Below are 576716 nucleotides of genomic sequence, written 5' to 3' on the forward strand. Positions count from 1 at the left end.
CATTGCTGCAGGCAGCAACTGCTCATCCAAACGCTGGCAGTTCTAACCTTCTGGAGGTTTTCCTGCCATTCAGAGAGCTGTTTTTAAAACTTGAGGCAGTTGAAAAACTGAGGAAGCGATTACATTTGAGAGTACGGAAAGGGAAGGAAAGGGCATGTTCCCAATGTCCCTTTAACCGTCCTTTTGCAGTCTTTTAGTCAGTGAGATTTTGAAACTTCTTCTCACAGATCAGCTGTGGCCCGGATTTGAAAAGAGGCTACTTCAGAACACCCTGGAATTCACAGTTCACTAAGGGCAGTTGTAGGAGAAATTCCACCGGCTTCTGCGTTTGAGGGGCAAGGTTAGTTGTTCGTGGCGTGAGCACCTTCCCATTCGCAAAACCTGGTTATCCTTAAATACCCGTCTTAAGAGACAGCTCATGGGAAGGCGCTGGCTCTTAGGACAAAGTGAGACCACATCTACAGCATTTTTCTTAAACTTGGCAACACTGCACTTTAATAGGTTAGAATCTATCTGAATAAAAAGTAAAACAAAGGTAGGAAACAAACGGGCTTGCGCTGGCTATACTACGTTAGGGATGTCGACTACAGAAGCCCTCAGGAAGTGGTGCAGAAGAAATTCTCGAGGTGGGCCGTAGAAATGGTATAGCCTCTATTCCAACTTCATTGCTCCTTTTTTAAGATACACAGGCACGCGGGCCCGCCTCAGTCACTAGGGAACTCGGGGCGCTGGCCAGGGGTCGCCCTTGGTGCGCCTTCCTCTGCTCACCGGGAGAACCGCAAGCACCGCGGCCGCGGTTAACGGCCTCTCTACGGCTCACTCTGGGTGCGCGGAATCCTGGGACTTGTGGTCCGGCCCTGCGCGCTCCCTGCGCAGCCTGAGTAGAGAGGACTACCTTTCCCAGGATGCATCAGGGGAAGGAGCAACCTGGAGGGGGCGGCCCTAGCGCCCCGGGGCGTCGCTGTTTCCAAGCGCCGAGCTCTCGCCTAGTAACCCGCCGCCAAGGTTCCCGAAAGCCGCACTGTGGCCCCGCCCCCGGAGCCACGGCTGAAGGAAGAACCTGTCTCCCGCTGCGCCCCAGTGACGAAGCCCATCCTTGGGTGCGGGAGGCGGGGAGGGGAGGGCGAGCAGAGGATTTCGCTCGCTTGTGCGAGATCCGGGATGTGCTGGCGGCGCCAGCTCAGAGCAGAGGTTAGAGGCGGGAGAGCCGGGATGCTCCTCAGGCGATCTTGGATGGGGTGTGGGAGGAGCGCAGGACACCGCTACGGCGGCAGTGCGCTCGGGCCAGGGTGTCCCTGGGGGTCGTCATCCCTCGGGTCGGCTGCGACCGATGCCCAGGATATGTGTGTGCGGGGGCTCGCTGTCCCTTGTGGTTCCACGGGCGCCCCTGCCCCACGCCGGGCTAGAGAAATGACCCCTGAACTTGTGGGACCCCACAGCTAGCGCAGACATTCCTGGGGAGAGGTACACGATTTTGGCCACTTGTTAATTATTTAATTTCTTCTGGACCGAGAGCGTTTGTAGGTTGCGCTTTCCTGCCTCCAAGTGCACTAGGGTCTCATTTCCTCTGATTCAGAAAAACCTTTCATGACGCTTGCAATTAGAGTTGCTGATTAGTGACAGCTGCTAAGTTCTTTATGGTTTTCTCGGCCAAGAGAGAGTTCACGGAGGACATGAATTTTGAACACATACACAACTAATTGGAGCATCTGAAAAATGACCATTGCATATTCGCCCTGGCTTAATGGGGAAACAGCAAATGTTCTTTCAAATCATATCAACAGCCACCAGCCAGCAGCATTTAAGGCATATTTTGTATCATTAAAAGGAAAGATCTGGAGGGAGAAAGGGAATAGTTGACAATTAAAAAAAAAACAAACTTGGTTTAGTTTGGGGATCATTTTCTTGGACTGGGTGACATGCAAAATCTCTCTTTCTTTCTTCCTTGCTCTCGTATCCTCGATATAGATTGTCAGTTTCGGATCCAAGGATGGTGATGGCAAAGCTTACCCGAGTTCCTTGTCAAATTAAAACTGTCACAGAATAAATCCCGCTGCCTGCTGCGAAGCCCCGGCGCAGTGCAAACTTCAGTGAGCGAACTGGGTAATCAGTGTTTGGATATGCAGATCCCTGATTTAAAAGGCGGGGTGACCCCCCCAAGAACCTCTCCCGGGGACCGAAGCCCGCAGGTGCAGTAAGGCGTGCGCGCGCGGGTGCTGGCGCCCCCGAAGACGCCTCGCCGGGGGAGAGGGAGCCGGGGCGTCCGGCGGGGTCTGGCGGCCGCGCACGGGCGGCTTGTCTCCGGCGGCGGCGGCGGCGGCGGATGATGGTGGCGGCCGGCGCGCTGGTCTGTGTCTGTGCGTCGCCTCGGAAATCCGCGCCCAGCGCTGCACGCTGAGCCCCTGCAGGTCCTCCGCAGCCCGAGTCTTGGCGAGGACCGACCCGGCGCGCAGGGGCCGCGGACCCGCGCGCGGGGGGGCCGGGGGACGAGTGGGGTCGGCTTATCATGGCGGATCGGACAGCTCCCAGCTGCCAGCTCCGGCTGGAGTGGGTGTACGGGTACCGGGGTCACCAGTGCCGCAACAACCTGTACTACACCGCCGGCAAGGAGGTGGTCTACTTTGTGGCCGGGGTCGGGGTGGTTTACAACACCCGCGAGCACAGCCAAAAATTCTTCTTGGGACACAACGACGACATTATCAGGTAAGGAGGTGGTCTGGGGCGGTGGGGAAGGGTTAGTTGTGGAGGTTGGAAGGATGAGGAGAAGGATGACCAACCGGGCTTTCCTGGGGTCAGATCCGGGAGCTCCATGGAATAAAGGATTCTCTCTGGAACCGCATGGAATTACAGAAGGGCTGCTGATTCTCTAAGGCTAGGGCAGAAACAGGGTAGGGGGTGCAAGTGGGGAAGGGGAGGTCTATTTTCTCTTTATTAATCCGGAAGGCTTTTAAATCTCCAAGGAGTTGAGTCTCCTGATGCTTTTTGGTGTTCCTTCCTGCTACAAGTGGAAGGATCCTGGGTAACTATCAAAGACTTCTCCTTCCCTCCCTAACTAGGAAAATGTAGGACCAATAATCTGAACTATGGGTGTCATCTCTGGGGGGCTCCTCACAAGGTTCCTCAGCATGCACAAAGATTGAAAAAAAAATAAAACTAAAAGAAATTTTGCTGAAGGTAATTTGGGCTCTTCATCCTAGGTGCTTTGAAATGGGAAATTTCTGCAGTGGGTGGGGAGTTTGTTCTCTAATATTTCACTTCCTAGTGTCTTAATGCCAAAAAAGCATATTTATACACTAAATGGATGCTTCCACACCATCACTGAGGTTATAAAAGGCTGACAATTGCTGGACCACAAAATCTTACCAGCCAGTCCACAGAATGACCAACATCTTAGTAGTGGATGGCCGGGACTGATTAGAAGAACAAAACTGGATGAATAGCCATTTTAGGGGTCTTCCTTATTTTGATTTTTGGCCCTATCCTCTCATCTTTGGACCAGACACATTTTCCTCCAGCCCTTGTCAGCTTCTTGTGTGCCAAAACAAGGTGTGGTCCAGATGCTGTTCACAGGGAATCCTTTTTAGCCTTCAGCAGTTAGGGCAGATTTCCATGACATGGGAGCCTCAGCCCACAGGGAAAATGACTTGCTGAGGATGGACTACAACTGACAGAGAGAATATGTGTGCCTTCCAAACTTGTGTGTTCATTGACGTGGAACAACTTCCAGCACATTTCAGAATATTGCCACTTGTGCTCCGTTTCCTTTCATAATGAAATAAATGAGTAAGTGGTGTAATGTGAATGGTCTTAATTTCTCTATGGGAAGAATGATTTAGAAGACAAGCTTCCCCCCCACCCCTTGTGTTGGTGTGCTTATTCTGGAGCCTTTTTCTTTCTTTCTTTCTAGAGCCCTAAAGTTGAAAAATTGTTACAGAAAGTTAAAACTTAATATTTAAAAATACAGTAAGATATATATATTTTAAAAATCTTGACTTGTAGAAGATGAAGATTTTAAGTACTAGGAACTCCACTGTTCTCAAGATTTGGTGGGACTGACATGTAAAACTTTCTTCATGTCGCAGATGACAGAATAGCTTTCTTCTCTCCCTGATGTGGTAATGGTTGTGATTGGGGCATCCTTTCCAACTTCCGTCCTGGAGATGTTGCTTCTGTAATTGCCAGGCTGATTATTAAAGTCACAGGTGCAAATGATTAACAGTGACTCGTGGAAAGGTTAGGTGTTTAAAAATTAAAACTCATTATGTTTTTGCTCTTAATGCAGTGCTTTCCATTACACCATCAAAATAAGGTGTAGTCCTTTGGGGGAAGGGAGAGAGAGGCAATTAAACAGAAAATTCCCTGAGGTTAAATAATAATGTGACAATTCACTGAACTACCTTGACAATTTGAACTCCTAATCTTAATTTTTTTCTCTAAGAGGGAAAAAAAATTAAATGCACTGTTGAAACTGAGGTAGGAAAAGGGTGGGGTTGCAGTAAACCGCTGTCATGACAGGCATTTGGACCCGTGGGGCTGTGATGATATCTGGCTTCGCTGAAGAAGCACTCATTTGTAGAAAAGGTAAATGAAGTTATTTGTGTAACTGGGTTTGCAGGGAGCCTCAATTGTTGAAAAGAAAAAGAAAGATGATTTAGCTTCTGGTCTATTTACTAAGGTAGTTATATCTTTATGCTAAATAGTGACATTGTAGGAAGCCTGCCTGCAGAGAAAGGACTTTATTGCTAAATTTTCCATGATGTTTGGTTGGGTCTAAGTGTGTATAGGTGAGCAGAGTTCTTTAATGTCCATGTATGTCTTTGTGCACAGGAATAAACTTAAGTCCAACAGTTTAAAAACACAAACTACAGATCACTATACAATTGAGAGCTATAAAATTAGAGAAGATAGAATGTACATGCTGTTATTTTACTTTATCATATATATGTATATAGGTTTTTCCAGTGAAGGTAATCTTATCCTTAGTATATGGATACTAATTTCCTTCATAATTTTATTCCCAGAAACATATGAGATGTTTGAAATTAATATTGTAAAATATTTGGGAATATTTGTGTATTAACTGTATATATGGAGAGGAAGTTTGTACTCTTATCTTTATGAATTTCAGCTCATTTCTGTATATCCCAGTTATGCTACTGATTTTCTCTTTAAAATACTGAAGCTTGTCATAGGATGAGGAGGACGAAAGCTAAGGTTTTAGTGCAAAAGCGTTTTGGGTTTTTTAGAATCAGGACATGAATACTAAGACTTCTAACTCTTGATTCCATCAAATGAGATAATAGATGTAATCGTCCACTTAGCTTTTGCATTGGTTTGAAAGATATATTCATAATGCATACATTTCCTACTGCTTTATTTACTGTGCTACTTTCTCGAGAATATTAACTAGAAAGCAGCTCAACAAATATTGATAACACTCTCCATTTTAGAAAACTGTGTCATCTGTGAGAGCACGACAAACTTCAATAATAATCATGTAGGATTTGGCAGAGCTCATTAGAGCTCAGCATATGTGCCCCCCTGATTTGACAGACTATGTGTTTAAGTCAGATTTTGTAAAATGTTGATATGTGAAGCGTAATGTGATTTATTGGATGTGGAGGCTTAGTTTTAGTCTCTTGAATGATTGCCCTGCAATACAGAGAGCAGATTAGAGGGTGCTGCCATATTTGAGTACTGCTAACGTGATGGGGCCAGTAAATGCTTCAAGCAGTGTTTGCTATGGGAATAACACTAGGACTCAAATCGGGCTTGAAGGCCAGGACAGCAATCGAGGCAGAAAGAGTTACAATGTGGTTTCCACTGCAGGTAGCAGGCCACGACACAGAGTGGGAGCAGAGGAAAGAAAAGCTCGTGAACACATTTGCTCTCTGTCACCTTCCGTTCATTTTCACAATGACATGGTTGAGGTGTCTCTCTCTCTACCCTGGATCCCGACAGCCCTTCTGACTGGCTCCGTCTCCATTTTCGTTTCTCTTATTTGTCAGCTGTCTGTTGCAAGGGAGGTTTTTCTGCAGTGCCATTTTAGGGGAAAGGGTGCTGACTTTTGAACCCACAAGTGAGTGGCCTGACCTCTCAGGGCCTTGTTTTTTTTTTTTTTTTTTTGTGAAAGGGGGATAACCACACCTCAGCTGCAGAATTGGAACTATTAGAAATAATGTATGCAGATGGTTTAGCGTGGGGCCTGGTCCTTAGCTGGTGCTCAATAAATGCTCCTGATCGTGATAGTAGTTGTACAATATTTAATTAAAAACACACACATACACCAAAAACAAAACAGTGATTCCTCATGGCCCACAGGCTGAAGTCATGATTTATCCCCCACTTCCCTCTCCCCTCAAGGGCATAGTGGCAGGAACATGGTCCTGGGTCAGACAGACCTGATTTTGAACCTAGATTTGCCAACAGTTGGGTGACTTGGGGAAATGACTAAAGCTCTGTGAGTCTCAGCTCATCAGTAAAATAGCTTCTCATCCATACCATGGAGGTTTAACAGTATCTAACTTGCAGCTTGTGGAGATTACATACAAGGTGCCCCACAGTGTTTGGCAAATCGTAAGTGCTCCACGCAGGGAACCTGTTTGTATTCATGTCCTGCGTGGCCCCATCTGCTTCAATCTCACCTCTCCCAGGAGACCTTTTACCATCCTTAGATGAAGGGGTTCCTTGCGCTCTTCAGGTTTTGCATCTTTCCTGACCAGTGCTGCTCACTTAATATGTATCACTTATTGCCATTCTTTCAGTCTGAATATTTTCATTTGTAAATGAATGTAAGATCCTTGAGGTGGAGAATAAATTTAATAAGCAGAGCCAACACTCCCTGAGTGCAGACCCAGTGCTAAATGTGTGTACTGATCGATCTCTTCCACTCTCTTGACAACCTCATGATGTTGGTCTGTTTTAGACCCAGGTTACTGGTGAGGAAACTGTGGCACAGAGAGGTTAATGATTTTGATCACGGTCAGTATTTAGCAGACTGTAGAATGGGAATTGGAACCCAAGGCGATCTGATTCCAAAGCCCAGAGCTATCCCTTCACTGCTTTACAGACTTCAGTTTTTCCTAGTCATTGTGGTCCCTACCACTGTGCCTTGTTTATAACCAGAACTTGGTGAGCTTGTGGCTCCTTGTAACTCTGTTTATCAATGCCATGGTTTATTCAAGAGTATTTGAAGCAGGTCACTAGAACTCTGTCTAGAAATGGAACCATGTTCAAGTCCACTTTAGTAACAGCACCAGCTTTGAAGTACAATGACCTGAAACAATAAACTACTGGAGATAATTTAAAAAAAAATTTTAAAGTCTCAATTGTAACATGGCTAAAATATCTGGTGCTGCAAGTACAATCAAACTTGTTGAGTTTGAAGAGAGGGATGTAACGGTCATGATTGGGCCTGCGGTGTTGGGTGAACAGGTTCACATGAAGGGCTGGAGATGTGATTTCATATTCTTCAGTCCCTTGAACAGTTTGAATAAGGGAAATATGGGAGAAACTATGAAGAATCAAACTCGTATTGAGTGTCTGCTCCATACCAGACACTATACATATATATATATATGCGCCTGCACACACACACGCACATACTCATGGAAGTCCCCTTACTCACAACTCTGAGTGATAGTCTTCATTTTACAGACACAGCTCAGAGAAGCAAAGAGATTTACGCAAAGTCACTCAGTGGTACCATCCACTATTCACTGGATCTCACTTGCTCTGTTCATTGGCATAAACATGAGGTGAAAGGTTGTGATGGAAGCTTATGGTTTGTTCATAAATGATTTTACTATTGTTATTTTTGTTAATAAGCTATAGTCTGGTGATTTTTATTAAGATTTATTTATTCTTTAAACTGGGTATACTTTATTCTTTTTCATCAAAAACTCATCTCACATCTAGAATATACCAGGTGCAGGGTTGCAGCATTGAACATGACCAAGTCCTTGCCCCCATTCTGGTGCAGGAGACCAACAATGAATGGACAAGAAAGCATGAATATAGATTATGACAAGTCCTAAGGAGGGAATGACCACAGAGGGGAACTGGGTTGGGTGAGGGTGGGGAGCTACCTCAGATACTGTTTCCAGAGCAGCTCTGTAGGGAGACAGCATTTAAGCTGAGACCTGAAGGATGAGAAGGGACAGTAAGTGAAGATGAGATGGCAGAAGAGAGGTCGCATGCGGAGGCACCAGGGTGGGAAAGAACTTGGTGTGCCCGGGGTTCTGGTATGGATATCCAGAGAAAGACCAAGGTCAGAGAAATTCTCATCCAGGTCATTAATGCCTCTTGGGTTTTGGCACCATATGTCCTGTATTTCCCAGGACAGCCACAAATATTCCATTCAGTTATTGTTATGGGTATACTTGTTCTGGTCATATTATGAGTCTCTTTTTTTAATTCAAAGTATATGACTATGGTTTTATTTAAAAAATATAGTTACTGTATAATGGTCACTACTTGAAGAACATCATGCTGGTGTATGTCTCTTATAAAGAATGATATTGGCCCTACCACCAACAGTCAATCAGAATGTAGATTATACCGTGGTAAGTGAAAAATTGTTCCACGGCATCGTTTCTGTCCTAGGGCCTCTCCTAACCCCAAGGATTTGGATCTGAATACCTTACAACGTAGGTGATGTTTTTTCCGCCAAAAACGAAAAAGGAAGCTGCTTGGGAGGTTGACTTGCTGGCTCTGCTTCTGGAGTTCTTTCCCCAGGAGGCAGGAGCCACATGGAAGGCCATCCTTCAGCCAGCAGACGACACCTCTTCAGCCATCAGCCTCCTCTTGGAGGATTAACTTGGTTTGTCATATGTTGATTGGCCTTAAATGTAATTGAAGTGCTTGGTAGCAAACAGTTCTTCTCAAATATCATTGTGCATAGGAGTCACCTGAGCACTTGCTAGTAAAATCCAGATTCCGAGTCAGTCAGCCTGGTGTGAGCCTAACACTGCATCTCTAACCAGCTCCCAGTTGACCCCGATGTTGCTGGTCTCCTACGCAGCTAGATTTTGGGGACCTTGCTATGTTTCAGAGCTCAACAGACAGTGTTTTCTTCAACCCCAAAGATATGGCCAGCTTGTGAAATAGGCTTTTAATAATACGTGTATATATGATTCATATATTTATTAAAATCTTATATTAGCGGGATCAGTTTTTTCATTAGGTTGGCATCTAGCCCAGTGTTCTTTCTTTTCCAGAAAGAACCAAGCAGGAACTGGCTGGAACAAGTTAAGGAGATGGCTAGCATGTCCCTCTGGGCAGTGGAAGAGTGTGTAGACATATATGTTCTAGTGTAGACATATATGTTCTAGTCTCTTGAGTCTATACCTAGGAATAGAATTGCTGAATCTGATAGTGACTCTGTTTAACTTTTTGAAGTCTCTGCTTCTTTCTCGATAATGTATGCTTTGATTTTCTCTGACTGCAGACTGGCTTTTCAACTCAATGATCTATATTGCACCTAGCCACCAAAAAAAAAAAAAAAAAAGTCATCTCCACTCCCTGAGTGCACATGACTATCCAGCTTGGTCTTATAAAACCAACTGATCACGTCATGTGAGTCTTAATTCCAAATTTCCAGGAAAGAAAATCTGATTGGCCTAGTAGGGTCAGGATGACCACCAGTTCAATCAACTGTAGCCTGGAGGGTGAGACCAGGTTTCAAAGGGCTGCCCCTTTAAGGAAGATTATCTAATGAGGGAGATATGGACTCAGAAGGAATGAATGGCAACTCTACCATAGGAGGTGGATTAGAAAAGGAGGTGGTAACTGATGTTTTGATGGCTAGAACAGAGCAGGACAATGATGAGAAATACTGAGCTGAGGGCAAGAAAAGGTAAGGAAAAGGACACTAAGAGGGTTTAAAAACAAAATATTTGTGATATGATTCATCATGGAATTTTTAATTCTCATAAGAGGCCATGCCAGGGTGTCCCTTGGGAACACCCAGACTGGTGACCAAAGTCTTGGAGGGCTAGGTGGCCATCAGGTGTTTGCCTACTGGGGCACCAGTGCCTCTACTAAGGGTGTCCCCTCTCCTGCTGGGGTCTGGTGGTAGGAGCGGGGCACAGAGAGGAGCATATGGGAATAGGGGCTGATGCACCACCGGGGAGGTGGCCCGATGGCTCGCCCAGGAGGCTTCCTGAGGCTGGCGCAGGCTGCTCAGGTGAGGGAGGCGAGGCTTGGGCCAGCAGCTGGTGAAGAACTACCTCCATACTTTACTTGGCGCAGATGCTGGTGCAGACCTGCTGCCCCAGCCTTGGTGATGAGCAAAAAGTTTGCACAAGTGAACTCTGGATGATTTAGTGAGCTTGGCTATATGTTGAAAATGAATCTTCCTCAAGGCAGACTTAGAATCTGCCTAAAGCTCCCATGACCAGCAGGATGAGGTTCAAGCTCCTTCCGCGTGCTCTCCTAGGCCTGTTGTCATCTGGTCCCGGCTGCCCCTCCAGCTTAGTGTCCCTCACTGTCCTGACATCCTCCGGCCACATCCAACTCCTTGCAGTTCCCTGAACCCAGCCTCCTATTTTGTGTGATCTCATCCTTGCACAAGACATTTTGGCTGCCAAATGACCCCTCACTTGTCCACTTATAGAATCTTTCTCTTCCCTCAGTCTCAGTGCTGTGTCATCTGCCCCCAAAGCCTTACCTCAACGGCTCAAGACTGTTTAGGCCCTTTTCTGTGCGTCCTGGCTACCACGCAAGTAGCTCCCTGCTGGAGCCCCTGCATTCACTGTTTTATATTTGTTGACTTACCCATCTCTCCACCTGATCCCAGTTCTGTGGGGCCCTGCCTAGCACCTGTCGTGGACTTAGTAAGTGCTTGATGTGTTTTTATTTGTTGTTAGTTCCTCATTTCTCAAATTATTTGGAAGGAGCAAAATAGGAAATGGGGGTGAGATTTCTACGGACCTCATTTTGTATACACTTTGTGAGGAGAAAGTCCTGCAAATATATTCTCAGCTGGCACTTAGAGGCAGGATTCAGAATCTTCTTTTTAGAAAAATATTCGAATGGCAATAATGGCCAATTACCGCGTTGTTCTTAAGTCAGCTACCAAATTCTCTGTCACTTCCTCCTTCTCCTGCTCTCCTGGTCTAGATGGGAGAACAGCCATTGAAGACCTGTATCCATGGCTGCTGAAATGTATCCTCAGATCACACAGTAAATGAAACACTCCTTTTGAATGACTTAAGAGTTTTTGGCTGTGTTATAAGGAAAATCTGGGTTTGTATCCCTTTAGATTTAGGAAACATGGGGATCTTTGAAGCACCTTTTGACAACATGATGGACCGACTGGAGGAGGGATGTCTGTAGAGGTAACACCTGCCAAGGTGAAATAAATTTAAGTCTTTTCTGGCCCAGAAGAGTTTCACCCAAAGATAAGAAGTAGGTGTTCAAAGGCAGGCTGCCTGGAGAAATCAGCTTTTGGAGGATGGAGAGCAATTTGGCAGGTGGGTGGAGAGGGAATAGGGGAAGGGGGGATACTGGGGAGGGAACAGCTTGCGTGAAGGGTCTCCTGAAGGGAGAGGGAGCTGAAGCTGAGAAGTGGGCTGAAGCCCTGTCACTAAGGGATTTCCAGCTCATCCCACAACTTATGGGGACCAGCAAGGGGATTTAAACCGAGTGAGACAAGGCCAATTTACATTTTAGGAAGATCCCTAAAGGCAGAGGGTTTCTACTTTATATGAACCTTTTCTTTGAGATTCCTCCCCACACATTTTTCCTTCAATGCCAAACTTCCCAGAAGAGGGAGCATCACCTTGAACAAGGGGACTGGGTCCTGGGGGGTTTAACATGGCCCTGGTCCAGTCTCTAAGCAGACATGTGACTTTGGGCCTGGGGCTTCAACCTGGCTTCAGCTTCCTCCTCTAAAAATGAGCAGAATGACTAGCCACATGATATCTAAGGTCCTGCTGAAATCTTTTCTAAATCCAAGTGCTGAGATTCTGTGTTGTCGCCATTTACTACCTCATTTTTGAATCTTTTGTTCACTCCTCGGCATAGTGAACTGGTTTCTACTTCTACCAGCGACTGGAGTCCTTCTCTGGAGTGGCTCCAGTGTCAGTGGAGCATACCTTTTAACACAGGGGCTCCTCAACGTGACTTATCATATTAACTGCCCAAAATGCATGACCTGAAGCTAATCATGAGGAAACAGACCAATGCAAATGGAGGGACAGGCTACACCACAATTGGCCTGTACTTTGCATAAAAAAAAGTCATTCTCATAATAGACACAAGGAATTAAGAGACTGTTGCAGATTAAAGGAGACTAAAAAGATAGAAGTGAATGCAATATGTGATCCTGGATTGGGGTGGATAAGACAATTGGTGAGACTTGAATGTGGGACTTTATGTTAGGTAATAGCATTATGTCAGGATTAAAATTCTGAATTCGATTGTAGCAGTGCAGTTATGTGAGAGGAAGTACTTGTCTTAGGAGATACATGCTGGGGTATTCAGGCGTGAGGAGTCAGGAAGCTGCAGATGGTTCAGGAACAGCAGCAAAAGTAACAACAACAGGAAGAAGGTGTCTGTGTGTGTTTGTTTGTATGTCTCATGGCATGTGTTCTCGCCTCTTCTTTCTTCCTCTTTCCTCGAAACCTCTTACCCACTGCCTCCTCCCTGCTTCTGTCCTTGCCCTTCCCTTCTGTTCTCAACACAGCAGCCAGTTGGTCTGGCTGCCACATAAGTCAAGCCATATTATTTCCTGCTCAGAACCCTCAGAATAAAAACAAAATACCTTGTAATGGCCTCTAAGCCTCTATGGGGATTTGGCCTCCTGTTACCTCTGTGATCTAATCTACTTTCTCCCCATCTCTTGCTCCACTCCAACCACACTGTCCTCCTAGCTGCTTCTTGAACACTGAGGCATTCTTCTGCACCAGGGCCTTTGCACTCACTGTTCCCTCTGTCTGGCTTCTCCTTCTCCCAGACTTCACATGACTTTATGACTTTACTCTCCTCCCTTAGGTCCCTGCTCAGTGTCATCTTCTCAGTGAGGCCTTCCCTGACTACCCTATTTAAAGTTCAGACACTCCCCACCAAACACACTCCTTATTACCCATCCCTGTTTTATGTTTCTCTTTAGCTCTTATTTATTTTGACTCTTGTTGTCTCTCTTCATTAGAATATAAACTCTGTGTAGGCAGGGCTATTTGTTCACTGCCCTGCCTACAGTGCCCAGAATGATGCCTGGAGTGTAGAAGACACTTAATAAGCATTTATTGAATGAATGAATGAATGAATAAATGAATGACTTGTATATATTGGCTTTTGTTTCTTTTGCGATAATCTCCTTGGAATTTCTGCTTAGAATAGGATTTCTTTTTTGGACCTCCTGTGACAGACTGTGAAGCCTTGAGGTCCCATCTCAAAATAATAGGTTTGTTTGTCCCGGTTTACCCTTGTACCGAAATACAATCTAGATACAGAAAAGAGCACATGTCATGGTGTACAACTCACAACCCACATGCATGTGTAACCCTCACGCACATCAAGAAACAGAACATCACCAGCCTCACAGAGACCCCCACGTGCCCCCTTTCAGTCACAATCCCCACTGCAAAGATAACCTCTGTCCTAACTTTTAACAGTATCGATTAGTTTTGCCTAATGTTGTACTTTTAAAAGGAATGGTACAGGATGCATTTTCTGTGTGTCTGGCTCCTTTCAGTCAACATTATGTTTATGAGATTCATCTGTGTTTCTACATGTTTATTCTCAGTCCATGTTTTCCACTGTGTAGAAATATCATAATTTACTTATCCATTTTACTGTAGATGGGCTTCCATTTCTTTTGACTACTATCAACATTCTAGTACAAGTGAACGTATATATTCAATTCCACGTAACAGTGGTATTTCTGGGGCATGGGGTACACATATAATCAGTTTTTCCAGGCACTTCCAAACAGTTTTCCAAAGTGAATATATCAATTTATACTTTCATTATCACAGAATTAATGTTTCCTAATCCATAAAATAAAATACATGAATAGGATCACAGAGAACAGTGATTATTTTGAAATACAGTTATAAAATATTTTAATATATTGTGATGTATTTGATGTGCTTCTTTATTAATTCATACAGTTGAAAAGTCTAGCAGTTTTAATAATTATCATTTGAAAGTTTGGAAGTAGTGATGAGCATACATGATGTTTGAAAGATCTGTAACAACTTTGATTTGATAGGAAAATATCTGTGATTTTATTGCTCTGAAGGTCACAAGGTACTACTGTAGTTTGTTGCCCACATTCTGAATGATAGGAAATACTACAGTCTGTTACAAGTGAGTGAAAAATAAAGATTTTTAGTAATTTTAGCCCATCTAAATACATAAACCCTCCCTGAATTCTACTAAGGGGTACATGGATTCCAGGTTAAGTACATCTGGATTAGAGGAACAAAAATGACTTACCACAAGCATTTCTTAAGTGTCTACTATGTGTCATATACTGTGGTAGGTGCTGGGGACCCAACAGTGAATAATACGTGTCTCTTCTCAAAGAACTTATAATCATGAAGGTAATATTTACAAATGAGTGAGCAGCTGGATATGGTGTGTTCAGGTCTATGGTAGTTAGTTAGCCCAAGGTATATGAGAGCCTCAGGACATGCACCTAACCCGTGCATGGGAGGGGGTAGGGTCAGGGAAGGCTTCCCGGAGGAAAGAGCATCATTAGATTTAGGCTCTGAGCTGGTCTCTCTGGCTGCAGTGGGAATCATGAATTGTTGGGAAGAAAGTCTGGAGGCACTTGAGGTAATCCAGGTGTGAGATCATTATGGTAGTATGCAAGGAAAGCAACAAATATATTCTGGAGAGTCTAGATTCCTGGCTATTGATTGGATATAGGTGGTGGGGGAGAAGAAAGGTGATAGGTAATGGTTAAGTTTGTGGCATAATGACCTGGTTGGATGGTGGTGATCATTCACTGGAATAGAATGAAGAGCAAGTTCAGGGCTGGGGGTGATGAATTCAGCTTTGAACAGCTTTAGATTGATGTGTCAGTGGAACATCCACGAGGTGATTATATGTATAGGTGGGTCTCTTGCTCAGGAGAGAGCCTTGTGAGTTGCAGGGAGCATGTAGGAGTGGATGAGGTAACCCAGAGGGCATATGAAAGAGAAGAAGCCAGAGTTAGGATTTTGAGGAAGATCAACTTTTAGGAGATCGGCAAAGAAAGAGGTGCTTGTGAATGCCAAGAATAGTCACAGAGTAGGAGGAAAACCAGGGAAGTGGCGTGTCCTGGAGGCCCAGAGCAGAGAGGGTATCAAGTGACCCTCAACGGTACCACCCTCAACAGTCTGGAAAAGGGCCGTATGGATTTAGCAATGAGAAGATTATTGATGAATTGGTTTTGCTACAGAAACACTGGGAATGATTAGTTTTCTCTGGCTTATACTTTTATCTGGGGTTTAAACATTCCGTTAAGCAGTTAGAATGCCAAGGGCCATTTCCTTTTACCTTTACTTTTCTTCTTACATCTCCTTTATGTATTGTGCTCATGCCCAAGTGAGTTTTATGCTGCAGTCATCTCAGTTTAATGACTTTTATCTCTAACAAAGTCTAGCTTTTTTTTATTTTGTTTTTTGGACAATAAGAGAGATTGTTACAGACATTGCTTCTTGGTAAAAAGCCTTTCAGGTCTATTATTCTGCATAGTAGATGTGAACACAGTCACTTTGGCCAGGCCATGTCTGTCTATGTGAGAGCCTGGCCAGCTGACAGTGAACTCGTAAGTCATTCCCCTGCCCTGAGTAACACTCAGCTTTTAGTCCATATGATAAAATACAATGGAGGAGATGTAAATTCTGGAATGTTTCATAATTATTTTCTTCCCAGAATGTCACTTGGGTTTTTACATATAGGGGAAAAGTGGGGAGATATTCAATTAAATAAGCCTGTGTTCAGTGCTTACTGTGTAAATGACAGAGTGCTGGCCTCAGCGACAGCAGTTCTCTGAGCAGGGAGCCGTCAGTGCCCGTCTCTCCCTCCTCCTTCATCTCCATTATCTGCCAGCCCCAAGTTCAGTTCACCACATTCCCCCTTCTCTTGCCGCCTCCGCCCTAGTTCACACCCTGGTCCACCTATGTTGGGACAGTTGTAGCAGTTTCCTAACTGGTCTTCTTGCCTCTGCTATCACTCCCCTAGTCAATCCTCTGTTTGAAAACCTGGCTAAGCTAAAAAACAAAAACAAAAACAAAAAACAGATTTATGAGCCCACTCCTAAAGATTCTGATTCAGAAGGTCTGGCTTGGAGTTCCCCAGATGTATATTTTGAAGACATGTCCCATAGAAATTTAGATAAAGGTGTATATAACTATGCTCATGCATGCACGCACGTGTGCACACACACACACGTGCACCAGCTTTCTCTGCTCCTTTTGTTGAGAGAGCTGACAAGCAATGACACCTCAATAGCAGGAACACACCTAGCACCCAGGATGTGTTTCTAAATACCATTCTGAACAACAAAGCATCAGAACTCCTTATAAAAATGGCTGCTTCCAGGCCTGGGGGAAGGAAAACACAAGACAAGTCTGAAATAGCTTCTTGCACTAGAAAGTACAGCTGTACTCAAAGAATAAGGAGGGATATTGAAATGACCTAAAAGCCAGCTTTAAGGGACTTCCACTGGTCACATCTGGGATAATTTGAGCATGAATTATAATCCATGGAATAAAATAAAAATCCATATAGTTGCAGTGATAGGAATAACTAATGGGGAGAAGAGAAAGCTCTTCCTTGAGTAGGACATCAACTGTTAAATACAGACGGAATGATGGAGTTGGAATTGGAAAATCAATAGATGTTGTAACTAGCGGTGAAAGTTTGTTGAGGAACCTGATGTTTACATAGTACTTTGCCACAAGATACTTATTCATTACAAAGGACAGTGGACAAGACTGGCAGAAACCACCTTAACCCGATGATCAAACATTCACAGTAATGGGACAAACCAAATCAGTAAAAAAAAAAAAAAAAAAAAAACTTCCAAGTGGTTCTGGGTTCCAGAACCCTTGCACTATGCTAGCACTGGGGTAGCCTTCAAAGTACAGATCCCATCTATTCCTGCCCTGTTTCAAAACTCCTGCCAGCTATATTGCTTCTGGAGTGGGCTGCAGACACTCGGGTCTGGCCCCACCTTACCTTTTGGCCATCATCTCCTACGACAGCTCTGTTCCCCACCCTCCCTCACTTTTGCTCCCATCACACCATACTCCTGGCTGTGACTCAAATGGTTCCATCTCTCTGTTACTGCACACGACCCTACTGCTTAGGATGGCCTACCCGGGCTGTCTGTGGGGAAGAATCATGTCGTCCAAGAGGCAACTCCAACACACTGTCTCTGTGAAGCCCTCCCTGATTTCTTGAGGCAGAATCAGTGTCTCTTTCCTCAGGACCCCCATGACATTTTCTCCATACCGCTCTTAGAACAGCACTTCTCATGCTGTGCTACAGTTCTCCACTTGTGTGTCTCCTCACCCCACTCACCCAGCCTACTGGCCCCTCTGCATCCTGGAGGCACTTTACATGGTAAAAGAACTAGAACTTCAGAGCCCGCAGACCTAGGTTTGAATCTGATTCTACCACTTACTGGTTGTTACCCAGCTGGCCTCAGCTTCTTCCTCTAGATTTACTGATAGGTTATTAGGAGAATTCAATTAAATAAAGTGTATAAGGAGATTTGCAAAGTAAGTTAAAGAGAAAGAAAGGGAAAAAAACCCTCAGTAAGCCCTGAGTAAGTTTAAATATATATGTATATATACACCTACACACATACACATATATATACATATACATACAGATAAATAGTTTACATATATATATCTCTTCCCATTTAATCCTGCAGAAATTCAAAGGTATAGTTACATAGCTAGTAACTGACAGACTGACTCAGCTTTGAACCCATGCACCTTCTGTTCTGTGGAGGCTATGATCCAGAAGGGAGAGACACAGAGAGCCGCAATTACCTTAAATAATCACATGTGGAAAATGTTGAGCTAGAGTCAAAGCCTCCAACCCATTCATGGGAATTGTAGTCTTTAAGCCATTCATGGGAGGGACCTGGTGGTCAGAGGTCCAGATGAGACAGTCTCTTCTGTGGGTGGCCACCAGAGTGGATGAGGGTGCGAGCCTTCTCCCAGATGTCGGCTGAGTGCCCGCTAGGAGACCCTCCTGGTGATCGTCATATGTGTGAGATCAAAGGAGGGCATGAGAAGTGAAAAGGACGAGGGCTTAAGACAGCCCTGGGCTACACCTTTACCTTTAAGTTTTCAGGAAAGGAGAAGGAACACAAAAAGGCCTGAGAAGGGGTGGAGCAGAGTGACAGGAAGAACTGAGGGAATGCAGGGACTTGGAAGGCAAGGGGTGGAGGGGGCAAAGGCCTGTCTCTGTGTGTGTTTTGGTGGGGCTGGTGGTGAGGGGTGCTGGAGCCCAGCAAAGGGAGGGACCAGGACTGGGACTCAAAAGAGGTCAAGGGAAGAGCATTTTCATTGCCATCGTGTGGGGGCAGAACCCAGATTGCTGGAACAATGAGTAAGAATGAAAATGTGGAGACAACAGGAAAGTGTAGCCTAATTAGGGCTATATTCCCCCGTACTTGGGCAGAACGCTTCCTGAGATCTGGAAGATTTGAGAGTCATCTGGCTCACAGGCACCTATTCTGGGAAATTAAGCACCCCCCCCAGATGCCATCTGTTTCAGTAGCGAATACTGAACGAAGGTGCAAGTTGACCACCAACTGCGTCTCTTCCTCCCAAAACTATCTTTCACCAAGAGGCATATCTGCTTTAAGGGAGCCACAAATCAGAGGTTTAAAAATCTATTTACTGTTTTCCTAAGCCCAGGCTTGTGATTTCTTCTGGTTTCATAGTGATTTATTATTTCTTTTCGAGATTTACACAACATACTGTTTAAGTGCTTTGGCAAAACAAATAAAATAAATAAATAAACAAAATAAAGGAAAGGAAAACAGGTTTGTTTGGGGCTTTTTGTTGCTTTGGTTTGTTTATTAATCCTTATACTCTGTCACACTGCAAAGACTAAATTATAGGCTCAAATTTCATATAATTCAGCGCTTTGCCTTTTTTTTCCTGAGCTAGAGCAGATTTTCTCTTTAAGTGATAGTATTTTTGGTTATTTTATAGATGGAAAATGATTATCTGTTTATAGGTATATTTAATTCCATACGTGACCTAGTTTCACTTAAATCTCTTTCGAATCTCAGAAGCTAATTTAGCAGCTAGATTTTCCCTTCTGGGTGCCACAAAAGAGTGAAATCATATTTCCAGCAGTAAATTAGTGAAGGTATTGAGCAGCAGCTTGCCACGAGTGATCACGCAGAGGTGCCACATCAAGGAGGCAACCACTTAGAAAGCATCCCAGAAGTGGTTCCAGATTGTCAGTTATTGGATGTCTGAGTTACTTTTCTCCTGCCCTGCATGCACATCAAAGAGATCACAATATGAGTGCTGTGTATTTTCCACAGCCTATGCTCGTCTGAAGTGAACACACATCCTTGACCTTCTCCCTTAAGCATTCTTAGGAATTTTAACGGTAGGGTTTTAAAAAGTGATTTTTAAAAATATCAAGGAGATATGCAACATTTTGGTAAATATGTGTAAGGTATTAGTAATAATAATTCTAGAACTTCACCAAATGTCTCCACCATGTTGGTGGATAAAATGTTTTCATAATTACACCATCCTATACAGTGACTTGTGAGTCTAAGGTCCTCACATACTCAGAGCAGGCCACTTCACCTTTCTTAACCACAAAAGAAGCACATATAGCAAAAGGCATCCTTCTTTTTCATACCAAGTGTACTTTCTGGATAATAAGGTAAAAGGTCTGCTAGATGGATATTTTGGTGGTAGCAAATGAAAATAGGTAGCCAGAAAGCACATTACAACAAGACCAGCTCCCAGAAATTCAGAACAGTGGAAGTTAATAATGAGATGTTAAAACTCAGCTTAAAAAAAATTTAGACTAACCTTGTTTGGGGGTTCCCAAAACCCCAATATGGGAACTAAACAAATATTTGTGAAATGACAGAAAACTAAATTGTTAGCTTTCTGTAGGTTTCTGCTATAATCTTGCTTGTCACTACGTTATGGGGAAACTACATGTATGTCTGAAGCACACATAGTGAATGACCTTAATTCTCATTTAAGATGGAAATAGCAATAAAAAGTGGAAATGGTAAGGGAAACAAGAACTTAGTAAATTATTTCAGGCTCTTTGTTTTATTTTATTTGGGCCCTAAACAAAGTTATATTAATTGGTGTAGTTGATTTTATGGCTTGTTATTTATCCTTGAAATATGTGAAATTATGGGAAAAGAACCTTGAGGTATATGTGGAAGGATGTTAAAGAGTTCTTGTTTCTATTAGTATCTAGTTTTAATTTTGTTTATTCATAACTAAATTACAGAAACTTACCTAGGAGTACTACTTTATATTAGCACTTGGACTACAGAACTGAGCCATTATTTCTCACCCTAATTTTGTGCCTGGTTATATTTTTTATAACTTATAGGTTAAGAAAATTTCACTTTAATACGTGCAAGGTGTTTCAGTAATGTTAAAGGACACTGATTCCTTTTAGTGCGGTTTACTACAAACATTATAAAGGGTAAAATTGTTTATTGATTTTTGGCAAGCCACCAAAAAGAAATTACAGCTATTTGACAGTAAGTTCAGGAGAAGTAAACAGTAAGATGACATAAGAAATTATCAAAACTATGATTATATGATGCCAAAGAAAGACTCAATAAAGATCTATTTCGTTTTCATACAAAAGTGTGCTCTGGTGCTTTCAGTGGGCATAATTTTTAAATAAATGACCCTTAGTTGAAGTTACAAACTAAAAATCACGTGGGTGTTATTAAAAACAGTCATATAAGAACCTACTTGGGTGGGAGAATATGGAATCTGGTTTTGGGTTTTCCTCTTCTGGCTAAAGGGCCGGGGTCTGTCTTGGTCATTGTTGTCCTCATATGCCTAGCACGAGGCCTGGCATGGGGAAGACGCTCAATAAATTTCTGTTGAATGATTCAGAGGCCAGCGTTCACCTACATGTGGCTTCTGGAAGAACTTCTGGACTTCTAGTTTGTCAGCTCAGTCTCTGTTTTATGTCTCAGCATTCCTGCTGTTGGGCATTTTGCCCACTATACTATAATATATATACTATGATTATGCACACACACACACACATACATATATATACACACCTCGTGTCCAGTATCCTATAGTAAAAGCAATACTGTAGCAGATATCCTTATATATGCTTTGTAGAGCTTATGCATGGTTATTTCTGTAGCTGATATTTCTAGAAGTAGAATGGCCAGGACTGAAGAATATATACATGTTATATTGTGATAGATACTGACAAACTGCCTCCCCAGAAGAGATGTACCAATGTATGTGTAGGAGAGTGACATTCGTCTACAACTTCTGCTAATCTGGTATCAGATTAATTTTAACTCTCCAGAAGTCAGAAAGTGTAGAAATCTTATAATTTAAGAAACTCAGGTATTTCTGGACGACAGCAAACATGAAGTTTCTTCCTTTTTGTTTAGTCCTTTGAATGGTGATGCCTACATCTGTACATGTGAAGACACACAGAAATACAGTCAATTAAAATACTCAATAATAAATATTATATTCAAATATCTTTGGCTTAATGATTCCATATGTGATAGATTCATTGCTATCATAATATTATAAATAAGGATTTATTTTATGATACTGCCTATAGAAGAGTTCTACTCATAATATATATTGTTGATGCAGAGAGAAGATAAAAATCAACATTTTGTTTATATTTCATTGGTTAATAATGTATTATTCTGTGCTGGGCACTTTGCTGAGCATTTGGTGTACTTTATCTTATTTATCCCTCATTATAAATCCTTAAGGTTTTATAAATCCTATTATTCCTTTTTTCCTAAAGAAGAAACTGAGGCCTAGAGAATTTAAGTAATTTGCCCCAGGGCAAGAGCTCATAACTGTCAAGCTAGGGTTCAAACCCAGGCCTCTCTCACCCCAGGCCCCTGTTGCCCGATGTACCATTTGCCGAATTGCCTGGCCTGTTTTTGTCACTCAGTTATTGTCATCTGGTGGTGAGAGTCAGGGATATTTTCTAATAATAAGTCTAACGTGAATACCCATGAAGGTATATCTATTCGTGGCTCTCAGAGTGTCCCTGTTGAAAAATCTTGGCCTCTTCTCCTAAGAACTTCTGCTTGGTTCTAGGTCCAGATCAACTTTTTTTTCTTGATGGACCTGCTGAAAGCAGAGGTAACAATCCCCATCACTTGTTTCTGGAAGTTGGAAGGATCAGTTCCTTTACATGGAAAAGGCACTGATGGTGACAGAAACACACGCCTCAGCCCAGGGCCGGCCCTGTGACTGTCCACAGGTCATTGCAAACCGTCCCCTGAACCTTGCCGCCCAGAAACCTGGAGTCTGGCTTCTGGGTGTGGCCCAGAGAGCACCCAGGGGACATGCAGATTGGTAATCTTTGGCTCCTGGGACTGGATTCTCTTTTTAGACCTGGAAGTCTCCCATTCAGAATGAATCCATGGCCACTTGCTCCAGTCAGTCCACGCCCTGAGATAGTCATGTCTCTGGTTAGCTATAAGGAGTTGGTGAGAGCAGCTAGTGACTGGCATCCCCACCACTGCAGAGTTTTGGTGATTTAAGACTTTGGTTCAAGATAACAGAAGCCAATTTAAATTGGCTTGAGGAAACAAAGGAATTTAGTAGTTTATGTCAGTGGAAAATTCTAGATTGGTGTTGACATCGTCCTACACAGACTCAAATGACATTGTCAATATCTCTCTTAGATTTTCTCCATCTCTTGGTTGTGTTTCTCTCCGGTCATTGGCCTCATTCCCTCCTTTCACTGACATATTTCTTTCAAGCTATGGGAGTGGGCTGCCTAGTGATGCCACGGCCAAGGATGGATGCAGGCTTCCAGCCTCTCAGCTAGACACCTCAGAGGACAAAGGAGCTTTTCCAGCACCAGCCTATAAAATTACAGGGAAGCACACTCTGATTGGCCTTGTGTGGGTCATGTGCCCATCCTTTGAACCTATCACTGCAGCCAAGAATCAGGTATCCTGGTTGTCTCGCCAGTGTGAGGAACTGATTGGGAGTCCTCACAGAACCACATGGGATGGGGAAAGGTTAATTCCTACCAAAAGGGAGAAGTGTCATTATCAGAAGGAGACAGAAATGCAGGGTTTACCAAAACAGCAGATATTTCAAAGTGGTAGTTACAAGAAAGTCTGGAAAATGATAGAGGACTGAGCTTAAAGTATTCAGAATACTGAATCCAGGGAGCCCTGTTTGGAAAAGAGTGGTCACTTCCCTAATACCATTTTAGGTTGAGAATCAGGGTCATTTTTATGGTAACAAAGACAGTTTACTTAGGCAGAGAGCAGAATGATATGGGGCATATTAACTGGCAAATATGAAACCTACCTTTTGTGTGGAAGACGGGGATCACTTCCTTGGATTAATTCCTGAGGAACACACAAAGGTGTAAGGGAGTTTGAGCATGAGCTGCTTCTTATCTCGGAGGGCTCTAGCGGAGTATTGATAAAATGGAAGCATCTGAACAGAAGATTCCCTTTAGAAAGACAAATATCATATGATATCACTGGTATGTGGAATCTAAAAAAAATGATACAAATTCTATTTACAAACCAAAAACAGAATAACGGACATAGAAAACAAACTATGGTTACCAAAGGGGAAAGGGCAGGGGAAGGATAAATTAGGAGTATGGGATTAACAGATACACATTACTATATATAAAATAAATAAACAGCAAGTTCCTACTGTATAGCACAGGGACTATATACAATATCTTGTAATAACATATCATGGAAAAGAAAAATATATATGTATGGATATGTGTAACTAAATCACTTTGCTGTACATCTGAAACTAACACAGTAAATCAACTACACTTGAAAAATATTTAAAAAAGAGATTCCCTTTAGAATACTGAGTAGAAAGTTCACAAGGAACCTTAGTTATTTTATGCAAACACAAGGGAACAGAGAGGATTAAATTAGAGCTTCTACTTCTAGAAAAAGAGAAAACGTATGGTCATGTTTAAAGAAAGAGAAATTTCCAAGAGGAAGGACAAATGCCCTGCAGCACACAGGACACACATCCCTCCTCACAGCCCCATCCCCCATATCCTTATTAAGTGTTAGGTTCATTTTTTAAAAATCCCTGAAGTTATCTCACAGGGTTATATTTAAAATTTATTTTTCAGTTCAGACAGACTATGTTATTCCATGTTGGCATATGGTAGCCTAAAAGGTTTCTGATTCATCGTGCAGGGTTTGTTGTGCAGAAGGTATCAGGCTGTTTATTGTTATTTTTCAGGTAGTAAGTGCCTTCAGTTTGCTTTCAGAGAGCTAAAGCAGTCAGAGTATCAAAAATAGGATGTGAACTTTGTAATCAAATTTTAAGGAAAATGGGCAATTGAATTTTTGGTCTTGTAACGATACCCAAAATGCTTTAAAGGTTTGTCTATCACATGGTTAACTATTTTGAAAGTAAACTTTAACATCCTCTATTTGTAACTGAGGCTTCCAGACCTTTATTTGTTCTTCCCCACCTTAAGAATGAGTTCATTCTAGGTCATCACTTTCAGCTTGTCTAGCAACCCAATGTTTTTCACTTACACTGTGTTTAAATTACACACCATACTTAGATTTGGTGGGAACCTCACAGAATCTCGGTTCTGCTATTTTTTAAGAGTTGCTTTTTCCCCCTATTATATTCATATCTGCTCATGAAACAAAATTTTGGAAATAAGGCCAAAAGAAAAAATTGCCCATGATTGACACCAAGTCTCTGTTTACATTTTTTGTGAACTTTAAAATTCAAGTATACATATATAACAAAGCACACAAATTGTCAGTATTCAGCTTGATGAAATTTAGCAAAGTGAATACACCCATGTAACCACCACACAGATCAAGAAATTAAACATCCCTGCACTCCAGAACCTCTCACCTGCCACCTCCCAGTCATTCTCTGCTCTGGAAAATAACCACCATTCTGACCCCTCTCTTGTAGACAAGTTTTCCCTGTTGGTGAACTTTATGTAAAGTGAATCATATAGTATGTGCTGTTTTGTGGGGGGTTGGGTTGCTCAGGAGTCAGTGAGATTCATGTGTGTTGTTTCATGTAGTTCATTCCTTTTATTGTATCTGTATGGTATTCTGTTCTGTGAACATAGCCTTCTCTCTTCACTCCTGGACATTTGGGTTGTTTCTGGTTTGGGGCTACTAGAGGGAATGCCTCTTTGAACATTCTTAAACATTTCTCTCATTTCTCTGAGGATGACTATGTTGTTTGTTTTTAAATTTTTTCTGTCCCCTTCATTGTCTCTATTACCTCAGCATTCCTTTTTTCCTCCCTATGTATTCGCGTTGGTGTTTACTTTCAGGTTCAAGGCTTTCATCTCACGTTGGGCAGGCTTTAGCTCTCTTGTGTTTAAGAGCAAGACTCTGAAAAGCTGGTGGTGCGCTCAGTGTGGGGGTAGGGTTTGCTGAGTGGCTTCACCATAGGGTGCTAAGGTGGTGGGCCAGCCTTTTCCCTGAAGGATGAGCAAATGTCAGAACTGAGAGGTATTTTCTCTTCTGTTGGCCAGTCTCCCTGGAAAGAAATCCCTGAATCAGTCTCTTGCCTGCAGGTGGGATGGGTGGCTCTAAGCCTAAATGCCGGATGCAGGAGCCGATTGGGGAGGGCTCTGTGGTGAAGCAGACTCTTGCTTGACCCTCTGCACGGGCCTCAGTGCTCTCTTCAGCTGGGCAGCCTCCCTAGAAAGTAACTCTCCAGACGTCCGCTGGGGTGGGAGGAGGGCATCTGGGGGACTAACTAACTCTAAACAAACTCTCAGCTGGTCCTCTGCCGTCCCCCACCCTCCCTCCGCTCCCGCCTGCAGGGCTGCCTCACTCTCCAAGCCCCGAGCCTTTCCAGGTTCCTGGCTGTGAACGGGCTGCTTCTTTCCTCTTCCCCCTCCCTCCTCCCACTCCCACCCTGGCAGGCTCAGATTTCAGCTCTCCTAGGGCTCCGAAATCAGTCATCACTTAATCATTTGCTTTCTGGCTCCTTTTTTTTTTTTTTTTAAGTTTCTCTTGTGTATTTTCTCCTCTCCTATTCTCTTTGTGAGTTTATATCTTTTAAAAGAACTCCCTATCTTTTTAGTTTGGTTTTAGGAAGAAGCATAGATACATGTTTTATAACCAGAAGTCTTGCGTTGGTTTTGAATGTCAATGATGATATTTTTCACTTCTACAAATTCGGTCTGAGTTTTAGTTCTCTTCTGTTTTCTTCTGTATTCTTTTTGCCATGTGGTGTCTATACCTTTTATCTTTTTATTGACTTTAAATATATTTAGAATCTTTCAGATTGTTCTGTTATTTCCAAGTCTTTGGCTGTGTGTGTGTGTGTGTGTGTGTGTGTGTGTGTGTGTGTGCGTGTGTGTGCTCATTCTCTTGTTTGCTGTCTCCTGACTCTTCCTTATGGTGGTTTCTTTCCCTCTGCAGTAGGTAACATTGTGTTTGGCGGGAGTCCTGCTGGCCCAGAATGTGGAGACTTCCTACAGAGGAAGCTTAGCCTTTGCTTCTGCTTGGTCAGAAGGTACCCTCATAGTTTCTCTTATTTCTGGGCCTCTACACATGCAGTTTCTGGAATGTTCTGTTTTCTCATCTTTGCTTGGCCCTTACTCATCTTGCAGGTCTCAGTTTGGAAGCAATTTTCCTGAGACACTTTTCCTGATCTCCTATTCCCAATCTTCTCCTCCCGCAGCCTGTACCTCCCCCATCATTGTCCTTACTACTCAAGTGTTATGGTCGTGCATTTATTTCTCTCTCTCTTCCCTATGACTGGAGTAACTTCTGAGGGACCAGGATCATGTTAACTTATTCACCATTAAATACCCAGTTCCTATCAAAGTATCTGGCCAAAACCAGGCGTCAGTAAATATTTCTTAAATGAATACGGTGCTGTATCTTATTTTAAGAGGCTTGGCCGGGTTGGGTTACGGATTGGTCTGAAAGCATTGTTCTTTATTCTGGTTTTGCTGCCCTCCAGCTGAAGTGTAGGGGAAGGCTGTCTGGTGGGCTGACTACTCCTTACAGAACGTGTAGGCAGTGTGGGTGATGCAGGGATGCTGCTCTCCAAGCATAAAATGTGGATGGTTCATAAGTTGACTTTAAGAGCTATAGAGGCACCTCCTGTTATCATCACTTCCATGTATAATAAGTAATTGGATCACATGCTTGACAACAAAAAATTGTAATGGAATGCTTGGCATCAGCATATGGGACGGCTTCCTGTGAAGCTCGCTCTTACAGTGATCCCAGTTGGAAAGGCGAGAGATAACTGAAAGACTGGTGGTAAATATGTGCATAGATAAACACTGACTGTATGTTAAGTTTTTAAACTAAGTAGAAAGGGTCTAAATGGACTTAAAGTGTTCCAAGTTCTTTCAGGATTAACATTAAGTTTTTTGGGAGTCAAGGGTATATGTCATAATTTCTGGAGGTAACCACCAGAAGAATTTACAAACTATGAGAAATAAATGTAACAGTAAACTTCTTAGCTTTTACAGAGTATAGCAAACTTGCCAACACAGCCAGCCCTCTTGTCTCTCCCTAGTACTACTTTCTTTTCCATTCAAGGAAATAAATTGACATGTGAGAGAACAGTTCCTTAAGTTTTACTAATTAGGTTCAGAGCAGGATGTAAATTTAATATGTCCATCTTCTCTCAGTGGAAATTAAAAATAAACGGATTCCTAAAAAAAAATGAAAAGTGGATTCCATCGTCTTCCTAGTGGCTTACATGTCCTAAATGTATTTCCCTAGACTTTGGGAGTTATTTCCATATCCTTTATTGAAAATGAGTTGATATTTTCAGCTCTCTAGGGTCTGGCATCCTCAAGGTCTCTGTAGTAGAATGTGCCCCTCTCTACCTGGTTTTGTTCTATTTTAAATCAGAGATTTTTTTGAGGGAATTTTCTGCTGGTATTCCTCTCCCCACCACTCAGATGTTATATATGATTAAAGATTGAAGTTTGAAAATAGACAAAAAAATAAAATTAGACTTAATACTTGGGGAAGCTTCCCTCCCTCTTTCCCTTCCTCCCTTCCTTTCCTTCTTCTGTCATCTCTTAAGAATGGGTTTCTTAAAAATTTTAAGTATAGATGAGAAATAAGATAGTTTACTTTCTTTAGGAATTGGTAAGATTCATTATATGCAACAAGATTAAGATTCAGGCCGATTCTGGGCCATTGCTGTGATGTATTAAAAATGTTAGTAAGTCAAACTTATTCTAATTATCAGCGTTTCTCAGTTTCCATCACTTTCTAGTCAAATTGATTTCTGTCTTAGACTTACTTGGTGTTTAACTTGATTCATTTTTTTAATCTCTGAAAATTAATTTTTAATTACTTAAGTAATATATGAATACATTTTCCTTTAAACTTCAGAACATCTCACATAAAGCTTTAGTTTCCATTCCTGATCTCTCTCCACAATCCTTAGAGTTAACCACTGCTATGAGTTTGATGTATATCTTTTTAGATCTTTATATTCACGTATCTACCCCCAAATTTACATAGTATTCTTTGTGCATGTGTTTCTCCCCTTTCTAAATAAATTCTCCTGCTGAAAGACGTTTAGGTTCTTTTGCTTTTCAAATAGTGTTTTGGTAAATATTTGTATCGATGAGGAGTGTCCTTCTAGGGGAATATATAGAGTTGGTTTGGTTGGTCATAGCAATTCCCATTTTCAGTTTAATATATTCAGCAAAATTGCATTACCAAGAGGCAGCAGCAGCCTTGAAGAAGACCTGTTTCCCCATGACATTGCCAGGAAATGACTCTTATCAAATTTAATTCTATTTGCCAAATGTGAGTCTATCTGGGTTTCCTTTCTTATATGAAGAAGTAAGTTTGTGAATGCCCCATCTTTTCCTCTCATAAGCAAACCTTAACAGTCAGCTGCTACCTTGCCCTAGAATTTAAATTTCAAAGATGGTGGAGGTACACATGAGACTCATACCCCACCTCAACCCCCCCTCCCCTCCAGTCTATTCCTACTGCTTTGAATGAAGGGAATGTATTTACTAGAAAAATAATCTGGGACAGGTGGAAAGAATGGAAGTTACCCTCTGTGTCTGGGGGAGCCTGGAAATACAGACTTCCTGAATACAGAAGAGATGAGGCTTAGAATGATGAAGGGTGATCAATGATGCTTTTATTAATCTGGGAAATTCTGAGTTCAGTAATCAGTATTTTTGAGGTTTAATGCTAGTGAAATTAATCCCAAATTATTTTAAAAACTAGATTTTCAGCTTCTCAGCTTTATGATTTTAATTCCTTCTTTATTCTCATTAGTAGTGCAGCTGAATGACAATGAGTCTCATCACTTTTGAGAAATTGGGAAATTGTTTTTCATACAGAGAGTATGATTTTAAATGGATTACAAACGTCATTAATACTCCCAGTTTGTGGAGTGGTCTTGTTCAATGTTATAAACTTGAATTTGCATAATTTTATAAACTGTAGAATACTGTAGCATTCTACTGAGTAGAATAGTAAGCAATAAGTTTTGGTTTTTAATAAATGCTTAATTGAAAACAAAGCATGAATTGAAGTGCCTGTTTCTACTAATCTTGGGGAAAGTATCAGAAATTTAAAACATTTTGGTACTTCCATGTTTATGGTTACTAATAAGAAAGTCAAGTAAGACATTTTCCATTTTCAGAGCAGTTTACCAGTTTTATCTACAGTATGCTTTAATATATGACTGCAACAAATTAAAATATTAAGTATTTGGTTAATCATTTTGAAAAATTACGAAGGCATTAAAGTAGACATTTATGAATCACATGTAATTTGACTGAAGGTGCTTCTTTCGCTAACATAAATTATAAACTCTGGATATGGCTTGACTTTAATTTGTCTCAATTACAATATGGAAACATTTAAAGTGGTTTAGGGAAAGCTGGTTGTAGATACTTATACTTTAAATTCAAACTATAAACTCCTTTTTAACTTCTAATTTTGGAGTAATTTCAGACTTACAGAGAAATAGCAAGAATAGCTCACAGATTTCGTCCATCTTTAGTATTTTTGACACAGTTGTCATATGAGTCTTTCTCTCTCTCTCTCTCTATATATAAATATTACTTTTTTCTGGATCACTTGAAAGTAGCTTTCAAACATTATTGCCCCTTCCTCCTAATATTAAAACATGCAACTTTAAGAATAAAGACATTATCTCATGATTTCCTTTAGGGCATTTTTTTTTTGTCTGGTACAGGTCCCTGTTCAGATCATGTGGTGAACTTAGTTGTCATGTCTCTTTAGTTTCCTTTCGTCTGGAAAAGCATCTCAGCCTTTTCTTGTCTTTTAAGAAATTCATATTTTTGGAGAATCCAGGCAGTTATTTTACAGAATAAAATTCAAGTTGGGTTTATCTGATATTTCTGCATGATTAGATTCAGGGTGTGCATTCTTGCCCGGAGTACCTCAGGGGTGACGTGAGTCCTCTCAGGGCCTCAGATCCAGTTTCACAATGCCTCTTCGCCCATTGTTGGTGATGTTAAATTGTATCATTGAAGTGTTATTCATTTTCTCCAATCTATAGTTACTATTTTTTGTAATTAATAAGTAATTTGTGAGAAAACACTTTAAGACTATGAAAATATCTTATTCCTCATCAGGCTCCTCCTAACCCCCAGTTTAGTATCCATTGCTACTAATTTATGTCTGAATTTATGATTTTTTTTAAAACTTCATCATTACTAAACCTAAAAAATGGAGGGGAAGGTAAAGCTCAAGTGGTAGAGTGCATGCTTAGCATGCATGAGGTCCTGGGTTCAATACCTAGTACCCCCTCTAAAATAAATTAACAAATAAACCTAAAAAAAAAAATTCCTTTTGTATTTATTAATCAGCATTCTTCTATAAAGAAGCGCTTCCTGCTTTTAAATTATTTGGATGCTCGAATTATCCCCCAGGCCGGTAGGAAGCCCCTTTGTTATTCCCTGTGTCCTTTTAATATGCTCTTAATTTTTTAAAGTACTTTACTGCTTTTTGGCATAATTAGCTGTTCCAGGTCCATCTTGTACTCTCTCTGCCCCAGCACCGGAATCAGGTATTTCTCGAAGAAGCCCTGGTTCTTTTAGTGAGGGCTGCAATTATTGCTGTACTAGAATGAAATTGCTTCTTGACCTTTTCGGCAGACAGAACTTGGAAATACATACAGCTACACACTCTGGCAGATACTGCTAAAAAGATGGAGATGTGTTTTAAAATCCTGAGTCTATACTGATACTTCCAATTTCAACCTAGCGCCCCACCTCAAGGTCTTCCTTGCCTTCCCCTATTCGTATTTGCACCTCCGTTCTTCCACAGTGAGAAACCTGGCTTAATACATTTACTCATTTGACCAGGCCTGCAATACACATCACATAGTTCAGGACTGCTGTATCCAATGACTGTAAAAAACAAACCTACTAAGAAGAGTTTAAGATTCTTTGCAGTTTTTATTTTTCTTTACGTTGAGAGTAGCCAAAGTTCTGCGTTCAGAATTTACTTGGATTAGTTCTATTTTTCAAAAAAATTCAGCGTGGTAATGTTATTCATTTTAAATATAGTTAAGTTCATTTATTTTAGTTTGCATTCAGTTTTAGGATCCTCCCCTATCCTTGTTGATTTAATTTTATTTTTTGAATATGTGGAACATTAGCATGATTCTAAAATTCAAGACTGTATAAAATGAGGTATACTCAGAGGAGTATTACAAGTTTCTTTTCTTTCTTATTTTTAAGTTAGTAATGTGCTGTTAAGGAATATCGATAATTTGAGATCAGTGTATGGCTGGATGTGTCTGTGGTGTTTTTCCATGGGAATGTGGGCAGAGGATGTTGGTGTCTGTTCTCCAAGACATAGATAAAACGTAGAAGTGAAATACCAGGAGCCTAGGAATGTGAATGTAGTTCAAAATGGTTAAGGTACAGATTGGGCATAAAATTAATTTCATTGGAAAAAGCCTCAGCCGTCTCTGGGGAGGGGACTCCTAAAAGGCTTTCCCTGCAGGACTCTAGGGGGCACATTGGCTCAGATGCCCTTTCAGGCGTCCTCTGCCAGGGTGAGGCTGGGAAGTGAGGCTGAAGACCCCCCGCCCTGGAGGAGCCAAAGCACTGTTGGTGCTTCAGTGCTATCTCTTGAGGGTTTGACCCAGGAGAGGGGTGGAAGTTGAGAGACAGGATCATTCTCAGGCCTCCGGTCTTCTCCCTTTTGATTTTATCTTCTTGCCTTTTTAGTCACTGTTTTATTTTGGGGGGGGGGGTTGGCAAAAATGACTAAGAGTTAAGTAACCAGTCCAAGGTCATAATTCAAACCCCATGCTGTCTAGTTCTTTTCATACTGCCATTTGAGAAATGTTGTAAAGGGCAGCCATGTGCACCGTGTCTCTCTCTGCATGTAAAATAAGATCAAGTCCATATAATTCCCTAATACAGAACAAATTGACACCAAGGGGACATGGTGGAAATATTATTAGTCACATATTATGAAATCAGAAAATTCAAATGAGGATCCAATTAAAGTAAATATGGAACTAATGAGATTAGGCCAAGAGAAAAAAAAGTTGAACTGATAATTAACCTAACGTCTGATCCCCCGAAGTAACCATAAATAAATTCATCATCTCTATTGCTGGAGAAACCTTGGGGCACTCCACCCTGTGAGGAATCTGAAGTGCATTAACCTTAAGTTGCACTCGGTTGCACTCGTTTGCGTCTTGTTGCCTAGGCGGGCTTGTTCGCATTGCTTACGTTAAAGCTCAGTTACTTAATGGCTAAAGTGTCGTCCTCCAGATTTAACTTTGGGAGAGACAAAATTAAACTTCAGTAAATACAAGGATGGGCTGAAAGGTGAACTTGATTTCTAAGAACATCACCTATCTCATCAGTGCAGTGACTAGTTAAATAATACTCTGTCCAGGCGGAATCAAACCCACGTTGAGGAAGTGGGGAAGCAAAGGGCCAAGGTGGCTTTTTTAGCTTTACTTCTAGTTAGTGGGTGAGTGTAGGAGATGCCAGATTCTCCTATTTAACCTCTTCTGTTTACCAGATTGCTTATGCTAAAATTCATCCATGAGTGCTTCCGTTAAAGCTTTCAGTGGATCTTCTTCATCTGGGGTTGTTGACATTTGATTAGTGGGAAATGGTTAAGTTCCATTTGAATAGTTAGCTAATGTTTGTGTTGGCAGTTACTTCTATTTCTTAAAAAATTTTTTCTTTCTCTCTTTTGCCATCATTAGGATTTTTTTTTTCTATTTTCCATTTTAATATAATAACATTTTCTGGATATCTTACTTTGAGTGGAAAAAGTACCTGCATTTCAAATCCAAGTGATTGTAGAAGTTTTAGAAGCAGTAAACATTTTATTATCTACAGCCTCTAAATTCTTGTGTGTAATTAATTATATGCACACATAAGCATATCTTTAGAAGTTATTTACAAGTGTGTTTGGAAGAACAGAAATGCTGAGAGATCTTATATTTTCGGTATGATTTATCATTATTTTAAGTCTTAAACAGTGGCTCAGAATTGGTATGAATTAGTTATGCACATCTGTACTCTTTAGCATTTAATTATATATCTATCCTTTTGAATTGTTCTGATTATTTTATTATATCAATCCTCTTTCCTCTGTAAGTTTAAGGACAAAAACATTTCGTGCATCCTCCTTCGTCTAGTCCCTACAGCACCTAGCGCTGGCTCTATCACATTATAGGTACTTTCTAGTCAGTTATTATTTTTAATTCTTAGTAAAGACTTCAACCATTCTTTGTGTATATACATTCTACTTTCTTTTTTAGTTTACTTTTTATTTTGAAATAATTTCAGACTTAATGGGAAAGTTCCAAGACTAATACAAAGAATTCCCTTGTACCCTTCACCCGGATTCCCCAAATGTTAATATTTTGACATTTTTGCTTTAATATTCTCTCACTCTCTTCCTTTCACTTCCTCCTTTCACCCTTCCTTCCTCCCTCTCTCTTTCCTTTCTTTCCTTCATCTATCCATGTATCCGACTACCCTCAACGTATCCTTCCATTCATCTATCCATCCATAACATGTACGTTCACACATCCACACATATGTGCATATATGTATATATAAACATGTATATGTATATAGATAACATTTTTTTTTCTTGAACCATTTAGAGTAAGTTGCAGACCTGATTGATGGCTCTTTTCCCTTGAATGCTTCGATGTGTAGCTCCTAAAAGCAAGGACATTCTTTTGTATAACTACTGTACAATACTCAAAATCAGTGAATTAACATTTAAACAATAGTATTATCTGATCTACAAATCTGATTAATATTTTGGCAGTTATCCCAATAATGTCCTTGAGAGCAAAAGAAAATCCCAGATCACATGTTGTATTTATATATCAAGTTTCTTTAGTGTTCTTCAATCTACAACGTTTGCTCTGTCTTTCATGAGCTTGATATTTTTGAAGAGTACAGGCCAGTTATTTTGGAGAATGCCTTTCAGTTTGGGCTTGTCCAGTTTACTTCATGATTTGGGTTATACATATTTGGCAGAAATATCATAGAAGTGATGTTGTGTTCTTCTCTGTACCTATTATCAAGAGGCACATAGTGCTGATTTGTATTATTACAGGTGATGGTAGCTTTGGTCACTTGGTTTAGGTGGGGTCTGCCAGATTTCTCTACTGTAAAGTTACTATTTTTTCTTTTGTAATCAGTAAGTATCTTGTGGGAAGAGTCTTTGAGACTATGTAAATGTATGTTTCTCATCAAAATTTCACCCAAGAGTTTTAGCATCAGTTGATGATTTATGCTTTAGTCACCAAAGGGTGATTTTCTAATTAGATTCTGTTTTTTATTTTGAAAATATTCTTTGTTGCTTCAAAATTCTGTCATAGTTCTCTTAGCACTATGCCTTATTCTATTTGTGCAGTACCCCATTCCCTTTTATTTGAAATTACAGCTTAAAGTAGCATCTAATATATTAAATATTTTTAGCAAAGTAACCCGCATTTATGTCATTTTGTCAAAATTACTCTCTGTGAGGTAATCAAAGCAGGTTTTTTAGAGCATCTGTTTGTTGTCACTGTTTCTCTGAAGCACATTGAATCTTCTGACACTATTGTTGTGACAAAGTATTAACTATTGCAACATAAACACAATTTAACTCAGTATATCATGACAGTTTGACAATCCCTAATCTGTTCAGAATGTTTATCAATGAAGAGGAACCTGTAGCTAGAAAAGACCAAGATTCTCATGGATCAACATGGAGTTTTGTGGTGATATTAATGAAGATAATGTAGAATCTATGAGATAAAAATAAATAAGCATGTATGTATTTTACCAAGACTGGAAAGCATGTTTTATGTAAAAAAACCACCCAAGCTTATTATACTTTTAGTTTGAAGTCTAAAAAGCTATTTCACATGCAGATTATTTTATTTCTACTGTTCCTATTTCAAATCAGTTCTGTATAACCCATGTTTTGGGAGCCTGTGCAGTAATTAGATAATGTGAAATATATATGTATATGGCACACACACACAGTGGATGTGATAGCTTTAACATGCATAAAAATATTGGAAGAAATACTGTTGATTTAATTTGAAATTTACTTACAAACATCTGCATGAGATTGAATTCTGGATAAAGAGTCTTAGGCTTTGCAGAAATTGTAGGATTTTCTTCCAGGTAAATTTTTTACATTGGTTCAGTCGACCTCCTGAGAGGTCTTGTGGATGAGATCATATTCAAAGACCTCTTCTTGACTGGTGATGCCTTGGTTCAGTTCTCATCATAGGTCCCAAACAGATCAGAAAAACATTTTTTGATGATTCGTTGGTCTTTAAAAACAATGAAAACATTTGGTTTAGCTTTAGCTGATCTTGGAGAAGCCACTTATTTAGGTGCTTTTTATTTAATTAAAAAGATTCAGCACTTGTCAAAGAATCAAACTTGTTTAGCAATGTTTTGGCTTCTTATTGCTAGAACCTACTGAGAGATAAGCGCCTCAAGGAGTACAGATGAGGACTTCTCTCAGTTTGCCCTCACTGCTATTCTTCCTTTCATGAGTGGAGGCATTCTGAATGGACTCTTTTGAAGTTTTCAGGGTGGCAGGCAACACAACTATGAGGACACTTGTAAACAGTTTATTTACATTAAGTGGATTAGATTTTATCATTGTATAGTCAACTTGTGTAAATATCTCTTTATGGAGTGTCCATGAGAATTCACTTTGTTCATGCCAAGCAACATGGTGGAGATGCTAAGAGTCAGGAGACCCAGATTCTAATCCAAGATCTGCTGTTAATGTTGTGTGTGATCTTGGGCAAGCCATTACCTCCTCTGAATCTGTTTTTCCATCTATAAAACAAGATGGATTTGATTATCTCTAAGGATCCTTACATCTCTAAAACTTTTCTAGTTCAATATATATTTGATTCTACTCAAGATTATCTCTTTTTTTTTCAGAAATTAATGGCATTTTGGTTTCCATACAGATGAAAATCACACGCAGATTCTAATCTATTATTTATTTATTGGTTTTGATTGAGATACATCATGTTTATATCTACATAGTGCCAGCACATGTGGATAATGATGACTTAGACTTTTAGTGTGACTTGGGGAAATGTGGAATGGTTTCTATTGTAAATGGGGCTCACAGAGCTGTCCTGGAATTCCTTGCTTCTGCATCACAGAGCTGGAGTTGGGACAAGCTTAGGTGTCAGTAAGAGCTGCAGAGACTTTGCGTAAGATTTTGGCTGTATGGATCTTAGCCTACAGCTGAAAGCTGGGCAGCTAAGAACCACACTAGCCAAGAAGCCAATAAGTGACTTATTTTAATTAATCAAAATACGATGTACAGAATAAGCTGGTTGAGACACCAGAATCTGACAGGAGTTTGTAAATAAACTGGCAAAGATTTTTATGAGCTGGTCAGGCTGCAGTGTGTACCTGGTGGGTAGTCAGGAGGCTTTGATGTATTAGTAGTGATGTCAGGAGACTTCGCCATAGTTCGAGGCTTGAATATTGCCATAGAGGATGCTGCAGAGGACATCTGCCGTCACTGCAATTTATCTTTCAGAGCCAACAGCATCAGGTACTATGGGACCAGGCCTGGAATTACAGATGTTAAAACTGTGCATCTGATCTAACATGAATTCTTATTTTTGAGAAATGGTTAGGCTTAAATAAACTTAAGACATTTAAATTACAAAAGTAGTATATGTTCACTGTACAAGTAAAACACTGAAAGCTACTGAAGTAAAATGAAAAGCAAGAACTCTTGCCCCCACCCACCTCCTGTGGGCAACCACTTAAACGGTTTGATGTGGGTCCTTCTGGGTCTTTTTCTAAGAACACCATCATTTTTATGTACTATGATTTAATATTAACTGTTATGTTATGTTATTATAGTTTAGGATTCAGTACTTGACAATATAATTTTGAATTCTATGAAATGGTATAGTGAAACCTTTAACATTCCCCAAGTAAACTGAGATTCTACCAGTATACTCAGATATTTGCCCGAAGCACCTTGCCTGGGACCAATTTTGGACAGTTTTCTAATTTAAATAGTGATCTTGACTTCACCTAAGTGATAGGGCTTGTCCAGTGTTGGGTAAGGAGAAAGTGAACTACAAGCAGAGAAAATATGACAGTTACTATCCAAACCAGGACACTTGGAGAATCCTTAATAATTACACTGGGACAACGGATGTAAACTGGGACTGTCCAGACATGCAATCACTCTAAATGTTGCTATCGGTGCACTTGGGACCACTTGTTCCATGGTTCCTGGCTCCTGTTGAGTGACAGGACTGTGAACTCTAACGCATCTGGGCATTGACTAAATGAATTGATGACTGATTCCTTCCGTGCCCTTCGGTTTTTCTAATAGTGAATCTGCAGTAAATATTAGGGGAACATTAGCACTCAGACCTCAGATTGTTAAGTTTCTTAATTCTGAATGCAAAGATAGTCCAGCATCCCTCTTTTCCACATCTCACTTCCTGTTTGTCCTCTTCTCAGTCGGCTTCAGCTGGGCTTCTCCTCCACCACTCCACCAAACCTGCCCTCATTAGCACCATTAATGACCTCCATGTTCACAAAGCCAGGGCAGTCACATCTCTGTTCTTATTCAATACAGTTGGTCCTTCCTTCCTTCTTAGAACATATTCTTCCCCTTATTTATGTGACTCCTACACTTTTCTGGCCTCTCTCCCTTCTCCAGTGTTGCCTTCTTGGTATCTTTGGCTGGATGCTTCTCTGCTTCACCTCTCAGCTTTGAAATGCCCCTGGGTTCTCCCCTATCCAGTTCTCTGCCTGTAATTATCATCTTCATATTGACACCCTTGTTGTTATCTTCAGCCCTGATCCTTCTACTGAGCTCTAGACTCATGTATCTAAGTGCCCACTTGGCATCTTCATCTAGGGATAAAAACCTGACACGGTCAAAGCAGAACCTTTGATTTCCTCCCACCCTCTACCTGACCTTACACATAATCCTCATCCAGACTTTCCATCTGAGTGCATGGCACCACCATTCACCTGCTCACTCAGGCCCAAGACCCATGCATCATCTATGATTCCTTCTGTTCCCACCCTTCCCATCTTCCCTGCAAGTCCTATCAACTTCATCTCTAATATTCTGTTCACCTCGTTGCTACCCTTCTAGTGCAAGCCACCATCGTCAATGGCCTGGAGTTTTCCAATAACCTCCTGACATGTCTCCCTACATTCTCTTTTGCCTTCCTCCAGCCCATTTTCTACACTGTGGCCAGAGAATTTTTAAGTTGCTTTCCTGGTCAAAATCTGCTTCTGGTATCACATTGGAGATAGGAAAAAAAAAAAAATCCAAACTCCTCACATGACCTCTGGCTTTCTGTTTAGCCTCTTCTCTTGCTCACCTCTGATTGCTGGGGGCTGGCAACTCACTGGCTTGTTGGTCCTCAGAACCACCCAGCTCACCCTGGGTCGTGGCCTTGGCACCCGCTCTTCCTTCTACCCTGGTCTTTGCATGATTGATGCCTTCTCGTTCAGGATTCAGCCTACTTTCATCTCCTCAAAGAGGCCTTTCCTGACCTTAGATAGTGGTAGTCCCCCTCCAGATCACTGTGTATGCCATTCCTTTATGTACTTTCTTTACAGAATAGGTGTTTATTGTTGTCTCCCTCTTCCTTTGCCTACTAGGATGTACACTTCTTACCGGAAGGGATTGTGACTGTCTTGTTTACTTTCTTGTCTTGGCACGTAGAACAGTGCCTGGCACATGTTGGGCACTTGACTCTTGTTGAGTGAATAAACAATGGTCACTGTGAGCCAGGATGACTTGTGTCCCAGGGAGCTCTTCAACATCATCAGTGGCCCATTTTCATTTCAAAACCAACATAATTTATTGCTTTGTCTCTGTCTTCTCTATTTCCTTTTCCACCCACATGGTTTCCTGCCTCAGGCCTCCATAAGCTTTACTCGTGCTTTTTCTTGTTACCAAATCATCGCTTTCCCCATGATGTTTGTGTGGAGGGTAATCCACTGGTTAAGAGACCATTCTATGCTGTTTGCTGGATTAAACTAATCTAAGCACCCAAATAGTTCCTTTGAAAATTGGTTGCTTAATGCCCCTTACCTATTCCTAAAGAGATTCCATTAACTCAGTGCTCCGTGGGGATGACAAAGAATTAGTCAAGAAGAACTGAGCCCAGTCATCCAACATATGTAATTTACTGTGCAATTGATCTTGACGGTATGCTACAAACCTTTGCAGTTCTAATTACACTTTGGTTTCACCACCTTTTCACCGGATTATCCTTAAGACCCTCAACCTTGACTGGCTAGATGAAGTGTCCTTTGGTACTGTGGTTTCCAGTTCTTTCTTTTTCGTCATGCTCATTCTGTCATCCTCTGAGGCACCATGTCACCTGTAAATGCCCCAGGCCACCATTTCTTACTCATACCGGCGTAGATGCATTCATTAATTGTGGATGTCTCACACCCTGATTGCTGTTATTCAAAAGCCAGTCTTTATAAAACTTTTCTGCCTCAACTAATCTTCACCAGCTGTTTATCATAGCTGCATTTCTATTGCTAATTGCAAAAATAAATGCAAATGCAGGTAATTCTGGATGCAAGATGCCTTCTGTGAAAATGAATTCTGTTTATGCCATTTTCAGATGTCCTCCAAAATGCCTTCTATGTAATATCACCTATGTGTGTATGTATGCATATGTGTATCTATAGATAGATGTACATATATTTATGTGTGTGTATAAATATATTATATTTACACGTGTTATATATTACACAAATACATATATTAACACGTGTTATGTGGCACATGCGTATTTGGGGCTTGAGGCTGTTTTTCACAATTGGCCAATAATTTGTTGACTGATGTAGTATCCACACAGTTTCCTTGGTGAATAAAATAGCCGTACACTGAGCAGCAAAACTAAAGCCTGTTTTTCTACTCCGATAGTTTCATTTGTGTTACCTCTTCAACATGAGGATTAGAATTAAGTTGACTAGGCAAGCAAAGCTACAAATTGAATTAATTTCAGATTTGTAATGAAAAATGGGATCTCTCTTCCTCAGTGTTAACTAGGACCCTGTGGGCTGTGCAAACTAAATCGACAATCTCTCGTTCAAATGATACCTTCTCCAGTGAAATATACTGGCACTAAGTAGTCTCTGAAATGCTTTTTGCTCCAATATCCCAGCTGCAATCAGAATTATGGAACTGAGGGCAGTTTTTTTGAAACCCACAGAATCCACAGCATTTATTCCATTCAGTGCAACTTTGCCAAGTATTTGTGGAATTCCTACTCTGTGCTAGATGCCATGCCGGGCAATTAGGATTAAGGATGACTCACTCATGATTCTGGTCATCCAAGGACTTCCAATCTAATAGGAGAAACAGCTATACATAAAACCAAGTCTCAAGTGACTTGCTTAGGGATATGAGAGAAGTCCTGCAGAAATATGGATGGAGAGGGACTGATTCCATCTGGTTAGTTTGGACAAAAAGGAAATAGGGGATGATAGATTTGGACTTGGATGGGTTTCACCAGGCAGAGAATGGTCATCTAGGACTGTGGAACTTACAAACCATTTCATGTAAAGTAAAATACAATGGATACCAATTCAATTTTAGTTTTAATGATATTGTTTACCTTTAAGGATATTTGATAATTTCATGCCAAGATAAAATTTTTCCTAAACTGAGGCAACATTTTGGTTTATGAGAATGAAAATCATTTATCAGAGATTTCCAGTGTGGTGGATGTCTTATGCACATTCCCTGATACTACTCAGCAGCAGCTTTGCCGTGTAGGCAAGATCATCCACATAATTTAGGTGGGAGAGGTCAAGAGACCTGCGAGGGTTAGACTGATCCAGAAGGGCACACATGGACTCTGCCCACGTCATCACCTTCATCAGTCAGCAGTCACAGTTGTAACAGCTGTGTGTGAAAGAGAAAATATTCTGGGGGTGGGGGAGTGGTCTCCAAAGTAGAACAGACCTGGGTGTGAAGCCCAGCTCTGCCATTTACCAGCTGTGGCTCTTCCCTGAGATGCTGATGCTGCAGGCCCCTGGCTACCCTAAGAGAAATCTTTTCTCTCCAGTGACCTTAGGATCAGAAGGCTCCATTTAGCAAAGAGGCCCTGTACATAGCACAGAGCTGGGAGGACAGGATAGTTCAGACAAGCTTCAGAACTGCTTTCCCTTGTGCTCCTTGTGTGCCCCCCTGTCTCTGTCACTGTTCTCAACCAGGTTGTCACCTTGCTTATCCCAGATCCATAACTGAGCCTGGCCTTCCTCTCCTGAGCCAATAGCCTGGCGGGGATGGCTGGGAATGACCAATATTCCCTTCCTCTTCCATGCCAGCTGATCACTCCTAAAAGGCTGAGCTTTCTTCCATCCCTCATTACTCAAGACAGGAAAAGGCATTGCTAACATTTAGAAAGAAATTACAGGCCTAGAAGGAGATTTACGAGCTGCCATCTATATCTCTAGGCAAAGCGTCACTAGATAATCACTTCCCATTTACATTGTCTAATCTCTCAGATCTCCGTGGAAGGAGCCATCTCTCTCTCTGCCCTCTCTTCTCTAATCTACAATATTTACAACTGGGAACCTCCTTCTTACAGCTCACTTAAAATCTGCATACTTTATTTGAGCATCTGTATCTCTTAATTATGTGCTCAGAAGAAATGGATGATCATAATTTGCACTTCTCCTAGGCCAAATTATCACCAGATTTCCTCCCAGAGGCTCAGTGTGGTATAGGCTCAGTGTGGTATAAGTTTATAGGCTCATAAACTTTGTAGTCAGATCTGGATTCAAATCCAGTTTTGCTGCTTATTATCAGTTTGCCTTTGAGCCCAATATTTAACTCTTAGTCAGTTTTTTCATTTGTAAAGTGGGGCGATATTACCCACCTCCCAGGATTAAATATAAAAGGCTTCCAAGGAAGACTGGCACAGAGCCTCCTTTTTGTCTTGTTGCTTTGCTATCCCCAAGAAGATGGCTGCTCCTACCAAAACCCCTTGAGCCTGCATTCCAGCTAGCAGGAAGAAGAAAGAGAACACAGGGGTGGGCCTGTCTCCTCCCACCAAGGACCCTTCCTGGAAATTGCACACATGACTCCCATTTTCATCCCATTGGTCAGAGCGTGGTTGTGTTGTTCCCCGTGACTGATTCCAACGGAAGCTAGGAAAGGTAATCTTTATCCTTGGCATTTATTCACATGCCCAGCTGACATTTGGATGTTCTATTTCTGAGACAGAAGAGGAGTATCGGAGGTTGAGTTCCCCAGGAAGCAGACTCAGACAAAGTTTAGCTTGCACGATGTTTACTGAGGGGTCCTCTATGGATCAAAGGCAATGGATGAGAGGACTGAAAGAAAAGTGAAGCTACAATGCCAGCCCCACGACAGCCTTGGCAGGCCCCCCCGCAGGTTTCTCTGTAGCTGGGAGGGCCAGGCCTTTATACTCCTGTATTGATCAGTCGTTAGGTATGGGCTGGTCTGGGAACAGGTGTGACCTTGGGCAAGGGAACTCTTCACAGTTGAAGTGGTCCCTGAAGAGAGTGACACCTGAAGGCTGGGCCAGCTGGACCAAGGAGTCCTTCATGGAAGGGGATTCTGGGTGGCTTAGGATCCACGGCAGAAAGGAAGCACTGGCATATCTGCCACACCACGTCACAGAGTGGTTATGAGGATCCAGCCCCACAGGGCGTGGAGGCCTCTCACAGAGGACCTGACTTCGCGGTAAGCACCCAGTCAGTGTTAGCATTCCCCACAGTTGTTTAACAAGACTGTTTCTCCTAGAACACCCTGTGGGGGTAAAAGTGTTGGCCGTTTCTGGTCTAATGATCAAATTTAGAAATGTGTTGCAAAGTCTTTAATTTCTACTTCATGTCGGCCAATGTTCGGTCAAGGCCTCTTCTAATAAGTTGCCTTAGAAAAGGTAGTATTGACATTGCTTGTGCCTTTGGTTTTCCCCAGAGTGGAAATACAGGAAGTGCTCTCTATGCTCAAGACTCTGGGTTATTGATATGCAGTACTTCTGTTGACAAATCTGTTACATAGATATTTCCTGAAAATAAGATCAAGAAATGAAATAAATCATTCATTAAACAAATGGGGGCAGGTGCCTCCCACTCAATCCAAGTCAGCGTTTCTCGCCTGGGCCTCACTGGCAGTCCCCTAACTCCTAGTTTTCGTTTTTGGCCCCTTCTATGATCTGTTCATTAGAGCAGCCAGAGTGATCCTTTGAGAATTTTTCTTTCGTCTTGTCACTCCGTTTTCCCTCAACTGCCCGCTGTACTTGTAGTCTAAGTCCTGGCGGTCCCTGGCCAGGCCCTGCAGGCTCTGGCCTTTCGCCACCTCTCTGACGTCATTTCTGTCCCAGCCCTTTGGCTTCAGCCGCACTTCCGCTGTAGCTTCTCAGACATCCAGGCAAGTTCCTGACTCCAGACTCCTGCCCTTGTTCTTCCCTGTGCCTGACTGCTTTTCCCTGAGGGGTGTGCTTGGCCCCCTCCCTTCGTGCAGATCCCTGTGCCCTTGCCACCGCCTCAGAGAGCGCTGTCTGGCTCCTCTGTCTAATGCAACGACACTGTGTACTCTCTCTTTCTCTCTCACTCTACTTAATTTTTCTTCTTATTACTACCTGAAATTGTATTTTATCTGTTTATTGTTCGTGGTCTGTCTCCCTGACCAGACTGTAGGACCTGAGTGAGCAGGGCTTTGTTTTTGCTTACTGCTGTATCCCCAGGAGAGTGTCAATAGATCTTTGTGAGGGAAGGAGTGTGTTAGTTTCTGGGAACACAGTGATAAATAAGACAGTCATAGACCGTGCCCTCGTGGGACGTGTGGTCTACAACTAAGGTCCTTTCCAATAGAAGATGCAGTAAAAATGATAGAACTTTCTCTTTTAATACATTGTGTGGTAAATGATACCTCGGAGATACTGTGTGTTCAGTTCCACCCCACTGCAATCAAGGGAATATCACAATAAAGTGAGTCATGGGAATTTTTTTGTTTCCCAGTGCAGATAAAAGCTATGTTTACCCTACACTACAGTCTGTTAAGTGTACAATAGCATTATGTTTAAGAAAAAACCATGTACCTACCTTAATTTTAAAAATATTGCTGAAAAATGCTAACCATCATCTAAACCTTCAGCAGGATAGAATCTGGTGCAATAGTAATATCAAAAGTCACTGATCACAGATGACCATAACAAATATAATAATGGTGCAAATGCTAGAAATGCTGTGAGAGTTACCGAAATGTGACACAGAGACAAGAAGTGAGCAAATACTGTTGGGAAAATTGTGCCAATAGACACATGCAGGTTGCTACAAACATGTGCCTATATATAGTAGGCTCCTAAGATCTCCTTGTATCTATAATTGTGTCCCCTATATCATTCCTAATATTACTCATGTTTTCTTTCATTGGTCTTAAGTTTGGCAAAATTTAAAAAAAAATTTTTAAATCATTTTTTTTCTTTTAGTTTTATTGAAATGTAATTAACATACAACACTGTATACTTTTTTGTGGGGGGAAGGTAATTCAGTTTTATTTTTTTTAATGGAGGTATTGGGGATTGAACCCAGGACCTCATGCATGCTAGGCACATGCTTTACCACTGAGCTATACCCTCCTCTCAAGCTTGGCAAAATTTTATCTACTTTATTGTTATTTCAAAAAACCACCATTGATTTTTTAAAACAAGTCTACATTGTTGTTATTGTTGTTGTTGTTTTATTCTCTATTTTATTGTGGTCTTTGTTTATTCTACCACAGTTGTCAAAGTGAGGACAGCTGTACTCTGGGACATAGCTTTTCTGTCCACCTGCATCTCCACCCAGTGGAGGTCTGGAGTTGCCACACTATCCTGCTTCTCTTTGACCTCAACGCTTACTTAGAGAAGCCCTGAAGATCTTTCATTTGGTACAAATCTTAAGGTTTTAGCAAATGCCTTTTCACTGTCAGCTAATTATTTGGGGTGGGTGGGGGTGGGGCAGTTGTGATGGCGCAGTGATGGGGAGGAGCCTGTAATTGGTCCAGCTGTTCTGCAGAAGGTCATTTAATTGAGTATCCCAGTGACTTTAAGACTACTTCTGCTTGCTGTATTTGTTTGACTCCGAGCTTGGACTTCTATGCCCATTTTTAGGTTGCAGTGTTTTTGCCTTGGGTTCTATGTAAATTTGAGCCATTTACTTTCTGTATTCTGGATATACCTTGAAAGTTTTTATCTACTATTAGCAATCTTTCTCAGTATTTAATTTTTTTATCAAAACAATACTCTAGTGTGATCTTTGACAGTGCAGAAAAAGCTCATAATTATTATTTTGTTGTGTCCTCAAGAGGCCTCACTTAACTTCTATATGCTGTAATTGGCCACTTGGGAGATAGGGAATTGGATGAAGATGGTCAAAGGTACAAGCTTCTAGTTGTAAGATAAGGAAGTACTAGGGATGTAATGTACAACATGGTTAATATAATTAACACTGCTCTATGTTATGTATGAAAGTTGCTGAGAGTAAATTTCATCACAAGGAAAAATATTTCTTTCTTTTTCTTTTCTTTTATGTCTACATGAGATGATGGATGTTCACTAAACTTATTGTGATCATTTCATAACGTATGTAAGTCAAATCATTATGATGTATACCTTAAACTTATACAGTGCTGTGTACCAGTTATATCTCAATAAAACTAGAAGATAATGAAAAAGTGAATTTAAAATGTTTACTTGAAAGTACCAACATTTTCTTTGGTAAATAAACTATCTTAAAACTCCACAAATTACTTTATAATGTGATTTATTTGCAACATATTTCTACTGTTTCAAAATAGACTTTCTAAAATTACCTATAACATTATTGGGAAATATTTACCTGTGAACAAATACTAATGGTGCTGTTTTCCAATGTGAGCTTATACAGAGAAAGAAAAGATTAAAAAAAAAATGTTTAAATCAAAAGATAATCTAGATCTTTATCACCTAAATGTTCAAAGACTTGACTAGACTTGCTGCTTTCTCTCCAACTGTTTGAGGTCATTTAGACCTGTTGGGTAAGACTTCTATTTATATGTACCTGTGAATCTCTAAATGTTTGGTTTCTTTGGGATTATGTCACAGCATGCAAATCCAGAGTTAATTCTCAAAAGAAAATGAGATGAAGTCAGTTTAAGATGACAGGTGAAGGATTTGTATTAGATTCTGGTAAAGCTTATTAAGTGCTAAAATTTATTACTAAAGAAACCTCTGAAGTTTGTGCTAAATATATACAAAGAGGGAGAGACAGGAAGAGTAATGAGAGGAGACAGAGAAAAGAGTTTTCTGTCTGGGATGATGAGAAAATTCTATACCCCCTCTTAAATTGGGGCTGAACTGTAACTCTGACCCTTAGAGGTGCTACATTTCCAAATGGTGATTAGAATCACAGTCTGGTTTTTTTCAAAGTATATTTGACTTACTATATTATATTGGTTTCAGGTGGGAAAGATAGTGATTCAGTATTTTTATAAATTTTACTCCATTTAAAATTATTACAAAATAAGGGCTATAATTCCCTGTGCTGTATGATATATCCTTGTTGCTTATCTGTTTTGTACATAATGGTTCATTCCTCTTAATCCCATACTCCTCTCCTGCCCCTCCCTCTTCTCCCTCCCCACTGGTAACCACTAGTTTGTTTTCTGTATCTGTCAGTCTCTCTCTCTCTCTTTTTTTAGATTCCTCATATGAGTGATATCATAGGGTATTTTTCTTTCTCTTTCTGGCTTACTTCACTTAGACTAACAATCTTTAGGTCCATCCATGTTGCTGCAAATGTCATTACTTTTTATGGCTGAGTAGTATTTCATTGTATAAATATACCACAGCTTCTTTATCTGGTCATCTGTCAATGGACGTTTAAGTTGTTTCCATGTCTTGGCTATTGTATATAGTACTTCTGTGAACATTGGGGTGCCTGTATCTTTTTGCATTAGAGTTCCCTCTGGATATACGCCCAGAAGTAGGATTGCTGGATCATATGGTAAGTCTATTTTTAGTTTCTTGAGGAATCTCCATACTGTTTTCCATAATGGCTGCACCAAACTATATTCCCACCAGCAGTGTAGGAGGGTTCCTTTTTCTCCACACCCTCTCCAGCATTTATTGTTCATGGACTTTTGAATGATGGCCATGCTGACTGGTGTGAGGTGATATCTTATTGTAATTTGGTTTGCATTTCTCTGATAATTAGTGATACTGAGCAATTTTTCATGTGCCTATTGGCCATTTGTATGTCTTCATTGTAGAACTGCTTGTTTAGGTCCTCTGCCCACTTTTGGATTGTGTTGTTTGTTTTTTATTAAGTTGTATGAGCTATTTATATATTCTGGAAATTAAACCATTGTCAGCCACATCATCTGCAAATATTTTCTCCCATTCCATAGGCTGTCGTTTTGCTTTGCCTATGGTTTCCTTGACTGTGCAAAAGCTTATAAGTTTAATTAGGTCCCATTTGTTAATTTTTGCTTTTATTTCTGTTGCTTGGGTTTCAATGACTTTTTGATTTTGGTTTTGTTCTTATCCCATTGGATAAATGTTTAAATGTATTTGTTTTGAAACCATGACTTTTTTCTTGGTGTCTGTTGCTTCAAGGCTGAGAAATTATCATCCTGGTACGTATCTGATATGCTGCATTTTTGCCTGTCTGTCTTTTCAATTATTGTATTTATTTAAGCTTTTTAGATTCCTTTGCAGTTTATTTTAGTGCTTTTTAAGTCCCCCACCCAACATAATATTTTAAATAGTCCATCCTTATTCCTTGTCTTAGAAATAAAAATTTATCAACTGTTAGTTTATATGTGTATATCTCTGTCTCTGTCTCTGTGTTTTGGCTATTTCTTAACTCCCTGTTTTTCCCTTGGTCTGAATTTGTCACATCTTGTTCTGGTGATTGGTTGCGATTTGGACACATATAGACTACTGTGTCAGCTTACAACACAATTCATCACTGCTTTTGGAACTCTCTTGCTGGGTCGTGGTGAATAGAATCCTGGACCTTTTTTGTTATTTTAGCTCTACCATAGTATTTATTGAGTCAGAAGACAACAAGATGGTTTAGCATGTCATAGACAAAATTCTCCTACCTCCCTTACATCAAAGATGGCAGCTTTTCTAACAGGAATGAGGTATGAAACACAGGGCACCTGTGACCTGACTCCTTACCGCATTTTCCTTGCTTGTTTTAAATAAGAACCAGAGAAGATGACACTTAACATGGCGGGAGAGATGAGAACTGACCTTTGAGAGTGCTACCAGGGCTAACACATAGACCTTGGGCTGGGTAAGTTAGTTTTGTTTGTTTGCAAAGATAAGTTCAATTCTTAAGAGCCTCACCCTTCACAAAGTGCACATAAATGCCACATGATGTGTTATTTTAATTTTATTTTAAATAACTAAGATCATAAGGGATGAAGTATTGTAAGTTTTTTAGAGAATCTTCTATGATTTTATATGATTTAACCTCAATTTGTGTATTTTGCATCATCACAACTAAGATCATTAAGTTGTTGTGTGGGTTTATTGCATGACTGTGTCATTTGCAAAATTAAAATATTGGAAGTGAAAATGGAGAATAATTGTTAGACTTGAAACCTGCCTCTACTCCCTGGCCTGTCTAAACCTCCTCTCTGCCACCACCCTTCCAACCAAATCTGGAAACCTTACCAAATAATATAAATCCTGGTTATAGAATTCCATAAAGAGTTTGCACGGGGCTTTATACAGAATGTCATTGAGCTAAATATCCTAAAATTCTAGTTTATTAATCTGTCTTCCCAAAGCTCTACCCTGGTCTTGCCCCTCTTTGTTCACCACTCATGTTTATTCCTATCACGTCATCTCTGTCTCTCAGTCTCTCCCCATCTCTGTCTCACCTTTCTTCTCCTCCTTTAGTTTCACTTCTTCCCTGTAACTCTCTCCTGACTCATGACCCTCCCTGCTGGGTGCCGGCCCCTTGGGCGGTATAATCTGGTTTCCAGCTTTACCTGCTTTTCTCTCAGGAGCTGCAGAATAAAAATCCTAGTTAATAATATCCTCTGTCTTGTAGGAGGTCACAAAGAATGATAATGAATATTCAATGGGTCTTGGTCTTATAAGAAATTGGCCCACGTAAATCAGTTTCTTCCAGGAAGAGGCCAGGGTGGTTGTGACCAGGAGCATCGGTAAGAGAGACGAGCTGGCTGGGCCTGGGCAGCAGCACAGGGAGTGCTGGGTATGATGACCGTGACAGGGGGTGGAGTGGCTGTCCAGAGTGCTCCAGTAAAAGAGTTAACCGGGATCATCCGTTGTGGAGAACCTTCTGTTTTCCCCAGGCTGACAATGGAGCAGACGAGATGGCTGTACCTAGTGGCACCTCTGCTTTCCCTGGGCTTCTTTCCGCTCTGTCTTTAAGGAGGGCTTCTCCCTCCTTTAAGTCTTTGGTTCCAGCCCTCCTTAGCTGCTCTTGTCTTGGTCTCCGTAGGTCCAGCAGAGAATGCCCTCGGCTGAGGTCTGAGTTCTTGGCTGCAAACAGAATCCACTCTAGGTACTATAAACAGAGAAGTAAGGGTAAGGGGAGTGCACCGAATCTCTGGGAGAGCCAGAGACCACACAGCCCAGAACAGTGCCCAACCACAGGGGGCTCCCCAGTTCAGGTGCTGTGCTGTGCCCCTGTGCAGCCCTGCAGTGTGTCCTGGTGAACGAGGAGTCAGCAGTGCCCTCTCGGAGGGTGGGTGAACAGTTTGTGTGAGATAAAACCCACAACACACATCTCAAAGTCTTTGGATTCCTTCCTCTCCGTTATACTAAGGAGTTTCTGGCAAGTCGTGTGGTTCACCACTGAGTCCACATTTCAGTGAAGAAATGGAACAAACAATTAAAATGACTCCCAGTTACTTGAGCTTCCATACTGAATCCAGAAGCTCTGTTAAGACAGCTGACCTATAAAGCCCAAGTTGAAATCAGTCTTCCCTTTCCTCAGAATCCATTCCCACACAGATTCCCCAAGTTTACACTGGCCAAGTGAAACTTGATGAACTTATACAAGTTGATAAGTTTGCAAAATATTGCCATTCTTTTGGTATGTAAGCCTTTCCTCTCTGGTTTGACTTCTTCTTTGGCTTGCAGTGCAGCTGGTATCTGATTTTGATTATGGGTCTGGAAATAAGGAGGCAGAAGGAAGTGGGGCATGAGAAGACAGGTTCTCATTGTAAAGTAAGTGTCTCAAGCAAGGCCGGTAGGTAAGGAGGCTCAGCAGGGCTCCAGCGAGTCATGGATTGTGGATTGAGGGGAGAGTGCATTGGAGGGGACCATTCAGAGGCTGGTCATGCTCAAATTGATCAAATGCTCTCATTTTCTTGTCAATATCCTAACTTTCATATAAAAATGTGGCTCTCTGGGCCTTGTTAGTAAGAGAGGTGAAAGAAAGAAATAAAATTGTATTTATACCTAGATGTCCAGTTTTATGAGAATTTCAAGAATGTTTATATTTTAAAAAGGAACCAGAGGAAGACTGAATTATGAAAGGACTTTGAAGTTATACAGATCTGAATCTGAATCCTGGCCCTGCCACATACAGGCTGTGTGACCTTGGGCAAGTTCCTTAGCCTTACTGAGTCTCAGTATGCCTGTGTATAAGGAGGGATGACTATCCCTATCCCACTGGATTGTTATTGAGGATTAAATGAGGTCATGTGTAACGCAACACAGAGTAATTGATCCATAAATAGTATATAATAGTTATTCTGTGATTACTAAATTCTTACGGAGTTGCATGCAATCTTTAATAGTAGAATGGAGGAACTTGCTGTTGGGGAACCTAGAATCACGTGTATGGAGGTGTCTTTTGACCTGGAGGCTTTCTTGAGGTCTCTCAATTCAGATTTTATAGGAGAAAGTTTGCTTCACCTGTCTAAGGTAGCCTCTTTATTTAAATGGAATTTGTTTATATGTCTTTGAAGGTTAGTATAATGATCAAACAATATTTTTCACTAAAATAACTGGTTATTTGGCTGATTTTCCTAATTTATAGAGTCTAACAGACTGGTAGACCAGTCATGAAATTGGAAATTCCCAAAGGTGTTATTTCTGCACTTGTTTGATTGTAATGTGGTGATGAACATTAATTGACTTTTAAAAAAATACAGCCAAACTTTTCAAAACATCTATTTCAGAAGTTGAAAATTTGTTTCTCCTGAAGATTTAATGACCCTATACATATTAGTCAATAAATACAAAGAGAACTTTAGAATATAGGATACAAATACAAATACTGATTGGTTTCTCTGCTCTTGGTCACATAAGTTAGAGCAAGCTTCAGGGTGTGTGTGCATGCATGTGTGTGTGTGTGTCACTTCATTTTTGCAAAGCTATATACCCATTTGTGTTATATTTTTAAAAAATGATAAAAAGGGAAAAAATGATGAAAAAGGTAACCTGTATATTATATGTTTGAATAATGTTTTCCCAAAATATTGCATAGGCGATAAAAGTAATTTGTGTATCTTAAAACTCATTAATTACTAGTGGTCTTAAATAGTAAAGATTGAATAGTAGGCAGCTATTTCTAATGAGTCAGTTAAAAAACAAATTGAAACATGCTGTGTGTACAAGGCAGTTCACCCATTTTATAGTAATGTTTTATCTCTCACTTTTTCACACACACATATATATTGCTTTCATTGATTTATTGGTGAATTAATTAGGTTAAAATTTTTCTGTTATGCCCAAGAGAATGTTTGGATAATTAATTTCAGATTTACTGTTGAGGGCAAAAAGCATCTTCACTGTGAGTTGTACTCTGAATAATAGCATAAGTTTCGAATGAGTGGGAATTTTGACATTTACATGCTATCCACTCTTAACCTATGTGTGCTCTACCATTTATGTTCTTTATTTTCGACACCCGTTTCAAAGTTAGAGGGCCTACTTTTATCTTGTATCATGACATTTAGACATGAACATTTGGGAACCAAGGACGTAAATTCTAATAGACTTGGAAACAAAATCGAAGTTGGTTGTATTTAAAAAGTACTTAACACCAGGTTCCCACGGTTGAGCTGTCGTATCCATGTCAGTGTCAGGACTCCATATCATGGGATGGATGTTTGTAATTTACTTGTTAAACTTTAAAACATAAACATTAACCATAGGCCTAAGTTATTACATTGCCACCAGCATTTCTTTTGAATAAAGATTACAAGATAAAATAGGTGTAGACATAAATTTAGAGTGCGGCATAGAGGTTTCAACTTTATTTTCTGCTTCTCCTGAGTTGTGGATGAGAACGCAGATGATGTGATGAGCAAATGCCTGATCAGGAAGCGCTATAGACTGAATGTTCGTTTCTCCTGCAAATCCAAATGTTGAGACCTCCTCCCCGCTGGGTTGGTACTAGGAGATGGGACCTTTGGGAGGTGATTAGGTCGTGATGGTGGAGCGAGCCCTCATGAATCCTGAGTCATGGGTTTAGCGCTTTGATAGTCACAGCTGTAGTCTCACTGCATGCTCATTCAAGAGGGTCTTTTTCTCATTTCCTTTCAAGACAGTTTATCAGGGAGGTGCCCACATTCTGTCCAGTTAGGGATTTCATTGGTGGTTTGCCAAGATGAGAATGAGTCCTAGGTTTTGTTTTTTGTTTTTTGTTTTTTTACTGAAATCTATTCAACTTCAAAATTAAAAGAAATCCAGCAGTATTCCCCCATTTTGTACCTGTGATACAAGATTATTCATCACTGATTGAGTTCTATAACAATATAAATCCTGCAGCTGATTGATTTTTCCCCCACTTCTAGTTCCAGTCAGTGCAATTCTATAATTAGAAGGAAGAATTGCTGAGGTCCTGTGATAAAATATTTACCTTAAGCAAACAAAATGTCACATAGCTACTCCTTTTGTTCCTTTCTATTTATGTCCCTCAGTAAACATTATTATCTGTGATGCTGGTCTGTGTGCTAGAGCCACTGAAAATTGAATGTTTACATATGTAGGGAAGGAAAACTTCTCCCTTATTCTCTTCTAGGTTCTTTGGCTAGTCTAATGATTAAATTGATATAAAACAGATTAACAGGAGAAACATTTTAATTTGTACATATAAAAGCTTGTAGAAGTGTGAGACTCAAAGAATTGACCAAAGCAGGCAGTTTTATTCCTTTAGACAAATAAATAATAAATTTATAAAGAATTGACAAAAAAAAGGGGTTTGGGCTTGGGGTAGCTAATTAACGAAGAAGTAACACGGTTTGTTTATACAGCCTTTTCGACCCTGAATGCCCTATCCTTGGCTATAAGGATGCCTCCTTGACAGGTACAGGGAGGGTGCCCATCACATGGGAAATTTATTTCCTGCTTTCAGGAGGACAAAGGAGGGTCATAGTACTCTGGCTGTTTCTTAAGTAACTAATTTAAAATAATCCATATGCTATAATGGCATATTATGTGGTGGCATATTCTGCTTGCCCTCATATAACAGGATTATGTTGGAAGTTCCATACTGTCCTCTCCTCTATTTGCTTTCCCCTTGTGAAGCCCAGACCTGGACTCTACCAGGAAGTAGCTTTGCCCTTGGGCAAGTGATTTGTCCTGTCTGGTGTTGGTTTTCTTCTAATCTGTGAACTGGGAAAGTGGGATGAGATTATATTTGAGTTTCCTTTTTGTTCTGATGCTATGAAGGAGTGATGTGTCTTGATATTGTTTGACTCAGAAAATCCAACATTTCTTTGAGGTTTATTGAAGCATTTATTACAGCGAGCTCTTCTTTGGAAGCTTCCACATAAGCCAGCATCATCAGCATGCACCACGACCTCATCCCTGCTCTCTTCGAGAATCTTTTTTAAATTCAGAAATGTGATTTGTAGGAGGAGTAATAGAGAGAAGTATAAATTACAGCACCAGTGGGAATACATTAATCTTAAAACAACGTATTTCCTTATTGCTTTTCAGCATCTAATATTTCCTCTGATTTCTGTTGTGTTGGGCACAATGAGAAATGGATCTTGATACATTTCGTCCCTTTACTTCTAGCCTACTTTATTAATGTCCCTTGGGCTCGCTCTTAAAGTATTGGTGCCAGTTTCTCTTTTTAGTAGCTTATTATGCAGATCTTTGGGGATGACTGTCAAAATGCTTAATAAAAACTTGATATCTAAGCTAATTCTTGATTTGGGGCTTTGAATAAGTATCTGGTGACCCAGCAATACTACTTCTGGATATTTACTCAAGAGAGGTTACAACTTATGTTCACACAGGAACCTATACAGCAGTGTTTATAGCAGCTATGTTTGTAATTGCCAGATACAAGGGGAGGGTTGACTAAAAAGGGGCACAGACAGAACTGGGGGGAGGGTGATAGAGCTCTTAACGTATCTTGATTGCAGTGGTGGTGGTTACATGACCCCAGGTGTTTGTCAAAACTCATGGCACTGTTCACTACAAAGGGTGAATTTTCCTTTATATAAAGTATAGCTCAATTTTTTTAAAAATGAAAAAAATTCCTATTCAAAGAAGTATCTGGAAAGAAAAGAATATTTCAAATATTTATTGAAGTATTTTATATACCTAATACTCCACTGGGCACTTTGGGATAAAATAGAAATGTAGGTGTTACAGAAGTATAAGACATTATTCACAAGGAATTCTACTTTACTTAAGGAGATTGAAATTTAGGATTTTTAAAAGATGTTATTAGTACACAAAGATTATGGGAAACAGTCTTTTTTTTTTTTTTAAAGACAATTGAAAAAATATAGGAGTTGTAAACAGGAGAGAAAATCATTCAAGATACAAACAACTTTTAAAGTATATTGTCTGGGTTTTTTGATATGTTAGTTTAAAATTTTTTAATCTTTCAACACTGAGGGACAGGAAAGCGGAGGAGAATCAAATCATAAAATAAGTAACTTTGTTTTCCTGATAAGGTACAAGGTAAATATTTATGAATTGACTTTTGGTCCCAACATATAATAAAAACTACTTAAAATTTATTTATTTATTTAAATTAAAATATAATTGGTGTAAAATTTATTTATTTAAATTAAAATATAATTGGTGTAAAATGTATTAATTGGTAAAAAATGTATTAAAACTACTTAAAATTTATTTATTTATTTAAATTAAAATATAATTGGTGTAAAATGTATGTCACAGTGATTCAATATTTATATACGTTTCAAAATGGTCGTCAAGATAAATCTAATTACCATCTGTCACCATACAAAATTATTCTAATATTATTGTCTATATTCCCTATGTTGTACATTGTATAGCCATGACTTACTTATTTTATAACTGGTAGCTTGTACCTCTTAATCTCTTTCACCTATGCCTCACCCCGAACCATCTCTTCTCTAGCCACCATCAGTTTTTCCTCTGTATCTATGAGTCTGCTTGTTTTGTTTTGTTTGTTCATTTGTTTTGTCTTTTAGATTCCATGTATAAGTGAAATCATACTACCTTTGTCTTTCTCTGCCTGACTTATTTCACTTAGCACAGTGAAATAGATCTATCCATGTTGTTACAAATGGCAAGGTTTCACTTTTTATGGCTGAGTAATATTCCATTGTATATGTATATCACATCTTCATTTATCTACTGATAGGCATTTAGGTTGCTTCCATATCTTAGCTATTGTAAATAATGTTGCAGTGAACATAGGCCTGCATATATTTTTTTGAATTAGTGTTTTCATTTTCTTTGGATAATACTCAGAATTGGAATTGCTGGATTGTAGGATAGTTCTATTTTTAATTTTTTGAGGAACCTCCAAACTATTTTCTATAGTGGCTGCATCACAATTTATATTCCCAACAGTGCACAAGGGTTCCCTTTTCTCCACATCCTCACCAACTCTTGTTATTTAATAAAATCTACTTTTGATGCTCTTCATTTCAAGGAACATTTCCATTATAAAAGCAAATCTATGTATATTTCATTTTTCTGTATAATTCAAAGAATATATGATAACTGTGACAACTAAATCCTGTTGAACTTCCTCACACACACCCAACACAGGCAGCTATCATTTCAAGGACTGTGGAAAAGACTACTGGTTGTCTACAAATATCTATTCGCCCCTTCCTTAGCAATAGAACCTCAATTTTTTTAGAGAAGCAGTATTTCCCCCCAGCATGACATTTCCCAGCCTTCACTGGAGTCAGATGAGGCTAGGTGACTACATAAGGGTAGCATGGACTCCCAGGACGGCACTCATGGGGTGGAGGCTGGCTCTGTTATGCTGGTGGGACCAGTGGGACCTCTGTGTCTCCCCCGCTCCTGCTGCCTGGAATACAGGCGTGATGGCTGAAACACCAGCCTAGGTTGGTTCTCTTGCCTCCTCTGCCCCCTCAATAGAGACTTAGGACATAGTTCCCTCTCCACTGAGAAAAAGTCTTTACTTAACAGATGATGGAGCCATCCTTATCACTGGTTTCCCTCAAATGGCTCTTTGGTCGGCTCTCTTGACTTGCCAGGTCCAGTAAACGTGACAAAAGCTGACCCTGGCTGAGCGCTTCTCCCTTTCCCGGCAGTGCACTAAGCACATTCCATACACCATCTCATGCACAGCTCACATCCCTAGAAAGTAAGTCCTGTTGGTACACGCATTTCACAGAAAAAGAAACAGAATGGCTGGGATGGATTACCTAGCCGGTCCTGCAGCTTGCTCGCATGGTGGGGGAGCTGGGATTTCAGCCGAGGCCTCTCTGCTTCCAGACTGTGCCATTTTCATAACACGTCCTGCCCATTCATCTTCACTCAGACACTTGTCACAACGTCTAGATCTTTAAATACTTAAAGACGCCAGTGGAGCATCATGGAGTCCTATTCATCACCCCTTTCTCTGTCCCTGCGTATCCTTATCCTATATTATACTGATTTTTCATAGCAGAAGTCTTAATTTGACCACTTGCTGATCATGTGATTTCATTATTAAAACATCAGTCCTCAGCCTTCTTCTCTGGCAGAAACATCTATCTGGGAGAATGTGTTTGGGGTTGAGGGCGATGGTAGGTAGGGCAGAGTCTGCTTAGTTTGCCTTAATTCAGACCCCTCCCTCTACAAGCCCGCTGGGTTCCTTAAACTAACTGGTCCAAGGCCCCACAAAGGATCCTGTCTGCCTAACGTTTTCCCCATAAAAGCTTCTCAGTGGTCCAATAGCTTCTTTTTCCTTTACAAGGAGTAAAGTGTCGGTCATCTATAAATGTTTAACAAGCTCGGGGATTAACTTTAATAATAAGAAGGTCCTAAGCATTCTTACATGACAAATGTCATATTTATCATGTTAATAAAGGCCTGAAGGAGGGTCACTGGACATGAATTTGCAGAATCCATAGGTTCTGGTGCCAGGATAGGCCCCGACTTTATGACAACAACTAAACATTTCAGGATGCTGACTCACTTGTTAATTCTTCTTTGACCACAGCAGCTCCCACTGACCCACTCTTCTTTAAACTCCTTTCTCATTTATAGCCTTTACCCTAGGGTTTTACCATGCCATCCTACTGTTCGGCAACAATTTCTCTAGGTTAGTTTTCCTTCTTCAACTAGATTGTAGGCTCCTTGTGGGTATAAAATTAGTGTAGTGAGTGTGATCAAACACACATTACCCTCGTGTATCCTGGAGACAGAGAGGACGGGGGTGGGGAGAGGGAATGACTTAAACAGCATGGCTGGGCCTCTTGCCACCCTTTGCAAGGAGTTTGTGCCCTGCAGGACTGTCTAGTTTCCTCAGTGGGTCTCAATACTGTACAGAGTCATAGATGTAAAAACCACGTGCACTGCATTGTCCCTGGTGGTGGGAGGGACCACAACTATAAGCAAACTGTAGAATCCAACCCCTTGTAGAAGATGGGGCTCCCCCTTTTTCAGTGCTTGATGACTGATGAAGCCATCCCTGACCCCTGGAGAAAACAGCGATGACACGCAGAGGAGCAGGTTAGGGAGGTAGAGCTTCAGTGTTTAAGGCAGATAGTACTCATTTGGCTTCGGAAGAAGCTGCTTCTGTGGAATCTGCATAATTTCTATTTCATGGGTATGCTTATCAGCAGGTTACAAATATTAGCCCTAAAAAGCCAGCTCCAAAGTCTAGATGAGATGTTCTTCTTATCTAAATTTACTTGAAAACATTGGGTACTAGGTAAAATTATATAAATAAATGAAAATACAATCTTTCTGTGGGAGAAAGTTTAAGGAGATAAAGATTTCAGAAGATTCTAAAAAAAGAAAATGCAAGTATGATACAAAACTCATCCAGTGTGTAACTAAAACCTCTAGGGTATCACTCTATATATGGCATCTCTGTGTCTATATATCTGTATCTAATTTTAACCAGAAGAAATCCCTTTGAGAATCAGTCTGCTTAATGGATTCTAAAAATGACTGATGAGGGATAGAATATCTCCTGAATTTCCCTGTTCTCTTCAGTCTTTACTTATTGCACCCAGAATAACACAATAGGAGCACAAAGAGGCTAAATGACCTATTTCTTTAGAGAATCTATTTCTTAAAGGAGAACTGAAACATTCCCACTTAAGATGGAGTTCACATTGATGTAATTTGTGCCTTTTTGAAGAGCATTAAGTAAATTGAGGGTTTCGTTATGGTTTTGGTGGATTTTTAAAATTGAATCCTATTTTAAATATGCTTGGAGAGTCTGCTGTTTTAAAGGAAGCCTTAATCCTTTTATAAGGAAAATTGAATATATTAAGCATGCGCACACACACACACACACACACACACACACATTTAAGTGGCTATCACTGGCTCAACAACCAAAGGCCTGAGAGTAACAGGAATTCAAGCTTACTAGGCTACATATCAGTAAAGTTTTTTGGGATTAACACAGGTCTTACATAGAAGAAAATTTCAGTTCTGTTGTGGTGACATAAAGTGAATGTGTGTAATGAACCATTTTAGAGCATCGCTAGGCCATACAGGATTAAATGCAGGAGTAAGGGATTCAGACCAGTGCTCCTCTCTCTGAAATGCTTCTCCCCTTGAAGCTCAAGTCACTGGGAGATTCTTTTTACAAGATAAATTCTGATCTTGTAGGTCTGAGGTGGGGCCTGAGGCTCTGCATGTATGTGTAATAAGCCTCACCTGTTGTGAAAGGTGCTGGTCTGAGGACCACACTTAGAGTAGCAAGGGGCTGGTGTAGACCAGGAACAACCATAGGAGTTCAAAGAAGGGAGATTTAGTAAGCTGTGGTATGGAAACATCTCTCTAAGCCTCTTTACCTTTAGGAATATGAATTGTCATATCTTAATTTCTCTGCTTTGCATACACACCCACACACATTTAAGCAGACAAATTAAACCATCAGGACCATGTACATATATATAGTCTTGGTCTTTTCAGGCTGCTATACGAGAATACCATAGACAGAGTGGCTTGTAAACAACAGAAACTTATTTCTCACAGTTCTGCAGGCTGGGATATCCAAGATTAAGGTGCCAGCAGATTCAGTGTCTGGTAAGGGCTCACTTTGGACTTGTAGACTGCCGACTTCTCGCTGTGTCCTCACATGGCAGAAGGGACAAGGGAGCTCTCTTGGGTCCCTTTTCTAAGGGTGCTAATCCCGTTCATGAAGGTGCTGCCCTCATGCCCTCCAAGGACCCTGCCTCCTAATGCCATCACCACTGGGGGGGCACAGTCAGACCACAGCATCAATATATGTTAAGGAGGATCTAAATATATATATGTTCATGTACACACACACACACACACACTCCTACTTGATGATTCTTAGAAGTAACTCATTAAATGGCCATTTGGGGGGCAAATTTTGGAGGAAAATTTCTAGAAAATTTTTAGTAGAAAGTTAGTAACACCTATGTAGAATAAGGACCTCCTAGATTTGGGGCGGGTAGAAAGCAGCGAAATTTAGATTTTGAGTTAATAGCCTACATTTGTACTGCAGTTGACTTTCTGAAAAATAGTGGTATTTATCTGAGTTCCCCATTTTTGAAAACATCTTTTTCTGAGTCATTTAAAAATCTATATTTGTGTATCACATTACACAACTTGATAGTAGGTTTGGGTGCCTTCTTTATTTAATGAGAACATAATTGAGATTTTTAAGTTTGCAGGAAATCAGTTAGTGATTTAGAATTTTCTTGGGAGTTGTTTTACAACCTCATGGTCGATGTTCTGAAGTGTCTTAGTGACTGCCTCCAGGATTTTGGGTCATGTTCACATCTGATTATCTCATCAAACATGATGTCTTGGGCAGGGCATGGCATTTTAGGTGCAACCGTACAGTCAAGGGACAGTCACCACACAAGTCTACCCTTGCCTCTGACATCAACTGCAAGTTTGGGGGTTCCCAAAACCATGCTCAGTTTGGTGATTGGCTAGAAAGACTCACAGGACTCACTGAAAGCTGTTACACTCATAGTTACTGTTTATTAGAAGAAAAGGATACAGATTGGGATCAGCCGAAGGAAGAGACACAGAACAGAGTCCAGGAAAGTTCCAAATGCAGAGCTTTCATTGACCTCTTTGTGGAGTCAGGACATGTTAGTCTCCTGGTGTTGATGTGTGATGATACACGCAGAGTGTCGCCAGCCAGGGAGGATCACCGAGGCTTTAGTGTTTGTCTTTATTGGGGCCCCATGATTGACTGATTGCCCATGTGTTTGATCTTAGCCTCCAGATGGACTGATACTGTGTGACCTAAAGCCACACTGTTGGTCTCTCCAGCATGGCCAACCCCCACCTTAAGTCGTATTGTTAGACTCTCTGCATGATCCGAAGTCCCCAGGGAAACAAAGCCTTTTTACCACGCATGACACTCCAAGGGTCCAGAGATCACCCCCAGAAGCAGAGGGTAAAGACTTGACCTTCTCTTTGGACAGGATCAAATTCTTTTCAAGGGAGTGTTTTTCAAGCTGGTGGTTGAGACCCATTAGTGGCCAGTGAGATAAATTTAAATAGTCCCCATTGGCACTTCATTGAAGGTCTCATTTTGAAAGTTTGAGCAACACTGGCTTAGAGCAATTAATGCCAATGAAATTGACAGTGCTTTACTTAACTTGAGAGTAGTTCAGGTGAGATGCTGTTGACTCACTGAGAGTGACCAGGCCCTTGTAAAAGCGCCTTCGGGGTTTTAAAATCCTTGTTTTGATAAGTTGCTTATCCATACTTATTGGGGTTAATGCTTTAAGATCTTTCTGTCATTTTAAAACAAAACATACACTGATCTTTACAGTAATGCATCAAAGGTATTGAAAATAAGAATATAAAAAATAAAGGCAACTATAAACACATTCTCATCATGAATAATTTATTTGCATATGTATACGTGAAAAGAACTTGGAAAGTTGCAAATACTTTCCACATTTTTGTGATTATTTGGTTTCCTATGGCTTGGTTCATCTACCAAACAGCTTATTACAGTTGATTCTGGAATCAAGTAAGTGTGGTGGGTTCAAATCCCAACCCTGCAATTGATACATTGTGTGACTTGGACAGGTCACTTCTTATCTTCTTTCAGCCTCAGTTTTCTCATCTGTAAAATAAGGGTAACAGCTGTTCTATTTTGACCGTTGTGAGGGTTTAATATAAATAAATTGTTTAACACAATGCCTGGTATGTAGTAGGTCTCAACAAATGTTGGCTATTATTATTACTAACATCATAATTTTCTAGACTGTTGTTGACATGAAGGGATCTATGGGAAGCAATGGTGTTTAGTGAGACTGCGTGGTGGAGAAGCGGTCTGTATAGTGGTTATGAGCACAAGCTTTAGAACCTGACTGCTGGAGTACAAACCCCATCTCTGCTACACGCTCTGTGATCTTGGGCAGGTTACTCTGGAATTTTGTTTCATTGATACATTTTTCTATCCTTATGCCAATACCACATTTTCTTAGTTACTGTAGCTTTATAGTAAATCTTGAAGTCAACAATGTGAGTCCCCTAAATTTGTAGTTTTTCAAGATTGTTATGGCTGTTCTAGGATCTTTGCACTTTCAGCTAAAGGTTTGAATCAACTTGTCAATTTCTATCAAAAAGCCTGTTGGAATTTTGATTAGGATTGCAGTAAATTGATCAGTTCTGGGTGAGTTGTAATCTTAACAATACTGAATTTTCCTATCCATGAACATAATGTAGCTCTTCATTTATTTAAATCTTCTTTAGTTTTTCTCTGTAATATTTTGTAGTTTTTTAGTGTAAAGGAACTGCACATCTTTTGTTAAATTTATTCCCAAGTACTCTATATTTTTGATGCTATTATAAGTGGCATTTAAATTTTTCCCAGTTGTTTGCTACCAGCATATAAAAACTCAATTGATTTTTGTACATTATCTTCTATCTTGCAACCTTGCTATACTTGTTATTTCTCGAAGGTTTTTAAAATGGATTTCTTAGAATTTTCTACATAAATAAAAATATCTTATGTGAATGGAGACAGTTTTACTTCTTTTTCAATTTTTATGCTTTTTCTTTCTTTATTCTTGCATATTTCACTATTAGGACATCCAGTCTAATAATGAATAGAAGTGATGAAACTGGTGTCCTTACCCCTTGTTCTTTATCTTAAAGGAGTGCATTTGGTATTTTCAATGCTAAATATTTTAGCTACAGGTGTTTCATAGTTGCTCTTATCAAGTTGGGGATTTCCATTCTAGTCTTAACTTGCTGAGAGTTTTTATCATGAATGGGTGTTACATTTTGTTAAATCCTTTTTTTGCATCTCTTGGGATGATTGTATTTTTTTGTTTGTTTTTGCTTTATTGTGTTAACAAGGAGATTTACATTGATTTATAACTATTAAATCAATCTTGCATGTTTGAGACAAACTCTACTGGGTTGTACATTTCTGGAATCAATTTGCTAATTTTTGTTAGTGAATTTTTGCATCTATATTCATAAGGGATGATAGTTTATAATTTTATTTTCTTAGATTATGCTTATCAAGTTTTGGTGTCAGCTGTGCTGGCCTCATAAAACAGGTTGGGCAGCATCTCCTCCTCTATTTTCCACAAGAGTCTGTGTGAGACTGGCATTATCTAACGTTTATTTCAGCTATTCTAGGATCTTTACATTTCCATATGAAAGTTTGAATCAGCTTGTCACTTCTACAAAATAGCCTGTTGGAATTTTGACTGAGATTGCATTGAACTGGTTAATGCTGATTACAGTTTACCAACGAAACCATCTGGGCTTAGAGTTTTCTTTGTGGGGAAGTTTTTGATTATAAATTCGATTTAGCACATATAGGGCTATCCAGATTTCTCTCTCTCTTTCTGTTAAATCAGTATTTCTGGTGGTTTATCATTTTTAATAATCTTTTCAAAGAACCAAATTTGGCCCTGTTAATTTTCTGTATCGTTTTTCAATTTTCTATTTCATTGATTTCTGATCTTTGTTTCTGCCTTCCTATTTATTTTTGTTATAATTTGCAGAAGTCATTTTAAGGGTAATGTCTTCCAATGTTTTCAATTTTTTGTGCTTGCCATGACTTGACATTTTTGAGAGGTTTTGACTTCAGATAGGTTTGCCCATTCATGCTCTAAGGGATACTATCTACTCTCCGCCCCCCACTGCTTTGCTAAGAAAAAAGTAGGTTCCCCCCACTTAAATTAACAATTCAGATAAAACCCAAGTGAGTGAGAAAATTTGTTTGATAATTATGTGGGACTCCTACTTGTTTTCTTTTTCTGCAAATGGAATCATTAAAGAGAGTACAGTTTTTGGAGAAATGCAGTGAGTAAGAAACTTGGCCCAATATTAGACTTTGTATGTAATAAAAATTCTATGTGAATCAGTGTAATGATTCATCTTTGCTATTAACATTAATATTTAGATTTAAATTTAAAAGAATATCTTGCGTGCACTTCAAAATTGAGTTAACTTTAGCTTCAATCAATAATCTAGACACCGTCCTTCTGTGAGTTCCTGTCAGCCCTTCTTTTCCTGCCTCTGCAATACCCGTGTCATAGCCCAAGTCTAAGTCCATCGCACCCTCTCCCTGCAGACTGTTCTGGCTTAGCGCCTGAGACAGCTCTGATGGAGATGGTTCTAGCCCCTTCCCGGCCTCCTTGAACCCCCTGCCTTGTGCACTGTTCCCCACTACCATGCATGTGAATTGAGGTCGCTACTGTGCACAGCAATTTTAAATTCCCCTAAGGCTTCCCAGGGTCTCCGGAGAACTGAGGCTTTGTTATGGTGTTATTAGTTCCTTTCCTAGTACCAGGGCCTTGCCCCTGAGCCTCACCTGTGCCCAGGGCCTTGTGAGACATGGGTTATTCTTCCTCAGCCCTCCCTGCCTGCTTTGGGCTGCAGTATCACACCTGGCCGTTCTTCATCCATCTCCCCATCTGCCAGACCACAGCTCCTGTGGAAGCTGGGTTTCCTTTCAGATGTCTGCTTGTCTGTCTCTCACTGGGAACCCCTGCAGCCATGTCTGCACAGAGCCTGGTCTTAGTGGAGAGAGACCCCTAAATTAGGAAGCCCACCCAAGTGGGGAGTCCTTTGCCGCTGGCTGTGAAAGAGTTCATGCAGCAGAGGCAGGGGGATGAAGTGAACAGCCGCTTTATTGCTCCGAAGGGGAACTGGAAGGAAAGTGATGGGCAGAGAAAAGGAAAGAAAGGTGCCAGAGCAGGGAAATGAAGTGCTCGAGCTGGGAGCCGTCAGCCAGGACGGCCAGCAGGGACAGCCCCAGCGGCGGGACCAGGACGGGCCAGGGGCCTTTAGTTAGACGGCTCTGCCACTGTTCGCTTCATTCCGGTGGTGGTGGTAATGATTTTCTGCTACAGGCTCTTTCCTCCCTCAGAGCTCAGCCCTGAAACAAAAAGCAATTAGCAGAAACTTTCGAGGGAACAAAGGAAGAGATGCTGGGGTGTGTCCTTGGATTTTAAGGAGCCAGCTGTGGAATAAGAGAACCTTCCTGCCTTTTCATCAGCTGGGCACTTCCTTTCCCTTGTCCTTAATTAGCCAGGGTCAGCAAGCCTGCGCACCCACCTCTCTCACTGGCCCTCTCAGTAAAATCCCAGGCTGGTTCACATCTTTCTTGCCCAAAACCTTCTTCACTTTAAGTAAATGGCTTGGCTTTGCCACATCAGGAAATATAATTGTTCCAGCCTATTTGTACAACCTCAGAAATTTGAAATCTGATAGTATTCTTTTATGGTGAAATTTAAATAATATGTCAGGTATTTAAAATTACTTATACTAACTCTGTTTAATCTTCTCCTGCACATTAGAACTTAATCTTTGTGAATTTATTCAGTTGTATAAGTATCTGATGCCTGTAGCCTAAAGAGGCACTAAATAAATACTGTTTATTTTAGGTTTTTTTATTATATGAGGTAGAAATAGCTGTCAAGGACTTGTAATGGATGACAAACTCCTTTTCATAAAAATTTATTTTATATAGATTTTATTAACATAAAATAAAGTACTTTCTCCAAGCATTATTTATCACAACATACTAGTCTTATCAAATTCACTCTTTCAGTAAAGATAAGCTTGTAACATTTGAGGTAATAATAATAAACCTGAGTTAATTGATAAGAATTGATTAATCCACCTATGTTTGTTATTGGAGGAAAAAACATACCTTTGTCATTTCACACTGCATCATAATCATCCTGGCTTAATATGAAAGAAAATGCTTCAGAGCCGGAATGCCTTGGTGGCGATGTGGGGGTTGAAAAAACAGTGCCCTGGGATCTCCTCCAATCAGAAGGAGAGTCTTTGCTATAACTTAATAGGATATTTTACTGATGACCACTAAGGAGAGACACAAACTCAGGAACATTGGCTGAAACCACTGAGAAAGCTAAAACCAGGAAGGCCAGGCTCATGAGAATGAAGACGTGTCCTTTGCTGCTCACATGATCTTTGTTAGATAAGTTCCAATTCTGTGTCTTCAGCCTTCACCTCTCTCCAGAGCAACAGACCAAAATCTCCAGCCCCTTGCTTGACCTTCTGAAGCTGCCTAAAACTCACCGTAACAATAAGGAAGTATAGCCACTACTTGAGCAGTTAGCCATCAGGCCCCACTGCGTGTCAGGCACAGGAGTCAGGGTCTCTGCCTGCAGTTCGTCTTCTCTCCCCATCCACTTCCCCTCCTGGGTTCCTGCCCAGTCTCACCCTGGCAGCTATGCCCCTTCCCCCCACTCCTCCTGCTATCCTGTAGGTCGGCCTGTCCCATCTCCTTGGTTTCCTTCTCTACCCATCCTCTCTTTTGCACCCCTCTAACACTGCCTTGGTTCAGTGGCTTCCTAATAGCTTTCTTTCTTTTGACTTTTTTTTTTTTTAAATTGTGGTAAGAACACTTACCATGAGGTTTACTCTCTTAAATTTTAAGTGTACATTGCAGTATTGTTAACTATAGGCACAGTGTTACATAGCACAAGTCAAGAGCTTATTAATCTGATTGTGAATACATTCACATAGCCAAAACTTTGTACCTTTTGAATAGCAACTCCTCATTTCTCAGTAGATTTCAGCAAGGTCCCAGCATCCCCCCTCTCTCTCTTGCTTCTGCATTCTCCTGTGCTTACTCTCTGATACATAGATCCTCAAAGTCATTGTATTTGCTTGCTTGTCTGTCTCCTTAAGGACACTTTGAACCTTGTGGAATTTCAGACTGTCTTATTCATCAGTATTTCCCCAGCACCTACCACAGTGTCAGTCAGTATATATTTGTTGACTGGCTGACTGACTGAATAAATAAAAAACCAGTGTGAGTCATGTCTTAGTAATGTGATTAATATGATTTGGCATGAGATTTAAATTTAAACCCCCTTCCTCCCTGTGTTGTGACCTGGGCCTCAATTTCCTCATATTTATGGTGGCTATAGTGGTGACAACACCATCTTGTTAGGGTTGATGTGTGGGTTAAATGTAGAAAACATGACTCAAAAGATAACCAGGCTGCTTAAGTGTTGTTATCAATGCACAAAACATTTTCCAGTGGCCTCCTGCTTTCTAAATCTAAAATTGTTGTTATAGTAATTCTGCTCAGCCTAGTCTGACCATTCAGCTTCCTCTCTGTCTACACCTATCTGAACTTTCTATGTACTTCCTGGTTCTCATTTCCTGGACTCTCTGGACGCCCCCTGCACATCCATGTCCCAGCACCTTTGCTTACCTTGTCCCTCAGCTTAGGTTGTCTTCACCTACTACAAGCCTTTTAGGTCCAGCTCAAGTGCCGCTGGTCTTCTTGAAGATCCCTGTGTCCCAGTCAGATTTAATCATCTTTCTGTTGTCCAGCACCATTCAGCACTTTGATGACTTTTCCTCTTATTATATGGTAATTGGTCTGTGTGTTACCATTAATACTGTTCACAGATAACCCCGTACTCTCTCCGTCCTGGGATGGGGAGGACTGCACCTCCCTGCCCACTTTGAGTTAATGTGTGGCCATCTGACTTGCATTAGCCAATGAAATATGTGTAGAAGTAACATGCCTTGCTTGAGCTTTAAATGCCAGTGCATACTTTACCATGTATTTTTCCCTTTGGCGTGTTCAGGATAAAATGACTATTCTACTAGCCTGGGTCCCTGAGAGAGCCCCTCTGCTGACTCACGTGGCCACATAGCACGAGGAATGAGCAAGCTACTGAGACTACAACGTTCTTGGTTACTGCAGCATAACCTAACCTAGTTTACGCTTGTCCATCTGCATGTCTTCCTCGCTGGATTATAAAGGCCTTAAAGGCAGGCTTTACATATAACTCACTTTATAGCCACACTCACTTCTAGCTTCCCTGCACCCTCAAAATAATTTTGGGTTCTCAAAATAATTTTGCTTGAATCTTCCTGGAACACTAGAGAAGGATATTAATTTGAAAAGAGATGGGAGTGAATACTATTTTAGAAAGACTACATCATACATGTTGGAGTAATATCCTGTTTTAGACCCTTAGATTTTTATTAAAAATTCAAATTTATTAAATATTATTTAAATTTATTAAATATTTTAAAAGTGTTTACTATCTGACTCTTAGAAGGAAAGGAATTTGGGGAAGAGAGGAAGAGCTACAGGGTACAGCCATAGAGATGGATTAACTCTGCCACCTCACTGGCAGCGTCGCTAGGGAACGTTGACTTTGTGCTTTTTAACATTGGCAAACAGATTCTAGAAAGACATTTGAAATTTAGCTTTATCCCAACATATTTTTCATGAAGTTGTAAGGTATACAGACCATGTTTTCTTTTTCCTTTTTATTTCTAAATACATTTTTTTTTCATTTTTAAGTCAACCAGTGATTCGCAGTGAATTTTGAAGTCATTAGTGTGAATTAATGCCACACTGTTATCCTGATACTGTTTTCTAGATTTATTAGTGAGATGTCTGTTTTAACATTAAGTTCCAGAGGAAATTTTTTTTTATAAAGAAAGGCAAAAGACCTGAGTCATTCTAATTAGATAAATGTGCGATTTTAATAGCACTAATAGAACTATTCATTTTATTGGCTTGGAAAGAAGACTCATGGTTTGTATCACTTGATTTTCTCCATCAGTCATGTCTGTGATTCACTAACGTATCTTCCGAGCAGCTGAATTTGGGCCTCCGTGGCACAGCTCTGTGAGTCCTTTTTTCCAGAAGAGGAAGCACTTTCGGGGAATGAAAATCCTTGCTCCCCACCAACTCCTGCCCTCAGCATTACACTCTCCAAAGGAATCACCTGCAGCTCCTCTCTCTCTCTCTCTCCATCAGTGAACCCTGTGTATATAGATCATATTTGTGATTGTTGCCCCCCAGAAGATATGTTATTAAAAGGATTTTGGAGGCTCTTGGGGAGAGTCCATTCCCTTGCCTTTCAGAGTCCTCTGCCTGGTTTTTTTTTTTTAATTTATTTTTAATTTAATATTTTATTTTATTTTGGGGGGGAGTTAATTAGGTTTGTTTATCTATTTGTTTATTTATTTGAACAGAGGTACTGGGAATTGAACCCAGGACCTCACACATGCTAAGCATGCACTCTACCACTGAGCTATACTCTCCCCCAGACCTCTGCCTACTTTTTAATCAGGTTTTTTTTTTTTTTGTTATTGCTAAGTTGTAGGACTTCTTTATATATTCTGGATACTAACCCCTTATTGGTGGATAGCAAGCAGTCTTTTGGGAGCCCAGTGATCAGGGTGTGCTCCTCCTCCCTTCCCTCCTGGCACAGAAGCATTCCCACTGCAACTAGTCCTTACCCTGAGAGCCAGGAGGTTTGATAGTACCCTTCTGCAGCTTGCCTTCTAAGGGCAGAGGTGCTTGGCACTTGCTCAGCACTTTCTAATGGAAATCACCCCTTCTTCATCCTAATTCAGGCCCACATGAAAAAGCCAATATGCTCCTCATGGCCCCTTTGGCCTGGGCCTCTTGGTTCATAGACTCACTTTATCACAGGGCACAGGGGGTTCAAAGATGGATGATCCTAAATCCCATTTTGATCTTTCCAGCCTGTCACCCACATTTCACTGAAGGTGTCTGCAGTGAGGAGAGATAGTAGTGGGGGCCGGGGGCATCAGTCTGCAACCATCTCTGGACTCGGTGGAAACACAGATGCTCTTACTCATACGGAATCTTAAAAAGGTCTTAATGACTCATTTGTGCCTTGTTGACAGTGGTAGTTCCACAATGATAGAATTCAGCTGTTCAGAATTGAGGGTGGGGGTCAGAGTCAAGCATGGACTTCCAGTTCTGGCAACATGTGGTCCTGAGGTGACACAGACATTCACCTTTCCCACCCTTCCTACTCCTCTCCAAACACACAGAATTGCTGGATAAAATATAACATCCCAATGCAAAGAAAGACAGAGAAAAACTTGAAAGGAAGGAGAGAGGGGAAGGAGGAGGAATAAAATAAAAACAAAGAGAAGAAGAGGTACCAGTAACCAAGAGCAAAACAAAAACCAAAGCTCTCGATGCAAGAGTTACTACAGGGCCATGCCCCTTGTTCCCAGATGCTCACTGGGTGACTTGGAAGCAACAGTTCCATGAATATCAATTCCATCTGACCACAGTCAAGTCAATCAATTAGATATGCAAAATGGCCTTTATTAGGAAAGCCTGGGGCTTCACCTCAACCTAATGCTTAGCCTTAGAACATGTTTGAATGGTTGCAAGTTGATTGGCAATAAAATGTTGGGCTCTTTTTTTAGGCTTTATCAACCTTTATCAAGCCACCCCTAGACCCTCCTCCAGCAGCCCCAAGCCCCCAGTCATCACTTGGGTCTAAGCATTTACCTTAGACACCAACACTTAGAGTGAAGTGACTGGATTAAAGTTGCCATTGTCAATGCTTTGGAGAGTACCTTGCATTTTACCCAGCAGGTTAGGAAATTAGTGTCAAAGGTTACCTCTGCATGATCAAAGAACCAAAGCAACTTTAAGATTGTCACTTTAAGGTGCCCTTACAAAGCTGTACAACTCTGTAATTTTAAAGAATCAAAACTGATCTCTTTTCCATTTAGGTGACCATCCACACAGAGGAAGTACTTCCAGGGTTCTCCTCATCTTGGAGTATTGTAATCTTATGGGAGAGACACATAGCTGGTTACTTCTCCCTGGGGTTCTCTAGTCACAAATGAAGCACCATCTGAAATGTTTGACATAGAACATTCTATGGAGATGGAAATGATGAAATCACTTTGAATTCAGCAGTAGAACAACAGACAATTTAATATAGCCTTGAAATCTCGTGGCTCCGTTGGCATGGTGTAACACAGTTGTCAGGCTTGCTTTCTACCTTCCAGATTCTTTGATAATGTAAACTAGCAAATTAAGATTTACCCTGAAAATTAACTGCATGCTATTCTACAATAGAGGTAAAATATTCCAAGAACAGTACATACAGATAGAGGTAGTAACATTTTGCCATCTGGCAAAGCCACTAGACCAGATGGATTGACTAATGACTTCTCTAAAGTATTTAATCAGACCTTACTGAAACACGTGACTGGCATACTTAATTATCCTAAATTAACAGGACTTTTGCCAAATATAACCCTCAATGCTTGAGTCATGCTCCTTACTTGAAGAAGAAAAAAAGAGATGAATAGCTCCAGAAAACTGGGTTTCATGTAGACCCCTTTCATTAGTGAACCTTCTCATTACCACACTGTTGTGTTACACTCTTAAGGCAGTATTTCTTGTTTTTCAAAGAATGGATTGTAAGACTATCCATGCTGATCAAATTTATTTTATCAGTAACAATTATACTTGATGGGAACATCTGGGAGTTAATAAATCAGACATCCTTTCCTACTTGCTGCCTGTGAAAGACTTCTAAATCACCAGATATGTTTTTATTTTTTGCATAAGCTAATCAATTTTTATTTCCCTGTAACTATTTTTTTTTGTTTTTAATCTGTTTTAATTTTTATATTTGTATCAAAGCAATATTGACACACAGGTCAAAAATTACAGAAGTCCTTATAATGAAAACTGCCCCTGCCCCACTCTTTCCCATACCCAATCCACTTACCAAAGGAATGTTTTTAATTCTTATGAAAATATTATACACCGGTAAGTAGAGGGGATATGCTTAAGTGATGTACTGATAACTGTAACAACAAGCTCTTTCTGGTGGTTACCTACACATCTCAAAGCAATATAATTAATTGCTGTTTCTTGATTTATCTATTTTAAACATAACCAACTTCCTTTTAAGACACAAGAGGGTGTAGCTTACATATGCCGTTCTTACATCTCTTCTCTTCTACTTTTAATTCTCTTAAAATTTACCTTTTTAGCTTTTTTTTATATATACCTTTATTTTTGGTATCATCAACTATAGACAGCATCTCCTGGCTCCCAACTTTGTATGATGAAGATATTAGTGACCTGAGTGTTCTACTGAATGCTCCAGGATTCTTTCACTTGGTACATTGTTTCTGGGATTCATCCATTCTGTTGTGTGTATCAATACATAGTTCACTCCTTTTTATTGCTGAGAACAATTTCATCGTATAAATATACAATAATTTGTTTATCCATTCACCTGTTGATGAACATTTGAGTTACTACCAGTTTTTGGCTATTTTGAATAAAGCAGCTATGAACATTTGTGTATAAGTCCTTGTTTAGGGATATAATTTTATTTCTCTTGGGTAAATATCTAGGGGTCATTGCTAGGTCATACTGTATGCCTAACTTTATAAAAAAAAAAAACCTGCCAAACTACTTTCCAAAGTGGTTTATTGTTTTACATCTCCATCAGCCAATGTGTTGCTCTACATCCTTAGCAAGTCTTGGTATTGTCAGTCTTTTGCGTTTTAGTTGTCATTGACAGTGTTCAAGTTTTGGGCCATATTTTTAGTTAGCTTGTCTTCTTACTATTAAAGTGTAAGCATTCATTATATATTCGAGGTACAAGTCCTTTGAGCATTTTCTTTACCAGTCTATGACTTCCCTTTTCATTTTTCTAATGTTTTTCAAAGAGCAGAACTTATAATTTAGAAGTACAATTTAGTAATTGTTTTCTTTTCTGGCTAATGCTTTTTGTTTCTTTCGTAAAAAGTCATTGTTTCTCAAAGATCACAAAGGTTTTTTTGTGTTTTTGTATCAGTTGTGCAGTTTTAGTTCTTATATTTAGATCTCTGGTCATTTGAGATAATTTTTGTGAATGATTGAGAGATAAGTGTTGATGTTCATTTTTTCCATATGGATGTCCAGTTGTTTCAACACTATTTATTAAAAGAACTATTCTTCCCCCTTTGAGTTGCCTTAATACTTTTGTTTGGAAATGAGTTGACCATAAAAGTGTGGGTCTATTTATGGACGTAATTCTGCTCCATCTACCTATATATCTATCCTTATGCCAACAACCTACTGTCTTAACTCTGACTCCTTTTTATAAAGGCTTCAAACAGAACTTCCCCTTCTAATAACTTTTGCTCAGATTTATTGATTCCAGTAGTTGAATCCAGATTCTCTCACTGTCTATCATGACTAGATTTGATTTCCAAACCCTGTTCTTCTCTCCTACAATACTTTCCCCTTAGGATGACTTCTTTAAATGAATCTTATCCATTTCATGTGGTTTTTACCAGTTTAATTCTCAGAGGCTAATCTTATTTTTAAATTTTGGAGTTTAGTACACAATAGCTCCGTATGTACATGAGTTTCCCTGTCTTAGAATGTCAAGCCTCAGGGATGGGGGGAGGTTTTAGATTTGTTTGTTTGGGGCAGATTCTATCATATGGCAGTAAATGAATAATAATACCATCACCTGTATATATACTGCTCACTAGATTTCAAGCACTACTGTTTTAATCACTGCTTTAGGATTTATTAAATCCTCACAATAACACCCACCTTCTTTCAGGTGGGTACTGTTATTATTCCCATATTATGGATGAGAGTTAAGTAACTTGCTGAAGGTGATTTATGAGAAAGTATCATATGCCAGTAAGTAGAGGGGATATGCTTCAATAATGTACTGATAACTGTAACAACAAGCTCTTGAGAAAAATTGTATGCACATAATGCATAAGTTTGTTTTAAAACTTAGTGATATAAATAATGTGTTGCATGCAATTTATACATAACAATAAAATATATGACTATTATAAATTACACACAGCAAATCAGTTTTCATATAATGCTTTCATTATTTTTTACTGAACTCATGTATCTGTGGCCAATCTATAGTTGTAATTCAACCATGATTTGACAAAATCTGATGTGGAATAAATGTTTGATCACTGTCTGGTTCAGAAAAATAAGTTCCTCACATCATTGACAAATGAGTATAGTTCTAACATGAATGCTAGTTGATATTTTCTATATTAATAAGAGAAAAGTGAAACAAAGGCATGTATCAGAACTTAAATCGTTTGCCAATGATGTGACTGCTGAACTGCATAATATTTTTTGAATTTTGGGAGAATATATCCTCAATTTTTTTTGTGTGTTATTCACAATGTAACAGCTATAGACATGACACACTTTTATTTTGCATTATTAACATTTTATCCTTCTATGACTTAAGTCTAGATAATTGACAAAAACAACAGATCAAGCCCTGATTTGTAGTGTTTGTGGATTTCCATGTGAATACTCCTATCATGGCTGATTTCAAACCACTAACGTGACATCATTGGAAACAGAGTTGGAGGCACACATCCAGTAGCACATCATTCTACATAGTATTTCTACCACATTGGCAAAATATAGTAAAATAATTAGAAGTGATGAGTTTTAGTATGCATTATCTTTGTTTTTAATATAATTTATTTAGTTGCAATTTAATTTAATTTAAAAACAGTGGCTGTGTTTAACAACTGATTGGCAAAATTGCTGAAATTTAAAAGTCAGTTCTTGCTGGTCAGTCCCAGCTGGCCCCAGTGTATCGCTGCATGCTTTAGTCTCAGAGAGCCAGACCACTATGCCCGTAACCACTCTTTTATGTGGTGTTAAGGTATGGCTAGAATATAATTCCATACCAACTATGAGGTATGACAGCTCTCGACATGAAAGATATATTGTGTCTTTATTTTTCTAAATCACAGTAATCATTAGATGTACTACTCATCCAGGTTGTTGAGAAGTCCAGTTTGAGGGACCACTGCTCAACCACAGACTACCCAGTACCCTGGGGCTCACACAGTTCAGGAACGTGGCAGGGGACCCTGGTGGTCTGCTGACATTGCTGTCATGTCCATTAGTGCTACCCAGGCCCACCTGGAGGGCGGGGCCATCTCCGTGGTGTCAGATGAGATCACAGTCCCAGTGGTGGTACTCTGGTGCCAAGTGCAGCCCTGGGACAAGGACTGAAGCACAGCCATCCCCATTTGAGGCCCCACTACCTCCAGTCCACTATTTTCAAAAAAAGCCTTCCTTTTGCCTTTTTTTCTCAAGGTGAACATCCGCTGAGGTGGGCCACTCCCTCTTCAGCCCAGAAAGCAGCAACCTGCCCCCTGGGCCCTCAGACAGCCCAGCCTAATCACTCTGATGCCATTATGCCTCCAACAGTGGGAAATTCTCTCAGGGTTATTATCTGGGAAAGGACAGAGAAGGTGTTCATGCTTTCCTCATGAGACTATTAAAAGAAAAAAGCTACTAACACATAAAGTTCTTAGTGAGAGAATCCCTGGAGAAACCTGGGCAGAAATGAAATAAGGTTTTAAAAATTAAAGTCAGAATCATAAACATTTTTTAAATGATGCACTTGGAACAAATACTCAAATTTAATTTTTTCGCCTTCAGGAGTTGAGAATGATTAGTGTTGGTTAGAGTTCCTTTGTTTAACTTCATAAGGCTCCCTCCTTTCATGACCCTATTCATTCTCATCTTCTTCCTGCACAGCATACTGGGAAATCTTCCTGATCTTATCTGACAACAGAAAGACAGGCTTTCGCCCTCCCAGCCTGCTGGAGAAACAAATCAATTTCTTCTCCCAGATAGGGTGATAAAAGTCCTTCTCTGCAATGCTTTTTATTGCTATGGCAACAGAAGATGGGATTTCCCAATGGAACTAGATTTATATATACACAGAGAAAAGCAGTTCTTTAAAAGCTTGATCCCTTTTTTTTGTTGCCATGTGTACAGTACAATCAATGCAATAAACTGAGTGCCAAAGGAAAGGACGCCAAACCTTTTTATGTGGGTGTGGAATGAGACCTCTATTGTCTTGAGACCTTCACTGAAAGGGAGGCAATTTTGAAAGTTTTAATATTGTGACATTGCTGTTGTAGCCACAATAACTTGCAAGATTCGTGACATGCAAGTTTTCTTCAAAAAGGAGAAATTTGGATTTACGGACTCTCAAATGGAAGATAGAATTAAAATATTAGTGAGTGGTATCAATACTTCCAGTCACAGAAAGAATCACAACACTCTGATATGGTAAAGAAGATGATGGGAAGTCCAGAGTGGACCAGATACTTTAGGTAGTGGTGGTACTTTCCACGTCTGTAATTTCTCCATGGAAGAACACAACAGCCTTTTCTGATGAGATCTTATCCGAAGCAATTCAGGGGGCATGATAATTTCCTTCAGGTTACTTAATAGGATGAGGATACCTACTCTCCTTCAATCTGTTGGTTGATCTGAAGGTAAGGTAGTTTCTCAGGCAGAGAGAATCTCTATGGAAGGAGCAAAAAGCAGTTTTGAAGTATGCAGCAGGGCACCAATTTGGAATTTATTTCTATGTGAAATCTATATCTGTATCTATCTATCTATCTATCTATCTGTCATTTAAAGACTTCTGAACTAAAATTTCAAATATGCTTTGGGATTAGACAAAAGCAGATCCTACTCAAAATGACTTTATGTGAAATCCTTGAATTCCTAAATGCAGAGACATGAGAAGGGAATAGATACCTTGATGGAAACTTCAAACCTGCTTATCAAATAAATGCTTCTGTAACTGCACCATTACTGATACTGTATATGTCTTCTGCTCTTGCAAATCTGGTGATTAAGGTTTGCTGGGGTTTTCCCCTGCTCTAATATGAGGATAAAAAGTGCTGTTGAAATGACATGATAAATTTAAAACAAAAGTAAATGCCACTTAGCTGTGCTCTAGAAGATATACAGACGCTATCATTGTTTGTTACCCAGGTGAAAGGAGTGAAGTTTCCAGGAAGCTGATAGGAACAGGGCAAAGTGAATAGAGGTGGTTCTCTGTTCACCCTAATTCTTGCCATGGACATGGATAAATGGGAAAGTGAGTCATTCTAAGCAATCTTGTTGCATGCAAGCCAGAGAAGTGAAGTCAGAGACTCTTGGCTTGTAAAAGGAAAAACAGATAATTTTGTTAATGTATTCAATTGGTAAAGGGGGAACTTGGATAAATAAGATATCACAGGCTGGGAAGAGATGATTTAAAGGATAGTGTAAAGAAACTTCTGGCAAAAAAAAAAAGAAAATTTCCAATGTGGACAATTTTTTTCCTTTTTTTTCCCAATGTGGACTTTTAAGTAAATATGATAAGTTTATGGACTTTAATGAAAAGAACAATAGAAACTCGAGTAAAAATGCTTCAAATCCATAATGGAATGTTTTTGATTCACACTGCTAATTGAGTAACATAGCCTGATAAATTATTTTGAAGGCCTCTCTCAAGATTTGTTGAAAGCTGTTTATTTCATTTCCTCCCTCGCTCAAGGAACTGAGAAAAGTCAGGAATCATGAATGATAGTAAGAACGATTGCCTGGAATAACATTTTTTTTTTGTTTTAGTCTGAGTGCTTCAGAACCCCAGGATTCTACCAAGTATCTCAAGCATTTTTAGAGGCTGTAATCACAATACAAGAGTTTCATTTATGTCTCTAGAAAGTGTCTCTGACCATCAAGGGGAAACATGCTCCTTCCTCTTGATTTTCTGTCCCTGGTAGAAAGGGTTGCCTGTGGCAGGGGGAGGGATATAGGGCAGCCATGATTGCTGGCCTCCTTCACTCCCTCTTCAGCAAGCACCTGGGTAATACTCACTCTGCCATGATGTTCCAGGAACTCTGTAGAGTGATGGAAACAGCCCCTCCCCTTGTGGAACATCAAATCCTCCTCTTCATAGCCCTTGGGACTTCAGGTGTGGTGCTACCCTGAGGAGTTTTTTTGGTGGAGACAAAGGTGGAGTTAAGTCCATCTTTTCCCAGGACCAGGCTCACAAGCTTCAACTGTAATGCTGCCAAGCTCTGTGAGTTATAAACCCAGTCGCCTAAGCAGAAAACTGTCCGGTTTGACGTGCTTGAGCTTTTCCTTTGTCTCAAACATCCTAAACCTTTCTCTCTCTTGTTCCCGCTCCCTTACTCATCTGTGGACTCATCCCCTCCATCCCCTCCACCCCTGTCTTACCTCTTATCTCTCACCTGATCTCTAACTGGCCTCTCTGCCTCTGTCCTCACAGCCCTCAACCATCTGCTCTTCCTACTGTTCTCACTGCTACTAGGGTTACCTTCCTAAAATATGGAACTGTTTATGTTGTACCCTGCTAATAATCGTCAGCAGTGCCCTAACTTCCTAGCCTGCTTAAAATAAGGGCTTTCAAGGCTGCCCTGGCTTGCCTGTTATTTGTTTGTTTTCTGTCCTTTTAAGGTGAGCCTCTTGAGAGAGGGACAGTGGATTTTCTGTTTATGAATCTAGGACTATACCTGACATATCATAGATCCTTAAAAAAGTGTTTGTTGAATGAATGAATGGACCAAAATATACCTAGTTGTCACAGGGTTTTCATAGACTAGCACCATCCATTAGTTTAATGAAGCAAACATGGCACTTAATAACCTACTTGCAATTTTCTAGGACATCTAGATATCATCAAGTATCAGAGATATCCCAGCAAAATTGATATGAAGAGGATGCTTTTATACTTTATTTGTCGTCTCTCACCAACAAGTATTCAACCTTAAAATCTTTTACAACCTCTAGCATTCACCTATTGTGAAAAGCTACCCTTTTATGTATTATCTTTTTATATTACACATTATAAAGATCCCTGAGGTTATATGTTTCAGCAAGCACTTAGATGGCCAACTCAGAGTAGGGGCACCCAGGTGTTTCTCATCTCTGCCCACGCTCTCCCTGCCCCTCCATCAAGACCGGCATTCATTCCCACCACAGCTGAAGCCCCCAAGGCATCTGCACCTTGTTTGTCTTCCTGGGAAAGCCGGCACCTCCCTTTCCGGGCCAGGCCCCGCCCAGGCCAATGGGCTCCTGGGTAGAGTTCATAAGAGGAGACCATTTCCAGGTGGAGCGGCTTGGGTGAAGAGGCCCGCTTCCCCCCCGCAGGGTGCTGGCCGTTGGGCTGGGTCAGAAAGAGAGAAACATGCCCTGGAGGTTGTTCTTCAGGGAGAAGGGCTCAAGGAGCAGGCAGCAGAGATCTTCTGGGCTGAATTCTAGACACCTCGCTGCTGAAGGGAGGAACAACTGGCTCTGAGGACGTGCGGTGAAATGGTGCGTTTGGGTTGCCACAGCCTTGGACCTTGGCGTATGTTTGTTTGGGCTCCCAGGGCTGTTCAGAAGATGGTTGCTGCCAGGGTCCTTCCTCCTCTTGGAAGGACTTTCGTTCACTCTTTGTGCACTTCATTCCCAGGTTCTGGCCTCAGGCCGTCCTGCCCGCTAGTACACAGCCTCTGGGCCAGAGCCCTATCCCCAGTACCTGGCCAGGCCCTGGGGGAAATGCCCTGCAGTGTGATTCAGACTGGAGGCGGTGGGTGGGGGTGGGGGGGTGTGAAGAGCAGGTGAGGCGGATTGGTGTTTGCATGACACGCACTGTGAACCAGAGCCTTTTCAAACTGAAGAAGCCTCGCTGGCCGGTGGAGCACGCAGGTGTTTCTCATTCAGGACTCCTCCGCCGGCCGCAGTGAGCTCCCCACATCTCGCGAGACGGGGCTACTTCTGGGGGAAGAGTGGTGGGGACAGCTGCGCCTGGGGCCTGTTTGGTTGTTCTCTTGGCCGCTCCTGATGCTAAACGCTGCCAGCTCATCCTCTTCCTGCCCCTCCACGTGAACTGCACTCACTTCTCCACCCCCATCTCGCAGCCGAAGCCATGAAGCTCACACTGTGGGCCGCCCCAGCTGCACCCTCTTAGCTTAAAGACCAAAAAACAAGTCAAAACCCGTTGAGGCATCCAGCCTCGCCAGGAGAGTGCAAATGGAGCGGACTTCCAGCTTCGGAGGCAGTACGGGGACTGAAGACTTGTGGAGTGAGGGTGTTGGGAATTCTGGGAAGATGAGCTGCACCCTGGCTGCGCCAGGGTGCGACCAGGATACGAGAGCGCCAGGGAGTCAGGACTCTTGGTCTTACGCAGAACATGGTACCAGGTTTGGTGGGAGACCCAGGAAGTGAGCACAGTGGGATGGGATACCAGGACAGCCTATGGGGCTCCGTGGCTGTGGAATTGGGAGGATTACACATGGAGCCAAGGGAGAACCAGAACATCTTTTTTTTTTTTTTTTTTTTTTTTTTTAAGGAACAGGGTATCCATAGAGACGTGCACATGTTGGTTGAATTTATCTGAAGCTGGTTACACAAATAATGATGATAATGAAACTTGTGTTGATTGCTTACTCTGGGCCAGGTACTATGCTGAATGCTCTTACATTCATTACATCATCTATTTTCATTCATTTCCGTTTTATAGATGAGGAACCTTAGGCAAAAGAGGTAAAGTAAGATGTCCAAAGAACCAAAGATAGTGAGGGGCACCTAATGTGCCAATCCAGGTGTCTGATTCCAGACCATATATTCTTATCAAAATCAAGGTGAAAGTTGAGAAGGAAAAACATTCTTCTATTAACTGTGTCAACAGATGCTGAAATAGAAAAAGAAAGAACATTTTACTTTTGTTTATTGTGTAAACAAAGTTATCTGCTAGTTTTCTGTATAGGTTATGTGCTCTTGTTTTGTTTTTTTAAATTCCCAACACCTGTTTTTAGAAAGGCTTGAAATCTTTACATGAGTTTAAAACATTAGAGTGATTTCTCATCTAGGAGTAATAATGACTGCAGTTTACCCTCTAGACTGCTACAGAGTCATTCTAGTTGGTATTTGACAGTTTTATTTTGATTGGACTACAGGTGTAGGAAATATTCTATGCAAACCACAAGCATAGTAATTTGTGGTACTCTTGGTGTCATGGTGCCTTATGTAAAATAGAAATGCTCATTTCAAATACATAATCTATGGCAATAGATACAGAAACAGCACTTGACTCTGCGACCCCTCCATGCTTGGAAATCTTAATGAGGATGGTGTCCACAGCGTCTGCAAGCAGGGTTAATTAACTCTGAGAAGTTCACTTTCTCCTGGCAACAGGATTTTTTTTTCAAGTCAAAAGCTAACTTGCAACTGAGTAATATTTCCAAAACTAGTAAGTAAATATCATGATATAAGGCAATTATAGAATATAGATTTCTAATAAAATTATAATAGTGTTTGGTTTTCAAAGTTACTAAGTGGGTGAGATGGATGAAATGATTGTTAAACTGTGCTAAGGCTCTCTTTACAAAAAGCTGAACATTTCTATTAGACCAATCAGCTAATTAATTACTTTGGGAACAGTTTACTCTTTCCTCTTGAGATTATCTTATTAGATAATTAAAGTGAGAAATGTGGATAAAAGATGATCAATGTTTTTCTTAATTTTGTTCAGTTGAAGGATGTGAAAAGAGGCCTTTTTCTTTTTCAGCCTTGCCTTACACCCTGATAAAACTCTCGTTGCTACTGGCCAAGTTGGGAAGGAGCCATATATATGTATATGGGATTCCTATAATGTCCAAACTGTGTCTATTCTTAAAGATGTCCATACGCATGGAGTTGCCTGCCTGGCCTTCGACTCAGATGGACAGGTGTGTATCTTTTTCCATTTTTATTTTCTTTAAGGACTTCTCACAAGTCACCTAGAATTATAATGCACATAGTCTATAGGCCCAGGAAGTCTGTCAACCCTTGCTGTCTCCCCTTGTCAGCGTCCTGGAATCCTCACCTGTTTGTCCTTTTCCAAGCTCATGGCACTGACACCCAGCTTTGGCCTAGTTTTGGTTCCGCCAGTCTCACCATCTGTTTTAAAAGCCCCCAGAAAGGAAGTCTTGAACCCATGCTGATTGAGTCCATAGTGATTCAGTGAGTCTACCTTGTTTTCCATTGTTAGTTTTTCCATTTGGAATAAGGGTTGAACCAAAACTTTTTCAGAGACCTCAAGCCCTGAACATCTCCTCGGTTCCCCTTGCTTTCAGAACATAGCATCATCTCCTAATATTCCATTGGTAAGATTTTCTTTGACTCTTTAACCTCGAGGTGACTTCTAATCCTCCCTGCCCAGTCCCCACAGTTCAAGCAGTCACTGATTCACGTGTATCTATTCATTTCTTTACAATAACTCTGGACTTTAATATTTTCCTTCCCATTCTCTCTGCCATCATCCTTTAAGTTCCATATCTGTGTTATGCCTAACAGTTTAACCTCTTAACAGATCTCCTCACAGTCAATTTTTTTACTAGCACATTTCACCAACTGAAAGAAGTGTCAGCATTGTTTAAAACAAGAGAAGCTTGGGGTACCCACTGAATGGAGTACACACCGTGTGGCTCGGCATTCTAGGCCAACCAACTTTTCCAGCCTTATCATCACTATTCCCTTGCAGTGAAATTGGACAAGTCAGTGAGATTCCTCTACCAGACCTGGCACTTTGGCACCTCCAGACCCTTTCTCGTGCTGCCCTCTCTACCTCCAGTGCCATAGTCACCCTCGTTGCCCCTTAAAGTGATTCCTTCTTCCAAGACACTACAAGGGTCTTCATGAATTCTTCCCAGTGCCCCCCATCCAACAAAGGATCTCTTTCCTTGGACGTCCAGCAACACTTGATAGAAAAGAATTGTTAGTATGTTACAGATATCAATTATATCTCAATTAAAAAATGTTATAGAGAAGGGAGTGGAAACTTAGATGCAACATTCCTGGTTCCCCCTGAGTTCACCTCCTCACTAAGGCCATGCCATTTCTCCCTGGCCTTCTCCATGTGCCTAGGACACCCTTCCTCTGTCTCTTTCACCCTCCCTATTCCTGCCTAATAACTCCTTCAGTCTATTTTTTAAGTAAATTTCAGAGTTAATTCTGTAAATCCATGTTATGGAAAGACCTGTGAAATTATCCATAGAAGCTTGACGAGATGGGGAGTTTGCAGGAAGTTCAGCAGATTATAGACCTTGGCCTGGTTTGAATCACTTTTTAAACAATGAACATTTATTTGGTATTTTTTGCTGCTTTGAGAGAGTAGTGATCATTAGCTATTCATTTTTCTGTCTAGAACTTGAATACGTATGTAGATCCCTGGTATATACGTTTTTGATTTAACTACTCTGTAATCTCATCCAGTTTAGTCAAGGTAATCCGTAAGTTCCGTTGTATATCCAGGCCTAAAGAGAAATAGCTAGGTAGTGATACTTATTCAGATTTGCAGTTAGTGACTTCCTGACTAAATTGAATGACTGTCAGAACGGATATGCAAGGACAAGTGTAAATGTGTGCTTAGATGTGTACTAACGTGCACACTCTCAAATCTCAAATCTAGCAAACATCCCTTTATCAAAACTTGTTCTCTGAAGCATCACAAGAGAAATGTAATACTGGAGAGGGAAATCCAACTGTAACTTTTAGTTCTTTTGTCCATATTATTTTGTGTTAGAATTCTAGCAATTTTTTTAGGTTCCATTTTGAAGGTGGAGGTAGGGATGGACTGCATGGTACTTTCTCAGCTGTCAGTTGAGGAAAAATAACCTCCTGTTTGCTGTGATGGATTTCATGGCTTGTTGATGCCTGTTGCTTCAGATCTGCCTTTTTCCCTGGACAGAGTTCACTGGGATCCAGTGATATTTAGAAAATGACAAATGGCCCATCACCTCTCAAGCAACAAAAAGCAATAGAAATGCTTTTCAGGTAGCAATGGGGCCTGTCACTGCAAATGAACAAAATAGATTTGTTTTGGCTTTTTCTTCATCTTTTTAACATATCTCATGTGGTTTTAACTTGAGTGCCCATGTTTATGTTAACTGCTTTTTCTGTTTGAAAAAAAGAGAAAAGAAAAAATAAACTGAATAGAATTCAGAATTCACCCACTTCAAATTCCTGTATATGTATAAAAATACAGCCATGTCTTATAATCATGTCCATTGCTGGAACCCTCAATTAAAATTACAGCAAAGACGACCTTTCTTAAGGGCACATTTTAAAACGCCAGCTATGTATTTTTTACACTAAGTATTCCTAACAGAAGCCACCTTTAATGAAGAAAGCTGGATGATCCCTGCATAACAACACATGGACATTGAGCCATAGCTGCTGGCTGGCATTCGTGTATACACATACACACGGACATACTCAGTGAAATACGTAAGCTCACATACTTTTATACTTGGGTAGTAATATGTTTTTAAAACCCTTTGATTTACATTATTTCACTGATCCATACAACAGTGCTACTTTGTAGACAGGAAAAAATAATATACACTAATCTCAGATGAAAAAACAGATTTAAGGAGTTAATTTTCTATAGTCTTATGTCTGGCTACTCACAAAGTGAAAAGAGAAGCCAAATCTACTTACCCCCAGCTGACACCTCTGTCTGTTACATAGTGCTGTTTTCTTAGAGTAGCATGCTACTCGAACCTCTGATTTTATGCCCCAAATATGTGTTTTAACCCTTTTGAATTCTGTATTTAGTCAGGTGTTGAATTTTCTTCTCCCTTTGAGGACAAATTCTGATCTGAATCCAAAGAATTTAGACTGGGAGATGAAGTAGCAGATTACTTTTACTAAAATTAGGTATCTTATAGTCAGCTTCAAATGTTTGTAAAATTATGAAGATTAAGAAGAATGAAGTGTTCACTTACGGGATTTCTTCTCCATATGTTTGTCAAACCCTTTCATTTTAACAGTTTGGTGAGGCTTTTTAGACTATAGAATCCTCAGCTCTTAAAACCGCATTAAAATCTTAAAAAATTGAAACCCTACCTTCAAGTTCTGTTCCTGTGATTTCCACTGATTAATCAGTGACCTCATGAGATGTTGCACACAGGTTTCCTATGTTTAAGAAGGACACATTAGGTGTAGGTTTTAAGTTGTTGACATTTCAGTATATGCTAATGGAATAATGTCTACTGTGATATCTTTAGTTTTGGATTTAAGATGAATTTTGAGAAATCTTTTTTTATAAGAAATTCAATGCCTGGCCGATAGTGGGTAATAAGAACCATTTATTAAAAATGGCATGAATAATAGGAAATCTTCCCGTAATTTTCAGGTGTTAAATTACTGTTCTTCTTCTTAGCGTTTAGCCTCTGTGGGATTGGATGCCAAAAACACAGTCTGCATTTGGGACTGGAGGAAGGGAAAACTTCTGGCGTCAGCCACTGGCCACTCTGACCGGGTAAGAAGAACTTGTTGGATCAAGCCAAACAGGTTTCATAACTGAGAGAATTGTGACATAGCTTCTCAGAGCTGTAATATTTTTTAAAGTAAATTTGCCACGTGTAGATTTTTCCTCTACATTCAAATTAAAACCTTACTGTTAATAAAGATTAATTTACAATTAGTAGCTATGTTGGCGTGATCTCTTCCAGCGACAGATGCTTTACTTAAATTGTTACTGCTTTTCATAGGCAAAACAAATTTTTGATACTGGCCTTTGGCTTTATAAAATAAAAAAAAAGTGAATTTGAAGTTATATGTACAGTTTAGGTGTATTCATTTAGAAATGGAAGGAGTCAGAAAATAATATTCAAAGTATGTTTACAAGTGTATACATTTGAATTTCAAATGAATGTAATGACAACTGTGTGATTCTGTTATATCTGAGAACCTGGAATGTGAATTGTCGACTGCTTACCGTTCATATTGAAGTCAGTGGGATCAGAAATAAACACCTGTAGCCATAGCCGGCAAGATAGTGTAGGAAGCAGGCATGTGCATTAGCTGGTCAGAAATCTATTTCTCTGGTGTCTGGCATAATTAAAATAATCTGGCTACTTTACTGTCTTGATTTTCTAAATTAAAAAAAAAAAGGAATCTGTGTGACTATCTTATATTGATTCCTCATTGTTCTGTATTTATGCACAATGTAACTCCATGCAGAACAAGGCCCTAATTATTAAATTCTCAGCCTCTTGTTTGGTGTGAAATCTAAAAGATTTTTTTTTATATGAATGGTACATTCATCTAGGGAGAATCTTCATTTTAAGGGGACTGCATAGTGTTGCTCCACATTTGGGCCAATTGTATTCGGGGATTAAGTCTTCAGAAAGTCCAGGAGTGACCAGCAATGGAACTTTAGTGTTGAAAGAGGCCTGGCACCCCTCTGGCCCAATGCTTCCTATGTCTGGCTACACATAACAATCTCCTAGGCAGGTTTTACAGCATAGCAATGCTCAGGCTTTACTCCCAGGTATTGATATTAATTTATTGCTATTTAATTAGTATTAACTTAGTAGTTAATAAATAGGTTAAAAATATTTGTGATGTTTATAGTTTGGATATTACTGTTTCTGCTTATGCTATAATCCTGTTATGTTTATATAAAGTCAGTTGAATTGGGCTGGATCAATACGTGTATTTCCTATTGCTTTGTTAATGTACTGTATACTTTCCAGTTAGCTAAGAGTAGATTATAAAAAGTAGTGTTATCTAGTGAGAACGCTTTAATTTTAAGGGCCTAGAATGTTTTAATGAGATGCTGTTTTTAGAACACTGTTCTCCTAGACCACATAATTCGTATCACGCATAGGTTTGCTCTTTATTACAGATGCCAGTATAGATTATTATTGGCTGCTTACGGGCAAATACTTATTTTCAAGATTATTTTAGTGGCTGAAATACTTAATCCCTAGCACTAATTTGTAGGATGAGTGCTTTGTAGCCTGCAAAATGATCGTACATACGTTATCTTAGTTGACCTCACAACAGAACTGAGGTAGTGTCATTTATTCATTTTCTAGAAAATGAGGTTTAGAGATGCTAAGACTTGTCTGAGCTGGTACAGCTGAAATGGGTACTTGCACCATATTAGTACTTAGTCCTTAGACCAAGTATTCTTCAGTGCTCTTTCTGTGGTCCATAAGTATTCCTTTCTACCTAACCAGAGGTTATAGGACCTTTCTCTGATGTTTGGAGCAATAGCTCCTTCCTTATGTGATGAGAAGTTAGCAGCCTAAGCTCTTTCTTTGGTCTAGTTTCTGTCCCTGACAATTGATCCTTTCTATTAGAAGTTCAAAGAATATAGTCCATCAACCATCTGCATCAGAATCTCCTGGAGTGTGTTTTAAAATGCATGTGTCTAGACCCAATTTCAGATCCACTAAATCAAAATCTCCGACAACAGCCAGGGGAAATATGCACTTTAAACATTGTCATTCTTTTTATTTTCATCGTAAAACTCTCTCAAAATGTGTTATTAGCGTTGTGGAGAGCTACAGAAAATTTGATCAAAAGAATTATCCTAAATCATTACAATTTGTTTCTCCTGGATGGACAATGTTAAACAATTTGACACCAGTTCTCAGTGATTGTGCTTAATTATTACTTCTCTGTTCAGGCCTGAGGTAAGTAGACAGAAGGGGATAAAACATGTATTAGCAATTCTTGACTCATCTCCAGAACCAAATCTTCCATTTTTCATTCAGTGCAGGTAACATTGTGTTATGAGTATTAGGGTAGAGTCTTGGCAATGGGACAGTATCTGAAAGAAGGCAAAAACATGTAAATATGATCAACAGAACAACTTGTAATCTTTTTTAAACAGATTTTTGATATTTCCTGGGATCCATATCAGCCAAACAGAGTGGTTAGCTGTGGAGTAAAACATATAAAGGTAAAGTAGTTATTTCTTTAATATTTTTGACACCTTGTATGGAAATAATTTTGGATGTTTATATATATGTAATTTGGTGTTGAGAAACTCCTTGACTTTTCATTTTTTTTCCCCTTAAAGTTAGAGGCTTCTTACCTGTGTCTCTGCTCTTGAAGCAATCTTACATCAGCTGATGGGCCTCCTTCAGAAATGCAATGTAACAACAATCAAATCAAGTGTCCAGCAGGCAGTTGGAAAGGAAGCTTTATGCTAATTAAATGCTACATGGAAGACTCATAATACCTTTAGGATTGCATGCTTTGAAACAGTTCTGATTTTAATTTTGTGAATTAAGTTCTTATATTGTGATGAATATTTATACATTTGGCATGTCAAAACTTTTTGACATGTTGAAATATTCTCTTAGAAGAAAGGTGCCATGTTGTGTTGGACACAGAAGGAGAGGGGTGCATAGCACAAACCTACCTGAGCCATTTTTAAATGCCTCTCTTCCTCTAGACCACATAGCCTGGAATACTACCGGTGGCCCAGGACCTGCCTCTATTTGCTTCTTTCTGTTTTTTCACATGGGTGGCAGAATTGACACCATCGACATCCTTTGCTTTGACATAGCAAACATGTCTCCTGGTTTCTGGGTTATGGCCCAGGATCTTCTGTCTGTAGGTTTGTAGATCGTATGAGTTAAAGTCCATAAATAACAGAATGTAAGGCTTACTTGCTTGAATAGAGCATGCGTGGATCTCTGCTGCTACAAACATGATGTGATTCTGTATGAATAGCGTCGATATCTCTGTTACTCCTCCAACCAACTCCTCCTGTTTTCCAGTTCTTTTGACCTTTTAGTCTAGTTTTTCATGATTCGTCTCATATTCCCACTGAATGGTTAGGGGCAGATGATAAAATGCTATTTAATACAAGTTCAATTAAAATCTTCAGAAGTTTTGTTGTTATCTGACAACATTTCCATTTAAGTTACTCTCAGTTAATCTAGAAGGATAAACGTCAGAATAACTTAAAAACTTTGGGATAAAGGATAATGAAGAGGAACATGCACTGCTATTTACTAAAGCATATTACGAGGTTACAAAAGTTAGTGGTATAGGACTGGGGTAAGGATAAATAACAAAAAAAGAAACAAAGCTGAGGCCTGGGAGCCATCATCCAACCTGCATATTCCACAGTGAGGAAACCAAGACCTAGGAGGCTGTTTAGCTTTGAATCCTGGTTCTGTCTCCCTCTACTTGATTCTGGGAAAGCTATTTTATCTCCCTGAGACTGAATTTCTTTCTTAAAGGATGGTGATAGCTACCTCCTGAATTTATTAAGAGTTACATTAAACAGCATATGGAGCCAGTAAGGGCCCAATATTATTAATTTCTTTTCCCATTTGCTAGGACCACAAAAATTGTGGCTCAGGTAAGATTTAAACTTAGTCTCTGACTCCATTTGTCAAGCTCTCTTCTCTTAGAAATTATTTCTTTAATGATCTGTCTTGGCTTAATCCCCCCCTACACAAACCAGATTACTAAAAATAATAATTATCTACTTTAATAGATTTCTCCAGCTTCTTCCCTATTTCTTTCTATCCTTGGTTAACTCTGACTTTTAATCAGTTAATTCTAAAAGCGGAGACAGATAAAACCCTGGAACTTCATTTGAAAACACTAAGAGCCACTTGTCCTGTTAAATGTTAATTGTATTTTAGCAGACCTAGGCATTTTTTTCTAAGCAACAGCAAGCATTTTTGCCTCAAACAGAGGAATCTGAAAATGCCCATCCAGCCATTCTTTATTAGTTTTGGTTAGAAGGAAATCCACAACAAATTTCAGCAAGCTTTAACAAATTATTTTCACTATCTGTTTTTCTACATCCACTTCCAGGATCCCCAGCTTTTTTCCCCCCGAAGCTGCCTAACATCAAATGAATCAATTCCAGTCACAAGGTGAATGCAAAATCTTTGATGCACTCCAAGAAAATATTTCTATGTGCAATTTTTGTAGCTAGGGTAAAATCCTTTCTGGTTTTGCAAAATCCCCAGTGTTTGGCACACAGGCAAATTACAATGATCTGAAACGAATGCTTGAAAAACAGTAACAGTTGAGCTTCGTCTGTTCTGCTTGGCTGGATGTACAGTAACGAGCCTACCAGGTGGGTGTCCTACCAGGTGGGTGTGGTTGATCTTTTTCCAGTCTCTAGTTACCGACAGAAGGGACTTTGGGGATTATGTAGGGCCAGATGAGCTCCCAGGTACCTGCCAGTTCTAACAGAATTTGCATTACAATCTGTGAATGGAGATTGGAGAAGATGAACAATGCCTTTTCATTTGTGTGGATTTACTGGTTTGTTGCTACCCTAATGTTACTGTTTTCCAAACATGAAGGGCTTCTCAAGAAGAGATAGTATCTCAGAGATTAGCCATTTATTAGCCATTAGCAGAAAATCTCATACCTATACTGTCATTACAGTTATGTATGACTTTTTAGAGAATCATTTGATTATTTGGAATGTTTCATGTTGACATCGTATCATCTGACTGGGTGATTACAGAATGATCTTTGTGTCTGAGGATAGTGGTCTCTCTTGTAGTTGTGCATCTAGAAATATTTCAAGAACTCAGGCTGAAGTGTGCATCCCAAGTTAAAGGGATAATGATTACCAAATAGTTATTTTCCTTTTAATCTTCATCCATGGGGAGACATAGAAGGAAGTGTCTGCCTTAAGCATCACCATGGAACAGCAAGTTTTTTGGCTTGCATGTACACCTGTTTATGTCTAATGGTTTGTTCAGGTTCAGAGTTAATACTTTAATGTTTTCCTAAAACGTATATCTGACTGCCTTTTCCCTAGATCTTTTTATTCTTTTGATATATAGTTTAGCACCTTTTCATAAAAATAATACCCAAAGAAACAAATCACCAGAGCTGACACTTTCCTCCTTAGTGGGAGAAGAATCTTGTCTCAGATGATTGCACATCTGTCTCATCCTTCTTAAGGGCCACCGCCTCCACAGCTGCCTGAGCCCTGGCCCCCCGAATGGTGCAACCCACCAGAAAGGCTTCCTCAAGTACTCAGTTTGCTCCTCTGTGAGGACCACTAGTTTTCCTCTTCTGCAGGCACAGAATATTAGGGTTGTCACTGACTTTTCACACTTTTCCTGTCACCTGGGTTTACCTAACCCTGCTCTCCTAAACCATGATCCAGTTTTTTCCTCACTGCTGATCCAAATCCTGTTCTTGCTCATTCCAGTTAATTCTATGTGATTCTCTATCTTTGAATTCCCTTACCTCTTGTCTGTAGTGTGAAGATGCTGCCTTAAGATGATCTCTTTTGTTTTATATGTATCTTCTGTGTTGGATTTAAAAGATCAAGATTTCAGTATTTTTTCATGTGAAACCTCTATTGAACCCTTACCTTTGGCAAGTCACTTATGCCTTCTTTCCCTCAGTTCTAAATGGGGATAGTATTTACCTTAGCCTATTTTTAAGGGTATTATGAAGATCAAATAACCAAACATACGTAAAGAGTCTTTATAAATTGTGAGAGGCTACATTCATGGCATTTGAACTACATTCAAAGTTACACAAGTTCACACATTGAAAAAAACTATGTCAAAGTGAAATACTTAATTTCTACATAACCATGGGAGTCTCCCTACTACCTTATATAAAGTAGCTCAAGTTTTATGTTTATGATCTTCCATATGATAAATCATGCAACTAAAACTGAAAAGCCAGGTCAGTTATTTGGCTATATGTAAATATAATTTATATTTAGGAACATATTTCTCAGTAAGGATTCTACAGTGAAGATTTGTAACATTTTAGTTAGAAATTATATGTATAAATATATATACACACACACCAAAAAATACCTAGAAGATATATTAACATGTTAACAGGAGGTTGTGAATAATTTCAATTTGCCTCTTTTCACTTTTCTCTATTTCTAAACTTTTCTACAGTGAACCTGTACTAGTGCTATAATTTGACAAGAAATTAAACGAAAATTGATTCATCAATTTTATTCCAGCTCTGAGAACACTGACATTTTATATTAAAAGAACATTGAACATTTAACAAATTTTTGGAATTTTGGAACTTTGAAAGTTTAAAAAGTATTACAAGTTTTTTTTTTTAATACTGCTAATAGTTAAAATGCTTTGCAATTCTCTGCTGTCACAGCAAAACAAGTTAAATTATGTGTATTTAGTTTACCTATAGAAAATTATATAAAATATTGAAACATTAACAAATAAATAACAACAATGAGATGCATCAGAATACTCTATTTTTTGATTTATTTATTTAATCACTTATTTTCTAGTTTTGGACACTATGTGGAAATGCCCTAACTGCAAAAAGAGGGATATTTGGCAAAACAGGGGATCTTCAGACCATCCTATGCCTTGCATGTGCCAAAGAAGACATCACCTACTCTGGTGCTTTAAATGGCGACATCTACGTCTGGAAAGGGCTCAACTTAGTCCGCACTATTCAAGGAGCACATAGCGTAAGTATTTCTGCCAAGGAATTTGGGAATGACTTACTAAATAAGTTAAAGTCACAAATCTCTGTATTTTCTCCTGGTGCTTTAGGATCAGCCAGTTCTGCTGAACACTCACTAAACATTCATGGAAGATTTCCCAAATTAGTTTTGTTCACCCAGAAGAAATTAATATTTCAAAAGCATAATAACTTAATTAACCTTTGCATCAGTGATCGATTAGCTGATTAGTGTGTTGTGCATCAGCTGCAGCTTGACGAAAGACTAGAAGTATTTTGTTGTCAGTTTTGTCTTCTGGACCAGCACTTTTCAAACTTTAGTGTGCTTACGAGTCTCCTGGAGATGTTGTCAAAGTGCGGTTGGTCAGTGGGTCCGGGATGATGTCACTCCTGCTGGCCTGAGGCCCATATATTGAGTAGAGACAAGAGTGGAAACAACTGTTATTTATATAATTGTTAGTAAGGTAGACTTTGCTTGCCCTAAGGTCACCTCCATGTCCACATCACAGGCTCTAAAATGCAAACAGAAGCCATTGATAAACTCTTTTGAGGGTCTGCTCTGTAAGAACAAGGACAAACTTGACTCTGACCCTTTGCTCAGTTTTGACATCCATTAAAATGGTTATATTGCTGCATCTGTAGATGATAAATGGAAATTCCCAGAACAATGGGGAGATGATGTGAAAGGTAAAGCCTGTTGTAATAAGTGGAAATTTGGTAAAACGTTACCAGAAACTCAACAGACGTTTAGCTTCCTGCCTCCAGATCGATCCCCTATTGCTCTGAATATGAAAAAAGGCTTAAGCAACTCTCAGCAAAAGAGCTATGAAATTTTAGATCTTTCATTGTCTTGTACATTGAAGACCAATTTTCTTGGCTTCACTAATTATGAAACAGCTCTTGAAATAATTAAGAAGGTCAGTATTGGCCCTCATTCATAAAAGCAGCTGCGTTAGTAAGCTAATTTATCTTCACGCTGGATATTCTGTCAGCAGTGTGCTCTTGGAGCACGCTTTGTGGAAAAGTGTCTTTAAGTTAGGAAGCTATTTCAGATGTGCAGAAGCATCTTCAAATGATGCTTAACAAGCTGACACAAGTGTGACTTACACTGTCATTTAGGCTTCCTGAATTTTTCCCCCCACAACCTATTGTCAGTTTAAGGAGCTGTTGAACTAACTTGCTTTGGTGATTATTATAAATGTTTTAATCTAGCTAAAATGGATATGACAAATGGCTACTTGTTCTATTGCCAGCGTTTGAATAGAGAACAAGGAATTGTTTTTATTTTTGTTCTGTTTTTACTTTGTTTTGAATTTTAATTTTCAAATCCAGCTACAATGACTATTTAGAATGATTGCAGCGCTGAGTATTACCTGCCTTAATCTCAACAGGCTGGAATCTTCAGCATGTATGCTTGCGAAGAAGGCTTTGCCACTGGTGGACGAGATGGGTGTATACGATTATGGGATACTGACTTCAAACCAATAACTAAAATTGATCTCAGGGAGACAGAACAAGGATATAAAGGTAATACATGTATTATTTTATTATATATTTTTGTTGAAGCATAGTCATTGTATAATGTGTCAATGTCTGGTTTGCAGCTCAATAGCTCAGCCATATAGGAACATATATTCATTTTCATTCTCTTTCACCATAAGTTACTACAAGATATTGAATATAGTTCCCTGTACTATACAGTATGTATATCTATTTTTTATATATTAGTTAGTATCTGCAAATCTCACGTAATACGTACCCATAACTCTTAAAAGTGGTAAATACAGTGGGAAAGTCTGTATTTGTATGTTTCTCTTACCCCATCTTACTCCATAAGGGGTTTAAGGCAGTTTACATAAATAAAAGGAATACAAGGTGAAAAGTATGTTAAAAATAAATGGCTACCCCTTTTCCTAATTTTCAGAGGTATCTGTATGTACTAGCAGTGGTCCTGCTGCAAAGATACATGGGATTTGCGGAGAGGATTAAAAGTAATTAAAGGGTTTTCTGGTCCAGCTTCCCCTTCAACCAGCCAATACCATACCCTTAGTCCTCTGAGCATTTGCAGAGTGTGGGTTAAGGGAGAGTAAAAGAAAGAGTGGGAAAAGGATGAAACTGGAGGAAGAAGGCAGTGGGCAGACGTTTGGGTGTCCTTTGTCCCACTCCATCCTGCCTGACCCTGCCCTCACCCTGCAGAAGTCTTGACTTTTCCTCTGCTTTCAAGCTCTGCCCCCAAATAGAAACAAAGTGCATTTGAAAGGAGCAGATTCAAGCAGAACAGTGTTAGGACTGCTTTGCACTCAATTTGGACATGAAGCTACAATGTTGGATGGTTTTATTCTTGTAAGAACTTTTGATATGAATGAGCCGCCTTCTGTATTTTCACTGCCTGTATACCAGTGACTCTTGGATTCATTTCTGTGGAAATACAGTGATTTCTCCTTTTACTCAACCAGCTTTTAAAATAAATTTAGCAAGAGAATTAATCATGGCCATGTCCCAGATCCTGTGACATAGAACTGATATTCTGTTTTCCTTAAATTTATAACTTTATTAGTAAAAATTCAGAAACTGCGACTTACTAACTTGAGAATCTGGATCTGTTTGTAACAATCACACTTACTTAGTATGCTACCTGTAAAAACTTCTACTGCCCCTCCTGTAGACTTGCAAAAGATCTACAGAATGAATTTGGCAATTTCCAAGTTGTTTTATGTAAATATTCATAAGATTTACATCTATCTGCATCTTCTGATAAATATTAATTGCTGGATAGTTTTTAGATTAACTAAGATGAACACTAAGATCAGGGGAAAAACCCAGTATTTCAGATTTATTGTAGAGAGATGTTATTAATCAGTTTTCTTACATCTTTATAGTCAAACTCGAGCTAAGTAAGACATTTGACTTCCAGTGAAAACAGTTAACCCTACTTTAAGTTGAGGGTGAACCAGCTTGTAGACAGGTCATTCTCACATCAACAAGAATCTGTAGGGCCAGAGCTGATTCTCAGGGCTCCCTGGCCTCTCCCCAGGTCTTAGTCAAAGAAAATGGACTTAATGAGCCAGGAGGACCATTCCTCAATCAACAGAATAGTAGTGTTTTATTTACGCCAGTGACAAGCAACTTTTATGAGTGACTAGATGTTTGCTGACTAGTAAGTCTGCTAACCAGTTGTCGGTAACAATGTATGATATAAACCAACAGCCTAATTTGTCCAGGATCCCCTCTGCAGTTCTGAAGTCAAAACACTCAGAATGCGCGTGCGCACACACACACACACACACACATTTTTGAGAGCAACCAACTTTTTAAAAGTGTGGTAAAAAATACATAATAAAATTTGTCACCTTAACCATTTTTAAGTGAACATATCAGTGGCATTAAGTGCAGTCACATTGTTGTGCAGCCATCACAGCCTTCCATATACAGAACATTTTTTAATCTTGCCAAACTGAAGCATCATACCCATTAAACAATAACTTCCCCTTTCCTCCCAACCCCAGGCAGCCACCACTCTACTTTCTGTCTCTATAAATTTGCTTATTCCAGGTTCCTCATAGAAGTGGAATTATGTAGTATTTGCTCTTTTGTGACTGGCTTACTTCTCTCCCTATAAGTCATCAAGGTTCATGTTGGAGCATGTGTCAGAATTTCCTTTCTTTTTAGGGCTAAATAGTATTTCATTGTATACCTCATTTTGTTTATCCATTCATCTGTTGTTGGATACTTGGCTTGCTGTTGTGAATAGTGCTGCAGTGAACCTGGGTGTGCAACTATCTCTTTGAGACTCTGCTTTCAGTTCCTTGGAATATATATCTAGAAGTGGAATTATTGGATCATATGATTTTTCTATTTTTAATCTTTTTGAGGAACTGTCATACTGTTTTCCATACCAGCTGTGCCATTTTATATTCCTACTAGCGGAGCACAAGTGTTCCAATTTCTCCACATCCTCGCCAATACTTACTTTCTGCTTTTTTGATGATAGCCTTTCTGATAGGTGTGAAGTGGTATCTCATTGTGGTTTTGATTTGCATTTCCCTAATGATTATTGACTTTGAGCATCTTTCATAAGCTTGTTGGCCATTTGTGTATCATCTTTGGAAAAATTTCTGTTCAAGTCCTTTGCCCATGTTTAAATCAGATTTTTTGTTTTATTGCCAAGTTGTAAAAGTTTTTTATATATCTTGCATATTAACTTCTTATCACATGTATGATTTGTAAATATTTTCTCCCACTACATAGGTTGCCTTCTCACTCTGTTGATTACATCTGGTGATGTACAAAAGTTTTTAACTTTGATGTAATCCAATATATCTATTTTCCCTTTTGTTATCTGTGCTTTCGGTGTCATAACAAGAAAAGATTGCCAAATGCAATTCCATGAAGATTTCCCCTTATATTTTCTTATAAATATTTTATGGTTTTAGCTCATATGTTTAGGTCTTTGATCCATTTTTGAGGTAATTTTTACATATGTTGTAAGGTAAGGGTCCAACTTTTTTTTCCCAGAATACTTTTATAACTAATTTGGCAGCAAAACCTGACTTAAACTTATATGAGGCTGTTTATTGTCTTCATATGTGTGACTGTTCATATACTTCACTGCAGAAATATTTGATTTCACAATTCTGCCCCAGACTCCATTGGATCTATTACATGAATTCAAGATCCAAAATTTTCTGAATTCCAAAATGTACCTACCCCAGAGGATTTTAGATATGTGGGATGGTAGACATCCAATATGTTTTTCATTGAATATCAAATTCTGGAATTTTCTTTTCTTTTTTTTTAACTAACGTGTTGTCAGTTTATAATGTTGTCTTAATTTCTGGTATACAACATAGTGATTCAGTTATACATATATACGTATATATTACTTTTACTATTCTTTTTCATTATAGGCTATTACAAGGTATTGAATATAGTTCCCTGTGCTATACAATAGGACCTTGTTGTTTATCTGTTTTAACATAATAGTTAGTATCTGCAAATACCAAACTCTCAATTTATCCCTCCACCCTCCCCTTTCCCCCCTGGTAACCATAAATTTGCTTTCTATATCTGTGAGTCTGTTCTGTTTTGTAAATAAGTTCATTTGTGTCAGTTTTTGAGATTCCACATATAAGTGTTATTATATGGTATTTTTCTTTCTCTTTCTGGCTTACTTTGTATGACAGTCTCCAGGTCCATCCATGTTTCTGCAAATGGCATTATTTTATTCTTTTTTATGGCTGAGTAGTATTCCTGTGTGTGTGTGTGTGTGTGTGTGTGTGTGTGTGTGTGTGTGTGTGTGTATACACCCCCCACATCTTCCTTATCCAATCACCTGTTGATGGACATTTAGGTTGCTTCCATGTCTTGGCTGTTGTAAATAATGCTGCTATGAACATTGGGGTAGATTTATCTTGTCAAATTAGAGTTTCCTCTAGACATACGAATTTAAATTTTCAAGCTGGGAGAGACACTGGACATCAGTGTGTGGCATTCATAACCTTTTGGGTGAGTAGAATGAGGCTCAGGTCCATTGGTATCAAGCTAACTGTAGTATTAGGGCTCTAACTCCAGTCTCATACCAAACTTTACGAAAGTACATTTTGAGTCTGATCATTTTTAAAACAAATTTATGATTTAGGTAAAATAATGAAGCTTAAATGACTTACAGTGGTGGCAATAAAAGCCAAAAATAATTCTTAAAAGCAACGTAATCAGTGAGTTACATTTATGGTAATGAAATGCTCTAAGTTAATGGTTGTAAATGATTATGTCTAAAGGAGTACATTATTCACTCAGTATAAGATGCATTATTCATTTGTTTATCCATTCATTGAGCATTTATTAAGTATGTACTAAGTGTCAGATACATGCCAAGGAACTGGATAGGCTCATAAAAAACATGCTTCAGGAATTGTGTTGTAGATTTTTGTCTGTTTTAACTTCCACACATATTTGTTGAATTGTTGCTGTGTCTAATGAACTATAAGCTCCGAATCCAAAGATACCTTGCGTTAGGTCAAGCAGCATTCCCTCAGCGTTGAGCAAGAGTAGGAGGCTGAAGTCTCAAGGATGAGAGATGCCCCTTCTTAACCCGCTCACCATCTCTGCTGCACCCTTGCACATCACTGGTCGGAACCACCGTCTCGCACGCAGACGACTGCAGTAGCTTTGTAGCTTGTGTCCCTGCTGCAGTCATTCTCAGAATGGCATCAGGAGGGAGGTGTTCAGAATTTACCAGAGCCAGATCACACTTCCTCAGAACCCTGCCACCATTCCCATTTTCCTCAGAAGAGTCCCAGTCCTTAGGATGGCCCCCCAGCTCCTTCCCCCTCGAGCCTCCCTCCATCTACCCTGCCCTGGGCTCAGGCTGCCCATCTCACCTCTGACTCGGCTCCCAGGCTGACTGCTCTGTCAGCCGGCAGCACTCTCCCAGGAATCTGCATGACTAGCGCCCCCTCTCCTTAAAGCCTTTGCTTAAGTGGAGCTGCCCTGATGACTTATTTAAAATCTCAACCCGCTCTGCCTCCACTACCCAGGTGCTCCTGGATCCCCTCCTGTAGACCTTCTTTCCATCTTGTAACAAGCAGTGTAGTTTACCTGTTTGTTATGTTTATGGCTGTTCTGTTTCTACAGGCACAGGAGTCTCTTTGTTCACCGATGCCTCCCAAGCGCTTAGAACAGTGCCCTGCACATGCAGGAGCCCTGGAAACAGATGGCCGCATGGGTGAAGGGCGTATTGTGTGATGGGAGTGCAGAGTGACAGTGACAAGGCTGCAGCGGGAGGGACAGATAACTGCTGTATTCAGGTTTGGTCCCCACGGACCAGCAATAGGAGGTCAGAGAAAGACTTAGGCAGGGTGAGTGTCAAGGTCAGGGCTCCACCTGCTCTGGAGCAGAGAGCAGACTGGAGTGGGGCCAGATTAGAGGTGGGAGCCCAGGTGACCTTATCCACTACCCATTCTTCGTATTACCCTTTTTCTTCCTCAATGTACATTGATCATCGTTTGGTCCAGTGGTTCTCAATCAGGGGTGCTTTTACCCACCCTGGAAGACATTGCGCATTGTCTGGAGACATTTTTGATGGTCACCTGGGAGGGCATTCCCGAGTAGAGGCTGGGGACACTTCTGACCATCCTGCTATCTCACAATGAGAGACACGTCTATAAAGAATTATCTGCTCCTGAATGTAACAGTGCTGAGGCTGAGAAACCTTGGTAGAGAAAGGTCAATGGACCAGTTCTCAAATCTGAAAACAGGCTTGTTGACAGTAGAAACAAATCAAGCACCTTCTGTTGTTGTCCTGGTCCCTTGGGTGCTTGTTGCTCACCTCTGTTCCCATCGCCTCCATCACCTATCTCCCTGTCTGCTCACCTTTGTCCTTTGGGCCATGCCTCCTGCATCACTGTTGTTCTGAGGAAGTGGAGGCCCTGCAGAGGAACACGTGGAGCCGGCGAGGGTGAGGTTTGCTACGTTTGTTCAGACTGCGTGTAGAGGGTGACAAGCAGAGGCTGACTGTCAGTTGTTCTGGTAGTGGTTCCCCTGTTAACACTCGTATCAGGCTGGCCTCCTATAAAAACCAGCCTGGGCCTTCCTTCCCTGGGGTGGAGGCCATGGGCTTGGCAGTGTGTTTCTGTCTTTTGGAGCCCCATTAGTTAGGCTGTGTGGGTCCTTCTGATTTCCTGAGGCTAGGGGATTTGGGATCCTGTGGAGTGGATTCTGAAACAGCCAGGAATTTAGTAAAGAGTATCTGTGCATTCTGCTGGAAGTGCTCAGGCAGGGAGCCCTGGTAAACAGGAGCAGCAGGCGAGGGCACTTCATGCTGCAGACTGGTGTGGGAGCAGCCCCTGCCCGGCGTGTGCAGAGGCTGTGCGGCTCTCCTGGAGCAGCTCCCGGGGCTGGTGGCCAGCTCTGTGGCAGCGTCTGTGCTGAGCACTCTGTGTGCAGGAGCCCATTTCTCCTCCGACAGCCCTGGGAGTCCCCGGCAGGGCGGCTCCTCAGGGCATGAGATCTGTGTAGTTGCACAGGGCCCCCTGCTCCCAAGGTGCTCCACTTGGCTTAGTACTTGCTGGTGTCACCTTGAAATTCTTAATCATTTTTTAACAAGAGGGTCCCACATTTCCACTTTGTATTAGGCTCTGCAAATCATAAGGCCAATCCTCTCCTCCAGTCATCTGTGCACCCAAATCCCTGGCGAGATGAACATCTTCCTTCCCTCTTGTTTCCTTTACATTCCAAACTCTGCCTTCAGCATCACCCTTGGGCACCAGAGCCCCCGGCCCACCTCCAGGCTCCCTGGGCACCTCAAGCACCCCCTCCTGAGGGGAGGGAAAGTGGGGGGGGGGGTCCCTTGCTGTTTTCTGCACCCTTCGCCAGCACTCCCTCTTCATCTGAGTGAACTCTCTCCCTCTCGCCCTTTATCACCTTTCACCTGGGGTGCTCCTTAGTATTGCACCTTTAATAAGGTCAGGCTGTAGGAGGCCATCCCCTTGTCTGGTTTGATCTCTGGGATGATCTCACTGACGTCCTGATGCACAGAGAAGGGAAATACCTTTGTGGGGAAGACAGTTTGCGCCAGACTTGTACTGCCTGAATCCTCACTTTATCTCTGTCACCTGCTCACTCTGGGACTTGGGGCAAATAATGTCAACTGTCTATGCTGTAACTTCCTCATTATTCAGCAAACCTTTACTGTCCCCACCTAGGGCCTGGTGCTGTCTGCGGGCCCCCTCCTGAGTTGCTACGAGCCTTCCCGGGCACATGTGCACAGCTCTGGATGCAGAGCCGGGGAATGTCTGGGAGGACCATTCCTGCCCATTTACAGGACCTGCTTGTTTGACTCAGATTGATTTCTTGAAGTTGCACTTATTTTTGGCCATCTGCTTATCAGGAGTTGGGCTTTCTAATCCACTAGGGCAAACTTTTCCAACATATGGCTAAAGAACCACTGCGTTAGAATCACCTGGTGATGCAGCCTAGAAATCTGAATTTTCAGCAGTCTTGACTAAAGTCTGAGAACACACACTCGCTTGGAAACAGCTTGATAGTTGGTTCTCAACAAGTGGTTCTCAGCCCTAGGAGCTAAAAATATTCCTAGCCCCACTTCAGAACAATTAAGAGGAATTTCTAGGTAGGGTCCAGGCATCCATATTTTAAAAACACTTCCCATGTAGATTCTGATGGACAGTAAGGGTTGGAGCAACTGTTCTTGGCCCTTTACCATATATCAGACCTTGGTGCACCACATTGAAGAACACTAGTAAGTACCGACCCCTGCCCGCTACCAGTCTTCCCTTCTTGGGCCGAATAATGGGGGGAAAAAACCATTTTATTCCCAACATAGTTCTCTCTTTGTGTGTCAGACCATGGCCTTTTCTTTTGAGGGTCAGCATTGTTAGCGTATCAAAATGATGGCAAACACAACAAATAAGTTGTAACACCGAAAGTAACTAAGAGACTTAACACATGCAGCAACTTCACAGCTCCTGGTGCTGACCCTTCCCAGGTTTGGAATCTGACCACACACGCACAGCAAGTTGTTCTCCGTTGAGATCTGAACTTAATAGAAATCTGCTGGTTAAAATAATAACAACTTAGTTATTGATTAATATCCTAAGTGCCAGGCACTGGGTCAGTTGCATTGAGTCCTTGTAACAGTGCTGTGAAGTGTGCTGTCATTCTCTTCAGTTTACAGATGGGCAGCTGAAGATCTGAAAGGTTAAATACTTGCCGTGTCATGTAGCTGGGGTATAAATCCAGCTCGTATACTTCACCATAAACTAGTAGAGAATAAGCAATGTGCTTTAGGTCTGTGTTGATATTCGTGGTAGTCAGGAACTAGATCCCCCCACCCCATGCCCAGGTTTTAGGACTGTCGCAGAGAAGATTGAAAGGATTCTGTTTCCCACTCTCTGGTCTGAATGTAAAACCCCTGCAAAGGGCTGGCAAGAAATTGGTCTTGGCCTTAGAGGATTTTTATGTTGACGTGGGTGCTTGCTCTTTACTGCCATCTGCTGGCTCTCTGGACCAAGCACAAGCCAGAGCCCCATGTTTCTCAGCACAGTGGCATGAGAAGGCCACCGTCCCCAAAATGTGGACCTGTCACCAATTCAAAATTCAGCCTTCAGTTCATACTGTCAAAAGTCTCCAAAAGTCTTTTTCAGAAGAAAAGAGAATTTCTGCGGCTTAAAACAATTAGGATAGTTTTCCCTGGCTCTCTTTTCGCTCTTGGTGGACGTCTAACTGTATTCCAAGTAATACCTTATATTTTTCTGACTCCCAGAGCAGACAATAAAGAAGCCAAGACAGCTTAATTATTTCCAAGTGTAGTGGTCACCTTAGCAAGCCTGGCTGGGAAACCGTGATTACATTACTGTTCTCTGCATTTGTGCCAGAGAAGTTAAAACCAAGCCTGGAAAGGCAGGAGAACAGAAATACTGTCAGAACCTTTTCAGGGAGCTGCCACTCATCAGGGTGTCTCCAGAATGTGCCCACAAGAGCCGCGGCAGTGCTCTTTGGCAGTCTTGCATGCAGAACCGCAATTAGGTTTAGACATGATGAAAACAGGACAGTTTTTAGAAACTTGAATGCCCACTGAGATGTCCTCAGGAAGTCATCACTATTTTATTTCTTATTTTTTTCTCCCTATTTTAATTGGTTCTCTTGGAAGTGAGAGTGGCCTCGCATCCTGTGTATCTTCAATAGGTAGACCCCTGGGGTCGATTTGTCTGATGTGACAAAATCCAATTTATCTGTTTGAAGAACTGAGCATTTGTGGAAAGCCTGAGTTGGTCTCCAGAGAAAATGTTCAGGGCTCATTAGCTTTATGTTGTAAACAATGAAAATGTAACAGCTCCTCCCCTATTTCTCTCTCCTTCTCTCCCTGCCCATCCTTAGAAATAATCCTTATCAGTTTAACTTCATTGCCTTTGCCATGGGTAAAGCAGTGGTTGGTTAGTTAGTGAAATCTATAAAACGCAGGTGGTGAGCTGTTGAGGGAAAAGCCGGGGTGGGATCTCCAGACTCTGCCTTTTGCCTCTCATTTCCTCTCATTTCTCATTCTCATTTCTCCTTGCTGGGCCTCTGAGGTTCTTTTAGGAATCCAAGAACTCCCTGAATGCAGTCTGAGAACACAGCTCGTTGCTGTGTGGCTTGACTGCTTCATCAGCCTTGGCTGAGTTGGAAGGTTTTTCTTTGTTCTAAATGTCTTAAAGACAAAGCAGATATTTTAAAATTGTTAACATTTGTCAATTCCAGGTAATGGCTTGTTTGTTACAATATTCTTGACCTTTCTGAATTTGTTCCCCGAACAAGAAGTTAAAAAATAGTGGGGATGACGGGAAGAAAAAATGTTTGTCCACTGGACCAAATACAATGCTGGATCTTTGGGAGATATTTTCCATTTTCAAGCCATTTAAGGCCTATGGGTTGGGACACACTGTTAGAGGCTGTGGGGATAATTGGCACATTCATGCTTGTAGTGGAGATGTGGATGCCAGGCCTGCTTCGAAATGGTGAGTCTTTAGGACAGTCAATAAAATTATAAAGGGATTATGGTTTGAATATTTTGATAACAGTTAAAATATATGACACACTGCTGAAAATGTAATTATATATATAGCTGTATACATGTATGCATATATCATTTTTAATGAGATAATAATTGACATACAACATACTAGTTTCAGGTATACAACATAATGATTGTATATATATGTATAATATATTTATCTTGAAATGAGGACCACAATAAGTCTAATTAATAACCATCACCACATGTAGTTACAAATTTTTTTTCTTGTGGTGAAAACTTTTAAGATCTGCTCTTTTAGCAACTTTCAAATATACAGTACAATGTTACTAACTATAGTCATCATGTTGTATGTTACATCCCCAGGACTTATTTGCTATATAACTGGAAGTTTGTACTTTTGACTACCTTCACCCATTTCGCCTGCTGCCCATCCCCAGCCTCTGGCAATCACTAACCTGCTGTCTGTATCTGTGAGTGAGTGAGTTTGTTTGAGATTCAACATATAAGTGAGATCATACAGTAGTTTTTTTTTTTTCTGACTTCATTTAGCATAATGCCTTCGAGGATTACTCATGTTGTCCCAAGTGGCAAGATTTCTTTTTTGGCGGCTGAATAATACTCTATTGTATATATCACATTTTCTTTATCTACTCATCCATTAAAGGACACTTGGGTTGTTTCCATCTTGTAGCTATTGTGAGTAATGTTGCAGTGAATGTGGGGATGCAGATATCTTTTAGAGTTAGTGTTTTTGTTTCTTTCAAGTAAACATCCAGAAGTGGAATTTCTGGATCATATGGTAGTTCTCTTTCTAATTTTTGAGGAACCTCCATGCTGTTACCTGTAGTGGCTACACCAGTTTACAATCCCACAGTGTATAAGGGCTTCTTTTCTCCACGCTTTTGCCAGCACTTATTATTTCTTGTCTTTTTTAAGAAAAATAATAGCTATTGTAATAAGTAGAAGATAATATCTCACTGTGGTTTTGATTTGCATTTCTCTGATGCTTAGGGATGTTGAGCACCTTTTCATGTACCTGTTGGCAATCTGTATGTTTCTTTTGGAAAAATGTCTATTCAGATCATCTGCCCATCTTTTTTTCAAGGAGTTTTATGTCTTACGTTCAAGTCTTTAACTCATTTTGAGTTTATTTTTGTATGTTTCTTGTGCACGTGGCTGTCTAGTTTTCCCAACACCATTTGTAGAAGAGACAGTCCTTTCCCTATTGTATATTCTTGTATATATCATTTTAGTAGATTTTAGCATGTCTATGTCTGCTTACAAATGTCTGGCTCCTCCTTAGAATGTAAACTCCATAAAGGCACGAGCCTGGCTTGTTCACTGCTCAGGCTTCTATGTAGTAGGTGCTCAATAAAATTTTTTGTATAAATGAATGAATAGACCCTTCCTTCTGTGAATGTTCTTATTGAGGATGGGGATGTTGTCTTTTACTTCTTGGTGTCTCCAAAGACTCAAGAAATGTTTGTGATTTTAATGTTTTGTTTTATTCATTCAGCAGTTCTTATTGAGCATGTACTACCTGCCAGCCACTGTGGATCTAGCAGTGTATAAAACTGAGAAAACGCTTGTTTTCACAGATGTCAGTGAGAGGAAAAAAACTAAATATAATAAGCAAGTAAGTTATTTGAGGGTTTTTTTTTTTTTTGGCCAGTGTTGGAATATATTTAATATTCGTCTTTACTGTTTCTGAAGAACAAAGTGTTACACCTTTTCAATAGTAACATTATAGATGATACAAAGCCTGCTGGGGAGACAACAGTTCATCCCCCTCCTAGAGGAAACAGGAATATGTTAATTAGTGAATTAGTAACTAATTAACCGGAGAAGGCGGAGGAAAGAGATAAGAAGGAGACAATAGCAAAAGGATGGTTTCCTCCACAGCCGAGCTTCCTGCCCTGTCCACCTGCCGTCGTATCCTGACTGCCTTCCCCACAATCTGTCCTTTTCAACCTTGAAAGCCCGTCGTGATGTTTGCAGTGGAGGATTTTAAGTGATTGACCCTGAACCAGCCGTTGCCAAGGTATCCCTGCTTACTCCTCACAGCAGGAATAATAAATCTGCCTGTGTGCTGTCTCCTTCCATTTCAAGACAGAGAACAATGAATTCAGAGTGAGGAGTAAAGAGAGTTATCGCGTGTAGTAACAGCCCTGTGTCTTAAAAAAAAAAAAAGTACTTTTTTGTAACTAAATGCATTATCTCACTGGAGCTTTTTAAGACTAAGAAGTTGGTTAACATAAGAATTTCAGAATTTAAAGTTCACATACCCCCAGTTAACCCTTCTGTTATCTCAGCATCCCATCTAGCTTAACATTTGTCCTGGATTTTTTAAAATAGACTTTATTATTTTTTGAGCAGTTTTAGGTTCACAGTAAAACTTGAGTGGAAGGTACAGAGACTTATCAAATACCCCAGCCTCCAAACACACACAGCCTGCCTGACCATCAACATCCCCAACAGAATGATAAGTGGGTTACAACGGGTGGACCTACACAGACACATCATCACCCAACACCTACAGCTCACATTAGGGTTCACTCTTGGTCTTGTATATTCTGTGGGTTTTGACACATGGATAATAACATGTAACCACCATTACAGGTCCTGTGGAGTTTCATGGCCCTAAAAATCCTCTGTATGTATGCCTATTCATCCCTCTGTCCTCGACTTTTCGTTCTGTAGTAAAGTGTAATTAAGGGAAGGGTATAGCTCAGTGGTAGAGCACGTGCTTAGCATGCACGAGGTCCTGGGTTCAATCCCCAGTACAGCCACTAAATAAATAAATAACACCTAATTACCACCCCCCAAAAAAGAAGGCTCAGTAAAGTAATTATAATTTTAGATTTGAAAATATTTTTAATGGAATTATTTAATAGGTCTTTCAAAATAGTAAAGCTTCTTTCTTGGTTAATAAATATTTCCAAAAAATGTAAATTTAATTATTTTTAGTGCCTACTTTTACTTCCAAAGGGATCCCAATTTGGATGATAAATTACATGGGTTCTGTAATTGTGGTTTGCATTTATGGGGAGAAAAACTGGTCCCCAGAGAGACTAGGACTCTCCCTGATGTGTGGGGCCAGTGAGAATGTAGAGCAGGACTGAAGTCCAGGTGCTCTGACTTCTTGTACTTTCTACGCCAAAAACAAAGCTCGCTGGGGAGGCAGCTCAGATCTCAAAGCTTATCACATCCTTAAGTAGTTTAAAGTAGTTATGAAAGTGAGATTGCTTCTGTATTTCTAATTCAGACACGAGAAAATTTGCTACGTTAAGTAAATGAATAATGTACCCAGTGAGGAACAGAACAGATGGCAAGAAGCTCAAGAGATCAAAACCCAGGCAGGCAAGTGAGGCTCTGCTTAGAAAGGGTGAAATAATATGGAGGTGGAAGTTTGGATTTAAAAGGAGTACTGTGCTTTTAGAGAAGATTCCATAAATTGTTAAGTCACTGAAGAATAACATCTTCAAATGTTTGGTATTTTGAGACTGGAATTAGAGTTTCATTTGCATATTTCTGGGACATAGTGCGTCTGTTTATCCAGTGGAATGAGTCTAGGTTCAAATCAAATACATACTAAACTTGGCTAATATAATTAACTGTTCTGTAGTATCACCCATGTGTAATTTTATTAGTGTTAGCATCCTAAAGATTGAAGTGATTAACTTTTCCATAGCCAAATTAGAAGGAAATTATTTCAAAGAAGGTTAGGTTTTTGTAAAGACCAATCCCTCGTCTCATATTCACCTTTAGATGTAGTCTTTAAAATACACCCTGCTGTAAAAACAGTTACCCTAAGTCAGGCAGGAAAGAGCAGTCACTCTTTTACAGAACAGATCACAAGGGGTGGGGGCAGCAACCAACAGACTGAAGGCAACGGTCAGTAACACAGAATGATTTGTGGGATTGATCCTCCACCCCAGGCATTGTTCCGATGTGAGGCCTTAGATGCTCCCTGGTGGCAGAGTATTGACTTTAGGTGTTTTCTTCTATTTGTAGGTGGTGTAGAGATAACGCTTTCATTTTACTCATTTTCATTAGGCCTGTCTATCCGGAGTGTGTGCTGGAAAGCAGACCGACTTCTAGCAGGGACCCAGGACAGCGAGATCTTCGAAGTGATTGTACGGGAACGGGACAAGCCGATGCTGATTCTGCAGGGCCACTGTGAAGGGGAGCTCTGGGCTCTGGCCCTGCACCCCAAGAAGCCGCTGGCGGTGACAGGCAGCGACGACCGCTCAGTCAGGTGAGGGCCCGGCAGTGGCCACCGTTACTGCATTGACCTCCCTGGGATAACAGATTGATTTTGTCCCAATTTGCTTGTTCCTTTAAGAGAAGGCTAACCCGCAGTGCAGAACCGCAGTTTCCAGACAGAATGCTAAGACATTTCACTCAGCAAAGTTGACTTCTTGGCACTTTGTTGTTGCTTGCTTTCTTTGGCTCCATCTTAAGTCAAGAAATTGTTCTTAGAAGTGAAAATACACTACTGCTGGTTAGACTGGCCCCAGGTCTCTTCCTGTTGAAGGTGTGAGCTAAGTGTGGTCACCTGTGATACGGTCAATTTCCTTGTCGGGGGCTGCACAGCAATGTCCCAGCTGAGTCACTCAGCATCCTCAGTTTAGTCACAGACACTCATTCATCACCAACAGAACTGAGATTCTGATTTTTCAAAGTCGTCTTCAGCACATGTCATTAATTCTATGTAAATTCTTGCGTGGAATTTTGAGCAGTGCCCTCAAATCAAAGGAAGTGTGCTGGTTCCTAAGGAAAAATGGCAGTTTGTGAGGGCCTCAAGGGTTCTTGCTTATGGATCCTTTGTTATCTGAGGACACCACATGAGGAAGATGAGCCAAACGATTATGCTTCCAATATCGTTGTGACTGTTGAAGGACTGAACGTAGGACTTAAGTGTGAGATGAAGAGTATTGCCCTGATTCCATGGTTTTTGTGTTTATTACTGAGCTTTAAATGTGCTCGACAGCAGGCAGGCCAGAAGGAGTCCACGATGTGAGAGGAAGAGACTGATCAGTCGATTGACTGGTGACTGCTTCTGGGTTTGAAGAGCTACAGTAGAGCACTGTAAACCCGAGGAAGGGTTTCCGCACTTCCCCCGCCCTTGTATGTTTGTGAATCTAACCAAAATACAGTCAAGATACTCATTAGTAAAGCATAAATCCATTTTTGGGTTTTTCCTGAGCACTAAAGCCTCATCTGTCTGAAAATCCATGAAAACGGCTACAGTTGCCTCTTCGTGGGACATAAATGTTTATTTGGCTTCCACTTCTCTTTACTCACTTCCTCTTCTCTTCCTCTTCCGTCTGTTACTCTGAGTAAACTGATGCTGCCACGCTATTCAGACAGCCGAGAAACTGAATTCATACCCATCCACATAGAAAGGATTTCAAGAAAGTCTTTGGCTTTTGTATTTTAACAACTGTGTTGAGTCTCAGAATTGCAAACATCCCCAAAGAGTCCTTGCTGCCAGAATTTGTATTGCTCTCCTTAACCATTAATTTGGCTAACTCTTTAAATGGAATTTTACACTGAGGATTGAAATTTAGGAAGGATGTAAGTCATAATTTCTTATGAAAGATTAGTTCAGTGGCTTTATAAGGAGAGTGCAGTTTACTGAGGAGTGATGTTTTCTTCATGCTAGTAAAAGCAAAGCTCACATTGCTTAAAATAGTACAAGGCTGAAAACAGCATGAGATTATGAATAATGTACAAGGTGTTGAAAGAATACCTTAAGTTTTAGGCTGAGGAGTGCAGGCTGCCTAAGGGTCAGCAAACTTGGCTGTGCAGCCCTGCACTGTCAGGAGCATCCCTCCCTCTCGATGGCAGAATGCATTTAGAGAAACTGCACCACAGTTGACTGTCTTGCCTTTTTATCACAGAACTTAGATCCTTGGTCCCCCTTGCAGATATTGTGTTCGTGTTAAAAGAAGACTGTTGCAAAGTTCTAACAGAGAGGTCAGATACCACAACTGTAACTCACATGTAAACCCTTACTTGTATCTTCAAATATTTAGTTCGTGTTCTGTCAGTTTAAGGTGCCTGGATTAGGTGGTCCAGGAGCTGCTGAAAACTGTTATCTGTTCTTGTTCTTGACCTTCATTTCTCCAGCAGTAGCTGTGCTCATCAGCCAGGGACACTGAAGTATTCCCCAACCCTGCCCAGGAGGGGATCCATTGGCAGTGGGGCACCCAGGGAGCTTGTGAGGGGTGACAGCATGTGACTGTGTACAGCCAACTTTGGAACATCTTGTGCAGGGGTAGCATTCATTCTTCTCCATCTCAGATACTTTTTCTTGCTCAGGAGGCCAACAAGTGGAATGTGTATTTCAATCTCTTCGTGCTTACTTAACACAGTTACTAGAGGAGTACTTGTATTAAAAAAAAAAAAAAAAAAACTACCGATAACAGCACCTGGTACTACTTCTTATCCTATCGATGTTATTAACAACTGTTGGTATAAATAAAGAACGATGTTTAATTTCCAAAGGGAAAAGTACAGTTTTGTGTGAAGGAGTATTGAAAATTTCCTTATTTTATAAATCTCAGAACCTTTGGAAATGTTCTTCTCATTTTATATTTCTTGCTGGGTATTCTGAGTGGTGAAAATAACCCAAAGACAGACTAAACCCCTTCCCAGATTCCCAGACATGCTGGGAGCGGAAGGACGCTGGTGCGAGGTAACTGGGTTTTCTCTTGTTATTGTCGCAGTGAACTGGCCTCCAGCCTTGGGCTGGCTGATGACTGTGAGAAGTTGTTTTGTCTTGTCTTTTACTTGGAACTGTGCGTAGGCTGTGGAGCCTGGCGGACCACGCCTTGATCGCCCGCTGCAACATGGAGGAAGCGGTTCGCAGCGTCGCTTTCAGCCCCGACGGATCTCAGCTGGCCCTGGGCATGAAGGACGGCTCTTTCATTGTTCTCCGAGTCAGGCATGTACTGATGCTGAAGGTGGTACTAGAGATACTCTTGTTGAAATTAATTTTCCTGGTCATGATGTATGCCAGGACCTTCGGAAAAAGGCATTTACTCTCTCAAATAGGAATGCTGGAGATTGACAATCCCCTACATGTAATTCCAAAATCCAAATGCTCTGAAAATCACAAATTCTTTGTCACTTACTTGGCAGCACAGTCTGACCCAGTGAACTATTGTGAGCTTGTAAGTATATTAATTATTAGTAGGAATAATCATGTATCGTGTGATTTGCTGCAAAAATATTAATGTGTTCCAAAGAGGTGCTGCCCTAGCTCCTACTGGGGTTGTTATATATGTGAACCATTCTGAAACTCAGTAGATAATGAACTCTCAAGCTCATCTGGTCCCAGGGGTTTTAGATAAGTGATACGGTCTTGTAATAGGGAGAAAAGAGGGAGAAGGAAGGAAGCCAACCCCCTCCAACAGCACCAGATTTTTAGATGTGAGGTTGAGTAAAAGCTCTTCCACCTATAATCAGCAATAAAATGGAACACTTCATGTTTATTAACATCCTGTATTACTTCTACTGGACAAAAATTATGACCCACCCTTGTAATTCCTCTGAACACACACTGCTTGTTCTTTGGCTTACACATTTTGTGATTACAGAAAGGAAATGCAGCTGTAAATTAAATACTGCATCTCTCACACGTAGCAAATTCTATGTAGCTTTGGAAAATGCTCTTGGTGTGGTTTATTACATGAAATTCTCATTACCAGCCACACATAACTTATTACCAAATTGGTGGGCAACATTTTCTTTCTTTGCTTAGTGATGTGTGAAAAGATGGCTAATTACCAAATTTTCTTTTCTTTTTGATGGATTTCCCAAACCAAAAAAAGAAAAAATTCCTCCCACACCTATTTTATGACATTATGGCAAACTATAATGCTATTAATAAATTATAGTAGGTAGGAGGAATTATTATATGTAAGCAAGTATTTGGCATTATTTATGCATTCAGTTTATTTTTGGAGTTGATAAAGGCATTGTTACTAGCTGAGGGGACCTACTAGTCCTAATCTTGTCTCATAGTTGTAGGAAAAAACCTCAGTGAGCTTTCATGTAAGGGCAGAAATTCTTACCAGAAACTGATGAGAAAGAATACAGAATATTCCAGTGATTCAGTGTATGCATTATTGACTTTCAAAGTGAAACTTATAATTACATAAAAATTTAACATTAAAAAAGCAATTTTCCTCTTCTGCTTTTTGGACTTGCTCCTTTTACAATAAGCATCAAGCTTAACAGTCACTGGTTTTTTGTTCTTAAAGTATAAAAAAGGTGGTTTGTTTTTCTATTAACCTTGATATATTTTACCTTTCTCTGTGATATTTTAAAAACAATTTTCAAACACCATTTTTTTAAATAAAAAATTTTAGGGAAAAATAATGTATATAATGGAACATGAAAGCAAGATGCATTTCATTAAATTTTTTTTTGTTTTTATACTTTGGAAGCCCAAAATATTATTTAAAATGTTTAATTTTTTTCTACAATGGCCATGAACTAAATAATATTTTGTATCTTTCCATAGAAGTTAATTGTCTGCTTCCTGTAGGTTTTCTCTCCTTTTCTAAGTAATTTTTTTCTCTGGCACACAATCTGTAAAACATGACTTGGGGTTCCTATTTCTAGATTTGCTGCTTATCATTTTGCTTTCTTATTCTTACAGAGATATGACAGAAGTAGTCCATATCAAAGATCGAAAAGAAGTCATTCATGAAATGAAATTTTCTCCAGATGGTTCTTATCTGGCAGTGGGATCCAACGACGGCCCAGTAGATGTCTATGCCGTCACCCAGCGATATAAGAAAATTGGAGAATGCAACAAGTCGCTCAGTTTCATCACGCACATTGACTGGTCTTTGGATAGTAAATACTTGCAAACTAATGATGGCGCCGGAGAACGGCTATTCTACAGAATGCCATGTAAGTCACAAGGGCATTGGTTGTGTGTGCAAAGCACAACTTTCAATCTCAAGCAGAAAATATCTGAGAATGTCGTTAGGACCTCAGAAGAAGGAGTGTTTTCTGAAACTAGACACTGAAATCATAAACTCTCAAAGAAAAGATTCATAAATGGAACACATTAGAATAAAAAATGATTGCAGGACAAAAGAGACCATGAATTTAGTGAAAAGACAGTGCATAGACTAGGCATAAATACTTGCAGTTGTTATAACAAAGAATATGTGGTTGACCTTTGAACAATGCAGGTTTGAACTGTACCATCTACTTATATGTGGATTTTTTAAACAGTAAATACTACTATATCACACAGTAGGAGGTTGGTTGAATCCATGAATGTGGAACCATGGATACAGAGGGTCAACTCTAAGTTATACAAGGATTTTCAACTGCATAGGGAGTTGGTGACCCTAGCCCCTGAATTGTTCAAGGGTCAGCTGTAAACCTAGATATAAAAAATACCCAGAGATAAGTGAAAGGAAGAAATCAGGAAAATACTAAAGATTTGAGGATCAGAATCCTCAATGACTGCGATTGTTTTAGTCTGAAATCTGGGTCCTTCATAATTGGAAGCCCTTATTGTATGATTGTTTGGTGAAATGTGCTAATTGAAATTAAAATAACCACAAATTTTACTTGTAACTCCCACTAAAACTTCTATAAGAGATTCATCTTATTTATATAATACTCACTTAGTAACATTTAGTTTATAAAACTAAAGTGTCTGAAAGATAAATTTCTTTTATAATTAATGTTTTTAATAGGAAAAATTTAATGTTTAACATGAATCTTCACGTCAAATAATTTCATCTTAGTTTTATTGAAAAATCAGTCTTCACCATAAAATAAGATGTAACATATAAGACTTCAACATTTTTAAGACTCTCTGCCCTATCGAATTCATCAATAACATTGTTAAGAGATGTGTATTTCTTTGTGTCTGTTGCTTGACAGTATTTCATATATATTTTCCATATGTGAAAAAGAACACGTTTGTCATGTGCAGCAACAAAATCAGTGATATCATAATTTACTTCCTCATGTTGCTGTTATTGAGCACTTGGGCTTATTATGTAGTTTCCTTACTGGTCCAGCCAGTGTAGCTCCAGTTGTCTTTGTAGAGGTGGAATTTTCTCTTCCAAGTTACTTCCTTGGACTATATTCTTTAAAGAAGGAATACTGGATCCAAGGCTATGTTCCAACTGTAAACTCTGATTCTATAGTCTTTATAATGAATTTTTATGTAATGCTGTGTTTGAGTCCAGAATTTGGTGCCGGCTTGACAATGCACCAGTAATGTACAAGAGCATCTGTTCTCATAGATTCTTTATTTGAGAATACTTGTTTATTTTGAGGGGGAAAGTATGAGATAATACACTTAATTGTCTTGATTTTGAATTCTTAAATTGTGTATGGCTAAGCATTTTATCAAGTATTTCTTTGTCCATGTGCTTTCTCCTTTGCATGCTCCCTGGGGACACCCCTTACCAGCTGCTGAGGAGGCTGGGTGTTGTGCCCTACACATACCTAGCACAACTGTCAGGACTATTTTCCCCAACCAGTTACATTTATTTCATCAAAATTTGGTGGATTTTTATTGTCTAGCACTTCAAAATTTAAATAATAAAATCCATTATTTTTTTTCTCATTAATTGAGCTTGAATTTTAAAAAGTCCCTTCCATGGTTCCTTGAATTATGAAAGGTAGGAGTTTGGAATAAACTTTTCAAAAACCTGGCAAAATGTTGGTGACTAAATATATAATATAATTTTTATATAATTATATGTAAACATATAATTTAATAAGTCATTTCATCAACAGTACAAAGCATAAGATCATCAGTATCTACATAATTAAGATCAAGTAAATATTAGTAGCTTCAGACATTCTATTTAGTACAATAATCATTTTCTTTCTCTTAAATCAATTTTGAGCATGTACTTTCTTGGAAAAAAATCACCAATTAAAAAGACCAATTGGATAGAGAGATTAGAATTTATAGTTTCCTTGGTTTAGAGACATTTTAAAACAAAGACTTTAGACCTCTATGAGAAAAATGAATAGAGTAAGAATATGATTTTTATTTAAATTATGCAGCAATATATTAAAATTGATTTTTTCAGCTGGGAAGCCTTTAACAAGTAAAGAAGAAATCAAAGGGATTCCTTGGGCCTCCTGGACATGTGTGAAAGGCCCAGAAGTGAGTGGAGTTTGGCCAAAATACACTGACGTCACTGACATCAACTCAGTGGATGCAAATTACAACAGCTCGGTGCTGGTGTCTGGTGATGATTTTGGACTGGTTAAATTGTTCAGGTTTCCTTGTCTCAAGAAAGGTAAGACCAAAAGAGACATTTCATTAAATGAAGATTTAATCTAGAATATATATTTAGTGTAATTAAGGCTTATTTTCTTGGTGTCTATTACTGTAGACTGTTCATTTTATCTTTATATTCATATTTACTCTCAACACTTTGAAATAGGATGTTTGATGTCTTCTGCTTTTGACATTCTGCAATGTGTGGTCTTGCAAGTTTAAGTTGGCATTTTTAACAGATATTACTCAACATTTTGTGATTCATAGACCTCATCTTTCATGTTTTAAATAAGTTGTATCTTATTTTGTTTATATATCTATAAATATAATATAAATTACATATATTACGTTAAAATATCATAACTAAAATTCTTTTTTGCATTACAGATAGTTGTGCTTATACATAGGAAGCAAAGCAAATCCTTTTAGACATATTTTAAATAAAATCTGAAAATGATTGTTCTGGTGATGATACAGTTGGTGTACCCCTTGTCATAGCACTAATTTTGCGCACCAGACTTACATAACTGGTGAAATTTTTGAGAGAGAAGTTTTTATTCAAAACAATCCTTTCTGCCCTCCCATTTTGTTCATTTTTTGGTTAAAATGTCTTCACTTCAGTTTTTGTGGCATCTTCAGACTTTATAGAGTTTGATTGAATCAACCATATAATGACCGTGTCCTCTTGTTCTTTCAAAAATTTAGGCAGAGTCCATGCATGGGCTTTTCTGACTCCGTGCCTGCACCCTAAAAATCTCATCTCAGGAAAGTAATCAGTAGGGGTATGCTGTTGCATGAGAACTTTTTCACTTGAACGATTTTTAGATTAAGCAAGGAAAAAGATTGAAAATGTAATCAGAAAGTCATTTTCAGCTGACAGTTTCGAAGCAGTGACAATTATGGTACAAAATTATACATAAAATGCCTAGCAAAACCACAGTCACTTACACTTGGCAAAATGACCGCCAGTTTAAGATGCTCATGGCACAAAATTACCTCAATGTGCGTAATTCAGACTGTTCCCTCTCTCCCTAATGGGTCTTTTGAGTAATAGGGCATGTCTTGTTAGATTGAGTAATGTACTTGCAGAAGTTAAGATAGGCAACCAGAATATCTGGGAATTCAGGCTTCAGAATAAACATCATTAAGGTCAGAAGCAATACTACTGGTCTCAAGTGTCAGGACTTGGGAAGAGAGTTAATTCAGTGAGAGCTGGTATTTCCTGTCTATCGCCAAGCCTGGTAGGGTGGACTGTAGATCTTGGGTTTGCTTATTAGGATGAGGGTGAGGTAGGGAGGTACACTGAGTAGTGCTACTTGTCAAAATGAGACGTCCTGATGTGTGAAACAGCCCTGAGAATGATGGCATCCAGGAGACATCTGAGCGATCAAGGAGAGGTTGACAGCCAGAGTAACAGTCTGGGGAAGGCAATAAGACCCACCTCAGCAATCTGCAGATGTATCCATGTCCTCAGAGCAGACTGATTTGTTCTACTTTTCATGACACGTGGTTTATAAATCTTGAAATTTGCCTTGGAGACATTTAGGCTTTGATGGCCTGTTTGTGCTAAAGCTACTGTCAGAAGTTTATACAGGTGTTGCTGATGAGTATGGTCACAGTTGCTAGAACTTGTCTCCCTATAACCCAGGATACCAGTGACAAGTATCCCCCTCAACTTTTGGACCTGTCAGCAGCCAGCTATGACTGTGAGAGAGTGTGGAGACTGAGCAAACATCACGGTTTTCCATTGTGATTAAATAAAACACACAATCAACTTAATTGACACATTTATAATTATAAGTGTGTAGTATTCTGTTGCATAGTAATTAAACTCAAGTGTTCTTCATTTGATGAAAATGACTGCAATTGGTATTTATTTTCCATAGCCAAACCAATTTGTTTTTCTCATTTTGACAGTTTTCAAGTCTTAAAATAATTAGGATTGATATTGATAATTTTCCCTGGTGTCAATTAGACTACACCCTGTTTGACCATCACCCAGCCCCCAGACACTCACATGAGGTAAAATCCAGAGCCTTGACATTTGCCGTATCTTAAGACCCTTGGCACTCATCCCTACACCAAGGAAAGGCTCAAGGCTGAGGATCTCCATGTTTTACTTGTGTGCTGCCATTCCATTAATCACACTCACACACACGGCCCTTGAACAACTACCTCCCATGACAAGTGTCCAGGATACTGTAAGACTTGAGTTGCAGAGACCCTGGGGGACCTTGGAAGGGAAAGTGTTGGCCTTGGATTGGATGAGCTAGATGCACGAACAGAAAGATCAGTGTGGCTAGTTGTGATGAATGTGGGGAGAATTGTGTATGGAGAGGCTGGAGAGGCACTGCGGACCAGGCATGAAGGGCCTTGAAGCATCTGTTAGAAATTTGGGCCTCATTCTAAATGCATTCGAAAACTATCAAGTGTTTAAAGTATAGGAGTGACATGACCAATGTAAGTTTTTAAAATACCACTTTGATATTGTGTGGGGTAGAACAGGGAAGGGGAGGCTTCTAGAAGAGAGATTATTGCAAGAGCCCAGGTGAGAGATGATGTGACTTGGACAGAGGTGTCAGGAATAGATGTGAAGAGGTGGTGGAAATTAGGAAACAGTGCCAAGGTAGAGCTGAAGGTCTGGCTGATGGATTGGATGTGGGAATAGAGGGAAAGAGAGGAACTGAGGATGACTAAGTTTTAGGATTGAACAATGGGATGGATGGAAGCACCATTTATAGAGATGGGAAGATGAGAAAAGTTGTATTGTGTGTGTCCGTGTTTTATAGGGGTAGGAGGGGAAAGGGAACTCCTGGTTTGTCCATGGTAAGTTTGAGGCACCTATTAGGTATCCAAGTGGGCATAGCACACAGGCTGTCAACACTCCAGGTAGAGTTCAGGGCCGGATATGAATGTTTGGCAATCAAGGGCATATAAACAGTATTTAAAGCCAAGGAGAAAGGACCAATAGAGAGGAAATGAGGGCTGAGGCCTGAGCCTTCCTTATGGTCCAGAGAACAAACGGAGGCCTTGTTAAAGACACTTAGTCTCCTAAGGAAAATCTTGGAAGAAATGACGTGGCCTTCATTTATTCAATAAATGTTAAGTCCTGTTCTAGAGGCTTGGAGGTACGTGAATGAATAAAACAAGCACAAATCCCTGGAACTTCTGTTCTACTGAAGGGACATAGTCAATAAACAAGAAAATATAAACATATGTGATCGTGAGAAGGGCCATGATGAAAAATAAAGCAAACAGCAGGAATAGAGAATGCTCAGGTGGGCAGTGTAGTGTTGCTATTTTAACTCTAATATAGTTTTGTTTGACTAGAAACCTGAAGGAGGTGAGGGAACCAGCCATTCAGAGATTCAGGGAAAGAGCATTCCAGACAGAACTCAAGTGCAAGGGCCTAGAGCAGAAGAGGGCCTGGCATGCCTGAGGAGCAGCAAAGAGGCCATTGAACCTAGAGCAAGGGAAGGGGAGAGAGAGGCCAGGAAGGAAGATCACAGAGATAAGGCCTAAATGTGGATGACACTAATGCTTTTGCAGGTTCTAGTTTCAGCCTACCAAGGGTATACAGGGTAGCTATTGCTGTGTAACAAATTCCCCTCCCTCACAAATTTAGCAGTTTAAATCAATAATCATTCATTACCTCAGTTTCTGGGGGTCAGGGATTCAGGAGCAGCTTAGCCAGACGTTTCTCACTCCAGGTCTCATGAGGCTGCAGTCATCTAACTGTCAGACTAGGACTGGAAGACCCACTTCCAAGACGGCTCACTCTCATGGCTCTTGCTGTGTCTCAGTTCCTTGCTGTGTGAGCTCCTCCATAGGCTGCTTGAGTGTCCTTGCCACATGGTATCTAGAGATCCAAGAAAGAGGGCAAGAAGGCATCTGCAATGCCTTTTATAACTGCCACTTTTGACATATTCTATTTGTTTTGATTTGTATCAAATACTTTGTGGACTTGTTTCTTCTACTTTATTGAGATATAATTGACAAATCACATTGTGAAAGTTTAAAGTGTACAGCATGGTGATTTCATATACATATATATTGTGAAATGATTACTATTAAATTAGTTAATATATCCATCACCTCACTTACTTACTGTGTGTGTGTTGAGGACATTTATGAACTACTGTCTTGGCAACTTTGAAATATACTATACAGTATTATTAACCACAGTCACCACGTACATTAGATCCCCAGAACTTACTCATCTTATAACTGAAAGTGTATCATTGACCAACATCTTCCCATTTCTCCCACACCCAAGACCTTAATAACCACAAATCTACCATGTGTTTCTATGAGCTTGACTCTTTTAGAATTGTGGACAGTTTTTAAAGCACTACAAAGAGATGGGTTAAATAATCTCTGAGGAGGGTATAAAGGTCAGGGCAGCAAAGAATATGTCAGCAAGATATACAGAAATATGGGAAGGGTATATGTTTGCTTCCTAGTTATTGAATTATCAGCCAACATTTCCAACTAACTTTAGGTGGAATCTGTTTGACTTTATTAAATTACCAAAACTGACCTAGGAAACTCTGAAATAGGCAAGGTTGCTTTTGAGACCCAAGGCCTTCCTTTCCCCGCTGTGGTAGCATTCCTCTTATCTTTTCTGGAGGCCCTGATACAATAAAACCTCACCTGGTCAGAACATGCTCTCAGGAAAGGGACATATAGCAGTCATTTCCATCTTCGTATAAATTTAAGTCATTACCTCCCCAGGAGGTATTTAAATTTTAAACATGTGATAGTTGAACAGATGGGCTTTCTCCCATTAAAGAGATTTCATTTAGAGGGACTGTGATAAGTGGGAGTATTTCTGAAGGAGGGTTGGGTGCTTGTTGGCCCCCTGAAATCTCTAGTTTCTGGGGTCCTGGGACTCCCCGTGGTAAGATGGACCTTGCTTAGCTCCATGAGTGCCGTTATGCTGCTCTGTACTGGCCGTACACTGAGGACTTTGCTGCAGTAGTTCAACCACAAGTATCAGTTCACATAGCTTTACTGTGGCACTCACCACCTGGGGATGGTGTTCACTGATGAATGCAATCAATTTAAGAGAAAAAAAATTCATTCTCCCGATTCTGCATCTGCATGACCCCTAATAATAATTTGACTTCCCCCACCCCCAGAATTATTTTTTGTTTCCCAGTTGTAAAGGACTGCTTGTTGTATCTTGTATTTAAATAAAAAAGTGTAAGTTATTCATTCTTGAGCATTTATTTTCAGAGTCAGGGAAGCAGGTTTGAAACAGGTTCAGATTTGTCTTTAGACACAGGGCTTAAATTTTAAAACTCGCTTTTAGCTTAATCCATAGTGGGATAATTGAGGTATCTTTTGGAGTATTTGCTTATTTGTTATGATACTGTAAGACTGAAAATAATATTTTCTAGTATATTTGAAGATTTTACCTCTCAATGTGAATAAGAATGTAATTTTCTAATCAATAAATTCTATGTTTGCATAACTAATCTTCTCCTCAAAAATATTTTTTTAGGAGCCAAGTTTAGAAAGTACGTGGGTCATTCCGCACATGTCACAAACGTCCGCTGGTCTCATGACTTTCAGTGGGTATTAAGCACAGGAGGGGCTGACCACTCGGTTTTCCAGTGGAGATTTATTCCAGAAGGTGTCAGCAATGGCCTGCTAGAAACCACACGCCAGGGTAAAACCAGTAATAATTTTTCAACACCTGTTTATTTTTCAATAAAAATTTCAAAGAATGGTCTAACATCTCTTCTAAAGGTAAAGAGTGAAAGTCATTGTGAAAAGTTCATTCCTATAATAAATTTAAAATAAAAAAAGAGAAAAATCTTTTGCAGTACGGGCCAATTGAATATGGGTCAGTTGGATAATTTCCTTCAAAGAATTTTGCTTATACCAAATGCAAGTTGAAGGGCTAAGGTTTACATGGAGAATTAACCTTTGAAAATAACATGAACATATTTCAGCCTCCTTAGGACGATTGTAACAGATGGTGGGTCTGCTTGATCAGGTAACAAGGAAACCTTTGGAACAGAAGTTGCCTCCATAATGGGGTTCAAAGAATGGTCCACAATCTGGGCCACTGTGTTCCAGCTCAATGGATGTATAGTCCTTTAATTTATTGTGATGTCGGCAGGAATGATCGAGTAATATGTAAGAAATTGTTTTATTGGGAGGGGTTCTGCAGCAGTTTTGACCATGGTAATTACCATCACTCGGTGGGCATATTAACAGGTTAAAGAGATCTTTACTCAACTAAGTGGTTGGATTTCCTTTTGGCCCTGCCTTCTCATTGGTAAAACCTGTCCCCCTTTCTTCCCCCTTTCAAAGAAAGATTTGAAACCCAAAGATCTATTACCTAATGGAAGTGTGGACATGTTCGGGGGGAGTTATCCTAGTCTGTTAATACTCCTGAAAAAGAGGGTGAGAGGTGTGCTGTACTTAACCAAAAGATGAAAGGAAAAAAAAGATGTTTTAAGAATCAACAGCAAATGAAAATTATGGTATAGTTATTTTTATTGACTTCGATAGGATAGAAGAAAAATATTTTAGATAAAGTTTTTAGCTATTTAGAGTCTCAGAATTTCTGCTTGTTCCTTATGGGATACGTTTCCACAGAAGGTGGCACTGATTCCTACAGTGAAGAATCTGATTCGGACTTATCTGACGTGCCGGAGCTGGACTCTGATATTGAGCAGGAAACTCAAATCAATTATGATCGCCAGGTCAGTGAACAGGAGCCTTATAATAGGTACCTTGTAACCCAGAATTTCCATCTCATTAGATTTGGACATTTGTACTGAAAATAGTACTTAGGCAGAAAATAAAACAAGAATAAGAAAAATTGCCTGCTGATCTTTAAACACAGATTTAAAATAAGGCATTTATCAGATCATTTTATCACATTTTATCCACATTTTATCAGTAAATTTTTTTAAGTGGAAGGTAGTAGCAAAATTTCAAAACAGAACCCATGGCAGGGTTTTTTTTTGCCTCCCCAGCACCTAAAACTTTAAAATATTTTTTACAGGAAAATGTGCAAGTAAGCTATAGGATTTTTCATTTTGTAACAGATCATTAAAGCATGTGTTTTCTTTATAGAATAGGTAGCCATGAAGGCATGGTAGTTTGCAAATGAGCTGTTGTCCTGGTTTCTCTCTTAATTTATGGAGACTGTTATCGGTTTAATTAAAGTAAAAGCCCAAATACAGTGCACATTATCTCTCCAGTCAGAAATCATCCTTATTAGAAAAGTTAGACAATTGCAACCAAATTGGGTCCTGTTCTTTTTAAAATAGACATTTAATTTTAGCACTAAACGAAGTGTGTGTTAAACAGTGCAATCCTTCATTGGAATCTGGACACATATCTCCTTCTTACGGAGATAACCATAGGGGTTCTATTTTCTTCCTTGTCATTTAACAAAGGTATGTGAAGCAGATTCCACACATGAACGTGGAGTGAATAGGATTTCAGACACAGCAGCTGTCCGAGTTGCCCATGGAGACTTGCCATATAGGCCTATGGCAGCTGCCATGTATCGAGTGTCTATGAGGCCAGATCCTGTGCTTTACATACACCAAATCCAACCCCATGGTAACCCTGAGAGGTTAAGTAATTTGCCCACATCCACATTGCCTGTAGTATTAGGATGAGAAAGTGGATCTGGGCTTCTCCCCAAAGTGCATATTCTGTTTGCTACTTGGCTTTGCCTCTACATGAGCTCCGAATGTGTAACTTTTCAGATGATGACTTTTTTTTTTTTTTCCAGCTCACAATCATCAGTCATTGATTCAGTGTTTGAAAAATTAGATTAGTACAAAAGCATTCCAACTGATGGTTTGGGTCAAGTTCAAGACTAAATCAGTTTGTGTATTGATAACAATATATTATGCAATAAAACTACCAAAGACAAAGATTTGAAAGGAAATTAATGGGGAAATACCATGCAAACACTAAACAATATTATACCTGAATTATCAAGGGGAAATGGGATTTAAGCAAAATGAACATGCATTTTAGGGGAAAAAAGAAAAGCAATTTTTAAAACTGGGATGTTTTTATTTAATAAAATGATACTAGTAAAAGAATGAAGAGACATGACTCGGTTGAAATTCATGCCTAGGATTTATATGTTCTCCCTGACATCTTACTTTCTAAAGTTTCCACCTATATTATTGATTCGCATTGTCTGTGTTTGATTCCTGAGTTGCTCCTGAGCAGGGATTTTCATTCTGTTCTACAAATGAGAATTTGAGGCCCACAGAGGTTATGACATTTGTTCAAATACGCAGTAGAAATGTCAAGACTAAAATTCAGTACTTTAAAGTAGTTGATGAGCTGATGAAAGCATCGTGAATTCAAATGAATAATTATCGTTAGGTTTTAAAAGCTTAGTTCATTGCATCTGTATTAGACAAGGGAGTAGTGAGGTAGCTTCTGACTTTTTAAATGATTTTTGGTCAAATCCTAAGGACTTTATTATAATATTTCATGATTATTTTGTAATCTAGTTTGATCAAATGAAAACTTTCCTTTATGAAGATGAGAAATTCTCCATTATATTTCATTTAAATGTGTTAAATTGGTATCTTTTGAGAGTAGGATGTAAGTACCTGGTAGACAAGATTCACTTTATCTACATTTAAATTCTGGGGAATATTCTCTCAGTCAGTAGTAGCATTTTTCAGATCCTAGGTTATACCAAGAGCTTTGCTTTCTATCTCAGTCTGATCTGAAAAATCCATGAGGTCATGAAGGAAAGATCATTCCAACGAGTGATCCCCATAATTCACGAGGTCCACATTTTATCAATGTCAGAAACATTATGAGATTTCTGGCCTTAGATGAAATTGTAACAAAATATTTTACTTATATTTTATCTTTTAACATTTTTTATTGATATATAATCATTTTACAATATTGTGTCAAATTCCAATGTAGAGCACAATTTTTCAGTTATACATGAACATGTATATATTCATTGTCACATTTTTTTCTCTGTGAGCTACCATAAGATCTTGTGTATATTTCTCTGTGCTATACAGTATAATCTTGTTTATCTATTCTATAATTTTGAAATCCCGTCTATCCCTTCCCACCCTCTGCCCCCTTGGCAACCACAAGTTTGTATTCTATGTCTTTGAGTCTATTTCTGTTTTGTATTTATGCTTTGTTTTTTTTTTTTTGTTTTTTTTTTTTAAGATTCCACATATGAGCAATCTCATGTGGTATTTTTCTTTCTCTTTCTGGCTTACTTCACTTAGAATGACATTCTCCAGGATCATCCATGTTGCTGCAAATGGCGTTGTGTTGTCGGTTTTTATGGCTGAGTAGTATTCCAGTGTATAAATATACCACATCTTCTTTATCCAGTCATCTGTTGATGGACAGTTAGGCTGTTTCCATGTCTTGGCTATTGTAAATAGTGCTACTATGAACATTGGGGTGCAGGTGTCATTCTGAAGTAGGGTCCCTTCTGGATATATGCCCAGGAGCGGGATTCCTGGGTCATACGGTAAGTCTATTCCTAGTCTTTTGAGGAATCTCCATACTGTTTTCCACAGTGGCTGCACCAAACTGCATTCCCACCAGCAGTGTAGGAGGGTTCCCTTTTCTCCACAGCCTCTCCAGCATTTGTCATTTGTGGATTTTTGAATGATGGCCATTCTGACTGGTGTGAGGTGATACCTCATTGTAGTTTTGATTTACATTTCTCTGATAATTAGTGATATTGAGCATTTTTCATGTACCTATTGATCATTTGTATGTCTTCCTTGGAGAATTGCTTGTTTAGGTCTTTTGCCCATTTTTGGATTGGGTTGTTTGGTTGTTTCTTATTAAGTCATATGAGCTGCTTATATATTCTGGAGATCAAGCCTTTGTCGGTTTCATTTGCAAAAATTTTCTCCCATTCCGTAGGTTGTCTTTTTGTTTTACTTATGGTTTCCTTTGCTGTGCAGAAGCTTGTAAGTTTCATTGGGTCCCTTTTGTTTATTCTCGCTTTTATTTCTATTGCTTGAGTAGACTGTCCTTATTGATTTTCTGTCTGGATGATTAATCCATTGTTGAGAGTGTGTTGGATCAATCCCCAACTATTATTGTATTGATATTTATTTCTTCTTTTAGTTCTGTTAGTATGTGCTTTGTATTTTTAGGTGCTCTGATGTTGGGTACATAGATATTTACAATTGTTATATCTTGTTGAATTTACCCCTTTATCATTATGTAATGACCTTCTCCATCTCTTGTGACCATTTTTAGTTTCTTAGATTTTCGAAAACTTGATTTCCTGCCATTAAAGATTTCCTGAGAATGTTAAAATATTAATGTGTTTGAAGCCTAAAGGAAAGAGTTTCTGACTAAATGTTTCTGTTATGGTTGAAGGTTTACAAAGAAGATCTACCTCAGCTAAAGCAACAAAGTAAAGAGAAAAACCATGCAGTGCCCTTCCTCAAACGAGAAAAGGCTCCTGAGGACAGCTTGAAACTCCAGTTCATCCACGGGTAGGTGGTCTGTCACCAGCCTTAGCACCTTATCACCCTCCTTTGCAGTGCTGTCCCACTTCAGGCTGACTCTTCTCTCCAGTGTGCACCTACCTGTAGTTAACATTTTAAACACGATTTTCTGTCCAGTTTTCTCACTCGATATTCTGTGACCATCTCTGCATGTGCATCCTGATTTTTCATACTTTGTGTACTTCTGAGATGCATGTGTTATTGCTGCACATTAATCTTTCACTTCATTCTCTCCACCATCTCTGCTTCCTTGATGCCCATAACTCCTGCTCTGTTTACCTGGCTCCACTTAAGACAATGTTTCCTTCAGACATTTTTGTTCATGTACCCCCCAAATAATTTTGAATTTTGAAAATCATGCACAACCTTCCACATTTTAAGTTGACATCTAAGATTTTTCAACAGGTTTAAATGGTTATGAAGACTATGATACCTACTGTTTTATAAATATTCACATCATTTGTTAAGATGGCTCCAGTGGAACTTAAATGCCATAGATAGAGTCCTGTCATCATCAATTTAACAAATACATGAACTCATACTTCTGTTCCACTCCTCCCATAGAATTTTATCCTAATGCAATATTTTTGTGCTTGAAAGCCTTTAGTTCACCCTGTCATAACTTCAACAAGCAAGAAAATTTCTATAAATTCAATTCAAATTTAATTCCCTCGTGACCATTAGTCTCTAACTGTGCTGTCCAGTGTGGTATCTACTTGCAGCCAACGAGCACTTGAAATGTGGCTAGTCTGAGTTAAGATGTGCTGTATGTGGAAAATGTACACCAGATTTTGCAGACTTAACATGAAAAAAAGAATATACTTCATTAAAATGTTTTTATATTGATTACATGTGGACATGATAATATTTTGGACATATTGGGTTGAATGGTCTTAAAAAAAAAGATGAAATTATTTTAATGTGATGGAAAATTTTCAATTACCTATGTGCTCATAGTATTTCTGTTGGACAGTGCTGGTCTAAACATTAACAATTTTTTCCTGAATTTAATTGTTATAACTATTAATAATAAATAGCTGCCAATTCAATGTAAATGTAGTACAAATTGTGATAAACAGTTACTAAACAAAAAATCTTACTGGAAAAATTTTTTTCATAAGAGAATTTTTTCAATGAGTTCAGTTATATGTGCACATATATTTCTTATTGCTAGAATGTAACACAATTTAGCATTGAATCTATTTTGGCTTTTGAGTTTTCAATAAAAGTACTAAGAAAGCTTATTCACATCTACTTCCTTAAGTAGATGAGAACAGAAGCAGTTTTATCATAGCAATGTTAATTCTCTATATCCCTCTTGAGTCATAGGCCAAAAATATATATTGTGATTTTGATATATAAAAATGTAGTTTAGTGGTCTATCTGACAATTCAATTAAACCACTCTAAAATTTTGTTTAAAAGCAAAGAATTAGAAGTCACTTAATTTGCAAAAGTTTTTCTTACCCAGTTGCTAGAGCTGTTCACTTTCAACATACAATATTTGTATTTGTTTTGGCATCCCGGCAAAATTTGATATTCCGGGGTAATACAACATAGTAAGATTCCAAATGGATGGGAGTAATGACTTGCAAAACTGGGAAGAAGGCAATTATGAAAGGGGAGGTGGGAAAGGAAAACCTCCACCTCACCACAGATGTGTTCTCAGACTGGTCAGTTTTAAGAGAAAGCCCATACAGTAGCTGAGGAACTGGAAACAGATTCTGTTAAAATTATCAGTGTCCATTTGCCCCTTAGAAGGTCATCACGTGCCCCCGGAGGTCCTCATACTCCCATTGAAGACCACTGTCCTGGGCAACTGTGGAGACCCCTGGGGTTCTACTTGCGCATGTCTGTGTTAACATGTTAACTTTATCTCCTGACAATTTCTGATCTGTTCACTGCTTATTCAACTACTGCGCAATTCCTGGGCCTTTGCTTCAGTTACAGAGGCTACGACTGTAGAAACAATCTGTTCTACACACAAGCTGGAGAAGTGGTCTATCACATTGCCGCAGTTGCTGTCGTGTACAACAGGCAGCAGCACTCCCAGAGGCTGTACCTGGGACACGACGATGACATTCTCAGCCTGACCATCCATCCAGTGAAGGACTACGTGGCCACCGGGCAGGTACATATCTCTCCTGTAAGATGGGGGCCTAGCCAAAGAGAGACGATTTAATTTTGAATTCAGTTTGCACATGAGAAATTCAAGAAACACTTGGTAGAAATAAATGTGAGGCAGGAAGCTGAGGATGCAGTTAATTCTGAATCACTTGATGGTGGGAAAATCAGCCATTCTGCCACTTCTGGAAAGTCTGAGGAATTCTCATTCTAAGGTGATGAGATCTATGAACAGGATTAGGTAAAACTAAAGTTCCGTGAAGTCTTAATATGTTTTCCTCATTACTGTTTACCCAGAACTTACTGTATCCTAGGTATTCAATAAATGTTTATTAAATGAACCATCTTTTAATACTAGTGTAACATTTAGTGTATAGCTTCTTTTTGTAAAACTTAGTCATATGACCTTTGGCCGTGTAGGAGTTGGCTGGACTCTGCTCAGTTATGTGCGTGGCTTTATGTCCCATTTTCCCTTTTAGAGTCGTCATACCCAACAAGGTTTTCCCCCTGTGTATTATAAATGCCACTTTACTGTTAACAGTTTTCTCTGTTGTTGGGAGTTGGTGTGATAGAAGCTTGTGTCACCTGGAGGAGAAGCCACCTTACTGACAGAGTTAAGTCATGAAACTCATTTCCCAGGGGAAGAAGCAGGGCTGGGCCATGCCTTCTCGAGGTAGGTAGGTAATTGAGAGGTAAAAGCACTCTGAGGACAGTGCTGTAAAGACGGACAGCTGGCTTCCTTGACCGAGAAGGGGAATCGAGTGTGGAGTTGAGAAGGCAGGAACGGAAAGGCAGATCTAACAGAAGCAAAACACAGTGGACGTTTGAGCTGGAGTTTTAAAAGTCCCTTCACTGGGAGCTGTGCCCCAGGTTAGGCTCTGCTGGCACCTAAACTTGATGCCAGAGCAAGACCCTGAGACCCTTTATGCCTCGGTTTCCTCATCTGGAAAACAGTGGAGTTGGACCAGATGATTTCCCAGGGTCTTCCTACGCTCCACATGTGTGGGTTTTGATTTCTGAGTAGCACTTGACTCTAAGGAACAAAATCATTCCTATGATAATTTGTAAGTAGTTAATAACACTCTTCCTATTCTTTAAGGTTGGAAGAGATGCTGCTATTCACGTGTGGGACACACAGACTCTAAAATGTTTGTCACTGTTGAAAGGACAGCATCAGAGAGGAGTGTGTGCGCTCGATTTTTCAGGTGAGCACGTTTCCCACCGGTGTTGTAGGCAGATGGTTCCACACTTACTTTGTTTTTTTTTTTTTTTTTTAAAACATCCTTTAATTTTGTTTGCAAGGAGGTAAGCCCTTGGTGTGTCAGCTACCCAGTCTTAGATGGAAAATCAGATGAGTGCACATACCTAACAGAAATGTGGCCTTTAGATGCCACCTCCCATTCTGTCTCCCTTGTTTCCTCTCTCCGGAGTCATTCCCCAGAGCTCACACTGTGTTCTGCCTTTGCTGGAGCGATTTGAAATCCAGAGCAGCTGTTGCTGTTGACTTGGTTGCAAATGTCTGGCAGTGACTCAGAAGAACATCAGTTGCCTCTCTCCAAATAAGTGGGAACACAGCACCTGCGATTAAAACATAAAGAGCTAGAGGGAGGGCTGCACTTGCTCTGCAAAGGGCCACTTTACAAGGCTGGTGTTTCGGAAGTAAATCGCATCTTGAAAAAATAGAACTGAAGTTTCCATCTCCTCAATTTAAAATTTGAACACAGTGCTTTTATAATCCAACTGGTGAATATAATTTTCTTTAGAATAAGGCCATTTCCTTATGCTAGGATTGAAGAATGAGGACTTATCACAAAAGGATGTTTTCGCCTAGAAATGTTTAATAATCCCAAATGTAGATATTGGATGTGTAGGAAAAAATTCTAAACTTTCTGCAGAAAACTAATTCTGTAATTTCCTTTTTCTAAGCTTTATTCAAATGTTTAATATGTGCAGTATGTATAATATTGGTTGTTAAATTCCATGATTTCACAGCCCCAACCTCTGTCTTATGTGCCTCCCCTTCTACTCTCCTTGTTCAAGCCCGAAATTCTTCTCATCAGTGCCATCACAACTTGGTCTCTGCTTCCATCCCCACTTCCTCCAGTCTATCCTGCCCACTTTTTGAGTCTCCTGCAAGTGCAGTGACATTGCTCCCCCACGTGGACTCCCTTTGGTTGGCTGGCTCAGGGCTGAGCCCTTGGTTGGACATTCATAGTCTCTGTGATCTGGCCTCAGCCTTCCTTTGCAGTGTTTTCACCCACTAACCCATTTGTGTGCCTTTATATCCCCTAACCGTAGAACCCAAATGCACTCCTATCTGTGTTTTTTGCCTGTGTTCCTTTTCTCATGCTGTTCCCATGTGTCTGTTCAAGTCCTGCTATCCTCTAAGACCAAGCTGACAGTTTCCTTCTCCATCCTTCCAGAGAGAAATGACCTATTCCCTTTTCTGCATCCCTTAGCCCACTGTTGTCAGTGCTCTTGTGGTACTTGTTAGAGCCCACGTGGCACAGTAGTTACATGTGGTGACAGCTCCTCATACAGCGGAGCCCATCTCTCCGTTCCCCACTGCACACGTTGTAGCGCAGTGGACACAGAAGCTACTCCAAAAATGCGAGTGAATGAATACATGAATGAATGAGGTTTTGTTTAATGCATTTTGTCTTGCCTTTCACTACTGTTGCTAGAACTTGGCATTGTAAACCATCTTGGGACAAAAATTACCTTTATTCTCTAACCAATAACATGGTGCAAATTTCTGTGGGTGTGTCACATGTACATTCTCATATAGTATAAACTACTGTATAAATCTGAGTTGCTATGTCATTATTAGAAGTTAGTACTTTCTGTCATTATTGAATTAATAGAAATCAAGGCTAAACAGTTCATACTGCCCACTGATGGGCATGAGTGGTAGAGAAAGCATGAGTATCAAAGAGAGAGAACTACTTGGTTACCACCTGCCAGTTGAAAGCCTGGGTAACGCACCCAATAAAAAGTGAATACAAAGTCCTAAACTTCCAGAAATTTGATGGACGTACAATTTTTTATTTTTTAGGGGGGTTTGGGGGAAAGTAATTAGGTTTATTTGTTTTTTAGAAGAGGTAGTAGGGATTGAACCTAGGTCCTAATGCATGCTAAGCATGCACTCTACTACTTGAGCTATACCCTCCCCCAGACATACGATTTTAAAATAAGTGCACCATGTGTCCTTGATACAAACAGTAAAATCTAAAATGAACCTATAATTTGAGTTCAGATAAGGTTCTGTTTGAAAGATGTGAATGGATTTTTGCTTTTTAAAATAGTTGCACTCCTTAATGGCGCAACTATCTGTCCTTTTCCTAAAATTAACTTGCTAGCAGATACATATGCGTATACTTACCATAAAAATTATATTAAGAAGTATGCTTTAGAAGAATGCCAAGACACCCATTAAATAAAATAATAAAACCTAAATGTGTCCTAGAGTATAGAGACTCTAATATATTTTTGGCAACATTGAAAATTGACTCAGTATTTCTAGCAGACAATTTGGTGCTGTTTAATAAAAGCTATATAACTTAAATGACAAGTATGTGGACTGTGTATTTTATACACATTTCCACGTATCAAAGAAAAATTAGAACTCAAAATAGCATCTATTCACTGATTTCAACTGAAATGTGTATTAACATACAAACCAAGTGGCAGGAAATTTAGAATACTACAAGTAGAATTTAATAATTATTAGACTATTTTTCTATAGAATTGATTAATTTGGGGTTTTTTTAATTGAGAAAAATAAAAAAACCAACTCATGTTAATTAAATATTCTTAGAAAAGAGATGAAAGGAGTGTTGATCAAAGACACTGATTATGAGATGAGTTAATACCAGGAAGCTGATACCCAGTAACTTGGTCTCTGTGTTTCTGAGAGCTCATATCTCTTCTGGGCTTAGCAGTTTCATAAAAGAAAGATCAAGAGATTAACTGAACTTAGAAGTCTTTCCCTCGTCAGGCAGCCCCTCACACTGATGCCTGGTGGAGAAACCAGACATTGTAGGAAGAGGTTGAGAAGCCGATTTTGTCACTTCTTCTAATTCCCATTTTGGGTAAATAAAGAAATACCCACATATGAGGTATTTTCTACCTAAAAAGGGTATTTCAGTTTTAAGAATACATTCTTTATTCCCCAGGTAACATTCATTAAGGAAGAGCCAATTTATTCAGCAAATGTGTTATTTTTTATTGTGAAAAATTACATATTCATCTCAGAGTTTAAATACAATGTTAATTCGTAAATGGCAGAAAGAAAGCTAGGTGATAGTTTTAGAAAGCACTAACCTCAAGGTAGTGGGGAACTACCTGTCGTGTTTGATCTGTCACCGTGTGTGGTTACATGCAGAGCAACTGAGGTGGTTGGTTGATCTTTGTGGTCTCTATGGCACCTCCTGAAGGTGTGAGCTGAAGCCTCTTTGTTTCGTTTACACTGATAGTAGTACTCTGTGTTAGAATGGTATCACTTTAGTCTTAAGCAGACCCCTGCACCACTTTACAGACCAAGAATGTGGATCCAGAGAGTTTGTTGGTATGGCCAGGGCAAAAGTCAAACAGTAGCAGATCCAGAGCTAGGACCTAGGCTCTCAGTCCCCCGTGAGAAAGCCACCCAGCCTGGGGCTGTCAGCTGGTGGGAGCTGTCCCCCTCTGCCTCTTGCCTCTTCTGCCCCTGCCCTCCACCAGGACCTGTATGGACTTTCAACGGAGAGTCATACCTGGAGCATTGGGCGTGCTCCTTTACTTCCTCACTCCCTCTCCCCAACAGCAGGTGTTTCCAGCTGCCACCGCCCCTGTTCTCCAGCATCAGTGTGAAGTGGGCATGGGGATACATAGAGGCTGCCATGTGCAACAGCCACTCCCGTCCCGCCTTGAAAAGAGACCCCTGTCCTAGAACAGCCCTGAATTAAACATGGTGAATAGGAGCAGAAAAGTGAGTAGTTTAAGTCAAAATGCCGAGAGCAGATTATTTAGATTTCCGTGTTGAACCATGTAAACAAGGCAGGGACACTGGTTATTATCTAGCTAGTGGCCCCATCTGTGTGCCTCAGCACCCCCACGTCCACCTAGCTCTTGCAAGTCAGCTCATTTGGGGGGTATTGTGGAGACCTACTGAGAGTACTTTTGCCTCTTATTAGAGAAAGAAATTGTCGTGGAAATACAAAGCAGGCAGATGATGTGAAAACTAGACAACAAATAAACAGTTATACTTAGGGATTTAGATTAATCTATGTTTGCTACTTTTCCAAAGCAAACAAAAAGAATAAATTTTTAACCAAAAACATTTCTAACAGCATAATCCATACCTCTAAATTATGTCAACAAGAAAAATGCATTTATATTATGTCACTTAACTGAGCAACTCTTTGACTTTGTGAATTTATTATCACTGTCTGGGGAAGATGGAGCCATCTATGGGACTGCTTGCAGTCAGGAAAGTGCCTCCATGTGAATAGAAAACCAATTAAAAAGAGAAAGGTTCAGCCATGTAAACATTCTCTAGACTAAATATCATCCTCATATTTTAAAAACCTTCACTGAATATACTAATTTCCATAAGGGCACCTCTAAGACTAACTTGATTTCATTGTATTCAATTCTAAAAACCCATGCATTTTTTATGAGCCCTGAATACGGGATCAACTTGTAATTGTTTGAGTAAAATATTTCTTTTTCTAATTTGCCCTTTACTGTTGACATTAAGTGCCTTAGAATTATTTCTGGACTGTGTCACAAAATATCCATAATTAATACATACTGTGACTGGAAAGATTTGAAAGGACATTGGTTAAACTCTAAAAATATGGTTGGAAATCAAAAACTCCAACTAAATGGTCAAGGGACAATGGATTTTCAAAGCTAAGGTCAAGCCTCTGGGTAAGGGGGAGGAGAACTGGGGAGAAAAAAAATGGTAGCCAGTTATACTTCCAAACTGTGTGGTGTGTAGAAATAGCCCATACCTGCAGAGTTCAAGAAAAAAATTGCCATCCTAAAGAAGAGGTATGATTTTTGAGGTGCCTCTGGGTTTATACTGCTGCTTCATTGCTACTCATAGTCATGAAATGGGGTAGAAAGGTGGTATAACTGTGAAGACAAGCTGTTGGGGCCTTGCGGAAATTCTAATAAAAAGTAGCAAAAAAAAAAAAAAATCAATTTACCCTGAGATCTTCAAAAAATGTAAAATGTGGGGGGAAAAACCCTATCTTTCAATATATGTGGATGTTTGCATTCTAAGAAGGATACATTAATACAGCTACACAAAAGAAAACATAAAATTTTAAATTAACAAATGCAAAAAATAGACACTGAATATTTGTGCAGTGTTTTTGAAAGGAATGATAATTAAGACAATTAACATTGTATAGCTAAAGAACATGGAACTATCCATAGGCACATTCCACTCTTGTCTCCCTCGTCCTCCTGATGTCATCAGTTATCACCAGACTTCACTGAAAAAGAACTCAGTATGAGGATCTCATAAGAAATGTGATACAAGTCCCATAAGTTTTAAATAAGAGCTTGCAATATAAGAAGGGAAAGAGAAATGTCCAATACAAATGCAGAGACAGGCTAATGTAGCAACATAGCCAGGCCCCACAGGAAATACGGGAAAAGTAATGTCAGTGATGAATAGGAGGTTGTCACCAGTCCCTTCTCCCAAATGCATGAAGAGAGACCATGCACAATTTAAAGCCTAGTGACACTGATGCATAAGGGCATGTCATTCACTGTGATTCAGAAGACACATCTGTTTATAGTAATCACTTGGTGGCTTAGCCCTTTAGGAAAGTGTTAATGTCTTCACCTAATGCTACAGTCTAGGGCTTGAAAGGGTTAATGTAACCTTCAAATCCTTGCCTCAGTGGTAGTAGGTAGTAGCAGTAGCAGAAGAAGAAGATTGGGGAGGATTTGGTTTGTTAAGCCAGGCTCTTCCTTTCTTACTCTCCTTTTCCACCAGGAGGAAAAGGATCTGACTGCTGTTCCCAGTTGGCACAAGTAAGGGCACTCAAGGATTGGACGTTAGTTAACCAGCACTTGGGGAGGGTTGCCAGATACAGCAAATAAAAATACAGGAGGCCCAATTAAATTTGAATTTCAGATAAACTGGATAATTTCTTAGTACAAATATGTCCCATGCAGCGTAATATTGTACTAGAACTTACTTGTTGCTTATCTGAAATTCCAATTTGACTAGGCCCCTTTATTTTACCTGGCAACCCTAATTTGGCATCTACCCTAGGCCTGTCTTTGAAAATACCAGTCGAGACCCCGAGTGGGCTGGGGAGAAGTAGTTTATCACAAACTCATGTTTCTTTACCCGAATGTTGCTGGCCCTCTGTAGTCAGAGGAGACGCCCTGCTGAACTGAGGCTCAGTGAGTTTGGCCTCCCATCTCCCAGCCCACGGAGAGTTCGGGAGGAACTGCTGACCCGAGAAGCTTCTCTCTGAATCTGAATCATGAGGAGGCAGCAAAGGGAAGACTTATTGACCATACCTCTTCATCTGTCTTGAAGGGAAAAAGCAAATTAACTGTCTGTATTCAAATTCAATTATACATATTATATATTTTAATTTTGTAAAACAACCTGTCCAGATTATAGTAATCATTGGTAATATAAATAATTAATACTAAGGAAACATGCTCATCATATAACAAATGAAAAAAATTAATATGTTCATTACAATCCTGGTTTTGTTTTCTCAAAGCATATTTATATAGAGAAACTGACAGGACTTATATCAATAGGCCTAGAAGTTTGGATGATTTAAAAATTTCCTTTATCCATATTTTCTAAATGTCCTACAACAAACATACTTTATGTGAAATAGGGAAACTAAGAAATTAAGGGGTTTTTTTAAAATTATAACATCATCTTTTAAAATAATTTTTAAAGTTAAATTTAGTCTCTAATGCTCCTGGAGAGTTAAACAGAACCCAGTTTCTTACAGCTGAGAATAGACTAAGAGTGACATTAAATGGCTCTTCCATTAAATGCCATGATATTTGTCTGACACAAAATAGACAAGGTTTTGATGACTCAAGACACTCCCCCAACCCCATGTCTCAGATTGGAACACTGAGTGAGTGATTTAATTCAGCAACCGGTTATTGTGCATTCAGAAGCTCCATATTGCTAGTTATGCATTTTGTTCAGTGAGGTCCCTAATTTAGTGTGTGATTCTTCTAATGTATTTGAGCCTAAATAATATTCTTAAGGTTAATTTCTTGTTCGTCTTTATAGTATATAAAGTGTTTGGGTTTTTCCACTGAAGAAATGAGTCACTTGATATTTGTGTTGTTTTCATACAGCCGATGGAAAATGCCTGGTGTCCGTTGGTTTAGACGATTTTCACAGTATTGTATTTTGGGACTGGAAAAAGGGAGAAAAGATAGCCACCACCAGGTAAGAAGCCTCCAAGGTTGGACGACACCCTGCCGATGATTACGCTTCATTAAAGGTCAACAGTTTGCATTTTCTGGTCAGATTTCTTCTTCAAACTCAGGTGGAATTCATATAGAAAACTTAACCCCTAAGGGAGAGCATATTGCAATATTTCATGGTGACATCCTGACTTAGAGGAATTAATGTTTGTTTCAGGGAATTGAAAAATTCTGAAATCCTTTTCAGAGAGTTATTCATCACTTTGCTCTTAGTAATATATGCATTATCTGTATCGGAGCTTTTTGCCAGCAGTAGAAAAGCAGCTTTTCTTAGGCTGGTGCCTTGCCCCCTTGTTTTCCCACTGTCTGAGCATCTGGTGAAGGCTTGTCAATGTCACTGGAGTCAGAAGGACCATTTGTCATGAGGCAGTGGCGTGCGGGAAAGGAGGCCCCATCGTGTGCATCTGCCACTCGCTTTCAAGCAGGCAAATTGTTTCCCTAATCTCCCCGTCTTATAAATAGACTTTCCAAGACTGACTGCTGTTTATAGACCACCTGTCCTCCCTTACCCCAGCCTCCCTCCCTGCTGAATCAGCCCTAAGTCTGAACATTGCTTTCCACTCCTGCTTACGTTGGGCTTAGCTGTTTGCCCAGCCGTGGTCAGAGGTCAGAATAGTTGGCAGCCAAGGCCCAGCAATACAATTTGTTGCCCAAGGCAGGTTATCAGTTTACCTCTCTGCTGGTTCTTCCCTGCGTAAACTGACTCCCTTTCAATCTTGCCCCACAAAATCATGTTTAAGTTCATGGCTTTTGAATGCCAAGATTCACTTTTTAAATTGATGTTTCCCTCTGTGATATTAAATAGGAGAAAACTTTTTTGGCAATTTGATTTAATGAATGAAGATCCATAAATTTATAGAGACTTGGAGGAGGAGCAGATGGAGCCTTGAGGACTCCAGCTGACCATCTTAGGAGAAAAAGAGGAGCTTTTCTGATGACTGCTGTTGAGATGGAATTCTTGGCAGCAAATGGCAGCTCATAAATCTGCCTACCCAAGTGGTTTTTCCTTTGGTCTCTCTAGTATTCCTCACTGTTGTTTCAATCCCCACTAGTACTCAGATCCAGCTTTTCATCAGAACTCTGCTCTCCTCCTCAATTAATATACTGAATTTTACTTTAATAGTTCTGATAACATGCCACCTGTATTACAGATAATTTCAGGCAAAGCACATGTCTGCGTTTCAAAAGAAGTGCAGTTTTCCTGCTAGGAAACCCTCTGCAAATGTGGGTGGCTCACCTGTTGTATGCCAGCAGCATTAATAGAAATGGAAGAAATATTAATACTTAAAAGTATATATCTGATATGTTTAGTAGTGTTACTTCCATTTAATTAACACAAAGTGACTGAACACTATTACGTTAATGACACAGTTTATTTTTGGAATTGTTCCCAAGTTGTATGTCACATTCCCCAAACAGGACACCTGCAGAATTGCCCTCAGAGAGCATTTTTTCCAATGGTAACATTCACCACTGCTCTTTCCAAGAAGGAATGACAAGGATTGTTAAAGTCCTTTGGATGAATACTAGATTTTTAAATAATAAATAATATTTATAACTACCTATTTATATAATATTAACATCTACAAATACTTACATAAGTAAGTAACCAAAAATAAAATTCATTTTATGGCTTGAAGTTAGGGTGCTTAAGTAGTTAGAAACTTTAAAAACAGCAGCATGAAAGACGTGACAAAGAAAAAGGAGTTAATACTTTGCTGATGGGACCTTCCTGGCTTCCAGGAGTCATCATAGCTCCTCTGAGGGTCTGATTTACTCTTGGCGGTGGCTGACTCAGTGACGCCCCTCACTTTGCACTTCTGTGTTTCCATCATTGCCAGCATCACCACTAGCAACGCTTAACAGGAAACTGGCTTCCTGTGGGCTGCATCCTTCTGTCAGGTGATATTCTCCAAAGTGCCCATCACCCAGGGTGTGAGATTTCCCCATTAGGGGAGGGGCGTAGTCGGTGGCTGGGGTGGCATCACCAGCAATGCCTCTGCTGCCCAAGGCTGGCGTGTGCCCGCGGCACTCTCAGAAGCCACCCTTCAGTTGTGAATATGTTTAAGTGAACCTACTTTTTTATCAACTCAGAAATTAGCGAAGTTCAGAATTGGCCCATAGAGATGTTATTACAAGATCTCTCTCTATGAGATTTGATTCAATCTATTTGTGCAGTTGTTTTGGCTCTTTGCTAATTTTCCTGAATGATTTCAGTCACCTCCATTGCAGATGAATTTTTTAGTCTTTTTCTTCCTTTTAATATACAAGTAATATATTTTAGTTTAATATACAAGTAACCCATTTAATAACCAAGACCAATCTCTTATGGACAGTGGTGAAATGGCCTGATATTACTGTCAATCAGGGCAGAACAATAGGATAATTAATCAGGCACCTCTGTGTCCCTTTATTTGGATTTCCACCCTACTATGAACATGGCTCTGGGGGACAGTGACTGATAATTATTGACACACTTCATCTCAGAGGTTTGAACAGTAGGGATCGTAGGCAAAAGATACAGTATCAAGGTGCATAACAAGAACACTTCCAATGTTAATGTAAGGTAGTTGTGCTACTAGAAAGCTTAGGGACAAAGTATAGGCCCTCATAGAGCAGGTGCACAGACCCTCAGAGTATGCATTTCTGTTTTGGTTCTGCTGCTGTATCTATTTTAGGTCCTAACCTTACATACATTTAGTGAATAAGATCAAGTCTCCTGCATTCCAAATTGGCACTGTCTTTTCCCACTCTCCTTTTTAAATATGTGTATCTCTTTTTAAAAATAACATTTATTAATTTTTTTCTGTTTTTAAAATAATACATGATTATAAAAAAGTTAGAAAACACAGAAAAGCACCAAGAAGAAAAGGAAATGATTCATAATTCCACTCCCCAGACATAGCCATTAACATTTTAGCATATGTTCTTTAGTATATATTCAGCTAGTTTTTTAATCCATTTTTAGTCATATATGGGGTGTTACACATAGTGCTCTGTGACTTGCTCTTTTTTTTTCCCCACTCACCAATATATCATCCCACTTTCTCATTAATGTTACCTGGCTTATTCTGTATTACTCCATAGTGTAATCCATTTAAAATCTTACTTGGAGTGGGGTAGAAGTCAAACATTCATTCAGCCTTTCTGTTGTGGGCTACCTTCACACACACAAAAAGAAGACCAGATCACACGCACGGGACTGGGCCTCCGTGCAAACACAAGTGTTTGGAATAGAAGATTAAGAAGCCAGCTCACCTGGTGTGCAGCTGTCCTTGGCTTCTAGAAGGGGTGCTTCCTTCCCTCTTCTGCTGTGCTTGCTGAGAGAGTTTAAAATGTGGCCCTGCATGGTGACTTACCTGTGACCCAGGCATGAGGACCTGTCCTGTGTTGGGGCAGCAGGACAGACTTCTGCATTCTTACTCCTTCAGTTTAGGACCTGACACTCTTTTAATTTTGTTTTTCTTACACAGACATGAGCACACAGATGCAGTTGTAGGCAACTTTCCTATAAATTTAACAAGTGTCTAAAGGAAAGATTAGCAGATAGTCAGTGCATGTTCTTTATGTGTTGACATTAAGCATTTATGTGCCATCATTAGTGTAGAATTTTAGCTGTAACAGAAACAACATCGCTGTTTTTATGACACCAAGAAATTAGATGAAAACTAGAATGTGCTCTTAAAAAAGACTTTTCCAGCTGCCTTTAACTGTTTGACCTTGTATAGACACGAGCAAACAAAACAGTGCTCTTGACTATGTAGGAAATGTAATTTGTGATATGTTCTCAATTTTCATTTTGGTTTTCTCTAGCATCGTGTCTCTAAAGTTCATATTAATTATTTAGGAGCTGTGGGAATTTTCCTCCAATCACGAAATCCTTGGATAGTTAATGTCTTTCATGGCTATCTGGTTTCTTCTTTGTGTTAAGCACATTTTCTTTTCTCTTTCATTCATACCTTTTTCTGTCTGACCTAATTATTCCTTATACATCCAGTGATGTATCTTGGCCCTGGTGTCCATGTTCACTTTTGACTTTCAAAGAAACAAAGGGAGAAAGTTCAAAAATCAATTCCTCTTCCTTTGCCTGCCTTTCACTGTAGGGCTCATACAATGGGTATGGCGATGTTCTGTTCTTTCTTTTAACTGTTTATTATGAAAATTTTAAAAGTTACACAAAAGTGGAGGAAATAGCATAGTAAACTCCCTTGTACCCATCACCCAGCTGCAACATCCCACACATGGTACAAAGCTTCCTTCCTTCTCATTTTTGTCTTTTACTTTCTTTTCCGCTTTAAGATTTTAAAGATAATTCAAAGCATTGTGTCATTTGACCTGTATATACTTCATTAGGCATTTCTAACTGCAAAGACTTGTTTTTAAAAACCACCATTCCATTATCACAACTAACTAGGGCAACAGTAATTTCTTTCTTTCATTTATTACCCAATTTATAATCAAACATTCCTGACTGTTTCAAAGATGAGAGTTGGTTTGTTCAAATCTGCATCAAAACAAGGCCCACATTTTGTATTTGACTGTCATCTCTCTTAAGCCTCCTTTATTTTATAGCAGTCCCCTCCCCCCTTATTCGTACCATAGATGCATTTGAGGAACTGGGTCATTTGACCCATAGAATATGTCACATTCTTAACTTGACAGTCTTCACGAGAGCATAGCAAACATTTCCCTGCATTTCCTATAAATGGTAGTTAGACCCATAGGCTTGATTCACATTCAGTTCTTTCCTTGACACTAGTTTCATAGATAAATAAATCATATACCATATAATTCACCCATTTAAAGTGTACAGTTCAATTACTTTGTAGTATATACAGATGTCAAATTGTAATACTGTACACTTGAAATGTATAAACATAAATGAATATAGTGTACAGTTCAGTGTTTTTTTAGCGTATTCACAGGGTTGTGCAGTCATTACCACTATCTAATTTCAGAACACTTTGACCACCCCAAAAAAGAAACCCCATATTCATTAAGCTCTAATCTGCTTTCAGTCTTTCTGGATTTTTATATTCTAGACACTGTATAAATGGAATCATACAAAATGAGGTCCTTTGTGACTGGCTTCTTTCATGTAGCATAATGTTTGAAGGTTCATGTATGTCATAACATGTGTCAAGGCCTCATTCCTGTTTATTGCTGAGTAACATTTTATGGTGTGGATCCGACCATGTTTTATTTATTGATTCATCAGTTGATGGATAGTTGGGTTGTTTCCTCCTTTGGGCTCTTACAAATAATGGTGCTACGAACATTCGTGTACAAGGTTTTAAATAGATACAGATTTAACTTCTCTTGGGTATATACCCAGGAGTGGAATTGCTGGATCATATAGCAATTTTCTATTTAACATTTTAAGGCATTGCCAAAATATATTTCAAAGTGGCTGTACTATTTTACATTCTCACCAGCAATGAGTGAATGTTCCAGTTTCTCCACATACTACATACTTGCTGACACTTATTATAGTCTGTCATTTTGTTATATCCATCCTAGTAGGTATGAAGTGATACCTTATTAAAGTTTTGTTTTTCATTTCCTTAATGGCTAATGATACGGAGCATCTTTTCAGGTGCTTACTGGCCATTTGTGTATCTTTGCAGAAATATCTATTCAGATACTTTGCCCATTTTTAATAGGATTATTTGTCTTTTTATTATTGAATTGTAAGAGTTTTTAAAAATATATCCTGGATATAAGTCCCTTATCAGATATATTATTTGCAGATATTTTCTCTTAAGTTTAGTTTTTTAGGCAAGAGTACCTGATACGTACTTCACGTTGGACTATGTCAGAAACATAATCGGTGGCATACCGGGGGTGGGGGCCGCGGGAGTAGTACTTGCCAGGTGCCAGCAATAGGGCTTGTATTATCTGTAGAAGTTTTTTAGTGGAGTAATAAAACCAACTAAAAGCCAGTCTGCTTCTTGTTATTCCCATGAGCCAGCAGTTCTAAACAGTGTTAAGGATTGAATTCCTCTTTCTCAGGGCAGATCACTCTTCCAGTGCACTCCCACGGTGCAACATTGCCCAAAATGGTTCTCCTACTCTTCATAATACTCAGCTCCTTTGTGGGTTCTAGAGGTATCAGCCTAATCGTTCCATTATAAAGCCTCCCAACAATGTACTGTCTAATGGTCGTGGCATCCATTTACAAACTATGGGCTAAACTGATTATTTAATTAGGGGTTGAAAATGATAATTTTCTAATTCTATCATTCATTTTTCATATTAGCTAGAATTCTTCTATAAATAAGAATTTTCCCTCATGAACCATCTTGCTTCTCTGAAATACTGTTCACACAGGAAGTAGTCCTTTACATGTTAAGGTTATTTGTCTGTTGTCTGTAACTTGCAGATGTTTCCCCCAGTTTGTCATTTGTCTTTTGAGTTTGCTATGATGTTTTTCATTATGCAAAGGTTTTTGTTTATATGTGGTCAAATTTATCAGTCTTTACTACTTTAAGATTTTGAGACATAGTTAGGAAAGTATTCCCCATTCTCAAGTTAAAAGGAAATCACTCGTAATTTCTTCTAATCTGCTATGGGTTATCTTTACATTTAGGTCTCTAAAACATTGGGGAATTTATCCCAATATTTATTGTGAGGAGCAGATCCTATTTTATCCTTTTTCCAAATGGCTATCAAGGTGTTCCAAGCACCAGTTTTCTTTTCCCTTTTATATAGAATTTATTCTATAGGACAGCTTTAGTTTCACAGCAAAATTGAGCAGAAAGTACATGGTTCCCATATACCCACTATCCCAGCCTCCTTCAAATCCCCACCTGGCACCAGCGTGGTACATTTGTTATAATAGATGAAGCTACATTGAAACATCATTATTACCCAAAGCCCACAATTTCTATTAGGGTTTACTCTTGATGGTGTACATTCTGTGAGTTTTGATAAGTATATAATGACATGTATCTACCATTATGGCTTCGTACAGAATGATTTCACTGCCCGAAAAATCTGTGCTCTGGCTGTTCACCCCTTCCTCCCCTCTAACCTGTAAACCACTCATCTTTTTACTATCTCCATAGTTTTACCTTTTCCAGAATGTCATTTATTTGAAATTATATAGTATGCAGCCTTTTTGAACTGGCTTCTTTTCACTTAGTAATATCCATTTAAAGGTCCTCCCTGTCTCTTCATGGCTTGATAGCTCATTGCTTCACCTACTGAAGAACATCTTGGTTGCTTCCAAGTTTTGGCAGTTATGATTAAAGCTGCTGTAAGCATCCATGTGTAGGTTTTTTGTGTGGTCATAAGTTTTCAGCTTCTTTGGATAAATACCAAAGAACATAATTGCTGAATCTTATGGTAAGAGTATGTTTAGTTTTGTAAGAAACTGTCAAACTGTCTTCCAAAGTAGCTGTACCATTTTGTGTTCCCACCAGCAATAAATAAGAATTCCTGTTGCTCCACATCCTTGCCAGCATTTGGTAACATACACCATTTATTTTAAGTGTTCATTTTTCCCCATTGATTTGAGACCTGTCTTTATTATGTACTACATTTTAATATTCATTTGGGTCTCTTCCTAGATTTTCTATTTTGCCACTGGTTTGTCAGTCAATTTGTGCACCAATACCATACTGTTTTAATTATGAAGTCCTTATAAATTGTTTAGTATCTAGGAGAGCTACCCTTTTCACTTTGCTTTTCTTTTTCAGAGTTTTCCGGGCCATTGCTGCTGGTATATTCTCCCATAAGAACTTTAAAGTCAGAGTTTAAACTCCAGGTTAAAGAACAAACAAATAGACATTAAACTGCTTTTTTAATTGGAATCAATTTGAATTTATAAACAAAGTTAGGGAGAATTGACATCTTTATGAGTGAGTTTTCCAACCAAAGAGCATGGAATGTGTTTTCATTTTTTTATGTCTACTTTTCCACCTTACAGATGTAGAGTGTTTTTTTTGTTGTGCTCATTCATATGTAGTGCACATTTCTTGCTAAATTTGTGCCTTGATATTTTTGTTGTTGTTTATACATAGAGTCCTTTCTTCAAAAATGTTTTTCAACTGGTTATTGTATTTATTAAGACTATTGATTCTACATTTAATTTAATATACTACAACTTTACTAATTTATCTTGTTTGTAGTTGTTTTTACATTATTTTCCTTTGAAATTTTTAGACATATAATTACTCCTTTTGCAAATAGAAGGTTTTACCTCTTCCCTTCCTGTTCCTGTGCCTTTAATTTTTTTAGACTTTGTCTAATTGCATTAGGTAATAATGTTTAATGCAATGTTAAATGGTAGTGGTAATAGTCTTGTTCCTAACTTTATTGGGAATAACATTAAGTAAGAGTCTGACTTTTGAATCCACACACACACACAAATACACAAAAAATGAATAAGCTACTGTTCCAGCACATTCTTCTTTTTAAAAAGGAGAGCCAGTTTGTATATAGTTGATCTTGAATGAATCTAGGTTTCTCAGTGAGAGTCAAGAACTGCAGGGAAATATGAATATCTAACAGGTGACTTTAAAGCATCCATTAATTCCTACTTTACTAAGTGTTAGTTCAGTACTTTTTTGATGACAAATAACTTTTTTTTTGTCTAATGCCTGTGAAAATGACAACATAATTTTTCTCATATATGATGAATTGTACTGATTCCTTAATAATGAACCCCCTTTGCTTTGGTCATAATGTACGTGCTATTGGATTCTCTTTGCTAGTATTTTATTTCAGATTTTTGTACCTGTATTTATAAGGGAGATTAGTCAGTCATGTTCTTTTTATTAATTGCTTTTCTTTCACGTAATGAAAGTTATGTCCTAATATACCATCAAGTAGTCCATTAAGACCAGTAAATACTTAGATTCTAATTACTTTGGTGATTACTTTATACTCTAAAATGGAAATATTCCCTGCACTGTGGAATGGCAGGTCTGTAGCTCCAGACCTCCAATCAGTTGTCATCCTTACATTTGTCCTTGTGTCTGTTGAGTTATAAAGTTACATTTCTGAATGCACAGCATCCTAAGAGCCTTCAGTAAATCAGTAGACGACATCCTTTTCTCTCTCCATGGATGTGAACTAGGGTCTTCAATTTCTTGTGAATACATTTCTAGCTGAAACTTTGTTTAACGTGAAGTTATGCCTTCCATGGAAAGAAGATTACATTTGGAGCTTCTCATTAATGCTTTTGCAGTGTATCTTTCCTCTTATACAGGACCTCTCTATCCCAAGAATTACAATTCTATGGTGGTGGTATTAATTTTATCTCATGGAGACATTCTGATTCATTTAAAGTATTTCATTAATTTGTTTAAAGCATAATTAGGTAGACTTTGGTAGCAATGTTAGGGTAAGAAGAAAGGGCTCAAACATGCAAGGAAAAGCCAAAGCTCATTATTTTAATGTGGACCCCACGTGTATTTTAAATCATCTTCTAATTTACTTGTCCTGTTAGATGTACCGAATAAAAGTTAGACCAAATGCATGCTTTTAATTAAACTCCCTAGCAGTGCTTTCATCAAAACTAGAATTTTTTTCCTATTTGTCTCTTGTAGAGGACATAAAGATAAGATATTTGTGGTAAAGTGTAACCCACACCACGTTGACAAACTGGTTACAGTTGGGATCAAGCACATCAAATTCTGGCAACAAGCAGGTACTGTTGTTTTGTTTATCATTTATGTGGTTGAAAGTTTTACTCCAGCTGGAAAAAAACAAAAGAAAACCCTCAACCACCACTACTTAGCCCATCTCTGCAATGTAAAATTGTGCGTAAAAGCTGTTCTCTCCCAAATATGCCTAAGCCGTGAAACTGAGAACACTCTATATGATGCTATGCATATTCATCAGTACTTAGAAAGCTTTGGGATATGTTCTGCTCTGAAAATAATTATTTTTATATTTAGTCATTGGTTCTGAAAGCAGTGATTATATTGGACTACTGAGCAGGAAATAATCACTTTGGTTGGGTGAATAAAATTTTCATTATTTTGTGGTTCTTTTATTAATTTATCACTGAATTTAGCACATGAATGAAACCCTGACCCTATACACAGGAAGCGGTCAAAATAAATGTGGATATGATGTTGATAATAAGGATGCGTAAATAAGCATGACAAAACACGGAAGGGGGTCTTACTCTTCTCACTAATGGGCCAGACCTATTGTTGGGATTGTTTCTTGTTCTTAGTATCAGCTTTGGTACCAAGCCCAGCCTTACACAAGAAAAAACATAAAGAAGCTACTGTTCCAGTGCTTTCTGGTTTAAAAGAAAAGGTAATGGCCCCCTCTGTGTCTGGAAAGCCAGGCTGCATACAGTTCTCTGGAATGAGTCTGGGCTTCCCAGTGCCAGTCAGGAAGGGCAGGAAAAGGTGAACATCTGAGGACAAATATGATTCACTTCTCCTACACAGTGATTCATTTTTCTCACCCCAAAGTTACTGTGATAAAAATCGAGGCAAAACATACATAAAACATGTTTACAGTTTACTTCACAGCCACTGCTGGTTCCATTCTCTTTGGTCAGCCTTCATGACGGCTTGCCTGGATCTCCCAGACACTTAGTCGCTCCTCCCTCTGGCCTGCACAGAACTTGCACTGAGTCTTGGTTAGACGCAGGTCTCCTTGGACTGAGATGCGTATCAAGCTCTCTCTCCAACCAGACCCCAAGTTCCTAGAAGAGAGGAACTCTTTTCATCTTTAGACTCCAGCATTGACCACTGTGCCCACCACAAAGCGGGGATTCAGCAAGCACTGAATTCATGCGTGAAGAAGACCTTTTATAATGTTTTTGTTTATGATATTTTCGCACCATTTCTGTACATCTTTATGTGTACAGATAATGCAGACACACTGGGTTTTCATTGAAGATGGTCATTCTAAATGCCCATAGAAGGTGTCAGTTTTTCAAAAAGTGATAAATACTCTTGGTCTGTTCCAGGAGGGGGCTTCACCTCTAAAAGAGGAATTTTTGGAAGTGTTGGAAAATTGGAAACAATGATGTGTGTTTCTTACGGGCGAATGGAAGATCTAGTGTTCTCAGGAGCAGCTACTGGAGATATTTTTATCTGGAAAGATATTCTACTACTCAAGACAGTGAAAGCTCATGACGGGCCCGTGTTTGCCATGTATGCATTGGACAAGGTATGGTCTGTTTTCCTCATTAGCTTTCAAAATTATAAGTTAGGGTTAAGAAAGTCACACCAAGAGGATGTCAGTATGTGAAAACAGTACTCTCTGAATTAGGGCATAGTTGTCATAAACGGAGAGGAGCACAAATGGTCTTAAAACTTCTCTTTCATTTTTAATTGTTCTTTATGCGCAATTTCGCTTTACTTTTTTCACACTCGTTCTTCCTCACTCACTCCTAAGAACCTCTTAAGAAGTGTCGGGGTAAATGTAGACGCACAGTCGGAAAAGAGTCCTGAGAAAGATTTCAACACCGTCATTCTCCTTGGCGGAGTGGAGACCTGGAAGTGCCCAGGGGTTAGATTACTGTCCTCCCGTCAGTTTGACCTAAAGTTAGGTTGATAACCAGATTGTTCCTGTGTAGACAGGCTCAGGTTTAACAAGCGTGTTAGAGTGAAGTCTTATAACTGGGTGTATTTGTCAGGATTCTCCAGAGAAACAGAACCAGTAGGATGTAGATACAAAGGTATAGATGTACCTTTACATATGCAGAGAGGAGATTTATTATAAGGAATTGGCTCATGCAGTTACGGAGGCTGAGAAGTCCCACAATGTGTCATCTGCAAGCTGGAGACCCAGGAAAGCCAATGGGTTAACTCAGTCCAAGTTCAAAGGCCTGAGAACCGGGGGAGCCAATGGTATGAATCCCAGTCTACGGGTGGGAAAAGATGAGATGAGATGCCCCGCTCAATCAGTGAGAGAGGAATAAAGGAGGTGAATGTTCTCCCTCTACCTCTTGTTCTACGAAGGCTCTCAAAGGTTTGAATGATGTGCACCCACATTGGGGAGGGCTGATGACTGAGTCCACCAATTCAAATACTGATCTCATCCAGAAGCACCCTCAACAGACACATACAGGAATAATATTTAATCTGAGCTCCCAGTGGCTAGTCAGTTGACACATAAAATTAACCATCACACCAGCTTATTTCTTCTCAAGGTTGTCTTTGTCCTGACCTGTCCAGCTACACGCTTGCCTTGCAGTATTGTTTTTTAAAATAAAGATGGTACTTCCCTTCAGTGCTGTTAAAACACTTTCTTCAACCAATTTGCCAGGAAATACCAGTTTTTAATTCACTGCTAGCTTGCTGATGGTACCAGTTTACACATGCTCTCTGACCTCCAAACAGTTTAAACCATACAACACACCTAACTAAGCCTCATCTTGCATACCTGTTCCCAGGTAAATATGCTCATCCCACTATGGAAGTAGGTTCTTGTTAGATGGGCAACTACAATGGTTGTTTTGATGGTTAAACTGTTTTTCTCTAGGAAATTTGTTTTGGGTTCAACTACGAATTTTAGAAAAGATTAAAACAGAAGGAAAATTTTTGTAGGCCCAGAAGTTAATGTGATATAAATTTGTTTAAACTCTTATTGCTTGTTAACTTAAGCTGAAAAATTGTGGGAAAAGATAAGGATAGCACATTACAATATACTGCATTTACATTTAATTTGGAGAGTGGGTGTCGTTAGGGTCAAAATCTATAATAAGGATAAATAAGGATATTTAATGTAATGAATTACAAAATATTATTTCCTTGTGAACTTCATTGAAATGAAGTAAATTAAAGTTTCTGAGAAAACAATAAATTACTCAGTATTTTTCTTTTAAAAAAAAAAGAAGACTTCTAAGAACAGTTGGTGTGTATAAGTTGCCAGAAAGGAAAACTAATAAAGCCAAGAAATCATAAGCTTAGAACAAGAATAAAGATCACTGTTTAGTAAAAAAAAATATATATATATATATCCAATATGTTAAGCTTTTTACTTTTCAGGTTTTGTGAAAATTGATCTGAATTTTAATGATTGTCTAAATTATGTCTATTGATCAAAAGAACAGAGTAGCTTTGTTGTATGAAATACTTAAGTTACTCTTAATAGTAAATAATGACGTTTTTCCTTCAGTAAATATTTTAAAATATTTAACAATCATTTTGGATTGTGGTGACGCTTCTAGCTCACGCAGCAGAAGTGTATGAGATACCAGAAACTCTGCCAGGCTTTGAGGCTGGTCCTGTTTTGTTGGAACCCACTTTCTAGTCAGGGGACTGGGCCATCCAGTGGTGCCAGAGTCCAACCAGTGGTCTGAAGACAGTGCAGTGGGCACAATGAGGAGGTGCTTCATCCTGCCAGAGAAACAGGGGAGAGATGCTTCTAGAAATCATATTACTATTATCATCAGACTTTCCAGTCTCCTGTAGTTAGGAAGAAAACACAGACGAAGCTTCTTTACTCAAGGGGGAGTCCTTTCGAAGCTGAGTGGGTAACATGTCATTTTGATGTGTATATAATTCTTCTGACGTGTGCCTTCACAGGGCTTTGTAACAGGTGGAAAGGATGGAATCGTGGAGCTCTGGGATGATATGTTTGAAAGATGCTTGAAGACTTACGCCATTAAGAGAGCAGCATTGTCAACTAGCTCAAAAGGTGCCACTCCTGAGTATGCAGTAGAGATCTTTCTGTTCATAGAGATGGAAAAGATAGTACTAAAGTTCTTGGAAAACCATTACCAAATCAGTTCTCTTTTTTTCTTCCGCATTCAGAGCTCTTGATCCCTGATAGAAATGTCAAGGATGGTGGCCCAATACCTAGTACTTTGAAACTATGAAAATAGAATTGATATAATTATTATAATGTTTTTTGTTCTATTAAATACAATATTAACAATATTAAATAGAACATTTCGCCCCTCAGGCTTGCTTTTGGAAGATAACCCTTCTATTCGTGCCATCACTTTGGGACATGGACATATCCTGGTGGGAACAAAAAATGGAGAGATCCTGGAAATTGACAAAAGTGGCCCAATGACACTGCTTGTTCAGGTACTGTGTTTGTACATATTCCAAACTGTAATTCACATCAAAGCTGGAATGCGGGGTGAGGCAACAGGGAGCAGTAAGAGTGTAAAATATAAGGAGGCACTCACTCTCAAGGTTGGGTCAGTGCTGTATTAATTACTTATTGCTATATAACAAGTTGCCACAAACTTGCCAACTTAAAATAACATTTATTATCCTATGGTTTCTGTGGGTTGGAGCTGAACACAGTTTAGCTGGGTCCTCTATTCAAGGTTTTGTAAGGCTGCAAGAAAAGCCAGGACTGTGGTCTCATCTGAGGGTCAGCTGAGGGAGGATCTGCCTCCACGGTCACTCAGGTTGTTGGCAGAGTTCAGTTTCTTGTGCGTGCAGGACTGAGGGCTTCCGTTTCTTGTTGGCTGTTGGCCAGAGGCCACCCTCAGCTCTCAAAGGCTGCCCATAGTTCCTTGTAACATGGGGTCTCCAGCGTTGACTGCTTGCTTCCTCAAAGCAAGCAAGGGAAAGAGAAAAACAGGTACTAAAGTGCCTTTAAATGACTTTAACATAATCATATTATCACATTCGTGTAATCATGAATATCTGTCCCCTTTGCCATATTTTATTGGTTGGTAATAAGTCACAGGCTATAACACACTCAGAGGGAGGTGATTACACAAGAGTGTGAAAACCAGGAGGATCATGAGGGTCACCTGTCCAGCACAGCCTGCTCTCTGGCCATCAGATATCCCTGTCCCTACCACATGAAAAATACATTCACCTCTCCCAAAGTCCCCAAGAACCTCACTCCACTACATTACCTGCTCAAAGTCCATGATCTCATCGTCCAAATTAGGTCTAGGTGTGCATGAGGCTCCTTAGATGTATTTCCTCTCAGTCTGTCAAAATCTGTCAAACTTAACAAAAATTATTTGTTCTGCATACACCGAATACCTAGTGTCTCCTTAGATTTTGTGCATCATTCTAGTCTCAGCCTTGACTCACATAAACACATAACATGCTCCTTCACTTCCTGTCCCCTCAAATATTGTATTCCTGTAATACCACATTAAAATGAATGTCAGCTGAATTCTCAAAGATGAAAGAAGGGATCAAATCTCACCCAAGAGGGTGGGAGTATGTGGAGGTGGGTAGGTAGTCCTGCCCAATTTGGTGATGGATAGGCCTTAGTTACAGATGGAAGAGACCCAGGTGGGCTGAGGGTGTGTAGAAGGTGGAGTGAAAAGAATATACACTGGTTATCTCAGCTTCAGGACCTTTCGTGTGTCCAGCAGAGGAGTTTTGCCTCCTCCCTGACCTGATTGACACCTGCAGGCTTGCTGCATCAGAGCTGAACCCTCAGAATCCCACTGTGAGGGGTCTTCTGATTTACTTCACCCTGAGAACAGTTCTGCACACACATCATAGATCAGAGTCCTTTGAGGTTTTAAGAATGCATGGGCCCAAGCCCCACCCTGGATATCCTGAATGAAAATGCATTTTTTAAAAAAAAATTCTGTGTTAAAAACAAACCTCAGAAGCTCTGGAGCTGGTGGCGCCAGGCAGCCAGGATTGAGAACTGGGCTGAGGTGCGTCCTTGAAGTGTGACTTCTTTGTTCTCCAGCTGTTCTTGCCTTTGTTGTTTCCTTTCAACCTAATTTCTTTTTCTTTCCGGCCATGACTTTTTATTTAATTTTATCAGAAATTAAGTGTTTCTTTCTTTTTAATCTCCAAATATTTGAGACTTTAAATTGTTTACATACATGCTAGGTTGCATAAAAGTACTTAATCATATTCGATTAAGGAAATACAATTTTTAAATTAATATGTAAGGCAGTGGATTGAAAGGGTCTCAGAACCTTACGTCCCTGTCCTCGGTGTACAAAAGGACTTGGTCTGTAAAAGAGCTTCAAACAGATCCAGTTTGGGGGAAACCAGGGAGGGCTGACACCTGATCCATACTCTGACTGTGACCTTGGGGGTGGGAAGCTTCTCAAGGGAAGAAAACTAGAAAACGGGGGATGTATGGTGCTTCAAATCTAATATAGTCAAAAACAGTATCTACACCCTTTGGCCCTTCTCAGATATTTGAATGTCAACTGTATTGGGAACTTCATATCTTCTGCCAAATTACTGTTTTGCTTAAACAGCTTCCCAGTTAAACCGGAATCATCCAATTTCTCTTTGGAGAGCCACCTGTTCCCCAAAGCATTCCAACTACAAACACCTTTCAGATGCCTGTGTATGGTCTTCCTTTTTGCTTTACTAAGCAAAGTCTTTTTATAATTAACCGCTAAAAGCAGAAATTCAGTAAACAATCTGGTCTGTTTTATTATTCCATTTCTGGTCTATTCGTCACTACTTTATTGACTGATAAGTTAGAAGAATCAGATTCATTTTCTCCCTAATTGCTCATTTGTTAAATACTGTTTCATCTCAGTTGTTACTCTAAGCCAGTTAGGTAGCTGTGTTTGTGATAAGACATCGGTATGTGGAATTGGTCCAATGCCTGTCAAGCCCCTTTCAGTTTTCTGTTTACTAGAATACAATAATTTGTGAATAAATGCTGACTCTGAGCTGTAACCAGGGTGCTTGAAAATTTAGCTCTATTCCTGCTCTGCCCAATGCTGTGCATTCAAAGAACTAAAATGGAATTAGCAAGAATATTGCTGCCCATTTCCTCTGACAGATAGCTGGTACCTACATCTTTTAGAATATGGTCTTATTGAAGGAAGTGGTTTGTGTCGTTGTGATCAAGCTGTTTTATGAGAAGATACGTATGTACTGTGTTTATTCAAGTCAAACAACAGGATAAAATGAGGACAGTTCCTTATTCACTCAGACGTTTCTAAATGAAAAGATGTTTGGTGTCATATAAACAGAACTTCAGAGTGATGTGAGCCCATCCTTCATTTTCCAGATGAACGCTTTAGCATCATGTAGGCCCAACTTTAGATCAAGTTCAAATGAAAATTTATTCTGTGCAGTCATTTTGGCTCAAGGCAGCTTAAACTGTGTTTACTCATATTTGAACCTGTTTGGGATACTCTCAGGCTGAATATGCAGCACAAGGCTGCGGGAGGGCTGGCTGTAAGCATGGACTGATTCTGTGTTGTCCCATTTCCTCTCCCACAGGGACACATGGAAGGAGAGGTGTGGGGGCTGGCGGCTCACCCTCTCCTGCCCATCTGTGCAACAGTGAGTGATGATAAAACACTGCGGATCTGGGAATTATCCTCCCAACACCGTATGCTGGCAGTACGGAAACTCAAAAAAGGTACGTGACATCACCTTACATACCTGTGAAAGCGCTTACAACAGAAAGTACTGAACTCATTCATTCATTCATTCATTCAGCTAATATTCACTGAGAGCACCTAGTAGATGGCCCCAAATATGCTGGGCAACGGGGATTCTGTGTTTGTTGTTACAGATAGAACTAATCACATGTAGAATTGTTCCAGAAGGCTGGCCTGATCCAGTCTTCATTTTCCTTGCACTGCACAGACACTTGCCACCTGGGGGCAATATGTCCTTCCTCTTCTCATCAAGAACTGTGGGAGTCAGTTGAAACACATCAGCTTGTAAAGAATGCTGTTTATTTTTATGTCTAACCGTCTCCAGAACTGACTTACATTACTGAAAAATGAAAGCCAATTATATTAAAAAAAATAGCTAATATCAAGAAATGAATAAATATGTATCAAACACTTATATGCACTAGAACTAAGAGGTGTACCAAGAAGGACAAACTCAAAAAGCATTTATGGAGTGGCTTCTAGGTATCAGGCACTGAGGCTCCCAAGATGAACAGTCAATCTCTAGTGTCAGAGATGGACAAGATTTGAACAGAGTCCCAGCAACAGATGGCCCATTCAAATTGGGTAATTTGAGGAGAGGCTCGAAATGGTACTATTTATAAAGGAGTGAGCAGCGTGTAGGGAGATGACCAGGGCTAGTGCAGCACGATGCAGCCAGTAACAGCCGGGTAGCACGACCAGTCCTGGGCCTGGAGGGACCAAGGAGGGCAGTTGCTGGAACCTTGAAAGTGATTGCTGTGCGAGGTGACAGCAGGCAGGAGCTGTGACCGTCAGCCCAGAGACTCAGCCAGCCTGCGGTGACCCCGCAGGGAGGCGGCTAGGGGAACACATACCCCCACCTCCCTCCTTCCTTGCTCCCTTCCATCCTCCCTCCAGTCTCCTGCTCATGCTCCCTTGACCACATGTAATCACAAGCCAGGGGGTGTGGGAGCCCATTGATACAGTCCATGTGGGCCAGCTCCACAGAGCAGGGTGGAGAGTGGGTGAGGACAGACAAAGGAGCTCTGGCACAAACAGGGTATCACGGAGGCTCAGTCAGGCCCACTGCCAGGGACAGCTCCATCGGGGAGGAAACATGAGCGCCGAGGCTCAAAGGATTTGTGAAAGTGAAGACAGGAAAGGACGAGACTGGGGTCTGGCCCTCAAGTATTTGTACTTGGGACTTTTATGAAGAGACATGGGATATTCTAGGGGGATAAAATGAAAAATGGTGTCGAGACGGTAATGACGATAATGACAGCGCTAATACTGCTGAGCCAGCGACTGTGCTAGCCCTTCGCCTTCGTCTTCACTGGAACCCAGTGAATAAGGCCTTTATTATTTCCACTTACAAATTTGGCAGCTGAGGTACAGACAGCTTACGTTGTTTGCCCAAAGTTGCACAGCTAGTAAGTGATGGACCTTAATTCAGACCCAGGCAGTGTGGCTTCAGAGAGCACAGCAGTGGCCTCTGTGGGACCTCCGCCATAGTGCTTCCGGACTTCTAGGTGGTGATAAGTGATGGAGTCAGCATTCAAACCCAGGTCTGACTCCAGAGCCCATGCTCTTACCCATTACAGGACTGAATAATTTGGCCACTAATTTATATTGGAGAAATGATAGACCAAGTCCTTAGTGTGAGTGACTCGAATATCAAACAGTGGACTTGATTCACTAGGTTAAAAATCAGGTCAAAAGAACCACTGCCAGCACATCTTAGAGAGGATGGCCATTCAACCCAGTTGACAGCTGTTGTCCTTGTGTAGGTGTTAGTAGCTCCCCCTTTCACTCTCGGGTGTCCTGATCTGTGTGGTAAGTTATGAAGCTTAGCCTAATCTTGGTGGCTCTTCTCAGGAGCAGGCTGGTCTTCCTGGTCTTCCAGCACTGGTGGCACGCCTGATTCATAGAAGGTAAATAACGGCACAGTGAATGAAGGAAGAGAGGAAGGGAGGTGTAGTTTATGAGCCAGTTTTAAAGTTTTGGTGCTTTCCTCATGCCTGAGGCCTGAGGGGTGTGTATGCTCCATTTGAAATACCTTAGCACAAGGCTGCCGGACTGTCCCACCCTGGGGCCGTGCCTACTATAGTCTTGACAGTAAGAACAAGGGTGACATTCTTCAGTAGGATTCCTATTAAATGTACCCCAACAGAGTCCATCCTCCCCAGTCAGAAATAGCTCCGTGTGACCCTCCAAAGTAGTAGAAAACATTGCTCATGTAGCACCCAGTACTGATTAGTTTTGCAGATACCTCTGCAGAGAATGTCCATAGTCCATTCTTCTCATGACAAAAGAGGCCAGATCAAAATCTTCCACCTCTAGAATTATGCATTAGGATCCATGGGTCAGAGAATTAGAGTGACTCAGAGTAGAACAAGGAGCTCTAAGGCAAGTTGTGTGTGTCAGCAGTGATACCAAAAAATAGTTTCCAGAAATGTTATTACAGAGCTTTCCTTCTTAAATATCACCTCTTAGGAGCAGAAATATGGGTTATATTAATCCTTTATTTTCCCCATTCACTCCCCTTGTCTTTTGAAAAATTCAGATACTAAGAAATGAATAGATAAACCTCCAATAAATTGAAAACATATTGTTAACATTATGATCATTGTCCTTGAGTTTGGAAGAATGAGTTGTTCTAAATTATAATGTTTTAATTCTTCTCAAGTGTAGTGTGAATTTTAAAGGCACAGTCACACGTCCATGCATAATGCACGTATTATACAGATTTCCCCATCTCTTCGTTTTGTTTGTTTTTGGTAGCAAAGTCACAAATCATAACAGTTCTTTGTGGATTCTTTTTAGGTGGACGATGCTGTGCCTTCTCCCCTGATGGGAAAGCCTTAGCAGTTGGCTTGAATGATGGGAGTTTCCTGGTCGTAAACGCTGACACTGTTGAAGACATGGTCTCCTTCCATCACAGGAAAGAAATGATCTCTGATATTAAATTTTCAAAAGGTGAAGATGACAGCAGAAACTTTAAAAAATGTGTTGGGATAAAAAGTTACAAGAGTGGACTCTCTTAAAATATTTCCTTGGCCTTGAACTCATTTTAAAATGCTCAGTTCCTGGAAGTAAATTCCCATCTAAAATGTTTTGGTGTTAACTGCACACTTTTCTTTATAGATACAGGAAAATACCTTGCTGTGGCATCCCACGACAACTTTGTGGATATATACAACGTCCTTACAAGCAAAAGGGTCGGCATCTGTAAAGGGGCTTCCGGTTACATTACACACATTGACTGGGACTGTAGAGGTAAAGTGGCTTTTAAAATATACTTTCAGTTTTTAAAAAGTCCATTCATACGTTGTTTCCAGAGAGAATGGCAGTTGAGTTTTAAAGCTAGACAACATATAAACAGCTGTGATTTTCAACCCCGAGGCAGCTGCTGTTAACATTTTGAGTATTTTCCCTTCTTTTTGTTATAATTACTACTACTACTATAGTTATTATTAATTCAAGCCATTGAGTTTTAAGACAGGTAAAGATACACGATGCTTTCTGTTACCACGGCAAGTCACCTCTTCACCTCTGGGTCTGGCATGCTGTGTCCTTGCCTTCTGTCCCCTCCTTACTGCTTTCCCTTTTTCTACCAATTCTCTACCACTTGGGAGAACTGCCCAAGAAGTTTCAAGCAATTTTCACCCTCCACTGAAGGTAGAAAGCAACATTCAGCTCACCTAGAGATTGTCTGCTCTCTGAGACTCTGAACCTGCCCCCCACCTCCTCTCAAGCATGCCCACAGATGCCACGGGGATTTGTCAATTTATTTTACAAATCTAGCTTTGCCATGTGCTTGGTTTTACACCAGAGAACGTGGAGGATATGGAAATGAGTGAAACATGGCTCCTGTTCCCTGCAGAGCTTATAACTTAGTGAGGGAGACACACTAGTGCCTGAACAGGAGCGCAGACTGGGTAAGGCATTGGAGTGAGAGATGGTGGGTCACAGGGGAGGTGGTGAGCGGGAGCTTAGAGCGGACCAAGGCAGCGTTGAGCACCCAGGGTGCCACATCCGTGCGTCCACTGTAGGGTGGGCCACTTTTAAATCCCATCCCAGGGTCTTGGCTGATGTTAGAGTCTGGGGCAGTCATTTAGGAGTGGGCAGGACCCCAGCCTTCAGAGTTTTAGTCCATTGGGGTAGACAGTAGTGTCTTGAGGAAAGAGCTCCCAGGGAACCCATGGAGCCTTCACAGAAGAAGTGACCTTTGAGATGGATTTTGAAAAATGAGTAGAAGTTCACCAGCTGGCAGAGTCTGAGACGGGCTAGCATTCCAGGCTCAGAAGGAACATGGCCCGCCACAAGGTGGAGGCAGGGAGAGTTGGGTGATTAAGAAATAGTGATGCTGAGTGGCTGCGGGCACGAAGGGCAGAGGATGGGAAGAGGCAGACCAAGACAGAGTGCAAGGAACTGTTACATCATGCCTGCAAGTGGAACCCTGAGCTTGACCCTGTAGGCATTAGGTAACTCTAAGGGATTTTGAGTGGGGCGTTCCTACCCTCTTGGGGAGGGTGTGTGAGCCTGGAGTTGGAAATCAACTAAAATAAACCAGGAGAAAGAGAGAATGAGGGCTTCAACCAAAATGAGATTCTTCCAGAAATGCCAGCATATTTTATTTCGAGTATTTCTTAAAGTAGTGGCCATAGACTAACCTTCCTGCCAGGCAGGGGTTTAGTTGTAACTATACTTGCTGCACTGGAATTTGGACTTAATTTAAGTGTTACAACCTACAGGCATTTTACACAGTGCAGTAGATGGAAAGAAGGCATGCCGTTTATTGTGAGAGGTACAAGTCCCAACAAGGGCAAAGGGAGATCAGATAAGTCCTCTCATTTTCACGTTAGGGCCTGCCGGACACAGTGCCCAGGGCACAGGCTGGCGCTTGTGATTGGCTGGGACACTGGTGGCCTGGGAGTCATCTAGGAACCTGTGCAGCCCTGGGGGGTGCATGGGAGCGGCTCCTTCTCAGCCTTGTTCTTTGATATTCCCTGCTTCATAGTTTAAAAAAAACAAACAAACAAGGATTTCACCCTATTTCTTCTCTGGCTAACATCCCTAGATATACCCTCTTGTGAGAAAAGTTTAGAACATTGAGGGCCAGTTTTCTGCATATATGTAGAAGAGAGTATAGTGAGTTTTATTTAGAACCCAACACACACACACTTGACACAATATGTGAGATCCCACCACCACAACAACCATTAGGGGGTTAAAACCAATTACTATTTACATTTTATGGAGTGAGGGACCAAGAGAAAATGAAACACAGTAAGTTTTGGTTGGGAAGATTTCTTTAAAATTGTTTTTAATTGTGGTAAAATAATGCATAACATAAAATTTACTATCTTACCCATTTTTTAAAGTGTATGGTTTAGTGGCATTCAACACATTGACGTTATTGTGCAGCCATCACCTCCTTCCGTCTCTAGGACTTTTCATCTTGTAAAACTGAAATCCTGCAGCTGTTAAATAATAATTCCCCTTTCTCCCGCCCCCAGCCCCTGGCAAACACCATTCCAATTTATATCTCTAAGACTGTGACTATTCTAGGTACTTCACACAAGTGGAATCATACACTATTTGTCTTTTTGTAACTGACTTATTTCGCTTAGCATAATGTCCTCAAGATTCATCCATGTTGTAACGTGTCAGAATGTCCATCCTTTTAAAGGCTGAATAATATTCTGTCTTGTGACAGAGCACATTTTGGCATCCATTCACCCATCAGTGGACACTTAGGTTGCTTCTACCTTTTCACTATTATGAATAATGCTACTGTGAACATGGTGGATGCAGTTCTTTGGAGTATATACCCAGAAGTGGAATTTCTGGATCAAATGATAATTCCATTTTTAATTTTGAGGGGAACCACCATACTGTCTTCCACAGCAGCTGCTCCATTTTACATTCCCACCAACAGTGCACAAGGGTTCCAACTTCTCTGCATCCTTGCCAACACTTGATATTTTCTGGGAGGGGGGTTTCCTAGCAGCTATCCTAAATGGGTGTGAGGTCATATCTCATTGTAATTGTATTTGCATTTTGGGAAGGTTATTGCTATTAGTTTTCATTCTTCAAATGTGTAGACCCTGTGTCAGATATAGGGCTATAAAGAGGAGTAAATAGAAAGAACAAGATCTTGGCCAGGATCAGGGGGCTGCCACCGGGAGGAGCCTGGGTAGAGGCCGGTATGAAGGCCCTCGGTGTGGAGCCATTACCTTGCAGGAAGAGAGGCAAGTCTCACTATTTCCATAATTCTGCCCAAAGCCAGAGTCTGTGGTCCAGCCGGTGCTCAGGATGATGGAAAAGGCCCTGGGAGTAAGGAGGCCGAGGTCTTTGAAAAGCCACTTTGTCTCTCATCCTATGTGACCCCTTCAGTCAGATAAAAGGATGAGACCAAATGGTTTCTGTGGACTGAGAGAATAGAATATTTTTGATTTTTAGGGAAGAGTTACACCATCTGGAGAGTAAGAGCAAGTGTGCCAGTGAATCTTCCCTGGTTTAACTCCAACGTTACTGTCATGAGACAGGTGTCCTGTTGATATGCTTATGCTCTTGATACCCCAGTTCCTCAAATGCCTGCCCTCAAGCCCGCGCCAGGCTGCCTCATGATCAGACAGCCTAGCTTTTCACCGCAGGGCTTTGGGGGCTTTGCAGGGGCTAGGGAGAAGAATTTAGGAGCAGCGATCTGTTTCATTCTTTTGATGCGGTCAAAAATAGTGAACGCATTTGTGAGAGCCAGCTGGCTTGTCAGGGGCAGGCAGTGGCATGGCTGTGGCGTGGCTGCCAGCCTCCGCAGGCAGCCTTCCGTGTCCATGGCAACTGCAGGTCTCAGGAAAACCAAAAAGCACATCGGGCTTTTGCAGGAACATCAGCTACCCCTGAATGAAAGCTCCTGCACAGAATGCTTGAGAATGAAAAAATATATATACATATGGAGAGAGAGAGAGAACATGGAAGGGTATTTTCTAGCTATTATTAGTTCATTACTAGAAATATCAGGACTCTTAAGATCTGCTACCAATTAACATTTGAGCCATAAAAGGACATCTCATTCTGATTTTCATTGCAAATGGCCTAATGTGTTTGGTACATTTAGTATCACTTTTGGAATTGTTCCAACTTGTAAATTATATAGCATCCAGGATGACGTATGTGAATCACTTAGTGGATTATAAAGCTCTGTGCACCTGCAATATGTGTGATTTACTGTACCTGCTTAGTGCTGAGGATGCCTGTCTCTTTCAGTTCTCTTACTCTGGGTAGACATGAATAGTGGATAAAAATGAGAAGATTCTGAAAGAATAACAATTCAGCGTCAAGTTATACAGGGATTACATGGACTTTTGCCCTTTGCTTCCACTCCTGTCCTCAGAATATTCCAGTAGTTACAGAGCAGCAGGCAGTGGAAAAAAGGGAGTGGTGACCTAAATAGTTCTGTGCTGAAAAAAGAAAAGATAGCAGTAAAGAAAATTTGGGGGGGGGGGGGCAAACACCCATAATTCTACCTTCCAAACACAAGAATAATGGATTTTTAAAAAATTTATTCACACCCTTGGTTTCAAGGAACAGAAACACACTCAAGCCAGCTTAAATTTAAAAAGAATACAAGATGACTTTATTGGAAAGATAGGGATATCTCAGAGAATCCAAGCGTAGAAAGCAACATCTCCTGAGAAACTGGCTTTAGGAATGAATTGGAAAGTTCCTAGAACCCAAGCAGACAAGCTCCCCCTCTTCCTCTCCTGCTCCGAGGCAGCCTGTCTCAGTGTCCACTGCTCTCCTGGGTCTGGTGCCTGCATTTGGCCCCTCTCTCTGCAGCGGCACAGCCTAGCTCATTTGCACATGGCCCACTCTCTGTTGCCCCAGAATGCTACCCTCAGTCCCAAAGTCCTCATCTCTTCCCAGCAAGGCATCCACCAATTCAGCCTTAGATTCCAGTTTCCCAGGAGAAAGAATTTTTGATTGCCCAGTCCCAGTCTCCAGCCGGGCCCCTCCTGGGTCAAGGTCCACCTCCAGAGCACGAACGTGACCACAGGGGCCCAGCCCAGGTGGAGGAAGTTCTCAGGAGAGAGGTGGGGCTGGGAAGGTATCCTTGGTGCTGCAAAGCACTTCCGGTGCTTGTCTGTTCTTTTGTTGTATTTAACATTCCTGCAGTCATAAAGTACTTCATTGAGCTATTTTAATAGTTTTTGCTTTGTTTTATGAAGTATGATCTTTGAAACCATGGCGTGAAGTGATTTGTTAGGATTATCTGAGAGCTATAGTTGTTTGAGTTCTCTTAGATTACCTCATAGCCAAAAATCAAAAATTTATCTATATTCAAATAATGTTTTCATTGAATCTTTTAGTCATTTTCCTGCATCCTTTGTTATTTGCAGTTACTTTTGAGAATTCTAAAAATATTCTTTGCAGATAGGTCTAGTTCACTGGAAAAATAGTGATTACTCATTTTCTTATAATGCTAAATAGCCAAAGCGAATTTCACTCCCTTTTTTCTTTTCTCATTGTGTATGTTGAGCCATAAAGTCAGAAAAACATACCCATTTCAGAGAAAACGTTTTCAAATATACTTGCTCCTCACAGCCAAGGCAAAACCCCCTCATCACCATGTTATAACTCAGCAAATTGGAATCGATTCAGGTCTCAGTTACGAAATGAGAGAACCTTGTTTTAATTAGTCACTTAGAAACAGACCTGCAACTCCTGAAGTTTAGCCAAGTTAGATTTCAGACCTAAATGGTGCCAACTTAAATGTGAAAGAACATGATATAAATCACAGAGTTCTTACTTTGGTATAATTTTTTCCCAGAAGGACATTTCAAGACTTCTAGATGTAAATCGTTTTGGAAGAGAGGGTCAGAAAATGCTAGTATGTTTATATATACACTGAATTATCTACAGATGAAATGTTAGGATATCTGACATTTGCTTCAAAATAACCTGGGGTGAGGGAATGAGAGGACATTCATGAAATGGGCTGGCCATGTGCTAGTCACCCTTGCAGCTGGACGTTGGGCACCTAGGGCTTCCGTATACTGTTCTTACTTCCATGTGTGTTTACTATTTTTCATAATTTAAAAAATGCTGGAAAAATACCAAAAAGTAGATATTTTGAGTCATTAAAAATTTCAAGCCATAAAGGATCATTGACATGGTAGGAGGAGAATTAGGAAATCTAATCTGTTTCAACATTAACCAAAATGAATCAAAGATGATCATTTTACATCAGACTGAAAGATGATTTTTGCTCAAACATTTTGTTTTGGGCAAAGTCTTAGATCCCTTTACAAATTTTCAAATAAAGGGGGAAGGATGGAGTGGAATGAGCATTCACAGTTTATTTTGTGCATCCTTGTCTTCCTGTTTCTAAATGTTAAAGGGCAAATATAGAATTTATATCTCAGTAAACAACGAGGTTTTTGCTTCTGGTGCCATAATTCTTACCAAAGCAGTTTGCTTTTATTACATCTCTGTGCTAGGAGGCAATGGGGTAAAAGAGAAAAAAAAAAAAAAAAGATTTCGTCAGGCTTTGGAAAAATAGCTCCTTTCAATGCAACAGAGTAAAATATAGCAAACTGGAGTCTTCTATTTTTGAAGGATGTTCAAAGTCAGATTTTATTTGGTTCATATTTTTAAAAATCATAACTTTGGAGATTGTACCCTGCCATGTAATTGTATTTTCACACACTTCTGGATAATTCAGCATATATTTACTCCATTTCGGAGACTTTGATTAAAATGAATCAAAATAGTTGCAACCATGCTTATCACCTTGTAATAAAAAGATAAGTGCAGAGTTTAATTGTCTTTATTCTTTTGTAACAGGAAAATTACTGCAAGTTAATTCAGGTGCCAAAGAGCAACTCTTTTTTGAAGCTCCAAGAGGCAAACGGCATATAATAAGACCTTCAGAGGTAACAGTCATTCCCATAGTGCTTTAAAAAGTTATTTCATGAGGATTTATTATGTTCATTTTAGTAAAACCTATCACTGTTCACTAATGTGGGTTATATTTAGTGTAGCTTTGAGCTTGATCATTTCTTACATTTGACTGCTTCCTCTGGTTTCCTGCTTCCTGAGGACATGCAGACTTACTACACCACCGACATAGCAAGGCTCAGTCGGCATTCTGCTTAATCTTCCTCTGCCAGAAGACAGTGAGCTAACAGTTCGGATGCTACGTAGTACTTTTCCTCTTCCACATGTCCTGTTGTTTTATGCAAAGCTTTTTATAAGCATAAATCTTTGAATCATGCTTTCTCAGGGTTTACTGTTTGTAATAATAAGCAATACCTTCTGCGACAATAAGATAAATTATTTTTCAAAACAAAGCTATTCACAACCTGACCATCCTAATGTAGCAGAATGTTTCCTTTTTCCACATTTTCCTCATTCCCTTAGCCATGTACATAATTTTTTAATTGTTGAAATCAAATCTTAGGTAACATTTTTGAATCCATGAACTAATGCCTGCTTTTGTGGACCAGCACCCCTTTCAGAGCCTGCACAGCACTTCCCTGGAGTGAACCCCGCTGGCCAAAAGGTCATTGCCTGATTGAGCACTAAGGACGTTCTTTTAGTCCCAGGAGAAAATCTGACCCATTTATTTGCTAGGTAACAGAAGAAATATTGCTTCCTTAGAAGAAAAGAGGTTAAGGGTACACTGCTGAGGGACAGGCGTCTTCCTCTCTCTAGCCTCAGTTAGCCAGTAATATAAACTATCTGAGTATCCTAAAGTACTCTCAGAGACGCCGACTTGCGTCCACTTGTAATACTTTCACTGTTGCTAAAGGAATATAAGTGCGGTACATGAGAGACACAAGCTGCTATGGGTGATGGCATTGTATTCATGGAAACTTGAAAGTGATCAGTTGATCTCATTCCCCAACTCCAGTTTATCTATCTTTGATCAGTCTTTGTTTTAACTTTTTTTATGGGGAAACATTTATAGCTTTGAGTAAGGGATATTTTTAATCATACTGTTCATTCACTGAACACCTGTGGAATGTGCCGGGCACTTCACACACCTATACTTCAATCCTCACAACAGCCTTGTGTGATAGTTGTCAGTCTCATTTTACAGACAGGGACTAAGGCTCCATGAAAGTTAAAGGACCACGGAGCTGTGATCCCAGCCTAAGGGGTCCGTGTGTGACTCCACAGCCGAGACCACGCAGCATCCCTGTACATGGCTCCACCTGTATTTTCCCTTCCTGTTTCAGTGCCCCAAAATAAGTATACCAAAGTAACATGCAGTCTAACCAAATGGTGGAGGGGGCATAAGGCCAACTTGGGACAGATGAGCAACTATTATGTTAAAGAAAAACAAAACATACGAATGGGAAATCTGTGTTGTGAGGCTTCCTGAAGGCCAGGCTCGGCTCTGGAGAGTGAATAACTTGTCAGTCTGCAGTGCACATTCGTTGTCCCAGAGACTGACCTCTGTGCTGCTGTTTGAGGACTCCCTCCAGCTGGTGTCTCCTCAGCCTGGCCCCCCCGGTGTTGCCACTGCCAGGAGCTCCAAAGAGGTAGCTCGTGGTTTTACTCATCAATGTTTGACTGTGAAGGATTTTGAAAAATCTCCTTTTCAAAAAACTTTTTTAAAGAAATAGCCACGGTGAAACTAATACAAAGGTTACCTAGCAAAGTGTTAAAAATGACAAATATTAAAATGTCCACTTATATCCAGCCGCCTGATGCAGTGTGGTGCCATTAAAGCCGCTCCATACCAGGAGGCCAGCCCTCTGAAACTTAGCTGCCCCTCTACTTCCTAAACAGGCTGCGATTTAAGTGACCACCTCTCCCTGGGCTCCAGTCAACTCCTCTGCAAAATGGTGATGATAATGACATACCTGCCTGGGGCAAGGTGCTATGGAAGACCCCTTGAGGGCTCTCCTTTCATCTAAACTCCAGGGGTTTTAACAAGTTCATTTACCCCTTTGGGGTTTGTGGGTTACAAGGATCTTTCTTAATGCTTCATTTAAAATGCAACTTCTGTAGGTTTAAACAAATTAGACATTTGCTTCCCCTGGAGAGCACGGTGTCCAGATCTGGCCCAGGGAGTTCTGCTGGGGTGACAGGACAGTGAGCGGTACCAGCTCACTCCCCTTTCCTCCCTGGATAACGAGTCCAGGGAAGGTGCCACCCATGGAGGTGGCATTGGAGATGGACAAGGAGGGTGTCAGAAATGGAACCTGGTACCCATCAGGGAGTCAGTGGCCAGAAAGCCCATTTCTAGAACCAGAGGGGAGGTTCCCTGCTTCTCTTCCTATGAAGGTCAGTTTAGGGTGTCATAAGGAGTTGGGGAGACTCCACTTGACCCGCAGGAAACTGAGGTAGTTGTTGGGGAACGCCTTCATGTCACCTCAGTCTGTGGCCCTGCCTGAGGCACCCCAAATCACTGGGTCAGCCACAGCTTTTTAGCTCCAATTCTGCGTGTGTCCAGAGGAAACACAGAATGCTAAATGAGGAGAAATTTGAGCAAGTGAAATATTTATAGCACCTCCACACTGTGACTAAAATCCTGGCTGCATCTTTATCTTAACATTTCTCTTCTAAGCAGTGGTACTAGGCAGAAAACAACAGAAATGGAGGCAAGGTGCATTAAGAACATGCGAAATGGTTTCCAGGTCCAAAGGGAGAATTCTGGCCTTTAATTTTAGCTAATAACTTTTTATACCCTTTTAAATGTGCTATAAAGTGTTTATGTAAAGAAACTAATGTGAAGGTATATTAGTGGACCTTGAATGAGAGTAAATGAGATCACATCCCCCAGAAAAGTCTGATCCACAGTGATAGTTGTGGTGTTTTATTTTTTAAAAAAAAGAAAATCTTCAATTTAATCAGGATTTAACCTATATGAACTGCAAATATTCTGTCCATGAATTTCACACAAAACTGTTTTAAAGAATAAATATTTGTGTTAATACAATATGAACAGCTTTTAATTTTTAAGATGGTCTCTCCAGAGCATAAAGAATAATAAGCTAGCTGCAGAATCATATTACTCTTTCCTCCAAGGAAGCAGCCCTGCAAAAAGTTATGTCCTGTGACTTTTTAATATACTTTGCTGAATGATCAGCCCCATTGATCAGTCTAGCTCAGTGGTTCTCAACTGGGAGCAATTTTGCCCCCTTCCTCAGGGACACTGGGCGATGTCTGGGGACAACCTGGGGAAGGGATGCTACTGGCATCCAACGAGGGAGGACAGGGATGCTGCTAAACATACCACCAGGCACACAGACAGCCCCTGACAGCAAAGATGTATCTAGCCTAAAATATCAGTAGGGCTGACGTTGAGAAACCCTGACCTGGCTTATGGCATCTACAATGATGAATATCTAGTTAAGAACAAAAAGACTTTGTCATTGTCAGATGTCCAGGGTCCCAACATGTTCATCTTATCTAGGAGAAGTTATATGGAGATTTGACTGCAATGTTGGATTTTTGAGACAACTGCATATATCACTTAAAAGATGCAACTGAGAATTTCTGCACCACAGCCTACAACACAAATGCCTGGTGTTGGCAGTCACTAATTACAACTACTCAGCCTCAATTTGTTTCTTTTAAATAAAACAAAAAGATCTCTAGGTTGTGCAAAAATATATTAATTTTTCCTTCCTTCTTTACAAGATTGAGAAGATAGAGTGGGACACGTGGACCTGCGTGCTGGGGCCCACCTGTGAGGGAATCTGGCCAGCACACAGCGATGTGACCGATGTAAATGCTGCCAGTCTCACCAAAGACTGTTCCCTCTTAGCCACGGGAGATGATTTTGGCTTCGTTAAGCTCTTCTCATATCCTGTCAAGGTAATATTGCATGTTTACTATACATACCTGCTCAGTCTCATTAATAGCCCAAAATCTAGCTATTAAATCTAAGTAGATTTTTAAATATTGAAGGCATAAGCAATCAATAATGTTATCTACTGTATCAAGGTTTTTTATACTGTATAAAAACCTTTGTGACATTATGTTTACTGTTTTGAGTCACATTCTGGTGGCATAGAATTCCTCCCTGAAAGGCCTTCAGTGATCATTGAATCCAACATCTCACAAACTACCAAGTAAGGCTTTTCTGTCCATCTTGGACTGGTACCTTTACTAGCAAACTTCCAGAGATGAACAACTTACCACCTCACAAAACAGCCGATTCATTTTTAAGTAGCTCCTGTTGTTGAGCTGAAATTCTTCCCCTTTAGCCAAAGTTCTGCCTTCCGAAGCCTCACTGATTCCAGTCTCCTCACAGCCTTCATGGGTGGAGGGATCGTATTTGACTCCCTGAAGTCTCAGTTTCTCCAGCCTCAACATTTCCAGTTCCCTCAGTCATTTTGCTTGTGACCTGGTTGCCAGCTGCCCCCTCCCTCTAAACATAATTCATTTTATCAATTCCATTTTTTTTGTTTTGTCTTCCAGTTTTATTGAGATAATTGACATAGAGCACTGTTTAAGTTTACGGAATACAGAGTAGTGATTTGACTTACATACATCATGAAATGATCACCGCAATAAGTTTAGTGAACATCTATCATCTCATACAGATATATAATAACAAAGCAAGGAAAGAATTTTTTCCTTGTGATGAGACTTAGGATTTACTCTCTTAACTTTCATTATATCAAACAGCAGTGTTGGCTATAGTCATCATGTTGTAACATTATATTCCTAGTATTTATTTATCTTATAATTGGAAACTTGTAGCTTTTGACCACCTTCATCCAATTCCACCACCCCTCACCTCTGGCAACTATAAATCTGATCTCTTTTTCTATGAGTTTGTTAATATAATTGACCTACAACAACACAATGTTAGTTCCTTATGCAAGCATAGTGATTTAGTATTTCTGTATATTATAAAATGATCACTGCGGTTAGGCTAGTTACCATCTGTCACCATACAAAGATAGTCCATTGTCATTGACTGTATTCCTCACTCCGTCCGTTTCACCTCTGTGACTCATTTATTTTGTAACTGGGAAGTTTGTGCTTCTTAATCTTCCTCACCTATTTCAATTCCATTTTCTACTGTCTCATCTAAAACTGAATTCAGTGCTTCAGATGTAATCTGACTAGCTCAGGGTACAGTGGGACTCTTTTGTTTTAATTTTATTTTTGTATTAAACTAAAATGGCATCAGCTCTTTTGGGTGCCACACCACACAACCGAATCATAGATATTATTCCCCAAAACGTTCAGGTCATCTCCATCTTGGACTTACACAATTGATTTTCTAAAAACTGAGCACAGACCTTCATATTTGTACCAAATAAGATTTATCTTGTTTATTTTCCATCCTTGTTCCAACCTGGCAACATCTTTGAAATACCTTTTCAGAGTATTTACTTCCCCTTCCAGCATCGCATCATCCTGATTTCACAAGTGTGAGTTCCAAATCATGGAAGAAAAAAAAAAAGAAAAAAAAAAAGACAGAAACCACCAAACACCACCAAGAACCCGTATTCAACGTGGCATTCTGTTCATTAAAGCACATGTATCAGAAACAGACGTTTTAATCTCTGATGCTCCTAGCATAGAGCTCACATTTCTATCTCTAGTCCAACGAGACATCATGAAAACTTGGCAGGTATCTTGCTAAAAGGCAGGTTGTATCCCTAATCTCGCCTAATAAATCAGGCAATAAAAGACGTGCAGTTAGTTTGCAGTGAACCCCTGTTCCTGCCTAGTCATCATTACTATCTATTCCGAGTGCCTGTTGACCTTCTGGGTAATAGTTCACCCTAGCATTTTCCAGGAGTTGCATCAACTCATGAACCAATATTTACCAGTCTGCTTGGTTTCCCTTTTGGATACAGGAACCTTTTTTTGTTTGTTTTTGGGTTTTTTTGTTTGTTTGTTTGTTTGTTTGTTTTGGATGCCACCTCTCCTGGTTTCTAAACTGTCAGCTAATACTGACCTTATTACTGTGGTCACATTTGAAGGTGTCTGTATTCACGGACACGAGCTCTGTTTGACCCTTTCTGGTTTGAAGAGCATTCTCTTTAATAGAGGAGTTAACTAAATCTGCTTTCTGTTCATATTACGCCATCTGATGTAAGAAGTGTTCCTAACTTTTCTGTTTTTCTTCTAGTCCTAAATGTATCTTTAAAATCCTTTTCAGTTGTTTTGGGTTTTGACCTTAACATTCCTGAAAGAGCTGTCTGTGCAAGACTTCTGTGCTCATCCCTGGTTATTCACTCCTCTTTCTGTCATTAGTGCATTTAAAACCTTAAAGCCACAACCAGCTCCCTCTTTAGCCACCTTGGTTTCTTTAGATGCCTTCCTCTTCCCTTCTTCATTCGTTAAAATCTCATCAGATGATCATTCTTGGTAGCCTTTTCTAAGATACACTTCTGATCATGTCCAGTGTTCCCTTCCTTGTCCATTCCAAATTCCAAAGCCACCTGGTTACCTTCTCCCAGTGATTCATCTCTTCACTCTCACGTATCAGCCCTTCCTACTTGATCAGAATCCAGTTCTATGTAGCAGTTTTCACTGCTACTTCTACATTTTTTGAAATGAGACTGCTAGCAGGACAAATCAAGAGGTTAGTGATACCCGGGTTTAGCAGACTAAGGTTTGGGCAGATTTAGATACCAGAAGTCCTCATGGTACCATTGCATCGTGCTCTGGAGCTAAATTTATTGTTGACCCTGGGACTTCATCGTCCACATCCCAGCCTGACCAAGCGGGCTGTCTGTCTATCACAGTAATTTCAAACTGTGTTCCTCCAGCTCTCAGAGTTCCAGGAAGCTTCCTCAGAGACAACCCCAGGAAACAAGGCAGGGCCAACCAGAGGGGCTCTGGGGTCCCACCCCTGCTCCAACTGGAGTCACTCTGTGTTTTTGTACTTTATATATTGAGCATCTGTGGAAGATTTTTTCCCCAACATTTTGTTATGAAAATTTTTAGGCATACAGATAAGACGAAAGAATAGCACAGTGAACTCCTAGAAACCCACTACCTAGATTCTGTAATTCAGAGTAAATTGATGACATCGGGATACTTACCCCTAAATGTTTTAACATGCATATCATTACTGAGAGTTCAACATTTGTTTAGTATTTTTAAAGTAAAAGTTTTAAATTTAGTTTTTAGAATTTTAAGATTTTAAAATTTAAAAATTTATAGTTGAGATGAACAAACTTTATAGTTCCTTTTGATGCACTTTGACAAATATATATCCGTATATAATCCAAACACCTATCAAGATACAGAATGTTATCCCCCCGTGAAATTTCCTCATGCTAACTTCCAGGTCAGTCCCCACCCCCACTCCACCCTCAGATGAAAAACCATTCCAGTGTTTTTCACCATAGATTAATTAGCTTACCCTGTTTCAGAACTTCATATAAATGGAATGATCAAATAGATTTCTTCATGTTGTGTGTAACAATAATCCTTCCTCTTTATAGCTGAGTGGAATTCCCTTGTATGGATACAGGAAAGTTTATCTACACAGCTATCAGTGGACACACGCTTTTCCCATGTTTGGTTATAATGAAGCTGCTATAGGCATCTTTGGAAAAATCTCTGTGGACATACATTTTCTTTATGAAATATGTAGGAGCAGAATTTCTGGGTTATAGGGGAAAATGTATGGTTAACTTCTTGAGAAACTGCCAGACCTTTTCCCAAAGTGGTTGTATTTTACACTCTCACCAAAAATGAAAGAGGTTTCAGTTGCCAGTTAGGCCTTGTCAGACTTGTAAAATGTAGCTGTCCTGAGGAGTAGATAGTGTGATCTTTTGTATTTGTAACTTTCATTTCCCTGGTGTCTAATTGTACGGAGTACTTTTTTGTTTGCTTATTGGTCATTTGTGACGTGTTTGCACATATCTTTTGTCCACTATTTTAAACTGGATTGTTTATCTTTTTATTCTTGAGTTCACTATGTAAGATTTGATGGAAGAAATAGTTTCATAATTTAAAAGCATTTGAAAACCACTGGTCTGTATAAACCACTTTGATAGTATCACTTCTCTTCCTTTTCTTTTAAATCTGATTTTTCCAGCACTCTTTCCTTCCCAGTTTCAGGGACCCAGGCTGATGAACATTTCTAGCTGGATAGTCCCACTCTTCCAGTGCTCTGAGTGTGTTGGCCAAAGTTCACCATCTGTTATGGACTGAATGTTTGTGTCCACACCAAAATTCATATGGTGAAGCCCTAACACCCAGTGTGACTAGATATGTACAGAAAGCATTTAAAGAAATAATTAAGGTTAAATGAGGTCATAAGGGTGGGGCTCTGCTCCAACAGGATTAGTGTCCTTATAAGAAGAGACACTGAAGAGCTCACTCTCTCCGTGCACACATGCACTGAGGAGAGGCCAGATAGGCACTTTCTGTGTGCTCCTATAAGGGGTCTGTAAGCCAGGAAGAGAGCCCTTACCAGGAACCAAATTGGCTGGCACCTCTTCCCAGCCTCCAGAACTGAGAGAAGTAAATTCTGTTGTTTAAGCCACCCAGCATGTGGTATTTTGTTATGGCAACCCTGCCAGCCTAAGATACCCTCCCATTGCCGTGTTCTAGTGCTGAGTACCATGTCAAGCCTTAGTGCTGCCTAGGAGATCTTACTGTCATCACACAGCTCTCTCTTTGCCCAAAATTCAGGTTCCATTGTTAGACTCTAACGTCATGTCTTCTTTGTTCTCCTTTCCTGTGAGTTACTAGGTGTCTCTTGCAGGCATCTTTCTGTCCTGACAAACATACTCCTTATATATGCAGTTTTACAGTATAAAATCTTGATGAGGGCATCAGCCCCCTCATAATCACATTGTCTCCAGCCTCCATAAGATAGACTCTCCCATCTGTCCAGTACCTTCAGCCACGTCCCAGAAAATCCAATGCTCTGTCACCATCTGTATAGCTACCTGGTGCTTCCCACAGCCTCCCTTCCTTTCAAAAGCTGGTCTCTTACACTGTATCAGAGAGGTTATAAAGTACCACCATGTCATGTACATTTTTAAAACCTACCCTCAAGTTGTCATGTTTCCTTCTCAGAGTATCAAAGCTCTAGAGAATGGTTCTTCAAAGAGGAACCTCATAGGAAAAATTTTACAGGCAGAGAAGCAATATGTAAAATGTTGTGAATGTGGGAAAAGGGTACACAGCTTTCATCTGAGTCTCAGGAATTTCTCACCTAAAAGCAGTTAACAGCCAGCACGCTGGAGACATATTCCAGATTCTCTACTCTTTCATGACCCCGTGCAAGAGGAAGGCGGTGGTAGTGAGTCCCGACAGGTGTTACAGAGATACAGAGATGTCTGGCACAGTGACCCAGGGAGACAGCTCACCTTTCTGGCTGGGCCACGTCTCCAGAGGTTCCTTCCACAGGCCCTAAGGGGAACAAACATCCTGCTCCTGGGAGGAGCATCTGGCTTCCTGGAACCTTCTAGTAACCGTGAATTCCCATCATTGTTCTCTGGAGCAGTGATCTTGTTTCCTATTCTGAGAATCTTGAATCATCCCTGCTCGAAGAATCCCAGCTTTGTTCAACAGCCTCAGTGACTCAGTTTTTTCCTCTTTCTTGCCTGTGTCACTTTCTTTCCCCTGCAACCTGATTGTGGTCACTTTAGAACATTTCTTCCTTTGTCTCTTTCTTTTTGGATTCTTCTGTCCTGTCTCAGTGTGGGAGTATAGGGAGGCGCTTCTCATGCTCTTTCACTTTCTCCTTCTCTCAAGAACCAGCTTACCTTTGCCTTGGATCAAATGGGTGGGTGGGTTCCTGCTTCCAGCAGGAGGACCAGCAGGACGCATGGCTGTAGCCACTCTGACAGTCGTCTTTGTTTCCATGCCTGCTAGAAACTCACGTGGTCACACAGTGGTTTCCTTTGGAAATTATTATTTTGCTCTCCCTACTCCCTAGCAAATTGTGGCTCTGGAGGGCTTCCTAGAAATGCTGCCTGCCTGCTGGCTTCCCTAATCTTTCTAGACTCAGTGCTCTGCAGAGGGGTGGGCACTTTCACTCTGCTATCAGGTAGGGGTCAGCCAAATGCACAGAGATCTTGACAAAGAGTATTTCAAAGTCACACACTCTCCTGCCCTGTCTCCTGCCATGTGTCTACGCTGGCTTCAGGTTTCCCAGCATGCCCGTCCAAAACCCTCTGGAAGCCTCTTGCCAATGACTGAATAAAGTTTTCATCGGAGGGAGCAATGGCCCTTGCACGACCTCACAAAGTGCATGCGGCTTCCCACGTTGCATAAGGCATTCCCTGGGAGTCGCTAAGAGGATGGAAAATCTCTCCCACTTTCAGTGGCTTCCGCTGGAGCTGTTTTTGCCAGGCTGTGGCTCACAAGCCAAAAATGGAAGCTGGTTTCTGGTGCCAGCTTGGGCTTCCCACTGCTTGTCAGGACTGCCCCGGGGTGAGCAGCTGGTCTCACCTCAGCCTCATCCTTCTGCACCTGAGGGTGCACGTGGTGTGGCCTGGGCACCACTCTGAAGAGCTTTCAGTAGTTGCTAATAGATTGGGTTCTATTTATTTGGTTATATTTGATAAAAAAGCACCTTACTTTGTTTTTGTGTGTGTTTTATTTTTAAGGTGACATGTCAACTTGTTTATTAATTGTATTTTTCAGTTTGTATTCTTTATTTGGGGGTTTTGTGGTGGTTTTTTCCTTTTTCTTAGAGCTCACTTTGTTTTAAAATCAGTTGAAAGTTTCTAGTATTAGAAATTGTTTCCAGTGTCCATGGCAGAAACTGTGGCATTGGTTTTACATCTTACTTGAGGCCCCAGGATTGTAAAAAAGAAGTCCCTGGCTCTTCTGTCCCAGCTGGGCTGTGAGGGGTGACTGGGAAGACACTCCTCATCTCAAATGTCAGCCTGACTCACAATCAGGAGTTCACACTGGAGACCTGAGGAGAATGCATATTTGATATTCGAGAGAAACAGAAACAAGCTTTTTATACTTTCTTAAGCTACCTTTTTCAGCTTCCAGAAATAGTTTCTGTAGTTTATTCCTTCCCTCACAAACTGTTTATTGAGGACCCATGTTGAGGCAGGAAATGTTTCAAGGAAGCAAGAAATCGAGTCCCTGCCCTCGTGGAGGTTACATCCTAGAAAAATGTGGGGAAATGACAGCTTGGGGGAAACGTATATCCAGTAGAAGCCACGCTAGAGAATAACCTGGGTGGAACAGTCCAGAAGAAGGAAGGATGAGACTCCGGGCGGGGTCATCCCCAGTTTCTGGCTCCGCAGGGCCAGCACGCAAGATTCAAGAAGTACGTGGGCCACAGCGCCCATGTCACCAACGTGCGATGGCTGCACAACGACTCGGTGCTGCTCACGGTGGGCGGCGCCGACACGGCCTTGATGATCTGGACCAGGGAGTTTGTGGGAACCCAGGAGAGCAAGCTGGTGGACAGTGAGGAGTCGGACACCGACGCGGAGGAGGACGGAGGTGAGCCCCAGCGGCCACGTGCCGAGCGCGCCTCCCTCCCCGCCCCGTCCTGTGCCGCCGCAAACCAACTCTGCCTCCTTCCCGTGTCTCTCTGTCGTTTGAGGCTATGACAGCGACGTTGCAAGAGAAAAGGCCATTGATTATACCACCAAGATCTACGCTGTGAGCATCAGGGAAATGGAAGGCACCAAACCACACCAGCAGATGAAGGAAGTTTCAGTGGAAGAAAGGTATGGTGGCGCCGGGTTTGTTTGCATTTATTAAACTTCACGACAAGAAACTTGTCGAAACCACAGTGAATTTTCCTTTGCCCTAAAAGGTGCTTCTCAAGCTAGTCTTTTACGTATATGCACAGTCTTAACCAGCACACAGGCTTAAGCTGGAGGAAATGGTCCACAGCCTCTAATGTGAAAAAAAGGGTGGGTTACACTTTGCGGAAGTCGTGTGTGGAAAATGCCTCCAATAGACATGAGACTTGGTTAGACTAGAGAGTGTGTGAGGAAGGCCCAGAACCGTCCTGAGTGTGATGGCAGACAGGAGATCGTGCTGACTCCAGAGGTGGGAGGAAAGGCAGGCTTCTGAGGTCTTGGAGGAATATCTGTGGGTTGTGAAAAATAGTCTTCCATCCTGACAGTAGTCTGCGCACCAGGCTGCATCCCTTGCTGTGCCTTCTCCTATTGTGTCTTCACCTGACCAGCTTTGTTCAGGCGTGTTTGGAGATTCCAGGCTTAACCAGTTTGATTTTGTTGCCGTGATCCTCTGTGTAGAAGGAGGGTTTCTAGTAGTATTTTGGGCCTTTTTGATGTGCTATTGTAAGCATTGATAAGAGAAAACACTAGCATTTCTAAAAAAAAAAAATTCATAATTACAACAATGCTTTAATTTACCATACTCATACTAAAGAGGAAAATATTGAGTAAAAACACTAATATCTAAAGAGAACTTCATGGATCTCAAAGACGTTTAAGAATTATCTGTGGGCTCTTCATATTGATATGGGTTCAGTGTTCACAAGTACCCTGATCTCATGATATATAATTAATGGGGTTCAAGTTGGTTTTTTTGCATTCAGCATGGCTTTATGCTTAGTAATAAATATTTAATAGATCTGATCTATCACCTTTTACTATTAGGTGAAAATTTAGATACAAAGAAATGTCATTTCCCTCTCCTGCTTCAGTTCAGAACCAGATGTTAAAATAAGCCTGATAAATGGTGGGTGTGCTACAGGCAAGAAGATTGAATTGATACAAAAAAACCCTAATTCTTTCCTAGCCTCTTTGTTAAATGTTACTCTCAGGGTTCAGAGTTGTCTTTTGATTAAAACAAAATAAGAGATTTTTCTGAAGTAGTCATTACGGTTTATTTTGCTTGTAACATGTTTTTTTTTTTAGTGGCTGCAAAGAGGAAATATTTTTAAAGGACATAAATCTAAGGAGAAAGAAAAAAAGCCATATGCATATAAATGTATGAATAAGCCTTCCACTTAAATAATCCACCCTAAAAAACATTTGGCCTAAATTAAACATTCTTTTGAAAAAAAAAATGACCCAGCCTTTCCAATTTCACATAATGTTATGAAATGAATCAACTTGACTATTATTCCAAGGTTGCTTCTGGCTAATTTCTACAACCCAGTGCTTCATTCTGCTAAGATTTACACTGGCCACCAAGATACAGACATCTAATCAAATTCCTAATCCCAGACACTGCAGTTGCTTTCTCTGAACCTCTCTTGGTCTTATTGTCTCTTTGGATGGATCTTTAAAAATCTCATACCTGCCCAATTTAGCAGGAGGTAAGAAAGGTGACAGTAGAGAGGACCCTAAGAATTTTCAGTCTTAAACTTCAGAATTTTGAAGCTACCTCATTTTTTTCATCATGCCAGATTGGAAATTTGTCATACATTAGCATACACAGGATTGACTTTTTAAATATGAAAAAAAAAAAGCTTCATAGTGTCATGAGACACTGGGGTAGGCATTTCAATATTTTACTGGCATTTAAGAAAATAATTCACACCAGGGTGTAGTGAAGAAAACATGTAGTGAAGAAAACAATTTTAAGATATAAATACAGGGTCCAGAGGAATAGACAAGGCTTTTCTATAATAGCAACATGCTTGATAACTTAAAAAAGCCTTGACAGCATCAGTTCCCAGAGGGGGCTGTAACCAAAGAGAGGGCTGCCAGCTGCACAGCATGCTGGGAGCAAAGCAGGACCACACCAGGAAGAGGCGAGGGAAGAAGGAGCAGCCAGTGGTGTCTGAGTTAGCTGCCTCCATGGGGGTAGGTCACTTCCTAATCAGAACTGGGAATCAAGTCTCCTCCAATCCTTATCATTAATTCTGGGAGACTTTGAACCTCAGAGATAGGCAGCTTATGAACTGCAGAAGAAAGGGGTGCCAGGCACGGCTGGCATTCAGAGGATTTGTGAGAGCAGGATGAGAGGGGGAATGTGGGGCAGGACCAAGCCTTTGGGGTAGGGGGGACTCTTTGCTAACAATAAGTCAGGCAGGCAGCTCACCTGAGTCCTCACCTGGGGTGCAAAAGGGGCTCCATGGACCCCAGCATCCCAGGCGTCAGAGAAGCAAATGCCTGGGGACTCAGGCGTCAGGCACAGGGGGCCAGGCAGCACCCAGGTTCTCCCTGGGAATATTCGGGACTGTCAGCCCTGGCACCGCTCCCTTTAACTACTTCATGCCCTGCTAATTGAAGAGGCAGAGACTCCTTTACCTTCCCTTCATTGTTCTGTCCTGTGTGTACGTGCAGATACCTGCCTGCACCTGGGTGTTCTAAACACCTGTGTCTATTCATGTAAGACTAACAGGAGACAAATTCCTGAGGACCTCCAAAGATAGGAGCTCGGAACACCTGCTCAGTGCAGGGGCCTGTTTTGCCTCCTACCAGTATTCCAGGCAGTTCTTCTTCTGGTTTAAATCCTTTCCACCTTAGAACTCCTGAGATGAGTGTGTTGTCTGTCATACTGAGAACAGTGCCTTGATGGCAGCTGTATATTATGCATCAGTCGATTTTAAGCAACTGAATTCCTAATTCCTAAACTTTAAAATATCATAAATTATTTCTGATTGGACTCGGTGTGATTTTTAAGTAGCGGGGAGGCTTTGGATTGTGCTTCTTAGTACAATTTCTAACACATTGTGAGTTCCTATTCTTCAGAAGCCATATGATCTTTAGTTCCAGTCTTTTGAGAGGTGGGAAAGTGGAAAGAAATGTGTCGTTGCTGCCAGAAGAACGCCGGGCTACCCCTACCAGTATGTGGTCTCTTCCCGGTATTGATTGAGCGTCCTGGTCACCCACGTCAGCTTTGCTCTAGCACGCTGGGCTGCCTTGCCTCCCGTCCAGCCAGTCCCCAGCCTTGGGTGAGCCCTTGGGTGGTTCTGCTGCTCAGCTATGTGTGGCACGTGGCTGAGGAAAGTCAAAAAGTCTTTTCCAACGTCAGGAGTCCGTGCTCCCAGACCTCATCTAGCGCTCAAAGTGCACTCCTTGGTCCCCAGCTAGTCCATCAAATTCTAGTCTAGAGCAACCTTTCCAAACCTGCCCTGCCTCTCAAGCTCCCAACTCCAGCCTGATGCACCTCCTTGCTCTCAACTTTTGACCTCATCTCCTAGTTTACCATGTTTCCTCACAATAGAGTAGCTGTTTTGTCTATCTGCAAACTTAAATTTATTACTTAAGAAGTGTTTAAAATGTCAGGAAGCTTCTCTTGAGAAAGTTTTTAAAAATAGGAGGCAAGAAAGCTTAGTTTTCCAGAGCAATTTAAAGTACAAAATGCTTACTGTTATCATAACTCAAGGGATGGTGCCAAAATCCTGTCCTCTGACTTCGGTAAAAACAGTTCTCCCAAACTTGCCGGAAGAGTAAACCCCTAACGTTTTCTCAGTACCAGTTACTAGAGTTGCCTGAAAAATTATGAAGTTTTTTTCAACACATTAACAAGTTCATACCTTGTTTATATATTGATTCTTGAGTTAAGGGATTTTAGTCTCAAGGGCGTCACCCATCCCAAACTGGCTTAAGCAAAAGGAAACCACTGGCTTTCACACCTGAAAATCCAGGGATAGGAGGTCTTCAGGTGTCACTTGATTGGTGGGGTTGGGGCACGGCTCAAATCTTGCTACCAGGACTCGACTCTGTTCTCTCTCCATATCCCAGTTCTGCTTCCTCTAGGTTATTGCAGTTCTTCAAGTAGAAAAATGGCAGCAGTACCTAGACTGTATAGTCTCTGCTGTTGAAAGTCTTCACAGGTATCTTATGATATGCTGGGAAATATGAACCTTTGATGATTCCGAAGTAGTCACATGCCACGCATAGACTAGCAGTGTAATCCCTCCACCAGAAGTAAAACTCCAGGGCTCTTAACCAAATTAAAGAGATTGATTTCTGGATGGACCCAAAACAATGAATTAGTCTACTACACGCCACCCTTTTCTTGTCATATAGACACTCTTAGGATGCCCCAGTTTAAACTGTCCCACGTATGATTGAAAATGTAGTTATCCCCTCCCCAAAGAGAGAGATCCCAGAGTCTTAACCAGTTACTGCATCCAACCCCATATCCAGGATCGTGGGACATTGTGATGTCTTCTCATCCAGGTCCATATAAAGCTCCTCATTGTTCTGTGGCTCACGATAATGTCAATCAGCATAACCTGCTGAGTAGACAGTGAAGAGAGGAAAGTGTGAGGATAGTTGTTTTAAACGACCACTTGAAAGGAGGGAGAATGAGGTGCAATATGCAGTGCTCACTCGTCCATGCCTGTATCATCTTCAGTTGGGCATGACAGTCAAGGATTTCTGCCCTCGCATTGTGCGTGTTTTGCATAACTGGACAGTGTATGAATGTTGGAAGATACCAATAGTCAGAGGATGTAAAGGTTTTGTTTATGACAAAAGATATAGACACATAATGGAAGTGAAAATGTAAAGTAGGAGGTAATATAATATCCCCTTAAAGAATTAGCTTCTCAAGTCTCCCAAATTCCTACCGGGATGCAAGCAGTGCCCTGTGCAGTAAGGAGTCTTGTAGGTGTGGGAAACTTTGCTATGCTCTTGGGAGAATTTGTATCTTCCTGCCCCCACCCCAAGAACTCCTGGACTCTTCCAGATGCCCTGGCTCTGTGGTTGGCTGCCCCCCAGGTGACCATGAGCAGTGCACACAGCTCTGAAATGGGGAGGGGAAGGTCAACTTTTAGAGACCCCCAGAGACCCAAGTTTCAGGTCAATCTAAATTCCATTTTTTAAATCATGTATTCTCTGGCCTGAGATTTGGCATTTCATATCATCAACTTAGAAAAAATATATTTTGTATCTCAGACTGATAACTGCTTGAATTCTTAAGGAGGGGAAAGTGTATCATTTATAGCCATATTAGTATTTTATTTTTAAAAATCAAGTCATTTTTCACTCTTTCTAACCTCACTTTTGATTTAAAATGAGCACTAGTTGTTTGATTACTATTGATATACATTCCTTTTTTAGAGCATAATCTGTATTATTTTTCTCCTGCAGTAATAATACAACTTTTTTTACATTCAAAACGAATGGCGTGCTGTTGTTGCCTTCACTTCATGTTTAAATTATCACTGGTTTGTAGCAGACCTTTATTTGGGTTGGTGTATGTGGCTTTTTACAATACCACTGTGTATTTCTGAAATTGTCCTTGTTTTTTGACAAGAGGTCCCACACTCATCTTTGGTTTTCCTGTCCCAAACAGAGAATCTGGTCTCTGTTGAGTTCACATTCATTTGTTGCCTGTAACTACTCGAGATTTCTTAAATTAGTGTAGACCTAAAATAGAAAAAAATTACTCTTAAGGTCATGAGGTTACGTTGATATTTTAAATATAACCCATTTTTCTCTAATAGGAATTTTTTCCTGTGTTTGATGCACGATGTTATATATTGTATTTCTAAAAATTATGTTGGATAGTCTTGTCTAAAACTTCAGAAATCTCTCTCTTTCTCTTCTGGTTTTGATTCTTGGCTTAAGCTCCCTAAAATTGACTTCAAATGATATAAAAATACAGGACACCTAGTATCTTGGATAGAATTTCATAAAATTGGTAGACAGTGAAAGGAATAACCTAAGTCTTTCAAGCTTGGCCTAAACCTAAACTCACTGTGTCAGTTGTGGTCCCAGCAAGAAAGGGAGAGACTCTGAAAAGGAAGTAACTGGGGGAAGAGCTTACTGAAGGGGCTGTTAATAAAGGTGTGGGCAGGATGAAGAGAAGCAGCAGGAGTGGGGCAGCACCTTGGGAATTGTAATGTCTGGAAGCCATTGCTATCCCTGGACCTGAAGGGGAGGATGCTGTTGCCAGGTGTGGAGAAGGTCGCTGTAGGAGCAGGCCACCTTCCAGGAGCTGAGACCTGAGGGACAGGGTTGAAGGTGACCAACCTGAGTCCCAGCAAGGGAGTATTGAGGGAATACATGCCCCAGCTGCATTCTCCTGTTACCCACTGCTGGTGCCTCTCTTTCGCTGAATCCAGTCAGAAGCTGAAGGGCAAGGCAGTCCATTGATGTGGTGCATGGTGACCAGCCCTGGAGGGCACAGAGCAGGAGGAGAAGGGTGGAGGTAGATACAGAGGGGTGCATGGAAAATGTCCAGCTCATTCTCCTGTAATTTTTTTCCAACAGAAATTGGTGTTATTATCATAGAAAAGAATTTCAGGCCATTTTAATGTTGCACAGTAATTACTATCCTTTATAAATGCCTTTGAATATGCACAGATACTTTCTACCTAATGTTATAACTGTATAGATACAATCAAAGATGCCAGTGAATACAACCAAATCAATACCAAGAATTATTGGAGACACTTAAAACTTGACCCAGGTTAAGTGGAACAGTTTTAATGAGCCATAGATTTTACACCACTGTCTGGGGGTGCCACAAGAATCAACTCATTAGTACACGGAGAATTAACAACTTTAAAAAATCTATATTTTAGTCACATTACATTTTGATATTCCCCAATATCTTTAAAAATAATGTTTAAATCTTTAAAATTAATGGAGATGTTGGCCCATCTCCAGAGATTTTTATGTTCACATTAAGACAAAAAAACCCAGAAATTAGAAACTAAAGTTATAGAAATATTTGGTACCAATATCCAGTTTTTTGTGTAGATCAAAGTATCATGCAACCCCAGTTTTGCATCCTATGGTAACTGCATAATCACCACAGAGGTGAATTACAAAGGCGTTTTCTTAATTTCTAGATAGGATCTAATAGTATCTCCCAGTGTGGGATATGGTCTTTTATTAAAATCCAGATATCATGACCAGCCATTAGTCTTCCTAGTTGTGCCTGATGGGGTCATGTTCCTATCTCCTCCTCACCTAACTGCTTAGATTACCCATTTCCATGGGGAATAGTGATAATGGATATTTTTTATTTAATTTATTCCGTTGGAACCTGCATTCAGACCAAAACCACACTTTATGATGAAAGATACAAAATAAATACAGATTGAACTATTTTTATGGAAATAGGCATATAAAGTACTCACCAACTTTTATTTTTCTAAGTGGGTGTAATAGTTATCTTAGGGATTGTTTTCTCAGTGCATCTGAGTCAGCAGTCTGTATTTTTTCAAGGTCCTTTATTAACAAATGCTGAGGCTTGCAGCTTCTGGTTCTCTACCCAGGGTTGAATAAAAGGCTGTGGGACTTAACCCTGTCTGTTTCTACACCATCTTTATAATATCATTTTGCTTATTATAGCATTTTCCACCTTTTACTAAAAGGAGAGGTTCAAACCTCCCCCACCCCAACCTCAGAAGCTGCATAACTTAATGGTCACAAATCCAAATCCCAAATAGAGCTAAAACATAATTTTTTTCTTTCCTCAGAAAGTTTTTGGGCTTGCTGCTAAACTGTCTTGTTTATCTCAGACTGGAAAGATCATCTCTCCCTTAAAAAAGTGTAAAGTTGGAAAGTTAGCGTTTAACACTAAAGCTGTATTGTCTTAGCACCAGTTTAATGTAGTTTACTTATGAATTATGGACAGCTGTAGAAACATGATATTTATGGTTTTAGTCTTCACTTTATCAGAAATATTTAGTCTAGATATTCAGCTGTCTTACCTGGCTATATAACATGTACACAACAATCTTCTAAAAAGAAGTTTTAAGAAATCATGCTTTTTATACATTTTTATCAATTAAGTTTTATGTCTTAATTAAATATTATTTGTTTTTCAGAGAGGGGTGATCCCTAATACAGTTAGAAAACCATTTTAAAATTTCTTCCTCTGTATTGTGTTTTTTTTTTTCTAAATTACATTTACAAGGTCCAGTTGTTTGTAAGGGGAAATATTTAGAATACACTTTTTTTTTTCATTTCCCTCTCATCCAATATTAGATATGTATTGGGGGTTTCTGTTTGTCTTTACCCCCAGTTTTATTAAGAAATAATTGACACACATCACTGTGTAAGTTTAAGGCATACAGCATGATGAGTCAATTTACATATATTGTGAAATGATTACTGCACAAGGTTCAGCTAACATCCATCTTCTCATATATATACAATTTTTTTAAAAAAGGGAAAAATGTTCTTGTGATGGTAACTCTTACAGTTTACTCTTAACAACTTTCATATGTATCATACAGCACTGTTAGCTGTAGTCATCATGTTGTACATTATATCCCTAGTACTTATTTATCTCAACCAGAAGTTTGTATCTTTTGACCACCTTCATTCAATTCTCCCTGCCCCCACCTTCTGCCTCGGGTAGCCATAGAAAGAGTCTGATCTCTTTTTCTGAGTTTAGTTTGGTTATTTATTTGTTTGAAGATTCCACAAATAAGTGAGATCGTATAGTGTATGTCCTTCTCTATCTGACTTATCTCACTTACCATAATGCCTTCAAGGTCCATCCACGTTGTCACAAATGGTAGAATTTCCTCATTTGTTATGACTGAATAATACTCCATGTGTGTGTGTATGTATATGTGTATACACACACAACTTCTTTGTTCATTCATTCACTGATGAGCACTTAGGTTGTTTCCATGTCTTGGCTATTGTAAATAGTGCTACTATGCATATAGAGGTACAGATATCTTTTTGAGTTAGTCTTTTTCATTTCCTTTGGATATATTCCAGAAGTGTAATTGATGAATCATAAGGTAGTTCTATTTTTAGTTTTTTGAGGCTCCTCCATACTGTTTTCCCTAGTGACTCTACCAATTTACAGTCTCACCAATAGTGCACAAGGGCTCCCTTGCTTCGCATCTGTGCCAGCATTCATTCTTTCTTGTCTTTTTGATGATGGCCATTCTAATGGGTGTGAGGTGATACCTCATTGTGATTTTAATTTGTACCTCCCAGATAACTAGTGATGTTAAGCATCTTTTAATGTAGCTATTGACCTTTCATATATCTTCTTTGGAAAAATGTCTAGTCAGGTCCTTTGCCCACCTTTTAATTGGGTTATTTAGTTTTTTGAATTGTAAAAGTTTCTAAATATATTTTGAATATTAACCCCTTATCAGATACATGGTTTGTAAATATTTTTCCCATTCCATAGATTGTCCCTTCACTTTGTTGATGGTTTCTTTTGCTGTGCAAAAGTTTTTTAGTTTGATGTAGTCCTACTTGTTTATTTTTTATTTTGTTGCTTGCACTTTAGGTGTTATATCCAAAAAATCATTACCAAGACTCATGTCAGAGAGCTTTGTTGCTTCTTATAGGAGTTGCATGGTTTCAGGTCTTACGTTTAAATGTCTATAACCCAGTTCAAGTTAATTTTTGTGAGCAGTGTAAGATATGGGTCTGGTTTCATTCTTTTACATGTGAGTATCCAATTATTCTAGCACCATTTATTGAAGAGACTGTCTTTTCTTCATTGAGTATTCTTGGCTCCCTTATCAAATGTTAGTTTACATATATATGCTTGAATTTACATCTGGGCTCTTGATTCTGTTCCTTTGGCCTATTTGTCATTTATGCTGGTACCATTCTGTTTGGATGACTATAGCTTCATAGTGTAGCTTGAAATCAGGAAGTGTGATGCCTCCTGCTTTATTCTTTATCAGCATTTCTTTGACTGTTTAGGTTCTTTCGTGGTTCTGTATAAATTTTAGGAGTGTTATTTTCTACTTCTGTTAAAAAAAATGCCGCTAGAATCTTGATAGGGATTGCATTAAGTCTATAGATGGCTTTTGTAGTATTGACAGTTTAACAGTGTTAATTCTTCTAATGCATGAACAAAGGATACCTTTCCATTTATTTGGATCTTCTTCAGTTTCTTTTATTAGTGTCTTGTAGTTTGCAGAGTAGAGATTTTTCACCTCCTTAGTTAAATTTACTCCAAAGTATTTTGTTTCTGATGCTATTATAAATGTAATTGACTTCTTTATCTCTTTTTCTGAAAATTTGTTATTAGTGTATGGAAACATTGTTAATTTGTATCATGAAGCTGTACTGTGCAGCTTTACTGAATTCATAGATTAGATTTAAAAGGTTTTTGGTCATTTTTAGGATTTTCTGTATATAAAATCATGTCAGTTGACAATAGAGACAATTTTACTTCTTCCTTTCCAGAGCTGATACTTTTATTTTTCTTACCTGATTGCTCTAGCTAGAACTTCCAGTACTGTGTTGAAGAGGAGTGGTGAGAGTGGCATCCTTGTCTTGTTCCTGATTTAGAGGAAAACTTTCAACTTTTCACCATTAAGTATGATATTAGCTATGGGCTTGTCCTATAAAGCCTTTATTTTGTTGAGATATGTTCCTTCTACTCCTAATTTGTTAAAAGAGTTTTTATCGTGAATGGATGTTGAGTTTTGTCAAATGCTTTTTCCATGTTTATTGAGGTCGTCATATATTTCTTTTCATTCATTCTATTAATGTGATGTATCACATTAATTGTTTTACATATGTTGAACCATCCTTGCATCCCCAGGAAATCCCACTTGCTCATGGTGAATGATTCTTTTAATGTGCTACTGAATTTGGTTTGCTTGTATTTTATTGAGAGTTTTTACATCTGTATTCATCAGAGATATTGTCCCATAGTTTTCTTTTCTAGTAGTGTCCTTTCCTGGTTTTGGTATCAGGATCATGTGGCTTTGTAAAATGAGCTTGGGACTGTTCCCTTCTCTTCAATTTTTTGAAAGAGTTTGAGAAGGATTGGTGTTAATTCTTCTTCAAATGTTTGGTAGAATTTACCAGTGAAAGCCAATCTAATCCTGGGCTTTTCTTCAGTGGAATAGAACACATTATCTTACTCCTGTTGGTTGAAAGTCTGGGAATTGCCTTAAGAGTTGAACAACCATAGATCTTTGTTTGCCAGATTAGGAAATTCTAGTAAAGTTCCTCTTCCCCAACTAGGATATCAACTCTGTGAGAGAAAAATTTCTGATATACTGCTCCAAATTTTGTAACAGTGGCAGCACATAGTAAACATTTATTGAACGAATTAATAAACTCCTTAACAACTTAACAAGATTTAGGTTCATTTCCAGTCACTGACACCCGTGGATTCGATATCAAGAGTCTGAGATCTTGTTGGCATCTTGTCTTTATATCCATAATCCAGTTTAGAAATTTCTGTCTCTAAGCAGTTGGCACCCCTGGCCATCCTTCCATTTCTCAGGTTAAAGGCGTCAACCTTTAGGAAATTCTGAACAACACCTTTAAGTTGAGAGGCCCTCACTCCTAAGCTACATCTCTGTGGCACTGAGGGTTCCCTCTGGAAGAGAGCGTGTGACATTGAGTGTTTAGGAGGGGTCAGGCAACTCCCCTGCTCAGTCATGTATGCTGTAAGTTTCCTTTCATGTGGTTGAATGAGTGGTGCCTCCAGCAGTTCCCGTGGACAGGGACTCATCCTCCTGCACCAGTGACCCCTTGCGATATTCACCCACATTTGGCTGTCAGTGTCTCATTACCTTTCAGTAACCCCCGCTTGTGGATCTGCAGGCAGATCAGGATCCTGAAGGGTGGTCTTCGTCGTCCCTCTCCCTGTAGGTCCTCACACTGGGGAGGGTGGTTGGGGCACCCTCAGACATGTAGTAGAGGTGGTTATGTGTTTCCTGCGTGGAATCCTTCTCCCAATACTCCATGGTGAGGGGAGGGGAAGAGAATAGTTTTCACTCATGAACTGCCTTCCCCTACAAGGCAACTTCGCCCTATCCATCTCAGCGACCCAGTGTGAGGAGACACTGATGTGGCAGTGCTTAGGATTATTCTTAGCAGGGGATTATGAGGAAGGAACCTGCGTATACTCTTACATTAATCTTTTAGTCCCTCTGGTGCACGTTTACTCTCAGTTTACGCCATATGTTCCTTAGGAAACCAAGAAGCTTTTACAAATCAAGATTAGAAGCAGATTCTGAGCCCTCTGTTAATGGTGGTCCCTTCTCTCTGCACTGACAGGTCCTAGCACCAAATGACTTCAAAATTCCACTCTAGCATTACGAGTTTTCCAAACTTTTCCTTAAACGGTGCTTATGACTGAGTGAGGAGAAGCCCTAAACCATATCTACTTCACTATCTCATATCCTTTCTGAATCAGTCTGTATAAATTTATGAACTTAAACAAAAAGATAATCCTATAATGAAAACTGTACACCATGGGTATGTAAAGAAATGCTAAGGAGGGGGTTGTTTTGTTTTTATTTTTTGTTTCAGCCCCAAATTAATAGCTGTCTTTAATCCTTGGTTCCTTAATGTATGGGTCTGTGGTACTAAGATATTTACAGTTCCACTGAATTACAAATTTTGTTTATGAGACTCAGTTTCTCAAGGGTCAGCCCTGTATCTATCACGGTTACCTCCATGTGCCTAACTCAGTTCCTTGCACATAGTACACAGTGAACAAATGTTTCTTGAATGAGTAAATGAATGGATGCCTTTGCTTAGCCCGCTTCTCTTCATACTTAAACAAGTTAATTTGTCCTCAGAATGGTCTACAGATCTGTTCTTCATCAGTGACCCCTTTCACCTTCGTTTTGTTAGCACTGGTGAGTGGCCTTATTTTGTGGGAAGGTGTGACTCAGGTAGAATCGAGTGATGCCCCCCTGGCTGCAGAACTGCTCTTAGTTAAATGATGTTTTTATCTCCATACCATCCGTCCTTTAGAAATTAAATGTTTGTTTTATTTAAATCTATTTAAATAACTTGAGGCAAAAAAACAACTGAAAATTCTGTGTTATTGTAGCCATCACACCTATTTTGCAGACAGAGCTTCTTAGTCAGCAGATTGACAGTGAAATAAAGAACAGGCTCACAAGTGGCAACGTATGAAAATACGGGCGAGGTTTAGATAGATTTCCCCAAATTGAAAGAAACCCTGATCTAGGTAATCCCAGTTCTTCTTTTTACCTTTTATGCTATGTTTGAGGACAGAAATCTGCTGGAGAACCCCCCCCCCCCCAGTTTTTAAAAAATGCTTTATTGAGTGAGTACGTCCCCATTCCAAGCTTGCCTGAGGCTTGATGAGTGTGATGAAGCGGGGCAATGCTCCCCTCCAATAAACAGCCCTGGTCCCCTGGCGCTTTCCTGCGCTCACTGGCCTGACAGAAGCCCTTTGTCATCACTGATCAGTAGCTGCTCTCTGAGCTTGTATTGTAAGAGCTGCTAAGAACCGACAGTCAAGCTGGCAGGTGCCACTGCATTTACCATACTGAGCTCTGCCAAAACCACTCTGTCCTGTGAAGGAGGGACCTTGCAGAGCAGAGAACTCAGGACACAGCCCTGCAGTTGCATACATGTCACTTGTAAGCCAAGCTCAGACCTCACTCTGGGAGGGTGACTGTGCTGTGGTGAGACAAGCAGGCAGGCAGTGTCCCCTGCTACTCCCGGGCATTTCTCTCCAGGCTAACTCCTCCTCCTTCACTGCACCCCTTAATTCTGAGAACTCTTCACTCAGAGCTGCCCTGAGCAGGCAGTAGGGAACAAGTTTCCTGTCCTTTAACCACGTGGAAGGAACTGAAGTTACAGTATCTGTTAAACTCGGAAATGCTGAAAGTAATCATCTCAAAAAGCCCAGTGTTTAGCCATGTAACTCTACTGAAAGCTGAATCGTTGATTTTCTAAGGAAATGTAATGCTACCTTCATAAGTGATTTTCTCTTTTCAGATCTCTTGATTTTCTGTATTGTTTAAAGCAAAATAATGACTTCTGTGTAACTGATCATTTTAGGAACTAAGCCTGCCATTCATTAGAGAACAGTTTGCTCACTTTCTAGCACAAAGAATGTACCAGGGTGTAAAAATGCAGAGGCCAAGTGCTATAAAATGATTTTTTTTAAAAGATGAATACATCTAGGAGATCGTACTCCTACAGTGAATCAGTTGACTCAAATGCACTCACACACGGAGCTAAAGAACACATGCCACATAGGTAAGCGCTTTTCTACTCAGAGGGAGGCTCTCTGAGAAGACAGGGGCCAAGTTGGGTCTGATTATTTTAATCAGGTCTCTGAACATCTCCCAGACCTGCGTTTGGAGGGAAGGGGTGCTCCCGGTGTGGCTTCTCCTCCTGCTTTGTACTGTTGTGTGGTCCTGATGTGGTAACGGAAGACATAGTTGTTGAGGGCAAGATGTGTGCGGCTTATAAGGGTGTTGGTGGGTGTGAGTTGTGGGGGGTCCGGCGTTTTGTGGATGTGTGTAAAGCATTCCGCACACTCTCTAACCAGCCTCACCCACTCCTTTGAAGTCCACGGCTGCACTGCCATCCTCTCCCCGCCCAGTTTCTGTCATTTATCGGCTTCCGGTCTGTTGGGGTAATGGTCAGCTGGCCCACACCCGCACTGTCATGCTGTGGGTTACGTCATCACCCGTAACTCCTCACTCAGTGGCTTAACCTTCTCTCCTCTAGAGTTCTCATTCTCAGAACACCTCATCTTCATTCTCATCAGTGCATCCAGTGCCGACACACCTCCATCTTTTTTTCATCAGCTCCTTCTTGGCCTCACTTTTTGCATCTTCAAATGCCACGCTTCCAGGCCTTGTGGCTCTTCCTCCTTTGTTTCTCTTACCACCCACCCCTCCACTCTCTGACCAGAAAATCACACTGGTGCCGACTGCTTCCCCACCCTCCAGAGTCCATGTTGCCAGCTGTGCTTAAGCCCTCTTCGCTGCTCCCTCATCTTCATCCTTGTCTTTGATTGGCTCCGTCTGCCACCCTCTTCAACAGTCAAACTTCTGAACTTGAACTCCAGCTTGGCACTTCTTTCTCTCTTCTGACTCACTTCCCATTGTCCACCCATACGAAGACCATTCACCTCCTTCCGTCTCTTCCCAGGGGAAGTGAGTCCCTCCTGTTCAAGGCCAGTCCCTCTTCTTCAAGCTGGTGCTTGGGCCTCAGCCTCACATCCATCCAAGCTCCCTCAGCATCTCTCCCCTTTCCTGTGTCTCCTACGCCACTCGTCCAAAACTGGATTCATGTCCTCAAGCCAAGAAACACATTCTGGTCTTTCCCATTCCCATCCCACCCAGCCCACTTCAGGAGAAGAACAGATCTCTTGACTGATCTTACACACATGTTCCCACCCTCACCCTCCCTCCTTTTCCCCCTCCCATCCAGGCCCCACCAAGTCGCTCCATCACTCTCTAGCCATTCCGTCTGTCTTCTGTCCCTGCCATTCTGCTGACATGGTGACTCTCTAATTCCCAAATCCAATCCACTGTCCTCTTTGTCTCATTTAAAGGGAGAACTGGGTGTTTTAGGGGAGCATTGTTCAACAGAAATATAATGCAAGTACATATGTGATTTTTCTAGCAGCCACATTACAAAAATTAAAAGAGATGGTGCAATTGATTTTAATAATGTATTTCATTTAACCCAAAATATTAAAATGTGTAATTTTAACATGTAATCAATATAAAATTCATTATTTTATATTATTAAAATTTTTTTTACTAGGTCTTCACAGCCTGCTGTGTATTTTGCAGCTTTAACACACCTTAAATGTGGACAGGCCACAATTCAGTGTTCAGCAGCCGCATGTGACCAGTGGCTGCCATATTGCACAGTGCAGGTCTATATATCCCTCTGTCACTTACCTTTCGGAAACAGTCTCTTCTGGCCCTCCTTCTCCCACTACAGCCACCCTTCTCTGTGTCCCATCCCTGCCTCCTCTTCCAGCCCTTCACATGCTGTTGGTCCTTCGAATTTCACCTTTGGCCACTCTCTTTTCACCTTCCACCCTCTTCCTCATTGATCTCCTATATTCCACCTATTGGCTGATGATTCCCAAAGTCATATGTCTGAGTCCCACCTCTCAGTCGAACTTCCAGCTGTATAGCCAACCCGCAGATGTCCAGAGTTTGGCATGCCGAAACTGAACTCATCGTCTGTCCTCGTAAATCTTCTCCTGTCTCAGTGGTGCCACCATCCGCCCAGATGCCCAAGCAGAAAACTGGTGCTCCCCTTGCATGGCTCTTCCTCCTTCATCCCTTAGAGCTAATCAGTTCCAAAGACCTTGAAGTCTGCTTCACCACTGTTTCTTATTCACTTGTTTCCTTCTCCACCACCATTGCTTTAGTCCAGATCTTCACCATCCCTCCCTTGGATTATTGCATTGGCCTCTTCTATGGTCTGTTCACCTTTGCTTGTACTTCCCTCTACTCCATCCTTTATGCCCTTGATTTTCCACCCAGATAATTTGATAGTCACCTAAAATGGCCGAGTCTGGGACTATACCCCTATTTAAAAAAAAAAAAAAAAAAAAAGGGCAGGGGCCACATTATAGGCATCAGTCAAGGGCACTTTCATGGTGGAAGGCTCAGGGTAGCCCACAGTTCTCCCACCTGACAGCCTCTTTCAACTCTGCTCCTTCACTGAGCAGCTCTACAGATGGTTCTGGAAGACATAAGAATGCATTAAACAGAATCCGGTTCCTTTTGTTTTGATAATAGAGAGCCCCCATGGCTTTGGATACTTTTCCTAAACTTGGACTTATCCTAGAGAAGTGGTTCTTAATCAGCCTCTCTCCCAATCTCCTTCTCTCTCCTTCTCCCTCCTTCTCTCTCCTTCTCCCTCCTTCTCTCTCCTTCTCCCTCTCTCTCACTTTCTCTCTCTTACTCACACACACGCACACGTGCGCGCACACACACACACACACACACACACACACACAGTCTCATCCTGCAGACATCTTTGAAAATATGATTAAAGCATGCCTCTTTTCACCAGAAAAGTGTACATGTGCAAACACAATTTGGAATGAATGTCAGGGTTTCCCTGGCCCCTGAAGCCCATCTGTGGGGGTGATATATCTTGTTGGAGGACAGTTCGAAAACAGTGCTCAGATCATCTGCTTGTTCCCACCTGTACCAGGATCATCCAGGATAGTTGGGTTTCTTAAGACATTTTGAGAACTCTTAGAGCATTTTATAGCACATTTTGGAACCTGGAAAAAGCTACATTTCCTCCAGGGACTTTGAACACTGTGTGACTAACAACACTAAAAACAATTCCAAACTTGCATTTCTTGGCTAAATGTAGCTGAATTTCTCCACACCCACACCTCTCTTTATAGAAGCTCCCTGGAACGACTTGGTTTCTCACAGGCTTTCTGAGCCTGGCTCCCTAGCTGGCTCTCTCGTTGTGTTCATCTTGCATTGGGACTGACTTTCATAACCTCCTCTGTCATTTCAGAAGCTTCCCCAGGAGTCCTGGCAACGACCCCTCTCCTGTGCATCTCAGGCCATCGTGTGCTCTGCTCCACCCGACTCTGCCAGCCCAGCACCCAGGGAGGGGCTGTGGGCAGGGAGGTGGATGCCTGGGTGCTGGCCACCCTTGGGGCTCTTTGACCCTCCCCACATGTTCAAGTGAGTCTCAGCTTTCCCTTCAGCAGCCAAGATGCTGGACAATGGGATGATGGCAGGTCCTTTGGTGCCCGCAGAGCACATGAGGCATGGGTGTGGGTGGGGTTCCAGCAGCCTGCACCTTGCATGAAGCAAGAGCTGGGCTGCCTTGTGACTTAACACCAAGTCCCATCTTGAGTTCACAGGCCTCCCTGCCTTTTCCTCGGCACAGCTGCTCCGCCATTCTCCCTGAGCTCAGCCTACCCATCGTGTTCTCCTGATGGTCCAGCTGGTCTGCCCTCTTGCCAGGCACTCTTCTTACATTGCTTTCCCAATGAAAACTCTCTCCTTTGTTTCCCTGTGTCTCTTCAAAGCTCCACTGGCCCCTGTGAGACCCCTTTGTGCCTTTACTCCTCCCATCTCTGATCCCTGCCTTCCATCTCTTAACCTCTCCCAGCCTCCCCGCTAATTCCCATTCCTGACGCGCTCACCGCCCTCCTCGCTCTGCGTCCTGTGTGCCAGCAGGGAGCAGCCAGCTATAAAGAGTTTATTGGACTGAAAAGTGAGTGAATGTTCTCAGACCTGCTCCTATTTCCCACCTCAGCAAAGCTTTTCAGAGTCACATTTCCAAAGGAATCTGAATCTGGAAGGATTTAGATCCACCGAAAAATGCCAAACCTTCAGCGTTTGGCTGCGCTTGAGATTTATGGCAGTCCCTCCCATGTCTGATGTTACAAACCCTGTTTATGGATGCCTGGAAAGAAGCCTTTAATGCTTGTATTGTGTTTTAACTTGCTTTCCTTTGGAGGCAGGGAATTGTCAAGTAAGTATGCACAGCGCTCTGCAAAAGCCCAGGTGTTGGATGAGCATCTAGTACTAAGCGTTCGTGCAGAGTTCACAACCGTGAAGGGTCTAGACTTACAATCTGCTGAATTTGCCACAATGCAGGTTTCTGCCTTTTGCCCCCTCATCTTCAGTTTTGAAGCAATACAGCTGTTAACATGCTTGTGAAATAAGAAAGAAACATTGAGATTGCTTTACTTTTCAGTTTTTAACTGAAAATCAAGGTGAACAAAAGCATCGGATTGCCTCTACGTGTCCATATATACAGTCTCGTGTATATATGAGTGCACAGTGTTTGTGCTTGGATGTGTACTCCAGATACACTGTATAATATATGACATATTATACAACCCGTGTGTGCCCTGGAAACGAGCCCTGCGTGTAATCTCAAATTCTGCCTTATGAACCATGCTCTAGTCCCCAGTGGCCCCTTGCTCCCGGCCCAGACCTTGGCTTGCTTTTGTCATACATTACAACACTCTGAGGTGAAGGAAGAAACCCACGGATTTCATTCGAAAGTCCCACTAAAACAGAAAAAAGAGCAGATGTCCTGGGAAGCGATAACTAACAAAAACGAAGTGTCTAATTGTGAGAACTGGGCTGCCCCCAGCCTCCCGCTTTTGCTCAATTTGGCAGCGATGATGTCAGCCGGGGGTGTCGCTGGAGAGATGTGCTCTCTCACCATTCTTCGGTGGTGATTATAATACCATTTGGTCCAATTATCACTTAAGATTACATAACATGTTTTGATGGAAGCGTTTCTGAGAAAATAAAAAGCTACCTTGTTTTTCCCCAGCATAAGAATGCAAGCCGTTCCAGCAGGCGAGCTGCCCTCCCGAGAAACACTGGGAATGATTAGGCTAAATTATGAGTCGAACTTGATTCAGAAACAAAGCAGCCGTTGTGCATAACTCCCAACGACATCCAGGAGGATGTGATTGTTTCTCTGACAAGTTTCTCCCCAGCACACTCTAAAATAAGCAGAGGCCCCAGGCGCATTGGCAAAGCCACGGAGAGTGTGCGGAAGCGGTGACCAGGCTTCCTTCTCTCTCCCTGTCCTGTAGGCGCGTTAGTGCAGAGTTTGCCCAGAGACGCCAGGGTATGAGCTTTCTGGATTTGTAGACCGGTGCACTCTTTCCTTTCTGTTTTAGTTCTTTGCTGGCATGCTCGGGAAGCATGGTTTGTGCCACACAGGAATGTCTGTTCACTTGGACGGTGCTTGTGCATGAATGAGGTGGTTGCTAGTGCGGCTCTAAACTGTACTAAGTTTCTCACTTGGCTTTGTTTGCTGCTTACAAGGGGATCAAGGTAATCCTTTCTTTCTGCATAGCCCAAGAGCAATAGAGAATAGATTGGAACACGTGGCATGAGCTGATGCAGGTCCCCGCATCCGTCCCCGGGTTCCTAAAGTCCAAAAAGTCTGATTTAAGGGAATCCCATATTACCAAAAATTGCCCTACTCATTTGCAAGTCCTTAAGAGCTTACCCATTAAAGAAATCTCTTAATTAAAGCTGGATGCCCAGATCTCCAAAACTAAGTGGGAAAACTAACCTCAGGTATGATGGTAGCAGTTTGCTACAGACCAAGACCCTGAGGGACAGGGCAGAGGAGGAGTTTGTTCCGTCTTTGACCCTTTCACTTCCCACTTGCCCTTTTGTGTAGTGAGAGTGACCTGGGCACTTGGCCTTCAGGGCCCGTTCCAAGACTGGCTTGTAAGTCCCACCTCACACCATGCCATGACCTCTGACCCCCTAATTCTGACCAGTGTGGGTACCTCCCTGCCTGAAAAATGGCCAGTGGGTTCAGGAAGCAAAGCCCCTTGCTTGTCAGGCTTAGGCTCCTCTTTAGTTTTAAAGTAAGTCCCTCTGGTCTGTTTTCTTCCAGGCTCCCAGGAGAGGGGGACTGACCCTGACTATGAGGCCCAGATCAGTGCTTGTGAATCCAGGACCCCCAGTGTCAGAAACTGCTTTTCCTGGGGTGGGGGAGCTGAGACGGGGCAGGACAGGACAAACCCGGGTGTAAGTCCCCCAAGGGGGGAGAAGAGAGAGAGGAGCCTGGACTGGCCTTAGCTGACCACACTGACCAGGCGACCTTGCTGCTTTTTGTTCAACGCTGTGCTTCTTTTGGCCACTCTCTGTTCCAGACCTCCCGTTAGCAGAGCGGCTCCCCAGCCTGAGAAGCTCCAGAAGAACAATATCACCAAAAAAAAGAAACTGGTTGAGGTGAGGAGGTTAAACCATTTTGCTTTTAATCTGATACTCACGTCCTAAGATCTGCCCAGCGGACATCACCTCCTGCACGTCCCACAGGCACCTTCAGGTGAACCGGCATGGATCTGGTGGTCTCTCTTGTCCCCTCTGCCTTCCCTCCTCTTCCCTCCCCACACCCTGTTGTGTCAAGGCCTTCTCTAGCATCTTCCCTGTGCAGTCTCCCCTGAGGCTCCCCATCCTGAGCCCTCCTGCCTTCCACTGCACACCCCCTCCTCCACAGCACTTGTCACACACTCCACTGCCATTGTTTCCTACTCATCTGTCTCCCCTACTGTGCTCTGAACTCACTGAGGCCAGAAAGACTCACCTTAAGATTGTTTGCTGGAAAAGGGGAGCTTAGGGGGGATTTATCAGGGAACACAGCAGAGGTCAGGAAATGCAGCTGAACTTCAGTAAAGACGATCCTGGAGCTGCAAAGTCATCGTAAGCCAAGATGGTGCCTTGTGTGCCCAGCAGGGCCTGTGTGTGCCTGTTGCGATCTCCTCTTTTCCTGCGGACTTTGTCAACTGCTTTCGTAGGCAGTGGTGCTGTCCAGCACTTGGGTTTACATCTCCTCAGTTAATTAGGCAGCCAAAAAGACTAATGTCCCCAGTGCTAAACTCCTGGGAGAAACTGTGATCTGCCCAGCTTGAGTCAGTCATCCGCCAGGACTGGGGGTTACGTATGACACCCGGTTTCTGTGAAGCACATGGGGATGGGGGGAGGCCGGGGAGTGGGTAGACACTAAGTTGGAAGGATAAGAGCTTTCCAGATAAGAGATAATTTTAGAAAAGCAAAGTCCTAAAGATAGGGAAGCTCCTGATATGTGGGGGTAAATTGACACGTCATCTTGACCAAGGGTCACAGTAGATGGGAGTTGGACTGATTGTGGTGACTTAAGGAGTTTGGACTTTATCCCACAGGCAGTGAAAGTCAGTGAATGTTTTTGAGTAAGGAGATGTGGTATTTTAGAATTAATCTGATGTTTGCAGTTGGCGAGCTTTGGAGAGAGAAAAGGCTAGAGTCAGGGAACCTAGACTAAAGGGATCCACATCTTAACCCTGCAACCCCACCAACCAGCACAGTGCCTGGTGCCAAAGAGCCACCAGCAGTACAGGTGTGTCAAACTGAATAAAGAACAGATCTGCTCTGAATCAGCCGCTGCTCTTTGTCATGGAAGGCAAGGCAAGAAGAAGGGAAAGACTGTAAACCCAGAGCAGTATCTAGTTGTTGTGGGGGAAATGGCGAGTTGTGTAGGAGCTTTGTAGGGCAAGCACCAAGCAGCAGAATGAGCGTGGCCCTTGCCTCCGTGCTCTGCCCTGCCGGCCCCGCTACATCTGTGAGAATCAGAGCAGAGCTCTGAACCACCACCCTTCAGCTCACCTTAGATATCAGACTCCTAGGTACCCTTTACAGGCCTTCACACTGGTAGACTTTGCCTCACCTGAGGAGCTGGGAAGCAAATCTAGTTTATTTAGAAAACTCACCATAATTCTATGCGTTAGCCTGTCCCCCTGCCCCTTAGGAAATGGAAGAAAGGGCATCACTGCATCCCTAGCTGGTCACGTGGCAAGGGGTTGGCTGTCTCACCAGCCTTGGGTTCCTGTGAGATGTGTGGCCGTTCCCGCAGTGCGGTTTCTTCCTCTAAGGGCCCTTCCATCCTTGTGTGGGAACGTAGGAGCTGGCTCTGGACCACGTATTTGGCTACAGAGGGTTCGACTGTCGCAATAACCTGCATTACCTGAATGACGGTGCAGACATCATCTTCCACACAGCTGCGGCCGGCATCGTTCAGAACCTCTCCACAGGTAACTCGCAGGGGGAGACCACCACTTGAACACAGGCTTTTATTTTAGCCCTTTTATGCGCTTTCCCACTGGTTAGATGCCCCAAAGCTTAAGCATTCTGTTTCCTTTAGAGACGCTCCCCTACGTTCCGGAGCCGTGTCATTTAGTCCTAGAAGTGCTCGGGCCCATATTCTCAGAGTCAGGCCCTCTTTGTGTCCAGCTCTCACCCAATCGCGTCTGTCTGAGGCCCTGGAAGGGAGGGATCCGTGTTTCCATCAGCTCCACGGATGCTTAGCTGGGATGGAGGGAAGTCAGAAAGAGGGTGTAGGGAGTGGACAGTAACTGGGGACAAGGCGTGGGGGAACTTTTCTCATTGGATTTTAAGTCGCCATCTATTTAGCGGCTCATATTTCCAAGTTTTGTTGGTTTTGACTCTGTAACCAGATTTACAGTGAGAATGACTATGAAACAATAAAACTATAGCATGACTCAAATTAAAAAAATAGTTTAAAAAGAAACACCTTGTGGGGAGGGTATAACTTAAGTGGTAGAGTGCATGCTTAGCCATGCGTGAGGTCCTGGGTTCAATCCTCAGTACCTCCTCCAAAAATAAATAAACCTAATTATCTCTCCCTGCCAAAATAAAATAATTAAACAATACAGTAATAAATACATTATTTTAAAAAAAAAACACCTTAAGCAAAAAGAAGAATTCAGAAATTGTTTCAACCAACACCTTATCTTTACCACCAGATTTAAATGTGTTAACATGTTCCCTTATTTGCTTCATATCTTAAACCTTTTTTTTTCCCCTCAAATTTTTATGTTCCTTCCTAATTCTGTGTAGTTCATGCCTAGTCTGAAAAAGACAGTAAAATCATGGGGCACATAATAATTTGTCTTCTGTGGGGAGGAGGGCCTTGGAGTTTTCTATACATTTTTCTCAATTTTCCAGCCACATGTTTCCAGGTTAGTAGCAAAGTGCTATTTCTAATTGTGTTGGAAGCCATCACTCACCTCTCAGTTCCTATGCGTTTGGGTGGGTTTACAGTGGCCACTTGGGCAGTCAACATACCAGTGTGCTGCAGTAGATAATAAAGTTTTTCTTATCCTTTCTTCCACTTCTGTGACACATGTCAAGTTAGGGCTTCCAGGGTGAAGCCATCACCGGTGCCATCCAGGCTCTCAGTGGATTAGCACTTTGATGAATAAAGAATTGAAAGGGCTTTCCTAAGTATTGTCCTATTTCAGTCTTCCCTTTCCAGTGAGTAAGTCGTGCCATTTTGCTCAGGACAGCACTATCTCCAGCTCCCTCCCCCACCCAAGGGAAGACAGTGTCCTGGACTGAGGGGAGGAGGAGTCAGTCTGGACTCTGGAAGCCTCTGTGCTTGGACTGTGCCCTGGCCCCACGCTGGAAGCAGAAGGATTGACGTGGAGCTTGTGGGTTAGATGAGGATTAGATAGCAGGCTCCGGCTCTCCTCCTGAACCTGGCACAGAGGATGCAGATGTGGGAGGTGATCTCCCATCCCCCCAGCGGTGATTCTGAAAGTGAGAATTTGACGCTTTAAGCTCTTACTTTTACAAAACATTTCCAGAGTCTCCACACAAGGCTTTGGGGTTGTCCTGAGAGCTCCTTTGGTCCCCTGCTCACCCTGCCCTGTCTCTTCCAGGGAGCCAGAGCTTCTACCTGGAGCACACGGATGACATCCTCTGCCTCACGGTGAACCAGCATCCCAAGTACAGAAACGTGGTGGCCACCAGCCAGATAGGTAGGAGGCCCTGCAGCCACCCAGGGTCTCCCAGCAGAGCAGGGCCACTGACTCACTAGCAATTACTGGGAGAGTCTGCGGGCACGTCACTGATGGCCACCCCTTTCCCATGTCGCTGTTGATTTTTTTGAGCCCCGGATGTATGTGTCTTGCCTGAGTTGATGCATCCAGTGATTGGTGATTCCGAGGGACCATAAAGTCTGACCAGCGCCTCATCATCCAGGTAGATGGGTGGCCCCCATCCCTGGGGATGTGTGAGAGCAATTTCTCAGCGCCCAGGTATCGGATGCAGAGCCTGCATCTGAAGCCTGGAGGTTGTGCTTGGCAAGGGTGGCCTGCGATGTGTGTGCCTGGCTCTTCTTACCCTAGGGAACTGCCAACAGCAAATGTGAACTAATTCACATTTGCGAAAAGTTATTTTTTTTTAAACTTTGTCATCTCAAAGGCAGTTTGTAAACATGTCTTCCTGCTTGTTTTCGTTGAACCCATGCCCATTTTTAAATTTACTTTGGAACTTTCTGATGCTAGTGTTGAGTGCCTCATTCTTAGAAACATGACTTATTTTAGCTATTGTTTTCCCTTGCCGCTTCCTCATTGCCATTGCTCACCCACTGCAGGTGATGTTACGGAGACCCCAGGTAAGGCTGTTCCATCCGTGAGTAGTTTGAATCTGCACAGCAGAATGGTGTCAATGTATCATGTTTGCTGATTGTATCTGGCTGAGTTGCAGATACAAATCATTGACCTCACTGGTGTCCGTTGTATAAACTCCTCCTCGGGTGTGCGTGTTGAACACAAATGCCCTTAGGTCTCTGCCTCTAAAAGCACAGCAGATGTTTCCCGTTGTCTCACCCCCAGCCAGGCCAGGGTTAGGTCTCTCAGCCCCCACTGCTGAAACGCCCTGGACACTAGTCTTAAAGAGGCTTTTAGGTGAGTGGCGGGGTTGCCCGGCTCCACCGTTCTCCAGCCTTAGCTCTCGGTCATGCCTCCCACATTCAGGCACAACCCCTTCCATCCACGTGTGGGATGCCATGACCAAGCACACCCTCTCCATGCTGCGGTGCTTCCACTCGAAGGGGGTGAATTACGTCAACTTCAGCGCCACTGGGAAGCTGCTGGTGTCGGTGGGCGTGGACCCCGAGCACACCATCACTGTCTGGCGCTGGCAGGAAGGTAAGGGCAGCGAGCTTGGTGTCCCTCTGGGAGGCTGGCTCAGGCCGTGGGCTGGGCTCCAACCTGGATCTGCGTCACTCCACCGCCTGCCAGAGGCACAGCTGCCGACTCAGCAGAAACCAGGGCTCTTGGGATCCTGGAGAAGCTGCTCATGAGCTGCTGCTGTGTCCCTGCCCCCATGGTCATGGGAGTTCCGGGCTGGTTGATGAAGGGTCTTTGTGAACTAGCCTCCACCATTTCTGTCCTGACCTTAATGTGCCTACCCAAACTCTTGTCCTTCCGGTGACCCCTGGATCTTGCTTCTGCCACAGCTTGGTCACCCTGGTTGCCTTATTGCAGGAACTGGGATGGAGTGTTCCCGCCATAGTCTCAGAAACACTTTTCCCCCACATTTTAGCTTTTGTGAAATGGGGATTCACGTGATAATTAAGGTTTAACAGGATTTTTTTCTTGTCCTCCCCCAACACACGTGCACGCAGAGGCTGCCACTAAGTTGATGCTCATCTTCAAATCCATGATGTGCAGTCTTCTGAGTATATTCTCAGGTTGGCAAAAGCAGATCCAATTGCTTAAGACGTTAATGAGGTCTGTCTCCGGCCAGGGCGCCTGTATCTGGGGCACGCTGAGCCTGGCATGCAGAGATGGCACTTCTCCAATCCAGGGCTCCTGGCATCCCATTATCTCCGCATCCTCCCATGGAGGGGGCCGTGAGCGGGGACTTGTAAAGAGATGAGCCCAGTGGGAGGAAAGTGCCAATCCCTCCTGAGCCCCTGTCGGGGGAAGAGGATGGGGACCTGCAGGTGTTTATGGTGAGACTCACTTGTCATAATCCATCCATTTCTCACTTCCTTGTTCATCGGTATGTTGTGTCCAAATGGCCCTATAATCTGTATCTCGGGGATGCAGGTCGTTCCTTGTGATGTCAAATGGACAGCTAATGAAATGAACTCAGCCTCAGATGAGAAATTGAGCATCTTAAATGATAGACATACAGCATCTTAGAGTCGGCAGGGCTGGAGAAGTCTTCCTGCCCAGTCAGGATCCATCCATGGAGAAATCCCTCCAAGTGCATGCCTGACAGCTGACTGCTGTTCTCTGTTTGAGTACTTGCAAGGATGTGGCCCGCGTCACTTCACAAGCCAGCCCACCCACTGTTGGAAAGCTCTTGCAGAGCCCTTAGGTGAGGGTGTGACTTGCCTCATAGTTCCTCTTCCTCAGTAGTAACTGTACTCTCAGGGTAGCCAAGATTTTATTCCTAGTTCCGTGGAAGAAAGTTATCATATTAGACCCTATCGTGTCTTGTCCTTTTCAGTTCAGGCTCTCTGTCCTCACTTCCCCACCTGTCCTTCTGGGCAGCATCCATCCGCTCTGGCTGTGCACCAGCCCAGTACCTGCCCCTGCCTTGCCTCTTGCTCACCTGGGGCCCCTTCTGACCTCCCAAAGGTGGTTTGAAGGAGCCAGGACTTAAATAAGCTCCCAGAAAAAGAGAAGAATTCTCTTTGGTAACTTGCTCCCATTGTCTTTGTCGGAACCGGTGCGTGGGTCTGTACAGAAGAGTTGTGAGCTAGTGATAATATCTAACAGCCTGTTACTAACCACAGCTTTTAAACTGAACTGATTGTGTATGGTTTTTGCCTTCACTTCAAGTCCTGCTTACAGATAAATAATATGGTTTAGGGGGAGGTTCATACCTACTACCTTATTATCATCAGAGAGCATATTATTCATTTCTCATTTGTCTTTAGCAAGTTGTTTTGTGGAATTCTTGGGGTGTGTGTGTGTGTGTGTGTAAGAAACAGAATTAGATAGAGTGAAAAAATGAGCTTAATCTATAAAATGAATGTTGTCAGGTCCTAGATACTTGTATGAAATTTGTTCTGAGCAACCTAGAAGCCAATGCAAAGAGGGGGACAGGCATTTCCACAATTAGAAGTGTCCATGAGATTAAAACAAGGAGAAAGCAAACAGTGGCTTAAAAGAAATGTGCATCTTAGTAGTTTATTTTGCATTTTCCCCATGACTGCTGGAATCAGTCCTCTTTCCATCTCTTTATTATCCACTTATATTGCTTTTTCTGCAATTCAGCTGTTCAGATCCTTTTTCCACTGTGGGTTTGGGAGGGTTGTTTATCTTCTGCTTATGCCTTGTAGTTCTTTACTAGTTATTAATGTTAATTCTTTGTTTCTTAGAACGTTGTACATGTTTTCTCCCAGTCTGTTGTTTGTCTTTTAACTTAGTTCACAGTACCGTTGGGGACTGTGGGTTTTAAAACCTCTGGGCCCTAGGTAGTGGGGAATCTGTTCCAATAAGCCAGGCATTCCATCTGCAGAGAGAGAATTTCTGCCGTGAGGGGTGACCCATGGGTCTTCCCAGCCGCTCTTGGGAAGGGGTTCCGGGAGGGAGTGTCAGGGCTGTGCTGGCCCAGCCGTGTGAGAACCACCGCCACCAGCTCGCTAACAGAAAGCCAGGTAAAAACGAAGGGAGGAGGAAAAGGGGAGGGAAAAAACATGTGAGTAAATCCGATAGGGAGAGGAGATGAGGAGGAGGAAGTTGGAGCTAAGACATTAAGAACAAGTTTGAAGAAAATGGGAAGAAAAGATATTTAAAATAAACATTAAAAACTCAAAAGCTGGAAAGTAATGATGAGATAAAAATAGATGGGGTTTAAAATACAGGATAAAAGACTAGAAGCCAAAAGAGCTAAAAGAGTGATAACAATACTGTGGTTACTCCGTGGAGAACCCTCAGTGCATAAAGCACCGTTCTGAGGGCTTCCCTTGTATCAATTGTTTTAGTCTCCACAACAGCTTAGAAAATGGTAACTGTTATCCCCGATTTACAGGTGAGGAAACTGAGGCATAAAGATATTAAAATAACTTTTCCAAAGTTGTTCTACAAACAAACAGTGGAGTTGGGATTTGATTAAGGCAAAGATTAAGTAAAAGTCAGGAGATTAAAAAAAAACATAAATAGGGTTGAGGAAAAAGACTAGTAATAAAATATAAAAGGTAAAAATTCTAAACCTAAAAACCATGAAAGAAGAAGGAATATGAGGAACTTTTTAAAGAAATTAAAGGCAGAGAATCTTGGAGAAAAACAGAAACTGTCTAAAGGAATGTGAGTCTCCAGTGACACTGGTCCTGTGGGGTGAACCCAGTGGCGATGCTGGAGATTGGAGGTGGCCAGATGGAAGATGCCCTTAAGCCTTTTGGCCTTTTCTCATATCTAGAAGCTTCTATCTCCTGGGCCATCCTTCCTTGCTGTGTTCACAGATGCCTGGATGTGGCTCATGGACCTGGGGTAGAGTGCAGGGAAGGGCATTCTGTTAGCCGCACCTGCTGCTCTGGAAAGTTCCCAGACACGCTCTTTCCCTCCCTGGGAGTAGTGTCTGAAGGTGGGAGGGGGACGTTGGAGAAGAAAGAACAGGGAAGTGTGCCCTGGGCCTTGCTGGAACGAAGAACCGTCTGTCCTGGGCTGCAGCTCCCCTGCCTGCCCGGGAGCACAGGACCCACCTCACTGGACTCTCTCTCCCGCACAGGTGCCAAGGTTGCCAGCCGAGGGGGTCACCTGGAGCGCATATTCGTGGTGGAATTTCGCCCCGACTCAGACACGCAGTTTGTGTCTGTCGGGGTCAAACACATGAAGTTCTGGACCCTGGCAGGCAGTGCCCTGCTTTACAAGAAAGGGGTCATTGGATCCATGGAGGCTGCCAAGATGCAGACGATGCTTGCTGTGGCCTTCGGTGCTGTGAGTTCCAGCAGAAGCTTCCTGAGAGGGGACCCAAACCCCTGGGTGTGGGCGTGGGCTTGGGGGGCAGGTGTAGCTAAGAAGCTACGAAAAACAAGAAAGCCGTTTCCACAGTAACTCCTTTACTGGCTTATTTGCAACCGTTGTTCCCTTTTAGCACAGATGGATGAGTTGATTGTATTTTTTCCCCATTTTCCCCCTAAAATGTTAATCAGAAAAAAGCCAGACTCCCACCGAGGGCAGGAGTTTTGTTATTCCAGAGACAGACTGACTTGCAAGCCTGAATGACCAGGCTAGATGGCTGCAGAGCTGTGGGGACATTCCCACCACTGGACAGCATCCCTTTTCCCCACCTGTGCCCTCTTGTATCACAGGTCCCCTCACTGACACCCTTACGTAGGCCTTGGGGTGCCCTCAGCCAACACAAGCTCACCTGGGACATTTTGGAACACAGCCAGCGCTTGGTCCTCTGGCTGTGGGTTTACTCACCTTGTAGACCAGCCCAGGAAGGTTTCCTTTAGGCTGGATCTCGCCCCTTCCCCTGTTGTCCCCTGGGGCTGCTCACAGAATCAAGTTCATTTAAAAGCAGAGCTACACTCAGTGGGGAAATGAACTGTCCCCAAAACTGACTCAACAGAGTGAATCGCAAGCCCGGTGGTTTCCTTATTGTATGCTTCTGGGGGTTTCCTGGAGTTCTCTTGCCTGTCCCAGGCTCAAGAGGTCAATTTGGGTGTGTGTTTCTCTGGCCCTTGTGCCTTAACAGAGGAGTGAGGAGGTATGGGGGGGCCCTCTCGCGAGGTATGGCCCGTGTCCCCACGTGGAAGGTGTCCCTTTGTTTACAGAACAACCTCACTTTCACGGGTGCCATCAACGGCGACGTCTACGTGTGGAAGGACCACTTCCTCATCCGGCTGGTGGCCAAGGCTCACACAGGCCCCGTCTTCACCATGTACACGACCCTTCGGGATGGACTCATAGTGACCGGCGGGAAAGAGCGGCCGTAAGCCGAAGCTCCTCTGGGAACAACTGGTCTTTGGTTATTGTCTTGGGAGATACAGAAGCATCTTCAACTTGGAGAAGATGCAGATTTTTCCTCTCCTGTTTTTTCTGCATGAGGGAGATGAGTCGGCTGTCTCTCCCAGAGGGCCCTGGGGCAGAACCTTCAGAAGTCAGGACCAGGGAAGGAGAGAGGTGGTGTGGTGGTAGTTTAAAAACCAGAGAGGTATTCTTGAACAGACCCTGTGACTCTGCTGTCCATCAGGTGTTGCTGTCAGTAGCTCTTGGGGATGAGGGAGGAGGGGTGAGAAGAGGGGAGAGACTGGTCCCCACCAGGATGATGTCAAAGTGAAGCAGGAAAACAGGAGAAACGTTGCTTTTCCTGTTTGATCTAATAAAAACATAGCTTGATTTTTTTTTTAATTACCATTCTCTTTCCCTCCATGATTGTGGCATTTGAAAGTGTTCCAGGGAATCTGCAAGTTCAAGGGGTTGCGGGGGGTGGGGGGGTAGGGGAGCCGTTAGCAGGGCTGATGAACGGGTCTGTCCTGCTGGGCCCGGCGTGAGGGGCCGGGACCTGGATGAGATGATGGGAGAGAAGGGAGGAGTGGGCTCAGGACGAGGGCTAACATGCTAGATGTTCTTGATCTTTTTCAGGACCAAAGAAGGGGGCGCTGTGAAACTATGGGACCAGGAGATGAAGCGCTGCCGGGCCTTCCAGCTGGAGACGGGGCAGCTGGTGGAGTGCGTGCGCTCCGTGTGCCGCGGCAAAGTGAGTGGCCGCGCTGGGCTTGCCCGGGTGGGCCCGTCCTGAGTTAGCACAGACCTTCCCGGCCAGATGCTTGCCCTGTTCTGGGTGCTGGAATCCTTAAAACCAGCCTCTAGAGTGTGACTCAGACTGCAGAGAGGAGGAAGCTTAGCAAAGGCAGACTGACCTGGGTGCAAACCGCAACTACCCCGGGAGGGCTGGCCGCGTGACGCGGCGTGTTACTGAGCCTTTCTGTGTCCGGCAGATGGGGTGTTGGGAGGATCGCACGCATCACGCATGCTCAGGGCCTTTCACTGTGGCCGGCACACGGCCACAGTCAGTAGGTGTTCGCGGCCCTCAGCATAGACGGTACTGTTACAGGCACAGAGATAGGAATGGTTTGCCCCTGCCCATGTCACACAGCCAGGAAGGGGAGAGTCAGGACTACCAACTGTCTGACTCAGAGCCTCTGGTTTTCAAGGCGTGCCTGGGCTGAGCATCAAACACAACTGTGGAGGGTTTTGTTTTGTTTTGTTGGTTTTTTTAAACCGAGATGTCCAGGCTCCCACCCACAGTGGCAAATCAAATCTCAGGGGTGGGGCCTTGAAGAGTATTTTCCTTTTTTAGTTTTAATTATTTTTTTAATTCCTCAGGAGATTCTGAGGCACTTGAAAACAAATCTCCTAACCACGATTTAATACCTCGTGTTTATGTTTTGGAATTGGTGTCAGTCTAAGAATTTGCTCTCTAGATGCTTTCCATTAAAAAGGCCAACCTGACTTGGAGTCTGCATAATTTGAAATTGGGAGTTTTGTTTTTAAGTAGATAGATGGTGTATCTGGAAGGGTAATTAGACAAATGGGAGAAGATGGTGTATCTGGAAGGGTGATTAGACAAGTGGGAGATGAAGCCAGAACCTGGAAGTCATCAAGAGATGGATTTTTGTTCAGTGTGAGGGAGAACTTAGGAAGCGTTTGAGCTGTCCAAGAACAGAGGTTGGCTGCCCTGCTCTGCAGTGAGCTTGCAGTGCCTGGAACGTCCCAGCAGAGACGAGAGGATGGAGAACTCCGGTGGAGTCCCCCAGCATGGTGGAGGGAGAAAGGGCTAAGTGAGGGGGTCGCTGAAGGATGGACAAAGTACTTAAAAACAAAACACCGCTTGGCTCTTCCTGTTTCAATACCAGTGCCAGTAAAGGCACTTTCCCAGGTTGCTCATAGTGTCTTTTTAAAATTATTTTATTTTAATTTGTGACAAAATGTAGAGAACGTAAAATTTACCACTTAACCACTCTTAAGTGGGCAGGTCAGTGGTATTAACTACGTTCACATTGTTGTGCAACCATGACCACCATCCCTCCACAGAACACTTCTCATGCTGTAAAACTGAAGCTCTGCATCTATTAAACAGTCACTCTCTTTGCCCCAGCCCCCGGCAACCACCATTCTACTCTGTGTCTCTATAAATTTGACTACTATAGGCCCTTCATATGACTGGGATCCTACAGTATTTGTCTTTTTTTCCTAATAGTGTTTTGATTACAACAGGGAAAAATTTTAGTGGGGACCAAGGATGGAGAAATAATTGAAGTTGGTGAAAAAAACGCTGCTTCCAACATCCTGATTGATGGACACATGGAAGGGGAGATCTGGGGCCTGGCCACACACCCCTCCAAGGACATCTTCATCTCTGCCAGCAACGACGGCACAGCCCGCATCTGGGACCTGGCTGACAAGGTGAGGGCCCAACGCTGCCCGGGCTAGGATGCTCACAAGTGGTCTCAGAGCAGTGACAGCCCGGAGGGAGGAGAGGTCTGGCCAGTGTCAGACCAGAGAGAGGGGATGGGGCCACATAGGAAAACAGCCACTGGTCAGCAGGGAAGTGAGAGAGCCTAATGATAAGGAGGCCTATTCACACGCCCCCAGTCTATACGTAGACCTTTTAGCTGTGTATCCATCTATGAATATTTATAGCCCAGGAATAATCTAGTTGAGAACAGTTATTCTCTTGTCAAGAAAGAACCCACAAAACTAAAAAACTTAGACAAGTTATGTCTTCCCTGGGTGGGAAGACTAAAAATGATTTTAAAATGTCAGATGTTCTCAAGTGGAACATTTCAATCAAAATCCCAGCAAAGTTTCTCTTAGAGTTTGGAAAAACAATTTAAAAATTCAAAAAATTTCCAAAAAGACTCATCTGGAATGAAAATGTAAAAAAGCAAGGAATGATCTGGTGGTGGGGGGAGGTTAATGTGACTAAGCCTTAGCTGATATTAAAACAAGTAGTTAGGTTCTAATAATTAAAATACTTGGTTTCATTACGAAATGGCTAGTAAATGTTTCAGTCATGTTTTCAGGGTAAGGATCAAAGAACAGACATGGAAAAGCCAAAGTGTGGTTGTTATAGTCACACTTGTTAACTCCTAATTATTTATTATGTTTATTAATACCTACTACATACAGATGCTGCACAGACACTGTCATTAATGCCTACAACATCCTTGCAAGACCAGTATTAATATCGCTTCTCTACACGTGGGAAAATGGAGAAGTAACTTAGCCAAACGCCCAGCTAGGGACAAGGCCAGGAGTCGGGATCTGAACTAACCGATGCCGAAGCACAAGCCCTTTGCCCTGAGCAGGAGGTCAGCAGGCTGCGGCCCGAGGCTCGGGTCTGCCCACTGCCCGTCTTTGCAAAGCCAGCCATGCTCTTCCGTTTCTGTCGGCGCCCATGGCTGCTTTCAGGCTACGTCGGCAGAGCCAAGTGGTTGTAAGGGACCGTAGGGACCCCAAAGCCTAAAAATATTAACCACCAAACCGCTCACAGATAAAGTTTACCAACCCCGACTCTAAAACATGTTGTCTCCCAAGCTGCTCAGTCAAGACATACTGGCCACCTTGGCCATTCAGGGACACTTACTCTGAGAAGCCAGAGGTTAGGAGGCCTCCCCAGGCAGCAGAGGCGGCCTGACGGCTCCACCCCGGGGGCAGGACTTCCCAGGAGACCAGCCGAGGTGGCCAAGGGCTCAGGTGGTGTTACTTTGTGTCAATGTAGAAACTACTGAACAAGGTGAGCCTGGGCCACGCGGCCAGATGTGCAGCCTACAGCCCTAACGGGGAGATGGTGGCCATTGGCATGAAGAACGGAGAGTTTGTCGTCTTGTTAGTGAACAGCCTGAAAGTCTGGGGGAAGAAACGAGACCGGAAGTCTGCTATCCAGGATATCAGGTACATAGCAGGTGGTCTGGGCAGGGAGGAGAAAGGGTGGGCGTCCTCCCTCCTGTGGGTCCCGTTGGAGCAGGGTCATGGCTGGAATGAAGAACTCAGCTGTGAGAAGGTCCTTTTCAATGAGCCAGCTTTGGAAGGAGACCCTCTCACATGTTAATTCTGACCTGTCTTTGCTCATTTCCCTAAGAGTGTGGTAAAAAACTTTCTGTGAAACGCCGTTCTACAGAAGGCTGTACGCATCCATTTCCTTACTTTCGGGGGATTTGATACAGAGAAGCTGTCAGATTCCGTAACCCATAAGGAGAAGCTCACCATCTGTGAACCGGGAAGAGTGATCTCATTGCCTTTGACCTTGGGAGGCCTGTCCAGAGCAGACCTCGTGCCCGGCCAGCCCCAAACAGCCCTCCTCACAGACCGTGCTCTTGAATTGCTTTTTCTAGAATCAGCCCAGACAGCAGATTCTTAGCCGTTGGTTCTTCTGAACACACAGTGGACTTCTATGACCTCACTCAGGGCACAAGTCTGAACCGCATTGGCTACTGCAAAGATATCCCAAGCTTTGTCATCCAGATGGATTTTTCCGCAGATGGCAGATACATCCAGGTAGGCTTCGGCTTTACTAACATCTGGGGCAACCAGTAGTAAGAGTAGTGCTGACTGTGCTGGGCAGTTTGCCAATTGACTCTTCACAGGAACCATGTAAGTATTGTTACTTTCCCCCCGTATTATAAATGAAAAAACAGAGGCATAGAGAATTTAAGAAAGTTGAATAGAATTTAAAGTAGTAGACTTATTCTTCAGTAGGAAAGCAGGAAACACAAGCCCTCATCTCTGATCCTCCTTTCAGCACCGCCCCTGAAGAGCTGTCTAATCCCTCATTCTCTGGGGCTGCACCAGAGCCTGGGTTGCTTCCTATACTTACTGATTTCAATTCCAGATCCCACTGGGTAGTGTGGTCCTTCCACACTCAGGACCCGGACTCCAAACAGCCTGGAGTGAGCCCATCACTGGCCGTGGGGGGACTGACCAGTGGGGAGGAGTCCCCGCCTTGGCACTTAGAGCTGAAAATAGAATGATTTCTCTAGCACTTTGAACAAATAGCATGCATTTGTGAGCCGGCCTGGAATTGGTAGTCATTGTGGGAGGAGAGAGTGTCGTTCATTCATCAAATGTTTACTGAACCAGGCACTCTGCTAGGCTTTTGGGTGGACAAAATGGGCCTGGTCCCCTTTGTTCCATGTCCCTGGAACATGTCTTGTCATGGAGAAGCTGAGCATCAAACAAATCATCACAAAATGTACATACAACTACAAATTGTGGTTATGTGCTGAGAAGGAAAAGTACAGTGTGCTCTGGGAGCTTAACAAGCACGGAGTTTGGATTGACTTCCTTTCCACACAGATATTTACACTGAAGGCTGTAGGGTGTGTAAGAGCTGGCCAACAGAGGGGTGGGAACACGGTTCCAGGTTCCAGGCCTTGTGCGTGAAGGCCCTGTTGTGGGAGGGATCTCGGCTCATTCCTGAACAGCAGGAAAGTCTGGGGTGGCTGGGCTAGAGGCAACCCCTGCAGGGCGAGAGGGGTCTGGAGATGGAGGCAGCAGCCATTTTCTGGCAAGTGATCAGTTTCTTCCAGAAGGTCCCCAGAGAAACTAGGATCAGGTCCAAGATACTTCAGAAATCATCTGTATCACTGGCTGTCCACAAGGAAACTTGCCTCAGGTCTGTACCCAAGGACCTTGGTCCTCTGGGAACAGAGATTCCCAGACTTGAGTGAGCACTCGAGTTACCTGGAGGCCTTGTTAACACAGATTGCCGGGCCCACCCCGAGCCTGAGTGGGTAGGTCTGGGGTGGGGGCCCCAAAATGTGCATTTCTAACAAGGTTCCAGGTGACGCTGATGCTGCTGGTCCAGAGCCACACTTGGAGTACCACTGCTTTAGGGCTTTGGAAATAGTGAGAAAATGGATGGAAAAACACCCTGTTTGTGTAAATTTTGCCCTGGGCTGACCACAGGCTTGGCAGCCTGGAGCTGAACTTGGGATCAGTGAAAAGTCCTGGGGTTGTGGAGGTTGGGAAACAGTACACCCAAAGGATAGACACCTGTTCCCTTTGGACAGGAAAGAAGGTTGACGGGCATGGCTGCCTTCCACTTGCAGGTGTCAACAGGAGCCTACAAGCGCCAGGTGCACGAGGTCCCCCTGGGGAAGCAGGTAACCGAAGCCATGGTCATTGAGAAGATCACCTGGGCCTCCTGGACAAGGTGACTGGAGGAAAACACTTCTTGAGGAAAAGGTCACAAGGGAGACTCTTGTCCCAGGCTCAGCCTCCAAGTGTGTGTGTGTGGATGGGATCTGAAGTGGCTTAGAGACAGGGCTGTCTTTCCTTTGCAGGGGTGGGGGCAGAAGGATTCTTGCTACCAGCCTGGGCTTTTGAAATGCAAAGTCCCTCTTTTTGTGTAATCTGTCCTACCCAGCCCCAGCCCCAGCCCCAGCCCCATTCAGCAAGGTCAAAGGGAAACCATCTCCCAGCTCTTGGCCAAGCCCCACCACCACCCTACCACCCCATGGTAGACTGGGAGGCCACCTCCAGCCCCCAGGGCTAGAACTGCCAGGTAACAGTGCCTTGCCAGTTCAAAAGAGACCACCAACCTGTGAGCTTGAAGGAGCCCCCACTCTTCTCTCAAACCTACATATGCTCAGAAACACTGTAGGGAAGAGGAAGAGAATCAAAGATGGAGGTAACATTCCTTTGGGGGATAAAGGGGACTGGGGCAGAGAATAGTTAAGAGCTGGGCCAGGTGTCCAGAGGGGAGGGGACAGATGCTGTCAGGCCATAAGAGCTACATGACGTATTCAGTTTTCCTCTTATCCCTTGGAGAGTGTGCCTGACTGCAGGAAGCCTTCTCACACATCTAACACCCCTTCCTTTTGGAACAGCATTTTGGGAGACGAAGTCATTGGCATCTGGCCACGAAATGCAGACAAGGCTGATGTCAACTGTGCGTGTGTAACCCATGCTGGACTGAACATTGTCACAGGAGACGACTTTGGGCTGGTGAAGCTCTTTGATTTTCCATGCACAGAAAAATTTGTGAGTTTTCCTTAAAGTCTCCCTGCACTGCCTGCAGGCTCTCTGTTCTGTAGTCTGCCAGGACAGTGGCCGCATCTAGATGGCCATCTAAAACCTAGAACAAGAGGACTCTTGTCACATCCCTGTGGAGATTTGGCAACACCCAACCTTCTCATCTCCCTCAGGAGGGGAAGTCCTGGAAGCCAGGAGAATGGGGGGGTGGACAGAATGGCCATAAGTGGGGCGAGAATGAGACAGGAGGCCAGTGAAACACTGGCTAACAGAGACCAGACTAAATGGGAGCCCCATGGGTGAAGGAGGGTCCTGGGAGGCGGGGAATTGAGTCCTGGAAGTAGTCGGTGGTTGCTGGAAGGAAAAGGGTCTCTTAATCATCTCCATTCACTTTTGCTCACAGGCCAAACATAAGCGTTACTTTGGTCACTCAGCTCACGTGACAAACATCCGTTTCTCTCATGACGACAAGTATGTGGTCAGCACTGGAGGAGATGACTGCAGGTACCTACCTGGTTAACCTGGCTCTGATGCCCAGGCCTGGCCTGCACCCCCGCCTACCTCCCCTCAGGTGTCAGCCCTTCCCAGGGACATGGGGGGAGTGGGGAGTGGACAGGAAATTCAGTGAGTTCTTACGAGGACGAGGACTTTCCAAGTATAAGGCATTTAGTCTCTGGGGACTCCCAACCCACACCGTGATGGGCTTATGTCCCCACTAGGGCTGTCCTGGGGTTGTGAGACGCGAAGGGCGTGTGGTGGCTACTCTGAGCATTGCTGGGTGGAGGGACATGTGGGGGAGAGACCCAAGATGGCGGATTTCAGTAGGAGCTGCTGAACAGCCCACGGTGTCCACTGCATATAATCAGGTTAGAATGACCTTGATTCCATAGATCTTTTAACTCATAACTTCCAGCTCATCACTGGAGTTCTTACCCATCACTGGATATTAATCCACAACCAAGAGAGGTTTAAAAATCATATTGAGCCTCAGTCACCTTGAGAAACAAGCACAGCATGTTACCCAGCTTTACACTGGAGATCAGGTGAGGGGGGAGCCATCAGGCCCAGTGCTAGTTAGTAGCAGAAGGAGAACCTCAACCAGCTGTGTCATCTTGTGAGCCAGGGCTGCTACTGACTACCCACTGCTCCGTGCAGAACAGGCCCATTGCTTTGTGAGGCAGGACTCCTCTTGCAGTGTTTAGAAGGACCCCTACCAGCCTGCTCTGGAGATGACATCAGCCTCCTCAGCATTTCCGAGGCAGCTCTCTTCTGTCCCTCCACGTTTCTCATTTGGAGTGTAGAGGGGCAGGACAGGGTCATTCTAAGTCACTTAGCTTCTCCACATCTAATGTAGCTGAGGGGCTTTACTGAAACATGAATATTGGTTTCTTTTCAGCCCAAGCAAAACCCTTGGGACGACCAAGAAGACATGCATGCATTCCAGATGTTTTCTAGTTGTCTGAGTGTGTGGAAAAGGCACCTGTAGGGAATTTCAACCCACTTCCTTCCCAAAAGCTTTGTGTGGGAAATGGCCCCAAGGATGCTTTCTGATGGCCTGCCCGGGAGATCTCGTCTGCTGTGCCAGCTGCTTCTGGCACTTAGAGCCCTTGAGATAGTGCTGAGCGCCCTCTCCCTGAGGGGTGCAAACACCCATTTAGAGCAGCACCAAATGGAACAAGCTAGCGACAGGAGACAGAAGCCTAACAGTCACCTGGTGCAGGGGATACGAGGGACTTCTGATGACATGAAAGGCTAGAAGTAACCTTTAAGATGCAGGGCCCCCAGGCCTCTGCAGCCACGGGAGCCTGCTGTGATCCCTGGCTCTGTGCTGAGCACTCCAAAGGGCTCGCCTACTCGAGTGGAGATGATAAAACCTTTTCAATAGTAACAAGAGAGATAGTGCAGAGTCAAGCTGCCAAAAGTCCTCCCGTTCAGAACACACACTCGGGCTGTTCTGAAAGAGCCATACCAAATGAAGAACAGTAGACCTTTTTAAAAAAGCATTAGACCTTTCATTGGTGGCAAAATCCCTGGTTTGTTGTTTGAATTTGAAATTGAAATGTTCAATGCATCACCTGAGTTTTTATTCTGGAGCACTTGGCAAAATGTGTGTTTGTCACTTGACACAGTATGATGTCCAGCCATGCAAAATGACTGATCTGCTTTTTCAGTGTGTTTGTGTGGCGATGTCTCTAAGTGCCAGAATCCTCTTACTGCTGCCACTACCAGCCAGCAACCACAGAGGCAGCGAGCGGGCGCCTCCTTGCCCCCCGCTGCTGGGAACCGCCTACAGCGGGCAGGCCGCACAAGCTCCATGTGCTAGTGAAGCGGGGTGGCTGCTCCCATCGTCCGGAATCTCCGAAACTGTGATGCCAAGACGGGAGGTCAGTTCTCAGATGTTAAGACTGCTTGCCTGTTCCTGAGACTAAAATCTATTGTACTAAGTACACAGACAAAGAAATCCTATCTGATAATGTAGCCCACTGACAAAATTTAAAGCCTCAGTTACCCTAATCTATATGTAGCTTTTAATTTGCATCAAAACTTTTACAAAAGATGTTTTGCTATTATGTTTCTATATACTTTAAAAATGTTCATTTTTACAAACAAGGAAGTTGAACAGGACAGCTTAAGTTAGGTTCACCGAAATACTAGAAACATTGATAGCCTCTGTTCTCCACATTTAGCTTTCAAAACCAAATGAGCCATGTATAAACAAGTTGAGAAAACTTAATTTTTTAATGTTTCATTTGCAGAGTTTTATATCCATTAAGTGCCTTTGAAAGCTTCCAGTTGTGTGGGCTGCTGTCTCACCTCCCACAAATTGTCTCCTTTCTTCACATGGTGCTAAAATGTCAAAACTGAGGAGGGCTACAGGACCCTTAGCAGATTCCTGGGCTGTCACCCGTGTCATGTGTTTAGGTCAAGGCTTCCTAAATTAAAGACATCAGATCAGTTACCTCCTTGGGAAACAGTGGCTACTTGAAGGTGAGCCACAAAGAAACTCCCAATTTCAGGAGCGGGGGGGGGGGGTGCGGGTGGATGGGAAGACTAGGTTTTCACTATATTGAGTGCCAAACCCACAGCCTCCAAAACATTTCAAATAAAACAAACCTCTACTACAAAATAGAAGGGGGGGGGGGGAGATCAGGTGGCTCCATGAGGATGAGCTGATTTATCTTGTCAAATCCAAAATGGTAACAAATGAGGTGACCTGAGGCTGCATTGGGTTTACCGCTCCCAGAGTGGGATGGGCTTGACTCCAGTAGACTTTAGGCTTGAGGTAGACTATGTATAAGGTCAAGTCTGGATTTTAAGAAAATCTCTGCAGAACAGATTCCTAAGCCCAAGCAATAGATCTGATAAATCAAGATACAAAGCAAAACGGCAGAATGTGACTCGGCCAACACCAAGCAGAAGTACCCTAAACCACCTCAGTCGTACTTTACACCTGGCCTCCCGCTGACCCCAGGAGGGGCTGAGGGCACACCCTGGGAGGAAGGCTGGGGAGGGGCTGTGACTCTGAGCACATCTATACTGCTTAGTCCTTGCAGTCAGTGAACTAAAGAATTCGGGATCTTGAGTTACTGGCTATTTGTAGTTGTCAGTTTAGAGGAAAGGTGAAATGAAGCATTTTCAGTTAAATAGATTAACATTTGCCACAGAAGTGCTTCAGCATTCTAAATGGATGAGATTACTCATTAAGCTATTTTTATATGCCAATTTTATTAATGCCTTACATTAATCCACTGATAGGTTGTTGGGCCCACAGTTAGTCCCTCTGCAGTCCTAATTGTTTCCTGTAACCATGTGATGCTGAGTGATAACCATGATACACTGTACCACTGACCTTTCATACTGATCAGATGTTGCATTGAAATAACCATGTGGAAGAACAATAAACTGATCAATGATGGTATGTACAACTGTATGTAAAGAGCAATAGTGTCTGTGTCAAAACTTCTTAAATCTGGTTTATAAACATTTATATGGTATGATTTTATGTATGTTCATTAATCCTGCACCGTATTTATTCTACTCTATGTTAAAATATTGGTGCATGAACTTATTTTTGGTTATCAAAGTATAAAAAATATAATTTAAAAACATTTTCGCAAACATGTTCTGTTTCCAAAGTAAATGCAGCTGCACTCTGAGCTTAAAACCTTTCTGCAAGTACAAGCCACCAGACTGGTGGAAGCAGTCTACCCTTTTTGTATGCTTTTAATCTGCAGCAGGTTCATGAAACCAAAATACCGAGCATTAAGTCTATAAGCTTTATTGGTACTTTGCTTTTACAGTTCACAATGCATTCCACAGATTTAGTTCAGTACAGCTTAAACCACAATTGTATAAATCGGCATTTTATAATTTCTTGCATAACAATGTTTGATATTTGCAAACAACATTTTTGGAAGCATTAGATTCAGTCCAGAGTTTGTGACAAAAATAACTACAGTAAGTCTGTGCGATGAAGTTTATGTTGAGTTCTATTTGCATGGCATCATTTCGTGTTGAAAACAGATGGTAGTGCTCCTAGGAATATGTTCTTTTTCTAGCTTATGTGCTTTGGAACTACACACATAAAACCAATGACTGAAATATCAAGCACGGTGGGGCAGCTGGAAGGTAAAGGTCTAAGCTTTGTGAAACACTATATATAGATATATATATAATCTCTATTTACTTATATTGGCAATTAATATAACAGTAAAATTCACAATACACCTAGAACATCCCAGAAAGGCAAGCTTTTTCACGCCTGCTTTGGTGGCATGATCTCGTCTAAACATACCATTTCAAAAAATCTGCATCAGTCTACACAGACCATACACAGTGCACAAACTGTGAAAAGGGTTATTTTTTTTTCAGCTCCACTTTCTCTGCAATTCCCCAAATACAGCAAGACTACCTGCAACAACGTGTAATATACAGCCTTCTCAGCTCTTTTCTTACTCACCAGTGCCTCATATAGGAAAAACAAATATGATTACGGTTTAAATCCATACATAGCAGCTCACAATACTTAAGATGATGAACACATGGCAGTCAAGACAGGTCATTTTTCTTTAGACACTGCTTTGCTAAAAATAAAGATCTGTGAAACTGCACTGCAATGTCAAGGATTCCTTCTTCCCTGACCCTCCCCCATGGAATCAAATGAATATCCCCTTTAAAGATAAACACTTATTATTTCAGGCTTTCTCATTCAGCTTTGCGTTTCAATCCAGGAATTTTCGCTTGGATTCTACAAATGAAGAGGAGGAGGAAAAGGTCAATGTAAATATTTTGAAATTGCTTTCTGCTTCTTAAACTTCTGTCCTTCATTAACCAGTCGTATATTGCTCAGCTTATACAAGAAATAAAATCCTAAGGCTGTCAAACGACAAGCTATAATTTTGTCACCTTGGCCTCAAATTAGGCTTAAATAAAACCTAGTAAATACATTTAAACAGAAATTAATGATCCAAACATCAGAGAAAAAAATCTAATCTTTTGCAACTGTCACACCTTAGGTATGACTGAAAGTTGCTACTCAATATGAGAATGCTGCACAGTTCTCAAAGTCCAGTACACCTTATCCTTAGTTAAAAAGAAAAAAAGTTGCAGATTTTAAATACTTACTTAGCCATAGCATCTTTAACATTCTTATTTGCAAGCCCTAGATAATGATCTATTTGTGCCTGAAAGAGGTAGAAAGAAGCTGTTAGACTCTTACTAGCCATTACTATTTCCAACACAGCAAAGGCTTAAGAAAACATCACATTTCTCTTTTTTTTTAAGGCTTTGGAAACTAGTACTGATATATTTCAAAGTTCCATATAAGACAGTGATCTCTGTGTTCTGAAATCTTCAATTAAATTACCTGATGCCGTTCATAAATAACAGGAACACTGAAGAGTGAAATCAGAGCTGAAAAAGGAAATACACAACCTTTTAAATAGACTGGTATGATTTAGGGAACACACACTACAAAGCCATCAAACTGGCAGCACTCTGATGAGAGCCAGGAGTGTTCCTAATGCATGAAGACATACACAAGGATCTCCTATAAACACCTGGTGGGGAGCCACTGCAGAGCAATGAATTAACCAAGGGAGGCTGCAGGAATCATTCCTGGCTTCAGATCACATCACAGACTATAAAATACAGGCATCCTGGTTGGTGAGATTCACAACTGACTGCACCATCAAATGGGGCCACCCTTGATCTGGTTTATCACTGTTAGTTTGAGTAGTCTTTAGGAACTAGTTTCCATACACAGGATCAGTTTCAGCAATTTAAAGAGCTCACAACCTCTAATGTACATTCTTTTTCCTACAATGTAAAAATATTCTCTACTAAAATGTCTCAGCTCCTTGCACACCATTTTTTCCTATAATTTTTCATTCCAGTGGTTTTGTAGACTTACCCAAAATCAGTAGTGTCAGACCATTGAACAAGGCACCAACATAGGTAAATACCCACATCAACACTGCAAACTATAAGAAAACAACAGCCAATTAAAAACAAAACTCAAGTTTCTTAATTAACCTTTCAAATAAAGTGTCCCATCGAAATGCCAAACTACTAAAGGCATATTCCTTGGAGATGTGGTAAAATAATACAGATATTTTACTTCTAAGTCACCAATCTCAACTCAGGAATTTCAGAATTCTTATTAAAACAATTAACAGATTTGACTCATTTTCTCTGGACTATACTACCAATTGTTGCTTCTGTTTTCTCTGAGATCAGAAAACACACCAAAGGTACGCCTTACCCTCCAGCTCTTATATAGTAGTTTTTAAATGGGAAGACTGGAAAGGTATTATGAGAATTAGCTGTTAAAACTGATTTTAAAGATCTAACGAGCTAAGTGATTCAAGATCTTTACAAGCTGAATACAGACATTAAAATCTCAGACATAAGCAATAATGGAGCAGGGAGACATAATCAGGCAGACCAGGTTTCAGGTACCAAAAACATCACCTCTAGCATTTTATTAAGGATCAGAGGCACTGTCTCTCCAGTGATACATGTTTTAACAGCCAATGAGGCCTCCTAGGAATGAAGATGCCTCAGACTTTTACACATATTAAATTGACCATTATTCTTTTAGCCACTGCCTTTAACAAACCCTAATATACTTCTTAATATATTAACAAACACTAACATAACATTAATACAATTCTTACCATATTAGTGCCAGGCACAGTTTTAAATGCTTTACAAATATACACTCATTTATTCCTAACAACTTTAGGAAGTAGGCCCTGTTATTACCACAGCCAATGCAGACAAAAAAAGTTTTATAACTTGCCTAAGTTCAGATTATACTGTCATGTTTTACTGTCCCCTCCAGTGACTGGGACTGCAGTGAACTGACCAAACTTTCCCACTTCAGTAATCTTAGTCTCAAAATCTGGGAATTTTTTTCTTTTTTAAATCATCAAATATGGCAGTTTGGGAAAGGCCTTGTTTCTAAAAACTGATTTCATTTTGAGAAGTTCTTTATTTCCTCTCCATACTTTAGTTTACTCATGAATGGTTGGAAAAGAGAGTTTCAAAGTTTTCTTCCAGTTCTAAAATTTGGTGACATCGTAAAGACCCAATGACATTTTTCAAAGCAGTTCCTGAATACTTAGAAACACAAAGTCAGTTTGGTTTTTATTAAATATTCATCATCAGCAGTTCCTTCACTTCTTATTATAAGCCTTCATGTGTCCGGCAATCACTCTGCCCTATTTAGTAGGTCACAAACATCACTAAGATGCCACCATCTACAGCAATTATTTAGGTTCCAGTAACACAGTATAAATGACAAAGAGGAGAGGAGAAAGGAGTTAGCGCCTCCATCATCTAAAGCACGGAGCAGCAAACTTCTGTACATAGACAGTTGGATAATATATGAAAGATAGTAAGATAATAAACATTTTCAGTTTTGTGGGCCACAAGGGATCTCTGTCACATATTCTTTGAATATTATCCTTTAAAAACCATTCTTAGCTCTCAGGCTGTACAAAAACAGGTCATGCACCAGACAGACAGCTTGCTGACCCTTAATTTAAAGCATATCTTTGTTCATGTATTCATTCATTTAACAGAATCTTACTGAGTGCCTACTATAAGCTGGGTACTGAGTAATTAAGGTGTTCAAACTCAAGTGAGTATAGTTACTGCAGGTTAGAAGACACTTTGCATTCCTCTGCCAACTGTCAGTTCTACAAATAGCAGCACTCTGGTTACCTACAAACAAATGTAATGTTCAAGTGAGCAATGTCAAGCATTCTTAGTATCTATCAATTGAAAATCAAAACTTAAATGCTGCCCTGCTTTTAGCAACTGCTGTGGAACCACTGGTAGAAATGTCTGAAGCATGACTTAGCAAGCCTCCTCCCTCTCACATAATTTTACAGACTCCTTTTGCAGAAGCTAAATATAACTTCTGCACTTGAGCAAGTTTACCATAGAGCAACAGAGATGTTTTCATCCATCACCATCCACAAGTCTAAAGGGAAAAAAGTCAACCTTCTACATTTTAGAAGAAATTGCTTTAGCAATAAAGATACCCTTACCATGACAGAATTCAGAAACTAACACATAAGCCAAAAATACTTCCTAATTTGGTCATTAAGTCACCAACAAGGCTGCACTCCAAATCCACAGAGAGCCCAAGACTTCACACCTAGGGGCTCAAATGTCACCAGGCTTGCCTCTTGGAGCGCATTCTTCCTCAAAGTCAGGCTATTCAGAGGCAAAGAGAGGACCAGAGGGAGGCTTCACGTGTCTGTGGGACCAGGCAGGTGACAGAAATGCATGAAGGAGCCTGGGTGAGGACTGATACAAGGAGGCACCCACAATCCAGCTCCACAGACTGCGGCCGAGCAAGTATTCCAGGCTAATGTTTTCAAATTTTCCCATTTTTAAGAGAGAAACCAGAAATTCACATTTTTATGTGCTATCACAGAATTTTTAAACGTTGCAGCTAAGTTTGGAGAAAATTTAACACTTCAGGGGCCCAAAACAAAAATGTTGGGTAAGAGTTTCCAGAGAACGCACCATCAGAAGAGAAAGGGGTGAGTCAGGAACCAGCACGTAGCAACTGCACGATCACTCGAACTGCTGTATAACAACAGCAACTAACAAATTTTTGAACATACGTTAGGTCAGTTACCCTCATTACATACAACCCCCAAAGTTAAACTGTTATTATCCCCACAGAAGAGAAAACCAAGACACAGAAAGACTAAGCAAGTTGCCAGACCAAAGGTAACAATGATCTCAGGTTTATTTGACTCCACAATCTCTGCTCTGCTACACGGTAAAACCACCTACAGAGTCACCATTTATGGTGCGTGCTATTATAAAGAGGCAGGAAAAAGGTCAATAAGCACTTTAAACCTACAAATTCTATGGTATTCCAAGGTAAATATGTAGCAACCTTGCAGCCAATGCGTATTAACTGTGGAAATCAAAGGCTCATCTCTCTTTGGGCAGTAATGAGACTGGAGGAAAGAGGGCCAAAGTACAATGAAAGTCTAATAAATACTTATTTGAAGAGGGCAAGGACCTGGTCTTGTTTGTCTTCTGTCCAAGGGAAAAGGGAATTAAATTTAAGTGTGTATCACGTACATTTCTCATTGAAAAGCTCTGCAGATTTTTTATTAGATGATGTCTCCACTGGGATGGGGGCATTTTCTAAGGAAAATGGGGGGAGGGTGCTTCACAGAATTTCAGAAATTGCTTTGGCAACTGTGACATTTTCAAGCTTTTCTCCTACATTTTTTAACCACTGGAAATTACTTGACTTTTGACATACTTGGCCTCATTCATGAATACACTTTGACTGTCTCTACATTTCCCCAGCCCATTTCCTGTGAGCCAAAAAAACCAGAAAGGAAACTGTCAAAATGTGTATGTTAATAAATGCCTAAGACCTGAGGACCAGATTTTAATGTTCTTTGGGGTCAGCTATTTCTGGAGTTCAGGCCCTTTTTGCTCACATTCAGATTTCAGACTTAATTCTGGAATACTATGTTTACCTGATGTTCAGATGTTCAGACAACTATAGCTAGAAATTTTCTTACAATTTTAAGATATTTCCACTGACAGTTAAAGAACTACTGTCATAAAGAATCCAGTCTTCATCATCAAAAAGCCCTATGACAGAAAGATAAGAACACCCCTGGTTTTTGAATCTAGCATATAAAATTATTAGACTTTTTCTTGGGATTTGAGGTTTTAAAAGGCAGAAGCCCCTAAAATAAAGATAAGAACCTTACTCAAGAAGTCCCAAAGCTGAACCCAGTGGAGACAGTCATATGCTTCTCTTTTATAATGAAGGGGGTGGGCCAGTGTGAGTAGGGGAAAAACTATAGCCCAGGGATTACAGCTCAAAGCCACAACTTTTAAAAACAGTGATTCTCCAGGCAGTGTCCTTAGAAAAATTAAATCACACTTTCAGAGGATGGGACTCTCACTCCTTCCCCTTCCCAAGTATCAGTATCTATTACAGTTCCCCAGTGGTCCCAGTGTACAGCCAAGACTGAGAACCACTGTTTTAAAACAAGATCCCTTACACAAAAGGTCAGTCACAGAAACATAGTTAAACCTTAACCAGGTGCTTTAAATTTGTTCAACTGTCTTATATTAGTTTTCTGGCGGTAATGAGTGTTATTTAAACAAGGTTGACAAATATCACTAGGTAAAATAAAGTTATCCAGCCTCTTTCTGACTTCTCAGAGACCAATAAATATACAATAGGCTCTCCAAGAAAAGTACACATGTACAGCTTTCACAGCCTAATTTAACGATAGAGTATCTTTCCTTTACTTCCCTTTCGTTCATTCATTCTCCCCTCCCTTGGATCTGGCACTCCATGGAATAAACCCACTTTAAAACAAATCCTGAGGACTGGTCAGAACATCTGGCTGTGGTAAAATTTTGTACTACTGTTTGAAATAAGTTCTACTGAATGGAATTAGAAATATTTTGTCAGTGATTTCCCCTTAAAATTTGACTAGAATTAATCCTTTGGAAAATGGATTGTTGTTCAGTCTATGGACACTTGAAATCTTTTCTAGGATTTAGAAACTTGCAGTTAATTGCAAAGGAGCAGAACAAAAGGAACGATTACAGCTGACCTCTGAACAACACCATTTGAACTACACAGGTCCACTTGTCAGCAGATTTTTTCAGTAGTGAATACTATAGTACAAAATTCCTGGCTAGTTGAATCCATGAATATGGAACCATGGATACCGGAGGAATTGCAAATACAGAGCAACTTCGGTTAAGGAGGAACTGTGGATATGGAGAGCCAACTGAAGTTACAGGTGGATTTTCAACAGCAAGGTGGGCTGGCACTTCTAACCCCCATGTTGTTCAAGGGTCAACTGTACACAGGAATTTAAAAGAAGAAATCTGCAGAACATATTTTTATTTGTCCAAGTCAACCACCAAAAGGAGACCTAGACTAGGCACAATGATAACCACCATCTCATGTGAAATCTTTTCCAACAAGCCTGTGAACCTTGGGGTTCGGTTAGTTCTTTGATCACATTTGATAGAACAGCTTCTCCCTGACATTACCCCCCCAAAAAAAAGACAGACAGCAAGGAGAAGAAAAGTTTCATATGCTAAGAATAGTGACTCTAAAATTTTCAATTTCTGAGAAAGAAGGTTTCAAATAGAAGCAGTGGTACAAATGACAAATGCTGGAGGCTGTGGGGAAAAGGGAACCCTCCTACACTGCTGGTGGGAATGCAGTTTGGTGCAGCCACTGTGGAAAACAGTATGGAGATAACTCAAAAGACTAGGAATAGACTCACCATATGACCCAGGAATCCTGCTCCTGGGCATCTATCCAGAAGGAACCCTACTTCAAAATGACACCTGCACCCCAATGTTCATAGCAGCACTATTTACAATAGCCAAGACATGGAAACAGCCTAACCATCTATCAACAGATGACTGGATAAAGAAGATGTGGTATATTTATACAATGGAATACCATTCAGCCATAAAAAACAACACAACGCCATTTGCAGCAACATGGATTTCCCTGGAGAATGTCATTCTAAGTGAAGTAAGCCAGAAAGAGAAAGAAAAATACCATATGAGATCGCTCATATGTGGAATCTAAAAAGAACATAAATACAAAACAGAAACAGACTCATAGACATAGAATACAAACTTGTGGTTGCCAAGGGGACGGGAGATGGGAAGGGATAGACTGAGAGTTCAAAATTTGTAGATACAGACAGGCATATGCAGAATAGATAAAACAAGATTACCCTGTATAGCACAGGGAAATATATACAAGATCTTGTGGTAGCTCACAGCGAAAAAAATGTGACAATGAATATATTTATGTTCATGTATCACTGAAAAATCGTGCTCTACACTGGAATTTGACACAACATTGTAAAATGACTATAACTCAATTAAAAAATGTTAAAAAAAAAAAAAAGTAGTGGTAATTATGACCCAGAATCTAGAAATGTAGATTATATAAATTTGAGGGCATGAAACACTTATAAAGACAGTGAGTTATAGAGAACTCTCTTTCAAATTTTAAAAAGTTATTATTTTAAACAAGCCACCAAGCTTGATACAATGTTTATTTTCTAAATGAAATGAATTTATAAATGAGACTAATTTCCACTGCATTTTCCTGAAATCATGGTAGTTTCCATATTCCTAGCTATGAGCCATATAAAATAAAAGTAATCCCAGTAAAAAGCTGGTTCTTACAAATTTCTAAAAAACACTTTTAACAAGATCACAAATGGGGCTATTTATTAGCAAACTTTCCACAAATTTAAAATCTGAATATTAGGAAATAAAATCAGTTTAACAGAGCAAAATGATTTTTTCTTTAAATTGAAAAAGTGAAAAAAAAAGGAGTTGAAAAAACCATTTTTGCTTGCTTTAGGGAGGGAGAATATGATTCTCCTACAAACTGTTGTGGCTAAAAGGAAAAAAGTAACAGAAGGAAAATAATTTTCTTTTAAAAAGTGCTCTCTATATAGACAAAAACTGGGGGGTATAAGAGTGGTAAATGCTCAAGGAACATGTCTAGAAAAGGAATACTATTAGGTCATTTTCATAAAGAGCCAAACGTGTTGTTTTTTTCTCAGCTTTTTTTCAATAAGACATTAAGCAAGTATCCTGTGTTTCTCTGCAAATGGAATTTATACTGCTCATACACAATGACATAAGAAAAGGTTTAACTCAAGTCCCCCCCATGTAGCACAAACACAGTTTATCAAGGAAGACCCTGCAGGTATATTATCAGAGGGTGCACATGAATTACCAAGGGCTTTGTATCTATCACCTTTGTAAGTTTTATGGTTTTTTGTTACTCCTTAAGGAGAAAAAGTAGTAAACCATACTTTTAATGCAAGTCTTTTTTTCTGATTAAGAGACAAAGACTGTTTTAAAATATAAGAAAATTTCATAAAAGCAAAGTGTTCCAGAAAGTAATCTATCTCATTATGTGCCACTTCCCATTACTTTCAAATTAGCAAAGTCACTCAAGGCAAGAATCTACCAAGTTCACTTTCTCTCATTTATGCTAGCTTCCTCACAAATAACGTAATTGTTAAAAAAAAAAAAAAATCCAATGTAATTTTCAAAAGAAATTTTTAAAATAAGATTACACAGCAAAAAGAAATTCTTTATCTCATAAAAGTAAATGTCCTCATATTCTATTTTCAAATATCTGTGCAAATCAGACTTAAAGGGCTTTTTAAAGTATTTAATCAGGCCTCCTCTGACATTTTCTTGCTCCTCTAGCCTTTGCAAATATTTCCACACCTACATAACTGTCTACACATAGGACTGTGTACAGATGACAGTAAACTCTGTAAGAACAAGTAAGTTTTCTTTTCATTAAAGACAGGGGGAATCTTTAAACTCCAAATTGTAAAAACTGGAACACAATGAATGATTCCCACATCAATTTGTTTTTGTTTTTAAACAGATCTCTTCAAAAATGCCTCTTAAGAAAAATACTGAACTATAGACATACACAGCTGCCTTAACTGCTATACTATGCAAACATGAAGGATGACTTTTAGTTTATATCTGTTGCAGTTTTTATTAAGTCTATAAAAACAGTGACTCCTCTATCAAGTTTCATGATTTTGTTTGAAGTCACACCCTATTCCCAACAATTTGACTGCTAAATTCAGAGATGGCCCTTTGCTGTCTGAAGCTCTGTATCACTATTTCTAGTGTTTCTTCTCAATCAATTCTCACCCACAAAACCCTTCATCTTAAACTGCATTAGGACCTCCCCATCAATAATTTTTCACACATGTTCTACCCCAGCAGTCAATCTATATATTGCAAATATCACTTCAATGCATAGGAACTGGTTTCTTCTAGGACCCCTGTGTACAAGATTCTACTTCATTTACTCCAAAATACCATTTGTTCCTTTTTGAAATTAATCAAACCATCCCAAATGACATAACCATGATCTTTTTATTTACAGACTGACATCAGATAATTTCAAAGCACTACTACAGAATAAATCACTAAATACAAGGACACTACACAGAAGAGATAAGTAATAAAAGGAAACTACCATTAATGTTATTAGTAAGTAACTGAGGTTCCAAGTCTTAAACTGAGAGAAGCACACAGCTGAAAATATTTACTGGCCTATTAAGGCTAAGATATTTGTTAAAAGCATTTTGAGCATTTAAACCTATAAATTCTATTGCTATGATATCCTTGGCTAGCATGATACATTGCAAATTTGGATTATCTCTCCTGGAAAAGAAAATTACAGTAATTACTACCATAGTACATTTCTTCCCAGGCTCAGATTGGAACAAGTCTGTCCTAAGTCACAGGCAATAACACACAAAACACAAATGGCAGGTTCTATGTAAAAGGAAAAGCACTAAAATCTCAGTGCTTGGGGTTCACGTTAAGAGTTTAGTGCTTGCTTTGAATCAGCCTAAAATTTGGGGAGCTTACTTGCAAAGTGAGACTCTAACAGCTGCTATAGCAGGTCCAAAAACTGAAGAAAATTCCAAAGATTACCAACTGATGATGAGGTGTTTCAGAATATTAAAGCTTTTCCTGGATAAATATTCCAAGAAAGAGTAAAAGATATGAAATAGCTTATGTGTATGTAAGAATCACATACAAGCTAAGACATTAAGTGCTAGACTCTAAAACAGCCAAGCAGATGAAATCATATCTGGTATTAAATCTATTAGATAATATTTATTCTAATAGTCAAGATTCTCTTTAATCTTCTTTTAATCTTTATGATTTCCAAAAGTATGAATTTATAACATTTTCCCTTTAAAAGGAACTGTACGTTCCTCCATCTTAAATATGTGATACAGTACTTACTTCATTATGTCTTTATAATTTACTTTAATATAGAAAAATAGAATTTTACCCCTTGTAACTCAATTGATACCAAATTCTGGGAATGCCAAAAATGAAAAGCAAAAAAAAACTTACCTTCAGAGAATCCACTAAATCATCAACTAAGAAGAGGCGTCTGAGTTCTTTTATTGTGCAGTTCACGTGACCAAGAGCAGAATTACTGTATTTCTGAACCAACTCCTCAGATATAGCAACTTCAGATTCCAAGTATGCCCTAGAAAACAAAACACAGTCACTGATTGGAGTGATTTTCCCTGGATGTCTGTCAATCAGCAATTATATATCTGTAAAAGAGAACATTAATATTTTACTACAGAAGTCTACTCTTTCCAAATTAAGCACAATGTAAAAATTCACCAAGCATGGAGTATTTATTTCATTTATACATGGATATAGAAACCAAGCATACACTTTGAAGTCGGACATATCTGAGCTTGAATCTTAATCTCTGCCACTTACCTGGCTGTGTAACTTTTGGAAGTTAGTCATCACTCTAAACTTCGGTTTCCTCATTTATAAAACAGATTATCATGAGATTTCAATAAGTAAAGTGCTTAACACAATCAGGCAAAAAGAAGCACTCAGTAAATGGTAGTTGTTATGGATTTTTTTTTCAAGTTGACATAATGTTATCTTATCAAGTATTCCTAACAAAAACCCTAGTCATTTCCAAATACTACACTCTTATAGCCTGATCTTTAGAGGAAACTACCCAATAAATCAAGCCCCAGATTGTGAAATGGCTGCCAAAAATATGAAGGCAATCTCAGTAAAACACAACAGTTACTGTCCACTTAGATGCCCCAATCCATTCTGAGATAGCTGGAACTGTCAAATTTAAGAAGAGAACTGTAGTGGGGGAGGGGGGAGTCAAGTCTGCAGGAATGCAAGGAATTGCTTCATTAGTTACTATTTCAACTAAACCATTTTATCTTGGCAGAGCAGAACCCAATCAGAAGTGCTAAGTATTCTCTTATCTGTTGGAAGTGGCTCCTTACCCAGTCCCTTCTCATCAGCTCCCTATGTCTGTGGACACTAGTTACACTGGAAGTAACTGTCCTCTTTGATAACTCCTTGTCTCAAAGTTTCAACCCCTGCAGTAGGCCCCAAATATGTCTCCTTGTTTTTATTCACTGTGCCTTTACTGTAAGTTTTTAGATGCTCATTATTTATAAACTGGAATAAATGACCAGTCTCCAAACCAGTCTCTAATCTGTCTGTATCCATCCCTTCAGCCAGTGCCAGGTCAGTTTTATCTGAGCTTCCCTAGATCGTGCTGTTTAGGCTGAACCCGGGCAGGAACCAGAACTGCTACTACCTAGTTGTGTAACTTGGCAAAAGCAATCAGCTTCTCTGGGTCATGGCCAATTCTATCCAAGTTAGAGAAATAGACTTTTTAAATCCATTCAGACTCAAACATTATGTGATTCTATGGTTCCAACTGTACACAACAGCCCTCCTAAATCTTTCCAACCTTACTTCCCAATACTATGTTGTAGCTCAAAATTGAGCCATTCTTCAAATATTTTTTTTTAATCCTTAATGCCTTTATTCCTCACACTGTTTTCCCAATCCCCAGTGCTCTCCTCACACCTCTGGTGACAGCATATCCAGTCAGCCAGACCCATCTCAAATCCCACCTCTTCCAACCCTACTATGTAATTCTAACAATACTTTCTTTTGTATTATTCTTAAGTAATTACCATATCCAGCCCTTAAATATAGACGTGTATATTTGCAGATTTTTTCTACTAGAGTATAAACTGTTAAGGACTAGGAACACATCTTTACTAGTACAATGGTCTACCAAAAGACAATTATTTATTAGCCAACAAATATCAAGTTGTTATTATCAAGTTACAAATGGTCAAAGATTCACATCCACCCCTTAAGTCAGCAGTAATTTATTCATGCAGCTTTAAGAAATACAGAAAGGCGACTGATACAACTTTAGTTGGTATTCTGCTTCTTTGTACCACTGCTTTTGTCCTTGCTGAAGATGCCTGGCCAGCAGGCACAAAGGCAGCACTCTCCATCAGTGACACCCTGTGGATATTTACATTCATTCAACCAGCATTTGTGTGATATTAATGCAATTCCAGCACTGTCATCACTCTTCCAATGACCGCAGGTACTACATATGAAATATGATATCAACTTCACTAGCATGATTGGAGAACTTGGAAAAATGTCCACAAGGCGTATTAAACTGCATGTTAGCTGAATTTACTTTATAATGATTATGGAAGGCTTTGAGCCAAGGATAGTGTTTCTAAGGGAATAAATAATAAAGAAATCATTAGTTTTTTTTCAAAAGTCTTTAAAATCAAACATGTAAAATTTATAGATAACTATAATTGTTGGCTTGACAATGTTTTTACATATTTCAGTATAACCAAAATCATATTCCTTTATGATTTGTGGCATGATAATAACTGCCATTTTGAAGCTGCAATTTCAGGTTAATGAATTCAAAGTTTGCTTCCCCCTCCGTAAAATGGAGTAATATCTATCTTATAGAGTTGTCATGAAAACTGGGAGCCTGAAATTAGAGTGATAGTGGTGTTAACTGATAGAAACTGACAAGTTTGAGATAAAAGATTCATTAAAAGACATGGTGAATTAGTGGCTGTCAGGGGCTAGGTGGGGAGTGACTGCTTTAAGGTACAAAGTGTCTTTTGGGTGTGATGAACATTCTGGAATGAGATGGCAATGGTTGTACAATTCTGTGAATATACTGAAAAACCACTAAATTTTATAGTATGTGAATTATACATATCTGAATTTTTAAAGCAGGGTGGGGAATGTGCTGATTATGAAGTGAGGTCAGAAGACCCAAGGTGAGGTGTGTCCATCGCACTAGCAATTAGATAGACAATGCTAGAGCGTACTTGTCAAAATAAAGGAAGAAGATGACAGTTTAGAGACAAGGAGATGCTAAAATTAAGGAGCACTCCAAAGGATAATACAAAAGTAATGCATTAGGGAATGAGAAGAAAAAACTAGATAGGGAAAGAATGGTAAGAAAAGACAAAGACATGAAGAGAAAGCATAATAGAAAAACATAAAAATACTATCAGAAAGAAAAGTATTTCTAGTATCAGACAGTACATAAAGAAAGCAATAAAGAAAATATAACTCTCACCAATCCCAACCATGTTAAAAAAAATACAGTTTTCATAAAAGTCAAATTAGATAACCAATACCTCCTTCCAATAAATAAATAAATTTTACTAACAAGTACTAGAGTTAGGCTAATGATACATAAACCCAATCTTTTCCATCATAAGCCCTTGAAATGACTTTTAGGAAATCTCAAAAGCAGATGCTTTTGGTATAGCTTTTTAGCAAAAATTTGCAACCATCTTTAAGCAGTTAAAAAAAAAATGCATTCCTGTAACTCTACAGACAGTAGAATGAAATCTCAATACTAATCCTGTTTACAGTGTGCAAAGCCAACATGTGCCTTGTTTTCTACACATCTCACCTGAATGGGTGGCCTTCATCAGATTTCTGGATAGCTTGGATCACACCCTTATATACCCTAAAGCTGATAGTCACGGAGAGCAGGGCCAAGGCAATATAAGCCGTTACACTCACAATGCTGAATACTGTCAATGAAAGCAGCAGGAATAAGCTGGCACCAAACACCACTCCAGTCTTCTTAATGTCCCTCCAGTAGAGGAGGTCAACAACTGAAAATTTAAAAAGACGAAATCTGAAATTAGAACATTATTTCACCCATTTGTATTTAGCACATTTACATTCACTCTATTTACAAACATAAAAAGGCCTCTAGAAAAAATTAAAACCAAAATTTAAGATTAACTTTATAAACTAAATTTTTAACCTACCCCAAACTGTATGTTAGTATAATACCTGAATCTGTTTGTATTTACCATAAAATGTTTTTCATTCAAATCTATTTCCTACATGTCCAAATCATCCTGGCTATACGATACTATTAAATCTCCCAAGCCCAGCATAGCAGACTTCTAATCCAATACAAGAAGAGGTTTCTTAAAAATGACCTTGAGAGTTTTCCTCATCATAAGATGTGTGACACATATTCAAATAATAGAAAAAAAATCTTACCACACACTCACTAAAATAAGATACCTCAGTGACATGAGAATGTATCTACAGAAAAATCACTAAATTCAAAACATGCTGAGAAATTAAAACTTTACTAGAAACTACACATGTAAGTTCTACAGCTCTGCTTTTAAGAGATTTCTGAGAAACTTAAAATCATAAGCTAACCTGGCCATCATTAAAACAAGTTTCCTACAAAGCAAATAATAGAGAGAAACAGCCTTTAGATTACCTGAAAAGCTAGTAGATAATTACAGTTCCATAAAATGTAGGTGTCAAGAAAAAAAGAAAAATTAAACGTGTTACACTGTTATATAATGTTTATTAATAGTAAGGAGTCAGACAAAGCCTAACCTAGCAAGTTTGCTCTTGGCCAATGGTCACAGGCCACTGTGGGGATCAAATAACCATAGGCCTGTGGTCTCAAGGTCAGGTCAACCCAAGGAGAATTCTGCAGTGTGCCAAAGGGCTCTTGAATTCACAGGCTAAACATAATTCATCTCTTTCTGAATTGTGAACAGCCGGGGTAGGGGGAGCATGGACAGACTCTTGAGTACAATTTTAAACACTTGTAATTTTTAAGATGAAGGAGGTAACAAAAATATTTCTAGGGGCTGCTTTGGTCTCGATTCCCCAAGTCCTCTAAGGTCTTTGACTTTCCTTTATTGTAAAGGGTATTTCTGTGGGGAAAATTATGTATGTGAACTGTAAAATGTTAGATATTATTATGAAGCCCTGAATTTCTATTAGTAAATATCACATGGTGTGCTGATTAAGATATTTAAATGCCCATCACAGTTTGTGTCCACCATAGCAGGGGTTCAAATAATATTTATTATGTTTAGGGAACATTTATTCCATTCTCCTAAATACGATCTGCTCTGAATGCTATTAATTGAACATCCTATATATGATGTTACAGCTTTGTTTGCAAACTGATTTCAACTATTTATTAAAGTTTTCCCCATCTCAAGTTTGCTCCAACTCTGCCTAAAACATCTACATCAGTTTTGTTCTGTTCAACTAATTTCTACTACAGTACCAATATACTAGCCAACTGCTACCTAACCAGAACATAAAATAGTGTATCTATGCTATGAATAATAAGCATTGAATAAGCAACGCTAATAGTTTTCTTATATTCAGCAAACACTGAGCTGATACTATTCAAAAAACTCAACCTAGTAGAATGAATTAGAAAACCTGAAAATGGGGACATGGACTTTTCTTTAAGTCCTGTCCAACTCTAAAACACTACAATTTTAGGAAGATAGTAAGACACATAAGAACAGTATCAATAAATTATAAAAATCACACTATCATAAGAATTTAGAATAGAAACAACTGGAAGATATTTTAAAGGACTTTGTGAAAGACAGAAATTGAGCTGGGTCTTGAAGAACTGGTAAGGAATCTAGAAAACCTATAGGGACAGGTCTAATTATAAGTCTCTGCTACAACGGCTCTAATAACTAATGTAGCTTGCTTTCTTTCGTTCGTTCTTTTTTTTTTTTTTTAAACAGGATACAGCAAGAGGGTAGGGGAAGTAGCGATAAAGATAGCCTTTGGTAACATTCTGCCCTGGAGGCTCCCCCTGGGCCCCACAACAGTGCTCATACAAGCACTCAGACTCTGGAGTTGCATCACTTAGACTCAAACACTGGCTCCATAACACACTAGCTGTGTGACTTCAGACAAGTCACTAAATCCCTCTACACTTCAGCTTCTTCATCTATAAAATATGTGTAGAAACAAGAATGATCTTACTGAGATACTGTAAGGATTAAGTGAGATAATGAATTCACAAAAATTTTTCATTAGTAAGATAATGAATATAATGTATTTAATATAGTAAGTAGCATATAATAAATTCTTAATAAATGTCAAGGTTGTTATTTTGTTATTATTATAAATACCACCACAATCACTATCACCTTTCTTATCCAGGTATTTAAATAATAAATATACCAAGAAAAAGAAAAAAACTCATGTCAACCCATTAGATACTTTAAAGTTAGTAAGCTGTATTGCTGTGTTTATATCACAAACATATTACTTTATAAAACACATGAAAGAGGACTTTAAAACCTAGTAATCCCCTATTCTGAGCAAGAGACTGTGCAAGTACTTCGTATACATTATCACTAACCACAACTCTATAAAGTATTTATTATCTGCATTCTAGACATAAGGCAACTGAGGCTTAGAAGTATTATTAAATAAATTGTGCAGGGTTACAGACTGAAATTCAGGTCTAAGCATGAAGGTCTCACTCTTTCCATCATACCACATATTGTATTTAAAGGAATTTATCAGTATTCAAGTTTGTTTTTTATCCTACTTGAGGATTCCAAAGAGTGTTTAAACCCCAATTTAAATAACTGAGAGGAGAGAAGCAATTAACTAACACCACTGGCAGAGTTACTTACATAGACCAATAAATTCCAGTAATATAGATTCAATAATAGGAGTAAATCATATGTTCTGTTTAAATTGCAAATTGTGGTTCCTGGAAGCCATCTGAATTGTCCTTCACTTTGAAAATAAATTAAAAATATAACTAAATAGCTATATATATATACACACACACACACATATATATATCCAGGTAAGACAACAGAAATCAATCACAATGCAAAACTGCAAATCTTCCTAATAATGTTAAAAAAAAAAAAAAAAACTGAAAAGCTACACACTTTTTAAGCCTGAGAGATGTTTCAGAAATGTCTTCCAGGTTCTGATCTACATTCTCCACATATCCCTTTACTGTCTGAGTCAATATCTACTGGGCACTTACATTATACTAAACATCGTAGACAACATTATCTCTTTCAATTATTAAAATCCTGTGACGCAGGCTTTCAGACAAGAAAGTGAGACTCAGCTCTTACATGATTGGACCCAGATCATTTAATTAATAAGTGGTAGAATGTGAATTTTTAACACAGGCTTCCTACTGATAAAACTCATACTCTTCATGTATGATGCCAAGTTAAAGGCTTATTAGCACATTAAAATCCTTCAAAGTGTCACACATTTGTACATACAATGAATAAGCAGAGTATAAGCAGGTAATTACTACATGTGAGATGAATCATAAAGGCCAAGAAGAAAGTCTAAGTAAAATTAACAAGATAGGTTAGTAAGGAACATGTAAATTTTAAATGTATATACTTCACCTACAGTTAAATCCAAAAAGGAAAAAAGAGCTCTATTCCAATATTTTTGTTCTGTATTTTTCCACAGTAGAAAACTAATTAATCAAGTTGTTGAAATCATCTTTTAAAAACCATATGAATCTGATTAAGTAAAATTAGGATATAAGTATGCAAAAGTTATGGCTTTAGGTAGCCATTAAAGACAGAGATAGAGATCTATATTGCCATAGAAGCACAATTATAAATAAAAATGTTATAAAAATATTCATATAGTATAATCCCACTAAAATGTGTAACTATGAAGCCTGAAAGGGTATCTAGTAAATCGTTTTTATCCTTGGGTAGTAGTGTTATAGATGAGTTTAACTTGCTTCTCTATCCCTTTTATGCCACCCTAAATTGTCCCTTTCCAATGGCATTCATGAATTATCATCATACTTACCAAAAAATGCACCCTTTTCTATTCCTGTTTGATACCACTGGACAATCTAATAACAAGAGTGCGGTTTTCCCAGTAGGCTCTCCTACTGGGAAGAGAATACCCTGTCTGCTAGCTTAATAAGTATTTAGATACAGCTGATAGTAAAAAATTCTGTCGCTCTGGGCCGAATCAAGTTAATTTCTCCAAAGTTGATCATACAGGAATAGTCATGTACGTATGGTCCAGCAGTATTCAGTGATTATAGCCTAAAATAATAAATCTATATGAAAGTACAGTAAACCATAACCTACTACTTCCTTTCTACCTATCATGTGGTTCCTAGGAATGAGGTCTTTCCAATAAATGAAAGAACTCTGAACATCATACATGCAAGCCCGCACATATTGTGTGAAAACACGTAAATAGCTATAGGAGAGTACTCAAAGCAGGTACCATGAGAGTCTTGAGGAAGTAAGCCCTAAGAATGCTCTGGTGAAGCCTTAAAGTACTGAGGATGAACAAAGGTAAGAAAAGCCAAGAGAGATAGGTCAACTAGGTATTGATAAGCACACACAAGACAAAATTAATGTATCTTAGAATAGGAAGAGCTGAGAGGCAATCTACACTGTTACCAAAGTCACTGTGCAAAGTATAAAAGGATTTCAATCCTTTTTTGTAAAGGAACTTTAGAGATTGTTACTGAAGCTGCAAGGCTGAAAAATATTAGTTTCTAACAAACAGGGTTGCCACTGTAACTGACATTCATCAATATTTCTAGTCTCACAGATTCTTTAAATTGGTTTTAATGAAAAAATTTTGAAAGATTAAGTTTATCCAGGATTGTCGATTCTCAATGAAGGGAGCCATAGTTTTATTAAAACTCTTTCTGAGAAATATATTCAAATACTGCTGCTTCTAATATCCCTTCAAAGTTATACCCATTAGTTAACTTAGATGTCTGTTCAATCCTGATACCAAAATTGGGCAGAGACATCACAAAAAAACTATAGATCAAGATCCCTTATGAATATAGACACAAGAATCCTCAACAAAGTACTAGCAAACTGAATCCAGCAACACATAAAAAGGACTACACAACATGGCCACGTGGCATTTATTCCAGGAATACAAGGTTGGTTCAACACATGAAAGCCAATCAATATAACAACCCATATTAAAAGAAGTAAGGACAAAACCCCATATGATCATTACAACAGGCACAGAAGGAGCATCTAACAAAACCACAAAATCCAAGCCCCTTTCATCATAAAAACATTCAACAAAGTAGGAATAGGAATAGAAGGGATACCTTCAAGCTAATAAAGGTTATCTACAAAACCCCCCAGAAATAACACCATACTAAATGGTTAAAGATTGAAGGATTCCCCCTTAAGGCCAGGAATAAGACAGGGATATCCCCTCTCTCAACTTCCAGTCAACATTGTCCTGGGGGTATGAGGCAGGGCAATTAGTCAAGAAAAAGAAATAGAAGCTACCTAGATTGTAAAAGAAGTTAAACTATCTCTATTTGCAAAGAACATGATCTTATAAATGGAAAATTCTAATGAATCCACCAAAAAGCTACCAGAACTAATAAATGAATCCAGAAAGGTTGTAGGCTGTAAGATCAATTTATAAAAGTCAATTGTATTTCTATACTAGCAATGAATAATCTGAAAGTAAAGAAAATAATTCCATTTATAACAGCATCAAAAAGTTTAAAAAGAGCGAAAGACTTAGAAACAAAACTACAAAATATTGTTTAAAGAAATTAAAGACTTAATTTTAAATAAATGGAAAAACATCCCATGTTTATAGTTAGAAGGCATTATTGTCAAAATGGTAATACTCCTCAAATTTATCTACAGAGCAATCTCTATCAAAATCCTAGCTGCCTTTTAGCAAAAGTTGGCAAGCCAATTGTAGAATTCATAAGCAAATGAAAGAGATCCAGAATAGACAAAACAATTTTTAAAAAGAACAACAAAGTTGAAGACCTCACACTTCCCTTTTTCAAAACTTCCTACAAAGCTACAGTAATCAAACAGTTTGGTGGCTGCAAAGAGATGGACAGATAGAACAATGGAATAATACTGAGCACAGGAATAAACTCTTACATTTATGGTCAACTGATTTAGACAAGGATGCTAAGGCAATTCAATGAGGGAAAGAATAGCTTTTCAACAAATGATGTTGGGACAACTGGATATCAAAATGCAAAAGAATGAAGTTGGACCCTCACCATACACCATACGTAAAAATTAACTCAAAATGGGTCAAAGATCTAAAGAGTTTAAACTACAAAACTCTTAGAAGGAAAAAAAAGGTATAAATCTTCATGACTTTGGATTAGGCATGGTTTCTTAGATATGACACAGCACAAAAGTAAAACAAACAAACAACAACAAAAGACACACAAACACAAAAACAGATAAATTAGCCCTCATTAAAATTAAAAACTTTTGTGCTTTAAAGAACACTAGCAAAGTGAAAATTCAACCCACAGAATTGGAGAAAATATTTACAAATAAACATCTGATAAAAGACTTGTACTCAGAAAATATTAGGAAAAAAACCTCTTACAACTCAACAATAAAAAGACAAATCAGTTAAAAACAGGCAAAGAAACTGAATATAAATTTCTCCAAAGAATATATATGAATGGCCAGTAAGCAATGAAAAGATGTTCAACATCATTAGTCATTAGAGAAATGCACACCAAAGCCGTAACATGATACCACTTCAGGATGGCTAAAATAAAAAAAAAAAAAAAAAGACAATAACAAATGCTGGCAAGCAGTGAAGACTGAATCCTCTTACATTGCTGATGGGAGTGTAAAATTCAGCCACTGTGAAAAATTGGCAATTCCTTAAAAAATTAAACATAAAGTTCCCTAACAATTCCACTCCTTGGAATTTCTACCCCAAAGACCAGAAAATCTATGTCTACACAAAAATTTGTACAAAAGTGTTCACAACAGTATTACTCATAATAACCCAAAGAGGAACCAACTCAAATGTCCATCAACTGATGAACAGATAAACAAAATGTCCATACAATGGGGTATTACTGGATCATAAAAAGGAATGAAGTACTGATTCATGCTACAACATGGATGAGTGCTGAAAACATTAAGCCAAGTGAAAGAAGCCAGACACAAAAGGTTATATGACTGTTTATATGAAGTATCTAGAATAGGCAATTCTAGAGGCAGAAAGTAGATTTGTGGTTGCCAAGGACTGAGAGGAGTGGAGATAAGGAGTGACTGGTGATGGATTTAAGATTTGGATAGGGGGTGGTGATGAAAGTGTTCTGAAGTTAAATAACGGTGATGGCTGCACAATTCTGTAAATATACCAAAAAAATCAATGAACTGCACAATTAAAAAATTAAAAACTAAAAAAAAATTGCTCATTTTAACACGTTTTTCTTTGTAAGATCCACAAAATAGCATATTCTCTTACTACTTACATCACCAGAGCTGAGGACAAAGCCTCAATCCAACTAAACTTTCAATATTACTGATTGATTAAATGAATGCACACTTTATGCCAGTTTAAGGCATGCACTAATTCTGATTTATTCAAAAAGTTTCTGTACTTTGGATTTAACATTTGTTTTTACTTAAACTACTCTCAGATATCTACACTTAATAATAAATATCAATGCTTTCAGATAATATATAAAACAGTAAATGTTGCTAGACCCTAAAAGATTGAACGAATGCCTTTCATATTCTGATTACCTGCTTCATTAGTATCTGCTGCACTGTCTGAATGGTAGCTAGATTATTCTTAGGAATATAAACATTTTAATTAAAAACTGTAATATTTTCAAATTAAAATAAAGGACATCCTTAAATAAGAATTGTAGGGTCACTAAAATGCTAATTTTTTGAATCCTCTATAATCACTTTATTAGTTCTGTTTATGAAGGAAGAGTTTAATGGCCTCTTTATTCCTGAGAAACCAAAATTAACACAACGGGCTTGTACATGGAAAGCTTAATCCTTTATAGTTCCTGACGTCTCCTTCTATACTGCAGAATAAAGTGTTAATCATGCAAGGCCACCTAGTTACGACCTCAACTTCATTCTTACATAAAATGTTCATGAAACATCCTTTTAAAGGTCTGAAATTAATGTAACAGTGCTTTTTCTTATAACAGGGGAGAATGCTTATGGATTACTAAAATAATGCTGCTCAATTTAAATAAATTGTCATTTAGAATAAAGTGACTTAATCCCTGCAGTGCTTCCCCACTTTTGTTTCCAAAAAAATATGAAAAATCTTTACTTTGATTGTTTTGTGCAATGCACAGATCAGTAGCATTTTTATCAAACTAAAATTTTAATTCAAAATAATTCAGTACACTATGATCTTTAATGCAAAATAAAAACTTCTGGCCCAATGCGGAGTAAGAAGAGTTGCCTACATTTGGTAACCATAAACTCATCTGTCATAGCTAAAAATAGTGTCAGCCTTACATGCAGGAGTCATCCAATTACATTTTGCCTCAAATTAAATTCTTACTGAGGCTCTTCCTTGAATAGCCCAAAGTCAGGCTTCAGTTCTTAAATCTTTTGTCTGGGGCGGGGTGGGGGATGGACATTAAACTAGGGAGTCCTAACAGCACTGGGAGGACAAGAAATGGCTAGCAGGAAAATACGTACTTCTTAAAGCAAAAGCAAATGTTAAGTTCGCTAATAAAGTCAGATGAAGAATGAAAAAGGGAGAAAGGCAGTTAAAAACAAATCAATAAATAAATAATTACAATGAAATTAAACTTTTAGTTTTATTTTTCACAACCATAATCTTTATATTAATAAATAATTATGTATTTATTAGGAATCAGAATCCTTAAAATAAATTCTTCCCAAATGCCAGGAAATGTGCTAGAATTCAGAGTTGATCACTTATTACCACACAGTAAGCTTTTACCTCCATATAGTAATCATTTAACTGGCTAATAAATGACATGTGAGTGTCCATGAAAAAACCTGTGTGGAGTGGGAGTTTAATTCTTTCAGCAAAGACAGAAGAGCTCGAGCCCTATTTCTTTTTTCTATTTACCATCAGTATGATCCTGACTAAGATCACTTAACCTAGTTTCCCCACGTATAAAACTAGAAAATTTTAATTTTAACCACTTAACAAGTTAGCTGAAACTAAAAGGAGATTTCACCTATGGAGATGCTTGGTGAACTAAACACTAAATCCCAAGAGATTAAGTTAAGCAGGGTAATCAAATATTAAATAAGCTCTGATTTTTTTTAAAAAGGTGAATTCAACTTTCTCTGAAAGCACTGCTAACTTGGTTTCAGTTAGCAAGTTTCAGGCTGATGGATACCTAGTACTGCTACAAAGTCTCAATCAAATACTTGGCAAATCAGCACCTCTTTTGGCCATCTCTCCTCATGCTCTAGCTAGTTTTTGAAAGATATGCCACAATTTCAAGTCTTTGTCTCTTTCACCACTGTATCTTCCCTGCCTTACTTCTGACATTACAGTGCAGTGATCATTTCAACCACCATACATCTAAGGAAGAAACATTTTACATAAAACTAGCAAAAAATTCTATTCTTGCCCTTTTTATAACAATTTAGTAACCCCCTATTCTGAGCAAGGAATGGTGCAAATACTTTGCATACGTTGATCATTAATGACAACCACCCTATAAAGTATTATCTGCATTTTATACATAAGGCAACTGAAGCTTAGAAGTATTATTAAATAAATTGTGTAGGGTTACAGACTGAAATTCAGGTCTAAGCATGAAGGTCTCACTCTTTTCATCATACCACATATTGTATTTAAAGGAATTTATCAGTATTCAAGTTTGCTTTTTATCCTACTTGAGGATTCCAAAGAGTGCTTCAATCCCAATTTAAATAATTGAGAGAGAAGCAAGTAACACCATGAGCAGAGTTACATATATAGACCAATAAATTTCAGTAATATAGATTCAATAATATGAGTAAATCATATGTTCTGTTTAAGTTGCAAATTGTGGTTCTTAGAAGCCATCTAAATTGTCCCTCACTTTGAAAATAATAAGTTAAAATTATACATATATATAATTTCCAGATAAGACAACACAAATCTACCACAATGCAAAACTGCGTATGTTCCTAATAATGTAGCATTTCAGAAGGTTAATGTTACCAGTGATGTTGGAGAATTACTCCAAAAGAGACTGACAGTCCAAGAGGCACTTCAAAAGAGAGTATCTGACCTCAAAATACTAAGATCATCCACCAGGAAAGTCATTAAAACCCTTGAACATTTTGTGTAAAAAGACATTATATATGATCCAATGTGAAAATTCAACCATAAAAATGCCATTTTGTGTTACCAATTTTGTGGTAAAAACTACACACAGTGAAAAGCCCCAAAACTTGATTCATCTCTGTTCATCCTAAGAATTTATACACAGCTGTGATTATGACCTAAATTTTGTTAAGAATAAACTAGAACTTATTTTCATAACTGTTGGTTTTACATTTTAAGATAAAGTTTTAATCAAATCTTTTCCCCTCTTATTTGCTATGAAATTTGAGTTCACTTTAAGTGGTTGTTTCTTCTATATTAAGTATCATCAAATAGAAAATGTCTCAATACACTGCAGGAAGGTAAAAACTACCTATGGTTTTGCTGTCTTCTAAGGAAAATCCAAATTTCTCTGAGATAGAGAACAGTGAGGTTCAAGAAGCACCACATCAGTTTACTTAATCAGTTCACATAGTTTTCAATACTTTTAATCCCACATTCTATTTCCAGCTTTATTAGAAAATAAAAAAATAGCAGAAAGTAATTCTAACTTCCCCCTTCCAACTTTACTTCTGGTTGGCATCCACACATTACAAGAAATAGGCATCAAACTTTAGAAATAGTAAATTGCTGCCAAAAATCCTATTTTCTCCTAATAAAAACTAAATGGAAAATATACTGTTCTGTAACTCTAGGTATCTGAAAAGATTAGTAAACTGTAACTGGGGAGGGGGGAAACTCAGAGAAAATTACTAGTTCAAAAAGAATGAGCTTCACTAGTAGGTAAACTAGTTATATTTCTCTAACTTTACACACCTATGGCACACACTCAATATAAATCCTCAATAAATAAATGGCTAATAGTATAGATTTCAATGAAATAAGGTAAAGTATTCATATCACTGACCAGAATAATCTATTTTAATTTTAATTATTTAAGTGGAAAAAATACACAAATGAGTGTATACAGCTATAAACTAACAACAGCTATTCTTCTGGAAAATTTTATGGAAAATTAGAGTTTTAGCAAATCTGTAATCTGAGTAGTAATTCCTAAATCTATCTCAATTCTCATCTCTTAACAATAGAGTTGGAGGAGTATCATTAAATAATTAATCATTAATAATTTTTAATCTTTAAATTGCTTTGAGTGCCTTAAGTAAATGCTACATAGACTGTAAGATAGTGGTGATATAGTATTGAGGAGACACAATAGTATTTTAGTCTATCAATACCATTCACCTAAAAGGTGACTGAATTAAAAAATGTGAAAGCCATGAAGCAGATTTAAAGAGATATATTTACACATTATATGCACATGAACACATATCCAGTAACATAAGTGAACATTATCCATGATAAAGCAGAGAAACAAAGAGAAAATCTGGTCTTAGAATACTGCTCCAAAGATGCAAAGAGAAGGATTGGCTAAATTAAATAGCATCCTTGGGCCTAAATTCTAGCAAGAGATGGAACCAAGTGAATAAATAAAAGGGGAACCTAGGGGATACCTGGAGATCAGAAAAAGAATTCTATCACTGCTTAACATTTTTTTTCTACATTCAAGCATGTAAATCCAATCCCTAAAGACGAAGAGAAATTCTCTCTCTTGGCCCACAGAGTTCTCATTAGGATTAACCTTTTGACTATACTAAACAACTAGCCACACTTACCTTCTTTCATGGCTAGTGTTATAGACTACTGCCACTTTTATTACAGAGAGAACCATACAGACAGATGTCACAGTTCAATTATAAATGAATAAAATATCAAAACATGGATCATTTAAGCTTTTATATTTTTCAATCTTCGATTGCTCAAGTACAATATAAATTGTAAAATAAAAACAAAGACCCTGTGCCACTAGCTGTGTAGTCCTGAACAAATAATTTAATCTCTTTAGTTCTCTTGGTTTCCTTAATTGTAAAAGGGGAAAATCAGAATAAATGACTAATAAGATGGCTTGTCTGCAGGTATAATCTGAAAATTCTGGATTTACAAAAGTTGCTTCAGTTACTTAATTGCTCCTTTAAGAAGGGGTAAAGTATAGAATATCTTTTCTTATTTCTCCCATTTAAAAGAACATTTTAAAAAATTTCCAGGAATGGATGTTCAAGGCCAGGAATAAACCTGGCTGTACAAAGTTTTCAGCCTCTCACTTTGTTGAGAAGCTGTGCAGAGTCAATGAGGAGACCCAGTGATGAAGCCACCGTTTCTGCCTTCAATGAATTTATAGTTTTTTTGGGGGGGGGTGCCAGTTTTAAAAAATGCCTATATATAAATTCTATTACAGTTATGAATTTCACAAAATGAAAACCAAGAGATGGGAATTCTAAGGGACACTGGATTACCTCCACCAAGGACGATTTCTGAATATCTCAGGAAGGATTGGGTCTTTGATATGTAAGACTTGGCAAAATGAAATGGGAAGAGGGGATTTCAGACAGAAAAATAAAAACAAATGCAAAGAACAGGAATGTTTTTGGAATAAGTCCTTCAATGTGGCTGGAGACACAGTAATGGGAGATGGGATTATAAAGGCTATGACTAGACCATGGAATATCTTTTAGAAGTCCAAGATAGATAGCATGAACTTAATTTGAAAAATAAAAGGAAAACCCCTTAAGTACTATAATTAGAGACATAGTTTAGGAAGATTAATTTGACTGTGACACATAGGATTCAGTGGAATAACCAGTTAGAAGTTCTGGTAAAGAATTAGGAGTACCCAGACCTGGGTAAATGAAGAAAACAGAGAGGATATTTCCATTGCTCCCAATACGTATCCATATGAGACTTTATATACAGAAGGAAAAAAATTGCAAATTTACTCTTTTTCGATCTAAACTTGATTCTCATCAACTAATTTACTTAAAAGTGACAAAACAGCTATCTTAGAGTTAAAACCATCAGAAATGCATATGTAGTATTTAATCTTAGCCAAGGTTTCGGGACAGACACTCCTATACATTGCTCAAAATAATTTGTATCTTTCTGGAGGGAAGTTTTGCAACATGAACTAAAACTCTAAAAACTGTAACTGAGCAATTTAGAAATAATTATGAATAAAAACAATAATTTATATTCAATTATACTCAATTTAGGATTGTTTATACCTGTAAAACTTCAGAAATAATGAATATTTAACTATATATGGGATTAATAGTACATACTTAGAATACTACATCCATTAAAACATCTCCCCATTGAGTGGGAGGAAAATGATTATAGAACAAAATGTACCATATGTACCCAACACATACATACAGTTAGAAATATATACCAAAACTACTGTGTGAAGTGATAGTATTATTCTTCTACACACCTTCCAAATTTTCTACCACACACATACAAGCACACACAGCACTGCACTACTAAACCAAGATCTAGAAAAAGTATCTGATGAATGACTAAACACTGGGTTTCAACTAAGTTTAGAACTGAAAACAGGAAGCTTCCTCCAATCAATAAGTCTCACAATTAACACCCAAGTTCTCTTCTCAGGCATTTTGTGTTTATGTGGGGGGGGGGGGCATTCCCAGGAGTTAAGTAAGGTACTTGTTTGTTCAAGCAGCAAGACCCCTGCTCCTCTCTTCCTCAATGTCAGTATGTGCGTACACCTGTACCCATATACTCAGTAACCTTAAGCTTTGAAATTGAAAGTGACTTAGCAAAAGTAAAGGTCAGGGAACTCTGCAAGAATCTCTATAAGAAGTATGCTCCAGAAATGGTCCAAAGCCAGTCTTGCCATATAATCAAAATGAATTTAAATGCTAGGAACATTTCTGTCCCCATCCTACACAAACTTCTCTCAAAGGTCACCTACAGCATGTTAACTGTCAAATCTCAAAAGCACTAGTAATAATTGCAGTGTTGCACAGATTCCTAAAATTCAGCGTTCACAATCATCTCTCAATCTTCATTATTAAATGGCTTTTCTGTAGTATTTAACCAGCTATTCCTTCTTGAAAATTCTCCCTCCTCTTAATATCAGTGAACCAGCACTATCCTGCTCCTTTTATTGCTCTGACTGTAACTTCCTGATCCTCCTGGTGCTGCAAATCCCCACAATGCACGCTTCAGGCTTTCCTTTCTCAATCTTCTGTTCTCTCTATGCAAATATCCTCACAGTATTCATCCATCTCATTTTGTATTCAATTTCCAATTCTTTACTCATCAAACCTGTCATTTCTCTGAGCTTCAGAGATACTCTGTCACTTCAAATTTGAGGTTTCCAAAACAAAACCTGGCATCATTTCTACCTACTTCAGCTCTATTTCTACTGATACTAAAGCACTAGCATTGCCAAAGTTTCACTCTGACTGAAATTTCATGTTGTCCTTATCTTAGTCCCACAATTCTATGACAAGTGTCAAGCATTCCTTTCCTGGGTTTCTCAAATCTGTCACTTTCTTTTCAGGCCAAACCCAGGCACTATTTGCTTTAAATCTGGGCACAAATACAGTCATCCTGTTCTGCCTCTAAATTCTTCTTCAATTTATCTTATACAGCACCCCAAAACAGTCTTTCAAACCTATCATTTTATCACTCCATACTTTAAAACTTCCAAAGGATCTTTATTTACTTTATGATAAAATCCAAAACCCAGTCAATGTCTTTTGCAATCTGGCCCAGGATATCTTTCCATAAAATCAGAGAACATCAAAACTGGAACACTAGAAATCATGCAAAAGAGGAAACTGAAAAGGGTAAGTTTCTTATTCTGGCCAAAATCAAAACATACTAGAACAGAAACTTAAAAACCTGGACTGGTGTTTCCTAAATTTGCCTGATTATAACACGAATTACACCAGGGCCCTTAATACACTGCCATACCCTCCCCCCGTAAATTCTGATTTGGTAGATCTGAATATGGATTCACAGGACTATTTTCAAGAAGCACTGGCTGATTCTCATCTTCAGGGAAGTCTGAGGAAACCTGACCAACATCTTGCAAATCTTCTCTATTCTTTGATCATACCAATCTTATCTTTCCACTATTATCCTATAAATATTCTGTTCTACCCAGAAAAACTCTATTCACTGTCTCAGTTATACCTTTTTTGTGGTTACATCATTCTCCTACCCAACACAAACCCCCAAACCTACCCATTCCTTCCTATCTTAAAATCTTCAAAATCTTGTCTTTATCAATGCTTTCCATATAATCCCAATAATCAAGTACTACGTAGATTTAATTCATTATAAGTATCCTGCTAAGAACAAGTGGAAATCTGAGATAAAAAATATGGGAAAGAATACAAATTATTAATGTTGGTCTTAGCCTGAAAAATAAAATGTCTTAAATACCAGTTAACCAGCAACAAAACAAAACCCTGAACTTTTTAAAACACTGAAATCAAAATATCTCTCACTTCTGTTATACCTTTAAATGCTACCACCATTAGATGACTGGATGTGTTTCAACTCTGGCACTTAAGGGGAAAACAGAGTAATGAGGGAGTAGGAAAAATATGGGCTTAAGTTTTTTTGTGGTTTTTCTTTTTAATATACCTAGAGACCTTAGATGAGATTCTTTCCTCTACTGTCACATTTTTCATAAAATGAGGAAAAACTCATTCCATGGCAGCTTCAGCTTCTCACTGATTTCCATTTAAGTTGTAATCTATAATCTGCAACATTAAAATTAGCTGCTAATAAAGAAAATACTAAAATACAACAACCAATGAATCAGAAAAATAGGTAAAGTTAATCTTCCCAAGCAAAAATGCCAAAGACAAGTACTAAAAATATATCAAGCCATTGCACTAATACACAAAGTGAGGCTCCCCAGAAATTCAAGAGTAAATCTGATTTTATATTTAGTGCCTAAAAATAATTAAAATAAATCTCTGGTATAATATGCACTATACTGGGTCTTAATTTCTCATGTCTCAAAATATCCCTAAGTTAGTTCAGCAAATAACTAACTTAAGATGTTATTAAATGGTCTAAGAAACAAATCATTAATCCAGAGCCTTAACAGATGCAAAGTAGGCCCTGATGTGACTTTTCACCTATTTTAAAAGGCTGTATTTATGTCCTGTTATCACTATTATTTTTACTTATAAAAAACTAGTGTAGCACTTCAATAAAAAAAAAAAAAGAAAGAAAAACTAGTGTAGCAATTCACCTTTCACTTTGTAATGCTAATGGTCAGAAGGATGAAGAGATAAAAATCCTTCTCTTTTAACTTTATTTCATTAAATTCATAAAGGTAAAAATCCAAAGCTGTATTGTTTTCTGTTCTTTAAGTTGTAACTATAAAATCATTCTGATGTCTCAATACAAACTCAATCTTAAATTCACCTTTTCCCCACAATACTTTATTCAAAAAAATTTTTAAAGGGTGTAAAGGTTACTGTAATTAGCTCCACATACTGCTTTTAGAAACATTATCACCAGTCCTGCTAACGAATCTCCTACAGCAATACATAACATTTTTTAAAAACTATAAAACTTGAATGTGGGCAGAAAAAAAATCGCCTGTATGGAATGTCTCGCTGGACTACTTAAAAATAGCTCTAATAATTTTTAATACAATTTATTATAAGGTCAAATATACAGCCTACTACCTTCCCTTTTTCTTAAAATGGCACATTTAACCACCTACATAATAAAATATTTTAAAAATATTTAGTACACTTACAGGCTTAAATTCTTACACAACCCAATCCACTGAGACTTGAAAGGATCTGGGCTTTCAAGGGGGAGGAAAGGGGATCAAGATCACTGACTGGCTATTACAAGGACAAAGGTTAGTGACTTAAATATAGACACACATTTAAAATACTGTGTATATATTTTAACCATTTTAAGATATACAAAATTATAATCTAATTAAAAGGGAACTGGTAGTAACTTCAAAGGTTTAATAAGATTTCGAAAGAAAACAGGCTTATTGCAAATGCAGGATCTTGCTACCTACAAACCTTTGGATAGAATTTCAACTACACCAAATCAGCTTAAAAAAAAAAAAAATCACAGAAAATGTCATTATAGAATACAAAGATGGCTGTGTAGATTTATCACACCAAAGTGACCAGCAAATGAAATACATTAAAACTATACTGTTTACATATTCTTTTTCATTAAAGGTTATTACAAGATATTGAATATAGTTCCCTGTGCTATACAAAAGAAATCTGCTTTTTATCTTTTTATACTTCAATTAAAAAACTATACTGTTTACTGTGTGCAAGATTAAAGAACAGAACCTAATCAACGACAGAACTGCAAAGACTAAATCAAATGCCAGTGAAACAGAACAGCGTGACATTTTCTCATACATAACCAAATGTAAAAATACATTTGAAATAGCTATTCTAATCCTTTACTCTTAAACCTTTCATAAGCTTCATTTTTAATCCAAAATATATCTAAACTGCAAAGCTTATTCACAGAAATGTATTATTGGTCACATTAAAAAACTGAATTAAGATTTAAAAGCAGATATACCCTTGTCCTTCCAATTTTTCTTCTGACCGTCCATCTCTTTTCACGATCTGCCCTCCAGATGCAATTACCAATTATGCATACCAACGGAAAAGCTGTAACTGCAAAAATCTACCCCCTGAGACATGAAATATCCGTTTCCTCAACCGAAGTCTGCAGTCTCCTCTGCTGCACAACTGCAGCAGGACTGAAGTCACCTGATGCCTTCTGGGTGTGGAGCAGTCTGACGCAGTGCAATCTGTAACTAGGCTACTAATACTCAGGCACTACGTCCTTCTTCTATCTGTTTATTGTTCTAATCTTTTGCTTGTTGCTCACACCAAATGGAGCTACTTTTGCAGGGGGACGGGCAGGCTACCAAAAGAAAGGAAAGAAAAGAGGGTTGTTCTTCTAGTAGAGTTAACCACTGAATCTATTTGAAATGCTTTTTAAGTCATGTGCAGTTTTTTTTGTTTTGTTTTAAGGATAGGTAAATTATGCTGCTGGTTTTCAACTTCATTTAAAACTTTAAAATTCATGGCTACCCAGTAAGATAAAAATGGACTGATCCAATGAAGGGTAGCAGCTTAAATTTCAAGCCTGGGAAATACTGAATCTCTTCCTACTTTCTCCTAAATTATCGGCATTTTGCACCCTTATGAGAGTATGAGAGGAGAATCACAAAGTCAAATTATCAATCTTTACTGAATATATATTACTTCAATAGAAAAAAGATTTTATTCAATTTCAGCAATTTCATATTTACAATGTAATGCTATGTTTTTCTTCTTTTTTAATTATGGAAATCCAGAGATGTACAAATAAACAATTATTCTTAATCATCACCTGTTCCAACTCAATCTTTCAATAAATATCTATTAGACACCATTGCAGGTACTATTAATAAACTCCTGGCTTGAGGAGAAATATTCATGTGCTAATTATATCATTTGCTTTGGGAAAATGACATAAGACCAAATCAAAATTTTATTGATAAACACAAAAACAAATCTAAGGAATTTGAGATTTTTGTTCAACTTTATAATACTGGCATTCATTCCAGTGCAGAATGTCTTGACTAAACATTAACTGATGCTACCATCTGACTTAGCAGGAAAGGCAAAATATAATGACAAATCAGTGAAATTATATTAAAATGCATGATAAGTTGAAGTATAAGGTGGAGCCTGTGTATGAAAGTACATACATCTTAAGACTACAACTACACTGAAATAGGTATATTTTTTTGAACTTGCTGGAAAACTGTGTGGGCTGCAAAATCCTTCATATCAGAAGTGGTCTGAATATCAAGGACTCAGTTCTTTCCCTCTCTACCTAACTCCAAACATAAAGCAAAGCAATCTTTAAAGACAGTCTAGTATTCTCAGCTCAAAAGTTAATATTTAACTTTAAACTTTATTTATTGGATCTCTGCATAATGTGATATTTGAGAATCCTGTCACTAAGTCATATCATGGCAAAAAATGTCTGGCCTCTCCATGCAATAATTAGAAATTCCAAACTATTCAGTAAGTATATAATATTTCCAAAATAGTATCTTCTATTAATGAATCCCTTAAGACTGAAGGCCAATAAATACTTTAGCTATAGAATAATGAACTCAAAAAACAGCACCAAAACACTGTTTTAAGTCAGAGATTACCACACTAATAGAAGGAAAAAAGATTTCTTGAGACAAATGATATTTACAACTCATATTATTCACACATTCTGGTACTTGACTTAGTTCAACAGTTTTTAAAAATCATCTGAGAGAGCAAGGATGTGTAAAACCCGTTCATCTAAACATTAAATATATTTAATAGCTCCCCGGCAGATTAAAAAGCCAAAATAGGAGCCCTAAAATTTGACCTTATATAGTGATACCTAGTTCTTTAACTTTTATGATCTTTGCAAATTTAGGCTAGTAAGTTTATAGGAAAAACTGGCTAAGATAAATCAGCTGACATTTTGCCCATTTCTTTATTATAAAGTTTTAAAAAATAGAGTGGTTTTTTTTTTTTTGGTTTGTTTTTATTTTTTATGTAGGTAGTGGGGATTGAACCCAGGACCGTGAGCAAGCTAAGCACACACTACCACTGAGCTATGTCCCTTCCCTTTCTAGAGTTGTTTCAAGTTTGGTAAACTAAGGAAAAAGTACTTAAATTTGAAAATCTGATGAGACAAATTTGTTAAAAATGTAAAGCCACTGGGCTAGGCTTATTGTAAGGATCAAATGAGTCACTGTGTACAAAAGGCCTCAGGACAGTGCCTGACAAAAAGTGGCCCTGTATAACTGCTAGCTATTTACTGTTATGATAAAAATGTAACAGTTAAACCACAAGAAGACAAAGCCTGTAAAACTCATCTAAGAAAGTACATGTATTAAACCATTCAATTCTACACAACTCAATACCCTCTAAACAGAAGCGCCCCCCTCCCCGCTACACACAAATTATTATGCTTTGCTATGTAACTATTCTCCTTCAGCTGAGAAAAATTTATATATGGATAGTTTATAGTGCCACATTAAATCCCAACTTAATGAGCAAATAAAGAATATAAATCTGTTAAAGACTTATCATTTATTTTGTTTTCCTTCAAATATTTAACATTTTGTTTAAAAAAATGAAAAAAATTATTTCAAGGATGATTTTCAAATAGAGCAGACACATCCCACATTGCTTATTTGGAATAGGAACATATTTTCCCTTCAAAATAAACGCTTCCAAAGAAGGGGTCCCCAAAAGATTCCTTTATTTATAATACAATCAAAAAAGTGCTGTCTGAATTCTAAGTCCTACTGCCTATCGTGGGTGCGAGGGGGGCGGGGACGGACGGACGACATTCTACTTTTCCTGAACTCAAAATCAGCCTTACACAGAATTTTTGAAATAAACTGTTCAGAGTTCTTGGCAACTTCTTATTCTTCAATGTCCATATCCCCGGTACCAGCCATGACAAAAAAACCAATGACCAAAACCTCCTCAAAAGCATATACCTAACTCCCTTCAAAATAGCTACATTTCTCCTGTCCTATCTCAAATCAAAACTCTCATTTTCTTAATGCACTTACCTCATTAGTAGGGAAGTTATATGATTAAATTAATTCCTACTAAAGTATAAAAAACCTCCTTTCTCTGTAACACCCTCATAAATATTGTGTGTGTGTGTGTGTCTGTGTGTCTGTGTGTGTTTGGCTTGTATCTAAGTGGCAGGATTTCAGAGTAGAGGACTGTATTTTGGAATAGGCAGCAATATGTATGTAAGCTGTAACCTGGGCCAGCTCTCCCAAGGTGGTCCTCCTTTTCCATTTCTTTCCTTCCTCCACTTCTGAACCTCTAAAAAACTCAAGTTTTTGTTTTGTTTGCTTTACAATGTTTAGAGTTCAAGGGAAATAAGTTGAGAAAGATGTGGCCACTTGGATTGGAAGTGCTACTCTCTAAATCGGGCATTGCTTGTATATAATTCGTGATAGCTAAAAAAAATTATCTCTACTTTTCAGCAATAGAAAAGATTTTTTAATTAAAAAAATATATAGCTACATAGTAGTTTTAAACTGATTTCAAAGTTTAATTATCCTGAGCTATACAAAAGTATGAAAATAAATGTATGTCTCATTACTGAAAGGTATTAAATAATTGTTTAATATCATATGCTGTAACATAATGCCCTCTATGGACTAAATTATAGCACTTCAACTTTACTGAATTGAATCTTAAGACACGAAGACTTTAATTTAGAAAATGAATGACAATACAAGTTAAAAATGACAAATAAATAATGAGCACTTTAAGGTCAATAAAAATTTCATAAAAGCTGCTTAAATGAACACTTAAAACCATTCAGAAAAAACCTGAAAGTGATACTATTCAATGAGACCAAATAAACGCTGATTTCTTATATTATAATCTAAAATAAATATACAGATATTCCAAAAGATCCAAAACATTTTTAGATTTGGAATTCAAAACTTAAACAGTCATTAGGCTCTGAACAGATCTTTTAAAACTTCTAAGTTTTCATTAAAGTACATGTCTGGGGGAATCTTAAAGGTCATTTCATAATGTTTTTAGTAACATGATATAAGCATCTGTTTGATTCAGTACAATGTGTCAAAATTCAAAATCCTTTTATAAAGTCATTTGCAAAGTCATTTATTAGTATGAAATTAGTATCCACAACTCACTAAATTTCTCTGCCCAACTGAATTTCCATATGGTCATAGAAAAGGAGGTCTATGGAATGCTCTATCTACAACACTAGATGGCACCAACACCCATAGTACAGTTGACTGTCCAACCCAAAGCATACAATCTGGCAAAAAAGGTCTCAATTTTCTGGCTCTTCCCTCGGATTGTTGCCTGGTACTAGGGAACTGTATCAGAGTATGATGTGAATAGGAAAACAACTCCAAGACCAAAAAGGCATGTGGGATAAAATGATCTCTGACCAGAATTCAAAATCAATTTTAAATAGATCAGAATGAAGGGGGAGGGTATAGCTCAAGTGGTAGAGTACATGCTTAGCATGCACGAGGTCCTGGGTTCAATTCCCCATACCTCCTCTAAAAATAAATAAATAGATAAACCTCCCCCTGCAAAAAATAAAATAAATTTTAAAAAATAGATAAGAATGAAATGTGAAGTTAAAACTATAAATTAGTATATAAAGTTTAAAAATTTCCCACATGAAAACTAAAAATGTCCACTAAAATGTAGAGTAAAATAAAAATTGTTTAGAAAACTAAGGGAAAACTGTAACATGGTAAGAATTTGCATCCACTGTATATAAAGAACTTCTAAAATCAGAAAGAGATGAACTTCTAAATTTGAAGATGGGCAAAGGGTATGAACAGGCAATTCACAAAAGCAACACAAACTGCCAATAAATATGTGGAACGTGTTCACCTCCACTAATAATCAAAGTTCAAAACAGCAAGATACTACTGTAACCTACCAAAAGCTGGTAAAAGTTTAAAAAAAATAAAAAAGCCAAGTACAGAATGTCTGGAAGGATACTTAAGTAAGGCCTAGTAGGTGACTCTAGGAAGGAGTACTAGGTAGTTTGCTAAGACAGGAAGACTTGCTGTAATTACACTTTTTGAACTCTGTATAGTGGGAAGTCATTAGCTATCCAAAAAAAAAAAAATAATAATTGTTGGTAATTAATAGAAAAATGGGTGTTTTCTTACTCCATTAGAAGGGTTAAAAATTAGTACAAGTTTTCTGACAGCCAATTTTTTAAAAAACTCTTAAAAATGCTCCTACCCATTTACCTAAGGTTTTATTTCTGGTAATTTATGGAAAAGAGTAATTCAGAGATATGTAAAACATTTAAATATAAAGAGGTTAATAACAGCATTATTTATAAATTAAAAAGCTAGAAACAATCTAAGGGTCCTAGCATACTGACTGGTTAAATTGGAATATACCCAAAGCAAGGAACACTAAGCATTAAATAATCATATAGCAGAAGAATAAAAACATGGAAATGTTGGCATTATATAGTACTAAAATTTTTTAAAGCTATAAACAATGTGTAAAGTATGATCCTAATATGGAAAAACATTTTCCACTGTATTCATAAAGTATCCATATGCATAGAAAATAGACTAAAAGAATATATTCTAAAACATTAGCAATGATTATGACTAAGCAATACAATTTTATCACAATGCTTTTCTCTATTTCTCAAATTTGCATAAAGAGCATATATTACTTCAGATTACTTCATGTACTACTGCTGTCCTGACTTCACTGATAGTAGATCCTTGAGAGAAATTCTGACTACTAAACTTAACTGAAGCTCAAGTAGATTAAAACATTTGCCCAAGGTCATACAGCTAATTGGTGATAAAGTCAGGATTAGAACTTAGGTCTGTAAGAAGCCCAAAATGAAGTTTTCAACCAAATTATATGTCTTTTATGTTTTATTTCATGTTTATTTTCAACCTGTATTGGATTCATAGTAAGCACTAAATAAATCCATACTAATTTGACAATGTCACATATTTAAGTATAATCAACTACTTTATTAATAAGTCAGTTTCTAATTTAGCTATACTGTACATTTACTAAAAGCCTTCCAGTTAAAGATATTATTACTCAATGTGTTTAACATTTTCATTTTTCTGGGTATTTAAATTTCTACTTTTATAAGATTAACTGCTCACTGTCCTAATCAAAGTCCAACTATTAATGATCAAAAGCATCCTAAATATGCTCACTAAAAATTTAACAAAAATACGTATTACCTATAATGCTTTAGTGAAAAAGCCTAAAGGCTATATAACCAATTTTTAAATTAATATAAGAAAAATGTTCTAAGTCAAAAACACTATCAAAAGAAAGCACTTATTCATGAACATATTTAAGAAGTATATGTAAACTGGCAAAAGATAATTTTCCATTCTTTACCTAGATAAAGGGGCCATTTTTCAGTGAGTTCTTTATTATGGCAATACTATTTGGTTATTCCTAGATAGCACAGAGTTTAACTATATATAATAAACAATCAACTTGTGGTTGGTTTATATTTCACTCACCAAAAGATCAGCAAAACACAATCTATATGCTCATTATGAACTGAAAATATTCTGTGCATTAGTAGCAAACCAAGCAACCAACAAACATGTACTAAGCAATCACTATCATTAAATCAAAGGTCTCAGTGGTTTAGATGGGAGACATTAGCACCTTTCTTTACCAATGACCTAACCAACAACATAGACAGCAGTTGTCCACCACAATAGTTACTCAGTCTCCACATGGAAGAAACAGAATGTTACCCTATTCTGACATCCCTATCTATGGGAGACCACGTGGAAAATGTACATGGTAACCCACTTTCCTAATTTTTTAAAAATGTCTTGCACTGGTTAATGCCCCCAACACAATGTAATAAAAGCAGCAGCACCTTGGTCGTGTGCTAAGTTTAGGACAGTAACTGCTTATTCCAAAATGGGGAAACTGAAGGGAACAAAACCTAGCTGACATCCCAGTTCTTCACCCACTCGAAAAAAGATCTGCCTTGTGGAATTAGGTAAGAACTAATACAAGTAAGACAGTTAACTGGACATCTGGAGCACAGTAGAAGCTCCAAAGTATTGTGCTTACTATGTAGCCTTGGGAAAGTTTCTTAACATCCCTAGATTTAGGTTTTGTCATCCATAAAATGGTTTCTTCTTTCAGATTATGGTGAAGACTAAATGAGATGACTACATTAAAGTGCTTGGGTGTTTAAAAGATTTCTCATAAATGGTAGTCTCCCCTTTCCAGGTAAAATGCAAAGAATTTGACTTTTCTTGGTCTTTAAAAATTCTTAAGCAAGCAAAATAAAACAAATTAATCTAACTTTATTTCAAATGACTATTATAAACACACTGAAGGTGGGGGAAAGTAGAGGGAAAGGGGAAAATAAAACTAATCCAAGTACCTTGTACTTGACTATATATACATTCAATCTTGGGCAGGGCTGAGGGAGATGGATCTGTAAAATAATCCTGAATTCTTTTATTATATTTATTATAATTATAAAACATTATGAAACTATGTTAGATGTATTCAAGGATTAAATAAACAACTAAATGTTTGGTAGTGTTAGGAGCCAAGTTCTCACTATAGAAGGAACGTACAAATACAAAATGAAGGAAGAAATCGTTCTCTGGGAATGTTCTGGAATGGAGGTATCTGTGTACTTATGATTTCATAAATATGTGTATGTGCTTATGTTCATTTGTATACGTATATAAGCACTTCCTACCTATGTCTGCTGAAAGGACTACAATGGAAAGGCCCCACACTAGCAAGGTACCGACAGCATCCAGCTCTCGATCACTAAATGGAATAAGGGATCCTTGGAGAAATAGTTAATTTCAGGCTGAGGCAGAGTGGACAAAAGATGAGCCTACAATGTTTTGCTATGCTAGAAAGAAGTTCTTTCTTTTCCACTCAAAAAGAAAGATAGCTCCATGTCTTTGAGCCAACTTGAAGGGGAGCCCTCCAAATCTGGGACAATTTACAACCAAAAAAATTAAGTATAGTAATGAATTATAAACCACTGGGGGAAATGAGAAATTTATGGATCCATACTGATAATTAATTAATTAATGGAAAAGGAGAGCTCTTAAGAGTAGAATGCCAGGGTTGACTGATAAAAGTGGAGGAAGTATCAGAACTGAAAAATCATTTTGAAAACTTAATGGTAAAGAATGAATCAAACAAGAATCATCAACAGATACTAAATCTAGGAAGGAAACTCTGATGGAGGCCAGGATATATGCATGGTCTTGAAGTGTCCCCATCAGACTGCTTATTAGTTGTCAAGGAGGAAGAAAGACAGTAATTATACAAAAAGGAAATGAGGAACCACCGTGACCAGATGGTCTAAATTAACCTTATCAATGAGGGACTGACAGTAAGTACTTCCAGATAGATACCATAAAGAGGGGCACTACATCATCTTCATTTTGGCCATGAATTCATAAACTCAACCTAATCACTAAGAAACATCAGACATGCAAAATGAGGAATGTTCTACCAAAAAGGGAGAAGGGAAAGGGCCTGTGTTCTTCAAAAATGTCATAAGAGATAAAGACTGGAAATATTCCAGATTCAAAGAGCCAAAAGCAACATAACAACTTAATGTAAAACTTGGCTTTTGACTGGACCTTCCAGTAGAGGACAATATAAAGAACAGTATTGGGTCAAGTAACACAACTGGAATATGGGTGGTAGATTAGAAAAAAGTATTTTATCAATGTAAATTTATAAAGTTAATAGCTGTGCTGAGGTTATGTAAGAGAATGTCCCCTTCTGAAGTACTAAGAAATAAAACAGAATGTATATAACTTACTCTTAAATTGTTCAGAAAAAAAGGATGTATCTATGTATCCATATTCATAAAAATAGATCATAAATAATAAAGCAAATGGGGATATGTTAGTAGGTAAATTTAGATGAAGAGTATAAGACATTCTTTGTACTAGTTTTTTGCAATTGTTTTTAAGTTTGAAGTTATTTCCATATGAAAGTTAATTTTTAAAAAGCAATTATCTTTTTTTTAAAGTCTTCTAAATGATACCACAGGTTTAAAAAAAAAAATCTGCTTAATTCCAGTCACAGAAAATTTAGCATATAATGTATCAAACTCTCCTTCAGCATAGATTGGTTTTTCAGTTTAGTTCTGAATAAACCTGAATGTTTCTTTTCACTTAAGTCACCCAGGGCCAGTCTGCAAATCCATCTAGGTCCCTAGTTTCAAGTGAGGAGGTTTCTATATACTGACCATAACATACATATATATACATGACATACATATATATACATACACATGTATGTGTGTGTGTGTGTATGTGTGTGTGTGTGTATATCTGCCCCAAATATACCAAAACAGGATCTGGAAAACTTTAATCATATTTATATAAATAAACAGTTCTCTATGTTTACTCACAATTGTTAACTGTAACTTTCAAAGGATTATCTCTTTGTGAAGCCATTCGTAATACCCCAAAGAAGAGCTAGCCTCTCTGTTCCCTTAGTGTGTGTTGATGGTCTTCCACTTCCAATCATTATATACTTATATTCCTAAACCATCAGTCTGTGACAAACTGAGACTTCCATGTTTCATCTGAGAAAAACATTTTAATTGTCATCTGGTAGTGCTGCCTATCAGTTAACTATTCCTTTCAGAAGTTTCATTATCTGGACCTATAGTAGTATAAATCTACACAATAATTAGAATATTCTAACTTATACATTTTTATTTAAAATGAGTGGAAAGTGAAAAATTAAAGTGCCAGTGATAGCCATAATATATTTTAAACAAAAATGGAAACCATCAGGGTACCAAAAACAGATCTTTAGCTACAGATTTTTTTTTAAAAAGTAAACAGAGAACATATAGGAAATACTGAGCCTCTAAACAATAAAGTACAGTGAAAGAAAAAGAACAAATGTTCTTAATTATGAACTGAGAAAAAGCAGCATTTATATTTAATTATTAAGAATAGTTTGATAAAATAACTTTATCAAGGCAAAAGAGGAAGACTAGTATTCATTTTTCTCATAACAAGTTGTATTCAAAAATATCAATAAGGTATCAAAGTCTGCACCATAATATCCTGCTCATTTGTCTTACAAAATCAGTCTTTCTTCTCAAAATTAAAACAGAATTCTGTCTACAAATGTCATTTCAAGAAAACAAGGAGAGCAAATTGGAGCTAATAAATTATCTGAGGAAGTTTTATTTATTATTTAATACTTATCAATGTTTTCATGTTTAACTGTATATTCAATAATAAGACCCAGAATCTTTTTTTAAAAACACCTAAATATATCATAAACAAAGATACAGAAAATCATTAGTCAAGAATAGAGCCTTCCAATGGTAATCCTGTCAGTCTCTTGCTGCATTTTGGTACATGTGACTTCATTAACACTGAGCCCACATTTTCAGGAAGACAGGGAAGCACCTGTACCCTTATAACACATATTATAATGTTTAGCTATGTTCTTACCAGTCTGTCTCCATCAGCTGACAAAGTTGCATGAGGGCAAGATTTTGTCTTAGTCTTTATTCCCCCCCACACACACAATTAGCACACTGCTTAGTATAAAGCACACTAAACTACTTACCTACTTAAAATTAAGTCAAAGAAACCATCAAGTTGCAAGGACCTAATATAATCCCCTTCCTTTTACAGAAAATGAAACTAACCTCGAGACAGATAAAGTGGTTGTCAGTGGTACAGCCAAGACTAAAACTCATGTTATCTATATTATTTTTACTACACCACACTGGTTTCCCTTTCCATGACTTTTGTAGAGTAGACACATTTAGTGTATCCAAATAATTTTCTATTCTCTGGTTAGCTGCTATGATAGTTCATATCAAAAGTTTGAGTAAAAGCAGCATAGGTCACAATTTCTCACAGAAAAGACATTAGTAACTATTTTGTAAAGAACTATTATAGCAATAGTTCAACTATTGCTTATACTTCCTTATTCAATCATCCCCTACTTGGTCTTCAAAGGCTCTGCCCTCTTTTCTTTCCTTAATTCTAAACTGGCTACAGGCCAAGATCCTAGGTCTAGTAAAGCCAACCCAAGAAAAAGCTGACTTCTGAAATACCTGAGTGCCCCCATGTACCAGAGGACTGCTAGCATTAAGTTTTGAGAGGGAGTGTCAGGGTAGAGGGAACTGGACAGCACAGGCTGTTAAAACAACTGCTCACACATCACTGCTTATCCGTGGTCTTCACCCATGCTTTCATCACCATGCTGCTCTGGGCTTCCCAGACGCTTCCCTACTGTTCTCTCCTATACCACTTGGCTGTGCTGTTTGAAATCCCCATTCCCCTATGAACCACCTCTAACCTTCAATGTCTTTTGTGAATATTCCTGCCATTTTACGTCCGTTCACTAAAACCTGGGTCTTCCCTGAGGATACTGCTTTCCCGTGGAACTCTCTAAATGGAGACTTTTTATTCTCCTATACACTACGCACCTAGAGAGAGGAGGAGAGGCCAGTGCTCTTCTTGTTCACCAATGCTGTTTCCAGACTACTATTTCAGGGCGCTGGGCAAAAACCTTAGCTATTTAGCTACGTCTTTCTTTCCTTACTGCTTCTATCTACCACCCTGCCAGTTGCCTCACTGCCCTTTACCAAAGTCTCTTGTCCCTAGCTCCTAACCTTCTTTTCCAACCCAAGTCCTGCCATCATCCTGGGTGACTCCAATGTCATGTGTAAGAGTAATCCAACATCCTGGCTTCACAGTTTACTTCACCTCACCTCTAGCAACCTCTGCCCCACTCAGTTTTAGCCCTTGCCTCATGTCCAAACCCTGGACATTATAATCAACCTGGAATTCTAAATTCAACATCTAACACATATATACACACACATAATCCTACTTTGACCACACCTCCTATCATTCTGGTGTTCGTATTTTCACTCCTACTACTCTTGCTTCTTAGATCTAATTTAGAACTCGAGTTCTTTGACCTTCTACTTTCTTATCTATCAACTGCCTCTCCTCTCCTCTTTATATTCTTCAACTTAGATGCCACAGTCCAGCACATCAAACTACGCTTGCTACTATCCTTAACTCCTTTGACTCATTGTCCTTCTCTGGGCCCATCTAACAAAACACAATCTTGAATTCATACAAGCATTTACCTTCTCTGAACCCATATCCAGGCGATTGGGCACAGTCAAAGAAAAGTCACCCTACCACACAGACCATCCTTCAACCTTGACTGGGCTCCTAGTGCAATACCTTTGCTTCCCTAGTCAGAAGGTATCTCAGATCTCCACCCAAGCATGTTCCAGTTCATTCTCAACAAATGACCTAACATACTTTTTTAAACAATAAACACAAATCATCAACTTCCAGCCATAAAACCCTAGCAGTATCAACAGCTATACTTTTCCTTCCACTCACTACAAGTCTTTCAAAATCCTTCTTCCTCTATATAATTTGTCCATCTAAATTCTATATCTCATTCCATCCCCTGCTGACTAAGTGCACCTTTAATCAGACTTGCACTCCTACCTTCCTCAACCTCGTACTTTCCCTCGTGCCTGCTAACACTTTCTCCATTCTCAAACTTCTTAAAAATTGTCAACATTCAGTAGTTTGCTCAAGTCCCATTCGTGCCTCAACTCAACGCTAGCCCAGCCCACTCACACTACCTGCCACTGACATGACAACACCTTCCTTCCCTTTTGACAAATTCCTAATCCTTTTCTCAACTGAGCTCTCTTGTATTTGATTATGTTGACCAATTCTTCTACCTTTAAATCTTCCTCTTCCCTCTGATCTCCCTAATTAATGTCTGTGACTTTTAATTACTATCTCTGAGCCCATAGTAAATATACACACAGCCAAGGTCTCTCTCAAGAGCTTCATATGTACAATATCCATCATTCTTGGATATCTCTTGGTACCTTAATAGCAACATTTTCAAAACTGATTTTTGTCCCATTAAGCCCATGTTATTTTGTTATGTTCCCTAACTCAGTTTCTCATACTGCCATCCATGTATTTGAACACACAAGGAACCCAGATTTCCTGGTTGGTAAGCTTTAACTCCACCACTTATCTTGCATGTCTGATTCCAATCAAAAACTAAGTACTGTCTCCTTGTTCATCCCACTGTCTCAATTTTCATCAACTCCTCTTAGACTATAGAAACAAACTCTAAACTGGTCTCTATGCCACTAGTACTACCTATCTTCAGTACATAGATATATTCAGTAAACACACAGTAACCACTACATATTTTTTTATAGAAAGCACATCTAAATTAGAATGCTAAATAAAAAACACATGTATAATTCACTTTACATAAATCAGGTATGTGGGAAATGTAGAGTCAAAAGAAAAATGAGAAATCAGTACTTTTTAAAAGAATTCATAATAGCATATCTCAATTTACACTTAACGAAATGTCTACTACTCAATATGCTTATCTTTATATCTATTACTGGAAGTTACTGCAGTATATTGAAATAGAAATATGTTACAGAAACCTTTCATTAAAAATTTAAAATAAAGGAATTTCTGGGAAACAATAAATACATCTGACAATATTCTGTTTTAATACCTCTTGCTCTTCATGCTATCAGGAAACACTGAAGAGAACAGACATTGAAGCCAATTCTAACAAAAATTTTTTTCTAGTTCCATGGTACAATATAAAAATGACCAATGAATAATTATGTGGAAAAGTTAAGAGCAAGGATGAGTGATGAGTGCAAGAGTACAAAAAGCACTGAAACGTTTAACTGAGGCAGTGAAAAATTCTTATCAATGTGATATATATTAGACATTAGAAATGCAATATATTACATAAAATGTAATGGAATGTTCTATAAGTCAAAAGGTGGTAAGAAAACACAAAATAATGTATGGATTGATTACCTGAAGTTTTACTGAGCTCTGCTGAAAATATAGCAGATGGCAATCTGTTCTCTTTCTCTATATCAGAAGGAAGTTTTTTCTCAGCTTCTTTCACAAGAACTTTGGGTTTAACTATACTGCCTATTTCTGTTTGAGCAGCCAAAGGAGAAACATCTGGAGGCAGTAAGGGCACCTTTGAACTATCGGCCCTATCTTTGGAGAAATCATCTGGAACATGACCTTTATCTTCATCTTTAGGTTGTACATTCTTGAAAGGTAGGTCATGGGGTAATTCTGAGCAAGGCAGTAACACAGCTTCATCTTGGACATTAGCAATTTCACTTTTGTGGGATACATCTAGGTCAGTGTATTCCCTGGCTAATGTAGGAGAAGAATCTGCTTTAGAACTGTCAAATGTAGGGAACTCATCTATAATCTCAATTGGAGATGAATCTGAAAATGTTTCACTATCTCTTATTTTTGCTTCCTTAGTAATGAATAAGCCATCATTTGAATAAACTGCAGTACTGAGCTCCTCCATCTGCAAAGGAATTTTCTCCTTTTGGGTCAATGTTGAAACTTCATCAGGTGGTAAGGTATCTTTTGTGGTATCTAAACTGGGCTGAAATGATTCCAAATATGGCTTTCCCCCTTCAGGTGATGGCGAAGTACTGAGTTTTCCCTTGTTTTCATGTTCTATTATCATTGACTGGGATGAACTTTCAGTGAGGTTTTCCTTCACAAGTATTACAGCTTCATCTTGTTTTTGTGAAACTTCAGGTATTGAATCATCACTAAATAAGTCAACTGGTTCAGAATCAGGTGAAGAATCTTCAACTAGCTCAGAATGATCAGGCACCGGCTGTGCAACTTTTGCTATTTCTGAATAACTAGAGAAATCTGGAGTTGGTTCAGTAGAGAGCTTTGTTTCTTTAATTAAATCACATGCAATAGATATATAAGGAGCTTCTGTTTCTTGAACAGCTACACTAATACTTTCAGGCTCTTTAATTTCTTCCTTTATTCCTGGTGCTTTTTGTAGTGATACACTCACAGCCTCTTCATATGGTGGGGGATTTTCAGGCTCAAGTTTTATGCTTTCATAATTAACTGAAGGAGGAGCTTCTAATGGTGATGAACTGGGCTGCACTGCAGAAGCACCAGCACCAGGCACTATAGAATTTAATGGTGCTTCCATAACAATGTCAGGCAAAACTGGCGAAGGAGTAGCTTCAGATTCTTCAAAGGACGGGCATAGTTGTGCTACAGGGTAAAGTGACTCCTGCATAGCTTCTGAAGTTTGAACTAAGTCCATTTTTGTTTCAAAGGCAATTTTTGTACCTGTAGCTTCATTCAATTCACTTTCACATGCTTCCTGTACTAAATCTGGGGTTAGACCTTCAGGCATGTTTGCCACTACTTCCTCAGTCACCTTTGATAAATTATCTGTTGTAACATAATCTGTCTTACACTCCTGTGTTGCCGCCAGGAAAGGGTCTGATGTTTTGGTGCTAGCATTCTTCTCTGTTACAATTTGGGCCTTTTTTTCTTCTATTTTCTTTTCATCTGTCTTATTTTCTGAAGTAGGATCTTCCAACAAAGGAAAAATGTTTGTTGAAATGTTTTCAGTTGTTGCTGGGGTAAAGGGAGCGCATGTGATATATGCTCCTGAACCATCTTTTATAGCTTCTGGTGTACTGGGAAAGGAAGTATCGTCATTACTGCTTTCACTATCTTTTTCATGATTTGTTTGTTCAAGGCTATCTGAAAAACGTTTCTTATCCATTTTACTTTCCAATTTGCTCTCTATATTACCTCCAACAGCCAACATATCACTGTCTTGCTTATAAGTATCTTTTACTTCCCATACTTGCTCAAATGGTTTGAAGTCTGCATATTCCTCCCTCAAAGGAGCTTCTGCTGCAATTCCTTTTTCATTAAAACTGTCCTTTGTTTTTTCTGGAGACATAACTCTGTCTTCTTTAACTGATTTGGTAAGGACTACAGGTAACTCCTGCTGACTATGAAGGATTTTATTACTAACTAAGTCCTCTTCCTCATCTTTATTCTTCATCATTATTTCTTCCCTAGGATATGCTACGATTATGGCAGATTCTGCTTTTGGGGAGCCACTAAGTGATGATCCCATTTCTGAGTATTCCAATTCTGAAAACTCGGTTAAATTTCTGTCTACAAATAGTTTTTTTGCCTTCTCAGAGAATTCTTTAGAAGCTTCATCTGAAATTTCTTGAAGCGTTCCTTCAGTAGGTAGTACTGCTGGTAAATTACCAAGGTATTCATGTTCTTTGAAAGAAGCAGCTGAGAGAGACAGAGAAGGAAGAGAAGCAGCAGTTTCAAGCAGGACAGATGGAAAATCCTCTTGACCAGTGGAAACAGTGTTACCTGGCTGCTCCTTCAAATCCATAATTTTTTCTGTGACCATGGACAAAAAGGAAAGTTAGAGAATGCCAGTGTTCTCAGAGGTAATCCAAGTTTTATGACAGATTCAAAATAGTGTTAGTAAAGACTTACTGTTAACTAAAATTAAATGCTAATTAACATTTAGTTAATAAATAATCATCAAGTAGACTGAATCGTTACTGAAAAAAATTAAAACTATTGTCAATAAAACATGTGCAAGACTACAGAAGCAATTATATGCCATGCAAAGACATCAAGTCTTTGAGGAAAACCTCACGTACAATTAAATGAGAAAAATTACTTTTAACTAGTTTGAGAGGAAGAAACAAGGAATTGAGAAGAGAGTTTGGTTGACAGTATAGGAAAGAAAGGGTCCTGGATAATTAAATGCCATAGACTGGCATTCATTTCTATGAGAGCCTGACAACTATAAGCAAGTGAACTACATTTGGTGACAATGACCAGTCAATATGTAAACATAAATCAAGGGTCTAAGAATTCCTTACAATTTCCAATTATTAATTGGGTTTCTACCCATTTCTCTCTTGGTCATAGCATATAAAATGCAAATTTCAACTTTGTCGGTAGATAAACATTCTTGGAACCATGCTGATTTTAGTATATTCAAAATACTAGGCACAGAGTTAACATAACTAAAAAGTTAAAGTTAGAATACACAGAGGATAAAGGCTAGCAGGAAGAACTTGCCTGCAGAGGAGTGTATCACAGGCTCAGATGCAGCAGGAAGAGCAAAAAGTGTCTCATCTGAAAAACAAATAGAATATAACCTCAGGAGAAATAAAGACAGAGTTGAAAGGAGACTAAAGATAAGAGGAGCAAGCAAGGGGTTCAGTTTGTAATGAGTTAAAACAAAACTTTACCTACAGAGAAAAAGCCAAGACAGAAAAGAAAAAGTAGTACCATTAGTAGCATCATTAATCCAGATTAAATTATATATATTATAAAGCTGATTAAATGATATCTATAGAACCTAACATTTTTCAAAAGGCAATGTGTTTATGTTAAAGAAACTTCATAAGCCAAACTGGTTTTAAGATACTAAATTTCATTTATCATACTGCATCCAAAGCTTTTACTCACATTTTCAGAGAGGTAAATTATCTTACCATTATCAAGCCAAAAATTTAAAAGATGCATTTGAATAAAATTAATAACTACTCTTGCTTAATCTTTTTTTACTGGCATTATTCAATTCAGAAAACACTTTCAGAATTCACAAATATTCTCTACTTGTTATTCTAAGTGATTTACATGCAAGAACTCATTTTACTCCTTTCAACCCTTTGTTGTTAAGTGTTATTGTTAACAGCCTCCATTTAACAGATTAAAAAAAAAAAAAGTGACAGAGAAGTTAAGTAGCTCACTCAGTAAGTAGTGAGACTCAGGCAATTCAACTCCAGAGCCCACTTTCTTAACCCCATATGTTATACGCTATAAATTGAATACTTGTGTTCCCCCAAATTCATTATGTTGAAGCCCTAAGATCCAATGTGCTGTATTTGGAAATGGGGCCTTCAGAGATAATTAGGAATACATGAGGTCATGAAGGTGGAGCAACGGTCACATGGAAAGGTCATATGAGCACACAGTGAGAAGGCAGCCACCTATAAGCCAAGAAGAGGCCTCAGAATGAAACCTAACTTGCCTACACTTTGATCTTGGACTTCCTAGCCTTTATAACTGTAAGAAATAAAATTTATGTTACTTAAGCCACTTAGTGTATGGTATTTGGGTAAGGCAGCCCAAGCCAACTAATACTCTGTATATTGATATATTAACCTTGCACGATGCCATTTTATACCTGCAGTTGGGATAGCTTCAGCTAAAGATCTGTGGTTTACACTAAAGAAAGGCCTCTAGCAAAAGACATTTTGAAATAGCCTGAGTGATGACAGGAGGTATTCCTTTAGTATAGACGACCTAACAAATCTGAACACTTCTATCTGGAAGAACAAGCTAGACAAGGCTGATCAATAGAAAAAAAATCAGAGATGTGACTATCATGAACACAGACTTGCCTTCCAAGGGCATTCCTCCTGTTGAATAGGTGAGTTAAATTCACAATGTCACATAAACTTTAGACAAATTCATACTAGGCATGATGTCATATCTAAAGGATTCTTAGATGAGGTGGTAAAGGGAAATCCATTTAAGAGTCTCCTGTAACCTAGAACAATAGGTTGGACGGGCCACTCATCTAAACCAGTAAGACATGCTGCCTTATGAGATTTTATAAAATGTACATATATGTAGATACACTTATATATCATAAAAGTTACCAAATCCTAAGGCTAAAACACCTAAAAACCCTTTATTTCTTGTTTTGAAAAAAAACTGACTTTGTTCTTCCTTTTTCTGTTAAAAAAAAAAAAAAAAAAAAACCCTGACTTGACTTTCACAACTGAATAAACTATTTTATAATCAGAGATCCTATATTAAGTAAAAAGTATAACATTCTGAATTACTGAGATATGTTATATATACTTATAATACTAGGCTTACAAGAAAGATAAACAAGTCCCCCTTTCTATGATCTACTCATAACGCCAAATTCTAACTACTGAATGAAATTAAAACCTTAGTCATCAATCTCATTTGTGCTGTCTGAACAGAGCACCAGAAGAAATAAATAGTAAGGATTTAATTATATGTACAGTAAGTAAAAACATAATGGTATGTTTTTTAAAAACTTACCAAGTTTTCACTAAAAAATAGGCAAAAGGGAAGCCAGAGATCTCCTATTAAGTCTTTCCTCTACAGCCATCAAATTAATACTGCTAAAAGGATAATTTTATATATTTTCTTGCTTGAAAACATTTAAAAGCTCCTGGTTATACATTGAGTTATACCAAAAACAGTCAGATATGAGGCCCTGCACAATATAGCCCCAATTTACCTGTCTAAACTTATCTCAACAGCTCCTTACATGTCATCTATGCTAACCAAACTTCTTCCTAACCAAACCCATGCTTCCCCCTCCTTCATATCTGAATGTTGACACCCAGTGAAGTTCAAATTCACCATATTCAGCCTCACTAATTTTCTTTAAAACTTATTTTAAGTCCTTACCTTATTTTTGTTAATTTCCCACCACATTTCCAGTTACCTAAGCTCAGAGAATGAACTTATCCAAGGTCACATAGCTTAAGTTAATGACAAAGCTAGAAAATTATAATTTAACTTTGTCACTATAATCAGATAAACAATTATTTGCTTATTACCCTCAGTAAAATGAATAGAATCACTGAACTACCTATAATGACAGTATGAAAAATGCACACCATTCACAAAACAAAAACATTTTCCAAATGATCTATTTTCTCAAATTGGCCCTAATGCTAGGTTCTTTTCCTTACCTAAACCTAAAACTACAATATAAGTTTAGACTGTTTCAGGGCTACATATTTTGAATGCTAATTACTTCCATCACGTAAGAATCAGTTTCAAAATTATTCACTAAAGAGATTTCTTTTATTTTTTTAAAGTAAATCATTATTTTAAAAAGTAAAAATGGCATCAGTTTTAAGTTTATTACTGCTCAATTCAAAAAACACGTATGCTATCACAATCTCATCAATGTCCACACATTCTTATACTGAGTATTTTCCTTGAAATTGTTCACTTTAAAATTTATTAATCAAAAGTATAATTGGTCAGTAAAATCATACCTAATTTAAAGAACAAGGAAAATAAACTACATTTAATATCAAATAGAAGAACTGTGCTCTTAGCTAGAAAAGTAATTTTATCAGGCTAACCCAACATAACTGTAAAAGCGGGCAAAATGTATGAAGCAACCATCCTGACACATTGCGCCACAGGCAGTACAAGGGTGTGATTCCTGAGAAGAGGGAGGCACACCAGAGGCTTTCTGTCTGGAGGCACTTTCTGTTTACAGCACATGGAAGAGGGGCCCAAGAATACTTCACTCTTGCTGAGCTAAGGAGGCTGTCCGGAATTTGTAGGGCAGGGTGACATACAAAGGAAAGTTTCAGAGAAAAAGAAGCTCCAGAAATCTGGATAGAGGTTCCCTTTAAAACTTTGGCTGAATACTATGCTGCACATACGCAGCCCGAGGCTTACTAAGACCCAGCAGGCAAATCTATGATAGAATTGTGAATTGAATGGGTATTCTGGAGGTCAGACTGTGCTGGAAGACCTGACCTAAAAGTTTTGTATGTTTGACAGAATTCGCCAGTGAACCCATCTGTTCTTGGACTTTTGTTTGCAGGGAGGTTTTTTTCTTTTATTGCTGATTCTATTTCACTTCTAGTGATTGGTCTGTTCAAATGATCCATTTCTTGATTCAGTTCTGGTGGACTGTATGTTTCTAGAAACTTGTCCATTTCTGCTAAGTTGTCCAATTTATTATCATATAGTTGTTCATAGTATTCTCTTAAGATTTTTTGTATTTCTGTAGTGTTGGTTGCAATCTCTCCATTTCATTTCTTATTTTGTTTATTTGTGCACTCTCTCTTTTCTTCTTGGTGAGCCTGGCCAAAGGTTTGTCAATTTTGTTTATTACTCTTTCAAAAAACCAGCTCTTGGTTTCATTGTTTTCTTTTTTTTTTTTTAATTTCTTACTTATTTCCTCCCTGATCTTTATTATTTCTTTCCTTCTGCTGACTTTAGGATTTGCTTGTTCTTCTTTTTCTAATTCTTTTAGGTGGTAGGTTAGGTTGTGTATGGGGAATTCTATCAAACATACAAAGAAGAGCTCATATCAATCCTTCTCAAACTCTTCCAAAAGACTGAAGAGGAGGGAATACTTCCAAACTCATTCTATGAAGCCACAATCACCCTAATACCAAAGCCAAACAAAGACACTACCAAAAAAGAAAGCTATAGGCCAATATCATTGATGAAGATAGATGCAAAAATCCTCAACAAAATATTAGCAAATAGAATCCAACAACACATAAAAAAGATCATACATGATCAAGTTTGGTTCATCCCAGGGACACAAGGATGGTTCAACATACACAAATCAATGTGATACACCACATCAACAAGAGAAACAACAAAAAACACATGATCATCTCAATAAATGCAGAAAAAGCATTTGATAAAATTCAACACCCATTTATGATAAAAACTCTTACCAAAATGCGTAGGGAGGGAACATATCTAAACATACTAAAACTTTTTATGACAGACCTACAGCCAATACTCAACAGTGAAAAACTGAAAGCCTTTCTGCTAAAATCTGGAACAAGACAAGGATGCCCACTCTCACCACTTCTATTCAGTATATACTGGAAGTCACAGCCATAGCAATTAGACAAGAAAAAGAAATAAAAGGGATCCAAATTAGAAGAGGTAAAATTGTCATATGCAGATGACATGATACTATATATAGAAAACCCTAATGGTTCCACACAAAAACTATTAGAACTAATAAAAGAATTCAAGATTAACATACAGAAATCAGTGGCATTTCTTTATGTTAACAATTAAATATAAGAAAGGAAAAGTAAAGAAACAATCCCTTTTAAAATTGCATTAAAAAAAAAAAAAAAAAACTTAGGAATAAATCTGACCAAGAAAGTGAAAGACTTATGTGGAGAACTACAAAGCACTGACTAAGGAAATTAAAGATGACTTAAAGAAATGGAAAGGTATCCCATGTTCTTGAATTGGAAGAATTAATATTGTTAAAATGACCATACTATCCAAAGCAAACTACAGATTTAATGCAATCCCTATCAAACTACCCAGGACATTTTTCACAGAATTAAAATAACCCTAAAATTTACATAGAATCACAGAAGTCCCAGAATTGCCAAAGCATTACTGATGAAAAAGAATGAAGCTGGAGGAATGATCCTCCCTGGTTTCAAACAATACTACAGAGCTACAGTAATCAAAATAGCATAGTATTGGAACAAAAACAGACATATGGATTAACGTAACAGAATAGAGAGCCCAGAAATAAATCCACAAACTTTTGGTCAATTAATCTTTGACAAAGGAGGCAAGAACATACAATGGAGTAAAGACAGTCTCTTCAGCAAATGGTGTTGGGAAAACTGTACCGCTGCATGTAAATCAATAAAGTTAGAACACTCCTCACACTACACACAAAAATAAACTCAAAATAGCTTAAAGATTTAAACATAAGACACTATAAACCTCTTAGAAGAAAACATAGGCAATACATTATCTGACATAAATCGCAGCAATGTTCTCCTAGGACAATCTACCCAAGCAATAGAAATAAAAGCAAAATAAACAAATGGGACTTAATTAAACTTACAAGTTTTTGCACAGCAAAGGAAACCATAAGCAAAACAAAAAGACAACCTACGGAATGGGAAAAAAATTTGCAAAAGATGAGACTGATGAGGGCTTAATTTCCAGAATAAATAGCTCACACAACTTAATAAGAAGAAGACAAACAACCCAATCCAAAAATGGGCAGAAGACCTAAACAGGCAATTCTCCAATAAGGCATACAAATGGCCAATAGGCACATGAAAAAATGCTCAGTATCACTAATTACCAGAGAAATGCAAATCAAAACTATAATGAAGTATCACCTCACACCAGTCAGAATGGCCACCATTCAAAAGTCCACAAACGATAAATGCTAGAGAGGGTGTAGAGAAAAGGGAACCCTCCTACACTACTGTTGGGAATGTAATTTGCTGCAGCCATTATGGGAAACAGTATGGAGATTCCTCAAAAGACTAAAAATAGACTTACCCTATGATCCAGAAATCCCACTCCTGGGCATATATCCGGAGGGAACCTTAATTCAAAAAGACACATGTACCCCATGTTCATAGCAGTACTGTTTACAATAGCCAAGACATGGAAACAACCTAAATGTCCATCGACAGATGACTGGATAAAGAAGCTGTGGTATATTTATATGATGGAATACTACTCAGCCATAAAAAATAAAATGTCATTTGCAGCAACATGGATGGACATGGAGAATGTCATTCAAAATGAAGTAAGCCAGAAGGAGAAAGAAAAATACCATGATATCACTTATATGTGGATTGAAAAAAAAAAAAAGACAGACAAACTTATTTACAAAACAGAAACAGACTCACAGACATAGAGAACAAACTTATGGTTACTAGCCAGGGAAGGGGTTAGGAAAGGATAAATTGGGAGTTTGAGATTTGCAGATACTTTTATACATATATATATTAACAAGTTTATACTTTACAGCACAGGGAATTATATTCAATATCTTGTAGTACCTATAATGAAAAAGAATATGAAAATGAATATATGTATGTTCCTATATGACTGAAGCATTGTGCTGTACACCAGAAATTGACACAACATTGTGAACTGACTATAATTCAATAAAAATATATAAAATAATAATAATAGTAAGAAAAATAAAAGTTTTGGCCAGCCAGAGCAGAGACCTCATGAACACCCCAAGCATAAAAATGAGATTCCAGAAAAGGCACACATTAAGAGTGGGACTGCTATATACATACAGTAAGGGATACTTTGGCCAAGAGTCAGTAAAGTGTGGTTCATGGGCCAAAGTTGTACCAGAAGAAGTCATGTCCATTCATGTGATGTATTGTCTATGGCTACTTTTACATTATAAAGGCAAAGATGAGTAGTTAAGACAGAACCTGTATGATCCACAAGCCTAAAATATTTACTTCTCAGCCCTTAAAAAAAAAAAAAAGTCAGCCAGTAACTGCTCTATACCCACCCTAACTTTAAAATCAAGACTTGAAAAGATCAAGATGATTTGCCAGCAAATCAATTGCCTGCCAGAACAAAACTACCACCACATCCATGACAACCAGTACCAAGCAAAAAATTACTGGACATGAAAAGCAGCAAGAAAATGAGCATAAATAAGAAAAAATAGCCAATATAAACAAAGAGTATAAATGTTAAATTAGTGAATATTAAAATGTAAATTAAAATAGCTTTAAAACGTCCCTAAGTATGTCAGTAAAAAACAGACAATGAGTGAATAGAAAATCTTGTAGAGAAACATGGACTAGAAAAAAAACCAAATGGAAATGCCATAACTGAAAATTACATTAATCAAAAGAAAAATTCACTAGATGAGTTTAAAAGCAAACTGGACAGTGGAGAAGAAAAGATTAATGAACCTGAAGAAAGAGCAAGAGAAACTATCCAAACTGAAGCATAGTAAGAAAAAGAAAAAAAGAAAAGGGAAAAAAAAAAGAGCTGGAGGAAAAAAAATGAAGACTCAATGACCTATGAGACAATCAATCAGTTAAAGTATACACATAACTGGAGTCCCCCAAAAAGACAATAATGGCTGAAGCAAGGAAAATTTTAAGATATAATGGCTTAAAATTTGACAATTGTGATAGAAAATACCAATCCATAGATACAAGAAGCTCAATGAACCCCAAGTAGGATAAACAAAAACCCACAAAGATGTACTTTGTAGAGATCAAATTGTTGAAAACCAAACACAGAAAAATCTTAAAACAGAGGAAAAAGTCAGGTGAACAACAAAAAGAATGACCCGACCTATCACTGGAAACAATGCAATCCAAAGAATACTTTAAAATGATAAAAAAAAATAAAAATAAAAAAAAAAAACAACTGAAAACGTAGAATTGCATCCAGTCAACCCTCATAATTCAGATTTCTTAATTTGCCAATTGGCCTACTCACTAAATTACCCCAAAATCAGTACTTATAGCAGTGGACACATGCAGAGCAGCCAAGCACTCCAGTCCCCAACATACATTCTCAGGTGAAGTCAATTAAGGCAACCCTATACCTTCTTATTTTGGCTCTCAGACTGTAAACAAGTTTTCTTTTAGCAGTCCATTTAATGCCTTGCTGTTTGGATTTTTATGCTTTTTGTTTGTGATTCTGGTATGACCCCTAAGCACAGTGCTTAAGTGCTGTCTAATGTTCTTCACCACAAGAAGGCTGTAAAGTACCTAACAGAGGAAACGTGTGAGTGTGTGTTAGATACGGTTCATTCAGACCTGAGTTACAGCACTGTTGCGCCTGGCCTTGAGTTCAATGTTAAAGAGTCAACAATCTATATTAATGTATTTCTTTAAATAGAAACACACCTAAAACAAAGTTATATACTGATCAGTAACAAAAATGCTATGAGTAGAGGTTCACAGGAACCTAACCCTGTTATTTCCCCTAGAGACGATTCAGTATCTGCTAATTCAGTGTTTTCCATGACTTTATAGAACATAACTACCACAAATAACAGTTGACTGTATTCATCAAAAATATCCTTCAAAAATAAAGACAAATTATATTATCAGATAAACAAAAGATAAAAACAAAAACTGTAATTATCACCAAGAGACTTGTACAACAAGAAATGTTAAATGAAGTTCTTCATGATGAAGGGAAAGGAAATCAGATAGAAACCTGACTTTCATGAAGGAATGAATAAAGGTAGAAATGGTAAATATATGAGTAGATACAAAATATTCAAATTCCCTAATTTCTTTAAAGAAATAGTAAATACATGAGTAGACAAAGTATTCTCATTTCTTAATTTCTTTCAAGAATAATTGACTTTTGAAGCTTAATTACAATATACAGTAATATACATAAAAGCAAAATGTATGACAAAAGCATAAAGTTTTGAGGAATATATAGCACAAAAAAAAAAAAAAAGCAGATGGGACAAAGAGAAAACAAAGACTAAAATAAAATGACTCATATTAATAATTACACTGAATGTAGTAAAGTTCCCCAATTAAAAGGCAGAGGTTTTTAGACTGGATAAAAACTCTACTATGTGTCACTTACAGGATACACACTTCAAATATAAAAATACAGGTAGGTTAAAAGTAAAAGAATGTAAAAGGGTGTATCATTCAAGCACTTATCCTACAAAATCTAGATTGGCTATATTAATGTCAAAGTAGAGTCAAAGACAAGGAGTATTATCTTGAGATAACTAGAGATAAAGAGAGGAATTTGATAATGATAAAGAAGTAAATGGATATAATACTAAATAGATGTAACAACACTAAAGGTATATGGAAAAGGCGTAAAGGAAATACATGAAGCAAAAACCAAAGGGAGACAAGGACAAATCTATAAATTTTATTTTAAAATTTTAACAAAACTCTCAGTTAATTGATACACTAGACACACACACATATACACTAGTAAGTAAGGATTTAGACAATTTAGACAACACTCCAGTGAACTGTCTTTTATAGAGCATTACAACCAAAAACAGAATACACATTCTTCTCAAGTAACATGGAACATTCACCAAGATAAACCATACCCTAGCCTATAAAACAAATCTCAATAAATTTAAAAGGATTACAATCATACAGTGTATATTCTTTGACCACATGAATTAACTGAAATCAGTAAAACAGAAAAATTCTGGAAAATCTCCAAAAGTTTGGAAATTAAATATACAATTCTAAGTAACTCATGGATCAAAGAATATATCACAGGGGAAATTAAAGAATATTTTAAATCAAATGATAATGGAAATTTGCAGGATACAGCTAAATCAATGCTCTGAGAGAAATTTACAGCTCTAAATGCTTTTAGGAAAAAGGGTTAAATTCAAAATTTAAAGCTTCTATCTAAGGAAACTAGAAAAAGAACAAATTAAACCCAAATAATAGACAATAAATAACAGCAGAAACAAATGATACAGGAAAAAAATCAAACTATAGAGAAAAATCAATGAAACCAAAACCTGGTTCATTAAAAGTTCAACAGAATTGATAATCCCTAAAATGATCGAGAAAAAGAGAGAAAAACAAGTATTGGAAATGAAAAAGAGACTACCACTATAAATCCTAAAAGCTTAAGAGATTATTATGAACAAGTTTATGTCAACATATTAGACAACTTAAGTGAGTGGACCAATTCCTATATGTCTACTCAAAAAGATGAAATAGACAAGTTCCTTGAAAGGTATACATTTCCAAAATTGACACAAGCAGAAACAGAGTATCTGAATAGTCCTATATCACTTAAAGAAAGTAAACTTGTAATTTAAAACCTTCTCCACAAAGAAACCTCCAAGGCCTGATGGCTCCACTAGTAAATTCTATAAACATAAAAGGACGCTTACACAACTCTTTCAGTATATCAAGGGGCAAACACTTCCCAAAATGTTTTACAGACTTATGCACTAATACCATAACCAGACAAGGATGTTTTAAGAAAACAAAAATACAGAAAAGTATCTTTTACACATGCATGGAAAAATCTCTAACAAAATACTAGCAAATTGAACCCACCAATTCTTTAAAAGTATAATCATTACCAAGAGGGGCTTAATCCCAGGAATGCAAGGTTGAGTCAACATTCAAAACTGAACAATGAAATTTACCATATTAACAGCCTGAAAAAGAAGTCATATGACCATCTATCTCAATAGAGGCCAAAAGGCATATGATAAAATTCAACACTATTTCATAAAAATTTTCAGCAAACTGGGAATAGAAGAAAATTTTCTCAACCTAACAGTAAGAACATCTAGGAAATATATGCAGCTAACATCACACTTAAAAGTGAAAGACTAAACAAATTTTCCTCAAGATGTAGAATAAAGAAAGGAATCCACTTGCCTTCTCACCACATTTATGACATGAAGATGAGAAGGAAAAACTAAAACCATCTTACCTTGCAGACAACAGGACTGTGTGGTTAGAAAATCCCAATGGTAAACAAACAAACAAGCAAAAAACACCTACTAAATCCTACTAGAGCTAGTAAGTGAATTTAGGAAGGATGCAGGATAGATATGATTATACAAAAATCACTGTATTTCCATATAGTAGCAACAAACAAATGGAAAAAAATTTTTAATTTAAATATCATTTACAGTAGTAACAAAAAAATACTTGAGTAAATTTAACAACAGAGGTACAAAATCTCTACACTGAACTATATAAAATGCTGTTGAGAGAAATCAAAGATCTAAAGAATAGAGAGAAACAGTGAGATATATCATGTACATGGATTGGAAGACTTAATATTGTTCAGTGTCAGGAAAGAGTTCCCTATGAGTTTCTTCTGTTTTTGCATATCCTGTGAGTAGAAAGACTGGGCACTGACTGCCTTTGTTTCTTATTATCTTTTTGAAGATGTATACAGTGAACAGCCTTGGAAATGAAGATAGCGTCCCCCTCTTAAGCAACAGTCAGGAAAATGTAAGATTTAGTTTAAGTTCAAGGTTCCTCTCCTATAATACAACCCACAGCAAGTTCAAGTGTCACTTGGCCTATTCCACGTTGCCTGATGGGAAACGGGGCTCAGGGAACCTGCACAAGAATATGTGATATTCCAGCTGTTACCATTGCTGTGGGTAATCAAGTTCTTTGACTCTGGCCCAGGAATCTGTATGTACTGCCAGTATCCATAAAACTATTCAGGCTAACTGGTTAGCTTGTTATATGGTAAAATCTCAAACCCTAAAATGTCATTTCTCCACACAGTAATCTCTAATCTCAATGCAATCCCAATCAAATCCCAGGAGGTATTTTGTAGAAATGAACAAGCCAATTCCAAAACATATAGAAATACAAAGGACCTAGAAAGGATGAAACAATTTTTAACAAGAAGATAAAACTTGGGATTAGTCACACTGATTTGAAGACTTACCATAGAGCTACAGTAATCAAAACAGTCTGGTGTTGGCATAAGGACAGACAGACAGATCAATAGAACAAAATACATGTACATAAATAGGCACACTTATGTGGTCAATTGATTTTTGACAAAGGCACCAAAGCAATTCAATAAAGACAGACAAATTATTTCAAAAAAATTCTGCTGGGAAAACTGGGTATCTATATGGAAAAATACATAAATCTAGACCCATAACTCTTCCATAGGCAAAATTAATTCAAGATAGATCACAGATTCAAAAATAAAAGCTAAAATTGAAGCTTCTAGAAGAAAGCAGACTATCTTCACAACCCTGGAGTAGGCAAAGATGTCTTGGACAGCACACAGAAAGCATTAACCATAAAAGAAAATCCTGATAAATTAAAACTTCTTCAAAACTAAAAAATTATACTCATCAAAAGAAACCACCAATAAAAATAGGCAAGCTAGATTAGAATACATTCACAATCCACACATCTGGCAAAAGACTTTTATCCAGAATACAGAAAGAACTCCTGCAAATCAGTAAGGAAGACACACAACCCAATGTTAAGAATAGGAAAATTACGGGAAAATTTCACAAAAGAAAATATACAAATAGCCAATAGACATACAAAAATCCTCTAATTCATTAGTCATTAGGGAGATCTAAATTAAAACCACAATGAGAAAGAACTACATACACACTGAAGTGGCTCAAATTTAAAAGACTGATAACATCAAATGTTGGTGAGAATGTGAAGCCACTAGAACTCTCATGTTGCTTCTGGAAGTGGAAACACTGAAGAACAGTATGGCAATTTTTTATAAATATATACTGATCCTATGACCCAGCAATTCTACTCTCAGTTTATTCTTACTCAATTCCACTCTCCTTACCCAAAAGAAATGAAAATATATGTCCACAAAAAGGTCTGTACAAGGATGTTCACAGCATTTTTGGTTATAGTAGCCAGAAACTATATAATCCAAATGTCTATCAACAAGTGAATGAATAATTAAATTGTAGTATTTTCTTATAAACACTATTCAGTAGTAAAAAGGAATTACTGATACCAGCAACATCACTGATAAATCTCAAAAACATATTAAATGCAAGTAACCAGACATAAAAGAGTACATACTGTGTGACTCCATTCATACAATGCTCTATAATAGGCAAAACTAATCATGGTGAAAGAAATCATAACAGTGTGGTTCCCTGGACTGAGGGGTTTGGGGGAGGAGAGAATTGACTGCTAAGGGCCAAAGGGATCTTTCTGAGATGATGGAAATATGCTGTATCTTGACAGCAGTGTCGGTTAAATGAGCGGATGCACCCTAAAACCATTAAACTGTTAAAACTGAAGATCCATGCATTTTATTATGTGTAAATTATAGCTTAAGACTTTAAAATGAAAAAAGCATATGAGCATATATACATATAACTGAATCATTTTGCTGCACATCTGAAACTAACACACTATAAATCAATTATATTCAATAAAAAAAATTTTTTACAGCATATGAGCATTCCTCAAAAAATAAATTTCAGAGAAATAGAGGCTACAAGCAAGAAAGGGAGAACCCATAGATAGAGAGACTTGTAAAACAAATCAATCTATTGTAATATTTGGAATGTGACTTTTTCTTAATTGTTGGAAAAAAAAAGACCACTTATGACATTCACTACATAATAGGAAATGTAAACACTGGCTGGATATTTGATGATGATTATTAAGTATTAACTTAATTATTGCTAAGTATGTTGGGGAAATATTTGATTGTAAGTATTGTTTTATTTTACAAAGGAGTACTTAACAGTTTGCACGATACATGATGAAATATCTATGAGGGTGTGGGATCGGCAGACTTGGCCATGGGTTGATGATTGCTGGGGCTAAAGGAGGTTTTATTCAGTATTCTGTCTTCCTTAATGTTTGAAATTTTTCATAGCAAAAAGTAAAAATTTACTTTTAAATCCCTCAGAAAAAAGAGATAAGGCAACACGCACATACTAAAATTCTATTATATTGAAGGAAATTTAACTACAATTCTACCCACAACTCTTAGCAGATCACTAAAGCATACATGTTTGATTCTATCAATGCTTACCTACAGCTCCTGCAACATGTTTCATTAACAAAATTTTAGTAAGAGAGACAACAGAAAACTTGGTGGAATAAGAGTGGGTAAATGAGAACGTATGTTGGAAGGTGGTAGTTTTTCAGTCCTTTTTCAAAAGTGATGTCTTATAGCCCTAATCTTTATAACAGATTTGTGTTGTATGGTATATATGGCCTATAAAATATAATGTAATAAAATATTTAATATTCTAAATTGTGATTTTCATAATTCACCATATATAAATAAGAGCATCTAATGAAGTTTTTATTGAGTTGTTTGCATAAAAATTAATTTCTATAAAAAATTAAAATTTCAGAACTTGGCAAAATATAATTTTCTATAATTTAATAATGATGTTGATTAGCTGAGACTGAGAAGTTCTAAAGGATATTTATGAAAGGGATATATATGATAGCTTTAAGCATATTTAATAACCCCCTTTAGAACAAAGATGAAAAGAGTTATAAACAAGTAAATTCCCTTCTTTTCTGAGACCAAAGACTGCAGTAGGTTTAAAATGTTTAAATCTAGGATTTAAACCAGCTTCACCTAGGGCTGTCAGAACACTGAGATAAGTAACAATGGCACCTTTCAATCAGTCGTTTATAAGTCAGTATGTAAAGTTAGGAAGAGAAAAACTTTTTCTTCTCTTCACAAAGGCAGTTGACAGGTAGGTAAATATATGACTGTTCCTAGAGTACAACCATAAGACTCCTCTACATAAAATACTTCACAGCTAGGGACTTGTATTCTTTCCTTAATCTGCTACGTGTACCTCTCATAAGTACAATCTCTACTCATCTTTTTGTTCCCATATTCAGCCCTAAACCTGGTTAAAAAAATGAGTATGCTAATTATTTCTTAACTAATATTGAATTGCCTAGGGACCACCATTACTACCAGACAATTGCCAAATCTGTTTCAACAAAACTTTATAAGCCTTCTTCATCTATGGTAAGAAATCTATCAACAAGAACAAGCCATTAAAGAAATAATGGGGGTTTTTTGAAACTAGAAGGCCACTAAATGAAGGATTCAGAGGCTGCTAAAATGGTAATCCAGTATTTAGCAGCTATCGCTCCTACTAAAGGAGTACAGACGTTTCTTCCTTTCTCAAAAGAAAATTTTTTTAAAAAGTCAAAAAGCAAGAAGACTTATCTTTCTTCACTTTTCTACCTATAACCAATTGAAAAGAGGGGGTCAAATATCTATTTAATCCATTATTTAAAGTATTTCATACTAAGCAGGCTATAATATTTAATACTTACTTTTTTAAATCTATACTTCACATAATTATAAGCTAAATTTTTTTAAAATACATGTTAAAATCCATGTGCTGTAAATGTATGTGTGTGTGTATATATATACATATATCAATGCTAAAAATTTATCAACCCTCCTCTAAATTGATCTATAAATGTAATATAACCTCACTGTAATTCCAACAGAAGGCGAGACGGGATTAGATAAACAAACTTTAAAGATCAGACAGAAAATACATACTTGGGTAGCCAGGAAAAATAATTTTGGAAAAGCCTGATCAGCTAGTATTTTATTTAAAAGTTGTAACAATTAAAACAGCTTGCTACTTATGCACGAGCAGCAGACAAATGGAACAAAAAATATTCACCCACACTACAAGTGTAAGGCAAAAGTGGTATTTCAAAACAATAAGGAAAAGATGGATGATTCAATGAATGGTATTGGGACAAATGGGAAAATATGTTGAAAAATAAAATTATTTCACTATTTTAATCTCTACAACAAAACAAACTGCAGAAGAATAATTAAATATTAAAATGAAATCATAAAAATCATAAAATTCTAGGAGAAAACAGAAAAATTTTTACAATCTTAGAGAAGGCCTTTTGAAGAATTATACAGAATTCTATGACTTTTATGATTCAAAGTCACAAAATAAAATGATAAATCTGACTAAATAAAAATCCCTGCACACAAAAAAATACCGAAAGTCAAAGTACAAATAACGAAATCAGGAAAAAAGTTTTCAAAGCCTATGACAAAAGGCTAATTTCTTTGTAATAGATCAAGTGCTCCTACCTCTATAAGAACAAAAACCCAAAAGAATAAGCAAAAGTCGTGATCAGAAAAAATTTACTGGCACCTAAGCCTAGTAAAAAATTCTCTAAAATGTAAATTTAAAAAACCAATTTGCTAAACCATTCACCAGTTTACCTATATACAGCACTAGTAAAGGCATAAGGAAAAAGGTACTTTAACACACTATTGATGGGAAAATAGACTGGAACAACTCTTTGTAATACAGTTTGCCCTTATCAACATTTTAATGCACATATCCTTCAAATCAGTAATTCCATTTACGTAACTGTATGCTACAACACATACAACAGCATGTATTTCCAAACAAGTACATATGAAGATGGTCACAGCAACATTATTTAAAACAGAAAAAGCTGAAAAACTACTTAACCATCAGTAAGAGATTGATTAAATAAAATATGGTACACCCATATACCCGGTGTATGTGAATAAATAAATGCTTTAATTCCTAAGACTTGAGATTTTTATTGAGAGAAAATATTTTAACTCTGGAACTATACAGAATATGAATAAGGATTTATCTATAATATCTATTCATTCAACAAATATCTGAGTGCCTATGCCACATCTAACAGATTGTGCTCAGCAATGAAGATATGATGTTATACAGTCCTTTTCCTCAAGCAAAAAAGGTAATACAGCCCCTTTCCTCAAGAAGTACATAGTCTGGGGAACAGAAATAAGTAAACATAATACTGCCATATATATAGTATGATATATTTGATGATGTAAGAATATAGTGTTATGGGAACACCTGAATAAAGCAATGTAAAAATTAATCATCATCGTTCTAAGAAAAAAATATCACTTTAAATGTGAAATTACCAATTCCTCCTTTAGAGTTGAAAAGAATGATGAGGCCATCAGTCTGAGATGACATTAGCATCAACAGAGCTGGGTCCTGCCATTTTGCATGCCTAGGTACCACATTAGCTAGCTACAAAGATCACACTCACCCATTTAAATACTGCTGAGGAATTATGGTTCTGCCCCTTACAGTTCCCATCCCTAGTGCTGTCACCCCCAGAGGGACTTTCTAGGGCCCATATTTAGAAACAGAAACAAAAAGTTTCAAACAATGTACTGTTAAGAATAGTGTATCTGCAACATTTACTTCTACTTAGAGATCCAAGGGAAAAAAATCAAGAAACATCATCTTTTTGGTTGGTACTTTTATCCTGGGCTAGCAAAATACCTGTGAAATGTGCCATTTAAATTGGGGCCTTGCATCAGCAGTGTTTCAAATAAACTGCTTTTAGGCATCTTATGAAATAAATATACATAAAATAGAGCCAATTTTTGGACAATAGAGAATACACTTTTTAGAAATGTTTTATATAATATAGCAAATTTCCAAGTTTACAGAAATACAGTGCTAAAACATCATGATTTCTAAATACTACTCCACATAACTAGGTATTAATCACGGTCTCTATATTCACCACTTTATTTTAAAAGGATTTGAGGAAGCTTGTAAGTTACTAAAAAGAACAATAAATTTAACAATGAGTCTCCTAGAAACCAATCTGATATGTAATTTACTTTATTCACAAGGAGCACGCCGCTTTTCCCAACTTCTATTCCTAGTCAGAAAAATAGAAATGGTTAACCACAGAAATTATTCAGAATCTAAATTTATCAGTTCTATTATTCCTTGTTTTCATTTTCTAGAAAACAATGGAAGGAGGAAGGGGAATGGATTAGCACATGTCATCTCTAGAGGCATCTACTTCCTGGGAGTGTCACATCACTATTTACTTGAACTTTATGTTAAGAACTGATATAAGATTCAAACCATACATTGCTCAAAATCTTTTAACATATCTAATATGTGCTCCTATGCCGATATAATCATATAATAAATGACTTTATAAAAGATTAATAATTTTTAATCCTTAAGCAGAAAGCTATACTTATGAGCAATATTCAATACAAATTTCCACCGCAACAGCAACTTTGGACAGTCTCTGAAATCGATTTAATAAGCACCAACATTCTTTTCTTTGTATTTACATCCATGGCCTCTAAGGCCTATCAATTCTTCTTTCATAAAACCTCTTCTTAATCTAACTATAGACATTCACAGCCAAAGAAATCATGCTTCCATTTTCACTGAATGAACTAGTAATGAACTAGTTCAGGCTCTATTCACCTCTCTCAGAACTACCGCAAAAGCTTTCTGAGTAGTTCCCCTGTTTTTTCTTTCAAACCTATCTTCAATATTTTCACCAATTCACTTTTCTAACACTGCTTTCATGATGCCATGCCTCAGTTCAATAATTTTTAGTGGCTTCCCAATGCCTAAAGCAGTAATTCAGGAGAAGCGTGAAAAATAATGAAATAACTTTGTATTCTGGAAACAACAACAAAAACATTTTTTGTTTCGTAAAATAAATTTCCAAAACCAAGGGCAACTGTGAATGGTAGAGCATGGATGAAAGCAGGATGATAAAAACCCTTAATTCGGCATTCAATACCCTTCAGAATCCTAATCTACCACACATTTTCAATCTTAATTAACACTGATTTAGAACATGTCCAGAGACCAGCTCAATGTCATCGTTAATGAATGTTTGCATTTCTCTCAACTCAATTTTTATCCAGTTGCCCTTGCATAGCCTCAAAGTCTAGGTTAACCAACCACCTTTTCACCCTGAAGCCAATGTTTCTCCATGAAAAATGATCAGCAGGCAAGAGTCTTCAGCCTCACTTCAGTTACTGCATTGCAATGGGGATGCTCCAAGTACAATAGCAAACAGCAAAATTATAACTTACCAAGTGATAGAAATTAGAGTTTACTCAAAAAATGGGTAAATAATGATGTTTAATACACAAGTGTCAGAGATCTACCATACTCAGTAACATAAACCCTCCTCCAGTCAGACTGACCTGTTTCCAATCACGCTCCGCACATTTCTCATTTTGCCTTTACTCACATCAGCCCTCTCGGCTTCTCTAAATTTAATTTTTGCTCCGAAATCCCAATACTATTATTTAAGGAGTATATTTCTAAAATAAATAACATTTTAAAAAGCCAAATTTTTTTACCATGGCCTGTTAGAGACCTCAAATGATCCAAGCGTGGCCCACCTCTCCACCCTCACCTTACACCACTCCCCCCCTAGTTTTTCTCCCTAGTCTTCTTCCTAGATTCTCAAGCTCCTTCCTACCTCAGGGCTTTTGCCTCCTAGGATCTTCTTGTAAATTTTCTTTCTCTGTAGCTCAAAACTCATCACCCCTCAGAAAGGCCTTTCTCAGTGTCACTCTATCTAAAAAGGTTCCCACACAGCTCAAGCATTTCCCACACCTTCATCCTGCTTATTTTGCTCGTAATACTTAACGCTACTGAGTTCCTTATTTATGTGCTTATTATCAGTACTGCCCCCATGGGGAGCACCTGTATCCTTCTTATTGCTATATCCTCATAGGCTAGAAGAGTGCCTATCTCTTTGTAGGTAATCAATAATCAGTTGAATGAACGAACAAACTCTGTTAAGAAACCTCGACTCACTGAAATGGCTTATCTGTCCAGACCATAATCACGATGTTCCTGCACTTACTAAAGGAAATGAAGTTTCCAAATAGGCATCATCAACACAGAATTAGGGACTATGCAAGATAAGAGTGCCTGAATGGCAATACTGTCTCTCGTCTTCCAAACTTAGTACTCCAAAAGTCAGAATTCCAAGAGAATGCTGTCACCTTCTAAATCTTCACTGTTTCAAGAACAGAACCCCTTTCTTTGTTCCCATGCAGGAATACAAGATGACAAATGAGTATGCTCTTGTTAATCATTAAATTTTCCATTTGCAAATTTCTTATTACTTGGTATTTTTCTACCTCACCTTAGTTTCTCTAAAATGTGTTTTTTTACTCAGAAAAAGAAAAATTAAGTTACTCCTCATATTCTTTTATCTTTAGAATAGGAATTATTTTAAGTAATGCTTTGGGGTACGTCATTATCAAAACGTTATTCAGAAACATCATTATTGGCTTATTTTCCCCATTGTGGAGTAGTGGATTGAAGAAAAAATTTTTTCTTCTGTGATCTCAGATTTTCTTTTCCTAGAAAAATAACCATTTCTAAAATCCTACAAGGCCTAAAATCCTACAAGGCCACGACAATTTCTTAGCAGGCTGTTACATTATCTGATTCTTGCTCTTTTATATATAAAGGTCGTACTGCTGGTGGGACACTTTCTATCCCAAAAGTAACAAACTACTTATTAATAATTTGCCAAGTAAGAGGAATCTTCAATCACTAACAAACTTGATTTTTTTCTCTTCCAAAGTAAACAATTTCCCAAGATGAAAAGGGTAGTAAAACAATGTTCCTAATAACATCCAATCAGGTACAGCTGAAAACAATGTTCCCAATAATATACAATCAGGTACAGCTGATACTCATGTGAATGAAAAGATGTGAAAACTACTTACAGACTGCAGATTTGTCTCTGCGGAACAAAAATATATTACTTCTAAGAAACAGTATTTCTAACCAATATATGAAAACGTCTGTCTCAAAACATTTCATTAAGTCTCATGGTAAATCTGCCACAAGTTCAACTGGTCTATTTCCCGGCAGGGAATCCACAAGTTTCCCCTTCTTTAAAAATGTCAACCATTTTGCCTTTTCTTTTTTTTCCCCTCTACGACTCAATTACGATGCATTAAGAGGCTAAACCTGTCCACCCTAACAGAGCCCCTGGTAGAACTGCGTCGCCTCGGAATACAATGCCCAGCTCTCAACTTCCCTGGCTCGGTCAAGCTGGTGAGGAGTCGCCACATCACAACCCTGGTAAGCTGGGCGGTGGCACGACTTCGCCAGAAATCGGCTTCCCAATTCTCCACGCGCCACACCAGTGGAGGCGCTCTCCCTTCACTGCAGTTGGGTCAATGTGGACGTTTTCCACTGGGCCGGCTCCCCACCAGCGCAAAGCGAGGGGGAGAGGAGGGAAGGAGATGAAGCCCATGCGGCCACCCAAGCCGAGGAAGGGGTGAGGAAGGGGGGCAGGGATGAATGCAGGCAGAACAGAAGCAAAACTGCATCTTTTCCCCAGGGGCAATCCAGCGGGCAGACAAAAGATTAGGGAGCCAAAGCCTTTCCATCCTTTCCCCGGAACCGAGCCAGCCCGATGAATCCACACTCCTAGCTCCTCCATACACACCCAGCTCCTGCAAGGGGTGGGTGCCTAACTTCTGGGACGCAATGGAACGGGGACAAGAGGAAAGGACCTGGGAGCCTCGGGGTGCACGTGTTCCCCAATACCCAGACAGACAATAAAGAGCAAGCCCAGGCTTCCTCTGCCGCCCCACCCAGCTCCCCGCGGCTCCCACCAGGGGGGAGCCTCTGCCCCGAGGTCCAGAGACAAAGCCCCCTCCGGGCGGAGAGGGACGCAGGGCCCGAGGCTTTGGGGGCTGCACACAAAAGAGGGAGGGGCGCGAGGGGCGGCGCGAGGAGGAGGGTGCGGCACTCACCCACTGAGCCTGAAGAGCCCCTGCGCTTGGGCGCGGCTGGCGTAGAGGGGGGCGCGGCGGGGCCCGGAGCGGGCGGGGTCCACGCGGGCTCAGCCTGAGGGCTCACGCCCGCCGGGGGAGGCGGGGGAGGCCGGGCCGGAGGCTCATCGTCCTCGGGGAGCTTGGAGGGCGCGGCTGCGGCAGCGGAGGGTGGGGAGGGCGCGGGCACGGCCGACGACGCGGTGCTCGGGTCCCAAGACGGCTGCCGTTCCGGGGCGGCGAGGGGCGCGGCCGGCAGGGGCCCCCGGGGGGCCGGGGGCACGAAGTCATTGCCAAAGTCCAGCAGGGGAGCGCCGGCGGGGGCGGCGGCAGGGGGCACCGGGGCCGCCGAAAGCCCGGCGGCGGGCTTCCTTTCCAGCACCTCCAGCTCCTCCAAGTCTTCGTCCTCGTCCTCGTCTTCCTCCTCCTCCTCCTCTTCCTCTTCGTCCTCGGGCTCCCTCACGAACTGGTACTTGAACGCAGGCTGAGGCCGGGGCGGGCTGTCCGAGGACGAGGAGACCAGAGGCGACTGGTTCATGTCTTCCATGGCGGGCGGGTCGGTGATGCTGCTGCAGCTGCTGCCTCCGCGGAAGACTTCTCCTCAGAGCCGCTGGCGGTTGTGGGGGCTGGGGAGGATTGAGAGGGGCAGGCCCCAATGAGCCGAGGGACCTGCAGTGGCGACGGCTCTCGGAACAATGAGACTGCTCCTCCTGCCTCCGCGCCCGTGATGCGCCACCCGCCCCGTCCCCAGTTGCCGCCGCCACCGCCCAGACGAGCGAAGAAGAGAGGCCAGCCGACTCCCCGCCCAGTTTGGCGTGACTCGCCCTCCCCACTCGGGAGAAGCACGGACTGGCGCGGGAGGGGGCGAACCAATCGGCTAAGGGATTTAGATGATGGGCAGCCAGACTGCCCAAAGGAAAGGAAAAACGACTAAAGTGGGTGGGTCTTACTGCACTTCCTCTCTCTTAGCGGCTGGGGTGGGCTCGATGGGCGGGGCTTGGAACTGGGAGCCCCACCCTGCGCCTTGAGTGGTTGCAGGTGGGACTGGGGTCTTGGCCTTGCACACAGCTGGAGGTCAGTCTGTGTAGTTAACTGTACTGGGAAAGCGAATCGGCAGCCTGCCTGCCTTGCGAAGTCAGAGAGGCTCCTGGCGGCCACCGGAAGGGCGTTATCTTGGAGACAGCGGGTGGAAACTTTCCTCCCAGGGAAGGAAAAAACCCAGAGTGGAGAAAGGTACTAAATAACGGCACTGAGGAGTAGGCCTTCAGGATTGAAGGATACATTAAATTTTATAAGATTTTGAAATAAAAGATTGTCTTTTTTTCACAGATTCCTAAACCACCTCTTCACTACTACCATCACCACCTGAAAAGAAAGAAAATATTTGTTGACAGTTTTTAGGATCATTCCCAGTCTAAAATGCAGATCTGGATGAGGTAGGCAAAACAGCAGATCTAGAGACTGAGGCTGACCGAAAGACTGCTCATCTCCTTCAAGGGGGTTTTAGGATCTGCCCGCTGCTGGACTCTTGGTAAGAGGATGAGTCACCCAAACAGGGAGGGGAGAGAGAAAAGTGGAAACAAAACGATGCCTTGGAAGGCAGATTTGATTCACTTCATATTTCAGTCACCTTAGGCTCATGAGTCAACATTTCGGATGATTCAGGCTTTCTGGGAGTCAGGAAGCCAAATGCATACTCATTTCTTTGCTATGCCAGTATGAGCATGATCCCCATTCCACTTTTCCCAGAACTGGAGAGTTTAAAGAAAGTAGTTGCAGAACATTTAAGTATCAGCATCCAGAGATTTAGAGAACCCTTTTATCTTTTTGATATACCTTCCAAAAATATTCCCTTCCTGCCTAATCTGGAGGCCCTGGAGAGAGGAGGATAGCTTGCTTTCAAGTTGCTCACAGTTCCATGCTGCACTGTTCCATGCTTTAGTTGTTGGCTACTCCTGGCTACTGAGTACTTGAAATGTGAGTAGTCTGAAATGAGATATGCTATAAGTTTAAAATGCACACTAGATTTTGAAAATCAGTACAAAAAATTTAAATATCTCAGTTTTTATATTGGTTACATATTGGAATTGATAATATTTTGGATATATTGAGAAAAGTGTAATATATTAATTAATTTCACTTGTTTCTTTTTACCTTTTAGTGCAGCATCTAGAAAATTTTAAACATACATAGCTTACACTTGATTTCTATTGGACAGTGCTAGCCTAAATGATTAAGAAATGTTGATCACCATGGGGAATCACAGGTTATTTAAGCAAATTCTCAGCTCCAACTAATTAATATTGCCCTGGGCTCAATTTGGGTATTAAAAATGAAAAGCAGGGGTTGAGGGGCAGGAGAAGGGACACACGTGGACTACAGGGGATTTTTAGGGCAGTGAAATTATTCTGTATGACACTGTGGTGATGGATACATGACATTATACATTTGGCAAAACTCAAAACTGTACACCACAAAGAGTGAACCCTAATGTAAACTGTGGACTTTAGTAAATAATTTATCAATATTGGTTCATCAGTTGTAACAAATATACCACACCAATGCAAGATGTTAGTTTTAGGGGAACTGGTTGAGGGGTGGGCATGGGAGTGTATGAGAACTCTCTTTTCTGTTCAATTTTCTGTAAATGTAAAACAAAGAAAGAAAATTTATTAACTTAAAAAAAAAAAGTAAAGGTAGAGCAAGATTCCCTGACAATGCTACTTGATGACATTAATCATCAACAATACATCCAAGACCTGGCTTATCAATCCCAGAGATGAAGTGGCTTTATTTTTAGAAAATTTTTGTGAGTTTGTTTCTTTGTTTTTATTTAGAAGGGTTGGGAAGAGTAGGAAGAGAGAAGTATTAGTGTAGTATTAGCGTAGAATGTCAAACTAAAAAAAAATTTTTTTAAATAGATTCTTCAGTAACTAAAATAGTCATGTTTCAAGTATTTGTCCAGTATTTGTCAAAATTACCAAAAACATACATGATTTTCAACTAAGTCCATACACATACAAAAATATACTAGCAAAATTTTATGGTCTGAACTTTTCCTATTAAATCACAGTTTAACCATCAGCAGTTCAGTCTTCCCCATACTGTTTTCCTACTGTGATTGTTCTGAAACTCCTTAATGGAAAGTTTCACAGGGTTTTCATATATTATTTGTAAGCTGCTTATATGATATTTCTGCATTCTGTATCTGTGTACTTACTATTACTAAAATAGTCACAAGGGAATATCTTTATTAAAAGTGTCTTAAAGGGTGATTACAGAAAAGTGGTAGATTTACAACTTTAATAGTAAATAGCATTAAATATTAAGGCAATAATGTAAGCACTTTTCTCTGACACAGAAGAAAAATAGGAATTTTATATTACTGGGGGAAGGGTATAGTTCAGTGGTACAGTGCCTGCCCAGCAAGCACGAGGTCCTGGGTTCAATCCCCAGTACCTCCATTTAAAAATAAATAAATAAGTAAATAAATAAACAAACAAATAAAAAAAACTTAATTACCTCCTGCCTAAAAAAAAATTTAAAAAGAATTTTAAATTACTGATCTCAGTGACTCCTAAAAAATTAAGTACTGGGGGTTTTTTTATTGAAGTATAGTTGATTTACAATGTTTCAGGTGTACAGCAAACTGATACAGTTATACATATATATGTATATATTTTTGTCAGATTATTTCCCATTGTAGGTTATTACAAGATATTGAATATAGTTCCCTGTGCTATACAGTAGGCTCCTGTTGTTTATCTACTTTGTATTAGTTGTGTGTATCTGTTAATCCCAAATTCCCAAATTATCCCTCCCCACCAACCCCCTGCTTTTCCCTTCGGTAACCATAACTTTGTTTTCTATGTCTAGGAGTCTATTCGTTTCGTAAATAAGTTCCTTTGTATCCCTTTTTTAGATTCCACACATAAGTAATATCATATATTTGTCTTTCTCCATCTGACTTATTTCACTTAGTGATAATATCTAGATTTATCCATGTTGCTGCAAAAAAAAACAATAAGTATTTGATGGATGAGTAAGAGTAAAGAGTTTATCTAGTGTTTATAAAATGGTCAAGAGAGCATAAGGAAAGGAGAATGTTGCTGCTTTACCAGAATTAAAACTAGAGTTGTAAATATTCACTGTCACTAACAAGAACATTCTGGTGGGCATTTGAAATGAGTTAAGGAAGAATATAATTCTAGATCATAGTAATAGTTAGAAAATAATTATTCAGTGAATTATCTTTGAAATTACTTTGCCAGATGTAGATTAAAGTTTCCAGTTACAATGGGTTAGTAACTGTTCTCTCTTAGAACACAATAAGAGATCCATAGAGCCCATGGAATCAGAATCTCAGAGTTGGAAGGACTTTGGGAGGCCAGCTTGACCAATCTCCCTCCTATTACAAGAATTCCATACAGAAGGTTTTTTAAACTTAGTCATCTGTGGTAGATTTAAAAATGGCCACAAATTCTGCAACAACACCCATCAATAGGTCAGATCAATTTCCCCATCTCTTTAGATCTGGCCTTATGACTTTTTTGACTGATAGGATGCGCTGGAAATGACATCCAAGCCTATTAGGCAGAAGCATTACTGCTTCCACTCTCACTCTCCTGGAATGCTGAGGCCCAAGATGAGAGACATGGAGAGAAAGACCTAGCTGTCCCAACCCTAGAGCTGATGTCCCAGAAATGTGAGACCATCTTAGACTGTTCAGCCAACCTACAGAACCATGAAAAATAATGAATCGCTGTTCTAAACTACTACATTTTGGGGTGGTTCATTATGCAGTAAAAGCTAATTGAAACATCATCCATTTTGTGTTTTATTCATTCATACGTGAAATATTTATTGAGTATTTACTCTGCACCAAGCACTTTTCAAGACTCTGAAATACAGCACTGAACAAATCAGACACAGATGTCCTTGAACATTTTCAGTAGAGGGAGACTCACTACTTAGGGAAATAGCCCATTTTATACCTTACTGCAGAATGCTGAAATGACACCTAATCTGGACAAGAAGAGGTTAATTGTCCTTTCATCATGTATGCCCCCTGAAAGAGTTAAAAGCATGGGATGGGTGTCCTGCCTACATCCTGCAGGATATAAACTCAAGAGTAGGTTTAGCAACCATGGGAGAAGGGAGAGAGGTAGATTCCTGACAAATCTGTTTCAAAAGTTGTATATCACAGCTTTTTTGCCTGTTGAAAATGACTTGTGTTCAAGAGCACCAATGAATTACATTTAATCTTTATATTCAAAAAAGCCTGAAACAGCATTTTGGCACTCTTAAGAGAAAAATTAACAGCTTGCTATGTCATTGTCCCTACCATTTCTCTGGGATTTTAGACTTTATGAAATGTACCTTTTTGTGAAATGCAGTTCATGGTTCTAGTTAACACCTTGACTTATACTAGTTCATTCTGAAGTAAGGATAGAAATAGAAATAATATAAGATCAACATCTTTGGTCATGCTAATTATACACTGACAATTAGTGTTGTACCTAAAATTAAAATTTCAAGTTTGAAAGAGAATCATGCAAGGGAAAGTCATAATTAGAATTTAACCTAATCCTCCTCCTTTAACCTTCTTAGGTCCTCTGTATTAATATTGCATTTCTTTCCTAGTTCAATATGTGTGATTCCTCTGGTGAAATTTATTTTGATCTAGCAAAAGAACTGTATTTGACCCAGCAGAAAATCAACTGATCTAAGCATCACAAATCCAAGCAAAGAAATTTCTAAACCATCTCAGAGAAAAAAAAAATCTGTCCTCATGAGAAAAAACAACTACAAAGAAGAGTTTACCAAATTATCTGAGCTATAAAAAAAACTCATTCCAGTATGTATCCCACTCTTCCTAATACCTAAAGATTGAATTATTAATTTTGTTGTTTAATTGTGAATGGAAATAGAAACCAGGTGGTCACTACCTTTAGCATAAACGTTATTCATATATTCAACTAAAATCTATTGAGCATCTGGGCTTTGGTGATAAACCATAAATAAAACATTTTTCCTAACATCAAGGAATATATAGTTTAGTTTACATAAGAATATATAGGCATATATACATATGTACATACACATATTCATGTAAATGTGTATATGTCTGTATGTATACACATATGCGTATGAATATACATTATATATATATATATTATAGAGAGAGAGACAGAGAGAGGGAGAGAGACAGACAGACTGTTTTAAGTGAAACATTACTGCTTACAGTTCAGGCAAAAGTTAATGAGAGGCTAAACTAACAGCATAAGAAATAGGAGAAGATAAATTTGAAAAACATTGAAGTTAAATTCATAGAATTGGTTCACAGACTAATAAGATGGAGGGACTGATGGGAAAAGAAGAAAGAAAAGCTGATTCTAAGGTTTAAGCTTAGGTGACAAGGTGAATTGGTACTGCCGTTATTAAAGAAGTCAGGAGAGGAGCACAGAATGGGTGAGTAATGCTGGGGAGGATATAATGACCTAAGTTTTTTGATACTTTGAACTTGAGTTGCCTGCAGAGCACTGGAGTAGAAATAATCAGGAGGCAGCTGGAAAACTAGGGCTGTAGCTTGGATCTTGTCTGGAGAGCAGGTAGCTAAACCTGTTGGTTAAGTTTAATGGGTAAATATTTGAGGAAAAATGGTGGGGTAAGGGAGGGGATGGCCAAGCAGGTTGATGGATACTGTCTACTGCCCATGGGAGAAAAAGGCTTAGAAAAGAGCTCTGGGAAACATCAACATGAACCATCTCTGGATGTCCTTGAACAACGTTACTTCCACTGATCCTTTACTTTTTCTAGGCAAACAAATCAAATCAAAACAATAAAACTTCTTTCAGCTTTTCTTCATGGGTCCAGTTTTTAAATAGGTGCTCATTTTTATTTTCTCCATCCACCTTAAACTCAAAACAATATTCCAGCAAGTGCTCAGTATAATTATAGTTAGCACTAAGTAATCTATAGTAACAGGGACAGCACCAATAATTTAAGCCATTCATAATTCTTAAACCAAACCCTCATTGAACTATTAAGTCCAGCCTCTTAGCCAATAACAAGTAGTAGCATTGCCTAGTGGACTTTTGCCTCTTCCTGTAACTAACCATCCACTAATGAAGATGCTAAAGAGAAGGAAATGGCTGAAAGAAAAGCAATAAGAGATTAAGCAAGTTCTATAAATTACAGCTTTAATTATTTTATACACTACTTTTCTTTATGAGGTATAGGATTTTTTTTTTAATCAACAGATCTAGATTGCTCAATATTCAACTCTTTTCTACTTTCCAGTGAACCAAGGAACACATTCATTACCAGAAATGCTCTAGCATATTGCCCTGTATGTGCCTTTTTGAAAATTCATTTTCCTTTTATGACTGCAAACCTGTGATCTAGTATTTCCACTTCACCTGAGTTTTATTTATTGTCCTGGGTGGAAGTTTTTCCTGTCAGGTGGTAAAAGAAATGCTGTAAATCATTTATGAATGATAAATGCTATTTACTCCAATGAGTTAAATATGGTGTATCATGTGTTCATTTCCTCTCCCTCCCAAAACCCCATTAAATGTCAATGAAGCAATAAAAATGGTATTCACCAACAAGGACAAGGAGAATAAGAGAGGAGATAACAGTGGATAAAATATTTCAACACATTTTTGGAAGACAAAGCAGATAGAGAAGCAGTTACTGATGTAGCCGGCTGTGAAGTTACAACCTAAACATCTCCCAACTAAATATCTCTAAAACTAGAAATGTTATTTTGTGCCACAGAATTCTTGACAAGCTCAGCCCTTGGAGGTGTTAGGACTAAAAACAAGTGGATTAAGTAAAAGTGGAACCCTCAGCCTCTTTTTCCCCTCCCTGCACCCAGAAAGCCTACAACAAGGCTTAAACATGTCATCACTGCCCCACCATCACTGCTCCCCCAACCCCTGCTATCCCCTATGCCTCAGTCTCTCTTTCATGCTTTTGTGGAGAAACAAAATGGTTCCAGTGAAACTTCCTCAATGTTCTGGCATTTAGAGTACCCCAGGAAAAAGACCTGATAAGCTCCACCTGCCCCCTTCTCCCCACAAAGCTTCTATCCATTTTTTAAATTCTCCACTCTTAAACATCTTAAAACAAAATATCAGGAACCACCAGATGTTTGACAAAAGGCTTGAATGGATGCTAAAAATGAAAACAAACAAACAAGTTTCTAGAAAAAGAAACTTGAGGGAACAGAGACACATAGAGAATAGAAGAAAACCTCAAAGAAACTATATTTAGAGGGAGATAACAAAACATATCACTCCATAAAATAAAAAGAGAAACAAAAATGAAAAACTCAAAGAACATGAAATAGTTCATAAATTAAAGCCAATTTCATGTTCACAGCAGCACTATTTACAATAGCCAAAAGGTAGAAACAACCAAGTGTCTATTAATGGATGACTGGAAAAACAAAATGTGGTAGGTACATACAATGGAATACTATGCAGTCAGTCTTAAAAAGGAATGGATTTCTGATACATGCTGCAACATGGTTGAACCTTGAAGACATTATGCTAAGTGAAATAAACCAGACACAAAATGACAAGTAATGTATGATTCTATTTATATGAGTTACCCATAATAGTCAAATACATAGAGACAGACAGTAAAACAGTGGGCACTTGGGATATGGGAAGGTGGGAATGGGGAGTTAGTATCTAGAGAGTATTTAGTACATACAGATTGAAAATATGGGTTGACAAAGAAGTTCTGGAGATGGATAGTGGTGATGGTTGCACAACAATGTGAATGTACTTAATGCCACTGAACTGCTCACTTAAAAATAGTTTAAAAGGTAAATTTCATTTCATATATTTTACCACGTGAAAAAATTTTAATTGCAACTTTAAAAATTAATCAAAATATTGAAAGATACATTTGTAAAACCTCCCAGGAAATAGAAAAAAGGAATAAAAATGTATTAGCAAAAAAACAAAAGGAAATTAAAGTTGTTTAAAAAAAAAAAAGCAACATCATTTACAATAGCCTCAGAAAACATGAAATATTTAAGGATGGATTTAACAAAATATGCCCAAGACCATTATACTGCAAACATTGCTAGAGAAAGTAAAAAAACTAGAGGGACTTTAACTTTGATTTCAAGATTTATAATAAAGCTACAATAATTAAGACAGTGTAGTACTGGCATAAAAAAAGACATGTGGATCACTGGAACAGAATAGAGTCCAGAAATAGACTCACAGTCAATTTTTGACAAAGGTGCCGAAGTATTTCAATGGGGAAAGGGTAGTCTTTTCCACAAATAGTGCTGAAACAATTGGACATCCATATGCAAAAAAAAAAAAAAAAACAAAAAGAAAAACAAAAACAAAAAACCCAAAACTTTGATCCTTATATCATAAAAAAAATTAACTCAAAATGAATCATGGGCCCAAAGAGAATGGTCAAAACTATAAAATTTGGCAGGAATACATAATGAATGCTGTTGCAAGAATAAAATGGTGCCACTACTTAGGAAAATCATTTGGTAATTTCTTATAAAATTAAACATACCTCACTAGGTATGAACCAGCAATTTTACTCCTGGATATTTATCCAAGAGAAATGAAAACTGGAAACAACCCAAATGTCCATCAACGAATGAATGGATAAACATATTGTGGCTTCGGAATCCTACCGAGCAATAAAAAGGAACAAACTATTGATAGACACAGCATGGAGGAAACTCAAAAGGATTATATTAAGTGAAAGAAGCAAGACACAAAAGCCTACATACTCTGTGATTCTGTTTATGTGACATCCTTATAAAAGGTCAAACTGGCAGGGAATGGGGGGAGGGCTGACTGCAGAGGGGACTAGGGAACTTCTTGGAGTGATAGTGTTGATGGTTACAATATATACATTGTCAAAACTCATTGAACTGTATGATCAAAAGAAGTGAACTTTACTGGATAAAAATTGTATCTTTTTTTAAAAGACATATATATAATACAGAAGACAAAAGATGAAAAAGTCAGAGGGTAAATTTGGGAGGCCTATGAATCACTAATAAGAGATTCAGAAAGAAAGAACAGAAAAAGCACAAGTTTCCTATTAATCTGCTTTGTCCTCTAGAAAGGAGAACCTGCAGAGTATGGTACTTCATGCTCCATGACAGAGCACTATTTAAAGGTTTACATTTTAACTTAGCCTTATAAATGTGTACAGATTTTTTGAGTGTCAACAAATGTCTTAAGACTATTTCTTAGACAATGTTCCTTCTCTAAATCACCTTCTAGCTCTGTGAAATTGATAATGTTATAATTAAAATTAAGTCTAGCTTAAGTTGTTTTTTAGATCTTAGAATTGGGGCTACTTGCTGTTCTCAGATGAGTATTTACTGTGCAATTTTTTTAAAAAAGAAACTATTATTTAACATGAATCTTTCTTAAGCATATTGTACTTTCCTTGCTGTACCTCTGAAACCCAGCCATTCATCTTTTTTTTTTAAAACCAGCTTTATTGAGGTATAATTCTCATACCATACAGTTCATGCATTTAAAGTGTACAACTCAGTGCCAGCTATTCTTCACCTTTTGTGCAAGTTTTGAATAAGATATGGAAGAAAATACAATGTGATTCAATAGAGTAAGATTCTAGATCCAGCTTTTCCAGCCCCAGCTTGGTGACCTTCAAGAACCTCTGGGTCTCAGTATCGTCCTCTGTAAATCATGGGGTTCAACCTAATGACTCCCTAGCCCTGATCTACCTTCAAGATCATTTTTTTATTGTTTATTTTTAACCTTTAATTTCTTTCTAGTGCCGACATCAAATATTGGGATAAACAGCTCAGAAAGATGTGTTCTGTGTTAGGAGAGTTGCAACAATGCTCTGAATTAAAGACGGTGCTGGTGGATTTATTACAGCATGTGGAGTCTTTATAAATGTAACGAGATTCTTTAGAGCCTTTCTTGAAAGAAGACAGTTTCCTTTTATACATTTCTAAGTAAGAAAATAAAGCGGATAGTCACATAGTGTGTTTAACTTAGATCTGAGTTTCTCTTCTAACTTTGTCTTTCTCATTTCTAAAAGCAAATATGAAAACTATGTAGAAAGCTGAATAGACTTGGAAATATTTTTGAGAAACCTATATTACAGTCAGTGATTCAGCCAAATAGCTTAATCAAAAATATTTTTAAAAATTGCCTGCAGAGATTTTATTGAAGTAAAAAATAAAGAGTTCTCATAAAAGCCTGGTTGACATGCAAAATTTCATCACTATAGATTTTTTAATATATTCCTGCATTTGTGTCCTTTCTCTATGTCAAACAAAAAACTTGAAGTTACATTTTTAAATGAATATGCCTATATTCCTAAAAAACTTATGCAAGATTTCTCAGTAATTAGATTTTGTTGTGGGTTGAACTGTGTCCCCTCAAAAGATATGCTGAAGTCCTAACCACAGTACCTCAGAATGACCTGAATTGAAAATAAGGTCGGGGGAGGGTAATAGCTGAATGGTGGAGCGCATGCTTAGCATGCACGAAGTCCTGGGCTCAATCCCCAGTACCGCCATTAAAAAAGAGAGAAAGAAAAGAAGGTAGAGTCATCTCAGATATAGCTAGTAAAAATGAGGGCATGCTGGAGTAGGAGGGGCCCTTAATCCACTATGACTGGTGTCCTTTTAAGAAAAGCAGAAGGCAGAGACATGTAGGAAAGACAGCCACGTGAAAACAGGCAGAAATTGGAATAATACTGCCACAAGCCAAAGAACATACGGGGCTTCCAGAATCTGGAAGAGGCAAGGGAGGATCCTAGAGGCTTGGAGGGAGCATGGCCCTGTCAACACATTGATTTCCTACACCTGGCCTCCAAAAGTGTAAGAGAATACACTTCTGCTAAAACCACCCAGTTTGTTTTAAACCACGCAATTTGTGCTATTTTGTTACAACAGCCTTAGGAAATAATACAACCATATAGCCAAATGTTACAGGCACACGCGTGTGCACACACGAAAAGAGGACCTTCATTTTAGTCAAAGTTTTGGATTTCAAAAAATCTAATATAATCAGTGTGAGCTTGAGTAATTAACCATAATAATGCATGATGCCTTATAACCTTTACGCATTCTCTTTAAGACACAGCATTTCCAAGTTTTTTGTTATGTGAGGGAACTCAGCTGAAAAGAAAAGGCATGTTTTTCAAGGGAGAAATAATACACAGTATCTTTGAGAGAGGCAAGGCAGCCTACTCAAAGGATAAGAACTCAAAGGGAAACAGCTACAAGGAAACTATTTCTAAGTCGGCAGCCAAGTTACAGCACTTGTTATTACTAAACCATTGGAGTCTCAAAAGAAGAATTTGAGAGCAGTAATAATTTATTTCATAACTTTATGATGAAACCTAGAGAGAAATTTTTCATAAGACATCTTTATGAAAATACTGAACAAGGATGTGATAGACAATTTTTTTCATGTCCATTGTTGCTAGATTTGGTATATATGATTTCATTTTTTTTGGAGAAAAATTTCAATCTTCATTAAAAGATATTAGAGAGATTTAATGATAAGAAGAAATATAGAAGATTCAGTATCATAAAGCAGGCAGTTTGTCCCAAATTGATTAGTACAATCAAAGGAGTTCCAACCAAAAGCACAAGAATTTTACGTGAAACTTGACAAGGTACTTCTAAAATGTACATAGAGGAACAAATGGATGAGAATAGCAAAAGACTCCCTCAACTCCCTTCCCCTATCTAGCTTAGTGAAACCACAGCTGCAGTTAAATCCAGCTCTGTTTTCTCTACTCTTGCACCATCCTAACTGAAAGTGAGAAAACACACAGCTCACTGCCCAGGCTGACTCTGTGCCTCCTCACTGGTCTCAAGTGCACCCTAACTCTGTCTGGCAGTCACACTGTACGTGTATATGATTTTATTGGAAATCTCCCTGAGAACATTTTTAGGGGCGTCACAAGCCCTGTAGGATCTTAACTGGTAGATTACGATTTGAGCATGGCACACCTGCCTGTTGTCTTTACAGGTCACACTGATTCTCCAGAGCTTTACAAACAGTTCATAATCACTCTCCATATTTAGATCAAAACTTCTCCAAAGCAATAACCCATCTTTTCCTATTCCATTCTCAAGTCTCACCAAGCTCAGTTGTCACCTTTACTTTCATCTCGTTTGCTACCTCCAAGCAGAGCTCTGCTGTTACAGCCAGCACCGAGGACCACCACCTAGGAGAGCAGGAGCATTCAAATGAGCAATATTACAACTAATCATAACAACTTGGAAGAGAAAATATTATGTTGAGTTGGAGCTACAATCCTCTCAAAATTTTTTTATTTATCAACAGTTTCTAAATGTAAATCTGGTGAGAAAGGTGGCATTTGCCAAAGGTAAGCCCTAAAGAAATGAGCAGAGAGATAAATGACACACAGGCCAGTTCAGACACAGTTCTGTAGCCTCCCAAATGAACTGCATCAGCAGATTCGTCAATCCTGTTAAGTATGCTTGCAGCATATATTCTAAAACATGTTAATTTGATGATCACTATTTTGAAGAACTGCCTTCACTATGAGAAGTGAAGGTGGGGTTAAAAGCATAGATTCTAGAGTCAAACTTCTTAGGTTTAAATCCTGACACTACTGCTTATAAGGTTTGTGATTTTGAGCAATTATCTTCTCTGTGCCTCATTCCTCATCAGTGAAATAGGGCTAATAATAGTGGTCACCTCATACAGTGGTTTCAAAGATTAGTTGAATAATCATAAAATACTTATAAGAGTGCCTGGCACACATAAGTACACTATTCAGGTTAGTTTTTATTCATAAACTTCACTGAGGATATTTTATGCAGTAAAATAAGAATTTCAGACAGTACAAGTCCTGGGAAGTTCTGAGAAGATACTACCATATTTAGAAGGAAGGAAGGATGGGAGGAAGGAAAGATAGATGGAAGATTACTAATATTTGTTCTGCTGGAAAATTTCACCTAAAGAGACAGTATGTCCTTTGCTTTTCTCAAATAGCTTCTACTAACACCATTCTCAGCTCACGGATAAGAAAAGTACTGATAAGACATAACACCCAAGAAGTGCATTTAGCACCATTATGACATGTAAGTACATTAGAGCCATATTCTTTGAGTATTAGAATTTGGTATTGTTACTTAGGCAATGCTTGTTTTTCTTAGAAGCATTCACCCCCACCTTCTTTATGGAAGGAAGGATCTGGTATGAGCCACATATTACTCTGCTCTGTTGTTCTTGGTAACCAGGCAGTGGTCCTCGTTCCTGACTAAGAAACATCCAGGAGGTAACCAGAGGTGATAACATAAGCATCAGCTAGTGTGAGAACAGCACCTAGTACCGACGTGAACTGGCCAAGGGAAACTTTTAAAAACTTTAAATAAAAAGAGAATAAGCCATCCTTCAGGTCTCAAGAGAGCATTCATACTCAGACTCTGAGTTGTTTCCCGCCAAAAAGTAAAGAGATCATCAGACTGGGTATCTATCTGGACCAAAGGTGGCCTCAGGACCATGAAAATGAAGAGCTAGTTAACTATGGTCAGCGAAACCACTTGAGTATGCACCTTGGAGGATATTAGGCTGGTCCATACCCTTTGCTTTAAGAACTTTCCTCCACAGGGTTGAATCCCTGGCATCCATGTTTGTACTGTTTCCCTGCTCCCCTGTCCAGAGCTGAACAACCAAGGATGCACACATGACCCTAGTCAGGCTAGTCAGGCCAAACAGCCCCTCAATCTCTCTGTCTCTGTCTCTCTGTCTCTAAGAATTGGCCCTGAGAGATAAGAAGCTGGGCTGGTCACCAGAACTGATTTTGAGTGTACTCAGGAGCAAGGTGGCAGCTGTGTTTGGCCTTATGCAGCCAAAGCAACCAAGTCAATTTGGAGAGAGAAAGAGAGAGAACTGAAGCCAAGGAGCACAGTAAGTGAGACAAAAATTGGCTGCTTGTGTTCTTGATGGATTCCCAAGTCCTAGTTCCAATCCTTCCTGAAACCTGGCTGTATTTTCTGCCTCTCTTGAAATACTCCATCTTTAAAGAAATTTCTTTTTGTTGTTGTTGTTTACCCTGGTATGAAATAAATTTCTGTTACTTGCAACCAAAAGAGGTTTGATGAATGAAGCTACAGACATTATTGTATGACCTATGGTATTAAAATCTTTTTTGATGATAGTTACCTATAAAAGAAAGACAAGTAGGAGTGAGACTTCTCTGGTTGACATTTTTGCATAGTTTTGACCTTCAAACTGTGTAATTATATTATCTATTCAAAAATGTTTAATTTAAAATTTTTTTTGAAATAAGTTCTACATATAGTGATAATATTTTCCACGTTAAAATTCAGAACACCTCATTTAACACAGAGTAAAACAGCAGATCAACATTGTAAAACTTGGGCTCGTGCACCTTAGCTAAGAGTTTTTTACAATGGAGATCAGAGGTATGCAATAAGATATATATTTCCTACATTTAGGTAGGAATGACTTGGTATCCAGAGAGTAACTCAACCCTCTTCTTGGGCCTCTTTGGGATGCTATGAAAACTCCTGACCTGGGAAAAATGCAAAAATGCAAAACACACAATTTTAAATGGTTCATGCACCCTTTGAAGCCCACTCATGGATGCCTATATATGACAACTTAACTGGAGGTAAATTTACATACCTGAAATGACTAAATAATCACACAATAGTATTAAACATCTTAGTGTGTGGTATAGAAAAAGGGTGTTAAAAAGTCAGATATGGAAAAGATCAATGGCTCTGAATAATTTGAGGAGATTTTTAGAGGAGCTGAGAAATTATCTCAGTTTCAAATTATTCATAGGATTTGGGGACATAGAAGATACAGAAAATAGAGCACAGTATAGAAAAGAACAAAGCCTACAGGGGAAATATAAGGACATAGGAGTCACTGGAGCAAGAGTGTGGGTTAGGAAATTGGATATGGACAGCACCTAACACAGAGTCTGGAATTTGGGTACTCAATTAATAGTAATTATAATTATTGTTATTATTATTATTAGGACAGCAAGACAAGGTCACATAGGTAAGGTGAGACCGTATTCTAGAGGACCTTGAATGTCAGAGCAGTGAGGACTTTACAAGTCACTGTGTGTTTTCGAGCAGGAAAAGAACTTGATTCAATAAAACTATTTGGAACATGAAAAGAATAACTTGGAAAAAGTGCAGGGAGAATGGGTAGTAAGAGTATTCATAGGGTTTTTGCAGTACTAAAGATAGAGACTTTGAACGAGGGTGGTAGAGTGGAAATAAAGGCTAGATTTAAGGGACTTAAAAAAAATGGAGAGACCTCAGGGACTGATGAAAGTCAGAGAAAATATCTTTTGCTTTATTGTACTGTTACTATTCACTTATTAGTAAATATTACTAAATTGATTCTCTATTTTATGGATCTACAAGTATAGCACTATGGGAATGTTTGCTCTGGGTAAAGGGTATAAACATTCTTGACGAAGCCGCCCACGTCTCACACCAAAATGAAGCTGAGATATGACGTGGGAGGGAATCAGGGGTTTCTCCTCAGCCATGAACAGCTTTTAACTGCATGTGTAGGCGGCCATAATGTTAAATGCACCACACAAAATCACAGATTCTTTTTTACTCCCAAGGGATTACTGTGGTATACATGCCAGCCAGCAGCCACTTTCAGCTGGTAGGCATTCCACAGCTTCTGCTGTGTGGATGAAATTTTAGCACAAGTTCTCATAGTAGAATCTACAATCCTCTCTTATTCAGTTAAGTGCAACTCATGGTCGTTGGAGGTTTTCTTTCTCTCTGGACAATCACATTGGGCGCTGCTGCTGGAGCTCAGCAGGGAGAAAGGGAAAATAAAGTGATGCTTCTTGGTTGCTAAGAAAAGTGGGAGGGAAAAAACACAGAAGTGACAAAGTTTTAGAAATCATCTGTAAGTTAAAGTGTACCTTAGTCATAAGCTAGTTCAGTTAGTCTGGCTTGGCACATTGCAGAGTCACAATGCAGAGTCAAAAATCCTGGTGTTAAGTTTTGGCTTTCAGAAGGTAGTGCCATACATAAGGAATGTGGGACAAAGAGTCAGAAAACAAGGCTCCTGGCACCAGATTTATCTCTAAATATGGAGAGGACCCTGAGCAATCATTTAATATTTTTTTACTTAGACTGCAGCAAGGTATCATTTTGGGAGTAAATGAAGGCTTATTGTCAGAGCTTTTTGTAAATGTAAAGCACCAGGAAAAAATAAGGAGTTTTTTTGGACCTTTTTACCTTTGTTTTACCTGTCTTGATCCTGCCTCCCCAAGGACAAGATCTATGATTTAGACTTAATCAATTTTCTTTTTCTTTTTTTAAAAAATAAATTCAAACATATAGTAAAAACTTAATTATTACTTTTTAATTAAAGAGGCAGGAAAGCAAAAAAATCTCCTGGAATGTGGTTGGCTAATTGGTAGAAGCTATAGCCAGCAAATGGTGTTACTAAACCAAACTTTGGTCTGCTGACTTGAGGCGCAGTAAAGCCAGTCTACTGACATTGGGTTATGGTGAAGGAAAGTACAGCGTTTATTGCACGGCCAAGCAAGGAGAGCAGATGGCCACTGCTCAAAAGTCCCTGATGGCTCTCAGGGAATGGTTGTTAAAGGCAAGGTAAGGGAGAGGGTCGTGGGCCGCCTGAAAGCTCATGGACATTCTTCTGATTGGCTGACGGTGAAGTAATAGGATGTTATCACAGGGGTTAGCATTCTCAATCCTCAGACTCCAGCCAGTCTGGGGGCTATGTGCTCATGGTCATCATGCAGTTAGCTTCTTCCACCTGGTGGGGGTTTTAGTATCTGCAAAGCGACTCAAGGATATGGCTCAGGATATTATCTATATATTGCCCTTGAGGAGGAACTCAAGGTCGTTGACTTTGTTTTATGGCTAAATGATTACTATTTTGTCTTCCTTGACTGTTTTTATTTGTTTCTGCACTTCTTTTCTCCAATTAAATCTATTCTTTGGAACTCAGGGAAGGCCTAGGAGGCTAAAGCTTTTCTATAAACAAGAGGCAGGGGACACAGGAGGTCTGTCCCTGGGAAGGCCCCACAGGGTCCTGCTTAATGGGTGTCTGGCTATTGCAGTAGGAGGAGGAAGAGAGAAGGTGGGGAGTAACGAGGAGAAAAAAATAGCTACTTGAATTTCTAACAGTCTCCTGATAAAGACACAGAATTTCATTTTTCATAGTTAATTTTCTTTTATTATAACATGCCAGTTCAATGTCCTGGACTTCAAAAGAAATAGGTATGGGGCAATAAAATTAATAATAGTATCCCGCTCATTATTATTATTTTACCATTTTAATGTTTTCTACCTTTTGGGGTTTTTTTTTAAGTTTCATAATTTAGTTTTTCTTATGTTTTTAGTTAACAATGATAGCACATGGATATGTTTTAGTTTGGAAGTGGGGAGAGGAGAGAAGCCCATTTTAAAAAGGGGTGAGGAGTCAGGTTTCCATTTTATTCATGTTGAATTCAAGATGTTGAAGCAGAGGGGTCAAGTAGGCAATTTGATATAAACACCCAGAGCATGAGAATAATGTATGATTTCCGGAGGTTCTAAAAATTACCCATCCATAAATCACCACAGATAACACTTTATTTTAAAAATATACTTTGGTCACTCAGTACTTAGTAAAAAATAAAGAAAGAAACCACACTAATAAACCTATTTCCAGGATTATTAATTTATTAATAATAGTGGTTTCAAGCGATGAATAAACAGAACCATGTTTATGTTTAGAAACAGGTAATATTGTCAGAATGTTCTACATGTTAACATGTTCTACTGTGGTTTGTTTAAAAATTAAACCTCAAAAATAATTTGCTAAAAATTACTACTAAGTGTCATTTTGGTAAAATGAAGTGCTCTAAGACTCTCAAATTTTATTTGTTTTACTTATGACATGCTACTGAAATATTAATTAATATCTGAAAAGATATGAATTAGGTAAAATATTGATTAAAACACATTAATTAGAACTCTCAAATGGTAAGAAAACACATGATAGCCAAATTTTATTTTTAAAAGAAACCAGAGTCATCCCAGGTTTAGACCATCTATAGCACTTTTGCAACAATCATTAATATTTAAAAGATTAACACAAAAGCTCTTAAATCATCAAAGAATAAATTGTATTCCTATACCAAAATACTAAGGCTGAGAAAATGCAGTAATTTACTTAAGAAACGCTCATCAATGAGAAATAAAAAAAATTCTAATTAATCTTTAATTAATCAGAAATCAAATTAATTATAATGTAAAATTTCAGTTCATTGAGATTTTTCTTATTTTAAATTATATGTTTAACTAAACATTTAGATTATTTCCGAATATAATTTCCTTCTTTATCTTTTTATCTGAAAGTGATTTGATATCAAATTATATTAATGTTACAGATTAACAATTTAATTTTTTCCACTAGGAATACATGTATTATATTATATACTTGTTTAAATAGTATATGTAAAATAAGCCAGTAAGCATATGCCAGGAAGAATGTAAATGAGATCAGAGAGAAAAGGCTAGTTATATCTGACTGATATATTTCTGATTGATATCTTTAGCCTGAAAAAGCCACTAGTTCTACACTTATAGAATGTTTTCTTTATCTGGCATTCTATTGGCAAAGTTTCTTCATACCAGAATCCATCATCACACATTCAGCTCACACAAAGAGAATTTTACTAGAACACTTATTTTATTTATAGCACATTTTCTTTACATTTCTAACTAAAAGACTTTCTTAAATCTCACTCATATTTTCTGTATTTCACCATCTGCCTCCACCAGCGTTTGCTAGTGTGATGGGTGTATCATACTTCCTCTATAAAGGGCTGCCTTATAGGTATATTCACACATTTAAATCAAAATGAAATCAGGTAAGAAAATACCAAAGAAAATGAATGGGTATGCCCACCAAAAGACATGCAAAGAATGTTTATGAGAGATTCATTCATAATATCTAAAAATGTTTTAATAAAAACCCAAATGTACATCAACAGTAGAATGGATAAATTCATGTGATGGAATACTATACAGCCATAAAAACAAACTACTGCTACACACAATGATGTGGATCAACCTCAGAGAACTGATGTTGAGCAAGAGCACCAGGCACGCACACACCAAAAACATACACTATGATTCTATTTATGTGAAACTTAAGACAAAACCAATCTATTGATAAAAATTAGAACAATGGTGGCTGGGTTGGGGAGGAGTTATTGGCTGGAAACGGTTGAGGAGAAAAAATTGCCACCCCAGAATGTTTCTTTGGCATAAGGATTAATTCAAGCTGAAAACATCAAGGCCCAAAATATCAGGAAGAAACTTTGATCTTCCCCCTAACTGCCAATAAAAATACAGGACCTGTCTCAAGAAGAGCATTATCACCATAGATAACAATGTGAACTAGGTGTGGAAGGCAGGGAGAAACCCAGCAAATTCTGTTTATTAAAATTCCTCTCAGTGTCCCATTGTCTCTGTATGGCCCAGCAAAGATTTGTTTATCAAGCACTTGCTTTTCCATCTCCCTATAAATTGCATTCCACCCCCTTGAAGTCCCAAACCACCACTCCCAAAATCTTCTTCTGTCTTTAGCTGAAGAGGGTATTTAAGATGAGGGCTTCAGCCATGGTGATGAGTTACTCAGTTTTTCTGGGTCTCTCCCATGTGAACATAGTATTAAACTTTTGTGTGATTTCTTCCTGTTAATCTGTCTCATGCCAATTTAATTCTTAGACCAGCCAGAAGAACCTAGAAGGGTAGAAGAAAATTTCTTCCTCCTCAACAAAAACAATTTGACGGAACCTTCTGGGATGCTGGACACGTTTTATACTTTGATCTAGGTGGTGATTACACAGGCATACATACACATGTAGAAATTAGTTGGCACGCACATGTCTATACACATGTAGAAAATAGACTTTAAGATTGGTGCATTTTACTGTATGGATATTATTTTTTTAATTAATTTGGGGGGTGAAGGAATTAGTCTTATTGATCTATTTATTTGATGGAGGTGCTGAGGCTTGAACCCAGGACCTCGTACATGCTAGGCATGCACTCTACCACTGAGCTTTACTCTCCCCTCTTTACTGTATGGATATTATTATGCCAATAGTTTTTAAAATTCAGTAGTCAATTATGATACATCCTCCAATAAACTAATAGAACTTTTTAAAAGGAATAGAAGTATATGACTTGAATGAAATGATAACTAAACATATTACACAACAAAAACAATTTGCAGAGTAGTTTGTTTAGTATGATCCCACGTGTGTGTATATTTTAATAGGTGTATGTACGATTGTATATGCATGGACAATTTCTAGAAGGATATGCAGGAAATTGTTGGTAGTGATTCTCAGATTGCTGGGGTGTGGCTAGGAGTTGGAGTTTTTACATAGGCTAGTTTTTATCAATGTATACTTTTTCATTCTTTTTATTTAATTTTTAACCTAATTTAAGAGATTTCAGATTTAAAATATCTTATTTTAAGATAATTTAAGAGATTTACTCTTTCTGTTTTCAAAATTGCACTAAGTTGAGCCATATAGTTGTCATTTTTATGTCAAAAAATGAGAGAATATTGACATTTTCATATAGTTAAATCTAATACAATGGACGGATATAAAGAGGTTATATAAAAACATTCATCTAAACATCACTAAATCAGAATTTGAAATAATGTGCATGTCAACATAAAGAGCATAACTCAAACTCCATATGACTGGAATATATATTTGAGTTTAATGTTTGTCAACTGAAAGTTACTTAATAACCCCTATGTAATCAAATTGATTACAATCTGAATTGTTAACATACTAATAATTTCTAACAGTTTCTGAAGCTACATGGCAGTATTTCAAAAATCTGATGAAAACTGGAATTTTGAAATTCTGGGTTCATATCTCAGTTCTCTCACTGGCTCTCTGCCCTGGGATAAGCCGCTTCATTGCCCTAGACCTCATTTTTTTTAGTATAACATAGAGAAAATAATGTCTGACCTATAAGATGACTCAAAGGATTAACTTGTTGATAACATATAAAAGCACTTTGGAAAGTACAAAACACCACCCAAATGTAATCATTATTGTTTTAAATGAGGAAAGGAAATAGCCCATATTTGCTTTGAAGAGAACAAGTTCATGGTAACCATATTGCAATTTGTAATATTCTAGATCTGTGATTCCCAAATCTTTGATCTCAGGACCCTTTGCACCCTTTGTGATATGGATTTTAGCTATTAATATTTACTGTAATATAAATTAAAACAGAAAGTTTTTAAAGACTTATTTTAAAATAATATTAAACAACCATTACATGTTAACTAAGTTTTGTGAGAAATAGCTATTTTTTCCTAAAACAAAGAATAATTGGTGAGAAACTGTTTTACATTTTTGCAAAGTTCTGTAAAATCTAGCTTAATACAAGACAGTTGGATTCTCATATCTACTTCTGCAGTCCATCTGTTGCAATATGTTGTTTTAGTTGGAGTATATGAAGAAAATTTGGCCTTACATGGATATGTAGTTAGACAAGTAAGGGGTATATTAATAATCTTTTCAGATGATTGTTGATTTGACTATTTGATACTATATCAAAGCCCAGTAAGTAGTGTTTTTTTTTTTTTAAGGTTATTTGCAATCTGGATTTGAAACCAACAAACTCGGTTCGTTGCTTTTTTGTGAACAAAAGGTTCATACCAATGAACTTCTACTCTGCCACATTAAAATCCACTGGTCAATCTTGAATGAATCTTCCACCCATCCATGATTTAGTAACATTATTCGTTTGTTCATTGGTCAAATAAAAAATATCAGTCCATAGACTTATTCAAGTCTTCCCAATGTTGACACATTTCCTTATTCAATACTAAACAATCATATGAATTAGTATCACCACTCATCTCATTAAGAAAAGTCTTTTAGTGTTTGGAAATTGTCAAACTCACAGTGGTGGGTATAGCTTTTCCAAAATTCTGATTTTTGCTTAATAACTCAAATTTCAACTTTAGAAAATACTGGAGTTTGGTCTTTTCCCCCTTGAAATGACAGGTTCACTTTATTTTTCTGAAACATCCTGCCAGTCACCCAAGTTTGCATAACCATAGTTCGTATTTCAGTGGTTCTTCCAAGTAATCATGATGCATCAGGGGAAAAAATGGCTGGTTCAGCTTGCAACTCAAACAACCATGTAGTGCTTTTTCTCAAGACAACCACTGCACTGTTGTACTTCAGCATGTAGCCACAGTGTTTTATCTGTATTTTCCATTTTGTCACCCAGAATATTAAAAATGAGTGTTCCAGGGTCAAGATTTAAGAAATTAATCATTTCTACCGGTTCAACAGGATCTTAAGTAAAGTTGTAAGTGCAACTGAATTTTCTTTTACTGTGAGTGCATGGAGGTGAAAAATACAGAGACAATGAGTACACTTTAGAGCCACTGCTTTGACTTTGGCCAAGGCACCAGCCATTCTCATCACCATGCCTTTGCAAAATTAGTGAGGAGAATGGTACCGAAAAAAGAAAAACAAACGACATCTTAACATCATTACCAAAAAAATTTGGACCTTTCAGTCTCTCTGAAAGAATCTCAGGAACACCCACGGGGGGTGGGTGTCCAAGTTCTTATTTTGAGAATCGCCGAACTATATGATAATTCAGCTAAAGAAATTGACACATTTTACCTGGCTCAGCACCGACCCTCATGAGACAGACTGAAACAGTAATGGTTAGCTCAGTCTTGTTCAAGAAGTCAACTATTTAGGATATGTAGTTCTGATCTTTATTACTGAGATGTGGATAATGGTTCTCATCCATGTCAACATTCTTTTGGAAAATAAAATACCAAAATAGTTTGGCCGTCTCTACCCCTTTCCCTCTTCCAAATCAGAAAGTCCCTCTATTACTCCAAGTGCCCCTGTTACTCAGTACATTCAGTTCTGCCACTGTCTAAGAGCAAGCTGGAAATGCCTGTATGGCCAGAGACTATCTATGCATAGTTCACTAACATTAAGCAAATAGTTACAATGTATAGGAGGGTGTGGAATATAATTGTTCACCCTCCTCCCAAGAGAAGCATAGAAGTTTACTCTACTTTTAGGAAAATTAGCCCATGGGTTTTCTTTAAGGCACTCTAGGCAGGCTTCTGCCTCCCTCACCCAACCATTCTTCCAAAGATGACAGCAGAAGCTCTGAGATAGGCAGTTCCCAAGAGAGGCCCAATCAACATTCCTGGTGGTGCCTCGGGGGCCTGCAGCTCCACCCATCACCCAGGCTCTGCCAAGACTGTGTGCTCACTCACAGCAGGAGAAAGGGGCCAGAGGGGAGTGGAAACACATCAGTTTGATGTCAAAGAGGAAAAGGTCAGGGGGAATATGGAAAGACGAGATAAGCCCGGGAAGCGGGCAGAATGACAACTGGGGAGCAAGGATTGAGAGAGGATGAAGAATTAAGAGGAAGCACCTTATGAGGGAGAAAGGGAACACATTACTGAATGGTCTTTTGAAAAGTTTCACCTGTCATTAGTTTATTTAACTCCAATGGCAGAGACTGTATGTGACTGAGAGCATGCCGATCACCATTCACCAGAGCAGAAAGACATCTAAAGTGGGGTTCCTCAAGCCTCAGCACTGGTGACATTACGAGCCGGATAATTCTTTGTTACGGGGCTGTCCTGTGCTTTGTAGGATATATAGCAGGATGCCTAGCTGCCACCCACGAGATGCCAGTAATACTCCCTCCCAGTTAGGACAACCAAAAATGTCTGTAGCCATTGCCAGATGTCCTTGGGGAGAGGGGAGAGGTGAGGGGGCAAAATGACCCCTGATTAAAAACCACTGGTCTAGATGCATCATTATCTTAGCATATAAAACTCTCCATTTCTTTCAAGGACAAACAGCTGCTCCAATTTTTTTAAAAAAATGGAACTGCAAAACTATCAGCCCAAGGTGATTTTCTAGCAGTAGCTTCACATTCTGCCCAGCTTCTACAGTAATAATTTACTGGCTACCAGGGGGCTCCTGCTTTTGAGCTACAAGATAAAATGTCCAGCTGAGAGTCAGTCATCCTGGGTCCTATTACTGCTCCACAATTAAATTCTTGGGTCTAGGTTTCATCATTTCTCAAATGGGTGCAACAGTATCTCAGCTTACCTTCTGTACAGGTGATTATAAGGATAAAATGAAAGGAGATGGAAAAGTGCTTTAAAAAGTTAAGAGAAAATACAACCAGACATAATTAAGTCCTTATGGTCTTTGCAAAAACGGAAACCCATTAACAAGCAACCTCAGAGTGTTTGGTGACCTTTTCTACTTTTAACAGCAGATGATTTACGTTGCCAGTGTAGGAGTGGGACCATTTGCCACTAAAAATACTGGTCATTTGCTACTGCTAGTGCAGAGAACAAATGTGATCTGATTCTAAGAAAAATACTACAGGCAATCACAAACTTCAAATGCTTAATTTCTAGATCTCTTCCTAGCAAACAGTAACACAAACCCTTCGTAATTCCAGCACCACTGCCATGGCTGTGGTTGTAATAAAAAAAACAAAAAAACAAAAAACCCTCAAACAAACAAGACCCTAGAATCTTTTGAGAGATTCTGTGGATTCATTAGTGAAGGAAAGGAAGAAACTGTAAAAGTCATAAACAGTTTAGAAGAGATGAGTCTAAATAACTTTGTGACATAAAAGTGTTACAGTGACTGACTTGGCTTGAGGATTTTAGAACCCAAAAGGAGAGAGAAGAGCAGAAAGGAAAGTCGGAAGATGGCTCAGATAAACTTAATTTATCTGAGAATTTTCTGGAATACAAGAAAGGAGAAATGTTTACCTTCCTTCACCCCTTGCTTGCTGCACTAAATGGCCCCCATCCTATCCCATGTCATTAAAACAGTCTCCCCTTTCTGGGTGTACACAACTTATGTAAACAGTTCCTTAATGATGGAAATGTGAGTCATTTCTAGTTTTTGTTTCTCTTTTTCAATTATAAATAAAAGTAAATTGAGTAAATACTGTCAAAGAAAATTGGTATGTGTATTTATTATTTCCTTGGGATGCATTCTTAATCGTAAAGTTTCTGGATCAAGGAGCACACACATTTTTAATGCTTTCATTTTTGAAAATAAGTTTTTGGAGGAATTCCCTTTGTTTAATTATCATGGTACCATCTTGGCATTCTAGATAGATCTCTACCACTTAGCACTTGAGCACATGCCTAATCAGACTTGATATAAGTTCTAATTTTGAAATTGTCCCAAGGAATGTTTATGTGATCTTCAAACTTGGGAATCTCCAAATATAAAGATCACAACCATAACCATTTTTGCCTTCTTTTTCAAGATTACCATCTGTGCTTTATACGTACTGAAATGTGCCATATTTATTTCAAATAATCAAAAGAGAAATGGTTCAAGAGCCCTTTCTGTAACTCTCCTCCCTAAAACAAGCTTCTTCAGTTGCTGTGCTTCATTGCGTCATCATTTTTTTCTCTTATTCAATTGCCTCTTCTAATTTCCATCTCCCACTACAATTATTTATTTCTGCGCTTTCATTAAGCAGCACTATTAACAGGCTAGGCTATGGTGCAACATTATAAACTGACAATAACTCAAAAAATAATTTTAATTTTAAAGAGGTTAGGCTACACTTTACATATTTTAAAATAAATCATAAAGAAAAGCTTTACTGTACATACTACTCAATCAAAAACAAGACAATTCTAACAAGACCTGTTTTCCACAGAAACCATTTTTAAATGGAGTTTATTGCTACACAGACACTTAGGTGAGCTTTTTTTCTCCTACTGGGGATAACCTTTAGCTCAACCCCATTATTTATTTCTCTCCATAAATATCAAACAATCAAGAGTACTAATTTCATCATCCAATGTGCAGCTCATCATATTTAACTATTTTTAGTATTGTCTACAAATAACTTTATAGAAAACATAAACATGCAGTAGCATAACTTTGACTGTAACCATTAGGAGAAACAGTAGCAGCAGTTTTATTCTCATGTGTTGTCCACAGGGATAGAAGTAGAAGGAGAAAGGAGGATTTGGCGGCAAATCGGTATAATTAACTGAGCGGTTAATGACTGCTCCAATATTCTAGGAATTCTAGGAATTACAACAGAATGCTAATACAGGACATCTGTATGCAGCTATATCATGGTGTCAGTGTGCAAGAATTGCAGGGATCCATTAGATACCACTGGAAAATACAATCTCTAGAATTCCCATTTGTCTTCAGACTGCTCACACCAATGGCTTTCTGTAAACATTTGCTGATTCATGTACTGAAAATTATAACCTATCAACATGATTCACAGGTTCTGAGAACTGAAAAGAACTTTGGAGGTAAAGCACAATTTTCTTCACTTACAGGCAAAGAAAGAGATTGACACACTTGTCCAGCTCACTTATTAATAAGTGGCAATGCCAGGACCTGAGCCTCAGTCTCTGACATGAGAACTGGCACCGCACCCTTATCAGCACACTCCCTTAGGGCCACCTGTCCCAGTCACATCACAAGGTTACATTCATCATAAGGCTAAGCCAAAGCCACAACATGTCCCAAAAGCAACTCATATACCTTACCCAATCATTAAAATTAGGTGGCAAGTCATTAGCATAATCCACACTTGGCATAAGTTTCAAGTCTTCTCTTAGATACGCACATTCTTGAAGGTGATGTACTTCAGTAATTCACCTGCTTTGCAGGATGTTGTGGAAGTTGGCAGTGACTCTAAAGCTAGCTCATAGATGAGTATTGTAAAATAAGGAAACATCAAGGTAGAAACAGTCGTTTTGCCATATTATTCTTAAGCTAAAAAGTGTGTATTTAAAAATGGTGCTCCAGCTCTTCTTCTATTATAAAGGCAATGAAACAGTAACAAAAATAAACAATTTCCTATTACTAAATACTTTGCTTTGTAAGAGACTTTAGCCTGCCTGCCTGCCTTTCTTCCTTCAACGAATCTTGAAAACCTGCTCAAAGTCCTTGCAAGATACCATTCTGGGAGTTGTGGGCAGTACAAAACAAGCATACCAAGTGATTGAAAAATAACTTTTACTTTCAAAAGCTTTACTGTCATATAGGGACACTATTTGTAAACACAGTGAAGTCGGTAGGTGCTTTAAAAGGGGTGCAGGTAAAGTGTTGTGGGAATTTGAGGGAGGAGGTAATTACTTCCAGGTAGGATCACAGAAAGATTCAAGGAGAAACTGAAATTTAAGGCTACTGAAGAGAGTTAAATTTGAATACATTTCAAGGAAGAAGGGAATTTTAGATTGAGTGGATGGGATAATCAGAGAAGAAGAAAAACCCAGAGTGGTACTGTATCAAAGAGGTTTAGTTCATCTGAGCACTGGGGATAAGGATGAGAGATGGGAAATGGAAAATAAAGCTGAAAAGATAAACGGGAGCCAGTAGACTTGGTAAGAGATCATGGATTAGGATGGTCCAGACAAGGGGCGAGGAGTGCCTGCATTAAGGTGGTATCTTGGAGGTGGGCAAGTAGAACATAAAGGATGTTGTGGCACAAGAGGTTTGGTGGTGGAATCTAGGGTTTGGCAGCTAATTGACCTATTAGGCAAAGACAAGAGAAAAACCATAAAGATTGCCAAGGCTTCAAATTTCAGTGCCTGGAAAGTTGATGGTAAAACCCAAGCCAATCTTGGTCTTTATGGAAGCAAAATGTTATACCAGGGCCAGTGAGAAATTACTTGTGTCTGGGTGGTTGACTTCTCATGAAGAAACAAGTAATATTTCTTCTTCCACCTCTTGGGAGGGCAGACATAACTTTGTGTCCTCAGGGCTAGGCTTCCTTGCCCCAGAGAAGGGGTAAGTGACCTTTGTTTTTTTCAAGTCTGACCTACTGAGTCTATCAGGTAACCTAGATGAGTAAAGAGCTTGAATATAAAACCAGGGAGAGCACATGTTCCTGTGTAAAGGGGCAGAAGACAATGAGCTCCAGCCTAGGGTCCAGTGGGAACGCTGGCTGTGTTCCCAGACCTTGTAATCTTTCAATAAAAGCTAGAAATGTTTACTTTTTAAAGAAATCTCCATATTTGGAATGTTGGCCATTAATTTAGAGTGTTGAAAGATACTATCCTCATTGAACAAAACTTGTCTGCTGTCAGATCTAACAACAGGTCACCAGATTTCTGATTTGGGGTGTCAAATCATGGAGCAAAGATCTGGACTCTCCTACAGAAAGATGGTGCTCAGGATTGAAGGGATCAAGAGCCCTGTCCCACTGTTCCTGAAATGCATAAACTCTGGCATTAGTATAGTCATTAAGAGAAGAGATTCTCAAACCAGATCACCTGAGTCCAAATCTTGATCCCTTACTAGCCAGGTGATCTAGCACAAGCTACTCTCTGCATCATAGTTTCCTCAATTTAAAAATAATTATAATACCATGACCTACCCCAGAGAGCTGTGATGCTGAGATGAATTAGTCTGTTAGAACAGGGCCTGGTACAGAATCAGTTCTATGTAAACATTCGCTAGCATTACAATCGGCCTTCCCTATCAACAGATGCGGAACCCATGGATATGGATGGCTGACTAAGGGACCTGAAAATCTGGAATTTGGTACCCACTGGGGGTCCCGGAACCAATCCCCTGAGATACCAAGGAACAAGTATAGTATTGTTTAATCTCAAAGGAAAAGGAAGGAGCCCTACAAAATGACTGAGTGGATTTCCAATCATCCTGGTTAGGTGAAGGTGCTGAGTCAAATTTTATTTGATTGAAAAAAAAAAAGAAAGAAATGGGACATTCCTTGTATCTGAGTGAGGACAAGCAAGTTCATACCAGTTACCATGGTTCTATTGTTGTATTTCATCTCCATCATGGCATTTCTCTCCACATCCTGTGTCAGACTTATAGATATCAATTATAAATACTGTCTTTTAACGCCTTAGTACCACATTCCTCAAAGTTACTCATATTAAGAATAGACCTTGTCTCACTTCAAACATGAATATGCTTCAAACTCCTCTTTGAGAAAATTTTCAATGACAAATCTCTATTGAAAGCAAAGGGAATTTGAGAAAGGGTAGGAAAAATTGAGTACACTGAAACCGTCTTTCTACTAAGAAAAGTTTTTTTTATCTTCTTTTAAAATAGTCTATCTTTCCTAACATATTGGGCATATGGTCCTTGCTCTGTCTTTTGTACATGTCCAATAACTTACAGTGTTTTTGCATATTTATTTGCATAATACATATCACAAACTATGCTTTTGATGGTATTTCTTTAGTCAGACTTAATTAAATTGATTTTAAAGAACTTACTTTACACTATGTAGAGAAGATGCAACCTTTATCTTTCAAAAATCTTTTGGTCTTAAAAATGAGAAAAGAAAAGAAAAAATTTTTCTTTTGGAAGGGAGCGACATGATACTTTTTTCCCTATATTTAGGTCTCTCAAATGGGTACACTGTCCTCACCCTCTCTTAACCTACTACTCACAAGAAAATGAACCCCAAACTCACTCTTTATCTAATCTAAATGTCACATTTGCAACATAGCACTATATGTATGTAAATGCACAGATAACATTTTGAATACTGAACATTCCTGATTATTGCACTAATTGCAAATCCAGAGAATTTATTTATTTCATCCCAGTGATAGAAAAAAATGGTATGCCCCCTGCCTTTCTGCTAATCAAGGTTGCTAATTTATTTTTACCAAGTGTAGGGGGAAAAAAAAGAAAAGAAAAAAAAGTGTGGGGGAGAAGAAGACCTGAACACACACAAATTCTGCCATTTTTCCTGTGCTGACTTTAAACACTGCTGCCATTTTATTCTTCCCAGGAGATGGGTACTTTTGTTAGCAGAAGGTCTAAACTGAATTTCAGTCTTTGATGTAATCTCTAGGTATAAATGTGCAAAAATTTGTATCTATTAAGATTACATTTGTAATTTCTGAAACTATGGAGATGATTTCTCACTGCCTGTACCATATCCTGGCTTGGAGCACCGCATCCAGCTGATAGAGCTATAGCCAAGGTGCTTGTTAATACAGGAACCAAGACATGTTCACCTGATACCTTGGTTTTCCATAAAAGCAACAGTGAATAATCACCTCTGTAATTGTTTTCCACACACTCAGAAGTTATGCCACAACTGAAATGTTATTGAAGATACATTTATCCCCACAAAGTTAAGGACTCAAGAACAGCCAGATCAGGAGCAACCCCAAAAACCAAACCACCACGCTCCCAAATAAGTTTCTGAAATAAGCAGTCCCGTTGCAGGCTGCCCTAGCAAGCCAATATGGGTGACTGGCCAATTTTAGGCACCCCCGGCCAGGTGTTTGTTCCCCTCCCTATAGGACAGGAAGCTTTGGTGACACCAGGACCCAAGCCAAGCCCCCCCATTATGACAATGGTCATGAATCATGGCAGATGAGGCCAGCTACTTCCATGCATAACTACACTTCATGTTTGTGTAACAGCACTTAAATTGATTCAAATCTTTTAGGAGACCAATCAATAACATGTTTCAAGAGCCTTCCCTGTCTATATCCTTTGACCCAGTAATTCCACTTAAGAAAATAATCCCACTTTTCGGCAGAGCTCACTAAAGCAGTCAATACTTCAACAAATACGTATGGTGCTGAGTAAAATGCATCATAAGCCAGAGTAGCTATTGGAAATAACAAAACCACCGCTTGCCTTTGGGGACTTTACAGTGGACTGGAAATTTCATGTTTATCACTTACTGAATGCCTACCATGTGCCAGGTGTTCCACTAGGCATCTTATATGTTTTCTCCCTTAATCATTATAACCTGTAAAGTCAAGTCGTATCACCCACATCTCACACTAAAGTGGCTGAGTAACTTGCACTGAGTTATACAGCCAACTAGCACTTCTGAAATTCACACCTGGGTCTAAAATCTCCAAATTTTGTTCTTTACCAACTAAACTTTGCTGCATTACGATTTAAAACAACAGTTAACAACAATCAATACACCATCAACAATCATCAAAGTAAAACAAGAGAAGGATGAATAAACAAATTAATCTCATTAGGTGGGATAAGCAGTCATTAAAAGTGATGTCTTTGACAGTTTGTCACAGCACAGAAAAATGCTTGCATGAAAATATCACAGTAAAAGCATGATGTGAATTTGTATATGCAGATGTGTACTATGTTTAAACACACACACACACATATATATACTAGAAGGAAAAATACCAGTTTTTTAATAGGCAAAACTGTATGTTCACTTAATACAAAATTAAGGGGAATTTTAGGAGGAAAAGCTGTACTTTCATATGTAATCCAGAGAAAACAGGTCACCCAACCCTGCAGAATTCACTTTTTAAAAAAGGGTACTAGATACTCTTTCCCTCACAGCCATAAAAATTTTCCTTCCACCCTCCTGTCATCCTTTGCTCATCTAGCCTGTATTAGTCAGGTTTCTCCATAGAAACAGAACCAGTGGGGTGTTTACAGAGAAAGATGTACAGATTTAATCTAAGGAAATGGCTCATGCAATTGTGGGGGCTGGCAAATCTGAAATCTGCAGGGCAGGCTGGCAGGCTAGAGACCCGGGGAAGAGTTGATCTTGCAGTCTTGAGACGGAAGACAGTCTGGAGGCAGAATTTCTTTCTTTTGAAGGAGTCTTAGTATTTTCTCTTAAGATCGTCAACTGATTAGATAATGTCCACGCACATAATGAAGAGTAATCTGCTTTACTCAAAGTCTACTGATTTAAATGTCAATCTCATGGAAGAAAATACCTTGCAGCAACATGTAAACATGTTTGACTAAACAACAAGACATCATAACCAACCAACATGATCCTTCCCCAACCTACACTGAGAAAAAGGAATTGTATTTCAGACCCTGTCCAGGCTCATCCCATCCCCTAATACACATTATTAAAGACCCCAGCTCCTGTCTGACATTAGACCTATGAGACATGAATATCATCCCACTATACATTGGTTGGATCATAATAAATCAAATTTGTAGCTCCTTGAGGTTTATCATATATGTTCATGGATATGTCTTGTGTTATCTTCACAACAAGCCATTATTGTCATTCTCATTGAGTCAAACCTAAGGCCAGAGAGAATATTATGACATGTCCAAGACTGCCAAGTTAAGAAGAGTAAGACTTCCAGCTCCAAGCCCTTGCTATCAAATATAAGCCATGGACAGAAGTGTCACAGGCCCGCAAGGATAGCAGCTATTTTAATTTAATTCAATTCAATTTCCCAATTCATCTACATTGAAAACACATAAAATTAAGGTGCCTGTCTGGCTTATGGCCCAGGATGGGACTATAAAGCTGGTATAACAAGTTTGGGAAGTGATCACCGTCCACAAATACGTGTCAGGTTTGTTTGTATCTTAACTTTGATTAAAGTACAGCATGCTACTCAGATTATAAATTTTCAGCTCAATGAATTGGCACAACATGCAGACCCTGTGTAACTGCTACTGAAACCAAGAAATGGAATATAACTGGCATCTCTGAAGCCCCTCAGGGAGCCCTCCCAGCCACCACCTTTACCCTCATCCAGATGTCTATCACCATCAAACGATTTTGCCGGGTTTTCAACTTGACATACAGAGAGTCCTATTGTATGTGCTTTTTTGTGTCTGGCCTCCTTTGCTCTACATTATGTCTGTGAGATTAATCCACTACTTTGTTCAGCTATGGAAATCAAGGAAGTTGCTGAGTTTCTTCCCTGGGGGAAGGATATTGCAGAGGAAGGAGAGACAGTCCATTAAGTGCTCTGATTCAACAGAAGCAGAAGCAAGAGCTAGGTAGAGGTGACAATGCAAGTGAAGCCACCTCCTCCTCTCTGTCTAGCCAGGGGTTCCCCCAAATCATCTGGGGTGCTTAGGAGCTCCGTGAAATGTGGAATAGAGCTTTGAGTCCATTCTAAGGGGCAAGGAGACTGCAGTTGATGATTCCCAAAGACCTGCCTCCAGCCCTTGACCTTGGATCTGATTGTCTAATCAACTTCTCTTCTTAGCTGTCTAACAGATAACTCCAATTTAAAATGGTCAAAAGCCAAATTCAGTTCCACCCCATAAACATGGTCCTCACCTAATTTTCCTCATCTTGGTTAACAGCCCCATATCCACTCAGTTGCTCAAGCCTCAAACTTCCAGTCATCCTGATTCCTCTTTCTCTCATCTAACCAAGCCATCAGCAGGCCCTGCCTCCAAGACATAACCAAATTTGGACATTTCACCTCCTCCCTATATCTCTGATGATCCCAACCAAGTATCAGCCACCATTCCTCAGCTGAACTAGTGCAGGTCCTCCTAATTAAGTCATCCTGCCTCTACTCTGGCCCCCAGTGGTCTTTTTTCTACATATCACTAGCAGCCACACAGGTGGTGTGTGTCCAAGTCAGAATATATCAGTCCACAGTTTTAAATCATCCATGGTTTCCACCATAATTCAAAGTCCTCCCGTGGTCTGTAGGCCCCACATGACCTAGCCCTGCTCACCTCCCTGACCTCATCTCCTTCTACTCTTCCTCCATCCATGGGGTGTCAGGCACACTGACCCCTTTCTCCACACACACACACACACACAGTGCTCCTTCCCTCAGAGCCTTTGCACATACTCTTCTGCTGAGAATGCTCTCACTTTACATTTTTGCATAGCTACTGCAATCCCCAAATTTCTGCCCACTAATTATTCTCTACAGTTTACCTTGCTTTATTTCCTAATAATACTTACTTGTTGTTTGGTTGCATAGTTTCCACCTTTCTCTCCCCATTAGAATGAGGTGAGCATGAAGGGAGAGATTCCTACCTCCGGCTCCTGGAATACAGTGCTCAGTAAGAATCTGTGACATGAACGCATCTGAGTTTCCCTTGTTTCCTGCCCTCGCTCTACCGAAGGCTGTCCTCAGCTGTGCCGTCTCCTAAAGGCCTCACTCATTTGAGTTTTGTCATTTAACTGTCTCACCTAAGTCAGATAAAATGGACCCCATGGACATGAATGTGCCCCGGGGCCTCCCAGAGAAAAGCAGAGGCCTCACTAGAGCTGGCGGAGGCCTCAGGAGGATTCACACATGAGGTGAGTTTCCTTCTCTCCACGGACCCAGTTTTGTCCTTTTTCATAACTTTATTGAAGTGTTCTGCTCTTGCCATTGCTCATTTCTTCAAACCTCTTCCCGAGAGTAAAATATTTTTGTTTGACTTTTAGTCACTAACCACAATTAATGACTATAAAATTCACTTTTTAATTTATCAATTCAATGTTGCTTAGGACCCTGATAACTAACATAAATAACCGTGTGTGGGTGGGTGGGTAAACAGCATATGATGAGAGCCTTGTTTTGCTTTGGTTGGTTGAAAACGCTTCTGACAGCCTGTGATGTGCATTCATGAGCCTAAAAACTGCAGTAGCAGCTCTTATAATGAAGGAATGCTGCTTATGTTGATTTTTTTAAATGTAATAGAGAATTTGTATTTGTTCTTAGTAAATACCTGTAAACATCTAGTTCAACAGATTCTGTGGTTGAAGTGCTCAAAAATACATCTGAACTATCACTGAACTTTCACTGGCTGAAATACATGTAGATGTATAAATTAAGCAATAACCTCCCTGGGCCCCAAGAAAGTGTTCTGTATTCTCCTGTTAGGCCAGAAAGGTGTTCGTTGTGGTTGAAGGAGGTCCTAGTGAGACAGGAGGGAAGCGGGCAGGGCACAACCATTAAAAGAATGACACAGCCATTGAGGACTCGACATACACTGGCTAGAACCAACTAGTTCCAAGATGGCAGAAGATTTAACTTCTAGTAGACCTTGAACCCCATTATAGGCTCATTGTCGTAGCATGCTAAATGGCACACCCACAGGAGCCATGACAGTCCCCAAGCTGGCTATAAAGGGCCAAAAAGTGGTCAGAAGCCCAATTCCTGGAAATCTCCTCCCTTTCCCCCAAATAATTGGAATAATCCTCCAACTCATTAGCATACAAAATTACTCAGCCCATAAAAACTAGCCACCTCCACACCTCAAGGCCTCCTTTGCCTTCTGAGACTGCCAGCACTCTGTCTATGGAGTGTGTATATCTCCCTGAATAAATCTACTGTCACTTTACTATGGAATGTGTATCTCCTAGAGCTGCTCTTACTTTCCTGGATGACTCCATGCTCTGGGGCCACTCCCCTTTCTGAGATGGACTGCATTCTGTCTATGGGAAGTGTATCTATCATCTCCCTAAATAAATTTGCTTTCACTTTACTATGGCTGGCTCTTGAATTCTTTCCTGCACAAGACAAGAATCTGCTCTCTGGTAACACTAGCTCCCATAACCCCTAAGGGGTTCCCCAGCTCAGCTTAGAGGTGATATTTCTCCCTGAACAAGGCCACGAGTCATTTCCTGCATCTTGCTGAGATCAGCACTGTGCAAGGTCATTGACGGCGATCCCCACCAGACCAGGGAATTAGGAGAGAGTCAAAAATAAAGGAGGGAAAGAAAAAATTGGTAAAAGGAAAAGGGTAAAAGGGTGAATGTGACCAATTCTTCCCTCCCCTGATTCCAGCAGAAACCTTTAATTAGCTCCCCTTTAAGCTGTGCCAAAGAAAAGATACATTTTATTTAGATATGCTTCTGTCGGCTGGGTGGTTTGCTTTATCTAAGAAGAAAAAGGATTAGGGAAGAAATTATAAAGAAAAACATTTTCTTACTTTTATTCTTTTAAAAAAGAGAGTATGAGCAGGATATGGAAATACTATAAAAGAGTCAATTTTCCCGCAGTCACTAACATCCTACACTAATGTATCTGGGTGGCAGGGGAGATAGACCCATGAAGGATGGTGCTGGGCCACATATAGACACAGCAAGAAAGCCATCTGCAAGCCAGGAAGAGAGGTTTCACCAGGAAGCAAGTCAGCCAGTACCTTGATCTTGGGCCTCACAGCCTCAGAACTGTGAGAAGTAAATGTCTTCTATTTAAGCCACCATTAAGTCTATGGCATTTTGTTATGGCTGCCTGAGCTGACTAAGACAGTGATTTACATGAAATTCATTTAGCAGATATTTTCTGAGCATCTCTAGGTACTGTTCCAGGGCTGTGGATAGAGCAGTGATAAAGTAGATGAGGTTCTGCCTTCCTGGTGGGATTTCAGATCCAGTGAGGAGGCATCTGCCACAGATAATAAACAAGTAAATAAACAAGCAAATTTTAGATAGTGGTAAACAGCCATGAAGAAAACACAACAGGGCGATGCAATGCAGAATGACTGGGGAGGGGCTGCTTTGGATCAGGTAGTCAAAAGAAGCTTTCTGGGGAGGGCATATTTGAGCTGAATGATAAGGAAGAGCCAGCTAGGAGATAACCTGGTGAAATCAAGTTCCAGGCATAGAGAACCAAGATGTTAGCCTTGTGCCTATGTAAGACCTGATAGTTACCTCTGAGTTAGGGCAGGCAAAGGATAAAGTAGACTTGAGGTAGACTTGAGGAGTAACATCCAGAAGTGGAAGTGAGAGATGCATAGCAAGACTATTTATATAAGCTTCAGATTTTGAATATCAGTGAAATAACGATGGTCTCAGGATGACCTCCTACTCCGCACAAACCCTCCCCTGTATTTCCTACGTCATCATTATCATCTGCCAACCATACAACATGTAACAGCCGTACGATATCATGATGTTAATCACAGCATCACCACCTCCAAGTCAGTTTTATTAGATCAGTGGGGTACCTCTGTTACAGCTAACAAACCAACGGTGACATTATTATTAACTGAAGTCAACACTTTATTCAGATTGCTAATGTCTTTTCTCTGGTCTAGGATCCCATCCAAGGTATCACGTTACATTTAGACATGTCTCCTTGGGCTCCTCTTGGCTACAACAGTTTCTTAGACACTCCTTGTTTTCGATGACCTTCACAGTTTCGAGGAGTACTGGCTAGGTATTTTGTAGAACGTCTCTCAACTGGATTTGCCTGATGTTTTTCTCATGATTAAGGTTTTATGTTATTGGAAAAAAGACCTCAGAGGTAAAGTGCCATTGTCATCACACTATATCTGAGGCACACACAGTCAGCGTGACTCATCACTGCTGATGCAGACCTTGGTGCCTTGGCTGAGGTTCCAAGTCATTTTTGACTCCTCACTCTCTCTCCTCCCTGGCATCCTACCAACCTCCAGTTTTCACCTAACGTTAAGTCCCAGACCCAACTCATCATTAGCATTATCCCCACAGACTTAGGTCTAAGCTCTCAGGAGTCCCTTCTCAGCATCCTCTACCACACTATCAAAGCTGTCTTTCTAAGACAAAGCTCTCATCATATTCTTTCTCTGGTCAGATAATCACACTTAGGAAAAAACAACACACAAAAAAAAACCCCAAAACAGAAACCTTTGGTTCAGTTGGAAGATAAAGTCCAAGTTTTCCAGCATTACATTTAGGCTACTGGTGCTAAACTACTATCTTGTTTCATCTCCTGCCTTGAGCTCTGGGTTTGGCACTAACACTCACACCCGGCTCATCCCTTCGTGCGTGCTGCGTGGGTGACTGCTTACCAAGTTTCTGTTCTGTGACAGTTTTCTTTCTAGGCCCTGGAATGTAGAAACTGCTTTAAAAAAAGAGAGAGAGAAGAGAAGAAGGAAGAAAAAGAAAAGGCAAAAGAAAAAGAAAAAGAAAAAACAAAAAGAAAAAAAAGAAAAAGAAATGGAAAGGAAAAAAGAAATGGAAAGGAAAGGAAAGGAAGAAAAAGATTCTCTACATTCAGGGAGTGTGGAGTAGACAAGCCTTGTAAACAGTTAATTGCAAGCTTGCGGGGTAGACGCTAAGGTGTTAATTTGGGCGTGTACAAATTGCAAACGGGGCATCTAAGTCAAAGTTCCTCGGTGGCTCCAGTACTTAGGGGAGATTACACAGGGAAAGTGATGTCTGAGCAAAGACTTGAAGAAAGAAAAAAGTTTGCCAAGTGGACAAAGGGCCAAGAGAAGTTCTAGGCAGACGGCATGCCGTGCACTGCGTACACCATGGCCACTGAGCAATTTAATATGGAAGTACTTGCAAAACATGAATAAGAGCTAGACTGTGACAAAACAAGCTAAGGAACTTGGATTTTTAACCCACAGGACATTGTCTTCAAGCTGTGGGTCTTAAACTCCCTTTTGTGAGCCCCTAACTATCATTATTTGAAAAAGAAAAGAGGAGAAAAATTTAGTTTTGGGAACATTTAGTTTGTTACAGCATATGTAAATGTTTGTATGTCCTGATTTGCAATGTAAACTCTATTTCTTACTGGAAATCACCTTTAGATAAATTTTTTAAAACCCTGCTTTATGGAGTGTTACAAGGATATGTAGCACGGATGTGTGTTCAAACAGTATTTCTCAAATTTCCCCCCTGATAATAGTAATTCAGGGCCCGGGCTATAAACACACAGATTCCTAGGCCCCAACCCAGACTCACAGATTCAGAATGTCCAGGGAAAGGCCTGGTGATCAGCATTTGTAACGAGCCCTTTGGGTATTTCTGATGAGGGAAGCTTGGAACACTGATACTCTGACCACAGAGCAGAGAAGAGATTGGAATGAGAAGAAACTGGAGGTGAGAAGAGCAGTTGGAAGACAACTGCTGTTGTCTGAGAGATGCCAAGGCTTGGACCAAGGCAAGAGAAGTGGGGAAAGCAGGAGGTGTGGCTTCAGGAGACCTTTAGAAGGCGGACTGTCTGACGTTGAGGTGCAGGACACAAGGGCAATGGGGCCTTGAAGGTTTGCATCTTGGACGCCTGTAGAGACATTAGGAATAGGAGAGACAGTGTAGGTTTGGGGGGAGAGGTAATTAATTCAGTTTTGGGACACGTTGAATTTAAGGTGAAATCCATCCTGAAGAGCAGGCATTTGGACACACAGTTCTGGAGCTCAGGACAGAGGTCAAGGCTGGACATAAGAATTTCTAAAATTATTAGCACATAGACTAGGACTCAAAAAATGGGATTCCCCAGGAAAGGGGGTGGGGTCTGCAGGGCCAAGGATGACTCACCAAGGGGGCTTACAGTGCTTCCGGCTCCTCCTCATCGCCCTCAGCCTCAAGTCCTTTCCTTCCTTGAGAGAGCCCCTCCTCCAACCCCTTCGCCAGCCTCATGCCATCTTACCAAAGGCGCTCTCTCCAACTCTCACCACCCCGGGGAGAATTAACCCAGCACTGTGCTGCGCTGTCTCTTTGTTCTCTCCTCTCTTACCTCCGATCATTTTGAGTTAGGGTTTCCTTTTTATCCTGCTAGAGGCTGGATTCCCAGCACCTAGCACAGAGTAGGTGCTCAGTAAATGTTGGTGACATGGTGGTGGAGCTTTAAGGAGAGTTAATTAATTTGGACTTAAAATTCTAGTGTTTAAATTGTAAGCGAATCTACTCAAGTAATAGCTACCAAACTATTGCACATTATGGCTGTTGATATTTCCCGACACAGTACCATCTGGGTTTTGTCTTCCTATTTCTAGCTCCAGGTTTTCACGTTTTATTTTAACAGCAGCTACTCAAATTTTTTTTTTTTCTTGCCATTACAGAGCATAGAAAGGGCATACATTAAAATCATGAGTGATAGAATAAGTTTCATTTCACCTTAGTATCTAAAGTATTTGGGGTCAAATTATTCATGTATTCTCTGATCAGAAATAGTGTGTACCTTGTGCAACCCCAAAATTATTTATTTTACTAAAAAATGTTATGATAATTTTTCAAACATACACAACAGTAGAACATTCATAAGCCTCCAAGTGCCCATTATCCACTTCAAAAATAATCAACTCAGGGCCAATTCTATTTCATCTCTACCCCCGACCTCATTGCATTTTATTTTGAAGCAAATCCCAGAGAGCATATCCTTTCATCAAAAGAGAAGACTTAAAAAAAATCATTATTAAACCTAAAATAGTTAACAGTATTCCTTTAACATCGTCAAATACTCAGTCATTATTCAAATTATCAATTTTTTCACAAATAAATTTCTTTTCCAATTTGAAAAAATTATGACCTAATTAAGGTCCACACATTGCAGTTGGTTGATATGCCTTTTAAGTCTCTTTCAATCTATAGATTTTCCCTTCTCTCTTTTAAAATTTTTCCTTGTAAATTATTTATTGACCAAATCAAGTCGTTTGCTCTGTAGAGTTTCCCAGCCTGATTCCTTGCTCTTTGTGTTCCCACAGTGTAGTGTAACATGTTCCTCTATCCTCTGTATTTTCTGAAATTGGTAGTTGGAATGAGAAGCTTGATGAGATTCAGATTTTTTGGTAGGACTTTTTCATTAGGTGTGTTCTTCCTTCTTCCATCAGGAGGTAAATGTTGTTTGGTTGTCTCTCTTTTGGTTAGTAATCAGTAATGCTCAATATCTACATCCATTATTAGATCTTTAGGAGTTGCAGAAAGGTGATACTCTAATTTTATTATTTAGCAGCTGAAATACTTCTATAAAGAAGAGCTTCACTCCATGCATTATTCAGTTATTCAGGGATATTGCTTATATAGGAAAGGCAGGAAAAATAATTGAATTTATTTGCCAGTTTTCAAATCAATAATGAATTACTTCTCAATCATCTTCTAAATGTGACCAATTTTTTGAGCATCATTGTGAACTCACAGACTTAAATATATTTGTATGTTTCAATTTCCTGCTGTTATTATTCCTGCTGAGGCTCAAATTGCCACATCTTTAGCCAGTGAGAGTCCCTTTAGGTTGGTTCTTGAGTCCTTTTGAAATGACCCTAATAGTCTTTGATAGCTCCCTTGACATCTCTGTGACAAGTTGCTTTCATTTCCTGCCCCAGACTTGCATCAGCCTGGCTCCTGGAGGTGGTACTTCCAGAGCTCCCTCCAGGCTCTGGGGGTGCTCACTGCCCTTGGGTTGATTTGACATTGACTTCAGAGTTTTGCATTTCTCAGGCATACTCGTGGCTAACAGCACAGGCTCCAGAGGTAGCCTGCCGGGGATTGAATCACTGCTTCACTACTTATTAGGTTTGTGACATTGGGCCAGTTTATCAACTTATCTGTGCTTCAGCTTCCTCAGCTATAAAATGAGAATAATAACAATACCTCAATTCACAAGATCCTGGTGAGACTTAAATGAGGTAATTCCTGTAAAGTGCTCAGAAAAGAGCCTGGCACACAGGGCTTGTGTAGAGATTGGCTATTAGTATTCTTACTGTTACTCTCTTTTCAGCCTTGTCATTGCTGCCTGCTCACCCTGTGGATCATCTGGTAAGCAGCACAGACTTACATTTTATTCTTGTCTAGTGACACACTGATTTATTTTAGAAAAATGATTCTAAAGCTCCATCGGCACTTTTACCCCACTAATATGCAGCTCTAAATGATGTAACACTCACACATATTAGAACATTTCCTATAAAGGAATCCAAATTCAACAAAGCTAATAGCATTCATAAGGTCCTCCAGCACCAGCACACTTCCTGCTTTTTATACTCATCTGGAAAGGGGTAAATTGGCAGGATCCTGGCTGGGAGTGACCCAGCTGAGAAGTTAAGGTCCTAATTTGCACTCGAGTCATTGCCAAGCCACATTTGTCTGGTCTTTCCTATAGGAGCACAGGGAGCTACTAGGGATGGATTCCCCAAAGCCCCCTAGCTCTGTTTCAAATCAAACTGGTGAAGCTGCAAGATACATCTCAGGTCACATAAACCGTAACAGTGGTCCTGTCTGGAAGTCCTTCCAGGTTACCAGATATCAATCCATTCAACTATTTGCAATACAACTCTTTTTTCAGGTTGGAGGGATTAAAAGATTCAGGACTGCCACCACTGAATAGTTCACAATAAAGACAGTGAAAGAGAAGCTGCAGCCCAGGGGCTGTTTCCCTGGTGGTCTACTAGATCCTAACAAAGCATCCAGGCGTTGCTCTGCACCAGAAAACCCCAGAGCCTTAACATGAACAGTCTCGAAAGTGGTTATGCCATGGGTTCCCCTAGAAAAGATGTTTGCTTACAATTTTACTTCCTTGCATCACTGACATATAATTGCACTGTCATTGCATCAGCTACGCCAAGTTGTCTGCAAGGCTCTAGCCAGAAACTCCCAGGATGCACCAAGGTCTATCATTGCTTAAACACAAATTTATTCACTTGTTTCACTCTTTGTTTTGTTTTCTCTCTCTCTCTTTCTCTGCCTCTCTCCGTGTGTGTGTGTGTGTGTGTGTGTGTGCGCGCGCGTGTGTGTTTGTGTCTTGATAGCCAGCGCTCCTAGGATTTTTTTAAGGCGCTTTAAAAATAATTGTAACCCAAGTGTTATTCAACAGGGAAGTGGCTGCAGATAAACAATGGTAGGCTCATATAATGGAAACTATTCAGCCACTAAATATAATAAAGTGGATCTTTAGGTGTTGAAATGGAAATGTTTTTGAGAGAGAAAAAACAATTTCAAAACAGTGTGTATATTTTAGTAGAATAATAATTACTATACACATTGGCATATGCATAGAAAAAAAATCTGAAGAAAGATAGCCCAAGTTGTTAATAGGGATTATCTCCAGGGGTGAAATTATAATTGAGTTTCCTTATATATTTCTATAGTCCTTGAATTTCTTTTGAATAAGTATTACCTTTTCAATCAGAAAAAAGTTTTTGAAAATCAATGTTCAGAACAGCGAAAGAATAATATTCTCAACTGTAATAGCATTAGTGAGACTTCTCATGGTAGCTCTCAGTTGAGAGGTATAATATTAGTAAGCCTCTGTAAAAATAGAAGTTATGACTAATATAATAACTGATGTGTTGAACAGCAATACATTTAGCCTTTATTGAATCCAAAATAATTTAGTATATGTTTTTATACATATACAAAACAAAATGGAATTTTAAACTTTGATACCTTTAGGACAATAAACAAACCACATTCACTCATTAAACACATTTTCCCGTTAATAGTATGTGCCAGGCAGAGTGCTAGGTGTGTAAATACTAGCTAGATAGTGGTGAAAGAGACACACCCAGTTTCTGTCCTCTTATGGTATGAACCAACCCTATGTAAGTTCTGGAGCACATCAAAAATTAACCAGGAGAATTGCTGCATGTGAATAAACAATAAGCAAATAAATTATTTGTACTGCTCAAATTTTTAGGGCTAAAGTGAATTTTTCCTTTGATAAGGGCTGAGTGACTAAAAATGTGTATTTCATCAGCATATTCAAATTTTACAAAATTACCACTCTCTGTAGGATGTAGTATCATATTCTTTGACACTTCTAAATCAAATATAAAATCAAAAGAACATAAAGAGATAAGAAATGTTATTTTCTTTCCTGCTAGTATTTCAGGTTTAGACGTGCCATTTGAATACTAGAGACATGAAAAAAGTCTCTGGTCTCATTTTGAATTATAGAGTTAACAAGCCAATTTTTAAAAATTATAAGTAACTTTCCTTAAAGATGAGATGTTCTTATTTCAAAACCTTCAGTCCAAACCATGCCCACATATTTGAGTCCATCCTTTGGAAGAGATGATGATTTAGGGGGAAAGAGAAGGGAGGGCCAAAATGTCAAGTGAAATAGAGCTGGATTTGGATTTGTAGAATTGAAATTCCTTGAAGACACCATGTCTACTATTACTCCAGACCAGGGTCAGCAAACTTTTGCTGTAAGGGGCCAAAGAGTACATGTTTTGGGCTTTGTGGACCATGCAGTCTTTGTTTTGATGGGGCTCAGGACACACTAGCCCAAAATAGGGCACCTTGGCATATTATACACCTTAAGTTGAAGGATTTTAAAACACAGTAGAAACAGGAAGGTCACTCAGACATCCCCCCAACACACACAACATGTCCTTTTCCTCGAAATGGGTCATAAAATGCCCACATGAAAGGTGCCTTCCCTGTACCAGAAGGAAAAAGACATTCTCACCACCAGAGGCAGGGAATTGAGGGCTGAGGAGGTGGGATAAACAAACCTTATTAAACTAACCCTTATCTTCTCATTGACTTCTTCATCATTTACTACCCCAGCGGAAACCTCTGTCTCATCAATTCTTCACAAATTTATTGCTTCTATGTCTGAAAGTTATAAAAGCTTCCTGCTCTGGTCATTTGGAGTCTTCATTCACTTGTAAGGGCTCCTATGTACACGTAAAATTTTTGATAAAATTTGTATGCTTTTCTCCTGTTAATCTGTCTTAGTTTAATTCTGGGATCCAGCCAGGGACCCTAAGAGGGTCAAGAAAACTTCCTCCTCTACCATTGGAATGACTCAACTCTGCTCTGCAGCACAGAAGCAGTCATAGTCTACACACATAGTCTACACACGGGTGTGGCCGTGTTCTAATAAATGTTATTTAGGAACACTAACTTTTCTTTTTAATGGCAGTACTGCGGATTGAACCCAGGACCTCACGCATGCTAAGCATTTGCTTTACCATTGACCTATACCCAACCCTTCCCAAGGGACACTAACATTTAAGTGTCATATAATTTTCATATGCCATGAAATAGTATTCTTTCGATTTTTTTTTTCAATCATTTAAACATGTAAAGTTCACTCTTAGCTGGCAGGCCTTAAAAAATCTGGTGGTGGTCAGACTAGAACCCTGGCTCTAGGTTGCTGGCCTCCACTCCAGGCCAGGACTTGATCCTTAGAACCTGCTGCTTCTCTGGAATTGAGGGGTGGGAAGTCGGGAAAGGAATACAAGAGATTTGTAAAACAGAGCTTCATAGTGTTACTTTTCTAAAAGCAACTTTAAGCCTATTTATTAATCCAAGAATTTACTATCATAAAGTACATTTTTAAACCAGATTAAGAAAACATTTAAAGAAACAATGAGGTTTTAAAAGCAGCCCATTTTTCCCCATTGTTCTTCCTGGACACTGGGGAATAATCATTAAAAAATAAAAACAAAAATGAAACTTTGCTTGGATTAGTAGGTGAGAAATAGCATCTCCCTGTTGTTTTCATTTACGTTTCTTTGATTACTACTTACATGGAATTTTTCCATGTTCATAAACCACTTATATTGCTTTTTTGATGAGTTGCTCATTGCCGTTTGCCTATTTTTCTGTTAGGATATTTATTTTTCTAATTTAGTCTGTGCAAACTCTTTATATTAACTATATTAATATTAATATGTATCTACCATTATAAGTAACAAACATTTCTCCATTCTTCCTTGCTCTCTTATTTTGTGCGGGGTGCTTGTGATAGTTCATCTTATTATAGTCAAAAGCAGTCTTTTCTTTTATATTTTCTTTCTTTTATGTTTCAAACTAACTTCCCCATTTCAAGATCACAGAAACATTCAATTATATTTTCTACTATTTTGAGAGTTGCTTTTTTTTTTTTTTTTTTTGTATTAAACTGTTGGGATTTGGGGTTTAGTCTGATGAACGAGCTAGGGATCGAAAGTAACAGTTTTCTAAATAGATCACCTATTTTCCTGTATCCAAATCCTGCCTGAACTTCAATCTCAGCTCAAATGCTCATCTTCCACAAAGCCTTTCAGGATCCCCGACGACATGGGAGAGAGCTCACCCTCCTCTCAATTCCTAACTGTTCTTCCTCTCCCTCCTCCCCCGTGGATTGATTTCTTTCTTTCTTTCTTTCTTTCTTTCTTTCTTTCTTTCTTTCTTTCTTTCTTTCTTTCTTTCTTTCTTTCTTTCTTTCTTCCTTCCTTCCTTCCTTCCTTCCTTCCTTCCTTCCTTGCTTTCTTTCCTTTCTTTCTTTCCTTTCTTTCTTTCCTTTCTTTCTTTCCTTTCTTTCTTTCATTTCTTTCTCACATTATAATTATCTGCGCATCTCTCTTCTATTGTACCACACTGTAAGCTCCTTGAGAGCTGGGACTGAGTTGCATTCATCTTTGTATCCCCCAGAGCCCTCATCAGGGCCTCAGGCATCTGTGGAAAGACAGGGTGAGGGATGGCAGCTCTAGGCACTGCCCCCCGCGCCCCTACTCCCTCTCACAGAGGGAGGGCAGATCCAACCTCACAGCCAGGAGGGGATGGCCTGCCTGCTACATCTGGGGTATTTGTGGTAGCCACGAGTCCAAGGCAGCTCTTATTTAAACAAGGCTGGTATTTATAGAACAAGGTCATGCACTCTGGGCTGAGCCGATACCAAAGTGAGCAGAGATGTCAGTCAGACTCTGGGTAGATAAAGGGCCCCCTGGGCACCCAGAGCCCTCATATCCGTGAGCATCAGAGATGTCCACACCACTCCCTGGACAAACAGGGACCCATGATAGGATTTCTCATCCTTGACCAATTACAATCACAAAAACAGAGATGCTGAGATACTTCTGAGTGACTCAGGAAAGGCTACCTGCGGTGCACATAAAAAACGTAGACTAGCTCCTGAACCCCCTCACCATGCACTCTGCTACCTTACAGCCTGGGCTTTAGTTATAAATCACACTTTAATTACCATGGTAAATTTGGGGTTTTTTTATATAAACACAAATGTACACACACATACATATGTATAGCTTTAGAAAAGTATGATTATGCATTTTAAAATACTGGCCTATTGCAGCTATAATTCTCTAAATTCTAAGCAATTTCCTGCTGGGGTGGAAAGGCAACTGGGTGAAGAGGGCTCCAGGGTGGAGGATGGGCCTGGAATTGCACAGGTGTTTGTGTGATGTAGGGTGTGTGTGTATGTGTGTGAAAGAGAGAGAGAACCAAGATTTGTTAGGGTTAGGAGTCCCTTGCTATCCATGGGTGGGTGGGGGTTTCTTTTATTTTTTGGTTGTTTTTTGTTTTGTTTTCACTGTGTTTGGAGGGGAAGAGTCAGCTAGAGTGGCTCCAGTGGAGAGACTGGGGAAGGGGTGTTAATCACAACTGACCAGGCTGGATTTGGAAATTTACAAAACCACCAGGCCTGGCCTCTATCCTTACCTACCTATCCTCTCTTATTACTCTGACCCCCCAAAGAAATAAGTAGACCAACTTCTATGAGTAGAATCCAGAAAACAGGAAGAACAGAGGATCCTCAGGAACTCTTAACAGTTATATTCCTCAGAGAATAGTTTCAGGAGCTCTGTGCTAAACATGTTCCTAAGAAAATGGCAAAGAGCAGGTCAAGGCGGAAGCTCTCTCCAAGTTCATAGCCTTTTCTAGTGACAGCACGCTCAGCTGGCTGCTGCTCCGAGTATCATTTCTGAATGATAAGTAGAGTTGTTTTAAGTCTACAGGTTGGACTATTATTTTTAAATTCACTCACTTTGAAATGTTTCAGCCACAGCTCTTCAAAGATTAAGTTAAAACTCCTATAATTTTGAAATTTAACCAAAAAACCCCAGCTATATCTGAAAAGGGTGCTAAATTCCTTCTAAAATGCAGTTAATGTCCAAAATCAGAAGCCATATTGCCAAGTCCAGCAAGAGGATGCCGGCATGGGAGAAAGTCCCCAGACAGCTTGAGCCCTTCAATAATAGATGCAAAGTTGGGCAAATGTCAACACTGGTAATAAAGCACTCAGGGTGATTCAGGTGCTGCTTCAACTCCACTGAAGACTTCTGGTATGATCTGTGCTTACAAAAGCCAAGTCCTCGTATTTTTTCTGTGCCATAGAAGGATCAACAGGTGCAGTATGGTGTAGCCAGGTGGCCTTGACTAGAACAGGGCTAACTCAGCTTTGAAGAGAATGTCTGTCCCTGGAATTCCTGCCCTCTGAAATGGGGAATTACAGATATTCACTTGCTATTCACCAACCATTCTGCTGAAGCACTGTCCAGAAAAGGATGAGCTTGAGCAAGACGGACATTTTACTGCTATGCCCAGGAACAAGAGGGTGTTACTGTGTGAGCAGCCTGCTGGTGGTTTGTCAGGGAAAAAGCAGCCGTGACTCAGACCGTGTGATAGCCTGGGTGCCCGGCAGCACTCAGCATCTCCAGGCAGAGAGTAATTAGCCTGGAGATTCTTAGTAAATTAGTGAAAATAAGAATCACTCAGTCAAGGAAAGAAGAGACAGAGGAAGCACCCAAATAGAATCTCAGACCGGTGCGGGGGGTGGGGGTGTTCTTTACTCCCTGGGGAACAACTGGTTGCCTCTTCACTGAAGCGTGAGACATTTCACTCACACTCAGAATCAGTAAGAGAAAACTTTGGGTAAAGAAAGAGCATTAAATAGTGGAACAAATTATCAAAAAAAATGTCTGGAATCTCAGTTTCAGAGGGTCTCTCTTGTCAGTAGAAAGTACAGTTGCTGTTCTAAATGAAGCCGGGGGATTAGACAGATGACCCCTCAGAACCCCTCCTCACCTTTCATTTTCTTATGCTCATAGGTATTTACTCAAGGTTACAATAATATCCAAAGAAGCAGAACAATCAAGAATACCTTGCGACATACCAGAGCCAATAAAGGCTCGAAAAATTCCTGCTGATGAAGGAAACAAATGTTCCCAAACAGCACTTCCTGATTGCTTATCAATAATGCAGACCAATGTCAGTCCATCTTAAGACTTATATATATCCATTTGGATCCTTTTTTATTTATCTCATTCTTTACATAAATACCAAATGTGTTCACTCCAGAAATAAATCTAAAAGCCAGCCTCAAATCAGGAAAAATACAGGGTATTTTAAAAAATACATTACCTTTCTTTTCACTCATCTGCTTGCAAACCTTGGGAAATGTGCTAGTTGCAAAATTGCTTTTTCTTTTCCAATAATTTCTGAGAGAACATTGGACTATTCGCCTGAAAGAAATCACTTCACTTTAACCTCACTCTTCCAAGATTTTCAAGCAGAGAGTAAGGACAGGGATAATGACAAAGCATTTTTTAGACACATTCTCATATCCTAAGCCCAAGTAGACAGTGGTTTTAACAGAAATAACTAAATATCCACAGCAATTGTGCAAAACAGATCTCATGGCATGGTCCTTATTGCAAGTCACTTCCTCTTAATGACCTCACGGAGAAATCAATGCTTTCCACTCTTGTTTCCATAACCCCACCTTGAAGGTTGTGTGTGGGTAGGGTGAGGGGAGGAGAGAGTCGTCCCCCACATCCAGGACTTGGCTAGTGACTTTCCCTTCACAGCCACCTCCCACCCTCCACTGGGTGTCAGAGACTCACCCCAGGACCCACTCAGGAGGGTGTCTGGCAATTTGAGAGAACGGTGTCCCCACTGGGCAGTTTGGTTTGGGCTCAGTGAAATCAAAGCCCTGTTGTGGGGGCCAGGTAGGGAGCAAGTGTTTAATAAATGTTAACACCCACCCAGTCCTTCTGGCATCGAGACGTGTTAAACGATCACTAAAATCCCCTTGAAAAGTATTGTGTACACCAGGGCCATTCATCTTCCCGACTGCTGCTGCCTGTTGTCTTGGTGTCTCAGACGCTGCAGGATGACTCAGCGAGCTCAGGTCTGCCCTGTGGGCACGCTCAGCTCAAAAACTGCTTTAACTCCCAGAAGCAGCTGATCATGCAATGGGCCTCTGGGGACTCAGCTCCAAGGATGACAGTCAAAAGGAAGCGAACACTGGGGCAGTACTTTCCAATCCAGTGCTCCCAAAGCCAGGGAAGCCTTGTGAAGGCACTGAGGCCAGCTCGAGAGGCTCCCTGTGGGTGAGCCTGCTTGGGACTATACCAGGCTGACCTTACCAGCTCCTGATATTGGGCTGTGATGTTGCTGACCGTGATGACAACAAATAATACCAATAGCAAAATCACTACTGACCTAATGTTTATTATTTGCTAAATGCTTGACATGGGCAACCTCATTTACCCCTCTCAGGAATCTTGGAAGACGGACAGCAAAATCTCCATTTTACAGGGGGGTCACAGAGCCCAAAGTCAAGTGGTGATTAAGCAGATTCTGAGCACAGACCTGGGGGTGAGGAGTCTAGGCTCCCAAACACATCAACACTCCTGGCTTTCGAGAAGCTGCACCATCCACACCAGTATGGGTCTAAACCCAAACTTGGACGGTGGAAGAGTGAGGAAGCCGCCGACGGACCTCTGAGCTTTTTACAGAGGAGCGTCTCCCTGGGCACTCCCCCTCTAGTGAGCCCGGAGCCAGGCTGCTGAGCAGTGTCTGCAGCAGCCCAGAGGCTCTTCTGGAGCCTGCCCTGCAGGGCACTGCATCCATGCTGCACTGGCTCCGGGCCCGGCCTTGCAGCTTCGGCTGTCTTGCGAAGACAGATTTCTAAGTGGATAAACACTGGAGGTTCAGGGATAGGCCTGCACTAGTATAACTGAGTAAGTAGTGGGGGAAGGGGCAAGGAGAAATATAACAGATAGCCTCCAACTCTCATCTAACGCTGGCATCGAAGGTCTCCTCTGCTATGGGGTTCATCAGAGCTGCTCATGTCTCTGGCTTCTTTGTTTGATCTCTTTTGCAAATCCTCAACTGCAGTTTATGGAGCCACGAAATACTTAAAAACGAAAAAGAGAAGTGGCAAGAATCTGATGCCTACAAAGATGGGAAAATTGGTTTCTGAAGAACACACCTTAGAATGAAAAATCGTGGCCAGAACAGGGGCAGCCAGGAGCTCAGAGGATGGTCCAGAGAGAGCAGGCCTGGGCCCTGTGAAACCTCAGGGCTGGCACGAGGAGGAGGAAGATGGTGAGATGGTGACTGACAGTGAGAGAAAGGCTCTGTCTTGTGCTGTCGCTAGAAAAATAGAAAAACTCACCATCAAGAAAGGCCCCCTCCTTTCTCCTAGGAGTAGGGAAAGGGGAGGGGCCAAGGCTTCCTGGGATGGGGGAAGGGATATTCTCTTATTTGAGGGTAGGGACGGGGGTGCACATTGCTTTCCTACAGAAGAGGACCCTTCAGAGTCCCAGTGCTGCGGTTTCTAGTCTGGGGACGCTGAGACCAGTATGGACTTGAACCCAAGCCTCACTGATACTCCCTGAGGCAGACTAGGATCTCAGGTGAGGCCATGGCTGCCTTCCCCCTCATTAGCATCTCTGACTGCTCAGCCCTCCTGGGAAGCTTCTGTCAGTCTGTCTGCAGCAGGAAGAGGAGACAGGGTGGCGGTGGCAGCTGCTCTGAGGGGAGAGGCTGCTGCAGTGGCCCTTGTTGCAGCTGGACACTATTATAGACTCCCCTTCAGCGGGTGGCCTCTCCCCACAACCTGCAGGACCCAGGGGCCCCTACATAGGTAAACTGGCTCAGCACCGTGGTTTCAACTCGCACACTGTCCCTACCCACGTAAGAGTTGCAGAAGCATTTACCACCCTCGTAGGAAAGTGAGGGAGAGGTGACCTCTAGTCCTAAGTGACTGGGGATGAGAGAGCCAAGGAGCCCCTCTCCAATAGTCTGGTGCCAAATGTGGAAACTTCTTTGCCCCTGGGAATGTTCTTGGCCACCCCTCCCCGGCCAAAAACAGAAAATTAACTCCTTCTGATCCTGGATCCTGAGCAAGTAAATCAGGTTGTGAAAGAAACTTCTGTGCTCAGCCTATTGGCCCATGAAATGGCCTCACAAACTCTGGGAAACCCTATTTTATTTAAAACTTGATTTTCTTTGTGCTTGCTGAAAGTTTTGTTTTCCTTTCAAAGTGCTAAATATTCATTTTGTAGAAAAATCTAGCCAGACTTCTCCTTTCCAGTCAGCAGTTTGGAATTATCTGTCTTTCCATTGCTCCATAACGAGACAGGGAGAGTTAGAACATTTTGTGATGTCACTTCATTCTGGGACTTGGTGCAGCTTTTGTTCCTGCTGATACTGGCTTGTTCTTCCTCCTGCTTCCGTGAATTAGTCTGCAGCTCCACTCTGCAGTCGGAGAGGTGAGTCAGCACAGGGAGAAAACTCATTTTCTAATCAGGGGCTGGAGCTGGAAGGGGACAAGGAGGCTCCAAAGTCCAGGCTCAATAGAGGCCGTGACTGACTTAGGGTCACTCCAGGGCAGTGTAGGAGGTTAGCATAGCCATTCACGCTGCCTTTGAAAAGCAGTCCTACTGCGTTCTCCTCTGAAGCTTCTCCTGGTGCAGAGGCTCAGGGGTGGAGACAGCACGAGGAACAGCAGTCCCCATTCCCTCCCTGTGTCAATCCCAGGGGACACTAGAGGGTGTATCAGCTGACAGCTAGCATTAAAGTCAGCTTGAAAAACAGAGGTATTTACTGTTACCACGCTAACACATACATCTGGGCTTCCGGATCTCATGACTTGGGGTACAGAAGTCAGGACTGAGAGAGAAATTAAAAATTTCCCCCTCAACCTGTCAAATTATATTCTTGCCATATGGGTTAAACTGTTTGTTTTCCACAGCTTTTGTAACAACCTACCACAAACTTAAATGACTTAAAGGAACATAAATTTTTATCTTACAGCTCTATAGGTCAGAAGCCTGACAGGGATCTCAGTGGGCTAAAATCAAGGTGTTGACAGGCCCACGTTCCCTCCTGGAAGCTCCAGAGGACAAGCTACTTTCTTGCCTTTTCCAGCTTCTGGAGGCACCCACATTCCTTGACTTGCAGTCCTCTTCTTCCATCTTTAAAACCAGTAAGGGCCAGTCAAGTCTTTCTCATATCCTATCTCCCTGAAACTGGCTCTCTTGTCCCCCCTCCCAAGAAGAACCTTGTGGGCCTGCCTGTATAAATAGGTTTAAGGGACTGGTATGTGGACATCTCTGGTGGAGAGCAAGATTCTACCTACCATGCGGTGGAAGGTCTTTAAAAATTTGACAATAAAGAAAAAATGTCCTTATCACAAAATTGTGAAAAAAGAAGGAAAGAGGTCCACCCCCCTGTCTTGAGCCGCCAATGTTGCTGCCCACGAAAGCACAGTCTGTTACCATGAGCCCCTCAATATTCGACTCCAGGGCACTAAGTCTTTGTCATCAATAGAAGGAAAACATTCTATCAAGCTCACCCCTTTCTGTACGTTGCTTCTTCTCTCACCACATGTGGGCAGGGGAAACTGTCAACTTTCACATCATGTTCAAAGTTAGAGTCTCCAATATGTCACTACCAAATGACCGCCAACTCCTTTAAGCTGTCCTTTCGGGACCATTTTCCAACCCTTCAACCATTTTGACTGCTCGTTGCTTGCAGAATCCCAATTTAGTGAGGCATGAGGCTTTGGGGCAAGCTAGTACTCATAAAGTGACAGCTAAGACCTTCTGGTATGCATCTACCAAGGCCACCGTTGTCGTCACCAGCTTCCGTTGTGAGAGACAACCCCAAAAGAGGATCACATAACAAGGAGATGGGATTATTCTCAAATTCCAAAACCAGTCTCATCTGTTTCATGACTCTGATCTGGAATAGGCAGCTCATAGGTCCCTGGCTATGCTAAAAGTCACGTGAGAGGTTTGAAACAGATAATCAGAGAAACACACCAAGGGTATCAAAGCCTAGACATAAAAAGATGATAAAAATAGCTAATAGTTGTTGAACCACACACAGAGCGGTTAAGAGCAAAGGCTCTGATGTTAAACTTCCTCCGCCACATACTAGCCATGGGATCCGGGGCAAGTTTCTTAACCTCTTCGGGCCTCGGTTTCTTCATCTGAAATTGAGGGTAACAATAGAAGCAATCACATAGGGCTGCAGGACCTGGCACATCGGAAGCAGTCACTAACTGTTAGCTGGAATTAGTATTAGCCAGATACTGTGCTAAGCATTTTTCAAGCATTTCTCAATCATCAAGATGGCTCCATGATGTACATACCACTATTATAATCGCCATTTTAAAGATGAGCTTAAGGTCACCTGGTTGGTAAGTAGCAAAGCCAGGACCAGAACCCAGGTTGGGTTTTGACTCAAAAGGTGATGCTCTTAACCTCAGTGGGAAGCAAGAGTTTGCGGAAAAGACTGACAGTAACTGTGCCTTAGTGTCTCCTCTCTTCTATACCTTCTAGCATGTGCCTTCAGCACAGCTGTTGTTTGTGTGATGGATCAGAAAACCTGAATGAAACTAGCAGGAAGACAGACATGTGCGGCCTTGAAACAGTCTGGGTCACCCTGTACCTGATGCAGAGCTACACACTGGTTGAATATTGGGTTTGAGGCCCCTGGGAGCTCATAGCTCTGAACATTTCCTTTCTCTAAAGGAGAGGTCTCGTCTCCTGAAGGGCCCCCTGACCATCTCTTTAGTCCCATCCCTGGCACAGAGAAGACACAGCTGGAGCCCCGGAGCAGTAATTCCCAGTCCTCACTCAGCCACATCCTGGGGAATCCATATTTGGCTCCAGGAGCACCGTGAATTTCCCATTAACCAAATGAATTTGAATTTGCTATAATTTTAAAGGAAAATCTGTGCATCTCTGAGGTGTTGCTTTGGATCCAAGCAATGAGAGAGTGTGGCAGCTCTACAAAGGGCAAGAATCGCTGAGTGGAAAACTTAATGAAATCTCACAACAAAATGCTGAGCAAAAGAAACCAGACCCCAAGGAGTATGTACTGTGTCATTCCATTTAGACACAGGTCAAAATTAGGCAAGACCACCCTGTGCTATTTAGGGAGACAGTTTTAGACTAAAAATATAAAGGAAAAAAAGGAAGTGACTACCATGGAAGTCAGAAGAGTGGTTCACTTTGGGGTGGGAAAAGGGTTTGGAATTCCACTAAGAAGGGGCCTCCTAGGGTTCCGGCAAAGTTCTATTTCTCGACCTGGGTGAAATGACTGAGGGTTTGTTTATGATAATTCACTGAGCTTTATAGAGTTCCCTTTATATAATTCATCTATGACTTTTCTGTGTGTGATACTTTGCAATAACAAAGGTTAGATTTGGTTTTGTTTCACTAATGAAATTGGCAGCAACCTCACCTGAGAAGACATGGAAAAAGCTATGGGAACTAATTAACTTTCAGCTGGACTGGAGAGAACTTGACAGATCATCTAGCTAATAATTTTTAAATTTTTAAAGTCACCTAGAGAACAGGTTAAAACACAGATTCCTGGGCCTCCAGGGGTTAGGATTCAGTAAGCATGAATTCGGAAGCCCAAGATTCTGCATTTCTGACCACTCCCAGATGGTGCTCATGCTGTCATGCTCTGAGTGGCACTGATCCAGTCTGCTCCCAAAGTTTTACCCCATCCTTGAAAAGACCCCCAAGGAGACAGTCCACATGACATAGGATGTAAGATACGGTCCTCTACCTGTTTGTTAATGCAGATCTGTCTAGCCTCTAGTCTTGACAGATAATTGAATCTAATTCAGTATTCCTATGGGAAATAATCCTCCCCAACCCCAAATACATACATGCACACTTTCTCGATCTCAACATAATCAATTATCTGTGTCCATTTGAACTCCTACAAAACCGGAAATAAGTTTAGTGGTTTCTGAAGTCATGCAACCAGCCATACAGTGCAGACGGAAAAGCACAGAAAGGTCCTAGCTCCTAGGGATCCTGAAAGGAGACTGCTCTCTGACGCAGGTGAGGGCACAACCGTTCTGTTGTTCCCTGTTCTACCGACTGCTATCAGCCAGCAGCCATCAAATAGGACTTGCTGCCAATTCATCAGGAAGAAAACAGCCTGACTTCTCTCCTGTCTAAATTCTGCATTATATTTCCTTATATGCTATGCAAAATGCAAAACAGAAGCTAAAATTAGAAACTGAGGTGCTAGTGATGCTGATGTGTACGGGGAGAAGGCAGAGAGGAGATGTCACAGGGAAGGATTCAGAGGAGAGCTGCCTGGGGCCCCTTCCCGGGCTGTCACAGGCAGCAGACTGGAAACAGAAATACAAGGGAAGGGATGGAGGAGGGTGGCTGATGGACTGCCCAATTATTACACCTGCAGAAAATACTTCTAGGGTTTTTTGGGTTCCCTAAAAGCGCCCTGACCTACTTTTTGAAATGTTGTTTCCTTATTCATCAAAATACGTTCTTAGTGAGCTGCAGTCAAGTTTTCTGCAATTATCCAATATAAAGTTTTAGTTTCTACTCAGAGCTATCGTCTGTGTCTCCGTGCACAATAATATATTCAACAGTACCAGGCTGATGGTGGAGAAGATGAATTTCTTAAAGTGGCAGGCAAGCTGTAATTTTAAATGAATCTATCTGAAAAGCTTAGCGCAAAGCCTTGAGTCTATTTAAGAACAATGAATTCACATGTGAGAGCTGCTGGCTTCAGCCCTCGGGGTACAGGCTAACTGGATGCGAGTATAAAAGCCTTAATGTGGAAGTAAATATCGTAATGTCTTGGATGTATCAGACACTTCTCTTCATAGAACCTCAGGCATTCTAAGTTACAGTGTAATCCCATATTCCCTGGGCAGTGATCAGCCCACCTTGGAATCTCACTCAGCCTCAGTGAAAATTCTGGAAGTATTACAAGGAGCAAAAACACAAAAACAAAAAGCTAGGGAGGGAAGCAGATACCTCCCCAAGGAGGTAGGGGGGCAGCCTTGCTCCTAGGCAGGTGGAGCACCACTAAGATGCAGGGCGTGTGGCTGCAGCAGCTGCCTCCTCCTCCCTTGTGTCATAGGGCTGTTGAGAAAACGAGCTAGGACTTGTGGCCAACCCATAATTATACGGGGGCATAGGAATTGAGCCATTGACTAGTCGGCTTCCCATTTCTCCTTCTCTCAGGCGGTCGTGAGCCTCAGACGCAGGAGGATGTGGACAGGATTCTGAAGTCCCTCTCCATTTGCTTCTCAGGAGCTGGGGAAGTGTTCAGTCCGGCCCCTGTGAAATGCAAGCCCCTGGCTCTTTGTGCGCCCTGTGCGCCTGGACCCACCAGGCACTGAGAGGCGGGTGATGGACGGTTCCCACGCCCACTCTGGGCCCCCACCGGGCCCCCGCTGGGCCCCCGCAGCACCTGAGGTGGGGCGGAGCTGCACACCACCTCTCTGAAGAACAGAGGTCCAGGCAGGAGGAAACAGAGGGTTCTTGGAAGGAAAGCAGTCCTTCCTGTCCCATCAGGCTGCTGCTCCCAGCAGGCCTGCCCAATCCCGGCTCAGGGCCCCAGCACAGGCAAGAGCAAACCGCCACCGGGCGCCCTCGCAGCCCCGCGGCCTCTCGGGGTCCTTCCTCTCCGCCTGGAGCTGACACCAGCCTCTGACTGTTCCCGGGCTCTGCTTGTCCCCTTCTCACTGCTCAGCCACCGGAAGAGGAGCAGGGGAAAGAGAAATTGAACCTGAACGAATTAACTTGGAGATGGTTAGATCAAGGTCCAGATGAGCTTTCTGTTTCTGTGCTCTTCTGACTCCCATTCTAAGGCAAATTGGCTCTGAGAGTGAAGCCCTGGAGCTCTGGCTAAGAACATAGTGTTGTTATTATTAGAGCAACTGGGAGGGTGTCATGCCATCTCTGGGCAGGGCCCTGGTGGGCCGTGTGGGAGGCGACTGTCAACAGCTGCTGGGTGGAAAGCTTGTTTATTGTCAGCAGCCAGAGCAGAGATTAAGACAAGCTTGGTCTCCAGATCACACCCACAGAGCTTCAGGCAGTGGCTGCTCCAGACATTGCATCCAACTGCAGGGGTCCCCAAGGTCTCCACTCAGGGATGATTCAACCAACAAGGAAGCCAAGGAGGCCACCAGGACAGCTGGGAGAATTCCTGTGTGGCCACCCAACCAAACACTCCCCACAGAAAAGTGCAGTGTACGGCGCCTTCCCCAGCAGAACAAACGCGAGAAGCCAGAACCAGCTGCAAATCCTGCACAATAGCTCTGTGTCCTTAGACAGTTTCTTATTCATTTGCCAAATATTTATCGGGCATTTTCTCTGGCAGACACTGCACACAGGACTTGGAATAGAGCAGTGAACAAGGCAATCCCACTTCTGCTCTCAGGGTTTACAGTCTGGAAGAAATCACTTCCAATTAAACTGGTTCTTACATGATAAGTGTTTCGATAGAGAAAATTCAAGGAGCCAAGAGCACAACAGTAGGGGATATCGAAACTGGACACAAGGAGTTGCCTTAACAGAGAAACTGTCACTAAGGGATACTGTGAAGGCAAATATTAGGGTATTAAGGGATGTCAGCCTAAGGCTGTCACTGCTTTCTCTCTTTCTTTAGCTAATTAAACTTTTAGCTAATGTCTACTCATCTGGCGCTTGTTCTATTTCATTATCAGTCACTTGAACATAAAGCTCTGGAAATAAATAGTCTTAATCATAGAGCATCCACCAGTGTATCCAGAATTCTCCAGGAAGCATGACAGGCCCCTTTATCCATTGAGGTCATTCTAGTCAGCCTGCTATTATCATGTTCCATTATTCTTACTCTTCTGACAACGATAATCACTGGGAGCCTCTCTCGCAAGAAGGCCCAGCCCTTTATGGCATCATGTAAGCATCCCTGTAACAACTAAGAGCAGAGGATGCGTTTAGACATTGCCAACCACAAAGACAGAAGAAGTGAGGTGACGGAAAGTTTCACCGACTTCCCCCTGGCACAGCCACCAGGGTGAACCATTTAAAAATGCAAGTCAGATGATGTCCTCTTCTGTTCAAAACCCTGTGATGTTCCCCATCTCACTCAGATTAAAAGCCCAAGTCCTGCCGACGGCCCACAGGGGCCTCCACCGTCCCACTCCTCATTAGCTCTGACTGCCTCTCCTGCTGATGCCCCACGTCAGTCATGTGTGTCTCCTGGCTGGTTTCCTTGAACACACGAGGCACACTGCCTCCTCAAGGCCTCCACACTCACTTTCTTGTCCACATACCCACATCCGCACTCTCTCGCTTCCATCCAGTCTCTGCTCAGACGTCGCAGTACCAGTTTGTAAGTGACGCCTCCCCAGGCCACCCTATTTACAATGGCAGTACTCAGTCCTTGTCCTCCTGCTCTGCTTTATTTTTCCTCATAGGTGGTATCCCTGTCTGACACATTACATACTTTGTTGTCTGTCTCCTTTGCTAGAATATATGCCTCTTCAGGGATAGAGATTTTTTTCTGTCCCCCCCCCCCCACTGTTTTCAAGTGCTTGGCACACATAGAACCTCAACAAATATTCATTAAATGAATGAATGAATAATAAATTAGTTGGGAAAGGAAGAACTTCAGTAAATGGTGTGGGATTTGGTATTCCAGATAGAAAATAATTGCTTCTAGGGAAGGAAGAAAGAAAACAGTATTTGAGTGGGGGACTTGAACTTTATCAGTACTTTTTTGTTTCTTTTATATAAAATAATCTGAGGCAAAAATGAAAAACTGTAAATACTCATTCACTCAGAGTATTGGGTACATGAGTGTTTGTCATGTTACTCCCTGTACTTTCCAGTCGACATCTTTTTTCCTGAAATACATACAGAAAAGCAATCAAACAGAAAGACCACTAGAGCATACGTCAACGTTTTAACAGTGGTTATTTCTGCTAGGAGGGATTTCTTAATTTTACTTATCTGTATTTTCTAAATCAACATCTAGCTCTAAAAATCGGAGTTGATTTTGTAATAAGAAAATAAAGTTATAAAAAATGTTCTAAGGCACCAGCTTCACTACTGAACATGTCTTGCTTTGGGGAATCTGGGATGAAGACATAAATCCCACTTCCATCTTCAGAGAATCCGAGTGTCATCCTGAAGAAAGCCCTTGTACTGGGGTCAAAACAGGCACCAGTCATCTCATCTAGACATTAGGACCATGGCTGCTTTCCTGTCTCCTGTTTCTCCATCCAGCGAACATGCTTCTCCTTGGCTGGGCAAGACCTTTGGAACTGCCCCCCACTCTCTAGCCCTGTATCAGAGGATGGGGCTGTGATGAGGGTTAAGCATAGGCGGGAATCTGCTACCCGGCGCCTGGCAATGATCACCCCCTCTGCTCAGCTGACCTCTCACTAGGCCTAGGTCCCCAGCTCTGGGGGTGGGAGCGGGAAGAGTAAATACCATCAGTTACTTATTAGTGGTTTCCTCTCTACCTTGGGGAGATAGGTCTTTCAAGCTGTTTATCAGTATGGAATGCCTACTTTACAATTTGGGATGTGCTGGGTTTCCATTTTTAGAACAGAGTCCTGGTTTTTATGGGTCCCGGACTTAGAGTGCTTCCTGGCTTGCAGTACAAAGATGCTTCCGCTCCCCACCCAAGGTTTGCATGCGTGCCCAGAATCAGGGCTGACTCCATGGGCGTGTGGCCTGTGCAGTCACACAGGGCCCAACCCTCAGATTTGGCTTAATGCTCTGTGGCCACTCTCCTGAAATTCCTCATAATTTTATCTTTGAATTTGTGTTTTGTAAGCCAAGTCCAATAAGACAACAAAGCATGGGTAAGCAGAAGAGATACACTGCCAATACGGCATGTGCACACACATACGTTCCAGCCTGTGGGCACAGTGGGCAATGTGCTGAAAGGACAGCCAGGCCCATATCTGAGCTCAGAGTGTGACAGTGGGGGTGGTGGCGAAGCAGAAGCACTGATGGCAATGGTGGCCACAGCCCCAGACAAGGGAGAAGCTCCTCAAGAAAGCAGTGCCAGGATGGAGGTGGGAGGTCAGCGGACCCATTCATCCCCAGAGCCCATCCCTGCAGCACGTAATACAGATAATAACTCTGCAGTCCCAGCTCTCGGATGGGAGCTGCCAGTGCTCAGGCAGTAAACTTTGTCAGTCAATTACTACAAAATAAAATTGTGCACATAGACATCGCAATAAAACCTATCTGAAGGCTATTAGAATTCTTTGAATAGTTTAGAATCTCTGGCTTGGAAAACTGTTACAGCACTGCAAAGCCAGTATCAGCAGGCTTAGAAATAGAAAGTAAGTTTAAAGACCACTGCATTCAACAGAAAGGACATTATTTTCATATGAAACTTCAGATAAGCCAACTATTAACAAGAAAGACAACTAAAAATTAATTTTTATTATAGTGAAAGATAATGCAATAGAATGCATAAATAAGAATTTTTAATCATATACAAATCATGAAACTACTCTCAATTTCTTGTACAACCACTGCAAGTTACTGGAAATGCCAGAGAAAACATTAAAATGCCATTGTATAAATTTATATTTAAAATTAAATTCAGACTTACATAAAGCTGGCCATCAGCTCTAGATGTGTTAAAATTTCTACCTTGAAATAATTTACCAGAAATTTACCCTGTTGTTTCAGCTTCTAAAATACCTAAAGTTTCCAGTAACAGCTATACCAGCAGAAGGATTCTTCTGAAAATTAACAATTATCAAAAATTATTTGAGATTTTGCATTCGCCAAGAGTGACCAGTGTCACTTTCAATTACGTCAGTTGAAAATGAAGTTGCTAAAAGTATCATTTTTGATGATCTAATAAATGAATTTGCAAAAAAGTGAAATAGTAAAATCTTACGATCAAGCTATCACATTAATAAAGTATTATCATTTATTGAATTGTATAATATACGACGCCAAAAGCATTTTTTGCATTTGTAAGTTTATGCTGTTATTATGTAATGTTATTATGCCTATTATAAGTAACAAGATCTTTTTAAAAAAAAGCTTTCTATTTCAGTACTATTATTCAACAGCACTTATCTTTCCTGCTTTTTGGACAAGGGCCCTGCATTTTCATTTTGCACTGGGCTCTGCAAATTATGTAGCCAGCCCCACCCTGGCCTGTTTTCCAGAGGTGATCGGGTCACCACCACCTTTTATAATGAAGGCCAGGCAACTATCTCTCAGGCAGCTGGTCTTGGGAAGTAAAATGACCCATTCAGAGATGGACTGGGGACCCTGTGTCCTGATTACACTGGCCCACAGCTGAGCAAGGCAAACTAGCATACAGGCCAGTCACAGGCCTCTTCTCTATTGACCACAGTGGAACTGCCAGCCCCCCCATACATAAGCTCTGTGGCCAGTTATGGTGAGAGCTTCGCCCCAACCTCCCTCTCCTTTATCAATGTCTTGTCCTTCTCTGATGAACAGTTTCATTCCTCTGGGGACACAGCTGGAGAAAGGCTGAGTTCCCACTCAGGGAACTCAGCAAAGGATATAATACATTTTTGTTATTCAGACCCCAACAGCCAGTTTCTCAGCCTTTCCCTCTGAATCCTATCTGGTGGTTCCTGTTAGATACCCAGAAGCTGTTGCAGGGTCACTTCACCAAGGCTCCTGACTCTCTGACAGATGTTATTCTGTTTTCCACTGTATCTCAGGTCAGGTTCCCTGAGAAACAGACTAGGAGACTCAGATTTGCTTGCAAGAGGTTTACTGGGAAGAGGTCTCAGGAACAACACCTCTGGGTGATTGAAGACAGGACTGGGCAAAGGAAGAAGCCGGGCGGTGACCTTATCAGACCCCGAGAAGGAGCTCTGGAACCGAAAGGGCTCCTCAGAGTTGTCCTCAAATGGGGAAAAGGGGCTGGGCTTTTGCACCTCTGCACGGACCAGTCACTGGACGTGGGCTGCCTCTGGGAAGGCCATGCAGATTTGGTCAAAGCCACTCATTTCAGCCGAGGGGCCAGTCCTGGGAAAGACTCAGCTGTGGGCAGCAGCTGGGGGAATGAACACCTTGGCCCTGAAGTTCATCATGTCCAGAGGAATCTGGAGCTAAGTGAGCTTTCATTCTGAGGGTGGAGGAAATGAGGAATGGGTATGCATTTTTATCTCCATTTTACATGTGGAGAAACAAAGTGCTTTCTGGTGTGTCCTAAAGTCAGATAACAATGCAAACATGGAGCTGGGTGCCCAGGCTGAGGCCTTGCTTATCAGGCCTACCTGTGTCAGCTCCCTCTTGAGGACTCACAAAGCAGGATTTGAAGAAAAAAAAAATTACAGATATAAATTATTGAGGGGGAAGATGCTTTGGCCAGAAATAGGGAGCAATGTTTTGAGTTTAAATACTTTAGCAATTATCTCATTTCAGCTTACATATCTAGAAAGAAATTAATTCACAGTAAATAAGGTCCATTGCTTAAAAAGTAGAGATGAGAAGAGGAACAGAACATTCCTGCTGCTGACAACATCTCAGTGTCTGGCACTGAGCCCAGTGGCTCTTCCCACTCTCATCCCGTCAGCCTGTTTGCGTTAGGCCCTTGTGCATGGAGTCCACAGTCTGTAGAGTCGGGGGCTTCCGTCTTCCTGGAAAGCGGAGTGACCCACAGCGACCAGCACAGAAATGTTTATTCCTTTGCCATTCCTATTCAAGGAGGAAATAGTCGCTCTTTCCCCTAGAACTATGAAGAATCCTGGATAGCCTTGTTTAGATAGTATGCTTTGGTTTAGCTGTTCTAGATCACTTGAGGGTGAGAAAGAACAAAAAGACCTGCTTCCTTCAGAGGTGTCGGGTTGCAAAAATGAAGAAAAAATTTAGACAGACCTAGCGCTCTGAAAATCTTTGATTTATCCGACGGTGGCAGGTTCAGAGCTAAGCCCCTAATCTGCATTGTCTTCTTTAAACCTCACAAGTCTGATGTGAGTACTAATATTATCTGTTTTACAAGTACTAATATTAATTGTCTTACAGGTGAAATTGAGGCAGCTGAAGGAATTATACAATAACTATATGACAGAGATGAAAATTGAAGCTCAGAGAGGTAAAGTAACTTGCTTGAGGTCACATAGCCACCAAGTAACACGGAAAGATTTCAGTCCACCTCTAGGTGATTCCAAAGCATAATTTGTCTTCATTGTATAAAGAAAATCAAATATTTAATTCCCTACATATTGTCTGATGCTATTTTTAGCATGTTTTAAAACATGCAAATATGTACTATTTATATTTATTAATAGTTACTATTATTTATCGTTGATATGTTTTGTTTTTTAATACAAATAATTAGTATGAGTATAAAGACATACAGGAGAGAGATAAAGACCTACGGGGGGAAGGGCCCTGGATGAGAAGCCACTTAAGAAGCTTCCATTTGTATTTATATCATGATAATTCTTACCCTGGGTGACAAGTACAATATTTATTACATAATTGTCTCTACAAAAGGGAGAAAGAATAATATAATACCTTTTGTATTTGAAACAGTTCATAATAGCTTTTTTTCAAAAAGAAAACTGTTTAGATGAGAAAGCTTATCATAGCTAAGCAGTAGCACGCTATTTAAACTTGTACTTGGTGTTTGTTTATTTTGATCCTTACTTTATTCTGGGGGTTACATGGCTTAAAAATAGAAAGTGCACATTAATAAATGTGCAGGTCCTTTAATAAAGACTTATTCTAGAAAAAACTTTGGTAAGTGTGGGCAAAGGACAGCCCACGTGCCAAGTCTTTAGCCTATTCTAGTGATGCACCTACTATCCACCTGGATCTTTTATGGAAATAGGATAGAAATTATATGTACCACGTAATGTACATCCAGGATTGACAAGGGTTGTTCTTCTGTCCTGCAGGTTTGGACACAGGAAGCCACTGCCTCCCCTCCCCTTGCCCTTTGTTCTATCACAGTCTACCCCTCACGGGGGACACAGAACAGTAGGCCGAATATACAGACTCCACTTGGCCGCACCCTCTGCCCCAGCGGCTCTGCCAGTCCCTTTAGGACAGCCCTATGACCCAGCTTCCTCCTCCTAATATTTGTTTGCAGAAGTGCTAAAGGAGGCCGTGTTCCTGCTCTTGGGGCAGTTGTGAAGAGGGTGCAGAAGCCAGAGGTGGCGAGCACACCCCACTCTGCTGCCGAGGAGTAAAAGCCCAGTGATGCCTGAATCTCTGGAGCAGCCCATTCCCTTAAGAATCTGGGACATCAGGGACACCAGTCCCCCCCTCCTTGGCTCCTCGTGGCCTCAGGATGCCTGTGTGGCCCCGCCGGGGAGGAGCTGGCTAGGAACCGAGCTGCCTGCAGATTAGTCCCTTGGCCTCGTCCTGTGTGGTGTCACTGGCCTGTGGGCGGTCAGCGGATATGGAGGCAGAGGCCACATGTGATCGTGTGGTTCCTAGGTGGGAGGAGTAGATGGAACAAACCCGGGGTATGCTCATGGTGGAAGCTGGGTGGCAGGGCCATGGGTCTCACTGTATTGCATTTCTATTTCTGTGTATGTTTGAAGATTTTACATGAAAAATTAAAAATAAATATACTAATAACTGCAAGGGTTAGTTTCTTACCACACACATGTACCCATACCTTTTCGTTTGTTTTCTTCCCTTTCTCTGCCTTTTTTCACTTGCAAAAGTAACAGATTCTTGTAAAACTGTCAAGCAGTACAGAGGACTGTGAATCCACGTTACATGAATACAGGCAAGGACTGTGTCGTGTGTGCTTCTTGTCACCTCTTTCTTGTGCAGGACACTGCCCAGCACTAGTATGTGCTCACCTGACTGCAGTTAGAATCACTGTTCCTCGTGAGTGGAAGGGGCCTCTGAGTCTGTCTATTCCAATTCCTTCATTGTACAGATGGGGAGACTGAGACCCTGAGGAGAGGGTAACTTGCTTAAGGCCCCTGAGTTCGTTAGTGGCAGAACCATAAAAAGCTGTCACTATCCTAAAGGCAGCCTTTGTTGGGGGACCCCCAAGGGTACCCCTCAACCACAGGGCTGGTGAAGCCCCCATCTGTCCTACCAACAGCGCCTCCCATTCCCCGCACCCCTCTGATCCCTTCTTGACAGGAGCTGAGGGCTTGGGAGGGCAGATCTCAGACTCAGAGAAGGCCGGAGTGAGGGGCCCAAGGCTGCTCTGCACCGAGACTCTCCCTAACTGCCAGATGCAGCCTCAGACTCACTCTCAGAGGCTGATGCCCACCCAATGGGTGCCCTTCCTAACCTGGGGCAGCCCCACCTCCTACCCCAGCATTAACCCCCTAAATGTAGTCAGTGAAGTGGAGTTTGCATCCTGATGCAAAGGGGAACGTAAGAAGGTATTTCTTAAAGCTGACAGATCTGCTGTTTTTCAGGCTTAAACAGAGGGTGGGATGGGAGGTGGGAAATCACACAGTTCTAGGCTAATGACCTAGACTCCCCAGAGCCACTCTCTGACCTGCAGCCTCAGAGAGCCCAAGATTTTCAGGGCCACAGAAAGGAACAGCTCAAAACTACTCCAGGTGTAGATGTGTTTGCCCAGATGTGCCCAATCTAAGAAGAAAACCACTCTAGATCAGGGGAGGGGGTTTCACTAGAGTGTCTAGATCTGTGTTGTCCAACATGGTAGCTACTGATCACGTGCGGCTACAGAGCACTTGAAAGATCTGGTCCAAAGTGAGATGTGTTGTCACTGTCAAATACACACCAGATTTCAAACACAGCATAAGAATGTAAAAGATCTTATTATTAACTTTTGTATTGATTTTATGTTAAAATGACAATATTTGGGGTATATGGAGTTAAAATATATTATTAAAATTAATCATTCTATTTCATTTCTATCACTTTATTTAAGGAAAATTGACGTAGAACCAACTATACGTATTTAAAGTGTAGAGTTTGCCTTGCCCCGGGGAACTACAGAGCTTTCTCCCGCACATAGAAACCTCTCCTCCACCCTGGCTGGTGAATCCCCTTCCTCCAATATCCAGTGCAAATGTCATCTTCTGGGGAAACCTTCCCAAACTCCCCAGACAGATGTGCTCCCTCCTCTGCATCACTGAGCCTTTACGCATCTCTCTGGCTTCTCATGTTGAATTCAGGGTGACTGTTTATGCATCTGCCTCCCTGACACCTACCCTTCACCCCAGCCAGGTGGCCAGTCCCTGGAAAAGGTCAGTCTGAGGGGCATAGAGGAGAGATGTACCCAGTGCCCCCACCTCCCCAGCACCTGGCCCAGGGCACTGGTTGGTTGAATTAAATGCAATTAAGCTGGCAGTTGGCCTGAGCCAGGGGAGCAGAAGGCGCAGAAGAGAATCTAGATGAGCACTGTTCAGCAGAAATACAACGTGAACACATGTTACAGTTTGTAGTTGCCACATTCAAAACAAAGGAAAAGCTAAAAGAATCGGATAAACCAATGTTCATAGCTCCTTTATCCCTGGGGCAAGGCAGGTTCCAGGAACTGGGAACTCTGAGCAGAGGGGAGGCAATGAGATGGGGGTGAGGAGAGCACAGGCTGGAGAAGGGCCTGCTGGGCCATGGGGAGGGGGCTGGTCCTTGTCGTCCAGGCAGGGACACTGCGGAGCCGGGGAAGCGAGCCAGGCCAGAGTGCACTTTAGAAGAACGCCCAGCAGAAGAAAACAGGAGTGATGAGTACTTGGATGATGCCACTGGGAGTGAACAACAGGGACTAAGTTTTAGAGAACTCAGAGGTAGACTGGACAGGAACTGGCAACTAAGCAGATGTGAGGCATGCAGAAGAGCACGACCGTGGGTTGGTTCACGGCTGGTGCTCTGGAGGAATGAGGGGGGTGCCATCCTCTCTGGCCTAGACTCTGGCTACAGCCTCCCAGCAGATGTCCCGGACTCTCACCCTGTCCAGACCACCACCCCACTGCCGGCAAGAGAGCGAAACCCCCTAACTGTCTCCTACCGGCTCAGTTTCCCTGTGACTTCCAACCACCTGTGAGATGAACTCTCACTTTCCTTCTATGCCCACAGAGCCCTGGGCAAGTGGGGCACACCCACCAGCACACACACACATGCACATGCACATACAACAACAGGGTGGAATAGCGCACTGGCTCTCCACCTCGTGGTCTCTTGGCCTGAGAGCCTTGTCACATGGCTCAGCCTAGACTGAACACAGAACCTTCCCCTTCCAGGCATAGTTCAAGGTTCCTTCTCCAGAAGCTCTCCCTGAGGACTTCAGACGCCCGTGCCCATTGCACACTGAGCATCACCCTCTAGAACCTCTTTCATGCCCACTAAATGGTCACTTCTTGAGGGCATTGTCAAAGCCTTTTGTTTTGGGGGCTAGAGAGAGATCTGAGAGTAAGCTGACGTTGGCAGGAACCGCCTGAGGGAAGCTGAGATGAGGGGATGGATGAGGGCAGAGCCCCACCGGCAACACTCAGGGCACTGGGATTTCGGACCCAGCACAACAGGGAAAGAGGGTCAGAGCTGCTCTCAGCAAACAGGAGAGTCACTCAACTCTTACTCTGAAAAGTCCTGGGGAAAGCTCATTTTATCACCAGGGAGGAAAAGCTGTATGAAGATAAGAAAAACAGCCAGGGGTCCCTGCCCTTAATATATTAATAACTAAGATGAAGATGACAGAACTAGCATACATAAAAGGACCATCAAAACACTGGACGTCCAACGTTTTAAACAGAGCAACAAATAAGTATGATTTAAGGGCAAATCTGCATGGAATTAACTAAGCATTTAATGAGTTCTTATGATGTAGTCAGGTCATCCTAGAGCTGAAAAGATGACTCAAGTGAACCTAAGCCCTTGTCTCCAAGTGTTAACACTCACACTGGGGAAGCAAGGTCCACGCCCATGAAGACATCTGAGAATGAATCCATCCCCAGGTGGGGAGGACCAGTTGATAAATGTCACAGGAGTCTGGAGCAGGGCTTCCAAACTTTCCTGTGCCCATGAAGTACCCAGGGGTCTGGTTCAAAAGCTGATTCTGATTCAGTAGTTCTGGGTGAAGCGCTAGCGTCTGAATGTCTCACAGGTTCTGAGTGGAGGCCCAGGCTACAGGTCAGGGCCCCACCCTGAGCAGCCAGGACCTTAGCGAATGAAGAGAACCATGTAAGCTGGAGCCCTCGAGGAAGGCTCCATAAACGGGACTGGAGGCAGGGTGGACTGGACAAGCCAGGAGAGCGTCCTGGTGGAGGCGGCCGCTGCAGAGACGCCGAGCAGACGTTAGCGCACAGGTGGAGAGAAGCGTGGGCGCGGGAAGTCCATCCGCAGGAACTGAAAATTCTTATTAGCAAGCGGCAAGAACTAGAAGGGACTAAGTTCTGTGGAGTCTTAAATGCCACACTGAAGAGCTGCGATTTAATTAACAAGGGACTAGAGAGCTGAGGTTGGTTCTTCAGTCATGTTTTGCTGACACGTTCAGGAACAGCAGAACAAGAGTAAGAAGTACCCATCCATGCACAGGATGAGGGGAAATGAAGTCGTTTCCCTCACTTCCTACTTTAACACTTTCAGTTCAGCTCCTTGACACTGTGTCCGCACACCCTCGCCTTAATCCAGGGCAAAGGCTGGCTCCCCGAGTCCTAGGCTCCAGAAGCCTTTTAAGTCTCAGATGACCCATGAACACGAGGAAAGAAACCTTCCGCGGTTCTGTGCAGTCTTTCTTTCTCTCTCCACGGAAGTATAAACAATTCAACAGCACATGATGACGGCAGGGGCGTGGGAGGCGGGGAGGCACATTAATTTCCTCGAGGCAAATGATAAGCTGGCAGGTTTGGCTCTATGGGAGAAGATAAAAGCTCCAAACACAGCCGAATGCCTCTCGGGAGCCGAGCCTGGTACGGATGCAAATTAAAATTAAAACTATATAAACAGCAGCACAATCGCACCATTCAGGGCTTCTTCATTAAAAGCCAGCCCTCCAGCGCCACTGCCCACAAAGACAACTTCCCTTTCTTCTCCCTCCTAACCAATTTCCAAGCTGGTCAACAAAAGGAGGCTAAGGACAAAAGCAGTTCTAATTGATGAGGCTCTGGGGAGAGGGTCGTTGGGGAGATTCATTTTATGTGTGCAAATCACAAAGCAAATGTGATGTGTCAAGACCAGCTGAGGACAGGCTTCCGCGGGGGACAGTGGAGGTGCCAAGTCCCTCCTCTCAAGGTTCCGCACAGTCAGATAGCAACCCAACGGTCACATCCACCAGTCCAGGCCTCCCAGCGCCTGAAAGCCCCATTTCCCAAAATGTTGCCTTGTGGAGGGGTACCCCATCCAACAGCTGGGTGGGTGACCCAACAACTGACTACCATGGCGGCCTCCCCTCTTTACTGCAGAGGACAGAGTTCATTCATTGTATTATCATGAAGCATCTTCAAGGTGGGCAGTCATTGGGGTGAGGAGACTCAGTTTTACCCGAATCCACTGCTTACTGAATGTTCAGGCCCACAAACCACGGGTCTCTCCTTGATTTTCTCATCCCCTGCGCCACTCCAGGAACCTCTTCAAGTGACAGTACTCTCCAAGTGTACCTTTCACCCACATGCCATGAAGATTTCTTCACTGTTCCAGATTCCTTCACACTCAACCCCCAACCCACCCTCCTCCCCAAGCTTGGAATTCCCTCCTATTTCCCTGCTGTCCACCTATATCCTCTTCAAGTCATGAACCTCATGTTTTCTCATTATAAGATGGAGTAATGATCCTTGCTCCACTCATCTCATGACTGTTAGGAGACTCAGATGAAATGAAGGACATGAAAGCAACTATAAATGGCATAAATATTTCTGCTGAGGCTGTAGCACTGGACCGTTTAGTGACTGCCAAAAATCTCTCTCTTTATTGTTAAATGAAACCTTTTTTTAAAATAGCCAATAGGACAAATGAAGATTCTTGCACATCAACACCAAAAAGGACTTCCATCATTTTTAAGTGATGGAAACCCAAACAGCCAAAGCGAGCCATCCCCTGACCCCTTAGGGGTTCCCCAGAGTATCTCCCCATCATGTGCCTGGTACTCACCCACTGCTTCACCCAGTTTATGCTTCCGGCCACACTGTTCTGATGTCAGGGGAAAGGGCTGGTGCCTGGGAGGGGGAAAAACCAAAGAGAGTAGTAAGGATGGGAGGATATCTTTTCTCTAACTCTGAATGTTGCTTTACTTTGCCCTTTTAGGGAGGAGTGCATCATTTAGAAAAGGGACCATGTTTGCAGTGTAACTGGTGGCAGCTGCTGCGGATGGGGGCACTGTTTTTTCCACACTTGTATGCCAAGGAGCAAAGGAGTGGAGAGAGGAGAGAGATATGAAAGTCCCATGACCAGCCTGCCCTTTCTACTCTCCACAGCCGGCCCAGTGGTCACTGAGTTCTATACTCATTCTCTCATTTTCCCAGCCGATAAGGATAAGGAAGGTGCTATCTGCCACAGACACCCCGGCTTCAGGGGAGGAGAACCCAGAGCTGGTGGTTAATAGCACATGACCCGGCACTGTTTTCCTCAACACTTCCACACCCTGGCTGCCTGAGACAATGCTGCTGACAAGATAACAATGGGGTTGACGTGCTCAGGTCTTAAAAGTCTTCTCAAAACTACATTCACATCACCACTTGTATAGGCTTCCTAGGGCCACCAAAACTAATCACTACAAACTGGGTGGCTTAAAACTATAGAAATGTATTCTGTCACACCTGTGGAGGCCAGAAGTCCAAAATCAAGGTGTCAGCATCAGCAGGGTTGGTTCCTTCTAGAGGCTCTGTAGGAGATTCCACTCCATGCCTCCACCAGGGGCAACCTATGGCATTGTGACTGTCACTCTGATTCCTGTCTCTGACTTCACATAACCTTTTCCTTTGCATCTGTGTCTTCTCTTCTTATAAGGACACCTGTCACTGGACCTAGGCATCACCCTAAGTCCAGGATGATCTCGTCTCAAGATCCTTACATTAGACTACAAAGGTCTTTTTTCCCAGTAAGGTCACCTTCACAGGTTTCAGGGTTTAGGACTTGGACATATCTTTGGGGGAACGCTATTCAACCCATGACAGTACCCAAACAAAGGGGAAAGGAGAAGATGAGGAAACTACATTGAGCCTCTGTTTAAACCTGCAGGAGTTCATGGGGCAAGGTGGGTACTGGAGTTATGCAGCCAAATTATGGTAGCAAGGGCCATGGGTGGGTCTTCAGCTTGGCCGTAGTGGGAAAGAGGGGACATGGGCTTGGCATCCACCCTCCACTGAGACCCACAGAGGGCACTAGTGGCTGGAACAACAAAGTAACAGGGAAAAAGCCACGTCATCCACGTCTCTCCCCACTTACCCACCACCATCCTCCACCTCACTTACCCTGCTGGGTAACCTAGGGATAACCCTTCTTTCTACCCTCCTGGGGGTATAAGCGAGGCAGCAGCCTGGGCTGAGCCCTGGCAACTCTCCCAGCAGCCTGTCTGCCCCGGACTTTCCCTGCCTGCCTTGTGGAAGTCCGCTAGCTCTGTCTGCTCCACATCTGCTCAAGTGACCGCACTTCCACTCCTGGTTTGTGAACACGGGATTCAGCACTTAACTTTCTTCTGCTGCTGTTCATGTCCTCCAAAACTTAGTTCACAAAATCCAATCTAAGAATCATAAAAAAGCTTCACCATGTACAAAAATTCTAAAAGTTCCTTTCTCCGAGGAAGAGGAAGGAAATATTGAATGAATCACCATTCCTGAGTTTCAAAGGAACAGTTTCTTATTAATGTCACCTTCCTCCAAGAAATCCGTACAAGGTGTAAATAGACAGAGAATGTGTGTCAGTGATGGTTACCAAGAAAACTGCTGAGTCCTGAGATGTAGGCCTTCAGTCCAGGCCATGCCTGTAACATAGGTCCTTATGTCTTGTTTTTCAGGCCTGGCATTCATTAACGGTTCAAAGTCAAACTTTTCCCAACACGGCTAGGAAGAGGAAGTCTGGCAAATGTGATCTGAAAAGCTTCTATGGATCAGTCTAGCAGGTATTTGTTGAGGGTGTACCTCATGTGGGTCACTCTGCTGGATGCTAGGGATACAGCCAGGTACAGCAACTCAGACGTGGTGCTGCCTTCAGAGGGAGGGAGGAAGGGATAGTGATTAAACTGACCATCATGCAAATAGTGGTAATTGAACTAAATGGTACAAGGCAAGAGTGTGGGGTGTCACGGGAGCATACATCAGGGCAAGTCGCACACAGATGATCTGAATGGAAACACAGGACATAGGTATCCCAGTGATAATGAAATCTCCAGTGGGTCTCCTCTGAGGGTTTATACACACCCCCTCCCTTCTCTCTCAGGGATGGTGGATGGAGGTCCTTGCCCTTCTTGGAGATACAAGTATTTGAAGCAAATCTTCAGACAGATTTTGGGACTGTGTGCCTAGTGAGTCCAGAGGGAATCCTAGAGGCTGGGAGGGTGGGAGAGAGATGCTCTTGGAAAGATGAAAGCAACAGAAGCAGGTCCCCAGGGCTGAGATCAGAAAATAAGACTACAACCACCTCATACTTGTTAGGATGGCTGTTACCAAAAATCAAAAGACAAATGTTGGCAAGGATATGGAGAAATCAGAATGCTTGAACACTGTTGGTGGGAATGTAAAATGGTGTAGCTGCTATGGAAAACAGTATGGAGGTCCCTCAAAAAATTGAAAAACAGAACTAGCATATGATCCAACAACCCCACTTCTGGGTATTTATCCCAAAGCATTGAGAGCAGGATCTCAAAGAGCTATTTGCACTCCCATGTTCACTGCAGCGTTACTTGGAATGCACAGACGTAGAAACAACCTGAATGCTCACCAGTGGATACTGGATAAAGAAAGTGTGGTAAATACAAGGGGACATTTTTCAGCCTCAAAAAAGAAGGAATTCCTGCCAAATGCCAGAAGGAAAGTTTCACTTTCAACTGTTGACAACAGTATGGAAGAACCTTGAGGTCATTATGCTAAGTGAAGGACGCTGCTCACAGAGGACAGCTACTGCACGATTTCACTGATGTGAGGACCTAAAAGAGTCAAACTCATAGACTTAAGAGAGTAGAATGGTGGTTGCCAGGGGCTGAGAGGAGGGAGAAATGGAGTTGCTGTTCAACAGGAATGTAATTTCAGTTATGTAAGATGGATAAGTTCTAGAGACCTGCTGTACATGCAGTGACAATAGTTGATGCTACTGTATTATGCACTTTAAAACTTGTTAAGAGGGTAGATCTCCTGTTAAGTGTTCTTACCAAAAGGAAGGAAGGAAAGAAGGAAGGAAGGAAGGAAGAAAGGAAAGGAAGGAAGGAAATAGGAGTTTAGACCCAGGGCTGACCAACGGCAGGTCAAATGCAGCCTGTTGACTGTTTTAGGAAATAAAGCTTTATTGTAACACGGCCACACCCATTCATTCACATAATGTCTGTGGCTGCGTTGGCACCACAACAGCAGAGCTGAGTGGTTGTGACAGTGGTTGTGTGACCTACAAAGGCTGAGCTACCTGACTACCCTGTACAAGGCGGTCGGCTGTTGGCACTCCCCACGCTTCTCTTCTTGCTGTTCCCCTACTGGAAAACTTGAAATGGTTCCCTACTGCTTATTAGACTATCGCTCAATCCACCAACTGAGCTCAGCCTTTTTTCGCCACAATTCTAACTCACATGCTCCTAGGTGGCTACGTTCAATGTCCAATACATAGTCACCAGACAAATGTGGCTATTTAAATGTAAATTTAAAGTAATTACCCCTGGGCCTTTGCAAATAAATTTTGCTGCCCCTTGCGTTAAATTCCGTGGTGCACTTATCACCACACCAGAAGGTCTTAAACATCTTGAACCGGGCTGCTTTGGAGGGAGGAGAATGGAAAGGAAATCTCAACAAGAGTCCACGTGCTAAGAGCACCAGAGTGTACTCATAAGCACCTCCTGTGAGCCAGGCTCTATTTTGGAAATATCACTGCGTTTCCCTCGGGTTAACTTAGTAGGAATGATCGTTCTCATTTTACACATGAGAAAACAAAGAATCCGGGATGTTAGGTAAATTGCTTAAGGGGCAGAGCCGTATTTAAACTTCAATCAGTCTGCCTGTTGCATTTTATCACTGCATCCAACTTCCTACACTGTCTGCTGCTGAAACATGTCTATAGGATATTGGGAAGAATGCCATCACTTTGGACAAAGAGATGATCAGTAGGAACTACACCAGTGGAATTCACTCTGCGTAACAGACAGGATCCGGCTGCTCTGGTTGCCCAGTGTCACTGTTTTGGTTCCTTCCTTAGAGCCTTGGGGCTTAGGAGGGTCAGTTACCATTGGGACCCTTTTTGAATCCCTGGAGTTGGGCGCTGCAGTAAGGGGGCTAGGGAGGAGGGGGAAGTTTGCCATATTGTAAGACCATCAAAGAGCTAGTGCTCCCTGCCAGTTTGAGTGCCCCAACAATCACACTGTAAACATGCATGGTCCTCACTCAGAGAAAGGACCAGGATTGGGAGGCAGTTCTGGAAACCACATGAACAAAGAAAAGTTACCAGACGGATGTTTAGTTCAGAGAGAAGCCTGCCAGCTGGGCATTATTTCCTGAGGAAGCCCTGGCACACAGAGAAGAGCAGCCTTCTGTGCGTTGTCAGAGCTCAGAATGAAGGGCAATAGTTGGAAGAAAACAGAAGCAGATTTTATCTTAAAGGTTGAGAGAATGTTCCAGCAACTGGAAATAGCTAACAATGGAATGAGCTTTTGAAAGGATGAGCTCACCCAACTCTGGAGATGTCGAGGCAAGAGCAAGCTGACATCTGTCAGGGATGCTGTGGCATGGATTTCTGGAGTGTGAAAGGTTAGACTGGCTCCCGTCTACAGTACCCCTCAATTCAACAAGCCCACAAGTCTGTGAACAAAGAGAACAACCCAAGGACCATAGTTGTTTAAATCAAATTTGCTCTTTCAAACTCCTTCCACATCCTAATCACAACATCTCATTAAAAGCTAGTGACTGTTTTCAACTATGCCTCAGTCACCTACGGTCATATTCCAAGACTAACTGATTATTTATGACATAACCATAAGAAGAATGATTTTTCAGTTTGTCGAGTGAAACTATCAGATTTCTGGCTTTGGAGGAGGCAGAAGGGAATGGGTGGTCCAAACAATAATATCAGCTAATATTTACACTAAACTTTGCCGTTTACAGGGGGACCTAGATCCAGTTAATCTTCACAGCAGCCTGCAGAGGAAGCAAGGCATGTTAGTCATTATCATCCATTTGTACAGGAAGGGGTTGCCTGGTTCCCCCACAGCAGCAAATAGCTACAGACCTAATGAGTGACACCTCGAAGACAGAGGGGATCATGTTGGTAGACATCATTTTGATCAATGTCCTACAGAGATTAGCTGAGAGTTTATGATTATTAAGTAAAATTTCTTTGTAGCGTTTGTGGGGGTTTTTGGGTTTTGTTCTTTATGTTCTTTGTTTCTGGTTTTTTTTTAATTGTAGTTTTTAAATTAATTTTTAAATTAATTTTTGAGGGGGGAGGTCATTAGGCTTATTTATTTTTTTGTTTATTTTTAATGGAGGTACTGGGGATTGAACCCAGGACCTTGTGCTTGCTAAGCATGTGCTCTACTGCTGAGCTATATCCTTCCCTCTTTGTTTCTTTTTTTTTTTTTAACTGTAGTTGATTTACAATGTCATGTTAGTTTCTGGTGTACAGCGAAGTAATTCAGTTATACATACATATATATAATCTTTTTCAGATTCTTTTCCATTATAGGTTATATAAGGGTATTGAATATTGTTCCCTGTTCTATACAGTAGGTCCTGGTTGTTTATCTATTTCACACATAGCAGTGTGTATCTGTTCATCCCTGGCTCCTAATTTATCCCTCCCCTACCCCCTGTCCCCTCTGTTAACCATAAGTTTGTTTTCTATGTCTGTGAGTCTCTTTCTGTTTTGTAAATAAGGTCATTTGTGTCATTTTTTAGATTCCACATATAAGTGATATCATATGATATTTGTCTTTCTCTGCCTGACTTAGTTCACTCAGTATGATAATCTCTAGGTCCATCCATGTTGCTGCAAGTGACATTATTTCATTCTTTTTTACGTCTCAGTAATGTTTCATTTTATACATATATAATGTGTGTATATATACCACAACTTCTTAGATATATATATATTAAGCAACCTAGGTTGCTTCCATGGCTTGGCTATTATAAATAGTGGTGTTATGAACATTGGGGTACATGTATCTTTTCAATTAGAGATTTCATCTTTTCCAGATATATGCCCAGGAGTGGGATTGCTGGATCATATGGTAAGTCTAATTTCAGTTTCTTAAGGAACCTCCATACTGTTCTCTATAGTGGCTGTACCAATTTACATTCCCACCAACAGTGTAGGAGGATTCCTTTTTCTCCACACCCTCTCCAGCATTTATTATTTGTAGACTTTTTAATTGGTCATTCTGACTAGTTCATGAGGTGATACCTCATTGTACTTTTGATTTTCTTTGCAGTTTATGTGATTAAAGTGGTCAATTTGGCACACGAAACCTGGCAGAAGTGAATACATTGTCCAGAATATCATGTACTTACGGTATACACTTTTTACAAGCCCACCACGGTTTCCCAGTGCTCAAATTAACAGAATGAGTTGCACATCCTGAGGATGCATTCAGCTTGGGAGGCTGGATAGATGCCTCAAGAGATAATCATCAAGACTCATGCCATTTAAATATAGATTGTCAGTATTGTTCATTGCTCACATCAGTGGTATTAGATTTTGTATCCTGTTTACCCATCAGTTCTGGACTGAATCATCCTCTCTTTTGTCACAACACTTGGCTTTGGAGGCTCCCAGAAGGAAAACAATGTGCAAATGTTAGTTAACCTATGTGCCGATCAGAGAATGCTTGCAAACTGACATCTGGAGAAACTGTCCAGTGCTGCTGGGGTTCTATTAGAGTGTTTAATGGGCCCGTGGATGACTGGAGAGAACCACCTTCACGTCTGAAACTGAAAAATATCCCTCATCAGAAACATGCTGACCAGCATTTAAGGCAGGCAAAGCTTTTAGGTAAAGAACTGGGTAGACAGATATACGGGGTCTGGAAGGGGAGAACTCCAGGCAGAGGAGCCACTTGAGTAAAGGCAGGAAGGCATGAAAATGAAGGGCCCCCTTTTGTTTACCCTGAGTACGGAGCGTGTACAGGGGCGCACCAGGAGGCTGAACAGGGGGCATTAATATGACATCCCTCCCATGGCAAGTCCAGGCAGTGCTTCATACTGTGGTCCAGTGCTCATCAAATATGCATCAAAAGCCCTTGGAGGGCTTGTAAAAGTGCAGCTTTCTGGTCCCCACCTGCAGAGTGTCTGATTCAGTGGGTCTGCAGTGGGACCCAGAAATCTGCATTTCCACCCAGCGCCCCAGTAATGCTGATTCTGCTGGTCCAGGGACCCTCATTGGAAATGACCACTACAGTCAGTCAACAGCTGACAACTGTTTTGAGGAGGGAAGTGAGTTGATCAGAGCTGTGGGTTTCACTGTCTTTATTTGATCAACTCAAACAGTCGATAATTCTGTGAGAAGAAATGTAAGCAAAGGAATGCGTAAGGAGAGAAGGAATTAAACCAGGCAGTGGGAATAGTGGGTGTATGTTCAGTGGTGAGATCTGATCAAAGCGGCTAATTTCTCACCTACCAGCAGTGGGGGGCTAAGGGAGATGAACCACAGGACCCATGTTCCTCACAGGAGAAGAAGGAACCTCAAAAGTTTAAGTTACCAGATAAAGCATGTCATGTATAAAGCTCTAGAATGGAGTTTTTAACCCTCTAAATTCATTTTCTTAGTGTCCGTTTTTCTACAGACACTTATCACTTTAGCCATCAGCGAACCCACTGGCTGTCAGAAGGAATGTCTCATAGCTTTTCTCTTCCACTCTTGGTCTCCTAGGTGTGAAGAGGAATGAGGGATTATGGGATTTAGTCTGAAACATCTCCAGTTTCATTTCCATCACAGAACTGGCAACTAGAAAAACACAGGAAAGGCCCAAAGATCTGCCTTGTCTAGCAAATCCTGACATGGTCCAAAGAGGAAAGTCAACATGGTGTTCTTCTAGTCTAATCACTAACAAAGATGCTACCCTAACCCAGATGGGTATGTGCTTTAGGGCAGAGCAGAAGAGGAAAGAAGGGCGGAGGTTTTTTACCAGTGAGTAGATATATGAGTATTAAATCCTATCCTATTGGCCTGGTGGATGTAAGAGAAAGCTATCACTATCCACACTGAAGTACTACTAATGATTAGCGCTTAATGCATGGCTTCATTTCACATTTTATCAAAGGTCTCCTAGAGTCAAGAGCTATACCCCTGTCTAGCTGGAGAGTACTGTATTCTAAGATTACACTGCAGAAGAGTTAACACTGTAACATAGCAATTGGAGGACCTGGGTTTTTTTCCTGGTCCTGCAGCTTTGAATTTGGGCAAGATCTTCTCTTCTCTGGACCTCAGATTCTTCTGGTGGGAGAGGAGGGAAGTTGCACCTGGTTATCTGTATGATCCCTGCCATCCCTGGTATTCAGTGCTTCTTCACCACCTATGCAGAAGCCAGCTTTATGGAATGAGAGTGTCCTGAGTGGTGGTCATAGCACCACCCGCCCAGGACAGCTGGTTTTAACTGAACCCTGATAAGTTTAATTCCCTGGTACGATGAGCATTTACCTCTGTGCTGGGCAGAGAAGACCAGGATGGAGAGGGTTCAGTACAAACAGGTAAGAAAATGATCTAGGACATGAATGAGCTTCTCTGATTAGAGTGAATGAGGGAGGTTCAGTCCTCATCACCTCATCCGCAGTATTGGGAGCATCTATGCCACAAAGAGAACCAAATACCATCCATCACTCTAAGGGATTTCCAACGAGGCGCAACACTCCTCTTCACATTCAGATCACTGAGGTCGGGCAATCCCATACTCAGCTCACTCTCATACTTTCTCTCCTTACTCATCACTCCAGCTCTGTTGACACCCTGGATTATGTGCATATATGTCCACTTCCGTAACCACCTATCACGGCGTGATTCTCTCTGAGGACAAGGGGCATAGTTCGTTCTTCTTTACCTAATCTTTGTTTTCTGAACCCAAGTCTGGGAAAACAGTTAAGGACACAACTGTAATGTCTTTGAGTCCTAATTCTCCACCCAGAGTCATTCCTGGAAGTCTAAGCTCCCCATTGAGTCCCCACCATTCCCAAAGCACTCCTTGACTTCACTGCTCAAAAGAGGAGGAAGATGGTCCTCCCCTGTAACTCCTGGCTGCCACCTCAGGTGCAGAGGAGTCCACAGAGCTCATGGCCGCTGCAGAGGGGGACCAGGGCCCTGCCTCCACCTGGCCTCTTGTCCACTGTGGGCCCCATCTCAGTTTCTGCTCCTGAGTTTTTGCTCATCACAGGAGGGGAAGCTTCTTTCACCAGTGATGATAGTTCCTGTGATACTCCTCCAAACTCCCAGGGAAATCTCATTTCTTCATTTATAGCTCCGTCTGCAGGGGCACAAAGTATTCCCAGAGCCAGACAAGAGGGTATTGAATGATACCTTCCCGTGTCTTACTCCCACCAGCCACGAGCTGATGTCCAAGGTCAGGATGGACAGGAATGTACATTTTCTCTGCCCCACAGTAAGTTCCCGCTCCACCTAAGAGTGGTAGGATCACCCATTGTCTCCCCTCTTAATATATAATTATGAATATAAGTGAAGTTTTCATAACACTAGGGCTCAAAGTTCTCTTTTATTATTTTTTTCCTCAGAAAGTCTTGGGATATTTTCAGAAAAATTAAGTGCCAACGGTCTGTTCTGAGTTCCTGGAAAGGTGACTCTTTATCACATTACTTCTCTGTAGTGCCTTTCACAGCACTTTGACCACAGATGATAAATGTCTGACAAGCAAATAAGTATATCAGATAATTCACTCTCATCTGGGAAAATGCAAAGCAAAGCCAAGAAGTGAAGGGCATGGAGTAGTTAGTTTGTAGGGAGAAGTGAGTAGAAGGAGAGGGAACAGACTCCTGCCTGGGCAGCACATGTTCAGACGGGCAGCAGGTGTGCAGGGGGAGGGAGGCTGCGGGCCTGAGAACCGGGAAGGTAGGGCAGGTCGTGGGAAGAAAACAAAGATCGTGTCTGGAAAAGGGAAACAACAGCATGAAGAAATGAGACAGGAACAGAAGAAATCAAGGTGGGAAGATGCCAAAGGCCTATTTTGCCCAGATTACAGCTACCTCATCAGAGAAGAGTGAGATAGAGAAATGGCAGTATGAACAAGTAAGAAAATGACGTAGATACCGTACAGGTAACTCCATCCTCTAAAGACAGGCAAGAGGTAAGAGGCTGAGCCACCAAATATCTAAGACTCCACTGTGGGGGTCCTGGTCTTAGCTCTGGTCTCCATCCATCTCTCTGTCCTTTCTGAACCCCATTAAGACTTCTGAGGACTTAACGTACATCACCTGTGGGGTTACTGTCGCCTCCCTACCTGGAGTATAAACTTGCTCTCTGCTGGTGCGAAGCCTCACAGGCTCCAGCTGTCGCAGCACCCAGACGAGTGCTGAGCCTAGGGGAACCACTTACTGATTAGGTTACACTCACAGACCAGTGAGGTGGGAATCCCCATGAAAAAGACTGGCAGGACCCCCAGGCAGGGCCACTACTTTCCTACCAGCACCATCCGGTTCCCTGGCCCAGCAGCATTATCTCGCTTTTTTGCCTCTGAAATGGCTTACTTCTAGGAAAGTGGAACTTATCCCTAAGGTTCTATTGGTTTCCTGAGCTAACTCCTCATTGGTCCATTTGTAGTGCCTCATTTGCATGGAGCTCACTCCTGGTTGGTCCATTTCTATCACTCCTGATTGGTCCATTTCTAGTACTCCTGATTGGCCCATTTCTACAAAGCTCATTCCTAATTAGTCAACTTTGTTACATCTTACTTGCATATGATGTTCAAAGTGTAGACTGGCAGCCTGTAAAAGCCTGTGTAAACGTACAGATAGGGTCCAGAGCTTGGAGTATTAACTCCTCTGGGCCCACCAGCATAATAAACCAAGTTCTCCAACCCTCCGAGTGCTGCTTTCTCTTGCCTGGATCCAGGCTGCTGTCATAACTGAGCTGTAACACTGAGCTGTAACACCAACACCCAGAAAGATGGCACGGACCTTCCCACCAGCCTGGCCTGGGAGAGCACAAGTTTTACACCTAAAAACCTTTCTTTAAGCTCAAACACCTAGTCTGAAAAAGATCTCTGTCCACTAAATATTCTCACAGGACTGTTCAGATAAGAACGTGAAGGACCTTTTCAAACTTAACCCAACAAGTATTCCCTGAGTGTTAGGCACTTTGCAGAGGTCGGGGCTATGGGGAGCAAAGACACAGCCCTCCATTTCTTGGAGCTCACTAAACTGTGGGAAGACAGGCATTAAAGAAGAAATTACATATGTGATGAGGGTTACTGAAGGATCGTCAGAAGCACTCAGAAGCTGGGCAGCCGGTTCTTTGCTATGGCCTCGGGCATCTCCTGCCTCTCCAGGGGATAGTATGTAAGGGCCAAAGTGGAGGCTGATAGGGGGAAGCTGAGGTTGGTCCACTCACCATCAGCTACTTGGTCAAACAGAAATTCTGTTTAAGTCAGGCCAGGAAATAAATGAGGCTCCCCCTTCCTCCGTCATCTACAGCAAAGCTATGGATTCTGGAAAAGACAAAATGGACCTGTGAGCAATGGGCTGCTGTCACAAAAGCCACGTGCAGGATGTCTCCAGGAGAGAAAAGTAATGGCCAAGTCCTTGTGTGAGAAATAAGGATGTGGATTAGAAGCAACAGAACATGTGGCAGCAGAAAGAAATGAAAGTGGAGGAGACTAAAGGTCCAGGGAAATAAAAATCCACAACACTCCAGCATTTGGGGGGCAAAGGGCCAACCTCGTGTATCCGAGCTGCCTAGAGAGACTGTCATTGACTGACAGGAGTATTGTACAATCTCTGGTCTCAACTCTCCCAAGTCATTAAAACAAAAATTATATTACATTAAATATATGATATTTAAGAAACCAAGACTGTATACTACAAAAGTTTAAAATCTTTCATTTTTCTGCTTGAAGAGGTAAATTTTAGATACTAGAAAAAACGTGGTATTTGGAATACATCATTGCCTGAGAAGGCTAGAAGTTGGAAAAACAGAATGTTATCGTCTATGAGAACTGTGCATCCTTACCTAAATAACTAAGCATCAAGGTGGTGATTACCACAAATAGGAAAAGGAAAGTTTTACATATACGACACTGATGTTGATTACACAAGACAGAAATTTCACAAGTGTTCTGGATGTTGTATATAAAAACTCCTCTGAAGAGCTAAAGATAGGCCCCAGGGAATTCTGGTCGTAGCACGGCATCCATGAAACCAGCAGCTCCTCCCCAGGTATCAAAGGCTACGAGCCCCCACAAGGGGTTGCTGACAGCCCAGCCTCTGAAAGAGCGACCAAAATCAATTCCAATTATGAGACAATGACATTTAGAGGACAGCGAACACGACGATGATTGTGTCAGGGTGCCATTTGCCAGAGTCAAATGCTTGCATTTCCAAACAGCAAATCCGTTTCAGGAGCAGATGTCTGACCATGCAGGCCTGGCTGTGCTGAGAGCTGTGGAAACTGTTTTGCAAGCTGCTATCATTAAGCAAGTAATAACACTCCTTAAGCCCGCATCAGTGCCTAATGAAGACAGGTTTCAACTCATCAGCTGCCACACCCATGGTCTGAAAGCATCACAAAAAGGATAAGTATGCATGCAATAAAATGAAGTAGGGCAAAGTTAACAGCTTCCAGGTAAGCTGTGTTGCCAGAAAGCTGGGCCTTCTAGAAGCAGCAGGACAGAGGCCCAATTCCCAGCACCCCTACGAGACCACCTGCCTTCATCCCTCTGAACAGGTGGGCACAGAGGGGGCTTGCTGCATCCCCAAAGTGCAAGAGGGGAGAGGGACCTGGGTGTGCAATGAGTCTGCCCCAGAAAAAACTTCATTCCTTCTCTGAGCTTTGTCATCCTCCCTACGGCTGGGAACCAGGAATATGCAGGCTTCTACACAAAAAAAGGGTGGGTTCAGTCATCGATGGCATTTCAGCCAAAGGCCAAAAAAAGGAAGGAAAGGACACTGTGTTGCGTCCATCACCTCCAGCCTCAGCCACATTCTTGGGTTGAGTGTGGGCACCACCGATGCTGTGCTCAGCACCACACACTCTGCAGTCACCTTTTCTGCTAGGAGCTGGCTTCTCTGGGCAGATTCCACTCATTTGCCCTCAGAAATCTGAGAAGAGTGGTGAGGAATCGGTGGGGTGTAGTGAAAAGGGTATGGCTTTGGAGGCTGGTGGACCTTAGTTCCAGTCTTGGCTCTACCACTGACTTGCTGGGTCGCCTCTGTCTTTTCCACTAACCTCTCTAGGCCTCAGCTTCCACAAGTATAAAGAGGGATTAGTAGTACTTATCCTTCTACACGCACCCGAGTGTTCAGAGCAGCACTATATACAATAGCCAAGACATGGAAGCAACCTAAATGTCCATCAACAGATGACTGGATTAAGAAGTTGTGGTATATTTATACAACAGAATACTACTCAGCCATAAAAAAGAATAAAATAATGCCATTTGCAGCAACATGGATGTACTTGGAGACTGTCATTCTAAGTGAAGTAAGCCAGAAAGAGAAAGAAAAATACCATATGATATCACTCATATGTGGAGTCTAAAAAAAAAAAAAAAAGGGACACTATGAACCTATCTACAAGACAGAAACAGACTTGCAGATATAGTAAACAATCTTATGGTTACCAGGGAAAGGGGTGGGAAGGGATAAATTTGGGAATTTGAGATTTACAAATGTTAGCCACTACATATAAAAACAGATTTTTTAAAAAGTTTCTTCTGTATAGTAGAGGGAACTATGTTAAATATCTTGTAATAACCTTTAATGAAAAAGAATATGAAAACAAACATATGTATGTATATGCATGACTGGGACATTATGCTGTACACCAGAAACTGACAGATTCTAACTGACTGTACTTCAATTAAAAAGAAAAAAGAAAAAGAAATAAATAAAATATATGAATGACCTTATTTACAAAATAGAAACAGACTCAGAGACAGAAAACAAACTTACGGTTACCAAAGGAGAAGGGATTGGGGGAGGGATAAATTAGGAGTTTGGGATTGGCAGACACAAACTACTACCTATAAAATAAACAACAAGGTCCTACTGTATAGCATAGTGAACTATAATCAGTATCCTCTAATAAACCGTAATGGAAAAGAATATGTATATATATGTATAACTGAATCACTCTGCTGGACACCAGAAACTAACACAACATTATAAATCAACTATACTTCAATAATATAATGATAATAATACTTAACTTTCATATGTTTTAAGAATTCAAGTAAAATCTAGCAGAGTAGTTGGCATAGAGGAGTTGGTGGATCACCAGTAGCTACTACTATCACTAATAAATTATCACATGGGGTGTGTGACCACGTCCGGGTGACCAGAAGGAAGGTGGGAAGAAAAGAGATATTGGCACAATGAAACACATCTTCAAGTGTAAAGAAAGATTTTTCAGACCACCATGTATCTCTCCTCTAGAAAATGTTCACCAGGCCCAACTCCTGCCTCCCTCAAAGGTATTAAGAGCATGTAAACATTCTTTATTTTCTTTAAGCAAGTTTCCCACAGTCTTGTGATCTGCAGCAGGCAAGTTTCATCCTGTTTCCATGGGTAAGAGAAACTGAGGTGCAAAAGATCACCCAATTCTCTGAGTGAGTCAGAGGCACCACCCAAACATAAACCCATGGGCATCCTTGTCTCCACTCCTTCGGGATCCAAACTGTTCTAACAAATATATTCATGTTGTAGAAATCCCAATTTAGAAGAAAAAAAAAGAAGCTAATCCTACAATGGAGAGCCCCTGTGTTTGGGGTAACCAGGAAGTTAATGACAAGAGCCCTGGGCTGGGCTTCCACAGAGCATGCTCTGACACCACCCTGTGCCAGTCTCTTCTCTCTTGATTGGGCCTCGTTCTTAAAGAAGTTGAACAGAAGCACAGATAGAGGGAAACTGCAGCACACCTTCCTCCCTAGGGCCTTCTGGACTCAACCACAGTGGGCGGATCCACTCCAGGCATCTGCCCATCCCTCGGATCCTGGCTCTTGAACCCAACTCTCCAGGTCTTGGGGACATACCTTTCCACCTGCAGGCTGACTCAGAGTAGGGTCACTGAGCCTGGGTTGGGAACAGCATCCTGCTTGCTATTACAAAAGGAACCAGCTTCATTAGAAGCCAGCCAGTTTCCACCACTTCGCAGGATTTCACATTGGATTTTGGGTCCTGCTTCGTCAGATTAGTCTCCCACCTCTGGTGGTCTAACTGCCTCCTGCATACACAGCCCTGGACGAGGGCCTTTCCTTATGAAACTTGGCAACTTCACCAAGTCCGGAGGGGGATGAGGGCAAAAGGCTACCACAGACCATTGAAGAAGTCCCTTCCCTCCATGTCCTTCTATTAGATGGACAGTTCATGCTTCCACTGGAAAAACTCAACCCTGGAATTCAAGCCTTGCTCATTTAGTTGGGTAGGGTCCTGGTCATGTGCATGTAAGGGCACAGTACAAGTAAGGCTTTTGTAAATAAGCACCTGGTCTTGTGCCCAGCAGAGTGACTTGAACATAATAGGGACCAAAATGCCTGTTGAATGAATGAATGAATGTTCATTTCGTTGGAAAATATGTACTCATTTCATGTCTTGCTACTTATTAATTATATACCTTAAGGGATAATATACCAGTCATTACAAATGCAAACTCAAAATACGTTCCTTCAGAGACACCATTAGAATTTAGCTATGTTCAGAAGAAAAAACTCAAGGACCCAAATCACCTATCTCATCAGTATTTTTTCCTGCTAAAACGACGCAGAGCTCCATTAACTGTTATTCTATTTCAGGGACCACAGACATTCCTCTGTAGTCAGGGTGAGGAAAGCAAAGCAGCTTCTTGCGACAAGCTCAAAAAGCCAAAGAATCTAGCAACCTAGAAAGGTCTCCCCGTATGACTCTGCTGCCACGGTCACCGAGACAACAGCAACATAACAAATAACGGGGGCATCAGCTGGCTGGAGAGATTGCTGTTAAAACGCCTTGGGGCTCGGCCCCTGGTGTCTTCCCTTTCCACGTTTGCCGGCTAAATCCACTGCAGCAGTTCTGAAGCTCTGCGACACGACACGGAAATGCGCCCTCTGCCCGCACAGTCCTCGTGCCAGTCCTCTTTGTAAATATTTGCTTTAACCGTAACCTGTAGCTTTCCCAAGATTATGTCAGGAGCACACATTTTTTTCCTCATCCATATCTGTGCTAAGACAGCTGCCGCCTTGCTGCACCTTCAATTCCTGCCTCCAGTTTTATTCCCCAGACTTCCCTCTGGCCTTTCTGCTCTGAGGGGGGCATTTCAGAATCAGAACCCAGCAGAATCCTTGAGCACAGAGATCATTCGTTACCCTTCCTCTGTAACTCCTGTGTGCCTCACACACAGGAGGCACTCGATAAATATTTTTAGCAGACTGGTCTGTTAATTGTCCCTCGAACTAGTGAAGCACATTCCCATCTCTGAGCACTTGCTGAAACCTTGCCTCTCTGCTCCTTCCCATTTATGCAAGTCCAGACTGTCCCTCAGGACCAAAATCAAGCCCTCTTAGATCTCACGGAGAACTGTTCTCTTGGTAATTAACATAGCATTAAAAAAAAATTAGTTTGAGTCTACATCTTATCCCCTCAATTAATCTGAAGTCCTGTAAGTTCCATCTGGGCTGAAGCAACTTGCCAGAACCAAAACCAGGAGAAAGGGGGTCCAGGGGCAGAGCACTGCCTCAAGGGTAATGTCAGGGGTCTTTCCAAATCAGACATTGGAAAGACAAATGAAAGACGCCTACACGGAGGTGGAATCCATGTGAATGATTCAGACTCAAAGGCAAAAGCGAAGGAACAGAACAGGTGCAGAAGCTGAGGTTAGGATGTGGTCAGTCCAGAATGACGCCCTCAGACAAGATTCGTTTGCCCTGACACTGCTATTGAAAGTACAGGTCTTGCCCCTTCTGGCAGGATGACTTGGCCCTTAAAGTAGTACTCCCCAGCTCTGGCATGGATACTTCCCAGTGGAAACTGCTGAACCCCTTATTATAACACCTCTGTCCTCACCTGGGGTCTGGCACAGTGTTGTACAAATAGCAGGAAGGAGGGAAGCAAAGAGGGCAGCAGGGAGCCAAGAGGATTGCTCGTCTGCTCCCCTCTGCCAGTTCAGAAGGCCAGCGCCAGCCCAAGTGCTGCCATCCTCACACCCACCCATGCACCCACCCACACACCCAGTTGTCTTTAATAACTGCCACATCTTTCATGCTTTGGGGAATGCTCTAATCTCTCTGGTAGGTTTTGAGTTCCTCAAGCACGGGGACTTTATCTGCCCTTTGTTGTATCTACCGCTGAGAACAAGTGCTGGTTCCAGCCTCCAGGATGAGCTTGGAGAGTCTCGTTTCTCTGCTCACAAGGGGCTCTGGGCAAGATTCTGCTTCCAGTTAAGCAAGGGCGGCTGGGACACCCCTGTCTGTTCAGCCATTCTGACTTTGCCTAGTTTCCCACAGTTATCTCTTTCTCCATCACACCCAAAACACACAAAGACAACTGTGGCAAGAGGGGAGCAGAGTCCCCCCTCAAATAAGGCTTCCCTAGGCCTTTGCCTGTATGGGGGTGGGGATGAGGGACTGTGTTCTCATGATTTTTCCCACAGCCATCAGCAGAGAGACGGGGCTTAACAATCAGGTCCATGTTTATGGCCCCATCCAAGTCCAGCCAAACTCACCACTGCCAAGTTCACCAAGAATGGACATGGTCTGAGCACGACTTGGACTTCAGACTGGATCTGCCCTGTATCCTTCTTTACTATTTTTCGAGGCAGGATCACATCGAGGGGAGGGGAATGTTAGTATCACGATGGCCTCTCCCTCTAATCACATGCAAAGTTGGAAAACTAAAGTATATCAGGGGAATTCTGAGGAGTTAAAATAGAACAGGATCAAAAAAACAAAACCCATACCCTTCATCAACAAAAGAATGTGAAATTCTGCTCCACTAGGTGAAATCTGATTTCAGATCAACTAAGTGCAGAAGAAAAAAAGCCAGTGTTACAGAAGAATGAGTTAAAGCAGCCAAGAAAAATCCAAACAGCAAAACGGAGGAGGCACGTGGTTATTTTTATAATCAACGTGAAGGAGTCAGGACTGCGGGAGAGAGAGGCTGACCTGGTCACAGCCACAGGGAAGCAGCACCCTGAGAAGACAGGTGGGCTTGGACTCACCTTTCCCATTCCAGGCCCTGTGTGTTATCTCAGAGCAAACAAAACTTGTCTCTTATCAGCTGAAGTTATACAGACCGTGTGGCCAGGCCGCACAGCGACTGTGAAACCCACTACACAGATAAGAAAACCAAGTCCCAGAGGGATTTGCTCCAGTCCTTCTAATAGAAAAATAAAGGTAACCAGAACTTGGATTTGGCAGTTCTAACACCAAACTTAGAACTGCCAGTTCAAGCTCAGGGGCCGTTGGGCCTCTGCCGGGAAGGGAAAGGACTCAGCTGGTTAGTCAGTGGGCTGGAGCTTTTTTCATCACTTTTAAACAGGAAGTGAGAGCACAAACTCCTGTCCAACCCCTAGCCTGCCCTGTTACCCCAGTAAACCCCCAGGCTCGATAGCCTTTCCACGGCTGTGGACTGGCCCTCAAGCAAAGGCATGAGTCCGGCGGACTCTTTTAGGCCAGAGCTGCTTCTGGTGAAACAAATCTCGAGAGAGAGGTCTCTAGTAAGGAGGCCCCACCCAGCTCCGCTGAAGGGAGAGAATGGGTGGGTGACAGGGCTTCCTATTTTAGGAAGTCTGTCAGTTCTCTATCAGCAGAGCCTGGGCCTGCAGCCAACAAGTCCCTGCAGGGAGGAAGAGTGAGGAGCCGGGACAGCTGTGGAGAACTCACGTCCCACCGCAGAGTCTCGAGGGCTTCAGGGAGGGGTGACCTCAGCCGCTCTGAGCTCGGGCTGCAGCAAGGCCGCTGTGGCCTGGCCCCGCTTCCACCTCAGCGGGGCCGAGCCGCCGCTCCGCGCAGCCTCACGCTGAGCCCACCGCGGGGGGCGGGGTTTGAGTGTGCGCCCCTCCCTCCCCGCAACGTGTCCAGAGGCAAACGGGCCCACAGCTGTCCTCCACCCCTGCTGCAGCTGTGGGACCCTGGGCAATTTCCTCATCTGTGAATAACGACAGCAACGCCTCCTTCACCAAATACCACGGTGACTAACGGGAATATGTAAGTGAAGCAGCCAACACGCAGTGGCCCCTCAACTAGATGGCACCTGTCCCTTCCTCCCAGCAGGTATTCTGAATCCCACAGCCTCCGCCCTTCAAAGATTTTCTTTTTCTGTGTCGTCAAATACAATTTTCCCTAAACCCCATTCACATTCCCTCTGCCCTGGCTGCGTATTCCTTAGTGTGGCTACGGCAGTCCCATTTCTGGCCCCCAGTTCTGCTGGCTATTTTATCTACCAAGCACTTATATATAACATTTACTACATACCCAGCACTCTTCTAAGACCTTAACAAATCTAAGGTCACAAATTGCACCGGGGTTGGGGGTTAAGCTGTGGAGCACAAAGGGAAGACTGACACACAGCGTTTGGGGCAGATTGGGGACATGCAGCCCCTTTCACTTAATCATCACGGCTCCCCCAATGCTCCCAGCAGCAGGCGGGAGGTGCTGGTTTTGCAAAGGAAAATTTGGTGGTGAACCCTTATTTCTGTTTCCAAATACGGTATATTTCTTCTCACAGGGTGTTTTCAAAGTCTTCTGTAGATTCCTGATATGAATGGGTTATCCTTCTTTTAAGAACGGCCCTTGGCTCAGCCCCTCCCACCGTACATTCCAGGACTGAAGCAAACTGCTGGGCCAGCAGACAAAGGAGTGTGGATGCCCTCTCCTCTCAGACTCTCAGCTCAGAGGATGAATTGGGGGCCGCAGCCAGAGGAGAGCGTGCCAGCAGTTTTCAGAGAACGGAGCAAGAAAGACATTTCAAGTAAAGATTTCTGCGCAGGGCCTCGGCCAGGGCAGCATAATGCAGTGTGATTACAGGGTCTAATCTAAAAATCAATAGTGAACCAGCAGCCAGAGCAGCACCTATGAAAATAGACAACCATCGGGGCCTCTCCTCCCAGGGTCTGGCAGCCACCACCTGCAGCCACACAAACTAGTAAACTTTCTAAACTTTGGTTTGGTGGTACCCTGGGTCTGAGAAACAAGGAAAGACAAATCACCAGAGCTCAGGAAAGGGTTTTTATGAAGTTCTAAAGCATCTTTGCAAAGAGAAGCTAAAATAAGATAAATCCCCTGAAGTGCTGTCAACTGTCACCCTCATTCCACCCCTATTCACTAGTGACAGTGACGAGGAGGAGGCGGCTGCGTGTAGTCCTCCTCACCCCCATCATCCAACAACAGCCCCCCCTCACGGCTGGACACAGCTCCTCCTCAGCCTCTGCGCCTGCCTGCGGGTTGGATGAGGCAGAGGAGGAAGCTAGATTTGTTTAGAGGGGTCCGTGTAGGGATGACAAGAAAGCAGCAGAAAAGGAGAAGACACAGAAGCACAGATTCCTAGCAGACGAGGCCTACCGCCAGACCAGGCCGATTCTGCCAGAAGCACGCTGTGGTAGGTGGACCATGGCAAGGGCTGGGCTCTGTCTGCTCCCCTACCAACACCCACCTCCTAGGATCCTTGAACTGGAGCATATTTTGAAAGCACCAAGGGACACCAAGTTCCCCAGACCCTGTCCCTCATTTATTTCTTTCTCTATTTCAAGGACACTATCTTGTGCTTGTTTAGCGATACTCTGCAGACAATTTTTCTCTGGACTGGGGCTGGTTTTAGCAGATAGTCCAGGCATCTACTGGGTGCCTACCAACATTCCTACTAGGAAATGAAGGCGGTAAGAAAGTGGATTTATTAACCACACAAAGGAGCAATAAAATAGTACACACCCAGAGGCAACGGGTCCTGGACAGGGGGCAGGACTAACTCAGGAGGGTTCCCCTTCAGGGCAGTCAGGGATTCTGAACTTCCCCACCAGCCACGTGGGACCCCTCTACTCCTATGCTTCTTGCTCTGAGGCTAATGTCCTGAGAGGATATCCCAGGATTGAATAACCCAGCAGCACTAGTGCCTTTCTCCCTGCTAGGGCCTGGCCTCCCAAGTTCCCAGCCAGCAGAGGTTCCACTGAAAGTGAAAAGTTCCCCCTGATGGAAGGCAGCCCTGCTGATACAGCCTTTTTTGAGCTGCAGCCATCACACCTGCTTCTCTCCCCTTTCCTTCTCCTCACAGGATTGGAAAGGGTTTCTTTTCTGCTGAGCCCACAGCTAATGAGCTTCAAGGTGCAACATGACATCAAAGTCCCTGGTGGCAGTCTTGCGTGGTTGCCATGGCACCCTTCAGGGCCACTCCGCTCCCTCCTCGCACCCAGCCTGCAGCTCCTCAGGCGAAAAGGCAGAACGTCAGTAAGGCTGGAGGCAATGAGCAGAGGCACTGGAATCTCATTTCAGCCAATGTATTCCTCTTCAACCCCAACAAGCTTTCGACTTCCTTGTATACTCCCTGTCAACCCTAGAGAGCAGAGGTTAAAATAAAACCTCTAAAGGGCAGGACACGTGAAGCGAGAAGAGTATACAGATCAGAAAGGCAGGGAATCAGCCCTGAACATGGCAAGTATGCAATAAATATCTGTTTGGTGAATAAATGAAAGCAACTCGACTACGGTTTAGGCCTTTGGAGGGACATTTTCTGAAAAGACAGGGTCGGTATTAATAATGAACACATTTGGTAAGTCATTTTCTGCCTTCCAAAATGCTTTCCTTTCTTACCACATTTGACCTTTGCAACCAAAAAGGGCACTAGAGCTGGGCTGGGAAATCATTTCCATTTTGCAGCTGAGAAAACTAAGGTGCAGAGAGGTGACCGAGCTGAGTGACTCAGCACTTTGGTGGAGGTCATGGGAGGGAACACCCTCTCCCACCCTCTCTAATGGCTCAGCCACCGGCCTTCCTCCTCCCCCTTCCCTGGGCAGGAACTGTTGGGACATCTGAGACGGGGCAGGGGACTCATGTCCCCTGAAGTCCCATCCAGGCCTCAACTCACTGGGGCCTCAAGTGATGAAATATTTATTTGGTGATAAGACCTTGCCCTTCAGATCAAATGGCCACTCTTGCCTGGATTACCTTACAATGAAGGAGACCCAATGTCAGTCTGCTGCCTGCTGCCTCGAGCTGCTGGAGGGTCACTCAGGTCTGTGCACCTGAGCCACAGAGAACAGCTCCCCACCCCTCCCCATCCCCCAGGCAGGGAGGCAGAAGCACCAGGAGGAGGCAGGCCCTGTGCCCCTGGTCCCCAGCCCACCCCCTCCTCAGGACCAACTGGCTCCTGGCCTTTCTGCTTCCCTTTCCTCCCTCAGATGGAACCAGACTGTTCCTCTTCCTGCAGATCAGTCCCTGCCCACAGCGTCCCGCAGGACTCTCTCCCCACAGGCCTGCCAGTTGGGCATAAGACAACCTTCTTACTGCTGGTAAACAGGATAAAAAGCACAAACGTGGGAGAAATCACAAAGGCTGGGAGCAGGCAAACTGCCCCCAGTCACCGTCCCAGCTCTAGTTGGTGTTTAGAGTCCCTTTGGCCTCAAGCTCCTGACGGTGGGTGTCAACACACTTCCCTCTTTCAGTTCATCAGTCCTCATAGGCCGTAAGGCATGAGCAGGCACTGTGCCCACAAGTTCTGGAATTCGCCTCGAGCTCAGCCTGCTTTAAAGTAACTTTGAGGATTAAATGAGGTAATTTATAAAATGCTCTATGACATGTAGCTCTGCCGTAATCAGGCTAGTTGTCAGTGTACTGATTTTCCTTCCTTTGACTCACCCCAGGAGGCTTCTCAGCCCCAGTAGGCTGACCCCTGAGGAAGGCACCATCCTGGGCACCCTGGCTGGCCAGCTCCCGTTCTGGCCAGTGGGAGGCACCCGGCAGGCAACACGGACAGGGTTTCTTCCCCACGTCCCCCTTGCTTTGCTGCCTGTCTCTGGAGGCCCCTCCTCTACAGCTCCAGTGCCCCCTGGTTCAGGCATCAAGACTTCCTTCTTCCCTTTGTCCTTCGACCTTAGGGAGGTAACGGCTCGCACTGATGCGAGTCTCTAGGTTCCTCAACATTCCATATTTGCTACCTCAACCCTGCCCAGCCAGGCTCCTAACTGATAAATTCACATCTGTGTCTAGTCAGCTGAAAGGGCCGGCCTCAGCCTCATTCATCACTGGGAGCGGAGAAATGACAGTGTCTGGTGCAGAGCTTCCAAATTCCCAGCAAGGCGAGCTGGCCCTTCCTTCCTCCCCCTTTCTAGAGGCAGTGGCCTAGCTGCACATTCTTACAAAGCAGCTCAGCGTGGGCTGCCAGCAGTCTGACATCAGGATGGAAGAATACAGAAGCCTCAAAGGTTCTGCATTTTCTGGAATCTAACGATTCTGCTGATCCTCTGGCGTTTGGCAACAGCTATTCCAATTTCAAGATGCTTAAATCACTTCTTTGTTCTTTCTGCTGTGTAACTAGGATATCACCAAGAGTCTGGAGCAATTGCTGTTTGGGGTAGGCGTTTTTTATTGGGGGGAACTGTGTGGGTTGTTCTGTTTTGTTTTTTTCCTTGTTCTGGGAGTCAAACCACACACTTGGAAGGTCATGTTTGTTTGGGATTTTCTCCTGCAGCAGGTCCACAGCTGACCCCTTCTTCAAATGTGCTTCTCCTTCCCTCTCTTTCTAACATTACTTCCTCCTCTGGCTTCAGGGTGGGTCTAGTTTGGAAGGGCCAAGGGCTCTCCCCCTCTTTTGTATTTACCTCCCTCCAACTTCCAGGTAGGTGCAAGCTTCACTGCCAAGTGCCATTCATAACACATGTATTTATTGAAGGCCTGCCATGTGCCAGGTGAGACACTGGGCGCAGGGAAACAATGGTGACCAAACACTGACCCTGCCCTCCTCACAGTCCAGCAAGAAGGGAAGACAAGAAAAAGCTCAGGGAATTAACAGGAGCACTGGGATGGGGGGTGGGGTGCACTGGGCAGGGGGGTGGGCGGTGGTTCCCCCACCTCTGCCCCAGGCTCTGCTTCCTGACCGTGAGCCTTCTACGGCCCGGATCAGGTTCACAGCTAGCCTATTTTCCACACCTCAGAGGAAATGTGCTTCATAAATAAGTAACCGCACCTGAGTTACATGCAAATAAGCTCAGCTCTGCTCTTGAACCACCAGGTTCACTTTTCCAGTAGGCTTTTCTCTCCAGCTTCCATCCTCTGTGCTATATTTACTCTATGCAGTTCATTTATCATGGTCTGTCATTACTTACTGCGTGAAAAGGCCAGCCTGGAAAAGAAAGGACAATTTGAAGGGTCTTAACCTGGTCCCCCTGAGCCTGAGTTCCTGTCAAGGGCCACTGTTTACCCTGGCCCAGTCTCATGCGAAAAACAAACAAAAGACAAATGCTACAGAAAACAGCAATAGTGACAGTGAAATCCATTTAGATTAAGATGAGGGGAGAGAGGCCAGCAGAATGAAACCAGCCGGAAACCTCTCTCACTGCGGTGGACTCACTGAGCATTTCAAAGACAGCTCAACACAAGCCCTCACAGGAGAGACTCACAGAGGCTAAGTGCAGCTGCAGGACGGGCTGCTAAGAAGTTTCTGAGCTCACTTCTGACTGGTTTCCACAATGTTCTGGGGACTCTAAACCTTGACTCTCCAGACACTTAGACTGCCATAACTGGTCCCACATCTTGCGTTTAGCTGGGAAAGGAGGATCCAGTCTTCTCAGTGGGTGAGACAGGAAGTGAAGACTGAGTAGGGAATCTGGCATCCCTTTTTGTTCCCATTTTCCTTTGTGAAAATACTTCAAATCAAAAAGTCATTGAATGTTGGAGTTAAAAGAGATGTTGGGGGATCACTTAGTGCCCTGGCCTCGTTTTAGACAGCTAATCGAGAGAATGGGCCGTGATCAAAGTCCCACCAGCTCGTGGCTGAGCTAACCCAGGCTCTGGGCCAGCTGCACCACTGCCCCGGGGAATTCACGCACAAGGTATTGGCAGAGGGCAGAGGGGGAGTACGTGGCCATGAAGGGAATAATGGAAAAACTCCAAAGAGGGAGAAATCAGCTGACATCAAGCTTGTAATTTAGGCTGCCTGTCACGAGGCTCAAATTGGAAGCAGGTGAAACTGCCTGATGAGCGTTGAGGGAGGTAAAAGAGGAAGGGGGGGAAGGACAGAGAGAGTAAAGAAGACATTTCAGAACCAACAGAATCTGTGACTCTGCATTTACTCTGTGTACTGGGGTGGTAAGGCTTGGAAGGGAACTAGGGTAAGAGAAATATGTTCCTGCAGGAGGGAAAATGCTTCCTGTAGAAATAAGTAAAGGGTAAAGGCAAGCCTCAGACGCAAGAAGAAGGTAGGGAAAGCCGCTTGTAGGGAACACAGTGACGCGCCCACAGACCTCCCCTTTCCTGAGTGGGGCACAGTTTATTCCCCACGCAGCAGGAATGCTGCTGGAAGGAGACGTCCAGTGGTCAGCCCGCTGTGGGGAGTGCCTGGGCTAAGGGAAGCTGCTCTGCCCAAGGTCATGCCTTCTCCGGTGGCAGCCCTCATCCAGTGACCCATATCCAGGCGTATAAAGGCGTGGACAAGTCTTGTCCCAACTGAGGACACCCGAGAGAGGCCAGCCCAGCCTCAGAACTTTCTATGTGGTCATCTGAGTTCTTTGTTGGGATCGTTTAGAGCTTACCTGCTCCCGATGCCCAGTCCTGTTTTCTCCGTCTGTCATGGTGTTGATACCAAGAGCGCTTCCTAGTGAGCAGCCTGCACATAAATCTTAATTGCAGAGTCAGCTGTGGGGAAACCCAACTGCAACACCGCTTGTCTAAGTAAACACACGAAGCCCACTGAAGGCAAAGAGAAAACATCCATCTGTTTAATCTGGTCAAGTAACTCAAAGCTGTGAAAGACTGTTGCCTGAGTCCTGATTTAGAGAATCAAGTTAAGGCTCCGTCTAGGTAACAGGTTGTCACCTCACTGCCATCCAAGTGCCAGAGCAGTGAGACCTAAAAGGCCATTCTTTCCCTTGCAGGAACACACCCTACCTGAGCCAACCAGCCAGAGTTGAGATCAGACAATTCTTAAAGACCTTTAAAGGAGATTCTAAAACACTGTTGGTACTAGCACCCCTTGTAAAGTTTTTTTTTTATAGACTTTATTCTTTTAGAGCAGTTTTAGGTTCACAACAGAATTGAGCAGAAAATACAGAGAGTTTGCACATAGCCCTCCCCACCCACACATATATACTCCCCTACCCTCAACATCCCTCATCAGTGTGGCATATTTGGTACAATCGATGAACCAACATGGACACATTATTATCAACCAAAGTCCATAGTTTACATTAGGGTTCACTCTTGATGTTGTACATTATGGATTTTGACAAATGCATAATGACATGTAGCCACCACTATAGTATACAGAATAATTTCATTGCCTAAAAATCCCTTGTGCTCCACCTGTTCATTCCTCCCTCCCTCCCTCCCTCTCCCCAAACCCCTGGAAACCATGATCTTTTTATTGTTTCTGTAGCTGTGCCTTTTCCAGAATGTCATTTGGTTGGAATCGTACAGTTTGTAGCCTTTTCAGACTGGCTTCTTTCATTTAGTAATATGTCTTTTAAGTTTCTTCCATGTCTTTCATGGCTTGATAGATCTTTTTTTTTTTTTACTGTACATATATTTTTAAATTTACATATATGTACTGTTCATTGTTTCTAAGAACGTTTAGAGCTTTAGCTTTTTAAACTTACATAGTTATCAAAGGAATAAAGCCAACCACAAAATAAGAATTAATTCAAAAAGATACATACACCCTGCTATCAACAGCAACATTATTTATAATTGCCAAGACATGGAAGCATTCTAAGTGCACATCAATAGTTGAATAGATAATGAAGATGCGGTATACATATATATGTAATGGAATACAACTCACCCATAAAAAAGAAGGACATTTTGCCATTTGTGGCCCTTCATTCACTTTTTTTTTTTTTTAAACTCAAAACCCAGAATTTTATAACTGGCAGAGACATTTCCATTACATCAAAAAAAATAACAAAATACCTAGAAATAAACTTAACCAAGGAGGTTATCTATACCCTGAAAACCTAAATGACACAAAGAGAGAGCAGTGAGACCTAAAAGGCCATTCCTTCTCTTGCAGGACCACACCCTACCTGAGTTGACCAGCCAGAGTGAAGGTCAGACAATTCTTAAAGACCTTTAAAGGAGATTCCAAAACACCGTTGGTACTAGCACCCCTTGTAAAGTTGATAAGCCCTAATTAACTTTCAGAAATGTTCCCCTACAAGAAATTCAAATTCCTCACACCCTGGACGTATTGATTTCTTTTTTCTATCTTAGGCAGAGGTAGAAAACTTTAACTCCTTTGTTTATGATTCACCCTTTGTGATTCATCTTCAGTCTTCAAGGTGAATGATCCCATTTCTACAGCTGTTTTGTTTGTTTGTTTGTTTTGCACAAGGTTATACTTTTGATTCTATCATCATGTCTGTGGCTTTCTGTAAAGGCCACAAAGGAATCTTTTTCAAATCTTGGTCAGTTAAATGGCTACATCAATTTCTCATCCATTAGTCAGCTTTCTCATCTTGCGTGGCAAAGGCACTCCAGCAGAATAACAAAGCATCATCTAGAAGCCAGAAAGGGCACTCTCCTTGGTTTCTACTCTTCAAATCCTGCATCCTCACAGCTGAAGAATCTAACATGCTTCTAACTGAAGAGGTGGGAAGGGATCAAGAGGTGGGAGGAAGGGGTGAACCTGAGGCCACATGATCCTAGGGACAGAGAAGCCACTGTGCCCCCCAGATAAAGGCGGGGACAGATTCTGCAGAACTTGGCCAGAGACAGGCAGCTCACATTTGGGGGTTGTGTGCTTCTGCTAATGGGACAAACCTGAGCACATTGTTAGTTCTTTCTTGCCAAAAATCCTTGAGATATTTAGATTTTTGAGTTATGAACTGAAAGTGAAATAAGCCCTATTTTATTTGCTTGTTTCCCTGCACTTATCTCAGGGTGCTTTCTGGCTCTGCATGGTCAATAACGATTTACATAGGAGAAAGAAATAAAGGAGGTACATTCACTTATTTCCTGTCTTTGATCCACTGAGTAATTATGATGTTTAACTGTGGATTGGTAGAGTTTTTATTCTCATTAGGAAAACTTACACCAGTGGTTTTTAACCGTTTAGCAAGGCCTAGAGACATTTCTGCTCCTCCTGACTGGTTAGGGGGAAGCAGGGAGCACGCCCAGCATCTCGTGGATAGAGGCCAGAATGCCGCTAAACATTCTACAGTGCCAGGACAGCCCCACACAACAAAGAATTATCTGTCTAAAATGTTAATAGTGCTGAGATGGAGAAACTCTGCCTTCCAGAGAATTCTGTATCCTTCTAAATCATTCATCTCCTCAGGAAGCTTCAGGCATTGTTGTTTCTCCTCCTCTCAACACCCAACTGCCCAGAGAAATTACAGGCTGCCTGACCAGTGCACTGTCTTATTTTTCATGGAGGCAGAGCTGAGGAACAAAGACAACAAGTGAAACCCCAACTGTGAAGTGAAAGTAAGCTTGACCTTGGCTCATGGGCTCCCTTCAACAGTCACATGTCATCTGGGGATTTGTGAGCAGACAGACTGAGTCAGAAAAATAACAAGGAATTACTTCCTCGGTCAGGGTCTTGTTCAGAGACACAAAGAGATGCCTCTTGCTTTCAACTCTGTAATAATCTCACATCCCCACTTGGAATCAAGGATTATCAAGCAGAATAACCAAATACTCTTCCTCCACTGGTTGTGAAATCTTATCAGTGGTTTTGAGAAAACAGACTATCTACAATCTGGAAGTTGACCAGCCTGGGCTATTTTTGTGTATATATTTCCTACTTTGCTGAAGAATAGACTGAGCATGCCAAAATTTTTCGAAGCTAGAATTACGGTATTAGCAACAACTCTGCAGCCAGCCTGTGCTTCAACCTAGAGTACCAGAACCAGAAAAGTCAGCCAGGCCATGAGAGCCCAGTCAAGCATATAACAGAGTGGGATTGCTGCATAGAGGGCAGGATCCCACCACAATACGGTCTTTGAAATGTCCTGAAAAGCAATCTTATGTCTAGAAAACAAGCCCTCAACCCTAGGCCCGAACTCACCCACTCACACCACCCTCACCCCTGCTTTAACTGAAAAGCTCAAAAAGAGAAAAAATGCTAGAGCTTAAAACATTGTAATGTAGAGTAACTGTTTTTCCTTAAAGGGCCATCTTCCTAATACTACAAATCCCCCAAGAATAGTTCTCAAGGATTCTGGGAAGATGAAGAGTAGGGAGCACCAGGAATCTGTCCCCCAACCTAGACAACAATTACACTGGTAGAACCTGTCTGATGTAACTGTTTTGAGACTCTGGGTCTACTGAAAGCTTGCAACTTCCCAGAGAAGGCTTGGACAGGAAAGTGCAGTTAATTATAGTCAATTTTAGCTCCTAGTACCAGAGCAGCTACCCATCCCACACCTCCAGCCCCATGGCAGGCAGCTGTGCACCTGTACCTGGAGAAGCCTGTACACCACTTGCAGGAGCCAGGATGGGCAAGAACCCTGTCTTTCAAATATAAGGGGTCTGTGCTCTGATCACGGATTGCTGCTTCTGATCTCAACAAAGAGATGCCAACAAAGAGGTCATTGGCCACTGTTTCTGCACCTCCCTACATTGTTGCAAGTCCCTCCCTCCTCCAGCTGAAGTGACTTCCAGGGGATTTAAAGGGCCAGTAATGGGTCTTTTCCTCCCTTCATTTTTCCCCTTTTCCTTTTTTGGGGGGCAGACATGAAAGACTAGGTCATTCAAAAGAACTCCATATATAGGGGAAATCAGAATGTCAACATACATACCTCAGGGAAAGGCATAGGCTCAGAAAAGACCTGAGAGGACTTTAAGTTTACACTTCAACCAGATCCCTGGCACAGACACAGCCTACAACAATTTAAAAACAAAAACAATACACAAAAACAAAGACCAGCATACCCAGTGAAAGAGAGAGAATCTGATTTCCAGAGTTACCAAATTATTCATTCAAATGTTCAGTTTTCAACCATAATCACAAGGCATACAGAGAAGTAGAAAAGTATGACCCATTCAAATGAAAAGAACAAATCAACAAAAACTATCCTGAAAAAGAACTGATAGATCTACTGGACAAAGACTTTAAAACAACTGTCTTAAAGGTGCACAAAGAACTAAAGGGAGATGTGGAGAAAGTCAAGAAAATGATGGTTGAACAAAACAGAAATATCAATAAAGAGATAGAAAACCTAGAATAAACCAAAAAGAAATTCTGTAGCTGAAAAGTACAATAACTGAAATGAAAAATTCTCTAGAGGGATTCTGTGGTATATTTCAGCAGCAGAAGAAAGAATCAGCAAACATGAAGATAAGACAATGGAAATTACTGAGTCTGAGAAACAGAAAAAAAAAATCTGAAGAAAGAGAACTGAAGAAAAAACAGAGCATAAGGGTCCTATGGGACACCATCAAGGGGACCAACATATACACTGTGGGAGTCTCAGAAAAAGAAGAGATAGAGAAAGGAGCAGAGAGGATATCTGAAGAAATAATGGCAGAAAACTTCCCAAATTTGATGAAAGACACAAAATAAACATCCAAGAAGCTCAATGAACTCCAAATAAGATCTCAAAGAGACCCACACTGAGATGTACTATAATTCAACTTCTGAAAGATTAAAAACAAAGAGAGAATCTTGAAAGCAGCAAGAGAGAAGTGATTCATCATATGGAAGGGAACTTCAATAAGATTATCAGCAGATTTTTCATTAGAAACAAACTCTGGAGGCCAGAAGGCAGTGCTATTCAAAGTGCTAAAAGAAAAATAAAAAAACACAAAAAGTCAACCAGGAATCCTAGATTCAGCAAACCTGTCTTTCAAGATTGAGAGAACACACTACTATATATAAAATAGATTAAAAAAACAAGGACCTACTGTATAGCACAGGGAACTATATCCAATATCTCATAATAACCTATAATGGTACAGAATCTGAAAAAGAATATATATATATATATCTGAATCACTTTGCTATATACCTGAAATTAACACATTGTAAATCAATTCTATTTCAATAAAAATAAAATCAAATAATAATAACAGTAAAAGAGTGAGAGAGAAAATAAGACATTACCAGATAAACAAAAGCTGAGGGAGTCTGTTACCACTAGACCTTCCCTGAAAGAAATGCACAAGGAGTCCTGCAGGGTGAAATGACAGGACATTAGACAGTAACTCAAAGCCATGTGAAGAAATAAAGACTTTAATAAAGGTAAATACATATGCAATTATAAAAACTAGTATTATTTTAACAATGATTTGTAACTACCCTTTTTGTCATCTACATGATTTAAGGGACTAATGCATTTTTTAAAGTTATTAGTCTAAATGCTAGTATTATTGTAACTCTGATTTGTAATTTTAAATTGTTTTTGACATCATGTAAGAGACTAATGCATTTAAAAGAATTATTAGTTTATGGTTTTGGAAACCCAGTGTTTAAAGACGTAATTTTACGACATCAATAACCAAAAAGGGTGGGGACAGAGCTGTTAAAGGAGTAGGGTTGTTGTTGTTTTTTTTAAATTGTAGTAAAATACACATAACAAAACTTACCATTGTGACCATTTTAAGTGTCCAGTTTAGTAATACATTCATAATGTGCTACCATGCCTACCACCTATCACTATAACTGTTTCATCTTGTAAAACTGGAACTCTATACCCATTAAACAATAACTCCTCTTTCTGCCATCTCTCTAGCACCTAGCAACCACCATTTTACTTTCCATATGTATGATTTTGACTACTGAGTACTTCATATAAATGGAATCATATAGTATCTTTTTGTGACTGGCTTATTTAACTTAGTATAGTGTCTTCAAGTTTCATTCATGTTGTAGCCTATGTCAGAATTTTCTTCCTTTATAAGGCTGAATATTATTTTGTACATATATACCACACTTTGCTCATCCATTTATTGGCCGATGGATACCTGTGCTATTTCCAGATCATGGATGTACAAGTATCTCTTCAAGACCATGCTTTCAAGTCTTTTGGGCATATACCCAAAAGTGGAATTGCTGGATTATATGGTAATTTTATTTTAAATTTTTATTCGAAGTGAAATAAGCCAGTCACAAAAAGACAAATACTGTCTGATTCCATTTATATGAGGTACTTAGTCAAAAATCATAGAGACGGAAAGTATAATGGTTGCCAGGGGCTAGGGGAGGGAAGAATGGGGAGTTATTGTTTAATATGTATAGAGTTTCAGTTTTACAATAGGAAAAGAGTTACGGAGATGGATGGTGGTAATGGTAGCACATTACAAATGTATTTAATACCATTAAACTGGATACTTTAAAATGGTTAAGATGATAAGTTCTGTTATGTGGATTTTACCACAATGAAAAAATTAGGAAAAAACAGAGTGGTTTTTGAATTACTCAAGTTTGCCAACAGAATGCTATATTTTAAAAATGTGACATGCAACAACAGGACCAGCCTAGCCTCACTTCTTCCCCATAAAAACAATTCAATTCACTGAAGCAGAAGTGAAAGTCTTAACGGCATCTCTATCGCCATCTACTGATATAATTTGTATTATATTCTAGTAAATCCTACCCAAAGAAAAGTCTTTGTACTTCATATGCTTTCATTTACTGCCACTGGAATCTCTCTGTTAATGTTTTTCCACTCTCATTATTGATCCTCGTGTCAGTGCAAACCTGTTTCTGGATGTTATGTTCAAGAACCGATCAATAAAAGTGTTCACCCCAGAGAAGCTGTGCAAAAACAGCCTGCAAACTTTACATGCAGAACTGTTTGCTCTCTAGTCAACGCCTGCAATTCAAACCCCATGACTGTTAACTCATAAATGCCTAGATCTTTAAGCAAAGATCTTTGATAATTCAGCCCATTAGAGAGGGCTGCTTCCAAAATGTATAGACATCTCGATCTGTATATAACCAAAGAGCTCAAGGGTGATATGCACTTCATGTTAAGTACAAATCCAACTAAAGCTGGCCCTATTTATAACGGCACTGTATGATCTGACCCAAGAAGACAAGATAACAGAATTTAACTCCCACAACTGTTACCTGGATGAAAAAGGTGGGTCCTCCTTAGTGGCCTTAACGCAGTAATATACGTGGGAGCTCGAAGGTTGAGTTTGCACTCAATGGAGGACTGAAAATGCATGGTGGTGATTATTCCTGAAGGCAGTTTGCTAATACAACATGATAACAGCAGCCCCCCACAGCCACAGTGAAATTTCCACAGAAGAGTTAATTGAATAGAAACAAGGGTCCATTTAGGAAAATCTTCAAAATTTATCTTAGTAGCTTTTCTTTCAAAATGGCATTACTGTCTCTTTATCATTCTTATGGCAATACAGTCAAAGAAGGATACTGATGGATTAATTCTTTATCATGAGAGAAAAAGGTGTCAAATTTACTTAAGCACGTAACATTTCCTCTTTCTACACACAAATTACATCAATGCTGGTTTCCAAATTCCTCTGTGTTAGAAATCAAAATGGCCTCCATTCTGGATCTGTGATACACGCAATAGCTCTACCTTGTAGGTTAAAGAATCCTGCCTTCTGTTGCCAATAGTAAATTAGGCATTCTGCAGCAGCTTTTCCTGAATGAGAAAACATGGTAGAGCTTTACTTCCTTTATCCACCCCAAAGGCTTCAAAGTAAATGGAAACAAGAAATTCAATCTGGCCTCCTGAGTTTAGGAAAGAGGTGTTAAATTGGTGGCCTGTAGGTCAAGTTTGGTCTGTAGATGTGTTCTATTTGGCTTACATGGTCCTCTGAAAATCAAGACTGCTCTCATCAAATCTACTCTTCCAGCTTCTGATATGGTAATTTTGAGTCCATAATCCTGCATGACAAAATTGCCTGGAGCCTACCACAATTGCTCCTTTGAAAAAGTCCCTAGATCTCCCTATGTCTGATTGTGAAACATCTCACTCATCTCACACAGTAGGACCAAGGCTCTATAGATACTGGAGAGCAGACTCTTGTTTGGGACTGTGGTCTACTTACACAGTGGAATACTAACTAGCAATGAGAAAGAATACCTACAACTGCAAGTGACATGGATAACTATCACAGAAACAATAAAGAACTAAAGAACCAAACACACAGAAACAAATGCACTACAGTTTCAGTTATCCAAAATTCAAATTCAGGCAAAAGTCATCTAAGGTATGAGAAGTCTGGATCGTGGCTCTCTTTGGAAGGGGGATAATAGTGACTGAAAGGGGCTTCTAGGATTCCAAGCATGTTCTCTTTCTTCATCTGGGAGTTGGTTACCCAAATGTGTTGATGTCGTAAAATATTATTGAGCTCTACAGTTATAACTTACGCATTTTTCAGAATATATTAATGTGTGGATGTATATTTATATACTAATAAAATTTACCAAAAAAAAATATAGTACAACTAATTCACTAGATCAGCATTAAATCTGAAAGACACTGGGTCCAGCCTGGTATTAAGTATTGAAATTTACTTTGTACCCAGTACTGTGTATGATTTTGCTGATATAATGGTAACTGTTATGGGTTGAATTGTGTGTCCTCCCAAAATTCACATGTTGCAGCCCTAATCCCCAGTACCTTAAAATGTGACCTTATTTGGAAACAGGGTCTTTACAAAGTTAAAATGAAGTCATTAGGGTGGGTCCTAATCTAATGTGACTTGTGTACACGTAAGAAGAGGAAATTTGGACACAGACACGTACAGAGGGAAGATGGCATTAAGAGATATAGAGAAGATTGCCACCTTTAAGCCAAGAAGAGAGGCAGAGGCCTGGAACCGATTATTCCTGTACAGTCCTCCATAGGAAACAACCCTGCTGACACTTGATCTCAGACTTCTGGCGTCCAGAACTGTGACACGATCAATTTCTGTGGTTAAGCCACTCAGTCTGTGGTACTTTGTTACAGCAGCCCTAGAAAACTAACACAGTATTCCTCCCCCACTTCCCACACCTTAAAAAAGTGTTGTCCTAGGATCAATAAAAACTATTGTCCCTGACTACAACCATGATAATGGCAATAAACAGCCTAGAAAAGAGGAAAGTCGCATAATCAAGGAAGTCATAAAAGGCTTCCCTGAGGAATTTTTAACTAAGCTAAGACCTGAAGTAAGAGAAATTATTAACTAGGTGAAAAAAAGGGATGAGCCTTCCAGGTAAAAGAAATAGCTTATTTTCAAGCCCCTTACAAGAGGAACAGAAAAAGGCAAGTGTCTGGCTCAAAGTAATGAGTAATATGGTAGATGAGGCTGGAGAGGCAGCTGGAATTCTGATTATGCAGAGTTTTTTAGTCCATATTAAGGACTTTAGACTTTATCTCAAAAAGCAATGACCTGAGACAACCATTTAGTGCATAATAATATGATGAAATATGAAATACTTCACATCACCTATGAAGTACCCTTGCCAAAATACTTGAACCTAAATTTAGTCAAGTCCTTAGAGCTAACTTCCATTTACAGAAAATATGGCAAATAGAAAAACAAGTTAAAAAATACCATAAGGAAGCAATCAGACAAACCTAAAATGTGGAACACTCCCAGTAACAACAAGCAGTCCAACCAGCCCATGTGAAGAGAGAAAAACAGAGAGGGCAGGAGGAATACCCTAGATGCAGAGACACAACCACCAAACAGAACACATGAACCTTGGTTAGAGCCTAACTGGAACTCAACTGTAAAAAGGCATTCTTCAGCAATTGGTAAAATTTGAATACAGACTGGATATTAAATGATACGATAAGGAATTACTGTTAGCTATTTTTTTAAATATGCTGTATCTTCCCAATGAAGTTGTAATCTTGATAGCAGAGACCAAACATGAAACAGGTATTCAGAATGTGCTGTTGACACTGAGATTGAGTCTTGGTATTTAAAATTTAGGCAGGTCACAAAGCACTGGGAAATCATTTGTATCTCTGCGAAATTATTAAGTTTTTGAGTTATAAATGACCAGAGGAATTATCCTGACAAAATAAGTTCATGAGGAAAAGGACACAAAGCTAGATTGTGGTAGAGCTGCCACGAGGCTCATGTTAGATCTCCTTCAGTGCAGCTTATAGGGAGGTTCTTACCACTTCCAAGCCCTGTATAGCTCCCAACTAAACTTCTTCCCCCACTTGACTTTATTTACTTATTTTTATTAATGAATAGTTGATTTACAATGTTGTGTTAGTTTCTGGTGTAAAGTAATTCAGATATATATATATATATTCTTTTCCATTATAGGTTATTACAAGATATTGAATACAGTTTCCTGTACTACACAGTAGGATCTTGTTGTTTATTGATTTTATACCCCACCTGACTATATTCTTGCTCTTCCTTTCCCAACTCCATCTCCAGGCATTTTAATTTATATTCACTTGACAAATTTCATTTTCCTTGGGAAAACTGCCAAAGGGAATGCTAACAAAAAATAATAGTGAGTAAAAAAAAAAAAAAAAAAAAAAAAAAAATAGTGAGTGCAGGAAAATCATTTTAAAATCAAAGCAAAATTAGCAAAACCAAAAGCAAACAACAACAGCTGCTGTTTCAAGCTTTTACCAGATTTATATACCTACTTCATCCTCCTGGCTTTCATGAACTCATTTTTTTCCAAATTCTGTTAAGGGAAACATAGTAGCTTTTTATCAATCATACAAATATCACAGAAAAAAAGGTGTTAAGTTGCTGATACATTAAGAATCAATGCTATTGAGGCCACTGTGAAAAACAGCATGGAGGTTTCTCAAAAACACTAAAAATAAAATTAACATATGATTTAGCAATTCTACTTCTGGATATATATCTGAAAAAAAACAAAAACACTAACTCAAAGAGATACATGCACCCCAGTGTTCATAGCAGCATTATTTACCACTGTCAAGATATGGAAGCAACCTAAGAGTCCATCAACAAACGAATGGATAAAGAAGATGTGGTATATATATATGTGCATGTATATATATATACATAAAATGGAATTCTACTCAGCCATAAAAAGAATTTTGCCATTTGCCGCAACATGGATGGACTTGGAGGGCATTATGCTAAGTGAAATAAATTAGACAAAGAGAGACAAATACTGTATGTTATCACTTATATGTGGAATTTAAAAAATAAAAGTAGTGAATATAACATAAAAGAAGCAGACACAGATAAACTAGAGTTTATCAGTGTAGGGGATATATAGGGCCGGGCAATACAGGATGGGGAAGTGGAAGGTATTGTAAGAGAGGCTCAAGGACGTATTGTACAACACAGGAAATATAGAAAATATTTTATAATAACTGTAAATGGAAAATAATGTTTAAAAGCTCTACAAAATTTTTTAATTAAAATTAAAAAATAATAAAAGTGCAGTGGCCCTCCAAAAAAAAAAAAATCAATGCTACTGAAATAACCTCTCTCCTTCCCTTTCTTTTTCGCATCCTTCATCTTTTCTCTCCAAAAATTACAGCTAATGTGAAGACAGGATATAAAAATATTCTGAACTTTTATTGCTTTTTAAATTGTGCCCAAGTATTACTTTAAAAAACATTACATGCTAGAGGGGAGAGTATAGCTCAGTGGCAGACCGCGTGCTTAGCATGCATGAAGTCCTGGGTTCAATTGCCAGTACTTCCATTAAAGTAAATAAATAAATAAACCTAATTATCTCCCCTCCCCCAATTTTTAAAAAAATACTACGTTTTAGAAAACTGAATTATAATTATCCAGTACTGTGTTTAGCAATACATGGAAAAATTGAGAACTCTTCTGAATTTGAAGAGTAAGCCTAGCATTCCTAGTATTAGTGTAAACAAGACAGCTTAATACAGGCAATGAGGTAAGTTATACCAAATACTCCAAAGAGGGATAATTATACAAGTACAAATGGATAGATATGTGGAACTCAGTAAGTACAAACCAAGTAGAGAATATGTGTTTCTGGGACCCATTACATCAAAGAGTTATCTTCTACTAAGTTCTTCCATTATAGTATATACTTAAACTACACACACACACACATATATATATAAAAAACTAATCCTTACAATAAATCTTTAGGGGAGGTATTAACTGTCCATATTTTACAAAGAATAACAGATAGAATTTCAATGTGAAACTGTCTGATTACAAGTTCACATTCTTTCCACCATAAAATATAAATTTTAATTTATGTTCAATTTAAATTTGGGAGGGAAAAACTTAGGCTCTTTTATTTTAATAGTAGGTCATTATTACCACATTCCATGATCAAGGCTGAAAGGCAGCTGGTATGCTCTGGTGAGGCATAAGGGCTGAAAAGTGTTTTGATTAGTTGGGTTCTGTCTGATTAGTGCCCAAGCCATTCTGATCATTAAATATTTTGAATATCACACCTGTCCATGACACAGAACTCTGGGTCTTCAATCAAAAACTTATTCAGACTCTTGAAATCATCCCAAACCATTTCTTATCACATTTTCCATGCCTACGGGTATCACAGGTCTATTTCTTTGCAAAATTTGGCTGGTTCTCTCTCTAGATAAGGACATGCTGAAATCCCCAAGTTTTATAGTAGAAGCCTAACATTTGCTATTTCTATATACCAAAGCATAGCACACATCTTTGAATCAGTAGCACAAAATCACTGTACTATAGGTTTTTGCCAGTGAGTCTAACCTTGAAATGACATCCTGCCTTTCTTGTTAAAAGTCAGGCTAATAGCATTTGATATTTGGGAAATCAGTCAACAGATAGAATATCACTCACACCTGCTTCAGTTCTTGCTATCAAATTAGATCACCAGAAGGGAATATATCTAGACATTAACTTACGCCCTTAGATAGAAATGCTTAAACTGAGATTTATACAAAAATATATTCTTGGATTTTATCAACATTCAATATACAAAATGACCATATGGAAAAAAAGGAAGCAATGGTATAAATATTTCAAGAACAAATGTAGGCTTTTTCTTTCCTTGGATCAGCCCACCTCCCATTCTTGGGCATGTACTTTTCCTTTTTTTTTCTTTTTTTTTTACTTTTCATTTCTTTTTAAATAAATCTTTTTAAATCTTTCGCTACACAATGCACTATCTCCTGACTGCAAACTTATCTTTCGGGATATGAATAACTTTAAAAATAAGGAAGAAATAAAAATGTGAAAAATTCAAATGGACGCCTTCTTTAAAGGACCCAGAGCAGTGTCACTGTGAAGGTCTGACTAGCTTCATTAGGGAAGCTAATGAAGCTAGTTTGGGGATGCTCCTCAAACTTCAGAGTGCACCAGAATCACCTTGAAGACTTTAAACAGATTGCTGGGCCCCATCCCATCTGTTTTTAATGGGATCTAAATATTGGCATTTCCAACAAGTTCCCAAATGATCTTAATGCTTTTGGTTCAAAAACACATTTGACCATTGAATAACATGGGGATTAGGGGCATCAACCCCCAAGAAGTCAAAAATCCATACATAACCTTAACCACTCCAAACTTAACTACTAATAGCCTACTGTTGACCAGAAGCCTTACTGATAACATAAAGTCAATTAACACATATTCTGTATGTTTTATGTACCATATACTGTATTCTTACAATAAAGAAGAGAAAATATTACTAAGGAAAAAAAAAACAAATCTAAAAGTCATCATAACAAAAGAAGCATGATTTGCTTCTGAGACCTTCATACTCTAGATTTATTTATGTTAGTTATGACAAAGTCAGTTTGCCCAACCAATATACACAAAATGTTGTACAGGCTCCCTCAACTGGTTAAGATGTAGAATTACCAAAAAACATGTTGCATTAAGTTGACTACATCATCCTCTTCAGAAATTTCTGTAACTCCAGCCTGAGATCGTAGAATGGACATGATGTCATTAGATAATTTGTCAAAACCATTCTGTAAACATATATTTGCCACTTCTTGCCATTTTTCTAGGGAGCAAAATGGATCCTTTATCATAAAATGTTTAACTGCATCTGAGGAAATAAAATACATTATTATAGTATAGCCCTTATTTGATAATCCATACTTAGCTATTCTTTAAAAATAGATCATTTCAACTCACTTACTATTGAACCTGATTCCTATAGTTTTAAGGTGGAGTGCTTAGTGGAGCTCACGGCAAGTACTCAAGTGTTAATTCTTTCTCCTCCTCCTTTTCCATTAACTATTTCATGCCTCAGTTCAACCCTCTACCATTTCTCACATTCTCTACTCCTCCAGTCATCTTCTTGGTAAGTTTAGCAGATACTGAAGGCTAGAAGGGAGCTCAGAAAGTTAAGAATGTGGACTCAGCCTTATTTAGAGTCTATAAGATACCAGTAGAAACTGTCAAATATATGAGGGCTTATAGGTCAAGTTTTCATGATCCTTTAAACACTTTTATAAATACCCTATTAGTGTAACCTCAGCGTTTAAAGATTCTTTGGCAAAACCTCCATCCTATCTCTAGATAGAGACCTCTTAATGATGGGGCTTCCATAACAAATATTTTTCTAAAGAAAATAAAAGAAGGATTTTGTTTATTAAAGAAAACTAATGATATTATTTACTTTTGAAAATCAAGTATGGTGACCCTCTTTGGGACTATTTATGAAACTCATTTATCTATTACCTGCATTACTTACGATACTTGATGAAAGAGGATCTCTATTTAGGATATTGTAATTATTATTATTTTATTTCTACTATGATTATTATTTTTCTATCAAATACAATGTTTTATCTGATATCTGTAATGACAATTTCTAATTTATCTTCCCAAATATTTCATGTTATTTACTATTCATTCTTAATTTAAAATCAAGTTGTCTGCTCAAGTTTCTATATTAAATTAGAGAAAGGAAAGGAAAAAGTGAGATCCAATTACTTATTCTTGATCCCACTGCAGAGTTAGATTCAGAGTAAATACTTGGTTTAGGAGTGAAAAATATAAAGTTTGTCTAAATACCATCTAAAACATACAAAAAAATTACTATATATACACATATGTTAATATACATAAAGTTTTTAGAGTAGTCTTAATTATTATAATTATTATGATGTTCCCTTGAAGCTTCATAAAGAGTCTCTCTTTATCCTAATCCTCTCAAGAAATATATACTTTGCCAAAAGAGTATTATTGACATGTTAGTTTTTACATTTATAGACTCAAGTTAACTCTTGCCAAGAAGGAACTCTTAGGAAGACAGAGTTAAACATAATAATCTTGATCCTTTCCCTAAATAACCCACTACTATTTCTTCATCTTACTCTACTTACCTTTCTCACCTTTATTTATTTCTTGAAGTAGCTTAACGCCAACTTTTTTCATATCTACGGAGAACAGATGAAGTATAACAAGACTGAAAGATAAAGATGGTGGTTTCCCATTCCATTCTTTAGTGAGACACTGAATTAACTCAGTGTGGGGACATAACTTTATTAGCTGCATCAGGTCATCTGAAAACAGAAATGAAAAACTATGTCTCAACATCCTAATACGATACATCAACTAGCTAATATCTATTCTTGCCAATCAACACTTCTTTTTCCAATCCTTCTAAAACCCTCAATGATTTCAACATTACTATCTGCAATCAAAAAAAAAAAAAAAAATCATGCTCAGCATAGCAAAACACAAAGGAAAACTACCTACCAAAGAGTACCAGGAAGAAAAATTTATCAAAGAACTGTCATGAAAAGAGATGTGGTGTAATAAAAAAGGGCCAGACTGACAATCGGGAAACCTGAATTCTGATCATAGTTCCATCAGTCACTTAATCTTTTGGATCTGTTTTTGCATCTTAAACTGCTAGAATTGGTGCCTCCAATTTCTAGGCTCCTATATAATGCTACATTATGTTTGTCTACATCTTGTTGCTCATTTGGGGGCCAACTGCTAGTGAATATAATATTTTTCTTTCTGTGCCTTGCACAGAAAAGGAGTTCAATAATTTTTCCCTAAAAATATGAGTATTTAGAAACTCAAAAATGAAGATTTTAAGAAGTCATTAGCTAGTTCAAGTAGCTAGAGGTTGAGCCATATGAAGTTGCCTAAATTTGACCATTTTTGACTCCAAACAAAAGCAGTTTCATATGGTTTAATCTACTAGCTAACCACTGATGTAATCTAAAGCTACAATCATGATTTACATATTCTTAAATTTATAAACTTTGTGTTAACTTCCTAAATTTTTTAAAGTAAAAATATTCTTGGGCCACACAGAAGTAATTTTCAGACTAATTTTTGAGAGCCTTTCAAGATCTACTATTAACATAATTACACTCTGAAAGGTAATATAAGGTAATCTAGTATTTATTAAACACATATTCATTGTACTGGGAACTTACATATATTAGATCACTACATTTAATTTTCAGTATAAGTCAGTTATTATTCTCACATTACAAGTGAGGAAACAGGCTTAGAGAAGTTAATTTTCTCAGAATTATACACATAGTCTAAAGCAGAACAGTTCATCTGATGCCCAAAGTCCAGGACCTTTCAATCAATGGTACTGCTCCTTCAAAATAATAAATATGTATGTGTGTGTGAACAGTATGTGTGTGTATATACATACATGCATACATACATAAAGAGACAAAGAGAAATGATAAAAGATGAAGCAAGGAACAGCAGATATAATTCAATATCAATGAAGTCAAATATTTTCAAAATTTTCCCTAGAGAAGAGGTAGAAATTTACGATTTATGGTCATTCAGTCTGGCCTCCACTAAGGTAAAGCTATTTATACAGCAGCATTTCATAACTCACTCATCTATTTCATTCAATCAGGTATTCAAATACCCTTCTCCATGAATTGATTAACCTACATTTACTCACTTATATGCAAGATATGGTCTCTGACTAATCAGAAAGGACACAAGTTCAAATCCTATGACCTTCCCCCTCTGCTTGCAACACTTCAGAATCTATTCCCTTACTCCTTGGTTTAACATGTTATAATCATCATTTATCTCACGTATGTTCTGTTTTAATAAGGTCATAAGGGTCTATATACCAACGCCGGTATTGTTTAACTCAAAACACCTGGAACAGTAGTTCTCAAAAAAGGGTCCATAAAGTAAAAACTATTTTCATACAAATACTAAGATTTGCCTTTTTCATACTCATTCTCTCACAAATATACAGTGGTGTTTTCCAGAAGCTACATGACATACTACAACAGACTGAATATAGGGTCACATATGGGAAGCTAGCTATCTTCTATTAAGCCTGACATGACAGATATTTGCAAAAATGTAAAGCTACGTCACTCTTTTCCTGAAATTGTTTCGTTTTGGAAAAGTTATTTTTCATATAAATATTTTATCTATTATAACACATAATGGGTTTATTGTTATTTTAAATGAATAAATAAAAAAGGAAATTCTGCCATTTGCCGCAACATGGATAGACTTGAAGGGCATTATACTAAATGAAATAAGTCAAAGAAAAGCAAATACTGTATGATATCACTTATATGTGAAATCTAAAAAATACAACAAACAGTGAATATAATAAAACAGAAGCAGACTGACAGATATAGAGAACAAACTAGTTGTTAGCAGTGGGGAGAGAAAAGCAGGGAGGAGCAATATAGGGGTAGAGGTACAAACTATGAGGTATGAAATAATCTACAAGGATATACTGCACAACATGGGGAATACAGCCCATATTTTATAATATCTACAAATGGAGTATAAGCTTTAAAAGTTGTGAATCACTATATTGCACACCTGTAGTTTACATAATATTGTACATGAACTGTACTTTAAAAACCTTTTCGGGTTTAATTTCTAATAGGATAAATATCAACTGATAGAACCCACATAAATAAAAGCTCTTTGGGATCTTAAATGCTTTTTTAAAGATATACAGGAGACCTGAGACCAGAAGGTTTGAGAGCCTCTGATCTAGAATAACTCAGTTTCTAGAGTATTTCTTAGCTTCCAATTCTAGAATTCCAGCTCTAGGCTGTGCCCAGAAGGGTACATTCACTTGTTTTATGATATCGAGGAAGGTGAACAAACAAATCATTTCAGGCTGTATTCTAGAAATTACTCGTAGGAGGAAAAACAAAAAGAATCTTTACTTCTAAAACACATGTTCTGTTAGTCAGATCTATGCTTTTGGAACAGAAGACTTTTTTAGGACTTTACTGTTTTTGTTTTATTTCTTCGAATTGTAAATGTAAAGCTGATAGTCTAAAACTGAAAGAGAACATTTTCTTCTGAAACCAGAAGGTATTCACAAACTGAATCTGTCCCGAGGCCAAAGATGATACTTCGGAAAGCTGTGGTTGTTTCTCATTTAAAAGTAAAATAAACAAAGTAATTTTCCCAACATTGTTTCTACCTTTTAAGTTTAATTTTTCTCAGGTTATTTTTACTTTATGGTGTTGTGTTTAAAATTATTTTCACTTTATGATGTTATGTTAAATAAATCCTGCGGATAAATATCAAGGTTCTAATTATATAGTAGTGTTATTATTTCTTAAATTATTATAATATACAGTTGTCCCTTGGTGTCCAGGGAGATGGTTCCAGGACTCCCTGAAGATACCAAAATCTGAGGATGCTCAAGTCTCTTATATAAAAAATCTCTTATACAAAATGGCATAGTGTTTGCATATAATCTACACACATTCTCCCATACACTTTAAATCATCTCCAGATTACTTAATACAATGTAAATACTAATAAATGTTGTAAATACAATGCAAATGTTATGTTAATAATTGCTACCACATAGCAAATACAAATTTTGCTATTGAGGACTTTCTGGAATTTTTTTCTCCTTGAATATTTTCAATCTGAAATTGATTGAATCCACAGATGCAGAACCCGTGGATACGGAGGGCTGACTGTATATTTAATTATTTTATAGTGAAATGCACTACAGAATAATACAATAATGAGTCAATCTTTTAAACAATTATTTGTTTATTTATATTTAGTTTATTTTTAATGGAGGTACTGGGGATTGAATACAGAATATCGTGCATGCTAAGCACGCGCTCTACCACTGAGCTGAACCCATCTCTCCTCACCCCCGAGTCAATCTTGTTTCTGTGTACTCACATAAGGCAAATTTTGCAAGTAAAAAAAAAAATCTTCACACTTCGTTCAATAAAAAATTCTAAAGGCAATTAAAACGTTCCATGTCTAAACTCTAAAATAATTCTATGGAAAAATAATACTGAATACAAAAACTGAATCTGTATAACTTAGATAATAATAATAAAATATATAATTTATTCAACATACATATTGTATAGTAACTGACATATTCTATTCCATTGCTGTGTGTATACAGGCAATTTGTTTCTATCTCTGCGCCTTAGCCTCTCAGTGGACACAGTTTTTTTTCATTTATAAAACAGGGATAATAACAAAACCTACTTCATAGAGCTAACATGAGGATTAAGTGAGCTAATGCATATAAAAAGCGGAACTACTAGCTATTATTACACTAATGGTAGCAGGCATGCTGTTACATAATGAATGAAGAAATTAATAACCTAAAAAATAAATTCTAAATAAAAGTCAATTTACTCTTTGAAAGTGATCAGATTCAGTAATCCTAAAGGATCCCTTTTCCTGGAAAAATGTGACCTAAAAGTGCTGTTTTGTTCCATTTTGCAACTTCTTAGAACTGGAGTAAACAGCTTGCAAAATCAGGATTGACACAGGTCTGGGATATGGGGATATGTCAGGACTGCCTGTACATTAACTAGATTCATAGTAAGAGATCAGCTCATTCAACTAGGGTCATCATAAGGCCCACAATTTTCTCAGATCACAACCCAGTTGCAACCTAGGTGTTTCAAAATTTTTAAATAAACATTATTTCACTAATCCTTTATTTCTAATGCTTATCATAGATCAGAACATTATATATTACGAATAAGTTATTTTTTTTAAACTCTTTAAGTAGCATGGTCCAAATATCTGCAAGTTTATCAAAAGTTTATGTATTGAGGAAATATATAATGTATTTGAATGGTTAGCATTAAAGTCAATCAGCTCCAGCTTATCTGTTTTCACTGAAAATTACAAAAGAAATCTACTTATCAGTATATGCAAAACAAATTTCATAATGTAAACCCAAAATATTGCCTACTATCATGGGTGATCCTACAATTCAAGTCCAAAATTCGAATGTGTGACAAATAAGTAGGCTTTTCTACTTACCAGAAGTAAACTTGAATTGTTGTATGTATTCCATGGCCCCATGAATTTGACCCTGTTTACACAGGCAAAGAAGAACTTTCTTGTGCAGACCACATTCACTATAGATAATCTGAGCTAAAGCCAGGCACTTGGACTTGTTGTAAGTATCCTGCTCCCCATAATCAAAAATCACATCCCCAGCCTCCTCAGAAAATGTCAGCCTAGAGCAAGCAGATCAACAGGGCACACATTAGTGAGTTCTTGTTGAGTAGATAGAAATGAAATATTTAAAAATTCAGCACAGTAGACTGGATTTTTCTATGGTCTGTAAGAAATCCAAGTAGGCAATTGATGCAATTAAACATAGCTAAGATTTAACAATAAGAACAACAACAATCAGCAGGTATTCTTTTGGGGGAAGTCAGTTTGGTGAAACTGAACTCAACTTTTTAAAAAATTTACAAACAAGGTTAAAACTCTGCTGAGAGGACTGGTGGGATTTAAAATTTAAAGGTAAACAAAAATTATCTTATAATTGAGGCTCTCAATGTTCTCTGCAATGATCTAGATTCTAAAACCCTGTAGGATGTAAGAAATTATTAAATGTTGGCTAAAGATAGTGATAAAAATTTTAGCTCAAAATTAGCAGGAGATCTTGCAAGCATTTGTACTAAAAGAAAAACACAGAACGTGTGACAGCAGTGGTTTGCTTTTGTTGTTGTTGTTGTTGTTGTTGTTGTTATAGACTTGTAAGAAACAATGGGTGGTGAAGGGAAGGACATAACTGTTTATTAGGAGAGACTGAAGAAGTAGTTGTTTTGAGATGGCTCAACTGAAAACACTTCATTTTTCATCAATTTTAGTGTACTATCTTCATACACAATTAAAAGGAACCATCTGTACTAGACAGTAACCACCTAGAAACTATCAGCGTAAGCCAAGAACACTTGGGTATGATTAAAGGTATCACTTCTAATTACTGGCTGTACTGAAATTACCCTTTAGTTATATTTTTAATTAATAGCTACAGAAAAATTTCACATAATATTGTTGCCTGTATACATGCAACAAAATGCCAATAACATTAAAATGAAATTTTGAAACTCCTACAAAATGTCTCTTTACTGAAAACTCAGGAGATGAAGATCCCTCTGTGTGTGCTGAGGTGGGCAGCAGAGAGGAAGTTCTAAAATCACAAGGCAGCTTCCGAGTACAAATCAATTTTTTAGTAATTCCATATTTTAATACCAAAATATAAGTTCTGGTATCTACAGCCACATTTCCTGAGGCTGAACAAGCCATTTCAGTTGGTGTAGTGACTGCAATACTGGAGCAACACGAAAATAATAGTATTTTAGTATTTATTTCTCTTATTAATACCATTATTTCATGATTTTAAGTGGTCAGCCTCACGATGCTGCTCCACCTAAGAGAAGGTGAGGCTAAGGTCGCTCTGTCTTGGCTAGTCACTTTCCAAAAGGCTAATCAGAAACAAAGAGTATGATTAAAAAGAAAAATATACAAAGGGAGGTGGAGGATCAAGCCCCAAAAGAACGGAATTGGCCCTGAAGGCAAAAAAGGGAAAGAAAAAAAGGATTCTACTCCTGGGGGTAAGAGAGGTAGTCAAGTACTGTGGATCAAGCTGGGAAATGAACCTAGGAACCTCCCTCCCCTTTTCTCCCCTTAATCACCTCATCATACTCTGTTTCTGTTCTCCCAAAGCCCCTTTCTTGGCTCTCCCCACCCTGACTTTCAGAGACTTCACAAAGTGGATCTGAGATCAGATTGTCTCTGGAGAATACAAATGACTAATAAAATAAGTTTCACTCCACTAGTAAATGAAGGCATATTTGATTACAAACCAGGCTGTAAATCTTTAACAGTCAAAATAAGAGTATGCCCTTATATATAATCACTAAAGCTATGCATGGTATTCATTTAGTGTTATTTTATAGGATTGGGTCTGTAAAGTTAATATTTCAGAGGATATTTTTCCTTTCTAGGAGAAATATCTGCAATTTGGAGACATTAATAGCAGTAAAGCATCATTTTTTAAATTTAGGCTTTGTGGGTCAAGTGATTAGACTTTTCCCAGGTAAGAATGACTAAGAGAGCCAAGTTTAGTCTATAAACCAGGCTGCTTTAGGGCTGGCTTTGTGCTGAGCTTCAGGAAAAGAACTGAAGAACTTTTCACATAGCTATGTGGTAGAGGCCAGGTCATCAGTCAGAGATCAGAGGACAGAAGCTAAGAATAAAAAAAGTGAATTTCCTTGAGTATTCTGTTATATCACCTCTGGATCCTTAAAAGTAGTGGCACTTTACCCGATTTATGCACTCAGGGAACTGCACAAAAGTTTTAATTCTTACAACTAAGAGGCAGAATGGGCCTATAACCATCGGTATAAATAAGGAAATTAATCTTGCTTCACGTGTCTTTGCACAAGACAGCAAGTGTTAGTGATGAACATGAACTTTCTGACGATGTCCTCACGTCTGAACCATTTCTAGTGCTCCCTGACAAGTACTTCTATGTGGATTGTAGAAGTGTGACCAAGCAGAGGAAGAAAGAAGGAGGCAAAGACTGAAAAGAAGGGTGCACGTATGAAGAAGTTTCCTAAAAAAGAATGAACTGTTATGTGAACAGTAAATGAAGGCATAACAAGAGGGAGCGAGAGAAAGATCCTTTGCAGTGGTAAACCCTAGTGCCATCAATTCAGGACAGCTTATGACTATCCAGAGCTGTTCAGGGAAATGGTGAATTTGGGGTGCGTGGCAATAGGCAACAGTATGCAAACTTGCCATTTTTATGTTTGGGACATTTCTAAGTCATAGATTTGTTATTTAGGGAATGTTTACATTTGTCCATCTATCTCCCTTATGATACGCTTCTTAAAGATGAAAATGATAACTACTCTCTAATATGTAGTCTATGTCCCTAAGCATTTAGAGCCAAGTAGACACAGCCCTTAGGCTGCAAAGTAAGCAGGCTATAGCTACTAGAGATGACAGGGAGGCCTTTCCTCACTCAGCCTTCCAGTTCTCACAGCTCAACCCATGTCCACATAGACCCAGCAAAAGCAGCTGGTATTTATCCTCAGATTGAACTTCATAAGCTGGTAGGCACTGTTTTGGTGCCTCACCCAGGTCCCCTTTACTGGACCAGTGCCCCTTCTCCAGCTGACTACTGACAGCTCACAGCTGCCCACTTCTCCAAATAACTGTCCTCAGTTGACTAGGGCCACCTCCCCGAGAAAATTATGCCTATCTTTCAACCCCTCAGTAGTCTAGAGCTGATGACTGACAAGTAAGGGATACAAAAAGCCAGTCACATAATCAAGGGGAAACAACTCTGGTTTATGCTCTATTGCTCTCTCCCTGTAATACTGCCTAATACTAGACTTTACCCGAATTCACATCCTTGCTTGGCTCTTTCCCCTTCCCTTTCCTATCTCACTCCTTCCTTACAAAATTTCCCAAGGAGTAGTAAATGACATGCACCCAAATGCAGGTATCATGTTCTCTTCAAGGGAATAGGGAACCTGAGTGCCAAACACTTCCCTCTGCCCTGCCGCCTAGTAACAGTACTACATTATCATGATAAAGTCAATCGGGACTTCCACATTCACACAGCCTAAGTTGCAGGCATGGGAAACACAAACTCCCTATGATGGTTAATTTTATGTGTCAACTTGACTGGGCCCAGATATTTGGTCAAATATTATTTTGGGGGTGTTGGAGAATGTATTTGAAGACAGTAAATTTTAATTGGCAGGCTGAGTAAAAAGAATTCCTCCTGCCTAAATACTTAGCTAAGACCTCAGTCTTTTCCTGCCTTTGGGTCTCGAGGCTGCTGGCTTTCAGATTGGAATTTACACCATTTGTTCTCTTGGGTCTTGCTGATTGCAGATCTTGGGACTTCTCAGCCTCCATAATCATATGAGCCAATTTCTTATTTTATATATATTTTTTGTTTCTCTACAGAACCCTGACTAATACACTCTCTAAGCAGACTCTTGGGAGTGACAGTCGAGCAGGGCCACTCTTTATTTCCTAGATCCAAGAATTCTACCTGCTGGGGATACAGTACCATATAATTATCATTGTTTAAGGAGTACACTTCATCCTGAAGGATGTTACTCCATCTTCAAAAGATGGAGTGACAAGCTGGCATCACCTGGATACCATCTGAAATTTCCACGAACCAAGTTTGGGTTCTTTTCTTCCTCTGCCTGCTGGTCCTAGGTAACCACACCCTTGCATAAGCCTATAGGTGTGAGCCATGGAAGCAGTATTCATCAGGCAGTGGTAGTTGACATGGGGTCTGGGCCACCTGTTCATGAAGCTTACTCGCATGCTCCGGACCTGCTTGAGCATGATCTTAGTTATATCTGATTTTGGATGGACTCTTATGATTCACCTGACCTTATGACTTGGTGAGTCTGTCAGAATACAGTTGAATGATAAGTATTTCTAGTTGCACAGTCATTGATGTTCCATAGATAAACACTGCAACTTCTGCAGGACCCAACAGTTGTTTTTCAAATGGTATACAGTTGTCTGTTATGGGTGGTAGATGATCTACTGGGATATCTCTGGGTAGCCCCATGCTAACTGAAAATTGTTAGTGGGTAAATCAATAACCATGGTTTGATAAAGGCATGATAACCACCGTCATCCTACCAGACAAGCCATTGAGACCAAAAGAAGTCTAAGAATGTAAAATGGGCAACAGAGGAGAAAGATAATGAGGTACTAATTGATATGGATGAATCTCAAAATAATTATAAGTGAAAGAAGCCAGACCAAAAAGAAAAAAGAATACACAAATGTGTGATTCCATATAAATAAAATTCTAGAAAATGAAAACTAATGTAGAGTAACAGAAAGTAGACTAGTGGTTATCTAGAGATGGGGAGGTAGGTAGAATGAGGTGGTAGAAGGAAGGAGGAGGCCCTATAAAGGGACATAAGGAAACATTAGAAGGTCATGGATATGTTTACTCTCTCGTTGGTGATAATTTCATGTGTGTATACATATGTCAAAACTTGTCAAATTGCACACCTTAAATACGTGCAGTTTACTGAGTATCAATTATATCTCCATAATGATATTTTTTAAAGATTCATCAAATTGTATACATCTAATATGTATAGGTTATTGTATATAAACTGTATCTCAATAAAGTTGTAAAAACCCAAATTACAGCCCTAGAACCTAACATCAAGGGCTATAGTTCATTCCACTAACCCTCTTCTTATAAGATTCCCCCAGAATTAGGACCACAGCATCCTGAAGAAGCTGTGCCTGCACGTAGTGAACTTAAACATGAGAAGCAAACAGATCTGTGTTGCGTACATGGCTGACTAAGGTAGATGCTGTTTGCTGTCCTGCCCAAATCTTCCTTCCTGGGCCAGCACACTCTTCCCCAGCTGCTCCAGGTGTTGGATGCCAATGGCTCATAGATCCTTCCCTTCCACAGAGAATTGCCCTGGGCTAGGAGGAGCCACCATGCCCAGGAAGATATGGACTCCCACTCCATCCAGGTAGTGTAAAACCCTTGACTGACTGTTAAAGAAGCACAGAAGGTAGTCCCCTTGCCTCAAGCAGGAACAGCTCTGTGATGTGTTTTATGCTTCAGAGCATAAATAAGGCCAACACTAGAACTTGTCTGAGGTCACATCCTTGGTTAGCTCTTTCCCCTTCCTGCTTCACTCATTCCTTTACAGGTGCTTCTTGAAAAGCTGTCCTTCTATTAACCATGTGCACTCAAATTACTGTGTCCGGTTTTGGTTCCAGGGAACCCAACCTAAGGGAACCCTGGTACAAATCTACCAATTTGTACTGAGACTCAACTCCAAGAAGTCACCTCCTGCCTGTCCTAGCTGGTTTGTATGTTTTTCTAAATGCTACATTGGTCCATGTCCCTCCTGCTTATAAATTTCCTCCTAGGTTTATTCTTTACATGTATTCACAGCCTGTCCAAAACCAGGTTCCTGCTTTACCCCTCTGAGCAGAATGATACTGAAAATTCCTTTTCTATCCTTAGTGATCAACTTCCATCCACCATTAAGTGGTCATGAATCATCTCATGTAAGTCAACTTCTGTTCTGGGTTCATTGTGACTAGGTCCCATTACTCCATCCTTGAATGCTTAGTAAATACTTTCTGACCAATTAATTGCAATAAAGACCTGAAATAAATGCTCAAATAACATACTGATATGAAAACTATTACAATTTTGAGAAGAACAAACAACCTTATTAACTAAATTTCAAAATTAAGTTAAAAGCTTAACTTTGCTTACCTTTCCTGGGTGACCCAATTGACAACTAAATCTAAACGTTTTTCAGATAGTCCACATTTGATTCCTTCCAGAGTTAGTTTTGCATCTATAGGATGTCTAAAAGCCTGGCTTGTGCTAAAGATAGTCTCAAAAAATAAGAGTAATGGAAAAGGCTTTCCTTTAGTTTTTCCAACAGCTACAAAGGGAAGAAAAGTTTTTGAGTCAAATACTGTCAAGTACTAGTTTGCTTTTTCTTACTTCACGTTATTATTTTCATCTTGTTGCATTTTCTAAAAATTTTAATCTAAAATTACACATTTATAACTTTTAACTAATGCTTATGGCTTAAACTGTATTTTGGATAATGACTAAATATCATATGCTATGTGAAAACCAAGGCAGAGATTGGGGTGATGGATCTAAACGTCAAGGAAGGCCAAAGACTGCTGATAGCCACCTAGAGGCTAGGAGAAGCATGGAATGGAATCTCCATCAGTGCCTCCAGAAGGAACTTAAAAAAACTCAAAGAAAATGCTACCAGAAGACTTGCACTATAAGAAAGGTTAAAGGTAGCCCCTCAAACAGAAGAAAAATGACACTAGATAGAAATATAATCTACACAAAGGAATGAAGATCAGAAATGGTAAATGCTATGAATATAAGCATTTAGAAGTACAGTTGATCCCTGAACAATGCAGGGGTTGAGGGTACTGACCCCAGAACAGTCAAAAATACATGTATACATGTATCCATGTTGGCCCTCCATATCCACAGCTCCACATCTGTGGATTCAACCAACCATGAATCATGTAGTACTACACTATGTATTTATTGAAAAACATTTCATACACTTCAAATCCACGTTGTTGAAGGTTTAAATTGTATATTGTTTTGATACAATGCATTAAGTAGTATAATATCACCTGAGGGTAGAATGTGATAAGTTGAAGATATAACCTACAAACCCTAAAGCAACAACCAAAATAAGACAACAAAGAATTATAGCTCATAAATCAACAAAGGAGAAAAATGGAATAATAAAAAAACTCAACTATGAAGTCTTTCATCCCACATCCTTCAACTTGCCTCTCATGGTTCAGGGTGCCATGTGCTATGAATTGATATTTTTTTCATGAATCCTTTAAGTATTGAGCAGGGTAATTATGACATTTATGTAGTTATTTATAGTTCAAGTGCTTTCTGGGCAAACATTCAAATATATTATATAGTTTTTTCAAAAAAAGAATTCAACTAATCCAAAAGAAGGCAGAAAAAGAGAAAAAAAAGTAACAAAGAAGAGATAAGAAAAATAGAAAACAAATAAAAGTCAACAATCACATTAAGTGTAAGTGATCTAAGTACCCCAGGTAAAGGCAAAGATTGTCAAACTGTATAGAACAGTAAGATCCAAGTATATGTTGCCTAGCAGACATTGACTTTACATACAAAAACACAAATTAAATAGATTAAAGTAAAAGTACAGAAAAAGACATAGCATGCTAATACTAACCAAAAGAAAGATGGAATCACACTTCCAATTTAAAAACTTACTACAAAGATATAGTAATCAAGATAGTATTATGGCACAGAACGGACATCTAGAGCAAAAGAATAGAATTAAGAGTCTAGAAATAAACCTCAAACAGTTAAGGTCAACTGATTTCTTAAAAAGGGACCAAAACAATTTAATGGGTAAAGAAAAGTCTTTTCAACAAATGGTGCTGGGAAAACTGGATATCCATATGCAAAAGAATGAATTTGGACCCCTACCTCACACCATACACAAAAATTAACTCAAAGTAGATCATAAACCTAAATGTATAAAACTCCTAGAAGAAAACATAGGATCTTAAATTAGACAAAGATTTCTTAGATACTGCCATAAAAGTGCCATAAAAGCACTATCATAAAAGAAAAGATTTGTAAATGGGACTTCATCAAAATTAAAAACTTCTGTGTCTCAAAAAACACCAACAAGAAAATGAAAAGACAAACCACAGACTGGAAGAAAATATTTACACATCATCTACCTGATTTTATCTGGAATTAAAAAAAAAAACAAAAAACACTTGCAACTCAATAATTAAAACACAAATAATATAATTATCAAATGGGCAAAGAATAGACATTTCTCCAAAAAAGATATACAAATGACCAATAGGCACATGAAAAGATGCTCAACATTGTTAGTCATTAGAGACACATAAATGAAAACCATAATGAGACACCACTTCACACAGATTAGAATAGCTACTTTCAAAAAGATAGACATTAACAAGTGTTGGTAAGGATGTGGAGAAATTGGAGCCCTATACACTGGTGGTAGAAATGGAAAATGGTGCAAATAGTTTAGCAGTTCCTCAAAGTATTAACCCTGACTTACTATTTAACCCAAAAATTCTACTCCCAGGTATCTACTAGGGGAAATAAAAACATGTCCACACAAAAACTTGTACACAAGTGCTCATGGCTAAAAGCATGGCTTGTGCTAAAGATAGCCTCAAAAAATAAAAGTCATGGAAAATGTCATAATAGCCAAAAAGTGGAAACAACCCAAATGACCATCAACTGATGAGTAGATAAACAAAATACAGTATAATACAATGGAATATTATAGATCAAAACAGAGTAGACCTACAATATATGAACAACTGTTTATTTTCAACAAAGGTACAAAGGCAATTCAGTGGAGAAAGTCTTTTTAAATAAATTACTTAGACAGACTAGGATTTTAAAATTTGTAGATACTGACAAGCATACACAGAATAGATAAACAAGATTATATTGTATAGCACAGGGAAATATACACAAGATCTTGTGGTAGCTCACAGTGAAAAAAAATGTGACAATGAATATATGTATGTTCACGTATTAACTAAAAAATTGTACTCTACACTGGAATTTGACACAAAATTGTAAAATGACTATAACTCAATAAAAAAAAGTTAAAAAAAATAAATAATCTTAGAACAATTGGGTAGCTACAGGCAAAAAAATAAACTTTGACCCATACCTTGTACCATATATAAAAATTAACTCAAACTGGGTCATAGATTTAAATGTAAACTAAAACTATAATATTCTTAGGGGAAAAAAAGGAGAAAAAATCTTTTAGGCACAGATTTAGAAAAAATCAGATTAGGCACAGATTTCTTAGGTACAACACTAAAATCTCAATCCAAAAAAGAAAAAGAATTCATAAATTAGATTTCAGCAAAATTAAAGACTTCTACTCTTAGAAAGATACTGTTAAGAGAATGAAAAAGATAAGCCACAAAGTGGGAGAAAGTATTTGTAAATCCTGTATCTGATAAAGGATCTGTATTCATAGAATAGAATACTACTCAGCAATAAAAAAGAATGAACTATTGATGCAATAACATGGATGAATTTAAAAATAATTATGCTAAGTGCAAGAAGTCATTCAAAAAAGAATACCTACTACATGATTCCATTCATATAAAATTCTAGAAAATGCAGACTAATCTATGGTGACAAAGCAGATTAGTGGTTGCCTGGGGACTGGAGGGAAGCTATGGGAGACAGGTGAGAGGGGTGGGGAAGAGTGGGAAAGCGGGATCACTGAGGAGAATAAGGGAGTTTCTGGAGGATGTATGTGTCAAAATTTAACAAACTGTGTACCTTAAATATGTACAATTTGTTATAGGTATGTCAATGTACTACAACAAAACTGTTTTTGAAATGAAGTGGAGCAAATGTGACAAAATATTAATATTTATTAAATCTTGATAGTGAGCACATGCTGTTATTTATGCATGTATATATGTTTCTCCATACTTTCCCGTATACTTGAAAACCTAATCAAACCCCTTAATGTCACAGGTGAAGAAACTGTAAATGGTAGAGATAAGGCTGGGACCTAGTTCCATTCTATCAGGGAAAAAAAGTTTAATTTGCAAACATATATAAGGTTCAGAGAGAAATGCTTACCCTTAAGCTTATTCATTGTCCCAGTGTTTTGAAGAATTCCTTTAGGGCTGTTTGCTGCAAAATAAACTGCCTTTTCATATTCACCAAGTGAGATTAATTCATCGAACCTACAGCCATTGTATTTCATTACACATTATAACAGTACATAAAAAAGGAAAGAAAATTGATTAGAAATGTCTAATACAGATTAAACATAGTAACATAGTAATACAGAAAAGCAATTCTAATAAACTGTAACTAGAGTCATTCACTCTGTATGATATTCTTTCACTTCCTTCCCTAATATTGTTGTTCTTGTAGCCTCAGAATGAAACTTTGGCCTGCAATGACTTTGAACCTGATCCTGCACTTTATTCCTACAGTACTTAGAGCAAACCATAGAAAATGGGAAGAAACAACTTCAAGTGAATGTATAACGAGCTCAGATTTTTCCCTCTTATACAGTCTCCAGAAGGAAAGGGGCATCATGGGAAAGAAGGGCATAGAGGCTCAGCCTAGAGGAAATATTAACTAAACACAAAGGCTGCCAAGTTGGAGACCAAGAGGTTTCCCCGGTACTCAGAAGCCTATGTTGCTCTGCCAGGCATCAGACTCCCAACTGATTGTGAGACTAACTCAAGAAGAAAAGATGATATTTAACTTAAGCCTTGACTTATCTTCTCAGGGTAAAATGTCTTCAAATCAGCCCTTATCTCAAAATTAATAAAACTATAGCAAACAGGATTTATAAAGTGTTGCAAGTAAGTATAGAACCCCAGAGGAGAAAAATACCTAAGTAATATTAAGCAAAATACATAAAACTTTTAACCTCAGCCAGGGTTTTTCTCTCATGTCTAAAGCTAGCACTTAGAGAAGCAAACAGCATAAGGAAATAACAGGCTTTAGAGTGCCCCCCAAACATATTACATATGTTCATCACATATTGGCTGACAGCCTATGAGAATTAACCTCTTAAAGAAGAGCATCTTAGATCTCTTTAAGCCTCTACTATACACTAGACATTACTTAATAAGTTTCAGGGAGAAATATGCCTTCTTAACATGTCACAGGATGGAAATAACGAGGGGAAAAAAGGACTAAGTTGGCTAGAATAATCTGACTCAAGAAGACATTCTCAAAAACATTTTATAACATCAGGTTGATGGTTAGAGAATACAGGGAAAATATAAATAAAACTTAAATAAATGTTACAATCTACGTATATCATACGAAAAATCTCCAATTAGAGAGACTACCAATAGACTACCAATCTGATTTTTTTTAACAAAGATCTATTTTTTTTTAATTTTTATTTTATTTTCTAATTGGTCTACTAAAGTAGAATTTTAAAGACAAAAAGCTAGAGACTACAGCTCAAAAAGATGCTAAATAAATGCTAACCACTTAATAAGTATTTAAATAAATATTAAATAAATCTTATAACATCTTAACAAGGAAAATTAAAGCTTTTTAAATATTCACCTTTCAGTACAGGAAAGCAAAATTTCAGTTTCTTTGGCCTTGCCCGGGTCAATCTCAAGTAGTTCCTCAACAATGCTGTGGTCACCTGTAAATATTGAAAGTACCACCAGATGATATTTAAGGTTATCAATCAATAGAAAATAATAAACATATAAATATTTAATACCAACAACTAAATTCTATGGTTTCTAACAACACCAACTTCTTCCTAAGTGGCCTGAGTGGCCTCCCTGTCCCTTTCTTCCTTATTCTCTCTTTGGTTCAGCAAGTCTACTCTTTACCAATTGTTTGTCAGCTGTTGAGGGAAGAAGCCCATAGGGTAACAGAGACCTAACAGAAGCAAATACATTTTTCCTTTATTTAAACTCAGCCTAGGAAAAGTCCCCACTTTTTAGCTTTCTGGGTAAAAAAAAAAGTTTTCCATTATCTGCATTAATTAAAAAATACAGCTCAGTGGTAGAGTGCATGCCTAGCATGCAAGAGGTCCAGTTTCAAGCCCTAGTACCTCCATTAAAAAAATAAACAAACCTAATTACCACCCCCCAAAACAAACAACAAAAAATAAACTAAAAAAAATAGAGAGAGATCAATTACCATGTAAAACTTTAGTTTTCTGAATTTCCTCCACGAAGTCTTGAAATGATCTGCTCATATCAGATTTTAACCATGAAGTAAGTGCATGTGAAATAATCTGCAGTTTGTGATGACTATAAAGATAAAAAAATTAATATACTAAACCTAAGATCAAGTAGTGGACTATTTGAATAAACAAATAAAAGCTTCAAACTTTAAAAATATATATTCAACTTTTATACCGAAACTGTAATTCTTTGTTCAGATTTTCTGCTAGATCTCGCCGTTTTAATACCGCAATCATTTCCTCATCTAAATCTGCCTTCCTTTGAGCTGGTACATATTTTTCTGACATAATGTGTTTAATTTCTGCATATTTGTCTTCCAGAAGTTTCAAGTGTTTAGTGAGAGCAGCTAAATTGACAGATTCTTCGAGAGTCATGCCTATTGGAAAAGAGAATAAATTAAACAAGCCAAGCCATGTATGGGAGTCTTGCGCTCAAACAGTAAGTCTTAGCCAAATAGGTCAGATGGTTCACCATGTTAAGAAATAGGAGCGTGAACTTGTAGATTATGGGACATAAACAGAATTAGCATACATTTCTTTTTTTCCTTTTTTAATTATTTAAATTGATGTACAGTCAATTACAATACATCAATTTCTGGTGTACAGCACAATGTCCCAGTCATGCATCTACATACATATATTCATTTTCATTAAAGGTTATTACAAGATACTAAATATAGTTCCCTGTGCTAAACAGAAGAAATTTGTTCTTTAAATCTATTTTTAATATATAGTAGATAACATTTGTAAATCTCAAACTCTCAAATTTATCCCTTCCCAACTCTTTTCCCCGGTAACCATAAGATTGTTTACTGTTTGTGAGTCTGTTTCTGTTTTGTAGATGAGTTCATAGTGTCCTTTTTTTCCTTAGATTTCATATATGAGTGATATCATACGGTAATTTTTTCTTTCACTTTCTGGCTTAGTTCACTTAGAATGACGATCTCCAGGTCCATCCACATTGCTGCAAATGGCATTATTTTATTCTTTTTATGGCCGAGTGGTATTCCACTGTAGAAATATACCACAACTTCTTTATCCAGTCATGTCAATGGACATTTAGGTTGCTTCCATGTCTTGGTTATTGTATATAGTGCTGCTATGAACAGTGGAGTGCATGTATCTTTTTGAATTAGAGTTCCATCTGGATATATACTCAGAAGTGGGATTGCTGGATTATATAGCAAGTCTATTTTCAGTTTTTTGAGGAATTTCCATACTGTTTTTCCATAATGGCCACACCAAACTACAATGTAGGAGGGTTCCCTTTTCTCCACAGCCTCTCCAGCATTTATCATTTGTGTACTTTTGAATGATGGCCATTCTGACTGGTGTGAGGTTTTGATTTGCATTTCTCTGATAGTGATATTGAGCATTTTTTCATGTGCTATTGGCCATTTGTATGTCTTCATTGGAGAATTGCTTGTTTAGGCCCTCTGCTCATTTTTCGATTGGGTTGTTTGTTTTTTTGTTATTAAGTTGTATAGCATACATTTCTAAATGGCTGGTAGTTTTAAACAAATCATCAATGAAAACTTCATGAAGACTGATTGTCTAAAACTTAGAATCTTAAGAAAAAAAAAATTTAATGACCTAATCACCTCACCTTGCAAACCTCTAAATATTGCTGTTTCTCAATAACATCAAGAACTTCTGCCTGACAATTCAGGATTTCTGTCCAATGATTTTTCACTAATCCAGTCTTCCACTAATCTACTACAGCTAACCCCAGGGTAATCTGTTTATTCTCTCCTATGCAAAGTTTATAAATGCCTGCCAAATCTTCAGTCCTCTCCCTCTTTCACTGTCCCCTCTATTCTTTATTCATAACAACACACACATACACACACACTTCAAATTACTTCTCTTCTCACTCAGGCTAGTTGTTGCCTTTAAAAGCATACCTCAAAATTCTCTCCCAGAAACCCCCAGGATTAATCCTACTCAATTTTAATCATTCCCTTACCCTGAATCCTCTTAGCATGTAATCAATTTGTCAGTTATTCTGTACTTACTCATATGTATCTTGTAGTTTGCTAGTCATAATTTTGTATTTGAAGTGAATCAAGTCCCTGCTTCCACCAAACAAAGGATGATCATCTAACCTCTGTTAAAATCCTCTAGTAAGGAGTAGCTTATTATCTCAAGACATAGTTTCTTCCATTGAAATCAAATCTGACTTCCTAAAATTTCCACCTATTGATTCTGCATTTGGATAAATACTAGTTGGAATCCTTAAAAGTTCTAAGTGCAGTTATCTATTGTCAAAATCTTTCTTTTCTTCAGGATGCATATATGAAATTCCTCCATCCGTTCATCATACAAATTATGCAATATCCTGGATGAATTCCAGGACATATCCCAATTTCTTAACATATGGCTTAGCTGAAGTTGAGGAACCAGTGAACGCTGACATCAATGTGAACCAACAATATTCACTAGAACTTAATATACCACAATTTTTTCACATATAATGCTATGGGTTCTCAAACTTTAAAGTACATCAGAATAACCTGGAGAACCTGTTAAAACACTGACTGTTGGGCTCCACACCACCCAACCCCAACTCCCATCCGTGGAGTTTCTGACATTGTAAATCTGCAGTGGGACCAAAAAATTTGCATTTTTAACAGGTTCTCAGGTAATGCTGAGGTTGATGTAGGAACCATATACTTTAAAAGCTATGTATTATACTTTATACAATCCAGCCAGAGTAAAACTCTTTTAATCTTTTAGGGATGTTTAAGTTTTCTCATTCCCTTGTATGTATCTAAGAGGCCGTGCTAATGTTGTTTGTAAAGTCTGGCTAAAGTCCTGGTACATCTGTAAGATATAAACATGGTAGCATGTATATATTAATTTGTGTAATAGGTAGTAACTGGAAGCAGTTGGAATTTCTCTCAAATACTTTAAACAAAATACTGTACCTGGAATAGGTTGTGAAGGATTTTTTGAGAAAGTACAATATTGTACTTCTTTCATGTCATACTCCACCCTATGTTGTTTCATTTTGTCTATTTGCAATTGAATCTTTGAGGAATTATTTTCAATAAGCTTCAGCCTGAAAAACAGAAAGGCTTTTTAATGTTTCTTTCAACTAATTTGATTACTTAATCAAATGATTTAACATAAAATAGGTTAAATTATCTCTTTATTTTGGCTAATTATCATTTGTACGATTATGGACTTAGGTGGAAATTTACAAAACAATGCCCAGAAAAAGTTAACAAACTTCACAAGTGAGGAACAATTTTCTTTCAAAGCATCAAAAAAAACTTATGCTATGATTTGTAACCTTATTAGAAACTTATAAGTGCTAAACATAATAATCTGGCCATAAAGTACAATGTCTATTCCCTTTAGTTGAAAATCACCTTTGCAATTTAAAAATTATTTCATAAGTAATTGTATTAGTTTTCTGCGGCTGCAATAACAAATTACCACAAACTTGGTGGCTTAAAAAATTTTATTTTTGAAGAAATTTGTTCTTTCACAGTTCTGGAGGGCAGAAGCCCAAAATTAGTATCCTGGGTCAAAATTTGTATTTTCAGGGCCATGCTTCCTCTAGAAGCTCTAGGGGAGAATCTGTTCCTTGCCTCTTTCAGCTTCTGGGGGCTGCTGGTCTTCTGTGGCTGCATCACTTCAATTTCTGCCTCCGAGGTCACAATGCCTTCATCCTTTTTGCCTGCATCAGTGCCCCCTCTACCTTGTGATGGTATTTAGGGCCCACATGGATAGTCTAGGATAACCTCCCTAACTCAAGATTCTTAATAAAATCACATCTGCAAAGATTTTTTTCCACATAAAGTAACATTTCTAGGTTTCCAGGATTAAAACTTGGTATCTTTGGTGGCCTACTATAGTATTCAGCCTACTATAGTAATTTTGATCCTAGAGCTAGAGGAATGGTAGTAGTTCTTTGAGATAAAACTGAGTTCATCCAGAAATGGGGATCTTAAAGGTCAAGAAGTTAGATATAAACTTCTTTTAAGTATTATTTGAAATTTGCTTCCTAGTTTATCACCAATATGTTGGCTCAGGGAGGGTTAGATACATTAATATTATAGGGCTTTTGGCATATTAATGGACTATTATTCAGCCATAAAAAGGAATTAAGCTCTAATACATGTTGCAACACAAATGAGAAGGTATCTAATTGTTCCTCTTCTCTATAACTACCTTTATGATCTTTTATCTTTGAAATTTCAATGCAATAAATCTAGTTGAGTATGTCTTATTATTTACAATGGGAGTCTTGGTCTTCTCGAATCTGTGAATTGATAACATTCACCAGTTCTAGAAAATTCTCAGCCATTTTCTCTTCAAATATTGTCTTTGTCCCATATTCTCTTCTCTTTGAGTTGTGACTGGACATAACATAACCTTCTCACTCTATCCTCTATCTTTTTTTATGCCTTAAAATTCACTCTTGTAAAGTATGTAATTCAGTGAATTTTAGTGCATTCGAAGAGTTGTGCCACCACTATCATTTCTAGTTTCAAAACATTTCATCACCCCCAAAGTAAGCCCCATACCAGTTAGCAGTCTGCTGAGCAGACGGCAATATTCTATGCAGTTCCCACGGGTGGAGCAGTTTACCACTGGTTCACTCTTCAAGGATGTAGCCCTTTATCATCCCAGCTTTATATGGGAAGGATTTCCCAGTAGACTGTACCGCTTGGGCAGACAGGCCCTGGGCTCTGTCTTTTGTTCCCCTGTGCCACAGTAAAAACTAAAGCTTGTGGTCATCATTATTAATAAATGCTCTCAGGGCCTAAGAAGCCTTAGTGCTCCTCTTACCTTTTGTCTTCTGTTATGATTTTGCCCTGATAATCTCTTACTATCTTGACAGCTTCCTGTTGCTTTTGAAAAAAATGTTTAAAAATACTTTACGCAGCATTTTGCCCAATAGGAAGATCTATCCCAATATCTAGCCAGCCATATTACCAGAAATGAAGGACAAACTTCATGTAATTTTCCAAGTTGACTTGAAATTATCTATAAGAATAAGCTACCCATCATTGCCCAAATGGAACACTGAAAATCTGAGACTACTTGACAAAAATGAAGATTTTATCCTCTCCCAGTAGGTTACTTACCTTTGTGCATCACAGGGTTAAGTGCTCTAATTCAGGTAGTAATCATGAAATTGTACTATTAAAGCTTCCATACAAGAAATTACCTGGACCAATTATCTGCACCCCTCATTTTATGATACCACAATGTGCCTCTAATTATCCTGAGAGATTATAAAATTCTCAAACAGAATTAATATTTTTTACTTTTAATAAGTAAAAAATATAGTAATTTCAAGTTGGTAGGAAGGGTAACATAAAAACATGGCTTTAAAAGAAAATTGAAATTCAGAAAGACTGAGAACGACTGGTTATAGTTATAATGGCTAGTTAATATAGCCAAATAACAACATCGTCTTTGGCACTACTTACTAATATACTTACTTTGCTTGAAGTTGGATTATTCTTTTCCTGTAGTATACCAGTGTTGTGGGCTCTCCTGCCAAAGCTTTAAGTTTTCCATGAAGATGAAATGCAGCTCTTTGGCCTTTCTTTATTGTCTCAATAAAGGTATCGTATTCTTTTTTGATTGAAGTAAGAATGGATTTGTATGCAGTAACATACTCTATTACCTGAAATATGATTTATCTGCCTTTGGTACTGAATTTTTTTCTAGAAGACTATGGATCAAAAGCATTATAGATTATTTTTAAATGAAACATGATAGGCAATTAGAAATCAAAAATTTTACAAATTCGATCTTGCACTTATATGCAAAATGACTGCATGTTAAAGACAATCATTACTGAAAAAGTGCTCTTTGTGAATCATAATTCTGTGAGCTTAAATATGAGACAGAAAAAAACATATCTTTGCTCTACTTAGTATGAACACATATATGATGTCAGTTAAAACCAATACCAGGTCTAACTATCTGATTCTTGGTCTCTTAAATATAATTACATATCAAACATAATTACTAGTCTCTGACTTCACTCAGACCTTAAAATCCTAGACTCTCTTCACCTCCTCCCTGTTTTTCTAATCTATCTGCTCCTACTGGCTGATCAATACTCTCAAACACCAAACTGCATCTCCATTCCCAAGACGTCAAGTACAATTGTTGAAAACCTCTCACACTAAACATGCATGGTTTACAATGGTAATTAAGTACATAATAACTCTGGAAGGATAATGGGAGAAAACAGAAACCTGCAGAGAAGGAAAGGTTAAGTAGGGTCCAAAATGAGAAAGATTTAACTTTCCACTATAAACTCTTCTTTATTGTTTTTTTTTCCTTTTTTTCTTTCGTTTCTTTCTTTTTTGTTGTTGTTGTTAATCTTGTATATGCATTACCCATAGAAAAAATAATTAAGAAATATTTTAAAGAAGTTAAAAAACAAAAAAGTCATAAATAATTTATAGTTTCCAAATTCTGCTCATGAGAATTTCAGAAGGGATTGATGCTTATAGGGAATAGATATGATCAATCCTCAATTTTCTCTGAAAGATACAGTTATGCTCTCTACCCCTGCCACACGTCCAGTCTCTGGTATCCCCCACTGGTTTTGTGTTAGCTAAACAATACCTAGAAAAAAGTTATCCAAGAGGACATCTGGTGTATCAAGAAATGGTATGAGATAACTGATCAATAGCAAGTACCAGGAGAGGATACTTGAGCGGGAGATAGTGGTTGTCTTGTTGACCATACTACCTATCTACCCAAATCAGGACTGCTATCCAAGAACTTTCAATAAAATAGAGACTATTAATCTGTGGTCTTCCAAATTAAACACCTCACTGCTCCCAACCATCCTCCATTCCACAAGCCTCTATGAAATGCTGCAACAATCCAAGACAACTCCCAGATATGTTAACAGACAGAAAATAGACTTTTAGTGACACCATGATCAGCTCCCATAGGGGTTTGCTAGAAGAAATAGATTTCAGAAGAACACCCATGGGAACTTTAAAAAATGCATAGAAAATGCATTAAAGTAAAGGAGGCAAACTGGTATGCCAGAGGTAGAATAGTTTTGCTTGACCCACAAGTTATTTTAAAACAGGAAATTTTACCCCAAACCCCATTTTCAGCTTTTCTTGAAGACTGTGAAAAATCTACCAACGTGAAACCCCTATTCCTTAATGACAATAATCAGCTGGAGGTTTAGACTGGATTGGTTCTTCATTTTACCACAGTCTCCATGATTCCTTATTCCTTAAGCCAGTCCACTTAACTCTTTTCTGTGACCTTCCTGGCTTCTGCCAGCATTCAAATTTCAGAATCTTGTATTAAGGCTTCCATTAAATACCCCCATTCCTATATATGGATCTACACTATTTGTACAACACACTGCCAGGAACACAAAAGGCCAGCCACATTCCAGAGCCCAGCTGCCTCCATAATTCACATAATTCATTTCTATAGAAGCTCATTTTTCCTAGCTTTGGTCTTCTGTGCTTACTAAGTCCTCGGCTTTCTCTGCAACCCTCAACTCTCGTTATATGAGTCTCAGGTCTCCTTACTCTGATTCAGGCATTATTCTCCAGGTCAAATCCTCTGTCTTTGATTTTAAACAAAATTTGGTATTTGTTCTCTGGTTCTAAGTACTCAGAGATACAAGTTAATACTTTCATCTTCTGCCCAACTAGATCCTTCCAAGGGGGAAGGAAGATTAGAGAAGGCAGTCTTTAATAGTGTGCTAACAATCAAATGTATTGGAATAACATGAAAACGGAAAGGCAGATTATCTTCTGAGAAGCTAGAAGAAAAGTTTCTCTAAGCACTAAATGATTTCTATTTCAGATCCCCTCTCAGTCCTGAAGAACAGAACTCTTTGCAATGTACAAATGTACAATTTATAACTGTACAATGTACAAATAGTCCAAATAGAAATTTCGCAGGGTAGAGAGAAAAGGATTATGGATATAGATATTACCTTGTATTTAATCCCATGTCTTTTCTCTAAGAATTAAATTTACCAATACCTCCTCCAAAATTACTTCATTATAACTATGTTAATTTATTTCTTTAAATAAATAATGTGTGGGAGGAGGTAAGTAGGTTTATTTATTTATTCTTAGAGGAGGTACCGGGGACTGAACCCAGGACCTCACACATACTAAACTTGCGCTCTACCACTGGAGCTATATACCCTCTTCCACTAACTATACTGACTTAAAGCAGATAGTTCTTCATGTAAGAAAACTTTTGACAGGTGTCAGCATTTGGGCGTGCAAAGATAAACATGTTAACAGTGATAATACTTTCCTTTGCTGATTTCACACAAGTAGAGTCTCAGCATGATTCTTGATACTTATAAAACCCACTACAAACAATGCCTTTAAACCTTCATCTAATACATTCCTTAATAACTAAAAGACCAAAGCCATATCATAACTCATAACAACTTATAAAATGAATCTAACCTGCCAACATATCAGTTTGAAAAGATAGATTTTCTAGATTACTTAAAAGATTCTGTTTCTCAATTTAATATACTAGATCAAATCTAAACCAAGACATTAATGATACCACAAACAACTCCAAAATAACTAGGAGCTACCAGGTTCCTGCTCACAGTCCCATTCCTGACAAACCAGACAATATTTTGAGATGGAATGTCAAAATGATGTTAGAGGTTGTTGCTCAAAAACTGATAGCCTGCACTTAAGCTAAAAAACAACTGAAACACTTATTAACTGTCTAGTAATAGAAATCCAGCATTGCATTCCCCCCGTTTATCGCTGTCTAACAAATTGGATGAACTTCTCAAAATTAACAAATGGAATGTAGTCAAACAAGCTGTGGTGTTACTCAAGCAGGAATCACAGTTATCAAGACAGACCACTTCTACAATATGAAAACTCCAGTGTCTTAGGAGTATTATGATACCTTATCAAAAACGTTTCGGTATATGATGTAATATTCATCAGCAGGTCCTTCCTCATTACAGCCCACTCTTTCGGTTTCGGTAATTATGTATTTTTGCATCCTTTCCAAAAAATCCTTGTCACTTCTTCTCATGATAGGCGGAAGAACTGCATGTCTATTTATTTCTTGGACCGACATATGTCACAATCTGCACAGTTGTTCACCAGAGAAAAGTTAGGTCTTGACTTGCTTCTGCAACAATGCCTAAGATTTTGATAAGCCTAAAAGAAAAAAAGGCCACAATTAATCTGAAGCTTAAAATAAATTGAGTCAAATATTGATATAAAAATGTGTATTTGTTTCAGGAAAACAAAAGTGTCTCATGGATCTCTGAGATAAATATTTCAGCCTGCGAAATATAAGGTCTGATCTCTTCTACTGCCATGTGCTACACCTCTGGGAGAGAAATACCAAATACGAGTCCATAAAGAGTTCTTTTCTTGCTAAACAAGCAGATGTATCACATGATCTAATGGTTTCTTATACTTTTCAACACTTTCTAACAGAAGTTTATTACCATTTTGTATATTTCATGTGGGAAAACTAGTTTGGAAGCCTCCTGATGTCATAAACAAGGTCAAATATTTCTCCATCCATGTACCTCCTGGTCCAGTCACAGTTATCTAACACACAATAGTTATAAATAATTCATTGTTTTTATGATAAACTTCATTATAATTCTTACCTTTAATAAGAATGTACTAAAAAAAAAAGTAAGAAGTCAGGATTTCTGTTAAAATCTATCCATCGATGATGTCAAAGATAACAAGCAGTACCTTCTGAGTGTGGTTTTCAAACAGCTACCTTTCACTGCTCTTTTAGTAAAGAATCACAGTCCAATTAGAGTTGGATACAGAAGTCGGATCCTGAGATCTATTCACATTAGCATCAAACAGAACCCATGATTTGCTTAAAAATGCCTGGTAAGGCAAGACGGTTTAACTCTCCCCACTCTCCTCACATGGTATAAAATTTAGAAAATATAAACCAAAGAAAATCAATGAAAGATAATCTAGAATCCTACCACCCAAAGACAATGACTTTAATATTTTGGTGTATTTCCTTCCAATTTTTATAATTATAAAAATTAGCATCACACTCTATACTCAGTTTTGCATCTTAATTTTTCCCACTTACTATTAAAAGCACTTTTCCATGTTGTTAAATAGTTTTCAAAAACATGACTTCTAATGATTGCACAGTATTTCATAGTATAATAGACCATAATTTAACCATTCACCAAAGTTGGACATTTTCACTATTAAAAGTAACACTGTGATGAATAAAGGTCTAAATCAATTTTACCATGTTTTGGCAATATGATTGATATCTGGTTATCTGAAATAACATATATGACCTATAAATATTACCCATAGGCTATATATAGGAGGAGGGAGACATCAAAATAATTTCAAAGTTTAAAAGACCTTATTTATCTTTATGTTGATGAACTGGGTAATGAAAGATCAGTTTATGAATAAACATAAAGTAGTTCTAACCAGGTAATAATCCGTAGATGGATCAACAGCTTTCCCAAATAAGAAATCAGTTCCTTTATTCATTCATTCAACCAATATTTAATGAGTGTCCACTAAGTGCCAGGCATTGTTTTATAGTTAGAGATTCAGCAATAAATAAGATAAAGTCCTGGGTCCTTGGAGCTTACAGTCTAGTAGGGGAGACAGACTATAAATAAACACTGTAATATCAGATAGTAAAAGATAAAAATCAAAGGAGGAAGGAATGGATGTGATCACTGGGGAGTGAGTGGTCACATATGAACACCAGTGTCTTCCTCCTACCCTTAGGATAAAATCCAAGTTCCTTTACTTACTCTATGGTTGCCCTATAGGAACCAGGGATTCTTATTCTCTCTGACCAAATCTAGTCTTTTCATGACCCTGTCCTCCTCCTAACCCCCATCCACTCCCATGAACTTGCTCTTTTGCCTGAGGGTCTTGCATAATTCTCTCCACATCCCAGCATTTCCTTCCTGCAACTTCACCACTCTCCTCCACCACAAGATACACATGGTGCTACCACTTTCATTCACTTGGCTTTTACTCATTTTTCATATCTCGGCCTATCAGCTCCAGGAAAAGCTGCCCTGGATTCCCTTAAACTTGATCAAGTACCACTGCCATGTTCTCCCATGCACTGTGCACCTTCTCTATCACGGTACTATCACTCAAAATTCTATTTATATACTTTGTCTCTCCCAGACGGTGGTAAGTTTGATAAGATCAGAACCAAATTGTTCTCATTCCCCGTTATCCTTCCCCACCCATATGCATTCCAGTGCATAATACAGTATCTAGCAGACTACATACTCGGGAAAAAAAAAAAGCTTAATAATCAATAGTCTCTGAGCAATAACCTGGCCTGCTCAAAGACATGACTTGTGTCCTCAAACCAGAACATAGCTAAAGTGATTGTTCTTCAGCATCTATAGAATGCCACTGAGTTACAAAACCAACTCATATGACCTTTCACTTACTCATTCATATCAGACACTGAGGGACACAGAGAAAACACGTCAAAAGGGTTCCCAGTCAAGTACTGGGTCTAGCTGAATGAACCACTGCTACAAAGCAGAGAAAGCAGTGTGACGGGTGGGCACAATGGGCTACAAAAGCCCAGCGGAGACTCCAGTCTGTAGGAGAGGGCAGGGGAACATCAAGGAAAATACCTAATGGAATAACATCCAGGACAATGCTTAAGTTGTGCTGCATTTGTTTATTCAATAAATGTTTGGGGGGAGGAAGGTGGAGAACTACTGTGTGTTTGCCACTACTCCAGGCACTAGAGATATAGCACTGAACAAAACAAAGTCCCTAACCTCCCAGAGGTTACATTCAAGTAATGAGACAGAAGACACACAAATAAAAATATAGTATAACAGATGGGGGTAAGTTGTACACAGAAAAATAAAACAAGGAAAGGGGGATAGAGAGTAAGGAAGGTGGGAGGGTGCCATTTTATATAATGCATTAAGTCAGAAAAGAGGAAAGCCCTCACTGATAAGGTGACATTTCAGAAATCTGAAAAACGCAGGTAATGTAGATCCCTGGGAGAAGAGCGGCTGAGGTAGGCAGAGCTGCAAGTCCAAAGGCCTCAAGGCAGGAAGGCACATCTGGAGAACAGCAAGAAGGTTACTAGAACAGAATGAGAAAAGGAGAGAAGAAAGATGAGGTCAGAGAAGTAGCCGCCAGGTCATGTAGAATATAGTGCCTTGAAGGCAGGACCATTACCAGCCCATGGGACACCTTTGTGCAGTTTAGAAAAGGGTGCCTCTTTCTCTGGGCAGACTGAGCAAGACCTCCTTCTCTAGGCAGACTGAGCAAGAGAAGCAAGGAGCTGGATTGGGGCTTCCAGTCATTCCAGTGTGGGACTGACAGGCCTTGCTTATAGGAACTTGGGCTTGACTCTTGAGTGAGATGAGAAGCCATTGGAGGGCGGTGGGCAGAAGAATGACAACTGACTTACATTTTCAAAGAATTGCTCTTGCTGTTCTGTGCAGACAAGGGTCAAAGTTGAAAGAACTATCACAATAGTCCAGGCAAAAGATAATGGTGGCTTGAATCAGACAGGTAACAGCAGAGATGGTGGGAAGTGTTCTACATATATGCCGAAAATAAAACCAAGAAGATTTGCTGAGGAATTAGATGTGGGTATAAGAGAACAGTCAAGGATGACCATGAAGTTTTTAGCCTCAGCGAGTGAAAAGATGAGAATTGCCATTTATGAGGTGGGAAGAGCAATTTCATAAGATAAGGAGTTTGGGGCTGCCTACTAGAGATGCTGTGTAGATAGCCAGATATGTGAAGCTGGAGTTCAGGTGAGTAGTCTCAGTGAGGGGTAAGTCTCAGTGAGGGGTAAGCATATAAATGATATTTAAAAGTTACGACACAGAATGGAAAACGACCTGGGAAATGTAAATAAAGCAGAGGTCCAAGGACTCGGCCTTGGGGGCATTCCAAAGTTTAGGGGTCTGGTAGATAAGGAGAAAGCAACAACAGAGCCTGGAAAAGAATGTCCAGGGAGACAGAAGAAGGGAAATGGAACTTAGGTGAAGAAAGTTTCAAAGAAGGAAGGAAAGATCACCTGTGTCAAAAACTGCTAACAGATCAAATAAGATTAAATGACCACTGAACTCAGCTACATGGAGGTGATTAGTAACTGCAAGAGCTGTTCCACTGTGATGATGAGGGCAAAAGCTTGATGTGAGTGGGTTAAGTCAATGGAAGGATAACAAATGGAGACAACGAGAAAAGACAACTCTTTCAAGGAGTTTCGTTGTAAAGGTGGAGAGTAGTTAGCAGACTATGGGACAAAGAGTGTTCCAGGGAGAAGAAATGCCAAAGCATGAAAGGAACTTCAATTAGCTCAACGTTATCAAAGTGTAAAGATAGTAACGGATTTAGCAGATTAGGCTGTTAAGAGAGGCAGAGGCTGAATACCATACCAAAGAATTTGGATGTTATTTGAAAGGTGAAGTAGAATAATGACATAATAGTTTTTATTTTCTACAATATTTTGGAGGTGGGTTAGGAAAGACAACTGGGGACAGAGAAATTTAAGGGGGGCCTGAATTTGGGAATGGGGATGCCTAGGGGAGGGCACAGAGAGATAGAAAATATATTAGGAAGGCACACATAAGGATTTGAGCAGTGGAGAAAGGCCAGAGGAAGGGTGCAACTCGCTGACTGGCCCGCCTTCTGGGAGAGCGCCCTACACAGACTCCTAAAACTTCCCTTAAGACCTTCACCCCCACTCCAACGTCCAAACTTGGAAATTCTACACTAAATAACCATTCTGCGGGTTTCTTTCCCATACGGCTTCATTTGACAATTTGAAAACTACTGAGACTTTCAGCACATTAAACCGTTCCACACCACGTAGTGACACACCAGACAGAACTCTCCTTAGACTAGGAGAGCCCTGGGGGTTGAAGGCGGGGAGGAGCCACAGTGCGAGAAAAGGATGGACGTAAGGTTTTGAAGACCTACTTCTCAGCTGACCTGGAGCTGGCCACAGGAAAGCCCTTCTTTTGAAGGCCCACGGAGCGTGTGGTGGTAGATGGTTGACCCTCCTTCCCTCAACGCCTCTACGTGGGTGAAAGACACTTTCGTTCCCCCAGCCTTCTCCAGCTTCTTAACTTTCCTTCCTACTCATTTGCCACCCAATTCCGTCTTCCCGAAACCATCACGGCGCTTCACCCTTGCTCACTCCTCACCTTTAATCTTCCTCCAAACCCCGACTCCAGAGCTAGGCGACGGTAACTAGGGAGCCCGGGGGTGTGGAACTGCATCTTGGGACAAGTAGTCCGAGCGAGAAGAAAGCAGCGGAAAACTACAGTTCCCAGAAGACACTTCTGTTTCCTCCCGGTTCCTCAATGAGGCCCCTTCAACCCCACCCCCTCTGAAAGACCCTCTTAGCCACGTCAACTGCATGGGAAAAGCCTTTTAAAGACATTTTTAAGTTGTTTAAATCTATTATTTCGAGAGCGTTCTGAAGGTTAAAATGAGAACTAAGACCAGGCTAGAGCGAGGAAAAGTGAGGTCAGACCTGGTCTGGCATGTGGCTGGACAGCCGCTGAGACAGCACTCAGGCATTTGGTGTAGCCGCCTAGGAGGCGGGGCCTCCAGGGAGTGCCGGGAAAGCCCGAGGGCCGGCGCGGCGTCCTTCCTTTTGGATCCGCCATCTGTGGTGAGTGTGTGCTGTGGGTCGCTCTCCCACCCGTGGCCTGCTAGCGCCCCTCCTGGGTCCCCAGGTCTCACCTGGTTCCTCCTTTTCCTCATCTTCAGGTGGGACTGCCGCCCAGATGCAGATTTTCGTGAAGACCCTGACGGGGAAGACCATCACACTCGAGGTACAGGCTAGGCGGCGGGAGAAGCCAAGGCCTGAACGAGGAAGGGCCTGAGGGGGATTTCGGGAGCCCTAGAATACGTTTCCGAGCCTGGGTTCTGAAACTTGGCCTTAAAGTGAGGTTTATCCACTGAGCAGGGGTTGAGAGCAGGTTTTTGACGCCTGAAGTCCGAGCCTGTCGTCTCTAGTGATTTTAGTCCGGTAGCCAACGCGGCGGTCGCGCGCTGGGAGGGAGGCGCTCCCGGCAGGTGGGCGCGAGCACGTGGGGCCGGGCCGCAGCTGGCGGTGCTGGGGAGGAAGCCTGCGCCGGGTACAGCCCCGGGAGGCTTCCTTCTGCCAGCTTCAGCCCGCACCGACTCGGGTCCTGGAAAACCTTCAAGTTGAATTCCGAGCGGTTTTTTTCTAGTTTTTTACGTTACCAATATGTTTGCATTTTAAAACTCATAGGTTGAACCCTCGGATACAATAGAAAATGTAAAGGCCAAGATCCAGGATAAGGAAGGCAAGTTAATATTTTGTAATTCAAACACTCAACTATAGAGGCTCAGGGGCTGGACATAACTGCTCGTGGTGGGGTGGAAAGAGGTCAGATTGTCAAATGCTTTTGAAATAGCACAATAGATAAACGTTAATCAGCGTGTAGTCACGCTGAGGTTGAGTTCACATGAGTTTGGACGAGCAATTTAATTTACACTAGTTTCCTCATTTGTAAAACGGTCTCATAAACATACTAAGTTAAGGTTAAATATGGTAAAATGTGTACATACTTAAAATTATACCTTGGCTGTAGTAAGAACTTATCGATAGCTATTAGTACCATTTCTTTGACTCAGGATTGTAAATCTTGGGCAGGTACACTTGTTCTGATGTCACTAATTTGTTTTTTGTTCACCCTCCTCCCTTAGGAATTCCTCCTGACCAGCAAAGACTGATCTTTGCTGGCAAGCAACTGGAAGATGGACGTACTTTGTCTGATTACAATATTCAAAAGGTTTGTTTGGAGGAAAGAGCAGCCCTTTAAGTATAAATGAATCTTATCTGGGAAATTTTGACAAATGCACAAAAGCGGGGAGAATAGCATTAGATTAGCAATAGGTTCGCAGGTGATGCCTACACCAGCATTTAAGAGTGTTGCTATAGGTTTCTCACATTCTGGATTTTGCAGATTGCATCCTGTGGTGTAATTTAATGTGTTCTTTAATCTATAAACTCATGGTTTATATAGAAATCAGATACCTCTTTTTTCTGTAAGACTCCCTCATCTGTGGTATTTTGTACTTTCTATCACATCTGGTTAGAAGATTCATGATGCTGGGTATCCAGCCTCAGTGGAGCACTAAAACACATCACACACACATTTTGCATGGGTATGACCATTAAACCTATGGCACAGTGGTATTATATAAGGAAAAGTTAAATTTAACTGTCAGCCATATATGGAATACATCAGTAGCGTTAATGTAACCAGCGTTAAATCCTGTTTTGTCCTCTGTTCAATTAACAGGAGTCCACTCTCCATCTTGTGTTGAGACTTCGTGGTGGTGCTAAGAAAAGGAAGAAGAAGTCTTACACAACTCCCAAGAAGAACAAGCATAAGAGAAAGAAGGTAAAGCTGGCTGTCCTGAAATACTATAAGGTGAGCCAATTAGTTTTTAACCTATAGGTAATGAATTTTGTTTGCGTCTGTTTTCACATTCTTAATATAAAAGTTATATATGTGTATAAAATTATATAATGGGATTCACCTTTAGCTGCTTTTTTCCAAACTGAGGTTCTGATTTTGAATTCAGATCTGGGTTCAGGGTTTAACTCTACTGCATACAAGTCTGGTTTAAAAAACAAATTTTTTGAGTAAAAGATTTATTTAGAAAGATGGACACTCCATAGACAGAATGCAGGCTGTCTCAGAAAGCCAAGAGAAAGCCCAAGAGGTTTGAGCTTGGGTATTTAAAATTAGATACACCATAGACGGTGCAGGCCATCTCAGAAGGCAAGAGAGCACCAAAGCTGAAGTTTTTTGTTGTACTACTGGTGAGGATTTGGGGTGCTTCGTTCCATTTGTAAGTACTAAAAACTACTACTGTGATTAAAAGGTTAAATATTTTGAGTCACTTAAACTAGATTTTGGAATATGTTGCAAAATTATCTTCACAGCAAGTTTATGCTTTTTTAGGTGGATGAGAATGGCAAAATCAGTCGCCTTCGTCGGGAGTGCCCTTCAGATGAATGTGGTGCTGGAGTTTTTATGGCTAGCCACTTTGACAGACATTATTGTGGCAAATGTTGTCTGACCTATTGTTTCAACAAACCAGAAGACAAGTAATTGTGTATTGGTTAATAAAAAGACATGAACTAACATTTAACTGGAATTTTATTCTAATGATTTGAAGAATGGATTTTAGGCATCAAATTGATCACAGTATTTTTTTGATAAAACTACACTTGGCCCGAATTACGTTGTATTTAATAGTAGCTGTCTGAATATAAGCCAGTTTATTAGTTTTTTGACCTCAGCACTTTGGGCCGGTAATTTCTTTTTGTGGAGGCTATCTCTTGCATCATAGGATGATAGAACAGCATCTCTGGCTTCTTACCCACTTAATGTCAGTAGCACACCGCCCCTCCCCACAACCAGAAATATCTAAATGACCTTTGGGGGTATGGGGTGGGGGACTACCCTCCCTCCGAGATTGAGAAAACCTAATTTGTGTGAATTAGCGTTATAACCTTGCCTGAAAAGCTGCTACAACTTAACTTGCCTCATACAGAGGAAGTGTAAAGGCTGAACTCTAAATTGCCTGAATTTCTGGGGTGGTTTGGCTGGATATTTACAGTCTGCAGTGCAACAGAACACTATTATTCAGTGTTGAGCGTGAACTCAGGAATTTAAATTCTAATGTTTGCTCTTTGGTACTGCTGACACTGAGAAATAAGGTTTCATAATACTTGATTGGTACCATATTTTGCCTATGGAGCAGAGTTCAGAGGGGGTTGCTTCTCTTCATATCACTGAACTAAAGCAAGCACTTGAAGTTTATTACAGTCTCTAAGTATTAGATTTAATGGTACACTGATAATTAACAAGTTCCTTTAACCACATTCTTTTACTTATTTCAGGATTACTAGTTGTAGACATCGTTAAGTAAGGTTTCGTATTTCTGAAGCGTTTTGACAATTGCATATGTTAACACTTGGTAGAACTGCCTGGTACTTTTTGACTAGTAGTGGTGAATTACTACCTTCAGTAAAACAAAACTAGTTGCTCTATAAAGCAAAATATTTACATTTTTAATGTAACTTTAAAATCCTGGATCCCAAGACGTCTTGGCTACAACTTCTTTTTCTTCATAACAAACAATATCATCCCCCACTTTAAATTCTATCTTTTCTTCATCCAAACTGAGACCACAGTCCATTCCAGTTTTGCTGACTGAAATATCATCTTTATGGTGTTTCAGTGAGATTAATGAGCCTTTAAAGAAAAAAAAAAAGTTCATATACTCAACAAATAATGAGTACCCACTAAGTGCTATTGTAGTCAGTCTGGTGTTGAAAATTACACTAAAATTCTTAGAGATTTTACAGTCCTGTCTTGTTAAATGATGGGACTAAGTACCAAGGAAACCAAAAAAATGAAGTTAGCAGTAAACAAGATGGGATGCCCCCTTGCAGAGGACGGGATTGTATTCAGGACTCAATGAGATAAACTGGGATAAAGACGTTGCAGGCAAAGGGTCATTAAGAAAGGATAGAAAAAAATACGTGGATCAAGTGTAGGAGACCCTGCTCCACACAGTTTCTGAGGCCCACAACCTGAGCCCGGTCCCTGGTGCCTATCACGGCTCCACACCTTGGACCCCAAAGGCTCCTCCTGCCCACTTTCTCCTCTTGTCTACCCGAAGCAGCCTCCCTTCCCTATGCACTAGGATGATTCCCGCTCATCTGGGAAGGTAGTTTGGGGCAAATTTTTAGAACATTAGAAAATCAGTTGGATTAGATCCTGGAGGAGTCATCGGGACTCCTGGATGTTCAACTGGAGACCTCCAGGTAAGAGTTAGCAAAGAATGGCCTGAACCAGGATTATGGGAGTGAAAGATTTCAGATAGTTACCCAGGGTCATCAGGTTTTCGTGACTCGACAAGATACAACAGATTTTTATGTTGCTTACCTTTCCAAAGAACATGTCCGTTACGGATTAATTTAAATTTTTTTTGTTTTTCTAACTGTCCCTTTTGGACTCTGCAGCCAGCTACAGGAACTTTTTTCTTCCCTTCTGTTATAGAGAAGGTAGCTAGTATAGAAGCCTCACCTTTAGGAAGAAGAGAACATGAAGTTTACAGAAAAAAAAAATTCTGAGAAATACATAATTTCTGACATTCTACAGGGCAAGAATTAAAGGTAACTCATACATAGAAGTCCTGATTTTCTCTGACTCCATTATTTTCCTGAACACTATTAGAAATAAAAAAAAAAATCTTTGGGTTTTCTTGAAAAAGAAAATCAAAAATATATGTGGTTACCAAAATAATGAACAAAAGAAAAGTGGAACTTTTACTTTTTTGTTTAAATAAAATGCAACAGAAGATAACAGTTGATAAGTGTAATTCCTGTCTGCTCCATGAAAAACTAGTTTTCAGTTCCTCAATATATTTTCTAGAATGGATGATCTGTTGTTACCTGATTTATTTATTTTTTTATAGAAATCTATTTTTACATTTGTACTTTTTTTAAGTTGAATTACCTGATTTATTTTTATTTTTTTCCTGGTGGGGGGAGATAATCAGGTTTATTTATTTTTTAATGGAGATACTGGGGATTGAACCCAGGACCTCATGCATGCTAGGCATGCATCCTGAGCTATACCCTCCCCCCTTGATTTATTTTTAATCTCACCACTGGTAATTTATATCCACTTAATAGTAACTAATTCTATGACTCATCTTAATTTTTTTAGTGACGGAAAATTAAATTCCAATAATGACACTGTTAGACACTATAATGTACCAATTTTTTTGTAGGGTTAGTGTTATTTTAGTGCTTACTCCTAGAAACCCTCATATGACTCAGTTTTCTAAATTGCTCTTAGCACAAGAATATGCAAATCTCTGATCATATTTAGTAGGTCAGAAAATCCTAAAGTAAGTTTATATTGTGGACCAAAAATGGAAATACTGAATCTCATCATGAAGAAACATCAGACTAATCCAAATTAAAGTACGTTCAACAAAGTCACTGGTCTATACACTTCAAAAACATCCAAAAAGACTCAAGAACTAAATGTAATCTGTGATCCTGCACTGAGGGACAAATACATATAAAGTACATTATTTAGACAATGGACAAAATGTGAATATGGATTGTGGCTTAGATAAGATTATTAATGTTAAATTTCCTGAGTTTTATATTTGTTCTGTAGCTTTATAAACAAACATCCTTGTTTTTAGGAAATGTATGTAAGAGCAAATGAACACAGTATCTCAAATTTATTATCAAATGGTCCAGGAAAAATCATGTGTATGTGTGGAGGGAGAGGGAGGACTAAAACAAACGGCAAAATGCAAACAACTGGTGAGCTGAGAAGGAGTTCCTTATACTTTTCTAGTAATTTTTCTGGAAATTTAAAACTATCATCAAAATTAAAAGTTAACCAAAACTGTATGTGGGGAGGAAAAAACAAAAAATGATTCAGTCTATCTAAAAAAAAAAAAAAAAAAAGCGTTTAATACAGTCAAGGGATATGTTAGAAAAAATATTTTTAAATGTTTGATATTTAAAGTAAATTTTCTTCTCATGGTGGATTTCTCTGCCAGCTACATGACAAAATCAATGGCTCATTCCACAACATTGGTAATAATCTTTATGCCTTCCACCCCAGTCTACTCTGTATTACAATTAGTTATTTATGTTCAAACTTGAGGGCAAGTTCTTACTGCCTTATTTGCCTTTGTATCCTCACAGCCAAAGCACGACACCTTACGGAGGGCAGGTGTTTATAATTCATATGAAGTTCCAGTGAACTCTATGGTAGTCATTTTTTGTAGAAAACGGGACATGTGTTGGAACAGTGAAATACATTTCCCTTAAACTTTGCTTTCAAATGTTATTTACAGGAGGTAAAATATGAATGTTTAAAAGTAACATTCAGTGAACACTCACCTATTACGTGCTCTTCCACATTGCAGGGCAATCTGCTGCTCAGTTCCTCCTGCAAATCTTCAATAAGACGGTAGATGATTTTGTGAAGTTTAATTTTTACTCCTTTTTTTGCAGCTGACTGCTGTATAACATTGGCTGCATTCACATTGAAACCATATATAACACCTGGCAAGCAGAAATACAGTCAATAAAATAGCACAAACATTGCATAAAACTGTCTTTCAAGCAGAAACTCAAATTGAAATTATTTCCTTTTACATAAATTAAAAGCAGGTAGGAAAGATGAGAAACTATCTTTTTTTCTCACAAAACTAGTTAATTTTCAAATTAATGAAAAGGTTTTATGAATTCTATTACGGCTGTTAAACAAGGAAAATTTCCTAATGATTTTAAAATCCAATCATTTAAGAAACATTAAGTGCCCATAATGTGCACCATAACATGCTAACTGAAACTTTTATTTTTACACCTGAGAAATAAAACAAAAAATGACTAGGGCTGAAATATTATTACATTATTTTAATAACAATTCTGTAATTAATTATAATCTTAAAGTCTATAGCTTTTGTGGTTTACTCTTAGGTATTCAGCTGGCCAAAAGATGTTCAAAGATACAGCTGATCCCTTAGCAACATGGGTGTTAAGGGCGCTGATTCTCTGTGTAGTTGAAAATCCGAGTATAATTTATATTTGGCCCTCCATATAACCAGGGTTCCTCCATATCCATGAATTCAATCAATCTCGGATTGTATAGTACTGTAGCATTTACTACTGGAAAAAATCCATCTATAAGTGGACCCACATTTCAAACCCATGTTGTTCAAGGGTCAACTATAGTTACTTAATTGGTAAAGTCCAAGAGTTATTTAAGAAATTAAAGAAGTTCCTTGGAGCTGACCATTTTACCAAAGAATAAATAATGTATTTAACTACAAACACCTTGAGGGTAGGGGAAACAAAAGCAAAACACTCTTGCCTTAAATAAGTGAAAAAAATCTATGCAAACAGCTTAATCAGGAGAAAAACACACCATCTTGAAAGTCTTGTCATTATGAAATCATTCCATACACGATACTACCTACATTACATAGTATAGTCAGTGCCCATAAAATACTTTGAGATAACCAGCATTACTGAAAACACCTTTTCAGTAGTAGAGGTAACATCCAACTCTAATCAAGTTAGGTCATGAAGTACCTCCTCCTAAGTGATTCATTAATCACTCAAAAATGATGGTGCTTTGCCTAGATGTTAAACCTAGTTAAAATGATAGTCCTGCAGTCATGAATTTCCTTTCTGTGTATCATAAGTTCGATTAATAAACAGCCCCTGCCTTTTAGGCATTTAAAGCAAAAAGGAGCTTTTGGTCTAAGAAAGATATGACTTAAAAAATTATAAGTAAACAAAAATAGGCAGCCAAAAGTAGAAGATGAAGTAAAGTACTGAATAGGCTGACTGCAGGCTTAGGAGCATTCAAGTCTAAACAAAAGACAACCATGGGTTTGGTGGGGAACTGGGAGAACTGAGGAAGGGCAGTAATAGTACATCGAAAAAAACAATCAAGAAACACTACTGGGGCTTGAAATAGTTGTGCAAGGTTTCAGTACAACGATGACAAGTGGAGCTGTGGCTTTAGTACTGCACATCCCTTTTGCCCTCCATTGCTAGCTGAGACTGTTCTGTATCAAGAAGGAGGATGCTAAGGGGGGTAAATGTCAGGTGTGACTATCCAAACAACAAAAACCAGAAGCAAATGGTTCTAGGGAACTCAGTTAAACAAACAAGAAATAGACTTCTTACCATGAAATGTTTCAGCAAGGTTAACATCATTTTCACTAATATCACCCACACCAAAATGTACTAATTCTAGTTCACACTCATGTGAAGCATCATAGGTATCCATAATGTCCAAAAGGGCCTCAACGGAACCATCAACATCACCTAAATGCAGCAAAAATTTAAAATTATTGATGTTAAGAGTTAGGCATTAACAGACAAAAATGACAATAATCTATTGAAAGCAATAATAAGAATGGCATTTACCATGAAATCCACTTTTATTTAGGTTTATTATTGTAAATATTTACTTAACTGAATAAAGTATAATGAACCAAATGTACACTTACCAAAAAATCAGCAAGAAACATGTTTACTAAGAAAATCTCCCCCCATGGGAAATAGGCAAAAAGGGGTAAAGGGCGTCAAAAGGTACAAAATTCCAGTTATAAAATGAGTATGTCACGGGGATATAGTACATAGCATGGTGACTACAGTTAATAAAACTGTATTGCATATTTGAAAGTTGCTAAGAAAGTAAATCTTAAAAGTGCTCATCATAAGAAAAAAACCTTTATGTATGGTGACAGACATTAACTAGACTTACTGTGGTGATCATTTCACCACACAAGCAAATATCAAAATTAGTATGTTATACACCTAAAACTAATGTAATCTTACATCTCAATTTAAAATTTTTTGGCTTAAATTTAATGGACCAAATTAATTGTGACAATAACAAAATACATATATTCCTAAAATGAGTTATAAAGTAAAATCTTTTAAGACTCACCTTTAATAATTATAGGAAGTACATTTGACTCTCTTTCTACTCTCTCTTTTAGCTTTAAGGGTTGCTGCTGTTTTTTCTCTTTGTATTTTATAAGTGATCTCTCCTTCCAGTGCAAAGTGCCATACTTCTCACGGGCTTTCCGATGTGCTTCCTGGTGTTCCTTTCGCTTTTCTTCTATTAATTTCAGAGACTCTTTATTTTTCTCTTGTTCTTGCTCATACTTCCTCCAGTCAACAACTTGACGTGCCCTTGGCTTTTTAGTGGAAAAAAAAAAAAAGACAATTATTTAACTAAATAAAAACCAGTAACTACTGGGTTAAAAGCTTTGCATTTTTCCTCCACTATGAAATTAGCTTAAGTTAAACACAAAACCACTAATTTTAAAGTTTCAAGAAACTTCTAAAACTTTAATATTGAGGCTTTGTGTAAATTTGAAATTATTTAAAAATCTTTTCTCAAATTATTAAAAATTCTATAGCCAAACTAAAATGACATCACTGGCTTCCTAATAGCCCTTATAGTACTGAATTATTTATTAACAATATTCTTATTTGGCATAACATTATAGATTGATATTTTAAATCATTATATCATATCTAATATATAGGAATTAAGCTTGAGATACCTCAGATTCTACTTCAAGTATTTCATCTCCTGCAGAAGGGAGGTCTCTCCAACCTACAATTCCCACTGGCATGCTGGGATAGGCCTCATTGATTGTTTTTCCATTTTCATCAAACATTAAGCGTACTTTTGCCCAACTCTTTCCAGCAACCAGAATGGAGCCTTTTCTCAAAGTTCCTCTTTGAATTATAGCTGTAGTAACAGGACTAATATGAAAATAAAAGTATATATTCTTAATGCCATAATCAAGATGTCACAGCACTTTCTCAAGTAGAGCAAAGATAGTTTTAAGAGATTAAAAAATATATGTATAATAAGTACACAGGGAGTTAATTCCACCACTTCTCAACTTCTCAAGCAGTTTTTAATACTATAAAAACACTGCTTCAGAACAGCAACCTAAATGTCCACCAATGGGAGAATGGATAAAGAAAATGCAGTTAAAAAAAAAAAGGTCATACAATGGAGTATTATACAACCTTAAAGAAGAAAATCCTGTCACGTGCCACAACATGGCTGAATCTTCTGGATGAACATTATGCTAAGTGAAATAAGCCAGTCAAAAAGGACAATGCTGTATGATTCCACTCATATGAAGTATCTAAAGTAGTCAAAATTATAATAGAAACAACTACTAAACGGTAGTTTCCAAAGGCTGGGAGGAAGAGGGAAGAGAAATCAGTGCTTCAAGAGCAAAGAGTTTGTTTTGTAAGATGAAAAAGTTCTAGAGATCTGATGCACAACTGTATAAATATATTTAATACTACTAAGCTGTAAGTTTAAAAACAGTTAAGATACTAAATATGTTATGCACCTTTTAGCACAATTAGAAAAAAAACATTTCTTGTAAGGTTAGGATAGTGAAGGGTGCAGACAGCTAAGTGTTCTGACAGAATCCTAATCCCCTTTGTATAACTAATTTGTTAAGCAGTGAGAAGACCTCTTGTTGACAGGGAGGGAAATTAAAGAAGAGAACACTATTCCAACAATCTTACTATATTTATACTAATAGGTAAGGACACAAAGAATTTAGAAACACTGAAATGCAACAATTGGTATTTTATTCCAATTTATGTTAGTCTATAAGGCTTTACCAATTCAGTTAAGTCAGTGGGGAAAAAAAATCAAACAAATTGATCTACTTAAGTCATCTAATATGACTACTAAATGTATACATATAGTTGCTAAGGCTTGCTGATAACTGCATTTTTGTGTTCCGTGTGCTAGTACAATAAAATATTTTTCAAAACAAATGCTTCAAAAATACTATTCATGGACTAACAATAACATGCAATAAAAATAATATATTGGCATATAATCAGGTCACAAAAACAATGGAATAAAATGATTAAAACACAAGAATTTTAACAGTCCTACCCTCTTCCTTTATCTGTGAAAGATTCTATTACTGTTCCTTCAACTGGACCAGTAGGGTCTGCTTTCAATTCCAACATTTCTGCAAGAGCGACTGTTGCCTCTGCCAAAGCCATCATATTATCTCCCTTTAACGAGAAAAAAAAGTGTTAATATATTAATAAATATTATCTGTAAACATAAATACCTAGGTCAGAAAGCTAAATAATCCTTGACAGTTATCCTTCCTTAAACATTAAAAACATGAATTAAAACATGAATTATTAGAAGGAAGGAAGGGAAGGAGGGAGGGAGGAGCAAAAAAAACTGACCCAGAGACAGGTATCGCAAGGAACAGTGGCTATTTTTTTTTTAAAGGATGGCCACTAGTGCTTGTTAATACCCTTTCATAAACATGCTTCTTCCTCTCCTCCATTTGGCTCTATAATTGTGTTTATTTCTCACTTTCTTTACAGTGCTATTTTACATTTGAAGTTCTATCCACTTGAACAAACTTTCACTGATTTTATTTGATCCACTCAAGAATCCTGTAAAATAAGTAAATCAAACACTACTTACTCTTAGTAAATAAATAAGGAGAAAAGCACTGACTAGACCCAGGCTCTAAGCTATCCTCTGTAACTACCCAGCTGTGCAACCATGGAAAATCACTTCACCTCCCTGGATCATCTTTCCTCAGTTATAAAACAAAGGAGCTAGATAATTCTTTCCCTTTAATAATCCGTGTTTACTATGCTTTCTAGGGCTCCAAGATCATGCAGCTACTTAACTGCTGGTGGAACTGGAGCTGATGGACAAGAGACTTGTCCATTCTCCATGTTAGCTAAGAGATTGCTCACAGTTGTTATAGAGTATAAAACAGAGACAACTGTAAACAAAATCGACTGAACACTTTTCTCTCTCACACCATATACAAAAATAGACTCAAAAAAGCTTAAAGACTCACATATAAGACATGATACCATAAAACTCTTAGAAGAGAACATAGGCAAAACATTCTCTGACATTAATCAAAGCAATATTTTCCTAGATCAGTCCCCTCCCAAAAAAGAAATAAAAGCAAAAATAAATGGGAACTAATCAAACTTAATAGCTTCTGCATAGCAAAGGAAACCATAAACAAAACAAAAAGACAACCTACAGATGGGGAGAAAATATTTGCAAATGATGCAACTAACAAGGGGTTAATTTCCAAAATATACAAACAGCTTAGTATCAAAAAAACCCCAAACAACTCAATCAAAAATGGGCAGAAGACCTAAATAGACATTTCTCCAAAGAAGACATATAGATGGCCAACATTCATATGAAAAGATGCTCAACATTGCTAATTATTACAGAAATGCAAATCAAAACTACAATGAGTTATCACCTCACACCAGTCAGAATGACCATCATCAAAAAGTCCACAAATAATGAATACTGGAGAGAGTGTGGAGAAAAGGAAACCGTCCTACACTGTTGGTGGGGATGTAAACTGGTGCAGCCACTGTGGAAAACAGTATGGAGGTTCTTTAAAAAACTAAAAATAGAGTTACCATAACATCCAGCAATCCCACTCCTGGGCATATATCCAGAAAAAATGAAAACTCTAATTCAAAAAGATACACGTACCTCAGTATTCCTAGCAGTACTATGTACAATAACCAAGACATGGAAGCAACCTAGGTGTCCATCAACAGATGAGTAGATAAAGATGTAGTGTATATGTGTATGTGTGTGTGTGTATGTATATATATATATATATAACACAGCCTTAAAAAAAGAATGAAATATTGCCATTTGCAGCAACATGGATGGACCTAGAGATTATCACACTGAGTGAAGTCAGACAGAGAAAGACAAAAAATATATAATATTACTTACATGTGGAACCTAAAAAATAATACAAATGAACCTATCTACAAAACGGAAGCAGACTCGCAGACATAGAAAACAAACTTATGGTTACCAAAGGGGGAAGGCAGAGAGGGATAAATTATGAGTATGAGATTAACAGATATGCATCACTATATATAAAATAGATCAGCAACAAGAATTTACTGTATACAACTATATTCAATATCTTGTAATAACCTATAATAGAAAAGAATCAGAAAAAATACATATCTATGTATAATTGAATCATTTTGCTATATACCTGAAACTAAAATAGTATTGTAAATCAACTATACTTCAATTTAAAAAAGCTGACTATAAACATTTTGCTTACTCATCCACTTATTCCTAGTATTTGTTCCGATTTACAAAATGCTGCTCTGAAAAGCAGAGCTGGGGTTGTGTCTTTCCATGAGATAGTCCTCTGTATCTATCTTGGAAAAGAAGGCCTCATCTTACTTCTCCACCACTCTCTCCCAACTCCCTCCATTCCCCCACCTCTGCCATGCCTCCAAATTTTCCTGAGCAGTTCTATATCTATCTATCCACTGATCTGATGGTATCTGGGCAGAAAAGGTGCTCATGTCTTCAAAAGTTCTAATCTTGCCACCTGACTTTCAGAGCACAATAGCAATCAAGGTACAGTAGAAAAATAACAAGGTGATAACAAAGATGGCGTTTTATGAGTTTCAGAGAAAAAGAGGCATAGTTTTACACCCCCCCCCTTTTTGGGAGGAGGTAACTAGGTTTATTTATTTATTTGTTTATTTTTTAATGGAGGTACTGGGGATTGAACCCAGGATCTTATGCATGCTAAGCAGACACTCTACCACTGAGCTATACCTTCCCCCTGGCCATAGTTTTACTATTAATGGAGGCATAATTTTTACTCTTAATGGAGGCTTAGCATCTTGGAGGTAACAAATTTAGAAAAAGTAAAGGTAAAATAAGACTTAATTGGAGGAAGGTGGCCACATATACTATTAACCCTTCAGTGAATGATCAGAAGAAAAACAGTCTACATTATGGGTAGGAGGGTACAGCTCAGTGGTAGAGCTCATGCTTAGCATGCACGAGGTCCTGGGTTCAATCCCTAGTACCTCCATTAAACAAACAAACAAACAAACCTAATTACCTTTCCCCCAACAACAAAAAAGAAAACAAAAAACCCCAAAAAAGTCTACATTATGAATAAAACATGGAATATGATAAGAACAGACCAAAAAAGTAAACTGTTACTTAGCAGCAACCTGTATAGGACAACAGAATTGGAAAATGCTGTCACAAAGCAGGTACTAAGCTTTCTTCAAATTTTTTGACAAGAAAAGAGTAATTGGTAATTTAAAAGGAAACAGAATTCATCATAAATAACATTATAAAACTTGCATCTATTTAATTCATAGAAACATTGTGTCAATCAATAACAAACTGAACCCAACCAAGTGTTTTATCGTTGTATTAATTAACTTTTTACTTGTTTAAATCTCTCTTGAATGCCTTAAGACATATTCTATAGTTTTTTCACTATAAAAACAAGCACTTTTTATTACCAACTGGATTTCATTTCTGATTAAAAGTCTCTAGCCTATTATTATACTATCCCCACATCATTCACCATTTATTCTCCTCATTCTAAGTATCTCATAGTAAGAAAAGCATTAGATTTAGACCCTATTTCCCTGGATTGGCAGCTGACCTTTCAGAGCCTAATTTCTAATCTGCCAAATGAGGATAGTAATACCAGCTTTGCCTAGCACTCAGAGAATTTTTAAACAAGGGAAATGATGTACGTCAAATGTTCCTTAGTTGTAATGCACTTCGTGAACACACTGTCTCAGAGGCGCCTGCACTTACCGTGAGTGCAGAGACATGCACTGCTTGAACGTCGCCTCCATAATCCTCACACACCACGTCGTAAGCTAGCAGTTCTTTTTTCACTTTTTCAGGATCAGCCTCAGGTTTGTCACATTTGTTAATGGCAAGGACAATAGGAACTGACAGAGACAGAGTTAAGAAGAGTGCAGAGGATGACACTTCAATTCCAGGTATTCATTGTGAAAGACACCAACTTTCTCTGGCTTTCTCTTAACTCACTGGACATATGTATCTAACAAAGACCTAAAAGGACCCACTTGAGACCAACCCTACTCTACTTTCTACACATAAAGAAGAATTCCAGATGAGGGATGTCAAAACTACGATTATAAGCAGATCTGAATTAAGAATAGACATTTATGATGATTAAAAAAAAAAAAAAAAAACTACAGTATTTGCGGTAGAGAAAGGCCTACCCTTAAACCTGAAGGCAAGATCAGCAACTATACTAGAGATAATCTCCAGAAAAAAATCAAGAGAACATTCTAATTCAATTCTAATCCCACTAGGTCATTTGTCTCTTTTTTTCCAGGAGCTATGAACTCATTGGTAAAACCCAACATCTCCCCCTGGGGTGAAACTAAGTATCATTATTGTAAACATTCTTTTAGGATTTATAGCAACTCTTTCTTCACACACTTAGCTCAGTGACTGACACAGTATATTCTCAATAAATGTTTATTAATGAATGAACCAAATAATCTTATAATCTACTTGTCATTACTAAACATACCCTCTCACTAGAGAACTCACAAAATTCAGAGATAATTCTCTGGCTGGGTTCCACCAACTCTGCAATTTTCTCAGGTATCAAAGGAACAGAAATTGAAAAGAGACACAAAAAAGCTATGCAATCCACAACCAACTATTATGAAAAAGTATATTCTATATCAATGAGCTGGAACTTAAGGGACTAAGAGAACAGGTATAGAAAGCACAATGTTAAGGAATTTATCTTCTCTCAACCAACTGCTTTTTTACGGGGACCCTGACATATTTATTACTAATATTTTTGTTATGTTTCCTAGAAACCTTGAGAACATAGTCCATGCCACAAAGGCAGATTTTAGGAATTAAAATGTAAAGAGAGGAACACTGAAGCTAAAGACCAGAATCCAAATGCAGACATGTCACAAATTAACTGTAATTTGGAGGAGGGGGAGAGTTTCTGCCACCCTCTGGGTCTTGGTTTTCATGTTGTGAGATGAAAAAAAGTCAAAACAAAGACAAAAAAACTAGACTAGAGCAATGATTCTCAATCTTTTTTTTTTTTTTTTTTGCTTGCCATATGATACACTCCATCAGATGTACCTTCTCAAGACAACAGTTTTTTCTCAGTGGGTATAGGGTCACATCAGAATAAAGAATAAATATACGAAGTATGTTTGTGTGGTGTTCATTATTACAAATTTTAAATGGAGAAATAAGGGAGAAGATAGCCAAATGACTTCCCAAAAGTTTCAGTTTTATACCTTTGACCAAATAAACACTTGTTTAAAGCAGATGAGGGAAAAGTCTCTTTCTAGGGAATTCCAGATAATAAATGAACAAGGAGTAAGAGTATAAGCACTTTGTAACTCCTAATGAATTTAGGTGATGGGTACATAGGGGTTCATTATTCTAGTCTTACTTTTATATCTGTTTAAAATTTCCATGATAAAAAGTTTTTTAGAAAGACTGTCACACCATCCCAAGTAAGTGAACAGTAGAAGGACTGTACTTATGGTCACAAGTCTCAAGTTAAATCCTGCTACATTCTTCCTAGTAGTCAATGTCTGCACGAAAACAATTCAACTGTCTTTCAGCCTTATTTGTAAAACAGGTATGATAATCCTGGGATTGCCAGGAAGATTAAATGGGCAAGATGTTAAATGGCCCCCAAACAGCGACTCTATGTAGGAGATTCTTTAAAAAAAAAAACAAGTAACTTCCTTCCTGATACATGTAAGTCAGCCACACGGTACCTTGAGCATCCTTGGCATGCTGAATGGATTCTACAGTTTGTTTCATCACTCCATCATCTGCAGCTACAACCAATATGACAATGTCAGTGACCTGAGCACCTCTGGCTCTCATTGCTGAGAAAGCAGCGTGTCCTGGAGTATCAAGAAAGGTTATCTTTTCCCCAGAAGGCAGAGAGACTGTAGAAACATAAATCCAAGAACACTAAGGACTCAAATATGTACTTCCTTAATATAAAGGAATATATGTAACATTATCAACACAATCAATAATTCTTCCAAATAATTTTATTCTTTCCGGTAACATACCAAGGAGACTTTTAGGGTTTTCAAGTAACAATTTCAAACTAAAACTCTTCCTATTTCTAGAATTTCACAAATGAGGACCGACTGGTATCTATTCTGGAGAAAGAACAGATTGATAGTTGTATAGGCAGCCACTCCTACATTAGCAAACACCAGCTGCACAACTTCCTTCTGCAACAAGGGCAATTTAGTACACAGTTAGAAGCTCAGGATCTGAGTCCAACAGCCTTGGTTAACCCTGGCACTTACTAGTTGTGTACCTTGAGCAAGTAACTTAACCTAAACAAGCCTCAGCCTCCTTATCTGTAAGTAGGAATCGTAATACCTACCTTATGATGCTGTTGTGAAGATAAAAGATAAAGCACATAAGGTGTTCAGCATGGTGCTAGGCACATGTTAGGTGTTCAGTAAATGGTAGCTATTATTTAATTATTGGTAGTAACATTATCACAACACAGTATTGAAGAATTTCAGGCTCATTAAACCAAACTAAGAATGGGCTACAATAAAAAAGGTATAATCTACTTATGGAAACTTTATTAACCATCTGCTCTACATTTCATCAAACCAATACTTTAAGCTTTAGCCTTCCTTTTACTTTGAATTTGTGTATTTCATACTACAACACTTGGCTTAAGAAAGTAATACGTAGGGTTCCCAAGCACATTGTAAGGTAATTTGTGTTCATACCAAGAAAGGCACCAATGTGCTGAGTGATGCCTCCAGCTTCCATTGCTGCCACTTGAGTTTTTCGCAGTTTGTCAAGTAACGTCGTTTTCCCATGATCAACATGGCCCATTATAGTAACAACTGGGAACTTTGGGGTTAATAAAGCTGGATCTGCCTGGGGCCTACAATTAACAGCAAAGGAGTTTCATGTCTTAAGTATCAGAAATACTTTATAGCCAGTGAGTTGGTTTGCAGTTACTTCTGTGAACTGCCATTAACAATAAAACCCAACATTCAGCTTTGATTAGATACACCTATTTTCCTCTTCTACACATACAATGACTTATGACAAAATATATAATGACTGCCCACCTACTTTTGGCATCTTCATAACAACGAGCAGAACTGCATAAAGTTTTAGAATTCAGAATCAATATACACACTTGGCAAACCAAGAAAAATAACTCTTAAAAGTTTTATAATAACCCAAATATACATTCTGATGCTTTAAGCATTTTGAAGAAAAGTTTAACCTGTATTCATACATCATTTTAATTGCAGAAGAAATTTTAAGAGAAATCTTTCCATTAAAAAGTGTGAGTAAAACAATCCTTGGTCTCCTCCCCCCAATATATACAGTTAAGTTTTACCTTTTTACTGCATCTTTATTTTCTCTGACTTTTTCTTGTTTTAATTTGCTCCATTTTAACTTCATTCCTGCCATCTTTATCACTTCTTTGATCCAGACTTCATCTAAATGTGAGTCTGCTTCTAGTGAATCTATGTCAACAGCAGTGTTCATTAAAGATTCATATATATAATCTAGGTGAAATAAGATAAAACCTTTTAGCATCATGAATTGAATGTTCAAGAAAGTGACCTCTGTTAATAAATGTCTATATAAATGATACACTCGATGAGAAGAATAACTATCTAAGCTGTTTCTCTAATGTTAACAAATCACAAAAAAAGCTGAAAAGAAAATAAACTTTAAAATATGATACATTTATATTAACTGATATTTCTGCACATTCATAAATATTTGAATATTTACTATGTGCCTTAGGAACCATGTGAGCCATCAATAAAACATTAAATTGCATGTTGATTCTTGTTATTCAAGGTAGTTACATTCAATAAACTCACTGGGAACAGTTAATTAGCAAATACTGAATCATTGCTCTCAGGGGAAATACATGCACATTGCTTATATATATAGTAGTTAAAAATATTCACACATGAAAACTATCTTAAATTCAAAAGAGGTATGAATATAATATTAAATAAGCTTCAAATAGATAACTTTTACTTAAACCATAGCAAAACAGTTTTTGTTTTAGAGTACTGATCCGTATATTTTAATTATTGTATTTACTTGGTGATACAAAGGAATTATGGTTATTGGGTATGTGTGTGTGTTAATGTTTAAAAAAGAGAGAATCCTCACCTTTCAGTGATACAGAAGTATTCATGGATTAAATTATATATTAATAATTGTCACTGGCTTAGGCATACATTATGTTTATATTATTTCATTCTTTCTGCTTTCATATATATATATATATATATATATATATACACACACACACACACACATATACACACACACACACATACATATGAAAAATGCCAATAAAACGTTCTAAAAAATCAAATCTGTTACTAATACCATTTACAAAATCATATCGCTACAGTTTTCCCCGGGAAAATTCTGAATGATATGGCCATATCCATTTGTTCTCTTTAACTTTTCAAGTCACAAAATGATTACATAATTCAACTGCAAAGTTAAAAAACACAAGACAGTCCTAATTTTCCACTCTTTGTGAGGATATACATTCAAAATAGTGGTAACACTTTTAGGCAGGAAACACATTAAAACTCTAGATCTGCTGTGATTTACAAAATAACAATTGCTGAGTCATAATTTGGTCTGTGAATAAGAAAGAGCACTGGCTCTGGAGCCATACTCTCTAGGTTCAAATTCTGGCTCTACGACATACCAGCTGTGACATCCTGGGCAATTATTTATCCTCTCTAAGCCTAGGTTTCTCAGTCTATAAATGGGGACAGTAATCATACCTGCTTCTAGTACATTCTGAGAATTACATAAGTTAATACATATAAAGTACTAGTATATAGTAACAGCTCAATAACTGAGTTATTATTACTAGTTCTTTCTTTTTCCCAAGAGTTTGCTTCACTTGTTACTTTATTTTGCTACAATAATAGGCTATTTCTTTTTTACTAAATTTTAATGTCAGTTTATAATGAAAACTCAAATTTTTTTCCAATAATCCTAAATTGGTAATAAATACAGCAGTCTATTGTTATCCACAGGGGATTGGTTCCAGGACATTCCCTCCACCCTACCCTCCATACCAAAGTACACGGACTTTATATATAAGTCTCTTACATAAAACGGCATAGTATTTGCATATAACCTACACATATCCTCCCATGCACTTGAAATAATCTTTACATTACTTATAATACCTAATACAACATAATGCTATATAGTCTCTGATGTGCGGCAAATTCAAGTTTTGCTTTCTGGAACTTCCTGGAATTTTTTTTTTTTTTTTATTTGTGGTCTGTTGAATCCACAGATGCAGAACCCATGGATACAGAGTACCAACATCAGTGGTGCAATTAAGGAATTATAAATAACAAATAAGCTGTACATTTATAATAAAAATAGTATTATTAAAAGTTGTAGTTATTACTACGAATATTTTTCTGCTGGCATTACACTACAGATATTGTCAAAATGAGTGCAAAAAAGGAAATTAGGGAATTATAGAAAAACAAAAGAGTATAAATATGGTCCCTCAGTCTAAAACCATTCTTCGAACTCATTCTGAAGGCCCCCCAAATTTCTGAGAAATAACGCTTAGTTCATATTAAAAACTCTTTCCCACTTTTATTAAAAGCAAAATCTTGGTGAACTATATTTGGCAAAGAGCCAAGAAACTAATTAGGGTTTGTGAATGAAAGTGATAAATACTAGAATCACTTAACATCTTTTTAAACCTCCAGTCTAATTTGCATCCTTGAATGTCTTAATTTCATTGCAAATGAAATACCAGGTATTCCACAATTCCATATTTTTCCTCATAAAATTATCTGGCTTACCTATGTCTTTTTCCATTGCTCTGGCCAGCTCCTCAACAGTCATTCCAATCCATACCTCCACCTCCTTTTTAGATTTTCTTGAAGATAACTGAGATTTCTGTGACCTTTCTTCCTATTAAATATTCAGAATGTATAAAGAAGATAAAACTTTGAATGACAACTGAGATTTATTCTGGAATATCTACCACAGTCTTGGCTCCTAGTTCTACCAACACTCCCATAAGTAGTTAAACGTTGGAGTAAAATTTAAAACCCTGCATTTTTAATTTACTGTTACACACTGATTTGCAAGTAATCAAATTCATCAGCATTACTGAACAACTAACCAGAACTTCCCTTCCTCACAAAGATTTATCATAATGGTCTACTGCCTGGAGTGTAGCATTACAACGTAAATACTTCATAAATGACAAAATACTCAAAATGGATTTCTACTCATGGCTCTAGGCACTATCACCTCAGATCAAATAAAAGAGAAACTGACAGAAATATATTACTACCTTCTTTGTTACCAGAAGCCTATGTTGAGATAAAGCAGCCCTGATGAGTGCATCTGTTTGCCAGGGCCGGGCATACAGCTGAGCGGTCCACACCGGGTAAGCAGACGAAAACATATGCCTCCACTGTGCTAATGTTCTTCTTTGACACAGGCTATGCAGCTGCCTACAAACAATGTGAAATCGTAACAAGTTCTCCAACTTCAGTAACTTCTGGTTCATATTTCTCCTAGGAAGAAAGTTTTAAAATAATATTTTGGTTAATATTGAAATCAAGTTAGCAAATATTAATTAGGTATCTACTACATGCAAAGCACTGTGCTAGAGTAAATGAGTAAAACTGGGTTCCTGCCCTGAAAAGAGCTCAGTCTAGTCAGAGAGATGGGATTCCATACTATCTCCTGATATTAACTATTATTATTGTTAATGTTCCTACCATAACAACACTGAAATACAATAACAAACTTATAAAGGGCACTTTTTTCATGCTTGAAACATCAACTAACCAAACCACAAGTACAGAGGCTTTTTAAAAGTCATCAACCTCTTTTTCACCTCTTCGCTAAATACCCTTGGATGGGTGGGGGAGGGAGCACATTATCCCCAGTTTAATGCACAACTTCAAACATGCTGTATAAGAACTCATTATCTCCCTCTGCTAATCTCTCACTTCATCTCTTACACTCTTTGAGTCCTTTCACTCCTCCCTCCCAAATTTTTGTTATTCTGTCCCACCTGTAATCTTCAGCGGTTTCTCACCTAATCTTTGAGCCTTTGTATATGCTCCCTTTACTTGGAATTGTCTTTCAACCTTAACATTTTCCCCTCCTCCCAACCCCTCAACAAAAAAGATGAGTCAGAGTGGGAAGAAGGCACCCAATAAATATCTATTGAAAAATGCCAATACCTATTGAATAATGCCTTTTGAATACTACCCTTGGGATGAAAGAAGAGTTTATCGAGAGAAAACCACAAAGAACTCAACACTATAGCTCAAAACTAAGAAGTATAGTTTTTTTCTCCTTGAGTCTTCTATTCCATCTGACCTCAAGACTACATTTCTACAGCTTTGCTTTTCAGTGTTTAAGGGAAAGAGCAACTAAATACTGTAAGAAGTGTGTTTTCTCCTCAGCAAACATTTCCCGAGTACCATCTTCCAGGCACTGTATTTGAGGTTGTTGACTGAAAGTTTAACAAGCCGGAGTACCTTCCTTCAGAATTCAGTCTTTAAAATGTTCCGATATAATAATGCTTAAATACCTCAAGAATGGCACATTTAAAAAAATCTTATTTAGGTACATTTCCCTGGATTAAGACATAAAGAATGCTCAGGAAGCGCAAAATTCCTTGAGAAAAAAAATTTTTAATGGAGTCTGAAACCAGATTTCACAGAGACACAGAAAAACGGAATGCGAGATAAGGCCCGACAAGGAGATTAACTAAAGCACATACATATCGAGGCAGGAATTCGAAAAATACATTGGGGAGCAATAAACCAAATACCAAAACTGTAAGGAGCCTTATTTGGTACTTATTCCAAAACTCTCATTTTACAGAAAAGGAAAATGAAGTGAGAGAGGTCAAAAAGCCTTCTCCAAGGTCATACCGCAAGTTAATGATAGGACTAGAATACAGGCTTTCTGATTCCCAATTCTGTGTTCCTCCGCAGCTAGGATATTCTTGTCATGGAATGTGGAAAAGGATGTTGGAAATAATGAAGTTGCGTTGGTGGAAAAGTCTGAATAAAGGAGTTGGAAGCCTCGGAAGCTATCTGAAAGGTAAAAAGAAGTCACTGTAGAAAAATTACGGATCTGGGTTGGCTTCACCTCGAACCCGAGCCCAGAAAGCCCTGGGTAGAGGGGAGGCCGGGGCGTGGGGAACACCTGACGCAGGGCGCGGGGAGCGGATGCAGCCTACCGCTTCTGGTTGAACAACGCTTTCGTTACGCTTTAAGTAGGGTCACTCAGGAATTAAATGCATCATGGAAGGGCTCCCGAATGCATGGTGTTTATGATTTGTACCCCTAACACATTAGGCCGAACAATATATACCACCCGGGACGACCCAGCTAAGGGACCCCCACTCACTTAACTCCTACATAGGGCCAGGGCATCCAGACTCTAAAGCCGGGCGGAGATCACCTTCCGGACCCGGGAAAACTGTCTGTTAGCCAGTCCGTCCCCGAAACGGTCCCCGTCAGGCTTCCGGTGTCGCCGGAAGCGGTTCTACTCGGAGTTCAGAAGTGGGACTTGCGAACAGTAGCTGTTGTGGGTGGGGCTCTCGGAGCCGTCTGGGAGTTAAGGGGTCAGCCTCGCGTCGATAATCGTTTCTGCAAATCCCTTCGTTTTCTAAGAAGTAAATTGCTGATACTCTGTGTCTGTGAGTGACCTCGGTGCCCACCTTTCCCTTTCAAAGTAAAGTTGAACGGGGAAATGTGGGAGAAATGAGATGTCTTTAAAAGACATAGTAACAAGAAGGGAAAAATGCAAGGAAACGTGCGATAGACCCACTTAGTATAGAGCGGGGAGCAATTTGTCTTTCAAAAGTCGCCTCAAGAGGGTAGGATTGAAGTAGTAAAGCCGCAGTGGCCTCCAGTCCCAGCTTGTTCCCAGCTGTGTAGACTTGGGGACGTTGTATAAATTATCTATGCCTCTATTCTGCAATATGGTAATATAGTAGTACTTAGAATAGCAGTAGCGGTAAAGTTCATAAAGCAGATGGTTGATCGTAAGTGTTTGCTGTTATGCTTATTAACCTCCTCCCAGAAATTAGCATTTCCACATCTTGATTGGACATTGTCTTTTGGCCCGTTCTTTTGACCACAACTATTCTCATGAGTCTAAGTATTGTTTTATCTCTGTCCTCAAGGTCTAACACTATCCTAGGCTAATGATGTGGTACATACAGAAAAGTTACTCAGGAATATACGTACAGTTATCTCCCTCCCATAGTCTGGCCTCCCGACTCATGCCCCCTTCCCTTTTTTAATGTTTGTCTCCCCAGGGCCTACCACAAACATGTGTAATCAGTGTTGCTGAATGACTGAAAGGAAACCTCTGTCCTGGAAATCTTTTTAATCAATTTAACACACAAACTTGAAAACTACTGAAGCATTTCAATTGCTATCATTTTACTTACACTCACTTAAGTGCAATTTCTGCAAGAAATTATTCTTTGCTCTCTTTGCCTTGCCAAGCAGTTGAGAAGGAAACAAGCAGAAACTGGTTGGAAGAACATAAAAGAAGTGGGCATCTCTCTCCCCCCGAATATTAAAGTGAAAATAACCAATGCTTTTCTATTCATGAAGATAATAGATGCTAATGTAGAAAATTTAAGTAATACCCCAAAATATATAAAGTAGCTTAAAAAAAAAAAAAAAAGCTGAGGGCAGTTAAAGGAACAGGCACCCACCAGGAAAAGCCAAAGCTGGAAACAGTAGAGCAACAAAACAACATAGTATTAGTTATAACCCAAAATACCAAATAAGTATACATGTGTCTGTACTTAAATAGCGAGAAGGAACAAATTCTCCTTACAGAAGAATTCCATAGATATATGTGTATAACCTCTAGTAGGGGGTAAAGCTTAATTTCCCTTCCCTTGAGTGTGGGCTGGAACTTAGTGACTTGCTTCCAAAGAACAGAATATGGAAAGGGAAAAATAGTAACTTCACAGTGGAGAAACCTGGCAGATACCACCTTAACCAACTGATCAAGCTGAATGTCACCAGCAATGTCATGTTGATATCATGTATCCCCTGAAATGATGTGATGAGGGCATTTCATCCCTATAATATTCATCCCCCAAACCCAAAACCCTACTCTAATCATGGCGAAAACATCAGACAAACCCAAGTTAAAGAACATTATTCAAAACATCTGAGCAGAACTCTTCAAAACTCTTGTGGTAGCTCACAGCGAAAAAAAATGTGACAATAAATATATGTATGTTCATGTATAACTGAAAAATTGTGCTCTACACTGGAATTTGACACAACATTGTAAAATGACTGTAACTCGATAAAAAAAAGTTAAAAAAAAAGAACTCTTCAAAAGTGTCAAGGATATAAAAAAAAAAAAGAAAAGAAAAGACAGAGAAACTATCACAGATCAGAAGATAGAAGGAAATGTGATGATGGAATGCAACATAGGATCCTGTATAGAATCCTGGAACAGAAAAGCACATTAGTCGAAAAACTGGTGAAATCTGAATAAAGTTTGTAGTTTAGTTAACCGTAATACCCCAGTGTTAGTTTCTTAATTTTCACAAACATAAGAATCTAACATGTTAACATCAGAGGAAACTAAGTGAAGGACATTTGGGAATTCTCCACTATCTTTGCAACATTTCTGTGATCTAAATGTATTTCAAAATTAAAACTTTATTAAAAAAATACAGTGATTCAAATCCTAGGTCCCACCTCTCTGAAGGTAAACACCTTTTATTTTTTTGGTGAACATCATTTCATTTATCTCTGTATAAATACGTATAATTTTATATAAATGAGATTAATGCTATAAAAGCTGCTTGTTATTGCTACAATACATAATGGACATCTTCCATGCTGATGAACATAGATCCATATCATTCTTTTTTTCTTGTTTTGGTGGAGGTACTGGGAATTGAAACTAGGACCTTGCGCATACGCTTTTCCACTGAGCTATACCCACCCCACCCCCTTATTCTTTTTAATGACTTTGAAAGTTTCTGTTGTCTAAAAGTGCCATACCTACATAGATAGAACCAGTTTTATCATTGCTGATGAAAATTCAATGCAAATTTCTTTATTGGTATAGAGGTTACTGGAGATTAATGCTATGTTTCCCACTAGAAATATACAAGATTATTACTCTTACGGTTTCCCACATGGAGAATTGTTTTGGTAGCAGCTGCAATACTAAAAGAAACACAGATATTTACCATATATCATGTAGTATAGATTAATACCAAATTTAAGTTAAAAATGATTATATTCATTATGTTAAAAAAGGCAAAATCTCAAAGCTGGTTGGGACCCTAATGATCTTTAATTCAACTTCTTCAATTATGGCGGCGGTTAAGAGATGGCCTTGGAATCAAACAGACTTGAATTTAGGTCCAGTTATCTCCCTCCCATAGTCTGGCCTCCTGATTCATGCCCCCTTCCCTTTTTTGTTTGTCTCCCCAAGGCCTACCACAAACGTGTAATCAGTGTTGCTGAATGACTGAAAGGAAACCTCTGTCCTGGAAATCTTTTTAATGAGTCTAACACACAAACTTGAAAACTACTGAAGCATTTCAATTGGTATCATTTTAAGGGACCATCTCACCAACCGCTAAAGATGTGACCTGAGCAAGTTGCTAAATTCGTAAGTGAAACTCTAATGTGGAATTTCAGGCCTCATTCAAGGGTGGGGAGGGTTTTGTAGGAAATGAGGAAAACATCCCACCAAGGGGTAGGCAAAGTGCCTCTCAAAAAGGTGAGTTGTGGGTGCCACAGCTATTTAAAAGGATAGGGATTTGGACCCCCTCCACTCTCCCCGTTGGTTCACAACCTCAGGGAGTTCCCCAGGTGAACCCCCCTTCCCCACCCCCAACACACCCACACACGGAGGGCATGGTAAGACGGAAGAGGCAAACCATTCCAGATTGGTAGGTGGCAGGTTCAATAAGCAAGGGAACTTACACACGTGGTTTGTCTAGGGTGTTCATCTATTAGAATCTTAAGAGTCTATCTGGGCGGGGGTGGAGGGTGGTGCGGAGGGGGTGGACTGGTTTCAGTCACCTAAACGTCCAGGTGGTTTCAATAACACATTACTCTCTCTAGGCTGCATCCTTCAAGTAGCTCCCAGCACAGGAACAGCAGGCGGAAAGTACATTCTAAGGACAGAAGGAGTGAGGAGCCTCTGACTGCCTTGGTCCACCTCCCGGGGCAACCCATGATGACATACAATCGATTACTCCCCCAACACTCCTTAAGCTGAGTTATCAGGTGGCTCTGAATCTATTTACCTGGAAGATTTGCTGTATCTAGGAAACCTGAAGCTGGGCTAGAAAGGACTGTGAGACTGCAGGCACCTCCCTCTTATGGGCCGCCGGGGAAGGAACCCTGCAGGTCTGACAAGGCCGTCCCTGCGGACACAGGCGACTTCCACAAACGATCCACCGAGGTTAGCAAAGCCGGCGCGGCCCCGTCCCCGGAAGTCTCCAGTCGGGGTCTTCCGGCACCGCCCCTAGTTCCTGCAGGCACTTCCGTCTCGGCCGGCCGACGCCCAGGCGGCGGGAGGCCACGCCCAGTTCCTCTGCCCGGTCTCTCGGCACAGCCACGACGGCAGCATGGCGGGCGGCGAGTTGCGGGCGGCGCTGGAGCAGCGGCTCAGCGCCCTGGCCATCCGCACGGAGGTCGTGGAGCACCCGGAGGTGAGGCGCTTCCCCTGGGACAGCCCCGGGAAGGGTTGGGCTCTGCTGCAGCGTCTGTCGGGCGAAGCCGCCAAGACAGATGTCTCAGGGGTAATGTACCGCAGAAACGTTGTTCTAAGGCAATTCCCGGGATCCAGAGTACGAAAGGGCCCTGAACGCAGCACGAAAGGCCTCTCCACTTGGGACTCTGATGTAATAGTGAAAAAAACTCGTTTTACTTTTGGAGTGACTTGGATATTTTATGTTAAGACCTGGTGCAACATATCGAGAACTTGTGCATCTTAAGCTGGTGTGGGATGTCGGTCAGTGTATCCACTTTATTTGTAAAGTTGCCAAGCAGTAAGCCGTGTCTGCAGTGGCTACGATGTTATCAGGCGTCGTGCATACGGGACAGCAAGATTAGAAAGTTTGGTATTATTTTAACTTGGTTTGGTGCATTGACGGGAAGATTTTCTGCAATGTCTCATGTGGCCAATATGTTGTAACCTGAGTGGTTCAGGGACAAAATTTTTTGCCCAAGGCTTGGGTATTAGCTAATGATTATTAGCTAAATATAGAGGTGACCTTAAGAGGGTAGAGAAATACATAAAAACTATCATTTCCTGTCTCCCCCACTTACCCCCAGTCCACACTCCTTTTCTACTGTGCATATGGCACCTTTTCTGATGTTTTTTATACAGTAGTCCAGGGTCTCATCCCCTGCCCTCTCATCCTACTGGTTATCTGTTTATAGAGTGGAGGTTGTCACATGGTCTGGATGTAATGTGTAATGCCAAGGAAAAGGAGTCTGGGCTGCTATGAACCTTACCAAAAGTTTCAAGGAAAAACAAAGCATTTTAGGAATGTGAGGGCTTGGCCAGCACATTGGAATAGAGAACTGGCCTAAGAGAAACTACTTGAGGTTCTGAGATGAGATAGGGTTGTAGCAGTGGGTTGGGAATGGTCTCTACCACTAAAATTTGGGGCACTGAGTACTACCATGCTGTTTTCACACAGCAAGCAAAATACATGTGTGTGTGCGTGCAGTGTGTATGTACATGGGTATTATTTCAAATTTTCTCATATTTTACAGGTGTTTACAGTTGAAGAAATGATGCCTCATATCCAACATTTGAAAGGAGCACACAGTAAGAACTTATTTCTTAAAGACAAAAAGAAAAAAGGCTATTGGCTGGTGACAGTTCTTCATGATAGACAAATTAATTTGAATGATCTTGCCAAGCAGTTAGGTGTTGGGAGTGGAAATCTGCGGTTTGCTGATGAAACAGCCATGCTAGAAAAACTAAAAGTTGGCCAAGGTTGTGCCACACCGCTGGCACTCTTCTGTGATGATGGAGATGTGAAATTTGTTTTGGATTCTGCTTTTTTGGACGGTGGACATGAAAAGGTGTACTTTCATCCAATGACTAATGCTGCGACCATGGGATTGAGCCCTGAAGACTTTCTCACATTTGTGAAGAAGACAGGACATGATCCCATAATACTAAATTTTGATTAAAACTAACTGATGTTTAGAATACATTTATTTCTGAAAGTTGTTTTTCTTACTTGTAATTTATAAAAAGCAAAAAAAGTGGTAAGATACATGTAACACCTTGGTTTGGTAACTACCTAAAATGATTTTAGGAAGAATATTGCATCTTAAAGGAGCTGTTTTTAGAAAGATGCATTAAGGTAATAGCTTTAGTCAACTGAGATTCCACCCTACCAACCCCCATGATAATTACTCATTACAGGAATGCCTTCAACAATTAAGAATAAATTAACATCAAAACTAAGATTGGTTAACTATCTATCTTACATCTTATGTAAGGTGTTTATAATACTTAAAAAAACAAGTTGCAAAAACAGCATATATAAAATTATACATATGATAGTGTACATACAGGGCAAAAAATCTAGAGGAATATGGGAATATATTAAGTTGTTGATAGTGATTATCTTTGGGGAATGAGGATTAAGGAGTAAAAACTCCCCAGCAAGATAATGAAAACAAACATGAGGGCAAGGGTAAATCCTTCCTATTACTGTTTGTTTTTAAACCAGTGATTTTTTTTTTTCAGTGAAAAATAAGCTAATTGGCTTTTATTAAATTATATTTTTAGAAAATTTTAATCTAGAAAAACATTCAAATAGAGATGGAAAATGTTATGTCATAATCATTATACTGATGAAGTTACAATTTAAAACTCAGCAGAATATGCATAGGCTATTAAGAAGGATTTCCTTAGTCTTTTTTGTTTAGAGGGTAGACATGTAAACACACTTGAAAAAGTTTCTTCTGTCCTCTAGGCTATATTAAATTTTTCTCATCCCCTTTCAACTATGGAGTCTTAAACAGTATAAAAACCCGGGATTATGTATTGTCATTGCCATATAGAAGGTAGTTCAAAAACAGAATGAGGAAAATTGACATATTTTTTCACCTCACTTAAACAAAACCCTAGTTGAGGGTCTGACTAGACTAAGCTACAAAAAATAGCTGAGTTTTCAAGAAAATTCTCATTTCCTCCAGTACAATCAAATGGGATTATCTGTGAAATAACCATTATTTTCCTAAAGTTGAACACTCAAAAAATAATTTGCATCCGGTAGAGATACTGTACTTAATTTGTACCAATTTGTGTTACTGAAAGGCAAAATAAAAGTAAAAACTTGTCATTTTTGGATATATATGATTAAAAACTGCAAGTCTGCTCATGGCAGAATTTTCATAAAATATAGAGTGGTTTTAAGAGATGAGTTAGAAATATTCTCCATAAATGATAACCTTGTTCTGAGGTGCCATGTTAGTTTTTACCTACTCAGTACTGTATCTCTAAGATGAAATTTTAGGTTGCTTTGCACATAAAATGAAGGCTTAATGAATAGAATCAAAGACACTGAGGACCTCAGATAACTGGTCTAACTACCTTCCTCATATTATGGTGAAAATAGGCCCAGAAGGTCCAACCTGCCCAAGGACACGAGGCTGGATGCCATCTCTTAACAGTCTGCCTCCCAAAGTCTACAAATCAAAATGAGAGACTGATCTGTACAATCTATTACTGTATTTAAACATATTTTGGGATTGAGAAAACTGATAGGTTCCCCGACTCTTTTTCTTTCCAAAACCTCCAATACTCATCCTAAAATGATTAGAACAGAATCATCTAAATAAGATTATGAGTTATTTCTGAAAATAGGTTTTCTAGGACAACGGGAAAGAGAATAATACTTGACTAAAATATATGTTGTGATTGCTAGCCACTTGCTATAAATACCCCCTCTTTGTTTTCTTTCTTTTTATATCAGTTTGACAAGTGAATATTAAACCAGCTTAATTTTTTTAGGAGAAATAAAGTTAAAAACTAAAATGAAAATAATGAATGTTTTAAAAAAGACAAATCAACCAATGGTGTCTATTTTGTTATGAACTGGATTTTTCTGTTATGAAATGTTGCTTATATTACGTATAGCCAAGTAATAAACATTTTGCCATCAACTCCAAATCTCTCAGTAGCATTACTTTTAAAGGAAATGTTACAGCTTTTATATTATTTGATTTGGTATTTAATAACAGCTTTAAGTACAATGGCAAATATTGAAAGAGAGAACCCTTAGTAGAAAAGAAAAAGACAATTTAAAACCAGATTTTGTTAAAGGGTGTTATAAGTGCAGCTTTATCCATACACATTCCTTTTAAGGCATTTTCATTGTTGTCCAAATGTCTCAACATGTACATCAAGGTTTATATTATAAAATGGGTCCTTTTGTATTATTCATTCAAGGCTTAAAGAAAAAATACATCTCAGGACTAAGTGTAGCAGAAAAGAAAACACAAAAATTCACCAATTTTCTCAAAAGTAACTTAAAATACAAGTCATTTAGCATACATTATTACTCCTCATTGTAACTCCAGATTTGGTACAGTATCCTTTTTCACTTCCTGACATAAAACTGTTAAGACAGTGCAGCCTGTAATACTTCATTTGTGAGGTGGCTGCAATTCTGTAATATGCACAGTGATTTTTAAAAAGGCTCTTACCATGCCTCGCATGAAAGGTGCTACATACAAACCTGTTTGTGAACTCTTTGGTAACCACCAGTTCAAAAGCTTAGACCATACATTTCCACATTGCCAGATCCGAAGCACTTTATTGGAGGTCTGGGTTGACGCTATTACCCTGTATTTAAATTCTTCAATTTCCTAGGGGTTTAGGTATTGATTTAGAATAGAGCCATTTAATTAAAAGCATGTCAGGCCCCAGTCAGGAAAGTGGCCCCAGTTATTTTCTAGTTGGGTATATACTATGTTTGGCAGAAGTCGTTTATATAAGGGAAATGTGTGACTTCGTACAAATTTTGCTTCTGACAGTATCTTTTGGAGAAAGTCAAATATTCATGTGGTTATCTAGTCCTTTCTTGAAATGGTATGAAAAAGGCAATGAATATAATTAAGAATATTCCTACTTTTGCCATCTCAAATGTTTCCATGGTTGTCTTGCTGTATTTTCTCAGGGACAGCCTACTCAGATTCAGTACTTTATAGGCTGCCCTTAAGCATTTTCTGCTTGAAGCAATAATGTGCTGCTTCAGTCAGCAGTTTCTCTATTATAGGATATTACTGTCCTGGAGAGGTCAAGCTGTGATATCATTCCCCTCAATGGGCCACCTTCTGCGCATTAAATTTTAACTTACAGTAAATGTCCTGGGATGTGTCCTAGTTGTGCAAATTAGATGCTAGTTAATAAAACTCTAAGTTACCCACTTACTGTATTTGCCTAAAACATAATTTCTATATTTACTTTCAATTTATTCACCTAGAAATGAATTTACATTTTTTACATGCAAGTGTCTCTAGACTGCCACAATGCCCATTATCAATCTGATACTTGAATCTAGGGAGTCATGATGGAGAAAGATGTTTCAAAGTCTAGAGAATAGGTTTTAAATATGTCTGTTGTGCAATATTTGTATTTTGTAAGAATCCTTTGTATTTACATTTATATAGCACCTTTCATCCAAGGGTTTAAAAGTGATTTAACTTTACAACATTATTAGGTGGCAAAACCTAAGTTAATGGTGGCATTAATTAAGTCCCGGTTCTCTAACTTTCACTTCAGTTTCTTTTCAATTATACATGCTGTATTTCTTTTCATTAATGGTCTTTGTGGAAGTAGACTATGAATATAACACTGTTAATGGACTACCAAAAAGAGAAAGACAGAAAGGTGTGGGAAGAGAAAGGGAGACATTTCTCGTGGCTACTAAGTTAGTGATGAAACACACAGTTCAGAAATGACACACTATGGGATTATTCCAAAAAGGTTTTTAGAGCTGGTAATGAGAGCCTAAGAAGTATACTGTTAATTAAAATAAAAAAGTCAGTATCTTTCTCATTTCAGACCTTTAAGATTATTCTGATATTTATGTCAGATAATGAACTTGCATTAAATATTATAGTATCAATGCATTTTTTTGATTTCATAAGAAAATAAAACTGTGATACAAAATTGGAACTACAAAAAAATGGGATGTTTCCCTGGGTTAACTAAATTTACTTTTTTGTGCTTCTTTCAAATGTTTAAGGTAACAAATGCATACAAATATTTGAAAAGTACTAGTAACAGTTACCAACTTTAATGTAATATTATAAAGGACAAAAACAGAAAAGTTCTTATTAATAAGTGATAACCTTACTAATAAATGAGTTCCTGGCAAAATGCAGATCATACTAAATTATTTACAGTATTTTTGCCATAAGAAAACTTCTTAAGCAACAGTCAGCTCTCAAGTTAAAAAAACAAACACACATACATAACCCAATACTAAAGAAGGGAAATGAGTTAAAACCCAACAGCTTTATCTTGGGAATGCCATTTGCTAGAAAACCACCTTACTAAAAAATGTTTCAGAAAAACACTTTAATTACCTTGGATCCAGTGTGAATTGCTTAGTGTTGCTTAATGGGGAATATGGAAAGATTAATATTACTGTAAATTTTTTATAACTCCTATCTCACTATGGATTTTTCAGTTATCTCATAAAGTAAATTTCTTTTGCAATACATCAAAATAATTGGCTTAAAAAAAAAAGAATATCAACACATGCAGTCTACTAACCAAATAAGGCTCTGACATGCCAAAACAATGTTCTCCGTATCTTGACATATAGTACATTCCACAACATACTACAGCATTTAATTTAAATTTACACAACTAAATATAAATGGCTAGATTTTGGCTAATACTTAGCAGAAGCATTAAGCAAACATGGATGAATTCATAAACAAATAAGTAAAGAAGTAGACTGTTCTTGGAGTACTTCTTGAAACTTTAAAACACTTGGTCCTTAGCGAGAGAACATCCTTTATTCAGTGGAGCTTAACAGTAAAATGTATAGTAAGTCACAAAACCTTCTAAAAATTTTGGCAGTTGACTCCAGTAGTGCTCCTTGATTCAAGGAAGGAATGAAGGTTTGTATTTGTTGCCTGCTCTAGTCACGAAGGATTGTTTAAAGTCTCCTTATAGATTTTTAAAAAATGATTCCTATAGTTGGGTGTCTTGTTACTTCAGAAATAAAGGCTTCATACTGAGAAACTGAAGGATACTTTTCTCTCTGTATTTAGTTGGAAGGTAGAAAGAAGAAAGAAAATATAAGAAAAGCATGAAGATAAGACAGATATAAAATACAGAGCAGCCACTAAAAGAACAGCATGCACCAGATATTTCTATAGGAATAAGAAAGTGACAGAAAGTCAGAGACAATTTTTAAGTGGCTCTTCACAGAAAAGGCATTTAGTTTATTCTTAATTATCAAGAACACTGCAGAAGTTGTATTCCTACCACAAAAACAGACTTCAAACTGAAAAAGCAATTTCTACAACATTCATTAGTAAAATAAAATTGAACTTGAGGGGAAAAAAATAATTTTTAAAGGTTGGTTTCCTGCACTGACAGGCAAAAACTTTTGGGAATCAACTAATCTTGACTAGTAAGTAAGACAAAGTCATGAATTAAGCAAGCAATATTTACATCTGTTAATGCAATGTGCACTTGTTCTTATACTTAATGCAGTTAGTTTGTATAAATGAGACTAATCTCATTTACATTTTAAGCAAGAAACTCACCACTTGGCCCACTTGTCATGTAGTGGGTAATAGAATTAGGAGCTTTGTTGCTCCCTAGACCTGCTTTTTGAATTTCTGCTTTCTTGTACTTTGTCCACATCTGCAGGAGAAAAGCATTTCATGTTATTTAATCAAAGGTTAAACATAACACAATTCATGAAGATAAGAAACCAAAGAGCTCTTACTCAGTAGGGCAAAGAGAAGGAATCTAACTCTTGAAATGTTACTAATCTGACAGAATCTCATTACTTAAAGACTGATTCTTATATTTTAAAAGCTATAAATAATATATTTATGCCCTTTCAGTGTCAGATAGGTTTACTTACTATGTTTATTTACTAATTGGTCACATCTAGTTTTAAAGTAAAAAATAACCTTGCATGCGCCTGCAGAAACACCCACAATGAAATATTTGTATTAGTTACTAAGAAAACCAGGGCTGGAGATTTTATAGCCAAGTAAGATACCTACTTAAACTGTAATAGCAAAAACTGCTTTGATCAAAGGGGACTCGATGCAGAACAAAAGTAATTTACAATATCACAAATAATAAGGGTATAATTTCTAGAAACCTAAACCAGGAATATGAAAGCTATTCAATTTCATCTAAAATTAGGGTACTAATACAGGCATACCTCGGAGATACTGCAGGTTTGGTTTTAGAGCACTGCAATAAAGTGAATATTGCAATAAAGTGAGTCACATGAATTTGAAGTATCCCAGTGCATATAAAAATTATGTTCCCACTACAGTCTATTAAGTGTGCAATAGCATTATGTCTAAAAACAAGTACATATCTTAAGTAAAAATACTTAATGCTAAGAAGTACTAACCATCATCTGAGCCCTTCAGTGAGTCAATCTTTTTGCAATACTAACATCAAAGATCACTAATCACCATAACAAATATAATGAGAATGTCTGAAACATTTTGAGAATTACCAAAATGTGACAAACACGAAGTGAGCAAATGCTGCTGGGAAAATTGCACTGACAGACAGACTTGCTTGATACAGGGTTGCCACAAACTTTAAGCGAAGTACAATAAAGCAAGATGCAATAAACGAGGTATGCCTGTAATACGATACAAAGCCGTGGGATATTTATGGAGATATCTTAGAGGAAAAAAGTGCAGCTGCTCAACTGAGTCAGAGTTGCTTCACTTTTATCTCAAAAAAAAAAAATTTTTTTTTAAAATCAGGGCATCTTTGTAAGATTTCATTTATAGAAAATATTACGTTGATTTTTTTACAGTTTGGGAAATGCTGGTGCTATATGACTTATAAGATTCTTCCTACTGCTAATGGATCCCAAGTTCTATCAAGAAACATAGGAAAGAAACTAGTGTTTGGGTAAATGTTATGACTCCACAGCTAGTGACAGTTTATGGAGGAAGTCTAAGTCTTCTCAGCCAGTCTTTAAGACACGTGGACATGGTATGTATCTATCTGTCTTACATGCACAGTATTAAGTTCTTTTTGCAAACATGCTGTATGTATAACTATAGCCACTTGAGTTAAAAATACTTCTTTCCTATAGGTCTATTTGTAAAATAATCACAGTTTTTGCTATAATAGCATATGATTTCTCAACACATTTTGCATAAAGTTAATATTTTAAATTTAAAGCTTAAGGCTAGATTTATAACATCTAAAAGGTTGAAATGGTTGTGAAATAATCCTTGACTCAATGTGGAAAAAAATTATTACATCTGTATCACATATGGCCCCATCCAATCCCACCTATATTTACCATTAAGTTTTGAAAAAAGAAAAGGCTTCCCAAAAACATTTGAAATGTTAGGACTAACGAAAACAACTAACAATAAAATAGACTGATGTATTCATATATTCATGTATAAGATGTATTAAGGTGGTACTAAAAAATATGAAAAATTTCTGATTGTGTTCATTTGATTACCTGCACTAGAACCATTTTTAGTAAGAGCTGGCTATGAGAAAAAAAAGTAGGGTCAAAGAAATAAATGGAACAGGCCTAGCCCTCTTGTATAAGTACAAGAGGATAGCTTAATTTACTATGGCTATAAATTGCATTGAGCAAAGATTTCTCTGTACATTTTGTTTTCTTTAGCCCAATTAATAACAATAATAATTTAGCATAACAACATGTATAAAATAACAATTTCCTCCCCGTGTGTAAAGTTAACATTTCAAATCATTTCTTCTAGATGCCAGTCTGAGTTACTGTCAGTAACATTTAGGCTGAATCAAGATGGCAAAAACTGGAGATTGGCACATTATAATTGACTATACTTAAACTAAGAAAAAAAAAAAAGAAAAAGAAAAAAATAGATGCAATGAAAAAAAAAGATGGTAAAAACATTCCAGAGACAGAGCTAAGCTATACTTCTCTGGAAGAAAGTGAATTAGGGTTATGGGTTTGTTTTTTTTGTTTGTTTTATTCTGGGAGTTAGAGATTCAAAGTTAACTGATTCTGTGACCACAGCAAGATAATTTTAAAGTTTATGACATGAGTCAGAGTTAGCAAATATTTTCTCTATCTTTTATAATTATTTTCTAGCTAAGAGTTTACATTTATTCTTAGTTCTAAAATCTGTTCTACTAAAAACATACTTGTTTGTTTAAATGGTTACAAATACTAATTTTACATTTTATTTTAGCTCAGTGTACTCATTTCAGAAAATTGTTTTAAGGACAGACATGTATAATAATAATAATAATAAATGAATTACAGAATTATGTAAGTAACCGTCTTCACCACTTTGTAAACTTTCTACCCTTTTTGAACAGAAGTAAAAATGCAAATTTCCAACACATTGAGTATGATTTGCTTTATTTCTCTTTGGCTCTATATAAAAGAAGAACTGAAAAAACTATTAACTGATTCCAAGTAAAAAAGTAATCTTGAAGAAAAGATAGTACTTGAGCTCTTATATTTATCAGATGAAGAAAAGTGCAGAGAAGAAATAGAATACAAATGCTCCTAGTCACTGTGTCAGTCACATTTAAATTTGATGTTTCTTTTTATAAAAAAGAATTACACTAAATATATGAATATTAACAAAGCTTTAAATCTCAACAATTTTATAAATATGGGCAGTAGTTAATATTTGCTACATAAAGTGTTGAATTATTAACTATTTCTTTGAAAAGAAAACAGGGCAGAAGGTATAATTAAATGGCAAAAGAAAATGACATCTTTTAAAAATATTTTCCTTACTATCACTGTACATGTGCAATATGAAGTGCACATTCTGGGAAAAAAAGAAAGGAGAGGAGGAGAGGGAGGGAGAGCAGGAAAGGGGAGCAAAAGAGAGGGAGGGAGAAAATGAGCATTGTTTTTTGGAAGTAACAAAGTAAATATGTCATGGAAATGTCTCCTTGGTGATTATAGCATGCAACCATTTTAACATGCTTCTAGATATCAAAGTAATGTTCTCTTACTAGATGACAAGAAGTGTCAAAGAGAAGCATTATTGTTAAGGTTTTTAAAGTCATGCAGAAAATGTACAATGCAATTAATATTTCATGCAAACTTTGTTGTGGTTACACAATCACATTTATATACATGCCATAATGTACACTTGAACATTATGCCACAGTTTAAAAATAAAAATATAAACCTAGCTAAATGATAAGTTTTCAACAGCAGCTTTTCGAATCAGATTAGAGAAGCATAATGCATATCAAATGACATCATCACTGTGCAGTTTTGATCACACACAACCATATTCATACCAAACAGTTTGATTATCCTCAGAAACCAACAATGCAGCTTCTGTGTCATCTGGATAGAGGCATGCAGGAGTGGTAAGATTACTGCTATCTACAGAAGACTGTGAGTTACTGTTACTATGATTCTGATTACCAAAAAACTGTTCATTATCTTTCTGTGCAACTTTATTCAAAGAGGCTGAAGCCTGGTCAGTTACTCTGGTGACTGGCCTGGGAGGTAACCCACTTATGTTACTAACTAATTCTGTATTCAGGGATAAAAATGGCTGAGATGGATGAGCCATAGTAAAGGACTCTATGCTATCTTTAGCAGATACTCCAAATATATCCTTAGAAATCTTAATAGTGGCAAAAGTTTGGTTTAGAAAATGTGACTTTCCTGTTTTTGAGTTTCTAGCCTGCACATACAGAGACTCGGGCTTGTCTGAATCATTTTGTGCTTGAGAACCCACAGCATATGTTGGACTGTGAAGTGCAGGAGAGGACCACTGGTGTAAACGGTACTCACTAGATGCTGCAGTGATGTTGCTATCAGCAGTAGCTGGTGGTGGATCAGCTGACATAGGTAGTCTGCTGTCCTTGCTCAAAAAATCATGGATGCTTGTCCTTCGAGTAGTTCCTTCAGCAGTAGAGATCACACTGCTTGCACGAGGTAAAGTGGCATAAGGATTACTATCTTTTGATTGTCGTGAAAGAGAAGTTTCTTTTACTAATTTTATCTTTCCTTGAGTGCCTAGTGTAGATTTTCCTGAAGAACTAATGAAAAAGGTATCTTCAGTCTTTTGAGGACCAGGTCTCACAAATTGTTCAGGCTTAGTTGTCCGTCTATCATAGAAGTCTCCTGGGGTTTTTCCACTTACTGACCTGGCCAGACCACAGCTAACTGGTTTGTTTTTTCCCAAAAAGTCAGAAGAGACAGACAAGCTTTTCATTACTTCATCTAAAAGATTCTCTTGACTTGAGGGCTTTATCTGTTTAAAAAAAAAAAAAAAGCAGCAGATTAACAAATACAGCTGTGCTTTTATTTTCCTGATATATAAGATGGTACAATAAAAAATTGCTAGTGTCTCTAAACACTCCTTAACTCAAAAAAAAAAAAAGCTCTCTGAAGTTCAACCATAGAAATTTAACTTGTAGTGTCAGTCTCAATTAAGGTCACCATGTATGAAACTAACCTGTATTGAGGTAAGCTTGTTGCTTTCTTCCAAAAACTGTTGTAGAGTAACAACTTCACTTCCAGGGGAGCCAGTTTTGATCTTGTGATGTGCACGACTCTCTACTGTCTTGTGCTGGAGCAATGGACTTGATCTGGCTTGTCTTTTCAAGTACTGGATTGGACTGCTACCACTGCTGGACCAAGCCTCATGCTCATGAAGCAGGCTAAATTCTCCACTGCTGTGGCTTTGTGGCCTGCTTTGGATATTAACTGCACCTGCTTTTGGAGTAAATGATGTGTTAAGAGTTCAATAATAGAAATAAAATTAAAATTGTGTAAGTATTGATATTTGTTGACTGGATTTTTATGAATAGCCAAACTGACTTTCAAAACTTTATTTAGAAACGCTTAGTAACCCATGTTAATCTTTCATCAGTCTAACAACTGTCTACCATAGCCTGCTTCCTTATTTGTCAAATTGACAAATATAATAAGCTCCATGACGGCAAAGATATGCTTTCACCACCATAGCCACAGCCTAAACATACAAAGCAAGCACACAATGTATTTGATGAGTAAATAAATAAATAAGTGAATAATATATTTAAAAAATTCAGGTTCAAATAACTGTAAAACACTTTACAGTTTAGAACAAAGCATGATATAAATTTTAAATTAAGAATCTTAAACCAAAAACTCTTCTGAGTGCCAAAAATTCTAATTCTTTGACTTCCTATGAGGTCTTTATTCCTACTTAAAGGCTTCTCTGTTCATCCTAAATGAACAACTCTAAAGAAATACATATTTTTGTTTAAAGAGCAGGCATCTAAGGAAAGTCAAATGGAGACATAATTTAATTACTTAGAAAATTCCAGTAAAAATAAAAAATCAGATATGTAGCATTTTATTATTTATTTAATGTCTGAATCATCTGATTCTCCCTGCTTTCCACGGTTGGTATGGTGGCTATACAGCCTTAAAAGACTCAGTTGAGGTTGAGCAACTGTACAGAATACAAATGATTACCTTTGGAAAAAAGCCCCCTAAAGTTTATACTTCCTTAAGAGTGCAATTTATTTATTTTGATCAAGAGCAAATGGTATAGGTACAGCATGAAGAAAGAAAATGCAACTTTCCATGGTTCCCTGATCACAGAGAATAAAGCGGGTCATGAAAGATTTTGGCATGAGCTATAGCACATTTTATAAAAAAAAATTTTTAATTTTCAAATCAGAAAAGACTTATTATTTTCAGACTGTATTTTTCCATAGGATAAAAGAACATGATTATAAAAATGAGAAAATAATCCCTCCTTGAAATCAGATTTTTCAGATCACTGCAACAAAGTCATAGCTTTAGTTATAAAATAAAATTACAACTGACACAAAATGATTTTATAACACTAAAAGCTAGAGAATAAATGCACTCATTAACAATTCTGGACTGTAGAGAATAACTACTTTAACAAACTTTTATAATCTATTTAACAATTTCAGAATCTGAGTAGGCAGTATACCTTTAAGGAAAAAAGTATTAGTCAATGCTTCCTGATATATACAGAAAAACTTCACCTTGAAATGCATATTAAAAAATTAAGGGAAAAACTACCTTGAACTAATTCTTTATATGAGCTATAGGTGTCCATTTGGCTCTTGTTACACATACTTACCCACAAACAACTGTCTTCTCAAATTAAAAAAAAATTCCCCCTCATTTTGTGAATAAATTAAGCTAAAAGTATTTCTAAAACACTTGAGTTCAATGTACATGCATCATGAGAAAATTAAGGACAACCATTTTTGTGATAAAGACAAAACATGAGTAAAATAAGGACCTACAGATATTCTTGAAATATAAATACCACAATAAAAATATTTTTTCTATGAAGATGAAAAATGGAAACCAAAATGACTGCTCCTGTTTTTACATCTGTATACATTGAAGTACATTTGTATTACAATGTGAAAAGTATAAAGTATTCCAAGGAACTATGTCCCAAAGCATAGTTGATTTGGATTTCATACTTTAACCCAGAAACTCCATCAATCTCCCACTTTTAAATCTGGAAATGGATGGAGCTAAATATTAACAAATTCACCTACAGCATACCTTTGACTTCATGGAGTGAAGCATTATTATTGCTATTGCTAGTGGATGTTCTGCCACTATCAAGGCTGGCTGGTCTTGAAGCTAAATGAAAAAATCAGGAGACAGTGATAAAACTTCCAGCTGAAGACACTCAACTTTACATTCTGATCACAGAATGCTCTGAGGAGGCAATCATGCACTTTCACAGACTGAGCATGCCCACAAAGATTTGAATCTTATAGATTAGAGACCAAAGGCATTTAAAAAGTTGAGAACAGGACACGTCTGAGACAATAACTGAGAGTCAAAGAAAAGAAGGCAAAGTGCATAATTAGACTTAGAAATGGATTTCTAGATGGATACCAAGGCTGTTTTAGTTGAACAGAATGACATGCCCCAAAAAAAGAAAAGGGAAAAAATAAAAAGCTAATGATTGGGTCACTTACAACAGATCAGACAAGGAACCCTGCACACTGCAGAGATGCCACAAACAGCAGGAATACGAGCATCTGCACAGTTACTATCCTGTATTCCTATCCATACAAGGGAAACAATGGCACAGTTAAGATGGCCCTATCCTACTTCTTAAAGTCTTGCTTACATATGAAATTCCTTTAACATGTTATCCATTTTTTGTTAATAATTTAGTTTGGTAAGATGTGATTTCCAGATAGAAACTAAAAAATCTGAAATGCTGAACACTGCAGAAAATGTGGTTTCTTAGAGTTCATCCTTTATTTACCAAAGTAAATATTTTTTAAATCAATGGTAAATTTCTCTCTTATAACTTTAACTTGACACCAAAATGGCAACAAAATTACCTTTAAGCATTGTGCAGGCATACTTTATAAATGACCCTGACTAGAACAGAGACTATTTAGATGAAGCAATAACCTTAGAAAAGGCAAAAGGAAGTATTAGGTTTGAAGAAATGGCAGAGGTAGCTATGAGATGCAGGTTAGAGAAAACATGCTTGCTGGCAATGCCACATTCACCAGTTCAATGCAAGAATCTTAGCATTCTCATTCTGCATGTAATATGTACTCTCTAAATAAAGTTCATATCTTACCATGAACTCTTGATCCCGTACTAGAATCATCACTAATACCTTGTGGACTTACATCTTCAAAGGATGTAGTATCTACATAAAATAGCAAAATGGATATAAAAATATTTTTTAACAAAGAAAAATCATAAAATTTTATTTATGCAGAATATGGAAATTCTTTTTCAATCATGTATAATACATCTTGATTTAACATATTTGATAGACTCAACCAGAAACTGAAAGTAGGAGTAAGAAACACAGTAGCTCTTATGAAAGTTGACTCACTCAGGGAAAATATCAGAAGCACTGAAACAATTTCCCTGTGACCCTGCAGAGCAAAGCAAGAGCCTGGGTGGTTCTACATTGTTCTCTCTGTTTGATGTTGTAGGGTTTTTAGTTTTTTTTTTTTTTTAAAGCTTCTATCACTCTCTCCTTTTCTCCTTTTCTTGGTTTACTTTTCCATGCCGTGTTCATTCATTAACTGTTTATTATGAAAGATCTAGGAAAGATTTTCGTTATTTGTATGATGTTTTAAATTTCTGAAATGATTTGAAAATTCCCTCAGATCAAATCCAGATTGTCTTAATAATTATTTCAGGTTGTTGCTGTCAAAAAAGTACACATGGGAAAGTCAAATTAAAATTCCTGTTACACCACAGTGCAAATAGCAGACGGCCTATACCTTTATTATTAACCAACTGCTTGGATCTGAAGCCTGTAGAAGAGTTGACAGTTGAAAAGTTGATGGCTGTAGTAGAGAAGGCCATAGCTCCCAATTCTTTTCTCCTTTTACCCGTTGAAATATCATCAGGAACCTCCAAATTCTCAGTACTACCTGTCCACTGTCCTCCTGCTAGGACCATGGACTGCACCAGGTCATTCATGGCTGGGATGCAAATGAAAGCAAATGAATCAGCATGGTTAATGTATCTGCTCTTATTTCCATTTTGAATTATAAATGATCTGATTTTTGTTTATGGATTAATGCAAGTGAACATTAAAAACTATAACCATAAGGTCATTTGAATTATGACATGCATTCAGCTGAATGAAATGAGTAGGCCAAAGGCTGATAAACTTTGGTGAATACTTTTATCCCACCTCCACCCCCTTTAAAGATAGGAAAAGGAATTTTACTCTGTACCACTGCCATGCTTTTGAGCAGTGATGTGCAATATAATTAGAAGCCTTCATAATGTGGTTTGGTGGTGACAAAAATGGAATGAATAAAGGTAAGATGGAGAGCAGTTCTTTACAGCATCACTATTGAAAATGATAAAGAGTCCTTGGTCAGAGCAGGTTACTGAAGGAATTATTCATTTTATGAATCAAATAAGTATACCATTCAATAAAAACCTGAAAGAGAGGATATCCAAAGTGACAGACATTTAATGTGATTATGTAATTACCCATTCCACTTAAAAAAGAAAAAAAAGTATTATTATATAAAAAATGACAAACATTTTCAAGGGTTATAGGCCATTTTATTTATTTATTTACTTATTTATTTATTTAATCCTAGTTCATTGAGGAAATAAATTTCTAATACTAAAGGTTCTGTTATATTTTCTTTAAGTAAATTTCTTTGGGAAAAAATCTCTGACATATAAAATTAAAGTTTTTTTTTTCTGGCAACTTTTAGAAAGCACTAGAAATTTACAAATATATTACATGTATGAGTAAATATCTGCATGTATATGTATAAGTGAACATACATATCATGCAAATTCAGTGCCAGTTTTGAAAAAAAGAATTCTTCCAGCTCCTTGTATTAGAGGAAGACTGCACTTTGCAAAATAAGAAAATTGGCGCAGTCCAGAGAATGGTTAGTGAAAAATTAGTAATGGAAGCCAGTGTAGTCATTTGAAAGAAGCTGAACTGTCATAAAGTCTTACACATGGAACGACGGTAGCAGGCCTTCATTTTGTCTTTATCCTTCGGTCTGTTCCTCAAAAAGGGCAGTCTTTTCAGTGCAACCACTTTAATGTCAGAGCATGAGGAAAAACAGAAACAGAAAAATGAAAGAAAAAAGGGAGAAGAACAGATGGGAGTTAAATGTTGAAATTAAGGACAGAAATGAATGTCTGAGTTTCAGCTATGTATGCTATACTAAAGCTATAATTCTTGTGCTGCTGAGTGATAATGAAATATGAAATATGTACTTTGATACTTTAAAATACTTGGAAAAGCACTGAAGACAATGATGAGGAACATATACTTTAAAAGCTTGATGACAGTCCTATAAATACAAGAACTGATTAGAACTACTTACAGAAGGAACAATTTTCCTAATTAAGTTGTAATGATATACCTTTAAAATTAGGGCCACTCTTGGTGGACCACAGAGTATACATGATGAAAATGTAGGCGGCTTTTCAATCCTCTGTTTTCTTTAACTTTTTAAAATTATAAGGCTTTATTTTGGAAAAAAGTGATTTAGAAAAATATACATCCTATAAGAGGGTAAAATGCCTCAACAAAAAACTAGGGTGCCCAAGGGGATATTTAAATCAATCTAAAAAAAACTTTTATGATCTTCATTAAAAACTCTCATTATTTTCTTAAACTTTAATAAAGAAAACAGGGAATTACTTCTTGGTTTAAACTGAATTCTCGTGCATTATTTAGCAGCACCATGGAAATACATACTCTTCTGAGGGAAGTCTTTCAAGAGATGACATAAGCAATCATGATAATATCATTTTGCAAAAGGTTGACTGCGAGAAAGAGGAAAAAAAGAGTATTTTGATAGTAGTAATAAGTGCTAGCACTAAGCTCTGATAAGCCTAAAAGATAAGGAGGTATCCTAAAGCAAGCAAGCAAGCAAAAAAAAAAAAAAAAAAAAAGACAGAAAAATATGTATTTATAACATTTTTAGATATTTTGAAGGGCTTTGTGGGTCACTTTATTAAAAAAATAAAAGGTAGCACTATGCATGAAAATTTTATAAATGAAAATTAGGGTTAAAACTACAGTAGGAGTCATAAACATAAAAATTCGGTGTTCACAAGAGTCAGTAACATTCTCAAGCTACATTTTAATAAAATTTTAATACAAAAAATTGTTACATGTTTTTGGCCTACATTTTAGGATCTAGGGAAATAACTTGCATAAAGACTTAAGAGCATATCGTATACAGCCTTAATAACTATGCTCTTTCTCAGAGTTTGCTGTCATCTTGTAAATAATCAAAGCTCTTTTGACAAACTGACAAGTATCATTCATTAAGGAGAATGCAATGGACATACAGCTTTTTAACTTATTTATCTGATTGCTAATAAGAATAGTCATGATTCATTTAAGCTTTTATTTCTTATCTAGCTTGGTAAACATGGCTGTTTTCAATGATTAAAAAGAAATGAACTGAAAGCAATGTAAAAATGGACACTTAGCTAAAACAAAGCTGAGTGGTTGCAGCATGCACATGTTGTCTTGTTTAGATACTTCTGTTTTCAGCTGTTTTCCATAGACTGCTTTACTGACAGACAGACACTCTTCCAAAACGGATAGAATTTTTGAGTTTCACATTTGTCAGTGGTGAAATGTGATCCTCATGACAATTAGTTTGTAGATATACAATGTTCTCTTCCCAAACCATACTGAAATTAAGGGATTGTTAGAATTGCTGGCTTTTGTGTTTATTTTAAAAATTCTAAGACTGAACAACTGCTAGAAAGGAGACTATTCATTTTTTTCTGATTCTTACTCTGGATGTTTAGCATAGAGTATGAAGGTATGACAGATTTGTATTTAAAACAAACACGATGACCTCAGAAAAGACTGTCATGCCTTTCTTACGTATGTTCTCACATCTGAATTGAAATATCTTTAATTAAAAAAACTAAGTATACCCATTACCATTTCTCATTTAATAAGGTGTCAGGTATTTTATATCTAAAGGTAGCAGATAAAATTGAATCATCTGGCACCTTTTTAAACTTGATGATCTCTCTATAATACTCAGAGGTTTCATGTAGATTTGGCTGACAAGACTAATCTTATGTGGATATATAAGATTAAACCACTCTCTTGAGACTAATACACAGACACATATGTATGGAGGTATGTATGAATACGTACTCATTTATGTGTATTATGTTTTTGGTTGCTTACTTATGGATTCTAGTTTCTAGGGTGCTGTGGTTGCAGTCTGAAATAAAGCCTATAATGAAGGTCTAATCTCTTATATCCTAAAATACTGTCTTTTCAGAGATAATTCCCCTGAAGACAAAAAAGTGTTTTGATAGCTTCCATATGGAGAATCTACCCTGGGTAGTAGCTGTTTCTGCCTATTTACTTCAAAAGAATAGTAATGAAATATATGTATATATAATATAGTTATACATTTATATCCATATATAAATATATACATGTAATTTTTAAATTTAGTAACTCTGGTGATAGTGTGAGTGGATTCAAAGTATCCTCTTTACATATTTTATAAGAACATTGCTATCAGTCAACTTTTCAGATATCTTCAAAAGGCCTACCACTGGGTTCTTTTCCTTCTCTTAAAATACATTTCTTTAGGCTTTTACTTTGCTCTTGCTATTTGGCTAAGCACACTAGTAATGAAATGAAGAGAGTATGAATTGTACAGGGCACGTTATGACGTGATACTTCTACATTTGTAATTTAAAAATTAAATCACAAGTTTATACATAGACTTATATCTCCACATCTACTTTACTTTAAATGAACCTTTTATAAGCAATCTCTCAATAACTCTTATAACCTTCAATTATTTCTAAATAATTGAATAACATTCTCTTCAAATTCATACCTATTTTTCTTTGCTTCCTACAATGTAACTTTGCTCCAATTTGACACCAAAGTATGAATAAAACCTTATTATAAAAACCTTGTTATAAAAAATAAAAACCTTTTTATAATAGTTATATAGTTTCATAGTTATAAATAACTATGAAAATGAGCTCTTATAAATATTTCTCAGTTGCTCCTCAGAATCGCCTTATGAAGTATGATGCAAAGGTAAAAGGTTGCCCATATTAACAGAACTAGCAAGTGGCAGAGGTATTCTGGCTCTCATTTCACTGTTCTTTCTATACTATTTTACCTCCCTGGCCAAATGATGGTGCTTCTGTGTATGGTATTTATCTAAACACAAAATAGAGAAAATCATGTAGTTTTGCAGTACTGCAGTATGCAGTGAATTTTAAAGTCATATATAGTCAAAAAGAAATGCATTCATCAGACTATTATCCCAAAGAACTGTTGAAGTTATTTAAAAGAAACCTTTAGAAAGGATTCTAAATCAATACTAGAGATCACAAATGTTTAAAGAGTTTAAGCACTCACTGCTGCTTTTCTTGGTCCCCAGAGTCTGGCCATCTTCTAAAGAGTTTGAACCTACTGAAGAACTATCTTGACTATCTTGATGGGGAAGCTGAAGAAATCCTTCACTGGAGTCTGAGCGGGTTGGTGTTAGTGTTAGAGATTTCTGACGTTCCCGATTAATATCTTTCTTAGATTTTATCAATTTTCTCATTTTTAGAGTAATCCAGTTGCCTCTCCTAATAAAATAATTAAAAATTCTTATCAGTCTAAAATTCAACATATAAGTCCCTCTCAAAATCAGAAGTTTTTCATTTTTTTTCAAAATAAAAACAAACAAAAAAAGTTAAATAGTACCTTCTAGGAGGAGATGGGTCATAAAATTTGTATTGATCCATAATTTTCTCTTCTAATTTCTCCTTTTGTCGTCTTAATTCATTTAACTTATCACTATAAAATAAAAATTACATTTTAGGACATGCAACATATTTTATACAGTTATGAATGATATTAAATTATTTGGGGACTGTGATCTAAGTTTCAATTCTCCAACAGGATTTATTTGTTTGAAGAAAATTTTCCATATTACAATCTCATCATGACAAAAGAATTCCCTCAACATCCTTTTCAGCTATTAAACATTATATTCAACACTGATAAGTCCCCTATTCTTGGATCTTTGGTATCTCAAGTCATTTTTTGGAATAGTGATTTATTATAATTTATATAGGCAAGATATTAAATTGCTGGATAGTTTGTTTATAATTACAGAAACAATAAATAATCTTGCAACCACACCTTCCTGCAAACAGATTTTTTTCCTTTATGGTAGAATTATGTAGGCTTAATTTATTTGTAGAGAATTTCCTGTCTCCAGCAATGCATGAATGTACTAAGCTTGACTACATGTTAGTTTCATTTTTATGTATTACATAGGGAAACATCAAAGATCACAGACAAAAGTAAAATGATCTAAAGAATCTAAACTGTGATCCTAAAGAATACTATTTATTAAACATTTAGTGATCATTTACAATGAGGAGTGCATGAGGTGTATATAAAGATGAGTAAGAAGTAGCCCAGCTGTTAAGAGCACGGTAGGAGAGAGAAGATATATACATAAATGACTATTATAATCCAAGATAGTAGGGATGCCAAAATAAAAGTACTGTGGAAGTATCATAGGAACTTATAAAAGGATAAATATTTCTATCTTGGATGACCAAAGAAAGTCTCATGAAGAAAAAGGCCATATTAGATACACTGAAAAGAAAAAATAAGAATGCTAAATTAAACAGTTTAGCTGAGAGTAAGTAGTGAAGTTTCAGGTTTAGATTTTGCTGAACAGCAGAAATACTGAAGGTTTCATTACAAAGTGACATGAAATCTATGTTTAACTACCTTAACTCAATAATGGAATAGGATATATCAGAAAGGATGGAGGCAAAGAAAACATTCAGGAGGCTAATGGGGTAGTATAATTCATGGGAGAGAGAAATTGGGGTGCCGGGAAACAGGAGGAACTGATTTGAGAGTTTCTATGGAAGAAGATGCTTTGTGAATAGAGGTTGCCATTAGTTGTATCACAGTGCAAATAGCACATGGCCTCTAAATATCATCAGGGACCACCAAATTCTCAGTACCACCCATTCACTGTCACTCCTGCTAGGACCATGTGACAGAGGCATTCAGCTAGAAATGAGTCTGACACATAAAATCGGTATTCTAAATTTAAATACAAAAAGTCAGAATAGATACTAATATTTATAAGCCAATGGTATAGATACAATCAAGGAAACCTTGGAAATGGATTATTCATCAAGGGTCAGAATATTAACATGATAAAGTGCTAGATAATGCCTCTGCTTAAAGAGCAGGAAACTCAAATGCCAAGAGCTTTAGAAACACTCACTGCTTCTTAAGCTAAAATACCTCTTATGGCAGAGAGTAAAGGCATACAAGTAGTCGTGGAAAGGACTGAAGATCCAAACTGGCCAGCCACAAATGTGAAACTTCTCTGAAGCTTTACATTTACCTTAAAAGTTCATGCAAACTTTACCTTCTGCACAGGTATATCATGATATTCCTGTGTATTAATATAAAAATAATGTTCCCTGCCCCAGGTTTTATAATAAAATTGATACTTCAAAAAAATGTATGGTGTATCCTGGTTTCGTATGTGCCATGGGGTTCACCATTATGTACATGTCTGAAAGTCACATATTATTTCATTTATTCATTATTTCATTTCCTTAGGATAGTCCTGGAAGTAGGTGTTGTATCTCTGTTTTAGAGAAAAAGAAACCAAAGATCAAAGAAATGAGGTAACTCACCTACAGTCATATAACTAGTGATTGGAAGAATTGGGATTTAAATTAAGAGCTGTCTGATTTCAACATGTTTCTATTATACGACAGAGCTTCTCATTTAGGGAACAAGAGGAAGAGAAGAATTTAGTAAAGGTGAATCATAGTGTAATAAAAGGTCATCCACTGAGCTTCCCAGGCCAAAACCTCTTATTTTACCAGATTCCTCCACTCTCAACAAAGATACAATTTACTAACAATTAAGCCCTGTCAATTCTCTCTCTCACATTTCTCTTGTATTTGATCTCAGCTACCACTGCTTGTGAATTAGTTTCACTAGAGTATTGCAACAACCTTCTTAAAACTTACTCCTTGTCTCTAGTCTCAGAATCTCCAATGCATACTCTAATGTCATCAGTGTTTAAAAAAAAAAAAAAAAAAAAAAAAAAAACAACCAACAACAAATCTGATCACATTTCTCCCTGCTCAAATTTTTCAGCAATCCTTGTATGGCATAGAAAAACCTTTGTAAAGTGACCCCTGAGTGTTTAGCCACTTCTCTGCTACTCCTTCTTCCTCAATTTTGCTCTAGCAAGAAGAATTAATTTTTAGACCTTATATTATAATAATAATACACTTTCATCATATGCCCATATTTTTGCATTTGCTCCTCTCTTGGCTTCGTGTGACTCCTCAGGTGAACTCCTACTGAACCTTTAACTCTCAGCTCAAGCTTCCATCTTCAGGAAGTCTACCTAAGATACTCCTTCCCTTCTATTTGCTGTATTTCTATGGCTTCCTATACATACCTCCATTATAGCAAACACTTGTATTTCTTGCTTATATTAATAGTTTATTAAGAGCAGGACTCATGTGTTTTCATGTTAGTATTTCTGGTTATTATGCCCAGAACATAAGCATTCAAAAAATGTAATTTGAAATAATAATGCCAAAAATTAAGAAAAATTAGCATTGTTTACTCTGCCACCAGATATAGCAATGATAAAATCATGACTGATATTTTGGAGTGCAAAATTATTTGGTACCTACATGTACTGTCTTTGTTCAACATGAAAAAGATCCTTGCTTTCCATATTCTGCTCCAATAGTGTTCTGTTCTGTAGCATTAGTGTCTGAATTTGATCTAGTAGATGTCGATTTTCTTCTTCTAAATTTCCTTTAAGTTGGCTTAGCAACTGTTTAAACACAAACATTTATTTTTTAAAATATCAACATTTACGTTTAACATTTTCACAAAGACTTAGCAACTTAACTTCACAAAGACTTAAGTCTTCTGCTATTTGAACAATTAGATAGTTTTACTTTGATTAGAACATGAGTGATTATTTAGTAATAATGACAGCTAAAATACTGGATTATGTGCTGGACATACATATTTTCTTAATTCTCACAGACGTTGGGTTTAACACATAATAAATTATCTAGTTCCAAAAACACTTCTTTCTTCAAAACTTTAACTTAGAGCCCAAAGCTAGATTTGTATCTCTGGACTTCTGTTTAAGCAAGCTATGAAATGCTAAACAAGTTAGTAATTCTTTGAGCTTTAATGGCCCCATCTACAAATTGAGGATAACAACTCCCACCCCCGCCAAGACTGTTGCAAGGATTAAATAATATATGTAAAGTACCTGGTGTCTTACCTATGGCACACAGTAGGTACTTCATAGACCTCATTCTTCCCCCAACCACTGTTTTCAAGGAACCTTAAAAGTTTGTGTATAATTTTTATGGCTTGATCCAAGGGAGTCAAGTAATCTTATCAATGGGTGGTATTACTACTGATTATTACTGGTAGCTGGGCTGCTAGCATCATTGAGCTGCTTCTTCTCTGCAGTCAGCAGAACTTAGAAGGATGCCTTAGTTAGACCAGAGATTCCAGTAGAACTCAGAAAGCCCAAAGTTTTAATTCTCAAAATTTAGCATCACTTGTAGAATACATTTTTAAAATGTAGATGTCTGGGTTCTAGCATTTGAATTCAGCAGGTCTGAAGTAGAGCCCAGAGATCTGTATTTTAAAAAAATGCCAGTAACAACCCCTTCTCCCCTCCTCCATCCCCCCCCCCAAATTTCAAAAATTCTCAGAAGGTAGAAAAACGCAGGTATTAATATCCATAAACAGCCATCTAGATCTAACAACTGTTAATACTGTGCTATATTTGTTTTATCTATATATTGTTAAATTGAAATATAACATATGTGGTAGATCCACTGCAAAAAAAACTGAATACAGTTTTCCTCCCTATATTCTCTTGTGCTGTGACTTCTCACTTTTCCTATCAAGAAGTGGAATCTACTTCCCCTCTTGAATTTGGTACACCTTTGGCCAAGAGAAGGAGGTGGAAGTGATGGTGTGACAGTTCCAAGTCTAGGCCTCAAGAGGCTTATGTGGTGCCACTCAGTCTCTTGGAATCCTACTGGAGAATGAGAGACCACATGGCACAGAGAAATTATACCAGTTGGGGTCACCCTAGTCCAGTCAGCTCTCAGGGTATGTACTGGCTAGTTGCAGATACAGGAGCAAGCCCTACTAAGATCAACTAATCTTGGCCTACACATCAATGCAGGTCAGCACATCTGCTCAGCCAACTCATAGACTCATGAGCAAAAATATATGTTTACTGTCCCTTACCACTGAGGTTCTATGATTGTTGACACTGTTACATAGCATTACTGTGTCAACAGACAACTGATAAAACATATACACAGGAAACAAATTTTAAGTGTATATACAGCTCAATTATCACAAAGTGAACATGTGTGAAACCAGCATCCAGATCAAGAAACAGCACATTTGTATTCCAGAAACACTTGTCATGCTCTCTTCCAACTACCACCCATCCCTACAAAGATTAACTACTATTTCAACCTCCTACACTGTGGATTCATTTTTACACTCCCTTCAAATCATAATGACTTCGCCCTTAGCCAAAAGTTAGCATTTGACTCAAGTTAGGAGAATTAGCCCCGGATAAGTAGGTAGCTAGGGCCCTTTCTGATCTCTCCTGAGTAGCCTTTAGACTACCAGCAACATGAAGGGCCTTATCAAGATTCATTATGGCTGGCTGTCTCATTCTTCGGATCTCCCAGTTAAATTTCTGACTAGTTTGCTGGTATAATTACTTGCCCCATCCAATATTCAGGTATCTGAGAGTTGGCCTTTGACAACCTTCCTGGGTGTGAGACTCTTCTGTTCTTTGCTGCAATCAAGCCAGTCCCCCCCAGTAGCAGAGTTGCTGGTTTTCATGGCTTGCCCCTCACCTGAACTACCAGGTATTGGAAAAAGGGGAGGGACTAAGAATGGGAGAAGTCACATGATAAAATGTCTCAGACAACCACAGTCCTATCCAAAGTTGAGTAGTTTTTCTTTAATAAATGCTTCTCAATTTGTTGTATGTCTTTGCTTGAATTCCAGAGTCCTAAAATTGTTATTTTTGATAGTTTTGTCCAATCTTATTATTTCTGGAGTTGATCGGTCATGTTCCTCAACGTACCATTTTGTAATCCATTAACTCAATTATATTTTATTTAGACTTATTATAAATCACAGGCAGAATGAATGTTCTATACTTTCTGAACTTTGTTGGGTAATTAAATATATATGATTTCAAACTAATTTTCCTTTCTGTTGGTTTATAATTTCAGACAAAAAGCCTTTAAATATTACTTTTCTGACAGTCTATTCCTAATTCTACTTAAGGGTTTGCTTAAGTGCTGGTTTCCTAAAAGTTCCAAGAAATGTTAAGCTATATTCAAACTTTAATGATTTAGGGACTAATCACAAAATTTAAGGATTATTTAAGGCTTTCAGGATCCTTTTTATACTTCAAAACTTTTACCACTGCATCAAATAATCATGGAGAAAGGCATGGAATGATGTTAAGAATAAAACTGCACACATAAGGCAGATGTCATTTCTGTTCAAAACCCTCTAATGGCTCCCATGTTTTATTCAGAAAAGTGCTTTACAATGGCCTATAAGGCAACACATCTGGCACAGGCTTATCTCTGAGCGCATCTCCTGCTACTCCCCCTGTCTCATTCCACTCCAGGCACACTAGCTTCCTTGAGTGTTCCTCAAACACACCAGGGTTCCCCTGGCCTTATGGTCACTGCATCAGCTGGTGGCCTGGAATATTCTTTCCCCAGATATCCACATAATAATACACTAATCTCCTTCAAATCTTTTTTCAATCATGTCTAGTTACAGTTTCAATCTACATTCTCTCACCCACCCTAGCAGTCCTTATTCCCCTTTACCCTACTCCATTTTTACTTGTATATAACTTATCTTTTAACATACCATATGCTGCAGACTAATTTTCAAAATGGTTACAACAGTATTTGCAGTCCATGTAGCCTTCCAGAATCATGCCATTCTCCATCAAGAGACTGAATCTATTTCTCTCTTCCTTGAACCTGGATGGGACTTTGACTTGCTCAACGAGTAGAATGCAGGGGAAATGATGCTGTATGACTTCTGAGGCTTGATCATTAGAGTAGAGATGGCTTCTGTTTGGTTCTCACCATATTGTGAGAAAACCCAAATCAGTCTATGGGGAGAGACTACGTGAAGAGAAAACTGATGGCCTACAGCTGACAGCCAGCATCAGCCACCAAACATGCACTCAGCCTTTCAGTCTTCCAGCTGAGGGCCAATCGGGAAGCGGAACAGAAATAAACTGGCCCCACTGTCCCTGTTCAAATTGTGAACCACAAAATCTGTGAGCATAAGTGGTTGTTTTATACCACTATGTTTGGGGTAAACTGCTATACAGCCATATGTAACAAAACACTGAAACTTACTTGTTATGTTTATTGTCTATTTCTTTCCACCAGAATATAAGCTCCACAGGGGATGAAGTTTTTACCTTTATGGTTTACCAATGCATGCCAGGTGGTCAGTAAACATTTTTTTCATTAAACAAGGATAAAAATTTTCAAAGTATCTGAACATATAAGTTTAAACTGATAGTAAAAGTTGAAATTAATCATAAAGAAAGTTTTTCTGAATTACTTGTGAATTTCAATTATCCCTGACCAATTCTCTTAGAAATACTAAACATACACTGCTATTGTCATTATAATCTGATTATTTACTTTTTAGGCAATGATGCCTAAAGGCAGCGAACAGCGACTAACCTTGTTAAAGCTTACCTCACACTGGTTATTTAGCTTAGTGGATGTGATGTCCAGCTGCTGGTATTGCTCCTTTAACTTTGAAAATTCAGCTTCTAATCTTGTTTGTTCCAGTTTGGAATTATTTAGAAGACTTTTCAAGTTTTTATGGTCAGTTTGTAAAACTTCAGTCTCTTTTAAAAGCTGATTATATGTATGATTCAACCTATAATTAGAAATCACATTAGATTCTCTTAATAGCTTTCACTGTGATTTATACAATGTGAAAACGCTGTAAATCACATTCAGACATACTTAGAAAATGTAAGATTCTTTTGCCAGTGACTAAACTTACCAAGAATCAGTTTCTAGTCTGTAAAAACTAGATGACAAGTTTTTAATAGAAAATGTTTAAAAAACAAAACAGGAAATTACCAATCCAGTTTTGATTAACCTAGAGAATTCAAAGATTCTAAAATTTAACAGGAAAACTAAAGAAAAATCAGATCAAGTGAATTAATCAATCTAGTATGAGACATAGTAATCTATCAATCTATTGTCAGATAACTGAGAGATACACGCTTAGATGAAAATTTTAGTTATTGAGATTTCTGCAGTTGTGGTAAATTATTCATAGTTATGTAGTCTTCAGTTATTAATGATAAGTTTTTGATTTTTTTAAAAAACCCAAATGATAGCCTTTTGTTTCTTTCTACTATTATACCTTTAGAACAAGGTCCACTGACCTTTAAAAGGGAGATCAGTAAATTCTTTCTGTAAAGGACCAGAATAGATACTTCAGGCTTTGTAGGTTGCATGCAATCTAGAGCACATTCTTCTTTTCGTTTTTCCTAAACCACCTTTCAAAATGTAAAAGTTGTTCTTTGTTTCGGAGCTGTACCAAAACAGGCTGCAGGCTGGATCTGGCCTGCTGAGCTGTCTGTAGTTTACCAACCTTCACCTAATGGCATTAAGATCAGGAACCCAGAAAAGGAGGAGGCAGCCAAACAAAGCAAACTTTTGCCCAGTACGGGATTTTCTCAGAACATCCAATAATTTACTTCAACTCACTTGACAAAGAATTTGAATCAATTTACAAGAATTATAAGTAATAAAATAAACATTCTAAAAATCAAGACTTGGTGAAAAACAATAAAATGGCAAGATCAAAACAAACAGTAAATGCTCCATAAATAGGTTGAATCTAGGAATGAATACATGCCTGAATTTAACAGTTGGTCAAACCTCACTGACACATACAGACAGCAACATAGTATATCAATACCGATGGAGATCAAAGATTTTCCTACTGATGCTTCATGGGGTGTGGGATATAGAGATATAATAAATAATGTTCTCAATAGCATCTCAACGGCAAATACTAAAATCAGCTCTTTAGGAGAGTTTTTTACACCGTCCCTCAAAGCTGAGAACATTAACACCAACACACAATTCAGTGAACATAACTCTAAAGAGGCAAGACAACCTTGCTCATGTAAGAAACTTTCTTGGTTTGGCATTATCTAAGATTAAAACTTAGGCTATCTAGAGGAGTGGATATTGCTTGTTTGACAAGTTTTCATAAATAGCTTTTATTTGTGAAAGAGCTCTTTCAGATTTTACTTAAAAGTCTTTACTTCCCTTAGAACACTGGCACGAATGCATAAAAGCTGGGCAAGAACACCTTAGAGAGACAGAAAATACTCTACTCAGGACCATTCTTCCCTTCCAAGTCTACATAATCTTCTGGTTCAAGTTCACCATGTTCAATTTCTTCTTAACATTTGGGCCAAGTTTTTTCTCTGAAGACTCCTCAGTAATGTATACAATTAAATTTCTGGAAGATCTACTCAAGTTCCCAATGTCCAAATTTGGTTTGAATCCCAGCAGCGGAAAAAGGTTAGGTTCAAGATGGGAATTCCACAGTAAATGCATCTGGCAATGTTATGTATGTAATAAAAACCCTGTCCTGTAACTATCCTATAACTTGTCACAATTTGGTCTTCTATTATTTATACTGCACAAATACAACCTCTTTGATCCTAGCCTGCTGTTGAGACTGTTAAAGTTCAAATCGCTCAGCACAGAATTTCTAGTTGTAACAATTACTGTATTAAAAACTATTGAGCATACAAATGAAAATGGCTCTAGAAGCTTAGGGAGGTTTTTGGGGGAAGGAAAAGAAATAGATGTTTAATTCTAAAAACGGAACGTATCATATTCATAATAGGACAAATACTCAATGAATGATCCCCATTTAAATTTTGTGTGCTGTCTTTCAGCACTTCAGCTATGGCAATGTAAATGCAATACAAATGTTTTTAGGCTGTTTACATTTTTCAAAGGTTTCTAAAAATTTTTTGAAAATATATCCTCATGAAGTAGGCTGATTACCAGTTAGTAAGTTTTGATCTTTCCAAGGCTTCAAATTTTAAAAAGTTACCCTATAGCAATATGAGACCATTAATACCTAAGTCAAAAATAAAAGTATAAATCAATCAGCTAGGAAATCATGAGACTGTTCACTTGTAGCAACTTCAAAAGACTAACAACGTACACAAATTTTGTTATATAAAGTGACTTAAAAACTTAATTAGTTGAATAAATCAAGAGAGAAACAACAAGAGAAAACAGGACATTCAGGTTTTTGTCTGAGTGATTCTATAACTAGCTACATGATTTTGCTGGGTAATTTACTTACAGGTCTGGGGTCTTTTCAAAAAAATTCTAAGTTATGAATGGTACCACAAAGGGGCAATATACACTTTGGATATAATGAATAATATAAAACTAAAATATATAAATATTTATTACCTATCATTTTCACCACAAAGTTTCTTGTATTCGGCAGCCACAGTCTCATGGTTTTTGTTTTTAAGCAGCATTTTTTCCTGTTCTACTTTCAGCGTTTTTTCCAAATCTTCCAATTGTCCTTTCTGTTTTAGTAACTGATTGTAACTGGAAAAAAAAAAAGTTATGTATTTGGTTTATATTTCCTTAGAAAAAAAAATTTTAGAAATAAAGGAAATGGGAGTCATTTATTAAGTAATCACATAAAACATGTTAATTCATATAAACTTCCTACATAAACTATCTCAGATCTGTTCATACATAAAATTTATTATATTACCCAAATAAAACTGGTTTTAAATTAATAACATAAGAAAAGATAATAAATTACCGGTCCTCAAGGTCTTTATGTTCCACTTCAAGATTTTTGTGAGCAGACTTTAGAGTTCCATGTTTAGCAATGAGAGACTCATACTCTGAAGCCTGCCGTTCATGTAAAAGTTCTAGCTTTTCATGATCTTTGATCAGAGAGTCATAGAGAGATTTCAGGTCTTCTCGCTCTTTGATTACAGATTCATTTTCATTTTCTAAGGAAGACTGCTGGATTAGGAGTTGTGCATTCTGGTTCATAAGTGAGGTACTCTGGGAATTAAGGGTGGAATTTTCAACCTGTAAGAATGTATATTGTATTAGACATAAGAAAAATAGCTTATATTGTTCTTTCTTTTAAAATAAAAGATGTTAACTTTAGCAAGTGCTAAATAAATCACAGCAGATATATTCATATTATACAAAGAATATCTGAATTTTTAGCATCCTAAAGAATAAGGCTACCATTAATTTTTTATTTTTGGTAGGTGTTATATACACCTCATAATACATATATTATGAGACATACACAGTGTAAGATATATATCATATATATGTTTTGGGTTGAATTATTTTAAATGAAGATGATTAGCAACAACTCCATAAAAGGTACAGAACTGAAAATGCCAGTTTATAATTTCCTAGAAGTTTAGAGTTGATAGAACTAAAAAATTACTTGTGAAATTCAATTGGAAATTTTCTCGAGTCTAAATTAAATTAGTATTTGCTTTATTGTTTGGAAAAGAACTATAGAGAGAACTTTTAGCATCAGAGAGGCAACTTCTTTTCCCAGCTTTTTAAAGAGGTTTCAGAGTTGCACTTTCTCCTACCTGACTATTCTATCTGAAAAGACACTGGCAGTGTTAAGTGTAAGATGGCTCCTTTGAACTAAGGACAAGTCTAAAGACAAAACTCTCACGCTGCGCTGTTTTCCAATAACTGATGGGTATCTTGCAATCATGGTCTTAAAACAAGAGTTTCTAACTGATTAATTATAATCAACTTGTTGAACTGGCAATAAAGTAAATATAACTAAAATTATCTTTATTTTTTCATTTGTTGAAGGAATTTATTAATTTAGAGGCTCTGACTTTTAAAAAACACTGATATCTGAAAATTTGGCATAGCAGCTTCTTAAACTAATTGTTAAATTCACTCACTAAGCAACAATGTTACCATGTCTAGTCATCCTTATTTTGATAGCATAACAGCATAATTCAAGAGTTTGGTTGCATAACCTCATAATATTACATTTCTACCTGAAGCTTGGCATTCTGTGTTTGAAGAGTAGTATTCTGCTCTTGTAACGACACTGTCTGCCTCTGAAGTGCAAGAATTTGAGCCTGCAAATTATTGTTCTGGGTCTCAAGTTGCTTCAGCTGAGTTTTCAATGCTTGCTTCTCTGCTTGCAGTGTAGCATTCTTAATAAATAAAACACATATTAAAAACAAAAGCAGTATCAAATATATTTCTGTTTAACAGATACCAGAATGTTGTACAAGTATTTATTACCATATATTACCATTATAATCCAAAAATATACCAACAATCTTAAAAGAGAAAAGACAAAACATTTCTCCCCCATCCCAAATTGTAAAAAGATATTTAACCTAAGGAAAAGAAAGTAATATTACTAAAACCTTAATTTACTAACGTGCCTCTGTCCTGTCTGCTCTATAATGTCTGAAAAATAACATATCCATTCTAAATGTATTTGACACAAAAAACTAGAATGGGATTGTCAACTGTATGGTTTTTATGCTGTTCAAGTGTCCAGAGGGCATGGGGCTATGTGTCTAGCCAATGCAGTGTACATTTTCTAACTGCCCAAAGGCAATATACATACATGTAGGTATGTACATGTGATGTAGGTGTATATATACATATTATATGTGTGGTGGTCCCAGGAGTAGCAGCAAAACTTAAATATTAAGTATTTTATAGACACAAATATTTGGAAGAGAAGCAGGAACAATCTAACCATCTGTTTAAAAAATTCAGTCCATAATAGACATAACAGATGTTACATATTTTCTTTAGTGATTTTTTTCATGGTATAAAACACTGACTAAAACTTTATTCCATCTATAGGACTTCTGGAGAAAATCCAAAAAAAACACATTATTTTCAATTTTTCCAGTATACATGGCCACATTTCAATTTTATAGTTAAACAGTTGAATTACTATGCAAATTATAGATCATTACATTTAATGTGACAGATATTAAAATGTTTGTTATGGATATTACATTTTCAGGATTATTTCTAAATAACATTTCATAAAAAATTTAGCATCAAAAAGTATAAAGGAAGAACCCCCTAGAAAACCAAAATAAAACTTCAATATACAATAAGGCCAGAATTTATATATAGTTGCAATATGCAAAAAAAGTTACAACTGAACCACAACAGATCACTTTTATCATATCTACATTATGGGACAAAGACAACATTCACTTTATAGGCTTTTAAGTTATATATACTACATGTCACTGTATAAAAGGCAAGTCATGATTCAACCTATATTTTATACCATAAAATCAAAGCTGAGGAAGAAAAACGCTTTAAAATAAGTACTGATAGTGTATTACTTGCCTTTTGATCATTTGATCAAATACAAAGGATTAAAGAAATTACATGCAAAAATAATTATGGACTACTGAGGTATTTATATACCATCTTGACACACCAAAGAGGTGAACCATTTTTCACTTACATATGTTAAGCACTATTATAGTTCAGCTCTTTAGTAAACAGAATGTACAAACTCTAATGATGAGTCTGGGTATCTTCAGGAATAAGATAAGTTCCTATAGTCTATAATGAATAGAAGAGACAACTGAGAGTAGAAAGGGTATCTCAGAGCAGGAAATAGTTTACAATTGAAAAATATGAGGTTAGCAAATATATTTACTGACAAATGCACAAAAATTACCAGCCTAATGTAGGGTAGCCATCTTTATAAACCCATTATCTAAAATAGCTAAAATATGAGAACCAAGTAATTTTTTCTCCCCCATAGAACTTCATACAGAAATTAATGAGAAAAGAGATTTATCTTAAACAACTTTATATGCCAATTCTTCTGAAATGTAATTATTAATCCAAAGGATTGAAATATACACATATGTGTGTTTATATACATATATACGTGTGTGTGTGTGTATATATGTATGTATGTGTATGTGTGTATATATATAAATATATATTGCGAATAACTAAACACAGGTATTCATATATAGCTGATAAATATATAAAAAGATGAAAAACAGCTAACAATTTAAAATATACAAATTAAAACACTTTCTCCTATCATTTTAATAAAAATTAAAAGGCTGGTCATACCCAATGTTAATCAGCAAAAATAGGTACTCTAATTAGTGGGACTGAAGATTGATGTTTCTTTGAAAGGCTAATATAATGATATCAACTAAAATTAAACACACACACAGAAATATGTATATATGGAAACCCTTTGGCCTATCAGTTCTACTGTCAGCAATTTACTACCTTATGGACACGTTATATATGGATTTTCACTGCAGCAAAATCTGAACATAAATTTCCACTGATTTAAGATTTATTTAAATAAATCATGGTTAACATGCACACTATGGAATAATATGTGGTCATCAAACAAAACTACATAGATCTGTATCTGCTAAAATAGATCTCTAAGATAATATAATTGAAAAATGTAATTAAGATCCCACAAGTGTGAATCTGTAAAAGAAATACATTTCTACACACAGATAAATCACAAACATTTTCTGGAAAAATAAACTGTTTACAGTGATTATTTTTGGCTAAGAAAGCAGGAATCCGTAGTGTAGGAGATTAATTTCTGGCTTCATGGCTTAAAGTTTTCAATTAATATTAACTTAAAATACAATAATAACAATCACAACTATTTTACTTGTTACCACGTAAGTTCCTTAAGCTCATTCATCTTTGAAGGATAAATGGTTGCTGAATTCATTTGAAAATCGTCTACTGTCAAATATTTACTAAACTCATTCAGCAAACATTTATTAAGTACCTGCTATCTACCAAGCATTGTTCTACATACTGAAGGCATAGTGCTGTAAACAAAAGACAAGCTACTTGCTTCCAAGGAGCTTGTTTTCAGTAGACAATAAATAAATGAATAAATAATTTTTCCAGTGAAAGAAGCTATGAAGAAACTAAACAAGGCAGTGGTGTGATGGTGAATGGTTTAGTTTGGGGACAGCTACTTTACCGAGAGAAGAGGTCAGGAAAGACCTCTTGCAGGAGTTATGTAACATGAGATTTGAATGCTAAGGGAGGCCAGCCACGTGTTCCAGGTAGGGGAAGCAAACAGAAAGGCCCTGAGATAGGGGCAAACACAAAAGACCACTATGACCAGAATTAATTTACTTATTATATGCCAGGCTCTGTTCCATGTTTTCCCAATATTAACAGATAATAATATCCCCAGATTAATAAACATGATGTGTAGAAGAGTAATATGGCATAAGGTCAGAGATAGAGACAGGGAAATGTCAAGAAGGATCTCATGGATACAGTAAAGAGTCTGGATTTTATTCTAAATGAAATGGGGAGCCACTGAAGTTTTTAAGTAGGAAAGTAATGTGAATTGAGTTATGTTTTAAAAATTTACTCTAGGTTACTGCATTGAGAATGGGTCAGATTGGGTCAGGAGTGAAAGGGGGCAGACCAGTTAGGAGGATACTCTAAATAGTCCAGATGAAAGACGATGGTAACTTAAGAGTGGCAGCAGCAGAAATGGGGAGAAGTAGACGAGTGTGGGTTATATTTACAAGATAGGGCTGACAAAGCTTGCTGTTGGACTTACACAAGGGTGATAAAGAAACGCATATTAAATTATTAGTTTTTTGTCTTTTTACATATTATAAAATAAATCAGTTAAAGTATGAAATGATCAAAGCTATAAAACCAGATCAGATACATTTTCTGAGTTTTATAAACTCAATGATCCTTTACTTCTAAAAAGCCTTATTCCTACTAAAATACTTACATTTCTTTCTACTTCAATTAATCTGTCTTTAACTTTAAGAAGCTCTCTAGTAGTTTCTTGACTTTCTCGCTCCCATTTGTTATCTTCACCAGAAGTTGGAGGAGAACTCTGTACCATCCTTTCCTCATCTTGTCTCTGTTTAAGAGCTTCATAATTTTTTTTCACCTAAAATTTTATTTAAAATATTTTAATGGGGAGAAAAATTACCTCCAAGGTTATATTTATCACAATTAATTAGACTCTACAATGGTCTGATGAATGTGAGAGACACTTTATTTTAAAATGTGATAAACAATATGTACAATTATCATTGCTATCATGATCACACTTTATGCTTTATAAAATGCAAATCTTCTCCTTTAGAAACATTAAATATGCTCCCCTTATGTGCCATATTCCTACAATATATTTTGTAATTACAGATCCTATTGTTTATGATGAAAATGCCACTGAAGACTAGATTAACTGGACATAGACAAGTTGCTAAATACTAGCAACTGTTTTTAGAGCTATCTATAGCTGATACAGAATTTTCAAAGATTCCCATGTAAAGAACAAATAAAGACTTGACACATGTAATAATTCCTCTTAAAAAGACACCTAAAGTTGAGGAAGTATCTATATATGTCTTGTCTTCTAGGAAGGATATGTTGCCCAGAATGATCTATGTTAATAAATAAATGACTTCTTTTTTCAAATCTTGATCCATATATAATTACTTTAATTCATTTTATGAACAGTGATCCAAAGATGTATCTTAGCCAGGGTTTCTGGTGTGATTACAACCAAATCCTACTTTAAGTGAGTCAACTCAAAACTAACAACTTGGTCATCATCCTACATTAGCAGATTTTACTGATTAACTTAACTGCTCTCTTCAATTTAAATGGATTATTATTATACTTACCTCAAATTGCTAGTTTATCCTAGGAAACAATTATCATAAATTTCTAAATTAACTCCAAACTTTCTATTAAGGCAGGAAAAAAATGCTCAAAATAATTCAGTGTCTAATGCAACCTCAACAAAGCTTATGGCTCAACCTTTGCTACTACTGAATTAGAAAATAATGATGTGAGACTAAAGAAAAAAGATGCCACGACAGAATGTAATTTAAAGCTTGGCAAGTGATCTAATAGCTGTTCTGGGATTCTGATTTTCCATTTTTAATTTTCAACACCCTAATAAAACAGACAAGTGACGTTATTTCCAGTCTCCTATTTTATATTAATTTCCCACAGGATCTTTTTTCTAGGCTTATAAAGATTATAAACATATGTCACTATTAAGAAGGGGAGCTGAGACTAAAACTCAAAACTTCTCATGTTAGCCCATTGTTCTCACAACTAAGTTTCAAAAATGGTTCCTTTACCTTATGTATCATTAATCAGAATCTTTTAGACTTGAAATACACATATTATCAACCCATACTCAAAACCCATTGACTTTCTGGCTTAGTAGCTTCATGAAGTTGACTTTATTTGCACCATAGTGATACTGCTTAATAGGGCAAACATTTTTACTTTATTTTTTGGACAATTCTTTATGTTAACTAAGCAAAGTTCTAGAATTTCTTCTCTAACAAAGTATGTTCCATGTTTATGTCTGAGACAAACAGCAGCAGTGATGGTATGGGCAAATGGAAAACAAAACCTTTTCCCCTTTCTGCATGAAAACTACATCTTGGGGTAGCTGTTTCTCTGGAAACCCAATAAAACTGGAATGTTCTATGTTGCCAGGCAAGATTGCTTATGGGAAAAAAGACCCTTGATTGGTAAATTACAGTTGTACTGGGAGAACTATAAATATCTAGTAGGAAGTTCTATCTTTGAACTTCTCTGAGTACAGCAACTCTTTAATCTTTTTCTTTTTTTTTTTTTTTGGTGGGGGAAGTATTTATTTATTTTAAATAAATTATTTATATTAAACAAACAAACAAATAATGGAGGTACTGGGGATTGAACCTAGGACTTTGTGCATGCTAAGCATGTGCTCTATCACTGAGCTATACCCTCCCCCCTCTTAAATCTTAAGATCTTAAGATTGTGAAGATCTTAAATCCATGCCTTTGGAGTGGTTGCAAGAGATGATGACTGTTGTGGAACATGAAGCCTCAAAGCCAGGGCAGCTCCCCAGCATACTCAATGTGAATTTTGTCTTCTTGCACCTGAACTGTCATCTGGTGAGAGGATGACTCTCAGACAATTATGTGAAGAGGAACACCTGATAGTGACCTACTATATTACATAAATATCAACTTATATTTTCTATAGTGTTCCTAATCAAATGGTTCTAAACGTGGCCCTTAGGAAATCTGTTAGTCTGAATGTTTGACTATAAAATCACTCTGGGTGTAACTACAGAGATGCTAAAAGGAAGAATAAATCATAACACGATTCTACCAATCTACTAAACACTAACCCTATGGAATGGGCAATCCCCTTCAATTTTAATTTATTCATGTGGGGGAAAAAGACAGCTGCCCCTACTTCACATACTTCATTGAATAATTCCAAATATCACAAGAAAACAGACCTAGAAAAGACCTCAAATTTATGAGACTGAGTGCTTTCTTACACCACACATACTATTTCCCTTGACTTGTATCCTCACATCCGTATCTTTGCCTATCAAACTTTTGCCTGGATTCTCAATAGGAAAAGAGTGTCAGTGAAGTGTAAGTACCACACTGACAGCTTTTCCCAATGAAATATGCCTGCCTCTTTCCCATCCCATGCTCACAATTCTGTTATGTCCCTAACTGCATGGGGGACAATCACACATGAAATAGGATAGAATAAATTATAGTGCATAGACAAAATAGTTTGTTATAGACTCTCTGACAAAAATCTGTTTAATACTCTCAAATTTAAGAAACAGGAAGAAATAGACAAATTATTAATAAAATTACATTGCCTTTTGGGGGGGGTACTTTGATTGACTGATTGATTGATTTAATGGAGGTACTGGGGATTGAACCCAGGACCTCATGCATGCTAAGCACGCACTCTACCACTGAGCTATACCCTTCCCCACATATTGCCTTTTTATTTTCTACTTTACACTTTTCTGTCCAAACAGTTAACAACTGAAATGCTTTCCAAGGAAGTTACTTACTGTTTTAAGCTCCTGGCGCAATTGCTGGTTATAGTTTGTTGATTCTTCCAGTCGAGCTTCTAATGCAGCAATCTTTTCTTCTTTTATTTCAAGGGACTTTTTTAGAGTGGATTCTAACTTTGATTCCAAAAGTTTGTACCTACTATCCAAGTATTAAAATAATTAGTTCATTACTGAAGGTCATAAAATTCTTTTTAAGGATAGTTTATGACCACAGACTCTGGTAGTATAAATAGATCTTATAAGATAGTCTTTCAAATTAAATTATCCTTCTCTTACTGCCCACTTCCCCTTTTAAACTATTCCTGGTAATGAGCAAAAAACTCACTGAGTAAAAGAGAGCTCCAGATTATAGTCTAGGTTGTCAAAAGCAAAAATTAATATTCAAAAAAGGCATCTAGAAGATCTGAGTCTCAAAATATTCCTCTTAGTTGTATAATAAGAATCTACAGAAAGAGGAAGTGGATAGATTTATCATATTATTAAGTATTTGTCTATGATATTAATGTGTAACATTTTTACACAAACATATATGAATAGTTAAGACTTAAAATTCACTGAAAACTTTGTTTTCAGGGTACAGAGTACTTGCAGAATATTAAAAAAGAGAATGATATACTAAAGACACAAATATACACAACGGGAAGAGGAAGGCAGATTTGAGTGTCAGTATTTGTCATCTTTTTGAAGGGTAGGCTCATGAATATTTATATTAGTCTTAATTTTTTTTTTAACAAAAAAGATAGTTCATGAACACAGTTTTTGAGGATGAATCATAAACTAGGACTTATGGATTAATCTATTTCTTATACCTGAGAACCCCGATGACTAAACCAAATAAAAACCTAAAGTATATATATGAGAAATTTTATCATATTCTGCCTTTTACTGTAATTAACTTATATGTATCTATTTTTTCTTTTTCAGTTTTATTAGGTAGAATTATTACAGTTCAACTGCACATACACATTGTATTTCATGTAAATACATATATACAGTATACTGCACTTTTTTTCAGTTTATATATATGTACTGATTATTGTTTCTAAGAACAGATTAGAGCTTTAGCTTTTTAAACTTGAATAGTTATCAAAGGAATAAAGCCAACTACAAAATAAGAATCAACAGAATGCAATAATCCAATCATAAAGGACAGTCAAATGTGCATACACATACTCCATGTATCTATTTTTTTGTTCAACCAGATTTTAAGTTCATTGAGAACAGAGAACAAATCTCACTCATTCTGGTAACAGCTTGAGTCAACAAGCAATTTTAAAGCATTTAATGAGTGTGACTTTGGATATATTAAATTTGTGATGCTTGAGTTCTGGACTGTCCAAATACAGATGTCCAGTAAGCAGAGAATAATATGGACATCAGGTGAGGTGATGGATGGGAATGATAAGCATTCAGAATAAGTGGATAAGAAGCCTAAGAACATAACCCTAGGAAACTATATTGACAGAGAAGACACAGGAAAAGAGCTGTTAAAAGAGAAAAACAAGAGTGATCACATAGTACTGTTTGCAACTCCACCACTAAATTTACTTTTTTGATTTTATTAACACATTCAATTCCATAACTAGACTATATAGTCCTTGATGGCAAGAATAAATATCTTAATAATATAATATTTTCAAAGGGGGTTAGAGGGAATAAAATCAACTGGAAAGATGAAGAGGTCAGACTAACAAAGGAATTAGGGATACCATCTGAGATTAGAGGTAAAGACAGATGCAGATATAATAATTCCAAGATGGAGGGGATGGAATGTTAAAGAAATTTATGTCTATGAACTTACTTTCTTTGTGACGCTAAGGCTAACTTACTGGCTGAGAAAGAAGCAGGTTTAGTGTCTTAAGACACTTCTTTTCCTGATCCCCAGATTCGATCATAGTTATTAACTATTTTCAATTCCTTTTCCTGAAAGTTTTAGTTCAATATACACACCCTTATCTCTATGTCTAATGCTTTCATTATAAAATGAAAATGCGCCAACTAATGAACGCACTTATATCTTGTCCAGACTATTACAATAACTTCCTAACTCATCTCCATGCCTCCAAATTTGCCCTTTTCTAATATATATTTAATATTACTCAGAATTGCTCAACACACGTTTGTGCTTTATTTGCATAGAATGCCCTTCCCCATTTCTACCTTGCAAATTTCTGTCATTCTTCAAGGTTCAGTTGAAACATTATCATTTATTTGATGCTGATGATCAGCAGATAATGAAAGCTTAATTGACACTGACTAACTGCATGAAGTAAGGCTTGGGAAGCGGTGCCACAATGTGAAGGGCCCCTCTAGAGATGGGCTAATAAATTTAAAACAGGGACAGTTAAGGCAGCTACATGGTTTACTTTTTTTTGCTCTACTTTTTAAATGTCTTACACATGGCAGGCAAAAACTCTGAATAAAGCAGTGGTATATATTTAGTATCTATATCAAAAGATAGTCAACTAAATTGGCCCTTAACTGTATGTCTAACTCAAAAAATATTTTCTCGTGAAATATCTGTATAGTAATTCAGTTAAGATTATTTGAATTGACTGCTAGAAAAAAATGCCTCAAATTACTTCTATTTGTTATTATACAACTAACCTTTAAAGGTATCAATGTATTCTATTAACTTTGAATATTTTCAAAATTACAAAAATAAATCCCATATAATCAGCATCAATTTTCCTATATTCATTTATTTTATACAGAATAAGACACTTGCTAGAACATTAATATGGGTAGATGACAAAATATAAATTATATAACTACAAAAATTCCACTGAATTAAAGTCTAATCTATATAAAACAATATTAACAATACACACTTCTATTCTAGCTGTAACTAGTGGCCAGCTAGATGCTAAGCTAACTACATGAAAATCCAATTAACTGTTTGATAGACTATAGAGAACAAAAATCCTCTTTAAGTATGTACTGAACACTCTCAAATTCAAGTGTGTATAAGTTAATTTTTTACTGTTTGTCAAGCCTAGTTTTTCACATTATTTTTATATCTTAATGGCTTCTCAGTGTATTTTCCTTTGTTTCAAACATTTCCTCCATTTCTCTTTAAGTTCACATTTTGGCACACAAAATAAATGGAGAATTGAGGCATGTAAACACATCATTCAAATAAAGAATAATTTGCTTAAATTGACTGTGTATTTCATGACACAGGACTTTGTTGGTAATGTCTCATTCTACTTTCACAGGCAATGACAGCCTCTGATCTTCTGTTACCTGGGAGACATCCTGTTTTCCTATTATGTAATGGTATTTATATAAAACCATTTTGGTTTTTTCCCCTTATATCAATGTTAGATAGTTTGTATTTGATTTTTAATTTTTTTTCTTATAGAACTTTCTCTAAGGTTAGAAAAGAACCAGAAACGGGGTGAAATACATAAACGTATCCTGTAGTTAGAATAGGAAAGAATCAATGTTTCAGCAAAATAACAACAATAATTTCAACTGTTTATTCTCAAATAGACTCACACCTCATCTTAGCCAAAAGGCCAAGAAGCAGTATCAAATAGACATAATACTCACCTGTCGTCGGTACTCTGCTCATCGTGTAAGAGTCGCTCTTTATTTAACCCTATCTTCTCAAGCTCATGAGTTAATTTTTCAAGATCATTATTCATTTGTTGAGTCTTCAACTTTTCACTCACCAAATCCTTATTTTAAAAGTAATACAAAACTCACATAAGTGTTCTGAACATAAACATTTAAGGAATTCAACCAAAATTCCAACTACCACCATCATCCAGAAACACACATTCAAAACAGGAAAGATAGAAATGCTGTTGCTGAGCTTTTCCTTCACTGATAAAAAAGAACAGTTAAACAACAAAATTATAACCTAGCTCAAAAAGTATTGTTTTCCTTCCTTTATCTTGCTAAAGCTTCTTTTTAACTTTTTAGTGTTAAAAACTGAAAGGAGAAACTCATGCTTTTGAATACACACACCTTAGGTCTGAAAACTGTGGGTAAAACACGCATTCATTAACTTTTTAATAATGAACTAGAACCTTAGTGCATATTCCTTTTATGAATATATTTTGGATACAACACCCTTCTCCCACCACAAGCACTCCTCTCCCAGTGGAAGAGGCCTAAGACATTGACCTGAATAACTAGGGGGAATTCTTAGAGGTTCAGGAACAAGGAACCAATTGCTCATGTCTGTTAAGACTATAGAAGAGAAAGAAAAAAAAGTGAAAAGATAATAATGGTCCCCTCTCAATGCCTCTTTAGTGGAAAGGCAGATTTCCCAAAGTGAGTTTCTGTCAGAATGATAAGCTACTTTTAAATTGAACTAAAAGTTATTATATATAGTATAGCATAGGAATAGCAAAAAAGAGCCAAGCATGTGATCTTCTGAGCTACACCAGTCATGTTTCACAAGACCTAGTGTCAATCTACTCCAGTGAATTTAAGAATTCTTCTTGACGCACAGATCCAACCAAATACCAATTATTCGATGTTGACCTTTAAATTCAACCGGATTTGCATTCCTAGCTTAGCAGTCAAAATTCATGAGGCTCTGAAGTCTGAAAGATCAGGATTTGAATCCAGGAATCCAAATCTACCATTGTGATCCTGAGTAAGCTACTTAATGTCTCTGAAACTCAGTTTTCTAATCTAATGGAGATGATGATCATAAAGGATTGGTTATAAAAATTATATAAATATACATAAATACCACTTATGAAGCCCTTGGCACAGTACTTGGCACATAGTTAGTACTGAGTAACTAGTTGCTATCATGCTTATTATACTTACATTCAGTAAGTTTTGATGAAATATTTTAATACTATTTTGAAATAAAAGTATAAAGTTACAATGTAACAAGTCAGATACCACATGGAAACCTTATTACTACAATTTCTTAAAAAATTCAATTTACATTTACTCCTTATTTTAACAAAAGTAGGGAACTAGGAAACTGTTTCTAGTTTCAATTTTCTACTTTGACCCATAAATAGATAATGCAAATTACTGCAATAAAATTTAAAGAAGCCTTGAGTTAAAAACGTAAAAAATATTTGTTTGAAATTTAACTATATTTACCTCTCTTAAAGTAACCAAAGTTTTTATATCAATAGTTGCTCTTTTCACAAGCTCCTTATTTTCTTTCTCTAATTCTTTCAGACGAATGCAGGATTCTTTATAAATACCAATCTCTTTGGAAAGGGTTTTGTTTTCTTTTTCCAAATTTCCAATTTTCACATTATTTTCTTCTAATGTGGTATCTTTTATTTCTGCTTGTTGTCGGAGTCTTTTATTTTCCTTCTCCAGTTGTTTCTTATCCTTTTCTAGTTGAGAAGTCTCTTGCTCTAATGATTTATTTTCTTTTTCTAGCTGTTCTAGTCTTTTGCTAGATATTTTTAACTCTTCCAGATTTTTTTGCAACGTTTGGTTTTCCATCTCTAAGTCTTGTAGTTCACTTTCCAATTGCTGAATTTTTTTATTGCTGTTTTCTAGAGCTTTCTGTAGTCTCTGATTTTCTGTATCCAAACCCTGGTAGCTAACTTCTAAGCGCTCTGTTTTCTTGAAAGATGCTTTCATGAGCTCTAACCCTTTCTTAAGTTGTTCTTTTTCACTTTCCAATTCTTTATTTTCTAATTGTAGCTGCGCCATTTTCATGCTTGCACACTTCAAAGATTCCACATTCCTTCGTAGTTCTAAGTTTTCCTCATCAAGCTGGGAATTCTCTTTTTCTAGGGATTCTAACTGAAAAGTAAGGTTTTTAAAGCTATCCAATGTTTTTTTAAACTTCCTATTTTCTCTTTCTAGCTCTGAATTTTCTTGTTCTAAGGCTTCAATTTTTTCACAAGTAATTTTTAAATTGGTTATCTTTTTCTGTAACAATTCATTTTCTTTTTCAAGATGATGCAACTCATTTTCAAGTTCTTCTGCTCGTTCTCCTTTTTCTTTGTAATGTTCTAATTCTTTTCTAATTTGTCTTTTTTCAAATTCAGTCTTGCTTAGCTTACTACTTGTTTCTTTGATAGACTCATGGAGAATTTTATTTTCTTTTTCAATGTCTTTCACCCTTGCTTCAGCACTTATCTGGGAGCGCTGCCTTAAGGAGGACACAGTTTGATTCAGATGTTCATTTTCCTGTTCCAATATTTTAATCTAAAAAAAAGAAAGGAGAAACTTTAAAACTTGACTGAGCATAAGTAAATATTTAAAATTACATAGTTTCTCCCTTCCAAAAGCTAACAGGAAAATCAAAGCATAAAAAGGTAGTCAAATTGTCTATCTTAATTTTAATTTTCACAAATGTGTACTGTGAGATCACTCTGTACATGTACTGCCAGGTCATTAAAGTTCCTATCTTTAGGGAGTTCATAATGTAAAGGAATGATAAGATGATTAAGAGAGATATATTTAATACTAATCAAAATGATCTTCAGGCTATTTACGGTTACATGTTTCAAATTCAAAGATGAGTACAGGTGAAACATAATAGACACATTATCTTCTATGTTTGTGTGCGTGTGTGTGTGTGTGTGTGTGTGTGTGTGTGTGTGTTTAAATGGAGGTGCTGGGAATTGAACCCAAGACCTCCTGCATGCTAAGCATGTGCTCTACCACTGAGCTGTACCCACCGCCCCTCTTCTTGAAGATATAAAGCTTTTACTTTTATTCAAAAAATTTTGCAATGTATATACACAGTGAATACTCAGTAAATATTTGCTGTGTTATAAGAGTATATACATTGCTGTGTATTTGTGTGAATACATTCCACAAAAGAATTCTGATTTAACAATATCAAAGTAACAAAATCCCCAGTACATTTTAAAACTAATACATCCAATTTATAGCATGGCCTACTGTAATGGTTCTCGAAAAATTTAGTGTGTTAAACAATCCCCTGAGAACCATGCTTAGCTCTAGAATTTTTGTTCTGTAGATCCACGGAAATCTGCATTTTTATAGGTGGCCTGAGAACTATACCTAGATAGTATAAAACAAATCACTTTACTTCTAAAAAAGTAGAAATTTTAAAACAGCCAGCCACTTAATCTATTTAGTTCTCAGTTTCCTCAAGCATAAAATGAGAATGACCAATAAACACCTGAAAGCAAGTAGGAAAATGCCCAAGATGGTTGCTGCCACCACCTGTCCCTCTTTAGTGAGGTCAGAGTGTAGCTGTATTTCACCCCAACTTCATTCAGGGACTTTAAAATCTGCAGCTCGAATCCACAGACACTTGAGAGCAATTTAAACACAGGTACCACAAAATTTTATACCAGATAATTATTAAGGACACAGGCAACTTAGAAACTTATAGGTTTTCCCTTCAACTTTTTGTTTCTAACCTATTTTACATAGGATAGAAAATGAGGAAACACCATTTTACTTTAAAATCTAAAAAATTCTAAAATATTTCCACTTAATGTTATTATGAACATTTTGTTATCTTAACTACAGAATAACTTTTGTTAATAAATTTTAAAAATATGTTGCTTATAATAGGAAAGTTATGAACCTGTCTCTCTGAATTTTCTCTAAGTGTTTCAATTGTTTTCTCAAGCTGAGCTTTCTCCTTCATTAGATCCTTGCTTAAATTCTGACAATTCTGAAGACTTTGCTTTTCTTGAATAATCTCATTTTCAAGAATTTCAACCTGGAGGAAATGAAATCACAAAAACAATGTATCATTTAAATATTGCCCAACAGTGGGAACATGTAAAAACAAAAGCTAATCATTGAATAAAGGAAAAAATACAGTTTTAACACCCAAATGGTGATATTTAAGAATTTCAATGAAAATATCAAGTCATATTCCAAGCTAATTTTAGCAGCTATATAAAACACACAGACGTGACTATCTTTCTTATCCTCTGCATCTTTGAGGGCAAATTCTACTTCTAATCACAAACACAAATCTAACTGAATACATACACACATGCCATATGAAGAATGTACAAATCTTATTGAAAACTCTCTTGGCTTAAATAGATTTGTAAAGTAAAATTTTAATTATCATCAAGGAATTTCATTGCACAAAAAGGAAAAAATGAGAAATGGTGGTGAAAAGTTTAATGAGGAAACAAGAAGAGACCTGGATTAAAAAGAAGAGAGAAAAAGAAAACTACTAGAGAAAAAAGGTCTGAACAAAACTTGAGCAAATATTTATATTCTAGATTTAAATTTATTGTGAATTATACATTTCAAAGATACAATAAAGTAAGCTATTATTAAGTATGAAAAAGCAAATTCAACTTCGAAATATGCCAAACTATTGATTTCCCCATTATTATAAAACATTATTAAACCAGGTAATAAAAAAAAAAAAGAAGACTTAGGCATATAAAATATTCCACTTCAAGTTTAAATATTACTTAAATCCTTATATCAATAGTAAGGAAGTCTAAGAATGTTAATAGTCTTTCATAAAGCAAGTTGAATTTTTCTATTTTAACATCAGTGGAAGATAACCACACATGGAAATCAATCTTTCAGTAATATCTCAAAAGCATCAAGTCATAAACCTTATCTAATAATTCAATCAACATTAACTTACATGACCAGGAACCTTTAAGCTATTAACAACTAAATTGGTTGTCTCATTACTGACTGAAATATATGGATAGCAGATTATTTAATTAAATCGTTTGCTGTTTTACTCAATGAAATTCAAGTGAAACATTCAGTTTATAAAAGGCATATGATGAATTGGTGAAAACTCGCTAGAATCTCTAAGAATTTACTAATTAGACTTAAAAGCTAATTTAAAAATCAAATTATAATTGCCAGATCCAATTACACCGAAAACCAAAATAAAACTGTTCCAAGTTCTAAATGGCCATTCCTATTTTAACATTATATTTATTATGAAATGCTTAGTAAGTTTATTTGGTTAATGGATTAAAAATGATGCAAGAAGGTTTTAAAAGAGTAAAAATCTTGCAAGAAAATCAAGGAGTCTATTCACATTAAGGCAGTGGTTCTCAAGGCACGGCTCTAAAACAGCAGGTTAAGTATCACCTAGGAACTTTCAGAAATGAGATTTCTTAGCCCCCCCGCCCAGACCTACTAAATTAGAAACTCTGGGCATGGGGCTCAGCAATATGTATTTTAGCAAGTCTTGAAGGTGATTCTGATGCAATACCTGTTCAAAACTACTGGTCTAAAAATTAGGGAGATTTTACAACCGAGTCTAGAAACACAGAATCTATCAAAAGAAAAACTAGACATGGCTGACTATATATATAAATAAAAACTAATTCATAAGGACATATGTACAAAAATATTTTTTACAGTATTGTTTACAGTGACCAAGAACTGGAAACAAAAGTGAAAGCACATTTGGGGGAGTATATGTGATGGGAAGTGTTCATGATAAATACATCATGTATGTTTCTATATGATTTCTATTTATGTGTGTGTGTGTATGTGTATGTATGCAGAAAGATATGCAAAAATAAATTACCTGGACTAACTGCCCCACAATTGGAATACAGAATACCTCAGAGATATTATGCAAGTCTGGGTCCAGACCACCGCAATAAAGTGAGTATCACAATCAAACAAGTCACAAGAATTTTTGGGTTTCCCAGTGCATGTAAAAGCTATGTTTACATTACACTATAGTCTATTAAGTACGCAATAATGGCACTACACTTAAAAACATCAATTGCACACCTAATTAAAAATACTTTATTGCTAAAAAATGCTCTCATCTGAGCTTTCAACAGCTCAATCTTTTTGCTGGTGGAGGGTCCTGTCTCAGTGTTGATGTTTGCTGACCAGGGTGGTGGTTGCTGAAGGCTGGGCTGGCTATGGCAATTTCTTAAAATAAAACAATAAGGTTTGCTGCATCAATTGACTCTTCTTTTCATGAACAATCTCTATGTAGCATGGAATGCTGCTTAACGGCATTTTACCTACAGCAGAACTTCTTTCAAAACTATAGTCAATCTTCTCAAACCTGATTGCTGCTTTACAAACTAAATTTATATAATACTCTAAATCCTTCGTAGTCATTTCAACAATCCTCACATCATCTTCCCCAGGAGTAAAGTGCATTTCAAAAATCCTCTTTTTCACTCATCCATAAGAAAAAATTCCTCATTCATTAATTTTTTATCATGAGATTGCAGCAATTCAGTCACATCTTCAGGCTCCACTTCTAATTCTGATTCTCTGGCTGCTTCCATCAAATCTGCAGTTACTTTACTCCACTGGAATCTTGAACCCCTCCAAGTCGCCTCTGAGGGTTGGAATCAACATCTTCCAAACTCCTGTTAACGTTGGTATTTTGACATGTTCCCATGAATCACGAATGTTCCTAATTGCATCTAAATGGTGAATTCTTTCTAGAAGATTTTCAATTGACTTTGCCCAGATCCCTCAGAGGAATCACTATCTATGGTAGCTAGAAGCCTTACAAAAATGTATTTCCTAAAGAACAAGATTTGAAAGTTGAAATTACTCCTTGATCCATGGTGTGCAGAATGGATCTTGTGTTAGCGGACATGAAAACATTAATCTCACCATACATCTCCACCAGAGTTCTTGGGTGACCAGGTGTACTGTCAATGAGTGGAAATATTTTTGAAAGGAATCTTTTTTTTCCTGAGGAATAGGTCACAACAATGGGCTTAAAATATTCAGTTAACCATGCTGTAAACAGATGTTCAGTCATCCGGGCTTTGTTGTTTCATTAGTTTGGTCATCCAGACTTTGTTGTTTCATTAGTAAGGCACAAGAAGAGTAGATTTAGCATAATTCTTGAGGGCTCTATGATTTTCAGCATGGTAAATGAGCATGGGTTTCGACTTCAAGTCACCAGCTGTGTTAGCTCCTAAGAAGAGAGTCACTCTGTTCTTTGGAGCTTCAAACCTAGGTACAGATTTATCCTCTGTAGCTATGAAAGTCCTACATGGTATCTTCTTCCAAGAGAAGGCTGTTTCATCTACATTGAAAATCTATTGTTTAGTTTTGCACCATTCATTAATTATCGTAGCTAGATCTTCTGGATAACTTGCCACAGCTTCAACATTAGCACTTGCTGCCTCATCTTGCTCTGGACTAGACTTTGGTTTAAGGAAATATTGTGGCTGAGAAGTCTTCTATGCAGACCACTAAAACTTTCTCCATATCAGCAATAATGCTGTTTCACTTTCTTATCACTCATGCATTTAATGGAGTAGCACTTTTAATTCTCTTCAAGAACTTTTCCTTTGCATTCATATCTTGGCTCACTATTTGGTTACAAGAGGCCTAGCTTTCAGCTTATCTCAGCTTTCAACATGCCTTCCTCACTAAGCTTGATCATTTCTAGGTTTTGATTTAAAGTGAGACATGTGACCCTTCTTTTCACTTGAACACACAGAGGCCATTGTAGGGTTATTCACTGGCCTAATGTCAATATTGCTGTGTCTGAGGGAATAGGGAGGTTCAAGGAGAAGGAGAGAGACAGGAGAATCATCAATTGGTGGAGTCATCAAAACACACACACCATTTATCAATTAAGTTAACTGTCTTATATGGGTGTAGTCTGTGGCACCCCAAAAAATTTATAATAATAACATCAAAGATCATTGACCACAGATCACCATAACAAGTAACAATGTAAGAGCTTGAAATACTGTGAGAATTACCAAAATGTGACACAGAGACACGAAGTAAAGCAAATATTGTTAGAAAAATGGTGCTGATGGACTTGTTTGAAGCAGGGTTCCCACAAACCTTCAAGTTGTAAAAAATGCAATATCTGTGAAGTGCAATAAAGTGAAATGAAATAAAATAAAAAATGCTTATATTTATGTTCAATCAAGGTCTAATTAAAATTCAGATTTCATAATGTCTAAGTTGTGGTCTCTAAATACAATTTCTTACTAAAAGGAACAAGGGCATTTTAAAGAAATGGCTGTTTCCAGGTTTGAGGCAGAAAATGTTTAAGAGGAACCTAGAACACTTTGTCATGGCAGAAAGCAAAGAAGCTCTCCAGGAGTTCTAAGGTCATGTTAAAAGGATTCAGGAAGCAACTTAAAGAGTTGGGACAGTAAGAAATAAATACAGTGCATTGAAATGCTTCAAATATTTTTAAACCCATGAGTTCATAGTGATACTAAAACAAACAAACTCACTCATTAATTGTCTCAGGAGGATTTGAGAGAACCAATTCACTACTAGGAAACTGGTAAGTAAAGGTAAAGAATCAAACATTCCTCCTACTTTACCCCTAAGAGTTGTTTCTCAGAGTAACTAAGGTGATTGTTTTTTTTAAACCAATAGTTTTTAAAACAAAGTTTTTCCTATAGAAATACTCCAGCTATCAAATTAAGAAGGGATGATATAATAGCAGGATTTTTTAAACTCTGATTAAAGAAAGGATCTAAGCAAATGAATTTCCATGACAACTAACATCACAGAAAGAGAGACAACCAGACATGTGCCTCCTGATTGAAATATACTGCTTACGAGTATTCTTACTAAAAACTCAACTTGAACCTGATTAAGCCTACAGATAAAACAAGTCATACAGAGGACAAAGGAATTGCTAAGGACTCATTAAGCAAAATCCAGATTGTGGGAAAACTATTAGACAAACAAACTGTTTTCTTCAACACACCAACTGATCGAATGTGTTGCTCTTATTTGGATTCAAAATCGAACAAAATGTGAAAAAAAAATCGTAACAGATTTGGAGAAATTGAAATGCTGACCAAAAACTATTAATTTTTTAAGTGTGATAATATCACTGTTCTTTTTTTTTCAATTCCTTACTTTTTAAAGATTTATACTGAGATATTTACTGAGATATTCTGTAGTACCATGTCTACGGTTTACTTCAAAATCATCTAGTGTTTGTGGGGAGAGTAGGCAGAGGTAGAAATAAGGCTGACTATAAGTCAATAATTGTTGAAGTTGAATAAGTGTAAGTGTTTATTCACTTTACATTTATATATGTTTGAAATTTTCCATAAGTTAAAATAATATTAAAAACTAGCAAGTAAGTGTTCTACCTCAGTGCTATTCTTTTATACTCTTACATATATTTTTAACATTACATTAAACATTAATTTTTATTTACCCTTTTACTTAGTCTTTGATTTTCTTTTTCAATTTTCAGGATTTTGGAAGTGCTGCCCTCTGTAGAATCCATAGTACTCCGAAGCTCCTCTACAGTTTTTGTCAAACTCTGATTTTCCATCTCCAACTTCAATAACCTACTTGATGTCAATTCATTCACCTCATGGCCCAAGGATTTTTGTGGTGCTATAACAGAGAAAAATACATCATTGGTAAACCTATGTTTACTCTTCATTATTTAAAATATTTAGTGTAAATACATCACCTGATCCTTAACCTTATAAAAAAATTATGAAGTTATACAAGGTAGGCACTATGAAAAAAATAATGGAGAGATAAAATATAGGTAAATCTTAAATTTGTAATGTATCTATAAGCATTCTATTGAAAAAAATGTACAAAATTTAGACAGAAGCGACTAGAATTTCAGTTCAGTTATGAGAAGTTAACTACTTGACAATGCCCAAGCCACTTTAATCTCAATGAATCTTAGGTTACTTGAACAAAAGGAAGGGAAGTAAACAGAAGTACAGGAGGGTGTTTCTAGGTCTGTCTACTTTTGTGTATGTTTGAAATTCTCCATCATAAAAAGCAAAGACACACATACACACACACACAACATACATCCCCACAAGCGTGCATTCTTTGAAACATTAGGTAGAGTAAAATATTCCCTAGACTTTAAGTAAAGAAAGCCTCAATTCTTATTCCATGCTTTTGTTCTAGTCAGTACATTGCTACTCTTTTATTAAAAGCTGGTATACTAGATAGTCATTGACTTTTTAAATTCCATTAGCTGTCCAAGTCTTTTATAGTAAAACTCTATTTCATGATTTGAGGTCAAGCATTTCAGTCAAATAAGATTAGGCTACAAGACATGATATACCTTAGGAAAATTTTCAATACTATGTGCTATAAAGAAGCTTCAGGTCAAATTACAAAGAATTAAAAAGAATGCTTACAACACATTTTTAACATGGGAAATGTCTAGTTATAATCTTAACTGAAAAAAGGAAACATAATTGTATATACATATTTATCTGACGATACCTAAAATATCTGTGTATGTGTAGAAAAATTTTAGAAGCAAATTTTGTGAAATGTAAAAATGAGTCAAAAATTATTAGTCACTTTTATTTCTTCTTTATATTTTTCTACATTTTTTAAATTTTCTAGAAAGAAAATCCCTTGTATAGTTAAAAAAAAAAAAAAACCCTCAAAATACACCACACCGAAATGAATATTCTGGTCTATGATCCCAGCTGAGATCTACTGCAAAACAACTGTGACATGATGATGATGATGATGATGATGGTAAGAATAGTAAAAACCACTCAAATGTTTACCATTTACCAGGCACTATTCTAAGGAGCTTCATAAGTATTAACAAATCCAATCCACACAACCAACCTACAAGGTAGTACTTAATATCCTTGTCTCCACTTAACAGATGAGAAAACTCTTAATACTGTAATTTTAACTACTTTAATAGTAGAAAACATTCAAGTTTGAATTGTTTCCTTTGTAACACAACTCATGTGGAATACAATTAAAAAGGTCCCACAAATATTTTAACACAGCTCAGCAAGTTCAGTGACTGAATATCTTTATTTGTTATGTAGTCAATTTACATGGGGTCCCAGAATTTGGAGTTAGGTTCTCAAGTGTAAAATTAGGAAAAGACTAACAGTAATAAATACGATGAGTCATCTGAAGAAGTAATTATTCCATAAACACCAGACTATAAGCTCTTTCAGACCTTATGTTTACTTGACCACCATATCCTCAGGGCCTGGTATAATATTTTACACATGGTAGGTGCTTATATCTTCTGAAGGAAGAAAAATAGGTAGAATAATCTTAGTACCGGGTAACTGAGGAATTAGAGAACCATTCTAATTCAAATAAATGTGACCTGGGTATAATTTCAATAAAGTATATCAGTACTAGCAAACTCAAAGCTTCAACCCAAAAAAACACATTGTATGTATGTGCCCAGCTGTAATACAGTGGACAAGCTAATGTAGAGACTAGGGAAAAAGAGCCAAAAGTAAAAAACTGATCTGGGGTCTTTCATTACCTCCAGGGTACAACTGAGCTGGAGTTGTTGGTAAGTATAATCCTAATGGAGATTACATATATTGATAAAAGTAGTCGTGAAGATCCTTAACTCACTTTTTTCGGGCTACATATTCACTGAAGAATATTCCTAATACATTGACTTTCTATTTAGGTTTGCCTATACAGAAAGAACATAACAAGCTGACCTGATCATACAACTTTCTTGTTCTGTTTAGTAGACGACTATATTTTTCAAAATAAACTAATAAACTGGTATCCCAGTTTCTTGTGATAGTAACATAAAATAGTGCCTAAACAGCTGATTAAATCTGTTACTACATTCATAAAGTTGATTTGTAAGACATGCAAAGGACCAGACCCAGGAATGTGGAAATTAACATATTACTCTGTGAAATCCTATCTAGGGAGATGTTTGGCCTTCTGAGACATCTCCAGCCAGGGAAAATAAAGAACAGCAATAAAATATCCAGAAATGTAAGCATAAATACAACTTCATTTATTCATTCATCCATTTAAATAAAACTATTAATAATACCTTCAGAAAGTTCACTAGTTCTGGATATTTGTTCCAGCTCCCAGCCAAGATGTAATGATTCGTCCATACTTTGTTTCTGTGCCATTTCCAAAGTCATATTTTCTTCCATTAATTCTTCAATCTTTTTTCTATCCATATCACGTTCCTTTTTTATTGCCAGGGAGTAGGGAGAGAAAAGAAAGCCAAGAAACAGTACAATCTCAAGTAATATTTTATTACTTGTAACTTTCATTTAGCAGAAACTGAGTAATAAGATGATAAATTGTGAGTTCCTTAAAATTTTCACAGTTTAAAGTTAATAATCAGTTATAATTATTACTACTGGTCACTAAACTGATTCGGTGTCAGACATCCTTTTAAAATGATCTTTGGGGACACTGAAAACTGCTCCTCATAGTTATTATATTGTTTTAGTGATGTAACAAATGATCTGACCTAATGCTAAATTTTAGCAAATAGCTGTATTTCTGTATTTTAAAAGAAATGTTTACACAATAGTTTATTAGGTTTTCTGAAAAGTTGAAGTCAAAATTAATAAATACCGCTCCGTAACAAAAGCAGAAATTTTTACTTCTCCTGAATTTATATAAAATGGGAGGAATCTAATTTATTTAGCTATCTCTTCTCTGTTAAAGCCTTAAGGATACTAGCCATTCTTGTCACTAAAGGGAAATCAGATAACACCTTGCATTTTTTCTTAGAGGCTATATATATGATCTACCTTACAATACTTACCATTTCCATATCATGCAGTTTAGCCTTCAGCTGTAAATTCTCTTTTTCTAATTCATGTAATTTATCAGAACGAGCTCGAGTTCCTTCTAATTGGTCTTCCAACATGGTTTTTGTTTCTAGTAAAACTTGATTATCTTCTTTTAATTCCTATAAACATTTCAAGTAGGCTTTAATTATCATGAATATGTTAAGTTTTTTAATCCTCTGAAGCATAAAAATTCTTTATTGTGAAATAAAACAATAAGCTGTCTTTATCAACAGTTCTATGCAAGAGTAAAAGTACTGAGTAATAGAAATACAGTTGGTTTCATTTTATTCCCCCAAATTTAAGTTATTATGCATACAAAATGCTCAGTACTTACTGCCATAATTTCACATGAAGTTGTCAGGGTACACTTAAATTCCTTAGTCACAAAGATCGAAGGAACTAAGTAGTCTTCCAGACATTTAAGACACCAATCTCCATAGAATCAGGGCTTAATTTATTTACTGAAATAGATTCAAAGGTTTCTTTCTACTTGAAAGTGAAGGGTTTGGGGTTTTTGAGTAAAATACCAAGACTTGAACTAAGACTCACATAAATCATAAACCAATGCTTTAGCAGCAAATATTTTATATCAGTATTTTAAAATCCTTAACATATGTTTTGAAAATATGTTCACAAATCTACATTTCTAAGTTATATGGCTGCAGTTTATAAAGTCAAGAGAAAGCATATTAGAACAGTGGCATCCATGAGAATCCATTAATAGTGTCATGCATATGCTTATTTAAATAATTAACAAAAAATTAATATACATTTGTACTCTATTGGGCCTGTTTTCTGGAAACATTCAGGCTAAGTTCTAACTTTCTCTTGTAATATATTCACTTCTTGATTTTGCATACTCCTTCCTTCTTATCCCCATATTGAAACTGACCAAAATCTTTTCTGTCTACAGACAATGAAGAAATTAACTGAGAATGAAAAAAAAAATGGAAGAAGCAAAGATTTTCTAATTTTTGCTGTCAAACTCAACTTCATATAACACTGAACTGCAACCATTAAGTATGAAAAATTGCTTTTTTTCTAATTTGTTCATATGTATACAAAGAAAGAAAGATTTTGCCTTCATTGATCCTAATTTAGTATTCGGACTTGAGCAGCAATCAGAAATATGTTTTGCAGTTATTTCTAAGAACAAGTTTGACATTATTAGAGATATAGTTTATTTGGACAATAGGGGAAGGACTTCAAAAGTCTTCCCTATCTGCAATGCTAAATAAAGGAATGAAAGAAGAATTCCAAAGAATTCAACAAAATTAATTATGTCCAAAAATTCCTATTAACAGGTCTAAACAATATGCTGATCTAGCATAAAATAAACACTTGATGGTATTTACAGTTTGCTCAACATTTCAAGAGTTCTTTATATTTATTAAGTGAATTTTTAATACACTTTGAAAACTCGTAACACTATTAAAGAAAAAACTATGAATAGTATAAATTATGCAACATACCTCAACTCTTGCCTTATAAAATTCAATATCATGTAGCCTCTCTTTATATCTGCTGACTTCACTTTCAAGCTTATCAACTCTGATTGCCTTTTCCCGAAGTGCATCTAATTCATCTCGGTACATTCTTGCAGAACGAGCATCCGAAAGCAAATTCATGTTCTAAATATAAATACACATTGGAATTTTAAATATTATTTTCTAAATTCAAATGGATAATCCTTGGGTTGTACAATATGACGAATTTACTAAAAAAAATCAATGACTTGTGTACTTTAAAAGTGTGAATTTCATGGTATATAAATCACACCTTAAGTTGTTTTTTAAAAATGGGGATATAAAGCTTTTTTAAACCAAGAATAAGAAGTATTTTCAAAATACATGTTTCTATACAAATATACAAACTTATACACAAAATTTTATATAATGTTCTCTATTAGGAATATAAAAATATTCAGGATATTTAAAATAAGTAATCCCTCCTTAACATAACCATTTGCAATTATTTTAAGGTGAAAACTTAACTGTAATACAGGATAATAATACAGGTACAAGATAGTAAAAACACTGAAGAGGCAAACTATTACAAAAGTTGATCATTAGTTACTTTAGAGAAATAATGTTTCTATCCAGATATGTTACCAAAATCTAGCTGAGGTTTTTAAATACTTCCAAGTGAATGATTAGTTGCATATGATTAGTGCATATCTTAATGCCATTTGAGATAAATACTAAAATTCAGTCTTTAAAAAGCCCACTTGTAATCCTTTAAAACAGCAGTTATCAAAGTACGATCCAGGGACATCTGTGGGTCCCTGAAACCCTTCCAGGGAATTGATGAGGTCAAAACTATTTTCATAATAATAGTAGGACACTACTTGCTTTTTTCACTCCCATTCTCTCCTGAGGGAGTAGTGGAGTTTTCCAGAGGCTACATACATGGCATGTGATATCTTAATAGACTGAATGCAGAAGCAGATATGAAAATCTGGTAGTCTTCAATTAAGCTAGGCATTAAATAAAGAGATTTGCAAAAAAGTAAAAGACTACCCTTCTAATTTTTTTTGCTTCGGAAAATAATGGTTATTTAGTTTCTATATAACTTTTATGTTAACATGTAATGGGTTAAGTATTTTAAATGAATTAGTATTTTTAAAATTCTTAGTCTTTATTTCAAATATAGTAAATTCCAGTAAAGAGAATCCACATTCAACAATTCTCATTAATTTTTAAGAGCAGAAAAGGGTCTTGAGACCAAAAAGACTGAGAATCACTATTTTAGATAAAACACACATACAAAAAACTCTGCTACCAAGAAGCGGGATAGCAGTCACAGCATATCTAGAACTAAAAATTATGATTCCCAGTCTCATGTATCTAGAAAGGTCCCAGTTTATGATCCCACAAGTGAAGTGTTACCTGAATTTAAAATGGCAGGTTAGAGGAAGTAAGGAGAAAGAATAATTGTCCAGCCTTGCCCCAGTCCTTACCATTTATGGGTTAAGAAGACCTCTTGTAATACCTCCAATTGAAAATGAAATATTAGAGAGTAAAATTAAAAGAAGTGAATTCTTAAACAATCTTGGTTCAAGATGAAAAAACACTAAGCTGTAGTAAAATAAAAATGTTTTAAAAAGTAAAATTTGTTTATCATATTTAATGAGTGAAAAATTAATATAAATTAACATAAATATATAAATTAGCATAAAGCACCATCAGAGAGTAAAGACCCAGAAAGATACACATAAACAGCACAGTTCAGCAACAGAGGTATTCCAGCTTCCAAACCCACAAAAACCAATACATAAAAAAGAGAAACTTGGAACTGCCCCAGTCCTAAGAGGCTCCTTGGGATCTTAGCAAAGTCTGAGTAGCACTCACAGAGAAAAAGGAAAACTCTATAAAGATCCTAATTGTCCAGTTTTGGCTCTGGCATTTTTGAAGACAGGAATACTGAAAAAGTCATTGGATCTCATTAAGACTCAGTAAACTTATAAAGCAGGAAAGTAAATGTTATAAAGAGAAAAAATCAATTTCAAATTACTTAGTGATCCTTTATAATGAAAGTTCCAGGTACAAACCTCTTGTTGCAGCCTTTTTAATTCTATTTCCATTTGCTCAAGTTCTTGTTTACAGTCCAACAACTGTTCAGTCTTTTCCTCCCTTAAAAGCAAAAAATATTTATTAAATAATAAACTGAGTGCTTTCAAAAACTATGATCATCATCTGCATTAATACAAATGTATTATCATGACTAAATACCTAGTTTAACACAGTGTTAGCCATAACCCCAACTGAGGGAAATAGACAAAGAAACTGGTATTAGGAATTTATATGACTGAATGTCAACAGACTCTAAAGTTCTCTAAAGGCTAATAACCTTCAATGACTAACATCCTCCTAGTCATAAGGCAGTTTCTCTTCATCTTTCCTGCCATCCCCCAATTCCCACTCTCTTCTCTCTCTCTCCCTTTCTACCTTTCTGCATAGTCAAAGACTATTGCTGGAAGGGTTTTTATGCAAGGCAATAATACTGTCTGGGTCTGAGACTTATAATGGTCTCCAAACTATTTTCAACATTTACAAGGACCTAAAGGAAATGATAAATTGCCACACAGATATCTAAAATCTTTATCTCTCTATTGGTTTTGTCCCTGTAGTCTAGACATCTTTGTATTTCTCCTATACACACTTTTTTCTTTTTATACTATTTTACTACTAACTCCCACTTTCTATCTCCTTTTCAGAGCCAAACTCCTCAAAGCAAGTCTCCACTCACTATCTACTTTTCCATCTTCCATTCTTTAATAATAAAAGATAAATGTTCATTGTTTAAAGCAATCTGTTTGTAACATCTCATACCCGCTTACATCATCACTAGATGTGAACCTAAAGGATGTTCAACATCACTAATCATCAAGGAAATGCAAATTAAAACCACAATGAGATATTACCTCACACCTATCAGAATGACTATCATCAAAAAGAACACAAGTAACAAATGTTGGCAAGGATGTGAATTAAAGAGATGTATGCTGTTGGAGGGAATGTAAATTGGTGCAGCCACCGTGGCAAACAGTATGGAGGTTCCTCAAAAAACTAAAAATAGAACTACTATATGACCTAACAATTCCATTTCCGGGTATACATCTGAAAAATACAAAAATACTAATTCAAAAAGATACACACACCCCAAAGTTCACAACACCATAATTTACAATGGCCAAGATATGGAAGCAACCTAAGCGTCCATCAACAGATAATAGATAAAGATATGGTGTGTATATATATACACACACACACATACATATATATGTATATATACACACACACACACACACACATACATATATAGTATAAACAAGCACAGGGAACTATATTCAATATCCTACAGTAACCTATAATGATAAAGAATATGAAAACGAATATATGTATGTATATGTATGACTGAAGCATTATGCTGTACACCAAAAATTGACACCACATTGTAAACTGACTATACTTCAATTAAAAAAAATACAACAAACTAGTGAATGTAACAAAAAAGAAAAAAGCAGACTCACAAACTAGTGGTTACCAGCAGGAAGAGGGAATGGGGGAGGGGCAATATAGAAGGAAGAGAGTAAGAGGTACACACTATTAAGTATAAAATAAGCCAGAAGGATATATTATAAAACATGGGGAATAAAGCCAATATTTCATAATAACTATAAATGGAATATAACCTTTAAAAATTGTGAATCACTATACTGTACACCTATAACTTATAATACTGTATAGCAACTATACTTCAATAAAAAATTTTAAAAGAAAAAAGAAAAGCTATTACTTTTTGTGATTTTAAGATATTTGTACAATTATTTCTTTATAGACTGTAACTGACTGTAGTTCCAAAAAAAATTTTTTAAACTTTAACAAAAAAGTTAGTTTCTGGAATTTGGATGCTAAACATCCAATAATAAAATAAATTCTAAAAATAGCAAAAAAAACCCCTATTTTTATTGTGGTAATATACACAACATAAAATTGCAATTTTAACCACTTTAAGTGTACAGTTCAGTGACATTAATTGCATTTAAAGTGTTGTTAAACTATCACTACTACCTACTCCCAAAATTTTTTCATCACCTCAAACAGAAATTCTGCACTCATTAAGCAAGAACTCTCCAATCTACTTTCAATTTCTGAATTTGCCTATTAAAGATATTTCATTTAAGTAGAATCATACAATATTTGTCCTTCATATCTGGCTTATGTCACTTGGCAAATTGTTTCCATGGCTCATCCACGTTGAAGCAGGTATGAGAATTTCATCTTTTTATGGCTGAATAATATTCCATTGTTTGCCTACAGCACATTTTGTTTAGTTGTCCATCTGTTCATGAACATTTGAGTTGTTTCCATCTTTTGGCTACTAGGAATAATGCTGCAATGAACACTGGCATACCAGTATCTGTTTGAGTTCTTGTGTTCAATTTTGGTGGGATATACCTATGAGTGGAACTGTTAGGTCATATAAATTCTATGTTCAACTTTATGAGAAATATTCTAATACTTCTAATTTTATTTTTTTTCTGGATGTCTACATATTTAACATTTTTTATATAAGGAGAGCAATCATTTCTGTGCAAAGCTCCTCCCCAACTAGGGAAGACTCATCTATATTTCTTTTGGGTTCTTTCATCATTATTTTGTTTTTTACATTTAGCTCTTTAGTCCATCTGAAATTCACTTTGAAGTATGCAAAGCATGAATTTAAACACTGGAATTTCTAAAAGAGTTATCCAGGAGTTCAAGACCTACTAATAAAATAATTCCTTTTTGCACCCATTTGACCATTCTATCTACAGCAATGAGGCTTCCATTCATACGTCTCCACTGACACTGTTTTTCAGAGTCAATTGCCTTCATACTGCTGGGTTATTTTCAGATCTTTGAGGAATTTAACACAGTTCATGCCATTCTTCTTCTTAACATTCTCTCTTCTTCGGCTTATATGACTCCACACACTTAGGTTTTTCTACTTCTCTATATAGTACTTCTCTGACTCTTCTGCTGACTTCATGTTTTGTCTCTGTCTTTCAGCTAACAATGATCAAGTTCTCATTACCTGTGCCAGGCACTTTTGCTAAGCACTTCACACTTTGCCAAACATCCTCACGAGAGCTATCTCAAGAAGTAGTAGCCAGTGACAGCAGCTTACATTTATTGAGCGTTTATGTACTACACACTATTTACTTACATATTTACCTCATATAACAACCCTACAGTTGACACAATTATTATTCTTACTTAGGCTAGAAGCTAAGCAGCCTTAGAGAGCTTAAGTAACTTGGCCACAGTCAGTTAGGAAGTGTTGAGCCAGGATTCACAGGCAGAATGCCTCTAAAGTTCATGCACTGGATCATATGCCGTATCTCTCTAGAGTACATATTACTAGAAGTCTCATTTTTTGTATGAAGAAACTGAGTAACATGGGTAATAAATGGTGAAGTCTTCCCTTAACCACTAAAACACATTCTTTAATGTTTGTGTTCAAATTACATCTTTCTCATTCTTCATGTTCTTCCTAGGCAGTCTCAGCCACTCCAAAGGTTTCCACTACTATTTACATCTGCATATTATTCTGAGTGAGTATGCTAATGATCCTAAATCTCTATTCTGCATTGTGGACCAGACAGCCAATCATCTAACTGATTATCTCCATAGAGATAATGGCACCTCAAACTAAAATATGTCAAAAACTAAACTTGTCTTTTACCTTAATATTATTCCTCTCTCATGTTCCCTGTCTCAATGAATGGCATCACCATCCAAATGGACACTGCTAGGTGGAGGGTATAGCTCAGTGCTAGAATTTGTGCCTAGGATGCACAAGGTCCTGGGTTCAATCACCAGTACATCCAATAAAATAAATAAACCTAATAACCTCCCTGCCAGAAAAAAAGAATAAAATAAATAAATATACAAAGTAATTTAAAAAAAAGAATGCTTATAATTCAGTTTTTGGGAGGAGGGTATAGCTCAAGTGGTAGAGCGCATCCTTAGCATGAACAAGGTTCTGGGTTCAATCCCTGGTACCTCCTCTAAAAAATAAATAAGTGAACATAATTACCCCCCCCCTCCAAAAGAAACCAAACAAAGAGAAAATTTTAAAAAAACGGACACTGCTTATAGGAAACTAGGAATTATATCCAAGACCCTGCCTTCTCCCTTAACTCCTCTCCAACCTCATTGTTAAAACCTTAGATCAGGCCCACATCACTTCTTGACTGGACTGTCCTTTAATCTACCTTCATACTATCACCAGAATTTATTCTTCCAATTTGAATATTCACTGTGAGTCAGCTACAAGGCTAGTATCTCTTTATTAAAACATAAATCTGATTGTGCTATACTCTCTTATGCAAAAAATCTTAATTGGTCCCCACTGTTTACTGTCCAAACCTGAGTACTGCATACATTACATTCTACTTATCAACTCCATCATTTTCAACTTCATTTCGTGCCATGTCCCTCTTTATATCTTATTGTTGCAGTTTCTTCTGCTTATAATACCCATTTGAGCCTTTCAACCTAGTTAATGCCTAACATCAGGTAAAATGTTACTATCGCTATGAAATCTTCCTAACACCACTCCCTTTTCTCTCCCAAGTTAAAAATGACCTAAACTCATTTGAGGCTATATAGACTTCTAATATACCTCTAGTTTCATGTTCTTTCACTCATTTATTTAAAAGTTTATCTCACAACTCAATTTAAAAATGGGCAAAGGATCTGAATAAACATTTCTCCAAAGAAGATATACAAATGGCCAATAGCAGTGCAAAGATGCTCAACATTAATAGTCATTAGGGAAATGCAAGTCAAAATCACAATGAAATAACACTTCACACCTGCTATGTTGGCTATAATCAAAAAGGTATATAATAACAGATATTGGTGAGGATACAGAGAAACTGGAGCCCTCATACATTGCTGGTGGGAATGTAAAATGGTGCAGTCAAATAATTTGACAGTTCTTCAAAAGGATAAACATAAAACTACCACATGACCCAGCATTTCCACTCCTCTGTATATACTCAAGAGAAATGAAAACATACGTCCTCACAAAAATGTACACATAAATGTTTGTAAGAGCATTATTCATAATAGCCAAGAAGTAGACACAATCCAAATGTCCATCAACTCATAAATGGACAACCAAATTGTGGTATATCCATAAAAGAACATTATTGAACCATAAAAATAAAGTAATGACATATGCTACAATGTGGATGAACCTTGACAACAATATACTAAGTGAAAGAAGCCAGTCACAAAAGGCTACGTAATGTATGATTCCTTTATATGAAATGTTCAAAATAGTCAAATCCATGGAAACAGAAAGTGTATTAGTGGTTTCAGGAAGCAAAGGGCAAAGGAGGATAAGACTGACTGTTAATGGACATGGAGTTTCCTTCTGAGGTGGTGAAAATGTCTTCGAATTAGAGAGCATGGGATAGTTGCAAAACTCTAGGAATATACTAAGAATCACTGAATTATATACTTTAAAAGAATGAATTTTCCAATATATGAATTATATCTCAATAAAGCTGTTTTTCTAAAAGAATAATTTGTATGAGAGGAAAAATTCTTTGAAAACATGGCATCCATGGAGAAAGAATTATTAAAGGAAGTCTTCAATAGCGTTAATTACTGCATAAAAGTAAAATTTATAAGGAATTACATCTTCCACCCAAATTGTAAATTATACTTTTACCCTGTAAGTTAATAAATCAAAAGCAATTAGCTGAACACTGGAATTTGACACAACATTGTAAAATGATTATAAATCAATAAAAAATGTTAAAAAAAAGACAGAAAAAAAAATCAAAAGCAATTATATTATAATGCACTACCCACAAGTAAGTATGCTATTAGGTAATTTGCATGTTCTTATGAAAATTATTTATTTCCATTAGGTATAAGACAACCTGAACTATTTTTATCCACCGTGAGTCCATACTTAATCACTTTAGTAAATATTTGTCCCAACAAAAACACTTAAAACAAATGTTAATAGAAAAAATGCATGAAGGAACATATTTTCAAAGGACAGCAAAGATATTACAGAGCATCTGATGAAATGCTAGTTACTGGGAATACTTGCTATATCTGGCATAATTACTTTATTCATTAAAAATATTCATTTACATTTTCCAATCAGCACATGAGACCAAATTTTACCAATCTCTCTAAATTGTTTAGAATTTTAATAACACTCTATGGCCACGTAATTTTACTTAAAAATCAAATTCTAATATAGTGCAAAATGTTAAATGAATTCACAGCCATCACTACAGTTCTAATTACATGCTTTATCTAAAGACTGGGGAAGATTATGCTAAATTACATGGAACGAACTAGTGTTCACTGTTTAGGCTATCCATTAACTGCCAGTCAAACTAATAACAGCAATCTCTCCCCTAATTTTCGTGGTGCAGCTGTTTATAGAATATCCTGGGCGTGTTCCCACCAATAGATACATAATAATGCAGACATCCACAATGAAAGCTGTTTTTTTGTTTTCAGATTTTCCTATAGACTGTACATTTTTTTCTACCTTGCACATTCAACCCCTTCCTTAAAGTAACTGCTTTAAATAATCAGTAAATAAACTTAATTGCTGTATTGTGGCTTTAAGTTTAAAATCTACATTCTGAAACCCAAATTCCCAGGAAAACAAACCAAAAAAAAAAAAAAAAAAAAGGAAAAGAAAAAAGCCTAAAACACAACTTCTTTGTTCTTTTAAAAGTGCAAAATAAAAAAATCTCCAGCAGAGACTGGTCATTTCTTTATGTGTGATTTACCAGGAAATGCCTATGTGAGACTTATACTGACTTTCTAATAATGATCTTTCAAACTTAAATAAATATAATTTCATCAGCACTAACCAATCTGAATATTTACCATTTCTAAGCACATGACTCAGGCATTTCAATTACTCAATGCAGAAGATACACAAAATTATTTTTTTGTAATAATCTATGTCAACAATTCAGGTTTTTCTAACATTAATTTTAAAAGAGCTTAATGTATTGATCTGTATCAGCAGTTGCCAGTATTTTAGATTTCAAGGAATGTGAAAATTAAAAAATTAATGAGATTTTTATTTGCCAAGGAATAAAAGGCCATTTTAACACTAGAAAAATAGGAAGCACATAAATACAGAATAAAGGGCACCCTTTAAATTGATAAGACTTAGCATTAGGAAAACCTTATGCTAGTCTCCTTATTTTTCTCATTTTGACAAATACTAGTGAAAACTTCGATACAGCTGAGCAATTGGGAACCACTGATCTACAGTGTACAAACCTAAGAACATTGTTTAGGTCACCTCTGCAACCACATAAATTCAGTAAGCCTTGAAAATCAGCAACTTACAATTCCTGTCTCAGCCTTCTTATCTTCGCCTTAGCATCTGCCAGTTCCACTGACAGATGCTGTCGACTTTCTGTTCGCTTCATGCCTGGAGAACCACAAGGTGACTGCGCAGATGAAGAGGCATGGGGTAGGAAATGAAGACCATCCCGTTCTTCAGAGAGTTCTATAATAGTCTAAGGAAATAAAGAAACACAGAATCACTTTTAGTATTTTACATATCAGAGAACTAAACACATCAACACTAGTCACTAAGTCTCAGTATTGTACTACAATATCAAAAATAATTCACTGATTAAAATATCTGTCATATTTAGCTGTTATTTCTTAAAGTTCCAGTACATGGATAATCTATTCAGTAGACAATATGAGAAAAAGACTTAATACCTTTCCTTCTTCTTAGTTTTTTAACAAAAGAAGCAAATTGTGGTAAAATAAGTAGAAGAGATAGCAACTGATGGAAAAGTACCAAAGACTTGTTGACCGAGTAGAGAAACTAACTCAAGAGTGATATGTCTATAATTGTGCTATTCAACATAGTAGCCAGTAGCATAAGTGGCTAATTAAAAATTTTTAAAGTTAAAAATACAGTTCCTTAGTCACATAAGCCACATTTCAACAGCACAACAGTCACACGTAGCCACTGGTTACTGTACTCGATGGTGGAGAAATACAGTCTTGCCATTGACGCAGAACTGGACAATTCTCTAGAATTGTAAATAGAAACCTCAGAGGGACCTAAAAGAACATCAGAGGTTTAGTTCAGTCTCTTAATTCTATAGGTAAGGTAACTGAGGCACAGAGACTGATTTGTCTATGATCTCACAACTAGCTTGTAGCAACACCAAGGTTACAGACCAGTCTCTTGACTCCACATCCTATGCTCTTTCTTACAAATCTAGTTCTAATCTGCTTCCCATCAACGCTTCCTTTATTCGTTACTCTAGAGACACTCCTTGGGATACAAATCTTCTACTTATCCTAAATCTGAACTTTAAGGGCTATTTAATCTACATGTAACTCACTTAATAATATTCCTCTATTCCCCTAATATTCCTTTTATTGGAAAATTCTCTTATTCTGAACCAGTCTCTCAGCCTTTCTTTCAAACTTTCCAGGCAATCAGAAATTCTCCTTGGTAGCAATTTTGTCTGTGCTTCTACTCCAGAAAGAATGGGTGGGGTTACTTACCACCTTGAGACCATGAAATCATCATGCTCACTTTGTTTCTCATCACTAAGTCTTATAACCACCTCAATGAATCATTAATTTTCCTCTTCTTTTTTTTTTTTAAACCATCCATCAGAATTCATTTCTTAGAATACATTTCAGTACCTGAATCAAGGTCTGTTCAACTACTGCTTTCACAGATTCCAGTATGCCTCCTGATAAACCACAGAACATGACTTCCCAGTTCCTTTTCTCTCTCTAACCCCACATCCACTCCCTACTCAATACAGACAGGTTTCTCCAGTGAAGGAACCATTCCTCTCTTGTGGCATGCCTCCTTTACTGCAGCATTATGTTCATGTCACCATTCCTATTCCTGAACCTTTAATCACTCAACTCCCCTTTTTTTCTTGGCTATTCTAGAATTCCTACTCAGTCTGGAACTACAATTAGGCCATTAAATGTCATCCTTACTTTCTAATTTAACACTACCATGCCATTCTTTGACTATGGCTCACTCTTAAGGAAAAAAAAAAAAAAAAAAGAAAAGGGAACTAATGTTTATAGAACTCCTGGCTAGAAGATTTTCCAAGACCTCATCCAATACTTAACTGGCAATAGAGGCATTACATCTATTTTAGACATAAGGAAACTTCAGTTGCATATAGATTAAATAGCTTAACCAAAGTCACACATTTAATGGTAGGTATAATAAGAATTCAAAATCAAGTTTGACTCAAACATTATGTCATTTTCCTTACCTACCATCAGTTTTTTAAATTCCTGCTCCAAGGTGATAAAGAACTCTAAAAAACAAAACAAAACAAAACACAGCCCTACTACGGATCTTGCCATCCATTTTCAGTTATGCTCTTTGCAATGCCCATCAGTCCTTTTATTGAAAATCTTGATGATTTCCTGGCAAAATTTTCCCACAATGGCTGTTGTAAATATATTCCCTTCTCTCTAGATAAGCCCTCAAATTCAAATTGCTATCACTTCCAACAAATGACTTCTCCTACAACTTGTCAAAGAAACAAAACCACCTGCAATAAACCCTTCCATTTTTATGCATTTCTTGTTTCCAACACACATTCCTTACTTCTACAACATTTTCAGTTTCTCTCTTCCTATTGGCTTTTTCTCCTTGTTCTTCAGAGACATACAAGTTTCTTGTATGTAGGGGGGGAAAAAATCACATTTTCCTCTTACTACCCTTCTATTTCTCTTCCAGTGCTACTTTTTGAAGGGTACTTTGCTCACTGATATTACTTCGTCTTATCCACCTTCCCAGTATGTCCAGCCTAACTTCCCTGTCTCTGTGAATAGTGTTACTAATCTCCATAGTAGTCCAAGTCCAAACTTCATGGAGTCAACTTTTACTTGTTTATTTTCTTACTGTCTCAATTATCTTTAAACTTGCTTTCCAACATCTCCTGACTTTAACAATAGTACCTGCAGACAGAATTTACTAAATATTTGTTTCATGCACAAACTAGAACTTAATTATATGCTACCTTATGTTTTTCACTTACAATGTGTTTTCTTAAAAAAAACAAACACAATCTTTTCATGCCTCTTTTGTATCCCTGAACTTATCCACCATAGTAGTGAACACAAAAAGAGCTACTCAAAATATTTAACTGAATGATTCACAAAAAGGAAAACTGAAGAGAAGTACTAAAGATACATCTTATATTTGGATTTATCTGATGTAGAAATTAAAATATCAAGAGCTTCAAGATGCCCAAAATAGAGCACAAAAGAACTAAAGGCTGCAAAATATTCTTTAAAGAAAGGAAGGAAAGAAACCTGGAATTAAGAATTAAAGAGTATCCAGTGGTACACTAAAGATTATGTAGACATTTTGACTTTAATAGTGGTAGTTACTTCAGCTCAAGAACTCCAAACATTTTCAAAAAAATCTGACAGGAAATGGTATTAAGCATAACTTTAATTTCTTAAGCCTTCTCTGATCCTTCCAATCCTAGACATTCCACTAACAATTGTAAGTAATATCTTCCTTCTTTAAATTCCTATAGTATTTAGATATATGTCTCTCTTTTGGTACTTGTCACTTTAAAAATTTTATTATGGTTAGTTTATTAAAATGAAGTTATTTTAACCCTATTAGATTATAACAATCTTTGGTTCTTTTCCGAAAGTCTGTCAGTTTTTTGCTCTCAAGCACTCTAGCAAAAGATCTTGCTAAAAGCATGCATTTATTAACATACATTGAAGAATAAACACATAAAGATATGATAATACTGGATAAAGAAGATGTGGTATATTTATACAATGGAATACTATTCAGCCATAAAAACGACAACATAACGCCATTTGCAGCAACATGGATGTCCCTGGAGAATGTCATTCTAAGAGAAGTAAGCCAGAAAGAGAAAGAAAAATGCCACATGAGATCGCTCATATGTGGAATATAAATAAATAAATAAATTAATTAAAAAAAAAAAAAAACAGAAACAGACTCATAGACACAGCATACAAACTTGTGATTGCCGAGTGGGAGGGGAGTGGGAAGGGATAGACTGGGAGTTCAAAATCTGTAGATACTGACAGGCATATGTAGAATAGATAAACAAGATTGTACTGTATAGAACAGGGAAATATATACAAGATCTTGTGATAGCTCACAGGGGAAAAAATGTGACAATGAAAATATGTATGTTCATGTATAACTGAAAAATTGTGCTCTACACTGGAATTTGACACAACATTGTAAAATGACAATAACTCAATAAAAAAATGTTTAAAAAAAAGATATAATGCTAAAAAAAACTTCTGGTGACTTAATGATTCCACTTACATAAGCCATCTTTAAGGAAAATAATCAGAGATGTACTCAGCACAATCATAGATTTAGGCAAAGGTATTATAATGATTAGGAACATAAGTGTTGGAGTTAGACTGGGCAAGTTACTAACTTTTCTGAGCTTGAGAATCTTCATCTATACAATAGGCTTATCGCGCAGACTTACTAAGACAGTATATGTTGAACTTACAACACAAAGCTTGGCATAAAGAGTGACACTAAATATTTGGTTTTTAGTAAAATGAGAGGACTGAAGAGATTCTTGAGCTCCACAGCATTACAAATAAATGAAGAGTAATTAAAAACAGGGTTACCAAATTATACTTTTCAGATCGACATGAAACAATTATGACAAAAGATCAATCAAAACAGAAGAAAGGGCTCTCTGTTCTAACAAGGGGGAGCATCCCCTGTGGGCAGTGTGTGGCTGCCCATTTCTGACTGAAAAGCAATGTCCTGCCCTTGCCATGCCAGCAAATGGAGGGTTTAAGTGCTTCAGTTGCCTCCTTTAACTCCAGTGAGAGTATGATTGCTCGCCTGGATACACACTGAAATGGGAGAGACAAGAAGGCCCGGAGCAGCCAACCAGCCTGTGTTAATTGGAACTTTCTAGAATCAAGTGCCCGAGTAAGAATACATTTCTAAACCCCATAAGCTGACAGTCCTCAGTGTCCTGGGAGATGCCTGAATGAAGAGACACAGGAAACAACATTCTAACTGATGTTATTCTAAAAGGCCTCCCCCTAAGACTTGAATTTCCCTGAAGGAGACCACAAGATATAGTACACAGTCTGTGACAGAGCTGAGAACAAGGGAATTTGTACATTTCAAGTTAAAGAAAGAGTCAGATGCTGTGACAAAACTCACTGCCCGAGAGAACAGGTCCATGAGCAGTCCCAGCAGCAACAGTTACAGAGCCACCTCCTGCATCGGTGGCCACAAGCTACAGGGTATCCCTCCCTGAATCTGTCGATCCAGTCTGGCTTGGTCTGGCCAGGAGCCCACCTGTGCATCCATGAATGTCAATGAGGGCATCAGAACAGCAGTTCTACGACTTCCAGATCAGTTTTATGAGAAAAGGAAACTCCTCATTGGGTCCACATCCACAGCCAGAAACTTCCTCTACTGGTTGCAGCTGGGAATGCTATAGCAAGCACAGCACGGCCTGGATCTTCAACACATCATCATGGGGGACTGGGAGGCATGTTCTGGACCCTCACTGGCAGGACAGGAACAAAAATTATGCCTCCAGCACTAGCTCTGCAGTCCAGGCTATTGCTGCAAATCCCGTATTATTCCTTCAGCATGGTGCTAGTGGATAAACACAACACGGACAAGGAGCACTATGTCTCCTGTGACACCTGTGGCCTTCTTCAACTTGACTGAAACTCTCCCCTTGAGAAAAGCAGATAAGGTCCTGCAAGTTGAAATGGGCCCAACCTGTAACACCTGATGTGATGGTTCCTCTCTCCACTTTTCTTTCTACACAGTGCTATGCCATAAAAATACCTTTAATATACAGATTTTTACTTATAACTTTTAAAGTCTATTTTATTATAAGCTTTCTCTGCACTTAAAAATTAGCACCATGCTTTTTGTACTTTGGAGCATTCCAAAAAATATGAATGTGGTATTTACTCCTAATTCTCTTTACACCATCATGGCAGGTTAATTCTGTAGAGAAATTAGAAACCACAACCATAAACATTGCTATTTACTGTGATGTATAACTTTCTTCTGTTTTACTTTTTACATAAAAATTGTAATTAATAAAATATTTTGGAGGATAAAAGCAGAAAAAATACAAAAGGAAAATCTTAAGAACTTGTTTCAATCCAACTGAATGATACAGAATTATTATATTTACATTTTTCACAATCATTAAAAATTATCTTTTCTAATTAGTCCACTGGTGACCCAAACTGAAAGTTTTTCCCCCAGAGAAGTGGTTTAAACCAGCTAGAAACTTGTTTTCCAAATACCTGGGACAGGAGAGTGTGACCACTTTTTTCCCCTTGTTAGAAAAACAAATTCAAGTAAAATGCTTAATCAGGTAGGATAATAGATTTTAAAAGGTTTTTCAAACAACCACTCTATACAGTATTTCATATTCCTTTTTAGTTTTGACACAGATCATGTAGCGACAAGTATTTTGTTCATATTTCTCCAAAATAATGTCCTCCTTCACTCCATATTAATCACTTCAGGTAAGTGAGATAAAAAATTTATGCATAACCATCAGTCAAATGAAACCAAAGCATAGATTTTTAGAAGCAATTCCTCAGAAGCTGGAGGACACTTTATCAAAATACCTTTAATATCTTGAAATGTAAACAGAGAAATGTTATAGGAAATAGATATAACAATAAAAAGACACTAATGTAAAAAGATACAGCATACAGTTCAAAACTCAGATTGAAAGTGAAGTGACTGAAATATTGGGATATGTTGGATATATACTAGAAATTCACTGAGCTCTTCCTTTGTTCTTAGATTTTTTAAAAATTTAGTTATTGCTCTAAAACACTTTATTTCCTATATTTTCTTCTCTTTTAATGCCTGAATAAAAACTGAAAATTCCCATCAGAAATGAATAGTTTCTAGTGACACGAAAGTTTTTTGTTCCAAAAAAAAAAAAAACTTTAGAAATTTCTTCTAAGTAGTCTTTTAATAGTCCCAAGAGTAATCAAATTCTCTATAAATAGCTCAAATCTGACTCTCTCATGTAAACGATTAACAAATCAAAGCTTACATTCTCCTGAATGATGGAGTACTTGGTCTGCTATTAAGAAAATATTACTCACCACCAAATGCACTAATGTCTAGACTCCTCTAAAAATTACAAGCTGCTTTCAGAGAGTACAGGCAAAAAAATCTGGTGCAATTTCACTCTTTTTAAAAAGCAAAGTACTCTCTTAAAGGAGCTTATAATAATTCTCTTTTTTAAAATCACACCTCATTACACTGACTAGAAAAATTTGAGACCTTCGTGGGACATTTTATTCAGAACACCTGTTATTCTCCTTTTATTAACACTTATTTCTCCAATCTCAAAATGCGCAATAAAACTACAAAATTAGCCTTAAGCAAATCCTTATACTCCAAGGCAGTGATTTTTTCACTTACATCAAAGATATTTTTAGTTTTGTACTTCTGTTCTGTTGCCAGAACTATGGAGATGAGTTTAAAAATACAGAAGAACAAAATCAGAATAATTTAAAAGGAATGAGAAAAGAAACCTAATTGCAACCTGTTTACTAGCAATGTGGGGCTCTTAGGCATTCTTTCTGTTTCCTGTGTTGCCTTTATTACCTGTCCCTAATAAACAGAGTATCAATTCTGGAAAATCTCTGAAGCTTCTTTCTTAGAAAGCAAATATACTGAAAGAATTTACAAACCTCTGAATGTTCGTCTCTCTCATCTATAAGTCTTTTTAGATGCAATACCATGTTTTTCAAGAGTGGTTCTACTTCCTCCTGAGACATATCAGTCACTTCCATCCATTGTAGATCAAACACATTTTCCTGATTATGAGTTACCTTTAGAAAAGTAACCAAAATAAATAATTTTTAAAAATGGGTAATATTTAAAAATCAATTTCATTTTAGTACATTAACTTAAATATTATATATTTAATATTTAAAATTATATATCCCACATAATAAAAATATGAAAAGTAAATATGTCTAAAAGGACATGTGAAATTAATGAACAATGAAAAGGCTTCCAATAAAAACAATCTTAACTAAACATAATCTTTAAATGAATTTATACTTATTTTACAATTAAAAAAAAGATATGTAATTCTAGGCATTTCTAAGGGAAGGTAATATTAATATGCCTGACAACTACTTTAACAAAATCAATTGATCTTTTCCTTAGATAAGACTAAATTTATTGTACTTGAATTCAAAAGTAAAAGTTTTTTTAATCCTGTAGGGTATATGTTACTGCTTTTATGCTGGAAAAGTTAAGTCTTTATAGATTCTGAAGATGATACTGTCATAGAACCTTAGGAGAAAAGGATTCCCAATATAAAGATATTTAAAGAATGGAAATTATATAAGTAAAGTACTTATTTCTTGCTTTCCACTTCTCACTGTATGTTCCATCATTTTGCTTTAATGTTCACAATAAAGAGCAAAAATAACACTTTTAAGAAATGGTGGCAAATTCAGCAACTTGCAACACTTAGCATTTATTCAAAATAAAATAGAAATAGCAATACAAGCATAAATAAACAAACATAATACATAAAGGGCAACTACCAATATAACTATATCTTGTAGAGTACTAACATGCTTACTGCTGACAATATTACTGACAAGAAAGCTGGGCTCTATGAATGGTAACTAAGAAAAGATGATATATGGAACACAAAGTCATTTAAGTAGAGAATATTTTAAACACTACCAATTTTCACTATTTTAAAATTCTCTCCTTTCCCTTTCCTTAATTCTCTTTCTAATCAACATGTACAAGTTAACAAACTGCAGTTCTAAAAAGTCTAATAAGTAAAACAAGATTAAAAGCCCAAGACTAGACAGATGCAGAAGTAGCAGCTTTTAAAAACAATTTTAACAAGTAAATTTTAACTTCAATTATTTGACATTGCACAATATATCCTACATTTAGGTTTTTATATGGATGTTACAAGCCACTGATGTGTTTAAAATTCAAGTAACATCTTCAATAAAAACTATGCTATGCTCATTCATTCAAAAAAAATCACTAGAATGTTATGATACTAAGGTTATCATTTTACCTCACCTCAGTTTTGAATTACAGACAGTGATCCACTTTCTGCTGCTTCCATTTACTATACTATTTATTCATGCTGTGCTGTCTAACAAAGAAATATACTTCATTCCTCAAACAGCACTTTCTGCCTATATCCCTATGGATAAAGGCAATAGTATATCTCTAGTCAGCACTGTGCCATGTGTAAGATGATTCATTTAAGAAAAGTCTTTAAAGAGAAGAAGACAACTTGTCTAAAACAATTCTTCTATATCTGATTTTGATTTGTTCTTGCTTAATCTATGACTTTAAGTATTTTGGGAGATATACAAATAAAAATACCACAAGCATTATTAAAAGTACATAAAAATTGTATACAGGTTATTACCTCTTGAATATGTGCAGCAACTGCTGCTTTTGTATCAAAATCTAAACCTTGAATTCTTTCAATAAATTCTTCTTTTTTCTGACACTAAAAGAAATGAATAAAACAATCATTCATATTTTATAGAGTATAGTTCTTAATATGTTATAAATAACTAAAAACTCATCAGGCTAAAAAGCTTGGCTACATTTTGAATAGCTTAATGAAGGTTTTGTTTTGTTTTGCATTTAAATGATCTCTCCAATATACTTACCTAATAAAAAGATAACAATTTAGAAATATTTATTTAAAAAGCAAGGTACTGAAATCCATACTATTTCTACACCGAAAAGTTCTGAAGTGGAAAACCATTACACAACCCATCTGAGGTCAGTACAATATTATTATACTAACTTTACAAACAGAGAAGAATCAAGAACTTGTTTCAGGGAGTATAAATTACTTGCCAAAAAACACAGTGAGTCAGTAGCAGAATTCGGAATACTGCCAAAATGCTCAGTCAGTCTTTGGCTATCATCAAACAACACAGCCTTTCTTCTTGGAAAAAAAATTTTAAGCAATTTTTACTTCAGGCTTACAATTCATTCTCACATCTTCATCCTATCAATCTTAGTAAAAGAAACCTATTTTTTTGGCTTCGTTCAACATGTATAAGATACTACAATAAATATTTGATTTGTTTCTAACAAAGTTACCAGGGGCAAAATTTAAGAATGTATATACAAGTATATATGTATCAAGTAGAATAAAAGCAGCAATTCTTTTATTGTGTACCTTCTTAAAAACTTTATATAAATTTAAAATATTACAATGCAAACCTAATCTTTTTCTTTCCATTCAGTACTGAGAAACAGTTTAACATGCATCTTACTGACTCCCTTCTACCATCTCTTATGCTGAAATCCAACTGCTAGTATAACTGTATTCTTACAGCTACCAAATGAGAAGTGCATACAAAACAGACAGCACTGCCTTGTCTAGCTTAGTTACATCTCTTGGGCCAATTACTGAACTACTAATGAAGACAATATACTCAAAAAAGAAAAACTGGCTCTGTGATCATTAAGAAACTTAGCCAGGTTCTGATTTATACTCTACACGTTTACTAATATCGTAACATTCTATTTCTATTGCCATACAATTTAACTCAACTAAATACAATTCTGTCAGTGCAGAAAGTTCCTCGTTCTGTAAAAACAAAATTATTAGGATGACATATAAATATTTAAAATTACCAAAATGTAGTTTCTAGATGTGACTGGGAAGTCAGAATTTTTTGGGGGGGGGTGGGGATCTGATAAAAACTACTGAGTTTAAAAACAAGAACTTTTCTGTCTAGAAATAATACTTGACAGGCCTAGTGAGAACAATTAAGAATGACTTCTGGGTAGTACATTTGTAGCAATATATAAAATAATCAACTTTTTAGGTATGGTAACCTCAATTTTTAAGTTACATGCTTCCAAAAGTGTTAACCCATTCATAGTTTAAGACAATGAGCATATACAAAATGGCAGGATTATAATAACTATGACAAACTGAAGGGTTCCCTCAATTCAACTGCCAGACCTTTGCTTGCCACCAGTTTAAAGAAATACATTTCCCTTTTCTAAGTCCTATGGCCACTGTTTCTTTATTCATACTATCTTTAAAAGCTCACCCTTTAACAGTCTCAACACAAATCAATGACAATTCTTTCTTTACCCTTAAAATACCCACAATTTCTACTAAATCTCATCTCAAACTCCAGAAGTTTTAAGAATTTAGAATTCTGAAAATATTTTGCAAATAGGTTAGACCTTCATAAAGAATACAGAATGAAGCTGACAGGTTCTTGAAGGCTGGAAAAGAGAAAGACTACCAACATGGAAAAGAGACAGAAGTTCAAACTTTGAAGCTGAATAATCAGACCAAATGTTTTATATCAGCACTGTCCAATACAGTAATCACTAGCTATATGTGGCTACTGAGTATTGAAATGTAGCTAGTGCAACTGAGAAATTGAAATTTTACTTTTATTTAATTGGAATTAACTTAAATTTAAGTAGCAACATGTGGCCAGTGGCAATTCTGATAACCCAGCTCTAGAACATAAAAAAGTCTAGTGTTAAAAATAGAATTATAAACAATTTCACTTCCAACTATGAAGACTGTTGTGAAGACTAAATAATCGTCAGCAAAATTTTTCCATTTAAAACTAAACTCTCTTTTATCTTTACACAAAGTTCTTAAAGTGTTATGGGCACTAAAGTTACTTCTAATTCTATTACAGTAATTGATTCCTAAACCAGCAGATTACTATGATTTCATAGTATCTGCCTCCTTTTAATTATCAATCCCCCTTTTCTTCTATAATACACTACATGCATGCATAAATCATAAAGATGTTTTGGAAGAGGTTTTTAAGGCAACCTCTAGGGAAACATGAAAAGCTTGAGGTCTTTAAAAGTCTCAGAATAAAAAAATAGATGTTTTAAATGATATTACCATCTGATAATACAACTGAAGTTTGAAATAAAATAACAGAGTAAGTGTTTTTCTTCAAAATCTCCTTAGGAGGATATACAGTTATTTAAAAATTTCTAAGATAGACTTTGAACACCATTGCCCCATCCTTAAGTCTCTTAGAAACCACAGCCTGAAAAAAACATTTACAGAAGTTATTAAAATGAAAAAATGAAGAAATATTTTAACTTACCTGAACTGCACAACCCAGTAAAAGTAAAAGTAACTTTTTAACTTCTTCTGTGCCTTGTTCTGTAATAAAAGCAAATACCAAGTACATTTTACTTTAGTCCAACTCTCTTATATGGGCAGAATTACTTTTAAAGGTAATATTCACAACAACGCGACCAAGCGATTAAGTTTGTAAGTACAGTGGAGAACTAAAAAAAAAAAAAAAAAAAAAAAAGGCAGCTCTGTGTGTGCACAATGTAGTAAAAGCAGAAGAAATGGGCAAGGATCACAATTATGAAAGGTTGCAGTATAGATAAAATAGCCTTCAAAGCTCTGTGCAATGAAGGATGCTAACTATAAATCCACTGTTTTTCCATAAGTGATACTAAATCAGCAAACCAAATTAAGAACTGCTGATACAGAGACATGCTACAGTCAGCCAAAATGGTTCCTAATCGGTCTGGCTTCTTTTAGGTCTATTGGTGTTTTCTTTCTAAAACACACATCTTATAGGATTCATCTACCTATAAAATTTAAAAGGTTTTCCACTGAGCAGATGAGAATCAAAACCTTAAATGTCAGTTATGGTGAGGCTGGTAAAATAAATGTATATAACTAGTTGGATAAAGATAATGGTCTGTAACAGTACTGGAAAGTACATTCACTGTCCAACAGCACTCAATTCAGATTTCCTTAGAACATTCAGCTGACAAAAAAAAAAAAAAAGTTACTTCTTTGGCTAGAATTTCACCATCAAGCCAAACTGTCTAAGATTAAGTCCAAACTTCGTTTTCAAACATTTCGTCCTACTCTCCATGAAACAACCTACTTTCTTAGCCACACTAATCAGCCTTCCCCAAATTTATATATACATCCACACGCCTCTGTCTTTACTCCTTTGCCTATCTTTCTTCCCTCCCCGCTCCTCCATCCCTCTAGAGAACCAGCTACTAAGCACAATCCTAGGCACAGCTCTAACACCTCTGTGGAGTCTTCTCTGACCCAACCACCAATGGTCTCCAACCCTCACTAATCTGCCAACTTTAAGAATAATCAATGGCTCCACATTTTATAAGCTTTAACATTTTTACACCTTTATTTTGTACTAATTATTATATGATTCTCAGTCATCTGTGTATCTCTCACCAAGACACAAGGTCCTCTAGAGCATAACCTATTTTCTTTATATTCCTGGTCCCTATAACTTGGTAAGTAATTGCTAAATGCATGTGAAACTGAAAATTCCATTCTACATACAAAATTAATTTTCATTTGTATAATCAAATATCCCAGATTATCTCAAAAGATTATCTAAACTTCTAATTCACCTTAACTAATTGGTAGTTTGCTTAACAAAACCAGCTGCTTGGTTTTAGTTTTTATTTTGGTTTTATGTTTGTTTGTTTTGACTGAGGTTGGGAGTGGAATTTGGAGAAGATATACCTGATTTGTGTTACATGTAGTCTGTAAGAGTAAGTCCTTTGTTGAAACTATTAGGTAGCTGCTAATTTCCCCAAGTGTTCAAAAATTAAAACCTGAACATGTCATATTAAAAATCTGGAAAAGGGCAAAAACTTTGAAGAAAATAATTTAAATTATTTTAAATGATTTAACAAACCGCTTCTCATCTTTTTTTCCATTCAGAAGTAGTTTAATATAAATGACAACATATCAATTAGTAAAACCTTAGATTCAAGCAACTTTGGCAATGGAGATGATAAATATGTGAATAGAAACCTAGAAATTATTTCAAAATCACTTCTTTTCTAAGGTTATATTCTTTTAAGCTTATAATTACTGATCTTATCTTCTACACTTGCTTATGAAACACTAAAACTCATCACAAAAAAGTATCAATTTGGTAGTTGAAAAAAACACTGGACTTAACTGTAAAATGTATGTCTGATCCCATCCACAACTTAAAAACATTCTGTTTATTTTCTCCATATAAAATGGAATATCATCTCCAACTTTCCTTACAGAGCCACGAAAAACCTAGTGTGTTAATACTTACCAGAAAAGGGATTTTTGCCAATGGTTAAGACATTTGGCAGTGACATCATGATCAATTGCTGCAAAGTCTCCTGTGGAAAGATACCCAAAGGTTGTTATACTAGGTAATTACTCAACAAGCTACTTATGATTTGTGCACCTCTCTGTAGGCAAGCTATACTGCAATGAAAAAGAGAACCCTTTCTTCCATGGTAACACAGTGGGCTGATGCTTGCTAAAAATTATAATAAAGCCTGTGTCTGTGCCAAAACAGAGAGAGAGCTTAAAAAACGTGAACAAAGGTATCTAAAGGTTTTTTAAAATTTTTTCATTGAGTTATAGTCAGTTTACAATATTGTGTCAATTTCTGGTGTACAGCACAATTTTTCAGTCATACATGAATACACATATTCATTTTCATATTCTTTTTCATTGTGAGCTATTACAAGACATTGAATATATTTCCCTGTGCTATACAGTATAAATCTAAAGTTTTAAATCTTTTGTAACTATAAGTTAATGAATTAAATAACTAAAATTATATTATCAGATATATTTAAGTTAATAACACATCAAATGTCCACAAAATAAAAATGTCCTAGTTGAAGTAGTCTAATACCTATTATTTAGAAATCTGAATTTTAGGTGTTAGATAATTAAACAACATTCCTCAGTTAAAGACCAGGCATGTATACTCTTTTTGGGTTTTTTTTGTTACTTTTATCTGAGAGAACTAAGAGTATCAACTGATAGTAAAATTAAGAAAGCTAGTTAACTTCATCAAAAATCCTATCTTATGATCATTTCATAAGAGTAAGCTCTTTCTCACTGAATCATTATTTCTCTTCTATCTACAATAGATGTTTTACTTTCTTTGACTTCTGTCAAGCTTTTTGTGACAAGAATATATACAAATTCTGATGGTACAGAATGAAACAGAAAGAACTGAATGCTTTAAAATTACTCATTTTAGTACATCAAGTATACATCTTCTGTTTATACTACTACTTCTTTGAGGAAATGAAGGAACACACTGTGTCTATCATTATAACTACTAACAATGACTCGCTACAAAGGGTCTGGATGAATTAGACTACAGGATTGCTGGGTGTTACTAAATCTTTGGAAGATTACAGAAATAACTCTGACTGTATTTACAATGTGGCCTTCACTACATATTCAGACATAACCAGCTGCTTAGGAATAATTTTTTTGTAAGTATTCAATTCTTTCTGAATCATTCTTTGATTAACACTATGATGAGGAAACAACCATGAAACGTTAACGTATTGCTTTCTAAAGATATGTAATCTTAGATCCACAAGTGTTTTCCCATAGCCAGTGTGGCGAAACACCAGAGGCTAATTAAAATTAGTCTTTTTATCTATGATTCATTATAGGTACGTATTAGAAAATTTTAAGAATTTTTCTTCAGCATTTGTATTCTTTAAAAAAAACTATCACCAAAAATATGCACTTTTTTTTAAAAGGTATATACTTAGTATGTGATCATGTTAGTAAAAACAGTTAAAAATATTAAGAATAAGTGTCAAAAACTGCTAAAATCATTTATTCCAAGGATCAATACTGAGTTTGGGTATTTAATAAATGAATTTTCTTTAATGAATTTTTGCTTAAAAGCAAGGGTTCTCAAGATAAAATATGCAAAAGTCAAGTATGAAACAGCTAACTGAACTTAAAGGAATAAATTTCTAATTCATTCTAATTTTTTGTTTCCCTGACTTAAAGCAAAATTATGAGGAGTATCTTTGAACATATTTAAAAGAAATCATAAATAAGAGAACTGCATTAAAAAAAGCAGTCACTGTTTTGTCTATACCTTTTTTAGTGGAGATAATCTACGTCAGAACAAAGAAGATTCAAATTCACTCTAATAGAGAGGCTTTAAATTTCAACAGATCCTGAATGATTGGAAAAAAGCTTTATCTCAACTTCAAGAAAAAGAGAATTCTCATTTATACGATTTACTTTGGGTAACATAAGACAAAATTGATGAATCAACTAGAAAACATCAACTTATATTTCCAAGGCAATTTACTTTATTGATTTACCATGTAACATTCTACGTAGGTACACTGTTACAAAGGAAACTGTCCAAGTGGATAGTAATCCTCAATATGGTTCACTACCTCTTTCTTACATCCTTTTCCTCAAGGGGCTGCCCACTTCCTGCCTATTCTGTTACCCCATTCTCTAATGCTAACTCAGTCTCTCCACAAAGATAAAAAGCAACCTCACATATTCTTTCGTCACATGGTATCATCAATGACCTCATGTGTCAATACAGTTTGACCTTTACCCTATGAAGTTTGACTACATTTGGATGAAGCAAATTGCTATAGCAAACTGCTAAACTCAAATGTGCCCCCATGTATCTAAAAATGAACTCTAGTATAGTGAAATCTGAAGGCCTAGTATACTCAGGTAGAGCGGAGCTAGAAAGCCTAGGCTTAAATTTCAGCTCCATGACTTACTTTACGTGTGACTTTTGTTGGAAAGGGTAAGAAGTGAAACAAAAATATTAAGTTTTTATTGTAAACTGACTATACATTATGAACAAAGAATGCAAATTTTTTAAAGTATAAAGTTTATGAAAATATGAAGATTATTAAATATTAGAGGTAATGGGGGAAAAAAATCTACCTTTTACTTTATTTCCAAGTATTAATTTTGTTATGTCTGAAAGTACTAATACTAGATAAGGCATCTAAAAATTATATAAATTACACAAATTTTAAAAACTCAAATTATTCTAAAACGTCTATTTGGTTCTATGGCTTCTTCAGAGGATTCTAGCTACATTTTTGTAAAACTTATTTCCCTATTCTTGTCTTACAAGTAACATTAAAAAGTGTGTAAGACAAAAGAAATCAGAGGCTAAGAACACTGATTACTAAAATCATTATGCTAAATGAAAGAAGACAGTAATAAAAGACCAAATACTGTACAAGTCCACTTTTAGGAAATATCCATAATAAGCAAATTTACAGAGACAGAAAATAGATTAGCAGATGCCTAATGCTGGGGTGGTGGTGATGGTGGTGATATTTGTGTATGTAGGATTGTGGGAAATGGGAAGTGACTGCTAACAGATACAGGGTTTCTTTGGGGGGTGATAAAAATGTTCTAAAATTGGTTGTGTTGGTGCTTGTATAACTCTGTAAATATACTAAAAACCACTGAATTGGACATTTTAAATGGGTTAATTTTATGGTATGTGAATTATATCTGAATAAAGATGCTAAAAAAAATACAGCAGTATATACCCAGGATTAGGTTGCACTGACAACTGATTTAAGACTCTGATGAAGAAATCCCCTTGCCTTTTATTTACATCTTTTTCCCCAAGGAATTTCATTAAAATTTTCCAGAGAAAACTCCCATCTCTCTAAAGATGGTATGAAACCAAAAATTTAACATCATCATATAAGGACAAACCTGATGAAGATTGTCCAAATGAGTCACCACATCTAGTCTTTTGTTTAAAATGTCTAAAAATACTGACATAAAATAACAGTAAAAGGCAAAACAGATAAAACATAGAACCTAATTCACTAAATCTAAATGGAGGAAAATGAGAGTTGGAATATTAAAAAAAATTTTATAAGTTTATAAAAAATCTAAAACAGACTTTTATTTCTGGCAACAAGCAGTACCAAGTATCAGAAAGAAAGTAAAGGACTCCAAAAGTGCTAGATAATTTTTAAAGAATCTTTTACAATGTATTGACTGATCTCAAAAGAAAATTAAAAGGTAACCATCAAAAAGTAAAACAGAAAAAAAACTGAACCCTGCAAAAGAAGACAAAGAAGAAGCTGTTTTTCCTGGCCTTTGGTTAAGATTGAGGAGAGCTGTTTCCCCAAGAATCTACAATAATGTAGTCCCAGCTAAGAAACATGTATGTAAATACATAAATACATAATTTACAAACACACAAATGAGAAAAAGAGATTCAGAAGTACATATATTCAGGTGCTAAGAATGGTAATCTCCAGGCCCTGGAACGATGTTTGTGTTTTCTCATTTTTCTTTAGTTTTCCATAGTATGCAAATATTGTTTTTAAAATAATATAAAGTTGCTTAAAATAAATTAAGTGAAAAATACTTCTGGATTAGCTGCACAAAAGGAAACAAATCGTCTCTGAAGCAATGTATCCTTGGCCTAGACACAGAAGTATTCCCAAGGATAAATTCCACCCCCGAAAACGAGCTCACAATTAAAATACTCACACACATACACACCCACACACATACTGGTACTGCTGCCACCACCCCTGTGAAACACAGCAAGCAGAAAACAAAGAGCAGATTCAGATCCCCACAAATCTGATTTCACATTTTGTAATTATCAGACATAAAATCAAAAATAGGTATTTTTTAAATTTCTTAAGAAACAAAGGAAGAAATTAAAAGAATGATTAATTAACAAAGATGTAAAAAGAATCAAACAGAATTTCTACAAATGAAAGATATAATTACTGAGAGGCAAAACTTAATCAGTGGGCTAAACAGAAGCTATAAGGGGCAAATTAACAAACTGGAGAGATAGTCCTGAAAAAAAAAAACAACTCAGAATGCAGCACAAGATTGATAATGTAAAACAAAGTCTAATACACATGTAATAAAAATATCTGAGGTATATTAGATTACCAGGAAAGAGGCAATATTAAGAGAGGTAATACTAATACTATCAGCCAGCAGAGAAATAAGACAGTTTGACCTAAGAAAAGATATTTGACTAACAGCTGACTTCTCCAGAACAAAAGAGAGATAGAAGGAAAAAAATCTGCCACACACTGAGAGAAAAGTAATTGTTAACCTAGAACTACACACCCAACAAAACTATCCTTCAAGAACAAGGGTGAAATAAAGGCATCTTCAGGCAAACATTGATAAACATTACTATGAACAAGCCTTCTCTAAACAAACATTTAAACATTTAAAGGCTGACTTCAGTAAGAAAATAATACCAAAAGCAAGTCTGAGATACAAAGAAAAACCATGAGAAGGAAAAAAAACAAAACATATAGCTTGATCTAAAGGAACACTGATTTAAGTACCTTCAGTATTTACTTTACTGGATTTTTTTTAAAAAAGAACTAAAATACAAGATAAGAATTGCTTAAAAATTGTAAGGGGGGACAGGAATTAAAGTATTCTAAGGTCACAGTACTGCTCTATAAAAGAGTAATGCTATTGATTAATTTTGGCCTTTGCTATGAAAAGTACAAAGGGTACGACTTCAAGAGATCCTCCAAAAAAATAAAAGTAGGGTGAAAAACTTTTAAACCAGTAGAAAGAAAAACATGTAGAAACAACGACAAACGGTATGATTTCCCCAGAATAATATAACAATTTAAGACTCGTCTGCACCTAATGACATAGCTTTAAGGTGTATTAACGAAAACTTGACAAATCTATCACGATAATAGGAGATTTCAACTCATCTTTCTCAATAACTGACAGATCAAGAGATAAAATTAATCAAGCTGCAAAAGTTTGAACATTACAATTAACAAACAAGCTTGCTCTGACTCTGCACCCAAACAAATGGAGAATATACATCTTTTTCAAGCACACATAAAACATTAATGAAAATGGACAATATCGAGCCAAGTTAACATTAAGAAACGTCAAAGAACCAGTATCATATAAACCATATTTTTTGACCAACAATCAAAACCAAAAAGACTGCTTGAAAAATATCATATATTTAGAAATCTATAAGCATACTTCTAAATAATCATAGAAAATGCATAAAAATAAACAAAAAAATACAACACACCAAAATTTGTGTGATGTAGCAACAGCAATTCTTAGAGGCATGTTAATAGCCTTAAGAATGCTCATATTTAAGTTGTGAAATATGCTTCCAATGTAAGTTAAAAAAAGGAATAAAAAGACAGTTTTTGAAGGCAAAATTCGAGTAGACTAACAAAGTGTTGCAGTATGCAAGTTCTCAGAAAACTGAAATAATTTCTAAAGTTCATAAAATACAATAATTATTTGAAAAATGGGATAATTATGAAGTACAGGCTCGTACCTTTAATACTGTATAAGAAATAAACTATGTTATTACTACTCTACCTCCAGCAAATAGGCCAGTACTTGGCACATAACAAGCATTTAGTATATATAAGGTGACATACTAAACAACAGAAAACTGACTACCCAAGCAGTTACTAAAATACTAGATTAAAAAAAAGGACCACTTACCTGGTAATATAATTTTATCTGTCTCACCAAAATGGACAGATTATGAATTCTAAGTGAGGCATCATTGTTGACTTTTTTATTTACCCTCTGACTCTCTGATTTAGGATTACTGTAAGAAATAAAAAGAAATACTTTAAACTAAAATTATATTGAAATATACCTATCAACTTACAGACGAGTAAAAATAATCATATAATACATTTTTTCTTTAAACAAACTGTGTATTCATCTGCATTAACAGATGATCCAAAAGAACCTATGACTACTTTGACATGTATTCTGTGCTTTTTATTCATAGCAATGCATCTGATATTTCAAATAAGTGGTAAAATAAATTTCTACAGTAAGTCTGTAGTCAGATGTTGCCTTTCATTCTCACTTTGTCTCTCCATCTTCCTGGAATGAATAACCTTTTATTTCCTTTATATATATATTTATATATATATTGAATTGAATAATTGTATGTATATATATATGAATATAGTATATATATATGAATATATGTATATATACATGTATGTTTATATGTGTGAATATATATCTTTCCAGCCCCCCAAATCTATTTAAATCAAGAATGTAAAATATGGGCTAATACCCAATAAACGTATCTCCTCACTTGATAATGGGGACTATATTTGAGCAGGCAATGCCCCGAAGAAGTTAAAGAGCAAAGTGATGACACAGGATAACACTTTTTAGTTTAATGCAGTCCTATTTGTCTATTTTTGTTTCTGTTGCCTGTGCTTTTGAGTCATATACATCATTGAACTCTTTTTCAAAACCACTTTATAATCTTCTCTAGGAAGTCCCTTTATTAGCTATATTCTTAACTACTTTCTAGTTTTTGCTATTAGAGTAAGTGTAATATTTAAAAATATATTTGCTAGTAGGTTACTACTGATATATAAATGCTATCAGTTTTTGTGTATTGCTCTTATCTTTACAAACCTTGCTAAACTCTAACAGGTTGTTTGTTGGTGCTTTTAAAGGTTCTCTTGAATATAATTTGTAGCTTTTCTATACTGATAATCAATTATTCCAACATCAATTACTAAAGAGCTTACTGTTTCCCAATGGCCTCAATGATTATACTAGATTTCCACATAAGTGTGGATCTCCTTTTGGACTCTATCCTGTTCCATTACACCATTTGTCTACTCCTGTGTCACCAAAACCTTCTAAATATTACTACAGCTTCATTGTTACCTTGATTCTATTAGAGCAAGTCCCTCTCTTTTGTTTTCTAAATGGTCCTGCTTAGTCACACATGCTGCTCTTTTCTATGAATTTTAGGATATATATAAGGTTCTATGAAAAACCTTGTTGAGATTTATTAGGACTTTATTAATAAAAAGAATTTGATAAAAGACTTGCATCAGTAAAATTTTAAAATTTCCCCACAAAGATCTTATACATTTAATTAAGATCTTTTTTTCTTACTTGGGTTTTTGTTTGTGAAATGGATTTCTTTTCTATCACACTGTCTACTTGGTCCTTGCTACTGTATAATAGGAAAACTGTAGTTTTTGTATATTGCACTTCTGATTAACTACCTTGAAAATTTAGTTTACTCAGTTCATTTCGTTGGGTTTTCTAGGTAAAAAAAATCATACTGTCAGCAAGTGATAGTTTATCTTCTCCTTTCCAATGTTACATCTCATTTCTTTACTTATTTTATTAACAAGTAATAACAGAGATAGTATCTGTCCTTATCTTGCTATCAAACTTAATGGGACTGCTTTTAATGTTTTGCCATTAATGAACAATGTTTGCTGAAAATTTCTGATGGATACCCTCCTTCAAGTTAAGTTCCCTCCTACTCCTATTCAGTATCTGAATGGGTGCTGAATTTTTCCCAAATCTACTCCTGATTCTTATTATTTAATATGTTAATGTAATGAATTACACTGTTACATCTTCTAATACTGTATCATCCTCACAGTCCTAGACTATTTACTCCATCAGCCCCAACCCATGGTATAACAATTATTCCTCTTTTTTGATACATAATTATATCGTAAATCTTATACTAAATGTCTTTATGCCTCTCACTTTCTTACTAGACTATAAGTTCGACAGCACGGACCTTATCTTATTCTCTAAAAATCAGCATATAACCTAACACAAATGTTGTTTGAATAAAGTAAGCTAAATCCAACCTGTGATGACTTACACTTAATGTATGGGAAATAATGAATAGCCCAAAGCAAATGGGAGTTATAAGCAGAAAAGTGGGTCTCTCAGGGAAAGGTACCAACCAGAACTAGTTACTTACAAAAAATGAGGAGACTATATTGCAGAAGTCAGATCACATGTCATGGCAGTCAAAAGACAAACAGCAGCATGGTCAGGAAGTCATGGTTAAAAATTCAGAGAGCTGAAGGGAAAATCCTGTTTTATGTAATCAACTCTTTTTGTCAGTAAGTTAAATACTGAGTACATACTGTGGCTACATTATTTAATACATAATTCTTTAGTTTAGCCAAGCTATCATTGTGGAGAAAAGTATATCTGAAACTGGGAAAAGAGAGCAGAACAACCTTGGTAACAAAAATGTTAGGTATACTACAGTTGTGTAAATTTCATTTGCAATCACAGACATTCAGTAAATACCTTTTCTCTCTAGTCTTCTTCTATCTTTTTATCTCTATTTTCCTTACTCTATATTTGCACCCCTTAAATACCTCTAACTCATGACTATCTCCTAAATAACATTTAGACCTAAAAAACACTTTATAGAGATTATCTAGTTTCAGAAATAAATCAGAAAACTAAGTCCAAAGTAATTACTCTCTTTCAGCCTGTCTCTTACAGGATTATTCAGGAAAACAAAGAAAAGACCAATAGAAAAATGTTTCAGGAATGTTATCTATAAAACCCATGTGTATAATAAATCATTGTTTTTATTGTATTGTCTGAGTATATTCCTGATTCTGTTTTCACAGCAAGTACTCAAACTAAAGAAGATTCATTTTCTCCCCTCCTCAGTTCATTACAGTAATATTTTATTAAAAACCTTGGATTTTAATCTGATGACAATTATTTAAGAAAGATCTCAATATTACTACTGAAAATGTATGTAAACTTTAAAAAGGTACAAATTTATAGTGCAAGCCAATTGTTACATGATAATATATAACTTGGATTATACTTTGGGATGCATGTATAATCACAGTATTTAATGAGCACTTGTGATTTCAGTGCCACTTTAACAAGTTTTACAATGTAAATATTATCTTTGTCCCTGACAGAGTTGTTACCAAGTTTCTCTTTGTTCTTTAAAGTGACTTTAAATAAAGTTTTAAAGTTTCTTTTGAAATTTTATGTCCAACATTCCTCATATGATATTTCAAAATTTATTCAGTTGCCAGAAAGGTCTATAGTCTCCTTTGCATGAAGCTCCTCTAAGAAATAGCAAATTTAAAAAATTTAGAATTGTGGTTTGCCCAAAATCTTTTAATAACTTTTTTGCCAAAAAAAAATTTATTAAGTTTCAAATTAAGTTTTTTCAGCCTCTGAATATAAAAAAGGGAGCTGTTCAATTTTTATACACCAAAAGTATCAGATGAAATTATTTTAGGAATCTGGGGAAAAGGGAAATATGCAATTTAGGTATGCTAGAGAAAGTATTTTGGAAAATTTACAGAAAAGTACTTCAATACCTGAAATTAACCTCCCTGTCAACAGAGATCCTAAAGATAGGGGAATGAAAATATTCTGCATCCTTTTATATAATTGTGGTCCTTTATGTTTACAAATCTTTGCTACAATTACATGGGATTTGAGGGGATTTCTAGTTGACTAGTAGACTCTTCTAGATACTAGATTTAGTAGATCTAGTAGACTCATTAGCAAATCCAACAGAATAGTGAGAGTTCTTTGACAGGACAGGCTGATACCCTGGTACTAAAAGCCTCTTTCAGTTTCCAATCTACACTGAACCTATTGGGAGTTATTTTAGTAATCAATCAGAACTGGAAAGTTCCTACTTCTTTAGAATTATCAGATACTACATCACAGTTTATCCATAAAGTTCTGGAATTGGAGACCAGGATAACTGCTAAGTACTCAAGACATAGACCTAGAGAGCAATAAACTTTCAATTACAAGGCTTGGATTTCCCATTTGATTCATAATTAATCTGAGTTAGAGTCATACTGACATCTGTTAGGGTCATGAAAATAGGCCCTTTGACCCCAAGAAGGTGATCTCTTTATATGAGAAGGGCTTCCCTCAAGTGAAACTGACTGATAAGTCCTAATCTCTACTCCCGTGAAAAACTGTTGAATATTTAAAGGCGGATTTACAGAAAATTACACAAATCAAGAAAACCAGTTACTTGAGGAAAATAGCATTTTTTTAAAAAGAAAAATGTAGTGATTACATTATGACTACCTGGCTCTGAAAGAAACATTATATGTGAATACTGACTGCTGATTTAACTAAATTTGTAATAAGTAAATAAATTAGAAATACAGGGTAAGAAGATACAAAGATATGGTATTAAAAAACCTAAAAATCTCACCTACCTACCATTATCAGGAAATCAATAGATAATGTCTGAAAGAGATAAGTCAAGAAATCTAGGGTAGACATACTACCACTATATTGGGGGTTAAATGACAGAAGAAACTGCTTTAAAAAAAAGTTAAAAGTTTTTACTTTGGGGGACAGAACTGAGATGTGAGTTAAATTAGGGCGGGGACTACTGTTTTTCATCATGAACCTTTTTGGTCTTAACTAATTCTTTTAGCCATGTAAAACATTCTTTAAAGAGGGAAAAAACACTGACAAAAAAGTTCTATTTCAAGAAGACTTCTATTTTATTTACTTCTAGGGAAAAATATGAGGTTATATATGTAGAATTCAATGCTAGAGATTCAGAGTCATAAGATGTATGAGACAATGCATAAACATAAGAAAATAAAACAATATAAAACATTTCTTCTGTAAAAAGTATGCATTCTATGTAAAGACAGAAAGCACTCCATTTCTGCATGTGTTTTAAGGTTTATTTCTTCATACAATCAAAGTCACAGTACAGCTTTAAACAAACTTGATAATATGAGTCCAGAATTCTCTAAAAAGAAATTATAATCTATTCAGTATTCCAAATATTGTCTTCCTTTCATGTTTAATATTTAAAATGCTAAACAAATATTAACCCAGAATAGATGGTTATAATTAATGAAGTTTTGATTAAGTTCTTTTTGAAAGCATACGTTAAAAAAAAAAAGACTTTATCTTTGGAAAGGCCTTTTTCTAAAATAAAAGATGAGCTATTGAACAATTCCCATGTGGTATGTGAGCAAGTACCTTTCTAATCACACATAGCTATTTCCAAGTCAACATAATCTCAAATCAACCATTTCCTCTTAAAAGATGAAAACTGAAAAATGTTTTAGAGGCAGACAGTCTACCAATATAGCTCAAACCTGTCCAGCCAGAAGTTAAATGCAACATGGCAGTAAAAGACAGCCTCAAGCAGTTTCACATTTATAAATAACCTACTTATGACAAGTTGAATTAATCTCAATAAATAAGCAATAGTATTATCTACCACTATATATAGTAATATTTACATTAAAGTAAAAAAATGAAGGAAAAATTAGCAATTATGCAGCGTTAATATTCTAAGATTTGGTCCTTATATAACCGAGGATTATGTCTTTACTTATTCATTGACTAATATCTATGAGAAACAGAAATCTGATAGTTTTAATGGCTTTATGCTCTTCTACCCAGACTGCAAACCTGTTATGTATCCTCTTGGACCATCTGTTTAGTATCGCTGCTTATGTTTTAGATCATGCAACTTTAATTTAAATCTAGTTGTATAGACTTTTTAAAAAAATTTTGATATATTTTATATCATAACATACAACCACGTAGTATTTGCATATCACAACAAAACAATCTGAAATAACTAAGTTACTTGCATATCTAAACTCCAATTGTGCATATACCAGAACAACAGCTTTATGAAAAATTATTAATTGGGTAAATATTACCATTTAGGATTATCCAAGTAGTCCTGATAGGTATCAGGACTGATAGATATCCAGGTAGGATACCTTCGTCCTGATATCTTACTAATACCCAAGTAATAAGGTATCAGGGAAATATGTGTTTTTTTTTTTTTAAGTGTTCCTTTACTTTAGTATCTCCCTCTTTGCACAAACTCAATCACTGTGCATGATGGCCAACGATAAAACCTAATATTAATATAATCTCTTATATATGTACAGAATATTTTCACATATGTTAATTAATTTGATCTTCACAATGACTGAATAGTTACTCTTGGAGAGGTATGTGATATATAATTATGACAGAGATTATAGACACAGACCCCTTCATGTACTTTCTCATAATTTAAGATACATTAAGTTACCTCTTCAAAAGTTAAAGAAATATCTGTGACATTTTCTAGATAGCCCAAGATTGAGCTAGCAGTACAGCAATGATATACACTGATTTAACAAACAGAAAGAACTAATGCTTTGATTTAAATATTGCAAATGGACACAAAAAGAATAAAAGTCCAATACAATTAACTTTGGTTTTATCTGAATTGGGTAAAATCACTAAAGATCTACCCATTACTTCTTAAAATGTGACAACAGGAGCCTTTATAATATTAGTCTAGCAGTTTTCTAACTTTATGGTCTGAAGATCTCTTTTTACTCTTAAAAATTATTGTGAACTCTAAAGAGCTTTTATTTATGTGAGTTTATCTATTTATATTTACTATATTAGCAATTAAAATTGAGAATTAAAAATAATTTATTAATCTAAAAATAACAAACTCATTGTATGTTAACAAAGAGCATTTTTATGATGCCAAAAACAGAAAAATTTTAGTGGGGAGTGACATTCTTTTACAACTTTGTAAATCTCAAATCTCTTTAACGTTTGGCTTAATAGAAGATACCTAAATTCTGAAATCTGCTTCTACAATGTGCTGTGATACATTATTTTGCTCTAAGTACATGAAAAAAAGCAACCTCACACAAATAAGCAATTAGAAAAAGAATACTTTAATAAACTTTTCAGATACTTATTGATAATCTTTTTTGATACTACAAAAATTCAATAAGGTGGTATTTTTTAAAGCATAGGATGAAACGTGGAATCTGAAGCCTTATCAATGAACTGTTCTTACTGTTATACATTAAAATCCACTGGTTTACCTGACATGTTGAACGGATCTTTTACAGACGCATGATTTCTTATCATGCACTGGTCACTTTGAAACTTCTGGTTCATTGAGTTATATGAATTTTCCAAATACTGCACATTTTATTATTCAATATAGAAAAATCGTGATTAATATCACCTCTAATTTCATCAAAGAAGTCTTTAAATATTGAGAAGCTACCAAGTTCATGGTTTCTATAACTCAGTTTTATCACTGACAACACATGGTATCAACTATTTTCCTTGAAATGACAGGCTCACTTTGCTCATTTTTTAGAAAGTGTCTGCCTAATACTCAAGCCTGAATAACTATAGTTTGTCTATAAGTTGTTCTTTCAAGCAAAAATAGTGTTCCACAAAATGAAGACTTGGTTGGCTTGCAACCCAAAAAATCATGAGTACTTTTCCTTGAGATAATCATCATACCTCATTATGCAACAGGAGTGTTTAATGCATATGTCCCATTTTGTCCTACAGAATGTTAAAAAAGACGTGTACTCAAAAGGTCAAGACTCAGTAAAACAACTTTTACTGCTTTATCAAGGACATTTTTAAGTGAAGCTGGATTTCTCTTTAACCGCAAGCACACAGCTTGAATAACACAACTACCACCAGTACAATTTGGTACTACTTCTTGATTCATGCTAGAGTGTTGGCAGTTTTACTTACTTTTGCTTCTGTACCATTAGTGCTTTTGCAACGCAGGTAAAAAGGCAAATGGCATCTTAATATTAATATGAAAATAATTTTGACTGGACAGACAACTAGACCCCCAGGTGTATGTTGATTTCATTTTGAAAACAATAGCATTAGGCCAATCAATTCCTGTTCTTTATATGGAAATCTGAGGACTTAGTAATATGCTAATCAGTGCCTTCATGAAGTAACAGAATCTTCATTTATTCAGGGGTCAACCACATAGCTAGCAACCAAAACAAAACTTATTTACAGCACCAATGGTCATTGCTGATCTGTGATGGAACCCTTCACCCACTGTCCATAAGCCTTAAGACAGGGTCTCAGGGATTTGTTTTAATCAGTATTCTAGTGTAGTATTTGCTCCAGATCCAGTTAGTCCTAAAGACTCAAGAAATCTCAAACTGACCTGATGTGTAATTAGATATTTTCCTTGATCAAGGAACAGACTTAACTATTATAGCTTTCACTCCCACACTATCAGTTCACTAGAGTAAAGAAAGATCCTTAACATGAAGTCCATAAACCCTCCTAGAGTAATTTAAATAGTTCAGATTAATTATCAGTGACTGGTATCACTGTCATTTTCAAGAAGAAATAAAGCCCCCTAAAATGAGGAAAAACTTGAAAAAGTATTTTCCAAAGTATAATCTCTTCTAATTAATTAACTAAAATACACAGCCACAGAAACTTACCTCAAGTAAGACGTTTTAAAATTTGATAAGAAAATACTTTTTCATCATCAGTTTCTCTAATATTAAAAAATAGTCCCCATAACTCTAAGGATAACTCTAAGAATATGAATTCTATTAAAAGCAGAATAAGATTATCAAAATGCTGGTTTAATTTGTCCATTTGACTATATACCATAAAAGTGCTCCAAAAGGACCATAAGCTAACTTCATTGTAAGCCCACCAATTAAAGGCAAAATAATAGATGCCTATTTAAAATGCACTGCAAAGGACTCGCAGAAATGAAAGAAATACAATAAAAAGTAAAACAGAAGAGAAAAAACAGCCACACACAGAACAAGTGTACTATTGAAAAAGATGTGATAAACTGAAAACCAAGTTAGAGGAAAGGCACACAAACAGGGAGGTAAAGAATTATTAATAGACAAGTTAAAGAAGTTTGCAATATGGCCTACAAATGGCCCAAGGGGAATAAACTGTTTTGGGGATCGCCAATTTAATAAAGTGGGTCACTAGTTTTTAAAAGACAGGAACAAATGAGTAAGATTTTAGAATATTTTAAAAGTGGGTGGGAACAACAAAGATGAATAATGTGATGTTCAAAAAAATGTACAATACTCAATAAATAATGAACTTAATTTCTCCAGAAATTTAGGAATTTAGAATTTAATTTTTTAAATAGAATTAAAAACAAAAAAACCTCTGGAGAACTGTGCAAAGATGACCAGAATAAATAACTCAGTAACAACCTATATCTTCAGAATAATATGTAATACAAGAGTAATTACATGAATATTCAGAAAAATTTGAGCACAGCTATACATAAACTCTGAAACACTACTTTGACCTCTATTAGCATAGACAAAACTCTAAATTCTTACAATGAACAGAAGTATGCCATTAAAAAAAAAAAAAAGAAATCTGCTATAAAGATGGCTAAATTCTAACAAATAGTTAAAATGCAACCTAATTTTCAGGTAATTGTTAAATCTCCCAGGTAAGCTATATCCTGTAAATGTAGACTTTAAGCATTCCAGCAGCCCAAAAGAACTGTAATAACACATCCTAAAACTATTTTACTACATAAATTCAAAACTGAAATATGTACTAATAGTAACAAGAATTTAAACAACACAAATATATAGGAATTTAAATGTTTCTAATACAAAATTAGGCATCACTGTCAAAAATACATGGCTATCTTATACATTTAAATGTTTTTAGCTGGAAATTAGGAAAAATAAAAAGAAACTAAATATCCTTATCTCCTCTTGCAAAACTAAGTATCCAAACTTCATATCATTTGTCTTATAAATACATAATTTTAAATACAGTTTGTTCAGCTTTAACGTTGGCATCATCTTTCATTCTTCCTTTTCACACACTGTATTTAGAATTCCATCAATTCTTTTGCAATAGTTCTTGAACTTGCTCCCTCTTCAATCATACAGCCCACATTGACCTAGGACCTTACCACCAAAAACATAAATGACATCCATCACTACCCATCTATCTTCTTTACCTGTTCCTCAAGCACTAATACAGTGTTAAATTCCATTGATCCAATGATGTATTCTCAGTACTTACAATACTATAAGCAGTATATGCTCAATAAATACTGAATGAACAAATGAATTTCTATTCTGCAAACTAATGTTCCTGAAATAATACATTTAATCTGCCAATAAGGAATTTTAAATGGCTCTCCAGTGCCTGCCATATGCAGCCTAAATTATACTAGTTAATTTTTAGGTTTTCCATAATCTGGCCTACTCTAGCTATGCAATTTTATATTCGACTACTCCCCAGCTTGGATCCTCTACTAAGACTAGTGCCCTCACCATCTTCCAGATAATACACATACATAATATACTTTTTCCTCAAGCTGCTTCCCTAGCTTAAAACACCCTCCTCCCCTCATCAATGGCTACCGAAGTTCAGTAATTCAAGGTATAATCAAATATAGTTTCCTCCCTATTTAGGTTTCCCTAACTATCCATCATTCAAGAGGCCAAACCAAACTTCTAACTAACTTCTAAACTTATAACTTCTGAACAGTAGGGTTCTGTAACGTACACCCACCAACACACACTGAAAAGACACATATAAAATTCAGAAGGAAGGAAGGAAGGAAGGAGGGAGAGAAGGAAGGAAAGAAGGAAAGGAAGGAAGAAGCTAGTAACCAGAGATTTGTTTTCAAATACAAATACATGCCTGGGATGATTCATTATTCACTAATAGATTCATCTTAGTCAGTTATATACATTCAATACTTAACACAAAAACTTAAGTTTAAAATGAGATACTACAAGATTCTGAATCATCACATGTATATTCTATTTACAAAGATAGAAATACAGTTTAATTCATTTGCAAAAATTTTAAACAAAGAAATGGAGAAAATTAGGTTAACCTTCAATTATGAGTAAAGTCAACACTCCACTTTCCCTGAATATTCAAATTAACTAGGATTTTACTATGGTTCACCCTTTTTTAAACCAGTCTTGGGAAAAATAGTTCGGAGTACTGCCTCCATTGGTTTTTCTCCACAACTTCTCATCCTCCACAACCTGGTAAAAATCCAGGTCTTAATCAACTAGGACCCAGCACCTAAAACTAAATCATCATCCTTGGTCCTTCACCACTCAAGGGAAAAGGTATAGTCATGTTGTCAATGATAATGTGAAGTTCAAAAAAAAATTTTTCTAGCCTTCACTAGGAAAGTAAGTCGCATTAAGAATACACCAATTGGGGGGTGGGTGGGGTATAGCTCAGTGGTAGAGTGCATGCTTAGCATGCTCAAGGTCCTGGGTTCAATCCCCAGTACTTCCATTAAAAAAAAAAAAAGTAAATAAATAAACCTAATTACCTTCCCCCACTAAATAAAAAAATTTTTTTAAACTCTAAAAAAAAAAAAAGAAGAAAGAATACACCATTTAAAAATTTCCCAGAAAAACTACTGAGATGTTCCACAAAGTTTAATTTTTAATACAAGGATTATTGTAATCAAAGTTTCAATTACCAGTCTTTATTATCCAGTTTTCTATTTTAATTCAAAATACTAATGCCTATCTCTAGTAGTAATCAAGAGACCATAGCTTCAAAAATAATAAGGAAATAAGTTCCTTCTCAACTTTATTCACTCTAGTCCATTTTATCCACCCAGTACCATGGTCTAACTTTGGCCCTAGATCACCATTCAGAGACACAACCTACAAAATCTCAAATTCTGAAAGTCCCCTCTGACATCAACATCCTACACCACTCTGTTTCACTCCTTCTAAACCCACCTTCCTTCATCCTTATTGCAAAGTCTAACTCTATCGGCCTGCAGCTGATGACACTCCTCACTTTAATGCTCACACTCTATTCATTTTAACTACTCACCTGAAAATATTCTCGCCCACGTCTACCTGTCAATCCTCAGTTATGCATAAACTCCACTGGTCTTTTGTCAATTTCTGAGCGCTAAGCATTACTGTGTAAGTTGCTCTACCATGCTGATTGGCTTCACTACAAATGTGTGGTTTCCAAATCTCAAGTAAGCCATCAACCCTGCATGACAATACTTGTATTCATCTTTAACTGAGTCTCTTTGTGATTTCCTCCCAGCAGCCTTGTGAAATTTTCCACTTTCCTCAAACCTCCAGCCTTTTAATGTTCCTGTTCCCTAGGATATGTCATTGGCTCTCTTATATATTTTTTTTCTGACACCCATAGTCCTTAGTTTCTATTACAAACTTAAAAGCTAATTCTCATATCTCTACATCTCTATATCTCTATTCTAGACCTTTCTCCTGAGCACCAGACCTATGCATATCACCTGCCCACAAGATATTTCTCACTGTTAACCAGACATTCCAAAATAAACTCAAAATCACTTTCTACACTTCCCCTCCCCTCAACTTTTCATCCTCCTGTAATGCTTTACTTACAAAGGCACTACAACCATTCTTCACTCAAGTAAAAAACTTGATAATCATCCTAGACACATCCCACGCTCATTCTCCATACCAAACTGGTAACCAAGTCCAATAACTTCAGCATTCTCTCTCTTCCTTATTATTTCTACATCAGTGCAGTTTTTCTCTCTGTTCTGGCTTTCATAAGCACCAACATCAGTCCTTCTAAAACGCAAATGCTATCTGTTTCAATTCCTTCAATATTCTGTAGCCTATAGTACTGTTTTTCAAGCTGGGGTAAAGTAGTGAGTGAAATCTTTTAAAGAAACAAAATTATCCAGAATCTGTGAGTATCTGTCCATAGACATCATAAGAGTCCAAGGCCCCTACTTGAAAAACTGGCTTAATAAATTAGTTTTAGTCTATGAAAAAAAATCTTTCAATTGTGAATTTTCACTGCAAAAGAATTGTTATTATTATCTCTTGAAAAATAATTTAGATTACTGAAATGAAAACACAAAAATTAGAAGTCCTAAAGACCCCCAAGAATACCTGTGGACCCAGTTTAAGAAACACTAATTGTAATGGTTAATTTTATGTGTTTACTTGGCTAGACCACGGTGCCCAGATATTTGGTCAATTATTATTCTGGATGTTCTATGAAGTTGTTTTCTGGACAAGATTAACATTTAAATCAACAGACTTTGAATAAAGCAGATTGCCCTCCATAATGTGGATGGGCCTCATTCAATCATCTGAAGGCCTTAATGAAACAAAGACTGACTTTCTGCTAGAAAATTGCCTTGAACACAATGCAGTTCTTCCCTCAGTTCATGTAGGCCTACCCCATCAGATTTTGGACTAACCAAGCCTCCACAATCTGAGCCAAATCTTAAAAATAAATATACACCTGCCTCCCTCCCTCTCTCTAAATACATACACATACACACACACACACTCACACCCTGTTGGTTCCGTTCTCTGGAGAGAACCTGAAATAATACACCTCTTTACAGGAAAAAAAATCTTCTTAACATGCTGTCTTAAGGACAGCTTCCCACTCTCCAACTCTTCAAATTCATTTACCATGTACAAGAAGCATACAATCTCTGTTTTGGCCATACAAAATAACATACTGTTACCTGATTCCACCATTTTAATTCACATTTTCAAACTTCTTTTCATGATATTTTCTCTCTTTAAAATGTCCTTCCTCCTACTCCCACTATTTATGACTCCTATTCACCCAGTTGCTCCTACTCAACTTTTATGTCCCAATTCAAGCATTCCCTCTTCAAGAAACCTTTCCTCCTTATAAATAATAACCTCTCTCTGTGCCAACACTGTACCAAGAACATAATCCACTATTCAGCACATATGTCACACTGCAATTTGTTTACATGCTTGTCCCTCTTAGTAATGGACAAAGACCATACCTTATTTAGCATCACATCCACAGCACCTACCAGATAGTTTGTCATAATAGACTTTGTCACAGAATAAGCACTCAGAAACGATTAAATAAATGAACTTATCTTTTGAATGCACCATCCCTTCATCCTTCTCACTAAGTACTGTATTTAGATCTTGGCAAAAGTGATCTCTGCCCCGAGTCCCATTGTGGCCCTCTTCAGGACATGCCCCTCACCTCTGGACAAGAAGTCCACAGAAATAAGAGGATGTACCCATATGCTCCTTTTCCTTGATGACACTCCATTCATCTGGAACTCTGGAATTTCTTGTTCAAATATCTCTAATCCAATTTCAGGACCTGCACCGGCCTCTTTCCCAGATCTCTCCTGAGGGTGGAACTTGCTACAGACATGTACAACCTTGGGTCAAGGAGCAGCAGTTTGGAGGAGGGAGTACAAGAGCTTGGACTCAGGCATGCATGCAAGATGTCCATAGGAATGCACAGAAGACCTCTTTGTGGTGTCAGAGTTAGGGATGGGGACTGGAGGTTGGGTCCCACCACTTCTGATACAGAACTTTGAGCTTATGAATTCTAAATTCCACAAATTCTTAACTTGAATTTTAATTGTAAGGCTATGAACAAAAATCTCAATATGTTGAACATCATCAGGAAAGTTACTGGAAACCAAACTAAAGGTATGACGTGTATTCTAAAACCACATAAACGTCTTCTTAGCGCAGTGGGCAGCATGTCAGTCTCATATAAAACCACATAAAACCATGGACTATGACTTGTTCATCTTACCACCTCACCTGAGCAAGATATAACAGAGGTGGGGGAAAGATCCAATAAAGGTAATTAAAATAAATAAGGAGACGGAGAGAAAATACAAGAAAAATTAAAATGTAAAACAAACTAAATTGTACAATATTAAACTAGAGAATGTCCTCAAAATTTTTATATAATAAAAGTATATAACATCTTCATTCATTCCTTTGACATTTACTGAAAACTTATGATGTACAAAATCTATGCTAGGCACTGGTGATAACATAACACAAAATCTCTAGCCTCTAAATGCTAACTCTCTAGTAGTCACAGCACTTTACCAATTTGGTAAAGTAGATAAGGGATCATAGGGGAGAGATTAATTAACTCTGCCAAGGGAATTCACAGGGTGTTAAAGGATGAGTAGGAATTTGCTAAGCAAAAAAAGGGGAAGGAAAGCCTAGGGGAAAATTATTATTATTACAACAGAAATAAAAGATATCAACCGCTAACATTCATTGAGCACTTGCTATATATCCTAAGCATTGTGCATAAATCATCTTATTTGATTCTCATAATAACCGTGTCATCCTCTTTTTATCCTGTTTATAAATGAGGAAATTGAGAAGTAAAGTGAGGTGAGACCAACAGAGATCATTCAAAACCAAGCTATGAATGATCATGATTTCTTTGAGGCAACATAAAAAGCTGGTATGGTATAGCACAGGATAATAACAATGACAAAAACCAGCACTGGGGATACAGTGGTCAACAAAACAGAAAATAGATACTATCCCTGCCTTAGCAGAGATTATGTCTACTCCAGGAAGGAAACATTATCTCCCATTTTAGAGATGTAGAAACTGAGATGTGAAGATGCTAAGTAAATTGTTTAAGGTCACACACTGTGTGTGTGAGAAGTGACATCAAGTCTGTCTCATTCAAAGCCCAAATTCATTACACTTTACCCACAGCCTCTCTATTATTCACTCAACAGAAGTGTATTAAAAACCTACTGTATATCAAGCACTACGTTAGGAAGAGAGAGATAAAAGATATAGTCCTTGGCATCAAGGAATTCACAGGTTAGTCAGCAGGGTCAATCACACCAGGAACTGCTATTATCAAGGTTTACTCTCTATATATAGGGTCCTAGAGAAGCACAAGGAGGAGTACTAAGCCCAGCATCAGCCAGGGAATGGCACAGAAGTTAAAGAAAGCAATAGAGAGGAAGTGGAAGAGCGTTCTAAGGAAAGGAAGAGTGTGTAGAAAGGCACAGAGACATATGAGAACACTGCTTGTCTTAGGGAACTGTAAATCTGCTCAATCTCTGGCTATGCTCTGAGGATTGGTACTATGCAAAGATGAAAACAGAGAATCAGGCAGCAGCCAGACCTCAAAGGAGTCTAGACACTTAAGTAATGTGCTTACTCTGAAGGCAGAAGAAATTTATTGAACCATTTTAAAGGTAAGAGTAGCACGATAAAATCTGTTTTAGAGAGTTTCATATGATTACAGATGAGAAGACAACTTGAAGAGGGGCAAGCCAAACATAAGAAGACCAGTCAGGGGCAACTGCATTAATCCCAGACTCAGAGACACATGTGAGAAATGTTTGGGAGGTAAATCACAAAACTAGTAGACAGCAACTCTGACTACATTATGAATGTGTTTTTAAAGAAGCAACAAAGACCATACCAAAATTCAGAGTCAATGCCATACTTGGTAAGACAGCTTATGTATTTTGTAATCACTTTACAGCTATTATAGTCATGAAGTTAGCACAATCTACTTTTGAATCTTAAGCACTGACAAAACTAAGGAACATTTATCAACTTCCTCTATTAAATGGTTTCTTTAGGTACACTTTATGAAGCTGCTTCTCAGGAAATACTTTAGCAGAAGCTGGATGACCATGTGTCATATAAAAATGATTTTCAGAGTAGATGACTTCTAAAGTCCCTTCAAATTCAAGACTCTAAAAGAAGAAATACCATAACAAGTATTTCACAATTACTAGGTATTTCAAGTACAGATCTCTATAGCTATCTAATGGGGCTGAATCACAGAGAGTAATTCCAAATACTATTTTGATACTATTAAAAATTTTTTTTGGTACTTAAAACCCTAACATACTATGTTTTCAACTGCTTTGGTAGTATGAACAGGATTACGAAATCAACTACAATGTCACAAATTCCTTAAAAATTCACAGCAAGTAATATTCTAAATTGGCTGCAGGACTGCATAAAATCTCAAACAGGAAAATGATTATTTCCACTTCACTGTCACCAAGCCCTATGTCTGATAACTAGCACTGAGGAAAAAGGACTTCATTTGGTTGAAGTAGGAAAATGCCCTGCAGCATGCAGAAGAGCTGGCCCATCATTCCAGATCTTTAAAATAGCTTCCCCTTCCCATTAGTTAAAGAGGACGGATGTCATGTCACAAGCTCTTACAGAGGTTCTTTGATTCAAGGAGCTACTCAGTGAAACCCAGGACTGATCCCTGCATACAGTGAATCCCAAATCAGTGAACAGACTCTGAAATTATACAGCAGTCAGTAAAATGGCATAAAGAAGTCAGTTCTTTACTTTCAGATTCTAGGCCGTCACTAAATTAATCAATATTCTTACCCTTAATAAACACTTTAGGTGAAAAAAATAATAATTCTACCGTAAGAATCCTGTAACAAAATTCTATGTCACATCTGAAAGCAGAAATACAAGACTGGCAGGGCAAAAATATAATTATAAGCATATAAACAGATTTCCATTTCTGGCCAAGACGGAATAACAGGAACCAAATTTACCCTCCTGCTTGAAACAACTGGGGGGAAAAAAGACAAAACATATGAAGCATTTTTCAAAACAATGGACATCAGCAACAAAGGACAATAGATCCCTAATAGATGGGAAACATACAAGATGAGTCCTACAACTGCCCCACTTTATTGCCTTGAAAGAGTTTCTAGGCCACAGAACAGGAATAGGGAACCTAGGCAGAGCACAGTGGTCTCCCTGAGTTGAAACAGAACTTAGTCTGGAGACAGCAAGACTGTCATATACAAGGCAGAGTGCCTGAGACAGAGCTACACAGAAAGTTCCAGAGACGTGCAGAGGGTACACCCCAAGTCTTCAGCTGAGTACTTATCAGTGTATACTACCCATGGACAGTGAAAGAACCACCAAAAAGGATTAGAGGGAACACCACCCAGTTCCTGTTCTCACCAGAGTACTCAGAAGGGTTTTGCCTCAACAGTGCAACAAAGACGAAGTGGTACTGCCTAGCACAACTTAAAAGCAAGATCTGAAAAGATCAAATTGTTTCCAAGTAATTTAACTGCATTCCAGAACAAAGCTCAAGAATATTTTTAATGGAATACAAAAACATCCAGCACCCAACAAGCTAAAATTTCACATGTCTGGCATCTGGTAAAAAATTACCATGCATGCAAAAGCAAGAAAACACAATTCATAATGAGGAGAAAAATCAATCAAATCACACAGCTGGTATTAGTAGACAGGAACATTAAGCCAGTTATAATTGTAGTCTGTATGTTCAAGAATCTAGAGAAGAAAACAGCATGAAAGCTATAGACATGAAGGATATAAAAAAAGACTGAATTTCTAGAGATGGAACTACAACATCTGAAATAAAAAATACACTGGTTGGGATTAATAGCAGGTTAAATATTGCAGAAAAAAAAGATTAATGAATTTAGCAAGATTATCCAAAATGAAACTGAAAAAAGACTGAAAAAACTGAACATCAGTGAACATCAAGCAGTCTGAAATACAAGTAACTGGACTTCCAAAAGAAAGGATGAAAAGAAATATATATGTTTAAAGAAATTGGCCAAAATTTTTTTCCAAATTTGAACTACAAACCCACAGATCCAAGAGGCTCAATAAACTCCAAACACAAGAAATATGAAGAAAAACACATAAAGTTGCATTTACAAAGAGTTCTCACCTGCAAATTCTATAACCAAATGTAATCCAGAAATTACTTACACTGAGGTTAACTTTAAGGTTAACCTATTGGGTACAGTTTCAGCTGACAATTTGATAGAGTACTTTACATCAAACATTAATTTGAGTAAAGTGCTTAACAGAAATCTTGATTTCAAAATTAGCAAAATATAGCTTTTAAAATTATACTGTTACCCTATTAGGCAAATAATTAGGTAATAAACTAAAATATATTTGTGTTGATCTTATTTTAGTAAATTTTTTTTAATATTAAAACATACTTTTTAAAAAATTTCCTTTTCCTTTAATTTATATAGGTCATCCACAACAGAAATAGGACACTGAAAAAACTTTTAAAGAAACTGAGAGGTGGAACTGAAAACAGAAGCAGATTTGAGGTTTGGAATAGAGCTGGTCCTCCCCAAAAAACAACCTGGTAACCACTATTTTGGGACACCATTACTTCAAAATATACATATATATTATTTTAAGTATAAAACTGTACCCAAAGTGGAAACAAGCAAAAGTGCCTGTTTTTAGCACCACAGACAACTCTTCAGAATTTAAAAAAAAAATCTTTTTTTTTTTTTTGGAAAAAGAATTATTCAAATTAAAACCATTAAAGGGAAAAACTAAAGTATTTTCCTATTTTTGTGAACATACCTTTTTTTTAGGGTTCAGCATACAAATTCAAAATTTTCTGTCTAAAAACAAACAAGAAGAGAGATATAGGGGAACAAGTTCTGAGTATCTACTGTAATGGCTACCCTTCCTGTCATCTGTGTTCCCTAAAATAGAAGTCAGTTTAATTATTCTACCATTTTGGTTAGGAAATAGTGGGATATTTCAAAGATTAAAAATAGTTCCATAGGAGAGCTGCCAAAAATATATTAATTATCCCTAGAAATAATTAATATCCAAATTCCCTTTTACTTTCTTTAAAATATATACCACATTTAGATAACATATATTTCTTTGGGTGCCTATACAAATAAACACTTTTGGAAAATATGTAGTAGTATAATACAGTATTTCCCTGTAGGATCAATTAACACATACATGAAGAACAGCATACAAATCTCTCCAAGCATACAGACCACAAGTATCTGAGTACACAGACTGAGAAGTTACCAGAAAACAGTAATTTAAGGATTTGACTTATACCTTCTTTTAGGTAAAAAAATCTGAAAAAAACCCTAATATCAAAAAACATAAAACTGACCATTTATATGTTATTAGTCTATTAACAGCAGACTTATTCTCTGCTAACAATTATTTATTAATAATGCACTAAATTCCCACATATATAAAAAGAAAGCCCTGAATTTGAAAGTTCCAAACTACTCTTGTAATGAGGTTGTATTCAAGAGAAAGAAGGCTAAATACACATTTTGAGCACACCTGTAATATTCACTACACTGATGTGCTGAGAATGTATGCATGCCACAATACATATAATGGATAAAAATGTAGTTTTTATTTCACTGACTCAGCTACCAATATGATTTCGATATTCAATTGCCACTTCACAAACACTTTCCTACTTAATATAAACCAAATATCATAAACATAAGACAAAGATTTACCTAGTAAATCATTATCTAATTGACATCAAGATTTCAATCTTCTGCATTTCAAAACTAGCTCTAATACTGTAAAATGATCCCCCAAATATTAACCTAATAATTCACAAATAAATCACCTAGACTTTAGTTATTATATGCATTTTAATTACTTGCTACAACAGTCCTCACCAATTAGAATTGCTCTTTGAAATTCTCTCCTCTGAAATCTGTTATTACTTCACCAGTTTCAAATTTTGAGCCATTTATTTTTAGACACAAAGGTTAATAAGAAACATTTCTGCACCAAATGCACATAACTTTACAGTAAAGGCCTTTCCCCCCTTAGGAAACTATTCTAATTCTCCCTCTCATCTTACCAAATTATCAAGGAGGACACAATGTGGTTTGAATTTCAGCACTGAATACAGTAAGTCACAATACTTGATTTACAAAATAAAAAATAAAAGTTTCACAATTTTAACAGGTATAATTCCTAGTTTGTGATAAATGGGCTGGGCATGTTAAAATTATCATTCCTTTCAAGGTCCAATTCTTAAACTACCTAAATTTTTCTGGCCAAAGAATTAAATTCGGATCTTAAAACATAAAGTAAGTTCACAGTATGCATTTTTTCAGGGAAAAAAAAAAAGTTGCCTAAGAAGAAAGAAAAGAATACTTACATTTGGAGCATGACCTGGTTCAAGAAAACCCCATCCACCAAAGCCACATATTCATCCAGGTTGGTCCCATTTCCTGCAGCCAGAGGTCCAAACGTTTTAACCTAAGAACAGAATGATGATCATCACGACAGAACGCCCACCTCCATCTCTGCAGCCACAAATAATGCCGCAAAATATGCAATAAATAACACCCTACTTACCCAAGTGACCAAGGGGCTGGTCATGAACTGCTCCAGAAGGGGAGTAAAAATCTCGTTCTCCATTTTACAGAAAATGTATTTGAAAAAAGGAACTACCACAAAAATCAGCCTAGGAAATTGGTCACTAAACGGTGAAGAATTAAGTAGAAATCAATGAAAGTCCATTTTGGCACGGGAAAAAAATCCCATTGTGGAGGGGAGAAAAACTCTCCCTCCTCAAAAAACACCCCAGAGGAAAACGAGCCGAAATCCCGAGAAGTGGCTTCGACAGCAGCCACGAGCGGCAGGCTGCTCTGGAAATGTCTGTACCGGGCGAGGAGGGGCAGAGAAAAGGCATCTGGAGGAGGAAGAAGGGAAAAAGGGCTGGAGCAGCAAGACAAAAAGCCCGTCAAGGTTGCCCAGCTCCTGGAGGAGCCAGACCAGCAAGGCTGCCCCCAATGAATTAATCCCAAAGTGGGCTAATTGAAATCCCACGATTGAGACTATGTTAAGGGTTCCGAGCCCCAGGCGACCTCCGCGTTCGGCTCAACACGTTCCACCCACCAGTGGGCATGGAGCCGCTTTGACCCGCGGAGCCTCGCCTGCCAGTAGCCCCTCACCAACGACAGGCAGGGCTCGCCCCTTCCCCCCGAGCAGCCACCATCCCTCCGCCGCCCTCGAGCCTCGCTGCCTGTCCCCTTCCCCTCCCAGGGGGTGGGGGCTTGAATCCTGTCCCTAAGCCACCAATTTCCTGAGCCCTGCCAAGCCTTTTCAGTGCGACTCTGGGAAGCCCTGGCACAAAATCACCGCCGCGCTCCAGCCTCCTCCTCCGCCCTCTCTGGAGGAGCCGGAGTAACGGCCTCAGAACCGCAGTGCCGCATCACACCCCGCTCCCCGCCGCCCAACCCGCCGTCAAAGGGAGCGCGCTTCTCCCTCCGCGCCCATATCCTTCCGCCGACTCCCCGCCCCTCCGGCGCCGCAGCCTCTCGGTTGTAGGAGAAGAAAACCGCTGCATGAGCGCGCTCCCGAGCGCGCGCGCCCCCAGGCCGGCCCCGCCGCCGCCCAGATCCCGGCGGCGGGCGCGTCGTGAACACGCACTCGCTGCAGCTGCTGCGGTGGCCGGCACCTCGCTCGCGAGCAGGACGGTTGCCAGGGCCTTGGGGGGGCGGGGATGGGAAAGGCCGAGGAAGGGGTCTGTTGCTCTCTCGCTCTTGCCTAATTATGGTTTATTTCCTCCCCGAATGCCTTCTTTGATGTGTGAAGGAAAGAGAACGAAATCCCTCTCTTTTAAACATAAGGGGTGCAGACAACCTTTTCCGAACGGTTTGATTTGATCTGTTAAGCGTGCTTTCGCCAGCAAAACGGAAAACTCACTGCAGTAAATAGCAAAGGAGGCACTTCGGCCTCAAACTTGTGGGGTTTTTTTTTTCCTCCTTTTTTTCTTTCTCTTCTTCTTCAAAAAAATCCAGTCCACGAAAGCATGCATGCTCTTCAAAGTTGCAAGTGAATGTAGTAGGATTTTAAATAATCAAAGCTGTCTTTCAACACGTTGGTATTCCCTGACGGAGCAAACGCGATTCAGACATTGTTGTTGGACTATTTGGCGATTGAAGAAAAGCCAAACAAAATCAAGAGCTACTAAGAGGAAACATTTGGAAATCATCCAAGCTGGGTGACAAATAAACAGATTACATATTTGTCATAAATCTCAATGCTGTGCACGACTGGAACCATCAAAGTAATTTTAACAGTTCCCCAGCAAAATCAAATGTTACTCCTTCTCATTCTGAAGGAAAATAAAGACTTTTTTTCCCTGGGACAAAATGGCATGCAAAACAATTTTTTTTTGAGAAAATAAATATAGTATTATGGTTTTGCAATGTGTGCTGTTTACATTTACATAAATATCTACTTTGAGTACTTATATATTTTAAATTAGCACTGAACATGTTTTTGCCATAATACTGAATTAAGAAACAGCCCACTTTCTTAGTTAGGTTAAGAGCCTGGGCTCTAGAGTCTTCCTGACTGGTTCAGATCCAGTCTCCAACACTTACCAGCTGTGTGAGTCTAGGCAAGTCTCTGAACCTCTCTGCACTTCACTTTCTTAACTTGTAAAGCAGAGGTAATAATAGTGTTAAACCAAACGGCAACCTACAGTAAGTGCTCTGTAAATATTATTGCTGTTGTTTTCATCATTATTCCCTTTGAATTAAGAATCTTGAGGGGGAAAATTTGAAATGTAAGTTCTTTTACTTCAGTTGCAGGGTAAAGAGTCTTGCTTTGGAGAGCAGGAAAGTGCCCCTCCCAAATCATCTTAATTAAAATCAGGATGCATTCATGTGGCACTTTGCTAGGTGGTATACAGAGTAGAATCCTGCATTGCCCTGGCCAGTACACAAGCCTTGGGTAGTCTTAGTTGCTAGCAATCTTTTCCTTCTGCCCTTGATGACTCTTTCTTAATCACAATGCTTTATTTGGAAACAGACCAAGAGTGAGCACGCACCAAGAAGGAAGCAAAGCGTTCAAGAGCACCCAGTGCCTGACATACCCACTTTTCTTTTAATCCTTCAGAAACTTGATTAAACAGCATGGAAGTGTTCGTGCCTATGCTATGGTTTCTCTTAAAACAAACCAAACTTCTTCATTCATAGATGAAAAACCCATAAAGTTTAACACAAAGTACAAGTGAAGGGCATTTTGGACAGTGATGACTAGAGTTTAGCACAGGAGTCGTGTGTTAAGATAGCATTGTTTATCCTCTTTACATTCAGTAGCTAACCCTCACAGAAATCTGTATTCTCCTTTAGAACCAGATGGCCCCAGATGCTTCCTGGTCTATCTTTAGGTTTTACACACACACACACACACATATGCACACACTCAACAAAGAAACATGAGGAGTTAATTGTAAAAACAGGAAGATTTAGACCAGACTGAGGTCTGGAGTAACTTATTTGAAAACCTACCAATTCACAATTCTCTAGTTTAACAGCAGCCTTAGAAACGCTTTAAAATATCTCAAGAGTACAATGAGGAAACTTCTCCGGCAAAAGAGGGATTGTACATTATACACAATTTAATGGTTTTTGAATTGCAACATCCTGTGAGACTAAATCCAAAAAGCTTCCTCCTATTCTCATTTCACTTACGGAGATTTCTCAAGATTTCTTCAAGGTACTTTTGTGCTTTGTCGTCATTTGTCCTCAATTCATCCTTTCTTAGAATGTTAAATCCAACAGGAAAGGACTTTGGAAAAATCATACCCATCTGGTTAAGGTCTAAGTTATTAGCGCTACTTTCTTCTAATCGGAAGTTAAATGGTTGAAATGGACCATGATCCCGTTCAGGAATCTCTGGAGAAAGATTCTCCCCTGTGCATTATAATTGAGGCTTCCCCTGTAGGTTACACATACATAACACTACTCATGTACCAAAATCACCCATGTTTACCTCCATCTTGATTTACACTACAGGAAGTGATAGACTTACCCCAAACCGGGCTCCTTGGTGACACATATTTGCAAAACTAATCACATTCATAAGTTAGTATGATAAAAATAATGTAAATACAGTAGCAGAATGACACTGTTGTTTATAATAACCGAACAATGGAAACAACCCAAATGTCCATCAATTGATAATTGAATAAATTAAATGTGGTATATCCACACAATGGAATATAATTTGGCAATAAAAAGAGTGAAGTACTGACACATGCTACAACATGGGTGAACCTTGAAAACATTATGCTAAGTTAAAAAAGCCAGTCACAAGTACTGCATATTGTATAATTTCATTTACATGAAATGTCCAGAAGAAACAAATTTATAGAGACAGAAAGTAGATTAGTATTTGTCTGGATCTGGAGAAGCTGGGAGGAAATGGGATTCATGTTTCAGGGGTATGGGTTTCTTTCTGAGAAAAAAAAAATTCTAAATTTGATTGTGGTGACGGATGCACAATTCTGAGAATATACTAAAAATCATTGAATTGGATAATTTTAGTGGCTAAATTGGCAATTATTTCTCAAAAAAATCTGTTTTAGAAAAAAAGAATGGTGCTATTGCTTCATGAATGTTTTTAAAAAATAATCATACCATCAAGAAATTTAATCTCTCATAGAGTTTTCAGAAGGGTCTCTAAGTCTTCTTGTTCTAAAGAATAAGATTTCAAACTCACCTAAGAATATAGAAGGCATATATTTTAATTATCCAACATAATTTTAAGAGAAGCATACAATGACACAGAGAGAGAGAGAGAAATTAGGTCTGTTACTTAACTTCTTTGAGCAGCTATTTCCTCCACGGTAAAATGAGGATAGTGGTTTCATTCACTACTTGACCTTTGCTTAGACAGTGGGCTTGTAGTTTTGTCCTGTATCTCAACTGGGCTGATGAAAGTGAAGTTGGAGATGGCAGGGCAGAGAATGGGGTCCTCTTCTCAGCCCAGTCTTCAATGGCTCCTCTTAAACACCCTAATGCTGTGTTCCAAACAAAGTGAACCATCCCAAATTCACCATTACATTCCATGCCACCACCCCCTGAAATGCCCTTTTCTGCTTTCTAACAAGGTGAACCCCCAGCCTTCAGGATTCAAGTGTCACTCCTTCTGAAGCACTCCTCTTCCTCGGTTACGCTGACTACTCCCTCTTTTGTGCCTGCAGGTGATCTAATCTCCCTTTATTCCTGTAATTTACTCTGAATGGCATGTGTTTGCTGACATGCCCTTTTGGGAAGATGGGGAAATCCTGTAAAGTGACCTTGGTTTTTTTTGTATCTCCGGCCTTTAGGACAGTACCTTGCTGTTATGGGCACTCTCAGTCAATATGTCAGAGGCTTTCTTCAACCATGGTGACCAGTTTAAGTTCCTAACAACTGGCAAGAGCTCCCAGCTGAGCAGCGTCCCACAAGGACTATTCTAGCTAACTAATGACCTAGAGGAAGCATTAGCTGATTACTGCTTGCCAATGAGTTTGAAGAACTAAAAAGACATTGAGACCATAAAATACATGGCTTTCAAGACAGCTCTTTTTCCCCCAAGTCTGTATGATTTTTTTTTCTCAGAGAAAAGCACTGAAGAATACAGAAACATCATGTAATCTTTTACTTCTCAGACAGCATATAATGATATTTATCCTCTTCAACATCCAAACTGTTTTTCATTTGTTATCATTTTGATGGAAATCTTGTAGAAAGGTATTGTAATTGTCTGAGCTTTATTGGACAGCATATTCTGAAAAGAAACTGATCATTTATTTAAGAGACATGTCAATACAATTGATCCAAATTATTGTGTTGTGCTTTTAACATAACGATGTATTCAGAGGCTCTCAAGAGGTGCGAGGGTGTTTGGCCTACACTCACAGGTCTCAGACAACTGTGTTTTGAGTTTTTATTTTACTTTCAGTAGTTTTCCTATCTTTTCTCCTGACTTTTTTTTTTTGGTGGTGAAAATATCTCTATCGAGAGCTCTATCGAGAGTCTCCATTCAAATTTGCTGCTTCTAATTTTCTATGTGCAGGGAGTTCACAGATTGTTAAAACAGTCTGAAAGAATAAATTTTTTGTCACATCTCTACATAGAGCTTGCAAGGATGGAATATAACACTCCGTGAAGAGCAAAGATAACCATCACCACCTTTTGGGGAGAAAAAGACAAAACTGCATACTGGCTGCAGGTATTGGGAATCCAGGACCCAAGACTTCTTTTTTTTAATTAAGTAATTAATTTTTTATTGAAGTATAGTTGATTTACAATGCTGTGTTAGTTTCTGGTATACAGCAAAGTGACTCAGACGTGTGTGTGTATATATGTATATATGTAAAAATATATATATATACACACACATATATATGTATACACATATATATATGAAAGAATGAATAATTTTTGAGTGAGGACCTGATAGGCTCTCCTATGAGTACAGCCCATGAATTTGTGATATGCCTAAAAGCATCTCTTGGTGTAATGTTTCAGCTGTGGTGTGACATGAAATAATTTTGTAAGTTAATGGTCAGTTAGGTATTTCCAGGGCATAACTGTCTCACCACGTGTTCAGTTCCTTGTATTTGTATGGTTCCTCCCCTTCTTTTAATTCCCTAAATCTGTGTAATAGGTGGTGACTCATTTCTACTTAAAATGCTGCTTGTGGAAAGATACTAAGCAAATGGAAACCTCCTAGAGGAGAAAATAAAAACGTGTCTAGGGAAGGCCAAATATTATAAAATGGACTTTTAAAAGATGAAAAAAATCACTCTGCTTTTCTAATTGTAAGCCTCTACAATGTACTCATTTACATCCTAGAGGCATAAGTTAGCAATACCTAGTTAAAACAGAACTCGGCCTGTGTCAGAACAAATGATGGAGCAGTAACAGACAAAAATTCCCCGCGGCTGGCATTACCCTCACAGTGAAGAAATATCATAGAAATATAATTTATAAATTACATACCATGACAACAGCTTAAGACCTTCTAATAAAAGAAACATGAACTGGCTATTCTTGGGTATAATAATACCATTTTTAGGGCATCATTTGAATTTGCCACACAGCATTCCCTTTAAGGTAAATGAGCAAGCAAGTACCCACATAAGGCACACTGGTGCATTTAGGCTACTAAAAATAAATGAAGGCTAAAACAAGTGCTTCTAATCATAGGAAGAATGTAGATCTGCTTCCATATCAAAAAATACAAATTACAAGTGAGGGAATATGAAGATATTTTATTTCCTTCTGTTGAATGACAGAAGGAAGATGTCTAAAAAAAATGTGTATACTGATATGAGACTTATGTATTTGGTGTTCTGCTGTCTAAAGTTAAAATTCATGTGAAATTTTAAAAAATTTTTAGTGTAAATGTTTTTACTTCCTAATCTTCAATCACTGTATGCCAGTTGAGTATTTTCTTAAAATGTTAACTTGAGAACAGTTCTCAGACTTAATTTTATTCTATGAATTTTGTAATCTAAAGATCTGTCTTTTGCTCCTCAAACTAAGATATCAATATAAAATATTCAGTTACATAAAGCTAAACATATTGCATATTTTAAAACTTATTTTATTTTCTCATTATAAAAATAACATGTTTCATTGTCATATTTGAAAAAATCAACAACCCAAAAAGAAACAAAAAAAAAATCAAGCCTATAATTCTACCACTCAGAAGTTAATATATTGCTGCACATATTTCATATTATTTTTAAAAACTGTATCATTCTCAAAACACCACTAGAAAATATAACAATGATCAAAGTTTGAACATGCATCTCAGTTTAAATTACTCAATAAGTGGAATTCAAATGAACTTTTAATAAGAATATTTATCATGTGTTAAGTGTGTAGAACTGCTAGGTTACCAGTTTGTAAAACACCAAACCCCAAACTTCCATAACCATATCTGAAACTTGACTAAGAAATCTTGCAAAGGAATAAAGACGCATTCTCTGGGTTTAAAGCAAAACTGAGGTTATTAGTTCTATATATGTCAGTGCATTCTTGCTTTCTTCATTAATCAGCATTCATTGAGCTACCATATGTGTAAGGTAACATATGGAGTAGACAAGAGGCAGACAAGATTATATCCAAATGAGGCCAAAATAAATAAAATGCCAAATATATCATTCAATCAATTAGTTCAAAGGTGAGCAAAGTTTTCCTGTAAAAGTAATAGTAAATATTTTAGCCTTTGTGGGCCATAAGGTCTCTGTGCAAGTATTCACCTCTGCCATGGTAGCATAAGGCAGCCATACACTATGCACAAAGAAATAGGTATTGCTGTGTTGTTTTTTTGTAGTGGTGGTTTTTTACATTTTTTATTGAGTAATAGTCATTTTACAATGTTGCATCAAATTCTAGTGTAGAGCACAATTTTTCAGTTATACATGAACATACATATATTCATTGTCACATTTTTTTTCACTATGAGCTACCACAAGATCTTGTGTATATTTCCCTGTGCTATACAGTATAATCTTCTTTATCTATTCTGCATTTTAAAATCCCAGTCTGTCCCTTCCCACCCCCCGCCCCCTTGGCAACCACAAGTTTGTATTCTATATCTATGAGTCTGTTTCTGTTTTCTATTTATTTATTTATTTAGATTCCACATATGAGTGATCTCATATGGTATTTTTTTTTCTCTTTCTGGCTTACTTCACTTACAGTGACATTCTCCATGAACATCCATATTGCTGCAAATGGCATTATGTTGTCAGTTTTTGTGGCTGAATAGTATTCCATTGTATAAATACCACAGCTTCTTCATTCAGTCATCTGTTGATGGACATCTAGGCTGTTTCCATGTTTTGGCCATTGCAAATACTGCTGCCATGAACAATGGGGTGCAGGTGTCACTATGAAGTACGGTTCCTTCTGGATATATGCCCAGGAGTGGGATTCCTGGGTCACATGGTAAGTCCATTCCTAGTCTTTTGAGGAATCTCCATACTGTTTTCCATAGTGGCTTTCCTTGCTTCTCTCTCCCACTCTTAATGACTTAGATGTCTTCTTTTACAATTTTGTGTTTATTCTATTTGTAATTCATGGTAGTTATCACCTTTCCAGTTATAAGTTTCTCATTTTTGTAGCATCCTGCTTCTTTTCTATTTAGAGTAGACCTGTCAATACTTCTTTTAGCATGGGTTTAGTGTTGCTAAACTCTTAGTTTTTGCTTGTCTGTGAAGTTCTTTATCACTCCTTCTGTTCTAAAGGATAGTTTGCTGGATAGAGTATCCTAGGCTGCATCTCTTCTTCACTCAGGACTTCGAATATATCTTGCCACTCCCTTCTGGCCTGTAGTGTTTGTGTAGAGAAATCAGCTGAGAGCCTTATGGGGGTTCCCTTGTAACTCACTCTTTGTTTTTCTCTTGCTGCCTTTAGGATCATTTCTTTATCCTTGACTCTGGCCATCTTGATTA

At 38.5% G+C, this 576716-nt stretch overlaps 7 protein-coding genes, 1 long non-coding RNA gene and 1 pseudogene across 28 annotated transcripts; 5 read left to right on the top strand and 4 right to left on the bottom strand.

Annotated features, from left to right (window-relative positions):
• Nucleotides 1–331: 331 nt before the first annotated feature.
• On the top strand, nt 332–216352 carry EML6 (EMAP like 6). Its single transcript, XM_074341150.1, has 42 exons — nt 332–1191; nt 1969–2703; nt 81782–81941; nt 85418–85516; nt 87884–87952; nt 92276–92461; nt 93846–93981; nt 108041–108242; nt 110799–110936; nt 112659–112915; nt 115078–115290; nt 120778–120945; nt 121884–121990; nt 125652–125770; nt 127726–127912; nt 129005–129110; nt 136249–136342; nt 145935–146035; nt 147320–147522; nt 149886–149997; nt 150265–150392; nt 153498–153639; nt 156464–156616; nt 156785–156916; nt 163490–163578; nt 167300–167476; nt 174862–175063; nt 175167–175293; nt 195833–195911; nt 197617–197746; nt 199397–199495; nt 200495–200668; nt 204207–204415; nt 205258–205415; nt 206069–206183; nt 207704–207892; nt 209211–209383; nt 209824–209986; nt 211540–211643; nt 212320–212473; nt 212868–212968; nt 214636–216352. The coding sequence occupies exons 2-42, from the start codon at nt 2507–2509 to the stop codon at nt 214658–214660; spliced, it is 5877 nt and encodes a 1958-aa protein (XP_074197251.1). The 5' UTR covers nt 332–1191; nt 1969–2506; the 3' UTR covers nt 214661–216352.
• A 375-nt stretch (nt 216353–216727) lies between these two features.
• Nucleotides 216728–288655, bottom strand: RTN4 (reticulon 4). Of its 5 annotated transcripts, none has more exons than XM_045514349.2 (9): nt 287853–288655; nt 266277–266333; nt 263169–265580; nt 231351–231558; nt 227939–228077; nt 218877–218946; nt 218331–218377; nt 218090–218148; nt 216728–217712 (listed from the first exon to the last, which is right to left on the bottom strand). In XM_045514349.2, the coding sequence occupies exons 1-9, from the start codon at nt 288415–288417 to the stop codon at nt 217670–217672; spliced, it is 3600 nt and encodes a 1199-aa protein (XP_045370305.2). In that variant the 5' UTR covers nt 288418–288655; the 3' UTR covers nt 216728–217669. The 5 variants fall into 5 exon arrangements, with proteins under 5 accessions (XP_045370305.2, XP_074197245.1, XP_074197246.1 ...); XM_074341144.1 differs by having other exon boundaries at nt 265551–265580; nt 287853–288638; XM_074341145.1 differs by lacking the exon at nt 263169–265580 and having other exon boundaries at nt 287853–288637.
• A 24-nt stretch (nt 288656–288679) lies between these two features.
• Nucleotides 288680–298873, top strand: LOC141573331 (uncharacterized). Its single transcript, XR_012498970.1, has 2 exons — nt 288680–288809; nt 289200–298873. It is a non-coding gene; the product is annotated as an uncharacterized LOC141573331 (long non-coding RNA).
• A 100257-nt stretch (nt 298874–399130) lies between these two features.
• CLHC1 (clathrin heavy chain linker domain containing 1) lies at nt 399131–432249 on the bottom strand. 5 transcript variants are annotated; one of them, XM_074341151.1, is made up of 12 exons: nt 432133–432249; nt 426858–427117; nt 423407–423594; nt 420875–421008; nt 418123–418324; nt 417902–418014; nt 417308–417392; nt 415847–415953; nt 411917–412091; nt 405634–405833; nt 400725–400895; nt 399131–399430 (listed from the first exon to the last, which is right to left on the bottom strand). In XM_074341151.1, the coding sequence occupies exons 2-12, from the start codon at nt 427032–427034 to the stop codon at nt 399234–399236; spliced, it is 1749 nt and encodes a 582-aa protein (XP_074197252.1). In that variant the 5' UTR covers nt 427035–427117; nt 432133–432249; the 3' UTR covers nt 399131–399233. The 5 variants fall into 5 exon arrangements, with proteins under 5 accessions (XP_074197252.1, XP_010950167.1, XP_010950166.1 ...); XM_010951865.3 differs by having other exon boundaries at nt 400716–400895; XM_010951864.3 differs by lacking the exon at nt 432133–432249 and adding an exon at nt 431906–432072 and having other exon boundaries at nt 400716–400895.
• A 320-nt stretch (nt 432250–432569) lies between these two features.
• Nucleotides 432570–435122, top strand: RPS27A (ribosomal protein S27a). Its single transcript, XM_010951866.3, has 6 exons — nt 432570–432605; nt 432704–432768; nt 433212–433266; nt 433670–433755; nt 434269–434400; nt 434938–435122. The coding sequence occupies exons 2-6, from the start codon at nt 432721–432723 to the stop codon at nt 435085–435087; spliced, it is 471 nt and encodes a 156-aa protein (XP_010950168.1). The 5' UTR covers nt 432570–432605; nt 432704–432720; the 3' UTR covers nt 435088–435122.
• On the bottom strand, nt 435118–456015 carry MTIF2 (mitochondrial translational initiation factor 2). Of its 4 annotated transcripts, XM_010951868.3 has the most exons (15): nt 455896–456015; nt 455415–455579; nt 453812–454037; nt 453312–453423; nt 450827–450998; nt 450198–450358; nt 449205–449381; nt 447220–447359; nt 443491–443615; nt 442115–442319; nt 441490–441742; nt 440721–440861; nt 438921–439085; nt 436933–437073; nt 435118–436236 (listed from the first exon to the last, which is right to left on the bottom strand). In XM_010951868.3, exons 3-15 carry the CDS (start codon nt 454028–454030, stop codon nt 436064–436066), a joined length of 2184 nt encoding a protein of 727 aa, XP_010950170.2. In that variant the 5' UTR covers nt 454031–454037; nt 455415–455579; nt 455896–456015; the 3' UTR covers nt 435118–436063. The 4 variants fall into 4 exon arrangements, with proteins under 4 accessions (XP_010950170.2, XP_045370309.2, XP_010950169.2 ...); XM_045514353.2 differs by lacking the exon at nt 455415–455579 and having other exon boundaries at nt 449205–449267; nt 455896–456010; XM_010951867.3 differs by lacking the exon at nt 455415–455579 and having other exon boundaries at nt 455896–456010.
• A 4038-nt stretch (nt 456016–460053) lies between these two features.
• On the top strand, nt 460054–461728 carry LOC105066558 (prolyl-tRNA synthetase associated domain-containing protein 1). The gene is made up of 2 exons (XM_045514339.2): nt 460054–460207; nt 461280–461728. The coding sequence occupies exons 1-2, from the start codon at nt 460124–460126 to the stop codon at nt 461703–461705; spliced, it is 510 nt and encodes a 169-aa protein (XP_045370295.2). The 5' UTR covers nt 460054–460123; the 3' UTR covers nt 461706–461728.
• Nucleotides 461729–463607: 1879 nt separating this feature from the next.
• On the bottom strand, nt 463608–568674 carry CCDC88A (coiled-coil domain containing 88A). Of its 10 annotated transcripts, none has more exons than XM_010951872.3 (33): nt 567821–568672; nt 567621–567721; nt 546729–546837; nt 540514–540583; nt 538522–538580; nt 535827–535910; nt 534097–534237; nt 526702–526874; nt 519357–519438; nt 517279–517437; nt 515779–515925; nt 515044–515188; nt 512428–512612; nt 506872–507009; nt 504441–505511; nt 502917–503044; nt 499359–499497; nt 496242–496406; nt 492481–492642; nt 491244–491521; nt 490877–491020; nt 488102–488288; nt 483977–484122; nt 480978–481070; nt 480645–480859; nt 477221–477304; nt 476008–476211; nt 475347–475418; nt 474299–474379; nt 472209–472468; nt 471542–472004; nt 467319–467418; nt 463608–466807 (listed from the first exon to the last, which is right to left on the bottom strand). In XM_010951872.3, exons 1-32 carry the CDS (start codon nt 567881–567883, stop codon nt 467354–467356), a joined length of 5613 nt encoding a protein of 1870 aa, XP_010950174.1. In that variant the 5' UTR covers nt 567884–568672; the 3' UTR covers nt 463608–466807; nt 467319–467353. The 10 variants fall into 10 exon arrangements, with proteins under 10 accessions (XP_010950174.1, XP_045370316.1, XP_074197257.1 ...); XM_045514360.2 differs by having other exon boundaries at nt 499359–499500; XM_074341156.1 differs by lacking the exon at nt 477221–477304.
• Nucleotides 530127–532802, top strand: LOC105066556 (sushi repeat-containing protein SRPX pseudogene; annotated as a pseudogene).
• Nucleotides 568675–576716: the final 8042 nt, after the last annotated feature.

The sequence above is a fragment of the Camelus bactrianus genome, chromosome 15 (assembly GCF_048773025.1).
Source record: "Camelus bactrianus isolate YW-2024 breed Bactrian camel chromosome 15, ASM4877302v1, whole genome shotgun sequence".
In the NCBI taxonomy this organism is placed as follows: domain Eukaryota; kingdom Metazoa; phylum Chordata; class Mammalia; order Artiodactyla; family Camelidae; genus Camelus; species Camelus bactrianus.

Bases quoted from the DNA above. Each gene is read 5' to 3' on its own strand.
- MTIF2 (XM_010951867.3), bottom strand. From the start codon at position 455,921: ATGCCCTGGCCCTATGTAGGAGTTAA. The intron at 441,743-442,114 runs GTATCTCAAGCT...TCCACTAAAAAG, and splicing joins TACTTGAAGTAGAATCTGAG to CCAAGGGCACGTCAAGTTGT. The intron at 437,074-438,920 runs GTGAGTGTTCAC...TTCTTCCTAAAG, and splicing joins TGTGGAAGAGCACGTAATAG to GTGAGGCTTCTATACTAGCT.
- CLHC1 (XM_010951865.3), bottom strand. From the start codon at position 427,034: ATGTCGGTCCAAGAAATAAATAGACATGCAGTTCTTCCGCCTATCATG. The intron at 423,595-426,857 runs GTATCATAATAC...ATCATATTTCAG, and splicing joins ACCGAAACGTTTTTGATAAG to GTAATAGAGTATGTTACTGC. The intron at 405,834-411,916 runs GTAAGCAAAGTT...TGCTTGCTCTAG, and splicing joins AATTGGGTCACCCAGGAAAG to GCTGACATTTTCTGAGGAGG.
- EML6 (XM_074341150.1), top strand. From the start codon at position 2,507: ATGGCGGATCGGACAGCTCCCAGCTGCCAGCTCCGGCTGGAGTGGGTG. The intron at 150,393-153,497 runs GTACTGTGTTTG...CCTCTCCCACAG, and splicing joins CAATGACACTGCTTGTTCAG to GGACACATGGAAGGAGAGGT. The intron at 156,617-156,784 runs GTGAAGATGACA...TTTTCTTTATAG, and splicing joins TGATATTAAATTTTCAAAAG to ATACAGGAAAATACCTTGCT.
- RPS27A (XM_010951866.3), top strand. From the start codon at position 432,721: ATGCAGATTTTCGTGAAGACCCTGACGGGGAAGACCATCACACTCGAG. The intron at 432,769-433,211 runs GTACAGGCTAGG...TAAAACTCATAG, and splicing joins GGAAGACCATCACACTCGAG to GTTGAACCCTCGGATACAAT. The intron at 434,401-434,937 runs GTGAGCCAATTA...ATGCTTTTTTAG, and splicing joins CTGTCCTGAAATACTATAAG to GTGGATGAGAATGGCAAAAT.
- RTN4 (XM_045514349.2), bottom strand. From the start codon at position 288,417: ATGGAAGACATGAACCAGTCGCCTCTGGTCTCCTCGTCCTCGGACAGC. The intron at 231,559-263,168 runs GTAATCAATCCA...TTAAATTTTCAG, and splicing joins AGAGCTCAGTAAAACTTCAG to TTGTTGACCTCCTCTACTGG. The intron at 217,713-218,089 runs GTAAGTATTTAA...CTTCATTTGTAG, and splicing joins GTTAAAGATGCTATGGCTAA to AATCCAAGCGAAAATTCCTG.
- LOC105066558 (XM_045514339.2), top strand. From the start codon at position 460,124: ATGGCGGGCGGCGAGTTGCGGGCGGCGCTGGAGCAGCGGCTCAGCGCC. The intron at 460,208-461,279 runs GTGAGGCGCTTC...CATATTTTACAG, and splicing joins AGGTCGTGGAGCACCCGGAG to GTGTTTACAGTTGAAGAAAT.
- CCDC88A (XM_045514356.2), bottom strand. From the start codon at position 567,883: ATGGAGAACGAGATTTTTACTCCCCTTCTGGAGCAGTTCATGACCAGC. The intron at 519,439-526,701 runs GTAAGTTGCTGA...TTTGCTTTTAAG, and splicing joins AGAAGGCTGAGACAGGAATT to GGAGGAAAAGACTGAACAGT. The intron at 472,005-472,208 runs GTTAGTTTCATA...TTTTTTAAACAG, and splicing joins ACAAGCTTACCTCAATACAG to ATAAAGCCCTCAAGTCAAGA.